General features: G+C 44.1%; 8 protein-coding genes across 21 annotated transcripts; 1 reads left to right on the plus strand and 7 right to left on the minus strand.

Annotated features, from left to right (window-relative positions):
- Positions 1 to 52,813: 52,813 nt before the first annotated feature.
- NOL8 (nucleolar protein 8) lies at positions 52,814 to 89,639 on the minus strand. The gene is made up of 17 exons (XM_083156149.1): positions 89,484 to 89,639; positions 86,282 to 86,436; positions 85,692 to 85,754; positions 85,440 to 85,518; positions 84,175 to 84,328; positions 82,932 to 83,000; positions 79,613 to 81,556; positions 77,995 to 78,111; positions 77,766 to 77,879; positions 77,506 to 77,599; positions 74,294 to 74,441; positions 70,181 to 70,261; positions 68,184 to 68,461; positions 66,209 to 66,329; positions 57,062 to 57,129; positions 53,509 to 53,591; positions 52,814 to 53,052 (listed from the first exon to the last, which is right to left on the minus strand). Exons 2-17 carry the CDS (start codon positions 86,412 to 86,414, stop codon positions 52,999 to 53,001), a joined length of 3,600 nt encoding a protein of 1,199 aa, XP_083012275.1. The 5' UTR covers positions 86,415 to 86,436; positions 89,484 to 89,639; the 3' UTR covers positions 52,814 to 52,998.
- On the plus strand, positions 89,349 to 334,495 carry CENPP (centromere protein P). 10 transcript variants are annotated; one of them, XR_014454320.1, is made up of 10 exons: positions 89,579 to 89,710; positions 93,161 to 93,306; positions 95,164 to 95,318; positions 99,363 to 99,451; positions 104,892 to 104,980; positions 108,824 to 108,920; positions 158,158 to 158,263; positions 327,810 to 327,889; positions 330,171 to 330,262; positions 334,139 to 334,274. XR_014454320.1 is itself a non-coding variant. In XM_083156143.1 (9 exons), the coding sequence occupies exons 2-9, from the start codon at positions 93,164 to 93,166 to the stop codon at positions 334,267 to 334,269; spliced, it is 876 nt and encodes a 291-aa protein (XP_083012269.1). In that variant the 5' UTR covers positions 89,349 to 89,427; positions 93,161 to 93,163; the 3' UTR covers positions 334,270 to 334,494. The 10 variants fall into 10 exon arrangements, 8 of the variants coding, with proteins under 8 accessions (XP_083012269.1, XP_083012272.1, XP_083012266.1 ...); XR_014454321.1 differs by having other exon boundaries at positions 334,142 to 334,255; XM_083156143.1 differs by lacking the exons at positions 89,579 to 89,710; positions 158,158 to 158,263 and adding an exon at positions 89,349 to 89,427 and having other exon boundaries at positions 334,139 to 334,494.
- OGN (osteoglycin) lies at positions 111,356 to 126,483 on the minus strand. Of its 3 annotated transcripts, none has more exons than XM_083156138.1 (7): positions 126,374 to 126,483; positions 125,590 to 125,840; positions 119,551 to 119,641; positions 118,560 to 118,718; positions 115,641 to 115,843; positions 114,614 to 114,709; positions 111,356 to 113,961 (listed from the first exon to the last, which is right to left on the minus strand). In XM_083156138.1, the coding sequence occupies exons 2-7, from the start codon at positions 125,761 to 125,763 to the stop codon at positions 113,788 to 113,790; spliced, it is 897 nt and encodes a 298-aa protein (XP_083012264.1). In that variant the 5' UTR covers positions 125,764 to 125,840; positions 126,374 to 126,483; the 3' UTR covers positions 111,356 to 113,787. The 3 variants fall into 3 exon arrangements, with proteins under 3 accessions (XP_083012264.1, XP_083012265.1, XP_083012263.1); XM_083156139.1 differs by having other exon boundaries at positions 125,590 to 125,851; positions 126,374 to 126,437; XM_083156137.1 differs by lacking the exon at positions 126,374 to 126,483 and having other exon boundaries at positions 125,590 to 125,920.
- Positions 149,478 to 159,591, minus strand: OMD (osteomodulin). The gene is made up of 3 exons (XM_083156135.1): positions 159,278 to 159,591; positions 156,158 to 157,108; positions 149,478 to 151,514 (listed from the first exon to the last, which is right to left on the minus strand). The coding sequence occupies exons 2-3, from the start codon at positions 157,086 to 157,088 to the stop codon at positions 151,186 to 151,188; spliced, it is 1,260 nt and encodes a 419-aa protein (XP_083012261.1). The 5' UTR covers positions 157,089 to 157,108; positions 159,278 to 159,591; the 3' UTR covers positions 149,478 to 151,185.
- Positions 182,471 to 219,250, minus strand: ASPN (asporin). Its single transcript, XM_083156136.1, has 8 exons — positions 219,075 to 219,250; positions 200,148 to 200,448; positions 199,519 to 199,631; positions 195,557 to 195,770; positions 194,098 to 194,208; positions 191,465 to 191,558; positions 186,835 to 186,973; positions 182,471 to 184,006 (listed from the first exon to the last, which is right to left on the minus strand). The coding sequence occupies exons 2-8, from the start codon at positions 200,422 to 200,424 to the stop codon at positions 183,809 to 183,811; spliced, it is 1,146 nt and encodes a 381-aa protein (XP_083012262.1). The 5' UTR covers positions 200,425 to 200,448; positions 219,075 to 219,250; the 3' UTR covers positions 182,471 to 183,808.
- On the minus strand, positions 251,856 to 281,044 carry ECM2 (extracellular matrix protein 2). Of its 3 annotated transcripts, none has more exons than XM_083156132.1 (10): positions 280,858 to 281,044; positions 273,410 to 273,732; positions 270,517 to 270,705; positions 267,042 to 267,788; positions 266,069 to 266,184; positions 265,011 to 265,146; positions 262,844 to 263,001; positions 259,084 to 259,223; positions 255,802 to 256,128; positions 251,856 to 252,719 (listed from the first exon to the last, which is right to left on the minus strand). In XM_083156132.1, exons 2-10 carry the CDS (start codon positions 273,696 to 273,698, stop codon positions 252,551 to 252,553), a joined length of 2,271 nt encoding a protein of 756 aa, XP_083012258.1. In that variant the 5' UTR covers positions 273,699 to 273,732; positions 280,858 to 281,044; the 3' UTR covers positions 251,856 to 252,550. The 3 variants fall into 3 exon arrangements, with proteins under 3 accessions (XP_083012258.1, XP_083012257.1, XP_083012259.1); XM_083156131.1 differs by having other exon boundaries at positions 273,410 to 273,736; XM_083156133.1 differs by lacking the exon at positions 280,858 to 281,044 and adding an exon at positions 280,583 to 280,788 and having other exon boundaries at positions 273,410 to 273,736.
- A 4,051-nt stretch (positions 334,496 to 338,546) lies between the features above and the next one.
- Positions 338,547 to 401,212, minus strand: IPPK (inositol-pentakisphosphate 2-kinase). The gene is made up of 13 exons (XM_083156134.1): positions 400,957 to 401,212; positions 376,288 to 376,335; positions 368,657 to 368,752; positions 365,341 to 365,407; positions 358,222 to 358,340; positions 355,338 to 355,427; positions 353,116 to 353,174; positions 351,199 to 351,271; positions 350,806 to 351,088; positions 349,468 to 349,618; positions 345,584 to 345,686; positions 342,912 to 342,991; positions 338,547 to 339,457 (listed from the first exon to the last, which is right to left on the minus strand). The coding sequence occupies exons 1-13, from the start codon at positions 401,035 to 401,037 to the stop codon at positions 339,232 to 339,234; spliced, it is 1,476 nt and encodes a 491-aa protein (XP_083012260.1). The 5' UTR covers positions 401,038 to 401,212; the 3' UTR covers positions 338,547 to 339,231.
- Positions 401,213 to 419,617: 18,405 nt separating this feature from the next.
- Positions 419,618 to 421,623, minus strand: LOC146025934 (protein BTG1-like). The gene is made up of 3 exons (XM_083156150.1): positions 421,468 to 421,623; positions 420,953 to 421,098; positions 419,618 to 420,300 (listed from the first exon to the last, which is right to left on the minus strand). The coding sequence occupies exons 1-3, from the start codon at positions 421,542 to 421,544 to the stop codon at positions 419,957 to 419,959; spliced, it is 567 nt and encodes a 188-aa protein (XP_083012276.1). The 5' UTR covers positions 421,545 to 421,623; the 3' UTR covers positions 419,618 to 419,956.
- Positions 421,624 to 576,716: the final 155,093 nt, after the last annotated feature.

Here is a 576,716-nt window from a genome sequence, read left to right on the forward strand (position 1 = left end):
TAAATATACAATGTGTGAGGTGGTACACGTGACCCGGTGTCTGATCAAGAAGCGCTTACCGCTGAATGGATACCTAAAACTGTCACCCACAACAAGTGAGCGGCAGGTTATGCAATTCAGACAGCGGAAACATCCCTTTTTCAGAGCCAAAAAAGATGTAGAAGAATTAGCTTCATTGCCACTCCTGGAAAGATCAGCATGCACTACCCAGTCGCGAATATTGCGACCACGGGTGTAACATGGCATGATCCTGGTGGCATGCAGGCCAAGGTCAGGGTCAGTCTGGACAATCGGCCACAATTTTTTACACACCCCCCCGAATGTCAGGACTAGCTGTACTAAAGTGGTTAACCCAAGGTAGTTTATGGGTACCACCTTCTTTGATTTTCTTATTTAACAGCTGATGACGGGGGATGGCCAAAGCCCTGCGCTTGGCTGAATTTAATAAATCAGCAGCATAACCTCGTTGTGAAAATTTCTCTGCCATTTTGTCAATTTGTATGACAGCTTCACGGTCAGAGCTACAAATACGACGGGCCCTAAGGTATTGTGAATAGGGTAACCCGTGTTTCAGGGGTCTGGGGTGAAAACTGGCTGCATGCAAAACAGTATTTCTGTCAGTCATTTTTTGAAAAAGAGTGGTGTGGAAACCATCGTGATCACGGGTTACTGCAACATCAAGATAATTAACAGTATGCTCATCAATACAGTATGTGAGTTTTATAGGACTGGTGGATTTATTGTGGGAATCGATAAACATCTCAAATGCACCCCTGCCACCGGTCCATAGCAGGAATACATCATCGATGTATCGAACAAAGAATTTTACATGACCTGCTGCTAAAGGGTTGAGAAAAAATATCTCTTGTTCTGTATGCATCATGTAGGCATTGGCGTACGATGGGGCCACATTGGACCCCATCGCACAGCCCGATGTTTGCAGAAAAAAAGATTTATGGAAGATAAAATAGTTACAAGTTAGAATCATGCGTAACAAATCACAGATCAATGTCACATCCGGTCCTGTATACTTAGGGTGATGTGTGATCAGTTGTGACACAGCCCTAATGCCATCATCATTGGGAATGACGGTGTATAAACTGCTGATATCGATGCTACATAACAAACAATCGGCAGGTATATCCTTGATGGCTGCCAATTTGTTAAGAAAGGAAGTAGTATCAATAAGATGAAACTGATAATCAGTAATACACGGTTGTAACAGAGTATCTATGTACACAGCACAATTCTGGAAAAGAGATCCACGAGCAGCGATAATTGGGCGCCCAGGGGGGCGCTCCAAATTTTTGTGGACTTTTGGCAAAGTATATATAAGGGGTACCACCGGACAATCAGGGACCAGGGCATTCGCCAAGTCCTGTTCAATTAGTCCATCATTTACCGCTGCTGTGAGTCTCTGCTGCAGAGCATCTTTAAACACGCTAGTAGGATCATAATGCAATTTACAATATACAGCAGGATCTGATAATTGTCTCAATATCTCATCCCTATAATCACCCACGTCCTGTATCACGATCGCCCCGCCCTTGTCGGCGGGACGTATTACGATATCAGAATAAGCAGAAAAATTACGTAATGCAAACATTTCTTTATTAGGCAAATTAGAATGTATTCTATTGGATGAACCAATAGTCACTTTTTTATGAACTTCAGAGTCCAGCATGCGGGAAAAAGTTCTAATAGACATATTATTGGATATGGGTTCAAAAGTAGAACGTTGTTGCAACTTACGAAGTTGAGGAGGAATGACATTCTCCTGTTGGATGGATGGGGAATGATGGAAATGTTCATGGAGCCGCAACTGGCGATTAAGGCGATATTTCTCCACTTCCCAGTTAAATGGATTAAAGTGACACGTAGGAACAAACGAAAGTCCGCGACCAAGGACCTTAGCTTCATCAGTTGTGAGTGTCCTCGATGATAGATTAATCACCGGTTCCTGGGTAGGGGCGGTCTCCCCCGTTTGCCACGTCCGCGCTCGCGTTCGTTGGCCACCTCTTCGCGTGTGGTGCCTGCGGCGATGCCCCGTCTGGTGCGGGGACGGGCCCCTAAAGGGACAGCAGAGGAAACAGTGGCTTGTGAAGCTGGAACGTCATTGAAGTCAGAGTCACTGGTAGAAGTGGCATAATGGGCTTTGTAATTATCACGGCCCTGACGGCGGACACGGGTGCCGGCTCGATGAGAACCTCTGGATGGTTCACTCTTGCCACCGCTGGTCCACATGTAGACCTGGTTACGTTCATAATCGACACGAACCTTTGCCAGCTTCTGCTTCTTGAAGGCTAGCAAATCATGTCGATATGCGGTGACTTGAGTATTAAGGCGAGTGAGCCAATCAACGGACTCATCTTGAATAAATGCAGATTTATGTTCAGATTCCAGGGTTGTCAAATTCTCACGTATAACGACCAATTCCCTGGTAGCCTCCTCAATCACGAGGAGCATAAGATCGTAGCTGCACTTGTTCAGCACAGAGATCCATTTTCTACAAAAGTTAGTATTGAACCGACCAATTGTCGGGCAGTTCCTCACCCGAAACCCACGGGGAATTAACTTCTGTTTGTAATAATCACTCAAGGTGACAGCATGCAGCTGGAAGTCTACCTCGCGCTGTTTCAACCGCAGCCCCTACCCAGGAACCGGTGATTAATCTATCATCGAGGACACTCACAACTGATGAAGCTAAGGTCCTTGGTCGCGGACTTTCGTTTGTTCCTATGTGTCACTTTAATCCATTTAACTGGGAAGTGGAGAAATATCGCCTTAATCGCCAGTTGCGGCTCCATGAACATTTCCATCGTTCCCCATCCATCCAACAGGAGAATGTCATTCCTCCTCAACTTCGTAAGTTGCAACAACGTTCTACTTTTGAACCCATATCCAATAATATGTCTATTAGAACTTTTTCCCGCATGCTGGACTCTGAAGTTCATAAAAAAGTGACTATTGGTTCATCCAATAGAATACATTCTAATTTGCCTAATAAAGAAATGTTTGCATTACGTAATTTATCTGCTTATTCTGATATCGTAATACGTCCCGCCGACAAGGGCGGGGCGATCGTGATACAGGACGTGGGTGATTATAGGGATGAGATATTGAGACAATTATCAGATCCTGCTGTATATTGTAAATTGCATTATGATCCTACTAGCGTGTTTAAAGATGCTCTGCAGCAGAGACACACAGCAGCGGTAAATGATGGACTAATTGAACAGGACTTGGCGAATGCCCTGGTCCCTGATTGTTCGGTGGTACCCCTTATATATACTTTGCCAAAAGTCCACAAAAATTTGGAGCGCCCCCCTGGGCGCCCAATTATCGCTGCTCGTGGGTCTCTATTCCAGAATTGTGCTGTGTACATAGATACTCTGTTACAACCGTGTATTACTGATTATCAGTTTCATCTTATTGATACTAACTACTTCCTTTCCTAACAAATTGGCAGCCATCAAGGATATACCTGCCGATTGTTTGTTATGTAGCATCGATATCAGCAGTTTATACACCGTCATTCCCAATGATGATGGCATTAGGGCTGTGTCACAACTGATCACACATCACCCTAAGTATACAGGTCCGGATGTGACATTGATCTGTGATTTGTTACGCATGATTCTAACTTGTAACTATTTTATCTTCCATAAATCTTTTTTTCTGCAAACATCGGGCTGTGCGATGGGGTCCAATGTGGCCCCATCGTACGCCAATGCCTACATGATGCATACAGAACAAGAGATATTTTTTCTCAACCCTTTAGCAGCAGGTCATGTAAAATTCTTTGTTCGATACATCGATGATGTATTCCAGCTATGGACCGGTGGCAGGGGTGCATTTGAGATGTTTATCGATTCCCACAATAAATCCACCAGTCCTATAAAACTCACATACTGTATTGATGAGCATACTGTTAATTATCTTGATGTTGCAGTAACCCGTGATCACGATGGTTTCCACACCACTCTTTTTCAAAAAATTACTGACAGAAATACTGTTTTGCATGCAGCCAGTTTTCACCCCACACCCCTGAAACACGGGTTACCCTATTCACAATACCTTAGGGCCCGTCGTATTTGTAGCTCTGACCGTGAAGCTGTCATACAAATTGACAAAATGGCAGAGAAATTTTCACAACGAGGTTATGCTGCTGATTTATTAAATTCAGCCAAGCGCAGGGCTTTGGCCATCCCCCGTCATCAGCTGTTAAATAAGAAAATCAAAGAAGTTGGTACCCATAAACTACCTTGGGTTAACCACTTTAGTACAGCTAGTCCTGACATCGGGGGGGTGTGTAAAAAATTGTGGCCGATTGTCCAGACTGACCCTGACCTTGGCCTGCATGCCACCAGGATCATGCCATGTTACACCCGTGGTCGCAATATTCGCGACTGGGTAGTGCATGCTGATCTTTCCAGGAGTGGCAATGAAGCTAATTCTTCTACATCTTTTTTGGCTCTGAAAAAGGGATGTTTCCGCTGTCTGAATTGCATAACCTGCCGCTCACTTGTTGTGGGTGACAGTTTTAGGCATCCATTCAGCGGTAAGCGCTTCTTGATCAGACACCGGGTCACGTGTACCACCTCACACATTGTATATTTAATAACTTGTCCGTGTGGTCTAAGTTACGTCGGCAAGACCGATTGTAACTTACGTATTCGCATGGCAGCACATCGCCATGCGATACGTGAGGCCATTGCCACAAAAAACAGTGACCAGCCGGTGGCCCGGCATTTTATGCTGGCGGGACATAATCTATCCACTTTGCGATATATGATCATCGATCATGTACCCGCCAGCATACGGGGTGGGAACCGTTCACGTAAACTTCTGCAAACTGAATCCAAATGGATTTTCCGTTTAAATACGATTGCGCCAGGCGGCCTAAATGAACATTTGGGTCTGCATTCTTTTTGTGATATATGCTTGACATTTCTAATATTGTTACATGCTTTTCTTTTTTGTATTGCCTATTTTGTATTCACTTATGCACTTTATACAATGTATTGCTTATATGCATCTATTTTGCTAATGTTATCTTCTTGATACATTGTGTTTGTTACCTCTGCCTCTGTTTTTAATAAAGTTTTTTAATTGTATTGTAGCGTTCTTGGTTGCCATGGCACCGGCAGGTGAGGGAATGACGTCACTATTTGGGCGTCCTCCTCCCGCCGTGGAGCCTGCACACCTGAACGTGCTTACATCACGGTGTGGGTATATAGGTGAGTTCCGCTGACTGTACATTTGTTATAGCCTGAGGACGATGTGAACAATAAAGACATCGAAACGTTGCACTACTTGCTTGTAATGTGCCTGTTATTCGAGTGCCGCCTGTCCTACATACCTGTGGAGCTCCTGCACGGGGATCTCCGTTTGGAAGGCACCGACTCTTTCTGAATTTGTACTGGAGTGCTACCCCATTCGAATCTATATATATATATATATATATATATATATATATATATATATTTTTTTTTTTTTTTATTATTATTATTATTATTATTATTATTATTATAATATGCAATTAAAAAGTAATAAATATTTTCACATATATTTCAATAATTAACAATTCATATATAATATACATTCAAATCCATTTATCGTTAACCTTGGTGTTTATTATATTGCAATTCTCTTATATTATATTTATATTCTAAAAGGGTGCAATTCCTTTAGTAAGTAATTCATTGTTATACCATATACAGAAGTTCTTTTCATCATCTTACGTATTTGCTTTTTAGTTATTGCTTGTAGTGTTTTTATATATGGTAACCATATAGCCAGGAATTTACTAGATCTAGTTTCTATGTCCAGTATGCATTCTACCCAGTTTATCTGGTATAGGAACTGAAGTTTAAATGTCATCAATGATAAGGATATTGGGTCCCCGTGTATCCATTGGGACAAAATTGCCTTTTTTTGGCTACTGCTGCTATTCGGGCTAATAGTTGCTTTCCATCTCGTGTTACTATTTTGTTTTGAACTTTGTAGTGGTTCCATAATGCCCATGACATTGATATAGAGAATGGGATATTCATCTCATCATTGACGTCTGAACCTCTTTCCTAAATATTTGTATTATAGGACATTGCCATATACCAGGGGTTCCCAATCTTTTTTTAATCACGGCACCCTAGAGTATAAGAATTTTTTTTGCGGCACCCCCAGGGCAAAATTATTTTAATTAGATTGGATTTATATGCGATTCTTAGGGTCAGTTATAGGGAAAAGGTCAGGAATTGCTTCTGTTTGTACACATTTTATGATTGGCAGCCACCAGCACTGGTTTTGCTTATAAATAATTAACCATTAATAATTTGAGTTGGTCCTGGACTACCAACCCAGGGCACCCCTGCATGTGTCCCGAGGCACCCCAGGGAGCCACGGCGCACAGTTTGGGAACCCCTGCCATATACAATGAATTATATCTGCATCAATGGCAGCACATTTAAAGCATCTTGAATTATCAGATACCCCCATTAAGTTTCTCAGTTTTGGGGTGTAGTACACTCTGTGAAGTAATTTATTTTGCATTTCAGCGTATGATGATGAAACTAATTGCTTGTTTAACGAGTTATTCCATTGAATAATAGTCTGTAATGTTGTGTTTTCAAAAGTATTTTGCCATTTAGCCATGCCTGTATTGATTTTTTTTTTAAATCTATTTTGTTTCTAGTTAGTTCATAAATTAGTGATGTCGAATATGTAGGTCCTTGTTTGGTACATACCATGCTGTCTAACGGAAATTTGCTATCTATTAGTGCTAATTGTGGTAATATACTTTGTATGTAACTTCGTATTTGCAAAATAAATGAAATATGGAAAATATATATTTGGATATTTTCCTTTTAATTGGTCTAAAGTAAGTATATTTGAATTATTTTTGTTTAAGAACTGATATATATCTTAAACCTTGGTGATGCCATCTAAGTATAATACTATTATTCTCTCCAGCTAAAAATTTTGGGTTATCTAGCAATGGCCTAAACCATGAGAGTTTTACAGTATATGTAAACCTTTCCTTTTTCTCAGGGTTTGCCAGGCTAGGCATGGAGTGTACAGTATTGGGTTTTCTCGTATCTCTAAGGATATGTAAGGCAATCGTTAAGTCTATTTGTGGTGTAAAGGATTGTTTTAAATAAAGATTTACATAGTTGTTTGTATTCTTTACCCAATCTAGGGCATATCTATAATTGCCTGCCATTGCAAATTCTCTTCTGCAGAGAAAGAAAGAAGGGGTGAAACCGCGCTTATCTAAAAACATGCAACAGGTGTTGGTAATAGTAAGAAGAATTTAATTAAAAGTAGATATAATTAAAAATGATAATTCATAGATCCAATAAAAATCAACGGTACCACAAGTCAGTAATGAGAGTCCGTATAGTCACCCACAGTTCAGCCGTAGATATCCATCCGTTCCTATGTTGCTTCTGTACTAGTGTCCCATTGAAAGTAGCCCGTGGACGAGGGCGATTTGTTTGGGAGAGGTGCTGATCTCCAGTCCAGGGAGCTCCTGCTGTTGTTTGGTGCTCTACCTGGAGTTTTATGGTTGAAGTCCGGGGAGCGCCTGTTGTTGTTTGGTGCTCTACCCGGTGTTGAGAATTGTAAACCCCAAGGTTTCAGGCTGTAGAAATGGGTTCTAGAAGCTGGTCTGGTCACAGGAAGCAAATAGATGAATTGTCTGGGTGTGGGTGTCTTTGCTCTCTTCCACCGACGCGTTTCGCTGTGTAGCTTTATCAAGGTGATGCTTAGGGTACCTAGTGACAGTGTATTATACCCTCTCTGTTAGGGATAACAAATACCACCTGTTGCATATAAATTGAGGAGAGCTAATGTCTTACACATATTGTATGATAATGATAATAATATATATACATTATATATAATACATTATATATAATAATAATAATAAATATATATATATACATATATATATATATATATATATATATATATACAGATCTTTATACCATTCCAAGTTAGATCCCTTTTGCGGTGTGAAGCCACCCAAATAGCATTCTTGTGAATATAATTAATACATTTAAATAGAACAGCTCTGGGTCTGGAGGGGTTAGAATCAGTGAGTTGTCCTGTTCTGTAGGCTCTTTCAATCACTAAAATCGCTGCAAACATCTGTAATCTCCAGTAATTCTGGCAGCATTTGCTTTAGAAAGACATAGTGCTGGGCCATTCAGTGATTCAGGTAAACCTACAGTACTACGCGCAGGTTATTCCTGAACGGTTTTCTAGATCGTCCAGCTTAGCCCAGACTTGTACGTCGGATTTCTGCAATGCTGAAGTGGACGACTGCAAGTCAGTAATGGCCTTGAAATTATCACCCACTGTATGTTCCACTTGAACAACCCTCTTAGCTAGCTGTTTGTATTGGCTGTATCGCTAGGTTGTATTAGCTGGGCACTGTGCGCTGCCCGATTTTTAAAGGGCAAAATGTGCCCTGTCCCTGTAGCAGCGCCCCGCTAAAAGAGCCTGCTGCCTGCCACAGATGGTGATGCCCGGTACTTCCCCAGCAGCTCAGTGTCTTCGGCGGGGCCAGGCCCGCCCCTTTTCATGATGGTGCTGGCCGGGCCCACACCCTGATGTTGGGGCCTGGGACCGCCCACAACAGTGACGTCGGTGGGCCCAGTCCGCCACCTTTATGCTGCCCCCATGCAGCAGCACCCTGCCCTCTACAGTTCCTAGAAGGAACACTAAATAGAGCACTTTCACTGGATCAGATAAAATAGAGTAGGTAGAAAAAACCTTTAGCACACTGGGTGACACTTAAAACGATATTTATTCCATATACATGTCTGTCAGAGGTGGGTATAGCCCGGTATACGCAGAGCTCCTGCTGTGTGAGAGCAAACACAGCAGGAGCGCCGCTTATACCGGGCTATACACGCCTCTGACAGACGGCCTTGATAAAGAGTCCCCACGACTCGAAACGCGTTGGTCCAGGATTGCAGATTACCAGGGAGGACCTATCCTAGCCCAGAAACTTGTGGAGCCTACAGGGTGAGCCCATTTTTGGAAACACTCTGTTCATACCATCCCTGGCTCCACCTTTTCAGCTGGGTAAGGAGGGATTAGTTTTTTAATCATTTCAAGTCAAGTATTTTATACCTGTTTTCTTCATATTACTTGTATATGGAATAAATATCGTTTTAAGTGTCACCCAGTGCGCTAAAGGTTTTTTTCTACCTGCTCTATTTTACTTCTATTTCGGGTGTTTGGGAAACACCGAGAAGAGAAACCTAAGCAGCAAGGGGGTGCGCAGGGATAATCAAGTTCATTTATTTTGCTATACTGGATCAGATAAAGTCTTGGTCTTTATTTTTCATAGCAGGTAAACAGCATACCACCTAACCAGCACAGTAATGATGGTTACAGATTTTGCAGCATACAGGTCACAGCATAATACAAGCACTTCAAGAAGCTTCAGTGGTCCCTATCACAGCCCACACCCTGGCCTATTACTTGGGCAGCTAACCCATCATCAAGAGCCTTTTCCCTTTGCCCTGGAAATACTTATTTCAAGAGTGCACAGGTGCTGCTGATTACAGGTGCTGCTGATTACACAAGCTTGTTGCTGCTACTGCTACCTGGTCTGGAACCTCCACATTACTCTCAGGAGGAGATACAGTATGCTGTGAACAACAAACACAAGCAGGAACTGGGATCAAGGTCCACAATGCTGCCTGCATTATCATGAAGGCTGTGTGCTTTTTTTATATGCTTGCCTGAACAAGAATTTAAGTGCAGCCAGGCGGCTTTAATTCATCAGCGCTGTCTCACTTTTTTACTGGCCGAAAGGCAAATTAAGAATAACGGAATCTTATGTGAAATTGCTTAGTTTATGGTGTTTACACAAATGCAGGCAAATCCTTGATGTGAACAATCGGATATGCCATGTTCAGAATGTATTATGCAAACAAGTCCATTGCCTCTTCCCGTATCTCTTCCCCAACTGCTGAAAGAAACCTAATGCCACACACACAGAAGTCCAATATGTACCAGGCTAATGCTGTCAGAGAACCATGCCTGAAGAAAATACTGATCCTGTTCTTCTTTAGTCAACGGTTTTAATATGTTTGAAATATTTTCAGGGTTGCCAACATTTCAAATCAATTTCAAGGGACAACCAACATTTAATGAGAATAGAGGGCACTGTAGCATTTTTTTATGATTTATACTCAAAGATTAAATGAGAAAAATGATATAAACCACTGAGTATCTGCTAGAATTCACCTGTGTAACGCCATTAACGAAACTCCAGTTAATTCACATAGACGCAATTTACCACATAAATATGTATTTTACTGCAGCTAATTTTCAGGGAAAAGCAATTAGATTAAATAAAGATTGAATAATTTATCATAGCAAAATTGTACATCATCAGAATGCATCAATGGTGATATGTATGTGTTTTGAAATACAGAAGCACACTATGAAGGACATATATAAAAAGACCTGCACACGTCAAAACAATGGTACCGTATTAGACTTTGGACACACAGGGTGGGAGGCAGTGGCGTAAGTTCGTTCCAGTATCCCGGAGGCAAGATATATATTGGTGCCCCCCCTCACATACAACCCTATATAACCTTATATAAAATATATATTTCTGTTAAGATAGATATAGAAATAGAGCACATATATATTTCAGAACTCTGCCACATAAGCAATATAGTTGGCTTTTAAATAACTGATTTAAATTTCCAGGGGGAGGAGAGGTGCCCCCTTGGGAGCAGGAGCCCGGCGGCAGATGACTCCATTGCCTCCCAGAGTTCTGCCACTGGTGGGAGGTAATGAAGTCTGAGTTCAGCAGCAGTGCACAATGTCAGACAAATTTGGACGATTTTGTAAAGGGGCAATATTTTACAATGCACAGTCTAAAAATGTAACCCTTGTGGCTCCAGAGTGTACAGTCTACAAAAAAACCCATTCTTACCCTCATTCATGCAAAAATAGGTCCTCTCAATACACAATGCCATTAGGACTTTAAGCCTGTATTTTAGCATTTTCATATTTAGTGGATGTGAACGGATGCCGGCCCTCACTGGCTATTCCCCCTTGACACAGACACCATCATCAATATGAATTGAGCATTGCTGTATACGTCTTTATACTGTATGTTGTGATTATTTATATTTTCCAAAGAATTATTTGGCCTGGAGAAGTCATTCATTCACATCAGTGCTGGAAATCCTTAACGAGACAACTTTAGTTTGTCATAGATATGTGATTACCTCACCTTAAATTTTCATAGGCTACTCATCTGTTAATAAGGTTTGATTGGTATATTTGGTTTCCTATTTTAGCTGTGGCAAGGGAGACCTCTTTTTCATTTGGTATTATAGAGGGTAGTTGCTTAAGTTTCTTCTGCATAAAATGCTGCAAATAAAATCTGTGATCTGTACATAAAAATGCCCTGCACATAGAAGGGCCAGGTCTGAGAATAATACATGGCAGACTCTGGGAGACAAACCAATCATTTGCCGCCGGGCTCCAGGCCACTTCCCTGACCTGCATGACTGAGGAGCCGTGACTGTGCCATGATGAGGACGAGCTTCTGGATGAGGTGAGATTTCTTCCTCCCACAGTTAATCAAGGAGTGTACTCAGCAATGCTTCCTGAGTCCCTGCTCTCCAGTAGGGGGCCTGGGTCAGGGCCAGATTAAAGGGGGGGGGCACAGGGGGCCAGTACCCCTGGGCCCCCCTCTATCTAGGGGCCCCCTGTGATTGGCATTTATTTTTCAAATACATTTTTTTTTTAGCTGAAGGTTTTGTGCATGGAACTGGGGTAGTGCTGCAGCTTCACCTATTTGCCATTGTGACACTGATTAATGGTGCTGATCATCAGGAGCCAAGGCACACTGACTGCACAAGTAAGCAGTGCATTGCTGAGAGTTGACTAAGTCCCACGAGACTTTGCACAAGAGGTCAGAGGCTGAGAGGCTTGTGCTGAGCTCTGCTTGGTAGAGCTCATCATATGCTTCTCAGGCCCATGGAGGACAGCAGCAACAGCCTTGTCATGGGAGGGTTTTTAATTAGAGACAGCGCTGAGCCTATCAGGGCTCCTAGAGAGTAAGGTATAGAGGGACAAACACAGGCTTTTCATGTGGTATTTTATATATACTGGTATATATTTATGTTTATATTAAAGCCCCCCCCCCCTGCAGTTACCTATTGCCCAAGTTTATACTGCCTTTACTCTGTGTTTTGACAGTGTAATATTTTCCTGTACAGTTTGTGGCCAGAAATGATAAGTGGGAGGGGGCCCCCCTGTCTAAAGTGACTGCAACTATCAAATATGGCCGCTGGTCCTGCAGGAGTGCTTCTGTTCATGCCCATATGCAGCAGCTCCTCTTCCCATGGGCCTTTGCAGACTTTGACTCCTGTGAACTCTGCCAGCCACCTCTCATATATAAAACCTTAAAAATGTTAACAATCTTGTTTTGAGCACTATTATTTCTTAGTGCCAGTGCCACCTATACAGCATAAGGCCAACGTTGGCTAGCACTAACGCTATTTCCATAAGAAAAGTTATAGCTTTGATTGATGCTGACTTAGGCTGCTCTGGGGCCCCTATGCTTATGGGCACCAGGGCAGTAGCCCACCAAGCCCAATCTTATGTTACATGTGTTAATAGTCAAGAAGTTTAATTTTAGGTCACAGTTCCACATGTAAACATTTTGGTATTAGTGAAGTGCACTTCAGTAGTGAAGTACCCTACAGTAGTAGTAGTAGTAGTAGTAGTAGTAGTAGTGAAGTACCCTACATTAGAGAAGTACCCTACAGTGGTAGTAGTGAAGTACCTTAAAATGTTGAAGTATCCTGCAATATTGGACAGGGCTGCAACTAGGTGAGGGCTAGGGGATCATGTAACCTGGGTAATGGATTAGAGGGCACCACCCACTGTAGCCACACTCATGGCCACCTGCTGCCCAACTCAACTTGCCCACTGCCCGAAGTCTGTGTTGGGTGCCTTCCCCCTTGATGTGGGATCAGGGAAGAGTGGGCGGAGAAGACTGCAGTGGGACTTGAGGAGCGGAGGTTATACAAGGAGAACACCCATGCTAGCTGTGCGCACTGGACTCACTCTAAGGGAAAGGTGTGTTGTTAGCAACAACAAACCGCTGCCGTCCATGCAACACAAACGTGGCAAGGGGCTGGCAGCTAGCTCTGCACAGTGTAGTACATTGCATTGGCACTATATAAACTACAGTATGTAGTGCCAATGCCATTTTTTGTTGGATATAGACTATATAGTAATTACAGTTACAGAATCCTTGACATGGTCACTTACTGGTCATGCTTGGACTTGTAGTGCTACAAGGATAACAGTAATTACTCTCTAAAGTGTTGTGGTGGTTATTTTGTGTGTGAGTTATTTTGTGTCTCTCAGCCAATCAGCACCAGATTACTGCCTTGACCAGGGCAACAAAAATCCTAGTTTTGGCCTTGTAGTGAAGAACCCTACAGTAATAGTAGTAAAATACCCTAAAGTTAAAAGGTATCAAACACTACACTAGAAACGTTATAAGTATCAGTAATGACAACTTTCTTATTGTGTAATACTTGAAAAAAAAACAGGTGTTCTGGGTTTACAGGAATATTATGTTTTTGCTAAGATGATACAGACATAGTAAGTACAGATGTAGTGCAGTATACTTTGGTAAAGCCGTGCGAATTGCATGTCAGCCCTTATTTCTCTAATTTGCCGAGTATTGAGTATTGTTAAGGTGCATACACACAGTACAATTTTTTGACCAATTTAGTTCAAAGACATTTCCATTGAACACAGTGTCCTGGACGAAAGATGTTGACGAAAGATATTGACGACAGACGAACGACAAATGATGATGCGCATACCCGCCAGTTGTTCATCAAGATTGTTCGTCAACTGTGCATGCAGCTCAATTTGGATATCTTTCAAAAAGAGCCTATAAACTGTAGCTAGATCTTTCGTCTGTTGTCAATATCTTTCGTCAACATCTTTCGTCTAGGACACTGGGTTCAATGGAAATGTCTTTCAACCAAATTGGTCAAAAAATTGTACAATGTGTATGCACCTTTAGGTTTGTTATACTGCACATAATACAGCGTATAATGTATATTCTTTGTGTAACTTAGTTCAATTATGTGATATTAGTTATACAAACATTTTTCTATTTTAATAAATATTAGGCATAAACATAAATTTAAATTCATGGTACTTTATTTAATTAATTATACAAAAACAATGTTTTGTAGGACTATTGCTAATGTAAAGTAAAACGTTGCCCTTTATCAAATTTCAAAAAAAAAAAAAAATAATAACGCTGAGGTATTGTCAGAGAGCCCCATTTTCCACATTCCCATCCCCCATCCCCCCCTCCACCCGCACCCCATATGGTGTATTTACACCCATTTATATTGAATAAAATATTTATTTTATCACATTTATTGGTTACATCATCATTGCTGCTTATCCAGCCTTACAGATACTACATCACTCCTATTTTCAGTTTAAAGCCAGAGCGCTAGTCACCCCCGTATCTCTAACGCTGAGGTATTGTCAATCGTTCACGGCATGTAGTCCTAACTTTTAAAAAATGTGTGTTAAACATTATTTTTCTGATTTACCAAATAGAATTTAATTTATTCTTATTATACTATACAGATAACATTTTTCCTGTATTATGGTCTATATGCAGGGCCGGATTAACAATGGGCCTGATTGAGCTACAGCTCCAGGCCCACTTTCCAAATAGGCCCATTTTGTAGCTGAGGGTCAGGGCTTTCCAACAAGCCCAGCCACGCGTTGCTAGCCCCCCGGGAACTGGAGATACGGCCAGGCAAATCTGGAACATTTCCCCCATAGGATAACATGAGACCTGCTAATTCCGACCCCCATCTGGTTCCAACGGCATCACAGAAGCTCGAGGTTGATCTCTGTCTAACCCAAATTGCTGGACCTTCAATCTGATACCAGGTTGCTCCATATGGGTTCATTGGTTCCAGAGATATTGCGGGTAAAATGATTTTTTCATTTCTGAAATGTAATTTTATGGCTGTTCGTGTTGTTTGAGGACAGATTTCTCTGGAACCAAATGGCCCAGTTTCACAGGACCAAAATAATTTGAAAATAATTTGAAGCCCACCTGTAAATGGGTCAGTTGGTTCCGAAGATACACCTAATTGTTTAAAGGAGCTGGGGGGGGGGGTAGTTTTAACATGCAATGGGCATTATGGTGTAAATTTTGAATGTGCACCTTTGGCGCGCAATGTCCCTGTTTATGAAGCATATTGTGCATTATTGCTCAATCTGTTTGGTATAGTGTGTATTTTGGCTCAATCCATGTGGCAAAATGGGAATTTTGCCTTAATCTGTGTGTCATAACGTGAATTTTTACTCAATCCGTGTGCCATAGTGTGAATTTTGGCTCAGTCTGTGTGAATTTTTGCTCATTCCATGTGGCATAATGTGTAAGAGGCAAGTACAGTATAAAGGGGTTACTAATTTGTTGCATGATTTGTATAAGGAGTATATGAGGTCCGGTATGATATGCCGGTGGTTGGAATCCTTGCGGTCGAAATATCGACGCTGGAATCCCGGCAGCCGCAATGCCGACAAGGGGGGGCTGTGGATTGCTCCCCCTTGCATTTCTGAGTGATTAGGGACCCCCGTAACCTCACGTGTACAATGGAGCATCAAGTTGTGGGGCATATGTATAATGGAGCATCATGTGTGTGGCATATGTATAATGGGCATCACAGTGTCCAGCATATGTATAATGGGCATCAGGGTGTGGGGCATATGTATAATGGAGCATCACGTTGTGTAGCATATGTATAATGGAGCATCACGGTGTGTGTGGCATATGTATAATGGGCATCAGGGTGTGTGACATATGTATAATGGAGCATCACGGTGTGGGGCATATGTATAATGGAGCATCACGTTGTGTAGCATATATCTCGCATCACGGTGTGTGTGGCATATGTATAATGGGCATCAGGGTGTGTGACATATGTATAATGGAGCATCACGGTGTGGGGCATATGTATAATGGAGCATCACGTTGTGTAGCATATGTATAATGGAGCATCACGGTGTGTGGCATATGTATAATGGGCATCAGGGTGTGTGACATATGTATAATGGAGCATCACGGTGTGGGGCATATGTATAATCGAGCATCACGTTGTGTAGTGTTACCATATAGGCATATAGATATTGTTTTATACCATCATTAATGTAACGTGATTTTAACCATAGTATATATTATGTATGTGTATATAAAAACAGGAATAGCTTAATAATTAGGATACCAGAGTTTAACGTTTAGACATTGTAATTTAGCTTGTTTTACTAAATAATATGAATGACCACTTTGTAACATATCAAATGCAACTGAATTCATTTAGGAGACAAAATGTCTTAGGCATACTGTTAAGCAGATAGAGTGTTGTTACCCTCCCCAGATAAATTGATAAATCATATAGTACTTTGTATGCCTGATAGAGAGGGTCAAGGCAGATGTGCATACAATTGGCTTCAGGATGTGTTTGGGAGTCATAAAACCCCCTGTGCCCAGGATTTAAGTTTTATGACAGGACAGGTCAGGGAAACAACCCTTTTGTTCACAGCCTGAGCAAACAGATCCTTGATTAACCTTAAGGAAGACCAGATTTTATGACACCTTGAGTCTTGGGAACCAACATTATTCCATGGGAACAGGCAATTTCAATCACTGAATTTGGGGATATAAGGAAAGAGACAGATAGATCACACTCTCTCACACAGACACTCACAGACACGCACACTATGCAGTGAGAGAAGACATCAGAAGCAGGAGGAACCAAGGAATGGGCTGGAGTGAGAGTCTGACAGTAAACATGGTAGCTATGAATGTTCGGTTATGGGTATAGGTATAATTTATGTCAGTATCATAGCAGTCTAGGACTGTCAATTGTTTTAATGTTGTTTTAGGTAATATAAGCAAGGAGGCGTATATAAATATATATATAATAGCATATACATAAATTACTGTGTTAATGTATTCTGTAATGGTTTGTTTTGCCTGTAAATAAATATCAGACTTTCTGAGCTAAAATTACAAGTCTAGAACTCTTATATTTTGGGAATTAGATTGATTAGTACTCTGCATATTGTATTGTTAAGTCTATTAGAATATAATTGCAGATGTCAAATATATATGTTATATCAATACAAGATATAATAAATATATTTTATATAATATTTCACTCTCAATAATTATTATTGGAATAAGAGAGATATATGATTCCTAAAACTCAACAGTAGCATATGTATAATGGAGCATCACGGTGTGTGGCATATGTATAATGGGCATCAGGGTGTGTGACATATGTATAATGGAGCATCACGGTGTGGGGCATATGTATAATGGAGCATCACGTTGTGTAGCATATGTATAATGGAGCATCACGGTGTGGGGCATATGTATAATGGAGCATCATGTTGTGGGGCATATGTATAATGGACAACATGTGTGTGGCATATGTATAATGGGCATCACGGACTGCACTATTAGGGTCATATGTGTATCTGGCACTATTGGGATATGTTGAATAAGAGTGTCCTTAAGGATGTTGTGATATCTCTATCTTTATGGGGTGAATATGAAGGGCGGGTAGTACGTGGAGGTAGGGGGGAGATAAGCTCTGAAAATTCATGTGACACAGAGTAACAACAGGCATGGGGGGGTGGGGGTGAACCTCAATGGTGGCCATTAGTTGATTGCCCTCCGGGTTAGGGAGAAGGAAGAAGAAAGTGACTATATTGTTTTTTCTCTGAGATTCAACGGCTTGACTCTGAGAATCAACGGCTGGACTCTGAGATGCAACGGCAATGCAACAGCTTGACTATGAGCTGCAACGGCGATGAAACACTGGACTCTGAGCTGCAACGGCTTGACCCAGAGCCGCAACGGTGATGAAACGGCTTGACCCAGAGCCGCAACGGTAATGCAACGGCTTGACTCGAAGCCGCAACGGTGATGTAATAGTTTGACTCTGAGCCGCAACGGTAATGCCACAGCTTGACTCTGAGCCGCAACGGCTTGACTCTGAACCGCAACGGTGATGCAAAAGCTTGACTCTGAGCCGCAGTTGTGATGCAACGGCTTGACTCAGAAGCGCAACGGTGATGCAATAGCTTGACTCTGGGCCGCAACGGTGATGTCACAGCTTGACTCTGAGTCGCAACGGCTTGACTCTGAACCGCAACGGTGATGCAACAGCTTGACTCTGAGACGCAACGGTGATGCAATGACTTGACTCAGAAGTGCAACGGTGATGCAATAGCTTGACTCTGAGCCGCAATGGTGATGTAACGGCTTGACTCTGAGCCGCAACGGTGATGCATCGGCTTGACTCAGAACCGCAACGGTGATGCAATGGCTTGACTCGGAGATGCAACGGCTTGATTCTGAGATGCTAAAAGGACTTGGACTGCTACCCAGGGCCGGATTAACAATGGGCCTGATGGAGCTACAGCTCCAGGCCCACTTTCCAAATAGGCCCATTTTGTAGCTGAGGGTCAGGGCTTTCCAACAAGCCCAGCTAGGCGTTGCTAGCCCCCCGGGAACTGGAGATACGGCCAGGCAAATCTGGAACATTTCCCCCATAGGATAACATGAGACCTGCTAATTCCGACCCCCATCTGGTTCCAACGGCATCACAGAAGCTCGAGGTTGATCTCTGTCTAACCCAAATTGCTGGACCTTCAATCTGATACCAGGTTGCTCCATATGGGTTCATTGGTTCCAGAGATATTGCGGGTAAAACGATTTTTTCATTTCTGAAATGTAATTTTATGGCTGTTCGTGTTGTTTGAGGACAGATTTCTCTGGAACCAAATGGCCCAGTTTCACAGGACCAAAATAATTTGAAAATCATTTGAAGCCCACCTGTAAATGGGTCAGTTGGTTCCGAAGATACACCTAATTGTTTAAAGGAGCTGGGGGGGGGGGGTAGTTTTAACATGCAATGAGCATTATGGTGTAAATTTTGAATGTGCACCTTTGGCGCGCAATGTCCCTGTTTATGAAGCATATTGTGCATTATTGCTCAATCTGTTTGGTATAGTGTGCATTTTGGCTCAATCCATGTGGCAAAATGGGAATTTTGCCTTAATCTGTGTGTCATAACGTGAATTTTGACTCAATCCGTGTGCCATAGTGTGAATTTTGGCTCAGTCTGTGTGAATTTTTGCTCATTCCATGTGGCATAATGTGTAAGAGGCAAGTACAGTATAAAGGGGTTACTAATTTGTTGCATGATTTGTATAAGGAGTATATGAGGTCCGGTATGATATGCCGGTGGTTGGAATCCTTGCGGTCGAAATATCGACGCTGGAATCCCGGCAGCCGCAATGCCGACAAGGGGGGGCTGTGGATTGCTCCCCCTTGTATTTCTGAGTGATTAGGGACCCCCGTAACCTCACGTGTACAATGGAGCATCAAGTTGTGGGGCATATGTATAATGGAGCATCATGTGTGTGGCATATGTATAATGGGCATCACAGTGTCCAGCATATGTATAATGGGCATCAGGGTGTGTGGCATATCTATAATGGAGCATCACGGTGTGGGGCATATGTATAATGGAGCATCACGTTGTGTAGCATATGTATAATGGAGCATCACGGTGTGTGGCATATGTATAATGGGCATCAGGGTGTGTGACATATGTATAATGGAGCATCACGGTGTGGGGCATATGTATAATCGAGCATCACGTTGTGTAGCATATGTATAATGGAGCATCACGGTGTGTGGCATATGTATAATGGACATCAGGGTGTGTGACATATGTATAATGGAGCATCACGGTGTGGGGCATATGTATAATGGAGCATCACGTTGTGTAGCATATGTATAATGGAACATCACGGTGTGGGGCATATGTATAATGGAGCATCATGTTGTGGGGCATATGTATAATGGACAACATGTGTGTGGCATATGTATAATGGGCATCACGGACTGCACTATTAGGGTCATATGTGTATCTGGCACTATTGGGATATGTTGAATAAGAGTGTCCTTAAGGATGTTGTGATATCTCTATCTTTATGGGGTGAATATGAAGGGCGGGTAGTACGTGGAGGTAGGGGGAGATAAGCTCTGAAAATTCATGTGACACAGAGTAACAACAGGCATGGGGGGGTGGGGGTGAACCTCGGTGGTGGCCATTAGTTGATTGCCCTCCGGGTTAGGGAGAAGGAAGAAGAAAGTGACTATATTGTTTTTTCTCTGAGATTCAACGGCTTGACTCTGAGAATCAACAGCTGGACTCTGAGATGCAACGGCGATGCAACAGCTTGACTCTGAGCTGCAACGGCGATGAAACGCTGGACTCTGAGCTGCAACGGCTTGACCCAGAGCCGCAACGGTGATGCAACGGCTTGACTCGAAGCCGCAACGGTGATGTAATATCTTGACTCTGAGCTGCAACGGCTTGACCCAGAGCCGCAACGGTGATGCAACGGCTTGACTCGAAGCCGCAACGGTGATGTAACAGCTTGACTCTGAGCCGCAACGGTGATGTCACAGCTGTACTCTGAGCCGCAACGGCTTGACTCTGAACCGCAACGGTGATGCAACAGCTTGACTCTGAGCCGCAACGGTGATGCAACGGCTTGACTCAGAAGCGCAACGGTGATGCAATAGCTTGACTCTGAGCCGCAACGGTGATGCATCGGCTTGACTCAGAACTGCAACGGTGATGCATCGGCTTGACTCAGAACCGCAACGGTGATGCAACGGCTTGACTCAGAGTCGCAACGGTGATGCAATGGCTTGACTCGGAGATGCAACGGCTTGATTCTGAGATGCTAAAAGGACTTGGACTGCTACCCAGGGCCGGATTAGCAATGGGCCTGATGGAGCTACAGCTCCAGACCCACTTTCCAAATAGGCCCATTTTGTAGCTGTGGGTCAGGGCTTTCCAACAAGCCCAGCCACGCGTTGCTAGCCCCCCGGGAACTGGAGATACGGCCAGGCAAATCTGGAACATTTTCCCCCATAGGATAACATGAGACCTGCTAATTCCGACCCCCATCTGGTTCCAACGGAATCACAGAAGCTCGAGGTTGATCTCTGTCTAACCCAAATTGCTGGACCTTCAATCTGATACCAGGTTGCTCCATATGGGTTCATTGGTTCCAGAGATATTGCTGGTAAAACGATTTTTTCGTTTCTGAAATGTAATTTTATGGCTGTTCGTGTTGTTTGAGGACAGATTTCTCTGGAACCAAATGGCCCAGTTTCACAGGACCAAAATAATTTGAAAATCATTTGAAGCCCACCTGTAAATGGGTCAGTTGGTTCCGAAGATACACCTAATTGTTTAAAGGGGCTGGGGGGGGGGAGGGTAGTTTTAACATGCAATGGGCATTATGTTGTAAATTTTGAATGTGCACCTTTGGCGCGCAATGCCCCTGTTTATGAAGCATATTGTGCATTATTGCTCAATCTGTTTGGTATAGTGTGTATTTTGGCTCAATCCATGTGGCAAAATGGGAATTTTGCCTTAATCTGTGTGGCATAACGTGATTTTTGACTCGATCCGTGTGCCATAGTGTGAATTTCGGCTCAGTCTGTGTGAATTTTTGCTCATTCCATGTGGCATAATGTGTAAGAGGCAAGTACAGTATAAAGGGGTTACTAATTTGTTGCATGATTTGTATAAGAAGTATATGAGGTCCGGTATGATATGCCGGTGGTTGGAATCCTTGCGGTCGAAATATCGACGCTGGAATCCCGGCAGCCACAATGCCGACAAGGGGGGGCTGTGGATTGCTCCCCCTTGCATTTCTGAGTGATTAGGGACCCCCGTAACCTCACGTGTACAATGGAGCATCAAGTTGTGGGGCATATGTATAATGGAGCATCATGTGTGTGGCATATGTATAATGGGCATCACAGTGTCCAGCATGTGTATAATGGGCATCAGGGTGTGTGGCATATCTATAATGGAGCATCACGGTGTGGGGCATATGTATAATGGAGCATCACGTTGTGTAGCATATGTATAATGGAGCATCACGGTGTGTGTGGCATATGTATAATGGGCATCAGGGTGTGTGACATATGTATAATGGAGCATCACGGTGTGGGGCATATGTATAATGGAGCATCAGGTTGTGTAGCATATGTATAATGGAGCATCACGGTGTGGGGCATATGTATAATGGAGCATCATGTTGTGGGGCATATGTATAATGGACAACATGTGTGTGGCATATGTATAATGGGCATCACGGACTGCACTATTGGGGTCATATGTGTATCTGGCACTATTGGGATATGTTGAATAAGAGATTCCTTAAGGAAGGGCGGGTAGTACGTGGAGGTAGGGGGAGATAAGCTCTGAAAATTCCTGTGACACAGAGTAACAACAGGCATGGTGGGGTGGGGGTGAACCTCGGTGGTGGCCATTAGTTGATTGCCCTCCGGGTTAGGGAGAAGGAAGAAGAAAGGAAAACCGGTGACTATATTTTTTTCTCTGAGATTCAACGGCTTGACTCTGAGAATCAACGGCTGGACTCTGAGATGCAACGGCGATGCAACAGCTTGACTCTGAGCTGCAACGGTGATGAAACGCTGGACTCTGAGCTGTGACGGCTTGACCCAGAGCCGCAAGGGTGATGCAACGGCTTGACTCGAAGCCGCAACGGTGATGTAACAGCTTGACTCTGAGCTGCAACGGTGATGCCACATCTTGACTCTGAGCCGTATAAACAGTATAAAGGGGTTACTAATTTGTTGCATGATTTGTATAAGGAGTATATGAGCTCCGGTATGATATGCCGGTGGTTGGAATCCTTGCGGTCGAAATATCGACGCTGGAATCCCGGCAGCCGCAATGCCGACAAGGAGGGGCTGTGGATTGCTCCCCCTTGCAGGCACACTATGCTGGCCACGCAGCAAGCCCGGTGCCTCGCTGTGCTCGGCACACTATTTTATTCTCCCTCTATGGGTGTCGTGGACACCCAAAGAGGGACAAAGTGCCGGCATTGCGGCGGGCGGGATTCCTGCATCAGTATTTCGACCGTCGGGATTCCGACCGCCGACATATTATATGGTGTGGTAAACTTGGGTGACCACATAAAAGGTGCTGAAATGTTGTCTACCAAGTTTTGGCTTTCAGTATTTTTTTTATGACTGGAGTGCCGACTCACCCCGCAAGTCTCTTAGGATCTTAGGACATCAGCATCCTGCGGGTGCACCTTTGGAGGGCACCCACCAATATATCTCCCTGCATTTTTCCTATGCCAGCCCCCTGCCTTTTCCAGGCATATGTAATTAGTTGAAAGTAGTTACACAAATAGAGACACACCCATGAGCAGACCACCCAACCAGAACACTGGCCACGCCCCCCACATTATTAGGTGCTGGCCACAACCCCTATTATTGCGCATAATAGGCCCTTGATAATTTTCAGCTCCAGGCCCATTTAGACCTTAATCTGGCTCTGTCTATATGAGTAATGTTTGTTACAAAGGTGTAATGTCATGGCCCCCATACATTAGGCCAACTTGTCGGACAAGTCGGATCTGATTTCCCCTGCAGCTGTGCCAAGTTTTGTATGTGAGAAATCACATGCAATTTATCACATGAAACTCCCAGGGAGCTGCAGGTGGAGGGAGCCGGGCGGGTTCGCAGAGAGCTGGGAGCTGAGCTGCAAAAAAAAAACCATACAAATGAATGGGAAACCACTGATTGGCTGAGGGCTCTCAGCCAATCAGTGACTTCCCATTCATTTGTCTGAGCTCTCTCAGCCAATCAGCGGCCTCACATTTGAGCACGTGCTGATTAGCTGAGAGAGCTCTCAGCCAATCAGTGCTGCCCATTCATTTGTATGGTTTTTTTTGTTTAAATTCACCTGCTGTCTGACTTCTCCCACCCGCCTATCTGCGTCCCCTCGAGAGCTCATGGCATTTCCTTACCCACCTCTCTGCATCCCCCCACCTGGATCCAAGCTGCACATAAGATTTATCTTATGTGCAGCCTGTCCGACCTCCAATCTGATGCACACAAGACCACTAATCAGGTTGGACTCGATGTCAAACACATGAGATTTGGTCCAATTTATGGTCCCCATCCGTTGGAATCGGACCAAATTGGACCAAATCTCGCTAGTGTTACAAGAATATTTTGGAATATTAAACACCATTAAAAGACTTGTTATTTCATTTAAATAAATATACCAAATTTATCATACTAATAGCGTGTACAGCCGGTAAGGTATAGGGAACATCGGAAACCAAATTGCATGCTTTTTTGGGGCTTGCGCTTCCGATGCGCGCTCCTGTGTGAGCGCATATCGGCAGCCAGATAGAGAGGGCAGGCAAGACTATATAGTGCAGATCTGTGAGATGCGAGTCCCGATGCGATCAGTAACACAGTCTTAGGGCAGTATTCAATGAGGCTGATTCGCCATGTTTTATGGCGATTTTGTGCTATTTTCATGCTGTACGGCGATTTTTTGACTAAAATGGTGAATCACCCTATTCAATGACCAGATGGCGAATACATTTCAAGGTTTTTATTGCCATGATTCACCGAGTAGCAATCGCTATCTTTTTATGGTGAAGTGGAATGTGAACTTTTAAAATAAAGTGTTTTGTTTTTTACATTTGGTGTCAAAAAATCAGGAATTTTATTCTGAGGAGGGGCATGCTATCTTTATCCATGTGCTGTAAGCACATGAATATATATTTAATTAAAAAAAAAAATATATATATATTTTTTTTTACACAGCAGCCAGCAGGGGGCCGGGAGCCGAGCCGCTCATTAGATATTCATATATTCACTGCACCCGATCATTACATATGCATGATCGGGTGTAGTGAATATACCTGGTCCCCTGCTGGCACCCCCGGGGGGCAGCCTGTGCTGCCTGGCTCCCGGGGAGCCCACCTCCCCCCCCACAAACGTTCTGGGGCAGGCAGAGAGACTTCCATCTCCCTGCCTGCCACCGTCCTCAGGCTCCCTGCGGCATCGCCGCAGGAGTTAAAATTCGCTGGCCAGGGGCAGTAAGCCCCTGACTCGTTGAATACTGGAGCCGGCGAGGCTCCGGAACGCGGCAGGCAGTGGCGAATGTGCAGCGAATCCTAAACAGGATTCGCTGCACATCGTCAAAATTCTCATTGAATACTGCCCATAGTGTTGTACTAAATAAACTACAGTATATAGAAGCAGAAAATTAAATTGTAACAAAGGCTGTTACTGTTATTAACTCATTACAAATAACGTTAGTTACAGCAAAGCTCGACCAGAAGTTTTAATTCAATTCTGTTTTCTGCAAGGAAAATAAATTACATAAGCACATTCAATTTTATCTTGTAATACTATATTTTATACATCTTCCATCTACTTGAGAGCTATGCAATATTGTTCCTATAATAGATGGATCATAGATATGTAACTTTACCTTGAAGTGGACCTGCAGCATTTACCTTCTGGTGACTTTGGGCAGATGGACAAAACCATGTGCACTGCAGGTGGGGCAGATGTTACTTGTGCAGAGAGAGTTAGATTTGGGTGGGGTTTTACTTCAAAGTGAGATATATATTGCAGTGTAAAAATAAAGCAGTCTGTATTTACCCTGCACAGAATCAAAATAACTCACCCAAATCTAATTCTCTCTGCACATGTTACATTTGCCCCCCTGCAGTGCACATGGTTTTGTCCATCTAAGAAGGATTTTGTCAGAAAGAGTGAAGTAGAATAAGGCCCATTGTGTGGCGCATGAGCAGGGCCGGCGACAGGGGGGGTCAAGGGGGACATGTGTGATGGGCCCTGGCGATCTGAAGGGCCCCAGAGGCTGGCCGGGGCCCGTCTGAGTGTAAGCTGTTACCCTGCAGCCGTCTACTATGCACTGCAGTCAGTGCATGCCGCCCGCCCCCCCGCGTCTGTGTGTAGACACGCACCCACCACCGCCGGGTCTCTTTGGCTGGAGAGGAGAATAGAGTCTGCGACCATCCGCCGCAGCAGCCCCCCTCCCAGCTGTGCGCAGTGTGACGTCTGAGGTCACACTGCCGAGCAACAGCCACGTCTGCCCCCGAGCCTCCTGCCTGCCGCACCGAGCCTCCTGCCCGCACGCAGCCGCACCAAGCCTCCAGCAGCACCACCGCACAGACTCACCCCACCTGTCTCTATCCTGCAAGCTGCACCGTGTCTTCAGCCCGCCCACCTGCCATGGTACACTCTCCGCATGGAGGGAGCAGCCCATAAAGAACACAACCACACAGGTTGGTTTGGGGGAGGGGTGTGCTACCTTGCATATACTGTATCTATGTATATATATATATATATATATATATATACATACATATATATATATATATATCTTATATATATCTCTTGTTGCATGCATTGTCCCACAGAATTAGCCAATTTGTCATATCAACTACTGTGACACATGTTTGCACTTTTCATGCTTGCCTTTTACCCCATACATCGCCATGTGTTATATTCACTAGCTACACCACCGAAGACTCCAGTGAATCATGACAACAGAGTAGTATGTAGTTGATGGTTAAAAACTTAAAGGGGAATTTTGCTTTGTTGTTACAATGTTGTCAAGGAATTGTCGGGGAAGTAAGGAGGTGGCCATTGATGCACCGCTGTATGCTTATTGTTTATTTTTGGTGAAACTCTGTGTGGAGTTTGATGTACTCTTCATCCTAGGACTGTCATGTCATTCCCTAGCCAACACAGCAGACCACTACCGCAATTGGTCTCACTTACTTACCTGCGTCACTCATACCACTACACACCTGCATCACCCATATCACTACATACCTGCGTCATCCATATCCCTACATACCTGCGTCATTCATATATGTTTGTGACTTTATTTGCATGTACTGTTACACAGAGTAATTAGAAGATTATAACTGAAAATAGGCAGAAGATGATGGTGCGGCAGAGAGAAGGTTTATATTGTATGTGAGTGCCAATAGATGATGGTAGACACGCCTTATTATTGGTGATACAGTGTGAGACAAGCCCAATAGGCGGTGCTAGACACAACCCTTTGACGGTGCACCCCCTAATACAATGTGATGTGCAGGCCTATGGCCGCAGGCTTAGCGCCCTGACTTCTAGTGAGCCCAGCCGCCACACACGAACAGATGACGGGAATCCCTGACATCACCGGCTCTTTTCTAGTATTCCAGTGTCTTGGCAATACATTTATTGGTACATGCAGAAGAGGGTTGTGTGGGTTTGGAATTACGTGGGGGGGCCCCAGAAATATCAGTGTATAGGGCCCCAAGATTTCTGTTGCCGGCCCTGAGCATGAGCACACCATATTTTGTGATAGATGCGCACTTGGCTCGAAAATGAACAGCAAATCCTTATTTAAATTTACTATTAGGATATATTCAGATTTATTCACATAATGTGATTCTATTCATTGTTTGATGTGTCTATCTATATTATCACAGTGACCATTATTGTATATGAGGCCTTGAATGCCAAACGGTCACGGGTATGGATCACTGGATAGACAGCAACTAGGTCATCAATCGATAGGTCGACATGCTTGAAGGTCGACATGACTGAAGGTTGACATGCAGGAAAAGTCGACATGGGTTAGTTTGACAAGCATTAGGTCAACATGGGAAGGTCGACAGTCAAAAGGTCAACATGGGGTTTTCACTTTTTTGTCCCAAATGTCTACACAGTTGACATGGACACTGAAACGTAGCACTGCGTCCCCTCGCATGGCTCGCTGCACTCGCCATGCTTCGGGCACGGTGCCTCACTATTCTATTCTCCCACCACGCCCTAGTGCATCGTGGGGCATGAAATACCGCCTGTCGGCACATGTCGGCTCAAAAAAACAGTGAAAAATCCCATGTCGACATTTTCACTGTCGACCTTCCCCATGTCAACCTAATGACCTTGTCGACTTAATGACCCTGTCGACCTAACCCATGCCGACCTTCAGTCATGTGGACCTTCAGTCATGTCAACCTTCAGTCATGTGGACCTTCAGTCATGTCGACCTTCAGTCATGTCGACCTTCAGTCATGTCAACCTTCAGTCATGTCGACCTAATGCTTGTTGACCTAGTGACCGTTATCCCGTGGTCATTACCTTTGATAGTGAACATAATAAACTGCAGGAAAACTTTAATAGAACTGACTTAGTTACACAACATAGAAATGTGACTTTAGAACATTTATGATGTAAATGGGACACAACTAGCCGGGAGCCTTATATTAATGCTGGATTCCTATCGGGGGACGGGGGGTGCATTGTTTACTAAAGTAAATGATAAATGTATTGTACATTCTTTATAATTAATGCAGACTATGTTTGTGGTGGACAAGAAACCGCAGACACATCTGTCAGAGCAGATCAGTCATAGTATAAATACATTGTGTCATTTGTGTGATGAGTTGAAAAACTCATGTTGACCTTTTTAACGGTCAACTTTCCCAATGTTGACCTAATGCTTGTGTCGACCTTTAGTGGTCAACCTTCATACTGTTAACCTAGCGACCATACCCCGTTGGCCAAGCGATAATTCCAGGGCAGATTTAGGGCCTTATTCTGGTTGGAGCGGCCGGGCCGTACGCGTACGTCCCGGTGTTTTTCATGATCTGCGCATGTGCAGATACGCTAATGCGCCGGCGCGAACACTCCACAACGCTTACGGCCGGGTCTCAACGTGCGAAAAAACCTGTACGCGAGTGTACGGGTAATGGGGGCGGCATAGGGGCGTGTTGATGGGAGCGGCCGAAATAATGAGGGAAAATGGGCGTAAATATGGGCGTACACGGGGGTGTGCACCAAAAATGAGCGGTGCTACTACCGCACGATCGCCTAAAGCACCGTTCATTTCGGACACCAGACAGGCGCCCGGCAACCGCCAGCTCAGACCACCCCTACAGATACCGCATGCCAGCGTGCGCCTGGGATTGCTAATTAACGCTGATTACTACTCAAACACATACACCTGAATGTAATAAGCAATGCTGCAGTCTATTAAGTCCAAAGCATGATTTCACTACCTGCAAGCCACACACACAGCACGCAAACACATTGGAAGCTTCTCTTTCTATACTTCTCCACATTTAAACGTTTGTTTAATTTAAGGTAAGAATCTTTTTAAGACCTGCTTATATACGCTAAGGTAGGGATTTGCTAAACAGTTAGACACATTCACTACGTGCTTTCATAGACTTTACACAGTAGCACACTCAATCTACACAAGTCGACATGTGTCAACGTGTTCACTCTAATACAAACATAGGTTTTCTATTTAGGATACAATAACATAAACCACATCTAACACCTACAAAGGATGTTTCAGCAATGTTTGAAGGCCATGACCACTATTTTGCACACAATCTTTGTATAGTACCCAAAATACTGAACTGTACCACTATCTTATCTGCTATGAATTGGATTTGACTACACTCTGGATGTAAGATGCCACCAATCAGATTATTGCACTCACATCTCTCTAACAAAGGATTCCTACATCTGCTTATGACACTGTCAAATCATATATATTTAAAAAGTTATGCATGTTAGCTATTTTATCATGTTTGGCCCATTCACACATCTTTTTTTAGGGAGGACACATATGCATTCCTACACAAATGTACCTTTTCACCCTTGTTTGTCTGCCTCACCCACTCCATGAGGAAAGCATTGTTCTGGACCTGCTTTTACCTACTACTGTAGGAGCTACCTCACCTGCACACAAACTGCTTTCTCACCTATGACGTTGCTCTGCACATGTGCTGACACAAACTAATTAGCTGGGAAAAGTTGGATAGGAACATGGTAATGGCCATGGAGGGAGAGGGTTACACATGGGAAACTTCTACCACACTTCATCAAATGTTCAAAAATACCCTGGTCAGTAAGTACACATAAATCTAGTATTTGTTTCACACAAGAAATTACACAGACCACAATTTTGATTTAATTGGGAAAAGAAATTTATTTGCTGTTCAGCATCACAGCTTATTTCACACTTTAATGTAAGAAATCAAATAAACAAATAAAATAGACACAAAAATAAAAAAACTGCCAGAACAAGAGGTTGCATATCTCCAAACATGTGTTACCCTGCAAATGCAATGGTGAAAGAAATGGGGACACCAGAATACGTACTGCAACAACCAGGGTGAATACTAAGCAAGATACACACCACCAAAAAAAAATATCCTGCATTTGTAGAGGTCAAAATACGAACTTTCATGCCCATGGCACGCAAATGGATCGATGGCCAACTCAGGAAGCGGATGTCCAGTGCAATTTAAACCTTTGGGCTCCAACCACAGAGGAAGTGAACCAGGTCTCATTTGGGCCCTTTTTTGCCCCTTTTAGATGGGGCCTTGGGGACAGGGGCCTTTGGCTCAGCTGGCTTTCGGCGTCTTCCCCTAGTCGACACAGGAGGGTCAGCAGAGGTGGAAGGTTGGGGAGCAGCTTGGGGTGGGGCAGCAGATGGGGGATTGTCCCTTAGGGACCTGGCGGTGGACAGCTGCTCCGCAAGAAGTTCATTCTGGCGGCTGAGGTGTTGGCCAATGCTTACTATGCCAGCCGCCAGAGTTTCATTAATGCGGTTCAAGCCCTCAACCTGCAGCTTGTTTGTGGCCTTCCACTCCGCCAGAAAATCCGCCACCTGCTGCTGACGGATCGCAGCATCCACCCCTTGCTGCTCGATCCTCTCCAGCGTCACCAACAGGCTCTCATCCCATGTCTCCTGTGGCTGGGGCTGGGGGCGACGTCTTGGTGGAGGCTGGACCACTTGCTCCACCTGTGGCTCTGCAGAGGAAGATGCTGCCGGTACATCCTGGGTTTCTGCTTCTGCTAGGATAAGAATTGAAAACAATGTCACCATCACATACGCAATAAAAAATATCTTTCTAAATACAATGCATTACTGTGACTTACCATCAAAAGCAGCATCAAAGACCTCCGCCGGGAGCTCACTGTCCATATTGGAGATCCCCCTGATCTCCCCCACATCAATCACGTCCATGGAGTCCTGCTCCAGGGGGGTATACTCCAAATGGTCAGGCATAGGACCTCTCCCGGTGGACATGCTGTGGTTGTACCGGTCAGTCATCTTCCTCTTCAGTGTACTTTTGAAGTCAGTCCACCTACAAGTTTAAAAATACAAATATCACCATGAGATATGTGCACCACTGTGCTACGTGTAGGGTTACCACCTAGTCCCTTAAATTCCGGACACATGTTAATTACACAGGTTCTGTGGCAGTTTAAAATTAGGTGAAGTGGAGTCTTGAAGTCAGCCAGCCACAGAACCTGTGTAATTAATATGTGTCCGGAATTAAAGGGACTATGTGGTACCCCTAGCTACGTGACATTTCCTAGTGTGGGTGCTCTTATGTTTTTTTGCCATATGTGTCCCACACACACATTCATGTCTAAATTAGGAGGCATTTCAGTGTCTCATCTCATTCATTAGGCCACTAAATGCACATACATACATCACTATGCAGAAATGACATCATCCATGGCCAAATTAGGCACCTCCACCTGGTGTGAAACTACACATTCCACCATAGCTTGACAATGTGGTTATTATGGAGTAATTTAACTATGGAATGGCATACTGGGATGTGTAGTTTCTCACCAGCTACATGTGCACAGTTTGGTCATTCTTGTTTCAGTAGCATCATATGGAACATGTTACAACAACTCTTTCAAAAACACACTTTCTCTTGTCCCATCACATACTTCACATGAGCAGAACTGTGGCCATAACCTCACATCACACCAATGGTGCATGTTTCATATATCAAAGTGGGTTATTAGACATGGTTGTGTTCACATGTGACATTGAAGTGTAGCACTATCTACAAACACACCTTTCTATTAGTCTCAAAACATACATGTAACATATGTACACACATATGACATCAGGGGGACAAAGACCAGGGCAATTTTTCAGCAGTCTCCAGCAGGAACTGAGGCCCTTATTCTAGTTCACTCTTTCTGCCCAAATATTTCTTTGATGGACAAAACCATGTGCACTGCAGGTGAGGCAGGTGTAAAACCCCACCCAAATCTGATTATCTCTGCACAAGTAACACCTGCCTCACCTGCAGTGCACATGGTTTTGTCCATCTAAGAAATATTTGGCCAGAAAGAGTGAACTAGAATAAGGGCCTCAGTTCCTGCTGGAGACTACTGAAAAATTGCCCTGACAAACACACTAACCTTTTCTTCACCGCGTCCCAATTTCTGACCACCTGTGCCACCTGGTTCACTTCCTCTGTGATCTTCTCCCAAAGGTTTCTCCTTGCACTGGCACTAGGCTTCCTGGTTGCCAATTCAATCCATTTGCGTGCCCTGGGCACTAGAATTCGCATTTCGGCCTCTACAAATGCAGGGTTTCTCTTTCTGGTGGTGGTATCCTGCTCAGTCCTCACCCTAGATGTTGCAGCACGTTTTCTGGTGGCCCCAATTCTCTCACCATGCACCTGCTGGGTCACACCTGTTTGGAGAGATGCAACCTCTTGTTCTGGCTGGTTGCTTGGCCCTTGTGGAGCTGGTGGAGGTTCAACAGGGCCTGTTACTGAGGGGCCCGCTTGATCTTGCAGGCTACTCCTCTCTTGGGCCCTCCTTCTCCGCTCCTGTTCCCTCTTGTTCAGTGCATCAAGCAGGGATTGTGCTGTAGCTCTCTGCAGAGCGTCCTCAGCTGCGGAATCGTCTGAGTCAGACATGTTTGCAGCAATTGTGGGCTGCATCTGACTGAATATTTATATGTTAATCTCCCGCCATGAACAAGGGGGCGTATATTTTTCCACGCAATGTAGATGCAAATTTACGCCGATAATTCCCGCCGATAATTCCCGCTTACATTACGCAGGTCTCAACGCACCTGATCAATCACCTGTATATGCACATACACAGGTTGTGGAGCATTGTGGGCTACATCGTGAAATGTGTGCACCTGTCATTCCAATGATGAGTGTTGTCAGCTGGTATCTGTTGGAGTTCGTGTATGCTTTGTGAGTCACATTTCAAAACATCACGTTACAATGCTTTCCTTACATATGTAATGTGTATGAAATTGTCATACAGCAACATGTCGCATTGTGGCCCTTTAAGCAGCGTAGTTATAAGTAGAGGGTTGCGTGTATTATTTTCCGCACACTGTAAATACAGTACTCCTCTCCATGGAAATCGGTGTATCGTGCCCCCTTTAAGCAGCGTAGTTATAAGTTGATGGTTGCGTGTATTATTTTCCGCACACTGTATATACAGTTCATCTCTACATTGAATGCATGCTGTTGGTTGTGGTGTGTGTATATTGGAACGGTCCGCGTAAGTTTCTATTCGCATCCAGTTTGTTAATGTAAGAGGGATTAATAAAGTTAATACCAAACAAACAATTTTTTGTTTGACCAATCAGCAAGCACCAAAAGTGATATATGTACCTGCAATTAATAACTGCGCCATTGCCACTATGACTTGTAATCGAGCTAGGCCCTTTTCCACCCCTGAGCTGTTGGCCCTGGTCAACGTTATGGACCGTCACCTGGGGCCCATATGTTAGCAATGCGGACAAGCGGCGGGCGTATACTGCTGCCCGCCGCCTGATCTTCTCGACGACCGGCGTCCGCAGAAGCCTGGGGCAGGTTGAGCGGCGCTGGTCAGACCTGCGCCGGCGGCAGCCAGTTTTTCTCAGCAGCCTTCGCCGCCATATTGCCCGATGTAAGTTTTGATTACTAGTATGTCAGCGTTTTTTAGCAATGTTTTGTGTACTTTTTATAAATATGTTCCTGAGTATGGGGGTGTATATGGGGGTGTATATGGGGGTATATGGGGGGTATATGGGGGGTATATGGGGGTATATGGGGGTATATGGGGGTATATGGGGTGTATATGGGGGTATATGGGGGGTATATGGGGGGTATATGGGTGTATATGGGGGGTATATGGGGGGTATATGGGGGTATATGGGGGGATATGGGGGGTATATGGGTGTATAGGGGGTGTATAGGGGGGGGTTTAAGTAGTTGCTCAGTTTTTGGGTGTAGGATATCAATTAGTTTGCATGATAAATGTCTGAAATATCACAGCAATGATAATTTTGAAGGTTATGAGCATGACTAATGTGAATTTTTCTTACCCCCTTTTTTATGAAACCCAATCTTCGATTTCTATGCCATCAACATGAACATTTCAGCACGGGCAAGAGCCCGCAGAGAAGCCCGGGAGCAGGCACGCCGGGACCAGGCAGCCCAGGAGCAGCCGGAAGAGGAGGAGGAAGAGGAGGAGGAAGAGGAGGAGGAAGAAGAGGAGGAAGAAGAGGAGGAAGAGGAGGAGGAAGAGGAGGAGGAAGAGGAGGAGGAAGAGGAGAAGGAAGAGGAGGAGGAAGAGGAGGAGGAAGAAGAGGAGGAGGAGGAAGAAGAGGAGACACTGGCTGTAGCTGGGGCCCACACCATTTCTCCATCCCCTTCCCCCACCCCCACCCCCTCCCCAACCCCCACCCCCACCCCCTCCCCCTCCCCAACACTGGAGACACTGGCTGTAGCTGGGGCCCACACCATTTCTCCATCCCCTCCCCAACCCCCACCCCCACCCCCTCCCCAACCCCCACCCCCTCCCCCTCCCCAACACTGGAGACACTGGCTGTAGCTGGGGCCCACACCATTTCTCCATCCCCTTCCCCCACCCCCTCCCCAACCCTAATATGTTAGAGGGCTTGTAAGGGTAGGTACATACAGATGTGTACTGTAAGTTATACTTGTAATTTGAGGTGAGGGGTAATGACTTGATGTGTGAATGTGTGTGTTTTTGAGTAAAATAACACATAGTGAAAATGCATGAATGTTTAATGTTGTTCGATTAAAACATCACACATAACATCAGGGTAGGTATACATGTTACACATTTTGGACAAACTAATTATGGACATAATTTAGTACATATACAGAAACACCAACATAACTTGATTTAAAAGTAACAGCAATATGGGGACACATAGATAGTGATTAAAATGCCACATTAGAACATAACAAATATACATGTAATGAGGGTTCAAATGTTGGTTTATTAGGTCTTTATTAAGGTAGACAATTGAGTTAATAGAAAACAATAATTGAATAACAAATAGATTAATTAATCAATTGTCAGATTAGTAGTTGAGAGGCAAGATTTGCAGGTCCATATATGTGAAGGGTATGGCAGCGTACACGGACGTACGCTCACTCTCACGAGCGGTGACATAACCTGTGTATTCCATTGAAAACAATAGGGACCCGTCCGTGCAAACTGGCGTACGCTCAGATCTCCGCAAGAAGTCGGTGGGGAGACGGAGGAAAGACGTCCGTAAACGGCACCGTACGCTCAGTTGTACGCCTGTTGTCGGAGTGCAAGGGCTGGGCCGTCCGCGTACGTTGCCGTACACTCATTTGTACGCCACTCCCCTTCTACGGTATTTCTGCCCGTACGTAAGCGGCTGATTTGTGGGTGGACCTAACCCTAACGGCCGCGTACGGCTAGCGTACGTTAATGGCGAACGTACGCACGTTTGGCCGCTCCGATCAGAATAACCTCCTTAATCCTAAACCTTGTAATCTTTTTAAGGAACAAAGAGGAAAAATAAAAGAAAGGAAAAATTGATAAATGTATCTTGCAATAGGGACTGATGCCCCCGTTATTGGGGGTTTTACCGCATTATCATTTGCATTAAATCCCCACCGCTGGGGCTTTGCCATGGGGGTTAGTCCAGCTCTAGCTGGTGTAACACCTATTGGCTTCTGTCCGCATCCCCCCCCCATCCTGCTGTGCTGCCCGGACCAGTGACTTCCTCCTCCCTGCACCTCTTCTGGGTTATTCAACCTGGGTTATTGAGTGTGGTGCTTCTGCCTGGCCTCTGCAAAGAAAGCGCCCCATCGCAATTGCTATGACATCATGAGATCACAGAAGTCAGGTGTATTCAGGGGTGCAGGAGGCAGGGGCAATCACAGGTTGCTGTAAACACACCAGTGGCGAGGATGGGGCACAGACCACTGCGTAAACACCAGGAGAGATTGGGAGTGCCAAATGATTGCCTTGTCCCAGGTGACAAAAATTGTAGTTTTGGCCCTATTGACAATAATACTTTAGTTCTAAAACTGGCATCACCCAATCATCTTCTAGATATCATTTATATGGCACAGTACATAAAATGACAGAAGCTGGGAAACATCTTCAATTTATTTCTCTAAGGTTTGATAAATCATTGACACTAAGATTCTCATAACATTCTCAACAACAAGCAAAAACATAATTCAGATACAATCAAGTCACAAACACAATTTGATTTATTTTCAGAGGTGGGGGTATATTAATTCAGAATGTCGACATGGTCTGAATGTCTACATTCAGACATTTTACATGGACATTATATCAACATGTCAAATGTTGACATATACAATGTCAACTCAACATAAACCTACAGTAAACCTGTAATGACGATAATGTCAACTTTATGTCCTTGTACACTTTATTACATACATGTCGACATTGTGAATGTTCAAATTCAGGTCATGTCAACATTCTGACTGTTGGCTAAATTGCTAAAAGACACGTTTTGGCTATACCTGCAATGATAAGAGCATAGGATATGGGGCAGGCGTGCGTGCTGTACCGCGCCTGATGTCAGATACCGGTGCTGCACAGCATGCATAGGGGGTTATTCTGGTTCACTCGCAAAGGCAAATTCCTTCTCAAATGGACAAAACCATGTGCACTGCAGGTGGGGCGGATGTAACATGTGCAGAGAGTTAGATTTGGGTGACTTATTTTGTTTCTGTGCAGGGAAAATACTGAGTGCCTTATTTTTACACTGCAATACAGATCTCACTTTGAAGTAAAACCCCACCCAAATCTAATTCTGCCCCCCTGCAGTGCACATGGTTTTGACCATTTGAGAAGGAATTTGGCTTTGCGAGTGAACCAGAATAAGGGCCATAATGCGCACTGACTGAGTAGCTCAGCAGCGTCCCACCGCACTCCCCCTCCCTCATCGCCGGCACAGGTACTGTGGGGGTATTTATGTACCTGCACTGTGGACGTTTTTAAGTACCTGCACTGTGGGGGCATTTATGTACCTGGCACTATGGGGGGCATTTATGTATTTGGCACTGTGGGGGCATTTATGTATTTGGCCGTAATGTGTAAAAAAGGGAACTCTGCTGCCGTAATTTGAATATTGGAGACAACTGTGCTGCGTAATTGGTATTATTTTGTGGCCACTCCCCTTCCCCGTGAAGCCACTCCCCTATATTTTTGGCTTGAGCACCCACCAGCAAAAACATAAATCGGCACCTATGGATAAGAATATAGCTATGGTGTATTAAAACAATAGGCTGCTGGCTTCCTGGTTCTGAAACAGTTACTGAGGTCCATGGATGAAATACTGTATTATTAAAAAGCTGCTATCCTTCTGGGAATCACATCAGCCAGATGGCAGTAATGGATATTTCATTTACTATTTGTTTACTCCTCTTATTTAAAACTGTATCGTAACACAACACGATCACAGAGGTAAATGCCTTCTATTTTTGTTACCTGCCCTAATTGCCTCACTGGTTACTTCTAGACATTGCTGCTTTATAATTCTCAGGCTCTAACCATTTCTCGCGCCTCAGTCTGTGTGTGCCGCTGACCTTTTTTGAAACCTCTCTGCCGGCTCCAATTCATGTAAGCATAAACAAAAAGAGTCTCCTTCCCTTTCAAGCGGACTCCTGATTGTCTATCTCTTCCACATATGTCCCCTCATTAAATGGTACCTTATCCCTGTTATATTATATAACTGTCTTGAATCTGACTTTTCCCCCTGGTGACTCTAAGGCATGACTCGTTACAGAATTCTAACAAGGTATCCTCTGGATCAAATTCAAAGCGATATCACATCAAACATTTTATGGCCTCTGGCTTTGAATTAGACCAGATAAAAACAAGAGAATTATGTACTAAGTGGCTCTGTGTTGATAACTTAACCTTTTATGCAGATATACAAGTCTGTCATGTATTCTATTTCACTGGAACATCATTTTCATAAACATTGGTACATTGGTAAACCCCAGCGGCAGAACTACCATTGTTGCAGCAGGTGCAGTGTACTGGGGCCCCTGACGGCCACTGCTGCCCCCTGTCACCCACCATTTTTCCCTGTCACACTCTGCCTCCCTCTGTCACCCACTGCCGTGTTGCATATTGTGAACTTGGGTTGGGGTGATGAAGATAGACTCAATTTATATTTTTGCACCTGGCTCACCACCCACTAGTTCTGCCACTGCTAGACCCAGTGGTATATATATATATATATATATATATATATATATATATATATATATATATAACACTGCAGGGGTTCCTATATAAGAAACCAGGCGGCACTCCACGGACTTGTTAAATGGTGAAAAGCTGGTGTTTATTCCATATCAACGTTTTAAAACCCCACTGGGTTTTTTCATCAGGATGTACAAACGGGTTTGTACATCCTGATGAAAAAACCCAGTGGGGTTTTGAAACGTTGATATGGAATAAACACCAGCTTTTCACCATTTAACAAGTCCGTGGAGTGCCGCCTGGTTTCTTATATAGGAACCCCTGCAGTGTTGTATACTTTTTTGGGAAGGCACCCGGCCAATTACCTTCTCCCCCTGGCTTCAGGGGGCTGCAATACTGAGTGGCGGATCACATGTGATATATATATATATATATATATATATATATATATATATATATATATATATATATATATATATATATATATAATGGGTGTAACATATGCAGTCCATGGGGTTCAGGGGAGCTGTTTTTCGTACTGTTTATTTGAGTGTGCAAGGACACCAAAGCAATCTGTGGAAACTCACTCAACCACTGGGAGGCCTTAACCAATTTGATTCCATAGGCAATATTTTGGCAGCTGCCCCTAGCACTAGTTCTGCCTCTGACCCAGCACTATTCTCCCTGCACAGAACCTATCATCACAGCAGCTTCAGCCATTAACACTCATCACCCCGAAATGGCTGGGAGGCTCCAGAAAATCAGTTCCCCCTGGCCTCCCGCATGTCCCCGGATCCTTCTCATCACCCCCGCTCTGCTGTTCAAATTCCATTATTTGCTGCTCTTTGGGGAGGAGGTGGGGCTAAAATGACACAAAGACTTGTAGACCTGACAATTACAGTATTTGACATACAGGGGCTTGAGGATGTCAATATAAATCCCCCCACTCCCAAAGCGCTACTGAAATAGTAGGCCTGTATGGCCCTATCCCAGGGAGAACTTTTGCATCCCCATAAATCAAACATAGACAGTGCACATTGTAGACATGCCCACAAAAGGGGCATGTTTTTGCTGGGAAAGGGGCATGGCCACACAATAGTACCCCCAATTCAAATTATGTCAATCTTATTCAGTTTATGGCAATAAATAAATAAATTTATTCACTGCACACTGGTCCCGATCATTACATATGCACGATCGGGACCAGTGAGTGTAGCGGCTCCCTAACACAGCCAGCTCTGGGGGGCTCTCCCTGTGTCCCCGACAGCCCTCCTTCACCCCCACAGTGTCCGGAGAAGGCAGGGAGGCTTCCATCTCCCTGCCTGCAGCTGTCCCCCAGCTCCCCGGGGGGGGGTTAAAATTCGCCACCAGGGGCAGAGACTGAGGCGTTGAATAGGGCGGAGGGGTGGCTGCCGGGCGAATCTCCCCGAAGGGAGAATTGCGGCGAAAGTGCAGCGAATCGTGCGTGTACTAGATTGTAAGCATACCTCCCAACATGACCCTCTCCAGGAGGGACACAATGCTCTGTTCCTGGACTTCCCTCTTAATTTATGATTGCCATCTCCTGTGTGGAAACACCTTTCTTATCAATTAACCAGGTTCAATACAGGTGATGGCAAGCATACATTCAGGGGGAAGTCCAGAAACAGAGCATTGTGTCCCTCCTGGAGAGGGTAATGTTGGGAGGTATGTGTAAGCTCCACTGGAGCAGGGACTGATGTCAATGTTCAACTATACTCTGTAAAGCGCTGCAGAATATGTATGTGATATATAAGAAACTGTTCATAAATAAATTAATTAATGCCCAGGTTTGTTACTCGGTTCTTCTACTGCTCCACCAGACTCTCACACTTGGGGGGTTATTCTAGTTCACTCGGAAAGGCACAATCACATTCTAATGAACAAAAACCATATGCACTGCAGGTGGGGCTGATGTAACGTGCAGAGAGAGTTAGATTTGGGTATTTTAATGTTTCTGTGCAGGGTACATACTGGCTGCTTTATTTTTACACTGCAATATAGATATCAGTTTGAAGTACAAACCCCACCCAAATCTAATTATCTCTGCACATGTTACATCAGCCCCACCTGCAGTGCATATGGTTTTGTCCAATAGAGAGTGATTGTGCCTTTGCAAGTGAACTAGAATAACCCCCTTGATCCAATGTTCAGCATCAGTGTGATAGAGCGCAGGCTGTGGGGTGAGGGAGAGCATCAGTGTGATAGAGCGCAGGCTGCAGGGTGAGGGAGAGCATCAGTGTGATAGAATGCATGCTGTGGGGTGAGGGAGAGCATCAATGTGATAGAGCGCAGGCGGCATGGTGAGGGAGCACGTCAGTGTTATTGAGCGCAGGCTGAGGGGTGAGGGAGAGCATCAGTGTGATAGAGTACAGGGTGAGGGAGGGTATCAGTGTTATTGAGCACAGGCTGAGGGGTGAGCATCAGTGTGATAGAGTGCAGGGTGAGGGAGGATATCAGTGTGATAGAGTGCAGGCCGCGGGGTGAGGGAGAGCATCAGTGTGATAGAGCGCAGGCTGAGGGGTGAGGGAGAGCATCAGTGTGATAGAGTGCATGCTGCAGGGTGAGGGAGGGCATCAGTGTGATAGAGCCCATGCTGCAGGGTAAGGCTAGGCGTCAGTGTGATAGAGTGCAGGCTGTGGGGTGAGGGAGAGCATCAGTGTGATAGAGTGCAGGCTGCAGGGTGAGGATAGGCAGCAGTGTGATAGAGTGCAGGCTGCAGGGTGAGGGAGAGCATCAGTGTGATAGAATGCATGCTGTGGGGTGAGGGAGAGCATCAATGTGATAGAGCGCAGGCGGCATGGTGAGGAGCACGTCAGTGTTATTGAGCGCAGGCTGAGGGGTGAGGGAGAGCATCAGTGTGATAGAGTGCAGGGTGAGGGAGGGTATCAGTGTTATTGAGCGCAGGCTGAGGGGTGAGCATCAGTGTGATAGAGTGCAGGGTGAGGGAGGGTATCAGTGTGATAGAGTGCAGGCCGCGGGGTGAGGGAGAGCATCAGTGTGATAGAGCACAGGCTGAGGGGTGAGGGAGAGCATCAATGTGATAGAGCCCATGCTGCAGGGTAAGGCTAGGCGTCAGTGTGATAGAGTGCAGGCTGTGGGGTGAGGGAGAGCATCAGTGTGATAGAGTGCAGGCTGAGGGGTGAGGGAGAGCATCAGTGTGATAGAGTGCAGGCTGAGGGGTGAGGGAGAGCATCAGTGTGATAGAGTGCAGGCTGCAGGGTGAGGATAGGCAGCAGTGTGATAGAGCCCATGCTGCAGGGTAAGGCTAGGCGTCAGTGTGATAGAGCGCAGGCTGCGGGTTGAGGGAGAGCATCAGTGTGATAGAGTGCAGGCTGAGGAGTGAGGGAGAGCATCAATGTGATAGAGCGCAGGTGGCATGGTGAGGGAGCACGTCAGTGTTATTGAGCGCAGGCTGAGGGGTGAGTGAGAGCATCAGTGTGATAGAGGGCAGGCTGCAGAGTGAGGGAGGGCATCAGTGTGATAGAGTGCAGGCTGAGGGGTGAGGGAGAGCATCAGTGTGATAGAGCGCAGGATGAGGGGTGTGGGAGAGCATCAGTGTGATAGAGCGCAGGCTGTGGGGTGAGGGAGAGCATAAATGTGATAGAGCGCAGGCGGCATGGTGAGGGAGCACGTCAGTGTTATTGAGCGCAGGCTGAGGGGTGAGGGAGAGCATCAGTGTGATAGAGGGCAGGCTGCAGGGTGAGGGAGGGCATCAGTGTGATAGAGCGCAGGCTGAGGGGTGAGGGAGAGCATCAGTGTGAGAGTGCAGGCTGAGGGGTGAGGGAGAGCATCAGTGTGATAGAGCGCAGGATGCAGGGTGAGGGAGAGCATCAGTGTGATAGAATGCATGCTGTAGGGTGAGGATAGGCGTCAGTGTGATAGAGCGCAGGCGGCATGGTGAGGGAGCATGTCAGTGTTATTGAGCGCAGGCTGAGGGGTGAGGGAGAGCATCAGTGTGATAGAGTGCAGGGTGAGGGAGGGTATCAGTGTTATTGAGCGCAGGCTGAGGGGTGAGCATCAGTGTGATAGAGTGCAGGGTGAGGGAGGGTATAAGTGTGATAGAGTGCAGGCCACGGGGTGAGGGAGAGCATCAGTGTGATAGAGCGCAGGCTGAGGGGTGAGGGAGAGCATCAATGTGATAGAGTGCAGGCTGCAGGGTGAGGGAGGGCATCAGTGTGATAGAGCCCATGCTGCAGGGTAAGGCTAGGCGTCAGTGTGATAGAGTGCAGGCTGTGGGTGAGGGAGAGCATCAGTGTGATAGAGTGCAGACTGAGGGGTGAGGGAGAGCATCAGTGTGATAGAGTGCAGGCTGAGGGGTGAGGGAGAGCATCAGTGTGATAGAGTGCAGGCTGCAGGGTGAGGATAGGCAGCAGTGTGATAGAGCCCATGCTGCAGGGTAAGGCTAGGCGTCAGTGTGATAGAGCGCAGGCTGCGGGTTGAGGGAGAGCATCAGTGTGATAGAGTGCAGGCTGAGGAGTGAGGGAGAGCATCAATGTGATAGAGCGCAGGCGGCATGGTGAGGGAGCACGTCAGTGTTATTGAGCGCAGGCTGAGGGGTGAGTGAGAGCATCAGTGTGATAGAGGGCAGGCTGCAGAGTGAGGGAGGGCATCAGTGTGATAGAGTGCAGGCTGAGGGGTGAGGGAGAGCATCAGTGTGATAGAGCGCAGGATGAGGGGTGTGGGAGAGCATCAGTGTGATAGAGCGCAGGCTGTGGGGTGAGGGAGAGCATAAATGTGATAGAGCGCAGGCGGCATGGTGAGGGAGCGCGTCAGTGTTATTGAGCGCAGGCTGAGGGGTGAGGGAGAGCATCAGTGTGATAGAGGGCAGGCTGCAGGGTGAGGGAGGGCATCAGTGTGATAGAGCGCAGGCTGAGGGGTGAGGGAGAGCATCAGTGTGAGAGTGCAGGCTGAGGGGTGAGGGAGAGCATCAGTGTGATAGAGCGCAGGATGCAGGGTGAGGGAGAGCATCAGTGTGATAGAATGCATGCTGTAGGGTGAGGATAGGCGTCAGTGTGATAGAGCGCAGGCGGCATGGTGAGGGAGCATGTCAGTGTTATTGAGCGCAGGCTGAGGGGTGAGGGAGAGCATCAGTGTGATAGAGTGCAGACGGCATGGTGAGGGAGCATGTCCCTCAAAAAATTTCATAACAGGAAGCGAAACCAATTTTTGCAGGGACACAGATCTGTTTTAAACTTGCTGGATATGGAGAGAGGGAGCTGTGAAGACAGATTGGAGGTAGGAGAACATAGGGACTGGGGGTGGGGTGTAGAGTTTGTGGGCTAGAAACTGTCACAGCTCAAAGTGAAAGTAAAAAAAACTGGCACATCTCAAAGTAAAAATACATTGCATAAGCTGTCATTTTGACAGGCTTTTTACTAGTAGGAGAGTATATGTTCAATATTCTCATTACCTCTGTTTATACTTCTAAGTTTAGTGAAGTATTTTGCATCTTACCTGAATCTAGTTTAAAAACTAAAGCAAGAAACATGTCAGAGTCATTACTAAATCACTACAGAAAGCTCTGCTTTAACCCACCAACTATCTCACTCAGAGGCAGACTTAGACCTCATGGGGCCCGGGGCCCTTTCTCCCTTCAACCCTCGATAGTACTATATTTTTGCTGCTGATTGCAGGCGGCATCAATAGAGTACCTTGGTGCGTGAGCAGTCTACCGATAAATGCTCAATTGCGTAAACATCGGCATTGCGTACAAATTTGAATCAGGCTCCAGGTTTTTTGGAAGAAGGCCTAATACCGGCGTCACATTTATAGTAACCTGACTGCCCACACACAGTGAATGAAACCGTTTTGTGTGTCCAAACATTATTATCCTATCAAAGAACATTAAAGGCATTTTGGGACTGTGGGCAGGTCCGTGTCATGTCATGACATCATATGATAGATGGATTGTCAGAATATCTTTATGGGGCCCCTTGGGACATGCTGGGCCCTAGGACTGCGCCTAGGACGCTAGTGGAAAGATGTCAGTGCTTTCTCTGTTATAAATTGTACTGTACTTGCTTAAAATGTTTCAGGGGGTTTTCAGCCTTCATGCCACAGACTTCACTTCTTAAAGGTAGAAATCTCTATAAGACCCTCATTCAGGGAACACTGGATGAGGATGACACTTGAAAAAACCTTAATCAGTGGGCAAAAAAAAAAATTACTTAAAAGAAGATACAGTTGAATTTGTATCACTGAGGCAGCACTGAGGTTACTCAGAGAGACTTGACAGATGTGTGACATTTGCAGATATAGTGAATCAGTGAATTCTGACATGGCCATTATCGCTTATTGTAGTTACTTATTCTGAGATACATTCTCTACAAGCTATGTGACCAAACCTGATTCTCTAGCGCCATCAAGAGGTTGCTTTAAGTAACTTGGCAAGCAGTGCTTTCATTTACCTAGAGTTTTCAGAATCATTCCATGTGCAATTTTTGTATCATTTGTATCATTCCAAGTGCATATAGCATGTCGAGATAAAGGCTCTCTGAGCACGTTACACATATATATATTTAATATATGTGAATGGCATCAGACCTGACCTACTGTATTACACAAATACTTATACCCCATTCACAGCACAAAACAAATTACCGGGTTAAAGCTTTTCAACCCGGTAATTTGCCGGGAAACCCGGGTTTTTTGGTGGTGTGAAAGGGTCAACACGGGTCTTAAATCCCGGCACTCCGACCCTGCTCTTGACCAGGGTTGGAGTGCCGGGATTTAAGACCCGTGTTGACCCTTTCACACCACCAAAAAACCCGGGTTTTGCGGCAAATTACCGGGTTGAAAAGCTTTAACCCGGTAATTTGCGGGTGGTGTGAATGGTAAAGTGCTGGGAAATGGTGCTGATGATTGAATGTAAATGTATCTATCTCTCATTCCTTTTCCCCCCCCAAAATATAACACTGTAATGTGGGCTAGGTGACAAGAGGGAGGTTCCTAGACTAATGAGGGAGATTGCTTCTATTTCAGGGAGTCTCCTGCAGAATGCAGGAGGGTAGGCAACTAGCAGTAAGGGAGATCTACTGTACTTGTTGAAGAAAAGACACTGATTACATGTCAGGGCTTGTTTATTTATTGTGTTTTACAAATCTTATTTAATATGCATTTAGCCATAGGGATCATTGTGCTTTATAACCAATGCAGCGAGATTGCACTGATGATTCCATTTAATGTATACATCTTCAATCCCCCCCCCCCCCCCCCCCTCAAAATTTTTTAACAACCGTGTAATGTGGGTAATACCCTATTTACACTTGCAACCCGGCATTTTAAAGTACCTAATCATTTTGCCAGATGCAGTCTGACGCTCTTTACACTGTGCAGGAAATTACCGGGTTAAAAATGTGAACCCGGTCGGTAATTTGCTGAATTACACAAGCAGTTCTTCAGTTTAAAAGGGTCAACCCAGATCTCCAACGCTGGTAAAAAGCAGTGTCGTCGACCCAGGATCCAAGATTCGGGTGGACCCTTTTACTCTGCACAAATTACCAGGTAGACCTGCTTCACCCGGTAATTTGAGGTTTGGTGTAAAAGGAGTAGAAGGTGAAATTGGGGAGATTGCTAGACTCTTCAGGGAGATTACTACTATTTCAGGAAGTCTCCTGCAGAATAACAGAAGAAGTGGCGCTGGTAAGACCAATAAAAAAAAATACAATTTATTAAATTAAAATAAATTACCACAATGAAAAAATTAAACATAAACAATTATAGTAATAAGTGGACAATTGACCATAAATTGTAAAAGTCACTGACAAGATCCCATTCCTATGTTGCCTTGCCACAGTTTTGCTATAAAGGAGTGTTAAAACTGTGGCAAGGCATGCTGGGATTTGTAGTTTCACAACATCTGGAGGGCCACAGTTTTAAGACCCAGCCCTCCAGATGTGGTGAAACTACAATTCCCAGCATGCCTTGCCACAGTTTTAACACTCCCTTATAGGAAAACTGTGGCAAGGCATGCTGGGATTTGTAGTTTTACCACATCTGGAGGGCCGCAGTTTGAGGACCCATGGTGTAGGATATAAGAGCAACAAGCCTACTGAAATTTGCTTAGCTCAGACAGTTTGAATGTCCCTCGGGGGTATAATTACCGCTAGAGAGGTAAATCCAGGTAGGATAGCGTTGCAGCAATAGATCCGAAATAGGTGTGGTGGTGCCAAATTGCAATCCAATCTGGCATGATGAATGGAAGGCTGGCTGGTTCGGTTCAAGGTGACAGATAGCAGAATAAGGTTGAGTCCACAGCACAGTAGGTGCTGTGGACACGACCTTATGCTCCCAGCGCACATTAATATGCCATTCCCCCCTACCTTCCAGCACACATAACTTACTTGCAGCTCTCCCCAGCACACATAACTTACTGGCAGCTCTCCCCAGCACACATAACTTACTGGCAGCTCTCCCCAGCACACATAACTTATTGACCCCCTACTCAGCGTATCTGGTCAATAATGTCTTGATCAACCATGTTACAGTCGACCACACTTAGTCAAACGTGTCTAGTTAGATGTCTAAACAGTTGACAGCATCAAGATAGTAAGTAATGAAAGTCAGACACAAGCGTTAGGTTGACAGGAACATGCTCATGAGTTTTTCATTTTTTTTTGTGCTTTAGACCGACTTGGTTTATACTTTACCGTCCAAGCGACCTTAGAGTTATATTATAATACTGTGCCGAGCGTACAAGCATTACTATTGGTAATACCAACACTTCTATGGCATCCTGATATAACTTTTAGTGCCCATTACATGTCGCCCATTTTTTCCGTTAAAATAAAAATAAATTTTATTTTCAGCAACGTTTATTTGGCTGATGAAAACTGGGTGAAATGTAAACATAGAAACATAGAATTTGATGGCAGATAAGAACCACTTGGCACATCTAGTCTGCCCCTTTTTTAAACATGTTACCTCAAACCATATTTGATCCTTATTTTTTTGTAAGGATATCAATATGCTTATCCCAAGCATGTTTAAATTGCTCTACTGTATTTGCGTCTACCACCTCTGATGGGAGGCTATTCCACTTATCTACTACTCTTTCTGTGAAGTAATACTTCCTCACATTTCCCCTGAATCTTCCTCCCTCTAGTGTCAGTGCATGTCCTCATGTTCTGTTGCTCCTCTTCCTGTGAAGAATGTCTCCCACCTGTACCTTGTTAAAACCCTTGATATATTTGAAAGTTTCTATCATGTCCCCCCTTTCCCTTCTCTGCTCTAAAGTATACATATTAAGATCTTTTAGTCTTTCCTGGTACGTTTTGTGATGTAGGCCATGCACCATTTTAGTTGCCCTTCTTTGAACAGTCTCTAATGTATTTATATCCTTCTGGAGATATGGCCTCCAGAACTGAACACAATACTCTAGGTGAGGTCGTACCAATGGCCTATACAGTGGCATTATTACTTCTTTCTTTCTACTGCTGATACCTCTCCCTATGCAACCAAGCATCTGACTTGCCTTCTTCATTGCTTTGTTACATTGCCTACCTGCTTTTAAGTCCCCTGAAATAGTGACACCTAGATCCCTCTCTTCCTCAGTAGTTTCCATTATAGTGCCATTTATACTATATTTGGATTTGGATTTCTGAGACCCAAGTGCATGATTTTGCATTTTTTGGCATTAAACTGTAGTTGCCATGCTCTTGACCATTCCTCTAATCTACCTAGATCCTCAATCATTTGTTTTACCCCTCCTGGTGTGTCTACCCTGTTACATACCTTTGTGTCATCTGCAAAAAGGCACATTTCACCCTCAATTCCATTTGCAATATCACCATTAAAGATATTAAAAAGCACCAGTCCAAGTACAGATCCCTGGGGTACTCCACTTGTAACCTTTCCCTCCTTTGACTGTACTCCGTTTACTACAACTCTGTTTTCTGTCCTGCAACCACGCCCTTATCCATTCAACTATCTTAGAATCCAATCCCAAGCTTTCAAGTTTATTTAACAGTCTGCGATGTGGGACAGTGTCAAAAGCTTTACTAAAGTCTAGATAAGCTACATCTACAGCCCCACCTTGATCTATTACTTTAGTCACCCAGTCAAAAAAGTCAATAAGATTTGTTTGACATGATCTTCCCCCAGTAAACCCATGCTGTTTTGGATCCTGTAAATTGCTGGTTTTGAGATATTCTACAACTCTTCGTTTTAAGAGTGTTTCCATCAATTTCCCTACTACTGATGTAAGGCTCACTGGTCGATAGTTGCTTACCTCTTCCTTGCTTCCACTTTTGTGCAGTGGGACTACATTTGCTGTTTTCCAGTCCTCTGGGATTACTCCAGTAGCTAGTGACTGGTTGAATAATTCTGTTATTGGTTTTACCAGCTCCCCTTTAAGCTCTTTTAGTATCCTTGGATGTATCCCATCTGGCCCCATTGATTTATCCACTTTCAGTTTTGAGAGTTCTGTGAGGACTTTCTCCTCTGTAAATGTACTTGTCTCTCCCTCAGTTTTCTGACTATACTTGCAACTTAACTGTGGCCCCTTCCCCTCTCTTTCAGCAGTGAATACTGAGCAGAAAAAATTATTAATATTATCTGCTATTACATTGTCCCCCTCAAGAAAACTTCCACTCTCTGTCTTCAGTCTAATTATTCCACTTTCTCCTTTCACTTGTATACCTAAAAAAAAGTTTTCCCCCCTTTACCCACTGACTGGGCCATTTTCTCTTCAGCCTGTGCTTTTGCACATCTGATTACCTTCTTAGCCTCCTTCTGTCTAACAAGATACACCTCTTTGTCCTCATTCTTCTGCGTCTGCTTAAATTTCTTAAAGGCCAACTTTTTTGCTTTCACAATACTTTCTACTTCTTTTGCAAACCATAATGGCTTTCTTTTTCTTGTGTTTTTCCTAACTCTTTTGACACAAAGTTCTGTTTCTTTTAGAATAGCACTTTTTAATTTTTCCCACTTTTCCTGCACTCCTTCCAAGTTCCTCCACTCTGCCAAAGAATCCCTTACAGAGTTTCCCATCTCTACAAAATCAGCCTTCCTAAAATCTAGCACCTTTGTTTTTGTGTGTGATGAGTCAGTCTCTGTCTTTATTTTGAACCATACTGCTTGATGGTCACTGGATCCCAGATTTTCACCCACATTTATGTCAGATATTCTGTCACCATTTGTAAGTATTAAGTCTAATATTGCATCCTTACGAGTGGGCTCCCTCACCTCATGTAGGCTTGAATTTACACAGATCAGTAGCTGGCTAAATCATAGGTGTCCATAACTAAAGGGATATTATGGTAATCCTACTAGTAGGTCACCTTCAATTAAAACCATGAAAATGAAAAGTAAAGCATGAAACAAGGACATATGCCCGAACCATTAAATAAGAATGCATTCATTTTACAGTTCTAGCAATGACATATTTGTTAGATTTATGGTTTTCATATCTCAATCTTCTATTGGAGTCACCTACAGATGGAGCCCTCCTCATTTAGCCTGTTAATTGGACTAAGTGAGTGATAGGATTACTATGCTAATCCCCTACTCTATTGTTCTATGTATTGTATTGCTGCTGAGAACAATAGGATAGCCATCCATCCCATTTACAGAGTCCTCTCAACACATAGCTACTGCTTCTTGCAAATGTAAAGGTGCCCACACACTAGAAAGATCTATAATCTTAAGATGTGCGCATAAATTAGCCTTCAAATCTTTTGCCTGTCCTGGACAAAAGATTTCAGGCAAGCGCACATCTTTACCAAAGATTTTTCTTAAGATCCCGTGTGCGTTCTTATGGATCTTTTGTTAAATCTTCTGATCTTTCATGCAGCACGTAAGATCAGAAGATTTAGCAAAAGATCCACGGGAGCGTGCATCGGACCGAAATCGGCCGATTTTCGGTAAACATCGGCATATTTATCGGAAATTGGCCAAAAAATCATTCTAGTGTGTGGGCACCTTATCACTTAACCCTCTCACTAGCGGAATGCCTTGGGGTGATTGGATTGAGCTTGTCTGGGGTGATCCTGATTTGAACCCTCATACACAGAGAGCGATTTTAGACCATTTTCTAAGCAGTGTAAATCGCTTACAAATATTGCACGGATCTCTTCGTGTGTATGCCCCCAAGTGAACACTGGTTAGCACAGATCACCGATACACACATCGCTAAGTGTGTATGGGCGATCAAGTCGCTGGGAAGCACAAGAGCATGCAAGCTAGCAGAAATCACCCTGTGAATACGAGGCTTTAAACTGAGTACCAAATATAGGATATGAACAATTTTGCAGATTGACAGATCAGAACATTTCCATATGATGATAGAAGGTTTCAGACCAGTATAATTTTATTAACAGTTAAAACAGATTAACAAGCAGGATTAGAAAACAAGGACTCTCCCCATAAAGTCTCTCACAAACAAATGTACATAAGATAAGCATAAAGATGTTAACCCAAACAGGCGTCCCTGGATGGGAGTATGCGGTGAGGGTCCCAGGAGTCCTCTGCTTCAGATAGCCGACCGGTTTCAACAGTATGCAGTGTCTTTTTTAAGGCATAAACCTGTATTCCTATGGTCCTTGTATTTATACTACCCGTGCACAGGAGTTGGATGAACCTAATGCCAGACATAGATTTTCTATCCAATAATACATACAAACGTCCATAAAACTACAATAATCCGTTTCTTATTTTAAATGTGACTCCTGCCACAGGTGCTGCTACTGAGTGCTCCACGCGGGTCTTACTCCCGGTCCATGACAATAAAACATCAAATATAAATGTAAAAATATAAAACAGCAATATGCATTCAAATATAATTTTAATAGAATGTTAAAGCGTTAATGTATTATAAATAAAAATCATGGACACCTCGCATTCAGGGACGCCTGTTTTTTTGGGTTTGGGTTTTTGCTTATCTTGTGTATATTTGTTTGTGAGCAAGACTTTATGGGGAGAGTCCTTGTTTTCTAATCCTGCTTGTTAATCTGTTAATAAAAATATACTGCACTATGATGATCTCTCTATCCTTTTGAGTAACAACATTTCTGAGGAGGAGGAATCCATTGGTGACAATTCTGTCTCTCAACCGAGCGCATTTGTCTACTATAAATGTGAACAAAAAATATTGGTACGAGTTAATATCATTGTGGCCATTATTGTTATTAATTTGAAAGTGTTACACTATTGCCTATTTCTTTTGCGGTTTCGGATGTACTACCAATAATCACGACATCTAACATTTTCATATTATCTAGTGCAAGCTTGCCCAACCTGTCTCTCTCCAACTGTTGCTAAACTAGAAATCCCAGCATGCTTTGCCAAAGTATTAGCAGAGCTGCAGCAGGGTATGCAGGAACCTGCAGTTTCACAATAGCTGGAGAGCCACCGGTTGCTCAGGCTCGGTCTAGTGTGCACGCACAATGTTGCATAGTGTACCAAGCTATTCCATATTTCTATCAAAAATAGTGTGTACCCAGCAGAAGTGTTCTGGACCCACCAGATGAGATCACCTGGTCACAATTGGCACATATTATGCTAAGCACTTCATTTTTATTCTGATTAGCAGTGTTGAGTATTTACAAAGTGCACCTGCATTTTCTCTGTGTAGAACTACAAATACAAGCCTCAGCACGGTAGTGCCTCTCATGTTTACAATCACGGTGCGCAGGCCAAGGCCTCTCTCCCCCCGCCACAGCCGGTTCCTTTGTTGCTCAAAATTTTTACAAATCATTTTCTACAAAAAAAATTAACTGTCCACAACCGCTGATTGGATTTAATTATGGGTCATTGGCAGAAATAAGAATGGAAAACCTATACATGTTTTTAGACCTGTGAGAATATTAGGATGTTTATCTTATATAGAAGTACACAAAGCAAAAGACTGTCAGCAGTTGGTAGAAAGTCTGAGCATGTGCTGTATTACACATGGATTGTTAAAAAAAAAAAAAAAAAAAAAAAAAAAAAAGGTACTTATGTTAATTGGGCACCCACTAAGCTATTTGCTTAGTTTTTCACATCCGCTCGCCACACTGTATAAAATCAACTCCACGCGGACATGGATAGTGGGGGTATGAGTGTACGAACTATAGTGGGCACCCAACTAACATAAGTACCGAAATAAATTATCAGATGTCAAATGACAATTGGGGCCAGGTCTCCAGTCTGGCAGCACATACAGTATAAATGAGGTTTTTCTAAAATGAGGCATCGTGTAGCATCTTCAGGTCTCTAGTATGTAGTTCAGGAACATTAAGATCATATAGAGCAATTAAATAACATGAATGGTAAGACAGGAACCCAAAGTTTCCAAAGAGAGAACAGCTCTATGTGGCCAGCTTAATAGGTCGAAGGCATTCATTTTTAAATTAGCTCTATAGGAAGCAAATAGCAGGGCTAATAATTGTCAACAATAAAATTAAATTCTGAGCAACGGAACATTTTCAATTAACTTTTTTTTTTTCCTTAGAAACTTCACAGTACAAATGAACATACAACTCGAAATATTTCTTTATTTTTACATTTATTGTGAATTTGCAGTTTATATAAATATAGTTGTTCTAATAATGGAGAATAACTGGCTTTTGAATTGTTTCTTCCACAGGAAGCAGTTCCATGGCACCACAGTATTGCACCCACAGCATATTCATGTGCAGAGAGTGAAACATTGACAGGTTTTATGGTTTTGATTTTATTTTTCTTTTAGCATCTTTGTGCCTTTTCCTACAATCCTATAAAAAAAAAAAAAAAAAAAAAATTGCAAACATTAAATATATGTCTTTTGACCCCCCTCCCCCCCACAAAAAAAAGTAAACCACTAGCAAGCTTACTAGGTCCTCTCCACCTTGACATTTAAATAAGGACTGCATTATATAAGTAATATTTTACCCACAAGCCTCTCCACCTGAAATAAGAGGTGGCTTCCTGCATCGAACGTCATTCAGAAGGTATAAAAGGGAGATCACCACATGCACAAGTGCCAGTATGAGGTGGCCAACTGCTTATTTATAATAGTACCAACCAGCCAGCCTACTACTTAATATCATTTTTCAAATCCAGCAATGTAATATGAAGCAGCCTGTTCAGTACTTTCTCTCTCCACTTTGATAAATATTCTCAAAAGTAAAAATAAAATTTCTCTAAAGTAATATTTCACCATTATATATATCTCCTACATTTTTTTTTACCTCCAATAGGGATTCTCGTCTCTGCTCCCAGAACTCGTCTTCTTCCTCTGTTTTTGATGATCGGCAGAACATCTTTGGACCCGCTATAGTGAAGATTGGCCGAGAAGAAAAAAAAAAAGGGAGGATAGTACAAAGTTAAACAGAGCAAACACAGCAATATACACAGGAAGGAAAACAGAACATACTGTACTTTAGTGAAATAAAGTCAATGTGTTAAATTATAAATGATAAAAGTAACTAAAAGAACATAAGCACACTCATATACAGGCCCATCGGTACTTATGTATTATCTGGGCTCCCATGTTAAATGCACCCCATTTTTTCATACCCCTACTATCCAACTACGCATGGAGTTGATTTTATATAGTGTGGCGAGCGCAGCGAGCCACCATGCCCGAAGCGTGGCGAGCGCAGCGAGCCCCGCGGTCTCATAAGAAAAACGGGAGCCCAGATATTACATAAGTACCGGCCCATCTTATCATATAGGCACGCTGAACTGCTGTCCTGGGACCTACAAACTGGGGCTGGTGGTGGGAACACAATCAGAGCGGTGAGGTCTACTAGTCTGCAGTCAGACAGTGAAGGGCGATCAGTATGCTGAATAGTTGGTAATATCAACCAATTAGGAGTACAGCATTCTCTTACTGCGTCTAGCCAGTCAGCAAATGGCTGTCAGCTAGTTCATTGGTGGATGGTTCTAGCTATCCACCAATGACAACAGCCATTCACTGTTGTGGAGCATGCAAAGAGACAATGTAGCACCGTAGGAGGTCATGGTATGATTTTTTTTTTAACGGATTCCCACAAATGGGTTGTTCGTAGCCCCAGTGCATTGCTTTGTACAAGGTCTACAATGCCTGCTCAGAATATTGCAACATGCTCAAAAAGAAATAGATAGAACATAAGTATTAAACCATTAAGGTTAAAACATTACTTAATAGTAGTCATTAAAATAGTAGGTTCGAAACCTAGAATACGAGTATAATAATGCTGTTAATATAAACTTAAAATAAAAAAAAAATAAAAAAAGTGGCCTTTGCATTCAACGCCGTGGTATTTCTCACTTCTTACATGTGATATTTCCAAAACACAAAGCTGAAGGAGTTGAAATATCAGAATCATAAATCACTAAATGTCATCTATGCAATATGAAGGTTATCTAAAAAAAAAAAACAAATATAAAAAAAAATATATACCAACGCACTGAGACGTATACTTACAAACAGGGCTGGCTAATTTAATGCCCTAGGCAAGTTTTCGGTTGGTGCCCCCTAGCACTGATGCCAATTCATCCACTGAGCCATTGCTCCTTATTCACATTACACCACATTGTATTGCTCCTTATTCACATTTTATTGCTCTTTATTCACACAGTAGTGCCCTTTATACATTTTACGCTACATAGTCGTGCACCTTATAGAAATTATGGCACACAATAATGCCCTTACATACTGTACCACATTAATAATGCCCCATTACAAATGCCACACATTAAATTCTTCTTAAACATTATGCTGCCCACTAGCAATGTCCTTATACACATAATGTCACACAGTAATGCCGCTTACACATACGCATCACCGGCACAGTTACGTTTTGTTCTCTTCTATTGGCTGTTTTCGGGAAGAAAGGTGGCAACACAAATCTCCTGATTTATATGGCACGAAGATACCACTTTCGGAACGAAGAATGGGTTGGTTCGAAGGATTATCTTATCTTCAAAAACTTTTAACTAAGGATCATGGGCCCAAAGCTCATGGAGTTTCCCCAATCCTTCTGGCAGAGGTGATGGCCACCAGAAACACAACCTTCCAGGTTAGAAATTTTAATTTAACTCTATCCAATGGCTCGAAAGGTAGAAACATGAGGACATTTAGAACCAAATTTTGATCCCATTGGGGAATAAAAGATTTTATTCTAGATCTCGTCTTCTTGATCGCTTGACAAAATCTCTGAATTAGCTGGTCATCTGACTATTTCTTATCAAAAAGAATACTCAAGGCTGAAATATGTACCTTAATATGTAGAGCTGGCTAATCCTTTATTATAGCCTTCCCTCAGGAACTGTAATACATACGGTACACTGGCCTGAGATATCACATTAAGTCTTAGCCCATTTAAGAAAAAAAGTTTTCCATATCCTGTAATAAATTTCCGAAGTGACCTTCTTTCTTGCTTGGAGAAGTTCAATCACAGGTGCAGATAACCCCTTCTCCTTTAACAAATGCCTTTCAACTTCCAGGCCGATAAAAACATCTTTTGAGGCTCCAGATAGAGGAGAGGACCTTGGCTCAACATATCCGGGGATATCGGTAATATTAAAGGATCTTCCATTGCCATATCCCAAATAACTGGGAACCAGGACCTTCTGGGCCAATATAGTAGAATAATTATGTGGCCCTTCTCTTCCCTGATCTTCCTCAGGACCCTGGGAATGAGGGCAAATGGCGGTACTATGTACGCCAACCTGTAATACCAACTCTGGGACAAAGTCTATCCCGTGAAAAAAAATAAAAAAATAAAAAGAGATCCAATTTCTTGTTGTTGGATATCACCATTAGATCTATGTCTGGAAGTCCGAACCTTTGAACAACCAGTTGAAAAATGGAGTCTTGTAGCTCCCATTCCCCAGGATATGTATTACCATATTGTTAAATCTGGAGTAGGAAGGATAATTTTTTTTTTCCAGGCGGACAAATCAGTTGTGTGCTAAATGGCACTAATTCTAAGGTTACAAAAGCACCGACAATGATAGCATCATACTACCGAGCTAGTTTGGTTGTAAAGGAAAACTAAAATGAACTAGAACGATAAAATAGCCTTAATAGATATAACATTAAACTTAAATACACAGGTGTAAGAGTTCTGTAAAAGCACTAGCCTTTCTCAAGCCTTTGAGTGCCAACATCTGTAAGAGATGTTCAAAATATCCCCTAAAAATTCCAGCGTCACTCACATTTGTTATAGTTATTCAAATGACAAATGTTATGTAAAAAAAAAAAAAAATGTTATGTAAACAAAAAAATATATTAATTTTTTTAAACATTATGTAAGGTCATTATGATGAATACAAATGTTTGCTTGCCAATTTTCACATCTATTTTGACAAATTCAGTTGACACTCAAAGGGTTGAAGCAGCCGGTCTAATAATGCAAACAAAACATACAAGAAATATGCCACACTAGGTTATACATATTGCCCATAGTACCAGCTGCATGTCAGAATTCCTGCCAGTTAACTACAATGTGGTGCACTAGTGTAGGCTCTTGTTGAAAATTGTGGTCTCTTGATGATGGGCTGTTAGTATAAATGATTTGGCTAAAATTACATTTTTAGTGCCAACAGCAAAAGACTGTTCTTCATTATTGTGGATGACAAGTGCAACGTGTTACAGAAATGAGATTGCTTAACTAATGTTAATCTGACAAATTATACTAGGATTGGTTACTATAGATATAGCCACAAATCAGATTTAGTTTTTCCTGCAACACAAAAACAAGTTTCATTTTACAGCCAAATAACCAACATCTGAATATGAAGAACAGTAAGTACCTTTTAAACGCTCATCGCCCTTCACAAAGAAGAAAAAACTGATGCTGCTGCTCTTCTTGGGTAACGTGCTAGAACAGTGAAAAGGATAATTAAAACGATTATTTTTTTAACTGCACTGTTTTAACTAAATAAACATTTTTCCTACATGACAGATATAGTTGATGCTCTGAAGTTATAGCTAAAAGGGGTAGATTCAATAGCAGTAGTAATTTACTGAGGGCTAATTGAAGCAGCAAGCTATTCAATTAGTCCCAAAGGAAGCAGATAATGAGGATTTTTTTTCACTAGCTTGAGTAGACTCAAAAAGAAAACATTTAACAGCTGGTTTTCAGATGGGTTAACACAACCATAGGTCTGGAAACTTACCCCCGATTCTATGACATAACGCTTTAAAAATTTACTGGCTGAGAAAGAAGGGCTCAAATCAAATAGCCAAAGTGTTATAGTCCCAGGCTACCTCCCTTTCTCATCCATAGTACAGTAATAGGCGTAACTGGGCAATACGGATGGTGTAATGGTTAGCATTACTGCCTCACAGCACTGAGGTCATGGGTTTGATTCCCACCATGGCACTAACTGTGTGGAGTTTGCATATTCTCCCCGTACTTGCGTGGATTTCCTCCGGGAACTCCGGTTTCCTCCCACAATCCAAAAATATACTGGTAAGTTAATTGGCTCCCAACAAAATTAACCCTAAAATAAATGTGTGTGCGTGTACATGTGGTAGGGAATATAGATTGTAAGCTCCACTGGGGCAGGGACTGATGTGAAAATTCAACTATACTCTGTAAAGCGCTGCGGAATCTGTGCACACTATATAAGAAACTGTTAATAATAACTGAAGTCCCTCTTAAACGTTGTAAATGTTTTAATACTTGTAGACTACGCTGTACCATTTTTTACAATGGCAAGTTTACACGCAAGACACAAGAGGGGAGGATCCAATTAGCCATGCTGTTTGCTGGGCAGGGAACAGCTCTGGTTTTACGCACAGAGCTATTCAATAAAAATATGCCTACTGTGGGAAAAAGAGTTAACGCAAGCCAACCTTCCCCACATTTCACACCCCCATATGTGCCTTTTCCCTTGCAGCTCCTGAAGCTACAAGAAAAAGTCCCCCTCAATGCTTTAAAGCCAGGGTAAACCCCACTAATTGAATTGGTGGCTGTGGAGGTAATTAGAGTCACACCAACGTCACCCACTTTTTACCCATAAAGTTAGTGTGTCAAAAAATAAAAAAGACAGGCCTTAGTACATAAGATGGGTTCAACTACTGCTGGTTCCTCCACAGACCGCACCTCAGAAATTTACAACTTGGGGGGGCGTAGCCACGGCAGCACGTGTGTGACGTCACGTGAGCGGGAGCTCCGGCATGGCTTTGAGGTAACCACGCTGAACTCCTCACCCTGCCCGATACGGATGCCGTAAAACCTTCCACATTGCTCATGCTGTGATCGAACTGAAGCACGGGTCCAGTAACCACCGGTAAAGCGGAGGAATCAAGCGCTGTTTCCCCAAAGGAACTGATACCTCAAGGGACTGGGCGCCGCGACCGTCTATCACAGCCGTACTGCCGGAAATAGAGAGCCGTCAGCAGCAGCGGTACTTCCTACGGCCGCATCACGTGTTGGCGGTGAGAGCGCTCGGCGCGGGGCGGCCGGTGACGGATTACCAAGCACGGGAACGGAGAGAGCCGGCTTTTGGACAGTACGGGGACTGGAGAGCCAGCTTACAGGCAGCGAGGATTCAGACAGTGGAGCCCGCAAGTGCAAGTGCAAACGGTCAACAGACAAGGTACTTTCCTATCACGCCTGAGAAGAATGTCTGTGTAACCTGTGAGAGAGGTTGGAACCATACTCAGCAAGGCCCCGGGTGGGAGACGTGGGCTGAGACTGAACTGAAAAGTGACCGTGGGCTCTGTTATAGTCTGCTCCCCTAAAACGCAATATATAGAAACTAAGCTGTGGAAAGGACTGAGTCTCCCGTACATAACCTCCTAGCCACGTCAAGGCCACGTAAGCTACATAACGGGTGGAAAACCGGGTACCCAGCACGTTTCTTTTTTTTTTTTTTTTTCTATTGGACTGGACCTTGGGCTAGTACGATATTGATCAGTTAACTGGCCTGACTGATACTGGTAATCCCTCCAGTTGATTGTAATATTGTACTGCATCATCAATTGCAAATTTACCATGCCTAAATCTGGGAATAACTCAGCTGCCGCTAGGCTTGAAAGATTTGCTCGGTCAAATCCCTCACAACCCTCCACTCCACAAACTACCCCTACAAAAGCTGCGGTGGGCCCCCCTGTTCCCGAGGTCACTCTGCAACAGGTCCTCGATGCAGTCAGCAAATGTGAGACACGACTCTTAGAGCAGCTGAACAAAGTACAATCGGATATAATGCTCATTAGAGATGATGCCCAGAAAACGAGAGATAGGGTAGTGGAGTTGGAGAAACGGGTCTCAGACACAGAGGACATTATGGCCCCCCTACAGGCCCAAGTTAAGGCCATGTCTGGGCAATAAGTGGACCTACGTCTTAAGATCACAGATTTAGAGGGCCGATCGCGACGAAATAATGTCCGCATTGTGGGACTGGAAGAGCGCATAGAGGGCCGTGAACCCGAAAAATTTGTGGAAACATGGTTGTTGCAAGAACTTGGCAAGGAGAATTTCTCACCCCAATTTTCCATTGAGAGGGCACACCGAATCCCCGCCCGTCCATCGATTCCAGGAGGCCCGCCACGCACTTTGATTGCCAAGTTCTTAAACTCTAGAGACCGGGATCAGGCCCTTAAGCTCACTAGGGCAAAGGTGGACTTTGGTTACAAGGGCCTCAAGGTCTCTATCTTTCCGGACCTCCCTCAGGATGTCCAGAAAGATAGGGCGAAATTCCGCAATGTGAAAGCTCGACTGAGAGAGCTAGAATTAAAGTATTCGATGCAATATCCCTCCAAACTCCGAGTGGTGGCTAACGGAGAGACAATATTTTTCTCAGCAGTGGCTGATGCAGTCAATTGGCTGGATAAGTATTACCCTGGCAAGACGAGCATGCAGTAGGAGTGCTATTAAGAGCTTAAATTAACAAGTTATACTTAAGCAACCGTATTTAGGGGGGGGGGGTAAAGGGCAGCTGGTCAATAGTCTGTAAATATGTGCTGGGGCTCCATGCCGTGCTTGAGGTGGCTATTTGGTAAAAGTCCCCTAGTGTAAGGATAAGTGTGTGGTAGTGAAAGGGGGACATGGTTATAGGTATGCCTTACAGGGGAGGTTATACAGGGAGGGGGGAGGAGGGGGGGTATATGTTAAATGTTGTGCGTCTTTATTTTTTGTATTATGGTGGAATTATTACCTCTTTGTTCTGTGATTTCTTATACCCTTGCGATATATACTATTGGAAAAGTCAACTCCTGCTCTTGGTCACTAAATCAAGTCGATGGTTAAAATCGTGACATGGAACGTTCGAGGGCTGAATGATAAGGTGAAGAGGGCCCTGGTACTCAAGTATTGTAAAACTCTGGAGGCTGATGTAATTTGTCTCCAGGAGACGCATCTAGCTAGCACGAAGGGGTATTCTTTGAAGCGACCTTGGATCGCCGAAATGTTTCTCGCCTCCTTCTCGTCAGCCTCCCGAGGAGTATCAATCTTGATAAAGAAATCAATAAAGTATGAACATATCGCTGCCCAGATTGATCCAATGGGGCGGTATGTCTTTTTGGACTGTATCTTGGGCACTAGCAGAATTTCGTTGTTATCTGTCTACATTCCCCCTCCATTTGGGTTCGATATTCTCAGAGTAGCATTAGAGTTTATAGCGGCAAGGCCTGACAACCCCTTTATTTGTTTGGGAGATTTTAATATGGTGATGAACTATGCTGTCGATATTTGGTGCCCAAGAAAGACTACCCCCTTGGGTGAGAGCTCTCTCGCTAAGTTTACCATTGAGTTGGGATGGTGTGAGGTGTGGCGAGAGAGGTTCCCCACGTTGCGGCAGTATTCTTGCTACTCCTCTGCTCATAATAATTTTTCCCGAATAGATCTGATTTTTACATCTAGGGATTTGGTTAACAGAATAGGTAACATTGAATATAGCTCAAGGGGGATTTCGGACCATTCCCCAATGGCTCTAGTACTAGATACAGCTTCATGCCAGGGTTTCCGATACTGGAAGCTTCAAACAAATTGGTTAACACAAATAGAGAATATTAATGATCTTAAGACAGATATGGAGGGCTTTTTCGGGTTCAATATAAACTCGGCCAGCCCAGGGAGTGTATGGGAATCATTTAAGGCTTTTCTGAGGGGTAGTATGATTAAAAAAATATCGTATGCCAGAGGCCTGTTACAAAAAAAAGCTATAACACTAGAGAGCTCAATGGGGGCACTAGAACAACTATATATTGCTAACCAGACAGACCCTGCGAGACTGGAGTGGTTGACAGCTCAACGCGCATGGGTTACCCATCTACAAGAGATGGCCAAGTTCAGATTACTAAAGGACTCGCATAGAAGATACTTAAATGTAGATAGGGCCGGCAAATTGATGGCCTATATGGTAAAAACTGACGAACCCTGCAAGACAATTACTAAAATTCAGTCTCCTAGTGGGGAAATCATTAGTGATACCCCAAAAATTTCTGAAATATTTATGGAATACTATAAGGGAATTTACTCATCCAAATTAACATCAGAATGTATTAGTAGTTCCGCTTACCTGGGGGCCGTGAAGTTGCCGGTCCTGTCTGATCAAGATAGGGAAATGCTGGAATTACCAATCACCCAGGGAAAGGTGGAGAGGGCGATAAGAAATACAGCAACGGGCAAGGCTCCTGGTATTGATGGCCTGCCAGTAGAAATTTATAAGATGTTTATGGACACCTTTTCCAGTAGGCTTCTCTACTTCTTCCAAGAAATGGAAAAAGAGGGCCAACTCTCCCACTCGATGACAGAGGCAGTCATCACTGTTATTCTTAAAAAGGGCAAAGACCCATTACGGGCAGAATCGTACCGCCCTATTTCGCAGCTTATGGTCGATGCTAAGGTATATGCAATAATTCTGGCCCATAGAATTAACGAGATTATTGATAAAATCATTCACAATGACCAGACGGGCTTTAGGAAAGGGAAGTCTACAGCAATAAATGTTCGGAGAGTGTTTTCTTTCCTACAGACAAGAAAAAGCATGGAAGGGGGGACTGCATTGGCCTCTTTTGACACAAACAAGGCCTTTGATTCCCTCGAGTGGCCGTACCTGAGAGCCACTTTAGAAGCCTTCGGCTTTGGAGCAGGCCTGATAAAAAAGATCTTGCTGATCTATCAAAACCCACTTGCACGAATTGCTATTAATGGATACGTGTCAGATCCTTTCCCTATATACCGTGGGACGAGGCAGGGCTGCCCCTTTCCCCCACGCTGTTCGCTTTGGCTATAGAACCGGTCGCATGTAAATTGAGGAATATACTAGACCGGGGCGGGCAGGGCGGGGGGACGGGCAGCCTTGTCTCACTTTACGCAGACGACCTATTAGTGGGTATGGTAAATTATAAGCAGGAACTCCCGCTGGTGTTGGAAATTCTTCATGAATTTGGGCAACACTCGGGATTAACGATAAATAGTAGTAAATCGCACCTGCTGATCAATGATACCGTCACGGGGCTAGAGGGTGCCCTGCTTGAGGCAGTAGACATACCAAGGGTTGAAAGTTTTGAATACCTGGGGGTGGTGATTTCTAAAAGTCCCTCGGAATTTGTGAACTATAATATTGCCCCGGTAATTGAAGTAATCAGAACTAAGTGTAAGAACTGGCTAAAATTGCCCTTAACGGTGATAGGAAGGGTTAACCTTATCAAAATGATGGTGTTGCCTAAACTTCTTTACCTGTTACAACACTCGCCCGTATATATTCCTGATACTATATTTAGAAAAATTAACGGAGTATTAACCCCTTTTATTTGGAGAAATAAAACCCCTAGAGTAAAGCTAACCACACTGATGAGACCAAGAGACCTTGGAGGGCTCGCTCTCCCAAATTTTAAACTCTACTATATAGCCACACAGTTGGTACATCTCCGTGAATGGCTGGTGGAACCCTCCCAGTCGACAGAATTAATAAACCTAATTAAAAGCACCCTTCCAGGCCACTCTCCACTACAAGCCATCTTGACGAATAGATGCCGTAAGAAATATCCTTTGATCCTTAATCAAGCAATCAGAGTCTGGAAATGGATTTCTAAGGAAATTGGTTATACAGACTCTGATCCTGAAACGAATCTTTCCTCTCTAGTATCCTTTAAAAACCTTAAAAAACATCAAGGAATGGCAGCCTGGTCACGGTTTGGCATAAGAACCCTGGGCCATGTGGTCGCGCAAGGAGGAGTTAAAACATTCACTTAGTTGCAAGCTGAGTTTAATTTACCGAATAGTATGTTCTTTCGGTTTCTTCAACTCAGAAGCGCTATAGAGGATTACTTACGTGCATCCTCCTCCGGGATAAAAGATCACCCGTTAAAAATATTCCTCAGGAAAATGGATTCATCCAAAGGGGTATCCAAGTGCTACAAGTTTATTTCATCTCTTGCGCTATCTACTGGCTTGGGGGATCTTTTGACAAAGTGGACCAGGGACATTCAGGAATTAACACCTGAAGATTGGGAAAGGGCCTTAGTCATACCTAGCCTCTCAACCTCCTGAGGGTTCAGCAGACCCAATTTAATATCCTGCACCGCACCTACTGGACGCCAAATAAAACTAAAAAGTGTGTGGGTGATGAAGTGGACTCGTGCCCTAAATGTAGTGCACCAGGTTGCGACTTTTGGCATCTGATCTGGCAGTGTAGGCGTCTGCAGGAATTTTGGGCGGTGGTGGCCGACATCTTGACTGAGCTGGGCATTCCCCGTGGAGAGCTGGGCCCTCGGGCCTTAATATTGGGAGTATGGCCAGGGCTGACGCCGGATTCAAGACAGCTGGCCATTAACTTATGTGCCCTTGCTAAGGCCAGTATAGCAAAGCTCTGGATGGCAGAGAAAGCTCCGGACAGGAAGGAATGGGTCAATAGGGTTAATTTCACTTATGAAAACGAGAGAGAGGTCTTCCTCACGAGAAACAAAATTGATAAATTTCACTCAATTTGGGAAAAATGGTATTACTCTCCCTACTTTAAAAGAATTCACGACACAAACAGCCCAAATAATGGAGGTAGTTAAACCTCAATAGCACAAAGGAAAAGCACTGTAATGGCATGAGAATAGGACTGGTCTAAATAGAGTTATAAATAAGTTAGTAGCACTTTTCACGTAAAGACTCAGTTTTGAATAGGTCTTGATGTTTAAAAGTAAGTGTATATACTTACATATATGTATACACTACACTTTATATACTATTTGGTGTGGTTTTTTTTTTTTTGTTTTTTTTTTTTTTTTATCACAGTCAACTTACAAATGCACGAAAGACCTAAATTTTCAGGTGAAAAAGTAACAAAAATTATGAGAGTGGCACTAAGTAACCTAATATCGGGGTGATGGGGGGGAAAAAAAAAAAAAAAAAAAGGGGAAAAAAGAAGAAGAGGGGAAAAAATCCTAAAGGACCCGAGCCGAGAGGGAGGGGACTTGAAAGGGATTTATGGGGTATAGCGAAATCCTAGCGACAGGTACTCGGAAACCCAAGGGAACTAGGGGGTCAGATAGAGAGGATCAGGATAGCAATCCACCAAGTGTCTATTGGTATGGTATGGTATGGAAGGTACAAGACAACTGTTTAATAAGCCCTGCTTAAGCACCGGCACACCGATGTATGTTTTTATATTGTATTGTATGTTTATGTATATGTAGTGTGATTTTTTTGTATTTTGCAATTTGAAAAAACTTAATAAAGAGATATTTAAGAAAAAAGAAATTTACAACTTATCAGCTATAGTGTCTCCCCTAGGGAGAAATGTCCTAACGATGACCAATGCAGGTGGTTCTATATACCAGGTCCAGTTCCCAGTAGCAAACTGGTTGCTAGCAGTACAGTAGACCTAATTCCACCTAGAATTCAGCTTCTAGGAGGAGGAATATGGGACATGCAATATCGCTAATTGGCCTTGAAGTTCCTGCAAGGTGCAGAGCTGCTGGGAACTAAACTGCTGCATCATGGCAGAGAATATATGGAAGCCTGAGGACACTCCATTCCAATGCAGGTGGGTATAAGCCAGAGAGTGCACTACAGAGCACTGAGCTGTGAAGCTCGTGTTATACTAAACATGGCGTCGTCATCATTGTGAGGAACTATAGAATTAGGCACTTTAATCAGAAGTATATCACCTCTGTAATACACCAGCAGTGAACTTGTGACATTTTGCTGATGAAATCTGAGCGATAATGGTGGCTACACATGGTGGGATGCAGGTGGGCCGTGCTTCGGTATCGCATGCGGCTGAGCACTGTGCGATTCTGACTTGCAATACAATTTTGACTATCGCACCATTTGTGCCAAACTTAAGCTCTGTTTATAAGTAAAAATGTTTATCACAACGCTCAGCCCCACCTGCAGACACAGACGTTCATGGTGCATACAAATAATGAAGGATATCTTGGCCCTTATGAGTAATATCGGTCATTATGTGTATGCTATGCCCGACGAGAGAGCACATGGTTAAGAAGGACATTCTGGAGCATGGCCACCGTTCCCCCACCCCATGCCGGGAAAGTGCCAAAAGGATGGGGAAGATGACAAATGGGCAATAGTACTCCATTATGGCAGACCCAAGGGGACTGCTGCCATTTTTAATGATGTCCCATTACTACAATGTCCCTTGTGGTCTAGTGGGTGAGTGGAGAAGACTGGGTCCCCATGGCCAGAGAGAGAGGCCATTGGAAGTGGATTGCTACTATGCGCCGGCCACCAGAGCAGGGAATGGAGAAGGCGGTGCGAACGCTGCATTTGCAGCAACATTAAAATGTGCCCAGCTCATTGAGCACCAAAAGAAAAACTGGCTGCTGGAGGCAGGGGGTGGGGAATAGAGGAGGAGCCTGTGCTGCCGCTTCAGTCTTTAACTCTTTTGGTGCTGCCCCATATACCCCACAGTCCCATTGTACACCAGCGGATGATAGAAAAAGAAAACATACAAGTTGTATTCGTCATTTAAACTGGTCAATAAAAGCATTACCTTGTTTTCACTTCGGCAGGCTGGGTGGTCTCATCCTCCTCATCAGAGCTGCTGTCCTGGAATCTAGGGTCTTCCTGCCACACAACTTTGGCCGGTTTAATTGTCTCAGTCTTGTAGGGCTCTACAAATTTCATATCAATAAATATACACATCAATATCTGGACACATTGTATTTGGACTTACTCTTATTTAAGTAGTGCATAATTGAACCAATATAGATTTTTTTTTTTCATAGAATTCACAAAATGCCAGTATTGTATACTCAGTGGTCACTTTATTAAACACACTTTATTATACTCAGTGGTCAATTAAAAATATCCTCCTTTTCCCCCCATAATGGTCACAATTCTGCATGGGGTGGATTCAGCAAGATGCTGGAAACGTTACTTACAGATTCTGGACCATGGCGACATGAGAGAATAATACAGTTGTTGCAACGCTGTTGCCTGCACATTTAAAATTTGCAAATCTCCCAAATGTGCTTCAGTGAATTGTGATCTGGTGACTGTGGAGGCCACTTGAGTACACAGAACTCACCGTCATGTTCAAGAAACCAGTTGGAGATTATGTGGTCTATCCCGAGGTGCTTTTCAGGTGCCGTTCCAACGCATTAAAATGCTGGCAACTTCACCCGATATCTCACCCTTTGCTGTGCTGAATTTGCACGCATCCCTATGGTGGTGCGAGTGCTTTCAGGCAAGGGATGGGGAACCTTTGGTTGAACTACACATCCCAGCATGCCCTGCTATAGTTTTAGCATGGCCAAATAGCAAAGCTGTAGCAGGAAATGCTGGGATGTGTAGTTCAGCAACAGCTGGAGGGCCACAGTTTCTCCATCCCTGTTTTAGGTAAATTCTGTCGGCCCTAAAGCGCGCATGGTGCCGTGATGATACGCATTCGCAAAAGATCCGCACCCAATAGGATCAACCCCTACACTATGTGTGCCTTGTGACATGGTCAATATCTTGCTGCAAGTAGTCATTAGAGGATGGGTGCAATACTCAGACTGTGGCATTTAAATGTCAGTCAGCTGTTATAAAAGGCCTAATGTGTGCCAAACGTTCCCACACCATTATACCATCACCATTGGCCTGAACTGTTGACATTGGGCAGGAGGGTTTCAGGTAAATTCCAAATTCTGACCCTACCATCTGCATATCACAGATCAGGCAAAGCTTTTCCAATTGTCCAGTTTGGGTGAGTCATTGTCCAATGTGGTTTTGGTTTCCCTAGGTCGCACAAAATGAGCCTACTGGGGTATCAAAAAGAATAGGGAAAAGGCCCTACTTTGTGCAGGTAAACTCCAAATTAATCTACACAGGAGGGTGTAAGGCACTTTTATCTCATACAACAATTAGGCTGAAATTTGTCTTCACATTTAGTATGTGGGCTACAGATGTGACAGGACTCAACTTCCCGTCTGCTGCAGACAAGTGCGTACGCGCAGGCATCCACTGGACACACATTGCGACTAGCCATGGCAAGGCCAGAAAAATCTGCACTCTACAGCCAGTAACTACGGAACAATTTCAACAATCATGTAATACAGTTGGAAGCCGTGTCAGACTTCTTGATCATTAGTGACAGCTTATGAGTCATTTCACACAGGCTGGCCACGGCCTGTCCGTCGGGCCGTGAAAAGCAAGACGGAAAAGGACTATCCACTGAAAAGGACTGCTGCCGGGCCATGGTTGGCCCGTCCTAACATGTCAACTATGGGAACGTTCACACAACCCAGTTTTTTTGGTGTGCCGTTTTAGCTATCCCCACTCCCCAACCGCACGTCATAGGTAATCCCCACCCCCAAATTCTCATAATGCCGTGTCACTGAGCCGGTGCATGTGAAAGACGCAACGGTCAGGCAAATAGCCGGACAAATTTTGGCTGGCTTTTTGCTGTCCAGTCAAAACCGGAGTGTGTGAATAGCCTAAATGGACAGGAAGAATCCAGAGAAGAACATGTATAGCATCCTTACCATCCTGAGACACACTCTCCTCTGCACTAGTCCCAAAGAAGGAAAATGTGAATCCCGCAGGCTCCTCGGCCTTCTGAAAGCTAAAAGGGGTGTTGGGCGTTGGGCTCTCCTCTTCCATCCTCACCAACTCCTCCTCTTGGTCCCACGCGGTTGCTGATACTTCAGTCTTTGATGTTCCAAACACCTCCTTTAAGTCTATGGTGACTTCATGGTAGGTTTCCTTGGAGACATCGGGCAGCTTTTCGGCTTCCAAACGCTTTTTCTTTCTCTCAGATTTGCTGCGGAAAAACAGGAAAAACAACTCTCTCATACTTACAGCTATGAGGACAGTGTAGTCCTCCACCAGAAACTGCATTTTACGGTACAATAACACTTTCAGTATATTGGAATCTTTAATAAGAGCAAGATATCTGCAACAGTGTCTGATTCTGTGCCTGAATGCATACCTATGTGCTCACCCCAAGTTCTATTCATGGCAAACGTGACTCATTTGCAGCCAATAGCGTGCTCGCGCCTATTCGCTGGCATGTGTGTATGCTCTTGCTCCCTTTGAAACCAATGGTGCGTGCGGACCCTGACTACTCGCGACACGCTATTATATGTAGGAGGAGCAGGGACACATCTACTGTATTGAAGGAGATTTAGGATTAGATTGAAGCTTTTGATGACATCGTCATTTATTTTTTTTTTTTTTTTTTATTTTTTAACCTATACATTTTAGTTTCCAACAAGAGAATGTGCAAAAAGTTGTGTAATTCTGGCGCACAGATCAAAACGATGCAGCCAGCCCAACAAGGAGACACAAATTGTGTCGGGTAGGAACAGGAAGTGCCAACATGAGGGTTGCTAATTAAAATGAATACATTTATTAAAATATTCACGAATACTGCAAATTTTCAGTTTACAACATGAGATCTACGATAGTTTAGAAGAAATGCTGACAACTGTTTTTTCTGTTAATAAATAATTGTGAATTTCTATGTATGGTAGGTACATAGTACTACTACAGATAACCAATAATGATTATGCTTTTGGAAACACCAAATACTCAAATATGTAAATCTACATTCATCTCAAATTGCATACAGCTCTAAATCAGTAGTATATGCATCTTAGTTACTAGACATTATCAAATTGTACCACATAGTTGGTACAAAAAACATTGCCCTGCCATCCCCACCCTACAGGAGTAAATTTCCTTGTGTTGGTCAGCATGGGCCGTGTTTGCATGAACACGAAATCACAGTACTTTGCTTACATGAGAATGTGACTTCCTCATCCATGGAGTGATTAAAAGTAGTACTTACACATAGGAACAACTGTCTTGTCACGCCATTTAGCAGTGTAGCGTACAGTATACACATTATACCATTTGGTAGGTAGCAAGTCAGAAACGTGTCAGACAAGTCAGCCCTCTGACATTGTGTAGGTGCTTGGCTTGATGACATGCTGGGTCTGCCCCAGATTTCTCTGGTGATTGCATCCTGGCTTGCCACGTGTCAACCTTCGGCTAGCTGCACAGTGTGTGGTCCCGGCTACAGTCAAGGATGATGCAATCGCAACTACCATGGTGCAGTATAAAATATAGTGTGGTATTGAGCCCAGTGTTGATTTACTCATTACAAGCAAAGCTTATGAGGCTCGTTTTTACCTTTCAATTAGAATTAATAAATAAAATGATATACGCTAAGGAGCAACCCCTCTGTTAATTGATTATATAAATATACATTTGCTGGAATATCCATTTAAATCTGGGACACCCGACTTACACAGATTCTGTGGCTGGTTGACTTGAAGCCTGCATTTCCCCTGAAATTAATCAGCCATAGAGCCTGTGTAATTCAGAAATGCCCCAGTTTAAAGTTATAGAATGGTATGTATATCTCAGTCTTAAGTAAACTGGATGAGCCTCCAAGGAAACCCCAGCATGTAGGTGGCCAGATGACCTACTGATTCCCTTGCAAGCCATTGCTCTTCGCAAAACATATGGGATTTACCTTTCCTTTTTCTCTTCTACTTTTGTTTCAAGCACCTTATGGTCCTCCTTTGAGGGATCATATTGAAGAGCATTCAGATCCCTGGTAAATAAGAAAAAAAAAAAAAACACACATTAAGAATAGGTTGACCATTATATGGACAGGAATACAGTGGACATGTGCTATAGTGAACGTAATGTAGGCAGCCTCTTGTTCGTGTAGGCTAGTGTACATATCTGAGTAAACACGAATAGTTGTCACGCCTGAGGATTGGACTTGCTCGGACGCTGGAGCGTAGTGTAAGTGGGGGGGAGGTTTGATAAACTGTGTCCACATATGTGGGTGGACTACGGAGTGAGGTGGGTTATTGGGCCCGAAGGCGTGGCTGAGAGGACTGAGTCCAGAAGAGGGAAGGATCAATGGATATCATTTATTGACGATAAATACAGTCTGTGTAATAATACTGAGACCGCATTGGAACCGGTACAGCTCTCGGAATCGACTGGAGCCGAAATATAACTAAGGCTGGACACGAGCTGATAGAGTTCTTGGAATTGGTTGGACCTAAAGGATAATGGAGACTCGGTAAGAACCAATTGAGACTGTGTAGTCCGATGGTGAACATCGATGGCGAAAGGTTATGAAGCTAAAATGCACTGCAGGTAAGTAAATGTTGCTCAGATCAGATAGCAATAACACAGGCACTTGAGGAATGATCCTGATGTTGGATCACTGATGGTGACTGATATCGATGAAGACCCTCTGAGTGGTCACTGGTAGAATGAGATGGTAATGTAGAGGTGTAGTAAGCAGTGATAGTGGGGAGGCAATGGGGTTCCATGGTATCAGACCAGTGGTGATAACCAGGAGAGATGATAGGGCTATGGGCCATTGGGTCGACCCATAATAGGTTGACATGCATTGGGTTGACCACTGAAGGTCGACATTGTTTAGGTTAGCACCTAATATATTTTGCAATGGCTAAGGTTGACAGGGTTGGAAAGTCAACACAAACATTAGGTCGACAATGGGAAGGTCAATAGTCAAAAGGTCGTCATAAGTTTCCAGATTTTTGTCCCAAATGTTGGCATAGTAACCGACAAAGTGTACCACGTCCCCTCCCATGGCTCCTGCGCAGGGCACACTATTTTATTCTCCCACCACAACGTAGTGGTAGGGCATGAAATACTGCCTGCCGGCACACGTCAGCTCACAAAAAAAAAAAAAAAAAAAAAACACTTAAAAGCTTGTGTCAACCTATTTTGTGTGTCAACCTAAGCCATGTCGACCCAATACATGTCAACCTAATCCTGATAGCAGTAGAAATACTGGGAATCAGCTGGAACTGAAAGATATCAGTGATGACCACTAGAGGGAGTCAGGCTGTGCAGCAGGAGGGACACTTGTATGATGCTGCGGAAAGCAGGATATACTCAGGGAAGATCTGGAGAAATCATTACACTGACAGCTTGGGACTGTCCACCCAGCATCCTTATAGTAGCTGCTCACACAAGTACCTGATGCGGAGGAGACAGCACCAAGGAGTTGACATGAGCGCAGCTTTAGTAAGGATGTGGTTAACACTGCGCTCTCCTTCAGAACCAACTTGAGTAACAACCCAGTGATTCGTTTGTGTGTTATACAAGATATACAATGTAAGAGTGATATGGAAAAGTAAGGCAATGAAATGTGTGCAAAAAAACGTAGGTGCGTTTATTGCTACACTGTACAAAATATGTGACAACTGTGACACAATGTACCAATAATTGTACAAGTATAACAGAAGGGGAGGGGGGTGGGGGGATGAGTGGAGTACCAGGCTTGCCCGGGGCAGTGTGGGCAGCTTGGTGGATCAAGTCTTATTAGTTCCGTTGACAGTGTCCAATCCTGAGTATTGATAAAAAAAATCAAGAGTACATTGGGACGTCTGTAAGGAGAAACATACACAGGGGGGTGGTGCAGGGGGCTGGCGTCCCGTCCCCCCGCAGTGCACCGCTCACCTGTGTCTGATGCCTGTGTGAGATCGGTCGGTCCCACGCAGTCTGTGTGCCTCTGTTGCTCCCGCCCTGACTCAGACAGCTGCGCCGCTGTGTCCTGAGCCCGGCTCTGCGGTCTGTCTGAGGGGCGACTTCCTGGTGACGGCGCCTGGTCAGCGCCGTACCCGGCGTCGTTTCAGCAGTGTATTGGCCGCAGGCTCAACTCCCAGCCGGGAGGAGACTAGATGGATGGTGATGGGAGTGAAAAGTACATGTTGCTGTAATGTCCTGCAACTGTCCAACGCGTTTCAACTGTATAGGTCTTTTTCAAGGACATGTACTTTTCACTCCCATCACCATCCATCTAGTCTCCTCCCGGCTGGGAGTTGAGCCTGCGGCCAATACACTGCTGAAACGACGCCGGGTACGGCGCTGACCAGGCGCCGTCACCAGGAAGTCGCCCCTCAGACAGACCGCAGAGCCGGGCTCAGGACACAGCGGAGCAGCTGTCTGAGTCAGGGCGGGAGCAACAGAGGCACACAGACTGCGTGGGACCGACCGATCTCACACAGGCATCAGACACAGGTGAGCGGTGCACTGCTGGGGGACGGGACGCCAGCCCCCTGCACCACCCCCCTGTGTATGTTTCTCCTTACAGACGTCCCAATGTACTCTTGATTTTTTGATCAATACTCAGGATTGGACACGGTCAACTGAACTAATAAGACTTGATCGACCAAGCTGCCCACACTGCCCCGGGCAAGCCTGGTACTCCACTCATCCCCCCACCCCCCTCCTCTTCTGTTATACTTGTACAATTATTGGTACATTGTGTCACAGTTGTCACATATTTTGTACAGTGTAGCAATAAACGCACCTACGTTTTTTTGCACACATTTCATTGCCTTACTTTTCCATATCACTCTTACATTGTATATCTTGTATAACACACAAACGAATCACTGGGTTGCTACTCAAGTTGGTTCTGAAGGAGAGCGCAGTGTTAACCACATCCTTACTAAAGATACCCTGTGAGCTAGGACAGCTCAATACACTGCAGCCCCTTCACACAGCAGTACCTTGAGCGCTGACAAAAACACCCAATGAGAGCAGCTTTACAGGCGCGAGCCGTGCCGGACTGACACCAGTACTCTTGCAGCCCACACGCTACCGCAGAGCAAGCCTAGAGAGACACTTGAATTGTAAGAAAGTGTTTCTAATTGTCTGGATCATAACAATAGTTGTACTCATTAATTGTGGACCTAGAAAAGACAGTTTATATCCGTATTAACCAGAAGGGCTGCACCATTTCTATTCTTATTGGTCAGCTCTGCACATTACTTGAGCTAGAGTCCAGCCTTAGTTATATTTCGGCTCCAGTTGATTCTGAGAGCTCTACCGGTTCCAATGCGGTCTCAGTATTATTACACAGACTGTATTTATCGTCAATAAATGATATCCATTGATCCTTCCCTCTTCGCTGAGCGACCATATTGCCAGCGATTGGAGTGTGCACAGGCGATAAATCACCGGGTGCGCGCTCCCATTTTCAGTCCCCCTAATGGTCACTGGTCGGAGGAGCTTGCTCCGCCAACCAGCGACTTCCCCTGCCTCTTCTCCTGGCAGTGTGTCATTTTCATCAGCGACCATCTCTGGTCGCTGATGAAAACGGAAAACACTGAGCAATATGATTGCTAGCAATATATTGCCAGCGATCATATGGCTCCATGTGTACACAGCTTAACTGCAGCCCTTCAGAGCCCCTATTTACCAATCATCCTATTTACCATCCAAATCTGATTTTCCTCTGCTACCTTAACTTCCTTTACAAAAGAAGTCATTAGACCCTCCCCAGGATGGAACCAGAGCCAAAGAGGCCTACTTACACTTGTCCAACAAGTTGGACCTGATTGACTCGAGATTTAGCCTATGTGCAGGAGGATCAATCTCTTGACCCAATCCACCTGAATTGGGTGAAATCTGACAAAATCTCACAAGTGTAAGGGCAGTTGAGGATTTCTGTAATACCATATCTTGGTAACGCTAAACAGACGCTGCACAGACAAATTACTTATTCTCGAGTAAAAGACATCTATCGCTTAGCTCTTAATCAATATCACACTTCTTAGTTTTATTCCACAAAACACATCCATCTTACTTGAACTCTTTCGCTTTGGCTGCCTTCTTGCTCACTGGCGTTGGCTCCAGGTTAATACTCAGGACACTTTGCAGGATGTCCAGATTTTTCTTCTTCTCTACTGATAGGTCATGGTCTTCATTAACTCCTTGTGATTTTTCCAGATCTTCTGTATGAATAAAATAAAGAATACATTTTTTTAATATATATTAATTTATACTAAACAAAACAAAAACCCCTAACATTCAAATCATTGTGATTAAAAAGGTCAATGAATTTAATATAGTTAATATAGAAAAGAATGAATAAAGCGAAACAGATGAAAGAAAAATAAATGTTCTAAAAGCATATTTAACACAACCAAAAAAAAAAAAAATTAGCCAAATAATTTATTGAAACAATATTTTAGGGTGGTACTCAATCCCTGACGAATTTTTCACCAGGTAAAAAAGCTACACTTTTTTTTTTAGGGTGAATTTGACTTGCCCAATTAAAGAAATGGCATGGGCAAAAATGTACTCAAACGGGTGAAAAGGGATTGAAAAAAAAACTCGGCTGGGATGGAATACCCCCTTAATATGTTGCTATGGCATAATTATTACAATCACCGATTTACAGGGCATTAGACAGACATGGCAAAGAGAAGAAAACTACTGTTCATGAGAGAGAGAGCGCTTACCATCTAATGACAAGAAGAATACAGTTATTAGAAGGAGAATGTGAGGACAAGAGTGAATGTTCACCATTGTGAGTAAGGTAATGTCTTTTGAAGAGATAAGCTGGCCATACATCAGAAAGATCGATCTTAAGATCGATTGTGCTCATGATTGTGTACAATTTCCCTTGAAATCCCCGGCAGTCCTTGGTGGTTTTTGGACACACAATCTACACACAATCGATCATACAATCAGTCATACAATCCATCTACTGCATGATTGTGTACACAAGATGTGCACACAATCTGCATACAATCCATCTGCTGATTGATTGTATGATTATGTACATAAGATGTGCACACAATCTGCATACAATCCATCTTACAATCAGTTGAGATTGTGTGATTGGGTACAATATCTTTCTGATGTATGGCCACCTATAGACTTTCAAAGAGAGTTAACCTGGGGTAAGTCTGTTCTGACACAGTAGAGGTTTCTGTAAGTGTTAGGCAGAAAGGGAGACTTGTAGACAGAATTGACAGACGAGTTGAACAAATAGTAGGTAGAGCCAAGACCAGTAGGAAGAATACGTATGAAACAAAGGGGTAGATTTATTAAGCTTAGTGAAGTAATAAAGTGTCTATTTTTTTTTATCACCGGCCAATCAGCTCCTACCTGTCATTTTTCAAACAAGCCTGTAACTTCACAGATTGGCCGGTGATAAAAACCAGCCACGTTATCACTTCACCGGCTTAATAAATCTGCCCCAAAGTGTTGGTGTTGAGGCCACTGTAGGTGAAGGAAAGGAACCTGAATTGGATTCTGGTGGATATAGGAGCCAAAATAGAGTAGATGCAAGTGAGGAAGAACAATCTTGCTACAGCATTTAGGAAGGAATGAAGCAGGTAAATAAGTTATAGCAATAGAAGTTGATGCTGTGACTGAGAAGGGAGCAGATTATGGAATGATCTTTTGGTTAAATTTCAGGTAAGAGAAGGGTGTAATGTAGCTGTTTGTCAAAGGCACACCAGACATGCCTGGGAGAGAGATTGGAAGGGGAATTGGAAGGGGAATTAGGGGGAATCTGTTTTGGACAGGCTGAACTTTGGGTAATATGTGGATCCATGTTTTACTAGCAGACAGATAGAAGAGCGATCAGAAAAGGAATACTGACTGAGTACTAGAAAACTGCAAATAACTTCTTATAAAACAAATAAAAATACGCTCTGGGAAAAGGTCCAAGAACAATGCATCGCTCGAGCCCAACAGATAGAAAGAGATGAGAGGAGAATGTAACAGAAGTATGGCACAGCTGGAAGTACCGTGCTATGGGGGAGCCTCCAGATCCCGTGCAACTCCAGAACTTTGAGTTTTTTTCTTTTTACAGAAAATGCATCTTTGTGGCAATGCTAGGATGCATGGGAGACTGGGCCGAATAATTTGACCCTTTTATATTGTAACTGATATTGACTCCATTATAACTTTGCAAGACTTAACACAGGGCAAGGCTTTCCACTCGCCAGGTACTTTCCCCGCGATGTGCCCACAAAATATGTGGGCGCAAGGCTTTCCACTCGCCAGGTACTTTCCCCGCGATGTGCCCACAAAATATGTGGGCGCATCGCTAAAGTGCGAGCACTGCACTACACAGCAATGCACTCGTACATTACCAGTTGCCCTCTAGCTGTGAGCCAGATTCAGTTTCAGGTCTCACGCATGCGCAGAATAGCAATTTCCGCAGCTCTGCGCATGGTTCTGGATCAGGCCCATTGTGTGTGGCAGAGTCTTTAACTGGACCAGAACTTGTTTTTGACAAAAAAAGTGTCACAGACAACTCTACTATCATTAGTGGCATAAAACACATGAAATGCTCTAAGGAAATCGTTTTTCAACAAGTCCCATTGTGAGCAATAGAACATGAATGAAGACCTAGGGGGATATTCAATACCGGGTGCTATTTTCATCAGGGGAAAAAGCGCCCATCGCCTATTCAATGCTGTTGTTTCCGACAGCATCAAAGGCTGATCGACAGAATAGATCAGACTTTAAAACCAGTTGGAACTGTTTTGCCGGAAACGGCCGTGATTTGTCGAATTCGCGACAGATTCTCAACAATACACAGTTGTTTTCACTGCACGCCCCCTTTTTTGCGCCACATTGAAATCCACATGTCGAACTGGGTGAAAAACAGGCCAGGATTCTGTCGGAACGTTCCAACAGTCGGAATCCAGGATTGAATACCCCTTAATGAGGGAAGTGTATCATGCAAAATATGAAACATTAGTTGAACAAAAGGGTGATGAAAAGAGTGGAGAAGATGAAGGGAAGGAAAGAGGAGGGTGAATAATTAGGAAATGTTAGGATGTGGAGCAAACAGTTGCAGATTTCCATCCAACTTTATTGGAAGTTTTTATAGTTCAATTGCAAAATAAAAGTGTGGTTCTAAGGCTTTGTACACATTGGGGTTATACTAAAGTATGTCACATTCTAGAAGCCTGTGGAATCTGCTCTGGCCCAGATATTAACGCAGTGAATTTTGTACAGAATGAAGCAAGTTCTGGCGTCAGCTATATTTACCTGCGTCGTCCTCATCCTCGCTGCTGCTCTCTAAGAACATGGAGTTCATTTTGAATCGTTCATCGGTTCCAAAGCGGGATTGCAACTGCATGAGCTGCAGATTTATAAAGAGAAGGAATCCGAACAATTATAATGAGAGAAAAAAATGCATTAAAATAAAAATTTCATAAAACCCTTCCTTGCAGAACATAACATGCATAAATGTTGACCGCCATTGTGCATGTCTTCACAAAATTTTTAATTTTAGGGATACAACTGACCTTCTCGCCAGACTTTCCTTCATACTGAGCTTTGATTTCAAATCTTTCCTCATCTTCATCGTCAGACTCTTCCCCGCTGCTTTCAAATAGTTTGACCGTTACGGGTTTTGACTTCTACATGAATAAGATATAAAAAAAAAATCAAAATCTTATTTTGTAGCTGTGTACAGTAATTTAATATTCTATCTCCTCTTGGTTTACTAGCCATCTGATTTATCAGTGCTCTTACTTCATCACTGTGTGAGCTTCGTTTGTTAATGGCTCTTGCGTTCTCTTCTCTCTCGCTTTCTGTCTCAGACTCAGAATTGAACACAAGGTGTTGGCTTTTCTTTGAGGAATGGGAATCCTGAACAAAAGGTCACAATAGATAAAGTTGGATTATTTCCTTATGATTCAACTTGTTAGTTCAACTCTGCATTTCACCACAAGCGGCATCATTCAAATAGTTTATGATGATCATTTAGTATACATAGGGTGATGTATCAAACTTTTTGAAGAATACAAGTGCCCAAACCAACCAGATTCAAGCGATCATGTTACCCCTCCCATTTCTGTATAACACTGGCAGCAGCACAAACACTACTACTGCCTAATACAAGTGTATACATTATCTTACTGTGCAGATGTTTGAGTCACAAATACAAACTGCTATCTATATGTTATTAGCAAGACAACAAATGCTATGAGTAACATTTCTATAAATACAGTATACCAAATTAAAGATCTTGGTCCGTAAACCACAAATCTTGGCTTTGAGATTGGTTGCTTCCTTTGTGGCAAAATGTCCAACTGCCATTCACAATTCATCACTACTGTGATCTCGAAAATGTGACTGAGTACTTGCTGGGAGACCTGGAACAGGTGATCGTTATTTTTAGCCACCCACTGAAGCTGTGTACACACCAGGGCGATAGGGGCCGAAATCGCTGGAAATATGGTCGCAGGCGACAATATTGCCAGTGATGGGAATATGCCGAGTGCGCGCTCCCGTTTTCAGCCCCGTTCTAATCGCTGGTCGCAGGAGCTTGCTCCTGCGACCAGCTGATTACCTCTGCAGCACCGCCTGAAAAGGAGAAACTGAGCAATATATGGCTGAGCAATATATCTCCCCCGTGTGTACGGGGCTTAAGAAAGGATTTTTCTAAATTCAACTCCTAAGGGAGTGAATAGGGGTAACATGTTCCACCAGCAATCCTGTGCAGTCAGTCATTTTGATAACAGAACAATGCAGATTGCAAGCTTTTGTAACAAAGCCCTGTGTTCCTACAGTACAAATTAGTGACATCTTAAACATTTACTGATATTTTAAAGAACCGTTAATGTATCGAGCAGTGAAAAAAGTGCACAAGTGGCGAAGTCAAATTGCCCATATCATCCAATCAGCTTGTACTTGGCAATGTTACAATGATTGGATGCTATAGGCAACTTAACCACCTGGTAAACTTTACCACTCTTTTCACTGTTGGATACATCAACCCAAATATCCTGGTCCTTTCTTACTCTGCACTTGTCTATTGCACTTTGCATAATTTACTAAGAACAATGAATAGTTATCCAAGCTTATTGCTGAATATATGTACAGATGGAGCATGCTTATTTCAGACAAATTGGCCATCACACACACACACACACACTGCATTGTATAAGCAAAGCCAATACTGCACTGTGCATTTTTCCCCACAGGCAACACATGGCTCTTAACATTGCGGTTCTTAAATAAACACGCTCCCCGGCATAGATTATGTGACAAATCCAAAAAGGTCTGCAGTTGTGAAGTCCTGCATAATCGCTCTAAATAAAAACTGCAGCTCAACCAAACATTACAAGCCTCAGAAAGCAGTGCTCACCAGCTGAAGCAGAGCTCCTTTAATGGTCTGTTTCTGCAGCTCTCGCTCTTTTCTCCTTTCCTCCATTGCTGCCAAACGCTTCTGATTGTCCTGCAGCTGTTTGGCTTTTGAACTGGTCTTTTGCACTGAGGTGCTGCTCAAGAAAACATTAGGATTGCCAGCTCCTGATGTGGAAGAGCTGGAATCCTCATCACTGCTGCTGCTATTACTACTACTACTTTTGGCCTTCACTTTAAGTAGCTTCTTCTTGAGAACTTTAGACTGTTCCTGTACACTATTCCCTTTGGAGTTTGAAAGCAGTTTTGCTGTCTTTTTACCTTCACCGACACTTGCGTTAATCGCATTGTTGACCTGCATAACAGCTTTGGCCTGAGGACAAGACTTTGTGGAAGAGTTCGACAATGAACAAATGGAGGTTGTTAGCTCATTAGAGGTCGCTGGTGACAAGAGAGATGCCAGCCCTTTAAATGCTGGAGGTTTAATTGGAGATACTTTACTTTTTTTCTTCTTTGGTTGTTCACTGGCACTACCATCATCATCATCATCATCATCATCATCTAAAATGGAGGCCACAATGTCTTCTGGCTCAATTCCTTTCCTGTTATTTGGGGTTTTAACAGTTTGCATTACAGAGTGGCTATTAATATGATCGCATACTGGGGTTTTAACATTTCCACCTTTAGTCTTGACATCAGCTATGGAGGACTCCTTAGTTTCTTTTGCCGACACCACCTTAGGATTTACCACACTGCAGTTTTCATTCATGGATTTGTATTCAGATACATCTGAGCAGGAATCATGGCTGTCTGTACTAGAGTGGCGTCTACTTTTACCCGGTTCTAGATCTTTCAGATTTACATCTCCAGACTTCCGTTTATTCTTTATTCCATTGATATCTTTAGAGTCCTGCTTGCTATTTATTTTCTTCTTTTGAGTAGAAAGTTTTTCAGGTTGTGAACTTTCCGTTATGGTCTTCTTAGTAAAGTCACTCTGGACAGGTTTCGTACCCACTATGCTATCAGTATTGTCAGAGTAACAGTCGGGTTCACTATTTTCATCTATATTATCACTATCGTTGGCTCCTTTGGCTAGTGCCTCCAAATCTCCAATTGACAGGTCTAGTCGATAGCAGTTCTTAAACATGGATTCATACTCCTCATCTGTGAAAGATTCACTGCTGTCTGTTGCAGAGTCATTACTCAGTATGTCTGGTTGACTATTTATGGTTTCCTTCCGTTTCTTTGTGCCTTTTGGGCTATAGGCATCTGTGGACCCCAGTTTATCATTTTGCTTTTTAGGAATGGCCAGCTTCTCTTTTACAAGAGTCTTACTTTTTGACTCCTTACCGACACGGTTACAGTTCTGTGCAGTTTTTGATACCGTGATGATCTCATCAGTATCTGCAGAGTCATAGTCATCCAGAGTGCTACATTTGGATTTCTTCTCCTGCTCTTCTGACCAGTGAGTTTTGTAGCTCATCTTGAAAGATTCAGTTACCACTTCTATATTAGAATCTTCATCATATTTATCACCCAGTTTTGCGGTTTCTTCTCTTTCTAGAACAGCTTGGAGATCTTCCTCAGAGTCATACTCCCCATCAGACATGCTATTCACACTCCACTCCGTCAAGCGTCCATGGTTTTTCACCTTGGGAGGATCTCTGCTGATCTCTGCTGTGTGCACCTCTCTAGTCTGGGCAGAGACTTGCGATGTTCTTGCACATTTCACTCTATTGCGAATCTCAGGTGTGTCTGGGTACGTACCCCCTTTTATTTTCTTCTTTGCACTTTTAAATGCTGGAAACTCTCCCCTGCGTTTTCTGCTCATCTCATCATCACCCCCTTCCAGGTGCCAAGTCAGCTGGGATACAGGAGTCGGCTCAAGTGTTTGGTCATCTAATTTTTTTATGTTGTGGCAATACTTTGATGGATCATATTTCATGATGTTGGCTTGAGTAAAGGAAGATCAAAAATGTATAATATGGGCCTTCCGAGAGGATATAGCCCAATCATTGACACCTCAGCTCTCCACTCCCCAGCCCAGAATGATTAATGGATTCCCCCCTTCAAATAAGTTCCCTATGGGATGTCCTTCTCGGTGCCTCTTTAATTAACTACCTACTACAACCTAATTGCCATAATGCTGCCTTAAAAATAAAATAAGCCCTAAGCAGTTTCCATTTGTATGTGACATTTGTGAATAGAATATATTAATGTGTATTTGTACCTTCCCTAAACATCCCTCCCCCCCCCTTCCCTCCCCCCCCCCCCCACCATCCTTAAAAAAAAAAAAAGTCGATTGTATTATGTGCAGCTTTGTTTATGAATAATCCCTGTCTTTTATTTGAAAATCTCAATAAAATTTAATATGAAAAAAAAAAAAATGTATAATATGGATGACATTAAAATATAGCAGCAACTGTACATTTTATGAGTCCATAAACCGTTACATGCAAAAAAAAAAAATAACTTAATTGAGACTTACAACACTGGTCTTATGAGAACTGCAGTTTCCATGAGTTACTAATATGTCTGTACTGGACAGACACAGCAGAGGATGTATTATTTTAAGACTGAGGTCAGGAGAAATCGGCTTATACATATGTATACCATAAAAAAGGTTATAGATACTGTGCATCCACAGCCAGCTTTATGGAAACAGACAGCCTGCAAAAAGATTTCTTTTAATGGTATGACGATAACTGCAAGACACACCGATAGCTTTCAGAAGTCACCCTCACTGATTTGACCGTTCATAATAACCTAGGAAAAATCAGTTCTATTTAATACCCTTTTACATTCTTACATTCTGCGTAACCCTTTCAGTGCCAACAGCTCAGTGAGAAATTTGCAAAATATCGACTAAATATGCCAGTCGCTCACATTTGATATATAAATTCAAATAAGAAATGTGTAAAAAAAGATTATATTTTCTATAAAAAGGTAAACATTACAGGTCATTACAATGAATAAAAAGGTTTGCTTTTCAATTTTCACACCAATTTTGACAAATTCACTTGGCACTCAAAGGGTTAATAAATATAATAATAATAATAATAATAATAATAATAATAAAAAAAAAAAAGTTAATTTGCAGTCACAATATACTGCACAGTACAACCGAGCAATGGCCACTTCACAAAAGGATATTATAATAGCTCATGGTAAAGCGATTATTTTTCAGGATTGTAGTAGTTCTATACACTTTAAAGGTATATACCTTATAGAGTTTTAATATGACTGGGATAAAAGCGTGATCAATCTATAGACTAAATACATCACATTCATCTGGTATTTAGCTATATAACAGAAAAGGATATCTTGCTCTGTTTGCTTCCCTTCAAATGTACAACAGGCAGCACTCTCCCAAACTTGCTGACCACCCAATTCTGAAAAAGAAAAAAAATGAAATTGAAAAATACATTTAAAAAAAATGTAAAAATACATTTCTGAAAAATAAAATTCTCCTGTATTATCGTCTCTTGATTTATATAAAGATAAGCCAATCCGGATAATACAAACGTCTTCTGTTGTTCTAGATCCGTTACTGTAAAGCATGCTGGTGCTATATGTATACCACTATGCACTAGGTCAACTTGTTCCAAGGACAAGATGCACTCTATTTGCCTTGAGCTTCCCTGGCAGCTCACATACGATTCGGCACTTGTTGTGCCACTTTTACATATAATATCAAGTAAAAGGACTACTGGGGAGCTGCTGGCAGGGAACAGGCTGCGGTATCGGCAGGAGAGTAAAAAAAAAAAAACCCATTTGAAATGAATTACCGGCCGGCCATTAATTTGAATAGGAGTTTTGATATCTACTGCCTGCCTCTCTATCCGGCTGACAGCGGTGGCAAGAGGGAGGGGGTGGGGAGCACGTTTGCCATTTTGGTTTCTAACCCAAAAATATGGATTAGAGAGGTGTCCTTATAAATCTTAGCCGCAGTCACGCTAATATAACCCTCTTGGCACGCCCAAATAAAAGGAGAATATCAAATCAGCAGTCTCCTGATTCTTCTTTGCCACATTGCGTAGCGATTTAAACTCATTTTTTGGCAAAAAACAAAGTTACCAAAGTTAGATGTATGAGGACACATTTGTAGAACAGATTTGAAAATGAAAATCTCTAGATAAAGTTCTTGTACATTTCTAGAAATGACCTTAAAATGAATTATACAGGGCAGTCCATAAGTAATTGCTCCAGTGTCTACACATATGTGGGAGTAGGGAAAATTGTTTAGGGTAGGTAACCAAGTATATGCAAAAGAAAACTCAGGTAAAACTCGAGAATGATTAAAGATAGCGACCATAGTGTTTCTTATGAAAATATGCGTTTGATATGTCACATGCCTACCTTGTCAATGTCTTATGACATTCTGCAGCTTTATTAGTGGGAAGAGAACTTCCACATTCCAACTAGGCAGCAGGACACCTACCGCCAACTGGAAAAGCAAACCTAAAACCATATCTGATAACTGGCTAGCCCGATGCAGTCTGGTTAATATAATCATACAGGGTATAAAAAGCATATAAAGACCATAGGGGTATCTTGAATATCTACCTTATGATTTGGAACTTCAGTGCCTGGTACAGCAGCCTTCATCTGGAAGTTTGTTACTCCGGCTTTCTGTAGGGACTGCATCACGTCATGCCGCAAATCACTTTGAACTTTTGGCTTCTCTTTCTCTTTGGCTGCTTGTCTCTCTTGTGACAACCTGAAAAGAAAATGCCAAACACAATTTACTGACCACAGAACACTTTGTAATGTGGCTCTTCCCCTCGGGCGATTATTGCCCATTTTCTAAGTGGTCTAAATGGCTTAGAAATCTGCTCACAACTGAGGAAGCCGCTGACCTTAAGGCGGAGAAACGCGTTTTGTTGCCGACCACTGATTGTCAGATCTAATCACCGCAGAATATCGCTGCCACTACTGACTAGAGCAGCTGTTGGACTTATTGGTGCTGCAGAGCTTTCCATCTTCTCTCCATACAAAATAGGAGAGCTCCTCTCAATCTACAGAGGTAAACTGTTTACCTAAGAGCATGGACACTAATTAAGCCGGACACACCACTTTGAGACCTGTTTCTTCCAACTATGCGGGACTGGTAACTATAAAAAGCCTTGCTTAAAACAAAGTAACTATTGCTTTGAATGACTTTCCAATCCAGCCTCATATCAGCAGAATTAAGCTCTATAAAAGCCTCTCCATGTTAAATGTTGTGAGTCTTGTCCGCTTTTGTCTTGCAATTGCAAAATGAAAGACTTATGAAGTGCACATATATGTATTGTTAATGTTGATTTTTTATTTTTTTTTAATAAATTTTTTACATTGCTATAAGAAATAAGTGGTAATTATTGTGCTGCACACCATAGCGCTCCCTGACTTTTAGCAACAGTTTGGACCACCTTTACACCCAGAACAGCCTGACCTATATATGGTGTATATTCAGCAAGGTATGAGAAGAAACATCCCTTACAGCAGGCATGTCCAAAGTGTCGACCCTCCAGCTGTTAAACTACACATCCCAGCATGCCTTGCCATAGTTTTAGCATTCCCTAACAGCAAAACTGGCAAGGCATGATGGAATTTGTAGTTTCACAACAGCTGGAGGGCCATAGTTTGGACATGCCTGCCTTAGAGATTCTGGACCATGCAGACATTATAGCATCAAGCAGATTCCACAGAAGTATCAGGCCCAACCCTTCCATTCCACCACTTTCCAGAGGACTGAGATGTGGTGATTGTGGAGACCAGTGACATGTACAGAACCAACTTCCGATGATGCATGCTTTGAGACATAGGTGCAAAATACAGTATAATCTTACCTATGTAAGAAGCTTTCCTTGGCTATTTCAATTTGTAATACTCCTCCTTTCCACTTGGCTTTGTTTAGAGTAGACACACCTAAAAAAAAAAAAAAAAAAATGTTCATAAGTTACAAAGTTAGATTATAGATCTATTATAGGATGTTAATACAGCATGGGCCATATAGCCACAGCCAGCATTGGCTGTAACACCAAAAGACCCAACATAAGGCCGGTTACAGCTTAATTCAAATAGAACAGAAAAATACCTACATTTTTTCAGATCTGTGTCTGAAATGTTGATGTTCAAGTAAGCAAAGGTCTTTATGGGGTTTCCTGAAAGCAAACAATACAGCATATTACAATGCGGGATACACCAAATAACAGTACACAATTTGGTTGAGAAGAATACATTTTACAGGTTTGGTCAAATCGCCTGGCACAACTATTTGCTCTTGTGCTCAATTGCAAATAAAAAGAAAGGTGCATACCATTTTGGGAAACCATGTAAACACAGCAAAGAAGCAAAAGTGAGAAGTGGATATAGTATCTTGGAGACACAGTAATGCACATAGCAGTTGGGAGGAGACAATGTGGAGTAAGTGAGGTTAAGCATTTCATTTGTACAGATTTTAATGTCTTCAGTGGCAACGGTAAGTGATCTTAGTTCAGAGATTCCGAGCCAGCATGTCAGGTCACATTTTTCTCCTGATTTTAAGGCGCTAAACCCGTTGTTCTTTTTGGATCTTGTTTTCTCAAAAACATAAGGACTTGTACCGGGTTCAAAAATTGCAAAGCATACAACAAAACCGTTAAATAAATGGAAATATAATAAAGGACTTCATTCTTTCCGAGCTCCATACCTTGTTCATCTTTCCTGGAAATGATGTCCACATCATCCACCTTTCCAAATTTACCAAACCTGTCTACAAGTTCCGCATCCGTGACAGTAGGACCGATTCCACCAACATATAAACGTTTCAGGGTGGTCTCCATGACTCACACAAATATTATCAAGCTTTAAATAAAAAATAAATAAAATTAAAAGATGTTTTCTTCTGTCCAGCTCAATTCTACAGGTTAATAATGAATATTCAAAAATTTTGCTGCAACTCTCCACAAACTGTTACACAAACTAACCATAATGTTTATAATCTACGGTACTTGTTTCCTTGCACGGCGCCCATCGCATCACATACCATAAGGCATACGATGGTATGCGATATGATGTTAGCCGATGTTATACAATTTTAAATTGTATACCATCGAATTGTATGCCATTGTATTGCATATACTATGGTATACGATTTTAAATTGTATAAGCACCCTTATGGGTGTTTTCAATATTTAATGTGCCCCCTATAAGATAAATAATTGTATAAGCACCGTAATAGGTGCTTACAATGTTAAAAGCACCTCCACGCCACCCGTACTATCAATGCCAACCCAAAGAGTGGCGAGCGCAGCAGTACACGTCCTCGACCTTTTCATACCCCCACTATCCACATCGGCGTGGAGTTGATTTTATATAGTGTGGCGAGCGCAGCGAGCCCCGCGAGGGGACGCGGAATACATGTGAAGTAATGCGTGTCCGCTCGCTACGCTTCGGGCTCGGTGGCTCGCCGCGCTATATAAAATCAACTCCACGCCTACGTGGATAGTGGGGGTATGAAAAGGTCGGAGGACGCGTACCGCTGCGCTCGCCATGCTTCATATTGCCATTGATAGTGGCGGTGGCGTGGGGGTGCATTTAACATTGTAAGCACCTATTAAGGTGCTTATACAATTAAAAATTGTATGTATACAATTTTAAATTGAGTACAATGCCATACGACTGAATATCGTGGGCGCCGTGCTAGGAAACAAGTAGCTAATCTACTACCTTCCAGGGATGGTCATCTATGGATTACCCATTGAAGGTTGCCATCATTGGGGGTAACCTCACTGGGGTAAAACCATCAGCAAGGGAACCATCGATGGTCATCCTTGTTTTACAATATAGTAGAATGCATGCCAATAAAGCATGGGGCGGAGCTTCACGGGAGTGTTGGAGATGGAGCTGAACTCCCTGCCTTAATGGAAGGAAGAGAAACTGCACACTGAGGATTCAAATAATGTATATTGTATTGCTGAACTGCCATGGGAAAAAAATAAATAAACACACATGTAAAACAACTTCTGGCAAGAAAGAAAGACCAGCACACCACCTAATCCGTTTAAATGCTTGTATTTTCCAAATTAATGCAAGATACATAAAAAAATATGGTACTTATCAATCCATTTTAGCAGGGAAGCTTGATGCTTCATGGCTGCCTAAAGCTGGTCATTCACTAGAGCAACTTTTGTTGAATCGGTTTGATTTAAGGTCCATTCACAATGGGCGATTTTGCCCAGCATGTATGGACAGCGATGACTGCTGTCATTGCTGGGGGGAAAGCTGCTCAATGCATACACACTGAGCAGCTGTCCCCATACCCTGCACAGTCAGCAGGGGGCGGACGGCTTTCCATAGTGCAGCGCTATTCAAAGCCGCTCATCTGCTGGCAATACCAGCAGATGAGTGGCGGCAGCAGCAATGATGTGGGAGCATGCAGCAACGCTCACCGCTGCCCTGTACACATTGAGAGGCTTTCCCCCCTGCCCGGCGCTGTCAGCTCGGGGCAGAGTGTTTTCCATAGCACAGTGCTATACAAAGCCGCTCATCTGCTGGCAATACCAGCAGATGAGCTGTGGCCGGCAGCGATGATGAAGCCGGAGCACGCAGTAGCGCTCACTGCTGCTCTGTACCCACTGGGGTATTTGTTTCCTAGCAGGGCGCCCAGATTTCCTACGTACGCTCAGCAGTTAATTTATTCACTGCACCCTGAGTGAAATCGCATCGCATGGCCCTATTTTGTGGCGTGAGATGTGATCAGATGAGATCTCAGTAGTTCAAATGGTAATCCACGTACAATCACCACACTATATAAAATCAACTCCACACCGACGTGGATAGTGGGGGTATGAAAAGGTCAGAGGATTCATTCCGCTGCGCTCGCCACGCTTCGGGGTGACGTGCTGTTTTAGGTGTTTTACCATGTGAACTACTGAGATCTCATTTCAGATGCGATTTCACTCAGGGTGCAGTAAATAAACTACTGAGATCGCATCGCAAGGCACAAAAAGCCATGTGATGCAATTTCACTATGCAGACTAGCCCACAAAGCAAATAGCTACGTGGGCGCCCTGCTAGGAAACAAGTACCCACACTGGTCGGCTTTCATGCTGAAAGCCGCTCAGAAGAGAAAACTGAGCGGCTTTCACATTAAAGTCCTCCAGTGTGTATGTGCCTTTAAACAATTTGACTGAAAATTCTTATACATTTTCCTGGGTTTGTGAGCAAAGTCCAACCAACTATTAGGATATAAATTGGTCTAGTGTATGACCAGCAATATTGTGCACCAGGCTTCATTAGGGTCTTGACACTTCCAAAAGTGCAGTTGGTGGCGGACTCTCAAATACCTCTTTTCCACCAATACTGTATGTTAGGTGCAACCAAGGTTTTTGTACTTTGTTCCAACCTACGTCAATGCAAGGTCCGACCTCCTTCAGATCTCAGGCTGGACCTGGAATATTGGCAGGTAAAGCCCTTTCAGACTGCACACAACAGCATATCCTAGTGCCAGTGATCAGAGTTTCTTTATAATTTTAGCACAGCCCAAGTCATATCCACATCATTAGTATACAAATGTATATGTAACTACAGTACCCTGTCACATGGTCAGCAAAGGCTATAAAAGCGCACATGGGTCATGGGACTCCCTATTTCACATGTGACCGTAAGTGCCAGATCTGTAAGGGGTAAGAGCTCAGCAGGAGGGCATCTCAAGATATTGCCATGAAATTACTGTAATAAGGGAACATGGGTGGGAGCACATGCTGTCACGTACAGACGCTACTGGGAGGAAACAGCAGCCTGCAAATACAGAATGACACGCCGCAGTGCATATAAAGAACCACCAGAAATACGGTAATATATATATCAAGTAGTCAGTAGAGAACAGGAGAAGCACATTGTACACTCACACTGCTCCCGTGCACCAAGGAAACCCTTCCCTGCGGAAACACGCGCCAGACGGAGACGTTCCGTTCCCAAGTCGGTGCTCACACCGGAAAGACGTCACGCAGTGCGCGCGCTATATCCGCTGTACGTCTGCATCCAGCTGGTGCGCGACTACAACTCCCGGCATGCCTTGCTGTCCACTACAAGTTGGCAGCGCGGGGCATGCCGGGACTTGTAGTCCCACACATGAGTAAGTATAGTACACCCGTATCGGGTGATTATTATACCGGTGCCGGCTTTGTATCTGTCTGTGTGTGAGTAACTATCGGGGCGCCGGAGAAGCATCGCCTGTACGCAGCACAGGAGGCCGGAGACGCGACATCCCCGCTCCATGTCACTGCGCAGCCGCCGATTCCCTTACACGCAGCGCGCTCATTTTTGAACTGGAGGCAGCGGCGATAGGTGAGGTGTGCGGGTTCTGCAGCTGTGGTGCGGAAGCTGGAGGTGCGCGAGGAGGCGGGGCGGGTGTGCATTGGAAGCCTGGGGGTGGGGAGCGCGGAAACGATGGGCGTGGTCTGAGAGGCGTGGGCGTGGCTGAACACAGCTATGAGTGCAGTTAGCTCCTTTGTCAGATGTATATATTACAGAGCTGGTGTTTATCAGCCATCCAATTATATAATTCATGTGTCCTTTATTAAAAGGATAGTTATGTAACCCTAAAAATGCAAAGCACATGAGTGATGTGTACTCTACTGGCCACACAGGTAACGGGTGTATAATGCAGCAGGCACACTGGTAACGGGTGTATAATGCTGATTGCACACTGGTTACAGGTGTGCACCTGCAGCAGGCACACTGGTTACAGGTGTACAATGCAGTGTGCACACTGGTTACAGGTGTACAATGCAGAGGGCACTCTGGTTACAGCTGTACAAAGCAGTGGCTGCACAATGTGGTGTTCAATATAAATATGGCATACAGAATTAGTGACATATATACATGATATACTTCTGAAAGGTGTACATAAATAATGCTTAGTAGGTGTACAAACAGAGGGCACACTAGTGACTGTTGTACAATACTGTAGGCAGACAAGTGAAATGTACAATATAAAGGGACACACCACATACATACAATATATGGGGTATACATGTTATGGATATACAATACAGAGGGCATAGTAGTGACTGGCATATAATAAAGAGGTCGTATTAGTTGCAGATATACAGAAGAGAAGGAATGCTAGTGACCAGGGCCTGCTTGAGGCTACTAGCACCCTGAGGGAGATTTTTTGAAGAGCCCCCCCCCCCCCCCCCCCAATGCGGCGACCGTGCTCCATTATACATATGCCACACACTGTGATGCCCACTAAACATGTTCCACACACTGTGATGTCCATTAAACATATTCCACACACTATGGCGCCCATTACATATTTTGCTACATAAGTGCCGCTTACCTACATGCTCATTGCTAGGGGGTTCTTTCTCAATGACAGGGGTTACATACTCGATGCCAAGGAGGTTTCATGCTAGTTGTCAAGGGTGTTTCATGCTTGTTGCCAAAGAGGTTTTATGCCCATTGCCAAGGGGGTTGCATGCTCGTTGCCAAGGGGATTTACATGCTTGTGGCCACATGAGGAGTCAGCACCGGCAGGGTTTGCAGCGGGCACATTGGAAAACCCACTTAGCTGAATTGAAGCAGTCTGACAGCTAGGCAGAGAGCGGTGGGCAGCCAGGCTGTCTTCAAAGCGGGCCCACAGCTATTTGAAATCTTTTGGTCACCAGCCAATAGGAGCTCGCGGTCTGGCAGCCAATCAGGAACAACCACTGCTGCTCCTTACTGTACTTGTTTTTTTTATGTAGTGTCGAAATGGTAATCGCTGCTTTTTTGCTGCAGATTGGTCGTTTTATACACCATGATAACCATATGTGGTTACAGATAGGGAACATCTTCTTTTTTTTTTTAAATAGCAGACACATAATTATTTTGTGTATTTATTTTAATAAGGATAGTGGTTTAAAAATATCAGCTTCAAAAAATTATCCTGGAAGTAACTTTATACCCCTTATCCACTGCCTTTAGAATCAAAAGTTTTTGAATGTGATGGCGTATTAACCTGGGATTTAGGACAATAGTTTATTTCTGACAGCCATTTTTCTGGGTCCGCAGTGGAAAAAGGGTATAAATGAAAAATGTCTCATAAGTGTCAGATATTTTAGTGACAGAGAAAACCTGAATAAATAGGTACCTTAAGTCTGGAATCGGACATTTTCCATGGTGCCCTTTCTTCCCAGGTACATCTTTCAGTTATAATATACCAACTGCCTAGTTAGCATAACGAGAAAAAAGAGAGCGCACTGTGCTGATCTAACAAATTTAATATGTATATATAAAAAAAGGGGAAATATCAATTGATAATACACATAACCGTACATATAGAATAAAATTACTAAAAACAATAATATGCGATATCCAGCATTAATGATGGGGTATCCAATCAATATTGAAACAATTTATTTCGGATTATTAGCAGCATAGTCCCATCACCTGAAATAAATCAGCTCTGTGCATATGTCTATGAATTAGACTTGTACGAGTTAGCTCCTGATAGAGTATGAAAGTTCATATGCCTTTTTAGATTTTAAAGATAGAGTTCCATTTGATTTATAATTACCAGTCCCGCTACAGCTGTGTGAGGTGTCAAGGGAAGATGTTATTGAGGGGGGATTTTTCCTCATCCGCTACTACCGGCGGGGCTCAGTTGTGATGAGAGCCACCCTCGGAAGCAGACAGTCCATCTCCCGTCTCCCGTTGCCCTCTGGATGTTTGGTGCGAGGGAAGAGACGTCTCACTCACCGGCCTGATGTAATATCACGCTGAGAGTTCCCCGCAGGTCACTCACAGTGGGCGGCCTTTCCTGCGGTAATCCTGGAAAAACGGTTTGAAGGTGCAAGGCTGGAGCTGAGTCAGGGAAGATTTTGCAGAGCAATGCTGGAGGTAAATGACAGGCTTGACGCGTTTCTCCATCCTACACACACAACGGTTTCCTCAGAAGCTTCTTTGAGACGTCTCTGCCCTCGCACCAAACATCCAGAGGGAGACGGAAGATGGACTGTCAACTGAGCCCCGCCGGTAGTAGCGGACGAGGAAAAATCCCCCGTCAATAACATCTTCCCTTGAGAGGCATATGAACTTTCATACTCTATCAGGAGCTAACTCGTACAAGTCTAATTCATAGACACATGCACAGAGCTGATTTATTTCAGGTGATGGGACTATGCTGCTAATAATCCGAAATAAATTGTTGCAATATTGATTGGATACCCCATCATTAATGCTGGATATCGCATATTATTGTTTTTAGTAATTTTATTCTATATGTATGGTTATGTGTATTATCAATTGATATTTCCCCTTTTGTTATATATACATATTAAATTTGTTAGATCAACACAGTGCGCTCTCTTTTTTCTCTTTTTGATTTATTTGGTTGAATTTATTTTCACCTGGGAGCAGCATAATTATATAATTACGGCTGTGGTTATTTGCATACCAATAAGAGTCCTATATTATTGTGCCCGATATACCTTGTGTATAGTATTTGTGTCTAGTTAGCATAACAATGTAACCAATGAATGTTGTTCTTGTACAAAGAGTGAATCGCTATTAAATAGCTAAATGTTTCTTTTCTTACTAGCTTATGGTGAAGATGGAGAAACAAATTGAGAGGCATGATAATTTAATTTCATCTCTGACTCGGGAAATTACTGAACTGAAAGAACGGTACAAGGAGAATAAGAGAGAAATTGCCTTCCATTCCAGTGCCTACATCAAGAAGAGCTTGTTAGTATTGATGCTATTTGTCTGCCAAATATTGATCGGTGCAAAAATGAAATTATGAGCTACGTCACCATTTTTGCTAGTACAATTGCCAGAGTCTAAATTGACAGCTTAGTCTAGATTTCTAGAAGAGCGGTATGTGTTTGTGAAAGTGTTTTGTTGTATTCCACCAAAATGGGATTTACTTTGAACAATACCCTTAGAATTTTGTAACAATGCCCACAAGTATTGTTACATAGAGTCACACAGTGTGCTACAGAAGATTCTCTATAGCAGTGGAACTCTGGGTCCTATATCACTGGGTGTGCAGTAGTTTTCCTACAAAGTGGGAAGCTGTGCATTCTGTGTTCAGCATTCCCTACATGTTGTTGCTAGGACTAACAGTTAGGGCAGCACCCATTCTAATGAGATTCCTACAACAGCTTCACAAGTTATTCCTTATAGCCAGCTGCCTTTCCTGTAGAGCACTATGAGGCCTTTTTGGACCAAACTCGGTTCCTTCCCCGATGTTTGGTGTTTGCGCATGTAATGTGATTTCTATCTAGGTGGAGCATGAAGAAACACTTAGGCTGAAGGCGGTTCGCTACCTACTGTACACAGTGTTCAGTGAAGTTCCTCATGCTGTCATGTTCTGGCTTTAGGTTCTTGACACGGATTTCCTCTATACCGGATTAGGGGCCAGATGCGCTAAGCTTCAAAAGTGATAAAATGGATAGTGATAAACAGCCAGCCAATCAGCTCCTGCCTGACATTTTTCAAACACAGCATGTGGCGAAGCAAGTGTAGGAGCTGATTGGCTGGCTGTTTATCACTCTCCATTTGATCACTTTTGAAGCTTAGTGCATCTGGCTCTAGATGTCTTGGGGTACCATGGAAACAAATTATTAGACAAGAATCTGTACCGTGAAAAAGGTTTGTACTAATGATTATAAGAATATAGATGTAGCCATGTACATCGTGATACAGTTTTTCGCTGGTGCGACATGTGCGGCATAATGCGCACGCATCATAGTCGCACCAATGGTATACGGTCATAAGGTCGACTTGTATTAGTTCGACATGCATTGGGTTGGCCACTGAAAGTCGACATGGCTTAGGTCGACAGGTTTGGAAGGTTGACATAAGCATTAGGTCAACAGTCAAAAGGTCGACATGAGTTTTTCCATTTTCTTTGACACGCTGACAGGCCGTATTTCATGCCCCACCATCCACTAAGGCGTGGAGGGAGAATAGAATAGTGTGTCAAGTGTATCGCGGCATTTTGAACGTAGTGGTACACTTTGATGGTGTCCACGTCGACCATGTAGACATTCTGGACAAAAAAAATGTGAAACACGCATGTCGACCTTTTGACTGTCGAACTAGCGATTGTCAACCTAATGCTTGTGTCGATCTTCCAACCCTGTCGACCTTAGCCATGTCCACCTATTTCTTGTATCGACTTAACCAATGTCGAACTTTTGTGGTTGACCCAATGCATGTCGACCTAATATGGGTCGACCCAATGACTCATACCCGCACAGGTGACCCAACAAAAATCTATTAAGCGGCAGCCCAGCTGCCTGAATGGTGGGTGCGACTAGGCACATGGTAAACTGGTACCCGCGTGCCTACATCTGTATGTACAAATAACTTCTGCAATAAGAGGTCTTGTTAATTTATTTATCAAACCAGCCCTGTATATTGGGGGCAAGCCCTTGCAGCAAAGTCCTATTGCCTCATCCTTGTGGTAAATAAGACAGATCATTTAATGAAAGCCCTTTATGTTTCTTTACTCCTTGCAGCGCTGCTGAATATGTTGGTGCTTTAGAAATAGATGATAATTGTTTCATTTATGATCCTCTTTTTTTTTTTTTATAGACAGTCATTTCAGGGGACCAGTAGTAACGACGCCGATGTCGATGTTCAGAAGAAGGTGCAGACAAAACCTGCACATTGTGAAATGGAAATTCAGTTCTTTAAAACAATCACTGGGATTGAGTTTACAAAATACTTTAAGAAAACAGAGAACAAAAGTAAGTAATGCTGTGTAAGAGCATGTTAAAGGGTCGATTCAATTACACTTGAGCTGCTGTTGCTCATCATGTGAAACCGTAAAGCTGTGTACACACGGGGGCCATAGGGGCTGAAATCGCTGGAAGTATGGTCGCTGGCTACCATATTGCCAGTGATGGGAGTGTGCCCCAGGGGATAAATCGCCGGGTGCATGCTCCCGTTTTCAGCCCCGTTCTAATCACTGGTCGCAGGTTCTTGCTCCTGCCACCAGCTGATTACCTCTGCGGCACCGCCCGGCAGAGGTTCCCTTTCATCAGCGACCAGAGAAAAGGAGAAACTGAGCAATATATCTCCCCTGTGTGTACGGGGCTTAAGTGTAGCTTTTTGGCAGATGGTTCTTGTGATACTTTACCTGCATACAGAGTGACAATACAGCAGTAAAGGCAGCTTACAGAATACCCCCTGGCTATAGTATGCCCTTCTCACAGCAAGTGTTTGAGCAGGAGCCACAGCCACAATTATACAATACATGCTACCATCCTATTGGCTTCTATAGCTTGGACAGAACCGGTGCACTGTGGCTGAATAGCTTGGGCAGTATTAGTGTACTGTGGCCCTTATTCACGTTGATTCACTCCCCTGCGTGTTCGTGCATAGGAGCAATGTTTTGCGACTGAGCATGCGCATAGTCAGTTATGCGCATGTGCAGTAAATGTGTGCGAGCGGCCACGGCGAATAGATTATTCACTGGCGCTCGCGCACATCAACGCGGGCGGGGTGCGTGGGTTTGTGGGCCACGGAATTCGCCCATGGGAATGCCCAGCATTTTCTGGGCGTTCCCATGAAAACGCTGGGCATTCTCATGGTAATTCCCCAATGGTGCGGCAGGCGGGCATCTAACGTCAGCGGATGTCAGCTGCCCGCCCGCTTCCCGCACAGGCATTCGCAGATGTAAGACACCAAAGAGCACTTGAAAAATCATTCGATGGTCATTGAATGTCTTCGTGTCCGAACGCAAGGCTGGGAATGGACATGGAGTATGCAAATAATCCTTTCACATGCCTGCGGGTAATAGCACCGTGTGAGTGTGTGTGTGTGTGGGGGGGGGGGGGGGGGGGAGGCAGCTGTGCGTGCGGTAGGCTGTGACTGGTGGACTTACAAGCCTGCGAAATTCGCAGACTTGCCAGTCAGCCTGAATAAGGGCCTGTGTACGATTGAATAGCTTCTTCAGAGAAGGATTAGTGCACTGCATCCAACTATATAGCTACTGTATAGTAGACCAAAACAAACGTAAGTAGATTTGTATTACTATGACATCCTTCGGGTCCGTAATGTGGTGAGGGACAGGATTAATTTCTGTTTATACACATATTTTCTGATTGGTAGACATTAGCACTAGTTTTTCCTGTTACATTGACCATAAATAATTTGAATTGGTCCTGGACCACCAACCCTAGGCACCCCTGCAACTGTTTTGAGACACCTCAGGGTGCCCTGGCACACAGTTTTGGAACCACTGTATACATATTTGCAGTGAATACAATATAGTTGTATAATGGCCATGTAATGAAATCTGAAGATGTAATGAAGTCTGAGTTCAGCGGACTGCACGGCTGCAAATGTGGACTTCATTACATCTGGCCCAATATATGCACAGTATACAATGTGAACGATACCTCTAAAATAAGCATATATTTTACAATAATGTCCATGTATTCCCCCGCTTTCACAACTTGTTTTCTATCATTCAGAAAGTTGGATTGTGGACTTTCTGAATGATAGAAAACAAGTTGTGAAAGCGGGGGAATTCACCTCCCAAGTGCGGCCCATCAGCACAGGAGCCCCCCAGGGCTGTGTACTCTAACCCCTGCTCTTCTCCCTGTACACCAACGACTGCACCTCAAACACAGTAAATCAGTAAAGATAATCAAATTTGCAGATGACACTACAGTCATTGGCCTTATCAAGGACGGGGACGAATCGGCCTACAAGAAATGCAGCAGCAACCATCTAGAGCTCAATCCACTCAAAACCATTGAGATGGTAGTGGACTTTAGGAAGAAGGCTGTTGGTGTTCCTCCGCTAACAATTGCTGACAGTGTGGTGTCTCTAGTGGACTCCTTCAAGTTCCTAGGAACCACAATCTCCCGGGACCTTAAATGGGGGCCCAACACTGATACTATTGTTGGAAAAGTGCAGCAGAGGCTGTTCTTCCTTAGGCAACTGAGGAAGTTCAACATCCCACAGAAGCTTCTGCTCCTCTTCTACTCTGCAATTGTGTACTGTGCTCCTCAATACTGGTCTGGTACGGCTCCGCCAGCGAAAGAGACAAATGCAGACTCCAAAAGGTAGTCAGAACCGCAGAGAAGATAATCGGGACAGACCTTCCCTCTGTCCAGGACCTGTACCTGTGCAGCATGTGCTTATCACATCTGGGTGCTGTGCTGCTTACCGGAAACCTACAATCCTCTTCTTTTGCTCCCAGGGCATGATTACCCAACAATACAATTTAATAGGATGAGTACAGGGAGTGATGATGTCAGGAAAATCTACTTTTTCCCACAGATATATTCAGGCTATGTATTAGAAAGCGAATATTTGCATCACATATACAGATGGAGCAGCTCTCATTTGAGCCGCTGTCCTCCGACAGAAGGGGGCGCGTGCGCATAAGACGCTCGTGCGCGCCGTTCTGTCGGAGCCCTCCACCCGTCTTTCCCGCTCCTTGCTTGCCTGCAGCAGCCGGCCCCGCTGCCTGCTCGTCTCCATAAAGCTGCCGATCACCGCTCCACTGATGGGGGCGCTTGCTCGTCCCAGTCCGCCGTCCACGCCAGCACATGCTATCTGGCAGGCTTGCTGATGGCGGCTCCATCTGTATCACTTATATGATCTTCCTTCTGTCAAGGGTTCTCAACTTGTGATTCATTGTGTAGTATAGTAAGTATAATCCTTCCACATATATACATATATATATATGTATATATATGTATATATGTGTGTGTGTGTGTGTGTGTGTGTGTGTGTGTGTGTGTGTGTGTGTGTGTATTAAGAGGGTGCATATCCTACTGATGGTAGCTTTGATAAGCTGGTCATTCTGTTTGTAGATACCAAAAGCAGACCCCAAATATATTATAACAATAAAGCTCTTAGGGACCGATTCAGACCTGATGGCATGGCCAGCATTCAGACAGACGGTGCCCTGCTAGAGTGAAATCCCACCTTGCGACTTGATCTATTTGCAGCCATGCAAAAACCTTCAGAACCATTTGTAAGCCGCTCACCATTGAATGATTTTTTTTTTTTCATTGGGCACAATGAAGACGGGCATATTCGGCCTGTTGCTGACGTCACACACCCTCACCTAAAATGTTTGAGTACACCAAGTGTTTTTCCTGTCACTACCAGCTTATTTTCTGGCACGCCTAGCGTTTTCTATTTTGGCACTCCCATGCAGCGGCCGGTTACCACCCCTAGACGCCTACTTCCTGTCAATCACCTTGCGTACGGTCAGCGATCAAAAAAAAGTAGCAGGCTTTCATCGCAGAACTTCCTTGCACATGCGTTCTACGGGCCTTGTGCATGCGCAATCTATCGATAATCGGCTGCTGTGCTAATTCGATGCTCCAGTTTAAGTAGACGCACTGAGGCGATTTCTATAAATGTGGAGCAGTAGATATGACACTAATGTTAGTAAATGGAAGTAAAATATTTATAGTTTATAGTGGCTGTACTGTGATATCACAATGTTGCAGTTATTCAGACATTTATTATAAAAATAACAAATGGTTATTTTCTTTAACTACTGTTAATTCCAGCTCTGTTGTTACTAACTACTATACTGTAACTCAGGGCTGGGCAAATGCGGCCCTCCAGATGTTGATGAACTACACATCCCAGCATTTCTTGCATCAGTTTCAGCATGGCCACATAGCAAAACTAATGCAAAGCATCCTGGGATGTGTAGTTCATCAACATCTGGAGGGCCGCAATTGCCCAGCCCTGCTGTAACTCTTTATGCAGGATAAACTGTGTCCTTTTGTAATGATCCCTGTGTTGTCCTACAGCTGACAAGGAGATCCTGTATAACCACAAGCTGGCGGGGCGCTGCCGATCCTTTTCATATGAGATGGAGTTTAAAACATTGGACTCTCAGGTATTTTACACATTTGAAATGGTTTTCTTGAAGTTAAGGTTTCAATACAAGGCAACATTCGATACCAAATACAGTATACACATAAGTTCATTCAGTTTACAATTCAAAAATAGTTATCCAATACATAAAGCAATACAGCACCCACCTTAATATACAAGGACAATAATCCAGAAGCACATTCTGTATTGTTGCTCTTCATTTTTCTGTAGTGTCATCAAACATTTAGGAACATGTTTCCAACTAGAGGCATAAATGCATCGGCTTTACTACTATTTTCTTATTTTCCAACCAATATAAAGGTCCCCATAAACTATGCGACTTCTCTGCCTATGATGCCCCTTGAACCGCCCAGTAGCTTCCCGTGCGGCAGGGACACATACAATATATCGTATGCGGTCCTTCTGCATACTGTGTATCATATGCAATCCTGTTCCTCTTTGCCCGGGAGAGGGAGGCAGAGTCAGATGTGCAGCAGGCCTGACTTCCGGTTCTGATCCGATGCGCACTGGACTGTGCATTGGATTGGATGTTAAACCTCTCCGATTGGTCTCTTTTTACCTGATTTCTCAGCCCCATCCATCGGGTGAAAAGAGGCCAAATTGGACGAGTGTATGGGGGACTTAACAATGCAGATAAAAAGTTTACTTCAGAGATAAGAAAAATAGAGTGAAGAATATTGAAAGATTCAAAATTGCTGCTGTTGAAGATCAGCTGGGTCGTTAGTAAAGGATTTACTAAAGGTGCTATAAATTTCAACATCACCAGCAGATGGCAGCAGTATATTATATGTTAGAGTTAAGCAGGCCATACATCTACAGATTTATTGTCAGATCTGGTACTAGATGAGAGAAAATGACCATTTGCTTTGAATTGCTGGAAAACTGCTAAAAACGGTCACTCAGATATTAACCTGGTTTTTGTTCCAACCAGCCAGATCTGGCAATCAATCTGTAGATGTTGTGTAGCCTGTGTATTGAAATCTGTGCAGTCTATTCTTATGGTGCCCATACATATGTGCGATCGGTTGTTATATCGTGCTGTGATTTCCCTTGAAGCTTCCCGTGTGATAAATTGCATGCCCCTTGTGACCTGAAATCGGGTGATAGAATGAGGGCTGGGCTATATGGGGGTATTTACAGTTCAAAACAGCACAGATCACGCATCGCATTTGTTTAAAAACCACATGCGATTGCACATGCAATGCAATGAATATTATTTGCGGCACATAATATCTTCAGATGCGAGATTCGAGCAGCGTGCCCGTGCACTGCGTTGTCTGACACATGCGATTGGCGTGCGATCCATGCAATTTGTCGCTGCGATTGATCAACATTGTGTGATTGTACCTGATATCTCACAAGTATATGGGCACCATTATAGATTTGTTTTACCTACTGTACTCTCATTTTGATTTTAACACGCAGTCCTGCAACTAACCCCACACCAACATGAGTACCTCACAAAGAGCTGTTATCCTACAAAATACCATTATCAACCAGTGTGCAATATATTTTCCTCATTACACGTGTAATTATATTGTACTTCATTATTATGAGGAATTGAATTACAGGCAGTAGTGTTAAGTTTTTATGTTTTAACCTTGCAGATCTAGCGACCGCCATTTTCACTTATTGCCTCTATGAACTCTACCTTTTAATGTGCAATTCAATTAAAAAATTCACTCGTGAATTCTTGCTGTTATCACCTGTTATAAGTATAGGTAAAAATGGGGAAATCGGCCAGTACATACAACAAATTCAAGCTAATATTGGACAACAGTGTAGTTCAAGGTGCGATGGACAGGTACGATGCGATGTGCGCTCCTGCACACGTCCCATCGCACAGCACGTAAAGTATGTGCTGCCCGTACTTTTTGAACTATATTGCATCACGTAGCCAATCGCATGCGTTTTGAACTAGATGCAATGCAATCTAGTTCAAAACGCACAGAGTTTATCGCTCAGTGTATGGGTTCATAAATTGGATCAAATGGCTGTTATAATTGTTTTGTGAAAACATTTTTTGAAAGCAATTTCTGCAAAGCAAATGTTCTACTTAAATTAGCGGTGCATAAAGTTGTCTGTAAGCATATATTTGTGTTATTTAAAGGCACTAATAAAAAAAATACCTGTGTTACATCTGCAGTAAAAAAAAAAACCTGTCCCAGATATACAGCACCCCATATACCTGTTCCACATATTGTGACCCTTTATTCGGCACTTTCCAGTATAGGGATTTTTCAAAACTTCAGGAGCAGGGCCGTCTTAATAGCAGTCTTGGCGCTCGATGAAGCAATGCACTGGGGCCCCTCCACACCCAATCACGGGGAAAAATGTGAAAATAAAATATATAAAATGCCCCTCCTGTGGTCCCACACCATCTCTCCACACGCTTCCATACAGTGAATGGCTGTCAGTCAGCACTCTCATTGGTGGATAGCTCCATCCTTACACCAAGCAGCATGCTGGCAGCCCTTCACTGTTGGGCTGCAGGCTGGGATGCAGGAAGAGAATACGGCCTGGCCATTCTGATTGTGTGTGATTCACAGAGCAACCAGGCAGCATCCTCTACTGCCTCCCAGGAAACTCAGATGCCCAGGGCCCAATCCGCTCGTGCTTGAAGGCCCCTAGGATTGGGGGGGGGGCACTTGGGCAGCTGCCCATTAAGACCGCACATTAAGATGGCCTTGCTCAGGGGTACTTGAAAGACTATTTGCATAGTCATATGGAGAATTAATGCATGTTAACTGTTGTGGCTAATTGAATAAGCCAAAATATGGCCATCACATTACACGTTCAATTTGGGTCCTGATTTACAAATGGAAACGGTCTTAAACAATGTGCAACCTTTATTTCATTAAAGCAGTGCTGTGTTATATTTATTGGATCCTACAGAGTACCCATAAATGAAAAATGTAAATCTCCCTGATTGTTATACTCCCGAGCCCAAACCCTTTCCCCACATGTTTTTGCTATAGAAGTGTTATGGCACATTATTGCAGCACGCCTGCCACAAATGCATAGTGTTACATGACTGAGTCACAAAACAGGAGCCAGCTGTAAATTCTGAGCATCTGATATGCTGATCAACCCAGTAGGAAATAAAGATAAATTTTGCAGAACTTATTCTGGGTCTATTATAAAATAAAAATCCCACTTACGGTTTGTGGCTACTATAGAAAAGAAGATCACATCTGGGGAATGGTAGATAATGCAGAGCCACTTCTACAAACTTAAGGGGGAATTTATTGGGGTGTATTCAATGCTTTTTGCGAGGGTCATATTCAACTGACCCCCTTCACGCGCCGTTTACCCCTCGCTAGGTTTTTTTAGTGAGGGGGAAATGGCGTATGCGGCCGCTAAAACAGCGAGGCTAGCGGCTAAATGCAGCGGGCTCTCTGCATTAGCCGCGAGTCTCGCTGTTTGGGGGAATCTGCGTGGTCCTCTGTAGAGAGGATTCCCCCGGAATGTAGAATAGGGTGAGCGGACGGCGCGGGGGTTAAACTGCAAGGATTGCTTGTTTTCAGCGATCCCCACCGTTTATCCCCCTCGCCAGCCACATTGAATACGGCTGATTGCTGTGATAGGTATGTATTGCAGTTGCCGCAGTGTTTGGCTGTTGGTAACTGCTCCATTCACCCATCCACCGGAATGTCCGATTCACACTAAAGTACTTGATACCTTAAGGAGTAGTGAACACTTTCGTGTGGGATCATACTGTCACAGTGTGGCGGATGCCCGCACATTCAGCCAGGCCCAGGTCAATTCTCCAACAGTTTCCAAATACTCAGATCAGATTCCACTCTGATTTCCACCATTCTGTTAAAGTATAACGTCAATTCGCAACAAAACCTCACTGATTGTACAGTTATTGTACAGAATGGTGATGATCCATCTTTAATGTCATATAGTGTAGTGTACATTCCAGCGCCGCTTTCAATACCTTTGCAGATTCTCTTCCTGGCCTGGGGAGTCGCTCTCTGCTATGCCCCATTCTAGCACAGGTCTGGTCTGCGTAGCAGTGCTTAAAATATAGAAGCATCGGAGCAAAAAGCACCACCCCAGACAGGGAAGAGGTTTTGAAAGATGCAGGGTGCTAGAACATACGCCATCGTAATTTCACAATACATTCGTTAAAAATCCTGCAGATATATTTGTGTTCCCAGGCAGAATTAAACTTCTGTGCAGGTTTTGGTTTATATTTTCTCCAGCTGGGCATACGGATCTTAGACTTGTTGCGTATCATTGTAATCAGCAGAAACTAAATGTGCATCCAAATTGCATCACTTTGTGAATAAGACTCATTTTAATGCAAAAACACAGAAAAAAAACATGCTCGTTGCTACTGAGTTATGTGTTCTCACGCGGTCTGATGTATGAAGACAAATCTGTAGATTGCATTTCTGCGGCACACCGCATGTAAACAAAAAAATTGTGTAACCATTTTTTTATATCCGGTACTTGTGTATTATAGCGGCGCCCCCGATGTACATCGCGCAATGTTTTTATCGAATCGCATCGATGCGACGCGATTTTTGCCCCTATGCGATGAAACATTGTATAATGCACCAAATGGGTGCTTACAATGTTAAATGCACCCCCACGCCACCCCCCCCTACTATAAACGTGAACCCGAAGCGTGGCGAGCGCAGCGAGGCCGCGAGGGGTGGCGGTACGCGTCCTCCGACCTTTTCATACCCCCACTATCCACGTTGGCGTGGAGTTGAGAATAGCCCGAAGCGTGGCGAGTGGACGCGGATACCTGTGAAGCCCGCGAGGGGACGCGGATACCTGTGAAGGTATCTGCGTCCCCTCGCGGGGCTCGCTGCGCTCGCCGCGCTTCGGGCTCGGTGGCTCGCTGCGCTCGCCACACTTTCTATTCTTTTCTATATCCGACGTGGATAGTGGGGGTATGAAAAGGTCAGAGGACGCGTACCGCCGCCCCTCGTGGGCTCGCTGCGCTCGCCACGCTTCGGGTTCACGATTATAGTGGGGGGGGGGTGGTGTGGGGGTGCATTTCACATTGTAAGCACCCATTAGGGTGCTTATACAATTTTTAATCACATTGCATGGCATTGTATGCATTACACAATGTCATACAATTTTAAAATTGTATGACATTGTACAATATCGCGTCGCATCACATACCATCGCATGCCTTATGGTATGCGATGCGATGGGCGCCGCTATAATACACAAGTACCTTATATCCTGTATTTGTGTATTCCACACCCCACCCCAATAATGCTCACTTGTGAAGATGGAATGATATTTTATATTGTTCTTTGCCTTATTGTTGATGCATTACAAATACATTTTGATACTTTTTTTAAATAATGTTCATTAGTGTTATTATTTATACATACAGTTTTTCAAATAAACATTGATGTAATTACATGAAACTGTTTATGCAAATTATCCCAATTTCTATTTTTACACAGAGTGAAGGACGTTCTAGCTGTAACGTCACTTACATCCGTATTCACATGGACTGCAAGCAGCATTCAGATTTACTGCAGCTGGTATCCAGGTAAGTTCCAATTCTAGAAACCCGAACATCCATTGTTTTGTGTCTGATGATATTGTTATTATAAAATTACTGTAAAATAAATAGATTCGATTCTGATAGAGTTGGTTTGCTAGGGATATGGTCATTATGTCGACAAGCATTGGGTCGAAACCATTAGGTCGACAGGTCATAAGGTCAATACAAGCAGTAGGTCGACATGGGCAAGGTCGACAGTCAAAATGTTGACATGGGGTTTTTTTTTTTTGTGCTGACAGGTGGTTTTTCATGCCTTACCATCTACTAGGGTGTGGTGGGAGAATATAATAGTGCATGGCGAGCACAGCGATCCATGCGAGGGGACGTGATGCTACGTTTCCGTGTCCATGTCGACTGTGTACACATTCGGGTCAAAAACAGTGAAAAACCTTGTGTTGACCTAATGACCTGTCGACCTAGACCCATGTTGACCTAGACCCATGTCGACCTTGCTGCATATCAACCTAATTGTGTAGACCCAATGCTTGTCGACCAACATCTTGTAGACCTAATGATCCATACCCGTTTGCTATATAAAGCAAATGCAGTCAATAGGTTACATAATACGGTGAATTCTTATAACTGAAAGCCATTAAAAATAAGCATTCTGAGCAAATTCTAAAAAGTAAAATGATAGCTTACTGTATGTCCTTACTTCCAGGCTTGGACCCAGCTTCTGTAATGCTCTTGTGTGCATTACATAGTCACCAGAGAATAGGAAACTGACAAATCTATTCATCTAACCCAGGGGTGGGGAACCTCAGGCCCGGGGGCCCCCGTAGCCAGTCTGAGTGGCCCGCCCACCCGCCCGGCAGCTTTGCCGGGAGTCAAGTACAGGGGAATTCTCGCGAGAGGTCGGTAGTTCTTGTGAGATTCCTCTTAATCAACAGCAGCCGGAGACTGTCAGTCCTATTCAGCGGCAGCCGCCGGAGCGTGGGGTGGCTGCAGCAGGACAATTTGTAAGAGAAATATTTACATATGGTCCCTGAAGGATTTTCCCCCATACAAATGGCCCTTGGCACAATAAAGGTTCCCCACCCCTGATCTAAACCATAGACTATGGCTAAAGGATGGGGCAAATTCAGATCTCGTAAGATTTGTGTCTTGATGCACAAAGTACCGATGCTTGGTACTTTTTGCATGTGCAAGACCTGTTCTGCTGGTCCTATTGCACAGGACGCAATACGGCATCATATTATTGAGGATTAACAGTCTGATGCTGTTCGGGGGTGGTAATTAACTCAGGGCTGCCTACCTGACCCTCTCCATGAAGGAGAAAATGCTCTGTTCCTGGACTTCCCTGGTAATGTACGATTGCCATCACCTGTGGGGAGCTAGGTAATTGATAAGAAAGGTGTTTCACCACAGGTGATGGCAATCCTACATTACCAAGGAAGTCCAGGAACAGAGCATTTTCTCCCTGAAGGAGAGGGTCAGGTAGGCAACCCTGAATTAACTGATATTCTGCATATCCTTATAAATATTGGTTTAAATCCCAAAAAGCTTTGGTGAGGTCATTGGATCCCAGTGGAATTAAAGGTTACATTTTAGCAAAAGGTGATTCAGTCCCCAAAATGGCTGCCTGGACTGTGTATACCTGCTGGGTGTACTTTAAGCAATGCAGTAAGTTCTGTCGTTTTCTAATTTCTTAACTTTTAAAATATAGAATTAGATTTTTGTGCAGTTAAAAACTTTTTGTAAAGGCAAATTACATTTTTGAAATGCAGACTAGAAAAGGCTATACCATTGGCCTTTATTTACATGTCATATTGCTAATCAGATAATTATACGTTTTTACTCCTCTTCACACAGCAGTTATTACATATGAAATAAATAATATGCTGCTTCAATTGTTACTTTGCTGTTGAGACAAATATGATAAAACCTATAGCCCTCATATGGAAAGACCCGTAATATTTGTTCAGTCTTGCTTCAGGGTTCCTTAGTGTTGCTTGCACTTTGATTTGCACTAACAGTGAGATAGGGGAGGCATTCAAATACCAGGATTGCAGCTACTTCTGTCTTGTTCAATAGCATAAGGCCGGTTTCACACACTCCGGCTCCTGCCGGCCGGTGAAATCCCGCACGGCCAGGGAGCCGTGCCGTACACATTAGTTGTGAATGGACACTATTGTGTCCATTCACACGGGACGGCCACGGCCCGGCCGCACGTTTGCAGCCGGATCCTGCCACTGGAAGGGACAGCTGCCGGGCTGTGGCCATCCCCTCCATGATAATCTACTGTGTGCGGCACGGCTCCCTGGTCGTGCGGGATTTCACTGTCCGGCAGGAGCCGGAGTGTGTGAAACCGGCCTAAGATCAGCTTGCCGTGTCTTACACCATTATTGTGTTCCTACCGGCAGATGCTGTGTATGGTAATTAAAGGGGGTGCCTAACTAATTAACAAAGGCATTCAATATTGAAAATAAGCCTTGCCTTTTCTCATACAATTATAATAATGTATTTAACAATAAGACTATTAGAAGTTTATATATATATATATTTGATACCAGCAAACAGAGCATATTTAAGTGGCTTGCATTTTACATAACCCCAGTGCCCATTTCCCTCCCTTCCTTATTATAGTACTTTGATGTGGGTCCCTTACATATTGACGGGACCTCCGCTGATCACCCGTGACATTGCTCTATGGCTTCCAGTTGGAGCTGCAGTGTTGTATTACTAAAAGTTAATCATCTGAATGGTTGTTTTGAAACATTTGAAAGGCAACTGTTTCTGATGGTCTGCTGACAGCGGGAATGGTTCTCCTGGTCTGGTATTATTTATTGTGCAAGCCCCTCTGTTACATGATATATGGGTAGATGACCTCTACATGCAGGCAGGTTGCCTGTTGTTGTGTTCAGTTTCTAATCTAAATTATAGATTAAAAATTGCATAGTCATCAACACAATGGCCCTGATTTAGCTGGTCTCGGTAAGCAGATAAAATCACTGCTTACCGTACGCTGACACACCGCCCCACCGAACGCCCGCCCCCCACCGCTGAATCCTCTCGGTACCATGCAAGGGGATGTGTTCGCTAACACACCCCCTTGCATGCCTCTGCTAGCAAGAGAAATTATTTGATGGTTGCAAACCATCAAACGATTTCTCTTGCCTAAGGAATTATGTCAGTCTGAACTGATTTTAATTTCCTCCACAAATCGCCAAAGGTGGGGCGGGCACCAATGTCCTGTGATGTCAGCCGGCCACCCCCCCGGTAGGCTTCGGCCTGCCTGCGTTCCAATGGGGACGCCTATGAAATGCTGTTTTTATGGGCAACCACCGTTTCCGCCCCATCCCTCCTTCCCTGCAACGAAAGGCCCGGCAAGTGTGTAACTCACCAAAGCCTTTGTCAGGGTCTGCACATGCGCAAATAGGTGCTTGCGCATGCACAGACCCCCCCCCCACCACCACCACCACCACTACCACCATTGGAACGTGGCCAAATGGTGCTGAATCACCCCAAATAACTGTACCGGAGATTACTGTAATAACTGTAAGGAGATTAACATCTGTACAAGTCATACTTGTCATACTTGAAATAAAGGTAGCATTTATACATTAGCATTTAGAACGTATACTTATTTGTCTCCAAACAGAAGCATTTTACGGAACTACGTAGTTAGAAATTAATGCAATGGGTTATACAACTGTGATAGATGGGTGCTCTGAAGCCATGAGTTTACAGAAGTGCGGATTTCATTGTTGCCTTACTGGACCATGGTGTTTAACATAAGTCTTTGGTTGCAACTTCTATAACCTTTGCGTCATTTCCACCATGATGGATTTTTAACAATCGTCCTTTTTCTTCCAATCTTTCCTTCAGGACGGAGAAGTCCCTGAATCTGCTGGGCTTTTTCCACTCTCTTTCAGAGTATACAGCGTGGTATGAATATCGCAGGAGTACGTTTACTCAGTTTAAGGTAGGACATGCAGATTTCCTTTTTTATTAAATGTTCAACTTTTTCAAAAATGTTTCTTTGCTAAATTGTAGCGGGCCAAATGTAATAGGGCGCGACAATCAGAAAGTGAGAGATTATAGGAGAGGTTCCCATGATGCAATCATTGAAGAACCAGGTTGATTTGGCCATGTAATTGGCGCTTTAAAAAACAAAAACAAAGGAAAACTCTCAGAAAATCTCTCACTTTCTGATTCTCATGCCCTATTACATTTGTTCCACAATGTTATCCGCTGTTTGTCACAAAATGTAGTAAATATGGCACAGACTTGTGTTATGTGATCATTCGTTAGCTGGGAGCCCTCTGTAGATATCAGTGTCTCTGATCTGTGATGCTACAGGAGGTCAATCTCGATAAATATGCAGTCCTGATCTACATTGTACCACATATAACACAAACAGAGCACTGCCCAATACATGGGGATGTGCTGAATCCATATAGTGATCTTATTGAATCCAGATCATTTTGCTTGAGTTAATATTTAATATATAAACACTTGTCTACACCAGCCATTAAAGTTTGCTGCATTCTATGCATAGTATTACAGCCTACAGTGTATCCTCCCCATGCTGTACTTGTGTATGCCATGTGGGCTGCTTTGGCAGTGCAGGAGCGAAGGAAATGTGGAAATGACCTGTATGCATCTGTGACTTAATTTCCATGTCTCCATGCCCCCGGATCCCTGTGCCAGATCCACTAATAGGCCAACAGGGACTGTTCTATTCATTAGTGCTGCTAGTCCTACTACTGCTGCCCTGTATAGTCCTCTTGCTGGGCTGGGAATAATGTTGGTACTCTAGTAGACTGGTAAATAATAATTTGGCTTCTATTATTTATTTATTTATTTCGTTTCTTATATAGCGCAGCAGATTCCGTAGCGCTTTACAATTGTAGACAGTGATAGAACAAACTGGGTAACAGTAGTCAGGCATGGAGGTAGGAGGGCCCTGCTGCAAGCTTACAATTACGGAGTTATGTTCTCTTTTAATTTTATGTATCTGGCGCCCTCTTGAAATCTATTACCTCCCTGTCTAGGAAATATGCTCCTCATTCATTAGTAATGACTAGAAACTTACAGGTATATGATGATCAAGAATATTTATGCATTTTATATCTCTCTCTCTCTCTCTCTCTCTCTCTCTCTCTCTCTCTCTCTCTCTCTCTCTCTATATATATATATATATATATATATATATATAATATATAATATATGTAATTCATTTATTATCCCTTTGAGTGCCAACGTTGCTGTGAGCAGTCCGCCAAATATATCCGCTCACAGCAACTGTTCTTTTAGTATAAATAAATGCAAATACAGCCAAATAAATTAACTGAAGTTTAATTAAATGTTGCACCCAAAGAAAGAACAGTCGCTGTGAGCGGCACTGGCATTTTTTTATGGATATTTTGAGGATCTCTCACAGCAACATTGGTATTTAAAGGGTTAATGAAAAAAATGGTTTGCTTACCTACAGTATTTTGACAAATTCCCTTGGCACTCAAAGGTTTAATATGTACTTTGTTTTAAATTTCTTATTTTTATATATGTTTTATATGTTTATTTTAATTTGTAAGCAACAAAGTATCAGTGTGTGCACTTATTATGGTGTGTACACAGGGTGCAATAGTGTCGCTGAGCAATTTTGGCTTAATATCTCTCAGCAATATATCGCTCAGGGTATCGTTTTCATCAGCGACCAGCGATTTGGGCTGAAAATTGCAAGCTATTCTGTCTCCTTCTGTCTCTACCTCATTTTGGCTAGAAATCTCTGGCCACTGGTGCACAGTGCATTGTGCACCTGTGACCAGCAATTTTAGCCATAATAAAAGGAGCATGCTCCTGTGACCATTATGGGATGGCTGCGGGAGTGCGCTCCTAGAGATTTAGCTCCGACAACACAAAAAATTCACTGGCAATATGGTCACTCAGCGACCATTTAGCCAGCGATAATGGCTTAAATAGCCCCATGTGTACAGGGCTTTAGACATCTAGGCAAGCACATTATTTGTGTGTTGTTGAACAAACCTTGCCTAGGATCAGAAAGGATTACTTGAATAGGAGAACTACTGTGCCAACCTCCTTTAAGGCCCATACACACTGAGCAACTTTCAGCTAAAAACCACTCAGTTTACTTGTTGAGCTGCTTTCAGCTTGAAATCCGCCCATTGTGTACGGGGCAGCGATGAGCGGTAATGCATGCTTCCGCATCATCGCTGGCCTGGCCGCTCGTCTGCTGGCACTACCAGCAGATAAGTGGCAGAGTGAACAGCTTTCTATAGCAAATACGCCCAGTGTGTATGGATCTTTACACTCTGCACTGCAGTTGATAATGCGTTATTGCAAAAGAAAATAAAACAGCACGCAATCGTAGATTTTCATTATTTTATGTTACCATCATTGTGTAAATACTTTTATAAAAATACAAATGGAGGCATGATTTTTATTGTAAAGACTTGGCTCAACCAAGACAATCATCATCTCATATATCTTTTTTAACAATTATACACATAAACATGCAAAGGACTTGTAATTTATATAACAAAATAAAAGTTCACTAGAAGAGGTTCCAGAGATCCTTGCGTAGTCACTGACTGTAAGGTTTTACTACAGAACTAATAATATAGTGGTTGGATTTAGAAGTGGAGGATTTTCTGTATCAGTGGTATATTTACTTAATGCAGAGAACAACTGAAATGTTATTTGTTCACATAAGCACACAAGCCATCATTAATATTAATAATATCACATGCGTCTCAATAAGCTACAGTACATTTAAGTGGATGTTAGTGGTATATAAATTGGTCAAATGTGAAAATATGTCTCAAAATATTCCTGATGTTTTATTCTTCCTTATAAAGCTGATGAAAGTCCCATATTATTTGTAGGACAACTTTTTTTTAATACTTAGGACTTGTTGGCCAGCTGAAATGCAAACTGCAGATAGCAGATTTTTCTTCATACTCAAGAATCTGCTTTCAGAAGACTATGGGCGGTATTCAATGTCCACCGCTCTTTCCGACAGGGCAAATACTCAATGCTGCCGTTTCTGACAGCATTGAAGGTAGATTTTGACAAAACAGATCAAACTTTATAGCTAGTTGGATCTGTTTTGTCGGAAACGGGCGTGAATTGTTGAAATCACGGCCGTTTCTCGTTAACCCATGGCTGTGTTCGTCGACGTCCATTTTTCTCCACTCGTCATGCGGAGCATTGAATTCTGCTTGATGAGTCCCAGTCAAGCAGAGCAAAAAACAGCCAGGGTTACAACTGTCAGAACATTTCTGACATTCGGAGTCCCAGGTTGAATACCGCCCTATAAATACCAGACATGGCTCTGTGCAAAAGGTGTTGGTCCCCTTAACAATCAAACATAGTTTGTCCTTAGTCTAACTTGCACTAAACTAAAATGAGATTAGTTCATGTGGTTGCATGGTTTTTTTTTATGAAGAAGACCTATATGCCACAGCCTCAACCCTACCTGTGGTTCTCCATAGAATGTAAGGTTGTGGGTGAATATCTCCCCTTAGTAACACACAGCAACAAAGATTAGAGACCTCAAGTGTAGTCAGACAAGGATAATCGTACAAATGGATAGGTTTCTCCTTCCCGCTTGTTTATAGCCAAACCCTGACTTCGTGTTCAATCCCTGAGATGGCTAATTATTTCACAGAGCTTCAGGAATTATTTTATATGTGATCATAATGAATCCTGTGTTTTATGTATGTTTTGCTACATGTGTGGTTCACTTTCTGTGCATTGATTCTCCTTCATGCAGAATTATGTTTGTGTTGATCATATTCCCCTTAGAACAGTGGTTCTCAAACTCAGTCCTCAGGACCCCACGCAGTTCGCGTTTTCCAGGTCACGCGATAGGTGCCCTCATTACTGACTGACACATTTTAAAAGATCCACAGGTGGAGCTAATTATGTCACTTGATTCTGTGAGGAGAGCTGCAAAACCATGCACTGTGTGGGGTCCCGAGGACCGACTTTGAGAACCTGTGCCTTAGAAAGATCACCATTGTGAATGCTACATAGTAAACAGCGTGTATTTGTTTAGCATTTATGTTGCCCACAACAAAAAGGGTGTTTTCTAATCGTGTTTAGTGTGTTCTGGTACTCTGTATTTTTTACAGTCAAAAGGACATTCTTGGATTGTCCGTTCCTATACTCCCTACTTTCATTAGACTTAATTTCTGGAAATCATGCATTCTCTTTGATGTCTACAGTTTGTAGACCGAAGACAGTCACAGTTTGTGCCCCCTCCATATTTACTTCAGAGAGGGCACAGCTACAGAAAGTGGAAAGGGCAGATGTACTATTACAGCATTAACAAACGGAAACGTCTTGAGGTCAGTGGTTCCGTTTTCAGGTTCTGCTTTAGAATGAACTGGTTTTGTTTACATCATGACAACCACAGTATACAGTATTGCTAGTCAAGGTGTTGGATTACTGAGACATATTTTGTGCAAGGCTAAACTGAATGCCTCCTTACTGTGCCTAAATGTATTAGATCCGTCCAATTCAGTTGATAGAATGCAATAAAGAGCTTTTGCCAGTTCTACTTGGACCAAGTGTGGGCCGCCTGGTCTGTGTAGCTCTATTGATGTCAGTGGCGGATAGATACTACTGCACTATTACTGCATTATAACCATGTTTGCAACCCCTTTATAATATTTAATTGACAGCGCATTATTGTGGCTTTTCAAGACCTTTGCTGCTAAAGGGCTTCAAATATGTGACCTGATTATGTTAGCATGTTTTAGTGTTAAGTAGCTGGGGCATTGTGAATAAAGCAAATGTTAGCAATGGTCTTGAATGAAGCCTCACTACTTAAAATAAGAACCGTGAGGTAAAGTTCTCAAGCAGGTAAAGCTGTTTGGATATTTGCCCAGGATCACTGGGTTTCCTTCCATTCTGATCTCATCCAGCTTGGGCCGAAGATAGCGTGTGTCGTTAGATTTGCAGAAAGTGTCATCTGTGATGGAAGTGATATTGTTGAACTGAAAAAAAAAAGAAAGTAAAAAGTCTCTAATAACATCTTTATGAAATACTTCCTTATGCCATTGTTGCATAATTCTCTCAGGTGTATTCAATGCCGCTCGCCGAGGAAAAGTGGTTCCAAAACGGTGTACAAGGGCACCTTGGGAAAGTAGCAGGGGTGTCTCAGGTTGGTGGTCTAGGACAGGGGTTCTCAAACTCGGTACAAAGGTCACATTTTCCAGGTCACCAAGCAGGTGCACTCATTACTGACTGAACCTGTGGTCTAGGATCAATTTGCATTATTTATGGCCAATGTATTAGGCAAGACCACTGCTGGTGGACAAACAGAGGGAAATGTTGTCCCTCAACACATAAATAAACCTAGGTATGACCTACAAACACAATTTACTTTAAAAAAAAATTGTCAATTTCTCAATAAGAAGCTCTTGGCCTAGGAGTTCCCATGGAGAAAAATTCAGATAATCCTGGGTGCCGTGATTTCAAAAAAGCTTGAGAACCACTGAGCTAGTGTGATTGTGTTACCCCATAAAAAGCATGGAAAATAGAATTACAAATCCATTGAAACATATCTCACAAAATATTTCACAGGAAATACAATTAAGATGCATGGCTGCTATAAGTTGTCTATACAAAATTTTGTATTTTGCCTACCTGGAGGTGGATGACACGTAAGGTCTCTGGTAGATTTGCTGGGACACTTTCCAGTTGATTGTTAGCCAGGTAGAGATATGCTAAACTGGTCAGTTTCTATAGGAACAAATCATGATTATGTTAATTATTAATCTTGACTGCACTGATGGATTTGTAATTTCAATACATAATTATCCACAATTATTGGGTGCCTTTTTTTTTTAAACACCTTTATGAAAGTTAGGAATTCATAGGTATCCGGACGGCTGATAGACAGAGTCTAGGTAACAAGGTCAAAAGGTATATGTGATTATGGCCGGCACTTTTTTCAGAGTTTACCATCCACGTGGTCTCTAACTGGGCGCGGTAGAGTGTGTTGAGCAGATCAGTAGCCAATCAATGCACCAGGCACCAAAGAATGGCAAACGAAGCAACATACTAATTGTGGGTCCAGGTGCTTAGATGGCAACATTGACATCCGAAGAAAACATTTTCTGTGTCAACCTTCTGCTTGTGTCGACCTATGCTTCAGTGCCCAGACTGGCAAGCCCGGAAAATTCTCGGGATTGCCACTGCTTAGAGCCCAGCTCCCTTTGCTCGATGGTGCCTCCTCCTCTCCCCGCCTGGGGCAGGGCCGGGCAGCGGGTGACAGGGCGGTGGGGTTTTGTTAGGGAGCGCTCCCCATAAAAAACTCGCCCAGTGGGGAGCGTTCCATAAAAAAATAAAAATAAAACACCACTGGAGGGGTTAAGGGGACACCAGTGATTGCAGTGACACCAAGGCTTCTACCCCTGAAGAATAGAGTTTTTGTGATGCCAACACTTCTGCTATATGTAGGTATAGAAAATCTTTTAGTATTATGATCAAACGCAGGAGTGTATGGATGATAATGTCGTAAATCATTTTTAGTTTTTGTGTCGTTTCTTCTGTTCTGTTTCATTTATTTCCTTTGCGCAATAAAAGTAAAGGAGTCTAACACTATCTTCTAGTCCAATCATCTTGCAATTATAAAGATCCCGTTGATATTATTGGTATGTTTATTATTTACCTTGAAAGCATTAGCTTTGACGGCTTTACTCTTGATTAGGTTATGATTGGCGTTGAATGACGTTAGTTTTGTTGGTAAAGCTGGAATCTTGGTCAGTTTGTTCTCTGCGAGGGAAAGCTGCTCAAGAAGGACGAGCTTCTCAAATGCCTTTTCTTCAATCTCCTCTATAACGTTTCCTGTAAGATCGATCCTCCTTAAGGTAGCTAAGAAAGCAAAAGAAAGTGAGACCTTCATGATATGTTTCTAATTAGTAAATGTACTAATTACTGTCATTAGCAAACAAGTTTGAAAAACCTAATTACATGGGCTTATATATTTCTACTCTGGAGCTACCATCGTGCAATTTATATACTGCAGATAACAATGGTAACAGACGCCGCCCACGCACAAGAATTCTATGAAGTCATTTAGTGCAATCTATGTGTTCATGTCGATTGGATGGAGCTGGCCATACACCGAACATGTGCAGTTCCAGACACGCCGCAAGCTGGGCTTTGACTGTGCCACTCGCTTAGCCTGGCATCCTTGGGGGCAGCACCCTTTGCATACAACTGGTTACAGCCCTGGTATACAGCATTGCTTTTACAGGTCTATATTGTGTATATAGGGTGTGCAAGGATCCACAAGTCCTGCCAGCTTCTGACATTGGCATAAAGTCTGATTGATTAGAGACTGCTTTAGTCTTCCAGTAGCTTTGCAAACCGTACATTGCTTTACACACATTCTTTGTTCATAATCGGCTATTTGGCACATAAATCCAAATCATGGATTACAGCAGTGGTTCCTAAACTGTGTGCCGTGGCACCCCGTGGTGCCTTGCGGGACTTGGATGGTGGTCATTGAGAAATTAATTATGACCAATGTAACAGGCAAAATGTGGACAAACAGAAGTGAATCCTGTCCATTACCACATAACTGAGGATGAGACATAAACACAATTTACTTAATTCAATATTGTTTTCTGATTTTATCAATGAAAAACTTGCCCTAGGGTTGCCATGAAAAAAATCAGATACTCAGGGGTGCCGTGATTCAAATAAGTTTGGGAACCACTGGATTTAGTTTAAATTGGACATGGATGGAGAACAAGATACTTATTTCTAACAGACAATTTACTGTATATAATTAGCAATTTATGTTATGTAATGATCAGATTAATAAATGAGTGACTTAGCAGATAAGTATTCAATATGCTTTTGAACCATTCTAGAGTGGAGGTTTCTTGAACTGTACGTGGAAATGAGGGGCAGATTTATTAAGCTCGGTGAAGTGATAAAGTGTCTGGTTTTTATCAGCGGCCAATCAGCTCCTGACTGTGAAGTTACAGGCTTGGTTTGAAAAATGACAGGTAGGAGTTGATTGGCCGGTGATAAAAAACCAGGCACTCTATCACTTCACCAAGCTTAATAAATGTACCCCTCAGTCCTTCATCTACATATTGCTGCAATTGGTTGGGATAGTAATGCTACATACATAATAGACGACATGTAAATAATATGATGTCGCTCATAATTTCCCTTGAATTCCTGGACAAAGGGAAGGGGTCATTAATGATGAATAGGAGTGCGCACCGTTAATAATATTGAGCATTCATACAATACTTTTTTTTTCTTTCTTTAAGATATCGCTGCGGAGGGCCCTTCTGAGTGATATCTTTTCAAATAAAAATTGCCTAGTGTGTGTGGGGCTTTAGATTGAGTTGCGAGTTCAGATAGCAGATGACATCACTACCGCAGGAGTGCGCATCACTAGTGATATAGTACGTACACACTGAATTAATTTAAGAATTTGTCATAGCGAATAGTCAGTATTGGCAAATTTGTTTAAAATGTCTTCTAGTGTGTACCCGGCTCAAGGTAACAGAAGATGTTTCAGGTACCCTGGGCCTTGGTCACTTAGGGCTTTAAAAGTGAGTAAGTGGAAGAAGTAGAGAAAATGTGTTATGTGGCAGGAATGGGCCTGGTTGGTTAATAGCCTGGCAGCTACATTTTATGCCATTTGCAAAGCAGTGCAATTATTTTGATTGGGAGATCCAGGTTTATGGCAACGCAGTAGACTAGGTGTAATCCTACAAATGCATATATGACTTTGGAAAGATCTCCTGGGTGAATTAAAGAATTAAAGTCCAATCCAAACTAGATGAAATGCTTCACTAATTATATCAATGAATTGGCGGAGCTCACGGTACAACAATACAGTGCATACATATGCTTTCAGTGATGTTCCCCAGCCCCCCGCTTGAACATGCAGTCCTTGACGATGTAGTCAACATTGCCCTGCATCTACAATGGACGTTAATGAGCCGCCATCATTCATATCATTACCGATATATCGTCTAGTGTGTATTGGACTTTGGGTAGAGTTTATATTTCTAAAAAGATACTATGGGCCAAATGTAATAGGGTGAGAGTTTCAGAAAGTGAGAGATTTTGGGAGAGTTTTCCCCCTTTTTTTAAAGCAGCAATCAATTACACTGCAAAACCAGGTTGATTTTGCCATGTAATTGATTGCTGCTTTAAAAAAAAGGGGTAGACTCTCCCAAAATCTCTCACTTTCTGAAACTCTGTAACTAAATAAAATAAATAATAGATTAGCGTTTTCTTTCTTTATTGATGAATATAATCTGGGATGCTATAAAGTGGAATTGAAGAGCTGAAATATAATGCAGGCGGGTTCTACAAACAGTACACAGAGAATTCATCAATGGTCACAAGTTTAAAACCTTACTCTATAATTTGCAGGGTTTGAACAGTAGATTAATGAAGAATTTAGAACAAAAAAGACATAAATAGTTAAGGTCAACAGGGGCAACCTCCAGTTGATCCAGCATTCCACTGAGGTTGGGCAGAGGTGGTATGCTGAAGGTCACACATAATTCGGGACAACATGTCTCAACACAAAATACTGAGTTTTACTTACGGAAGTCAGCAAAGTCTTTTGCAGTGATTTTCTTAATTTTGTTAAACCGTGCATACAGATATGCAGTCTCCTTAGGTAAAGGAGGCACCTCATCTATATCTGTTTCTTCACAGTAAACTGATCCACTGAGACATACACAAGCGAGGCATGTAGGCAAATCTGTAATGAGACCATTGACAGTTTATATGCAATGTTTACCCTAGGGATGGCCATCGGTAGTCAGAAACTATGTGATGGATAACCAATGATAGTTTTAGCTATCGACGGTTATCCATTGTATTTGACTGAATAACCTGAGGACCAATCAAAATGTGGGGGCGGGGCTTCTGGGTGTCAGGGCGGAGCTATGCTCTGTGTCCCAACACATTGAAAAAAAAAAGGAACATCGGTTCTTCTTTGCCATCGATGTAGGGAAACCATCTGGTTCTCTCACATCGATGGCAAAAATATTTAACATCGCCCGTAAACCATTGATGATTTCAAATCATCGATGGTCGATGACCATCCCTAGCTTACCCCCATTTAAGTTTTATCTTTTTTTTTGTCCCTTGGTTGAATAATGATAGGATCACAGATGGGATATTGTAATCTCACATTGGATAGACTATTTTTCTGAGAGGTATGAGAGGTAAGAGGATGAGCCAAACAATTCTAATTGCCTTAGTGAGAACTTCTATATAACCCTTTCCTATAAAGATAACTATTTTTAGGACTGTACATTTCAGTGAGCTAGGAAGCAGTAGTGTAAATTAGAGGACAGGGTAAAAACATTTGTTTACAACATTTACATAATGTAATCAGACCAATTAATTACAAACTACTCTCAGCAGTTTTACTTGGATACTGTTGAACTATAAGGTTTTTTTTCCATATTGATTTATTCTTGCATCTACCTCAATTAAGAGTAAGATAGAATGAAAGTTGAATTTGCTAGTCTTTTTATTATACTATTCAGTATTTATAATATTGTCTAAAATAAAGGAGTAATTACCTTTAGCACCTGTAGACTCTGCATCATCTTTGTCGCTGTCTTTGTCTTCATCTCGCTTAAACCTTCCATTTGGAATCATTAGTGCGTTCCTCTGTTTAGACAACACAATTGCAGATTTATAGAGTGATTCAGATCTAACAGCCAACTTGTAGTAATGATGTCACAGCGTGAGCGCTCAGTGTTCTCTACAGTGCCTCCTTTTTACTAATTGCTGATACTGTATCATAGAACCTAAAGCTGGCCATACACTACGGTGATTTCTTCCACAGTGTATGGCAGGCCAATGACCTATGACCTTCCCGGGCAGCAGGGTTGCATGGGATACATCACATGCGGTTCTTTACATACGATGGGTCTCACGCAAAGCGTGATCCCCGTGTGGAAATGCGACATACAGAACTTTATAATTACTATGGAAAGGCTGTCCTCTGGTAACTTAACGTCAGTATTTTAACTTTGGATGACTTTGATTAAATGTTATTTGATTAATTTAGTCATTCAAGTACTGAAGATGGTACAATGAATGAGTATTTTAGTTTGGAGTATCCACTTATGTATATAGAATTGTCAGAGATATTGGGCCAGATGCACTAAGCTTCAAAAGTGATAACATGGAGAGTGAAACAACCATCAAATCAGCTCCTACCTGTAATTTTTCAAAGTCTTTGACATGACAGTTAGGAGCTGATAAGCTGGCTGTTTATCACTCTCCATTTTATCACTTTTGAAGCTTAGTGCCTCTGGCCCATTGTCTGAATGGTGTAGGGAAATTGAGAGAGTATGGTTAACATTATGCCACATCTGGGAAGCAGGTTTAAATAAAAAGAAGACATATTAAAATGAGTTGGGTCAGACCAGGACATAGATATATTTGAATGACAGTAGAGACTGAGTTCAGATGCCAAGATATTTGAGCAGTGAACAGGCAAAGGTCGGCAAAGCTATTGTAGTGCATGCAGAATTGTTTAATGCTTAGTTGGAGGAAAGGTCAAACTAAAATCTATGATACAAGCAAAATAAAATTCTGCTTCAAAACGTAGCCAGAGAAATAAAAGTCAGCTTTATCAAGAAATTGTAGTGATGAAGCCAGAAATGATCCACGGGGTAATGCAAAACTTTAGAAATCGACAAATATATGTATCATGAAGGAAGTTCACCATCTGGAAAATATATTTAAAAACACAATTGACCATAATCTAAATTCCATGCACTGTGCAATGAATTGAGTAATGCAATGTGAAATATGGAGATTCTCAGAAAACCTCTATTGCAAAGTTACTGAGAAGTGGGTCAATAAGGGTGTCCTTTTATTGTTCACACTGCAAATGGTCATCTAAAAAGAAACTTGCACATGAAATATGTTACAATAGGTTGTAATCCTGTGAAATATTAAGTTATGTTATTTATTTTTCATTTTATCATATTAATCATAGATATTCTACCCATGCGGATTGGTCTCTTTTCAGTTCTAAAATAATGACCACGGTGAACCCATAGGAAATGGGCATTCATTCCTAGCGCAGATAGTTTCTGGACTGGAGGAGTGGACAATATTTCATCCAATAAGCATGAAGAAACAGGATCTAGCCTGGTTTTGTTATGCTCTTGCTAAGAGGTTAATTTGCATTATTGTATTAGTATTTTATTAGAAATTGTTTAAACTACTACACCAGATAGAACCTGGTTTTATCCTAGAAATGACCATACCCAAGAAGAACTGCCACCTTAAGATACAAAGGGAGTGTGTGCGTGTATTAAGATTGGACCTCGCCTTAAACAAAGTTGGTTTAGATTGTATGGTTATTATCATTATTATTTAGCACCATGCAATATTAAGTTTTGTCTTATCAAATAATTTGATTTAAGTCTTTAAATCATATTGGGCCACCATGACCAGGAACTAGGTCATACTGTATGCATGCCAAAACAATCCCTGTAGCAATAAGGTGGTTTCTGTCCTTTAGAAGGCCAGATGGTTCAGCAGATGTATGAAGACTGTAAAAAGAAGTGCCTTGTAGTAGTAAATATATAGTGTGTGCCAGGCATGTACGTGCCAAGGTTAAGGTTAGGCCTAACAGTATTGGTGTTTCCATGGTTGTGTATATATATATATATCTCCTTCACTGTTGGTGATCATGGCTGAAAGTAGGGTTGTGCGAACAGTGCTGCTGCACAGAGAGCAGGCATTTATTGAGGATTATGCTTTGCATGGCTTAGGTATACTATGCATATTCCCTGATAAGCAGCCATCCAAGCCGTGATAATACATGGGTTTGGATAGTCAGTCCATCTCTTGTGTGTTATACCTGAAAGTGGGACATTTTGTTAACCTTTGTGTTGTAGAACATTGTTGAGGTGCATGCCCTTTACTCGATGTGTAGACATAATCCAGAGATCATTACTAATACCACCTACTTTGTTAATTTAAATCAATTTAGATTTGAAATTAAATTATTAAATTAATCATAATCTAGGGTATTATGAAATATTTCACTAAAACCGTTTTCACACTGCCAGTGTGAAGAACACAGGTTTTACCTGGCATTTCTATGCCGAGGACTGCAGCGCCAGACCCCGATTCTCCCTGCTAAGGCAAATTCCCAGGTGAAGCAGTTCTACCCCATAAATTGCCTTTTAACATAGCTTTTTTTTGCAGTGTGAACGGGTCAACCCATGTCGGCATACCCAGGTCTTCAACCCGGGTAAAAAGCAGGGTTGAAGACCCGGGAATTCGACACGGGTTGAACTGTTCACACTGAAAGATAAACCCATGTTAAAAAGGCAAATTACCGTGTCGACATGCTTGAGCTGGGGATTTAACTTGCAGTGAGAACGGGGTAGTAATGTCTCACTTGTGAGTTTCAGTGTTTTATTAGTTTAGTTTATGTATGCTGATCTTACAATCGGAGTTCATTTTTTTTTGTAAGAATCCAACATGGGAGACCATGCAAATGCCTAACAGATAGAGCTTTGATGGTAATGGCACCCGAGACTAAGTGCTGTGAGGCAGTAATGCCAACTTGCTGCCCCATCAATACAATAGTGGGTATATTGGATCTCTTTCCAATTGGTAAGCTCCTCTGAGGGAATAAGGCGAAATACCTACTATGGGGTTTTACAAGAACTATTTGCTTCCATTAAGCTTCCTGCTCCTCAAGGACTCCGAAGATGGGAACTGGGCCTAGAACATTCTTGTCCATTCTCCCACAATTTCTGGGGGTTTCTCCTGGGTGCGTGGTTAGTCATGCTCCCAGGAGAGTGGACAACCCTCTTGCATTCCATCACTTCTCCCGTGAATTGGAAAGGGGGTGAGATGATGTATTTTGCAATGACTTGCTTCATCAACCACCACCTTCGTCCACAACTGGTGTGATGCCAGCAATCAGGGAACACTATCCAGAAGAACAGGGCTGTGATGACGTTCCTGATCTAACCCCAGGGAGCATATCAATGGAGCAGGTGTGGCCCAGAATAATATGGATTGCCATCTCTGCCCTTGTGTTAAATATAGGAGACTTTGCAATATAGAGAACTTCTCTAGTTCTGTACAGCCTCCATGCCATTTTCTACCTACTTTTGTGAACAAATAAGGCCTGATTTAGAGGTGAAGGCTTTTATACAGCTGATGCATCTTGGTATGAAGCAGCTGTGCTAAAATATGCTAATGCTATATATTTTGTTATTCAAAGCAGCATCGGTTGTTTGAGTAATCCTCAAGTTGTTTAGGACTGCCGGTGTTTTCGCACAGCCAGGGCTGGTGGAGCTGCATCTGAGACCGTAGTAATTGGCCTCGGCCTACCCAAAAAACAATGGTGACACATCCCAGTTCTCAGAACCCCTAACCATCATCACCCCTTCCCTGCACCCAAATGGCCACAGCATTTTATTCATGCTTTGATGTAGAGAAAACTACGACCGTCATCACAAACAGATCTGCACATGTGCAGTACAGGTCCTGATGAGCTGATGGATCTCTGAATCCAGCACATAGTTAATTTTGAGTATAAAATGGACTAGATCAGTGGTTCTCAAACTCGGTCCTCAGGACCCCACCTAGTTCACGTTTTCTAGGTCACCCGACCGGTGCACTCATTACTCAATGACACATTTGAAAATATCCACAGGTGGAGCTCATTATTTCACTTCATTCTGTGAGGAAACTTGGAAAACATGCACTGTGTGGGGTCTTGAGGACCAACTTTGAGAACCTGTGGACTAGATACACAATTGCAAATACACCATTTTGCATATGGAATGCCACAAACAAACCATCATCAAGAGTAATCTTGGCTTGGAGAAGTCGGCTATTTACATTACAAATGTGCTAACATGGGCTGTAGCGCTTTATTGTAAATGACTCCACGGGCCAGATGTAATGGCGTCCAAGTTTGGCGGTTGTGCAGGATGCTGTCCTAACATGGACATTTTTTAACAGGGCAATCACTTACAAGGCAAAACCATGCCGGCATCCCACACGACTGGCCAATTCGGCGCTATTGCATCTGGCCCTACATTTTTGTAATAGACAACAAAATTTGTATACTAATGCTTCTGTATAAAACTAACAGACATTGTACAATAACAAACTGAAGTGGTTTGGAATAAAGATTAGATCCATGGGAATGGGATCATATGGTCGACCTAAAGATGGTTGACAGCCATTAGGTCGACATACTGCAAGGCTGACATGGGTTTAGGTCAACATGGGACAAGGCCGACAGTTGTTAAGGTCGACACAAGCATTAGGTCAACATGGTCTAGGTGGACAGTCAAAAGGTCGACATGGGGTTTTTCACTGTTTTTTTGACCCGAAAGTCAACACAGTAGACATGGATACAGGATTAAGTGCACCGCGTCCCCTTGCATGGCTCTCTGGGCTCGGCACACTACAGTACTTTATTCTCCCACCACGCCCTAGTGGATGGTAGGGCATGAAATACCGCCTGCCGGCACATGTTGGCTCAAAAAACAGTGAAAAACCCCATGTCGACCTTTTGACCGTCAACATAGACCATGTTGACCTAATGCTCGTGTCGACCTTAACACCTGTCGGCCTTGTCCCATGTCGACCTTGCAGTATGTTGACCTAGTGGTATCTCTAAGGATAATGTACAGTAGAGAAGTATGATGCAGTTCATTTCACTACACTGCTATGAAGGGGTTAACATTTAAGGCTGGTAATGAGGAATGTTAATTTAATGTTCTGGTGCCTTGAGGCTTTAAATCTTGGTAGCATTGGGTTGCCCTAATGTCCTTTCTGCAAGTTTATTTTTTTTAAGTACCTCTCCCTGAGAATATGAAGAGATTCCTGTATTTGGCTCTAGAACATGATTGTCCTTCGGCCCTGTTCATTTTTAAATGTAATATAACAACCATTATATACAAATACAATATGCAAAATGCAGAGAGCTGCACACAACTGACTCCACTTTTGATAAATACTGTCATAATCTGAGCAAATATTGCAACTTTAATATATTGGACACAGAGTATACAGAATTCTCTGAGTGTCTTGCAGTATTGCAGGATCACAGATGCCAATATTCCGTCAAATGTGCTTAATTTATTGTTATCTGCCTCTTTGCCCCTTTGGTGTCTTAGTAGAACACTACATCATTTATCAGAGCTCTTTGAAGAAGAGCAGGAGGAACACAATTATGCTAAATAAGTATGTATACACATGATGGGCATCTTTGAGTGCCAATATCTCTATGAGAGATGTTCAAAAAATCCCCTAAAAAATGCCAGCGTCGCTCACATTTGTTATATAAATTAAAATATAAATAATAATAAATATGTGTAAAAATAGATTAGATTAGATTTCCTATATAAGTTAAATCTTGCATATCAATATGATGAATAAAAATGTACTTGGCACCCAAAGGGTAAAAATCACAGGTAACAAGATGGTTCTCCAGCTGCTGAACCGCAACTTCCAAGCAGGCACTTTCCAGCCAATTCTTAAGTTCTAACATTGTACTTACATTGTACTATCCCTGCAAGGACTTATTAGGATACAAAACACATATTTGCAGGTACCTCATTTGCTGCTGCATCCTGAGCATACTGTTCAAAATGCTGCTTAAACAGCATTCCCTCAAATATATCGTCAGTATCATACTCATAAACGGCTTCTTGCTGTGCAGGAGGTGCGGACTGCAGAACAGGCAGAAGCAGGATCACAGAGCACCACAAACGCATCGTCTCTTTCATTGCCACCCCAAAGCCGATCTCTGAGGTCTCTGCTTTCCTCCTATAAAGTTTTCTTGGGGAATATCCTTTATCAGTGCCTGGAAGAGAACTGCATATTATAACAATAGTGAGAGGCTGCATGGATTGCTGGCAGGGTCTGAGCAAGCTCGGACCATTGAGGGGGGGGGGGTTATGGTTAACCCTTTAGGATAGTTGCAGAATTGGGACACTGTGCTTATGATGCAAAAAATGTAATTTAATCCAAATAATAATCCTAGCACTGATTCCCATTACTTTGTTTGGTGACATGTGTTACCCATTGCATTCTGGAAATTCCAAGACATAAGTAGTGGCCAAACAAAGATAATATGTACTACTATTTGGTTCATGTGAAACATTCTGTTCTATGATGTGGCAGAGAATTGGTTAATTTTACAAGTAAAGAAAATAATCTGTATTCCTAATTCCTGCAAATGGAAAATTACTGTATATACTATGCTCAGGTCATAAAATGTGATGCCAGTGGTGCTCCCTTGGAGTATTTTTATACTTTTTTAATGTAATTCTACAATGCAAGTTGCAAGTAAACTTTCATCTGTGTAATAAGAGATAAGTTTAAGAACCATCCTACCTTATTTTCTTATTTTTCAGCTTCCTTTCTGTGGGTGTATGATGTCCTCGTTAGGTTCATGTGACTAGGTACAGAGTGCAGATGTGGATTATCTCCAGTCGGTGCAATGGAACAGACCGATGACATGGGCCATTGGTATGAAGGAGGCTGTTCCAGCCTTCTCCTGCCTCAGGCTATATGTTTGTATTCTAAAGCAGGGGGCAATGCAGCTGACAGGTCAAACAAATCTTAAGGGTTTCTTTTATGTCTTTTTGTACACATATCGTATATACAGCATGGTTTATGTGGTTGTGATACATATACTGTATGGCTGTCAGCGGGAGACATTAGTTATGATTCCTTACAGGATTATAAAATATTTGCAAGCTGGACAGAATGTATGCTTTAGTACTCTAAAAGGGAATTCTAAAACTACTGTGGGGTTCCTTCCATTCATTAACATTATTTGTACTGAAATAATGTGAAAAGGGGTGTTTTCACGCCCTTTTCGCACTATTTTAAGGGCCTAATTACCGGGTGCCGGACGTCTCACCAACAGTCGGAATCCCAACTGCTCCCTCGAGGGGGTCCACGACCCCCATAGAGGGAGAATAAAATAGGTGGCGAGCACAGCTCGCCACCGTGCCCGCAAGGGGCTTCATTTCGCTCCCCCCGCTGTGCAGTCGGGATTCCGACGTCACGCTAATGACTGTCGGAATCCCGACTGTCGGTGTGTTATACCACACCCCTAATTACCATGGATCACATTTACAATGCAATCTGGGAGGAATGTTACCGCCCAGGATCGCATTGTAAAATGTGATCCCATCGGTGGTATGTATCATACCTCAGGGAGCAGGGACAGTGCTCCGAAAAGAGCCTGTCCCTGCGATGTCCAGAGCCGGAAGCCGGGGGGGTCTGCGCATGCGCCGTTATTGCTGACCCCCCCGCTGACCGCACTGCCTCTGGGGAAGTGCGATACCGTAGCCATAGGCTACAATGGGCTATCGCCATCTCAGAATGGTGATAGCCCAGGGATGCGAAGCCGGGCTGCCCGATGTTGATGGGGGATGCGGCTAGCAGCGGTGAAGGGGGGATCGCAGCATGTTTCGGAGATTCCTGCTGCGGTCCCCCTTTGATACATTCAGGGTCTACTTAATATTTGCGATTAACCCCCGAAAACGGGTGTTTTCGGGGATTTAGCCGCAAATAAATATGCCCCTTAGTATTTCTGTCAAGTAACATGGGCCCTTATTCTGATTGACTCGCTCGGAAAGCGAATTTGCAGCCAGCTCGTGTGTTTGTTTAGTACACATGCGTACCGTCCGCAATGCGCATGTGCAGGTTTGCTGAACCGTACACGCAAGCGACCTTGTTGAACAGAAACACGCTCATGAGCGAGCTTGGGCGTTTGTATGGGCTTGGCCAGAAAAGTGGGCCACAATGGTCAGAAACAGGGGAACGTATACAAGGGTGTCGGCAACAAGTGCTGGGTGGTGGCTTCACAGCACTGTGCGAGCCCTCGGAGCGCCCGAGCCCAAAATCATTTGCATGAAAAAAATCGAGTCTCACCGCCTCGCTGGCAAGCCGCTTAGCGAACCACGATTCTCAACCCGCACAATAGCTAAAACACAACCACCTGCACACAATACACACCCATGCATCAAAAAAAGTGGGAGTTGTAGAATGAGAGTGGGAAGAACCCTGCTCCTGAAACTACTATTTCTTTTCTTTAGGTTGAATGTATATCTTTGTATATACAGAAAAGATCACATTCTGTCCACTGCTGCTGCAAGTGTTATTGTGAGTTTTGCTGGAACTCACACAAATTGAGAAGAATAGAATTGGGTACAACACCATGCGCTGCTAGATGGACATATAGTCCATCTAGCAGCGCATGGTGTTGTACCCAATTCTATTCACACCCATGCATCAGACAAGTTTCTGTCATTAAACACTTAACTCACCACATCGTCTCAATGTAGCCACACGGGAAGCACACTTTTGCACTTGCAACATTTCAACTTTTATTCTTTAAAACAACACTTGCAGCAGTATGCTTAACTGCTCTTACAGGTATGTACCATCATAGCATCTTCTACAGTAACATACAACTGTGCATGGGATGTTGCCCAAAATTACACACCATTACAAAAAGTCGACATAGTTGGATGCAAACATAATCATTCCAGTGTCAGCATCAAGGATTAGCCACACACAAAAAAAAAGCCTTAGGATACTGATATTTTCCCTACATTTGTGGGACACATAGATTGACATTTAGTTTGGAAAGTCAAACTTTAACAACACAAGAAACAGACAGCTAATAACGGTTAATTACCAGTTTCATTTGTGGAGGCAGTTATTAAAATGAAACCAGTAAACACCATGAAATGAGGGAAATTGGTTAACAGGTTGAAAATTAGTTGCGAGCTAATTGTTCCTGTTGCGTGTCAAAACAGCCGGTTCGCTCGCATGCCCAATGTATGGCAGTGTGAACAGGCCGAGGTACATGCAAACAGTTTTGTGTGCATGCACTGTCAGTCCCCTTTGGGAGCGAAATAACAGGTTCACATGTGTTTTAGGCGTTGCTTTGCTGACTGCTGGCGAATGCCGTATGAATCAACCTGAGTAGGGGCCATAGTTTTAATGACCATTTGATCATAACTGAATTTATATATAAGCATCCTGCATTACATTATAGGGAGATTCACCATCTGAGTTTGTGCATAATACTAAAATGTTTCCAGCAAAAGGTAGCAAGGTCAGAGCATTCAATGAGGAAATCTGAGCCAAGAGCAGGGGCTACAGCATTGAAATATTCAAAATATCAGTAAAAAGAGCTGTATTCAGCCCACCCTGGGTTGCACATAGTGGGGCAGATGTATTACGCCTTAACAAGAGATAAATAAAAGGGTGATAAAGAGAGACAAACGTCCAGCCAATCACCTGGTAACTGCCATGTTACAGGCTGTGTTTGGAAAAGTCAGTAAGGAGCTGATTGGCTGGACGTTTATCTCTCATTGTCAACCTTGCATTTATCTCTTGTTAAGGCGTAATACATCGGCCCCATGATTAAAGGGTCAAATCCTACCTGCAATTTTACAGCAACATTAACCAACGCAAATAGATTAAAAAAAAACAACCCAGAAAACATATTTATTTAGATGCAACAAAAGGATTTAGATGTGTTCTCTTACATTGTTGCTTTGCTGTGCACTGGAGCATGCAAATTTCAGTAAACATGCCATACAATCTTATGGGATCATGGGTGCAAATGCCTTGCACTCACCCACCAAAGGGCCCATGTTTCTTCAAGATGTTAATGCTGGCGTGCGCTGCAAAGTTGTAAAAGGACACATCAGTATAAGTATATTAATATTTTAATTCTGTAATAAAGTTTCAAATTAATCATACAGGTTATACTGTCAGTTGCCAGCAAATATCTAATTCTGAGCCCTCATGTTTTATCTTTCTGAAATACCTCGCTCACAGTCTTGTACAAAGCCGGGATCAACTCCTTAAAGCCCATACACACTGGGCGACTTTGAGCTGAAAGTCTCAGGAGTTTTGGGCGGCTTTCAGCTCAAAGCCGCCCAGTGTGTATGGCCCGGCGATGAGCGGTGAGCACTGCTGCGCACTCCCCATGTGGACCTTTTAACTGTCAACTTTCGACTGTGTGTGTTGACTTTCCAACCATGTCGACAAAAAGCACGTCAACCTATTTCACATATCAACCTAAGCCATGTCAACCATCAGTGGTTGACCCAATGCATGTTGTCCTTTTGTGTGACAACCCAACGACCGTATACTGGCTTAAATATGTAACTGATGACTTGATATCAGATTGGTCAAGGGGATTATTTTCCTTTTCCTCTTTGAACCTTCTTTTTTTATTATTAACAGTTTGTTAAATGTGTTTCCATTTTTTTGTCCCTTCATGCTTTATCATATTGATGAGATTTTTATTTATTTGCTTGTTTTTATGTAAGTGAGTGGGCAAACCACAACTTCTTTTGGTTAATTAGCTAATGAGAATAATTCATCCTTACTTCTCATACAGTAAGAAGTGTCTGACTTAATTTGGCATACAATATACACATTTCAGCAGATGGTCTTTTATTTTAGCAGCATTGAGTACTGAGCAGGGATAACTTTATAGTTAGGTAATGTATTTTTGGCAGCTAGAACTGGAAAATTTAATGTACTACCAAACCTCTCCAACTTCTACAGTATAGTATATTTGTGTCTACATAACTATTTCTCTATGTGTTCTATTTGACATGGTTTATTTTTAATTATTAAACTGTTTGGTGTTAATTTATTTTTGCTTGCTTAAGCTTTTGTTATTATTTTTAGAATTTTTCTAAATTATGTGACCAAGTTAAGGAACAGTAAAGGAGTTACAATGGGGAAGATGTATTAAGCCTTAACAAGAGATAAATGCAAGGGTTATAAAGAGAGATAAACGTCCAGCCAATCAGCTCCTTACTGGCTTTTTTCAAACACAGCCTGTAACATGGCAGTTACGATGTGATTGGCTGGACATTTATCTCTCATTATCACCCTTGCATTTATCTCTTGTTAAGGCTTAATACATCTGCCCCATTATTACTGAGATTGCCACCAATTTAAGATCCCTCTGGACTATCCGGAAATCAGCATATCTATACAGAGTACAGGGGCCTTGATGGGGGTTGAGGTCAATGCTCTGTGTAGGCCGGTCAAGTTCTTGCAGCTGCTCAGTCATGGAAACCCATTCTATTAAGCTCCTGACACACAGTTTATTTTGCTTACATTAATGCCAGCGGAGTTTCGGAACTGTACAGCTATGGAATGAACTGAGCGTGGCGAGTTTACTCGCTGGAGGTAGATGTACAGTATTAAGCCTCATGAAGTGATAAAGTGGAAAGTGATAACGCACCAGCCATCCAACTCCTAATTGATGTTTTTTAAACACAGCTGACTGGCTGGTGCATAATCTCCTTCCACTTTATCACTTCACAGGCTTTATACATTTAACTCCATGTGCCTTAGCAGTTGCTGACCCCGCTCTGTGATTTTATGTGGCCTTCTTCATAGCTGAGTTTCTATTGTTCCTAAATTATTCCACTTTCTAAAAATATCACTTACAGTTCATTGTGGAACAGCCATCAGGGATGAAATTTCATGAACAGTCTTTTTGCAGAGGTGGTATCCTATCATGGTACTACACTTGGGACCTTATTGAGGTCCATTAGCACGGCCGCATGCATTCGCACATGGACAATATTTGTTCTTTGTGCATGTGCTTGGTGCGTGCGGCCACTGCGTACTCATGGTAATGGGCCGATGATGCGGGGGCGGGCAGCTGACATCACCGGATATCAGCTGCCCGCCCACTTCCCTCAGAATGTGTACGCAGATCTAAGGTTGCTTTGAGCAACCTTAGATCTGCGTACACTTTCCACATCATTCGATAGTTGCCGAGAATGATGTCGGTGTTACCCCGCAGGCTGTGAATGGATGTTTATGTGAATACACCTTGCGAATAGTGGGCCGGTGTACCACCATTTGCAAGGTGGGGTTTGATTGACTCGCAAGGATGCAAATTCATATCTGAGCGAATCAATCAACCAGAATAATCCCCCTGAAGTCACCAAGCTCTTCGGAATGACGTATTTGTATCATAAATGTTTGCTAATGGATACTGCATGGCTTGCTGCTTGATCTTGTATACCTGTGGCAGCCGGTCTGATTCAAACACCTGACCAAATACTTGTATCCACATTGTGTGGGTACTATCTCAAATAGTGCTAATACACCTTTTGATATTAGTATCAGTGAAATCAAATGTAAATGTATTTCATGGAACATTCACTGTCTCCCAAAACTCTTGTCAATAGTGTAAAATTGATCTGTAAAAAAAGTTAAATATTAAAGAGACATGTTCAAATTGAATATCCACCTGTGTGCTCCAAACAACTTAGTGAATAATACAACCTCGGATCAAATAATGCATTGGGATCCGATACGATTTCCCGGCGGTCGGAATCCCGACACTGGAATCCCGACCGCCGAAATCCCGACAAGGGGGGGACATGGATCGCCCCCCCTTGCGGGCTCGCTGCGCTCGCCACGCAGCGGGCCCGGTGCCTCGCTACGCTCGGCACGCTATTTTATTCTCCCTCTATGGGTGTCGTGGACACCCACGGAGGGAGAAAGTTTTGGGATTTCGGCGGTCGGGATTCCAGTGTCGGGATTCCGACCGCCGGGATCCCGACCGCCGGCAAATTAACCGCATCCCAATGCATTGTGTTCATCTAGATCTGGGGTAGCCAACTCTAGTCCTCGAGAGCTACCAACAGTTAATGTTTTCCAGGTCTCCTCACACAATCACAAGTGAAGTAATTAGCTCCACCTGTGGATCTTTTAAAATGTGTCAGTGAGAAACGAGTGCACCTGTGCAGCAGCTAGGTTGTCTGGAAAATGTGAACTGTCGGTAGCTCTCGAGGACTGGAGTTGGCTACTACTAATCTAGAATGTTTAAATGCAGCATGATGTTCGGCATCTTCCTTTTGCGAAGATCCTTAGGATGAAGTGTCAGCTCTCTGGAAGTCCATTTTGATGATATGGTCTTACAGCTGATCCCTTCTTCATCATATTAGTGATCTGTTCTAGTCAGCAGCTCCTACTTTTCTGAAGTGTTGTCTTGAGTCCAGGTAGTTTGGTGAAATGTGTGATACGTTCTGTTAACATTTTATTGAAATCCTTTAGATTTTACATTTGAGGAAGATGTGGGTATAAAGACTACCAGATAAGCCTCAGTTACTCTGTTTTAGGGCGAGATGTATCAAATGGAAAATGCGGTAAAACCCCGGTTTTACCGCATTTTCCTATGTATCAAAAATGATACCGCAGTGAAGCCTATATGCCCCTTTTTTCCGCCGCCGACGCAAACCCGCCGCCTCGCCGACCCCCCCCTCTGGCTTACCTTTCTGAAGGGTCCTCCTGGACCCTGGAAGGTAAACCTCTCCTCCCCCTAGTGACGCAGCCGGACATCCTTCCGGCTGCAGGGGGGAGGAGGAGGCGCCGGGGACAGCTTGCTTAGCTGTCCCCGGCGTGACGCCGCGTGAGGGATCCAGGAGCCGGCTGGGAGGTGACGGAGACCCCCGCACACCACATTCCAGGTATCGCGGGGGGCCACCGTCACTGCACCGCGATGCCAGCCGCATATGTTAGCCGCATATTGCCATGGTTACTCTAATTTCTGCGTTATGGGAACCTTGTTGTTTTGTTGTCTATCTGTTTTACATCAGTTGCTGGCTGAAGGATCCAACAGGAGGAGCTGCTTTTAATCTTCTTAACCCTCAGTCAAGCACATCTGGCCTGACAGGCGCCACAAAGCTATTCTCGCTCCCCTCTCTACCCCAAGGGGGTGCAGGTGCTTGCCCCTCCTATTAACTTCCTATCTCTAGGTGCTGTTTGAAACCCCCCTAGTCAGTTTTCCCGTCGCCTGTGTGCAATGCAGTAGTGACCCTCCTGGCCTCTCAGACCCATTGTGCCTGAACTCGTCCGACTTTTGAAGGTTCATATTTACATAGAATCATCAGCACCATTCCCAGCACTTTAGCAAGTATAGTATCTCTTACTACCTGCTCTGGGGCTCATCTACATTTGGATATTAGTAATTGTAAAAGATTCTTCCCAGATGTAGCAGTACACACCCACGCTTCTAGGTGCCACATTCACAATCTCTTTTCGCAATCTCTCCATATATGGAACTAGACACGCCCTTTGGGTGGAGCATGACATGCCCCCTCAACTATAATCTCCCTGAAACTAGTTTTCAAAAGTAAGCAAGTATGATGTAGGTTTGTCCAGGGTGACCTCTCAGGCACACTGTGCCCAAATGATGATCGAGAGACTACCTCCAAAAAGACATGGATGGGTCACAGAAGGATGTCAAATTATGAATGCCATAAATGTCACAATGTGATCTGCCTGCCTCATGAAAATATGGTCTGCCAACCTTGCACTTCACTGTGACAGTACATATTGTGACAAGGATCACAAACACAGGGACTTAGATGAAGACTTTTATGTTTATTTTCAACAGCAGATCACAGCATACCAGGTTGATTCCATAAGTGATCATAATTACATCATAATTAGGTTGTATTCAATGTCAGGGGAACGGCTGTCGAGCATGCTCGACAGCCGTGCCCCTGTCCCGTTCTCGCTTGGCTCGACTGGAGCTCGGCGGTCGGGATTCAATGTCCCACCCGCCGAGAAAGGGGCGTGGCCACGAGTTAAAGACGGAAATAGACGAGCTCCGGCCAGGAGCTCGCCTATTTCCGGCTTTTCACTGCAGAACGATCCAGACAGCTTTTGATGATGCGCAGAACCCCTGTTCAATGCTGTCGGGGAAGACAGCATTGAATAGGGCCCCGCAGTCATTCCCCCCATCGGGAGATGGCTGCGGGAGCACGACACAGATTGCATACCCCCTAAGTGTTCCTTCTAGAAATTTTCTCAGGCAGGGCGCCGCTGTAATGCATACTTGGCCAAGCATGGGATCCCATTGAGTACTTTAAGTTGAACCCTATCAACATTACTTATACAAACACATTGGGGCTGACGTAATACCCCAAAAGATTCTTAATAATTTTAACCTTCCTAGGGTGTTCGGGTCTTTTTTTGGGCCATATAAAATGTATTTCTTTTAGATATATTATTTTTGGGGGGAATTTTTCAAAAATATTTTGCGACTTTTTTTTTCCTATAGTCATTAAAAATTTTCAGTTATGTGTAACTTTTTATTTCAAATGGTAGTTTTTGTACGCTATAAAGGGTCAATTTTGTCCTGTGTTCAATTGTCAGTGCATAGGATGTATGAGTACCGCAATTTTCAATATATTTCTCAAATATTATTGTTGTGACAACGCATTCGTTCCCTTGTTCCTTTACATATATATATTTTTTTCCTGTTGTATATAACGGAACACCTTACAGATTTACAACTTACAAAACTTACAAATTTTCTATGACTTCCCTTCAATGTTTGTTCATATGTCTACAATCGTATTGATGGATGTAAGCTAAATATTTAACAAATATTTTGTCTCTATTGTGTAATTTTAGTTCAGAAAATAAAGGAATAATATACACAAGTGTGAATTTTCTTCTATCAAACGAATGTTAAATAAATATATGTAATAAATACAGGAAAAATACATCACATACAGTACATTGTATTGTTCGCAAGTACAGTGATTTTAAGGGGTGAATGATTGAATTACAGCATTTTTATTCCATATGTACAGTATGGAGTCGTTCATTAAATTCATACTCCCTTATGGTTATGAAAACTTACCTGTAAGGCAATGTTAAATGATACAAAAAAGGGGAAAAAAATTTAATTAAATAAATAATGAAATTAATAATATTAAATTAAATGTGACTATATTTTCTTAACATTGAATATTACGCCATGGATCATATTTGACCCGAACACCTTAGTTGTATGCTCCATTGCAACACCTTAGGAATGTTAAAGGACCCACCAGCTTTGTGTTTTTTAACTTCTTAAAATTTTCTGTGGTGTAGATGTAGTGCACAAACAGAGGAGGAGATGTTTGAAACCGTAAAAATAGTGGAGACGTTGCCATGGCAACCAATCAGCTTCTGCCTATAATTTTGATAAATGCTACCTCAAAGCTGTTTGGTTGCTATGAGCAAATTCTCCACTCTTATTACTGCTTCATCCATCTCCCCTTGCACATAACATCCTCTGTGACATTGTTGCACATTAGCACGATATCCCTCGATATTTCAAGCATATTCAGAATTGAAGGGATGGATGCACATTTTCCAAATTAATTTCAAGACTTAAATAACATGTACTGGCATAGACTATTAAATGAACCCCGTAACTGCAACACATGGAAAGCTGGTATAAAGAAAACCTAAAAACAAAAATAATATTTAAAACAAATGGAAACAATCCCTAAAGAGCCTGGCCAAAACTTTTCTGCGTTAACCCTTTGAGTGCCAATGTCTCTGTGAGAGATGTACATAATATCCGCAAAAGATGCCAGCGTCGCTCACGTTTGTTATATCAATTCAAAGATTTTATTTCTTATATAAGGTAAACATTACAGGTCATTAAGAAGAATACAAATGTTTGCTTGGAAAGTTTCACACCTATTTTGACAAATTAATTTGGCACTCAAAGGGTTAAGGAAAGCTATACTCCGAAATAGATACATAAAGATGACTGGTAGTGGGGATGCATGTGGTCGGAATACCGATGCCGGCATTCTGAAGGAGGGAATCCGGATAGGGGTCAGGTAATTATACTTACCCTGCCCTTGTCCCCTAACCCTACTTCCAACCCTATAGATTGTACACAATTAAAATCCCCACCCATAATTATTTCACCATCAGCCCACTCAAGTAATTTAGAATATATGGCTGTAAAAAAAACTATTTATGATGACTAACTAGCAGCTAGTGTGTAGACTGAGCCAAATAGTAAGACTTTCACGAATATGAAATGGCTCTCGGGATCCGACCACACATCTCGAATGGTATAGGGAAGGTATTTTCAAAAAAGTATCAGGACACCCCTGCGTTTTGAGGTAAAGGAGGCAGCTTTAAATTCACCCACCCAGGTATCCCGCAGAACATTAGCATCTTTTATGTCCCAATGAGTCTCCTGAAGAAATTATATGTCTGGTTTGAGCCTCTTTAAATGAGTCAGTATTTTATGTCTTTTAATGGGGGAATTTAGCCCTTCCAAATTCCATGAAACAAATTTTAAGGAGCTTTGTACCCTAGTGGAACTATCAAATGTGGTGGTCATGTCTACCCAATACCCGTCTAGCCAACCCGAAACAATACCTGGTTTGAGTTCCCCATCCCGTCCCAGCGTGCGGGTCAAGGAACAGGAGGTATGAACCACAATAGCCCAATGTACCTGTGGAAAAATAACATTTCACAAATGCAATAGATTGAAATGCAAACTTAACATTTTTAAACATTTTCAGAAACCAACAATGCAACCAGTGGTTCTGCAATATAATACAGCGTAACATTGAACACCGCGGGTGAACACCCAAGCGGGAAAATGGCAGGACTACCTTAAAGAACAATAGAAGTGGCATAAAAGTACAATAATTTGAGAGAGATATTAGCATGGAATAAACTACACTTAAGAGGAACTGGAAGGAGAAAACCGTAAAAGGATATGGTAGTGAAGGTGACATATATCAGGGAGAATCAATCCGCGTCAGACACATGAGAGGCTGAGTCATCTTTGAGGGAGTCGATAAAATTTTTAGTGGCCTGTGGAGTGTCCAGAAAATAACTCATGAAATAACCGAAGTTTAGCCGGGTACAGTAAGGCGATTTTGCGGCCCATTTCAAATAACTTCTTACATGCCGGTGCAAACTTTCTCCGTTGTGCAGCAACCAAGAAAGACAAGTCTTGGAACAACAATAATTTAGTTCCTTGGTACCATAAGTCTTTATGCTTTCTATAAGCATCTAGCAGGCGGACCTTGTCCGCGTAGTTAAGTATTCTCATAATAACTGGTCTGGGTCGATCTCGTGTAGACTGTCTATCCGGTCCCACGTGGTGAACTCTCTCCACCACCAGGGAACCCTCCGAGGGAACGCAACTCAGCTCTCTAAGCAGCCAATTTGCAACCAGGGGCATAAGCTCCGAATTCTTGACGGATTCTGGGAGGCCTATGATGCATACATTATTTCGTCTATTCCGATTCTCTAATTCTTCAAGCTTGTCATGAATGGTAGTCACCAACTTTTCCTGTGCCGTAATTGTCGCTTTAGATGTCGCTAGTTTGTCCTCCAAATCAGAGATTCTCTGTTCCGCCTGTGTGAGGGTGGATTCTATGGAATCCTTTTTCGGGGCCTATTTTTGATCTAATAATGTCGCCAACTTGTCCGTAATCTCCTGCGTTGACAGATTATGGGCGGTCAGGGAGGGGGGGTGCATCCGAGTCTCCCTCTTGTCCCGACATTGGATAGCCGGGGGGAGGATTGTTATATGGTCGCCTTCCCACGGCCTTTGCCCTACTGACCACTCTTCTGGGTCCTCTGCGGACGGGCCACAAATTTATCCATGATGATGCCAAGGAACAGCAAACAATAAAGAATGACCACCACTGAGTCTGCCAAGTACAACTTAGATGTCATGAACAAGCTTATAACGCAGCTCCTCTGACCAGCAGCAGTGAGCTGTGCAGACAGCCAGCATATATTGTAATATATAAGTCCATGCAGTGTCCATGCAGTGTGTATAGCCAGTGTTCACAAAGAAGCCTGTCATGAATTGAGTTGGGGAGAGGGGGTGCAGCCAGCACAGTGCCCAGTGTGTCAAGAGAGGGACCCAGGTGCTGTCCGGCACACCAGGGGAGCTGCCCACTTGTAATGGTGGTGGAGTGGGGATATATACTGGAAGCCGTTGGTGGCATAGGGTGTAATGGCGCCTGGTTTAGTAGCCCCTGCAGCCGCCTTCCAGCCACCCTGTCCCGCTGCCACTTGCCTGCTTCTGTGCTGCGCTGTGCGTCCCCACCAGTCCATACACACCCCAGGCAGAAGAGGGGGGTGAGCGGGAGCCTCCGGCCGTGGCGCCGCGATATGTGGATTCTGGGTCTCCAAACTCGAGGTCCCGGTCCTCTGGTAGGACGCGACCCGGATCTCCAGGTCCCGTTCTCCGCGACGGCGACGCTGGGCTCTGGCAGCCTCCTCAGCTATCCCTCTCATTGGACTGAGTGCCGCTGCTCCATTAAGGGAGCCCTCCCTGGTGTTTTAGGGGTTTGGGCCCGGAGCTCGGCTCAATGGCGTCTCCTCAGTCCGGCCGTCAAGCCATGCCCCCCTGTAATTATTTTTATAGTATGATGGGGTCCCAGAGCAAAAAAGTTGGAGGACCCCTGCCCTAGACCAGGGGTGGCCTAACCTCTCTTCAAGATCTACCAACATTTCATATATCAACCTGTCTAGTAGGAATTAATGCAGCAGGTTTGAAAATGTGAATTTTAGTAATGACTACCGCTGTGCACCAGCTAGGTGATTTGAAAAACGTTGACCTTTGGTAGATCTCGAGGACCAGTTTGGCAACCCTGCACTAGACAGTACATTAGAATAGATTTTATTGGGTTTAAACTTATTTTATGTAGGATAATGCAAGCCCATACTGTGAAATGTGAAAAAAAAACCTTACAGATTAGTCGCTTTCAGCCATGCAGTCAATTTTTACGTATATATTGAGGATCGCTTACAGCAACGTTGGCATTCAAACGGTTACACCACCCCTGCTTATATACGGTTTTGGAAATAAGAGTAATGTTTTTGTTTTTTTTTATCTCACTTTTTTTATTGTGTTTCTTGATTACCTAAGGACATTTTAACATAGAGGCCAGTTAATCTTTTGCCATTTTAAAAAAGAAATAGAGCAAACCTCTTATCAGTTTCTGAATTGCCAGATGTTATATAAAGTACAGACTCTTTTTCTGGTATTCTGCAGTGAGTCTGACATTTAGAACATCTGTTCAGCTGAGCTACAAGGGATTTGTCATTTGCTGTCTCAATAAATAAGAGTAAGAGTCCAGTCTTGGCCCACCCCAAGCAGGCTTTGACACACTTGGGAACGTCCCAGCGTTTTTATGGGCTCACCCACAAAACACTGGGCGTTCCCCTACCCACCCCTTTTTCCTCCCCTCACAGAACAAACGCCTCAGCGAATGTGATACTCGTCGAAGTCGTTCACATATGGGGGGTTTGAACATTCGCATATTTGCACACCATTGGCCAAGGGACTGAATTCGTCCCACTTCAAGCTGGTCTGAATCACCCCCATAGTGTATAAGTCAGCTGGTGATTGTGACTAAAACCACTTCATTTGTAATGCTAGAAAAAATTATAGAATGGCAGAGAAGGGAAAAGCCATTGTCCAGTCACATGCTGAGAAAAATGTCATATTTGCAATAAGATTTTGTTCTATTTCTGTAGTTGATGAGGTTGAATATGTAATCAAAGCCAAATGATATGATGGATTACTTTGTGTTATCCACCACACCATAGAATACAGATGTAGCCCCTGTCATCTTTGCTCGGCGCCCTCCAGAGCCTCGCCTCTGGTGAGCGCCGACGGACAGGGACTACACTGAACTGGTACACACGTGAGTCTCATGCGCACACACGTCACAATCCTCCGCTCCAGGGAGACGAGCAGGGTTAGGGTTGAGTCAGGGTGGGGAGCTCCATTGCCACAGGTCACACGAGCGTCTCGTGTGCGCGCCCCCTGGGGGCTGGCGACAGTTTCGCCAGCCCACGGCAGGATGAGACCTGCTCATAGAAACATAGAATTTGACAGCAGATAAGAACCATTTGGCCCATCTAGTCTGCCCCTTATTTATCCTTCAGGTAATCTCAACCCTTTTTAATCCTTATTTCTTCGTAAGGATATTCATATGCCTATCCCAAGCATGTTTAAATTGTTCTACTGTCTTAGCCTCTACCACCTCTGATCGGAGGCTATTCCACTTATCCACTACCCTTTCTGTGAAGTAATTCTTTCAAACATTTCCCCTGAACATTTCCCCTGAACCCGTGTTCTATTACTTATTTTCCTTTGAAGAAAATTTCCCTCCTGTACTATGTTAAAACCCTTGATATATTTAAAGATTTCTATCAAGTCCCCCCTTTCCATTCTCTGCTCCAAACTATACATGTTAAGATCTTTTAGTCTTTCCAGGTAAGTTTTGTGATGTAGGCCATGCACCATTTTAGTTGCCATTCTTTGTACACTCTCCAATGTATTTATATCCTTCTGAAGATATGGTCTCCAGAACTGGACACAGTATTCCAGATGAGGCCGTACCAATGACCTATAAAGTGGCATTATTACATCTTTTTTTCTGCTACTGATTCCTCTCCCTATGCAACCAAGCATCTGACTAGCCTTCCTCATTGCTTTTCTACATTGTTTTCCTGCCTTTAAGTCACTTGAAATAGTGACTCCTAGATCTCTTTCCTCCTCAGTAGTTTCCATTATAGTACCCTTGATATTATATTCAGCCTTTGGATTTTTGAGTCCCAAGTGCATAATTTTGCATTTTTTATCATTAAACTGTAGTTGCCATGCTCTTGACCAATTCTCAAGTTTACCTAGATCATCAGTCATTTGATTTACCCCTCCTGGTGTGTCTACTCTGTTGCATATCTTTGTGTCATCTGCAAAAAGGCATACTTTTCCTTCAATACCAGTTGCAATGTCACTAACAAAGATATTAAAGAGCACTGGTCCAAGTACAGATCCCTGGGGTACTCCACTGGTAACATGTCCATCCATAGAATGCACTCCATTTACTACAACTGTCTGTTTCCTATCCTGCAACCAGGTTCTTATCCATTTAACTGTTTTATAATCCAGTCCCACACTTTCAAGTTTATTTAGCAGCCTGCGATGTGGGACAGTGTCAAATGCCTTACTAAAGTCTAGATATGCCACATCTACAGCCCCCCCCACCCTCCCCCCTTCATCTAGTATTTTGGTCACGGAGTCAAAAAAGTCAGTAAGATTTGTTTGGCATGATCTCCCTGCAGTAAAACCATGCTGTTTTGGATCCTGTAAATTGTTTAATTTAAGATATTCCACTATGCTTTCTTTTAATAGTGTTTCCATTAATTTCCCTACTACTGATGTAAGGCTCACTGGTCTGTAGTTACTTGCTTCTTCTTTGCTTCCACTTTTGTGCAGTGGAACTACAAAGTACAGTGCTTCATCTATACTTTGTTAGCATTACTTTTCTATATGGTAAGGAACTCTAGGCTTTATTCTTGTCTTTTGAATATAATTGCAGCTTAGAATAGTTAAATTTAAGTTTGGTATCGCCATTTGTGGGTGAATGTATGAAGCAGTGATAAGGGTAGAGAAGTGAGCCAGACCTGAGAAGTGGCTCATGGCAACCAATCAGCACTGAAGTAACATCTATCATTTGCATAATATACAATTATACAGAGCAGCTGATTGGTTGCTATGGTCCACTTCTCCTCTGCCTCACTTCTCCTCCCTTATGACTGCTTCATACATCTTGGCAAGGTTACAGAGGAGCATTACACGATGTGCTGCTGCACACACTTCTTTATTGTGGTACAGTGTTACATCCGTCACCTGATTTTTTTTCAATGTCAATTCATTTATTCATTTGCATTACTCCTGACCGGCCCCAAATTACTGCTCTAATCCCCACCTTGTCTCCATTTCAGATAACTACTGTAGCTGGGGGAAATCGATCTTAGCTAGTTGCTAAAAACCATTCAACAAGTAGAACAATAGAATACTACCATTTTACACAGCATAGTTAGAGTTTCTGGGAACACTCATTTGTTGTAGCAGTTATCACCAGGAAATATAATACCTGTCAATCCACTCAATCCATTTATATGGGCACTAGTATATCAAAGAGTGGTTAATTTGTATCCAAGTCCTAGAACTTTGTGAGAGGTACTCGGAAAATAATTTGTGTATGTTTCCTTTTAGAATTGTAGGTTGTTGCCAGTTTGTGGACCGCCTGTGTTTTCCTTGTGACTTTTGCAGTATTCAAAAAGCTTGGAAAACTTTTTTCCATGTCTTCACAGAATTCTCATTCCAAACACACATCCCAAATTGTCAAGAGTTGTTTAAATGTTATGTTTCTAGACTTGCAGTAAACATTCATTTAAGTGACCATAATAATTTCCAGAGCTTTGGAAGCCCAAATAAATTCAATACACAATTCTGTGTCTGGACTGTGAATAAGCTAGTGTCTTTGTGTGCACTGAGTTTGTGTTTTATGGGTCTGAAGGCCTGATTTGATTTAGGAATAAAATGGCCAATTAAGACCCATTCGTCCGGGTCTGAATTTGGCCCCATTCCGATGGGGAGGGGTCTGTGAATGTGCGTATTCGAGCATGTGCAGACCCCCGGTGCGAACACCTTATCACACTCGCTGAGGCATTGGCACACTAAGGGGAGGGGCGGGCAGGGGGCGGCTGCAGGAGGACGCCCCTCCCCTTAATACCCTTAAGGGGGTATTCATTCCAGGATCATGGCTGTCGATCCCTCCCGACAGCCGTGATCCTGGTCCGTTTGCGGTTTGATCGAAAGCTGACCGACAGGTGGGATTCAATGTCCTGCCTGCTGGTCGGCGCAAAGGGGGCGTGGCCGCAAAACGGCAGTGGATTTCGATCTGCGGCAAGGATCGCAACAATCCATGGCCATTATCGGCAGAACGGGCCCGACAGCTTCTAAAGTTGAGATCCTGCATCAATGCTGTCGCTAAAGACAGCATTGAATAGCGAGCCGCCACTTTTTCCCCCTTCAGGAATAGTAGTGGCACATTAAATACCCCCTTAATCCATCCCAGAGTCCTCCAGGCTAAAGAATACAAAGCCTTGTTTAAACAAACGGTTTTAAAAAGTGTTTGTTAAAACATAGAAATTAAATGATATTCAGTGTTACCTGCATTAGTCTTAGGATATAGGGGACACTTTGCTTCTTCTTTTTTGCCATGACATTACGCATCCAATAGGGTCAGCTTATGCCACACAAGTTTACTGATACAGCACTGCTGCACATTAGTCCATGTATGATGTAAGGACTTTATTAAATATTTAAGGGCAGTTGAAAAATGTTTTTTTTTGTTTGTTTGTTTTGCTTTTTGGGCGCCATGAGTTTCTTACAAATGTTTTTGCACTTTTTCATTTTTTTTCTTCACTTTTTCATACTTTACCATCCACGTGGACTACGGTTGGCAAAGTGTGATCATTGCAGTGGAGCTAGGCACCTGGCCCGAAGCTTGTCGAGTGGAGGGGTACAATATTGTGGGTCCATTTTGACTGACAGTATAACTATAACTGTCAACCTAGTTACTGTGGACCCTATGATCCACACCCCAGAAGAAAAGCATGAGCCATTCATCCATGTGATATACAGAAATCACAAACGTCTACTTGAATAATATTATCGGGTTATAGCAAACTGGTTGAATATACTGTAGGTAATATGGTTTTGATTTCCTTTTGTGACTACAGTACATTTAAATATTGTCTCTGATGATCTAATTTGTGACATCTGTTTCTGCCTTTGCCATCTTGAGTTGAGTAAATTTCCTACATACAGTACACAACAAAAATCTTTGCTGGTTTCTGGCCTGGATAAACATGGCATTTCAGCTGTATTTTTATGTACTTGCTCATGTATTCATGTTTTTCTTCCCCTCTTGACTATTCTTATCCAAATTTGAGAAAGTATGTTTACTCTTCATTGTTTATCTTCTGATCTCTATTCTAGAAATCTTCATACGTTTGTAACCCTACCCCCCCCCCCCCTGCAGCCTGCCCCTAACCCTCCAACCTTAATTTCTAATCCCTGCTTTTTAGTGCCTAACCCAGTTGCTCCCAACCTTTTTTGAATCCCAGCACCCCTAGCATCAGATTTTTTTGCGCAGCACCCCTAGGCCATAATTATTATTTTATTTCTTTTTTTTTTTTCGTTTTAATTTTGATTTAATTGAGATTCACTTCTGTTTGTCCATGTATTTTATGATTGGCAGCCACTAGCATTGGCTTTGCCTATTACATTGACTGTAACTATATTGGAATTGGTCCTGTGCCACCAATCTTTGGCAACCCTGCAAGTGTCCCGAGGCACCCCAGGGTGCAATGGCACACAGTTTGGGAACCACTGGCCTAACCCTAACCTCCCTGTCTAAACCCAAGTCCCCCCAGTGCCTACACCTATACGCCCCAAACCCTTTCCTCCACCTAACACTTCAAGATATTGATATTCCGACATTGGCATTCCGTTTCATATTTGATTTATTATGTTGACAGTCAATAGTGGACCACTATTTGGTCATTTTCCCGATTTTTTTTTTTTTTTTCTGGAAGTTTTCATACTTTCCCATTCCCAATTGTAGTCCTCGTGGAGTCCCAGGATTCAGTGTTACCTGCATTAGTCTTAGGATATAGGGGACTCTTTGCTTCTTCTTTTACACCATGACATCACACATCCAATAGGGTCAGCCTATGCCACACAAGTTTACTGATACGGCACTGCTGCACATTAGTCCATGTATGATGTAAGGATGTTTTTTTTTTTGTTTGTTTTGTTTTTTTTATATTTGACAAACCGTTATTGTGCTTAGTAAGAATAAACTGAGCATGTGCTGCAGGAACTGAATTCATTCTTAAAGGGGTATTCTCTCCTGGATTCTGATTGTCGGTGGAACGTTTCAGCATCCATTTTTGGCCAGCTCAACAGTTTATCGACAGGCAGAATGTTCTACCTGTCGAGTGGCGAAAACGTCCGGATCTCGACAATCCATGGCCGTTTCCGACCAAACAGATTTGACTGATTTAAAAGTCTGATCTTTTTTTGTCGAGTTCCGCCTTCAATGCTGTCGGAAGCAACAACATTGAATCGGCGTCCGTCGCTAATTCCATTGTTGGAAATTGTGGCGGGGATTGAATACCCCCTTAGTTTATTTGGAAGCATCACAGTAAAGAAACATATCACCCTTTGTTTTGATCGTAATCCTAAAAAGGCTGATTTCATGTGTTTATAATATCTAGTTACTGCTATGTCAGCTTTGCTCATTCCACAGCAGAACATACTTAACAATTGAAAATAGGGGAATCTCTCATGGTGCTAAAGCTTAACAGAGCATGTACAAGCTCCACAGTACTGTATATGTCAGTCACATTAGACCCAAAGGATTATTGTCCTTCTATTTTACTTTGTTTTACGGACAAATCCTAATCAGATTACCCAATATATATCTTAAATTGAACAAAATTAACCATAGTGACCTCATTTACTATGTGTTTTATCAATATCGCTGGATAGTAGATCTTTAAAGCTGCGTTACCACTCACTTGTAACAAAGAGTCTGTAAATAAAGTTGAGCAACCAGCATGTAATGACAGTGTGGAGCAGTGGTGACCAGACACTTGCAGTGATTTACTTTGAAAGCTGAAAAGCTTTTGTGATCTACCTGGGTGGAACATCAGGGTGTGGTGCTGCAAAATGGGGATATGGCCTTACTGCACAAAAGATAGGGACTGTCTTGCCTGAAATAACAAATTAGCAACCACGGTAGTAACACAATGCCCCACACAGGAGTAAAACACATTTACCGCACTCAGGGAAAAAAAGTATTAAATTGGCTTACCCTCATTTCATCCCCTCCTCATCCCTTCCCCATAACGGCTGACCTGTAAGACTGGAGCCCCCAGTCCTACGTGTCCCTCAGCCATGGCAGGTCCAGCAACAGCACTGGTGCGGCAGGTGGCTGCACTTATCGCCATGCCTGCTATCTTGGTTGGTAAAGTGGTTCCACAATTGGTCACACTACCTCTGCCCCCTCCCCCAGCAGGCCCCGTAACCGCACCACCCCTCAACCTGGCACTCTTGCTGCAGCACAGTGGAAATGGAGGCTGTCACATGTGACCAGCCTTAGCAGTAAGAATCAGAATGATTCCTATTGGCTTTTGTTGTCACAGTGACAGCCTACAGGGACAGCACATGACTATTGCCAAGATGGCTGTTGCAGTCTGCGTCCACTGCGATCGTCTCGTTGTGTATATGCGGTAGAGGAGTCGATGTCGGTCAACATTTTTGCCACCACTGGTGTAGACTGTGTCAATGTGAGGGCCAATCAGAAGTTGCACAATTGATTAAACTATTGGCCTCTTAAAAATTGAATTTGGGCTTTTAAATGATGATGATATACTGTTGGTTAGGTGTGTGTGGAGTGAAGACAGAACTGGGGTTAGAGAAAAGACTCCGTAAACATTTGCACACATTTTTATTACTTTCTGAAAATCTATCTACAAAGTATTTAACATTCTAGTACTTTAATATATGATACTAGAAAAAGATATCTAGCACATCAATTCAGCATGACTCCATGCAAAGCTTTATTACAATAATTAGCCTTATCAAAGTATATCAAAAAGATGATGTCATGACAGATGTGTGAAAAGAATAAATGGAGACCACAGTTCATGCCAAAGTAGTACTTACACAAACGTTTCTGTGTCTAACATCTGTTCTTAGTGTGTTTGTTTGTGTGTGTGTGTGTGTGTGTGTGTGTGCATGTGTGTGTGTTGTGCTTGGCATATACTCAAACAAAGGAAAAGAGCATTACATGAGTACAATTGCAGGGTTCACAAGTATAGCAAGGCTATTGTACAATTCTAAAATGTGTGCGGTGTTCCATATCGCAGTAAATCGTATCTTCTATACTAGGGATGGGGAACCTTAAGCCCTCCAGCTGTTGTTGAACTACACATCCCAGCATGCCATGCAACAGTTTTAGCATGGCCAAATAGCAAAGCTGTAGCAGGGCATGCTGGGATGTGTAGTTCAACAACAGCTGGAGGGACGAAGGTTCCCCATCCTTGTTCTATACAGATAATGCAGTTAAAGCTGATACCTACTTTTAATTCACATTATGTTGCAATTACAATATATATTTGCTATAGGACGTTTGGTGCTTTGCTGTACTAGATCAGACTACAATGGGCGCAGATGTAAAGTTCACATGCCATGCATTCTTGTTTAGAGCAGAAGGTTTCTCACAAGAGCAAATTGGGACAGAGGAGGCAAAAATCCTGTTCATCAGCATCAGACGCTATTGTTTTTAGCTTTAAATGCATAGGTGACATCAAAACATGCTTACAATATGAACATCAGATTTTGTACTCCCTGCAACTTGGGCTTCATCATTTGAAATAAATTATTGTTTTGTGGTGTTCATTCGAGCACCCTGCACCTGTCAAAACCTGTGCAGTTCCTCTTCCCTGCCTGGGGTGTCACTGTCTGCTGTGGTGCTTCTAGCAAAGTTTGTCCTCCATTTCTCTGCTGAAATACAGCCCACATTGTGTTAGAAGTAACAGAGCAGAGAGCGGCAACCCTGGCAGGAAAGAGGAACTGCACGGGTTTTGACTTGCAGGATGATAGAATGAACACTATTTTGCATTAGGACCTTAAGGAAGGTAAAGTATTTTCTTTCCAGACTTGATTCCGAGTTATATTTACCATATAGTGCCATGTGAGCAAGCAACCAGTCTCTCCATGTCATTGCTCTTCCATTGAATTGATTGGAGGGCATAAGGTTGTGGTCATACTGGCCCGCTTTTCACATCTGGCCTCTTCTTATGTTCCAGGCATTGCTGATTTTCAGTGCTATATAAGGTGGCATCTAATTAGATGGTACTTCCAGTGCCTGATCAACCAGTAGGTCAATTCGGGCACCAGGACTTAGCTTGGGTGGAGGGGCACCATGCACTTGGCAGCCAGACACAGTGGCCACATAGTTTAATTAAAGAATTATAGATTATTACTTATGTGGCGTCCCAAAGTAGTTTGGAGGGGAAAGTTATTTAAGTGCTGATGGAAGATGGCTATGGCGATGTGACCATGTTACTTACTGCTAAAACCTATGTGACACAGCGCAGTCTGGGTAGCCTGAAGCGATGCATGTGATTATCTTTCTTCATCACATTCTCCAAAAATCAACGTCTACCTTAAACTTCACAAATGTCATTACATCATGCCAAGATCAAACCATCATTACCTGCACATGCACAGCACGAATGGAGGTTTCCTGAGCATGCATACGCATAATACTAGGGGTACTACAAGTGTGTTAGTCTAATGCAGTGGCACACTAAATAAGATTTTAAATTGCCAAGGCACACCAAGAGAACCCCACAGGGCAAAACACATTGGCCCCCACAGGAAAAAAAAAAAACTATTTGCCCCCATATAAAAAATACATGAAAAGAAGAGACCAATAAATAACAGTTGAACTGGTGATGGCTGCCACGGTACAGTGGTTGAAAATAGTGGTCTAATGCAAATGTGGCACTTTATTAGGTCCTGGATACCACTACTGTCTAAGTTGTGCTTCTGTCTTGCTCACCTTGGGGGTGATTCTCTAAAACTCGCCGCACAGCTCCGCCTCCCTTCGCTGCTCATCGAAATCATAATTATCGCATATGTTCTAACATATGCGATAATTATAGCAAAGGACAGCTCTTGCGTTAAGAGCTGTCCTTTGCGGTGAGGGTTGCTGGGTCCCGGCGGCTCCCCCCTCCCTCCCACACCCTGCGCTGCTGCGCCGGGCTCTCCTCCTCCCTGCACCCGGAAGAGGATCAATGCAGGGAGGTCACAGGTCCGGGCAGCACAACTCTGTGCTGCCCGGACACAGGTGAGGGGGGAGGAGCGGTGGGGGTCCGTGCGGGGCAGCGGGGGTCCGTGCGGGGCGGCGATGGGTTCGCGTTAGAAGCCCATTGGCTTTTATGGGGCATCGCCAGATTTTTTTAACCCGGCAGGGGATGCATCCCGAAATGCGGTAAAACCCCTGATAATGGGGTTTTTACCGCATTGTTACCTTAGAGAATCCCCCCCTTGTCACATATCCCTAGAAAAACACTGAAAGCTGAAGAGAAGTATCTCTGCTGGTCATGTCTCATCGTTTCCAGATTTAAGACAAGGGGAACTTTTCTGTTTAGCTAGTCACAAGGAGAGTGTTCCAAATGTGCTAATGCATAGCCTTTAATTGAAGGAATATGGTCATCATTTCCAGCTTACAGGAAAAGAAAGTCTACAACTTCATGGTAGATATCTTGCGCAAGGTCACACCATGGCAGGATTAAGGGCAAAATGGGTCTCCAGATGAAACTTATCAGGGACCTATTTAGTGAAGCGGAGAGACTGGCCAGTGCTGTGTGGGTGTGACCAATGTGCCCTATACCATCAGCCCCAATTCCTCCCTAAATACAGTATGTAAAAGCAGAAACAAAATGCATGGTTTTGAGAGAAAACTAGAAATACAATGATAACACTTATTGTTTATGGAGGGCCGGCGTTGTGGGCCAGCTGGGTGACTGGTGATCATCCTGCTGTCACAAAGATGGGCTTACATCTGTGTGGCAGTCTGGACTTGTAGTCCCATCTGTCCTATTGTTAAGGTGCCCATACACAGTACAATTGTCGGGTGCGATGAGATGCCCGCTCCCGCGCACATCCCATCGCACAGCTCAAAAACTATGTGCTGCACACACTTTTTGTACTAGATTGCATCTCATTGCATTGCAAAATGTATGTGATGCGATCTAGTCCAAATTGCATACAATAATTGTACCGTGTATGGGCACATTTAGTCTAGCCCTTAATCACACTAGATTCTTAGGGGTAAATTTATTAAAGCTTCTAAAAATGAAAAGATGTGATGTTGCCCATAGCAACCAATGGGATTCTGTCATTTTCTAGGATGCAATCGCCTCTGAACGGTTGCTGTGGGCAACATCACCTCATTTTATTTTTAGAAGCTTGCAAATGTAGCCCTTAGAATGCAGTGATATTCTGACCAGATAATCATGGATTCTAAGCAAGCGTATATAAGTGACTTTACTGTGAATGTATTATACTGTATGTGTTGTTTTGACAGCACAATCCCTATAGTGAAGGGGGCAATATTCCCAATTTCATTTTACGTTCCACTAACTGAGTTTATCCCCACTCTAGAACATTGTGGATTCCTTGTAAGACGCAGTAACATCTGCCTTACATCAACAGTGATGAAGTAAGCAATACAGTCACATTGGCTTACCTACCTGCTCATATCGCTAATATCATTTTTGCACATGGGTTTCCGTCAGGCCGATTAATATATTTACTACATTTCATAGTTCAAGATTATAATGTATAAAAGGAAGCGCAAAGGAGAAAGGTTTATTAAACCTTAGAAAATAGCCAACAGGAATTGTTTTTCTCAGTATGAGTAAAAGTCGTTCTCTTCTTCTTCCATTTCCTCCCTTACTGGTCCATGCTCCTCTCTATGATACTGTGGAAAATCATCATCATCATCACCATATTCCTGACCATACCGCTCCTCTTCTGGTAATGGGAATTGCGGAATGCGTGGGTACGGACTGTCACCAGGCCCACGCTTTTGTTCACCATAATAAATGCTATGAATGTGGGGAAAGCAAAGGAAAGCTAATGTGCTTATAGGTCCCTTCAATTTGTTTTGGTCCACACGGAGGTAGGTCAGGCGATGCATATAATCCATTACTGGACACATCAAGGTTATGTTTAAAACTGGAAGAAAGTGATCAAATATTGAATTAGATTAATAGTTCATCCTGAAGCCTAATAGCAAAGTTTGCCTAAACATTACAGCTGAAGCATTGAAAGAGTCAATCTATATAGAATCCATATAATATGTAGTTTACCCACAATTGGACTTTAACATGTGCCGGTATGGTTTCCTGGCTTCCTGGATTACCATGCCACTTATAGATTGTGGCCCTCATTCTGGTTGACTTGGTAAACTGCAAAGCTTGCAGTTTACCGAGTCCCAGAGGGCAATCCCCACCAGTCGCTGCCTCTCCTGTGCTCATATCCTCTTGAAACCATGCGAGGGGATGTGTCACGAAGACACATCCCCTCGCATGTTCCCCTGCCGGAGAAATCATTCGATGGTCGCTGACCATCGAATGATTTCTTCAGGCCATGCAAATATAAGTCAGGGGAGACTGATATATTTGTGTGGGCCTGCCCGAAGACAGGGCGGGCAGCTGACGTCACCAGCCCCGGCCCACCCCCTCCCGCCCACTATGCCCAGTGTTTTCATGGTGATGCCCGGCCGCACTCTCCCACGCCAATGACTATGCGAGTCGCCAAGTTGGTTCGCCCAGGGACCCTGCATATGTGCATACATCAGTATGCGCATCCGCAGATTGAAAACATCGATCCACAGTGCGAATGTGCAGGGGGAGCGATTAATGCAGAATGATCCCCAGTGTAACAATGCACACAATGTTGCATGGCATTGATGTGACAATGAGATTGGGCTGCTATAATAATCTTTTAATCAGAGGCACAAATTAATTACACAGGTTCTGTGGCTGGCATTTCACCTGATTCTAATCAGCTACAACTCTGCATATGTGTCCCTGATTAAAGGTATGTTATAGCAACCCTACAATAAGCATAACTGATATGGTATGCTTTTATAATTTAAAAGATTTGTTTATACATATTCCATTATCGACAATGTCAAAGTGACGGCGAAGTGTTTCTGACAAAGCTGGGAAGAAATGCACTTCCACAGGGCTGCAAGAAAAGTCTGGTTAAGAGACTGGATGTGGGTATGCTAGCTTCATGCTTCTTATACCAATTATTGGAGATCTTTATCTACAGTCTCTTATTGTAATTATTGCAATGTAGATTATACCTTCTCTAGGCTACATTCCATCTGCAGCAAGTTACCTCTGGTAATGTGGTTATTGTATAAAGGATCAACAGTCAAAAGTTTGCCAATGTCTAGGTCAGCGGTAGCCAACTCCAGTCCTCGAGAGCTAACGTTTTCCATGTCTTCTCACAGAATCACAAATGAAGTATTTAACTGCACCTGTGGAGCTTTTAATATGTGTTAGTCAGTAATGAGTGCAGCTGTGTACCTGCGAGGTGAGCTGGAAAACGTGAACTGTTGGTAGCTCTTAAAGACTGGAGTTGGTTACCCCTGGTCTAGTCAACCACAGATGTGTGGTCTAAAAAGCTGTATGATGCACAATAATAATCTCTGCAAATTGTATCAGGTTTAGCAGTGGTCCTACTGTAGGTGTCCGATGCAACCATATGTGATCTCACCAGGTTTGACAGTAATTTTGCTACAGGTGATTTACCTTCCTGTCAATCAGGGCAGTGGTGTATTTATAATGGGTGCAGTGTGCGCAGTGCACACGGGTTCCTGGGTCCAGGGGGGGCCCACGCTGCCACTTTTTTGTTTACCACTTACCCCTCCAGAGTCCTGCAAAGATGGCAGAAGTGCTGCCGTAATTGCTGGGAAAATGGCCACCGCAACAGTTTTCTGTAGATCTAGGCCCTCTATGAGTTCAGACTCTAGAGCACTGCGCTGTCATGGCTGCCAGCAGAGAGGAGGTGGCCTGAATGGAGGAGGCTGCCCACCAGCCTCCTTCTCTCTTATAACACACCTGAACCATGGCCCTCAGTAACAGTACAGGTTTTAGGAATAGGGATTGAGCACATATGACTTAATTAGTACCTTAGTTATTTTAATGTAACTATCTGTGCTCAAGCATGGATATCACTACAACCTGCACTGTTATTGCACCCTGTTTACTGAGGTTGGGAAACACTTTTAGATCATTGCTTGCTTAAATGTAAATTAAAAAAAAAAGAAGTACATTTAGAACGTGCAGAAATGCAGCATACTGTATATTTTTAAAGCCCTGTACACACGAGGCAAAGGGAGCACCGTGCTGACCAAAGGGGCTTAAGGAAAGATTGCGCAGCACACATTGCTGCAAGCATGCGATGCCCCTGCTACGTGTGCTGAGCTATCTTAGTAGGGTAGACCATGCCTGCACTGTCTATCTGAGCATGCGATGGTGAGTCGCGCAGGACCACATATCGCCATTGCTATAGGGTGCACACATGGAGCTATCCGTATTTAGGGCGTGATTCTGGTTGCCCGGTAAAGCTGCAAAATTCTCAGATTTGTGGGTCCTCTAAACGCCACTCAGCGCCCACACAAATGCACCCCCCCACGCGAGAGCCCTGTGCAGGGAGCAGGCGGGCAACTGACGTCAGCTGCCCGCCCCCCCCCCCCGCACCTGTGTCATGGGCTAATATCCATGGGAACGCCCAGCGTTTTAATGGGAACACCCATGAAACGCTGGGCATTCCCATGGGCGTGATGACAGTCCGCCACCCCACGCGCACCACCCGCACCACCTGCACTGCTGTGTGTGTGTGTGTGAGCGGCCGGCAAATAATCAATTCGCCGTGGCCACTCACAGGCAGGGGCTGCACATGTACATAAACACTTATGCACATGCGCAGTCTCTAAGAATTGCTCCCCTGTGCGAACGCGAATTGCAACTAGAATCACCCCCTAACTTTCTAAGCAATCTAGAGATATCATTTACAAAACAGCACAAAATCGCTTTATGTGTATGCCCCTTCAGGGAGCATTAGTTCTGAATTAATAGGAAACTAGCATATTTTCACTAGCCTTAATATGCAGAGACTACAGCAGCACTTACTTTAAATGCTGCAAAATGTAGAGTGCTCTCAGATTAAGTGGTTAATTGATTGTAATTATTTTCAGAAAATGGTTACATTCATTTCCTTAACTTCTACCCTGAGAGCAAACAATTATAGGTGCAGTTAAGACATTGTTACCTAAAAAGTCACAATAAGTTCTGAGCTCCTTCATTCAAGTACACTCAACAGGTCATGATATCAAATTTTGCCTAATAGGTCATACCTGAAAGTTAAGTAGGCTAGATGAGTAAATATCCCAGCTCTTCCCATACAGAAAGTCCTTCAAAACAGCTGGATGTATATGGCGAATGCCAATTTTTCATTTCCCCACTTAACGAGGGAAGGACTAACTGTATTTTCTTAATTTAGCTAATAAACTTTAACTTGTTCAGAACATTACAAGGCACACCCTCACAGGCTTGCCTCACTCGCCACCCTTATATATATATTATATATATATATAGGGAGCAGACTCTTGTTACGCGCCACCTTATTATTTATTACTAACTCTCGGCTGCTGGACTTACAAGGACCCCTGTTTGATGGGGGAAAGGAGAATGTCGACAACAGTTGTAATTTGGTGCCCTTGTTGAACCTTCAGTGATTGGTTCTGTTATAGCCTTTATTTAATTCCAAAGTAAATCAAAGTAAAGTCCAAAATGTATAAACATTTATTAAAAAGTCTCTTATTCCACTTGGTATTGGTGGTTTTCCAGACCATAAAAAGACTTCAATAGTATATTTCAAATTAGCAAACAAACGCACCAACGCGTTTCGTCCTATCAAGGACTTCATCAGGGGTTTGTTAATCCTATTATAGGGATAGATATATACTCGAGTATATATGGTATATATACTCGAGTATAAGCCTACTTTTTCAGAAAAATTTTTATGCTGAAAAAGCCCCCCTCGGCTTATACTCGAGTGAGGGTCCCACTTGAGTCAATAAGTTTTCCCAGTTTTTTTGTTGTAAAATTAGGTGCCTCGGCTTATATTCAGGTCGACTTATACTCGAGTATATACGGTATATACACACGCACACTATAGAATTAATTTTGTTATTTTAATTAAACACAGTTACATGTTTAAATTAAAGTTTGAAACATTTCAAGTTTATCATTTATCTGTGTTTAGCTTTTATTTTGCCATTGCTTGTTGCCTTTCTATAAATGGTATTGTACTTTTTGGGGATTATAAGGTTATAAGGGAATGATTCAATTGTCTCCCCCATGGCGCTGATTAGTAGGTGCCCAATGGAGCAATTCATATTTCTCCTCAAACCCTCCTGAGGGGGCAAGAAGAAATGTGCGTATAGTCCCTGACATGGTTGTCTAAACAGCAGTTTTGGTGTCCTAACCAGGACTTTAGATTGATTTAACCACCTTATGCAGCTAAATATGATGTGTTTTGTGTTCAAGAAGCGCTATAATTATTTTTAGCCCGGAACAATTGAATTGTTCCATCAGACGCCCATTAATTACCACAACCCAAATAACATCTAAATTCCCCCTATGAGAATATATCAAACCTTAAGAACTAAAGAGGGACCTCACTGCTATAAATCTGTGGTGTACAACAAAAATAATATTTAAAAAAAAAATGTACAGTAGATTCTGACCAAAGTCAAACTAGATTGCTGTCAAAACATAACTCGATGAGCTCTTACTTACTTTCAAATTCATTGTCATTAAGGTACAGGTGTTCCAGTGATCGCGGAATATTGAAGATGCGCTTTAGTTTGTTATGACTCAGGTTCAGTTCCATAAGTTTGGGAAGGTTAAACATGTTCAGAGGAACCTCCTCCAGCTTGTTGTGTGATATTCTAAAGGAAATTAGATTGGTAAGCTTTGTAAAATAGTCATCAGGGATCTTGGAAATGGAATTATTCTCCAGCGACAAGTACATGAGTGACGATGGGAGGTTTGCAGGCATGGATAACAGTTTGTTGTTACAGATGTTGAGTTGCATCAAATTAGTGAGTTTGCTTAGTGTTTTCCCCTTAACACTGTCAATGCGATTGTTGCAAAGGTCAAGCATGGTAACATTGGCCAAGCCTTGCAGATCCTGTTCTCTTAGTTTATTAATCTTGTTTGAACCAAGGACAATCCTTTCAACAGAACTAGAAAAGGGAGATGGGATCTCTTCTAAGTCATTATTGTTTAAGAATATTTGATGAAGATGTGGAGATGTAGCAAACACGCCGTTATCGATTTTTTGAGATTTAAGTTTGTTATAGCTCAGGTTTATTTCCCTTAGAGAAGTGGCATTAATGAATGCCTTTTTATGAATTGCCTCAATTTCATTGTTCTGTAGGTAGAGTTGTTGAATGCGGCTCGGTATTTGCGGAACAGCCTTGAGCTTCCTGTTGTCGCAGTACATGGATATTATTGATGATGGCGGGCAGTAACATTCCCTAGCACAGTCTGTGGAATAAGGAATACTAGGAACATAATCCATGCTGTGTGGAATATGAAAGGGTGGCTGATATTCCGGATATGGCTCAGGGCCGTAATCGTTGTCATCGTCATAATCGCCATATTGGCTGAGCCCTTGTGATACAAACATCAAAGCTAGAAGCAAAACCTGCCTGAGAATGCCCATGATAACTGTTCCCCTTCAACCTGTGGAGTAGAAGAAGAGATTAGATCATAAATTGTGGCACATTCATTACACATATATATATATATATATATATATATATATATATATATATATATATATATATATATATATATATATAGTGATTCAAAAGTCGTAGTACACCCTTCTGTTTCAAAAACTGTACAGTAAATGGGAAAACTTACTTAGATTCAAGATGGCACCCATGTTCGTTATATACCCTAAAATATAGCCCACCTCACCCATACCTTACTGGAGTGTTCATGTTTTCCCATTTCCTGCACAGTTTTTGAAACAACATGGTGTAATGCAACTTTTAACCCCTTGAGTGGTGGGTTTTGCTGGGGCAGGACAAACCTACCAGGGCAGGTTTGTCCTGCCCCAGCAAAACCCACCACAGATTATAGGAAGCCGCCACCCCCCCCCCTCACCTTCGCTCCGGTGTTAGTACGCCGGAACTCCCCTGCCGCCGCTGCCCCAGCCACCAGTCATTACAGAGGCGGCAGGCTCAGGGATGTTTTGCGGCGGCTCGGGAGGACTCGGGTGCCTGAACTGTCCCAAGCCACCCCGAACATCCCAGAGCCTGCCGCCTATGTCACTACAGTATGGTGATTGGCGACGGGGGAGCTCCGGCGTACAATCGCCGGGTACGCAGGAGCGGAGGGACTTGGGGGAGACCAACAGGAGGGTTGGGGGGTGACGGAGGGGGGACCCCTAAAGGTAGTGCGCCAGTGGTGCTCCGATGGAGGCACCACTGATGCGCACCTACTACATAGTGGTATGCCTGAAAATTTTCTGGGACAGCCCGCTGCGGCAGTGCAGCTGAGCCCGGAAAATTTCCGGCCATACCACTCAAGTGGTTAAATCACCCCATATATATAAATATATATATATATATATATATATAATATGCAGCTTCTTTGCCAGATACAGTCATTGCCTACACATTTCTTTCAGTACTGTATGTTGTTGCTGTTATTCTTCACAGTGTACCAGTGCACTTTTCTTTGTTTATCTAAGTTTTTCTTTTCTTACCCAACTTTCTAGCCAGGGATCCGAGGTAACCTTGTTAGCTGAAATATCTCACCTATACAAAGATGCAGGTAGAGGGCACTCACGGTTAACCCAGCGGTTCAGTATTTGTCAAATACAGCAAGGTAAGGGTGTTTCTCATGTCATTCCAAATAATACAAACAGGCAACATAGACAGTCCCAAACATCTTTGTTGCCTGCTTGTATCATTTGGAGAGACCTAAGGGATGTACTCACCATATATACAGTATAATGTATGCCCGCATACATATGTTCATTCCCTCAGTTACTAATAATCGACTCTATATAATGGAGCTACAGTATAATAACAATAAGCCAGTTGTAAATTACTAAACAAGACAGTTAGCTTGTTCTATTTACTATTGTTTTGTTAGTCCTGATTTAATCTGGATTTGTGTTCTATTCAACCAAGATTTAAATACATTTTTATAATTGGGTACCAATAAAAGTCCTCTTTATCATGCCATAAAATTGTGTTGCAATTTAATTTTGGCCTAAAGGAATATCTATCTATCTATCTATCCATCCATCCATATATGTTATTCATACTTTGCCAAGTAACTGTAAATATGGTTTAACTTAATTCTGATCCAATTAAAATAACACATTGCACGTTTCAACAGGTCGTAAAACACGTTACTCCCGCTCTTCAGTACGTGTGTTTTAGTGTGGATTTTTATATTTTGTGTATTACCCATATACAAACCATTTCTGAATACTAAATAAAGACCTCAATTCTTCAGCTGTAAACTGATTGCTTTACAGCCGGCACGTTGAAGCACCTGAAGACTGGAGCTGCATATCCCTCAACTACACTTTGAAGTTTACTCAAAAGCAACTATTGCGTATTATGAGCGCACAACTGTCGTATCACAAGTCAAATGAAACAATTTTACAGCACAACACGCTTGTAGCATATTGTGTTTTGGCTCCTGTTCAGATACTTCTAAAACTTGAGTGTCTTTCAGTTCTCACTTAAGCCCGCAGCTGTAACACCTGGCAAGCGAACAGATTCTCTATTAAATGCAGCATTCTTGGTTTAAGGATAATTGTATTAGCCCTCGTGAACAATCCCCCCTGGTTTGTATTACAACACTTAAATTGCAGCGATTCCATACCTGAGTAATATTTCTTGGGGGGTTTTTTTTGCTCTGAAAGAAGACTTGCAAGGGTATAGGCTCTCCCTATGTACCACCGGATGCTGTAAAGATCCAAGTTCTGCCTAGATTTAGAGATTGCCTTGACTGTGTTTGAAAGAAGAGCAGCAGTTCTTTAACTAGCAAAAAATAAATAAAAAAAACAATCCTCACAAAGCCTTGACTTGGATGTGTCCTTTCATTGTTCAAGTCTAGAGCAAAAAAGAGAGCGAGAGAGAGAGAGAAAAGAAAGTATATGCTTTGTGATTTTGGCCGAGTTCAGTGGGTTTAATCTGTGTCCCTTCTTATTTTTGGTTTGAGGTGTGGCAAGAAATTCCCAGAAGAGGAAAAAAAAAAAAACTGAATCGAGCAATGTGCATATAAAATATATGGTGCTTGATTTGCCAGAGCATCCGTCTTTCTTGACTCTGGACTTTAAAAAAAAAATAAAAAAATTAAACTCTACTAAATTGCCAAATACCTTTGCATGATTAGATATGCAGTATCCAGACTACAGCTATAGCTATTTTTCAGCTAGTATTATACTATCTGTACAAGAGTCATTTCCAATTGGAAGTCTCACACCTTAGCTGTATAAACTAATTTGGGTATTTAACCCTTTGAGAGCCAATGTTGCTGCTTTTTTGGGCAATAGTTAACTAAACTTTAATTGATTTCAGATCATTTGCCGACAATAACTAAATTGATTCATATTCCTCAACTACGGCCCTGGCATTTTTAAGGGATATTTGGCACATCTCTCAAAGGTTTAATATTGATATATGTTTTTTGACTACAGTAGTTTCCCCAAGAAAACCCTGTCATTGTACTATTGCATCTGAGAAAGAAGGTATGTGTCATATATATCTCATTTGATGATATAAGTTAACCTAAAAATAAAGATAAGTAAAGTATTTTCTTTTTTAAAACCTTTCCATCTTAATTTTTATTACAATATCAATACACACACTAAAAAACATATTCAATACATTATGTATTAAATGCTATTGGTCAAAAGAAATAAAACCTCTTCTTGTTGCTGGCACAAAAAAAAATAAACTTTTTTAATTTCATTCTCACCTTGAGAGTCCGGGGTCAAATCTCTGATGTTACCACTAATATGATGCCACCAAACTGGAACTATTAAAATAACTCCGTCTCTTGATAGCAGAGAATCCTGTGACAGGTGAAATTAGTGGATGAAGCGCAAATATTTTTAAAATGATATTCCTCCGTGATTTATTTATTGGTTTTACTTCTGTGATTGGTGGTTGTTAACTACTTGTCTGGGCTCGTTTTTGTGACAAAGAAGCATTTTCTTTAAGCCAGGCAGTCAAATTATTGCAAGAATGTAGTGTGTAAAATGTGGTGTTTTGGAGAGTGGAGTAATTATCTTGCTTCACCCAGGTTATGCTGTTCACTGTCCTTTTATTGAATATAAATACAGTACATCTGCTAGCACCTTTAGGTTGATAGCTTATTAGTGTTAGCTCTAGGATTTTTTTAGGGCAAGGTGCTGACCACCAGACAGGGTGCTGACCACCGGGCAGGGCACTTTTTTCAATCGTGAGGGCACATTTTATATTAGAAAAAAATATATATAAAAAATTGCACACTGCACTAGGATTACGCCCATTAAGCATTGTCATACTCTGCAATGCCCATTACTTATTCAGTCATAATGACAATTACACATTATGGCACACATTGTAATGCCTCTTACACATTACACCGTACCCATTACAAATGATGGAACACACCAAAAGTTCGCATGTCAGTGCGGAGGGGGACAGCATAAGGGCGCACATTGCCACACACAAAAAGGGCAGGGTGCATTTTGAAGTTTTAAAAATGGGCAGGGTGCGGCAAAAGAAGCTAAGAGGGAACACTAGCTTATAGCATATTAAACCATTTTATATTGTTTAAAATGTAAGCATACAGTATTACACAATGCTTTAATACATTATTGGGCCTACTTCTAAAATGCTATCAATGATCCTCATCTGCTTTGCAAAACATATGGCAGCAAGTTATGCAGTAAAAGTTTATTTTTAGAGCAAACAGAATCAGAGATCTATTAGGACCTGAGATCATGATATAGTTGTGCTAGCTTATGGTTAGGAAGGGGCTAAAACATGTTTTGCATTTAAGTTGTGTTAAGGGTCATACAAACAGGGAGATTTCAGCTCCGTTTCTAAGTAATCCGTGTGTACGCCCTGCAGCGATGGCGATGGCCAGTCCCACGTATCGCTATTGCTCTTAGAGTGCTTGCACTGTCTTTCCTGATAGATCGCGGGGCTGTGCCTATAAACAATAGGCTAAACCCTGCTCAGCATGATTGCTCAGCACACAGCATTGCGGGGTGCATCGATAGTACCTCGCGGTGCACTGAACGATTGCGTTTAAGACCGTCGCTCAGCCTGGAGCTCACCCCATGTGTATGCGGCTTTACAGTAAGACTTGGGGTTAGATCCAGTATTAGCATGTGGCTGCTGTTAATGTTGTAAAATGTTTACTTTATTTCCATCTTAGAATAGTTTTTCTATAGGCCTTAGACACAAGAGGTCTTAGGGTTACTTAGGAATACTGTTTTTTTTTTACATTTGGGGAAGCAGTTGAAAAGACGGAATTGTCATCCCTTGATTTAGAGCTGCATGTCTCCTGATCATAATATCAGAGTGAGATGCACGTTGTTGTTATACTTCTGTCTGATTTCCACTTTGGCTCAACAGTAAATAAGCAGCACCTGCCCTGACGACGGCTTTCATGGCTCCTATTTCACAGCTATTTAAGTCAACACACAATCTCATTCCAGCAGCTGACTGGGTATTACCCACATAAATGCACTCACGCCTACTGGCCAGAAATCATAGGTGGAACACACAGGCATTTTGGTGTGCGTTCTACTAATGCTGGGTACACACCAGGACGACTAGGGCCCGATCCCCTCAATCTAGATCCAATTCCGACCAATTGGATGTAGATTGTGTGGTGATTGGGCCCTTTTCTGTCCTGGTGTGGACCGATCCGATGCGCGGTCCCGCGGGTCGGTCGGTCGGTCGGTCGTTATTGAGATCCTACCTGCTGCAGGTAGGATCTCAATGACGACCATACAGCCGGGTGCGGGTCGCCATCGGATCGGACCCGCACATTGTGAGCGGGTCGTGCCCCCCCGCGTCACCGTGAGCGGGTCGGACGAGACACTGACGACCCGCTCACGATGTGCATCGTGAGCGGGTCGCCCTGGTGTGTACCCTACATTAGTTAAATACTGAATTTAGCGTCCGAGTTGGTGTAAATCATAGGTGGAAGGTCCAGCCATTGGGTGTACATTCCACCAAGTTAAGGATTGGTTTTCAGCGGAATTAATCCGCCTTAAAAATAGTTTTATGACTTTTGTCTTTCTTGCAGCTACAGCTTGTAAGTAGGTTGATATGTGTTCGGCATCTTTTCAGTCCACACCTCTTCCATCCACACCTCTTCCGTCATCCAGTAGAGAGGAAAGTACACATTTTTCATAGGTGTGGGACTAAATGCGTCGGTCGGTGGGGTGCCAGCACACTCTACATCAGTCTTTCCTATAGTGAACTCTCTGTTCGTAGTAGCAGTGTGCCTCAGAGATATGTAGACCTGATCTGGTTTTCATGTTTGGCCAGCTTCCTTCAGTGTGTGAGAGGCTGGAACCCCGGCTCCTATGCAGCTGTAGGTGAACCTGGCCTTATGGTGTGATTGGGTAGGGTTCTACACCATCACAGGACACAGGAGTCTGTGTCTGGTGAATTTGTACTGCATGTGGTGATCTGGTCACTGATACTGAAAGTGACAGGTGTCCTGTGTTTCCGTGCAGCTTCAAACTGAATGGCTTTGTAGTTTTTGCATGTGGCCTCTGTCATTGAATGGAGCGCCTGACCACCTACAGTGTATTGCTTTTGGTGTGGGTTTTAATTATACCATCTTTCTGGCTTCTGTCGGCAGCTTCGCAGTGAAAAAGGTGAACACAAATGTTGGATGACCAACAGCACTGTACTGCACTATAGTGAGCCACACTACTAATGAATGGATAGTGTGTGTTTTAAAGCTCAATGCTGTACTCCAAACTACTCCTACAGGCAACAGGAGCTACATGCTGTTACCACCAGGCTTACCTGTTACTGCAATGTTTCTCTCCTGTGCCTCTTATGTGGACACTGGGGTTATGTTTTATGTAGCTCTTTTTGACCTGGCAATCGAGTAGTCTGTCTGAGGGTGACACATAAAAGTGTCTGAGGGTCACCTTTATGTGTTGCACATGGCTATCCTCATACCTTACTGTGGGTTTAATCATCTAGTGCCTAGGCAAATAGTTTGTGAAAGACAAATCCTATTACATGAACTGTAATACACAATCATGTGTCCAGACAGAAATACTGTATACACATGGAACAGTATAGAGTCTACATACAGCCACTAGCGGTCACATATATTTGCAGATCCATTACTTAGCTGCATTGCTTTACCATACACAACATCCTCAGGTACTTTTAGTGTACAATAGCAGCAATATACATATAGCAATACACAGTCTGGTGAGAAGGCAATAGACGTTATTCTCAGTGCTTCCCTCCTTGATCTTTCCTCCCTTATAAACTACTGTAGTTGAAAAACGTCTTAACTTCACAACGTCCTCAACACCACCACCCCAATCTACCCAATTTAAATCTGACTTGTGCCTCTGCTTATACAGTACTAGTGCCCCCTCACCCGTGTTACAATCTCCACTCTGAGCCATACCCGCTCCTCTTGATTAAGCTTTGCCCTTTTGAAATTTAGATGATTAGGTGTCAATTTACTAAAGGTTCTAAAAGGGAAAAGTGGGGATGTTGCCCATAGCAACCAATCATATTCTGTCTATCATTTTCTAGGTTGCAATAGAGAAATTATAGAATCTGGTTGGTATGGGGCAACATCCCTAGAACCTTTAGTAAATGTACTCCTTAAGCTGGCCATACACTTATACAATTTGGGCCCTTTTCACCCGATTCCGACGGATCAGGCCGAGAAATCAGGTAAAAAGTGCCCAAATCGTGTGTGCCTACCATCCGATTCCAATCCGATGCGTAGTCCCATGCGCATCAGATCCGGAGATTGCAAGTGTTGCATGTAAGATTTTGCTGATTCATGGGTCGCATTTGATACATCGTATACTAAAGGACCACATGCGATGTATCGTATGCAGTCCAGCCACCTGAGAGCCCAGAAGCTCATGGGCGGGCAGTTGCAGAGGTATTGCATGCAACGCTGCATGCGATACCTCGGATTAGTGTATGGGGGACCTTTAGTGTTCTTGTGCACGCTGTACCTTTCTTGCCATGTCTGCATTTATTTGTCTACCTCGTATATACTTGTATGAACATATGTATGCATGTTGTGTTTTGCCCGCTGTATGTTGTTGTAGACCACTGTGGCGCCTTACAAATCAGCAACATTAATAGTAAATCCGTTTTACAAAGGAAAATCTGCCATTTGCTGTAGGGCAGACAATTTTTTGTTGTTCAATGAAACAAATATGGCTTTTTATGGCTAAACAATCGCAACACTGTCAAATATACTTTACTACTATTGTTAAGTTACAAATCTTGCATCATAAAAATATTTGTAACTAACTTTACTGCAGCCTCTAGGGAGCTCATAGGAGCTGAGCAATGCGATTGTGGCAGCACTGAACAGATTCGTTATGCAGCACTTTATGGTGGAGATCCCATTCAATTCCTCTTAACTTAATTCTACTAATTCATTTTAGAGAGAACTTTTTTAAAATACTTGCTCTACACCTCTGATGAATGGTCACACTAACCTATTATACGAGACATCTGTCCAGCGTTTTTAGTGGCATGTTCATACTTCCCTGCATTAAAGGTCTCCTATGTAGGTGCTTGCAATTAGAAATAAAAACGTTTTTGTTTAATGTTAAAATAATGTAGCTAATATTAGAACCTAGTGTTTCAACAAATGGGCAAAAGGGCATCATTTCCTGATAATGGCTCTGTATAAGACCTATAATAAAAAAGGTCTTAAGAAGTAAAGTAAATGTTTGTCAAACCTGTTATAAACTTTTATGGAGCCCCCAAAAATAATCAAATCTTAAAACAACTCTATGGGGTGTATTCAGTGGCGGGAAAAGCTGTGACAGCGAGCGGTGCTGCCTGCTCGCGGTCACAGCTTTCCCGGTCAGTTTTCAACTGACCCCTACCATACGCCGATATACGTATGCGGTTGCAGAAATAGCGAGGCTCGTAGCTAAATGCACCGGGCTCCCTGCATTAGCCACGAGTCTCTCTATTTGGGGTACGGAACGTAGAATAGGGTAAGCGTCCAGCCGCATTGAATACGGGCCTAAACCTGGATGCAGTTACAGTATAAGGCATTGTGCACTGTGTGGCATATTTGTTCTGTATGAGGCCATATCGGTAAGTTGTCTTGGTGTATGCAAATAGACAAATTATAGTTCTCTGAGTAACTTTGTTTTTTGTGTCTACACAGAACTGATTTAAAAAAAGAAAACGTTTTCCAGTACTTGTGTAGTTTCACGGCGCCAGCGTCTGAGTACCCTTGCGGGGCTCGCTTCGCTCGCCCACGCTGCGGGCTCGGTGTCTTGCTACACTCACCACGCTTTCTAAAATTAACTCCATGCCAACGTGGATAGTGGGGGTATGAACTATCCACGTTGGCATGGAGTTAAGTTACTTTATTTTAGATAGTTTGACGAGCATAGAACCCGGAAGTAGCACAGCGCCATGCTGGCCCCGTGACACTAAACAAGTACCAGTTTTCCTTTTACGTAAAGCTGATTGAGTCAGATGTACTGTTGATATTGATCAAAGTTAAGCAATTATTGTAAGTCACGTAGCGCGTGTGTAAAGTGTGTGTGCAGTTACAAGCACGGAGGTGACAGAGAACTGGCTACGTGAATGCGCAGAGATAGTCTATGTTGGATCTGTCACTGTAGGGGTTGCAAATGCAGGCGCACAGTCGTTCATATTGGAAGCCATAATCTGACAAAGAATTTTAGCATGGGGTGCCTCAGTCCTTGCACGTTCAGATGCACAAGGGAAGGCCTTGTAGCGGCATTTGCACAAAGACACGGATGCCACTTTGTCTGACTCACAGCCAGCCCCGGAGTGTGAAATTAGTTGCTAATAGTGAAAATTGCATAATGTTGAGCGCAGAATGCAGACACATGTGTAACATTATTTAATACATGTTTACCCTGTCTGCAACTGTCATGTCAGACACATCATATCCATCCCCATGCAGTTATGGGGTTTTCATTTCCCATCCTTGTGAGAGAGTTAATGGTCAAGCAAGGTAAATATGCAGAGTTCTCAGTCAGAGGAGAGATGGGTGTGTGCGTGTGATACGTGGCGTGTCGGACTCCAGCCAGCATTCAGTTACTGCAGATCTTTTCCATATGTTTCCTGTTCTCCTTTGCAGGCATGATCCCTCCACAGAGGAGAGAAGTAAGCTTTCTCTTTTGTATAAACAAAATCTGATTACTGAACATTCCTGCAAACTTCCACTCCTAAATCATGATACCTAGTTGTAAAGGTGATTACATTACTTTGGGAATATTATTTAGAGGGCATCCTGGATATCAAGTTCTTTTACATAAATTTAAACTCTAGTAATGTCCCTATGCAACAGCCTTTGTGAAATCTAAAAGTGTTTGCTACATAGAGGCCAGTATTTAATGCTTCAGATTTGCCATAGTTTACAGCGAATCTGGCATTTTTCCGGGGTAACGGCAAATTTTCTCTCTGAAAAAAACGATTCGCCATATTCAATGAAGACAATTCGTTGCAAGCGAACTAGAGATGGGCAAAACGGGTCACTAACAAGAGCTGGGCTCCAGCAGATCGCTCAGTGAAAAGATCCGTATCTTTTGGACTAGCCAACGGTTCACTTTGAAAGAAGGGGTAATTTGAGAATAGCGAAGCATAATTTGTTTCACAATCATTTATTGCCATTTTTTTTTAACTTTTTTTTAAACCGTGAGCTGAACAATTAAGAACATACATAACCGAGAATCACCATCGATGGCGTCTGCACCGATGGCCATCCCTAGCAGCAGCAGCCTTGTTATTCTTTCTTTTACTTGCAGTAGCAGCACTGAACTCAGTCTCCAGAGTTAGTACATCTCAGCTGCCACAGGTGGCAGTGCTGAGCATAGGCAAATGCATTGTAATCAAAAACGAAACTGAAAGTAAAAGAACGACGATTCACCTTTTTGGGTTTGGCGGCTTACTCAGTCTTTTATGGGATCCGTTCAAAAGACCCGCTTCGTTCGCGAACGACCCATCTCTAAAGTGAACAGCGAATGTCTGACGATTTGTGTGCAATTCGCGGTTGTTTTCAATGGGGTTTTTAGTCCAATTCGCCAAGAGTGTATTCAATGCTCAAATGGAGAACTGCCTTCTTCGGTGATTTTGGCCGTTATTCTCCATTTTGCATTCGACATCTTTTAAAGGTGAACTGGAAAGTGATCTTTTAAAATAAAGGGTTTTTTTTACCTGCCAAAGCACCTGGCCCAGATGGGTTCTCAGGAGATATTTACCATATGTTCCCAGATATAACAGCCCCGATTCTAGTCTCTGTCTTCAATTTCATATTAATAATTGGCTCCCTACCCTCACAGTTCAACTCAGCAGTGATTAAAGTCCTTCCAAAACCGGGAAGAGACCTATATCTCCCAGGGTCCTACCGCCCAATCTCCTTGTTAAACTGCGATTATAAACTCCTGACTAAGATTCTTACTGACAGATTAAATCCTGCTCTCCCCCACATCATCCACCAGGACCTGACTGGATTTATCAAAGGCAGACACTCTGTCCGTAACATCAGGAAAGTCTTAGCAGCAGCCCAATCCCTATTCTCTACCGCAGACTCAGACTCCCCTAGCTCAATTCTGTTGATCGACGCTGAGAAAGCCTTTGATCTAGTTCTCTGGCCCCACCTCTTCTCCACAGTGACTAAGTTCGGCATACCCCAACTCTTTATTTCTTTTATACAGACTATATACTCATCCCCTACATCCCAAATCGCCTGCAACGGTTATCTATCCCCCCCCTTTCCTATCCAAATAGGGACACGTCAGGGATGCCCAATCTACCCGCTATTATTCGCCATTGCCATAGAACCCCTTACAATAGCCTTAAGATCCTCACCGTCCTTCACAGGTATCACCCTAAGCACCTATGAGCTCAAACTGGCATTATTTGCCGATGACATGCTCCTCTTTATCTCCAATCCCCTTAGTTCCATTCCCGCAATCATGGCAATAATCCAGTCCTTTAGTCCCCGCTCAGGATATAAAATAAATATCAACAAATCTGAACTCCTCCCCCTTTCCCCTTTCTCACCACAAATCATCTCTTCCCCGATTTTATCTTAGTTCAAAATCCAACACACATCTATTAAATACCTAGGTATTAAAATAAAGGTTTAACTGTCGACCTTCCCAATGTCGACCTAATGCTTGTATTGACCTAATGACCATGTCGACATTAAGCCATGTCGACATTTTTCATGTGTTGACCTAAGGCCTGTCGACCTTCAGTGGTTTTATTTCAGATTTTAGTTTGTCACATAAAGAACACCATTTAGCCGCCTGACTGCTGGTAATAGGCCCACCAGGGCTATGTAGGTCTCCCCAATAAGCCGGTGCGTGATGCCGCTTATCGGACAGGCAAAACAAAATCCCCAAACGGAGCTCCCGGGGCTGCGGCAGCCAAAAACACTGAACCTGTATGTTTTTCGGGATAACCAGTGCTTTTTATCAGGCGATCCTAATTATGGGGAAAAAAACTTTAGTAAAATATCATGAAAATCTTTTGATGTTTTATCGGTGATAATAGGATAAGAGAGAGCTAAAGTAGAATGTCAGGTTAAGGGGCCTTTTTATTAAGAGGTGGAGATAGGGATGGCTTTCCACTGCCACTTATTGTAGCAATAGGAAATTTCCTGTCACTGTGGCGTACTAATAAAATATCACTGCAGCAGCTGAGCAACGTTGGCAGGTGATTTTACGGTTTTGCTCGGCCAGTATCTGCTTATGCAAGGAAAGCATTTTTTTCATTGAATTTCTCCTGCCATTTACACCTTGTGATGGTGATGACAGAAGAAGTACCACAACAATCCACGTGGAAGCTTTGGCCAGATACAGTGTGAACTTCTTTCCATCATGGTCTTGGTAGGCTTTATTAGCGATGGAGAAGCCACTAATATTTCCTGAAAATTGGGCTTCTCTCTGATTAACAAGAAGAACCTTAGGACTGAATAATGTATTTAAATTTAGTAGATTATGGTGATTTGCAGTTAGCTGTAGCCATAAAGAATGCACGTTTGTCACCTTTTTTGATCACCCCTGTCCTATTATGTCAGCTGAAAACCCTCATCTTTTTCATACAAAAATACATAGGTTCTGCAAAAAGCAGCAAAAATGGGTGCTTATCGCGGATTTACATAGGAAACCAATACCCGATAAGCGTTAGCAGCGGGAGATCATTTCTGGCTATCAGCCTCAATACACTTCAAAGCATTTCACAGGTATGCTCTGCTTATGCATAAATGCAAATAAGAGATGAACATATAGCACATAGTATAGTCCACGCAGTTTATGCATGATGTAGTTGGCATCCTGACGGTCATAATCCTATTTAGAATACTGGTGACGAGATCCCAACAGGTAAAAAAAATTGATAACCTGAGATGGTAAGTAAGGGGGTTAGGCTGTGGGAGTTAGCTGTAGAATATGTTTGCCGACATTTTCACTGCCAGGTTCTTAGGTTCGGTATTCTGACCATCAGGATTCTGTACCAAGCCCGTTTCAGGAGTATGAAGTAAAAAAAATTGTCAATATGAGGAAAAAGCTCATGAGGGAAGAGGGCCCTGATCATGGAGCTTACATTTTAAAGGGGAGGGGCAGACAGAAAGAAGTGACACAGCAGGGGTAGAAGTGAGCATAAACTGAAGGTTAGGATGAGAGATGAGTGGGTTTAATGAAGAAGCTGGTTTTCAGAGACCATTTATAGTTTTGTGGAGTCTGATAGGGAGAGTTAGAGAATTCCAGAGATAAGGCACGCAACAGCAGAAATCTTGGAGGCAGGAATGGAAGGAAGTAACCAGTTGGCAGGAGAGGCGGCGTGCATATTTGGAGTGAAAAGGGCAAGTGTGAGTTAAAGAGTGATTGGGATAGATATGGAAGTGGAAAATAAGTGGGCAAGGGCTGAATGTGAGAAGCTAGAATTGGATTCGGAAGGGAAGCCAGTGTAGGGCTTGAACGAGAAGAGAGGTGGACATAGTATGTTTGGAGAGGAAGATGAGCTGGGCAGCAGCATTGAGGATAGATTGGAGTGGAGTGAGGCGTTTGTCAGGGAGGTCAAATAGGAGGAGATTACAGTACTCCATTCTGCAGATGACCAGTGAGTGGATGATGGTCTAATCCAGGTAGCATCTATGTTGAAAAAAGGTCTTATCCTGGAAATAGATAGGGAGGAATCAAGAATAACTCCAAGGCAGCATATAAAGGGAGCCACGCTATTCAGGGCTACATCGCACCATGGTTGCAACTTGTGTAGTGCATCGCGCGCACAACACCCTCTGCGTGCATCATAGTCGCATCCACTCCCCAGCACAATACATTGACAGACAGCCCAGCACCGATGCGACTTGGTGCACCAAACAAGCGCTAGTGTTTGTGATGCAGCCAAGATGAATTTGGCTACATCTGTACTTAGGGTTAGAGTTGTGCTATCAATAGGTAGTGAAATTGGATGAAGTATAATTGGATGAAGTATGGCTATGTGGGAAGGTGTGAAGAGTGTTAGCGTTATGAACAATGATTATGTTATAATAATGTCTAACTTAGAAGGGTTGAGAAGAGCGCACAGGAACAACTGGTGTCCCATTAGGGATTAGCTCGGAGGCAGTGGTGGTCCTTTGAGGCCAACAGCAATCTGAGACTGAGGGGAGTTGAATGAATTTTGTTGAGTAATGTGGCATAAAATGCACCCATAAAAGGCGCATTTTGCTCACCCTGAAGTCCTATGTCCCCTGTGGGATGTGCTCCACTATTACGCCCATAACAATAACATAAGAAAAGACACAAGTCTTCCTTATAGACCTGTTATGTTTCTAACCCTTTTCTGCTCTATGCCTACATCTTGTTCTACTTATCAGCTGTTGTGTACAAGGTATACTGCAGGTTTTTTCCTTTTAAGTAATACGGTACTCTTTACCTAGAAGGGCGCCCACGATTTTGATCGTGGGCATCGTTAGGGAAAAAAAATCGCATCGGTCGCATCACATGCGACCAAAAAATCGCATGCGATGCGACTGACGCGATGACCGCGATTTCCCATAGGGAACAATGTTAAATGTCCCAATTGACCCGATTTTTCTGTTCAATGTCCCAATTGACCCGATTTTCCATAGGAAACAATGTTAAATGGCCCACAGAGGCCAAATAGGCACCCTGAAGTGTGAAATGGCCCCCTAATTGTTAACGCCACCCCACGATCAACGTCAACCCGAAGCGTGGCGAGCGCAGCTGTACGCGTCCTACGATCTTTTCATACCCCCACTATCCACGTCGGCGTGGAGTTGAGAATAGAAAGTGTGGCGAGCGCAGCGAGCCACCGAGCCCGAAGCGTGGCGAGGGGACGCGGACACCTGTGAAGCCCGCGAGGGGACGCGTATACCTGTGAAGGTGTCCGCGTCCCCTCGCGGGGCTCGCTGCGCTCGCCACGCTTCGGGCACGGTGGCTCGCTGCGCTCGCCACACTTTCTATTCTCAACTCCACGCCGACGTGGATAGTGGGGGTATGAAAACGTCGTAGGACACGTAACCAACCTGATTTAGAGGTGGGCGCTGATTGTATCGTTGCTGAATCTTTGTATGCAGCAGTGCAAAAATATGCAGGAGGCACCTTGTGTAAAAAGACGACCACCTGTGGCTTCTCTGATTCGCTGCTGCCTCTGAAGACAAAGCACTGGATCACCATCACGTCCACAAAACTGGGGCCTCCATGCTGTGTCCCTCGATTCTCCTCCAAATGACTACAGCCTATCAATCAGGGTGTAATGTCAAATGCACTGCGAACTGGGGTGCAGTAACATTGCAGCACATGCAGACCCGGCACATGGGCAGTCCCAAAAATATTAGTCAGTTGCGACCAAGTTAAGACTGCGCACATGGAATGAAAAAGCATCTTTAGGCTTTAAACAATTAATATGTTAAGTGAGTATTCTCTTTGATATCTGTGCCTGGAGAAGTTAATCAGAATGGCTCCACTGTAAACAATTAAAAAAAAAGAATATGATTCTTCAACATTAGCTGAACTCCTCCAGACTGCTTTCCACCTTTTTTGGGAAGCAGTGCTGGTTTTTTCTTAAGCATAAACAGTGTAGTATTTAAGACAGCAGTAAATGGCAGCCAATGATGAGATTTAATACATGTAAGAATTTGTTTTAAATAAGGATTGACTCGGTGAGTGGCCACCAATATTTGCCAACTGAGAGATTCAGCTGCATATACAATGGCTCTACTGTGAGATGATTGTCTTGTGTGTACGGGCAATGTACAAGTGATCTGCTGACTGCCCGTACAGCCGCACCAGGAGCCGCCGGTGATTGACAGCTCAGTGGGCATGCACCTGCCCACTTGGATGTCGGTTCCGATGGATTGGGCAGTGTGAATGGAAAACAAGCTGCCTGATCCATCTGCAGATAATGAATCTGCAGATATATCTATAAGTATTGATCTGCACTCCGACGCAGATCTGTTGCTGGCATCGGCGGTGGTCCCACAGGCTGGTGTGATGTCTATTGTTCCCTGTTACTTCGCTGCTGTGGCCTGGCATGCGGCCTGGTGAAAACTGTCGGTGGGGTTAGACTCTGATCAGAATCACATCAACTCCTCACCTAGCTGTGTCCACGGATTCGGCATGAAAAGCTGGCGGTCGGGATCCCGGCGTTCAAAATCCCGACGCCGGAATCCCGATCGCCGAAATCCCGACAAGGGGGGACGTGGATCGCGCCCCCTTGCGGGCTCGCTGCGCTCGCCACGCAGCTGGCCCGGTGCCTCGCTATGCTCAGCACACTAATTTATTCGCACTCCGAGGGTGTCGTGGACACCCACGGGGGGGAGAAAGTGTCGGGATTTCGGCGTTCGGGATTCCGGCGTCGGGATTTTGAACGCCGGGATTTAAACTGCATCCCGTGTCCACAGTGCTCCAGTGTGATATGAACTGTACATATCTCAAAACAAAGTAACATAGGAACACTAAGTGAACAATTTACAAATTTCAATTTGCATAGACAACAAAAGATGAGAGGGACCTGCTTGTCTTAGATCTGTCAAAATCATTTGATGGTCGGTGACCAACGAATGTTTTGTCCCCGCACTCAAGGCTGCGAATGGATGTTTATGCAAAACAACCATTTGCATGCCTGTGGGGGATCGCGGCATGTGAGAGGGGGAGGGGACCATGAGGGCAACGTTTGGTGGACTTGCAAAACTGCGAAATACACCACTTTGCGAGTCAACCAGAATAAGGTCCTAAATGTGTAGTTTTTTTTGTTGATCTTAGAAACTCCGTCTATCTATCTGTGGTGGTTTTGAATATTTATTGTATCTTGTTTTAAAGCATTAAATATGCTAATTAAATGCCTGCATTGTGATCTGGTTTCTGGAGATGAGAATTTGAAAACCATGTGCAGACAAGTCTGAGTAGAATCACACTGCCATCATCTGGTAAGTTTTTAGTATTGCGCATCATTTAGAATTTCAAATGTTTTGGCTGCCTTACTGCATTAGGAAGTATCTCGCCATTGCATGTTATAAGCTGCTTTCAAGCTTGCGTTTTCTTTTGTTAAATATTACATTTAATTGCTACCGTTTTAAGAGCTGTGTATAAAATGTATATTTGATGCAACATACTGTGTTTATATGGTATACGGTCGTTAGGTCGACCACTGAAGATCGAAAGGTCAACACAAGCATTATGTCGACATTGGGAAGGTTGACAGTCAATAGGTCAAAATGGTTTAGGAATTACATATGGATTTACAAATAGGTAGCGATTAGCGATCCATTTGCATTTCTCTCGCAATTTAGCAAGGGGCATTGTCTCTTTCTGTCTGGGCCGCAGCGAATTCTCACATTATAGGTCAGGTCTGAATTATGCCCATTGACCCTCACATTAATAAAACAAATGCATTGGTCCCCACAGTAATAAAACAATTACATAAATAAAAGGTACTTGTGTATTATCACGGCGCCCACTAAGCTATTTGCTTAGTGGGCTATTCTGTGTAGGAAAATCACATTGCAAGGCATCGCATGGGCCATTGTAAGTGCCGTGCGATGCGATCCGATTTTCCTATGTAATTTTTTCAGTGCTCTCTTATATATTTTATAGGGTGTACAATGCCATTAGGTATGCAATAATGGCATACAATGAGGTTTTAGGCACACCCCCACTATCCACGCCACCCCGAAGCGTGGCGAGCGGCGGCGGAACGCGTCCTCCGACCTTTTCATACCCCTACTATCCACATCGGCATGAAGATGATTTTATATAGCATATCTCCCAACAGTCCCGATTACCACGGGAATATCCCGATTTTCAGGGACATTCCCGCGGCCGGCAGTGTCCCGCGGCGAGGTGGGGGGGCTGTTGGGAGACCCCCTTGTCGGCTGCTGAGCAGTGGGGAATAACAAGCACTGGCATGGCCCATACACCTATATGAAGCAGTGTCATTAGTCCCGTCGGCAACTTTGAACAAGGCTCCACACCCCATGTTGATTCTAACCTTGACTCTTTGTATTGTGTGACGCATGGCTGTGATCTTATCGCCGTATGCAACGCTTATAACATAAAGCTGACATAGAGCTAAGTAGCAGCCAGCAAATTCCCATGTATGAAGCTGGTTGCTTTATCTTCACATAAATGGTTTTGGTTGAGTTGAGTTTATTAAAAGGTTACAATAAAATGACATAAAACCAGTTGCAGGGTCATGACCTCCCAAAAGCAGCATTTACCCTGTACTTTTAACATTTTATGACATTGAATTGTTGACCTAATTTTAACAAAGATAGAACATGAATAAAAGTGTTTTCATGTGTACTTTATCCATCAATACATAAAAATAAATATGTTTAGAAATCTAGCAGGATGTATTTGAATGTTCATAGTACAGTCAATGTTGGACTGGCCCCACATAGAAACAGAGGAAAGCCCTGGCGAACCCCACAGCCTGAGGGTCACACATACACACACGCCCCCCTCCTCTAATGATCAGGTTCCAGACTGTGCATTACTTTCATTAATCTGGTTCATTATCATGCATACACTAGCCGTATTTACTATAAATCAGGGGTCTTAAACCCATGGCCCGCGGGCCACGAGTGGCCCGCAGAGCAGATCTCAGTGGCCCCCTGCCCGCCATGCACAGGATTTTTTTTTTAAAGTAAAAGAAAACGCTGCCGAGGAAGGCAGCGTAATGGAGTCCCCCCCCCGGGTGCCGCCTACCCGATTTTCATTGGCTGCAGGCAGGGCAGAGGAGTGGATCCAGCGCGGCTGAGGGAGGAGGAGACACTTCTGGTGGGAACTGGGGAGTTGGGACCCAGCGAAGCTGCGGGAGGAGGAGACACAGCTGGCGGGAGCAGGGGACCCGGCCTAGGAACTGCAGGAGGAGGCACAGCTGGCGGATGGGACCCGGCAAAACTGCAGGAGGATGCATGGATAGTGGAAGCAGATGACCCGGCAAAGCTGCAGGATGAGGAGGTACAGCTGGCAGGAGCAGGGGACCTGGCAAAGCTGCAGGCATTACTGGGGGGCATTGTGTGGGGCATTACTGGGGGCATTGTGTGTGAGGGACACTGCAGGGGCATTGTGTGTGAGGGCACTGCTGTGGCATTGTGTGAGGGGCACTGCTGGGGCATTGTGTGAGGGGCACTGCTGGGGCATTGTGTGAGGGGCATTGTGTGAGGGGCACTGCTGGGGCATTGGGTGAGGGGCACTGCTGGGGCATCATATGTATAAGCAGGAGTACTGCTGGCATTATGGTCTGTGGCATAATAGGCATCAGTGTGGGGCATAATGTGCAATGGGCATAATTTTGTGTGGATTAATGTGTAATGGGCATCACGGTGTGCGGCATAATGTGTAATGGGCATTACGGTGTATGACATAATGTACAACAGGTATTACGGTGTGTGGCATAATGTCTAATGGACACTATGGTGTGATGCACAATGTGTAGTGGGCATTAAGGATAAACAGTGTAACAGTGTATATTGATATAAGTAGCCTTTCATTGTTTGGGTTTGATCTGTGAGGCATACTAGTTCACTGTGTGGGCCTTCATGTTTATATGTCACTGTGCAGCCTTCAGTCAACTTAAGCGTGCGAGGACAACGACCATTCCTGCGGTAACCAATGTCTAGTCATGCAGGTTGCAAAAGAGGTGTCAGGTAATTGTTTTCCTGCTAGTTCACACTCTTTATAATTAGACCACGCCCCTTATAATTAGGCCACACCCCTTTTTGGGAGCGCGCCTACGGCGCGTGCAATGTATTCAATATCAAACTATATATGGGGGGGGGGGGGCACATATTACTGTTTGCACTGGAACCCAAATTGGCTGCTGATGACTATTGGGGTATGTGTGTGTGGGGGAGTTATGTGCTGAGTATGGGCGGCTGTGCCAACTATCTATGAAGGACTGTGCTGACGTTATAGGGGAGCTGTGATTCTATGGGGCTGTCCGAAATACCGCAGTAGAGTTTAGTGGCCCTCGGGCTTCACTGGATTTTTTAGGTGGCCCACGCTGTCTTAAAGGTTGAAGACCCCTGCTATAAATGTTTATCAAGGGCCCCAGACCATGTACTCTATAATTGACAAATCAATGTGGTAGCTGGCCACACCCCCTCCAGTGACTGGCAACACCCCTAGATATAGGACTTAGCTGCGTCTGCAGTCCCTCGGTGGACCCTTCTTGCTTCAGTCCGATACTGAACAGTACAAATTGTAGTATTTTCTTAGCATCAAGAATATTTAAAAAAAAAATTGTAATTTTTTTTATTTGTTTGTCTATTTTAACCTGCTACATTGAATTTAATGGCATTGGGACCAGTGGCGTAACTATGAATTGGGCGCCCCCCCCCCCGCCGTTAATGGGGGAGCACACCCCCCGGCCGCACCCCCTTCCCCCACCCGCACCCCCCTCCGCAGCCTTACCTGTCTTGCTGGTCCCAGCTCCCTTGCTGGCTTCATTCTTCTGCTATGGAGACGGACCAACACAAAATGTCCGCCCCCATACAGCAGACTGTTTCAGAGAACTGTCTGCTATATGGGGCGGACATTTTATTGTGGTCCGTCTCACTAGCAGAAGAATGACCACCACTGACAGGTAAGACTGCGGGCGGCGGGCGGGCAAGCAACGGATGGGCAGACGGGTGTCAGCGCAGGGGGCTTTTGTGTTCCCGGCTGTGACCGTGGTGGACCAGTGGAGGGCGCTGGGTAGGAAAATGCAGAAGGCTTGATATAGGACATACACAGGAGGATCAGGGCACAGCAAACCAGAGTGTTGGCGGAGACCAGGAACAGGGGGGCGGAGTCTAACCTGCCAGCGGTATTCACCAGGGAGCCCCGCAAGGAGCTTTGGACTTAGCTGCGTCTGACAGGCAGGTTGCGGCCCCCTGCCCTGGTCCTCTGGACGCAGGCTGGGGCGAGAATACTTGAGCTTGGGAAGGAGCTTTGAGAGCTCAGCGAGGGGGACGCAATCTGGGAATTGCAGGAGATGTCGACCGTGGTGCCAACAGCTGGTGAGAGACTCAGGGGATACGCTGGAGCAATAGGACGTAGATGGTAAGTCACTATGATACACAGCAGGGGGGTGTCAACCCTGGAGTCGACGGAGCCTGTCGGCAGTTCAGGACAAGATGGTAAATGCCACTGATGGCTTGGAAGCCAATGATGATACTCAGCGGGGCACCGGCTACTCGACTGCAGAGGTGGAATGGCAGGAGTCTTTTGGGGATGGACAGAACCAGGTAAGTATCGCAGGTGCAGGTGACGCTGGAACGAGACACAGGGGAGCCTGGAGATCTCGGAGTCTTGGAAACTTTCTCTGACACAGAAGAACACTGGGAACAGATAAGCAATTGTTCAAGACAAGGAAGGAAGGCCGCAGGCCAGATTTATCCCCCTTGCCTGTCTGTGATTGGCTGCCAGCCGCAGCACCAATCAACACTGGGGAATGGAGCACACACCTTGACTCAGGTACAGGTGTGCAGGTCAGAGGTTGAGCAGATGGTCAGCGGGGATTGGTCTGGATGGTCAGCTGACTGTGAGTGTCATGGCGGCGCCCATGCTGCTCGGGAGTGGCGTGAACCCGGCAGGGGACAATGGCATCGGCCCGCGGGGACAATGGGGACATCACGCCACATATCGGATGCCATGCGGATGACAGACCTCCCACGCAACGCAGACCATCGAGAGGGTAATGACCGATGTTTCTGATGGTGAGATCTGCGGTTTGTGACAACGGGAAGGGGATAACTATAGCACCGCAGCCCCCCAGCGCCCCCACATGCACAGCGCACCCCCCACGATCGCGGGGGCTGCGGTGCTATAGTTGTGCCCCTGATTGGGACGCATTTAGTAGTACAGACACACTCTGAATTGTAGTACCTGTACAGTATTTTTAGTATCTGATTTTTGTTATTTACCAGATAACGCTACAAGAAGTCATGGGGCCTACACACGGGGCAATTTCAAGGCATTTTCTAAGCAATCTCACTAGATCGCTTAGAAAATGCCGCTACATCGCTGACACATTGCTGTGTGCCGAGCGATGTTTCTGAGCGATCTAGCATCGCTCAGAATGCTCAGCACATCTCCCCATGTGTAGGCCCCCTAACGGACATTTGGATGTTTTCTTGCAATCAGATTAGGGCATTTCCCAATGTAAAATGGACTAATAAGTACTGTACATTCCAGGGCAGCCAGTGGATAAAAGCTGTTGAATTGACCCGGGAAAGCATCCAAGTGTATTTTTCACATGGAATTAGCAAAGAAAGTCTTGCATGTTGGTATTTGATGCCCTATTTCATGCCAGAAAGCACACCTTTTGTCACATTTGGCAAATTGTCAATTGATATCTAGTTTGTTTTTGAGGAGGGGTGCACAATTCTTCTGGCTAACTCTGAAGCAAATATAATTATTACATATGGAATCAACTATGATACAAGGAGATCATAGAATTATGTCCTAACAGCAGCAAGAGCCACAAGCTTCCAGCAGGATAATATTCTTGTTTTTTGATGATTGACTTCAAGAATGACAAGGTCGATAAAAAGCATCTGAATTGTGAATCATGGCTTAGTCCTCAATATTATACAAATCTTTAGCTTACCCTATATGCGCCTTGTTCCTATAGCTGCAATACATTCATTGTTTTGTTTTTCTGTTTATACAGTAAATGAAACGTGACAGTGGTACAATAAAGGCAGATGTGCGCAGAATTATTGTGCAGGGAATGGGGGGCATGGCAAGTGTGCAGTGGGTTTCCATTAGTGATGCAGTGGTTTGAAGATGGCGTTTGCGATCATGGCCAAGCTGTGAACACTAAGCTTTTCGAAGATGGGTACATTTCCTAGACCTCAGTCTTTGAGATTAGTGTGGACTGTGTTAACGAGGACAATATCTCTGATATCTCCTACATTAGATATACTTTCTTAATTTTGCTGGGATGCCTCATGGGAGATCTATCAAGGGGAAGATCCAGGTTGGGGGGGGGGCATAGGTATGCTAGGTCGGAGGGGCATAGGTATGATAGGTCGGAGGGGCATAGGTATGCTGTTACGATTTGCATAATCACAGCCTCACTACCCGGCAATGTAATGCCACAATTTCGAAAGTCCTTGTGAGTGGGCAGCAATGGCATTAGGCATTTTTCTCAATAGCCCCATTTGGTAAACTAAGTGTAAACAACAATTTCCAAGTGGGTAAAGCTCCTATGTTTGCTATATATATCCTTTCCCCCTACTCTACATATTGTCTTATCCCTCACCATTACTCGCAGGCATGAAATGTAAATACAATTGGAAGAAGAGACAAGTACTCTCTTTGGTTGGAGGCATTCTTACTTGTAAATTCAGAAAAAAAACATTTATAAAATATAACTTTTATTAATATGTACACCTAAAAAGTAATAATCATGGTGCTCCAGACAAACAGACAAACAACATGTAACTTAGAAATAGTGCTAAGCACTGGTAAATTAGTGACAATACAGTGATACCCTTTTATGTATGGGGGGGGGGGGTACGCCTGTACCCTGTGAAGTCTGAAACACACCTATTTGAATCCTTTATAAACTCAATATACACCATCAGCGTATTTCTGAGTTTAAGGAGCGTGTAAAGAATATAGCCTCACTCTACTAATGTATAACCCCTATATGAAATGGATACACTCAAAATGTGCAAGTAACTGTCTTGTAAATGGGCAGTGTGCTATTTACGAGCAATGCTTGTCTTGTTTGCTAATTGGTTCTACTGCTATGAAAGATTATATATCCCGATGTAACTATGTTGAGATCAACATTGTTGCAAAATAGTTTGAATATGGGGCAAAGATAAGTGGTGCAAAAAGCAAGGCAGCAGCAGTACACTACAGTTAGAGTATACTGTATGTGCCTGAGAGAGGAAAAAAGGTTTTAAAGATTCCACAGATGTAAAGCAAGAAAAACCGCTGCTCCTGGCTGTCAGGATCATCCAGATCACTAGACAGACTGTGAATCAGTTTAATTGGTTGTTCTGTTCGTATGGAGTAATGTTTAGAAAGTACTGCTGTCTTTGCTCGTGGGTCAGACACTTTGATTAACCTAGATGGTCATTGCAAAGTTTGTCTGGCTCCATGGCACAAGATGAGAGTGCTCGGGGAAAGGGATATAGATGTGAGTAAAAGTTTTAGGAGGGTAGCATCTCAGGCAGGTGGTTCTGTATGCCGCTGCTCTCCATGTGCGGGTACATTGCTGGAGAGTGAGTGTTACGGGCCACCGGTGAACATGAGAAGACAGGCAGTGTTAGCAGGTGGTGTAGAAATTGCACCATGGCCATTTTTCTGGTGATTTGCACAAGTGTAATAGAGAAGTCCCGGAGGCCTGTGTATGCACAATAAACTCTGGCATAAAGCAGGGGGCTCTTCTTACAGCAGTACCATTCTGTAACTCCCCCACTGGGCTCAGCACATTATGCACCAATGCTGTGACAAGAGGGGAAAGTTGAATAAAAGGAGAAGTTTAGATAAGAACCATGAAGGAGCATTCAGAAAAACACTATGGGCCTTATTCTAGTTCACTCTTTCTGACAAAATCCTTCTTAAATGGACAAAACCATGTGCACTGCAGGTGGGGCAGATGTTACTTGTGCAGAGATAATTAGATTTGGGTGGGGTTTTACTTCAAAATGAGATCTATATTGCAGTGTAAAAATAAAGAAGTCAGTATTTACCCTGCACAGAAACAAAATAACTCACCCAAATCTAATTCTCTCTGCACATTTTACATCTGCCCCCCTGCAGTGCACATGGTTTTGTCCATCTAAGAAGGATTTTGTCAGAAAGAGTGAACTAGAATAAGGCCCTATGATAGAGAAAAAGAAAAGCATAGTCATAAAGTACAGTATGCAAGGAAAAAGAAGATGATACTGACTTAAATAGATGAGAGCAAGAAGTGGGGAGATGGGGGGGAATTGGCCTAAAGACATATTGGAGAAAGAGATATACTGTAGAAGGGAAATAGAGATGAGAGAAACAGGCGGACCAAGAAAAATATGGGAGGAAGAGGTGGAGAGAAACAGAAGCGGGAGGAGCGGTATTGGCTGCAACATCAGGAATTGTTAGTGACCTAGCGAATGACTGACCCAAATTACTAGTACTTATATGAACACCTCTCAATTTACCAAGTTATCGTTACACTGTTTTCTGATATTCAAGGACGGACAACATTTAACAACCCACTTACAATATTTGAGATTAAGTCCAAAACAGAACCGATAAGGTTTTCAAAATACTTTTATTATTAAAAGGCAGTATACTGTAATTGGAAGACTTCATTTATTATGCTCAGAACAAATGTACAGTAACTAGATAAATGAGCGCCTCTTTTTTACAACACAACAGTTATTAAGCATACAATGAGTGAAGTTGGTAATTGTTTTGTCTTACTATACTTGTAATAAGTGTATGTCTATCTAAGGTAGCTCAAGTGTAAAAAATGAGATAATATTTGGAAATACTGTGCACAAGAAAATTCATAGCAGGTACAGTGGGTGGTGCGGCTGGGGAGCTGGACAGGCGCTACAGCCAGGGAGTGGGGCAGGGAGTGCCGCACTGAGCGGCCGGGCCAGCGGCAGCGGAGCGAGTAGGTCAGGCTGTGAGTGCGCCCCCCCGCGCAGCATGACTTTTAGCATCATGTCACGCTGTGCAGAGCCGCGCGCCGGGTCGGGACAGCCAGGCAGCGTTTGAGCGAGTGCTCAGATGTTGCCCGGGATTGAAATCCCAGCGATTTTGGGGCCAAATCTCGGGATCCCGATGATCACGGGATTGGTCACCCTACTGCAAATATAGGTCAGTCTCTATTGACTTTTATTTGCGAGCCCAGGAGAGATCACTTGATGGTTTGTAACCAGCAAATAATTTCTCCTGCTGCATGGGCACATGTGAGGGGATGTGTTTTCATTACACCGACGGTGGAGGGGGGGGTCATGTATTTGTCAGGGCGCCGTCACAAGGACTCGGTAACCTGCAAGCTTACCGAGAAACTTTATTAGAGTAGAAAGAAATATGTGGGTACAAATATTAATGCCAGTTTTTTCAAGCTTTTTGATGCTGTCACTACTACTGTGTGATTACTATTTGTTTAACACACCGATAGAAAAATATAGTAACAAACAAAACACAATTTTGAATATATTTAAAACACAGTAAAAATAGATGAATATCCTTAATTTTTTTTATTTTTATGGAAGAATAGTTAGCCTATTATGTGAATTATATCATTTGAAACAATGGGAACAACCAACTTTATGCAAATGTGATCATAACAAATACCCGTACCAGTATATGTGAAATGTACCACTGGGTTTGGGCTAGCACCAAATATGAATCTGTTTTCACGCAACAGAAGAATTGATTTACCTGGGTTGCGTGAATTAAATTCAAGCAACAAGTTAAATATTTTCTTCTAAATCAAGTTTCAAGAAAGAACTTCATGCAATTACTCTGTAAACACATTTGCTCCGAGTTTCCGCTTCAGCAAATTCTAATATTTGTGAATGCAAAAATGTGGTGCCGTCCTATTCCTTGGTTCCGGCTGGCTGTTCTTTGGTTTGCTTGTGCCAGAATAATCAGAACAGACTGATGTTATTTTTCTCATAAGGACTGAAGGCATCGCGCAAAACTTGTTTCTATTTTCGGTAATTCCCAATATGCACACTGTTCCTACCCAGAGTGCAGCGAAATGTTGCAGGTTGCACTTCCCAGTATTTGACGGGGTTTCCAAAAAGGCTGATGCCACTATAGAGGGACTTCTTCAGTTTGGGTGGTTTGGGGCACAAATCATTCACTTCCACTTTTCCAATCAGATTAGAGTGCAGAAATAAGACCTAGAAGTATATAGCGAGAATAAGTGTGACAATGTTATAAAAGAAAAAGGTTATCTTGAAAGTACAGTCTGCTGTATGTTTTTGTGATTGTACACATAGGCGAATGTAAGGGGTGGTCCGGGGGTGGACCGGACCACTCATTAGACCATCGGCCGCATAAAATGTAAAGAAATGACAGCTGGGCAGAGAGCGCTGTGCGCTGCCCGGCTGTAGTTTAAGCAGGAGCATCGATATTTTCAGTACTCCCACTGGACCGCGAGCCAATAGGAGCTCACAGTCCGGCAGCCAATCAGGAGCAGCTACCAATACCACTAATGCCGCTCCTGATTGACAACAAGCATGTATTCCCCCTTGGCAACAAGCATGAAGTCCCCTTGGCATTGAGCATGAAACCCCCAGGCATCAAGCAAGAACCCCCTAGCAATGAGCACGTAGGTAAGCGGCACTTGTGTGTCAAACATATAATGGGAATTACGGTTTGTTGTATAGTATGTAATGGGCATCACGATGTGTGGAACAATGTGTAATGGGCATTATGGTATCTGGCCTTATGTGTAATGGGTATTACGGAGTTCACTAAAATGTGTAATGGGCATTACGATGTGTGTGGTCTAAAGTGTAATACCACCACGCCCCTTTTGCCTCCATCCCTTTTCGCCGCGCAAAGGTCTGCCCTTCTTATGTATTTGGATCTGGGACCACCCATTACCATAATTCTAGATTCTAGATTAAAGCATTTAATATAGATCCAACCCAAAAAGTATCACCTGTTTTCTGCAGGAGTTGAAAAATGCTGGGGGATATTTGAATATTTATTTACAGTTTCTTATAAAGCGCAGCAGATTCCAGTGCACTTTACAATTGGAAACTAATATAAAAAAAACTGGGTAACAACAGACCAACATATAGGTAGGAGGGCCCTGCTCAGAAGCTTACAATCTAGGTATCATAAGGATAGGATTCCATAGCATGGCAGTCCCACCAGATTGCAAGTCAGTCCTGATGGGATTCAATTAGATATGAATGCTACTGGAGGTTATGTGGTGGTTCTGCATTCCATAGGGTGGGTGCTGCTCGACGAAAGTCCTGAAATTGTGAATGGGATCTAGTAATGAGTGTGGATGAGAGACGCAGAGCTTGGGCAGAGTGTAGAGGTCGGGGGGGGGGGGGAGGATATATTTTGAGATAAGCGACGAGATATATGTTGCTGTAGTCCGGTTAATGGCCTTGTATGTGAGTAGAAGTATTTTATATTGAATACAGTAATATCCAGGCAACCAATGGAGGGACTGGCAGAGCGGATCAGCAGACAATGTTCGTCTAGCTAAGAAGATCAGCCTCGCAGCTGCATTCAAAATGGATTATAGCGGTGAGAGTCTTTTTTCTCAGGCAGACCGGTGAGGATGCTTTTGCAATAAGCAAAGCGTGATATAATGAGTGCATGGATTAGTGTTTTTTGTAGTGTCTTGTGTATGATATGGATATTTTGGATATGTTTTTTAGATTCATGTAACATGGTTTACCCTATGGCTAATTGCCATGCCGTATGATCTGAATACCGGGGGTTATGCTGCACGTGAATACTGGTTGTCGCCATGAGTTGTGAGGTAAAGTCACTTAATGACACCAAAATGGGGGTTTGTGTGTAGTAAACCCCTATTGATTCAGCAGTTTATGAGGAACAGTATGTTTCCTTGCATGAATCTCGATTTTTAAGCGCAGGAAAAGTGCACTTCTGAGCTATATCACTATATCATCATCATCATCCCCCTGCCGACTTTTTCGCTGCCGACACGGAAAGTGTTTATGCACTTGCCAATGTCAGCATCCCGCTGGTTCCCTGTCACCACTGATATCTGTGGGTACACACATCGGGGGTAATTCTGGTTGGTTTGCAAAACCAAACTCCTTTTTTAATGAACAAAACCATGTGCGCCACAGGTGGGGCAGATGTAACATGTGCAGAGCAAGTTACATTTGGATGAGTTATTTTGTTTCTGTGCAGAGTAAATATTGGCAGCTTTTTACACTGCAATTGAGATTTCAGTTTGAACACCCCACCCAAATGTAACTGTCTCTGCACATGTTACATCTGCCCCATCTGCAGTGCACATGTTTTTTTCCATTAAAGAAGGAGTTTGCTTTTGCAAACCAACCAGAATCAGGCCCATTGTGTAGTGTGTACCCAACTTTATGATGATATTAGCATCAATGTGATGGAGAATCCTGAAGGGGGACTTATGTTCATGAGACTGTTCGGTAGGTGCAAGCACCCAAGATTTCGGGGCATGGGGCTTCGGTGTATAGTCGCGCCCATGGGAACACCCAGTGTTTCATAGGTGTTCCCATTAAAACGCTGGGCGTTCCCATGGAAATCACCTGGTGACATGGGCGATGGGGGCGGGCTGATGACATCACCAGATGTCAGCTGCCCACCCTCTTCCTGCCGATTGTCCACACAGATCTAAGGTTACCTCAGAGTAACCTTAGATGTGCGTGGGCTTTCCACATCATTCGATGGTCGGTGACCATTAAACGATGTGGGTGTCCCCTCCCCCAAAGGCTGCGAATGGATATGTATGTTTAACATCCATTCACAGCCCGTGTGTATGAATGCTGCATGCGAGGGGGGCGTGCGTATCGGCATTTGCAGGGTGGCGTTTAGTGGACTCACAAAGCTGTGAATTCGCAGCCTTGCAAATCCACCAGAATAACCCCCAGTGTGTGTGTGTGTGTGTGTGTGTGTGTGTGTGTGTGTGCGTGCATGCGCATGGCATATGAGAGGTCTTGAGTGGGAAAACAAAACCTTTGAGAACAGAAGTACCCACCTGAAGATATTTTAAGTCCGGTATTCCAAAAGGAACTCTCTTCAGCTTGTTGTTTTCTAAGTGTATTTCTCTTATTTTGGGTATATTAGCAAGACTTCCATTTTCAACCTCTTTAATTTTGTTGTGTCCTAAGCCCAGCCTAAAAAAAAGGAAAAGAATCAAGAAATGATATCTATTAAACATCCAAACATCCAGAGAAAGACCGTTTTCTATATTTTGCTATCACTTGGCAGTAGTGTAGTAATAATGCATACAGGGGCGCAATATACTATACCAGACTATAAAGGTCAAATAGAAAGACAGTCTGGACAATTATTAAGTATTGGTGTTGTAAAAAGTGTCCAATTGAATGTAAAACATGGTGATATTGATTAGTAATCATTTTAACATTAGGGGTGACATTCTATGGAATGAGATTTTTTTTTTTGCGATTTTTTTCGCAAAAACGGCCGAAATCGCATGTTTTTCCATTTTCGCATATTTAATGAGCTGCGAAAATGTGAAAAAAGTGCGATTTTGCCCAACAAATTGGACATTCTGGAAATGCGATGGCTGTTTATCGCAGCACATCACATCCAGATGTTTTTACATTGAAAAGTATACAAATCGCATATTTAATGGTATGCGATTTGTATAAATGTGTCTAAAATTCGCCCAAAAATCAGACCAGGTTCTGATGGGCGAATTAGCCAGAACCCTGCACAGATCATTGAGATCTGTGCAGGGTTCTGGTGGAAAAAAAGGGTTAAACAGTTTTAAAAAAAAAACTGCGCGGGGTCCCCCGCCAGAACATAACCAGCCCCGGGCTCATTGAGCCAGTGCTGGTGACATAAAATCATGGTCCCCGACAAATAGGGGTCCCCTTGATTTAATGAAACCAGCACCAGGCTCAAGGTCCGGCGCTGGTTCCCAAAATACGGGGGACAAAATGACTAGGGGTCCCCCGCATTTCAAGAACCAGCACCAGACCCAACCAGCCAGCAGGGTAATGCCACAGCCGGGGGACACTTATTATATAAGGTCCTGCGGCCAAAGCATTATCCCCCTGGCTGGTCAGCATGGGCAGGGGTCCTGGGGAAGTGGGGACCCCCCCAAAGAAGGGGTCCCCCCCCCCTCCAGGACTTACCAGCCCATGCTGAAAGTCCAGGGCTGTCCCCGATGCCCCTGGGCGGTGGGCATCGGGCTGATGAAAAGTGTAAAAAAAGAATAAAAACCATTGTCTTATACTGTAGAACTATGAGTCCCATCAAGCCTACCCCGCATGCTGGGACTTGGAGAACCACAAGTCCCAGCATGCAGGGCATTAAAGGGCCCGCTGGCACTTGTAGTTCCACAGTACAAGAAATAGTTAAATAAAACACACACTGACACCCAGAAAAATAAACGTTTAATACATCCACAGCCCACACATACTGATACTTACTTACCTTGAGCCCGTGGGTCAGACCCTGGATCCGGGGTCCGGGGCTCCAGGGCTGAAGAGTCCGGTTCCGAGGGCCTTGGTCCTGGTTCCGGGGCTGGTCCGGGGCTTCAGGGCTGAAGAGTCCGGTTCCGGGGCCTTGGTCCTGGTTCCGGGGCTCCAGGGCTGAAGAGTCCGGTTCAGGGGCCTTGGTCCTGGTTCCGGGGCTGGTCCGGGGCTCCTGGGCTGAAGATTCCGGGGTCCTGGATCCGTAGTAATCCAAAGGGGTACCTGAGGAAGGAAATCCTACTCACCTGGTCCCCGGCGATGACCCCGGCGTCTTCAGCTCCAGACGCGCTGCTCCCGGCTGGTACCCGCTCACGGACTGGAGAGACGCAGAGATTTTCATCTTCTGCGCCTCTCCTCAGACTGATTCTATTGGCTGCCGACTAGGTGGCGATTTATATGAATTTGAGGATGCCGATGTGCTAAGATAATATCAAGAATGCTCTGTCCCTGCGATGCCAGTTCACCACCAAATCGGTGTATCTTTTGCAAAAAAATACCCTGAGTAATAGCTGCGCATGCTCCACCAATGTTGCCACTACCTCAACCACCAGCACTCCCGATCGCAATGCTCCCCCTCCCTCCCCTCCAGGATCACACCCTCATCCCTGATCACACACCCCTAACCTGAAGATCACTCATTGGAGCTCCTGGAGGGCTGTCAGTCATCCGTTCTCCCTGCTGCTCTGCCCTCTGGTGCTGTAAAGTGAGCTGCTGCTTTGCAGCATCACTGTACTGGGGGGGGAGGGGGAGTCACAGGAGCAGCTGGGGTACCCTGTGCCTGGCAGCCCTTACTGGAGCACTGACTACCAGACCCTGGGTAGGTGAGTATAATTTTTTTTATTACTCATAGCTGATCTCTCTGGCCCCATTCCCACACCATGCAGAAGCCAGGATTCGCAGTGAGCCCTGTGATTCGCCCGCTGAAGCTGGTGTTCTTATCACAGGGCTCACTTTAGTACATTTATTTGTGCATTTGGCCAGTTTGCATTTCCCATTATAAGTATGAAATGCTCCAAAACCCTTAATACCTGTACTAAAAGAATATGAAAACTTTTGACATTGTTTGGTCTGTGGGATCATTTCGATTAGACTCCCCCCAAGAGTCCATGCCAGTAAGTGCAGCTAGACACCATACTTAAATATCTTTGGGCTCATTGAGCTTTTTTTTTTTTGCATCCCAATAAGGTTGTATGCAAGTTTGAACTGCTAGGAGGCCAGGATTGCTGGCATTTCCACACTGTTGCTACAGAATCACGCCCTTTCTCAGCCAATAGAGTTGACTTGCAATGGGTGTAAACAGAAAAAACTTCAACAATGTAACATCCTTCAGACAATGTTTGCAGAACATGTCTGAGGCCGGGTACACATCAGAACAATGTGTAACCAGTCGATGTGCTGGCTGTCGAGCTGCTGTTGCTGACATATCTATGGCAATTAGACCCACTTGTGGTTAATTGAGGAAATGCCAGTAGCAGACATTGCTGAACAACAGCCATAATTGTCGTGGCTAAAAGCCAAGCGATGGGCAAAGTAGAGCTGTCTATCAATAATATCTAGAAATCTGTACATTATAAATTATAAATTGGGAAAATTAATTTGAACCTTATTGTCATCAAGGGATCAAGTACATGAACAATTAATATAAGCTATAAGTGAACAAATACAGAAACCATAAACGCATAAAAACACCATCAACTAAAACCTCATTATCGACAGTTAATTCCATTCAACATACTGTAGTTATTGCTGTCAGGGAAAAAGTTTCACTCAGTCAACTGGCTCTGTATAATACTGATCTATACATCGCATATTTGAGGGCAACATAGAAAACATCCCATAATTAGGGTGACAAAAATCTCTCGAGGCTTAGTAAGTAGCCTTTATCTATACACATCTTGAATACTGGGAAAGGTAAACCAGCAGCTTTACCTGGAATTTAGTTGTGTATTTATTTATACTAGAAGAGCAGTCGCTGTGAGCGGCACTGACATTTTTAGCGGATATTTTAAGGCTCCCTCACAGCAACGTTGGCTCTCAAAGGGTTAAATAAAAGATGCTGGTGGGCTATTTCTAAGACAAAACCCAAAGACTCTACCACCTTCACTTCCTGACCATTTATGGCTAAAGAACACTGGACCTGTTTATCTGAGTTCCTAAAATCTACAATCATTTTTGGACTTTTTGTACATTTAAAATCAAATGATTATCATGATTACATTTCCAGCCTAGAGACTTCTGATCTACAGTATACTCTCATTTCATTTCTGCGAATACTGTAGGACCTCTAATGGCAATATCATCTGCAAGTTTAATTACATGGACCGAGTAGGAGCCTGGAACACAATATTAAGTAAAGAGAGACGCCACACGCATCCCTGCGGTACTCCTGTGCTTACCACAAGCTCACTCATCAGAGAGTTGTGCAGTGTTACTGCCTTATGGGGCCAAAACATCTACAGATCGATTGTCAGATTGGACTGATTGGAATAAAAATCTGGTAGTACTGTATATGAATGACCGCTTTTGGCAGTTTTCCAGCATTTCAAAGCAAATGGTCAACTGTCATTTGCTCTCATCCATTACCAGGATTTTGTTCCAACCAGCCCAATCTGACAATCGATCTGTAGATGTATGGCCAGCTTTAGGTCTATTTGTCAGAAAATCCAACATCCATTTACAAACAAAATTTGCTAAACGCAATTGAGACCATTTATACACTAAATACTGGTACAAAAGTGTTAAAAGCTGAACTTTAGTCCACAAATTAAATTTTAGCAGAGGAATCCCTAGTCTCTTAGTGGATAAGCACTCAGCTAAGTAGCCTTACTCTTACTATATCTAAACACATATGTATGAGATTAAGCTATTAAGGGCGAGATGTACTAAACCTTGAAAATTGATAAAATGGAGAGTGATAAACCACCAGCCAATCAGCTCATACCTGTCATTTTTCAAACACAGTCTGAAGTATGCCAGATAGGAGCTGATTGGCTCTCCATTTTATCACTTTTCAAGCTAAGTACATCTGGCCCTATGTATGCTGTTGTTAAGCTTTGGAACCATATAAGTACTGTATATCATGCACTTCTTCGGTTCATAGCTCTGAATAAAATAGGAAACACAAGCGTTCCTCCTTACAACTAGCATAACCTCTGATGTTACCTCTGGAGTTCTTTGTAACGTATAAAGTCTTCAAGTTCTACAGATGTAATTTTGTTGTGGTCCAGATGGAGTTCATAGATTGATGAAGGTAGACCTATATTGAAATTGAAAACAATATTAGTTTTAATGGTAATTAAGCAATAAATAATTTTATAGAATACTGTATTGTCCTATGCAGTGCTCGAAGTGGAGTGATATACAGTGGTATGGCAACACTGAACCTAACCTAACTGGTGCTGCATTTTCCTGTTGCCGTTTCACTATACCTTTCAGCTGAACTATATACCAGATAGAACTGAGCAAAACTTGCAGAGACCCCAAAAAGCACTGTCTCCCAGCCAGGGCCGGACTGGCCATCTTTCTCAGAAGGGCCGATGGCCTTGTGGGCCGATTTTGTGCAGACTGGGCCCAAAGCTGCTGGCTACGGCGAGGAGTAGGAGGATCTGGCTTCATCCACGTCGCCACCAGGTTCCCTCCTTATTAAGCCGTGCGGGTAATGTCATGACGCCGTCGCCACATGCATGCACATCAGAGGGAAAGGTTGAAGACACAAGAGGAAGAGATGGCCTGAGAAGATAGCGAGCGGGACTCAAGCCACAGCACTGCAGCCACCACCGAGGAGGGTGGGAGCAGTGGCAGCCAGCACAGAGAGGGCAGGACGTAGCAGCAGCAGACCGCACTAGAGAGACGGTTACCACACCACACACCCACTCCAGCACCGCATCCTTAAAGCACCAGAGGTAAAATATTCTGCAGCATTTATATCACATAAATATTGTATGAATTATTTTGAACTTAAATGCAGCAAAAGCCTGAAAAATGTAGTCATCCCTAGTACACACAGTGTTTAGGATTGTGCTGTAAATGGAATGCATTTGGGATCTAGAATGTGAAATAACACAGTTGGGATGACAGCAGAGGCACAGTAACTGTCAAATATGGCATCATGTGTAATTGGGCATTATGGTGTGTGGCGTCATGTGTAGTAGGTAGCACGGTGTGTGGTGTCATGTGTAATGGGCAGTATGGTGTGTGGCGTTATGTGTAATGGGCAGTATGGTGTGTGGCGTTATGTGTAATGGGCATAACAGTGTGTTCCATAATGTGTAATGGGCATACTGGTTTGTTCCATAATGTGTAATGGCCATAACAGTGTGTTCCATAATGTGTAACGGGCAGTGTAATGCCTCCTTTTTGTGATGCCACGCCTCCTTTCCATGAGGCCATGTCCCCTTTTCACTTTGCCGCGCAAGGGTCCCACCTACTACAGGTGGGCCTGTGTGCTCAAAATGCCAGGGCCGATTTCTGGTCCCAGTCTGGCCCTGCTCCCAGCGCAACCTGTGTTGCACAGATGGCCAGAGCAGGATGAGGAGACTCTAGCTGCTCTGTCGTGGGCCCCGGCTTCAGAGAAAACACATTGGGCGGTGACCAGGAAGCCTTGAACAGGGCTCCGAATGCTCTGTGGGTGCTGATGGTGTATTGCTGTGTGTATGTATAATATAGCAACCATATTATGTGAAACCCAGCATGACATGATATGGTCACATCATGCCAGGCCAGTGGTTAAGGTGGTGGGAGATTGTACACTATTGGAATATTTACACTTTTGCACAACGTGCAAATATTACTATACTACTGCATAATTGATAGGTTGTAATGTACAAAGACGGGAAGGCAGGAGGGCACGGAGCGCAATATCAAGGACATGCACACACACCAAAGTAGTTTACATCCAGTGTGCTTTGTAAATGAGGTTCAGTGAATAATGTAATTCATTGTTTCTCTGTATTTGAGTTATAGCTGTAGGATTTATGATTACTGTAGACCAATCTTATACAGAGTCTAAATGTAGACTCTTATCGTGTGACCCGTTTACATACACTCCTCTATCGATGGCGATATTGCCATTTCTTGTCCTCATGGAGCCCTCAAGCTGCTCACCCTATATCTAAGAATTGCCTATCTGCTCCTAGTCTTTTTTAAGACTAGATTTTCACAGATTTATCTAAATTGTCAGCTTAGCTGCCAACATAATAGCAAACCTATATTTTATTTATATTATTGTAACTTCGTTCTGTTTAATGAATATGAGTCTGATATTCTCCATATTATGTATTCTATCCTCATATCCATCAGTTGTGTGAAGGCTTCTAGATTTTTGTTGGTACAGTAATGTTCTCAGTCATTCCCATACGGGAATTGAATGCAGTCACCATGCTGGTGATTGGGCTGCCGGCGGTCAAATTACCGGGATCCCAACCGGCAGCCAGAATCAAGACCGCCATCATCCTGATCATAAGTATGCAGGGGTGGGTTATGGTGAAGTTGTGGGGGAGTGTTAGGGTTAGGCACTTAAAAGGTGGAAGAGGTTAAGCCCTAAGAGGGGAGGGTTGTAGTTAGGCTGGGGGGAGGGTGTTAGGGATAGATACTTAAGGAGAGGTTTAGGGTTTGGCTTCGGGAGGGCGGGTTAGGGGGTAGAAGGTAGCCTCTGTCAGAAATTTTCTGAACGCCAGTGTATGTGTATGTATTCCCTGGGAATGATGATGAATATGTCATCTCTATACTGTCAGCTTGGTGTCTGTGTATTTCACAGATTGCTACTTTACACATTCAGGATGAAAAATGTCACCAACCTTTAGGGACGGATGTCAGTTTGGCTTCTGCGATCCTAACGTGGAAGACTGTCAGTCCTTCAAACGCTCCAGGCTCTATTCCTTCATTTTCAAGAGGATTTGCACTCATTTCTGATAAATAGAGTCTATTATTAGGAATATAGTCGAGGATTGTTGTAAGAACCATATGCACATTGGTAGCTGCATATGGAATGTAATCTTTGCATGTGGCATTACTGATTGTAGGCTTCATAAAGAGCATTACCTGTTATTACAGCAAACATAAAAGTCTGTTTCTCACAGTGAGATGATTCTCCGCTCCTGGTTGTCACACACAGTAACCTTCCAGTTCCAGTAACATAGGTTGACTTTATTAATAACAAAGGGCCAGATACACTAAACTTCAAGAAGTAATAAAGTGTAGAGTGATAAACTGCCAGCCAATCAGTTCCTGTCATGTTTCAAACACAACCTGTAGCATGATACTTAGGAGCTGATTGGCTGGTGATTTATTTCTCTGCACTTTTTCTAGCTTCGTCGCTCTGGCCCATAAAATGTTCTGACTGAAACAGGTTTAGCTTCTCTATACCTCTAAGCCAGTGATGGCTAACCTTGACACTCCAGCTGTTGTTGAACTACACATCCCAGCATGCTGTGCTACAGTTTTGCCATGGTAAACATGATGTAGGGCATGCTGGGGTGTGTAGTTCAACAACAGCTGGAGTGTCAAGGTTAGCCATCACTGCTCTAAGCTGTCTCCCTTTTGGCAGGACATTCCTGATTTGAGGATTCTGTTACGTCATCTCCCCCCCCCTCCACACACACACACACACACTGCTGATGTGTATGTCCTGCAATGGGAAAGTCGGGCTGGATCCTGCAGTCATTGCTGTTTTGAATAGCCGAACAGCGGTAAACATGTTCAGATGTAACTGGTAATGTACGTGTGCTTCAATGGGCGTACAGAGCAGACTAGCACTTCAAAAGCACCAGACCCGCCACTGTAGGCGTAATTACACCCCCGTCATGGCACATAAACCTTCCCTGTTCCAATTGTCAGATTAAGAAACTGGTTGGTGGTTTGAAATATATATGGTTATTTTGTACTTAAGGTTATTGTTGAAAGGTATGCATATAAATGCCATCATTTCCTATTTTTTTATTATATATTTATTACTATGAATTCCACTGGAAATATACAGTAAGTATTGTTTGACACGCATGGTAATCCTTTAAAAGTTAAAGCAATTTAACTTAAAATTCTTTGTCCTTTGTTATACATGTCTGTAACTGCTCTGAGAAACGGGAGAGAACATCTTGAATTGTGTTACCGCAAATTAAGCAAGGCTGATGCAGCTGTAAAATACCTTCAGGAACGAGGACTGCTACAAGCTTGCCATAACATTATAGATATTCCTGCAAAGTCTTGTCATTCCGTGACATGCTTCCAATTTAATCCATCCCCGGGAGACACACCTACCTAAAACGTGTAAGGACGCCATGCCTTTGAAAGAATCCTTTTGTACTTTCTTCACTTTGTTGTCATGAATTCTCAGCTCTGCCAAGGATTTGGGAAGGTTGGATGGTATTTCTGTGAGCTGGTTGTGTGAAAGGTACAGTCTTCGTAGCTTGTTTGTTGATTGGAAAGCTTTCGGGTGGACCTTGTACAATTTATTGTTGTTCAGAAACAAAGCCTAGATGCATAACAAGTTCATATTATAAATCAGTTTATCCTGTAACCACCACAGTTTTTTTCTATATATAGAATATACAATACAATTAAGACTGAAGGGCATATCCAATTGGGCACATAGAATTTCCGGATGCAAAAAGTGTGGGGTTTTCATGATTAATTTATTTTTGGGGATTTTTTTTTCAGGCTATATACTTAGGGCCAATCCCTAATTTAAAAAAATCGCTGCAAAGCATTAGACTGCGCATGCACAGTCTAATCCTGAAATCAAGGCGATTTTTGGGCCAAATCCCGCCCAATCCCAGTCCCGGGATTTGGCCCCAAAATCGCAGTGATTTCAGGATTAGACTGTGCATGCGCAGTCTAATGCTGGGCAGTGTCTGAGCACTAGCTCAAATGCTGCTGGGCTCTCCCGACCCAGTACGCAGATGCTAAAGGTCACGCTGCACAGGCCGCACCCCCACACCGCCTTCCCAACTTGCTCTTCTGCTGCTAGCCTGGCCACTCAGTGCGGTACCCCCGCACCACCCACCCCGCTTACCGGCTGCTCCGTCTGGCCCACACTCAGGATATTTTTTTTAATTTTTTAATTAGGGATGCCAAATGCGGGATCACAGGAATCCCGGGATTGAGCGTTTTTCAATCCCAAATCCTGGGATTGGCATCCCTCTCCCCTACGGTTTTGTTCTATGTGTGTGTTGTATTGCAGCTGAGAACAATAGATGATAATAAACCTTGGTGAGCCATGGCTCACCATGGCTCTCCAGAGAAGGCTAGTTGAAGAAGGTGGTACTTGTGTAGTTTCACGGCAGTCTGCCAGACTCTGTGTTTACTGTGCGCGTGCCGCTCTAGCTGTTCGCAGCGCGTGGCTGCTTTCCTTATGTAAGCTACGTTATCAGTGTAGCGCTGGGCAGCAGCAGCGCACGCTGACAGGTCACTGTGGTACTTGTAGTTCCACAGTGAAATAGGCAGTCCTGCGCACCGCCGACAACCCGGCAATTTAGACGCTAAAGCGTCTAAATCCAGACTCCTGCACACCGCTGACAACCCGGCAATTTAGATGCTAAAGTGTCTAAATCCAGACTCCCTTAACTGGACACCCCGGCAATTTAGACGTCTAGATTTAGACGTCTAAATCCAGACTCCCTGCAAACCGCTAACATGAGGGCATCTAAATGTAGACGCCAAAGCGTCTAAATTTAGTAGGGTCTAGGGGTACACTATTGAACCTGTTCACAATGACACTAGTCGACGTAACAGCTGTCGACCTTGTTAATTCCACTATCCATGCCAACCCGAAGCGTCGCGAGCTGCGGCGGTACGCGTCCTACAACCTTTTCATACCCCCACTATCCACGTCGGCGTGGAGTTGATTTTATAAAGTGTGGCAAGCGCAGCGAGCCCTGCGTGGGGTGCGGATACCTGTGAAGCCCGCAAGGGGACGCGGATACCTGTGAAGCCCGCAAGGGGACGCGGATACCTGTGAAGGTATCCGCGACCCTCGCGGGGCTCGCTGCGCTCGCCATGCTTCGGGCTCGGTGGCTCGCTGCCCTTGCCACACTTTAGAGATTCAACTCCACGCCGACGTGGATAGTGGGGGTATGAAAAGGTCGTGGGACGCGTACTGCCGGATAGTGGAATTAACAAGGTCGACAGCTGGTACGTCAACTAGTGTCATTGTGAACAGGTTTAATAGTATACCCCTAGACCCTACTAAATTTAGATGCTTTAGCGTCTAAATTTAGATGCCCCCATCTTAGCGGTTTGCAGGGAGTCTGGATTTAGACGTCTAAATCTAGACATCTAAATTGCCGGGGTGTCCAGTTCAGGGAGTCTGGATTTAGACGCTTTAGTGTCTAAATTCCCGGGTTGTCAGCGGTGCGCAGGAGTCTGGATTTATACGCTTTAGCGTCTAAATTGCCGGGTTGTCAGAGGTGCGCAGGACTGCCTATTTCACTGTGGAACTACAAGTACCACAGTGACCTGTCAGCGCTGGGCAGCGTGCGCTGCTGCTGCCCAGCGCTACGCTGATAACGTAGCTTACATAAGGAAAGCAGCCACACGCTGCGCTGAGAACAGCTAGAGCGGCACGCGCACAGTTAAATAGAGCGTCTGGCAGGCTGCCAAGTTTCAGACACAGACTGTGCATGCAGTGGCGCCGTGAAACTACACAAGTACCAAGAAGGCTCCATCTGTAGTCAGAAGCTCGACAGTCACAATGCTGATGTATCCTGATGGTGAGTACTAGGTGTATGGGTCATTGGGTCGACCCAACTGAAGGTCGACAGGCCTTAAGGCCCCCATACATCGAGGCGATTTGGTCCGTTATATCGGACCAAATCGCCTCTTCCTGACATGCCGTCGGGTCCGATGCGCGGTCCCGTGCGCATCGGACCCGACCAGGTGGTCGAACTGGCAGGCCGTCCGACCACCCGTTCCTCCAGGCGGCGATGCGGGTGGGAAGCAGGGATGCATGCGATCCATCCCAACGGATCCCATGTGTTCCTGCCGCCTGAAGGTCCCGGCATTTCGCAATCTGTCGGGTGTCCGTACACTGCTGCGAGACGTCGCAGGCAGTGTATGGGCACCTTAAGGTTGACACCTGAAATAGGTTGACAATGGCTAGGTTGACAGTCAAAACGTATTCGACATGGACACCATCAAAGTGTATTGGTACACTATTGTATTCTCCCTCTACACCCTAGTGGAGGGTAGGGCATGAAATACCGCTTGTCAGCTAAAAATCATGACATTTTGACTGTTGACCTTGCCAATGTCGACCTAATGCTTGTGTTGAACTTCCAACCATGTTGACCTATTTCAGCTGTTGACCTAAGGCCTATCAACCTTCAGTGGTCAACCCAATGCATGTCGACCTAAATATGGTTGACCGAATTAATGTATCCTGAGTTATAGGGTTACAGTTAAGCAGTAGGATAAGGATTAGGCTGCCGAATGGGAGAGTTAGTGTTAGGTTGCTGGAAGGGCGGGTTAGTGTTAGAATAGATGCTGGATTTGTCGGTATTGTAACCATTGGGATTCTGACCACTGGCATTTCATACCCAATCCCCTGAAAACATACAGGGGTATATTCAATGGATGCCAGATCCATTCCAAACTTCTTTGGAAGGAAGGGATCCGTCATCCATTATTCAATGCAGCGGCCAAATCCAGATTCCGCTGATTGATGCTCACCCGGCAGGGGACAGGATGAATGCGGCAGGAGGCAGCAGGAGCCGGGATGGGGCCGGGTGAGCTGCTCTCACCCAGCCTGGCAGCGGGACAAGTGAGTTCGGCAGGTGGGTACGGGAGGTGGCGGACAGGAGAATGGCACTATGTAAACTGCTGCTCACCCGGTGCCGTCCTACCTGCCTCACTCCCAACATCTTTTCATGTTGGATTGAGATCGCAGGAAACATGGCCAAAACCTTTCGTTTTGGCTGTGTTTCCATCAAAAGCAGGTGGATTAGCGACTATTCTGTCAATCCACCTGGTTTTCGTCAGGTCGGAACATTCCGACCTGCTGAAAAACATCTAGCATTGAATTGATCGGAACCCCTTCTGACCTATTCATGTCAAAAACTGCCGTCTTTTTGTCAAGACGGCAGTTTTGACATTAATTGAATGAACCCCATAATGTCTATAGTAGACACTGTCAAGAATTGCACAGTGCATTGGGTTTGTTAACTGCTGACTAGTTATAGTAAATCTTTATTCCAAATGAAATCATTGCAGTATATATGACTTACTGAAAGAGAGGAGAGACCTTGTAGATCCTTTTCTTTGATCTCTTTTATCCTGTTGTTCTGGAGATCCAATAGTCTTGTATCATAAGGAATTTTATCTGGTATGGAGGCCAGACCTGTTGATTACATACAATAAATGCTAGTCAATGAAATAAATGTGTAAACACCAAAGAAGTCAGGATGTATACTACATGTATGCAGCTTTTAGTATTATGTCTTATATTTATCTTAAATAATAATTTTAATAACATTTTTAAAGTCTTCTAAAGGTGCATACACACTGGGTATCTTTCCCCATCTAATCAATTTTCCCAAGGATGGATGGCTTTCTATAGCACGGCCCTATGGAAAGCCATCCACTTAGCTGCTAATACCAGCAGATGATTGGCTGCAGCAGGTGATGGTCATCGCCGGGCTGTGCACACTGGGAGGCTGTTGAGCTGAGAGCAGCTCAAATGGTTCAAGTGATCTGCTTTCAGCTCAAAATCGCCCAGTGTGTATGGTCCTTTAACAGTGAGCCCTTCATTATAAAATAATCTAGGAGACCCCAGTTTTCATGTTGAATATTTAAGGCAGTAATCGTTTTTCATTTTAGTTTCACATACATCACCAAACTTGCCCAAAATACTCACCAAGGTCAGAGCACTGGACCACTTTTAAATAGCACTGACATCCAAATGGGCACAATGGGAATAAGTCAAACGGTGGCGGAGTGGGGCGAATTGGTACATTTCTCTTAAATGGGAATAATGAGTTGTTGTCGTTGTCGTCATCGTCATCATCATCATCGTCATCATCATCTTCCATGTCTTTCAGCATGAGGTCAGTTAGTGCCATGTACTTCGGAGGTAATACGAATGGCTTAGCAGAGCACAGCGCCAAGAAGTAGAAAAGTACACATTCCTTCATGTTGTCGTCTCAAAAATGAAAATCCTGTAATACAAAATCACAGACCTATTAGATACATGTTGAGTATTACCATGTGCATATCCGTATTCTATGCAGCATCAATTTCACAGGCACTGTACCTGGCTTTTGTAACCCAGCATTGTTCTGCTGCAGGAGATTGATGGGCAAAATAACGGGCTTCCGTTACTGTGACAGGCCCGGCTACACAGATCCGACAAATGTTTTTGAGAACGTGCAGTTTGGAAGGTGGGACGAATGAAGACTATTATAATATGCTATATACAAAATAATGGGGATTATCATAAAGCTAATGGTACTCCTCACCTCTGTGTGGTGATTTCAAGTGTATTGACATTATGATGTTCCGTCACTTGGATAGGCCAGTAAACCACCCTTTCACTGGAATGTGGTCTGCTGTGACTGATTACATTTTTCTGTGCAAAAGTTAATGATAATAATAATAATAATACTGTGTTGTTTTTGCATTATCTGGACTCCAAGCTGATCAATCCTTCTTGCGGTATATATGCAGAAGTAAGATATCTATTGGTGCCCAAACTATAAACCCCCTGCCTAATTATGACACTGAGCTTATATGAAAATTCTGCACAAAGGTATATTTTTAAGTACTCCACCTAAAGCCTAGACCAAAGTGGCTACTTACAGGGGTTTTGGCAATCTGTTTGATTTACCAATATCTCCCACATCCCCACCACTGCCTCTATAGCACTGCACCCTGCATGTGGGGTGTCCGGAGGGGCACTGCGGGGCCATATAAGTGTATCTGAAGGGGCATGTGAGGAGTCCGATGGCATGTGGTAAAGGCTGAGGAGCATTCAAGGGACATATGGTGGGTTGAATGAGAAATAGCTAAATATTAAATGTAATACTATGCCACATATTAGTACCCACACTCTTTAGCAACATGTCTAACAATTCTGCCCTTCAATCTTGAAAAGTATGCCCTCCTCTGGGGATGCAGTTTAAATGCCGGCGGTCGGGATTCCGGCGTTTGGAATCCCGACCGCCGAAATCCCGACACTTTCTCCCTCCGTGGGTGTCCACGACACCCCTGGAGGGAGAATAAATTAGCGTGCCGAGCGTAGCGAGGCACCGGGCCCGCTGCGTGGCGAGCACAGTGAGCCCGCAAGGGGGGGCGATCCACGTCGCCCCCTTGTCGGGATTTCGGCGGTCGGGATTCCAGCGTCTGGATTTTGAACGCCGGGATTTCATACTGAATCCCTCCTCTGTGGTCAGCACCTTGGCCAAACCTATTCTACAGTGAACACTATGGGGCCGATTCAGGACCGCTCATAGCCCCAGCCGCGATGCTCGAGGTTTGCGCATGCACATTTCTGCGCATGTGCAAACCTTGACAAGGAACGGCTTCGGTGAGTTACACCGAAGGGAGGGACGGGGGCAGGCACAGGGTGTCCCCCAAAAAATGGGGCATACCTCATGGGTACATGTGTGCCTGCCGGGGTGGGCAGCTGACTTAACAGGATGTCAGCCGCCCGTATTCGTCCTAGCGCTGGTAAATAAATGTAAGTCCAGACTAAGTTTTATTTATGATGGCAGGAGGAATCATTTGGTGGTCGCCGACCATCGGAAATTGATCCTGCTAGCAGCTGCATCCCAGTGGATGTGTTTTCATACACATCCCCTCGCATGTTACCAAGGAGATTCGGTCGGACGGGATGTCAAATTATGACATTTGGCCCAATTTATTGGTCGGATCCATCGAAATCTGGTCAAATCGGACCAAATGTCAGTAGTGTATGGGAGCCTTTACATTCATTATACTATATTCACATTAAGAAAAACACAAAAATGTATTTTCTCTGTGACCCTTTTTTCCTATACCGTTACCTAATCTACTAGTTATCAGATTCTTTCCATGTGAGTTTATGTTAGTACCATTTATTTAATGTTCAAATAAAAGCATGTGGTTTAGATTTTAGACTACCTAACGTCTGCATATTATATATAACAGAGTTTGGCCACAATGGGCATATAATAATATGGGGATTTATAGCTAGAAGGAAATCCATGGAGGTTACAATTTAGAATCTTGGCAATCCACACTGCACAGCAAGGTGGGGGGGGATTTAAAATGTACGGACAGATAAGGTGTTGAGAGGAAGTAATGTCCTACCTAAACTCACAGTGTAAACATAAAAATGGCTACTATTCTTGTGCTATATAACAGTGCATGCAATATCTTTTCTGTATGCAAAATAATATTTAAAAAGTATATATTTGTACTTGTTACATCTCATCATGACATGCCCAGGTGCTCAGTGGTACCCTGTGTCTGGATTTTTTCCTTAATGTAAATGATCTGTGTCTTCTATGCAGTTAGCGGCACACTGTATCAGTCATCATGTAACACAGCTAAATCAGCCGCACGTTTCTCCGGCAGAATGTCTGCCAGACAGTATTTCTACTTCAGCTGATGTTGATCTTGGACATATTGTAAAATGATATTAAAGGAACAAAGTTACAAGCACAAAAACATTGATCTAATGTAATAATAATTATAGTTTCTTCTATTCAGATTAAACATATAAAGCCGATCTCACCAAGGAATGACTGGTAGGTACAGATGGAGTGCCTCTTATGCAGCGCCGGGAATCGGCAGAATGCCCCTGCTGGCGATCGCCGGTGGATAGGCGCTCCATCTGATTGGGACGCGCGAGCGTCTCACACGCACGTGCGTCCCAGTCACTCCATGGCAGGGAGCGGAAACCCTGCCTGTCTCCGCTTCTGGGAGACAGGCAGGGTTAGGGGGGGTGGGGTGCACGGAGGCGGCGGGGATCGATGGGGAGCTCCGTCAGAACAGGGCGCGCGAGTGTCTCGTGCGCCCGCACCCCCTTCCAGGTCCATCTGTATAATTACATATTTGTTGTTGCCATTACATATGATGTCATAGATTACAGTATATTATGCTATCAAAGAAATCTTGAAGTATTGTATCTACTCAATGGGTCAAGAGATGTTAATCACAATTTGAAGCACTATTACAGGTGCTGTATATGATGAATGTATAACAAGTTTGTACAATGTCCAGTAAGCGGTTTGTTATGGTAGCTTTGGAACATAGTAGGGTTTATTCAGAAGTGGGCAACCTCATAACTTTGCCCTGGGGGTTTTAGTAAGATATGACGATTAAGTGTATAGAGAAGTCGTAAAGGCTTGTATGTATGGTTCCAAACCGTGTGCCGTACACTTGGGTTGGTGGTCCAGGACCAACTAAAATTATTTATGGTGAATGTGATAGGCAACATCAATCATAATTTATGTGCATAAACAGAAGTGACTACTGTCCCTCACCAAATAATTTAACCTTTTACAAATATTTAATAAGTACATTTGCGTCTTGAGGTTTACACGCGCTTCAACTCGATCGATAGCGATTCAATATCGACGGGCAGCGGGACCTGGCGGGTACCAGAACCAACAAGGCGGGAGGGACAGATGGCTCAAGAACGGCGCGGCGGGGATGCTGCATTGAGCAGCCTTGATCTGCCTTCGATCTGGCAGATCGAAGCAGAAATAGACTTGCCAGGCAAGTCTATTTCTGCATTCGATCCTGATGCCACGGGGACGCACATCTGGGTCGAATCTGCATCGAAGGCAGCTAACACTATGCGATTCAGTGTCATTTTCTATGTAGTCCAAATCTAATCGAAAATGACAATGGAACTTTATTGCAGATGTGCATTTTTGGGCGATCATGATAAAACTACTGTAAATGCATGGGAGCCATATAATTACTTATCATTTGACATAAGCATTCTGGTTTAGATAACTTTTTCCATGTGCTAGAACATTACATTTCTTTTAAGCTTAAGTCATTATTATGTTGTGCATTTCCAAGTCTGATTCCACTGTGACTTCTACTGAATTCTTTCCATATCTGTTTCTCTCCACTGTAATGATGTCACTTGGGAAAGCTTAAACAAAACAATTTCCCCAAATGACCGCCGATGATGTGTATGATGTCTGATGTAATGATATTACTGTATCTCGGTCACAAGTGTTTTTGTTATTATTATGTGATGACTTCTGTGTTTGTGTTCTAGTTCTGTCTGTCGCCGTTCAGGTTTCTGCTGTGCTCTGCATTTCTGATGTCCTGGCAATAGTTGTTCTCAACATGTAGTGGTCTTATGGGAAAAATGAAGGGAACCCAACCAAAATTACATTTTTAGACAGAAAAATAAGTCCTACAGGCGCCATCTATGTATTTTGTAAATCCACAAACTCCTAAAGAATGACTTATTGTAACCCAAACTAACCATTGCTGGTTTGGAACGCACACCACAAACATGCCACAGAATGAATTCATATAAATTACATCTAGCTGTAACTATGAATGCGGAAAGAACATTACGCTTTTCCTAAATGTGCATATGCTGCTGATTTATAAAACCAGGTCCCACGTTTTTCTTTTCATGGTGGTATAAGATCTTTCATACAGCACAAACCACTCATTAATGGCATTCCCGTGGGTTATTTCATTATGTATATTTCCATTAACCTAGAGAGACTCGTGCTATCTTTCTGAATACATACAACAGCAGTTTGGTGTTTTTGGTGTGGTCACGGTGTAACCATCACCAATTTGGGATTTCAGACTGAGTAAAGAACAGAAAATGGGATTAGTACTTGACTGTTTTCCATTTTTGTACTCAAACCGGACTGTAGGAGACCTAGAAATGAGATTGAGGAATAGTCAAAACTAGAAGTAGAATTGAAGTGATCATATATGAATCAAACCTATGTCAATTGTGTGGTCTACGTCCAAGGGAATATTAAATCTCATCTAAGAGGTAATTTAATTGTGGGAAAATTGGCCAATTTGCCGTTTCCACAGTATTTATACGCCAGCAATGGCAGCCCAATTTGCCCCTCCACTCAGTCTAATTCATTTAAAAGTTTTTGCTACGATATGAGGTAGCAAACATTTTTGAGCGGGATCCCACCGCTGCACTTGACAGCGGATGTCACAGCAATTCAGCCAGGTGAGATACTCACCAGCACTAAATTTTCTCCCTTAAGATACACTACTGCGAGAAGTCGCAGCATGGTATGGCCATCCAATCCCTCTTGACCTGACCGGGAAGGTCCTTCTGCATGTGACGTATCACATCCAAACCCATTCCCCACCACTGGAGAGTTGGAGGTCGGACATGTCTGACTCCAATCCGATGCACACGGGACCGCGCATTGAATGGGATGTCAGACATATTTCACCTCAATTTCTCAGCCCAATCCGTTGGAATCGAGTGAAATCATCCCAAATCACATGTATGGGGGCCTTAAGTGTGAGTATTCAAAATGTTGATGATTGTGATGTCCCAAAAACTTTTTTATTTAGGAATCTGAAGATTATGTTGGACTAAATTAAGGAGGTTATTCTGGTTCATAAACTCCCCCGCACGTTTGCATGGGGGGGGGGGGCAATGTTTTTGTTATGCATGTGCTTACGCTGGGTGCGTCATTCCATTCGCACCAACCAGTGTGATTGGGGGTGAGGGATGGCGGCAACGGGCTACACCCATGGGAACACCCAGCATTTTATGGGCATTTCCATGCAAACGCTGGGCGTTCCCATGCAAATGGTACCGTGACGTGGGTGCTGGGGGCGGGCAGCTAACGTCACCAGATATCAGCTGCCCACCCTCTTCCTGTACAGGGAACATGCAAAGCTAAGACACCAGAGAGTGCCTTAGTTTTGCATGCACCTTCCAAATCATTAGATGGTCGGCGACTGTCGAATGATTTGGCCCTCGCAACCAAGGCTGCGGATGGATGTTTATGATAATTTCACAGCGTTGCGTGTGGACCAGAATAAGGTCCTAAATGTAGTCTCGCTCAGATGATCCATACGATGAAAAGGTTCAGTAACATTAAAGATGTTGATTGAGTTAAAGTAGTTAATTGGTCTGAAAAAAAATCCAAGATGTTTAATGTTTGATGTTATGTGCGCACCTCTTTCGTGCCACCAACTGATCACTCATAAGGCTCCAATACACTATGCAATGCACCTGCAATTTAGGCTCTTTCCCTGTGACTGCAGCAATCAATCGCAAAAAAAGAGCCCAAATTGCAGGAGAATGACACCATGCACATTGCACTGGAGACTGCGAGTTGCAACAGCTGCAGAAACAATCTCTTGGATTGCTCCTGGACAGGCTTTACTGCGATCGAATGCGATATATATCTCATACAGAAGGATCCGATATATCAGACATCACAAGGGGGGATCACTGGCGAATTCTCCAAGTGTAGAAGTTGCTGCAATGTATGGAGGGCCAATAGAGCAAATGCTTTAGCCTAGCCAGGGTTAATGACCCAAACGTGCTGAAGCATAGTGACTGTTTATGCTCAGAGTCTGAGTGCAATAATCCTGTTAACAAAGTGTTATACTTGTGGTTTTCATTGTTTCATGAACACACAGTATTTTAATTCTAGACTTCTGGTATTTATACACTTCTCTTTCCATAGTGGTGGAGCGGATGCTTTGCTACTCGCACAATGGGTGTACAATGGGTGTTCAAAGGTTTCCATTTTTGAGATAGAGGGTACATTTACAAAACAGCAACTTTTGCAAGCCACTATTTCTCTGATGTTTTAGGCCTCAATTTAAAAATGAAAAGCAAAACAGTGCAAAAGCCACCACTTGTAAATTTACCAAACAGACTTAAATAAAATACTTAAATCAGATGGTCAGAAGGCAGACTGATAAGCCCTATACACAGAGCAATATTCAGCCACTTTCTGAGCGATTTTACATAATCGTTCAGAAAGTGGCTGACTTTAGCTGTATGTGTGGCCCACACAGCGACAGGGATGCACGGCCTCATGGGACTGTGATACAGAACAGCCCTGCTTGTTATTGTTACTCAGAAGGCCCACACATCTCTGCTTGTGTGGTGGCCTTCTGAATGATCAGCCACTGGAAGCAACCCGGAGCCCCGTGATGCCGCCCCTGGAGCCGCCGGTTCCTCTTCATTCTGCGCTGCTGCTGGAGTGGAGAAGGACGTCATCCTATCCTCACACCTTACATGCAGTAGCTGATGATATAGTCAAATTGCATGTGCAGAGGTCTGAGGACATTGTCAACGACACGATGGAGTGCGCATAGTTAATGACTTTGAGCGTATACACTAAGCAATATTACCAATGATATCGCTCAGAAGGGCCAAAATAAGTGATCTTGTTTAAATTATCACTTAGCGTGTATGGGGGCTTTAGTTCCAGATTGAACAGAAATCTTTATCCTCTCTCTGTCTGCTATCTTTTACTTATCCCAGACATGAAAAAATCAGCCATTTCTAAGCAAACATTTTCTCAAATTAGCATCCCACCATGCAATTCCCTTAAGCCCCATACACATTAGAAGATAATGTGAAAGATACTGTATGTTTCAGAAAGCTCCAGTGCATTGTTACCAACCCCCTCCCTCGTCCATCATGTTCAGGTGAGGAAGGTCCTCCTTAACAATGGCCATCCTGCAGTGGCAGCACCGCCATCGCTCCCCCCGAAGTGTGTATGCACTTGCTGATGCTGTCACACCACCCGCGCTGGGTCCCCACCGATATTGGCATTGATGGGGTTACCTAGTGTGTATGGGGCATTACTCCTCTGAGCAATGGAGAGGTTTACCTACCCTCACCTCACACTCTTTTTCTCACACAGCCTATTGGACCTCTTCAGTCAGGCTTTCATTCCCAACAGTACCTCAGAGACTTTACTAATGTCTACTAATACAGTACTTCTACACCTCCCTGCTATGTACAGTATGACTTTGTTAACCACTCCCCTCTCATATATACATACTGTACATGTTCCCTAGTTCCTATGCTGATTTTCATTCAACATAAGGACGCAATATTAGACTTAATACAACAAATGGTGACAGAATATCTGATGTAAATGTGGGTGAAAATCTGGGATCAAGTGACCATCAAGCAGTATGATTCAAAATAAAGACAGAGACCAACTCATCACACACAAAAACGAAGGTGTTAGATTTTGGAAGGCTGATTTTGTAGAGATGGAAAACTCTGTAAGGGATTCTTTGGCAGAGTGGAGGAACTTGGAAGGAGTGCAGGAGAAGTGGGAAAATTAAAAAGTTCAATACTAAAAGCAACAGAACTTTGTGTCAAATGAGTTAGGAAAAACACGGAAGGAAAAGAAAGCCATTGTGGTTTGCAATAGAAGTAGCATGTATTGTGAAAGCAAAAAAAGTTGGCCTTTAAGAAGTGTAAGCAGACGCAGAATAATGAGGATAAAAAGGTGTATCTTGTTTAACAGAAGGAGGCTAAGAAGGTAATGAGATGTGCAAAAGCACAGACTGAGGATGAAAATGGCCCAGTCAGTTGGAAAAGGGGGGGAAACTTTTTTTTAGGTATATAAGTGAAAGGAGAAAAACAAAAAGTGGAATAATAAGACTAAAGACAGAGAGTGGAAGTCTTCTTGAGGGGGACAATGTAATAGCAGATCATATTATTATTTGTTTCTGCTCAGTATTCACTTCTGAAAGAGAGGGGGAAGAGGCCACAGTTAAGTTGCAAATTTAGTCAGAAAACTGAGGAAGAAACAAGTACATTTACAGAAGAGAAAGTCCTCACAGAACTCTTAAAACTGACAGTGGATAAATCAATGGGGCCAGATGGGATACATCCAAGGATACTAAAAGAGCTTATAGGGGAGCTGGTAAAACCAATAACAGAATTTTTCAACCAGTCACTAGCTACTGGAATAATCCGAGAGGACTGGAAAACAGCAAATGTAGTCCCACTGCATAAAAGTGGAAGCAAGGAAGAGGTAAGCAACTATCAACCAGTGAGCCTTACATCAGTAGTAGGGAAATTGATGGAAATACTCTTAAATCAAAGGGCAGTATCAATGCCGCTGATTTGCCACTTTTTACGGTGAATGTGTGTTATTTTCGGGCTCCACAGCGTGTCTTTTAACTGAAAAAAAGCGTTTCGCCCTATTCAACACTCAAAATTTGCCAATGGTGAACAGTAAATGACAGCAAATTCGCCGTCTGTTTTCCAATGCATTTTTCGCTGTGATTTGCCGTGAGTGTATTCAATGCTAGGATGGCGAATTGCATTCAGCGTGATTTTCGCTGTGCTTCACCGTGTAGCAATTGCCATCTTTTTAAGGTGAACTGGAATGTTAACTTTTAAAATATACTGTAGGTTTTTTGTTTTTTTTTTGCTGTGAAGGGGCATGCTATTTTTATTCATGAATATATATTTAATTTTTTTTTTTTTACACATAAGCCAGCAGGGGGCGGGGAGCCGCTCATTACATATTCATATATTCAGCCCCTGCGACTTTGAGTAGGGCGACAGGGAGGGCTGGCAGCGAATCCTAAACAGGATTCGCTGCACATGCCGAAAATCGGCATTGAATACTGCCCAAAGAGTTGTAGAATATCTGAAAACCAGCAATTTACAGGATCCGAAACAGCATGGGTTTACTGGGGGAAGATCATGTCAAACAAATCTTATTGACTTTTTTGACTGGGTGACTAAAGATCAAGTGGGGCTGTAGATGTAGCTTATCTAGACTGTAGTAAGGCTTTTGACACTGTCCCACATCGCAGACTGTTAAATAAACTTGAAAGTTTGGGATTGGATTTTAAGATAGTTGAATGGATAAGATCGTGGTTGCAGGACATAAAACAGAGAGTTGTAGTAAACAGAGTACAGTCAAAGGAGGGAAAGGTTACAAGTGGAGTACCCCAGGGATCTGTACTTGGACCAGTGCTTTTTAATATCTTTATTGGTGATATTGCAAATGGAATTAAGGGTAAAATGTGCGTTTTTGCAGATGACACAAAGGTATGCAACAGGGTAGACACACCAGGAGGGGTAAAACAAATGATTGATGATCTAGGTAGATTAGAGGAATGGTCAAGAGCATGGCAACTAGTTTAATGCCAAAAAATGCAAAATCATGCACTTGGGACTCAAAAATCCAAAGACTAAATATAGTATAAATGGCTTTATAATGGAAACTACTGAGGAAGAGAGGGATCTAGGTGTCACTATTACAGGGGACTTAAAGGCAGGTAGCTAATGTAACAAAGCAATGAAGAAGGCAAGTCAGATGCTTGGTTGCATAGGGAGAGGTATCAGCAGTAGAAAGAAAGAAGTAATAATGGGGCAGATGTATTAAGCCTGGAGAAGAGATAAACTGGAGTTAAAGTGGAGATAACATGGAAGAGATAACGCACCAGCCAATCAGCTGTGTTTGAAATATGACAGTTGGGATCTGATTGGCAGGTCCGTTATCTCCTTCCACTTTATCTCCAGTTTATCTCTTCACCAGGCTTAATACATCTGCCCCATTGCCACTGTATAGTTTATTGGTACCACCTCATCTAGAGTACTGTGTTCAGTTCTGGAGGCCATATCTCCAGAAGGATATAAATACATTAGAGACTGTACAAAGAAGGGCAACTAAAATGGTGCATGGCCTACATCACAAAACGTACCAGGAAAGACTAAAAGATCTTAATATGTATACTTTAGAGCAGAGAAGGGAAAGGGTGAACATGATATAAACTTTCAAATATATCAAGGGTTTTGACAAGGTACAGGTGGGAGACATTCTTCACAGGAAAAGGAGCAGCAGAACAAGAGGACATGCACTGACACTATAGGGAGGAAGATTCAGGGGAAATGTGAGGAAGAATTACTTCACAGAAAGAGTAGTAGATAAGTGGAATAGCCTCCCATCAGACGTGGTAGAGGCAAATACAGTAGAGCAATGTAAACATAAGGATCAAATATGGTTTGAGGTAACATGTTTAAAAAAGGGCAGACTAAATGGGCCAAGTGGTTCTTATCTGCCGTCAAATTCTATGTTTCTATATCAAATTGCTATGTTTTCATTATTTATCTGGAATCACATCCTGTCTACATTCCTGAGCCATTAGTAGCACATGGCACAGTCCTATGTCTGCCATTCTCTTTCTACTGCATATTGCTTCTCCTTGAAAGCAAATAAATACATTTTGAATTAAGTACCATCTATAGTCAGAGGTTGTCCATATTTACTTGTCCAGATTGCTCACCTTTTCTGTTGGCCCATGATATTGTAAGTCTTTTAATTTGAATGTCATCCTGCCATCTAAAACTCAATCTTCCAAAAACCAAATTAAAAATAATAATAATAATTATTTGTATTATTATTACTATTATTATTATTATTATTTATTTTTGTTAGCAAGACAACCATAATTTTTTTTTGCTTAGTGCTTTATTTATTTATTTATTTTATTTCTTTATTAACAGTTTCTTATATAGCGCATACATATTCCGCAGCACTTTACAGAGAATATTAGAACATTCACATCAGTCCCTGCCCCAGTGGAGCTTACAATCTATATTCCCTACCACATACACGCACACACACACACACACAGACATTCTAGGGTTAATTTGTTGGGAGCCAATTAGCCTACCAGTATATCTTTGGAATGTGGGAGGAAACTGGAGTACCCGAAGGAAACCCACGCAAGTACAGGGAGAATATACAAACTCCGCACAGTTAGAGTCATGGTGGGAATCGAATCCATGACCTCAGTGCTGTGAGGCAGTATTGCTAACTATTACACCATCCGTACTGCCCCAAGCTTTGAATCTGTATACAAATATTGCTGCTTCAACTAAAACTCTTACAATCTTACAAAACATTACAAACCAGATTATTGTAATTCCCGCCTTATTTCCCTCTGTAGATATCCCTCCTATTTTGAACAAAGAGACTACTGTATACTGATTTTCCTCATTCTACTGCTGCTCCTCTCTGGTGATTGCTGAATGAATTGCCTATATTTTACTAAATCCAGTGAAAAATAATTTTACTAACATCTAAGACAATCAACAAAACTGCCCCAACATACGGTTTGTCACTTGCGCCAAAAAATGGCCGGTCTCCGACCTGTCACTGAAACGCTACTTTCCATTGGTATCCGGCAGATCGAAGGCTTGTAAATGGAAAATCATGTGGTCGAACGCATCTAGTTAGACGCCTAAGGCTATTCAACAGCATCTAGATCGACAGTAACGGAAGATAGATAAAAACATTAGGTCTATGAGAATGTGATTGACAGTCGCAAGGTCGACAACTTTTTCATGGATTTTTGCTTTAAAACGACTTGGTTCATACTTTATCATCCAAGTAGGCATAGAGATAGATATAATAGTGTGCCTGAAGCATGGCAAGCCATGCAAGGGGGCACTGCTCACTTATATGGTGCCCATATTGACAAATGTTGATATAGACACCCAAATAACATGAAAAACCCCTGTAGATAATGTTTCCATTGACCTAACGTGTCTATCTTTTATTACTATTGACCTAGATGCTGTCAACTGTCTTTAGGCATCTAACTAGACACGGTCGACCAAGTTATTGTCGATCTGGATGCCGTTGATCTGCTATACCAGAACATTTCCATTAACCTCCCAACCTCCAGTATGGTGCTGTGTGAATTGGTAACCCAGGTCAATCGACCCGGATCCTGTTCAAAGTATGGAGGAGGCAGCGCTGTCAACTCCAAGCGATGCCTCCTCCCCCACCCCTCGATGACGAATCATCGCTCCGCCCCATCCCCTTGTGCTATGGGCAACATCTCCACTTTTTTAAAGGGACTGCTAAATCTGAACCTGGATTATGTATAAAAAAAAAGTGAAAAACTCATGTCGACCTTCCCATTATTGACCTAAAGCTTGGGTTGAACTTTAGACCCTATCGGCATGAGTATGTTGACCATTCAGTGGTGTTCGACCTAGACATGGTCGACCTAGCATACCATAACTCAGTGGTTCTCAAACTCGGTCCTCAGGACCCCACTCAGTTCATGTTTTCCAGGTCACCCGACAGGTGCATTCATTACTCACTGACACATTTTAAAAGATCCACAGGTGGAGCTAATTATTTCTCTTGATTCTGTGAGGAGACCTGCAAAACATGCACTGTGTGGGGTCCTGAGGACCGACTTTGAGAACCTGTGCCATAACTGATTAGTTCACTGTCCACAGTCTAACTCAGTGGTCAGGGAACTCAGTCCTCATTACCCCACACAGTGCATGTTTTGCTGGTAACCCAGCAGGTGCACAGGTGTACTTATTACTCACAGACACATATTATAAGGTCCGCAGGTGGAGTTAATTATTTCACTTGTGATCCTGTGAGACCTGCAAAACATGTACTGCGTGGGGTAATGAGGACCGAGTTCCCTGACCACTGGTCTAAATCAACCACAACCCACGCTGTGGTCGACTGAGTTACCATATCTCCACATTATCAGGAAAGTGTAAAAATAACTACTGTCATCAATTACATCCATTGTGTGTTGTTGTTGTTCCATTAGCTGGGTGCAGTGATGTATTCCTACTTTCCATTTTAATGTGCTGCAGATTTTCTTTGCTCATATTTAATTTTACTGTAGTAGTATTAATCCTACAGTAGAATTACCTAGTGTGATTCTGATGGTGGTAAACTCAGATATGGCAGAGGGAATGCCTAAGGGTAAATTCTAAGTAGTCTGGATTTTTATTTTTATGGTCCAATAAGAGACTTGAACTACTATTTGCTTTGGCTACTGCTTTGTTTAGCAGGCAATGGCATAACAGCCCTTTTCATAGCTGAGAATAGAGAGCTTTATGAGATAAGCCATTCAAGCATTTAGCGACTGGACTGGTGCCATACAATGCCAAGCTCTAAGTACATTCTAAATGGAATATAAATAGAGGTTATTTGTTGGGCATTTACAGAATTTGAATTGCTTTTGTCTTGTGTTTTTTTTAATCATTCCGACTTTGGCCCTTATTCTGGTTCACTCGCAAAGGCAAATTCCTTCTCAAATCGACAAAACTATGGCCCTTATTCTAGTTGAATCGGACGGATGCGTATTTCGGACAGGAACCGAGTGTTCTTAGCCCCGCCTACCGTACGGATCGCTCACACCGTCCGAATGCAGTAAGACGCAGAGCGTACGGACCGCGAGTGGATGTTTCATGTGAACACCTCCTCCATCTGTGGAAACCTCCCCCATTCTCCAATGGTCCCGACCATCAAATGATGGACCGAGCGGTCAGTCAGCACCTAGTGCTCCAGAGCACTTGGACATTTTTCCGTATGAAAGCAGGGATATGGGCGGGCAGCTGACATCCGGCTATGTCAGCTGTCCGCCCCCCACACGTGCGTCACGGGTGGATTACCATACATACGCCCAGTGTTTTCATGGGAACGCCCAGGAAACGTGGGGCGTACGCATATGGTAATGAGCCCAAAGAGCCCTTCACTCCCCTCGGATGGTTCCGTACGATCGTTTTATGCACGGACTTCACTCCGTGTTCGGATGTGCAGCCATACACATGGAGTGGGATTTCGCTAGTGTGGGGGTGGACTTTACCTGCTCGCTGGGTTCCGGAAACTCTCAGCCCAGCAACCAGGTCTGAATTGGCCCGGTATGTAATTCCTATAACACACACCAGAGACTCTCCTATTTCCCTCTCTTAGGGGTCAGTCCACTTACCTTGGATTTACTCACAGGTGCGAGTAAGTGTGGCTATATGACGCACTTCTGTACTGTTGGCCGCTGGATTCGCAGATATTTGTGCGCAGACCCATGGGGCTGCATACAAAGATCCATGGTCTTGTAGCGAGATGATGATTTCTGATACCGTTGGTGTAGGTCACATGCTGATACAACACAACTGTTTTAACTGGATGAAACCATTGAAGTCTACAGGTGCCTACACACAGCTCGATTCCGTTTTCAATTCGATTTCTTTTATATATGAACTATTTGACCTGCTCTGAAGTTTTTTCTACTCCTTTTCGATTTCCACCATTTTCCATTCGATGTGCATTAGATTTGATATTAGATCAACACTGGCTTCAGGCAGAAGATGGACATCAAATCGAATGCTGTAGTGAACACATTTGCACTACCTTCTATTAGATTTCCACTTTATAGTCTAGGCTGCCAAGATTTTCTATTCGATTTACATGACATGGGAGCGCGCATTGGAAACGAATCTGCATAGAATGTTGGTACTTATGTATTATCTGGGCTCCCATGTTAAATGCACCCCATTTTTTCATACCCCTACTATCCAACTTCGCATGGAGTTGATTTTATATAGTGTGGCGAGCGCAGCAAGCCCCGCGAGGGGACGTGGTCTCATAAGAAAAACGGGAGTCCAGATATTACCTAAGTACCGAATGTTTAAAAACCATTTGATGCCCATTCAATTTTCTGTTCAATTTTGCTTCTATAAGCAAAATCGAATAGAAAAAGATTGCATCTCACAGTGTGTATGCTCTATAATACCTCTTGCTCACTTATTAGCCATCTTTAGGTCAGGTATATCGTTAATATTCTGCTGACCGCTAAAGACACTGACCCTATGTATATGACTGATTTTGTTTACAGATTCATGTAGTAACTTGTAACCGAATGTCTACCAAGGTATAGGTATACAGGGCTAGATTCTCTAAGCTTCAAAAGTGATAAACTGGAGAGTGATAAACAGCCAGCCAATCAGTTCCTACCTGCCATGTCACAGACTGTGTTTGAAAAATGTCAGACAGGAGCTGATTGGCTGGCTGTTTATCACTCTCCATTTTATCACTTTTGAAGCTTAGAGGATCTGTCCCTTTACCTTAAAATGTATGCATTTTAGTAGAGTGTCCAAGGTCTGTGGGATTTATTTACCAAGATGGGAGTTCTATTGAAAATGGGATGTTGCTATGGGCAACCAATCAGATTCCATCTCTTATCGTCTAGATTCTCTAGAAGGTGCTAATTAAATAAGAAGTAGATTCTGATTGGTTGCTGTTGGCAACATCCCACCTTCAATAGAACTCTCATCTAAGTAAAGAAACCCCTGTGACCATGGAACTCTGTTATGCTGCAGAAGCTTCCAGCCACATGTCCCCATGACACAGGGAGAATGAGTTTGCTGTTCATGTTGCTATGTTAGGACAACAGACTATTTTGATGTACATCTGATACTGACATCTTTTATCGGCCAGCTGAGGAGCATTTTAATCTAGCAACAGATCTCAGACTCGTTTGCATAGTGGCGTATTCAGAAACATTGATAAAGGTAGTAGTATTCTCAACATAAGTTTCCAAGAAAATGAATGGAGAACTACATTTAAAAGTAGAGACTGGAGAATTAATGAAGTTTGGAGAAAAGCCATCATTTGTTAGTGTTTCACAATCTTGGAAAAAGCACTGTATATTATTCTTTTGTCTTACACCTTTAGCTTGTTAGACTGTTACATGACTTTCAAAAAGAAGGTGTGAGGAGAATGTTTTTACTTCTGCACATGTTTACCCATGTTTGAGCAATGCTTTGTTCACAATTTGCATATTAGAATAGAGATTATTTACAGATTAGGACATGGGTTCCCAGTCTTTTTTTAATTACAGCACCCTACAGTACTAGACCTTGTTCATAGAACCCCTAGGCCAAAAAAAAATGTAGGATAAAATATAAAATCAAGTAACGTATAGTGTTCCTTCTAGCACCCGCTATCTTTGAAAACCCATGCAGTTCCTCTTCCCTGCCTGGGGTGTCACTGTCTGCTGTAGTGCTTCTAGCACAGTGTGGTCTGTATTTTCACACTGATACGCAAACCAGACCTGTGCTAGAAACACCACAGCAGACAGCGACACCCCAGGCAGGGAACAGGAACTGCATGTGTTTTCAAAGATAGCGGGTGCTAGAATGAACACTAACGTAGATTGTGTTTATATATGATACCTAGGTTAATTGATGGGGTGAGACACTGGATTTGCTTCTGTTTGTACACATATTTATGATTGGCAGCCACAAGCATTGGTTTTGTCCATAAATAATTGACTATAAATAATTTGAATTGGTCCAGGATCACCAACCCATGGCACCGCTGCAAGTGTCCTGAGGCACCCCAGAGAGCCACAGCACACAGTTTGGAAACCACTGGATTAGGAGAAGACTAATCTATAGGTTAATTGTTCATGTTTATAATTGCTTATACTGTGCATGAACCCATCAACCCATAGGAACCAATTGGTAATCAGCTGCGATTGCTCCAGGACAAGAGAAACTCTGTGAAGTATCTGATTGGTAGCTGCTATGTGACAGTTTGCTTCTATGTTAACAAATAACCCTCAGTAAGTACACTATGTTATTTGACTTCAGAAAGGCATGCCCTATAGAAGTTAATAATACAGGGTTGCCTACCTGACCCTCTCCTTCAGAGAGAAAATGCTCTGTTCCTGGACTTCCCTAGTAATGTATGATTGCCATCACCTGTGGTCAGCTAGGTAACTGACAAGAAAGGTGTTTCATACATTACCAGGGAAGTCCAGGAACAGGGCATTGTGTCCCTCCTGGAGAGGGTCATGTTGGGAGGTATGTATATATATCATTGTTGCCTACCTGACCCTCTCCATGAGGGAGAAAATGCTCTGTTCCTGGACTTCCCTAGTAATGTATGATTGCCATCACCTGTGGTCAGCTAGGTAACTGACAAGAAAGGTGTTTCATACATTACCAGGGAAGTCCAGGAACAGGGCATTGTGTCCCTCCTGGAGAGGGTCATGTTGGGAGGTATGTATATATAGCATTGTTGCCTACCTGACCCTCTCCATGAGGGAGAAAATGCTCTGTTCCTGGACTTCCCTGGTAATGTATGATTGCCATCACCTGTGGGGAGCTAGGTAATTGATAACAAAGGTGTTTCACCACAGGTGATGGCAATCCTACATTACCAGGGAAGTCCAGGAACAGAGCATTTTCGCCTTGAAAGAGTCAGGTAGGCAACCCTGTAATAATACCTGTACTAAAAGTGAAATAAAATGCACAAACCTCCATAGATTTACTTTATTTGCCTAATGTAACCTAGATCTAAATGAACCGCTGATTGGTTGCTTTGGGTTACACATTGTTGCAGTTGATAAAAAAAATCAATAATCTAAATTCTATACATCCTACATGCATGGCATACATAGTGTCCTTACAAGCATGCACAGTGTTTCAGCCTCTCCATCATAGAAGCATACCACCAGAGTATGTGTATGTTGAATAAATATTGTTCTGTCTGCTGAGATAGCAGTGTCACCTGCTGTCTCATGTATTAAACTAGAAGAGGTGGATGACAAGTCAAACAGCAATTCTTCTGATGATGCAAAGAAACACAGTTTTTGTCAATGCTTTAAGTATTTATTTTTAGTACTTTTCTACCCCTAGCTACTGTTTTGTTGCTGCAATCTCTGGCTGGTAGCCTCTGGCTTAGCATCAGTGCAGCAGACCAGGAGCAGTCATTAGGATGTTAATATTGGAAAATGTAGCTGTAGATAAATGACCGTAACACAGAATAGAACATCCTATATTTTGCCTTAAGTTTCCTAGATGTATAATGTTACATGTCTCTGCAGAAATAACCTTACTTCTCTGGATGTTGACTTTGTTCCCTCCGATGTCTCTTTAATATACTTGTTAAATGTCCTTTCTTTCATATCAAGTGTCTCTATCTGCACATAACCTAAAGTTCATTCTCAGCAGTGTCACCCCACATGTTACATACAAGTAACATAAAAAGGAAGCACGTACCTTGTTAGATTTAGAAAGTCCTCCTTATTTGTAATCCACCTGAGAAGGTTATATCCAGTAGCTTATGTTGCACAAGCAGAAAATGAATCAGTGTTCTAATCAGGAGCACATTCTCAAATACATGATCCTGTTGGCACTGGGGATGATACTTGAGGAAACTGCTTCTTCAGATTATCCCATCTTAGTACTGAAGACAGATATTAAGAAGACTTGTTACCACTCATGTGTTTTTCATCACTGCCTGTACCAGAGCCAAAATCTATTTAACTCTAGACGTCCACTACAAGGCGATGCAAGACCCAAGGTTGGTGGCATTCTGCCATACAGTACACAGGGATCCCATTCATAGACCTGTCTGCCATCAGCCGTACCATTTACATTGTAAGTGAAATTTAGACCTGGGTCTCATTAATGGGACTTTTTATTTATTTTTTCTTCACAAGAATAGCAACCTCTTAGTAGGGTGAAATGTTCCTAACTTTTTAAGATGTGGTCGATTAACCTACAAACTATACAGTTCACCTGCAAGGTGTAGGTTTTGTGACTCACACATTGCGTTGAGTATTCCCCCCCCCCCCCCTTTTAATACAGTAAATTAATTATTGGCATAGACGTCTTATTAATTGACTTAGGGACTTAGAAATGCAGGTGTGTCTATGCCTGCTTGGGTCATGGATGTGTATATGAATGTATCTGATCGCATGGTAGTGAGCGGACTCTCGAGGGGATTGTTTACCTGCTCGCTATGCTGCGAATACACACAGCCTAGCAAACCGGTCTGAATCACCCCTCAGTCCTATTAGCTTGTACTTCATCTCTCTCCACTTTTCTCTTATCGAGGCTTAGTACATAGACATATCCCCCCCCCCCCCCCCAACTGATCAGAACGGTCCTGACCGCCCCGACCCACTGACTGAACCCCATTCCGGCAGACTAACTACTGTCCCAATAGCATACCACCGTCCCAATAGCATACCACCATAAGTGACGTAGCTAGAGAGCCCCAGGGGACACCTTCAGCAGGATACCGGGATAGGCCAGCCCTGACTGTTCAGAACTTACCATCAAGGGTCACAGCGTTGTGACACAGACTTTCCAGCACAAACTTTCCATCCCTAACGTGCTTTTTGAACTCACTGTATATATCTGACTTTGATCAGTGTATAGCACCTTCACAGTACCTTGCTGTTTTTTGCACATTAATAAAAAGGTTTTTTGAGATTAAGCCCATCTCTCCATTCATCATTTACATAGGGGTAGAGCGCCGAAATTCTTCAAATTATTTCTAACCTCTGCAGACTGATCATCTGCATTTTTCTAGCAGCTAACCCCGCACATTCGCACTTAGTGCGCAGTTTCACAACCCACCTCTATCTTAGTACATAGACCCCCTGATCACTACAGTATCTCTCTGGAAGCTTTTCACTGTTAATTATAGCATAGACCTCTCCATACTTTCTGGCTTGGCCAAAATTTTAAGGTGCCAATATACTGAGCCGATTTCGTCCGATTTCGACAAATCGGGCCGTCAAATCGGCTCAAATCAGGTTAGTTTGATGTCCTTTCAGGTCCAATGCGCGGTCCCATGCGCATCGTACCTGAGCCGGTGGTCGGACCTGCCACCTGTCCGACCACTTAACCTGGGACTTCCCTCCTGGCGGCGAGCCTGGCGGGGAGCAGGGACGCATCCAACAAAGTTTGATGGATCGCATGCGTCCCTGCGCCCGGGAAGGTCCCTGGCGGCTCTCGGGGTATCGGGGGGACGTACACTGCTGCGAGACATTGCAGCAGTGTATGGGCACCTTTTCATTTTCGGTGAGTTATTTTGTTTCTGTGCAGGGTAAATACTGCACAGGGCTGCTTTATTCTTACACTGCAAATTAGATTTCAGTTTGAACGCACCCCACCCAAATCTAACTCTCTCTGCACATATTACATTTTCCCCACCTGCAGGGCACATGGTTTTGACCATTGAGAACAAATTTGCACTGCGATCAAGTCGGAATAAGGCCCCTATTCCTTTCGAAGATCATAGACCGCAATACACTAACCAAAACTTGTGGGATTTATAGCAACACTTTGATATGGCCCCACCCATTTTTGTATATGTTATACTTATTCATTGTATCTGTATTGTTACATTTGTCTATAATCTGTAACTTATGTAGTAGAACTTTCTAAATAGTTCTCATGACCGCAGGTTTATAAATACTGTCTAAATATAAGTAGTTCTCATCATTCCATTTACTCAAATGTCTTCTCCATCTGTTGGTGCTTATTTGAAGAGCAAGGATCCATTCATTATTTTTTAGTGGTGCTGCCCAAATATGTGTCAATTTTTTTTGTCTTACACATAATGTCGACATAATGACTACATACCAACCAAGCAATGTCTGAACTCACATCAAGCACAATGGGCAATCTTCTCATTTCATTTCCTGTAGACTCTTTCCTGTCAAAGATCAGATATTTGCTTCTGTGTTCTATTTAAATAGTCTGTCAATCAAATCCTTTGTAAAGTCATTTTGCATTAAACTGCTGTTTTGTCCACAGAATGGCAACGTTACTAGGTACCTAGATATACAAAACACCTTGTAAGATCTTACCCTTAGTTATACCGCTTTCACATCCAAAAGCCGGGTCACCCGTGGGATTTGGGAACGTGCCCAACATGGGAGAGACCCGGCATTTGCAATTAATGACATTAATGGGCACATAAGGGCTGCCTTTATTTTATGTGTCATATATGATAATGGAACAGTTTCGACAGTTCTTTTGATACTTTTGCTGCGCTCTTTTACTTTTACAGTTGTTTTCAAATGCTAACAAATGCAGAAACCAGTAAAAATAAATGAGACAAGGTGCAGACCCACTAGATAAGAGTTTAAACGATATGAGCGATAACGACCAGTCAGAAAGACATTTTTGTGTTTAGCGCCCAATGTGTATGCACTATGGGCCTAATTCAAAATGGAGTTGAGAAAACAAGATCGCATGTGCACCCGCAAGTTGCAAATTATAATTCTGCTTCAATGCAATCACATTTTGATTGACAAGAAGCAAGCATTTTGGGGAGGAAACATGGTGTTTTGTGGGTGCGTTTGGCAAAACACAGGAGTGCCAAAGCGTTTTTCGGGTTGGCCTCTATCGTCAGCGATGAAAGGGGAATGTGTTTGCTATTCGCACAGGACCCTCAAACGTATTTGAGGAAAGTGGGTGTACCCCTATTGTACTAGTATATGCAGATATGTATATCTCATAAGGGGTGTGCTACCACTGGACACAAGAAAATATGGACAAACTAGCAAGAGAAAAGTGTGTCCTGGTGTGGTGCACCTAAATGAACATGACGATTAAAATTTAGCTTTTATTAGTATTTTTAAAGGCGAAATATAAAAACACACAAACAAAACAAAATATATGTAGATGTGTTTAAAAAGCGGCGGCTCTCTGACTCCACATCCGTTTTGACTAGAGGTATTGGTATCCCCACAGGTATGGTATGCTGACACCTTTATTATTTGTATTTCCTGAATTAGGTATGATAGTGTCACTATAGCTCAAGGTCCCTTCATGAACGTGCGCACCTACTAACACCAGTGCGACGATTAATATAAATATGTGCAATTTAGCTGGCGACCACAGTAAATATTTGATATACTATTACTGTGTCACGTGGGACACCGTTACTGTATAATAGTTAGACTTCTCCAATTATGGAGAGCTGTATTATCAGTCAATATTTGTGATGTTTCCCATGTATCAGTATGGGTATCCAACAATTCTAATATGACATAGAGTTGCTCAGACCTCTATTGTGTTGGCTGGAATTGCCTTTATACTGAGGGAGCCTCTGTGTTAAGAATTGTCAACTGTGATAGGTTCTATTAATCAACAAATCAACAAGAGTATTATCAAAGTTAATCTGTTAATATAGTTAAACTGAGTCCAATAGGCTTATGAGTGTTGTCAGATATGCTGCAGATTTGAGTGGCAAGAATAAAGTGAAGAGTCAACACAGATATCGGTCAACATAAGTGTCGACTAATTTATAATGTACCATGGGTTATTCCAACCTCTATTGTACAGGCTAGAATTGCCCTTAAAATAAGGTAGCCTCAGTGTTGAGTAAGGAATGCCTGTCTACTCTTATAGGTAGACTATATAGGTCGGCATACAGCAATCAATGATGGAGATATTTTTCTTTGTTAATTCTTCACTAGAGACCAATGAAGATAAACTCGTGTGTCATAAAGTGTTGCTGTATAGATCTCCTGTGGTACAGGAGGGTCAACACATCAATATGTCAACACTAATTGCGATATCTGTCAGAAATTCTTCAAGATCCTCTCGTTTAGGCTAGAGTAGTTCTTATAGAGGAGAGAAATATACACGTGGCTCTTTTTATCATAAAGAGTTTTTATTGCCGATCTGTATAGATCTCCTGTGTTGCAGGAGGGTCAACACATCAATATGTCAACACTGATTGCGATATCTGTCAAAATTTCTCAAAATCCTCTTGTTTAGGCTAAAATAGTTCTTATAGAGGAGAGATATATATATGTAGCTCTTTTTATCATACAGAGTTTTTATTGTCGGTCTGTGTTAACATACAATAAGGTCTGTGTCAACATAAAATAATTCTGACATTTTCTCATTTGTGAATGAGGTTTTAATACACCTTTGAAACAGTAGTGAATCACTTATGCTCGAGCACTATTGGTTTTAATACACTTTAAACAGTCAGCAGGACCGCTGTCTGTCAATACATGATGGTTTTAACAGTTTAACAGTTTAATTGTGAATAGAGTTTGACTCTTGACGTAACAGTGAGTCAGTAGTGTTAAAACACCACTGGTTTCACTGAATCCATTAGTAAGGGCGCTGCCAGAGGTTGTTGGTAGATATTTGGTAGCAATCTACCTGTAATATATGCGCCAATATCACAATTCAGTAAGTAGTAGGGGCAGGAGTCGCTGTGAGTGTTAGAGAAATAATAACAGCGTGCCCTTCTATGATAATATAAATTTGCAGGGTACAGCGACAATGCCTTATAAGATTGCCTTAGATTGGTAAAGGTCAATCCTTAATTGGCAGCAGATTTCTCAGAATGTGCCCTTAGCTAATGGTTGATCATAGAGTATCACCTATGTTGCCCGTTGCACGGTGGTGGAACAGTGCGCATAGCAATGAAGGGATTCCTGTGGGTTAAAACATAAGTCAAAAGTACATCCTAGTCAGATGCGAGTCAAGGAGCATCTGACTAGGATGTACTTTTGACTTATGTTTTAACCCACAGGAATCCCTTCATTGCTATGCGCACTGTTCCACCACCGTGCAACGGGCAACATAGGTGATACTCTATGATCAACCATTAGCTAAGGGCACATTCTGAGAAATCTGCTGCCAATTAAGGATTGACCTTTACCAATCTAAGGCAATCTTATAAGGCATTGTCGCTGTACCCTGCAAATTTATATTATCATAGAAGGGCACGCTGTTATTATTTCTCTAACACTCACAGCGACTCCTGCCCCTACTACTTACTGAATTGTGATATTGGCGCATATATTACAGGTAGATTGCTACCAAATATCTACCAACAACCTCTGGCAGCGCCCTTACTAATGGATTCAGTGAAACCAGTGGTGTTTTAACACTACTGACTCACTGTTACGTCAAGAGTCAAACTCTATTCACAATTAAACTGTTAAACTGTTAAAACCATCATGTATTGACAGACAGCGGTCCTGCTGACTGTTTAAAGTGTATTAAAACCAATAGTGCTCGAGCATAAGTGATTCACTACTGTTTCAAAGGTGTATTAAAACCTCATTCACAAATGAGAAAATGTCAGAATTATTTTATGTTGACACAGACCTTATTGTATGTTAACACAGACCGACAATAAAAACTCTGTATGATAAAAAGAGCTACATATATATATCTCTCCTCTATAAGAACTATTTTAGCCTAAACAAGAGGATTTTGAGAAATTTTGACAGATATCGCAATCAGTGTTGACATATTGATGTGTTGACCCTCCTGCAACACAGGAGATCTATACAGATCGGCAATAAAAACTCTTTATGATAAAAAGAGCCACGTGTATATTTCTCTCCTCTATAAGAACTACTCTAGCCTAAACGAGAGGATCTTGAAGAATTTCTGACAGATATCGCAATTAGTGTTGACATATTGATGTGTTGACCCTCCTGTACCACAGGAGATCTATACAGCAACACTTTATGACACACGAGTTTATCTTCATTGGTCTCTAGTGAAGAATTAACAAAGAAAAATATCTCCATCATTGATTGCTGTATGCCGACCTATATAGTCTACCTATAAGAGTAGACAGGCATTCCTTACTCAACACTGAGGCTACCTTATTTTAAGGGCAATTCTAGCCTGTACAATAGAGGTTGGAATAACCCATGGTACATTATAAATTAGTCGACACTTATGTTGACCGATATCTGTGTTGACTCTTCACTTTATTCTTGCCACTCAAATCTGCAGCATATCTGACAACACTCATAAGCCTATTGGACTCAGTTTAACTATATTAACAGATTAACTTTGATAATACTCTTGTTGATTTGTTGATTAATAGAACCTATCACAGTTGACAATTCTTAACACAGAGGCTCCCTCAGTATAAAGGCAATTCCAGCCAACACAATAGAGGTCTGAGCAACTCTATGTCATATTAGAATTGTTGGATACCCATACTGATACATGGGAAACATCACAAATATTGACTGATAATACAGCTCTCCATAATTGGAGAAGTCTAACTATTATACAGTAACGGTGTCCCACGTGACACAGTAATAGTATATCAAATATTTACTGTGGTCGCCAGCTAAATTGCACATATTTATATTAATCGTCGCACTGGTGTTAGTAGGTGCGCACGTTCATGAAGGGACCTTGAGCTATAGTGACACTATCATACCTAATTCAGGAAATACAAATAATAAAGGTGTCAGCATACCATACCTGTGGGGATACCAATACCTCTAGTCAAAACGGATGTGGAGTCAGAGAGCCGCCGCTTTTTAAACACATCTACATATATTTTGTTTTGTTTGTGTGTTTTTATATTTCGCCTTTAAAAATACTAATAAAAGCTAAATTTTAATCGTCATGTTCATTTAGGTGCACCACACCAGGACACACTTTTCTCTTGCTAGTTCGTCAGCGATGAACACTTCCATCCTTTGTGGAAATTGTGGAAGCCTTTTACTGGCGCGTATGGAAAATACTCTTTGATGTTCCGGTTTCGCAAATGGATCTGCGTATACATGTGCAATTTTTGCAATGGGCGTTTTTTTCTGTCATTCTGGGCGGCAACTATTTAATCGCAGCATCCATGCTGAATTAAGCCCTATATATCTTTAACAATGCGTGGTCCTACGGGTCGATAGTGACGTCCTCTGTTATCTGTACGTACAGCTCCATCTGACGATATCGTCAACAACTGCATACATTACTCCAGCATATGGCCACTAACGATGTTGTTTGTAAATATATCGCTCAGTGTGTATTCGCTGTATCATTTGTCCAGGAGTTCAAGGGGAATCATTGACGACATGGCATCATTTGTAATGTCGTCTAGTGTGTACCCAGCTGAACATGCATACAAAATTCATACATGCATTGTGCCCTTCCCAGTATAACAGAACAATAAAATACTCTGGCAGAGCACAGCAAGTGCCACTATTATGGTTTGTACATTTAAGGAAAAAAGTTCAAGTGCCTCTCCAAGAAAGGTTTTGTAACACCGAGATACCTAAGCTTAAAGAGTCTTACCGCAAGTGATCTCAAACCTTTTAGGTGTGAATACAAATAAGTATTGTATTAATGCCATTTGTGCCAATTTAGGATAAATCCAAGTTGGAACACTATAACCATGGACATAATGTTTTGCCAGTTCCACTTCTAGTGGGAAGCATGTCATAACTCATATGTAAATAAAATCTATAGTAGCAAACAGGTCACGACTTTCCCGAATGAGTAACAGCAAGTGAACATTTCCTGTTTTTTTGGACTTCATAAAATAATTTCCCATTACATAATATAATAACTTGAATAATGAGTTTTCCAAAATGCCATACTGGCAAAGCGTATTATATTTGTTTCTGGCTACATGCTTCTGAGTGATACAATTTTGGGCACATTTTGCCTTTATATACCACCGCTGACTCGTAAAAAATAAAAATTTGGGATTTTTTTTATTTAGGTTTTTATTTTTTCAATGTAATGCTGCCAAATGTAGCTGGACTTACAAGAGGTGCTCCTAGCCTTTGTATGGCACATGTGCACACTTGTATTCTTTCATCTTTTCTCTTGTTACCATATGTGTTTTGTTTACTGTGGTTTTTTTATGTTTTATAAATCAACAATTTTACTTCAAACATTTTTTTGTTGTTGCATTCACTTTGGAGTAGTTTTTGTTGCATCTGCAAAATATATGTCTTTCCAATTAAATATTTATTATGATAGTTGATTTTTGTCTGGGTCAAACCAGGGTGTACAGATGGAGCACATGATATTGATTTTAACATAAGGCTATTATGCACACAAAGGTATATGTCTTTCATTGTGATAGAGAGTCTAGATACTGCCTAGTTAACCTAACATTTCTTAACTGAAATTGTTCTGTAAGATATTCACCTCTTCCTGCATTTGGCAGTTGAAGTTTGCATGTTTTACCAGTTGACTTACCAGGTGAGAGACGTGTTCTATGTGGAAGTTTTGTTCTGGGACTAGTTCTTAAGGTGCCCATACACGTACCAATTACCCGGTACTTTTTGTGCTAAAATAGCATCGTTGTGCATGCATTGTGCATGCGATGCAATGCTATTTTAGCACAAAAAGTACCAGGTAATTGGTACGTGTATGGGCACCTTTAGCACTTTTCAGGAATGTGCTGAGGACCATTCAGCCTCATCCTTAACCCTGAAATGATCAAAGGCAAGTCTTTCACCACCAAGCAATAGCAGACATGATATATCTATTGGAACCATCTGACATATTCTATTTAATAACAGAATTATGTTCAAGGAAGATATGAACACATTGTATAAATAAAAATACATCTATTATTTGAACTTGCCAAGTCAAAAGTGTAAAAGCCAGATGTTCCCCCAGAGCCTGACCCCCCCCCACACACACACACACACACACACACACACACACCTGTACACTCTCAAGGCCACAAATTAATGATCATATCTTTCAACTTGTTGTAAAGTGCATACATGGTGGTGGTCATCATCATCATCATCAATGGTTGCCAGGCCATGTGTGGTATAGCCATTGATAATCTGACATCCAGGCAACTATTAGTGTCAGTATTTCAAGATGATATAATGACAGTCTGTGCAAAAAATTTTCCCCAATGTCGGGCGCTATTTCCAACAGGGGAAATGGCGGCGGCCGCTGCTGCCTAATAAGTGCTACCATTTCCAACAGCATTGAAGGTGGATTTTGACAAAACAGATCCAACGTTAAAACAAGTTGGATATGTTTTGTCGGAAACGGCCGTGGAATGTCCAATTCACGGCTGTTTTTCGACAATCCTCAGACCAGCGGCGTAACTATAGCACCCCCGCCACCGCGGGGGGGCGCTGTGCATGTGGGAGCGCCGGGGGCTGCGGTGCTAAAGTTACACTCCCCCCCCCCAATCCCCCACAGACTTACCTATCTCGCTGGTCCCGGCGGCTCCGTTCTTCTGCTGAGGACCACCACAAAATGTCCGCCCCCATATAGCACACAGTTCTCTGAAAATGTCTGCTGTATCGGGGCGGCCATTTTGTGGTGGTCCTCAGAAGAAGAAGAACGGAGCCGCCGGGACCAGCGCGATAGGTAAGGCTGCAGGGGGGGGGGGGGGTTTGCATGAGCGGCGGGGGATTGGGGGTGCTTGGCGGGGCGGGGGGCGCCCCCCCTAACGGCGGGGGGGTGCCCAAAACTTAGTTACGCCACTGCCTAAGACGTTTTTTCGACACTCAACAGGCGGAACATTGAATTCTGCCTGTTGAGTCTCTGTCAAGCAGAGCGAAAACGGGCCAATATTCCGACTGTCAGAACGATCCAGCAGTCGGAAGATGGAATACCGACGTTGATGTACTAGGAAAGGCTAATACCTAGCATTGATCTGTTGAAGAGGTTAATTCATTTATGAGATGTATTTTTTTCCTAGTGAGTAGATAAATGCTGTATACCACACAATCTGTCAGCCCTTTTCAGAACAGCATTATTGTAAAGTGACGTACATGTTCTGCAGAAACGATTATACATTTTTTTTATTGTAGAAATAAAAACACTCAGGAATATTGTGGAGAATATTAATTCCACAGTGGCTGAAGACCACACAGTCATATGAATTGTGAGTTATCTGCTGTGGCTTTGGTCCCTTTGTATGTGGAGGCAGTCTGATTTGTATTTTTGCAGAAATGGAATTTTCTAATTTTACCAGAAGTCTTTATTGTAAATAGGAAAGTATAGAGGCAGAAGATTATTTTTCAGAGGAAGTTTACGTGATTTTGAAATCCTTCCCAATGATATGTTTCATAATAACAGCTTATTAGATATTGTGGCAGGTCAGTTGGGATTCTCTTCCCTCAATTACATGTGATGTGCGAGATGCCCAACTGTGCACATTTTTGCCATATACGGTAACTGCAATATCACATGTTCTGCACATCTCTATGTTGCATGGCTAAAACCGTTACGGAAATGAACATTGATGACATAGCATGTCATTGAATAAACCCTTACAGGGGCGGATTGGGACTGCAATCCAGCCCGGGAGAAAAACTCTTGCAGCAGTCCGGGGTGTGGGGGTGCGGCAGCCCGGGGAGGGGGGGGGGGGTGCTGCGGAGGAGGCGGGGCGGCGGCGGTGTTTGTAATGCGGGGTGGGGGGGGGCTCATCTGCTCCTTTCTACTGCCTACAGATGGGGGAATGGGAGCCCGCTGCCGCCGCACATGAAGGCCCATGGTAGGTGCTGTGCGCTATCGCGCATGCGCAGCAGCCCTCCCGTGCCCATTTTGGATGTGGGCAAAGATGTGGGCAGTCCAGGGGGGGGGGGGGAACGCGGCTGGCCCGTTTTTATGGAGTTTTGGGCCGGCCCACTGGGAAATGGCCTGGTTTCCCGGTGGGCCAATCCGCCCCGGAACCCTTATGTTTCATGGTAGTATTTGCAGCGAGGTAGAAAAGATCAGTTCAGTTTGCTGAAAAACAGTATTTACTTTAGATTTTAAAGTATTTGCTTATTACACTTACACTTGTGCCAATAGCAGCTAGCACTGGTTCACCAGAAGGCTAAATGAGTAATAGCTTTGCTCTGTAAGGAGATATATTTTGCAGTAATAGAAAAACAGATTCTTGCCCTTCTGGGGCCTACACACGTAGCAATAATTGAGAGGAATTTTTTAAGTCATCTCACTAGATCACTTAGAAAATGCCCCTACATCATGTGTAGGGGCCATAATATCCAGAATGCTAGATAAAGCTATAATCGCCAGTATCAGGCCAGTGTTCTCACCAGAGATCGCTCAGCGGCACATCACTATGCAGTGCTGTGTGCTGAGCGTTCTGAGCAATCTAGCATAGCTCAGAATGCTCATCAGCACATCTCTCTCTGTGTAAGCCCCATTAGACTTGCTCTATTCAGCAGTTGCTGACTCGAGAGATCAGAATAAATGGTCACGACGAAGACCAAAGCAGGCCCGTGCTGACCAATTCAGTTAGCACGATTTTTATTCCACGCATCACAACAAGGAAAGGAAAAAAATAGGTATCCAGGATACATCAAACATATTCTAAAGAGGCTGCCCTACAGAAGGCACTTCCTCCATATTTACTGTTAGTAAGTTAGTTTTATTTATATAGCAAACTTTCTCCAACAGGACTCAAGGCGCTAGTGGATGTGTCTCGACCTTTAAGATCTTTGGTGAAACGTCAATGATATAATACTCCACACTCTTCATATCCCCATCTCGTACATGCCCAAACTTTTTCTTGTACCACTGGGATTCCCATGAGTGACATCCCATAATATACGAATACCATTTATAATGTAGCAGCTGATTGGAAAAAGCTTGTCCTCCCATCGCTTTAAGCAGTACTGTAACTTGTAGAATTTGGTAAACTTACTGGATGCAAATCAAGGCTAGTATCGTTGTCAACTCATCTAAGTTATTTGTTTAAAAACTGAGCCCCCTTGACTGCCACTAAACAACTATCACTCTCCATTTGAGAAAGGTTGAAACACACTTTGTCATATATAAACCTATACACTTCAATTTTACTGTCTATTCTTATTTCTGCCATCTCTGTCTATTCCTCTTTCACCCTATCTCTTGGTTGCCCATGTCATATATTCTATTCTACCTTCCCACCCCACTTCTCATTATGATAAAACTGGTCTTGTATTGGACCCCCTGTGTTGTATCTCTGTCAGCTATGAGTATCATGTGCTTTGCTTATTCTTGTAATGCAGGGGTGGGGAACCTCAGGCCCGGGGGCCGTATGCGGCCCCCGTAGCCGGTTTGAGTGGCCCTCCCACCCTTTGCCAGGAGTCAAGTACAGGGGAATTCTCTTGAGAAGTTGGTAGTTCTTGTGAGATTCCTCTTAATTAACAGCAGCCGGAGACTGTCAGTCCTATTCAGCGGCCACCGTCAGAACGTGAAACGGCTGCAGCAGGACATATGGCCCCCGAAGGATTTTTTTCTCCATACAAACGGCCCTTGGCACAAAAAAGGTTCCCCACCCCTGTTGTAATGCTTCTCTATTGTACTAATTCCAAAATAACTTAAAAATTGTTAAAAATAAAATAAACATTTAAAGTAGATTCAATTAATTAGCTTACGTTAACCCAGGGTTTACAGCACCAGGGAAAATACATTTTAATTGAATAGCTCTAAGTGTAAAAAAATGAGCATTTTCCAGCATGTCAACCCCTGCAACTAATTGGTTTCCCCTTTATTGCCTGGAAAGGAAACACACAATATTGGCTTGCTGGTGACAATGGGGTTGATTTATCAAGCAGTGAAAAGTAGACCAGTTGCAACCAATAAGCTCTCATGTAGCATTTATCAAATACTTTCTATTAAATGATAGGTGCAAGCTGGTCCATTTCTCCACTCTTTTCACTGCTTGATAAATTATCCCCAATATTGTTTCATTTGTATAAATGATTGGAGATGCTACGAGTTTCAAGACCTTTTTTTTTTACAAAACTACTGTGTTCTATTACACATATTTTCAATTTACTTTTGGTTTGTTTTAAATATTGGAGACCACGTTATCGCTACAAAATATAAATTAGTCTAGTCGTATTACAGCAGTTGATGTATTTTTTGTTATTTTATTTTGAATCTTCTGCCATTTGATTGGTGAACATTTTCTTGATATGTTACTTGAACTTTGATTCTTGAAAATTGTGTTGACATTCCAGCCACCTACAGTATACAATTTGTATGACATTAACAATGTTCTTGATTGATCCTCTGGTTAGCTGTAGGGTGAAGCTGCTTGTGTAAAGGTTCTTCCGATTTTTGGCCTGATTCAGACCAGTTTGATAGTCTCTGTGTAATCGCCAGGCCGAACACACACCAATACTCCGCCCCCTGGCGGCCAAATTCCCTCGCTTGGGGCCGAAAGGGAGAGAAATCATATGCTGATCCCTGCCCTTCCCCGGCTCTCTCTCCCGAGAGTGAACTACTCAGCGAGTGTGAAACTCTCCAAATCCATTGCGCCCGGGGTATGCACATAATAACGCATTCGCAAACCCTAACATTGGGGACTAGGCCGAATTCAGACCCAAACGAACGGGTCTGAATCGGCCTCTGTGTATTTTATTATATACAATCCTGGGTTTCTAAGAATTTATTTAATATTCTTAGCTGTATTTCATATGTTTCAGTACTTGATTAGAATGGACTGAATTGTCTTGGTATTACTATTGTATTTAATAATAAAAGCTGTATCAACTTTTTATTGTTTCTGGTTTGTACTGTTACTGTGGAACTCTTGTTTCTCATTCATTAGTCTTAACCGCCTTCTGCTTCACTTTTCTTTTCCTTTAATTTTGTTTTATGAAGAGTTTCAGCTGTTTTGAATCACTCTGCATGTCAGTAGTAGTAGTTAGTAGCATTCCTAACTTGTTTATTTTTCTTCTGATTTTTGGGATTTAGTCTTGGATCTGCTCTATGTATTTTCTATAGAACTTCCTTTGTTTTCATTTCAATATATCACTTTCCGTGCTTATATTTTATGGGATTAATCAGTTTCCTGTAATCCTCCGTTTGTTTTATGGGATTGAATGCTTTCTCTATGCTGTATAATCTTTTATTTAATAGAATCCTGTCTGTCTTTAATAATGAGTCATGAGATGTGTATTCTACTTCACATGTGATGTTGCTATGGGCAACTAGTGTTCATTCTAGCATCCGCTATCTTTGAAAACCTATGCAGTTCTTGTTCCCTGCCTGGGGTGTCACTGTCTGCTGCGGTGTTTCTAGCACAGGTCTAGTTTGTATATCAGTGCTGATATACAGACCACACTGTGCAAGAAGCACCACAGCAGACAGCGACACCCCAGGCAGGGAAGAGGAACTGCATGGGTTTTCAAAAATAGCAGGTGCTAGAATGAACACTAGGCAACCAATCAATTCCTGTCTAATATATTCTAGAAGGTTCTAAATAAATAAGAAATAGATTCTGATTGGTTTCCCATAACAACATCACATGTGAAGTAGAATACACATCTAAGTAAATTTCCCCCACTGTCTCCATTCACAATGTTGTCACCACAATAATGATATTGTCGATATGTTGACAACATTCTTATTAGGCTGCTGGGGAAGTTTACGGTCAGGCAACAGAGGGAGGCATAGGAGTAGGGATTAGGGTTGGGTACAGTGGAGAAATACCTGTACGCTGGAGGTTTGTTGGGCTGACCCAGAAGAGACAGTCACATGACTGCCAGGACCGCGAACACGCTGCAGGAGCTGCTGCAGCATTCTTAATACCACCTCATTATCACAGCAAGATGACAAATAATTTAACCCAGCAAGTTCATTTTATTTACATAAAGTTTTATAAATGATTTGCATGCATGATAGTCTATTTTATGTACTTAATCTGAGCTTAAAATTGACCTTATAGTTTTTAATGCATCAATGTCTGACCTTTTTATTGAATACAATTTTTAAATCTTTTTTTTTTTTTTTATTATCTATATATATATATATATATATATATATATATATATATATATATATATTCATAGTATTCCCCTTCTCAGAGAAACGACATCTGCACACCAATAGGAAAGGTTCGAAAATATATTTCAAAAGTCCAATTTTTAGACAATTCTTAAAACACATGGCAACATATTTGCAAGAGAATAGTATAAAGCAGTGGGTCACTTATCCTTAGCGGGACATCAGCATGCTACCCGTGGACCTCCACGCTGGTCTCATGACCAATCGGCTCGACAGCCTGTTTCGGTGTGTTACCACCTTTTTCAAGAGCACAACAATCTCTGAATGTTAACCATATATATAGGGCACAGAGACCCGCCAAAATCACCATAACCAGTCTTACCTGTGGCCAATAAGTGTACAATCTCCGCTGGCAGCTTCATCTCTCACCTGGCTGCAGTGGAACGCACAGCGGCGTATGACACGCAGACACTTCCGCTTCCTGGGACCGTGTGTGTTATGGATACTAACAGACCCATCACCGTGACGACATATCAAGGCTTTTCACATGGAGAGCTCCGGAGCGTGAGCCACACAGGCTGCCCGTACCCCGTGCTCAATCCGGTGATTACAGCCGCTATACAGCGTGAATCGGTGACAACACAGAACAGGAGACCGTGGAACGCACGGCCATCTTGTCTGTGTGCACCAATAGACAAACCGCGCTGTATGTCACATGGTGTCCGGGCTAAATTCACACAACTTTATCAGTCACCATGGGCAGAACGCTGCTATAGATATAAGGACACAAATAACTGCAATGTACACTGACCCAGATCAGGTACGCTGGTGTATCTGGTGATATGGCAAGACTCTGGTCCAAAAACTTTGAACAATTAAAATAACAATCAGCCTCCACCTTGCAAAAATATAACCAAATAGTGAAAAAATAATTTTACATAGTGACAACATATTGACTGTATATTTTATGCCAATACCATACAAAAAAGTATCAAAGTGAAAAAATGAGTAACAGATCTATATAAAGGAAATATACACATTTCCTATAATAAAATCTATTATTGTAGCACACCCATGCAAGCTTTCCCTATTATTTTTTACATTAAAGAAAAACATTGAGGTTTAGTTCCTCATTGAGGCCTGAAGGACTGAGTGATTTTAAATCATAAATGAATTCACTTTCCTTTCTTAATAGAGTAAGGTGACGATCACCACCTCTTTTAGGGTTCCTCACATGAAAGATAGGCATAAATTTGAAATCCTTGATTGAATGCCCGGTCTCATAAAAATGTCTAGCGACCGGAGGTGTTGTATGATCACGGATTGTCATGGCTTTTTTTATTGAGGACCGGTGCATTCCAATCCTCTCCTTTAGCATCCTAATTGTTTTCCCCACGTATAGTTGAGGGCAAGGGCACACAATTACATATATAATGTACTTGCTTTCACAAGTCATGCGGTGCTGTAATTTATATTTGTAATCCAATTTAGGGTGCTTAAAGGTATCTCCCATGATTAGATGTTGGCAATTCACACAGCCACTGCATCTAAAGGCTCCATTTCTAACGCTAAGCCAATTCGAATTCTCTGGAGTGAGACTGATGTCAGAACAGGTGATCTCGTCCTTTAGGTTCTTGCTCCGTTTGTAAGCAAACAGTGGATACTCTTTGCAGAACTGGCCCATCACTGGGTCAGTCTGCAATATGTGCCAGTGTTTTAAGACCACATCTCTCAACTTTGGAGATGCTATTGAAAAAGTGGTTGGCAGGATCATTCGACTGATGGTCCTGTCCATCTTCTCCTTTTCCAACAAAGTTTAATCTCATCCAGAAACTCCCTATGCCAGAATCTATCTCAATTTGTAGATTTTTACCTACAGGCAGTGGTCCAGAGCATTGATACTATACTAAAGGATACTACAGATTTTTTAATACGCATTAAGAAACTTGGAACAGCGCCCTCTAATTGTTTGTTAGTCACATGCGACATCAATAGTCTATATACTAACATTGGACATAAGGAAGGCATTGAGGCTATCAGGAAAGTGATCACCATGAATCCAATCTATAAAGGCCCCCCAGTCGAATTTTTTCTGTTGTTAATTGAATTTATTTTGCATAAAAATTATTTTTTATTTGATAATTCTTTTTATTTGCAATTACAAGGGACGGCCATGGGGTCAAACATGGCCCCGGCTTATGCAAATTTATTTATGCATTATTATGAGTCCAATTTTCTTTTAAATAACAGAACTTTTTCGCCTTTCATTTTGTCATACGTAAGATTTATCGATGACATTTTTTTTCTTTGGACGGGGGGATCTGAAAGATTGGATTCATTCATGGCATACTTGAACGGATTGGCTGGCACCATTAGGTTCACCCATGCAAGTAGTCCTGTTCAACTCAGCTTTTTGGATGTTAACGTATGTATTAACAGAGGTAGCTTTGAGACAACGGTTTACAAGAAACAAACGGATACCAACTCGTTACTAAGGGCTGAAAGCTTTCACCCCGTGCCACTTAAACGTGGGTTACCGTATTCGCAGCTACTGCGAGTTGTCAGGATCACTTCAGATGCGGGCAAACTACCCCAAGAACTTAAACGAATGGGGGATGAATTCCTGCAAAGAGGCTATAAACGAGAAGAAGTGGAACAATCGATTCAAAGATGCCTTCAACTGGACCGTACAACTTTGTTGGAAAAGGAGAAGATGGACAGGACCATCAGTCGAATGATCCTGCCAACCACTTTTTCAATAGCATCTCCAAAGTTGAGAGATGTGGTCTTAAAACACTGGCACATATTGCAGACTGACCCAGTGATGGGCCAGTTCTGCAAAGAGTATCCACTGTTTGCTTACAAACGGAGCAAGAACCTAAAGGACGAGATCACCTGTTCTGACATCAGTCTCACTCCAGAGAATTCGAATTGGCTTAGCGTTAGAAATGGAGCCTTTAGATGCAGTGGCTGTGTGAATTGCCAACATCTAATCATGGGAGATACCTTTAAGCACCCTAAATTGGATTACAAATATAAATTACAGCACCGCATGACTTGTGAAAGCAAGTACATTATATATGTAATTGTGTGCCCTTGCCCTCAACTATACGTGGGGAAAACAATTAGGATGCTAAAGGAGAGGATTGGAATGCACCGGTCCTCAATAAAAAAAGCCATGACAATCCGTGATCATACAACACCTCCGGTCGCTAGACATTTTTATGAGACCGGGCATTCAATCAAGGATTTCAAATTTATGCCTATCTTTCATGTGAGGAACCCTAAAAGAGGTGGTGATCGTCACCTTACTCTATTAAGAAAGGAAAGTGAATTCATTTATGATTTAAAATCACTCAGTCCTTCAGGCCTCAATGAGGAACTAAACCTCAATGTTTTTCTTTAATGTAAAAAATAATAGGGAAAGCTTGCATGGGTGTGCTACAATAATAGATTTTATTATAGGAAATGTGTATATTTCCTTTATATAGATCTGTTACTCATTTTTTCACTTTGATACTTTTTTGTATGGTATTGGCATAAAATATACAGTCAATATGTTGTCACTATGTAAAATTATTTTTTCACTATTTGGTTATATTTTTGCAAGGTGGAGGCTGATTGTTATTTTAATTGTTCAAAGTTTTTGGACCAGAGTCTTGCCATATCACCAGATACACCAGCGTACCTGATCTGGGTCAGTGTACATTGCAGTTATTTGTGTCCTTATATCTATAGCAGCGTTCTGCCCATGGTGACTGATAAAGTTGTGTGAATTTAGCCCGGACACCATGTGACATACAGCGCGGTTTGTCTATTGGTGCACACAGACAAGATGGCCGTGCGTTCCACGGTCTCCTGTTCTGTGTTGTCACCGATTCACGCTGTATAGCGGCTGTAATCACCGGATTGAGCACGGGGTACGGGCAGCCTGTGTGGCTCACGCTCCGGAGCTCTCCATGTGAAAAGCCTTGATATGTCGTCACGGTGATGGGTCTGTTAGTATCCATAACACACACGGTCCCAGGAAGCGGAAGTGTCTGCGTGTCATACGCCGCTGTGCGTTCCACTGCAGCCAGGTGAGAGATGAAGCTGCCAGCGGAGATTGTACACTTATTGGCCACAGGTAAGACTGGTTATGGTGATTTTGGCGGGTCTCTGTGCCCTATATATATGGTTAACATTCAGAGATTGTTGTGCTCTTGAAAAAGGTGGTAACACACCGAAACAGGCTGTCGAGCCGATTGGTCATGAGACCAGCGTGGAGGTCCACGGGTAGCATGCTGATGTCCCGCTAAGGATAAGTGACCCACTGCTTTATACTATTCTCTTGCAAATATGTTGCCATGTGTTTTAAGAATTGTCTAAAAATTGGACTTTTGAAATATATTTTCGAACCTTTCCTATTGGTGTGCAGATGTCGTTTCTCTGAGAAGGGGAATACTATGAATATCTACTTATTATGAGATCTGGCACCCAGCCTATCTGTTTGAAAGTGGAGTGCGGTTTCTCTCTGTGCATCTGTATATATATATATATATATATGTCTAGTGTCTGACTGTGTGTGTCTCCGAAACACTGCCATCTGCTGGCAGCGAGTAAAACTACATATTTTTCTTTCTCACACATGCACAAACACAGAGGTAATCACTGGATAGCAGACTAGCTTTCGAAGCATTTGCTTCGAGCAGGCTTACTAGTCTATACTGTATATGGAATGGGATCATTCGTCAGACTGCATTTAGGTCTACAGTCATTAGGTCGACCCCACTAGGTCGACTGGCAGGAAGGTCGACCTGACTTAAGGTCGACATGGGCCAAGGTCGACATGACTTTAGGTCGAATTTGCATAAAGGTCGACATGAGGAAGGTCGACTGGTCATAAGGTCGTCATGGGTTTTTCACTGTTTTTTTATCCGAATGTCGACACAGTCGACATGGACACAGTTGGCAATGAGAATCGGACCCTCGCATCGCTCGCTTCGCTCGCAATGCTTCGGACACGGTGCCTCGCTGCGCTCGGCACACTATTTTATTCTCCCACCACGCCCTAGTGGATGGTAGGGCATGAAATACCGCCTGTCGGCACATGTCGGCTCAAAAAACAGTGAAAAATCCATGTCGACCTTATGACCAGTCGACCTTCCTCATGTCGACCTTTATGCAAATTCGACCTTAAGTCATGTCGACCTTGGCCCATGTCGACCTTAAGTCAGGTCGACCTTCCTGCCAGTCGACCTAGTGGGGTCGACCTAATGACTGTAGACCTAAGTTCATTCTAATAGATGACCGCATCCCCTGTATATATATAAAAGGCTAATTCCTCCTCGCCTTTTTGAAGTGAAGTACCACCAGTGACCACTAGAGACCACTCGATGGCCCAAATTACTCCTTAACAGAAAGTGAAACCAAAATTATATGTTTCAAACTTCCTAGATATGGACAGAGGGAGCTGTGTAAAACATACTGTAGATTGGAGGTAGGAGGTGGCACACATCTATGTAGTCGTTATTCATCCGCTTGTTGTTGTTCTCATTATCAGTGCAGCGTTGCATCAGTTTGTGCTGGGCTGGGGAAAGAGGCTGCTATCACAGGGAAGCAGCAGCTTCCTCTCTCTGACTGCCTGATATACCACTGCTGCTATACAGTGGCCAGCCAAGGTGGGTATAGGAGCAGCTGTCCTGTGCCCATTCAACCCGCCCTAGCCTATGTAATACCCCTTTTACACCAAGGAATAACCCAGGTTGGACCCAGGTCAGCCTTGGTGTAAAAGGGGCCAACCCAGGTCCAGTAACACTGGTCTCCTACCCAGGTCCTGACCAGGGTTGAACACTTGTTGGACCTGGGTCGTGGGCGGTGTAAATGGTCCCAACCCAGGTTGGGACATCCGGGTAGTGCTGAAAGGATACCAGAAGTGCTGGACGCCTTTCCACAGTGCGCTGCAGTGGCAAAAGACAGCAGCCAGGAAGGATACGGGCAGTGCACACAGAAATCATAATTGGATGCAGTATCATTTATATTATTATTATTATTTGGGGGGGGGGGGAGCACATGGGAGATTCGGTCTGCTGCTGCAGGGGAGGGGGCTGGGGAGAGCACATGGGTGATACTGCACCTTTATACCGCTATGTGCGCTTGAGCACTGAATAAAACTTTTTGAAAAATATTTTACTAAATAAACAAACCAACATTTTTCAATGCTAACTTGTCATGTCTTTTAATTTTTATTTAAAATCATTGAGGGAAAATTGGATGCCAGTTTATCAGTCCTAAAATGGACATTTTTTATGTCATTCATAGGGAAAAGCAGTGCTGACCCAGGTTTAGTGTAAACGGCGCCGACCTGGGTCACAGTGCTGTGTAAATTGGGTATGAAGCTGGGTCCAACCCTGGAAACTCCCGTGTTCAAAGACCAGGGTCCGACCAGGGATTTTGGTGTAAAAGGGGTATAAGTAGCATAGGCCACAATTCTGCACTATATGCCACAACACGGCCCAAATCAACTTAGCCAATGTGTGAATGTCTACTTGACATCCAGTTCTGGCACTTTAGATTCAAATGCAGATGCAAGTGAGTTGCACACCCATACGATGGGTGTGACACCCATAGTTGCTCATACTGTAGTTTCATATGCTTGACTACAAAGCGCAATCACTCTTAAAATTCACAACAGTTTATCCACAAAATGGATTTGCCTTAAATTCTGCATCAGCCGGTATATACTGTAGGTAAACTTTCGCCCTCCTCCCCATACATAGCAATGCCTGCTTTTATTAGTATAAGGCTAACAAATGCTGGTAATATAGTTAGTACTGCAACAAAAATTGCAGTGTCTTTATCTTTTGAGACTGCTCATAAAGAGTGGCAGTAATCAAGCTCAAGTGCAGTGTTCCTGTCATGTAAGGGCCAAGTGCTGGATATTATTAAAACTTATGTCATACATTATAAACATTGGGATTTTCAATGAGCCTGCAAGCAATAAAAAAAGCCTTTGAGTCAACTAGTTGTACAGCTCTGACATAAATTATTGCCACATTGATACAATGTCTTAAATTAATACTACGCAGAAAAGAAACGTACCACATCTAAAAGATTACCAAGTCAGAAAGGAACATCGTCCTGATTTAATTTATTCCTTTAGATAACGTAGTATCACGTGTCATTTATTTTCTGGCTATAATGATCACGAGCTTATTATAGTCATTGTTTACAGTAATTCCCCAGTCCTTTTGTGTCTCGGACTAAGGAATATTTAATTCATCGGGTATAACCAAAGTCTCCTGAACCCACAGGCATTTGATATAGAAAAAGTAAAAAAGGGATGCAGTTAAAATCCCGGCGGTCGGGATCCCGGCGTTCAGAATCCCGACGCCGGAATCCCGACCACCGAAATCCTGACACTTTCTCCCTCCGTGGGTGTCCACGACACCCCTGGAGGGAGAATAAATTAGCGTGCCGAGCGTAGCGAGGCACCGGGCCCGCTGCGTGGCGAGCGCAGCGAGCCCGCAAGGGGGGGCGATCCACGTCCCCCCCTTTTCGGGATTCCGGCGTCGGGAATTTGAACGCTGGGATCCCGACCGCCGGGATTTCATACTGAATCCATAAAAAATCCTATGTATGTATGAAAGCATATAAGCACGGGTATGGTTCAACGTGGTCTTTACATTGACACAAGCATTCAATTGACATGAAAAAGGTCAACATGTGGTTTTTCATGGTTTTATTTGTGTCCATGTTGACTCAAGTCGACAAGGACACCGTATAAGTGTACCACTTACACTTCGGGCACACTATTATAATCTCACTCTGTGCCGACTTGGATAGTAAAGTATGAAAATCCACCTTTGGTACTTGTTTAGTTTCACGGCGGACGATATATCGGATGCGATATCGGCCGATATATCGGCCGATCCGATGCGATTTTTAACCTGTTCATAACCCCACTATCCACTACGCATGGAGTTGATTTTATATAGTGTGACAAGCGCAGTAATCCGCGTCCCCTCGTGGGGCTTGCTATGCTCGCCATGTTTCAGGCTCGGTGGTTCGCTGCGCTCGCCACACTATATAAAATCAACTCCATGCGTAGTGGATAATGGGGTTATAAACAGATAAAAAATCACATCGGATCGGCCGATATCGCATCCCATATATCGGCCACCGTGAAACTAAACAAGTACCCCACCTTTTTTGAAAAAAAAAAATGAAAAATCATGTCGACTATTCCATGTCAATCTAATGCTTTTGTCGACCTAATGACCAAGTTGACCAAATACATGTGGACTGATTTCATGTGTCGACTGTCGACCTATAGTGGTCGACGAAATGACTGTCCACCTAATGCTTGCAGACCTAGTGGTCGTATCCCATAAGCACGAAGGGCCTGGATGTTTCTTTGCAGGGTGTATCTTGGCCCTTATTCTGGTTCACTCGCAAAGGCAAATTCCTTCTCACCCCATCATGCCAAGACTACATAATGGGCCTGCGAACAAGTAAACGTAATCGCTCGATGGTCCCTCGCCATCCAATGATTTCTCCTCCATTCACTAATCATTTTCAGTCACCACTGACTTTTATTGTGCACAGAGAAGGCCGGATTCAGTGCAGGTTCCGAGCAGGCATCAACACGCTCCGTCTCCCAAGGGGCCACCTCTCCTTCCCTGCAAGTTTGAATCAGTTGATTGAAAGCTGTCGATATCGCTTCTGAGAATGACCCCCTCCTAGCAGGACCATAGACATCACATTCTATTTATTTTAAACATAATATACATAACATGCATCCATCCATACACAAATGTGTACATATATTATACAAGGTGCTGTGTGTGTGTGTGTGTGTGCGCGCGTGTGGGGGGCACCAATATTTATCTTGCCCCTGGGCAACTGGGACGAACTTCTGCCTCTATTGTGCCCTGCAGGTGAGGCAAATGTAACATGTGTTGTGAGAGTAATGTGGGGTACACACCAGGACAATATGGCCCAAAACGAGTCAATTTAGATACAATCTCGACCGATTGTATGTAAATTGGCCATATTTTGGGCCATTTTGCTGTCCTTTTGATGCAATCCCGATGCGTGGCCCCACGGGTCATTCGGTCTTTTCTGAGATCCTACCTGCTGCAGGTAGGATCTCAGAACCGACCATTGCTGTGGGTGGGGGTCGTGATCGGATCGCGATCACATCAGCGGCATCTTCGCGGCATGCCGGCGGCGCCGACATTCCTGTGACGACCCGCTCACGAGCACCATCGTCCTGGTGTGTACCGGGCATTATATTTGTGCGAGGTGTGTTCAAGCTGAAATCTATATTGCAGTGTAAAGATAAAGCAGCCCATATTTACTCTGCACAGAAACAAAATAACTCCCCCAAATCTAACTCTCTCTGCACATATTACATTTACCCCACCTGGTTTTGCCCATTTGAGAATGATTTTGCTTTTGCAATTCACTCTGAATAAGGCTCTTAGAATTCTATTAATAAATATATAGGCAGTCTCGGCACTTGCATTTGTCTATATTGCACAAAAACAAAGTCTGTGACACTAGATTGCTTACCACAACCCCAAGTTAGCACATCACACTTGAGGTGTCAGCAATCCATGCGGGCTTCATATTGTATAAATATTTGATAAAAATTCCGAATAGGAGTTGGACATCTTCTGAGAATTACATAATTAATAAAGATGTGGCCTAGAAGATCTACAGTATTTAGGTTGACCATGAATAGGTGGACCCCAAATTGTTGACCTGCACCAGATCGACCGGTACAGAATTTGTGGAAGTTGACAGGGTCAAATGCCGACATTAAAATGGTTGACATTAGTATTTTCCGTTTTTGGGGCAGACTTTGTTTGGGAATATGTGACACCATCAGAAATGAGATGAGCGGGTACGGTTTTACTCAATTTACCCGATTCAAATTATGTCAATTTCGGATTTTTCCGATTGGCTTTCGGCTGTCACATGTTTCTCAAAACTATTGTTAAAAATAATAATAATAATAATAGTTTGTTATGTAGCACAGCATATTCCGTTGCACATTTTGATTGGAGACAATGATACAACAAACTGGGTATTTACAGATAGTCAAAAAGGTAGGAGGGCATCATATATCATATTATTGACTTTCTTTTACATACAATGTCTCTCTACCAATCCTTGATCACATATTACTCATAGGCATTTATCTATTCTTATAATTTCTCCAGAAACCCCTCACCTCAGTTTTCAGGTTGTAAGCCTGCCGATCTCACACCTTTTCCTGTACATTATCTAAGCTGACCTGTCATCGTCACGGTCTTCCCACCACCATTTTACTTTCTATAACCAAATCTGTTCTCATTTAGCTCACCAGGCCTCATTTTGCCTCTTCACCGTTTGAAAGCATGTTTTAATAAAAATAAAGACAACTTCACGCACAAAATATTGAAACTATAAATTCAAGCTTTAGGTAAAATTTTCATAAGATCCCCACAGGCCAAAACACATTGGCCACCACAGGAAAAAAACAAACCTATTGGCCCCCAACAAAAGAAAATAGTATGGCCTTTTCACTTCTTAAATAAAATTGCCCTAACTCTTATTGGAACCCTTAGAATTCATGGGTTGTATTACATAAGTCACCTAGTCAGTCTGAGGCTGTTGCAGAATGGGATGCATGAGTAGGCCATTCTAGAGGGATTCACAAAATCTGTTTTCCAAAAATGGGCTTCACCCACCCCTCACTATGGGGGTTATTCTAGTTCATTCTTTCTGACAAAATCCTTCTTAGATGGACAAAACCATGTGCACTGCGGGTGGGGCAGATGTAACTTGTGCAGAGAGAATTAGATTAGGGTGGGGTTTTTCTTCAAAGTGATATCAATATTGCAGTGTAAAATAAAGCAGTCAGTATTTTCCCTGCACAGAAACAAAATAACTCACCCAAATCTAATTCTATCTGCACATGTTACATCTGCCCCACCCGCAGTGCACATGGTTTTGTCCATCTAAGAAGGATTTTGTCAGAAAGAATGAACTAGAATAAACCCCTATATTTCCAGTAATGTGCTCCTCCCATGTGTGGCTCTTCAGAGATGCGGTAACTAGGTCTACAAGCATTAAGTAGACAGTCATTAGGTCCACCACTATAGGTCGACAGTCACAAGGTCAACATTGTGATTAGGTCAACACAAGCATGAGTTTGACATGGACAAGGTCAAAATGACAAAGGTCAACATGAGTATTTCAGGTGTCGCTTTTTAAGAAAAAAAGTTGTTTTCTTATACTATCCAAGCGGGAATAGAGAGAGAAGATAATAGTATGTCAAGCATAGCAAGGCGTGGCAAGCCATGCGGGGGGGTGCGGTACACTTACATGGCGTCCATAATGACATGTCAACATAGACACCAAAAAATATGGAAAACGCATGTTAACCTTTTTCATGTTGACCTTTTCCATGTTGACCTAATGCTTGTGTCAACCTAATGACCATGTCAACCTAGTGACTGTCGACCTATAGTGGTCGACCTAATGACTGTCAACCCTAAGACCCATATGCGGCCCTTAATGTACACCCAGCACTTTGTCTGTCATTGTGCATTGCCCGCCACCTCCTCTGTATTGCAAGTGATGTGCTCCTCCACTCCCCTGACCTTTACCTTCTTCTTATGTTCTATTCTGTCATGGCAGCTCAGTAGCGCACACAGGGGGGTTTCTAAGTACCCAGAAACCCCCCCCCCCAGGATTCTAAGGGCCTCAGATGAAAGCTGAGGGTCCCCTCTTTCCAGGGGTACAAGAATTGTAAAAATCGGCCCTTGGGAACCGGAGATATCTGACTTCAAAGCAGTGGTCCCCATCCAAGCCTGTTAATTGTTATTCCCAGTCAGATATTTCAGGTTTTCTCTGACTTAGAGTTTTTTTGAGGTTATATTTCAAAAGCTGGGACTCTCCCCCTTTGAGGGACACCAGTAGCTTGTCTCTACTATACCCAGAACCAGAGATATCAGCCTTCCAGCAGCTGGTTACTGCTCCAGCTCCACACACCTGGTATGTAGTTTTATATACTTGTTCCATTAAAATCTAAGAAATCTATTTCTGGGAACTGGAGATATCTGCAATCAAGCAAGCTGTCCTCCCACCAGAAAATTATGAATAATGAGCCCACTCCACTATACACCCCTCCTCTGCATATTAAACATCCTCTACCACCCTGGAAGTTATGTATCAGGGCCCCTTCATTCAGCCCAATGCCCCCTTCTCCCACCCCATCTTCCACCATCTGTGCAGTAAAGGGGTAATTAGTGGAAATTACTGATCCAGGCCCTACATGCAGAGAGGTTGATATAATACCCCCTAACACCCGCGGGACATCAAAGCTTCCCCCACCCCTACCGCTGGAGGATCGGTAGGGGCCCCAATACATTGCTATGCCCAGGGGTCTACACTGCTGTTGACGCCCCTGTATGTATATATATGTATGTATGTATGTATATGTATGTATATTATTATTATTATTATTACTATTATTATACATTTGGTCTATCTATAATACTTTAACTGACCCGGCATATACTGGGTCACCTAAGTGTCCGTCTCCGTGCTTTGCTCCACCCCTCTGGAAACCCCCTTCTGAAAATCCTGCGTTTGCCACTGCAGCTTGGCTTCTCCTTCAGTCTCACAATCTCCAGACCCATGGGTCTCTCCTCTATACACTGACAGCCTGACTGGTGCAAGGCAGCATTGCATTATGTCCGAGATGTTTTTAGTAACAGCGGGTACTAATACTACCACCAAATGACAGGAGTACAGTGAGGAGGAAAATCAAGGGACAGGGGATTCGGGCGTAACACTTGAAAACTATCCTTGTGGAGGGTGCTGGGCATTTATGGTACAGATCAGGAGAGTCAAAGAATGATAAGCTGGTGCTGCTGGCCATTTCATCAGTGAACAGTAGCGGAGCCAGTAGTTCAGGCAAAGTATAGGCTGGTGCAAGTGTGCCTTGCTGATACTGAAGACGGCTATCAAATCAAGTGTACAAATAGGGGCTTGTTGCGCCGCATCAAATGCATGCAACTTTGCAGACATGTGCATATATACGCTGTGGGCCCAATAATGGCCTAGTTTATCTTTGCACCGAGCACTATTTGCTTCACATTTGGCACCACAATGTTCCTGCATTATTTTTTAAGTCACCTTGTGTTACTATTTCTTGTGCTTGTTTTTTCATACATACATACATACATACATACATACATACATACATGCATACATAAGCTGATGAAAGCGTGAATGATAGGGTCCAAACATATCATGTAGATGCATTTAAGTGTCTTTTTATTTATGTATTTTGTGTTTGTTTTGCGTATATTGTGTTTTTGCTCAGTTTCTACTATACAGTACCACTGCTTTTGGCAAATGTTTTTCCAACTTCAAATGAGTCTCATCATGTGTCTCCAGCCTGGCTCTCCCACAATCAGGAGGTAAGCACACCTCATCTCCGGACTTCCTCTATGTTGCTGTGAGCATTCTGGTGATGTAATTGTTAATGTGTTGTACTGGCCCCACCTACTTTGCTTGGAGCATACTTGCCTACCCTCCAAGAATGGCCAGGAGGCCCTACAAAATTTTGTGGTACTCCTGGCCTCAAAAAAAAAGTGCGCAGGTCTCCTGGGTCCTACCTTTAGCTGCCTCCAGTGGCCAGACTCCCCCTTCCACCGCGGGGTAGATTATGTGCTTCATGATGATCATCAGATGGTAATCTCAGCATTGTATAGCTGGGGGCATAGCTACAATGATGCCTCCCACTTGGCCTCCACTACTGCGCTACACCCCTGAACCACCTTCCGTAACATACCATGCCCCTGATTTACCCCAAGCTGGCTGACCTGGCTGTTCCCTCCTCGCGGAGAAGGACAGTTCAAAGATAAAGGATGAATACTATGGACACTCTAACCAAGGCATTTTCAGTACACACGGGCTCCAGGGTCCCTTCCAGAGTCCTGCGGTGGACAGATATTAATAACTGGCAAAATGACTGTGGTTTGCACATGTTCAATAGAGATGTCCACAGGAACAATGAGCTGTCGCCATGTTCCTGTAGACCTGCACATGCGCAGTAGACTCTGGCATAAAGCCAAAGTCTACTTACTGCTAGAGAAGGGGACCCACATTGAGCTTACACATGGGCCCTCTCCTAAAGAGTAAAATGTATAAATTACATCTCTGATTATTAGACTTTTATCTAATGTTTGGTACAGTTTTAAATTGTTGAAAGAGTAAGATATCAAATGTATGACATGTTGTTTCCTGTACCGAACTCTCGGATATGCTAAGTAACCACATTTCTGCATATTTATGTATAGGCTGAGAAAAATTGCTTTGCAAGAGATGATGCCGATGTTGTTTTCCGTTTCAAGAAGATCAGTTTCTCATTTTCCTCCGAGTGTTTATTTTTACAGAGCCCTGAATCTGGTATTAAGTAAAGAAGCCACTGACTTACCCGAGGGTTCCATATTTTACTTGTCCACCAAGATGATTTTTCCATTCTGACTCTGGAATTTTTGTTCCAGTAGAAATAAAATACCCAAAGTGTTTATTGGCCGGATCATTTTTGTGTGGGAAAACCTACAGTTGCAGAAATGTGTTAGAACGGTTTCCTCGGTGAGACACTACTAATTGTAAAGGGAAGCGCTAGTCCATAACTGAAAGATAGCATCTGTAGTTGATAGTATAGGTCAGGCCTGGCCAACCTGTGGCTCTCCAGATGTTGTCAAACTGCAAATCCCATCATGCCTTGCCACAGTTTTGCTATAAGGGACTGTTAAAACTGTGGCAAGGCATGCTGGGATTTTGTAGTTTCACAACATCTGGAGAGACACAGGTTGGCCTGTTCTGGTATAGGTTGCATTTAGCCTCTGAAAGAGTCATGTTATGATTCAAATAAATATAAAAACTTTTTCTTACATTTTACATCTAACGTTCTAATGTATGGTTAGAATGATCACAACCCATCCATTTGTTTGTCATATGTTTCATGTTGGGGGTCTGTAGGGTCATGTTGTATGATAGTAGTTAGCATAGCTTTAGCTACTATTTTTGGTATAAATTATAGACTTTGTCTAGCTCGACCACTCATGGTCGACAATGACTAGGTTGACACCTGAGATTGAGAGACATACCCTAGGTCGATATTGACAAAAGGTCAACACAAGCTTCAGGTCGAAATCAATAAAGTTGACATTCATTTTTTATCATGGACACCCTATAGGTGTACCCCGCTGCTGCGCTTGCCATGTTTCGGGCATGGTACCACCTGAAGGAATGTAAACGTATGCGTCTTCCAGTTGTGATGATCTGGGCAGATTGTAGATAGTCATTGATGAGTGCATGCATAAATACACCTAGTTTTGAAAAGAAAAAAATTCCAAAATGAGAACAACATCAGTGAATATAATTGTTACAACATGAGCCACGCTCCAATGTGCCTAGACATGCACCTAAATCCCCAACTGAGTCTTTAGCTCAGCATTGCTTTTACCTGCATGAGGTCAGAACGGATGATTGGTTGGCGATAGATCCCAGTCCTGGGGACTTCAATGTCCAATATTAGCTTGAAGCCCCCATAGCATCAGATAAATAATGTGCTATGCTTTTATCAATTCAAATAGTCTTCTACAGTATAGTACAAAGGTCATGCTAGTCCACAAACAATAGAAGATGAGCGTATACCAGTGGTCAGGGAACAGAGGAAAATGACCCCAAATGTGGTAAAAATGAAATTCCTGGGGTTAATGGATGCTCGCGCTGCATTCTGCTCCACGGGAAGTTTCTGTCCTCCCTCTATCCACAGTATCAATCTATAGATTCTATATGCATGCCTGGCTGTGAGTGTTACAGTACTGTAGCCTAAAAGGACCACTGCAGTGCAGTGCTTCAGGCCCTTGTGTATAACCCGCTTCCCTGCGTGATACCCCGGGCCCCGCCTCCAAGTCTGCAGGCTTCAGTAGAGTCGACTATTTGCTCCGCCATCTCGGCAGTGTGCAGTCTGTACTGCCGCTGCAGTGCAGAGTTTCTTTGCCTGGTTATAACAAATTTGCTCAAATTGTCACTATTGCCCTTATTCTGATCGGTGCGGTAATATCCGCGTGCGTTCGTGCCGCCGATGTTTTGTGTCTGCGCAGGTGCAGAGGCGTCTCTGCGCATGTGCGAGCGGGGCGTACGGCCAAATCCCGCATAAAATGTGAATACTCCGAACAGGGGGTGGAGAGGGGCGTGAAGGGCTATTTGGGCTCATTACCATATGCATACGCCCCGCGTTTGATGGGCGTTCCCATGCAAATGCTGGGCGTACGTATGGTAATGCGGCCGTGACGCACGTGTAGGGGGCGGACATATGACATCGCCGGATGTCAGCTGCCCGCCCAGATTCCTGCTTTTGCACGGAAAAATGTCAGTGTGGTTTGAGGTTGCGGGAGCTGGTGGAGCACTCGGTCCTGCATTCGATGGTCTGCGACCATCGAATGATGGGGGAGGTTCCCTGAGATGGAGGAGGCGTATTCCGTGAAAAATACACGTGCGGTCCGTTCGGCCAGCTTCTTACCGCGTACGGACGGAGTTGGCGATCCGTATGGAAGGCGGGGTTTCGCACGCACGGTCCTGGCCGCATAATCGGATCCGGCCGCACCGATCAGAATAAGGGCCTATATCATCCTGAAATACTGACACTGATAGCTGACTGAAAGTCACATTATCATTTGCTATACCACACACAGCCTGGCAGCCATTGATGATGATGACCACCATGTGTGGCTGTGTGTGGTACAAATACTAGTAGGATATATAAATTATTTCTGGGGGTACAGTGTGTATTACAATGATATGATTTCCTTCTTTTCAAATCAAGGGGGCAACACCGGCGTATCTAAATATATTTTGGGGTAAAAGGTAAAAGAGTTCACTGACCCCTGGCGTACACTGTTTTCATCACCAACACTGTTACCACCACAAGAAAAACACTGGCATCATCTAATCATGGCCATGTTTTTAGCCCCATGCAATACCTGGAACTGCATCTGACTGCAGATATAACATAGGTAATGTAAGGCTTCCTATCCCATTTATTACTCCTATGCATCCAGTGGCTGTGAAGAGCACTGCAAACAGTAGTAATCTTATCCCCGTATGTGTAACGGCAAAGGAACACATCTCCTTACTACATTTTACACATGTTGTATAAAAATACTTACACTACCTAATTTTAAATAGTGATGGAGAGGAGAAGCAGCTGGGTACTACAAGGGGTGGTGTCGGACTTCCACTTCATTAGTGGACCGTGATTCACCACATTTTAACCCCACCCACGCCATAAGGACTCTGGCCCCCGACATTATTTTCCTATCCTGCCTACTTCATCAGGACGCGGGGGGGTGAAAAAAATTGGGAGTCTCCCGCAACTTTCAGAAAAGAACTGTAAGTAAGAATATGTTTAATAAGTCGAAAAGACCCACCCATATCGCAGGTCTACCTTACTTTTGACTTTCTGTAGGCGATGTCCAAATAAGATTGTGTTTGATTGCAAAATTTTTAATTCTTTGAATTTTCAAAGAACAACTGAATGAAAGTTATTAGTTTTAAACCTAATATAACCCAGAAGTCTACACCTAGTCTATCAAGACATATATGTCAAGTAGCATAGTCTTACACATTTTAGTGAGGGCACAAGACAAAAAAAGAAAACTCAAAATCACCTTAAAATTAAACTCTAAAAACTATTGGAAAATAAACGAGAAAACAGTACTTCATTAGTGGCTTTGGTGGTGTAATATTTGTGTTCTTCAAAGAAGTAGGAAACATAGCAATCACAGCCTTGAAATTTTAGTGTGTAATGTTATTGGAACCAGTCTATAACTAACATTTCTCCTTTATGATCCCACACTGACCAGTAAATCTAACGTGTACACATAGACATAGTAGGTTTGGAATGTGAAAATTAGACTCTTTCTGAAATCTAAGAAACAGATATTGTACTTAAGGACAATATTTTAAATTGTGGGAATTATTTTTCCAATGTGAATGCAATAAATGCCGCAAGAGATCTGCAATGCAAGTAGAATATATTTCCTGAGCAATGGAATTTTTCATGTGCCCTTTGTAGGATAGCAATGAATAGCTGGATAGTAACTACAGGATCTCCACAGAATTCAAAGTCTCTTAGTAAGTTGTGAAGGATCCGGCAGCGTGGAAATCTAGTGATTCTGTTACTTGATCTTCTGTGGTTTCAGAATGATGCTGGAGTAGGAGCGGATGCAGGAGAATGCATACGGTGATATTTCTCTTGTGTTAATATAATTGTTTTCCAGGTGAAGATATTCTATTTTTGAATCACCTTCATCTTCGGCACTGCAGATACAATTTGGTGACACTGCCCTAATACATACAGACAAATACAGGTGTCAAAAATTAGTTTCAGATGTATATCTTCTTAATTTATTTACAGTTTCTTATATAGATTATATACATTCTAGGGTTCTATATACATTCTAGGGTTCATTTTGTTGGAAGCCTGTTAACCTATCTGTATGTTTTTGGATTGTGGGAGGAAACCGGAGTACCCGAAGGAAACCCACGCAAATACGGGGAGAATATACAAACTCAGCACAGTTAGGACCAGGGTGGGTTATAATATATTTTTAAAAATCTTTATACAAAACAATGCTTGTATACAATACAGTGATTGGTGTGATGTTTCAGTATAGTCAGTTACTACCCTGTTTCCCCAATAATAAGACCTACCCTGATTATAAGCCCTACCCTTATTTCTGGACAACGATCCAAAATAAGCCCTACTCCGAAAATAAGCGCCTCCATGCATGGTTTGCTATGCTTGGCACACCATTTCATTCTCCCATTACGCCGTAGTGGATGGTAGTATGTGGAATGCCGCCTGTCGGCACATGCAGGTTAAAAAAAAAAAGTGAAAAACCCCATGTCGACCTTTTGTCAGTGGTGGTTCACCCACAATGCTTGTATGGTAACAAGATTAAACAGCTGGATTATGGCAACAAAACGCGTTTCTCCGCCCTGCGTGTAGATCCACATACACACAGGTGGAGAAACACGTTTTGTTGCCATAATCCAGCTGTTTAATCTTGTTACCATACCCGCATTGTGGGGGAACCACCGCTGGAAACTAAAACACCCAAGCAGCAGACCATCAGGCTGCCCAGCTGAGGAATTATCCCCTTGAGAACGAGAGCTCACCTCCATTTTGCAATAAGAGGAAGGAAGGAATATTTGGGCTGGTGTTTACCCTCAGTGATGGATTACAATTGCCAATAAAAAGATTATGATCAAATCCTGTGCGGGACTGGTAATTATAAAATGATGTCTTGCCTAAACTATTAGAATACTTGATGCCTATGTTAAGCCTCATACCTGAAATAAGAATTTTAAGAGAGAGCCTTTTGTGTTATATGTTGTGTGTCTTGTAGCATCTTATATGTTTAGTTTTATATGAAGTGCACTTCTAACCTTTTTATGTGAATTTTCATATAATAATAATATATATATATATATATATATATATATATATATATATATATATGAATTCATTCATTCTTTTTTAATAAATTTCATTATTCAACAAACGCTGTTCATTATTGTAACACAAAATGTGATAGGAACTAGCGCTAGTGGAAAAGCAGCTGAGTATTATCCCGTGGAGGCCATCCAATCCTCCAAACAATAAAACACTATACAAATACAAAAGATGGGACAACCAGCGCTGAGTTGAAACTTGATCGTGAGCTGGAGATCAGAGCACAGCTGACGTTGTGGGTGGGTTAATAACCACACTTACTTTTTGGTTCTGTCTCGAGTTCACGTAACAGTTTCTTTAAGCAGAAAGGTACAATGTTCTGGACACTTACTTATTGTTTCAATCACGAGTGCACAAAAAGGTATCTTTGTATCTTCAAAGCATCAATAAACGATAATAGGCAGATCGGTACATATGGGGTACAACTTACTTTTTATTTCTGACCGGCGTTCACATAATGGTATCTTTAAAATCACGATCCAATCTCCAGGATAGGTCTCACAGATGTATTCAAAGATATAACACGATAAAAACACACACGGGAGGAGATCCAGGACGCTGCCGCGGGATGAAAAGTTCTTTGTCTCAGGCGCTGCAGACGCTTAGGACAGAGCCGCAGACGGATCCTGTTCACCTTGTCTGACGCGCTGGGATAAGGTGAGCCAGCAAGCAGTACTGACTGCTGGCTCACCTTATCCCAGCGCGTCAGACAAGGTGAACAGGATCCGTCTGCGGCTCTGTCCTAAGCGTCTGCAGCGCCTGAGACAAAGAACTTTTCATCCCGCGGCAGCGTCCTGGATCTCCTCCCGTGTGTGTTTTTATCGTGTTATATCTTTGAATAAATCTGTGAGACCTATCCTGGAGATTGGATCGTGATTTTAAAGATACCATTATGTGAACGCCGGTCAGAAATAAAAAGTAAGTTGTACCCCATATGTACCGATCTGCCTATTATCGTTTATTGATGCTTTGAAGATACAAAGATACCTTTTTGTGCACTCGTGATTGAAACAATAAGTAAGTGTCCAGAACATTGTACCTTTCTGCTTAAAGAAACTGTTACGTGAACTCGAGACAGAACCAAAAAGTAAGTGTGGTTATTAACCCACCCACAACGTCAGCTTGTGCTCTGATCTCCAGCTCACGATCAAGTTTCAACTCAGCGCTGGCTGTTCATTATTGTGCTGGGCACAACTGTGCCCCTTGAGAGTACATGTAAGTGTAAGCTGCATGGTCTCTACCTTTCCAGACATTGGAATGAGCTAGATACTATGGGGGAAATTTACTAAGCTGGGAGTTCTATTTCACATGGGATGTTGCGATGTGCAACCAATCATAATCTACTTCTTTATTTAGCACATTCTACAAGATAATAGATAGTATCTGATTGATTGCCCATAGCAACATCCCATCTTAGTCAATTCCCCCCTATGTTACATTCTCTCAAAATCGTCATTAGTTAAGGAGGATTTCTCATAGCAAATTAGCAAAATCAGATCTCTCACAAAGGTCCTTGCTAGAGGTTACTGTTTAATGGTTCCGTATACATACAGTAATTAGCTTTGATCTTTCAGTATAGGGATCATGTACGTACAATCTCTTTATTCTACTTAGTATGGTAATTAGGCATGATCTGATCATAATAATAAGTTACATGTATTATCTTAGTATGGTTCTTGGCTAGGTCTGATCTCTTAATATGGAAAATAAATAAATCTGATGATTAACCAATAATGATCTTCGTTTACTGTGCAGTTATGATATGATAATATGATGAGGAAAGTATGATTGGTTTCCCCCCCCCCCAGAATATTTAATATTTTGCTCTGGGAGCCAAAGAAGGTCTTTACTCCATATGTAATACTCACAACTCAGTTGACATATTAGAATGATATTAAATTAAATACTTACTTGATTTTATTGTTGTTCAGCCTCAGAATATGGAGTTCTCTCATATCTTCCATTCCAACTGGCACACTCGTTAGTTCATTATAATCGAGAAATATTTCTCTTAATGAGTGATATGCCCCATAAAATGAAATTGGGTCTATTCCATCATTGCAGAGTTTGTTTAAAGAAAGGTAGAGATATTCCAGCCCTGGATTCAGGTGTGCAAACACATAACCTGGAATCCTCTCAATCTGGTTCCCTACCAGCACAAGGTGCAGTAAGGACCGGGGCAGATGTGATGGCACATGGTATAACTTGTTGTAGGACAGATCTATTGATTCCAGGTTCCTTTAAAAAAAAAATACAAATGAGATCATGCATAGTGTGAGTGTCTACACTTTTTTTCACTTTTTGAGTATCTTTATTTGGTACTTGTTTCCTAACACGGCGCCCGTCGGGTCCCATTGCATACCATAACTTAAGGTATGCGATGGGACTCGATCAGACCCGATTTTAGGGTTTTAAGACCTTCCCATACAATTTTAAAATCGCGTCGCATCGCATGCCATTACAATGGCATGCGATGCGATGCGATTATACCCAATTTTACATTGTAAAATTGCATTTGCATACACATCCGCTCTCGTGTGATGGAACGGGAGAACAATCACTCGGTGGTTGCTCACCATCAAATAAATTTTTTCCCCTACGCAAATAAAAGTCAGTCTAGACTTACTTTTATTCTGCCCATAGATGGATGAATTCCGGGCGTCAGCCGTCTGCCCCAAGCAGGCATCATCATGTCTGAGTTCACAGGGGTACAGCTAGCATTTCTATGGGCGTGTCTATCGTTTTTGTGGGCGCGCCCATGAAACGCTGGGTGGTCCCCTGCCCGCCCCTCCTGGAGTGAACACCCCAGCAAGTGTTATACTCTCCAAAGACGGTCGCTCCTGGGATATACACATGCGCATATATGCGCATCATCAAATCCCAAACATCGGACGGGGAAGCAGTGAATTGCCCCTTATGTTAAGTACTCAAATTTGTTTTTTGAGGTCATGTGACTTTAAATAGGGACTAGGACACTGCTTTTGGAGCCCACTTAAGGTATTGAATTAAAAAAAAAACTTTAAAAACAAATGGCCCCTTAATAAAAATTGATAAACTGTTTTAGTATCATTGGTACTGACATTTTATAGTGATTTATGTTTCATTATATTCAGGTCCATGGATACACGTATTCTACCTGTCATTACTCTGGCTAGCTCCAATAGCACACATACTGTACTATAGGTCCTGATTCAGAGGTGGGAGTAAAGCAAAAAAAGAGCACCTGGACAAACTGTTAGCATGCAGGGTAAATACTGGCTGCTTTTGCATGTTGCCTACAAATACTTGGCTGATTCATTTTTACACAGCAATTTAGATGTCTGTTTTGGACACAGCCCTCTCATGCTGCTTTCACACCGCAAAACCTGTTTAGACTAGGTATTTAAAACGTTTTTTAAAACGGGTCAGAGCAAGTGTAACCCCTTTCACACCGCATCTAAATACCTGGTCTAAAGCAGGTTTGCGGTGTGAAAGCAGCACATGGAAGTGGTTAATAAATAAAGGTTACTACAGAAGTCAGGCATATGCATGTCACACCTGGGTATATATAATCTGGCTCCCCTGCTACAGGAATGGCTCTGGTGGTCTGAGTGTCAGCTCTGCGGGTCAGCAGACAGTGACACCCGTAGTCCCGATCCCAGTCTCTCCAGTCCAGGTGGAAGCGGGGAGCACAGTAATCCCGGCCGTCCTCCTATTCCCATCCCCGGTGTCAGCAGAACATGTTTCCTCCGCTGTCTGTCCCCCAGCACTAACCACATGAACCGCGGCAGCCTCTCCTCATGTTTCCCAGCTGGGAAGCGCAGCCTGCGAACATCGTGTGCTCCAAGAATGCAGGTTCCGGGGCAGGCAGGAGGGAGGCGTATGGGCTGCTGTAAGGAGGGCTGTGCAATGTCACACACTGCATACCTCGCTGCTTCTGGGCACACATCACAGGTACCCATCCCCCGGTACCTGAGGCAGGGGCAGGGTACACTGAGCATTAGCTGGTCCCCTCTGAGCCAGCGCCGTGCATATTTAATGAGCCGGCCGCTCATTACATATGTGCATATGTAATGAGCATCCGGCTCATTAATATGCACGACGCTGGGGACCAATAGTGCTCACTGCTGCCTAAGTAATATTTTAGACCCGTTCAGACCGCAAAAAAACGGGTCTGAAACGTGTAGGACCCTGCTATTATACCGTTTACAAAAAAACATTTTAGACCGCACAGATTACTGTTTTAAAACGGTTTAAAATCGGCAAAATACCGGGTTTTTTTGGTGCGGTCTGAAAGGGGCATCACTCATCTAAATTTCTCTGCACATCTTACCTCTGCCCCTTCTGCAGTCAAACATGGTTTTATTAAGGTACACAGTTATTGGTATTTTTTGCTTTGCTCCCACGTCAAAATCAGTGCCATAATCAAAACATGGTAAAGCTGGTTCTTTCCAGATTTTCCAATCTATATTGAAAAATTTAGATCTATACAAAATATAATGAATAAGCCAAGTTCACACTATTTCTACACCCCCAGAAAAACTAGATCTATTGATGTAACGGTTGCCATTGCTATCGGGCCCAGAAGCTTACAGGTCCACCTCTTGGGCTTGTCTCAACTCTTCCCATATCTTAAAGTTGTCTGCTAAGTTCACAGAGTTGCCTGCTATATACTGTGTGGCATAACGTGTGACCATGGGGAACTGTAATGTAATGTAAACTAGTTCACTACTATAAGACATAACGTTAACTTGGGAATTACTATTGTTTGTAAAATGAACTAGGGTACTACTGTGACAACCAGGGTACTACTGTGACTTGATAAATTAACTAGGGTACTACTGTGACATGTCAAGTTAAATAGGGTAATACTGTGACATGTCAAGTTAACTAGGGTAGTACGGAGACTTGTCAAATTAACTAGGGTACTACTGTAACATCACAAATTAGCTAGGGTTACTATTGTGACTTGTCAAATTAACTAGGGTACTACTATGACATGTCAAATTAAATATGGTACTACTGTAACATGACAAATAGCCCCTGAAGACCCCCAACTCCTCCAAACCACTGCCACTGCAAGTGCTATTGCTACACCACTGGACAAACATGTTCTGCATTGTAGAAAACATCCTTGAATGAGAAAGCCATACATTGGACACCATACATTGTAGTGACATGAGGCATGCAGGAAATATTCGTTGATTTACTTACTCATGTAGAATCCAGGTTAATGGAGCTATTCTCGTCTCCTCCAAATTGTTATAGCGTAACACTATAGTATTCAGATTAGTTGTATGGTTAAAGGAGGTTTCTGAAATCTCCTCAATCTCATTGTTTTCAAGGTAGAGCTCCTTAAATAAACAAAAATGAGATAAAAATATTTCAGACTCAGTGATTGAAAACATAAATAAATACACACACACACACATATATATATATATACACACTGCTCAAAAAAATAAAGGGAACACTAACATAACACATTCTAGATCTGAGTGAATTAGATATTCTTATTAAATGGAGGTCTGGATTTGGAGTCCCACTCAAAATTAAAGTGGAAAAACACACTACAGGCTGATCCAACTTTGATGTAATGTCCTTAAAACAAGTCAAAATGAGGCTCAGTACTCGGTGTGGCCTCCACGTGCCTGTTTGACCTCCCTACAATGCCTGGCATACTCCTGATGACGTGGCGGATGGTCTCCTGAGGAATCTCCTGCCAGACATGGACTAAAGCATCCGCCAACTCCTGGACAGTCTGTGGTGCAACGTGGCGTTGGTGGATGGAGCAAGACATGATGTCCCAGATGTGCTCAATTGGTTTAAGGTCTGGGGAAGGGTTGGCCAGTCCATAGCATCAATGCCTTCGTCTTGCAAGAACTGCTGACACACTCCAGCCACATGAGGTCTAGCATTGCCTTGCATTAGGATGATCCCAGGGCCAACCGCACCAGCATATGGTTTCTCAAGGGGTCTGAGGATCTCATCTCGGTACCTAATGACAGTCAGGCTACCTCTGGCGAGCACATGGAGGGCTATGCGGCCCCCCAAAGAAATGCCATCCCACACCATTACTGACCCACTGCCAAACGGTCATGCTGAAGGGTATTGCAGACTCTGTCAAGTCTGTCATGTGCTTAGTGTGAACCTGCTTTCATCTGTGAAGAGCACAGGGCGCCAGTGGCGAATTTGCCAATCTCTGGCAAATCTCAAACGTCCTGCACGGTGTTGGGTTGTAAGCATAACCCCCACCTGTGGACGTCTGGCCCTCATACAACCCTCATGCACATTTGTGGCCTGCAGGAGGTCATTTTGCAGGGCTCTGGCAGTGCTCCTCCTGTTCCTCCTTGCACAAAGGTGGAGGTAGCGGTCCTGCTGCTGGGTTGGTGCCCTCCTACAGCCTCCTCCACGTCTCCAGATGTACTGGCCTGTCTCCTGTTAGCGCCTCCGTGCTCTGGACACTACGCTGACAGACACAGCAAACCTTCTTGCCACAGCTCGCATTGATGTGGCATCCTGGATGAGCTGCACTACCTGAGCCACTTGTGTAGGTTGTAGACTGTGTCTCATGCTACCACTAGAGTGAAAGCACCACCAGCTTTCAAAAGTGACCAAAACATCAGCCATAAAGCATAGGAGTGGAGAAGTGGTCTATGGTCACCACCTGCAGAACAACTCCTTTATTGGGAGTGTCTTGCTAATTGCATTTAATTTCCACCTGTTGTCTATTCCATTTGCACAACAGCATGCAAAATTGATTGTCAATCAGTGTTGCTTCCTAAGTGGACAGTGTGATTTCACAGAAGTGTGATTGTGTTGCATTGTGTTGTTTAAGTGTTCCCTTTATTTTTTTGAGCAGTTTATATATACACTAGTAAACCCGCTTGAAGTAAAAGCTTTGACAGCTAGTCTGCTATCTTCTATGTAGTTTCACTCTCTGCCAACAGATGGCAGTGTTTCTGAGACACATGGACACTAGACATACTGTATATACTGTATATAGATGATATCTATATATATATATATCTATGTGTGTGTATACATGTGTGTATACATATATACATACTATACAATTGATTTCTTGCTTCTCTCCTGCTAACAATATATCTATGAAACTAACTATGCTTTTGATATGTGATTTGTCTGATATCCTCTCTAACGAGTGAGATTTTGGTAATTTCCTTCCTCTCAGTGAGGGGTTGCCTGCCTCCCTTTTTTTCCTATATTACAACTGTGTTCAATATTTTTTCCCATCTGTGTCCTGTTTTATATATAACATACATATGTGTGTGTGTGTGTGTGTGTGTGTGTGTGTCATATAAAAGTTTGTTTGCACCCTATGCATAGAAGTGGCAGCTGTGTAAATGCAAAGCATAATTACGTTAATTGTAATTAAGTATGTAATATACATGTAATACACATTGTTTACTGTTAAGAACCAACTATTTGAACCAGAAGAGTAAAAAGTTAAACACACATGTCTCAAATGTGCAGTAAAGGCATTTAGTAAAAAATAAAACACAAATAGGCAAGATACATATTTAATGTGACATGGGGCTTTATCCAAGGAACACAGTGATAGATTTACTAAAAGGCTAAAAATTTGATGATATTTTCTACTCACCCATTTCCGGAGGTTTCCCAAACCACTGGATTTGCATATTTGCAGTTTCAATGGTGCAATATTAATTATACAATATTAAAGGGGCAATATTAATCCTTTTGTTAATTGGTGTTGTGCAAATTTTGATTTACAAAGTTGGCAACATTTATATAAATGAATAAAATAAAATCAATATTTAATATAATATTTAATATAAAATAAAATAATCCATTGTTCTTAAATTATTATTAAAAATAATTAAATAAATAAAAATAAGTTTAAAAAATTACAATTAATTTTGCTACTTTAGTCAAATTGATACATATTACTCTCTTATTCAAATTAAATATCATTTTTGCACCTGTATCTATTCATAGAAAAATAATGCCACCATAAGAGTATTATTATTGTAATTTTCTCTCTTCACCAATACATAATTAGAACGGCATTGAAGTATTGGCATCCTCAGCTTCTGTTTAGCCAGATAGCATGTTTTTTTTAGCTGTCTTTACAATCACAGCCGCTTTATATTGTATGGGGGTTATACAGTACCTGAGGTTTTTCAGCAGCTCCCGAAACCAACGCTTCATAAATCTGTCAGATTCTATGTTATAATAAAGGGAAATGGGGATGGTGATGTGTATGACCCCATCAGTCTTGCCTTTTAGTAAATCCATCAGTTTAAACAGTCACGTTCAGTAAATCAGACTAAATGTGTGTGCCTCCAGCTCACCATCCAAAATCATACTTGCCTGTTGGTTGGAATATCATGAACTCTGGATTTGGGGGAGTTATCCCCTGCTACCTGGTTCCCATAAAAGTAGGCACCTCTACTGGATGCTGACCATTTCTACAGTAAAGATGTCAGTGGTGAAGCAGTTTGCGTTGAATTGTATCATCATGGTCCACCCCCAAGACCTAATGCAGCAGGTCATAACATTATGTTGTAGAGGTAAGGCCACAATAAATTGGTTTGCTGCACAACACCCCCTTACACCTCCCACCTGGACCTCCCTATAAACAGAAAGGCACCATTTTTAAGACTACAATTATTGGGACAACATTTAAGTTAAGGTGTTTGTGGCAGTGAAGTCTGATTTCTTTCCTACTCTCCTACCATATCATATTCGAGAACTCTGCATGCTTAAGTATCCATTAAAGATCTACAATCCTATCCATCAGATACATTATGCATAAACAAAAATAATGTTTTGTATGTTTATTTAACAAAAAAAAAGAATTCCCATGGGAGACCATTTCATTATGCAGGAGTAAAGAAATAAAATATGAGACTTTGGCATAGAGGAAAAGGCTGTAAACGATACTGTTTTGTATTTATAGACAGAGAGTACATGGAGAGCTGTTCACCTCAATAGATGCTGGCAGTCCTTGTGGTATGGTCCGGAATTTGTTTCTTCCCAGACGCAGATAGCTCAAATGCTGCAGTGCTTTTAATGCCAGGGGGCTGACATTGGCCTCACTTAGCTGATTGCCTTCCATTTCCAAAGTTACCAGGTTCTTCAGACCTAAAACATAGGAGACATGTATTGTATTATTGGCAGCCATTTCAGTTTCTTGGACATAATGTAACTGGATAATGGTTAGCATGGCCTTACAGTGAAAGTGATACCTTCATTAATAGCACAATGGTGTCCATTTTATGTTACCCTACATACAGTAGAACTTTTGCTCTGACTGAGTAATATTGATTTGATGTTCTATCATTCAGCATATTCATATTGGGTAAGTGTTTACTAAATCTGGCCATACATTACTATGACTTCTCCGAGGGGAGACGTTGCAGCCGACCCCCTTGAAACTCCCGGCTGCTTCCCATGCGGCAGGACTGCAGGAGTTATATCGCATGCAGTCCTTTTGCATGGGATATATCGCATGGGATCCCAGCAAGTGATGCCAAATCCTGCCAGATCTAATATATCTATTGTGCAGCACCTTCGGTCTAGGTGCTCTGATCCGATGCACACGGTACTGTGCATCAGATCTAAAACACATGCAATTTGCCATGTTTCACCTGATTGCTTGGGCTGATGTGTCACAATCGGGTGTAATTGGGCAAAATCGCATAAGTGTATGGCTAGCTTTAAATCAGTCCTCCTTAGCATTTGTGTACTTCCAAAGTGTTTTAGTTTATTCATGGCATGCTCACTTAGGGGGAATTATTTAATCAGGGATGTTATTTCTGATAGAACATTCAACCTATTCAATGCTGGGTCCGTTATTTCGACTGTCAGAATAGATTCCTACAGTCGGAAAGTAGGTGGTTCGGCGAAAAACGGCCTGGATTCTAGAATCATGGGGCTGTTTTCGACAATGCAGATTCGACTTTAAACAAAGTTGACTCACCACAGGTGAGTCACGGGGAAAACAGACGCGAGTGAATACTGGTCAATGCAAGATTGAATATCCCAATTATAGGGGAACATTCTGCAATCAGTTTGTGTGTTCTGACTCCTGGTAACCTTGATGGTATCTGTCATCTGCCACTGATGTGTGAAGCAATTTGGGGTTGTTTTCAGAGGAGAGATATGAGAAGGGCTTGAGATGACCACCATCACTGCTGTCCACTGTTCGTTTGTTTAACCCTTTGCTGTGAGAGATGTGCAAAATATCAGCTAAAAAGGCAAGCGTCGCTCACAGCAACTGTTCTTTTTTTGCGCAATGTTTAACAAAACTTCGTTTCATTGACTTAAGATCATTTGCCGGCAATAACTAAAGTGATTCATATTCCTCGTTTTCGACCCTGGCATTTTTAGCGAGTATTCTTAGCATCTCTCAAAGTAATGTTGCCACTCAAAGGGTTAATACAATGCTCTACATTTTCAATTATATTGTTTCCCCCTAAAGAGTACACAGACTTTTATTGCATTAGCAGAAGGACTATTTTAACAAGAGTTCTTGACCAGTAAACAATTTTCCGAACTACCTTTCCTTAAAAATGACATGGTGGTTGTAAGTACTTAGGGGCCTATTTATCAATTATCACCTTTCTCCAATGAAGAGGATGACTTTGTTTGTAATGTATGAGTGGTGATAAAGAAACCATTATCAATACAATGTCCCCAAAAAAGAAATGAAAATATCTGGGTCCGTTGAGTGAAACCCCTGTAATATAGGTGGAAAGTGTTCGGGGTTCACTCAGTGTTTTGACAAGCCTAGCTCTGTAGATATGTGAATGGAAGGGTCTCCATACAGTTCCACTAATAAATACGTTGCCAACAAATAGGTTACAAATATTTTAAAAAGTAAACAAAATATTTTACAACCTTTTAAGCCTATAAAGAAATATTCAAAGTATTAGCCATTAACAGTTGAAAAGGTATGATGATGATGCTAGTTGTACTGTGATATTCGTTACATGGAGGAGTTACCAAGGGCGACAACAACACTATTTGCTGGCTGCAACCCTTTGTTGTTCTTCATTTTCGACATAATGTAGCTGTAACGACACGATATCTAAAATTTTCCCCTTTCATCATCTTTGATCAGCACCCCGCTACTTATCTAATGATAGTACCTGTTAGACTATCTTCATTAAGGCTTCCAAGTCTATTTTCACTCAACTTAAGTTCCTCTAATGTAGATGGCAATGCAGGAGGGATCTGGTCAAGAAGATTTCCATCCAAGTACAGACGTTTCAAATTCTTCAGTGGCTTTGAAGCGAAACAGAATAACAATCTTTGGTTTAACATGTCACTTGCATTCAGAGATACAATTACAGGAGTACTGTAGAGACTAATGTGTTTAACATGTTGGTTCTGCAGGAAATACATGTGACAGCTCCATTTTTCATGGTCGGACTTTTATTAAATGTAACTGTTATTCCGCCTACAAATCATGACTATGTCTTTTGGAGCTGAAAGAGTACAGATTATTTTTGGATTTGTGCTGCCACAAAAAAAAAAATTAGGCATTTCTTTAGTAATAGCGACACATTTATACTTTACTTCTTGCATTTGTGGGGAAACTCTGACAGTTGCTTGTTACACATGTCGCCATTGTGTTCTCTATCTTTGCACATTTTGATTGAATCTTGATTAAATAGTTGAAACAATTGGGTGACCAATTCAGGTAAGTATACTGATCGGCCACTTGAAATATCAGCCCTCATGTGGCAAAATACAGGCAAATATATATATAGATAGATATATATAGTGTTCCCGGTAGGCTGTTTTAGCGGGGCGCTGCGCCCTGTCCGATTTTTAAAGGGCAAAATGCGACCTGCCCCTCTCGCAGCACCCCGCTAAAACAGCCTCACGGGGAAGCCCAGCGTCGCCGTAGATGGCGATGCCCGGCACTTCCCCGGCAGCATAGTGGCTTCGGAGGGGCCGGTCCCACCCCCTTTGATGACGCCGGCGGCCCGGGCACGCCCCTTTGATGACGCCGGTGGCCCGGGCACGCCCCTTTGATGACGCCGGCGGCCCGGGCACGCCCCTTTGATGACGCCCCAGCTGTGGCCCAGTCCGCCCCCTGGCGCCCTGCCCGGTATCCATCCTAGAGTGAACACTATAGATAGATAGATTATTTTATAATGGTTAAAATTCATGTCATTAGTTATATTCCCATGGGACTTACCTTAAATGCAAGTGGATCTATACCTGTAGACATAAGTTTGTTCTTGCTCAAATCAATCCTTTCTAGATTAGGCATTCCATTAAATGCTTCTTTTGGAATGGATGTAATAAAATTTCCTAAAATATAATAAAATACATGTTTTATTTCTTACTATGATGAATGTATGATCTTCTGCTTTGCCAATCTATTATAGAACATCCTACGGTATATGTGTACAGCACATTGGAGAGCAATATTTTATCATAATCCCCAGGTAAATCATAAGCTAACTAAGCTATTAAAGTCATAAAAGGATCTTCCAGGTGGCATTTAGCTTAATAAATCCCTGTACCATATTTAATACAAGGAAAACTTGAAAAACGGACATTATTAGTAATTTTTATATTTCTTGTGCTATAAATAATTTTGTGTTTATGGTGTAGAAAACATATACCTCATATTCTGTGGCCTTGTATCTGTGTATCCTGTTGGACCCTGCATTCCCCATTTATATACCACTTGAGGTCTTGCATTAATATTTACTAATAAATGTAAACAGAATGCCACAGAAATTCCCCTGCTATATTGATCCTGGTTTCTAGAAGATAGGTCTACAGTAAATAGGTTGACACCATTCGGTTGACATGGCAATGGATGACACATGAAAGTTTGACATGAGTTAATTTTGTACTTTTTTCATACTTTACTATGCACCTACCAAAAAATTAAACAAACTTATGTCAACCTTTTTTTGTGTTGACCATTTCCATGTTGACCTTTTGCTTGCATCGATCTTGTGCCTTTTGCCCTTTTGGGGTCAACATAGACATGGTCTTTTAATTGTCTACCTGGTATACCAGACCCATTGATCCCTGATTTCTCAAATAACCCTACTTTTGCCTATATGTAATCACTCCCATTGACCAGAGTAAACACCCTCTTTACTCATTGACCCTCCCACTACCAGTAATATAACAGCACTTTTACTGCTTACCTAGGAGATCCAGGCTCTTTACATCAGAGTCAGAAATTGGTGGGATGCCTGTTAGTTTAGCATTGGAACAACTAACTGTTATCTCTGATATGAAGCAACCAGGGGGTAGTGGAGGATGATGGACATCTGTAGGACGGCGGGAACCTGGTCTTCGTCTCCTCGGTACTCTGAAGACATCACCTCTTATGATATTGTTCTCATCGTCATCATCTTCTTCATCATCATCTTCTCCATCATCTTCTTCATCATCATCATCATCATCTTCATCTTCTAGGCCTAGCTCTTGCCTTTCTTTTTGTTTCCGTTCCCTTATTAGCCGTTCTACCTCCTTTTCCCTGTCTTCCTCTTCTTTTTTTTTCCTTTCCTCTTCCTTCTTCTTTATTTCTTCTTCTTTCTTCTTCATTTCTTCTTTCTTGCGTTGTTCTTCTTGCTCCATCCTCAGCTCCTCTTCTTCATTTGCCCTTCTTCTTTCTTCCTGAATCCGCTCTTCCTCTTCAGCTGCCATCTTCAGTTTTCTTTTCTTCTGTTCCTGACCGTGTTTCAGCACTTTTTTCTTTATTTTCTTCTGCTTTTCTGCCTTTTTCCTTTCTTTTTCTTTGCTATTCTCCTCTAATTCCTTTCTAAGAAGCTCATCCATGTCTTCTTGGGTAAGTGGAGACTTGATGCGAACCACATCATTGGAATTATTTGGTTCTGGAGAATCACCAGAAAATTGAATTGTGTTGTCCACTAAAACACTGTTAAGCACTTGGAATGGGAAAGTGACCAAATGAAGACAGGAGAAGAGGGAAGAATATAGTAATAATATAAGTCATATTAGTATTGTTTAACGATGTTTCCACAAACTCCATTTAATTTAAAACCAAATCTGCTAGCTTGGAGTAAGATCAAAACCAATTACATGTATTCTCAAATTACTTCAGTCTTGCTCGGATAAGAGAAAATTAACATATACATTTGTAAAATTTCAAGGCGTTTGTCATATACTTTCAATTTATACCTTATATACTGTGGCCATTTTTACTATTATTTATGACTGCAAAAGATAAATATATACTATCATAGCTTGTAGGAAATAACGTTTATTAAAACACCAGTTATGTTTCATCAGACTGGCTTGTTTCACTTATACCCCTTTCACACCACACTTGTTAAACGGTATATTGCCGTTCTTTTCCCATTTCAAAACGTTTAAGGCTGCAGTGGGAAAGCGCCAGAGTTGATCCTACACGTTTCAGAGCCGTTTTTTATGCAGTGAGAATGGCTCTGAAACGGTATTTAGTCAAAACAACAGATTACAGACCTGTGATAGGCTGTCCCCTGCATTCTGCCTTGAAACGTGTTCAGGGGATTAAACGGGGTTGACTGATGTGAATGGTACTAAACCAGTAATCTACTGCAATGTGAAGGCTCAGACCCGTTTTAAATACCGTTAAAAAAATACAGTTTTTTTAAACGTTTTGGCAGTGTGAAAGCGGTATTAAAGCCCTTTCCTATCTTGTGGTATTATGTTGGGTTTGTGTGTATGTGTGTGTCCATTTTATTATTAGAAAAAAAACTTTTTTAAACAAAGTAGGCGCTAAATATTTCCAAATTTTATTTAAATACCATAAATACCATGAAAATGATATAAACGTGTTAATGAGGATCAAATGTAGAAATTTTGAGAAAGCATCAAGTATCCATTTAGGGGGTATTCAGTGTTTTATATTTGGGATATGGTCATTGGGTCACCACCAAGTAGGTTGACACCACTAGGTCGACATGAGTTTAGGTCGACAAGACTTTAGGTCAACATGGGTTATGTTGGCAGGGTCTTTAGGTCGACATTGGTTTTGTTGACAGGGTCATTCGGTCGACATGGGTCATTAGGTCGACATGTTATTTTTACTGTTTTTTTGAGCCGACAGGTGGTATTTCATGCCCTACCATCCACTAGGGCGTGGTGACAGAATAAAATAGTGTGCCGAGCATAGTGAGGCACCGTGCCCGAAGCATGGCAAGCGCTTCGATACCTTTCGGTGACCATGTCGACACGACGTGTGCCAACAGGCGGTATTTCATGCCCTACCATCCGCTAGGGCGTGGTGGGAGAATAGAATAGTGTGCAGCGAGGGAGATTAGAACCGAGTGCAGCGAGGCATCGTGCCCAAAGCATGGCGAGCCATGCGAGTGGACGCTGTGGTACGTTTTAGTGTTTATGTTGACTCTCGAAATAAGGGTAAAAAAATTAATAATACTAAAAAAAAAAACATTTCGACGTATTCACTGTCAACCTTATCCATGTCGACCTAATGACCCTGTCAACCTTACCCCTAGACTCATGTCGACCTTCCTGCATGTCAACCTAGACACATGTCGACCTAAATGCATGTCGACCTAATGACTGTCTAACAACTTGCTGGTGACCAACTGCTCCCCACCCTTGTATTCAATGTCCCATTTTCGGCCAGGACTCCCCTCATGCAGATTCAACTTTGTTTAAAGTCGAATCTGCATTGTCGAATCCGCAGCCGTTTTTGCCAATCCAAATTGTTGTAAAGACGACTATACATTGTCGAAACGGAGCCGCTGGATTATCGAATCTTCGTTCCCAATCTGCCGACTTTACGAATGTCAGAAAAAAGGACCCGATATTGAATAGGACGGATGTCAATTCGACCTAAACTTGTCGGAAATGGATATTTGTATTGGTCATCATCTACAAGGACCAATGCCATATGTTCTCTATGGCCACATCATTGACTTTAAAAGATTGAATAAACATGTTACTAGTAAAATCATTTTATTACACTTGGCTACGTGTATTATGCAAATTGCAAGCATATGAGCGAATCTGTTGGGGGTGGTTTTGTGCAGAAAGAAGCTCAGTTTTGTCGTTTGAGCTGAAAGCCACCCAGTGTGTTTGGGTCAGCGATGAGCGGTGAGTTGTGATGTGCGCTCCTGCATCATCGCAGGCAGCCGTCGGTCATCTGCTGGCATTACCAGCAGATGAGCGATGAGATGGATGGCTTTCCATACTGTCCTGCTATGGAATGTCATCCACCCCTGGGACAATCGCTCAGAAGGGTGAAAATCGCTCAGCGTGTTTGCACTGAGCGATTTTCGGCCCACCAAGCACTGCTGTTTCAAAAGCATTGATATATAAAAACACACCACCCTAAATTGATATTATTTTTCTGAGAACAGGTAAATGTATTGAGATCCCCATTGTCCAACCAATGTTTAACAATTTTTACATGCATGGAATACCCACACTCAGTTTTGGACTATTTACTCTTAATTTTCAAACATTGTCTCTTACAATCACCGCTAGTGTGGCCCTCTGCACCGGGAAATTTTCAGTGTTGCCACACGTCAGTTTAAGAGAGTATCAAAGTACAGTAGTCATAAGATGATGTTAGATTTACACCCTTACTATACTGGTTGTCTTGTAAAAAGAGGGTGGTGTTAGATCAAGTAAATGATTCCATACCAATATCGTTGCATACTGGACAACATTCACCATCATGAGTCACCGTCATGGGACACGACAGAGGAGGGCAGACTGTCTCATCACAAATCTGTTTTCCGTTAGAACACATGCAGGTAATACAAGGCTTGGGAGACCACACTGCCTTGTCATACATTACCATGCCATTTACCGTGCAGTGACCTTTCTTTACTAGAAGATAAAGGAAACAAGGACATATCATTCATAATTCCCACTGTAATAAGATGTTATTCCAACAAGTGTTTAGTTATCAAGCTACACTGTGTAGACAAAAGTAACTTCTATCTGGTTGCGTTCTGAATGCCGGCAGTCAGAATACCAACGCCGGAATCCTGACACTGGTCATAATGAAGGCAAAACATTACTGACTGCCAGCATCCCAAACATAATATGCTGGGGCTAGTTAGGACCAGTCCGCGGGTGGTGAGGATTTGGTTTAGCTGGTTTAGAGGAGGTTAGTTTGCATTGGGAAGGGGTGGGGTGGTTAATGTTTGGCTGCATAAGAGGAGTTAGGCTTCAGGAAGGGGTAGGGGCCAAGTGGAGAACACTTACAACCACGGTGTTGGAATTCTACACATTGGCATTCCGCTGCCGGTCCTCTGACTGTCAGAATGCCAAGTGCCGGGATGCTGACATCATCCCGTTTTACCTAATACTATTGTAATGTAGTAGTTTGGCGTGCAGAATTATCGATTTTTTTCAATATTTTGTCATAGATTAAATGTAGTATCCTTAATATTTCCATTTCACAAGTAACTGACCTTCTTTCTTCTAAAGAAATAATGATTTTGTTGTTTTGTCAGAAATATCTAAGCACTTATTCCTATTGGTATACTGTATATTTGAAATCCATGTAATTGTCACCAGATCCTGTTGTCTTTTCTTTTTGTAGAGCAGGCATTGCCAACCTCAGTCCGCAAGGCACGGGAGCAATGCAGGTTTTAGTAATATCCAGGCTTCAGCATAGATGGTTAAATCAAAATAACTAAGGTACTAATTAAGTCACCTGTGCTCAAGTATTGATATAAATAAAACCTGGGCCCTTAGGCTGGGTACACTTTATAGCGCTATCGGGACAATTTGCAGTTTCATAATGACAAATCAACTACATTGTTTGGTCAGCCATGATATTGCATGACCGGCCATTCAGTATAATGAAGGATGGAACAAGGTGTCGTATCATCATTCAATACATCATGTAGCGTATACAGCCAATCTTGCATGGCCAAAGCAGAAGGATATTTGACACGACCATCTTGGCTTTTGGCCATAGTTCTGGTGTGTTCTGGTCTTGGTATGCCTTTAGGACCGAGGGAATGCCTGTTGGAGTGAGTAGTTGTAATTTTTTTTAAATAATAATAGTCCACTGATGAACCCAGCTGTTCAATTATGTGTTGGCAGTTATCTCTATATCCATGAGGTAATAGGTCATTTGAAAAGCTTGAGGAGATGTGTGGTCAATGAGCCTCGTGTGTAACAGCATAACTGATCATTTATTAATTAGCCACGTGAAAGCTAGTGGCCAGTTTTGCCACTAAAGCTCTCAACCACAAGCTTCTCAACCCGTCATCTAAAATACCATGCTATAATTTGCCAGCCACTATTCTTTAAGGTTTTTTCTGAATCATCATTCTACACTTTATTGCGGTCTTCCAACCATCATGTGGCTTTGTTAATTAGAGTTACTTTAGTTTCAGGAAAATACATGAAACACTGGGAATGTTTGGCAATGGTCTTGCAGTATATAGTTGGAAACCACGGTTTAGATTTAAGGAAATCCTAAATTGACCATAGTAAGAAAATATGGGTTACCATATATGTATATGTGTGTGTGTGTGTGTGTATATATATATTTATAACCACCTTCCACCACCTAGGGATTGGATTGTCTTCTGTATCGGAACAATTTCACTCCTGGGGCAGCATGTAATGCTGCCTGATTTCGGTGGCAGTGCGGGATGCCGTCGAATTCAGACTTTTATTAAAGAGGTAATCACAAGGCAAAACCATGCCTTGTAAGTGATTGCCCCTTTTAAAAAATGTCCGAGTTTGGCTGCCATCCCGCACTGCCACCAAACTCGGGCAGCATTACATTCCGGCCAAGTCTGAAATCTTTATAATCCATCTCTTAAATAAAACATTTTTCCTACACACGCCTATGCCACTTACACTGGTGCAACCTTTGTACCATTCAAAAGTCAACTCTGAGGCATGCTTGGTTGCCTTGTGTCACCTCTGTCTTTTTCCTCTAGATGTGTTCATGTTTTCAAGTCTGTATTTATGTTTTTTACTTTTAATTTCCCTGTTTAGTATACAGTATGCTATTTTTCATCCACTGTATAGTAATGTGAAGCAGTACATCAATGAGGATAAGTTAGAACAGTGATTTTCAACCTTTTTACCTTGCGGCACACTAAATAAGATTTTTAAATTGCCAAGGCACACCATGAGATCCCCACAGGACAAAACACATTGGCCCCCACAGGAAAAAAAAAAAAAACGATTGGCCCCCATATAAAAAACAATCACACTGGTCCCCACCGGTAACAAAATTAAAATACATTGGCCCTTTACATGAAAAGAAGAGACCAGTAAATAACAGTTGGACTGGTGGTGGCTGTAAACTGGTTTGGGCATCTCTAGATCTGGGGGCACACTTGGAAACAGCTCAGAATGCATATTTCCTGTTTATAGTATACTGTAGGTAGCCCACAATGTATTATGAACTAGTAATATCACATTGCACACACAAAAATTCTACCTCTAATTTGAGCAAGTTACGTAGAGCAATACAGTTGAGAAGAAGCTGTGACATAGAAATACTGTATAAGTTGACACAAAAGATGAAGAGCTCACATCACATATCATACACTACCTGGCAAAATATTGTAGCTGGGTGCTTGCTCGCTGGCTCCTAGTACCGCTTGTAATATATGCACTATGGTATCATCCCCATCGTATAAAGGGACATGTGCAGCAGGAACTGGGATGGGTGAAGGTTGGACCAGTCGTTGCCTTCTAGATGGACTCTTTGAAGACACTCTTCTGCGTCTGTTCAGGTTTCTCCTCCTTTGAGATTCTGGAGGGAAGGAATTTTCATCTTGAGCCCAGCCAGTGTACAAGGCAATCAGCAGAAATATGCATATTAAAGAGCAAGTCCTCATCTTCTCGTTGCCTTGCCAGCAAAGCTAATTATGTCTTCCTAGGAATAAAGGTGCACAAAAGTGAGAACATGCTCATAGAAATTTGTAACACATATACTTTGGCCAATGTGACACAAAGCCATTTAAATTCAGTAAGGGGAATAGATGACATGTAGCAGTGGTGTAAGTTTGCCCGGAGGCAAGATAAATATTGGTGCCCCCCATATAGCTCAATCAGTAAGGTGTCTGTCTCAGGTAAGACAGGTCATGGGTTCTAATACAGGAATACAGGTTGTGACACTTGCAATAATGATGTTATGAAGGGGAGTCAGCCACAGAAGCGATATGGATGGTTTTCAATGAACTGATTCAAACTGGCAGGAGAGGAGAGGTGCCCCCTTGGGAGCAGGAGCCCGGCAGCAGATGACTCCATTGCCTCCCAGAGTTACGCCTCTGACATGTAGGTAGTTCTGCACTAATGTGCTTTGAACTCTTAACTTCACTATTGAGGGATTTATTACCCCTTTGCGGAGTGTATTTTGGTAGTTTTTGCACTGTCACATTCAAAAACCAAATAGCAGAAATGTATTTGTTCATACAGAAGCAAGTTATACATTTTTTTATTTTCTGAATACTACATTTTCAGAAAATATTATTAGTTTGTTTATATCTCCTCACACAAAATGGACAGAAAGTGAACTTACAGCAAATGTATGCAGAATGGGAGTTGCTCAAACCAGTTTATTGGGGATTAATCTAGAACATGGTTTTCAAGTGTACCACGAGAGCTAGAGATGTTTACATCCACCACCGGATTCAGTATTGAATCCCGGCGGTCGGGATCCCGGCGTTCAGAATCCCGACGCCGGAATCCCGACAGCCGAAATGCCGACAAGGGGGGGACGTGGTTAGCCACGCAGCGGGCCCGGTGCCTCGCTACGCTCGGCACACTAATTTATTCTCCCTCCAGGGGTGTCGTGGACACCCCTGGAGGGAGAATGTGTCGGCATTTCGGCGGTCGGGATTCCGGCGTCGGGATTCTGAACGCCGGGATCCCGACCGCCGGGATTTTAACTGCATCCCCCACCACCACCAGTTCAACTGTTAGTAACTGGTCTCTTCTTGCTCCAGTCCTGTCTCTGTATTCTGGGCATATGAGACCACCTTTTTCTTATGTCAGTGGGTCTATATCTGTCTGTTGCTCCCTCTCTCATATTGATGGTGTCAGTCCTGGTTTAAGGGCGCGTTGCTTAAGAATCTGCCTAGAGACTGGATAGGACATACTGTAAATCGGATCTAGCGAGGAGTCACATGGAGCTAGCTGAGGAGCTGCTCAGGTTTCCTGCTGTTATACTTTCCCCACTTGCTCCCTAGGAGAACATAATGGCAGCTAGGCAGTGACTTGTAACTCTACTCTATGTGGCACTACACACTCGAAAACAATTGACCTTATCAAAAGGTCTCTCTCCTGTTCTGAAAGCAGATGAGCCTGGCACAGACTGTACTGTGATCATTTGGGGATCAATGTGTTTTCTTGGGGAACAATGTAATTTATTGGGGGAGTTTTAATTTGGGGACCAATGTTATGTTGTTTTCAGTTCAAGGCCAATATATTTTATTTTTGTTACCTGTGGGAACCATTGTGTTTTTTTTCCTGTAGGGTCAATGTGTTTTACCCTGTGGGGTCTAATGGTGTGCTTTGGCAATTATAAAATCTTGTTGTGCCGCATTTTTTTTAAAAAAAGTGTGAAAATAGCTGACCTAGAAAATTAAATTTAAGAAAATCCACCTGTATACCACCTGCAAAAAAACTTACTGTACATAATAATAGAAATGCAGAAATCTCTGAAACTTGCATTTGTAAGCATATATTAAGCCCCGGGCATTACAAGGTTTACCATAGCCTCCAAATACTGATCCCATATATTTCTCTCAGAACAGTGATACACAGAATGATAAATGCATTAGCTCATCACAGGTGCATGTAAGGAAGGCATTAATCTAGTCAAGAATAAACCACACAGGGTGAATCGGCCAGCAAATAGACATACATCCTACATAATAATAGAAATGCTGTTTCATACATTTTGCAAACATACAGTAAGTTGTGTCTATTCTTTTTTTTTGGGGGGGGGGGGGGCACTACTGACAAATACTTGCTTCAGAAATTCTCTACTTAGTTTAAAAAGGCTTACCACTTAGGACAAACAGGGATTTGGGCATTAAAACGCTACTTTCTGGACTTCTTCATATATTCTAATGTAGGATGTTGGCGATAATTTTTAGGTCATACTTGCCTACTTTGCATTTATTGGATAATTCAGTACTGGAAAATGATCTAGGAGTCCAAATAGATAACAAACTGGGGTGTAGTGCTCAATGTCACATAGCAATCTGCATTCTTGGGCCGATCTGCGCCGCGGTCCAGCTCTTCTATAACTTAACCTAATGAAAACTGACCCTCCCAATAGCAGACCATTTTTTAAGGATGCTAGAGGAGGCTGCCGCCGCCTCCTCTATCATCCTTAAAAACTGTCTTCTGTATGGAGTAGAAGGACAGCAGGGATGCCTTTTATTGGTGCACCTAAGAATAAATTGAACTCATAATATATAACTTTTAATGAATTTACATCTAAAATATCTGCGAAATAAAACCAGGACATACAACAATCATACAAACAATAAAAAAGGGGAGGACGTTCCCCTGACTCAGTGTGACCCCCTGGTCACCACAACCCCTGTCTGTAAGTGTTTATAGTGTTTTGTACCGTAGGCAACAATAAAGGAGTGGGTATTCTCCTACATGCAGCGGTTAAGCTTACAAGGTCACTTGTAATGAATAGTGTCACACGTACTGTGAGAACGTTAGTAAGTATGGGTGAGGCACGCACCTATTGAGGACAATCCTCTGATAGTGCTGCCCTCAGCCCAGGTAGCCGTTACCGCACTAAGACACTGAGGACTGGTGAACCCAATGTGAGGTGTGCAGGCATGCACTTGCCTCGTTCACACAGCTCACTCAGGTAGCGCTGAGTCTGGCGCCAGACTAGCGTGTCGGTCGCCGGGTGGACCGCTCTTGAGTTCTGCGCAACGGTACAGTTCAAAGTTACAACATTGTATGTGGGGAGGGGAAGAGGGGGTTTTAGAACACACTGAGTGTGTTAAGACGGTCAGCGATCGCTTCGCAGTGAACGCTTCCTCAGGACACATTTGGGTCCTGAGGAAGCGTTCACTGCGAAGCGATCGCTGACCGTCTTAACACACTCAGTGTGTTCTAAAACCCCCTCTTCCCCTCCCCACATACAATGTTGTAACTTTGAACTGTACCGTTGCGCAGAACTCAAGAGCGGTCCACCCGGCGACCGACACGCTAGTCTGGCGCCAGACTCAGCGCTACCTGAGTGAGCTGTGTGAACGAGGCAAGTGCATGCCTGCACACCTCACATTGGGTTCACCAGTCCTCAGTGTCTTAGTGCGGTAACGGCTACCTGGGCTGAGGGCAGCACTATCAGAGGATTGTCCTCAATAGGTGCGTGCCTTACCCATACTTACTAACGTTCTCACAGTACGTGTGACACTATTCATTACAAGTGACCTTGTAAGCTTAACCGCTGCATGTAGGAGAATACCCACTCCTTTATTGTTGCCTACGGTACAAAACACTATAAACACTTACAGACAGGGGTTGTGGTGACCAGGGGGTCACACTGAGTCAGGGGAACGTCCTCCCCTTTTTTATTGTTTGTATGATTGTTGTATGTCCTGGTTTTATTTCGCAGATATTTTAGATGTAAATTCATTAAAAGTTATATATTATGAGTTCAATTTATTCTTAGGTGCACCAATAAAAGGCATCCCTGCTGTCCTTCTACTCTTGTGAAATTCCATGCCTGTGGTAGCACACCCTCACCATATGTATCAAATAATTGCAAACCACATTTGTATCTAGGAGGGTCCTCTTGAAATTTTATTTAAAACGTTACTGCCCTGTGCGACTGACTTTTGTTTTTCTTCCAATTGTGTCTTCTGTATGGGGCAGCCATTTTGGGAGGGTCAGTTTTCAGTAGCACTGCAGCAAGAGTGAGGAAGAGATGGAGAGCCGTGACTGCACAGCCGCCACAGACAAGTAACAGTGAGTCCCGGCCACAGATGCTGCAGTGGTGTAACCATAGCCCCGCACACTGTATGTATTATTTTGTTTCTGTGCAGGGTAAATAGTGACTGCATTATTTTTACACTGCAATTTAGATTTCAATTTCAACACACCCCACCCAAATTTAACTCTCTCTGCACATTTTACATCTGCCCCACCTCAGTGCACATGGTTTTGCCCATTTTGAGAACAAATTTGGGTACTTATGTATTATCACGGTGCCCATCGCATCCCAGAGCACAATATTTCATCGCATTGCATGCCATACACCCGATGTACAGCGATGCCATTTAAGCCCCCTATACAATGTTAAATTGTATAAGCACCCTAATGGGTGTTTTTAAGCATGGCGAGCAGACGCGTATTACTTTACATGTATTCCACGTCCGCTCGCCACGCTTCGGGCTCGGTGGCTCGCTGCGCTCTCCACACTATATAGAATCAACTCGACGTGGATAGTGGGGGTATGAAAAGGTCGGAGGACGCGTACTGCCGCCCCTCGCGGGCTCACTGCGCTCGCCACGCTTCGGGTTCACGTTCATAGTGGGGGTGGCATGGGGGTCCATTTAACATTGTAAGCCCCCATTAGGGTGCTTAAAACAATTTATAATTGCATCGCATTGTATGGCATTGTATGCCATATACAATGCCATACAATTTTAAGATTGTATGACATCGGGGGACATCGCGGAACATCGCATCGCATACCATCGCATGCCTTATGGTCTGCGATGCGATGGGCGCCGTGATAATACACAAGTACCCAAATTTGTACTGCGATCAGATCTGAATAAGGCCCAATATACTGTATGTTTAGTTGGTAAGAATAAACAATTATCATGCAATGTAATATATTTACAGCAAAGACCGTATCTTATTTTAGTGTGGCCCAGGAAATCATAGGTCCACAAGATGGCCTCTTTTACAAGCAAAGGCTGAGATGTAATGAGTTCAGCCAACATGAGCCATAGATGAATGAAAAGTTGCCCATACCGACCTCACCCGCAAACATATGACATAAACACAGTGAGGGGTAGGGATTGCCCAAACCACAGAGAAGGAGGGATCATGCCATCTGCTAGGCCCTGGGCACCACCGTTTGTAAAGTAATGGAAATTATAAACAAATGTAAACCGTTTGGAAACTAAAATATTTAACAAATATTTAACAGTTCAGAAAGGAAAGGCATTTAAGGAACTGTCCTTTGCACAGGAACAAAATGTCTGTTTAGTGTTTTTACCTGTAAATCTAAACTTATGGTGTGTACACACTTGTACAATCACCCTGCGATTCTGACTACTGTATATAGTCAGAATCGCATCGGTATCACACGCAGATCGCAAGGGTTTTAACCTTGTATACAAATATCATCTTCATTGTTTCACTTTTATTTTGCAATTGGAGACAAATTAAACAGAATCTTTTTAATGGTGTGTATACACCTGAGAAGTGCCGTGCAATGCGATCCCCGATGTAATCAGATCGCATCGCATGCCGTGCGATGCGATCTGATTACATCGGGGATCGCATTGCACGGCACTTCTCAGGTGTGTACACACCATTAAAAAGATTCTGTTTAATTTGTCTCCAGATGCAAAATAAAAGTGAAACAATGAAGATGATATTTGTATACAAAATAGATTTGGTTTTTGTAGTGTTGAAACATGTTTGAAACTTGTGAAAATCAGCGAAATTGTCCTTATGCCCCGGGGAAAGGGGTGGTGGGGGGGGTTCACCGTGGTAATGTATCCATGCTGATTCAACCAATAAATTTACTAAGTCAGATTACAACCTTCTCTGACTGTAGAGAGCGCAAGCAGCACAATGCATTTGGTCCTTTGGCTGACAGGGTACAGCTGGGAACACACTCTCTAAATAATGTGCTTACATAGGCAAGATAAGTAGAACGTTCTTTTAAAGGGCCTCTGGTTACATTTGCTGTTAATCCAATTCCATTGAAAGTATACAAAAAAGTTTCTTTCCTAACAGCTTCCAGGTGCTGCGATTCAACTTTGTATTTATAAATGTAACCCCCACCCTCCACCCCAACTGGAAGAGTTACAGTGAATGAGTTAAATAAAACAGCACATCCAGTTCTCACACATCCTGCAGACTGTTTCAGTTATTCTTGTTCCATCAAAGTGAAACCTTGGGTTCCCGAACCATACTAGGCAGATAAGTACATATACGCTTAATCTCAGCATCATGCATAGTAGCTGCCATAGCATCTCTATCTGCCTGCAGCACCCAGTAAAGGTTAACAACAGGTGTTGAGTTTCAACTGCCGCCCTCAGTGCTCCTCTGACCGCAGATTGGTCCAGAAACTCAGGGGCAGATATATTAAGCCCGGTGAAGCGACAAAGTGGAATGTGATAACGCACTAGCCAATCAACTCATAACTGTCATTTTTTTTAAACATACCTGATTGGCTGGTGCGTTATCAACTTCTACTTTATCTCTTCAGCAGGCTTAATGCATCTGCCCCACTGAGTCCTAATTTAATAAAAAAACTTGTTCAGAGTCAGCATTTTATCTTAATATTTGAGTAACTTTTTCAGTTTATGTCTTCTACTTCCTGTACAAACAGACTGTAGGAGTGGACAACTGTTACTTTGGCTCAAAAGTTCCTTTTTGTCCCATAGTTCTCAGTCTGACGTTCTGTAACTGGCCCTAATCTTCCAGCCCACCAAAATGTATTTTCTTATACTGTACTTTTTATCACAAAAGCATCACACAAGAAAGTCCAACTTACAATGTTATGTGCTGTAGTTTCTTAATAGGATAACATCATTTAAAATGAAGTTACTGTATTTAACTTGTTGACAATGCACTACGGTCCCTGCTCACACTAGAATGAGCCGTCTTTGCTCCGTGATTAATGCTTGGGAGAATTCCCTTCTGTATCAGTAGTGAAATCCCCATATAGAGCCCTGGATCTGTTGTTAACTAGGAGCTAAGCATGTCTCAAAAAGCAAAAGCCAATCTGCAGTGGTGTTTTGTAGGGGGAATGGACATAGAGTACATTACCACACGCTCAGTGACTGCATGCAGGGCCAACTCCCTCTGCGAAGTTTCTGCTGACTTGTTTGGGGCTTAGCAGACTTCGTGACTGCTCCGCTTCGGATGTGACAGCTGCACTCGGAGCAGTCTCACTGCACGTTGCACAGCCTTCTATGTTTGTTGAAAGTTTTTCCCAGCTGGCTGTTCTGGAGTGTCACCAATACAGAGGTTATTGCCGTCTTGTTAATCTGCTTCCCCTTAATTAATAATAGCCTGTAGATGTGTAATGAGAATTCAGAGGAACGTCGACATTGGAGGAACGATCTTATTTTACTGAAACTATGAAAAAAAACACCAAATGCTTTAATGTGCTAACTTCACACAATCTGGTTATTGAATGTGTATAACCTGCGGCTTTTTTGTTAAAGCACCGCAGATTGTGTTTTCTTACAACGTAGGCAGTTTTGGGATTGTCTGAAAGACAAATGTTTTCAGTGCCTATGTCATCAGACGGGAGCCTAATGCAAGTCTGTCAGTGATGAGAGACAGAAATAAGAGACTGTTATGAATATCCAATTTTCCAGTTCTGTAGAAAAGAAGCCCAGCTGTGATCCTAGTACTGGGATTCAAAGCTTGCTACAAAGAGCAGAGGCTGGATGAAATCACGCAGTGTTATGCCTATTCTAATACAGACATAGGGCTTGATAATGCAACAATAATGCAGATCAGAAGCAACTCCCGCCGTCTGCTGAGGACTGACTGCTAACAGGCTTATATTCATACACATCTATGAGATTGCACTGCCCAGATTGCACTTCCGCAAGAGCAACCATCGCATAGTTGCCTACTCTCCTGTATTCTGCAGGAGGCTCCCTGAAAAAACAGCAGTCTCCCTCTCTCCCTCACTAGTCTACCAATCTCCCTCATGTCACCTAGTCCCAGTTACACTGTTACATATTTTGGGGAAAAAGGAATGAGAAAGATACATTTACATTAAATCATCAGCACCATTTCCCAGCACTTCAGCAAGTATAGTAGCTCTTACTAACTGCTCTGGGGCTCATCTACATTTGGATATAAGTCATTTTACAAGATTCCTCTCATATGTAGCAGTACACACTAACGCTCTTGGGTGCCACACTCACAATCTTTTTTCACAATCTCTCCTTATATGGAACTAGACACGCCCTTTGGGTGGAGCATGAGACACCCCTTCAATGGGGCGCTGTGCAAAATTCTGCTACTAACTATAATCTCCCTGAAACTAGTTTTCAAAAGTAGGCAAGTATGAACCATCGTCAGTTACACCTTCCCTCGACTACTAGGGTGAGCGATACTTGCAGGAGAGTGTATAAAGCTTGAGGGACTGATAATGTTTCCTGTCATGTAGGCTACTTTTACAAGTATGTACAATATATGAAATAACTGGACATTGAGCAGAGGTGGCTATCAGGATAGCCTAAGGTACTATAGCAAATCAGGAATAGACAGGAGTGAGAGCCAGAAGCAGGGGCTTAGCCAGTATTTTTTGGGCCCCATAGCTACATTTAAAGAGGGCCCCTGACCAAATGCATCTATGAGAACGACCTCTCCCCAGCAGTTATTAATTGTATGTCCCATAATAGAGACCTCATTCATTTTCTGATTTCTTAGCCTCCAGGTAGCTTCCTATGTGGCTGGCTTGCGCAACCCAATGAGTCACACAGCCAGATAATGGTATCAGCAATGATTCGATCCTGCGTCCTAGAATTTGACTGCAGATCGGAACAACTTTGCCCATCTAGTCTGGGGCAGCACGGACGGTGTAATGGTTAGCACTACTGCCTCACATCACTGAGGTCATGGGTTCGATTCCCTCCATGGCTGTGTGGAGTTTGTATATTTTTCTGTGCTTGTGTGGGTTTTCTTCCCACAATCCATAAATATACTAGTAGGTTAATTGGCTCCCAACAAAAAACGCTAGAGCAGGGGTGGCCAACCAGTCATAGACAAAGAGCCAAAAAATATGCTTTGGGACGACGAAGAGCCAACATAATACGCATATGTACATTTATACATCGCCAACCTCATACATACATTTATACACCGCCACCCTCATACATACATACATACCATTTATAAACCGCCACCCTCATACATACATACATACATACCATTTATACACCGCCACCCTCATACATACATACATTTATACACCGCCACCCTCATACATACATATAGACACCGCCACCCTCATACATACATACCATTTATACACCGCCACCCTCATACATACATACATACATACATACATTTAGACACCGCCACCCTCATACATACATGCATACCATTTATACACCGCCACCCTCATACATACATACATACATACATTTAGACACCGCCACCCTCATACATACATACATACATACATACATACATACATACATTTAGACACCGCCACCCTCATACATACATACCATTTATACACCGCCACCCTCATACATACATACATACATACATACATACCATTTATACACCGCCACCCTCATACATACATACCATTTATACACCGCCACCCTCATACATACATACATACATACATACATTTATACACCGCCACCCTCATACATACATACCATTTATACACCGCCACCCTCATACATACATACATTTATAAACCACCACCCTCATACATACATACATACCATTTATACACCGCCACCCTCATACATACATACATTTATACATCGCCACCCTCATACATACATACATACATACATTTATATATACACCGCCACCCTAATACATACATACCATTTATCCACGCCACCCTCATACATGCATACCATTTATAAACCGCCACCCACATACATACATACATACATACATACATACATTTATACACCGCCACCCTCAAAAAAGTGTGTGTGTGGGGTGGGGGTTAACACTATAGAAGCCAATGGTGTTCACATTGCTATTCTCCCCCACCCACCCAGTACTAGCAGTCAGGTCTCCTGTGCCCTGATGCCGGCTTCCACGTTCCGCAGCAGTGGGGATGGACCATGTGAGAGCGAAAGAGGTGGGGCAAGAGAGATGACACAAAGAGGGAGTAAAAGGCAGGTAGATAGAGAGTGGTGTGGGGGAAGAGGGGGTGAGGGGAGGAGTGCGAATGTAAGTAAGGCAAGGCAAAGGGAGAGAGCATGGGTTAGAAAAGGGTTGTTGTCCCCCCCCCCCCCCCCCAGATCTCCTGGACTACGTCTCCTTCTCACCTGCGGCTAGTAATCAATGTCAGGTCTTCTCTATGCCCCGGCGCCGGCTCCCGCGCAGTAGCTGGCCTCCTCTGCTTCAGCAGCAGCTGGACTTCCCTGCAGCAGCAGCTGGCTCACGCAATGGCTGCTGTTCCCTCAGCCCAGGAACCTCCATCGGCTGGTCTCCTCGGCCCGCAGCATCATCTCCTATGCGCCGACATCGTCTCATCGGCGTGGGTAAGGGGGCGGGGGGCAAGATGATGGATGTCCATCATATATTAGGAGGGGGAGGGGGCTTGCTCCGCGGCTGGACCTGCTATGCAGCCGCTCACTGTGTGGGGAGACGCGGGCTGCCCGATCGCTGCTGACCACAGTGATCAGGAAGAACTTTAGCGCTGCGACGGGGGGTGATTGAAGGAGCCTCAGCTCCTTAAGCAAAGAGCCGCATGCGGCTCGAGAGCCGCGGGTTGGCCACCCCTGCGCTAGAGTGTGTGTGTGTATGTGTATGAGGTAGGGACAGATGTGAATGTTCAGATATTCTCTGTAAAGCGCTGCAGAATATGTGTGCGCTATATAAATAACTGGTAATAAATAATAATAAATAAACAAACTAGTCTGCCCCTTGTTTAATCTTTTAGGTATAATCTCGACACTTTTTTGATTAGTTCTTTATAAGGATGATCATATGGATATCTGAAGCATGTTAAGTCGCTCTACTGTCTTTTGCTGGGTACACACCTAAAGATTTATCTGTCCAATTTGTCTGGTGGGAACAAAAATCTGGTATTGTATGGGAGCAAAGGACAATCAACCATTTGCTCCCAAATGCTGAAAACCAGACAATGGTCAGTCAGACAAATTGGTTAAATCAATTTAATTTAACAAATTTATCCGAGCAATTGTTCTTGTACATTTTCCGGCATTTGGGGATTCAGGGGAGAATTCATTGATGGGCGCTATTTCCGCCAGAGGAAATAGTGCCTGCCGCCTATTCAAAGCTGCCAATTTCGACAGCATTGAAGGCGGAAATCGACAAAACAGATCCGATATTTATGCAAAAACAATATGTAAACGGGCTGACCACAGCGCAGGGATAATATATTCAAAAAATCTGTAGGATTTGTAGGGAAACAATTTCTCCAAAATGAAGCCACGTGATTTCCGTTATCTTTAAAAATTTAGTCACTTTATTTTGCAAAAAATGGATCAAACCATCAGACCAATCCAATAAAAATATATAAAAAATCCACAAAACATCAAACACATGAAAAAAACATCGAAAAAAATTCTTTGTAAGGAGAAAATTTTACAGCTCACCGGACCTCTTGGGGGATGTGATTTTTCACCTTTTAAATCCACTGATCTTAAGCAGGATTTTCCCACACTGGTACTCTTCCCTTAGGCGCCACACTGCCACTGTGGTTAGCCTTTGGGTTTTCCCTGTGCTAATTTGGTTTTCCTGGTGGTAAGGGAAAACAGAAGAGACCCTGGAGCTAGGTGCACGGATCGCTGATAACAGGTGTGCTCCCTCCTGTCAGAATCTGCCTGCGCTCGCAGTCTGGCAGGGTCGTGGCAAAGATGTTTTATATGTCACGATGCTCCACTGTTGGTATGTGGTCTCTCCCCGGCTAATGATTTTGCTAAGCCGCCCGAGGTTGCAAACGTCTCCCTCGGCACTCCTCCCCTGTGTCTGGTGGCTGTCTCCTCTCAGAACTCCGGTCTCCAGCTGCTCACCAACGCGTTTCTACCGTAATCGGTCTTTCTCAAGGTGCAGCTGGAGGCCGCAGCTCCCAATTATTTATACCTCTCTCAGAGCTCCGGTGTACTGGTTCCTGGGTGGCCCTTATACTATACATCACCCAGGGTTCTCTTAAAGTTGTACATACATCTAAAATACCATGAAAAATTATCTGCTGCAATATATTGCACAAAGATAATGATGTGCACAAAAATAATAATGTGCATAAAATATATATAGAATATAAAATATAAAATATATACATAAAATATGAAGAGGCAGAAGTACAAAGAATATATCACACATATGAAGGGAGGAAAAGGGAAAGATGGGGAGCCGATCACAAAAACCATTTTACTTCGAACTCCCCATTTAACCCCTTTGGGTGCAATGTATCCAGCTCATAGATCCATCGCATCTCTGCGCAGGCTAGATCCGATATTTAATCCAGTCATGTCTGTTTTGTCAGAAATGGCCGTTGATTGTCGGATTCACGGTCGTTTTTCTGCAATCCACAGCCGTTTTCACCAACACGCCCCCTTTTTGACAGTCGACAGGCGGAACATTGAACTCCACCTGTCGAATACCTGTAGAACTGGGTGAAAATGGCCCTGTGTTACAACTGTTCATACAGTCGGAATCCCAGATTGAATACTGACCTAATCCTTTACCAACTCTCAAAGGAGGTTATGCCACCTATCCACTACCCTTTCTGTGAAATAATTTTCCTTACATTTCTCCTGAACCTTGAGCCCTAGGACACAGGATCAGTAAAGCAGCAGGAGGCCGATACCATATTGATACTTTTTCTGCTGCGTATATATGTAACAACAGTGATAGCACCTCCAACCACATCTGAATGCGGGTCACTGTGTGCATGAATGAAAATCGCAGATGCTGCCAATGTTGGATGCAGTACAGTGACGTGCGGTGAAGTCAGTGGTTGGTGAGGCACTGGCAGCAGCATGACTTGGTGCAGGGGAGCGGCAGGTCCTACAACCATCAAGGGTGCCATAGCGGCCGCATATCCTGCACCTATTGTAGTTATGCCACTGTGCTCAACCTCCACAGTCGTACCCTAACACACCATATGCACAGAATGCCACACACACTAGTAATGTCCTTATACACATATTGTCACAATTTATTAATCCCCTAATAAAAATAATTCTCCCATACACAAACTGTTTGCTAAACATTATTAATGCTCTCTCTCACTTAATGCACCTTACACATGCCCCACATTATTTATGCCCGTTACACCTACTGTATGCCTCACATTTTTAATAGCCTGTACACAAAATTGCCCTGTACACATCCACATTATTAATGCACTTATACCCATGACACATAATGCCCCATACACATATGCCCCACATTATTAATGCCCTTATACCCATGACACATAATGCCCCATACACATATGCCCCACATTATTAATGCCCTTATAGACATGACACATAATGCCCCATACACAGATGCCCCACATTATTAATGCCCTCATAGACATGACACATAATGCCCCATACACATATGCCCCACATTATTAATGCCCTTATAGACATGACACATAATGCCCCATACACATATGCCCCACATTATTAATGCCCTCATAGACATGACACATAATGCCCCATACACATATGCCCCACATTATTAATGCCCTTATAGACATGACACATAATGCCCCATACACAGATGCCCCACATTATTAATGCACTTATAGACATGACAAATAATGCCCCATACACATATGCCCCACATTATTAATGCCCTTATAGACATGACACATAATGCCCCATACACATATGCCCCACATTATTAATGCCCTTATAGACATGACACATATTGCCCCATACACATATGCCCCATATTATTAATGCCCTTATAGACATGACACATAATGCCCCATACACAGATGCCCCACATTATTAATGCCCTTATACACATGACACATAATGCCCCATACACAGATGCCCCACATTATACACATGACACATAATGCCCCATACACATACTGTATGCCCCACATTATTAATACATTTATATACATGACACATAATGCCCCATACACATATTCCCCACATTATTAATGCCCTTATACACATGACACATAATGGCCCATACACATATGCCCCACATTATTAATGCCCTTATACACATGACACATAATGCCCCATACACATATGCCCCACATTATTAATGCTCTTATACACATGCCACATAATGCCCCATACACATATGAACCACATTATTAATGCTCTTATACACATGACACATAATGGCCCATACACATATGCCCCACATTATTAATGCTCTTATACACATGCCACATAATGCCCCATACACATATGAACCACATTATTAAATTCACATAAAAACATAATTCCCTCTACATATGCCCCACATTGTTAAATGCCTATTTACACATAATGCCCCAAATAATGCTTCTTACATTTTCCCCACATTATTAATTGTCCTTATGCATACAGTATAATGCCTTTTACATACTGTATGCCCCACATTATTAAAGGCCCTTTACATATATCCCCCGGCCCCCACCTTGTTTTAAGAACAACTTTTCTCCCTTCCAGCACTACAGTGGGATAAGTGACAGCTCCAGCGGGGCTGACACCATCACCCTGCAGTGATCTCTGGCAAAAGCGAGCATTCCCCCCACCCCCCTCCTCCGCTCCACGGCTCTCACTAACCGGTACCACCTGCTGCTGTCTCCGGCTTTGTCCAGTCTGCCCAGTCCCTGTCCTGGGGCTCTCAGGCTGCGGGCGTGGCTCCTCGGTTCTCCGGCTGGATGTCCCCTGCATGTAGCTGACAGCGGCCCCTTGGTGCACACAGCAGAGATGTCCATACAGCCGCCGGGTGGGAAAGGGGGTGGGGTGGGGAGGTTACTTTCATCAATCGCGCCCCGGGGGAGGTGTGGGTGTCCGTGCAGCCGTTGAGTGGGGAAGGGGGGATGCGGAGGTCTGTGAACCCGCCGGGTGGGGAAGGGGGTGTGGGCAGGGCCGGATTAACAATGGGCCTGAAGGAGCTACAGCTCCAGGCCCACTCTCCAAATAGGCCCATTTTGTAGCTGAGGGCCAGGGCTTTCCAACGAGCCCAGCCCCGCATCTCTAGCCCACCGGGAACCGGAGATACCGACAGGCAAACCTAGAACGTTTTCCCCATGGGATAACATGGGACCCGCTAATTCCGACCTCCACCCGGTTCCAATGGCCCCCTGGCATCACAGAAGTTCGAGGTTGATCCCAGTTGAACCCAAATCGCTGGGCCTTCATTCTGATACCTGGTCCATATGGGTTCATTGGTTCTAGAGATATTTTTTTTTCATTTCTGAAATGTAATTTCATGGCTGTTCATGTTGTTTAAGGACAGATTTCTCTGGAACCAAATGGCCCAGTTTTACGGGACCAAAATCATTCAAAGCCTACATGTAAATGGGTCAGTTGGTTCTAAAGATATAGCTGGTTGTTTAAAGGGGGGCGGGGTTGGTTTTCTCACACCAGAAAATGCAGGGACTAGGCTGGTGTAAAAGGGGCCAGTCCGGGAATGTCCCTGCCTGATCCTGGGACCAAATTCCTGGATAAGTGCCTGCATTTTCTGGTATGAAAGGGGTATTATTTCAAATAGCCGGGACCTGCAGTGTTTGAATACAGCCGGGCAGCCCCCTGCTCTCTGCCTGGCTGTCAATGGCTGTCATTTCTGCCCGGCGGTTGCTGTCCCCCAGTTACCATGAGCATGTATTCCCCTTTGGCAATGAGCATGTATTCCCCTTTGGCAAGGAGCCAAATGGCACATTCCCAAATTCCCACATGGCAATGAGCATGGAACCCCTGGCAATGTGCATGGAACCCCTGGCAATGAGCATGTAGGTAAGCAGCACTTATGTAGCATAATTTTTAATTGGCATTATGGTGTTTGGCATAATACGTAATGAACATTATGGTGTGTGGCTTAACATGTAATGAGCATTATGGTGTAAATTTTTAATGCGTGTTTTTTCGCGCAATGTCCCTGTTTATGAAGCATATTGTGCATTATTGCTCAATCTGTTTGGTATAGTGTGTATTTTGGCTCAATCCATGTGGCAAAATGTGAATTTTGCCTTAATCTGTGTGGCAATAACGTGAATTTTGACTCAATCCATGTGCCCTAGTGTGAATTTTGGCTCATTCCATGTGGCATATTGTATAAGAGGCAAGTACAGTATAATGGTGTTGCATGATTTGTATAAGGGGTATATGGTGTAGTGAACTTAGGTGACCACATAAAAGGTGTTGAAATGTTGTCTACCAAGTTTTCGGCTTTCAATTTTTTTTCTTATGACTGGAGTGCCATCTCACCCCGCATGTATCTTAGGACATCGGCATCCTGTGGGTGCACCTTTGGAGGGCATCCGCCAATATATCTCCCTGCATTTTTCCTATGCCAGCCTCCTGCCTTTTCCAGGCATATATAATTAGTCGAAAGTATTTACACAAATAGAGACGCACCCATGAGCAGACCACCCAACCAGAACACTGGTCACGCCCCCACATTATTAGCTGCTGGCCACTACTACTATTATTGTGCAGGCCCTTGATCATTTTCAGCTCCAGGCCCATTTAGACCTTAATCTGGCTCTGGGTGTGGGGTGTGTGGAGGTCTGTGCACCTGCGGCGTGGGGAAGGGGGGGATGTCTTACCAAGTGCAGCTGGGTTGCTTCTGCTGCGCTAACCAATCGCAGCTACTTAACTGACAGGGGCGTGCATTCAAAGCATGTCCCTGTCACTGAGGCACCGCTATAGGTGCCGCTTCTAGAGGTTTTTTAATTGGGATTTTGCAGCCTGATGCTTGGCCCAGCCCTCTGCCCGCCCCTTGTTCTTGAACCTTAACATTAGCTGCCGGAGGCACTGCTCTAGGTGCCTCCTTAACAGTAAAGCAACTAACTATGGTGTCAAAATTAATGGATTAATATAAAGCAGATACTAAGTTATGACACATATGTGTCATAAGTATATTCTTTGTATTCGTTTAGTATGGCTATCACTAATGACAGGGGAGGCACTGCCTCCCCTGCCTCCCCTGACTGCACGTCCCTGATGCAGTATAGCCATGTTTTCCTCTTACGCATGCAGCTATGCACATTGTGCATGTGTCTAGATAGTGTGTACGCAGATTTAGAGTCACGTTTGAGGCGTGCTGGAAACATTATAGAACTGTGAAGAAAATGTCATTCATCCTAAATGGTTACAGGAAGGGGACTTAGCAATGGCACAGAGATGATCCATCTTATGTGCGTGTTATGGTAGTGTCGCAGATAATGGTCACTTAGCCATACACATAACTGCTTACACTGTAGGCCATACTCAGATGGAGAAAGTGCACCTGCCATAGAGCTGCAGCAAGTTTCCATGGTGCAATCTTTATTTCAGCACCTACAGATGCAGGCAGTGGGCATCGTAATCCTTGCGCATTTATAGTGTTCCTTCTAGGAACTGGGCTGGGGCAGAAAGAAAAGGGCGGACCGGGCCAGCCAACGTCGCCACAGGGGCGGGCCCGGGCCGTGACCTCACCAAAGTATCCGGGCCGGGCGGCCGACGTCACCAAAGTGGGCGGGCCGGCCCGCCAACGTCACCAAAGGTGGCAGGTGCCGGCCCACCACGTCACCAAAGTGGGCCGGGCAGGCATTGCCGAACTAACTGCCGGGAAGCGCCAGGCTTCAACATGGGCTCTGGGCTTCCCCGTGCGCATTGGCAGCAGGCTGTTCTAGCAGGGTGCTACTAGTGGGGCAGGGCACATTTTACCCTTTAAAAATTGTGCGAACACTACATTTACACACATGGGCCCTTATTCTGATTGACGCGGACTTTACCGCATTCTTACGGATCGCGTCTTTTCGGCGTCTGCGCATGCGTGGAGAACGCAACGCGCATGTGCCACGCCTTGACTCCGTACCAGTTCGGCCAAATCCCGTACAAAACTGTTCCCCGCAATCAGTCGGGAAATATGGGCGTATTATGGGCGTCATGCGGAATGTCACATGGGCGTAGTTTCAAAGTGGGCAAAACGGGGCGGAAACATGGGCGGACACGGGGGAGTACACTTATGTTGGGGGGCGTACATTCGGATAGCACTCCGAATGCACGCGATCAAAAGGGGAAGAAATGTGCGGTGTCCACAAGTGTACTATTGCTTTGCGGACACCACTCGTTCATGCGGTAGGCGAACGTACGCCTAATGACTACAAGCATTAACACCTGAACCCAATAGAATCTACTCCTTTACTCATTACTCACTAATAGGCCGCTTGTCAGTGCTTTAATTGAAACCATTGCTGCTTCAAGGAACCCTTCCTAAACACCCACATATCCTGTACTTGGCAGACACTTTAAAACTGCTAACAATGGACATGACACAATATTAATACTAGCAATACACATGTGTATTCGACATGTTCCAAATAAGCAGTTTTTTTATGAGGATAGGTAATTGAATAAGTGGGTCATGTGATGTCTTGCAGAAGATACTTAATAGTGGGTTGTTTGGCGTAAATACTCCACTTACGTGCGGTAGCACCGCTTGGCTCCCGTTCGGATGCGGTATTCCCGAGCATACTCTGTAATACTCTGTAATACCGTGCCGAATCTGAGTGTTTCTCCCGCACACGCATGGTTTGTATGTCGTCCGTAAACACGCCCTGTTCTTAAAGAGTGAGTCCGTCCGAATGCGGAGGACACGTGGGCGTTTCTACGGACGATGGCCGCATGCGGCAAAACACCGTAGCGTGCGGACCGCTCCGTAAGAATGCGGGAATATCCGCACCGATCAGAATAAGGGCCATGGATTTACCCTAAGGAAGGACTCTGGAAGTGCATTTTTATAATGCTGCTGTGTCCAAAACAGAATCCGCCACCATACAGAGTGTATAAGCAATTAATGAACCAAACAATCCCCAGACATGGTGATAGTTGAGATGTCATGCTGAAAATGCCATTATTGTTTGGAGTAGACACAATTGAAAACATGCCTTTCTCTCATCAGTGATCCACGGCATCATTCTTTTTTCCAATTGCAGATGTTATAAAATCTGCTGACAAAAACTGTTATAAAGGGAAGCACATGGAGTGCTACAATGAAAATACCATTGTATTTTCCACTGCGTTATTTTTACCAGTGATGTGAGATCTTTTATTGTCCTCAGTGGGCATATGAAAATCACTAACAGGGTACTTGGGTGCGGTCTGATGACCCCTCATGCATAACTGGGTCAATGGGCTTTTTTTGACATTTAGAAATATAAACAAACCACTAAGTAAACACCATCGGTGGAGGGATCACAGTGACTCCAATCCCATTCCTTTGACCCTCAGGGCAGAACTTTCCATTCTATTACTTTAGCAGTTCCTTCCTCACACTTCTAGTATATCAGTGGCTTGTTATGCAAATTAGGAGGAGTCAGTTAGGTCAGCTCTACAAAGGAATATCCCCTGGCCGCATTCATCGGCGAGAGGAATGGTACCCAGTGAAGTTGCTTTTATAGAAATCCAGATTTAATTTTTTTAACTAAAGCTGGCCATACATCTACAGATCGCTTGTCAGATCGGGCTGATTGGAACAAAATCCTGCTAATATCTGAATGACAGTTTTTGGCAGTTTTCCAGCATTTCAAAGCAAATGGTCAACTGTCATTTGCTCTCATCCATTACCAGGATTTTGTTCCAACCAGCCAAGATCTAAATAAATCTGTAGCTATATGGCCAGCTTTACCCATCGAATTTGGGTAATGCCTTCATTTTATTCATGCATTTATACCTAACTACCCTTAAGGCTTTCTAGAGGGAAGTGGGTAGTGGGTGCCCAGATATTAAACTTTACTACTGTGCCTCCTACTTGGCATAGGTCTTTGCTACCTGTGGCATGAGAGGCTTGGGTGAATATTTTGGGTGAGTCCCAGTTTTTCTTTCTGACTTCCCGCTCCTGCTCGTGCACATGTCAAACACCTCTCCACCCCCGCTTATATTTCTGGGATACTTGTATTACTAAGTTTAACCTCTTTAAGTCTGCCATTCCGAATACAACCATATGGGGCAACACTTGGTTCATCTAGGCTGTATACTGGTTGTGTTGCTCGTGATTACCTACATGGTAGACACAATCTCTTAACCACAGTGTGGGCCCCATGGCATTTCAGAGAAAGCCACTTACACCCCTTTTATGTGTTCTTCCTTCCTCCATTATGATTCCTTCTCCAATCAGCAAGGCTAACGTCCCATCCCTGCATGCTGACACCTGTGATAGAAACCTTGCCTGCTTCCCTCTTCCTACCCAACCTCAACCCTTCCCTTTGCCCTGTAGCATAATTCCACAAGGTTTGTATATAAATACATTTCCATTACAGACATTATCTGTATTCTAAATGTACTTTTCGTGTTATGTTGTCTTTCCAAATCTTTGTTGTGTCCCTTCAAAACTTTTTTTTTTTTTTTTTTTTTAAACTGAACTTTTTCAAATCAATTCTGGAAAATTAAATTAAAAGAAAAACTCTTTTTTTTTACCAGTCAACAATCAGAACAGTTTTGCTAATATATAAATTACAGGCACATAGCCAGTGTTTCTTTGTTGATACATTCTTTTATTTAGTGACCCAGTGGTACAGCATTAATTTGAGTCATGCTTACTTTATGATGATCCCATTTTGGAAGTGTTTCTGTAAATGGTTTATAGATTTATATAATAATTTTGACTTTGACAGTCCTTGTATTCTTTCATTACCTGAAACTTAAGTGCATGATTATTTTCAGTAAATTTGCTAAATATTCACCATTTGTGTTATGCCTTGGGGAACACTCTTTCCTTCTACGGTTTCATGACGGGCATTTTCCACAGCCATAACGTCTGGGAGAATCACAATTGGTCAAAATAGTAAAATAATCCATCCGTATAATCATTCTCCTATTGTGTAGAACGCAGAAATTCCATCATGTCCTCCTCATATTTCAGTGACCACATTTTAAACCAAAACATGGAGTTACTTTAGCAGTTTGCTCCCCTATAAGAGCAATTACCATAGTAATTAATGGTTGACAAGCTAATCCTTTCCCTTCATTTGGGCCTTACATAATCACTTTCATGGGATACATTTTTCCTGTCTAGCCACAAAAGGTATGTATTTTTCCAGCCTTGAACATAATAAGGAAATTCTGTTCTATTGTTCCATGATTTCAAAGGATTCTGTACAACACTATAAACACCGTGATCCACAACACCACCAATTAAAGATCTTCAATAACTGAATGTTTTTGGAAGGTATTATGCCTCCTTGTTTGTTTGTTTGTTTTTTTGTTTGTTTTAGAGTCGTTGCCTATAACTCACATTGGGCGGTATTCAATGTGAATACCGGCGACGTGCAGCGAATCCTGTTTAGGATTTGCTGCACATTCGCCACTCCTCGCTGCGTTCCGGAGCCTCGCTGGCTCCGGTATTCAATGAGTCAGGGGCTCGCTGCCCCTGACTGGCAAATTTGAGCTCCTGCGGCGGACGCCGCAGGGAGCCTGAGGACGGTGGCAGGCAGGGAGATGGAAGTCTCCCTGCCTGCCCCAGAACGTTTGTGGGGGGGAGGTGGGCTCCCCGGGTGCCAGCCAGCACAGGCTGCCCCCCGGGGGTGCCAGCAGGGGACCGGGTTTATTCACTACACCCGATCATGCATATGTAATGATCGGGTGAAGTGAATATATGAATATCTAATGAGCGGCTTGGCTCCGGCCCCCTGCTGGCTGGTCTGTGTAAAAAAAAATATAATAATATATTTTTTTAAATTAAATATATATTCATGTGCTTACAGCACATGAATAAAAATAGCATGCCCCTCCTCAGAATAAAATTCCTGATTTTTTGACACCAATTGTAAAAAAACTAAATACTTTATTTTAAAAGTTCACCTTCCACTTCACCATAAAAAGATAGCGATTGCTACTCGGTGAATCATGGCGAAAAAAACCTTGAAATGTATTCGCCATCTGGTCATTGAATAGGGTGATTCACCGTTTTAGTCAGAAATTCGCCTTACAGCACAAAATCGCCATAAAAACCTGGCGAATCAGCCTCATTGAATACCGCCCATTATATTTCATGTTCATTTTTAGATGTTTAAATGCACCCACACAAAAATAAAGCTTATGTTCAACATTTAAAATATATAACACTAATATATGGAGTAGGTAGTCTTAAATAATGTTTATAAACAGAAATAAATGTACACTCTTAGGGGGAAACTGACTAAGATGGAAGTTCTGCTTCACATAGGATGTTGCTATGGGCAACCAGTCAGATACTATCTATTATCTTCTAGAAGGTAGTAAATTAATAAGAAATAGATTTTGATTGGTTGCCCATAGCAACATCCCATGTGAAATAGAACTCCCGTGTTAGTAATTTGCCCCCTAAGGAGGTATTCAATCTGTACAGATTTTTCAACTAGCTGAAAATCTGGACATCTTTATTCAATGCGCCCATTTTTGGATGGCGCTTCTGCTGATACAGATTCAACTTTGTTTAATGTTGTATCTGTATCCATGAAAAATAGCCTAAAGTGGCCGTGTTCTCGACTAAAACACATGGAATGGCAAGTAATTAGTCGATCCATGGGTTTTCCGACCGTGATGTTTCTCCGACAGTCAAAAAATCGGGATTGAATAAGTAGATTGTAAAAAATCGGTCAATATTAAATGTTAATGTTGGAAAAATTGGCACTTGGATTGAATAGGTCGAATGAAAATTCACTTGAAAATCTACAAAAAGTGAAGATTTTTCGATCATAAAAATCAGCACCGGTTGAATAACCCCTATAGTAGTTACCTGTTTTTTTTGTATATGTGTGGCACAACATAATGGACATAGTAACTGAAGGGACTTATTCATTTATTTCAGTTTGATCTCCGAATTATTTTTATAAAATGATTTATACTGTACCATAGGCGTGCGCAGCACATTTAATTAGGGGGTGCACTGTCAAATCGGTGTGCCTAGCACCACCTATTGGGCATGTCTAACACCGCCATTGGGTCTCTCTAACACTACAATATAAAACGTCTCTCAGCCACACCATAATATCCTGCCTATTTCAGTTTTAATCATCTAATTACTCTGTGTAACAGTACATGCAAATAAAGTCAAAATCATATCTGGGTGACGCAGGTATGTAGTGATATGACAATGGTGTAATACAATTAATAATGCAAAACACACATAATTGATTGATGGGCATTTATTTTAATGGAGTACAGGTCTAAAAAGCAAAAGCCTTTCGTAAAAGGTATTTCTGGTAATTCTAGCAGCAGTAAGTGTGCGGGTGGGGGCACAGCATTAGGGGGTGCCTGTGCACCCTTAACACTCAATGTACTTTACACTTACCTTACTTTAGAGACTAAACTTATGATTGACACAAACAAAAACACTGTAACACTGTAAGCCACACTATACTTATAATCAATTATAATATATGACTCATGTTCCATACAAATGTGACATTACATTTTTGTCCTCAATCAAAGGGCTGTAATAAAATGACTTAAACATGAATTAATCAATGTTGGCCTGTTTATCTTCCTGATTAACTGTGAACAAAATAATTCATCTGGTGATGATGGGCATCTAGTTGCTGACAGCTTGCTTCCATCATGATCACTAAGGGGGTCATTCAGACTGAATCGCACAGCATCCAATTATGGATACACTGCACATGCGTACAGTCCATAGTACTCATGCGCGAGTCCTTCCTGCAATAAAATCCTGTTACTTTCTCTATTTGCAAGCCGTTTGCAATGTGATTGACAGGAAGTAGGCATTTGGGGGTGGAAACCGACGTTTAGTGGGAGTGCTCAGAAAAAAACAGGCATGCCTAGGAAAACGGTGGGTGTGTCCGGGAAAATGCTAGGCGTGCCTGAGCATTTTAGGGGAGGGTGTGTGATGTCAGCTCCAGGCTGGATATACCGTTTCCCATCGCAACGCCCAGTAAGTCTCTGGCTACTCTGAGCCTGCGATAAAGAGCCTGTGACAATGGTTTTTGACATATTCGCTTGGCTGCGAATAGATTTAGTAGCCTTACACATTCATTTACACAGCTAGCACAGCGCCGAGGGGCGGCGGCTAAACTGAACTCTGACCACTGCGAATTGTCAGCCCTTAGATCAGGTCTTCTTGCACTGTCTTTCCTGCTAAATCACGGGGCTTTATCTATGAACAAAAGGGAAAGCCCCACTGTGCGCTGAGCGATCGTGCTTATGCCCATCGCTCAGCAAGAAGCAAGAGAGCCGGGTTGTCCCGTGTGTACGGGGCTTTACAGTACGTTTATCAGTAGCATTTAGCAGAATAAATATACAAAAATGTTAGCGGTTATGTGAAATTACATTTTCACTCTCCGAATGCGTATCAGCGTTCAGTTATCCCGTATGCATGAAAAAAATCACACAGAGGGACAGTTCTTGCAGTGTATAACCTGGAGTCCTAGATGCACATGCTTCAACTGATGTGTGCGCAGTGGGATGTGCTGGAAGGGATCTGATTGGTTCCCTGTTAGCGGGGAAATCCATAGGCTTCTATAGCGCAATGGCATTCAAAGGTGGCACTGCTCATCGCATCAAAGTCACAGAATCTATAGCCTTTATGGGGCTTTTTTCATATATGCGGTATGTGGCCAAACCTCCATAAACATACTTTTTGGAGGTGTAGCCGCAAAAAAATGCTTTGCTGCAACTCGCTGGCTCCATATTTCATGAAATTACCCTTATGAATTTTTGTACTGTACATTTAGTGTTTTTATAACTTTTCATGCATTAATCTACTTTGTTTAATTTTTCCATTATTTCACCTATCCCCAACATATATTAGCCATTAATTAGACAGATTCATTAAACTTTTTTTTTTTAATTGTCTTTCAGAATGCATTATTGATCCAAGCTGAATCATAGCACATAATAATCGATTATCTTTGACACTATTTGTCATCTGTCTGCCTTATGGGGTTGTGTAAGCTGACCACTGCAGCTACAACAAAGAGGACAGGAAATCTCCATCCTCCAACAAAGATTCTGGCCTTGTCCTTTCCTTAAAACGGCAGTAACATGCCTCCGTTTTTGGAAATGAAGGCCATGCCACCCAAGGTATTTTACCGCATCACACTTTCAATCACTGATGGTCTGATACCACACTGTGGGGCAGATTTATTAAGCTTGGAAAAGAGATAAACTGGAGATAAAGCGGAGAAGAGGTAAAAGGAGATAAAGCAGCAGCCTATCAGCTGTGTTTGAAAATGACAGTTGGGAGATGATTGGCTGGTGCTTTATCTCCTTTTACCTTTTCTCCGCTTTATCTCCAGTTTATCTCTTCTCCAAGCTTAATAAATCTGCCCCTGTGTCCTCTGATACAGACCCTTAATGCACATGCACAGGATGGGTGCGGTGCATGTGAACAATACTGAACATTGGTCCTTTAGTCATGGCCTTCCTCTCGTTTCGATTTTCCATTAGATTTGGCATTAGATCTTTTGATTGAATTTGGCATTAGATCTGAACTTTTGCATTCGATTCCATTTCGATTTCACAGTGTAGGCAGAGTGTGCACATTTTGCTATATTGTATTCGATATAGTCTTGCCTGCACAGTCTATTTTTGTATTCGATATAGACAAATTGGAAGCGTGCATCAGCAGCGATTGCGAATCAAAAGTGTCTAAAATCTGTTTGATTTTGATTTGATTTTCCGGTTGGAAATAGGATTAGATCAGGGGGGCCACAAGAGAAAAGTGGTGGGAGGACAAAGGAGAGATGAGGAGTAAGAGGTGTAGATGATATGAAGATGAGAATGGCACAGGCTGGTCCCAGGAGAGGAGCCAGCTCACTGTAGCTAGCCACACATTGTAGGGGTTGGAGCTGGGTGCAGGAAGGAGAAGGGTCCTGAAAGCAAGTGAAGGGCTGTGTGGAGGGAGGAAGTAGAGCAGCCAGAAAGTGGATTATCATCATCCTTCTACTTAAGCAAATGTATGGGATAATGTGTACATAGATTGTCTTATGATGACAAATGTAAAGTGGTGTTTCCAAAGAGTCAAATATATCTACACAGGGCCAGATGCTCCAATCTTCAAGTAAAGGGTGATAAACAGCCAGCCAATTAGATCCTACCTACATGTTACATGCTGGATTTGAAAGACAGATAGGATCTGACTGGCTGGAAGCTTGGTGCATCTGGCCCACAGAAAGAGAAACCTGACAATATTTTAAATCCATACATGGAATCTAGATCATAGTTGACTACCCTCCTGCATTCTGCAGGAAACTCCCTGAAATAGCAGCAATCTCCCTCTCTCCCTGATTAGTCTAGCAATCTCCCTCTTTTCACCTAGCCCACGTTACACTGTTACATTTTTTGGGAAATAAAGGATCACACAATTTCTTAAGGCCCCCATACACTATGAGACACCCTTTGAACCCCCTGGGACCTTCCTGGGCAGCAGCTTTTGCATACAATATATTGTATGCGATCCCATTACCACCTGCTAAGTGGCTGTCCGAGTCGGAGATTCGTCTTGCAGCAGGTCCAATTTCAAGTGACTGCACATCAGTTCGGATGTCAAACACATGGTATTTGGCCCACTTTTCACCCAATTTCTCTGCCCAATCTGGCAAAATCGGGCGAAAAGTGGCCAAATCGCACTAGTGTATGGCAAGCTTAATAGCTATACATTTACCATTTTATTTCCTTTTAAATTTTGGTTTGGTCTGGACTTGGCAGTTTTGAACTCAGATTTTCCACCGCCATCACTCACAGACGGAATGCTGTGATAGTGGATTCTGTAATGAAATTTCCCATGCTGGAAGACTCTTTGTTATTCTCTCGAAGGCCAACATTCAAAGATACTTTTATTAACTGAGATTGTTATTCCAGTAGACCAGAGTCTCACGTTGTGGGCACATGACCACAAGAAAACAAGCATGATGTGCCTTATGGAGCATCATAGAACAAAGTTTTCAGTTGCTTGAACACAGATTTTAATTTTCCTACCATATTGATTTTATTCTACATAGTGCCAACTTTTTTGTTCAAAACAAGGAAGCTGATTCATCAAACATTCTTATTTATTAAGCTCACTGGAAAAGATGACTGTTCTGATGTTTATTGAAATGAATGAAACAGATGCGCTGAAATACAGTAGTTTACATTCTATTATGTCACCTGCCATAAACACCATGACTGCTATCACTATTGTTCCTGTCACATGGTGTGATTTTGGCTATGGACGATTTTGACCATGCGCATTCCCTTAAACTCCCAGGAGCCCAGAACCACCGATATTGACTCTACGTGCGGTACAATTTTAACTATGCGCATTCCCTTGAACTCTCAGGAGCCCATAACCACTTATATTGACTCTACACGCAGTGCAATTTTGACTATGTACAATTTTGACTATGCGCTTCCCTTGAACTCTCCGGAACCCAGAACTACCAATATTGACTCTACACGCTGTGCAATTTTGGCTATGGATGATTTTGACTATACTAGAAATAGATTGTACACTTTCTAGTCAAAATGTAGGTGCCCGCACAGTTTTTTTTTCTTGTGTTATTTTTGTTTGGTGGCCAGAGAGCATTATGGGACAGAACCCAGCTGGAGGAGTATGGCTGGGAGAGCAGGGCCGATTAGTGCTGATAAACAGGAGCAGGTGGCAAGCAACAATAGTGATAAAAAGTGGTAAGTGAAGCTTACCGCTCATTGTTACATTCAAGCAATATTCCACTATGATAAATGGGGGCATATGTTTCAGTATAAGGTGTAATAAACTCCCTACAGTAAATGATGTGGATAATAAAAGTAATTTAAAAGTTCTGTGACCAAAAGTTCTGGTAGCAAAATTCCAAGAAGACTTCTTTCTGTATATCCACAATGTATTTCAGTTCTGGCTGTAGTATTGCTTAAAATATTAGTTTTCCTAATGAATAATAAAATCTCAAAGTCGGCTCACGAAGCAGAGGTGTTTCTAGATGACTTGCCTCCCTGTGCGAACAGTAAAAAATGCCTGGCACCTACAGCAGTACTAAGCTTCCCCCAAGCTCTCCACTGGATGTGAATAGATGCTGATCTCGACGGAAAGGGCATTTTGCCCTTTAAAATCGGGCAAGGTGCGGTGCCCTGCTAATACAGAATAGCACAGTGATTTTCAACCTTTTTACCTTGCGGCACACTAAATAAGATTTTAAAATTGTCAAGGCACACCATGAGATCCCCACAGGGCAAAACACATTGGCCCCCACAGGAAAAAAGCAAAACCTATTGGCCCCCATATAAAAAAAAAAATCACACTGGTCCCCACAAGTAACAAAAATACAAATACATCAGCCCTTTACTTGAAAAGAAGAGACCAGTAAATAACAGTTTAACTGATGGTGGCTTTAAGCTAGGTTTGGACATCTCTGGATCTGGGAGCACACTTGAGAACAGCTCAAGGCACACTAGTGAGCCACGGCACAGTGGTTGAAAAACACTGCCCTAACACTATATCAATCTTCACATGGTAATGGCCATGCTCCTTTCAAATTATGCCACACTACCTGCTTGTTGTCAGGGGTGAGACAGTTTTGTGTTGCGGCCACCAGTAGCTGCAGCATCTTGATCTTGATTAACATAGAAACATAGAATTTGACGGCAGATAAGAACCACTTGGCCCATCTAGTCTGCCCCTTTTTTTAAACATGTTACCTCAAACCATATTTGATCCTTATTTTTTTGTAAGGATATCAATATGCTTATCCCAAGCATGTTTAAATTATACTACTGTATTTGCGTCTACCACCTCTGTTGGGAGGCTATTCCACTTATCTACTACTCTTTCTGTGAAAAAATTCTTCCTCACATTTCCCCTGAATCTTCCTCCCTCTAGTTTCAGTGCATGTCCTCGTGTTCTGTTGCTCCTTCTGAACCCATACTCTAAAATCAGCGGTCCCATCCCTTTTGTAAACTGCTGTTAGCATCTGCCACTTTGCCCTTAGCATCTTATAAATTTCCGTTCCCTCTGCTTTTTGGAAAATACATTTTCAACAGTACTATATGCGGTCAGCCAGACCTCATGGCATTCTGTGCAATTGCATGGCTCATATGGCGAAACAGCACTGTCACCAATCATAATTAATGACACTCAGACCTCATTGTTTATACTTCAGTTGTTTGTAGGAATGTTATCTCATATCACTTGGGACAGGGCTATTGCTTGACAACATTTCATCTCCACTAAGAATATGTTTTCTCACATGACTAGCTTGCTTTTCTCAAAAGTTATTAAATAACAAAAATGTAGTCAACCAATAAATCAAGCTTATTTGGAACCAGAAGCATCCATTAAATTTAACTGTATGGTTAGTCAGTTATTGGACCTAAGATTTCCGAGAGTTCTCATGGAAGAGGCCAACACATGGTTTGCTTCCCTAGTGACCCTGGGCTTTGATGAATGGTACCAACTTCCTGCCAGTTTCTAGGGCCACTTTAGAGAGAGAGAGAGAGAGCAGGCCTCCCTATTCCTGTTAATGCAACACCTGTCCAATGCCATTGAGACCGAAGTTACATAAATTTAGGCCCTGGCCTCTGCCTTTTAAATCACATGTTAAGCCACCAGGCCTATCAACTGTCACTTTACTTGATCTGGGCAGGCTGCTACAGTCTTCCACACCACTGCAGTAGCTCAGCTTCTTCATGACTCTTTATTCACTTAGACCTCTGCCATATCCTGGCAGATGCATCAACTAGACCATCTGGACTCACACAACGCCTGGGCCCTTTGACCAAAATACTTCCAAACATGTTCATCCCCTAGACCCATAAACCTAGACTCTGACTCAACTAGAACCCTAACCCAACTAAGACTAGGAGTCAGCAAGGCATTGTAGAATAAATTATTTCATTTCAATATATATTACTGTATTGCTCGTGTCTGTCTTTTTTTGTCTTACTGTAGGCCAAGCTATTGTCTCTGCTTAGAAAATTGGATGAAATTGCAACTATTGTTTGCAACCAAACTGTGTCTAATCTGGCCAATCTCATCATTAAATGCTTCCATTCATTATTTTTTTTTACGTTAAAAAAAAAAAATCATATTTTTTTTGGTAACTGATAGGTTGACAAAATCTTTCTTGATCTAACTAATTGTACCACTGGATACCTTTGTATATTTATTTTATTTTCACCAATAGCCAATACATTAAAACAGGAGAAAGGGAACTGATGATGGTCATATTTGAATATTATTTTTCATAATGAAAATAGCATCAGCCTTTTCCTCCGCTAGGTTCTTGTTACCGAGGCTTCAGGTGTGAATGCGGAATGTGTTTGCAGACACCAGGCTATGATTTAACAACCAGCACTGCCCCATGGAATGAGATTGAAAATGTAACCTTGCTTTAGGTATTGTGGAAACTGACACTTTAATAGCGCAGCTAAATCCAGAGATGCAGAACCATAAATCCTGTTAACAGGCCACACATCAACTATTATATTATGTTTTCAAAAATGATTGAATTTACTTTACAGTAGTCTATTATGTTCTTTACCGCATCTGTTACATGACTTGTGTACATGTACTGTACAGTCTAAATGTTTGACTTGTGTTGTACATTTACTGTACAGTTTAAATGTTTTGAGTGTGCTTTATTTGGTTCTTTTTATTCGGTTGGCTGTATTGTTGGACCTAATTTACTTATTTTGCAATTAGATGCAAAGTTTTGCTATAATTAAAGTTGATTTACTAACCACAGTAGTGCATAACTTCAGCACAAATTAGCTTTCCTGATATCATGGGGTATATTTATCAAATTACTCTTTAATAAGGCTCCCGCTAAGGAGCGAAATGCACCAGAGCCCGTGTTTCTGGACCCAGTTCTACTTGCTGATCATCACTTATATTACCAGGCTGAGATAGGCATTATTGGCTTCAACACAGACCATTGGACCACTTGCAGCTTTGCGGACATGCCAGTCCTCACTGGAGCTTGTTCAATACAGCCAACCCACATTGTAAGAGAGAACTAGCCAAACATCTGGATGGATTCCTGCACCTACTCAGGTGTGCTGCCAAGAGGAGGCGTTCAAGCTCAGCAAGTGAATAGTGGTAACGCTATGTCTGGGCATGCAGCCTGCTAGCGGCACACTGGACATTTGTCCTGGTCTCGTTGTGTTATCACTGTCGATTCTCGCTACCCGCATCAGTTGTGATTTGGGGAGACTACGTTTGACTGCCGGAGGATGGTTGCTGCTATATTTGAGACGGGTGTCCTTGTGATATACAGTGTTGAAATTGTGTTGTTGTTGACACTGATGGTGACATCTAGGTAGTGGACCTTCTCCTTGTCGATACAATGTGTTCATTTTATGGGGCTGTCTCGGCATTGATGTTGTTAATGTGCTTAATGAGGTCATCGCTGTTTCCAGACCAGATTAATAATAAATCGTCTATGTAGCGTGTGTACATGATGATGTGTTCACTGATGTTGGTGTCCGTAAAGAAGAATTAATTTTCCTGCTCGAACATGTACACGTTGGCCAAGGATGGCGACACATTACAGCCCATCAAGCAGCCCTTTAGTTGTAGGAAATGACTAAAAGATTTTTTACAAACAATACATTTATAAGATAAGAGATAAGGGGGCAGATGTATTAAGCTTGTTGAAGAGATAAACTGGAGATAAAGTGGAAGGAGATAACACACCAGCCAATCAGATCCCAACTGTCATATTTCAAACACAGCTGATTGGCCGGTGCGTTATCTCTTCCATGTTATCTCCACTTTAACTCCAGTTTATCTCTTCTCCAGGCTTAATACATCTGCCCCAAGATAAGAATACTTTATTGTTATTAACAATACATCACAACAATGCACTGTCAACAAAACTTAACACAAGAACCTACACAAAAGAAAAACATTTAGGGCAATTCCCATATCACTTTACAGCATTTAGCATACGAACAGCAGTGGGAAAAAAAGCTATTTGACATACGCTTTGTACGTGCCGGAATACTGCGATATCGTTTTTGTGATGGCAAAACTTCAAAGGCCTCGTATTTTGGATGGCTAGGATCTGCTAAAATACAATTTGCCTTCTTTAGCAATCTATTTTTGTATAATTCATGGGAGCATGGTAAAGACACCCTGATAATTTTGCCTGCAATTTTTATCACACGATCTAACGCGGTCCTCTCAGCTGTGAGAGAGCTTGCTAAGTAACCCCAAGACTGTATCCATTAACATACTAATTTCAATTGCCTCTTCATTCTACTAACAGAAAGTATTATAACATTGATTAGTTTGTATGTCTTAAAGAAATATTCTTAAATTATGATTTAATTATTGTATTTGACATTACCGGCCGGTGATTGCTACTGTATATAAAAGGAGAAGCTTCTTTCTTATACATATAAAGAATACACAAATTTACATTAATTCAACACTTATTGTAAATATAGCCCTCATTGTGGATGAGAAAGAAAAAAGGAGAGAGGGGGATTTATCTTTGGAGAGATTCATTCACAGGATATAACCAAGTTTTTCAAAAATACTAATCATAGACATATATATAGCATATACAGTACCCTGAAATTGTTCTGAGTATTGGGGATACATGAAGTTGTTCTGAGTATTGGGGTTATTCAAATAACTATTTATATATTATTTAGTTCCACACTATTGTTCAACCCTTTCGGCATTAGGGTCGCCAATTGGAAAATCCAATAGGCTACCCTACAGCAGAGGTTTCCAAACCTATCTCCTCCCCTTGTTGTTTTCTTATTTTGCCCTATGGCTTTAATGTGGATGTCACTCACACTATTATTTTGACAGGAAGAGATATGTTTTGAGAGGGGATGTGTTCGGACCCCATTAAGTATATTCCTACGGTGTTCCAAATATCTAGTGCGAAGGGTCCTAGTGGTCCTTCCACAGGCGCAGTCCATCACATATATTACATATGAGGATTTGTAATTTGGATGTCCTTTCATTTTAAATTTGTTTTTTTGTTTCCTATGATGCAAATTCCGTTATTGTCTTTTCTGATGTTTGGCATATCACACATTTATAATTGCCGCTCTTGTGATAGCCCTCAGGTAATGGTGGCAACCAATTTATAGTTGAAATAGTCTTTGTTGTTAATGGTGTTTCTTTCATAGAAAAATTGCTAGAGACCAATCCTGACTTAAGATTTTCACCTTTACGAATTATCACATTGCCCTTAGGTGTAATTACATCTTTTAATAGATCATCATGTAATAGCAACTTATTATTTCTATTGATGATTTTCTTAATTTCAAAAGCATAGCTATTATATTGTGTAACAAAAGAAATATGCCTTTCATTATTATACTGGTTAGGTTGCTTCTTCTGGTTTTTCTCTACGAGAAGATCTTTCCTCTCTATTTGCTTAACTTCATTATAAGCATCTTTCAATAAATAAACCGGGTATCCCTGTTCTGTATAAGAACTTATTAATTTTTTAGACTGTCTGTGAAAGGCTTGATCTGTTGAGCAGTTCCGCCTCACTTGTGCCATTTGGCTTTTAGGAATATTTGTTTTCCAGGATGTAGCATGAGCACTATTAAATTCTAAATATGTGCTCTGATCAACTGGTTTAATAAATGTTTCTGTTTCCAATTTTTTACCATTGACAGAGACTGCGATGTCCAAAAAACTAATGTGAGTAGGGTGATGGGTGGAAGTGAATCATTGGACGATAAGCGAGCTGCAGTAATCCGGCAAAGTGGGTAAAACCGTCCTTTTACGCGTTTCTCCACCTTGTTTATCGGCGCTACCTCAGAAAGGTGTGGATTTCTGAGGAAGCCACCGATAAACAAGGCAGAGAAATGCGTAAAAGTGCGGTTTTACCCACTTTGCTGGATTACTGCAGCTCGCTTATTGTCCAATGATTATGGTCTTAAATTCACTTCCACCCATCACCCTACTCACATTAGTTTTTTGGACATCGCAGTCTCTGTCAATGGTAACAAATTGGAAACAGAAACATTTATTACACCAGTTGATCAGTTTCCAATTTGTTACCATTAACAGAGACTGCGATGTCCAAAAAACTAATGTGAGTAGGGTGATGGGTGGAAGTGAATTTAAGACCATAATCATTGGACGATAAGCGAGCTGCAGTAATCCGGCAAAGTGGGTAAAACCGCACTTTTACGCATTTCTCTGCCTTGTTTATCGGTGGCTTCCTCAGAAATCCACACCTTTCTGAGGTAGCACCGATAAACAAGGTGGAGAAACGCGTAAAAGGATGGTTTTACACACTTTACCAGATGACTGCCGCTCGCTTATCGTCCTGTGGAGAAACCTTGAAGGGCTGCACACTTTGGCTAGGAACCAGCAGCAGCCGGGACACCACAGTCTGGACGTGACTAAGCATTGCAGCTAAAGCAAGGTTGGCAAGGTAGAGCTCACAGGAACTCATTAACCAACTCCATATTATATTCCTATATATGCTTATTCATTAAAACTACTAACCATCGACATCTATTGACTGCTTATTCATAAAATTACTAACCATTCTGAGTTATCCATAACTAACCAATACATAGCTGTGAGAGAGCTAATGGACTGTTTAATTATTCAGCTATAACCAATTTCAATATTCCAAAAAGAGCTACAGTTATTTATGGATACACCAACAAATCCATTTAAGGAGAATTAATAACAGCTGTATTTCTAGCCATACTAACTAACGCTTCAGCAATTTTAATTATTGCAAAGTGATAATGTGTAATTTTATTTCAATGTAATATATGTTTTATTCTTACCGGCCGGTGAATTGTGTAAATTATTGTGGGGTTTTATTTTGATTAGTTAAATATTTTAAATATATATTTCCAGACTAGCGCTTTTTTTCTTTTCTGTTTTTGTGTGTTCTAAACTCAAGGGGTGGCGTACTCCCTTGGTAAAAACAGCAGCAGGTTCGGAGATAGTGATTCATTTAGATCAGCACTCAGTCATTCTATATCTTGTATTCCAGAATCGCTGTCTGCTGACGCTCTCCATGACTTAGCTTTCTCCCTTTTCAAGAAATTGCTATCCTCCAGCTGAGGATAAGGATTTATTGATTCATCGTATTGGCTGTCTTTCCAAATACCCTGATCTGTTCCTAGTGGCTCTTCTCGGGATACCCTTTTATGCCTGCACTTTTTTCATTGTAAGGAGAACGTCCTCAAGGCTGCTTTTCTGATGGAGGATACAGATGTTTTTAACAATTTACAACTTGATCTACACTATAAATAAATCTAGATCCTGTAAGCCTATCATGGAGGCGCTCCATACTCGGGATATACAATATCTTTGGTGTCACGGTTTGATGCTTACCCGTTCTAACAATCCCGCAGTTAATGTCATTCAGGATCCATTCATCCTTTGGCTAGGTGCTGTCATCTTGCATGATCACATGACAGCACTGGCCAATTCCATCTGCAGCCATTGTCAGCCAATCAGCAGACACCAGGGGGTATAAAGGTGTTCACTCCATAAGGGTCTGATGCCAGTGCAACGCTATCCTTCAGCTTGTCTACAGCAGTGTCCTGAGATCCCATCAGCTATTCTGAATCAGCTCCAGTCCGGTCATTCTGGTTACTCCTTTAGAATTATTTCTTCAAGTCTTCAGCTTCAGTCTGATCAATCCAGTTCCTCCTCTTTCTTCAGTCTTCGGGTACAGTCCGGTCAATCTGCTTACTCCCCTGGAATTATATTTCTTCAGTCTTCAGCTCTATTCCGCTTAGTCCAACTACTCCACTGGAAACTATTTATTTAGCTCCAGTCAGCTCACTCCAGTAATTCCTATGGGATTTATTTCTTGTCTTCAGCTCCAGTTCAGGCAACCTGGTTACCCCTGGTTACCAATACATCCATTTCTAAATCATTTAGTTCAACTTTCCAACAAAAAGCTGGAGAGAAAAGCTGTAAGGGGAGATTGTAAGTCAGTTTTACCTCTTTCTCATTAGTGTACGTAGGTTGTGTGACAGGTAACACACATCTGCTATTCTTAAATTGGATTTTCAATGCAGGTCTCCTTTCTTGTTTCTGCTTGCTACTTAATAAACAGAGTTTTGCCATCTTTTCTGTCCATAATTGGTGGGAAAGTGGAACGTTAATGGTGTTATGCATCATAAAGTAGGAAGAAGAAATTGTGTTTCGTTAAACGGTTGGGAATGTTTTAACCTTAAGACAAAACTAAACCGTTCCTCAGTTTGCACAATGAGATTTGTTCCTTGGCTACACTCCTTCTGGGATCCAGACAGAAAATGTATTTGGACTCCTTTGCTCAGTATTTTTCCAGCAGCAATAACAGATCAAGCATTCACCTTGAACTCTGTGCAAGACAGAGCGGTAATGGCTTTAGAAAATAATAAACCGACTTCCTGCTATTTAAAGACTGTAATATGATACCCTAGAATTTAGCATGATACCCAAACTTTAAACCACAACATAGATTGTGTTAGTAGAAATATTGAAAACCGCATGTTGCATTTTCCTATGAGCGTATTGTTTTTGTTTCAGTTTTAGCATTGTGTTGTAGATTGCTGCGGCACTTCTATGCATCAGAGGGCTGTATGTACTAATGCTGCAACAGTGCATCATATGAACACATTGTTTGTTTCATACAACAGAACATGGGGTCTACCAGCATCTCAGATCTCATTAATGGGTACTTGTGTAGTTTCACGGCGCCACTAGATCGCATGAGATTTTGCATGCGACATCGCATGCGATTTACTATCCAGTTCATAACCCCACTATCCACTAGGGTGTGGAGTTGATTTTATATAGTGTGGCGAGCGCAGCGAGCCCGAAGCGTGGCGAGCGGACACGGAATGTATTCCACGGAATTGCATGCAAATGAGATGCGATATCGTGAGTCGCTGCAAAACAACACAGTAGTGTAATCCGTGTCCCCTCACGGGGCTCGTTACGCTCGCCACTCTTCATGCTCGGTGGCTCGCTGCACTCGCCACCTATATAAAATCAACTCCCCGCCCTAGTGGATAGTGGGGATATGAACTGGATAGTAAATCCCATGTAAAATCGCATGCGATATTGCATGCGATTTAGTGGCGCCATGAAACTACACAAGTACCGATTAATGTATCTGCATATGGTGCATCAGATCACCAACCATCGGTTTCGATAGTGGCATCATTGTTAATTTAAGCTTAATCAGAATGTCTGTCTCCTGTCCACTTACAAATCCAGTAAATCTACATAGGAAGCGCTGCCCCCAAACATCCACATGTAAATCATGCTGTAGCGTGCACCTTAGGTGATCTTACAAAAGGACCTGCCCATTTGTGGTGCTCTAACCTACATAGATGTACCTAACCAATTGGGTGTGATTTCTGTTCTTTCTCCAATTTATAAGAGCGCTTTATCCATTTCAACTTTAGAAGCTGTAAGTACTTGATTGACAATCTCTTTCATTATGATAGGGCCACATTTGGTAAACATGATAAGTAAGTCTCTTCTCATTGTAGCTGAAATGCTTTGTTGTGCCTGAATCAATATACCAGACATTTATTTGTGCTGCTTTCTGTAATAGGACTTATAAATGTTTGCCATTGCATGTCTTGCTTTTTATAGAATTCTTTTTTTTTTTTTGATTATGCTCAAATGCTTTGTGATCTATCTTTTGACAATTTGTAACTTATTTTAAATATTACATTTTTATTAAGTTTACAAGTTCAAGCATGGAGTAGGCCTCCGTCAATTTTCGAGAAGGATAGAGTGGTTTTCGCTATTTTGGGTCTGGCACCTCTCCAAATATATGAGGACAGTAACTTGTCAAATTTGTTGCAGATCACAGATGGGAAGGACCGAGGTATGGTACGAAACAAATACATTAATTTGGGTAGAAGTACCATTTTTGCTGCAGCTATTCGACCCACCCAAGACACCTTCTGCATCATCCATTCTTTAGTAAGAGTATTAAAGGCACGTAACAGAGGGTCATAATTAAGGTTCAGAATGTCACAGTTTCTAAAGCTAACAACTCTGGTTCAGAAAGAACAAACCAATCGGGCGCAATCAGTGACCACACCCCCTTTTGGGGAAAAAAGGGGGGGTGGAAAATAGAAAATAATAAAAGACTGGAAAATTACACAAAGATTATTGAATCAATTAGGTAAATATGGATGTAAATATGGTTGGCTGCTCCCAAGTACAAATAGGTATATTTGTAAGAGGACAATATGTAGAAAGACAAGATATAAGCGATAATTCGCATATATCTAGAGAGCGCCACAGTTGGATGAATTCAATACAAATTTATTCATATAAAATAACACACAATAAAATTGTACAGACAATATAAGCTCGTAAAAAGAATCAATATATTCGCACACACTCCTATTGACGATTTCAAGGGCTATAATAGACAGCTGATTGTCCTTTAAATTGATCCTTAAATGGATTTGGGGAATTATAAATGTCAGTGGCTTACTCAAAGTATTTATCAATGATTAACAAACCTCAGATCCTTTGAAATTTGAACAGCCGAGAGAAATATTCAGTTGTGCTGTGTATATTCAACAGACAGCTCCAGCACCCCTGTCAGCGGTCGCCGCCTGTTGACAACCCGCTGATGAGATGTTTCACAGGGGGCTTGTCCGTCTCCAGGAAACAGCGCGGATGGAAGTTTGCTGTACTGCCGGGAATCACAGAAGTCAGGACACAGTGCAAACACTCACCCAGGTTGCGGTGGCTTGAATTACCGGTCAGACGCCGGCTGCTAGTTGAAGATAGCAACACACTGGGGAGGTCACTCTGGAACGGCTTGGAGATTTTTAAGGCAGGTTGAGGTAGATTGTTAAGCGGTTGCTCTGAGTCGGCTACACGGAGTGCCAGCTGGTAAAATCCCTTGACGCGTTTCTCCGCTATGTGGGTAAGCAGCGGTTTACCTGACCGGTAATTCAAGCCACCGCAACCTGGGTGAGTGTTTGCACTGTGTCCTGACTTCTGTGATTCCCGGCAGTACAGCAAACTTCCATCCGCGCTGTTTGCCGGAGACGGACGGCTCGCCCCCTGTGAAACCTCTCATCAGCGGGTTGTCAACAGGCGGCGACCGCTGACAGGGGTGCTGGAGCTGTCTGTTGAATATACACAGCACAACTGAATATTTCTCTCGGCTGTTCAAATTTCAAAGGATCTGAGGTCGGTTAATCATTGATAAATACTCTGAGTAAGCCACTGACATTTATAATTCCCCAAATCCATTTACGGATCAATTTAAAGGACAATCAGCTGTCTATTACAGCCCTTGAAATCGTCAATAGGAGTGTGTGCGAATATATCGATTCTTTTTACTTTTTTGTATTTTTACGAGCTTATATTGTCTGTACAATTTTATTGTGTGTTATTTTATATGAATAAATTTGTATTGAATTCATCCAACTGTGGCGCTCTCTAGATATATGCGAATTATCGCTTATATCTTGTCTTTCTACATATTGTCTCTAGCTAGGTTGATCAGGATTGATTAGGCTAGGTAATAAAGGGGATATTCGCATAGCTATCAATTTGGCAAATAATTTTATTTCAACATTAAGGAGGGCAATAGGGCGGTAATTTTGTACATTTAAAGATTTACCAGGTTTAGGAATAGTAATTATACGAGCCTCAAGCATTTCTTTAGGGAAAGTTGTAGAAGAGGAGGCTTCAATAAATACAGAGACAAGTATAGGGGCAATCTTGGCTTTAAATTTCTTATAAAAGTTAGAGGGGTAGCCGTCTGGGCCTGGAGCCTTATCTGCGGGAAGAGAATCCATGGCTTTCTCAACTTCACTCAGTGTCCACGGGGTGTTAATTAAGTCTCGAGCACTCGAGTCGAGCTCGGGGAGGGACAGGCCCTGAAGGAAATCGTTAATGTCAGGTAAGGTTGGTTGGGGGGTTTCCGGATCATTTTTTAAATTATAAAGATGCGAGTAGTTCTCAACTCGGCAAATGCATCCGCTATTTCTGTAGGGTCGGTAACCTTAACGCCTTTGGAGGTGTGTATGGCATGGATTCGCTCTTTAGCTCTACGACCTCGAAGTTTACGAGACACTCAGATGCCCCGGCTTGTTTCCTAACATATAATACTTCTGGTTGAGCCGATGTAGGTTACGGTGCACCTCTGCTAGTGAAAAATAATTGACCTTTTCTCTAGCTGCTAATAGTTTGTTAAATAAAGATTTATTAGAGGGGTCAGCCTTATGGACTGATTCTAGTGTAGCAGCTTCTAGTTCTGCATTAGCAAACCACTGGTTGGGTTCCCTTTTGAGCCTGGCTGCAATTTGTATCGATGAACCCCTCAGTACAGCCTTTAGTGCACACCAGTGAACAAAAATGGAAGTATCCTCAACACAGTTCATATCAGTGAAAATATCTAGGGACTCCTGTAATGCTTTTTGAGCCATCGGCTGATTTAACATGAGTGTATTCATCCGCCAAGGTCCTGGGGAGACCTTATGTTTATCAACCTTCCAAATAATCGCTAATGGTAAGTGATCAGACCAGCTAATCGGTAATATGTCAATTCTACTTACAGTAGGTAAGGTCCACCATTGCTAAGTCTATGCGAGAATATGAGCCATGGACATGCGAGTAGAACGTGTAATCACGCTCTGAAGGGTGTTTAGCTCTCCACAGGTCAAATAGCTCATATTCCGCTATTAGAAAACGAAACCGTGCCGAACAATCTAGCTGTCTTTTGACTTGTAGACTTTTGAATGTAGACTTTAGAGTTTCAGAGGTCTAGACTTGTCTAAAACATGGTCCAGAACCATATTGAAGTCACCTATAATAAGTAGAGCTCCCCTCCATTTTCTGGAGAGTGTCAAGGAATTTTCTACAGAAGGACATCTGCTTAGAATTTGGAAAATAGCAAGAGGCGAGGGTCACCTCAACACCATCCAACCGTCTTATCAAAATCAAGAATCTCCCCTCTGGGTCAGAATGTTGGGTGGATATGACGAATGGACAGTGTCGAGCAAAGAGGAGAGCCACACCAGCCTTCTTACTCAGTCCATTGGCGGTGTAGCAATGAGGGAATCTATAATCGGAAAAAAGAGGGGGGTTCTGTTTTTTTTAAAGTGGGTCTCCTGAAGTGCAATAACCTGAGCTTTAATTTTGTAATAATAATTTATAGCTAATTTCTGTTTCTGGAAGGAGATTAGCCCCTTTGCATTTAAGAATATTATCTTAACCATAGTCTAAAACAGAAGTGAAGTGAGTAGAACTTAATTTGGATAGGAAGAAACATCTACCTGCCATAAAATATGTAACTGCATAATATAGAGCATAAACAACAAAAGACATAGCAAAAAATAAAATAAAATGAAACACAACAAAAAAATATACACAATCCCGCTTTGGATCCAAACCAACCATCTCTAACAGGCGGTTGGGTGTTGACAATTTGTAACTTTTGTTAGCATGCAGTAGTGTCAGCACTTGTATCACAGGACACATGTTCTTGAAACTGTATTAACTTTGCTTTGACTGTGTATGGTTAGCTTTGATGTGTTTGCTTCCAACACCACAACTATGAATTCAAACTTATGCATTAAGTTCAGTAGTTCAGTGGGCAACAAAATGAAATGGTGTTTGTTGCCCATAGCAACCAATCATATTCTGTTATAAATGCAGGTACATTGTTTATGGTCTTGTTCTCAGGTACATTCTCTGTGTCTTTGTTTTCAGGATTATATTAATAATCAACTAAAAATAACATGTATTATTGATAGTACATGGGCTTTGGTGGTATTTACTCTAAAGGACAATGGGGCAGATGTATTAAGCCTGGTGAAAAGATAAACTGGAGATAAAGTGGAAGGAGATAAAGCACCAGCCAATTAGCTGTGTTTGAAATATGGCAGTTGGGAGTTGATTGGCTGCTGCGTTATCTCCTTCCACTTGATATCTAGTTTATCTCTTCACCAGGCTTAATACATCTGCCCCTATGTTCTCCAATGGTGTATGTTTACTGTTAGTTAAATTGGCAGTTGCCAATATCCCAATGGATATCTCCTGAGCCCATAGGTAGCCCTCGGTCCATCAGTCCTGGGGTCCGTTGTCCAAAGAAATCCATAGGGGACCTGTGGAAGGAAATTATACTCACGGGACTTCTCCGGTGTAGATCACGTCCTCTTCTGTACTGCTTGCTGGGACTCCTAGTTTCACAGCAAAACCAAATGGTTTTGTCTATTTTTTACACTTTAATCAGCCCGGTACCCACAGGCCAGGGGTACCGGGGACAGCACCAGGCATCAACCTGGGCAGGTAAGTTCTGGAGGGGGGGATCCCATCATTGGGGGGGTCCCCACTCCCCCAGGACCCCTCACTGGTCAGTAGGGATGAATGCTTTGGCCGTGTGGACTTGTATAAAAATTCTCCCCCCAGCTGTGTCATTACTCTGCTGGCTGGTTGGGCCTGGGGCTGGTTCTTAAAATACGGGGGACCCCTATTCATTTTTTCCCCCGTATTTTGGGAACCAGACCCGGCCCTGGAGCCTGGGGCTGGTTTTAAAAAACCAGCGGAGCCCTATGTCAATTGTTCCCTGATTTTTTAAAACCAGCCCCGGCTCTTTGAGCCTGGTGCTGGTTTCGTGGTGGGGGGGAGGCATGCCGTTTTTTTGTTTATTTATTTTTCTTACACACTGCAGCCTGCACGGACCTGACTGATCCGCGCAGACTGCCTATACGAATTTGTATTAGCGGCCATATATACGGCCGCTAATATGAATTAATACGAATGAATACGCCATCGGGGATTACAAAGCAGTCGTATTTGACTGCTTTGTAATTTCCCCTCCGGAATACGGCTAAAATAGCTAAAAATACGGCTGAAATAGCTGTATGCATTTGTATTCATTCGTATTAAGACTACGAATACAAAAAATCGTATTCATATTCTTAGTAAATTCCCCCCTGGGTGTCTTACAGACACTCAAGGCCAGGTGTATCAATAATCAAAAAGTAATAAAGTGAAGAGTGATAAACAACTAGCCAATCAGATCATACCTGTCATTTTTCAAACCCAACCTGTAGCATGGAAGTTTAGTGCTGATTGGCTGCCTGTCTATCAATCTCCATTTTATCATGTTTTGAATCTTGATACATCTGGCCCTCACTGTGGCGGAGTAGAAAAAGGATGAAGCAGAAAACAGAGGCTGGCAATGCTATAAGATATTGGTGATCGGATTGGAGTCCTGGTGGCCCTGTCTGCAGTCTCCTAGCTAACAGAATTACTTTGTGCACAGTCTAATTGCTTACACTCAGGATAAAGTAGCGCCCAGAGTCATTCAAAGTTAGGCCTCTTAAAGGTTGGATACTTGGAACAAACATGAACTTTTTTCAAGTTCTGTTATGTCATTAAAATACAGGCTTTGGTTAAACTGCCAAATGGAACACCTGTGACCTTTTATTCAGCTGGTCCTAAATGTATTATGTGAGAACCGGGGATCTATACAAAGCAGACACGAGAGTAAAACAGAGACGCTGTCTTTTTTATACCAAAATATATTCCAATTCTGTAATTATTCCCAGATAACAGACGGGTTCAACTCTTTCATGTTTACTAGGTTTTATTAAAATAAATGTGTTTGATGTTTTGCTCATAAAAAGCACATCCAGCAATGAGTTCAACCAGCCAAGATTGGGGTAAGGAAACTGAAGATACATCTCACTAACTAGAGCAAACCGCTGGTTGGTTGGTATACTTTCTATAAAGAAATATTTGCTTAAAATGCCTGTGACAACTGACCTTCTGCACATCAGTGAATGTATACAGAGGATATTCGGGGAAATTTACTAAAGGAAATTTGTAAAAAAATAGGTGTATTTGTATCCAGAAATACACTTATTTTTGACATTTACTATCCCGAAAATATGGCAATTCGTAGTCGTATTGATGTGCTATCAATACGACTACGAATTGCCGTATTTTCGGGATAGTAAATGTCAAAAATAAGTGTATTTCTGGATACAAAAACACCTATTTTTTACAAATTTCCTTTAGTAAATTTCCCCCATTGTGTGTGACCATAAATGTATAGAACAGTGGTTCCCAAAGTGGGTGCCACAAGACTCTAGCAAGGGTGCCTCGGGTTGGTGGTTAAGTGGTCAATGTTATAGGCAAAACCGGTGCTTGTATCTGCCAATCATAAAACGTGTACAATGAAGAAGCACAACTATACACCACCATATAACTGACCCTAAGAATGTCAGGATGGCAACATTTTATTTAATATTTTTTTCCCAATTGTATGAATAAAAATAACTTATCCTAGGGGTGCCATGAAAAAATGCTGATACTCTAGGATGCTGTCATTCAAGAAGTTTAGGAGCCACCGTATAGAGGGTATTGTGTGCATCAGTAAATGTATAGAGCAGTGATTTTCAACCTTTTTACCTTGTGGCACACTAAATAAGATTTTAAAATTGCCAAGGCACACCATGAGATCCCCACAGGGCAAAACACATTGGCCCCCACAGGAAAAAAACAAATCTATTGCCCCCCATATGAAAAAACAATCACACTGGTCCCCACAGGTAACACAAATAAAATACATGAAAATAAGAGACCAGTAAATAACACTTGAACTGGTGGTGGCTGTAAACTAGTTTGGGCATCTCTAGATCTGGAGGCACACTTAAGAACAGCTCAAGGCACACTAGTGTGCCACGGCACAGTGGTTGAAAAACACTGGTATAGAGGGTATTGTATGCTGGGCACACCCCTACAGTGCAGGGAACAGGGGTACTGCAAACTTCCTCCCCTTTCCCATAGACTCCACTCTTTGGCGGTCACATGACCACCATTGTTTTGAGGTATGCATTAGTGATGCCTGGAATATGGTTTAACCCCTTCCCGACATTTGACGTACATTTACGTCATGGTCGGGATGTACTTCCCGACACATGGCATAAATGTACGTCATGACTTGTAACTGTCACCGCGTCTAGAGACGCGGTGACAGAGGGACGATGTCTGCTGTCCCTGACAGCAGACATCTTCCCTCATTGCCCAGGGGGGGCAGCGATGCCCCCCACCATGGGCGATCGCTGCGATTGGCTGTTCAAACGTGAACAGCCAAAAGCAGCGTTTACTGTGTGATGTGTAAAATTTAGACTCTGCTGCCCCCTAGCGTCCAAAAAAATAAAAGAAAGTTGAAATAATGATGTAATAATAAAGTTTAGATATGGTCTATGTTAGTTATTAACTATTTTGAGTGGTATGATTATTTGTCTCACAAGCAGAAAATTTTACATTTTGCAAATAGTGGGACCTTCCATTAAAAAAAAATATTATTATTTATAATATAAGGTTGATGAATGTTGGGAAAACACGCTGCTGGTTACTTTAAACTCCACAGCCTGATGAGGGTGTTTTGTAAGGAGGTGAAAAGGATGCCAGATCAGGGACCATATAAAGGAGATATACTGTAGCACTGCTTGCACAAGGGTTTCCACTTGTGTGTGAGACCCATCACTACATTGCATGGAAATATAAGGAAATGAAACAAAAAGTTTTGTGGAATAAACTAGTTAATGCAACTAATGTGGAGCATAATGCGGTCATACAGATGTGTCTACCGGGCATTACGTACCATTCCCCAACCGGAGAATCCAACATTATTGCTGTGTAGTCAGTAGGTCTCTGATTCCACAAGGGATGCTGTAATTAGTAACCAACAGAAATGGAAAAATGCTTTGTTATCTTTTGTGGTTTTATATTTAGTAGAATGTATGACTTTGTCAGGCATCCTGCAGCCCACATAAGGATCCTATTCAGTGCTATACATGAAGGCAGCTCAATCACTTAAAGCACTGGCTCCTGCTACAGCTGCCCCCGGGTGCCTGCTACAGCTGCCCCTGGGTACCTGATATAGCTGCCACCTTCCAGCTTTTTCTGATCCTGTTTGTCTTTCTTTAACCCAGAAAGGTTTGGGGAAAAGAGCCCCTAGACTACGGCATATCATGATCTCATAGACAGGAAAGGGAGTGGTTTAGCATCTCGACAATCGCGGTCAGTATACCAACAATGGAATCCCAACTGCCAGTACTCCGACAGAGGCGCGAGCACTTGGATGCTCTTGCAGGCTCGGTGGCTCGCTCTGTTCACCACATGGTCTATTCTCCCTCTATGAGGGTTGTGGACCCCCACAAGGGAGAATAGCCCCTGTAAGTTTGTTTCCCAACTGTCAGGCATTTAACAGTCTGGATTCTTATGTCTGTATAATGACCGTCAAAATCCTGACTGTCGGAAGGTCATCCAGCACCCAGACAAAAACATGCCCATATAAAGCCCACTGCCGCCTCCGATGTTCCGAGCTAACAATTAGCTGCAAAGTTTGCATTTATCTCATTTCATTTGAATACTACTATCCGTTCTAGCAATGCCCCTCTCATGTATACCTTGCACTCTATGACCCATGTTCCTATGAGCTAATATAATCGAACATCTGTAATCCTTACACTCACATACATGGAAAATTCCAGTACATCATTCTTCCAATTCTGTTTCCTACATGTATATCTGGAAATCACATTTTCCTCTGACAATTGTGTTGCTATAGGTGTTTGTTACAACAAGTTGCTCTTTCCCACTTAACTACACAAAATGACCTATTGGTATATATTCCCAATCCAAAGCATGGAAACCATCCCTGGAGGGGTAATTATGTTGTAAGCATTTCGCTCCTGTCAGTGTAACATCATAGATATCCATCTGCTTAATGCTGCAGGCAGAATACTTTCGCATCTACCTGAATAAAAACAAACTTTTACATCATGTCTTGTGCCTACAGAATGTTACATTGCTGAATTGTTCACCACACAGTGGAGAAGCTACACTGCCACCTGCTGTCTGTGTATAATATTGTACATAATCTCCCTTATCCAAAATGCTTGGGACCAGCAGGATTCAGATTTTTCCACATTTTGGAATAATTGCATGTTGTATTGGACTTTGCACCAAAGTCTAAACACAGAATGCACTTGTTTCATATACACCTTATACCAGTGGTTCACAAACTTTTTGAATCACGGCACCCTAATTTATCATAATATTTTTCACGGCACCCCTAGGCCAAAAGTTTGTTACTGAGAGTTTCAGAAAAAAAAATATTAAATTAAATAAGTTGTGATTAGATTGTATCCTTAGGTCCAGTTATGTGGTGAGGAACATGATTCACTTCTGTTTACCCATATATTTTATAACTGGAAGCCACGAGCACTGATTTTTGCCTGTTTCATTGGCCATAAATACATTTAATTGGTTCTGGACCACCAACCTGAGGCACCCCTGCAAGTGCTCCGCGGCACCCCAGGGAGCCACGGCACACAGTTTGGGAACCACTGCCTTATACACATAGCCTGTATGTAATTTGATACAATCTTTGTTATAATAGTGTGCATGAAAGTAATCAGAATCAAAATTGGCCAGGTAATCTTGCTTATATTAGGCTTTTTTTTGGTTTGCTGTGCAGCAGCCAGATGGGTAACAAGGAAACAACATACAGTATAACCAATATAACCAGGGGCCTTATTCTAGTTCACTCTTTCTGACAAAATCCTTCTTAGATGGACAAAACCAAGTGCACTGCAGGTGGGGCAGATGTTACTTGTGAAGAGAGAATTAGATTTGGGTGGGGTTTTCCTTAAAAGTGAGATCTACATTGCAGTGTAAAAATAAAGAAGCCAGTATTTACCCTGCACAGAAACAAAATAACTCACCCAAGTGTAATTCTCTCTGCACATTTTACATCTGCCCCCCTGCAGTGCACATGGTTTTGTCCATCTAAGAAGGATTTTGTCAGAAAGAGTAAACTAGAATAAGGCCCCAGGTGGGGGAACATGTACAGTAATACAGAAAGTTATTCCGAGGGTACACGTGTTAGATTATGTGCAAAGGGTTATGGCGCGACTAGACAGTGAGGTGTTCATGAGTTCACATGTCAGCAGGTGACCCGCATGAGAGAAGAAACTTTTTAGGCTTCTGGTGGACCTGGTGGGAATAGCCCTGTAGCGTCTGCCTGATGGCAGCAGGTTAAACAAGCCATGGCCAGGATGTAGTTGGTCCTTGACTATCTTCATTGCCCGCTTTTTTGCTCTGGACAGGTATAGGTCCTGGACAGAGGGAAGGTCAATCCCGATTATCTTCTCTGCAGTTCTGACTACCTTTTGGAGAGCCGTACCAGACCAGTATTGAGGAGCACAGTACAGACTCCACAATCGTGGAGCAGACGCTTCTGTGGGATGTTGAACTTCCTCAGTTGCCTAAGGAAGAATAGCCTCTGCTGCACTTTTCCAACAATAGTATCAGTGTTGGGCCCCCATTTAAGGTCCCGGGAGATTGTGGTTCCTAGGAACTTCAAGGAGTCCACTAGCGACACCACACTGTCAGCAATTGTTAGCGGAGGAACACCAACAGCCTTTTTCCTAAAGTCCACTACCATCTCAACAGTTTTGAGTGGGTTGGGCTCTAGATGGTTGCTGCTGCACCACCGGGCCAATCGGTCCACTTTTTGTCTGTAGGCCGAATCGTCCCCGTCATTGATAAGGCCAATGACGGTAGTGTCATCTGCGAATTTTATTATCTTTACTGATTGCGCCTCTGAGGTGCAGTCGTTGGTGTACAGTGAGAAGAGCAGGGGGGGAGACTAAACAGGGTTAAGAAAAGAAAATGTGCCAGCGCCGGCTGTACCAATAATTGGACCAGACGGTTCTTAAAAGTATAACAATTTAATATTAAAAGAAATAATATATATAAAATATGACAATTAGCACAGTTAATCCTTAGACATAAAGTCCACCAAGAGATATTGAATCATATATCACCGGGATATTTTTGCTTGTAAATTATGATGGAAAATTCTCAAGAAGGAGCTGACTATGTGAATTCATATTACCATCCTGGTCGATCTGGTAGATGTTGTTATCCAGACTGGGGTGACACAGCAGTCCTAATTTGCCCTATGGTTTCAAGAGCTCAGGCTTCCCACTTTGTGCAATCGACCTCTTGAAGACTGGATGAAATTAGGGATAATGCAGTTATGCCAAGATTTTGAGTCCAGGTGTTTCTATGAGGGACGTCTGTGGGTAAAGTTTGGACAGTTCACCGCAATTTTCAGGGTGGTGTCAGCAACCAGGTTTTTAGCAGCTCGCAATTTCAGGGTGGTGTCAGCAACCAGGTTTTTAACAGCTCAACGCGTTTCCCCGGATATTATACCTCCGGCTTGCTCCTGAGGAAGCCGGAGGTATAATATCCGGGGAAACGCGTTGAGCTGCTAAAAACCTGGTTGCTGACACCACCCTGAAAATTGCGGTGAACTGTCCAAACTTTACCCTCAGACATCCCTCATAGAAACATCTGAGGGAGTTAGAAAGTCCACAATCCAAGAACACGTAGCTTCAGGGAAATAACCCCTGCAATGACTGCATACAACCTATTATAAATGACTAATTCCTTATATTAATGACAACTAGATAAATAACTGTATGAAGTCTTAAGTCATATATAGAGAGAGAGAGAGAGACATTGCACTTTTACATGCTGCCTACATTCAAGTTATACACCGTTCTCACTGCTAGGCAAATTCCCAGGTCCAGCATGTCGACCCGGTAATTTGCCTTTTAACACTCTGATACCCCTTTTCCACTAGGAGAAATAACCCGGTAATCTCCGCGGGGACGCGCTTCTACCCGGGTTTTTCTGCTAGTGGAAATGCTCCCTGTCAAATAACCCGGTTTGGATTCCCCGGCAATCCTACCCAGGTCATGATCAGGGTAGCACCCGGTTAGCACCCGGATTCAAGGGTAGTGGAAATGCTCCCTAACCGGGTTATTTGACTGAGCATGAAAAATCTTCACTGATTGGTGCTGCTGGGGCGCTGGTGAGTGATGTCATCACTCAGAGCCCCGCAGACTGCGCACATAGCACGGAGGACAGTGTTGTGTGCACATGTGCTGCATGTCTGTCCTGCTGACTTTCCCCTGCTGTATCAGAGGCTGCTCCAGCAGCCACCTTCCTCTCTGCCGCCAGCACCACAGGCTGCCCCAGCGGACACTGCTAATCATCCCGCAGCACAACATCATTATGGCTGCCAGCAATTGGTCTGATGCTGAAGTGAAGGAGCTGCTGCTCATAAGGGCAGAGGAGGAAATCAAGCGCCAGGTGACTGGTACCGTAAAAGACGCAATCTTGTACAGAAATATTGCCCAGATGCTGGAGTCTAGGGGGATACACCGCTCTCACCAGCAAGTGCTTAACAAATTGAAAGCACTAAAGAGGCAGTTCACCAAGGTCTCTGACCAGAACAGGAAAAAAGCGGTGCCGCACGTGTCGAGTGGGTCCATTACGATCTATGCTGCAGGGCATTTGGCAACACAGCTCTGATTAATCCTGTGGCACTGTCATCCTCGTTGGCCAGCCAGATGGAGAGTAGCCAGGAGCCACCAATGGAGAGTAGCCAGGAGCCACCTGACACACAGTCCACCATGGCAATGTCACCGTGCTGCCCAACTTCTCCGCTCCTGATTTCGGAAGATGGCGATGAAGAGTGCAGTCTACTTGATAGGTCTGCTTTGTCTGACACCGCACAGTCCATGGTGGAGGAGGGGTCCGAAACAGCAACGGAGCAACCGACTCAACAACAAACACCAAAACTGCGTTCAAATAGTAAGTAAAAAAAAAAAATTCACACTAATCAATGGTATATGTTGCAGAGTGCCGCAAGTGTGCAGGTGGGATAGGGCCGCAAGCACAGGGCTGCAAACACCTCTGCTATTTTATGTTTATAGTGTATTTTTGTTTGTCCCACTTGCAGTTTACAAGGTGCTGCCAAAGAAGAAAAAAACAAACCGTTCCGATCAAGCAGCGAGAGCTTTCTCTTCAATAGTAATAGATCAACTGCGTGAAATGGACTCCGACATGCAGGCCAATGAGGATGCTCGTATGGAGAAGTTTTTAGAAAATGAAAGACAGATGCAGCACTCTTTCTTGGATCAATTAAAGGACATGCAGGACAGACAATTGTCCTTCTTGGAACGGATACTTAATCGTGGGTATATCCCACCTCCTCATTATCCAACGTGTCCGCCACATGCTTCACAGGCCCCAGCATACCCAGTACACCATGAGTATGCATATGGCCAATACAGTAGAGGGCCAACTCCCTCCGCCCCTAGCATTTCGTGTGAGCAACAGCCACACCGAGAGCCTCTACCATATAGAAGCCCCAGTAGCCACGCCCCCAGCACAGCAACTAGCTACCACCCCACCACTGGTGCTAGCCACGCCCCCAACACTTCCATTAGCTATGCCTCCAGCACTGCTACCAGTGCCCCACTAAACCCAGAGTATAGTGAGGCAAACACCACTAGCCGTGACAACACGCTGCTGCCAAACCTAGACTCCCCTGATTTTACGGTATATTGTAATTTGTCATAAGAAATACTTGTTTTTTTTTTCTTCGAAATTCTTTATTGCATTATTGCAATAAGAATGTTGAATACATTTATTGCATTCAGTCGCCTTGTGGGCACAGTTTGGTTAAAGCCTACATCTTGCACTTTTAAAAATTTTTATGGGCACTTGTTTTTTAACATGTTTACGTGCACTTTTTTCATTGTTATGTATGCCAAAGGCTCAGGTGTACAGCAAACATTTTACCTGAACATGTCTTTTCTTGTCAATAGGTTTTTTGGTAATGGAGCCCATACACCTACCAATTATCCGGTACTTTTTGTGCTAAAATAGCATCGTTGTGCATATGTTGTGCATTGGATGCGATGCTATTTTAGCACAAAAAGTACCGGGTAATTGGTACGTGTATGGGCAGCTTAAGGAATAAGGCGCTACATCAGATTCCTTACCAAAATACCTACTTGCATTGCTTCTATTGGGGCGAAGAAGGAATAGCCCTCAGGTTAAGGCAAGGCAGCATAACACCAGAAAGAAGCACCCAGGACTCTGTTTGTTACCCTTTTTTGGCATGTCTTTTCTTGTGTTGTGTGAAGAAACTTTTAAAAGTTCCAAATATTTAATATTTTACAGTAAAATATTAAAAAAGTTATTTTAAAAGAAATGAGTGTGGTAATATTTGCCAGTAAAAAAAAAGTTATTTTAAAATAAATGAGTGTGGTCTCTTCTTCTAATATGGTAATATTTTTAATGGTGGCCCTTTTGGTGTAATGGTGGCCCTATTTTGTGACCTCCCATGGTAAAGCCCTTTAAAAAGGCTTTTTCTTATGTTTATCTATAGGGAAAAAAAGGCCTTACCCGGGTTAAGTGTAAAAGGGGATGATCAGGCAATTTACCGGGTAGCACTGTAGTGGAAATGTGTCTCCTACCCATGTCCCACCCGGGTTCGAACTGGGTACAAATTACCGGGTCCGACCCAGGTTTATAGTGGAAAAGGGGTATTAGGCAAATTACCGGGTAGAACTGCTTCACCCAGTGTGAACACGGCATTAATTACAAACCAGGACAGCTTAGAATGGAGCCATTACTTCTCAGGTCTGTACTAAATGCCTGGATTCCAGCGGTAATTGCTGATTTGAATAGATCAAGCCCATATTAACGTATGGGCACATTGGGCAGCTGCCCAGAGTACCACAATTCTAGGGGCAGGGGAGAGCTGGTTTGTGACTCCAAAACTCCTTGGAAGGCAGGTAGAGAATGCTGCCCAGCCACTCTGATTGTGAATGGCTATCGGCATGCTGATTGGAAACCAGTCACAGAGGTTTCTGGTACCGCCTTACACTTGTTCCAGACACACAATATGGAAGGAACATTGAATCATATTGAATTTTTTTTTTTAATTTCTCCACCTATATTAGTCATATTTCCCTAGGGTTCACCGCCAGCAATACATTTCATTGGTTTAATCCACACAAGAGAAATGTTAAGGCGGTTTTTAGAAAGTGGAAAAACCAGTGTGTGTTAGGTGGGTGAAATCAGTGCACCCCCTACCCCCCAGTCTCTATCAGAACTATCATAATTGTGTGACTATCTGGATGATCTACAACCCGTGGGGTAATTGTGTGAAAGGTATTAACAGAACCTTAACGTAGAAACAGTGGCCCTTATTCAGATCTGATCGCAGTACAAATTTGTTCTCAAAATGTGCAAAACCATGTGCACTGCAGGTGGGGCAGATGTAACATTTGTAGAGAGAGTTATATTTGGGTGGGGTGTGTTGAAACTGAAATCTAAATTGCAGTGTAAAAATAATGCAGCCAGTATTTATCCTGCACAAAAACAAAATAACTCACAGAAATCTAACACTCTCTGCACATGTTACATCTGCCCCACCTGCAGTGCACATGGTTTTGCCCATTTTGAGAACAAATTTGTACTGCGATCAGATCTGAATAAGGGCCAATGATCGCTCTATCAGGGTACAATCTATTTCCGTTTTGTTAAGTATTATTTTATTTGTATTATTCATACAGTAAATTGGCATTACATAGAATTCCTGTTTTAGCCCATGCAATGATTTAGTGATATGTTGTACACAATCAGCACTCCTTGTATTCCTGTTCTACATTGGTGAATCCAAATACTGTCACTGGGAAAGCAGTTTGTGTCCTCAGAATTGTCATTAATATTGTTACTGATGGGGTGCAGACAATTTAATGGACTATGAATAAAAAGATTATTATGTGGTAAAAGTGTGAAGGGAAAGATAGAAATCAGTATTTATTGATACAAATGTAATAGATATTTTTGTCTTATAACTCATACACATTTGCCTAGATGTATAGACTTGTTAGGTCTAGAAAGATATATAGCTGTTGAGTGGCAAGAACTAACAATATCTCGCTAGTGTGCACCCAGCTAAGATTTATGGGGGCAGCAATTGACTATTTCATATTATACATGTTTATTACATTGATTTTATTAAATGCTACAAATTCCTGTTGTGCACAATTGTAAAGGTCCTGTAAATTTGTGTTCATATTCAGGAAAAATATCCGCTTGTTGTTGGACTTCCACTGGGATCCTGTGCAGATTATCTGGTACTGATGAATCCGGAGCTCCCTGGGTATGTAAAATGCCAATATTTTTTTTTCCCTTTAAATAATTGTGTTTATAAAGATGAAGTGGTGTGGCAAAGCGAAAAAAGTCACAGAGGTTTCTGGTACCGCCTTAGGTGCCCCATACATGGTGCGATGACCTCTGTTCTTTTAGTACTAAATTGCATTGTATCTAGTACAAAAAGCATACAATGTGCTACAGCAGCGTGCTTTCTGTACTAGAAAAGATGCAGTCTAAAACTAAAAGCACAGGCTGCACAGACTTTATGTGCAGTGTGATGGGATGTGTGCAGGAGCACGCATTGCATCACACCGTGTATGGGCACCATTACTGCTGACCATAACCTCACTGTGCATAGTTACTGTGAATGCTGGACATAACCCCACTGTGCATAATGTGTTATGGTGCCCATACACTAGTCATGTCCAAAATATGGCCCTCCAGCTGTGGTGAAACTACATATCCCAGCATGCCTTGCCATAGTTTTAGCATTCCGTAATATCAAAACTGTGGCAATGCATGATGGGACTTTCACAACAGCTGGAGGGCCGTAGTTTGGACCTGCCTGCCATACACGGTGCAATGAATTCCATGCTTTTAGTACTAGATTGCATTGTATCTAGTACAAAAAGCATACAATGTGCTACAGCACCATGCTTTTTGTACTAGATAAGCTGCAACCTAGTTCTAAAAGCATGGGCTGCACAGACTTTATGTGCTGTGCGATGTGCTGTGCACAGGAGCGCACATCGCACCGCCCTGTCGCACCATGTATGGGCACCTTTACACTTGTTCCAGGCACACAATATGGAAGGAACATTGAATCGCACCCGACAACATCCTCACATCCATTTAGACACAACAGTACTATTCCATTAGTGAGAGACCCCCAAGAACCACAGCATTAAACTATGGATATGCACCATACACTTTGGGTTTCGGATCTGGATTCGTTTTGCCAAAACCACCCATACCAGGTTTTGGATTTTTTTTTTTTTTGTTTAATCATAAAAACTGCTAAAATGTGTAAAAAATGTTTGTTTTCTTGGTTCCTATGCTATTGTTAACCTAAATAACATTGCTTTCCACTCATTTCCAGTCTTTCCTAAACACCTCACAATATATTTTTAGGCCAAAAGGTTGCACCGAGGTAGCTGTATTACTAAACTAAGTGACACAAGTGTGCGGCACAAACACATGGCACATCTAGCAGTGGCACTACATTGGCAGACAGGATGGCAGTTTTAAAGACTAGGTCCCAAAGAGCACGTAAAAGTGCGCAAGATGGGAAATTCCTTGGGCCCTCCCACCCACTCATGTTATATAAACAGGACATGCACACGTAAACAAACCAATAATTTCAGCAATCTGTGGCTGAAATGATTGGTTTGTTTAGGCCCCCACAAAACAAGCTGCCAATTCTCCAAAGAGCACATAATGCAAAGAAAAGAGGTACAAGATGGTGGTGGAGATTGCAGGCGCTAGGCAGGAGATAATGTCACCGTGTCTTTGGCAAAGACGTGGAGGAGCTAAGGACCACCCCTGCAGTAAAAAACTGTTATATTTTTATTTGAAATAAAGTGGCCTCTTAGCAGCCTCCTTCGTAATTGGATATGGGTCATTGGGCTGACCTTGCTTATGTAGACACCTCAAATAGGTCAACATGCTTTAGGTTGACATGGTTGGAAAGTCGACAGTCAAAAGGTTGACATGAGTTTTTGTATTTATTTTTGTCCCGAATATAGACATGGTCACCACCTACTCTTGGCACACTATTCTCCCTCCACACCAGAGTGGATGGTAGGACATGGAATACTGCCTGTCGGCTCAACCTTTTGTGTGTCAACCCAATGACCGTATACCTCATATTTCCCCATAGTCCTCCCCTTTCGACATCCTGATATTTTATTTTTGAGGTTCTAGCTCCAGTCTGCTTCTGCTGATGGCTGTTGAATGCTGACATTGGTATACTGAACGCTGGCATCCGGACTGCATCCCAGTTCAGGGTGATCACGTTTTTTATTTTTATCCATTTTTAAAACGTATCACATAATGTTAATGATTTGTGCCTATTCCTTTCAGGGAAGGCTTACTCGTTTATGTAGGTAGGTTTATGTTCTTCATCATGTTCCTTAGGTTAAAAAAAAAACTTACCTTTTAAGAAAGAATTTGCCTTTCTTGTATATACACTATAAAACAGTAATGGTGTTAAAGAACTAAGCCAATCTATATTAGCTAGTAATTGCAGCTTTTTCATTCATGCTCCTCATATCATTGTTTTGGTACAGGTGCGGACTGATGCTTATGTGGAAGATCACCATAAATAAAGAAGGAGCCGTGATACCCGTCTTGGACTTATTACCAAATCTTCCAGAACAAGGTTGTGTCTCTGATATACCTCAGAGCAGGGCTAGCCAACTCCTGTCCTCGAGAGCTACCAACAGTTAATGTTTTCCAGGTCTCCTCACAGAATCACAAGTGAAGTAATTATCTCCACCTGTAGATCTTTGAAAATGTGTTAGTCAGTAATGAGTGCACCTGTGCACCTGCGAGGTGAGCTAGAAAACGTGAACTATTGGTAGCTCTTGAGGACGGCAGCTGGCTACCCCTGCCTTAGAGTATTTTAAGCAAATTTTGTGGAGAATTAATTTATTTTGTGTACATGTAATGTTAGATTATGCATTATTAGGTGCATTCATTTTTCAACATTTTTTGTTTTTTAGGACAAATTTGGATTTGCCATTTTTAATGAAAGCACCAATTTTTCACCTACAGATGGAGCCAGCCTCCCTCTTGCTGGCGAGGCACTCCATCTGACTGAGACCCACGCGCGTCTCAGTTTCCGGGCGATGGGAACCCTGTCCATCTCCGCTTCAGGCAGACGAACAGTGTTAACAGGGTTAGCCGGGCGAGCGGGGAGGCGTTGGGGACCCCGGGTGACCGCCGGGGACCCGGGAGAAGCGCCGTCGGAAGGGGACGTGCGCGCGTCCCCTTTCACAGATCAGATAGCGGCTGGTGAATCTTCCGCCATCCCCTGCAAGGGCGAGGCCAGCTCCATCTGTAGATGAAAACATGTGGATTGGCAAAATAGCTGCTGATCCACATGTTTTCACCAGCAATTGAATACAATTAGGTTGAAATACTGCTGCTCTTTTTGCCAAGCCACTAATTGGACTAAGCCTCTATGTAGTAACCATGGGTTTCCAAACTGCGGCCCTCCAGATGTTGTGAAACTACAAATCCCAGAATGCCTTGCCACAGTTTTGCTATAAGGGAGTGTTAAAACTGTGGCAAGGCATGCTGGGATTTGTAGTCTCACAACATCTGGAGGGCCGCAGTTTGAAGACCCATGTAAGTAAACTCTACATTAATAAGACATTACAATATATAGAGTTAATTCTCTGGTGGAGTTTGTTTGTAATAAGTATTGAAAATAATATTTAACGTATTGTGTATAAGTTAGTCCACAGGTTCTCAAAGTCGGTCCTCAGGACCCCACACAGTGCATGTTTTCCATGTCACCTCGAAGAATCAAGTGAAATAATTAGCTCCACCTGCGGATCTTTTCAAATGTCAGTCAGTAATGAGTGCACCTGTCAGGTGACCTGGAAAATGTGAACTGTGTGGGGTCCTGAGGACAGAGTTTGAGAACCACTGAGTTAGTCCATCAATGAGGCATCCACGTTTATCACTCATTCATATATCTATTAGCGGTTATTCTGAATAACTGTGTGTATTATAGAAATCTTATTATATGAAACTACAATAACTGTTCAGAAAGTCACAAAGTCACCAGTGTTATGCCCCGGATTACAAGACAACGCTGGCACCAGAAACCAGAAATGCCCCTTAACACAGGGTTGCCGACTTTCAACAAATCCTCTCCGGGAGAAGCCCGGAGAGGAATCTTGCATTACGATTTTTGGGGGCGGGGCTTAACTGTGACGTCATTAAGTCCCGCCCCATTACAGCAAATAGCCGAAAGAAGTTATATCCATGGAGGGGGCGGGGCTAAAATGACACGATTGTGCCGTTTTAGCTCCGCCCCCTCCCTTGAGACCCGCGGATTGCGGCATATAAATGCCGTGATCGGGGGGCTCAGTGGGGGTCCCCCTGATTCCGGGAGGGTTGCCCACCCTTCCGGAGGGGCGGGAGGAAGGACCCGATTTTCGGGAGACTCCCGCAAATTCCGGGAGGGTCGGCAACCCTGCCTTAACAGCAGGTTACAATTTACAAGTACCACATGGTTAGAATGCTCCAAGTATCATTAGAGCAGTATAGGGAAATTAGTCACGGCATTGCCTTACCCCCAAAACATATCAATCCCTTTTTAACATGTTCTGGCATTTTGTCCTACTATCCAAAAATATTTCCACATTCTAATAGTGGCATTTCATTTCATCGCAGTAATGTGAGGGGGCCTTTAGAGTACAAGTCTGTCATGTCCGAGCAGTTACATGTAGCATGAATACAAGTACTAATTACATGTGTAGGAGTTAAGCAAGCAGCATAATGAATACAGTATTCTCCCCAGAACATGTTTCCATTAGAGTAGCATCAAGTAGTATACAGGAGGGGGCATTTAGTAGTATACAGGAGGGGGCATTTAGTAGTATACAGGAGGGGAACATTTCGTAGTATACAGGAGGGGGCATTTAGTAGTATACAGGAGGGGGCATTTAGTAGTATACAGGAGGGGGCATTTAGTAGTATACAGGAGGGGACATTTCGTAGTATACAGGAGGGGACATTTCGTAGTATACAGGAGGGGACATTTCGTATTATACAGGAGGGGACATTTAGTATTATACAGGAGGGTGCATTTGCAAATACTGTACATTTGGTAAACAAAACCTAAATATTGGCCATTTACTCAATGAACATAAATGTTTTTATACATCTCCCAGATAATTGCTTCGTGGATGCAAATATGTATATCTTTCTGGCTACACAGAATGCCCCAGTAGCAAACACCTAACAGAGTGGACACAGGAGGACCACTGTCAATGTTTAACCCTTTGCAGTCCAATTTTTTTTTTGCCATTTCAAAAAAAGTCTAGTTTAAATATTTAAATGAATTGTCATTTATTTAAATTTTTTAAATATATTTAACTATGTTAATGTTCTTATTTTAAAGTGGCTCACCATTGGATCTGCTACAAGTGCTAGGGCCGTTGAGCCTGATTAGACGTTGGACTTGAAAGGATGGGTGGGCTGTCTGGTGACAACAGTCTCCTTAATTCTTTCATCCAGGGAGAGGGCTCTCTGCCCTCCAGCCTGATGCTGCCTAGCACTTTGATGCAGCCGAAAGTTTTCCTGCACAACTTTTGCATTTGTCGCTGTTCTTGGAGGGAAGAATGCCTAGTGCAGGCATGTCCAAACTGGGGCCCTCCAGCTGTTGTGAAACTACACATCCCAGCATGCCTTGCCATAGTTTTAGCATTCCCTAATTGCAAAACTGTGGCAAGGCATGATTGGACTTGTAGTTTCACAACAGCTGGAGGGCCATAGTTTGGGCATGTCTGGCCTAGTGGTTAGGGGATTTTTACCAGGTGGACAAATAAGCCTGGAGAGAACCAGAGATATACATTGTAGACAGAAGGTGCAGAGTGTAATGTAGAGTGTAGGTTGGCAAGCACGGAGAGGTAGATTTGGGGGAAGTGTTTGAAAGAGTGCATGTTGGTGGAGTCTGGTAAGGGAAGTAATGAGCCCCATAGTTGGGGTAGCAGTGGATGAGGAGTTTTGAAGATGGATGTGAGAGGATGTTACGAGACATGAGGTGGCAAGAAGCAGCGTGGCCGAGAGACACGTGACTTTAAAACCTTTCCCTGGCTTCCCATTCTTTGCAACATTATAGAGGGGTGCAGTTGCAGAGGAAAATTATCATAGGTATAAAACTCATGATAGGTTCGAGCTGAGAAAAGTGGATTAGAAAGGGAGGAAGGGTGTAAAGAGGAGTTAATGTGAATAGGAGGCTATATACATACAGGACAGGTGTGGCTGGCAGGCTGCGCAGCCTCTGACCACGACACGCTGCACAGAGCCGCACCCTAGGGTCAGGAACAGCATCTGAGTGTGCAGATGCTGCCCAACAATAGACTGCACATGCTGCGGATACCTGGATTTGGCCCTATACAGAGATTGGCCAACCTAATTCCAAGCACGACTCTGGCTTGTAAGAACATACAGTGATGGGGTGTGTGAAAGCTAGGAGAGACACGAGCGGCGTACTGACATTGTCCCACTTGTCTTACAGCAGCAGCTCTGGATGAAACAGGAGTACTGGAAACTGCTGCGTTGGGATTCAAGACTCTACTCCAGATCTTTGGCATTCAAGAGTCCATTGAGAATATCATTCAATCATTTTGCCTGACAAAAAGTCAGTGACTGATGCGGTTACTCTGACCACAGGAATGATCTACAATCCAGACCAAATGAATAAATAACACATTCCACTTCTAAAATTGCAATATTTTTTTTATTGAATATAAACCTTGTAGTTTTGGATTTACAAACCATATACATAAGACATGCTGTATGTACAGTAAACATGGCACGTTATATATAATTTATCAGACTACGGAAAATAAATAAACCATTAAAACTAAATGCGACCGATACAGAAAAAGCAATTCATGTACTGTTTGCTTAGTTCAGATACGCAAAGTCAGTGGGACACAATCTAATGCATTTCTTGGTAACAGTAATCACATATCAAGTCTGGTTTACACGGTGGGATTGGGTCACGTTATTACATAGAACCTCATTTTGAAAATACTAAAAAAAAAAAAACTAATATTGTAAAGGTTAACAAAAAATACTATATGTTACTACATAATCAAAAAGTGCATAGAATAAGTTATTTTTCAGCTGGTTTGTGAAAAGATGTCACAATGTTCCTGCAGACACAGTCCTGCTCACAGGTGACGTCGTTCACTTCCAGAAATGGGCTGCAAATGTGTAACGGGAACAATGGCCGCCATCTGGGTAATGATATATTCAAAACAAATTGAAAATAATCTGTATTCCATGCACTTGCCGATTATGTACTTAAATTGTGAATAGCATTCACCATGCCTTTATTTGTTAATCTTTACAATCTGGAACCTCGTTTGACTCCCATGTGTGTGTGTGTACACCCCCCCACACCCCACCCCACCCCCCCACCCCCCCCCCCAATAGATAAAAGCCACTAACAATTACAATTTTTGTTAAAGTTGCCCAAATTGGATAGGGGTATGGGACATTGGGTCAACCAACCCATGGTCGACATTGCTTAGGTCAACCTTTGGTGTGTCGACCTAATGACCGTACACCATTGGATAGATCCAGAATGAGAACTAAAACCATGTACACATGGGGAGATTCGGCCAGGTGATTGTGACTAGATAGTCAAAGTCACCTAAAGGTTTGCCCAAATCTCCCCATGTGTACACTGCAGTACGCTGTACACAGCCCCATGGAATTTCTATCACCCAGCCAAATAGACAGCGCATACAAGTCAATTATGACTAGATGTATCTAGCCGTACACACGGGCTAGCAGCCGGGAATGGCAGCAGGCTATCTTTGGCGGTTACAACCAAATCGCTTAGTCCCAATCTCCCAGTCCAAGTCTGTCTCTACACCCAGTTACTGGCTGGATGACACCTGCACTATCTGCAGGGGACACACACCTACAGCCAGCAGGGACCCGCCATATGCATTAACGGGTCTGAAAATAATCTGAAGCCAACAATACAATGTCTGGTGCCAAAATAATCATTTGGGGCCATACAGACTTATTTGAATGCAAACTGGATAATATTCAGCAGACTTTTGTAAGACAAATTATTCAGCTACTAAAAGCTGTATACAGTTTAAGCTCTAGTTAAAGAGAACATGTCCCATGGTTTTATTAATGGCTTGCACATTGCCAATAACCAGTGTCATATCAAATGTCACCAATTCTCTTTAATTCCACATTTTACAGGTAAAGCTTAATATAAAAAAGTGATCTTTGTGCTGCTGGGCTGAGGACATATTTGGCATAAGTATAGGAGTTACACTGACGTAATACGCCCCTTACTGTCCGCTACTATCGCGGCTGAAAGGCATACTGTACACACTGTAATGTTTATTCACTTACACACTATAGACGTTGCGGCCTTAGCAATATGCATACATCTTCCGCCTGTGCTAAAAGAACATCACCTTCTGAAATGAAAGGTTTATTTAAGAATCACGTGTTTCCAACATTTATTAGCAGCGCTGCCAAAAATACATTGATATATATTTAAAAACAAAGTTCTAGAACAGGAGAGATGTGATGTATTTACATCTTCTGTGCGGTTGAGGTGCATAACCTGCTGTTAGCCGGACCAGTGCCTGGCTGCAGTGACTCAACAGCATACTGACCATAATACTGTAACAATATGTATGTATGTATGTATGTATGTATGTATACAGGTCTCAAATTTGTATAAGACCGTGCAACCACAGCTTCATGCTATGCTAAATGCAGCAGAGACCCCACGTTACATGGAGTCAATTCTTCTGTTAAAGGAATCATTGGACGAGGCCTCTCATACAGAACAATGCATTCCGCTTCACATGAGGTCTCCGCTATGTTCAGAGGACGGATACAAGACAATCCTAACATAACAGCCACCATGGGCCTAATGCAAGGCAGATATTCACGTGCAAAGATTTCCTGCTGCACATGCAACTATGTCACACCAGACATGCATCTAGATTGCGTGTAGATGAGGCGCTAGGGGGAAGAGACTCAGAAAGGCGTATAACTTGTAGTGGGCATTCCCGGGCGCTTTGTGGGATGGGGCTTAGCACACACACACACACACACACACATCTTATGGGTGTGACAAGGTTTGTGGACACAGACCCTCCACTGCTCATGAAGGAGTACACACTTGGACAACGCATGCATAAACTCGCACCAGCCAATACACAGCGTCACCTGCATCTTTTAGTAGGCCCCATGGGTTTTAAAAAAAACAACTAGCAGCCCCCCTCATACACGTCCCATAATCCCCTGGTGTGATCATCAAAACAAGGTGACATGGCCTAATGCTAGCTGATGGGCCGAGGTCCCTCTGAGAGAATATCAGAGAGCAGGCAACGGTATCTTGTACTGAGGTATAGTTAGACTGCAAAGGATCACAGCTCCTCACCTTACTCTCTGATAAGCATGAACAAATGGGGAAAATCATAACCAGAGCAGCACATGCTATGTCCATGTCCCAAATAAAAGATGAATCTGCTTTACTCATCTGAAACACACCAGCACATACTCTACAGCCAAATGTGTCCTAGGTTTTATCCTAGGAGTAATTATATACTGACAAGGCCTGAGGAATGGCCCCATACACCCGCCAAAGGTTCCTGCTCTACAGAGTACGTGTGGGACAATGAGATTGCGCAGTGAGGCTGCCACATGCTCAGAAGAGTGGAGGCCTCGCGCGGGTGGTCCTCCTTAGCACCAGACCCCATGGAGACCACACTCCCAGCAATAGCAGTAGTTCCTTCATTGAAGCAGAAACCCAAAGGGGGTAAGACAAGCCATACAATGACTGTATCTGGAGGTGTTGTCTAGTGAGGGAAGTAACAGATACATAGCATCTGCGCATATAATGTATTACAGGTTGCTTATCTCTTACCAGGATATCCCTGTTTTTTGTGTGAGAGTCGGTGACAGTACCGGCGTATCCACGCAACGCATCCTTATAATGCGTGTGGCCCGAGCATTTTGGAGAAGGGATACTCAACCTGTATTCTGCTCACAGAGCAGCATCTACTGCCCTCACCGGCAGCACTGTACGGTCATTTATGGAAAGGATCTTCATTCTGCCCCCTCCTGATTCCTCAGGAGAAGCCTGAAGTACGGAAGTCACACAGCTGCAGACATCACTCAATTCACCAGTTTCACAGACATGAGGAATACAATCTATATCCCAATATTACGCATGTAGAAGTAGCAGATGAAGATATGTTTACCAGGAACCAAACCTATCTTTGTTGCAGTTCATGTATGCAGAAATTCCTGGGCGTGCCCCTGTAAGCCATCTTCCTAAAATCTAGTGTCCTCTTCTTAGTCACGTTAGGCTGTAACTGCAGTATAGTGATTTCTACTAGTACCATTTTCTATACCCAGGTAACTGTCTGCTGCAGCCTCCGGATTCCAGCAATAGCAAAGCTTAGTCCTAAAAACCTATCAAGAGTTAATAAAACGATTATAAAATAAATAACTTAACCAGTTTTCAAAGTATAGGAGGCCAATGTTTTATGGTAAGTTCTCAGCTAATCAGATTTACCTAAAATTCAAGTTTTACAATAGAATTAGCACCTAAATTGTGGATGGACACCCTCACTGCCATAGTAACTTGCCAGATGCAGCAGAGACCGGTGGCATTGACGTGCACCTTGCGTGGGCGTGTTATGCTTGCTCACCAAATATTCACAAATCAAAGAGATGGAGTGAGTCATGTTTACACTCCAGAGGGCAGAACAGTGCGAGAACACACTGAGGGTCATTGCCACCACTGACAACACACACGGTGCAGCAGTCGGTCACATGCACTCTAACGTCTGGGAATTTCAGAAAATCAAAATAGTAAAAATAAATAAAAAATACCGGTGGCTATATACGTAATAGAGAGACTTCAGACAGGTTAAAAAAAATATATATAAGAAAAAGTTTACATAAAAAATAATTCTGGCAGTTTTCAAAAAACACAATTTCACAATTGGAACAGGATAGAGAGGTCATCAACAAATAAGGCAAGTTTTTGAGACAAGAGGGTTTTCCTTGTGAATATCTATAGAAAGATACCCACCCTTCACTGGAACGGAGAATAGTAATATAGTGGCTTCATTGGTCTTTAAAAAAAAAAAAAAAAACTTCCATTGCACACTGTATAAAACCACAGCCTGTGTAGAGGAGATACGTGTCCTTACCCTGATACAGCACAGACCTTTGCATAAGGCTCAGTAAGACATGCCTGGACCTCCATTAGGCACACCAGATGAAAGCAGCAACATGAATGCAAAATGTGCCAAGTTCATCTAATTAACGGTAGATCGTCCCTTTCTTTATACAAATATCAATCTTACAAATGAAAAAAAAAAAATGTTGCAGCTAGTCTTCATGTATCAAACAAGGAAAGCAAAGGCAACCATGCGATAACGGAGTCCTCCCAGTTCCTTTAGGAAAAGTCATGGTTTCAAAAAGATTCAGATGTCAAAATAGTCTGTGGCCTCAGAAAGGTTTGTGCATCTGCCCTGCATGCTGCCGCAAGACACAGGGATACGATGAGGGGACATTCACAGCCAGTATTAGATGTTCTGTGTACTATACCTTGTGGAGAATCAACGTGCAGTCTTCATTTTCCGGGAAGATGAGTGACGTGGCCGCCTCATCTCGAGTCTGGGTACTTTTTAGGTAATGGTTAACTATCTTACTGTCCCGTTTGTACTGGTGTGGTATGTTCTCATAAGGCTTCAAATCTAAATCCAGGATGGAAACCGAATACATGAAGCTGGACCTTGAGGCCTTAATCACAGGCCTTGAATCAAAGCTGAAACAAGAAAGCACTGTTAGAATTTGCTCAGATTTATTCAAGCAAAAAAGACTTGACCTTTTTGGTGAAAGTCTCTTCACCCTCTTAAAAACAGTAAAACACAATATGTCAGCATATAGAAAAGAGCCAGTACTGCGGCAGTAACATTAATATAATTGTTATCAGCAGATTCTAATAGTCTCTCCAGGATTACATACTGGGAATACCATCCATGGACATCCTGGCCTACCTGACCCTCTCCTGGGAGAAAATGCTCTGTTCCTGGACTTCCCTGGTAATGTAGGATTGCCATCATCTGTGGTGAAACACCTTTCTTATCAATGACCTAGCTCCCCACAGGTGATGGCAATCATACATTACCTGGGAAGTCCAGGAACAGAGTGTTTTTTACCTCATGAAGAAGGTCAGGTAGGCAAGTCTGATCCATGGGGTTTCTTAAACCGATCACCTATGTTGGTAAATTTGTGGGATGATACCAGCAGCAAGATGTGCAGAGTAACTGCTCTATGGTTAGATAGCCCCACACAACCATAGAGAAGAGCAGGGGTCCACCCAAATTTACAAAATATGTATTACTAAGGTCAGACAAGATCTCAGGCAGATCAAAATGTAAATCCCATCATTTCCAACAGAGCATAGTGCACAATTAACAAGATGTAAAGTGAATGAACACAAAAATCTAAATTAAATCAATACTTTGTGTAATCACATCAATTCTTCTAGGTAAGCTTGTACAAAGTCAGGGATTTTGTAGGATTATAATTAGATGTATAGTTAACCAATCATACCAAACAGGTGATAATGATCATTTCCTTAGGATGAATCACAGTAATTAAACAGAAATAGCGGTGTAGGTTTCTTAAAACTGGGTGAGGAACAGCCAAATGCTGCTACAAAGGTGAGGTTGTGGAAGACAGGTCCATGTCATAGGTCATACACCATGGTAAGACTGAGCACAGCAAGACACAAGGAAGTTATACTGCATCAGCAAGGTCTCCCAACCAAAGATTGTTAAGGCAGACTGGGGTTTCAAGATGTGCTGGTAAAGCTCTTCTGAAGATGCACAAAGAAACTACTAATAATTAGGACCGTAGACACAGTAGTCGGCCAAGGATATTTTCTGCATTAGATGAAAGACAAATTCTATATTTACTTTCCTTCAAAATAGGAAGATGCCCAGCAGTGCCATCAGCTCTGAACTGGTACAAACCAGTGGGACCCAGATACACCCATCTACTGTTAGCCATAAGCCATACCTTTGATGTGAAAACAAGGCCAAGTGACTCAACTATGCAAAGTTTGAAATATTAGGCTGTAACAGAAGGTTGGAAAGTGGTGAATGGAGAGGCAAATGGGAGTTTGGGATTTGGTCAGGATTAGTGTGTTCTCTGAGAAATACTGTACAGGCAGGTACTTATGATACAATCACAGAGGCTCCTGATTGGCTCCAAATTTATTCTGGACCCTGACCCTAAACATACAGTCAATGATGTTAACAACGATCTTCAATGTAAAGAACAAGGAGTCCAGGTAATTATGATTTGGCCCCCCACAGCCCTGACCTCCACATCCAGGATTACAATCAAAATTTGAGCAAGCCTACATCTCACAGAAAATCTATATAAAGTTCTCCAAGATGTTAGGAACAACCTCCCTGCTTCCCTGTCAAAACACTGTGCAAGTGTACGTAGAAGTAATAATACGGTGTTGAAGACAAAGTGTGGTCACACCAAATACTGACTGGACTTAGATTTCTGTTCATTCACTTTGATTTTTGTTAATGGATACTATAAACTATTAACACTTCTATTTTTGTATTTTTCCCACACCAGCTCGGAAATGGCCCTGAAACACCTGTGTTTTTTAGGACATTCCCTGTTACCTCCCCCCAAATATTCCCTTAGGTACCTTTTTAAAGCTGTTTCTAACATTAATGCATGCATAGTGCAAACAGCCAATAATTGCAGAGCTGTGTGAACTTCGTCATTGTGTACAAATGTGAAGGAGGCCCCCAGTTCATTATACCCTAGTCTATTAAGTGGCAGAGAATCAAAGCGCTGGGGAGAAGGAAGGAGATAGATAGATAGATAGATAGATAGATAGATAGAATAAGTGAAAAAACAGATATGCAATACCAAGTAAAATAATATAAAAACAAAATAACAGCTTCAATGTTTAAGCCAGTGGTTCCCAAACTGTGTGCCTAGGCACCCTGGGGTGCCTCAGGACACTTGCAGGGGTGCCTTGGGTTGGTGGACCAGGATCAATTCATATTATTTCTGGTCAATGTACCAGGCAAAACCAGTGCTGGTGGCTGCCAATCATAACATATGTGGACAAACAGAAGCAAATCCTGTCTCTCACCAGATAACTGTGACATATAAACACAATGCACTTAATTAAAAAAAAAAAATCCTGAATTTCTCAATAAGAAGCATTTGGCCTAGGGGTGCCTTGAAAATATTTTGATGCTCTGGGGTGCCGTGATTCAAAAAAGTTTGGGAACCACTGGTTTAAGCTCTTTTGTGACCTTTGGGCAAAGTCTTTAAGCAAGTGCTGGAGACCGATAAGTGGCTGATGAGCGCTAACTATCCCTTACTAAGGTACCGTGTCAGTATGCGGCGCCTTCTCCACGACGGGGATCCCGTGCGGCTACTCCGGTTTCGGCACTCATACTTCCGGCTGACGGTCCCGCACTTGGTCTGGCTTGCGGCTTGGCTGCGGGTCTTGCACCAACGCGTTTCGTGCTTGATGCACTTAATCATGGATACCTGCACTGGTTCTTCACCCTGCAAAGCCGCAAGCCAGACCGAGTGCAGGACCGTCCCCAGAAGTATGAGTGCCGAAATCGGAAGTAGCCGTACTGGATCCCCGGCATGGAGAAGACGCCGCATACTGACACGGTACCTTAGTAAGGGATAGTTAGCGCTCATCAGCCACTTATTGGTCTCCAGCACTTGCTTAAAGACTTTGCCCAAAGGTCACAATAGAGCTTAAAACATTCAAGCGTTTTTTTTTGTTTTTATATGATTATTTTACTTGGTATTGCATATCTGTTTTTTTCTCTTATTCTTTCTTTCTATCTATCTCCTTCCTTCTCCCCAGCGCTTTGGTTCTCTGCCACTTAACATGCTATGTACCCTATCAGAGCTGCTACTCCTTCTAAAATACATTTTGGCGCAGAATAAGCAATTCTTTGTTATACCCTAGTCTAGTGGTCAGATAGTCTGGACTACAACTCGATGTGTTGGTAAATTGCAGTGTGGTGAGAAGTTCCAGTCTGCATAAAGCTGTACACATGTGAACTAAGAGGACTTGGACCTACAACTAAGATGACATTAGTAGGGGAAGAATCCCGATAATATAACAAATGCTGTCTGGCCTTTATTCCCTGCCATGAAAAGGTTTTTGAAGAAATATCATAACCTACAAGTCTGAGACCTGCTCTTACCATTCTTCATCAACCACGGGGGAGAGGGCAATCATGATGGAGCAGTCCTTAGCAGTCATAGCCACCCTGTACTGCTGAATCTGAGAAGAGACAGACAGAAGATGATTAGCGACAGAATGACAGAACACACAGCAGCCATGTCTGTATTCAATGGATCTTCCCTGGAAAGTGGCTAAAAGGAACATTGTAGGAGGCTGCAACATCATATTCCGTCACTGACTGTATATGCGGATTAGATATATAACAGTGTACAGAGGTGGTGGGATTTTTATCATTAAGCATTAGACAGATTTACATGAACTAAACATTCTGGATAGATTTTCAGCTAAAGGGTTTGAAATCTCCTAAGCACAAGCTATACACATTGGCCCTTATTCTGGTTCATTCGCAGCGGGCTCAAATACACATGACTGCACGCACCCAGCCTTGCAAACAGGGGGGCGGAGAGGGGCGCGGGGTACTGAACTGGGCCATTAGTATATGTGAACAACCAGCGTTTCATGGGCGTTGCCGTGAAAACGCTGGGCGCACACATGCTAATGTCTCCGTGACGCACGTGCGGGGGACGGACAGCTGACATTACCGGATGTCAGCTGCTCGCACAATTCCCAGCAATTCTACACGCATATGTAAGGGTAGTCTGGACCACCCTTACATATGCGTGCGCCTTCACCATCAGTCGATGGTTGATTATGATCAGAAATTCTGAATATCCTATTATGATAAGACATCATATGCATTCCTGTCTATCTGTTGGACACCTTCCCGAATGGCGCCTTCGGGTATTTTCACTCTATAAGTCCTGCAGGAAGTGCGATTCTTAATATGCACATGGTATTTGCTTTTTTTGATACTTATGATGTATTTTATCATCTACTTGATGCACAATGATTATGTGTCGACGTATCTGCCTGTTTGGGTGCTCTGTTATTTGAAAAATCAATAAAAATTACTGAACTAAAAAAAAAAAAAAATCCATTCACAAACCTTGTGAATGAATCCCGCTTGCGAATGGGTGGCGCTGGCTAACCATTCGCAAAGCGGAGTTAGGGTGACTCGCAAGGATGCATCTAAAGCACTCTGGCCAATTGTTAAAAGTGATCCTGAATTACCTGTATTTCAATCGGTACAGCCTGTGGCTGCATTTAAACGTGGTCAGAACCTCAGGGATCATCTTACAAGGACTGACATTACAGGCATAGATTGCCCCAGGGCTCCAAATACTAATGTTAAGCCTCCTGGCTGTTGGATGTTACAACTGCTTTAACTGCACCACGTGCAGACATCATATTGTCTGCAAAAGCTTTAAACATACGCATTCTGTACTGACATGTAAGGCAGCCTTTGTAGTTTATGTTATTCTATGTCCATGCGGATATTACTATGTGGGCCAAATAACTAGTCTGTTCGGTGGCAGGATGGCGCTCCACAGGTCGGCCATACACCTGTCACTATCTGGCAGGGACATTGACCAACCTGTGGCTCGCCACTTTAATGAAGATAATGGATGTCCTTTTAGATTTAAAGTTCATGATTGATCATGTTAAGGATTCTCTCCGATTTGGAGACAGAGCTAAACGTCTGTTGCTATTTGAATCAAGATGGATATACCGTCTAGATATAATTTATCTAGAAGGTTTAAATGACTAAATTAACTGGAATTCCCTTATGTAATTTTTCTGCTGCTTTGTATTTTTCATGTTTTCTTTTTCAAAAAATGTTTGCATATACGCTGTGTATGGTTTTGTTATGTATTTTGTTTTTATTTTCATCATTAACTTGGTACAGTATATTGTATACCAGGTAGAGTCTACCATATCCGATGTCCACGGTGGCCTTCAGGAGCTTCTTCAGCGGTCCCAGGAGTGCATTGGGTGGGTGCGCCAGAGACGTCACCAGCACGCTTGCAAACTCGCGCAATGCACCCTTGGGACCGCTGAAGAAGTTCCCCCCACCATGGGACCATCGGGGGGGGACCAAGTAAGTATGAAAAAAAAAAAAATCCATTATGCAAAATGCTCATGGTCCCAAGCATTTCGGATAAGGGATACTTAACCTGTAACTGGTGTGCCTGGTGGTGAGAGATCTGGCATCATGGCCGAGGTGAAGCGTGAGCTGGGACGTTGTCTAGCAATGCCATTCTGCACTGCAGGTGGGGCAGATGTAACATGTGCAGACAGTTAAACCTGGCAGAGTTATTTTGTTTCTGTGTAGGGTAAATACTGACCGCTTTATTCTTACACTGAAATGTAGGTTCCAGTTGCAACACTCCCCACCCAAAATTAACTCTCCGTACATGTTACATCTGCCCACCTGCAGTGCAGCATGGTTTTGCGAATTTTCAGAAAACATTTGCCCTGCGATCAAGTCTGAATTAGGCCCATAGTCACTTCCACAACCAGCTCAGAGCTGCCAGTATTTCACTAGACTTAGAGATCCCTTTTTGTGGCTCTATATGGAGGAGTGTTTCCAGGGACCCACAGAATAATTAATAATAATCTTGACACGCATGTAATAAGTACAAGTCAGATGTCCAGCACACGCATGCTAAAACCGCCATAAAATGAGGAGAAATAAAAGGTTTTCAGGGGAAAAACAAACCCTGTTTACATTGAATGCACTTTATTAACAATTTACAGCCTGTTGTGCTTAAGCCACATGTGCACCGTCACCTTTGTCACTGCATACTCCACACTGCCGTCATCTTCCAGACACAGGTCCTTCAGCTTCTCAAAGAAGGTTTCATCGTAAGGCCCATCCAGGAGTAGGTTGCCTCTGAAGAGGAACACAAGTGTTACCAGCACAGCTTGGACAGAGTTAAAGAGTTATATATATATATTTCCCCACACATATAAGGTTACAAATTGTATTAAGAGCCTGTAAGACAGGGAAAATGCACATTCCAAGGATTGTTCTTAAAATGGAAGTAAAGCCAGGACACCTATATGTACTAGAATATACAGATTTATGGGCACTACACCTGAGAGCAGTTAAATTATAAACAGATCCATGACTTAACCTCTTCAGTGGTAAGCCTGGAAATCTTCCGGGTTGAGCTGCTCTGCTGGCTTAGCCCAGGCGATTTCCAGGCGACACCACTTTCCGATCCCCCTGGGGACCAATAGCAGTCCGGGGGACGGGCTTAAGCATATAAAGAATTATGCAGATTCCTGGGTGCTGGGAGACGCCCGGGAATCAGCGCTAAAGCTGAGGATGCCCGCTGGCTATCTTAAACTTAGCACTAAAGCTCTCATATCATAGAGCACAGAATCGTAACTAATGTTAGACAATAGGGGGAGAATTATTTCAGATGGGATGTTGCTATTGACAACCAGAGTCAGTGTATTAACTTCTAGAACAGGGGTGTCAAACACAAGGCCCGCCAGACCTCTTCATGTGGCCCGCGCAGTCGCCGCCAGCCTTCACCTTTTATTCTCGATTTTTTTTTTTAAACAAGAAAGCCGCCTCTTCAGCGCATGCGCGGCAGCCTACAAGCCAGAGAACGTCTGCCCTCTAGCGCAGTGCCGCCAGTCGTCAACCCCTCCTCCGCTCCCACCTGCTGTATAGGAGCCAGAGAGAGGAAAGAGGAGGTCCGTCGTGGTGAATGGTGCTGCTGCTGCTGTGCGCTCCAGGTCACTTACTGCTGAGTGTGCACTGCACAGTGACCGGGAGCACGCTGCCCCCCACTCCTGGATAGATAGTGCGAGGAGCGCTACTCACAGGAGAGAGGGGGAAATGCACCTGTGTGAGAGCGCAGCTGTGTCCTTGGTGGTGGAGCAGCTCAGACTGGAGTGGACGCATCAGAGCGGGTAAGTGTCAAACTCTCTGCCTATGTGTGTGTGTGCACTGGCACATTGCAGTCCATCATTAATTACTGTGTCCCATGATAATAAGCAGGACATATGCCCTAAGACTGAGTGCTGCCCCCCTGTGCAGGCAGCGTGTGCCCTAATGCACTGCAGTTCACACCAATAGCAGGAGGGAAATGCTACTGCTGAGTATACAATAATTGAATGCAGTGACAATAATTTATGATAATAAAGAGTGGACACAGTCATACAGATACAACCGGCCCTTTGAGGGTGACCAAACTGCTGATGCGGCCCCCCGTTGAATTTGAGTTTGACACCCCTTTTCTAGAAGGTGCTAAATAAGAAGTAGATTCTAATTGGTTGCCCATAACAACATATCATCTGACGTAATACTCCCATTTTAGTAAATGTACCCCATAAGCTCTGCAATCATTACCAAGTATAACGTTTACATTCCTCTAAAATTTGTGGGCAATGTTTTTTTCCATCGCTGCACAATCATGTGTCTGCACAGGATCCACTTGCTGATACAAACATTACCTGCTACTATTCACATAATATTAGAAGCTATTAGGGAAACTAAATGTATTCATCATATGAACAAGACTGCACTGCCATCTAGTGGTACATTTTTGAATAGCACATCCTACCACAAATGATGTGCCTGGTTTACGGAATGGGATCATTCGTCAGACTGCATTTAGGTCTACAGTCATTAGGTCGACCCCACTAGGTCGACTGGCAGGAAGGTCGACCTGACTTAAGGTCGACATGGGCCAAGGTCGACATGACATAAGGTCAAATTTGCATAAAGGTCGACATGAGGAAGGTCGACTGGTAATAAGGTCGACATGGGTTTTTCACTGTCGACCTTGGCCCATGTCGACCTTAAGTCAGGTCGACCTTCCTGCCAGTCGACCTAGTGGGGTCGACCTAATGACTGTAGACCTAAGTTCATTCTAATAGATGACCGCATCCCCTGGTTTACAATGGGCTGCAAAAAAATGTGTCCTGAATGCAGGCCTAAAACTACTTCGGCAAAATTGCCATTATCAAATGCATGTTTCTGAATATACATCCATAGCAAAGATAGTAAGGAGTATAAATGTGGCTGGTGTGAGAAGCCTCCATCCATTTAATAAGGACTACTACATCTGTACTGGTTTAAAAAGAATTGATAAAAACAGTGCTGGGCTGGGTACAGCTAAACCAGGAGGGGGGTGTGAGGTGTCCTCCAGCATATAACAGTACCAGGGTTTGGGATGGTCATACGGTAACAGGGAGCCAAGAAGCATTATATAAACCAGAATGAAAATCTAAGGGGCAACTGGCCAAATGATGGCAGAATGAGACGTAGAAGCATAAACCATTTATCTTTTATATATCCAAAAGAATCTTTCTGGAGGAGGCCTATATGACCTGGAAACGCTTTGCTAGTCCTCTGTGACAAAAGGCTGTAAATGTGCAGTGTCCCAGGTTTACTCTGTATGTGAGCAAATGGTGTAATACTATATACAGGAAGGAATCGGTATTCACCTGTAAAATCATTAGCATGTCTCTTACCCTACTTTGTACTGTATAATGACAGCTGTAATTCTAGTACTATTATCACAGGGATCTTCCCCGCTCTGCAGTAGTCGGAATTCCGCACACACCCAGCTGTCCACTATAAACACAGCTGTCTCCCTGCCAAGTGCACATGGGTGTGGTGGGAAGAACACTGCAAGTTATGCAGCTCTGCTCTACACTGCCAGGCAATCCTTTACAAGGTGCGCCGCCATCCCACATGAGACATCTTCCATGAGGGACATCGCCGTCACCCTAACAGGACTATTAGGAGACATGCAGCCACCCATTTAACCGTGTGTGAGCCATCTTCCATTGCTTGGTAGTACTGTAAGCCCTTCCATTAGGACTGATGTGCTTTGTTCTAGTCATTGAAAGAGCCTTTACAAACCCTGAGCTATCAAGCACCGCCACTGAATGTTTCTGAACATCCATCAATCTCTCTGCACATATATGCATTAAACAGCACTAGATAGTGTATAAGGGATATACAGAATTGTTCCAGAAGTAGGTCATGGTCCACTCCGGTAAATAACACGCTCATTACCCTCTCTTAGGTTGGCAATTCATCGCTTTCTAAAATATTGTAAAACTGATTTATGAAACGTAAAAAATAAATAAAAGAAGACTGTAGTGATACCCCAACGACTGCCGCCCGTCCCACGGGTGGCGGCACCCCAACGACTGCCGCCCGTCCCACGGGTGGCGGCACCCCAACGACTGCCGCCCGTCCCACGGGTGGCGGCACCCCAACGACTGCCGCCCGTCCCACGGGTGGCGGCACCCCAACGACTGGCGCCCATCCCTCGGGTGGCGGCACCCCAACGACTGGCGCCCATCCCACGGGTGGCGGCACCCCAACGACTGGCGCCCATCCCACGGGTGGCGGCACCCCAACGACTGGCGCCCATCCCACGGGTGGCGGCACCCCAACGACTGGCGCCCATCCCACGGGTGGCGGCACCCCAACGACTGGCGCCCATCCCACGGGTGGCGGCACCCCAAAGACTGGCGCTCATCCCACGGGTGGCGGCACCCCAAAGACTGGCGCTCATCCCATGGGTGGCGGCACCCCAACGACTGGCGCCCATCCCACGGGTGGCGGCACCTCAACAACTGCTAAATAACAGTTAGTGCAAATGCAGGTGGTGATACAATGCTTTATGAGGAACTCTTACCTCTCCTCAGGGCATTCGTCCAAGTATTTCTGCACTCTCTTATACAAGGGGTACAATCCTTCAATATCCAGCATGTCCAGCATCTGGGCCTGGAGGGTCTTATATAAAATACATCCTTTAGGCAATCCCATGGCTTCCACTTTGTGTTTACCTACCAGAAAACAGTCTGTCAATGTTGAAACTCCAGTAAAAATCTCCCTTTGTCCAACAGAACCAGCTACAAGTGCAGTTATGTCTGAACACAATTTATTCAGGTATGTAGGTTAGAATTCATGGCTCTACCTGGGTATAACAGAAGCACTTTCCTGCTATGGGAGTTTCCTGACTAGCAGGACAGAGAGCAGCTCAGTGATACTGTGGTTAGCATTGCCTCACAGCGCTGGGACATGGATTTGAATGAAGTCATTTGTCCCTCGTGTGTGAAAGAGGTCACTAATTCCCAGGAATAGGCTGCATTACATCAGGCCACAAAATAGCTACATTACATCATGTCTATAATAAGCACACATTAAAACACGGTCACAAATAAGTGGTGTGATATATATATAAATATGCGCAATAAAGGAAACTACACATCCCAGCATGCCTTGCCATAGTTTTAGCATTCCCTATTAGCAAACTGTGGCAAGGCATGGTGGGACTTGTAGTTTCACAACAGCTGGAGGGCCATAGTTTGGACATGCCTGCTCTAGGGCTTCATGTTTTGGAACCCGAGATTGTTTCTGTACTTCGGGCCAGATGTATCAAGCTACAAAAGCGATAGTGGAGAGTGATAATCAGGTCCTACTTGTTATTTTTCAAGCCCAGTCTGTGACATGGCAGTTAGGAGCTGGTTGTATATCACTACATTTTATTTATTTTTGAAGCTTGATACATCTGGCCCTTCGTGAGAAAAGCACACATATTAGTAAATATCTTCATCATCACAAAGTAATCAGAGGTGAGCACAAACCCATTATTGGACACAAGTATCACAGACTGTATTAGGGAGATAAGCACAATTTTATGGTTCTAGGTTTCCACATGTTTTGTCTTTTTGTCCTTTATCCTGCTCAGTTTAGGGTCGCACTGAACACAGGTTGGTTTTGCCTTGTAAATAATTACCGCCTTAAAAATACAGGCTACCTCTGCAATGTGCTGAAGAGAACATGCATAAAGACAGCAATGGAGCCAGGAGGTTGAATTTGCCCATAATCTGTAAGAATTCTCCATGCAATATAAGAACCACTGGAACACCGTATTAACTGTAACTTGACAAATAAATGAATCTATACGAATGCCACATGCCTTTATGTGAGGAGACAATGGCCGCAACCCACATATTCCCACCGAGCTTACCATTTCTCAGGAACTCTGTGCAGCAGTGACTAGCCTCACAGTAGTTCCGTCCCTGCGATACTGGGATAGACTTCATGTTCCCGGCTCTAACAGTGTCCACGCTGGTACTCAGCAACGTGGTCGTCAGCACGTGAATAAGTTCTTTTAGGACATTTTTCGTACACTGAGGTCCAGCGACCAAGCCATTTGCAGGGAAGAAAAATGGCTTGAGGTGGTGAGCGAGCTCATTCAGGTCTGAGAAATACTCCTGGTCATCCCGACAGCCGTACACTAATTCTCCATTCTGAAATGACAGCGTATGATACAATATTCCACTAGGTGAATACGTTAATAATTGACACTGATGAATAATGTAACGCTAAGTCCTGCCAGGTTTATGCACAATATACATACCTTAAATATTTTTAAGTTGTTTTGAGACTCCTGAAGTAAATTCATCAAGGCAAAATGCATCCTCTGTTTGTGCCTGCAGAAACAGGAAAGGCAGATATATAAATAGGACATCAGATGTTCTGCTGACTGCTGCCGTCTGTCCTGCATTGATGGGCAGCAGCTACAGTACCTATGGAGAGCTTTGTATGTGTGGAACCCTTTCTTCACCTGCTTCCAGTTACAGAAAAGCGGAGGCCCCTGTGCTAATTACAGGACACTGGGGAAAGTCCTGAATACAAGTGTAAAGATGGGGAGGGTCATCTACAACCTGGACCAAGGAGAGTGAAGTAAACCATGGGGGTTATTCTAGTTCACTCTGACAAAATCCTTCGTAGATGGACAAAATCATGTGCACTGCAGGTGGGGCAGATGTAACTTGTGCAGAGAGAATTAGATTTGGGTGAGGGGTTACTTCAAAGTGAGATCTATATTGCAGTGTAAAAATAAAGCAGTCAGTATTTACCCTGCACAGAAACAAAATAACTCACCCAAATCTAATTCTCTCTGCACATGTTACATCTTCCCCCCTGCAGTGCACATGGTTTTGTCCATCTAAGAAGGATTTTGTCAGAAAGAGTGAACTAGGATAAGGCCCCATGTGCCTGCAATGTCTGGCTCCATCTCCCTACTTCTAGCCACACACAAAAAGGAACAAAAAGAGCAATGCTTTAGTGTAAAAGCCTAAGGACAAGTTGGACCCAATTCTCCTGTGTGCCGTCCGGCAGCTCCCCGGGAGGCTCACATACGATTTGTGATGAGATGTGCCATTTTTTACATGTGATAAATCATCAATTCATCACATGTAACCAGTGATATGCAGCAGTTGGTGAGGAGCAATAGGGTGGGCGGTGATCAGCGGAACAGGCATGCCAGGCAGCGGCGGGTATTAGATTTTCTTAAAATCGTGTCAAATGACTGGCCTGCCTCCAATTGGCTGATTGGCAGAGTTAACTCTTAATGAGCAGGGCCCTCCTTCCTCACGTACTCACCCTACCTCTTTACCTCACCTGTGCTCCTGCCTTGATCTTCCTTTCCTCTACTTTGCTCTGTTATCAACACACCCTGTACGTTACCTTGTTATTAGTTTTTTGTTTGCTATGTACGGCGCTGCGGACACCTTGTGGCGCCTTATAAACCTACTACTACTATACACCTTTGAATCGGACCGGATACATTACAGATGTGTCGCTCATGGGTCCGATCCGACAGATCAAACCTGCAGGGTCCAACCCGATGCGTGTGGGAACGCCCATTGGGTCGGATGAGGTGTCAAACACATCCGATTTGGGTTTAATTTCTGCCCCAAATCAGATAAGTGTATGGGGACCTTGAGTGGCAAACTACTAAATATATTGGCATTACCACCTACCATCCTACGAGGATACAAACATTAGGTTGACAATATTAAGGTCGACGTACATTGGGTCGACAGGCCTTTGGTCAACGTATGAAATAGGTCAACATGGCTAAGGTTGGAAGGACAACAGTCAAAGTGTTGACAGGATATTTTCATAAGGGGGGGGGGGGGGGGGGGGGAAGGGTTTAAGCCAACATGTGCCAAGAGGCCTAATTTCTTGCCCTACCATCCAGTACGGCTTGGTGGGAGAATAAAATAGTGTACCAAGAGAGGCACCGTACCTGAAGCATGGCGAGCGACTATATCGACATTCGGACCAAAAAAAAAACAAACATGAAAAACTGTCGACCTAATGCTTGTGTCGACCTTCCAACCCTGTCAACCTTAGCCATGTCAATCTATTTCAGGTTTGAGATCACAGATCCCACCAGTATCCGGGTATAGCCAACCAGTGTATATCAGTAATTCAGAAGACTGTCTGCTTAATAACAATGGTAAAGAACAAATCAAGAAATACGCACCCTGAGAAGAGGTCCAGAGGGCAGTATTTACTAATCCGCTTCCACTTTCCTTTGGCCACCTATATAAAAATAATGAAATCACATAAATTAGGAGTGCATAGATAACACAGAGCATCAATACAGGCGTCATACATACACACACACACACACACACACACACCATGTGGTCATCTGACTGGTTAGCCGTCATCTGCACCAACATGAAAGTGTGGACCCAGAGTGGACGCTGGTCATTATACAGACTCTCTGCATAAGCATGTATTGTATTCAAATTAAAATGGGTCATAGCACAGGACATGGAGATTTATCAGACAGTCAGCCTACAGAACGGCGCAGTCCGCTCTCCAGCACATCTACAGCAAAGAGATTTGTATTTTATGTCAACAGAACTGGAATTTGTAATTAAATCTTCCAAGAAGCTGACAATGACCATAGTTCTGTAGTAACTGTGCAATGGTAGAGGTTGAAGTCCTGTGATGCCCTATGGTTCACAGATTTTTTTTTTTTTGTAAAAAAGTGAGATCTAGTATGTGATAGGTTGCCATAAGCAATGCTCACACTGGTTTGAGGCAACTTCCCTTATAGGCCTGTCTGAGTCCTGCACCTTGTTGGGCAAACGTCAATAACCTGTGAGCCACAGAGTGTCATTAGCCTGCAGGTACTTACAGAGAGGAGTTATTAGGATTCCAGAAACATGACACCAATACCCCTTTTCCACGAACGTCCCCAGTCTGATGTAGAATTTGGAACACAGGGACAGATTTATTAAGCTCAGCAAAGTGATAAAGTGGCTGGTCCTTTATCACCGGCCAATCAGCTCCTAACTGACATGGCTAAGGTACAGGCTTGGTTTAAAAAATGACAGTAAGGAGCTGATTGGCCGGTGATAAAGTACCAGCCACTTTATCACTTCACCGGGCTTAATAAATCTGCCCCACAATTCCAAGCTGGGTCATTCCTGGGACTTAACATTCCTGGGTCGGCACTGCAGTGGAAAAGTGGTAAATGGTCTTTTGGCTGGCGCTTGGAGATTAGGTCATCTCCATGCGTCATGAACCCCGGTAGATTAGGCCACACCCACTAATAGAAGTTGCCCACATTGCCAAGCAGCTTTTCGCTTTGCTGGATGTAGCCTCCAGCACACACTTCTCCTGTCAGATGACAGTGTGCGCCATGTACCCCAATTCCCCATGTGACACTGCAGTTCCTTACGTATGGCTCTCATCACACTGTAAATGGGTCCTGGGTTGGATGACCAGGGTAACTTGTATTCACTGCCCTTAACCCTGGTTGCTACCTGGGTTGGATTTCCAGGTAACTGGACCCTTTTCCACGGGGCAACAACCCGGGTTGAGTCGCGTTCATGTGCTAAAACACAGGTTTTTCAAGGCAGTGGAAAATGGGTATAATAGGAAGATTTACATGACCGTATATTCTACGGAACAGATATTGTGGTCGTCGTCACACGAGGACTTTGTGCCTCAGTAAGGGTGAAGCTTCTGCTATCCACAGGGTACTTTGCATTTGGCAGGCCAAGTCTGCCAAGTCATGCAGCCTCACAAAGAACAAAAGTAAATGTTACACTGGCGTGCCTTGTACAGCAAGACAATCCACTTCTCTCTCGGGGACTTGGATTTACATGTCCAAGTCTTAAGTCAATAAACCCAGTCCAAGAGAAAGGATGTTACACCGCTACATCTTCTGTGACCGTGGCTAGTCATTTACCAACACAGAACCTCTCAAGGTCTCATTACATACAGGTCAGACGAGAAGCATCAGTTACAGGAAAGCACCACGACCGGAGCTATAGGAACTGCAGATAAACAGAACAACTGCAGTCACATTTGTGCTGCGTAGGTCTCTTGTCACTGTTTTAGCTGAAATCCCTGATTTCGCTCTATGGTGACCCAGAACATAAATGACTTGCTTGAATTTGCTGCAATACATCTCCAAACGCAGCTGGGATTTAGAATGTAAAACATATCATACCATAACATCCCGTTCCTATTTGTTAAGGAAATAAGCAGCGTTTGCCAAAGCTTTCAGTGTATGAAAATGAAGTAGATTTACTTCGCAGCACCTGCCAAACTGGCTGCGAGCTCATTTCAGTAACATTATTGGCGCAGTGTCGGGAGTGCTGGAGCACTGAAACCTGTAGCTCGTCAGGACCAAGCGCACATGTAATGACGGAAAGGGTTCCTCGGCCAACTGCAGACACTCACCTTTAGATGTTGGTGCATACAGAACCGGCACACCTTCTTCTTAATTTCCTTTGTGACATGGGCAGAACATGGAATAAATCCACATTTAGGCTGCAGCAAAAGGAGGAAAGAGTCAATAGTGTTCATTAAGATATTGATTTTGATAGAGTGTATAAGTGTTTATTTTTATCCAGCATTGAACATGGACATGCGTCAAGCCCAGCACGGCTTTTGGTGTTCATTCGTATTCATCAACAGCCCTAAATTCTAGGCACAGTCCCAGGATTTAAAATTGGTCTATACAGGCATAGCCAAACAGCTGTTGTGAAACTACACATCCCAGCATGCCTTGCCCTATCTTTAGCATTCCCTAATAGCAAAACTGTGGCAAGGCATGCTGGGACTTAGTTTCACAACAGATGGAGGGTCATAGTTTTGCCATACTGTGTCTATACAAATGGTCCCCCAATGGTCGCATTCTATATAAAGCTAGAACGTGTAGGTGCAACAGTGAACAACTACAGTATACCAGAAAATTATTTGTGTGTTACACACATTTTAAAACCATATAAGATACATAAAACACTACGATGTGAAGGTGTCGGACACAGTATTAATGTTGTTGTCAGAGCGACACAATGAATCTACTGTAGAAGAATCCAGTGTAACGCTGGGTGCACAGTATGCAATATATGGTTTACTATACGGACGAATGATATATCGAATGTGTGTACATGCCAATGTATCTGTAGATATATCGGTACATTTGGCTGTGTGTATGGATGACAGGGTGGTTGGCAGAGGCAGCCATTGCATTAGGTAGTGACAAAGTGGGGGCGCATTAGTAAGAGCGTATGCACAATAATGTTTGTCCATAAACACCTTGCCAATCGTTACATTGCTGGTTAGCCACGTGTTAGCTTTAGACCAAAAAAAAATTCCCTGTATGTACTCTGTAACGTTCTCAATGTGCCTGATATCAGTATTGAGGTTGGCTAGTGTTCCATAGAACGGTCATGTAAGTATAGTACAGGTACAGTGCTACAGAAATACTCAGACCTACTCAGGCACGTCACAGCAATGCTTAAATGAGGACAAAGTACAACATTTGATTTTCTATCAATAACTATTGCTGTGTTATATGCCTGTGGCCTGGTGCATTCCACATATAAAACACTGCAATAAGTAGTGTAGTCAATAAAACCACTACACACTGTGACCGGCGTGTGAAACGTGAGAAGGGTATGGCACGGAGATGTCACTACTGTCTGCATGGGGAGCTCTCTGTATGCTACATGTCTGCACTCAGTATGTTACAGGTTTGTGCTGTTAAACAGAACTTTTATTTCATTGATTGGAAAATGAGTTTACAACTGAAGGTAAACATGCATTAGGTCAACAGTCAAAAGGTAGACCTGGGTTTTTCACTTTTTTTACCTAAATGTCAACATGGACCCCTGTACCGGTGCACCGTATCCCCTCACGTGGCTTGCTGCAGTAGCCATGCTTCTGGCACGGGGCCTCGCTACGCTCGGCACACTATTCTATTCTCCCTCCACTACCAAGTGGATGGTAGGGCATGGAATACAGCCTGTCGGCACATGTTGGCTCAAATAATAAAAATTAGAAACCTATGTTGACCTGCCCAATGTCGATATAATGCATGTATCGACCGTACGACAGTTTCCCAGAAGCACATTAGCGCTAGCCCTTATTCAATCCCTGCCTAATACCCCTTTCAGACAGAAAAGTCTGAAAATCCCATTTCAAATGCCGTGTCAATTTGCCGGGAGCAGCCTGACCCCCCTTCACACAGAAGAACAAATTACCGGGTTGAAAACTTCTACCCGGTAATTTGCTGAATAACACGGGTATTTCTTCTGTGTGAAAGGGTCAACACGGGTCATAAATCCCGTGTCCTCGACCCTGGTCAATTCCCGGGTCGGAGACACGGGATTTACAACACGGGTGTGCCCTTTCACACAGAAAAAGGACCCGTGTATTTAATGAAATTCCCGGGTGGAACGGCTTCACCCGGGTATTTCATTTTCTGTGTGAAAGGGGTATAAATAGTTGCCAGGTGAAAATTTGGCAGTTTTCAACAGTTTTGTGTGTGTCAAATTATCTGCGAAAATTGCTGCAAATTCAAGTGGTTTTGGGGAACCTACTGCTGTTTTTGCCCATGACTATTCTCCACTCCCCAAAAAGTGAACTTACATTGACAAAAATGTAAAAAAAAAAAAAAAAAAAAAAACCTGTTGGAACACCAGTGATTGAATACTGAAAGGCGAATCTTTGCCTTTTTTTCACCTGGTGACAAATTTTCCCAAGACGGAACACGCCATCTGTCTTTTATAACCGCAAACTCTCCATGAACAAATGTCTCCAGAAGCAATGTACCGACTATTGTGTAGTCAACCATATTCCAAGCTGCACAAGCACTATTGGGGCAGTATAATAAGCAGTTACAGCAGTCAGGGTAGCACTGCTAGATTAATCAGATCTGCATTTAATGGGTGGGGTTTGAGTTGGGAATGACTGTAGCAGTTGTAATAGGGGACATTTATTTGTAGACACCGAAGAACCGGGTAACCCTAATGCTTGATGGGCTCGACACCCTGTTATAAGGATTTCTGCAGCACTGGTTAGTGAAGAGAAAACCCATTACACAGGAAAGACACACTTCATATAGAGCACTGTCCTGCTACACCAGTAACATTGCAAACTGTAGATCTCTTACAACGCACATTTAATTAACACCACATTTGAGGTGGAGGTTAATAAAGTAAATAGGATTAGGAGTTAACAAAAAATAAAATTCCATTTAATCTGTAAATCCCTCCACAGGGTTCTGAAGAATATTCCAGCACTAGACTGCAAAATACCAGTTACTAGGCCTGCTCACCTTAATTTCTATGCAGAAGATGGGCCTGTGCTCTATGAACGGGAAAGTCTGCAAGCGTGTGAGGTTAGGAAGGCACATGGCGTATCCACTGACGTCCATCTCTTTCTCACACCGAGATTCTGTAACACAAGGAGAAATATGTAAGGAGCATGCATGGAGAGCACCAACACCACACTGTGACACTCTATAAAAAGCTGATTATAAATAAAAATAAAACAGAGATAGCATGAACCCATGCGCGGTTTGGAGAGCCGAAAGGATCTCCTGTGTTAATCGATCACAATAATTCATGGACATTGTAGGACCAGCCAGTATGATTACAGGTTGAGTATCCCTTATCCAAAATGCTTGGGACCAGAAGAATTTTGAACGGATTAAGAATTTTGGAATATTTTTATATTTGAATGAGGTATCTTGCATTTATGTTGTACAAACACATGAAATACACACAAATATATTTTATTTGTGCATGAAACAAGGTTTTAAAACATGAAACAAAGTTTGTGTACAATCTTAGACACTGAATTGGAATGCCAATCATATCCTTGCACATATTTAGTGCCAGCTACATGTTATTTCCCCAGTACCGCTAGTTACAGATGTCCCCAGTAGTGCCAGTCACATATCATGTCCTCAGTAGTGCTGTTACAGATGTCCCCAGTAGTGCCAGTCACATATCATGTTCTCAGTAGTGCTGTTACAGATGTCCCCAGTAGTGCCAGTTACATATCACGTCCCCAGTAGTTCTGTTACAGATGTCCCCAGTAGTGCCAGTTACATATCATGTCCCCAGTAGTGCTGTTACAGATGATGTGCTCAGTAGTGCTGTTACAGATGATGTGCTCAGTAGTGCTGTTACAGATGATGTGCTCAGTAGTGCTGTTACAGATGATGTGCTCAGTAGTGCCAGTTACATATCATGTCCTCAGTAATGCTGTTACATATGTCCCCGGTAGTGCCAGTTACATATCATGTACCCAGTAGTGCTGTTACAGATGTCCCCAGTAGTGCTGTTACAGATGATGTGCTCAGTAGTGCTGTTACAGATGTCCCCGGTAGTGCCAGTTACATATCATGTACCCAGTAGTGCTGTTACAGATGTCCCCAGTAGTGCTGTTACAGATGATGTGCTCAGTAGTGCTGTTACAGATGTCCCCAGTAGTGCCAGTTACATATCATGTCCTCAGTAGTGCTGTTACAGATGTCCCCAGTAGTGCCGTTACAGATGATGTGCTCAGTAGTGCTGTTACAGATGATGTGCTCAGTAGTGCTGTTACAGATGATGTGCTCAGTAGTGCTGTTACAGATGATGTGCTCAGTAGTGCTGTTACAGATGATGTGCTCAGTAGTGCTGTTACAGATGATGTGCTCAGTAGTGCTGTTACAGATGATGTGCTCAGTAGTGCCAGCTACATATTATGTCCTCAGTAATGCTGTTACAGATGTCCCCAGTAGTGCCAGTTACATATCATGTACCCAGTAGTGCCAGTTACATATCATGTCCCCAGTAGTGCTGTTACAGATGATGTGCTCAGTAGTGCCAGCTACATATTATGTCCTCAGTAATGCTGTTACAGATGTCCCCAGTAGTGCCAGTTACATATCATGTCCTCAGTAGTGCCGTTACAGATGTCCCCAGTAGTTCTAGTTGTAGCCAGTAGGTTTTAAGCAAAAAAATAAAAATATATTTTGGAGACTATCGTTTTCGGAAAAATTTGGAAAACGGATACTCAACCTGTATTACATTTGACTTAAATTTGAACACATCGTCTAGATTTCTATCACAACACAACAAGATAAGGCAGTATATACCTAGTATAAAACGAGGGGTGGTAATCCTTGTATCAAAATATACAGCTGGGAAAGCAACATTATATTTGAGGCCACTAGCCAAACATCCACATCTATTTAAATAAATAATTAATAATACTCTGCTTTAAATGTACCTGTAATAAATGCTGCTGTGCCAAGTGTTCAGCTGATGGTCTCGTGGGCTGAGTTGTATGGGGCAAGAGCACTGGTTGCTGGCCTTGGGCTTTTTATGTTTGGACACAAGTAGTGAAGCATACAGTATGAGCAAGTGTAAACCTCCAGAACTACAGCCACATGTAGCCCCTGTAAGTATGTACGTCAGTCACACAGCCCCTATCAAACTAATCTAGGAAGACGAAATTAAACGTGTCTGAGGAAAAAGATCATAAATTCAACTTAATGTCTCTTTTATTGTGTCAGCAAGATACTCTTTACAAGTTAGGTTACAAGATAAGACAGAAATACATGACCATGACTTGCTTTGCTCAACATGGTCCCATCATCTAGTCTATAGGAAACCGCGAGGATGGTGGTGCAGGCAGATTACAGACGACTATACTACTGACCATATTTGGTTGATTTATCTGATCCAAACAGACATACAATGTTCCTACAATAAGCATCCTTCCTAGTATAGTGAAACTGCTATTGTACTAGAAAAACAGTCTAATTATTCAGTATACATTGATACAAATCTTGAATAATAATTCAATTTGTTTTATTATTATTTCTAAGCACAATTATTTAGAGAAGACAAAGGGGTGGGACCCATACTCATACAAGCTTAAATACAAGGAGGAACATCGGTGAACACAGTGGTGAGAAGAGCACACAGACTCCAGAGTTAGGAAGTCTTTTAAGCTACAAAGAAAAGTTAGTTTCAGGACATGAAGATAAGGAGGCAGGACAAAAATTAATGGAGAGTAGGATGGCATTGCAGAGGTCAGGTGCCGCATGAGAGGGCATTCCAGAGGTCAGGTTCCGCATGAGAGGGCATTCCAGAGGTCAGGTGACGCATGAGTGGGCATTCCAGAGGTCAGGTGCCGCATGAGTGGGCATTCCAGAGGTCAGGTGCAGGACTGGAGAGACCCTGAATTCAAGAGTGGAAAGTGGCGATCAAGAAGCAAAGCAGTAATAAAATTAGGAGATTGAAGAGGGCATGAGGGAGTATGAGGAATTGAGGCTGGAAACTGTAGGGATGTGGTGAGGTGGAAAATTTTATAGGTGAGAGAGGGAAGATTGACTTTAATTCTGAGTGGTTCAAAGAGCCAGTAGAGTGACTTGCCGAAAGGGGTAGCCGTTGTAGAATGACAAGAAAAGAAAATATGGCTGGCAGCAGAGTGAAAATTCAGAAGGACAGAAACAAGCAGATTACAACAATCAAGGCAGGAAATGAGGACGGGGCTTCTTCTTGGGACTACTTGTAAAGGTGATAAGATGTCATGGGAGACCGTCTATTTAGAAGGTGAAGCAGGTGGCAAAAATCAAGCACAAATGGTGAGCTGAAGGTAGCTAAGAAGTGGTGAGGGTTGAAGGACTAGGTGGAGTTGATCATTTCAAAGTGAGTGGTTTGGCCAAAGTTCTAGAATGAGAAAATAAACCTGAAGCAGAGAAATTCAGTCCGAGAGGGAGACTTTTCTGAGGTGTGCAGCATAATGGAAGAATCTGTGGAGAAAGTGGGTCAGAGTAGTGTCCCGGGGTTGGACAGGTGACTTATGAAGATTGATTATAACAGCTGGGGCCGTAGAATCAAGGGCAGCAGTGAAAGCATAAGTGAGGTCATTAATAGTGGGGTTTAGTGCAGCGCTCCGCCCCTTTTATTTGAGAGGGTGTCAAGAGAGAGGCCGATCCCGCACCCGTCAGCGTCCGTATCACCAGCAGCATGGCCGCCTGCTGCTGGTGATACGGACGCTGACGGGTGCGGGATCGGCCTCTCTCTTGACACCCTCTCAAATAAAAGGGGCAGAGCGCTGCACTAAACCCCACTATTACTGTCCAACCCCGAACCGGGCCGGTCACCCGGTTAGTGAAGCAGCTAACCCCGAACGAAAGGGACCAGTGCACAGGGACTACAACAAAACAGAATATAAGTGAGGTCATGGGACACTAGACCAGGGGGACAATAAAACGTGATATTAGGACTGTATATTGGATTGGAGATGCAGACTGAATTGACCTCAATGGAACTAAGAATTGACACTTATACCCCTTTCAGACCGCACTTTTTAAAGTTTTGTTTTACGGTAATTTGTGCAGTCTGAAAGGTGCAGAGTGAATTTACCGGTTCTATTGAACTGGTATTTCTAAACGGTAATAAAGCAGGGTCCTACCCGTTGCAGACCCGTTTTTTTTTTTCATCCACTGTTTTCTATGGGTTAAAACGGGTTCAGTGTTGTGAAGGAACAAAAACTGCACTGAAATACCGTTTAAGGACAAAAACTGCACTGAAATACAGTTTAAGGCAGTGGTTCCCAAACTGTGTGCTGTGACTCCCTGGGGTGCCTCAGGAGACTTGCAGGGGTGCCCTGTGTTGGTGGTCCAGGACAAATTAAAATTATTTATGATCCATTTAACAGGCAAACCCAGTGCTTGTGGCTGCCAATCTTAACATATGTGGACAAACAGTAGTAAGTCCTGTCCCTCACAGCATCAATGACCCTAAGGATGAAATATAAAAACAATTTAGTTAATTTAATATTGTTTTGGGAATTTCTCAATAACAAAACATTCACGTAGGGGTGCCGTGAACATTTTTTGATGCTCTAGGGCGCCGTGATTCAAAAAAGTTCGGGAACCACTGGTTTAAGGACAAAAACTGCACTGAAATACAATTTAAAGACATGCAGTGTGAAAGGGGTTTTAGCTGGCAGACCCGATTTTAAAAACATTTTAAAATACCTAGTCAAAGCCAGTTTTGCGGTCTGAAAGCAGCATGACAGTGCACTTGGGAACTGATTGCCCCAACACCGCCGATCAGGGATGCCGGGTCTATGGGTGTCTGAGAAGGACAGGCCCCCCAGCTATAGAGATGGGGTCAGTAGGAAGTGTTTGTTTTATTCTCATAGAAGTATTCAAATACAACACAACGTTAAGGTTTGCTATTGCTTACCTTAGGCCCAGCTAACCTGTGGCTATCCAGCTGTTGTGGAGAAGTGACATTTAGCATTCCCCAATATCAAATGACTGGCAGGGCAAGCTGGGACTTCTAGTTCCAAAACAGCTAGATAGCCACAAGTTGTTCATCTGGCTTAACCTTTGATACTTTTGATTGCAAGCTAGGTAGGTTAATGAGAACCAATTATGTATGTATTGCGCATACAATAAAAATAATTCTAGTTTAAAAAGTAACAAAAAATATTGGTGCATTACAGTTCGTAAATGAAGCCGGTATCCGATAATCTATATTAGCATTTTACTACAGAGCCTATGCTAGTCTGTTGTGATATTTGGTTTCATGATGTTCTAATAGTTTCTGGTGTATGCTGGATGCTAGCACTTACGCGTTAGCATGGGTCCTCAAACTGCGGCCCTCCAGATGTTGTGAAACTACAAATCCCAGCATGCCTTGCCACAGTTTTAACACTCCCTTATAGCAAAACTGTGGCAAGGCATGCTGGGATTTGTAGTTTCAAAACATCTGGAGGGCCGCATGCGTTACAGCCTCTACACAAGTCAGTCCTATAATGCCATAACGGATTATTCTATATAAAAAGAGAAGCAAATAAATACTGTACGAGCTGTTAAGCTACCAGCTACCGCGGAAGTTTAAAAAGTACTCCACCCAAAACTTAAAATGTATATTTAGGTGGAGCTCATCCTGGTAACATAAAATAGATATGTTTTAATTATGGGTGTGTTGCTCTACAAATGTAATGAGTTCCCCTAAACCTGCAATGTCCCAGACAGTGCTGTGCGTTATACTGTTAGGACTGCTGGGTTAAGGGCAGCGGTGTTGTTGATGCTACACTCAATGGAAAGCTCACAGAGGGGCTTTGACAACATTGCAGCCAGCTACTACAAGGCAGCACTAATTCTTAGGAGCTTTGGGAGAAGCTGTTTAAGTCCAACTCTAAATTTATTTTCCTTTTCTAGTGCCAGCATATTCCACAGAGGAATGCTCAGAACACTGCATACTGTACATATGGGTACCAGAATGTGAAGGGACTTTTAGAGCTCTAGTAGATGTACAAAGATTTTCATATTCTTACAGATGTGTCTCAGGGGATACGGTCGATGGGTCGACCATAAGATGGTGGACAGTCAAAAGGTCGACATGGGTTTTTTTACTTTTTGAGCGGACATGTGCCTAAAAGCAGTATTTCATGCCCTACCATCCACTAGGGCAGGGCTGTACAACACCGGCCCTCCAGATGTTAATGAACTACACATCCCAGGATGCTTTGCATTAGTTTTGCTATGTGGCCATGCTGAAACTGATACAAGGCATGCTGGGATGTGTAGTTCATCAACATCTGGAGGGCCGGTGTTGCCCAGCCCTGCACTAGGGCATGCCCGAAGTACGGTGCACTTCAAACTATGTCCATGTCTACTGTGTCGACATTCAGGTAAAAAAAAAACCATGTCAACATTTGGACGGTCGACCTAACGCATGTTTTGACCTAGACACCTGCCAACCTAGACCCCTGCCAACCTTCCAGTATGTCAAGCCAACAGTGTCGACCTAATGACTGTCGAGCAACATTTGGTCGACCCAACGATCCCATTCCGGTCTCAGTGTACTAACATCCATAGAAAGAGAGTGCAGGAGCACACCTACCACAGACCTGTGCGCTAGGAACACCCCATAGCCAGCCCCCCCCCCCTGCAAATCCCCACATTGGCATGCGAGTATGTATACGCGGTGTGGTAAATTAGCATTGCAATTTGATACCGCCCTAAGGCTGTGTACACACTTATAGATATATTGACAGGTCAAATGATCTGCAGATACAGCTCGACGGAACGAGCCGCGTGTTCTCCATACACACTGCCCAATCGGTTGTGATTGACGTCACAATTGGGCAGATGCATTTAGAGTTCAATCACAGCTGGTTCCTGCAGCGAGTGTAAGGGCAGATCGCCGTACACACAGCACAATGCACCAATATAGCTTTTGATGCATCAGCCATCGGCTGTGTTACACAGCCAACGCGATAGGTCTGCAAACAATGTAGTACACAGACATACAATCGCTGGGGCGCACTGGCCGACAGACCAGCGGTACACAGTATAGGCAGTTCATTATTCATGTCTCATGTCTTTCATAGAGCTGCATTAAGTAGAAAACTGTTACAATTAGCAACTTACCTGGCCTTTCAGACTGGACCTTCAAACAGAGACGTTGTAGAAAATCCAAAGGTAACTTAACCACGTCCTATAAAAAGAACAAGTTGCTTATTAGTCAACCACGTCCTATAAAAAGAACAAGTTGCTTATTAGTCATCAAATAATCAATTAGCGCATTAGAAGATTAACCTTGTGCTATTTATGTCACACCAGACTGACATACGCCAATGTCGTTTGTGATACGTTTGCAACTATTTAAAAGAGCAAAACATAATTTTGGCAATAACATTGAACAAATAATTGTATCATGTAGCTTAATAATATACTCCTTAAAATGACCCACTTGTAGTTTAAGCTGGTCATCTAATAAATCACTTACAGTAATAGTATTTTAGAACTACTCCCAAACTGTAGTCCTGTAGTGTCCAATCCTAATAAAGGTTAGGTCCCAATGTCTGGAGAAATGATCTGATTGACAGCCATCCTGCTGGGCCAGAGTATAGGAACATTGGGGTGAGGAGTCAAGGAACAGCTTCATATGACAACATAAGTACAAATGTGCTGTTGGGAAAGGATATGTGGCATTGCAAAATATGTGACAATCCCCATTCATGATAATCTTTGTTCCACTTGCAGTGTCGCTTATACACACACCCAATATCCTGCATGAAATACTGTTGCAGAAAATGGCAAAAAGCCACAAGAAGCCAATAAAACTCAGTGCCAGAAGACAGTGAGCCGCTTGCTAACACTGCCCTGAGATAGTTGGCTGCGATGGTTTAGTGGCAATTCACACCAGCATTTGGAGAAATGTTATCCTCAGTAAACAGCAATGCAAAGCACAGAAGTGCTCTGGAAACACAATGAAGACACATTTGTGCCATTTGCCTAGTTAGCCAGCGAATCGCTTGGATTTGTATCACAATTGTACTGTCTGGGGAGAGAAGCTGGACACTGCAAGAACATTCGCTCTATGGCCCTTATTCAGATCTGATTGCAGTACAAATTTGTTCGGAAAATGGGCAAAACCCATACGCACTGCAGGTGGGGCAGATGTAACTTGTACATCGAGTGTTAAATTTGGGTGGGGTGTGTTTAAACTGAAATCTTAATTGCAGTGTAACTCTCTATAGATGTTACATCTGCCCCACCTGCAGTGCACATGGTTTTGGCCATTTTCCAAACAAATTTGTACTGCGATCAGATCTGAATAAGGGCCTAAGTGCAGCTTATGATCACCCTCAATTGAATTCGTAATTAAGCATCCACCCTTCCTACTAGATTGTAAACTCCTCCAAGCAGGGCCCTCTTCCCTCCTGTTGTCAAAGCCCTCTTCTCTTCACATGTCACTCACAGCTCTCCTATACTCAAACACTCAGTGACCATCTTCATCCGCATCATCTCCATCATTGGCCTCAAACCTCTTATAGTATGTTGATGATTGAGTCCTCACTACTTATATTTAAGCTGTAATGTGTATTGAACTGTGGCGCTCTTTATTTGTACTCTATTTTTGTAATTTATTCTATGTTATGCCAAGTTTTGTCTCCCTGTATTGTTCTTTTGTACGGCGCTGCGAAACACTTGTGGCGCCTTATAAATAAAATAATAATAATCATCATGTTGAAAAAATGCAATCTAAAACAGGATAGCGCCAACAGGCCAGAGCAGGTTCCCACCTGTGCAGGAAAGCTGGATAGTCACTCTGTTATTAAGAACCAAGAGGTGTAGTAGTGTCAGTCTACAGCAGGGATATCCAAACTGTGGCCCTCCAACTGTTGTAAAAATACACATCCCAGCATGCCTAAAAATAGTTTTAGCATTCCCTAATAACAAAACTATGGCAAGGTATGATGGGACTTGTAGTTTTCACAACAGCTGGAGCGCCATTGTATGGACATGCCTGGTCTACAGTAAGTGTATCCAGCCTGAGGGAAACCGTACCGCAGCAATTTCCAGATGGCACAGAACGGGAATTTTAGATTGGCAGATATGAATAAAAAAGTTTAAGTGACCAGCTTTAAATACTCTAATAATGCAATATATTGTACAATTACTATTCCAGTTTGGTAAAATGATTAACAGAACTTAAACGTGACGCATAAGATAAACGGTAAAAGCCCTTATTTAATCACTTTGCAAAGTTTACGCACGGATACACTAAGTATACAAGCTCCTAACAATGATGTCATTGACAGGGACATTGTACCACAGCTAACCAATCCCCATTACTTATCTCAATGTCTCAGCACACAAATACTTCTAGTGAGCCAACAGGAAACAGATCAGCCCGGTCAGACACCTACAGGTCTGAAGCTTACAGCGCATTACTCACGGCTAACAGACTGATGTACCCACTGGAAAGACTCAAACAGATATATATGTGTATACACTCACTGACACACTGTTCTCACACTTATTATACAAATATGTCCAGGCAAATAAAAAGTATGTATTTGTATACAAATACATATTAATCAATTGTTAGACACGTTCATAAAACCAGTAAGACATGGGTGTGGTATGGGACTCCGACAGTCGGGATCTCGACAGTCATTAACCCGACGTCGGGATACCGACTGCCTGGAGTCAGACAGCATGGCGAGGGCAAAAAAGCCCCTTGCGGGCTCGCTGCGCTCGCCACGCTGCGGGCACGGTGGCTCGCTACGTGAGCCACCTATTCTATTCTCCTTCTATGGGGGTCGTGGACCTCCACGAGGGAAAATAGACGCTCAGACGCTGCCCGGCATTAGACTGCGCATGCGCAGTCTAATTCCAAAATTCTGGACTTTTTGAGGCCAAATCCAGGGATCCCGCGATTGGCCACCCTACTAGTAACTAATAATAACACTAATCATACTGTAGAGCAGGCATGGCCCAACTATGGCCCTCCAGTCTAAGTCCCATCATGCCTTGCCACAGTTTTGGTATTAGGGATGCTAAAACTTTAACAAGGCATGCTGGGATGTGTAGTTTCACAACAGCTGGAGAGCCATAGTTTGGCCATTCCTGCTGTGGAGGAATCCACCGCTATATTGTATCTGAAAGGCAGATAGATTCAAATGGCCATGAATGCGTCATATCTGTATCAGGCCCGTAGGGATTAACTTCAGTTCTGCACGTTTGAGATTGGTCCCAAAATACTAGGCCAGCCAACTTCTGATATTGCCAATACATCGGTGCCAATGATGCCAGAATTAAACAGTCAGCCTGTGCTGGATGGATCCTGCATGTAAGGCCATATTGGACTTCGTTCCCCCTGTATGTGGCCAGAAGTAGTCCTACAGACCTGCCATGTAATACACATCTATATGAACACCTGCTCTGGTTTACTCACCCCATGGTGAACATAGTTTTCACCTAAAAACTGCTTCATGATGTGTTTTCCGAAGTGCAGAATGTTGTGCAAGTGCTGATAGACTTCTTCTGCCGTCTGAAGACAAAAACAAAAACCGTAAGAAATAGAATTTCTTACATGAAAGCGGACATACAATACGGCATATTGGACCAATATGATGGCTCTGAAACATTCCACAGACATTCCTGCGAAGGACGGAGGCATTCCTCTCAGCCAAACCAGTCATTGTTTTGTTTTTTTTGTCTCCAAAAATGAACAAATAAAATACTATTCACACAAGAAACATTTTATAACAGCGGATAATAAGCAAGCCAAGCAAAAGGCTTCAGGAAAACAGCAGTATTTAAGTAATATTTCCATAGAAGATTCAAAAACTTTTTACATGGGTGCCAACAGTAGACACCTACGGGGGTATTCAATCTGGGGGGATATCTCCTAACAGGGGAAATACCGGCAGTTGACGTTGCTGCCGTTAAAAGGCCTTTTCAAAAGGTTGGATCTGTTTTGTCGGAAACGGCCGCGGATTGTTGAATTCATGGCCATTTTCAGGACTTCGACACTCGTCCGTCGGTACTTTAAATCGAATTACTGTTGGAAATGGGCAGGATTCTGACTGTCGGAACGTTCCAAGAGTCAGAATCCCCCCTTACACATCTGGTCATACGAGAGTGGTCGTAGTCAAGACAAAAAGGTGGACAGCAGTTTATTCAGCTTCCCTAAGGGGAGAATAAGCCCACCCAGCCCCCTTCATCTGCAATGTCTTTTGCGCTTACACCCAAAAACCGTTACATAAGCGCACGCACACCACACAACGCTAAGCGAAAATAAGCTTTACACTAAGGCCCTTATTCTAGTTCACTAGCAAAGGCAAATTCCTTCTCAAATGGACAAAACCATGTGCACTGCAGGTGGGGCAGATGTAATTTGTGCAGAGAGAATTAGATTTGGGTGGGGTTTTACTTCAAAGTGAGATCTATATTACAGTGTAAAAATAAAGCAGTCAGTATTTTCCCTCCACAGAAACTAAATAACTCACCCAAATCTAATTCTATCTACACATTTTACATCTGCCCCCCTGCAGAGCACATGGTTTTGTCCATTTGAGAATGAATTTGCCTTTGCGGGTGAACCAGAATAATCCCCAAGTGCATAAGGAAACCTACATTGAATTTATTGTTTAGACCAAGATCTCAGTATGTACATGCAAATATTTGAAATCCCAAACACTTCTGTTCTCAAGCATTTCAGATAAGGGATACTCAACTTGTACCATGCTAGAAGATGTTAATATACATTGGACCAGTGAAGGAGAACCTCGGCACTCCAGCTTTTGTTGAACTACACATCTCGGCATGCACTGCTAAAACTGTTGCAGGGCATGCTGGGATGTGTAGTTCAACAACAGTTGGAGTGCTGAGGTTCTCGATCACTGCACTAGATGGTAAAACCACTGCACCTGCTCATTCATTCAAATATTTAATTAGCCTATCATGTGTACTTAACGCAATACCCAATGTGACACAGGAATGGCAAAGCAGTGAGGTTTGTGGTGAAGCATATGTGTGTGGTACTGGTTGTGGCAGGTTAAATAAATTCCAACCGCTAGAAAATTGGATGTATGTACTGATTGCAGGACGCTGGGACAAAACCCTAAAATGGGGACTGTTCCAACCGAAGACAGGGACCATTAGAAGGTATGGGATAGATGTCTGACTAAGTCTGCAGGGACTGTCTGGATTGGAGAAGACTTCACTCAGGGGAGAAAGCATACACTAGGTAATCACCAACACAAAGACGGAACCGCTCTCCTGCTCACACTGTGTAGCCTTCATACTATGTTTACATTTCCCAGCCCTCTACAAACATCCCTTTGCAAAGCACAGGTACACAGAATGGGGATAGGTAGTTAAAGTGAAAATAGAAGAAAGAGTACATCTTAAAAAAAATAATGATGTATAGTCATTGCACCCTTCATGACGATGGGTACAGTCGGTAGGACTTGAGACATGCCATTTGTCAATATTCCACTATTCTCTTATTTAAGAAAAGCCTTTAGATCACATTCACGTTTGGATTCAGTATTGAATCCCGGCGGTCGGGATCCCGGCGTTCAGAATCCCGACGCCGGAATCCCGACAGCCGAAATGCCGACAAGGGGGAAACGTGGATCGCCCCCCCCTTGCGGGCTCGCTGCGCTCGCCACGCAGCGGGCCCGGTGCCTCGCTACGCTCGGCACACTATTTTATTCTCCCTCCAGGGGTGTCGTGGACACCCCAGGAGGGAGAAAGTGTCGGCATTTCGGCGGTCGGGATTCCGGCGTCGGGATTCTGAACGCCGGGATCCCGACCGCCGGGATCTTAACTGCATCCCTCATGTTTTACTTCTGTAGCCCCAAAGGCTGAAAAATGACCCAGATGTACATTCTGCAATCATTGTATGAGTCTGAAAGCTTTGCACAAATCAGAATGTAAGTTACTTAAAAGTGAGTTAAATCAAGGTGTCCATACTGTATTTCAGAAATAAGAAGGAATTTATTTACTTAACCCAGTTACAGCAGACAGCAAACACCACTAATAAGGCTGGGTTACGCCTGAAGCTATATTTCATACCTACAGCCAACGTAAAAACATATCATGACAGCCTTCATCTCATTGGTACAGACACTATTAGGGATTGGGGTGGGGGGGGTTCAAGCCTGTTGCACTATGTAGAGCGAGGTTCACAGTCAATCGGTCAACTACTATTGGTCACCTGGCAATATGTCAACATGGACAAAAGGTCAACATGTTTTTCATGGTCTAGGTCTCCATATGTGGACATGGGCACCATATAGTTTGGCACACTATTATATTCTTTCTGTATACCCACTGAGATGGTTAAGTGTGATCAAGTCGGTTTGAAATAAATGTTAAAAATCACGATAAAAACTCATGTTGACTTTTTTCCATGTCTACATTTTTCCCATGTCCAATTAAAGCATGTTTATCTTTTTAAGTGTCAACCCTATTGCGTGTCTACCAACAGTGTTTGACCTAATACCATCACGCGGAGCTCAGTCAGACACCCTCCAGTGCCCGCTGGTGGCACCACAGAGGTGAGGCACAGCATTAGGCTTTGCTATTGGACAGATAGGGATAGAAAAAAAAGGATACATTGGTGCTTAAACCCTTCATCATTTTCTACATTTTTGCTGAAATTTGGACTAAAACTACCTCCGATTTTCACACAAACAGTAGATGAAGAGAAACAAATCAAACAAAAAGAGACAGAAATATTAAGTTTATTTTTTAAATAAGAAAATGATAAAATATGACATCTCAGTGTCAAAAGTATGTGAACCTTTGCTTTCGGTTATCTGTAGGACCCCCTTGTGCAGCAATAACTGCATCTAAAGGTTTCCAGGAATTGTTGATTAGTCCTGAACATCAGCTTGGAGGAATTTCACCCCGTTCCTCCGAACAAAACAGCATCAACTGCTTTATATTGATGGATTTCCTCCCACGAAATGCTCACATTTATTTTGAACCATTTTTTAGTCTAAGACAGTGTTTTTCAACCACTGTGCCATGGCACACTAGTGTGCCTTGAGCTGTTCTCAAGTGTGCCCCCAGATCTAGAGATGCCCAAACCCATTTACAGCCACCACCAGTTCAATTGTTATTTACTGGTCTCTTCTTTTCATGTAAAGGGCCAATGTATTTTATTTTTTTTACCTGTGGGGATCAGTGTGCTTGTTTTAATGTGGGGGCCAATAGGTTTGTTTTTTTCCTGTGGTGGCCAATGTGTTTTGACCTGTGGGGATCACATGGTGTGCCTTGGAATTTTAAAATGTTATTTAGTGTGCCGCAAGGTAAAAAGGTTGAAAATCACTGGTCTAAGGACTTGTGTGCTTTAGGTCGTTGTTTTGCTACATGACCCACGTTCACTTGAGATACAGCTCATGGACAGATGTCCTGACATTTTCTTTAGAATATTCTGGTAGAATTCAGAATTAATTGTCCCATCAATGATGGCAACCTGTTCTGAGCCAGAAGAAACAAGACAGGCCCAAACCATGATACCACCACAGTATTTCACAGATGGTTTGATGTTTTTCTGATGGAATGTAGTATTCTTCTTTCTCCAAACAGAACATGAGTACCATTGTTGTTCAGTGTCCCAATGATGGTGGACTCATGATCATGAGCTAATGTGAAGTAGGCCTGCAGTTTCTTAGATACTATTACCTTGTGAACTATTCGAGACCTTACGCTTGGTGTGATCTTTGTTGGTCAACCACTACTGTGGAGGGCAATGGTCTGGATTCTCTTCCATCTGATTGTAGAGTTGTGAAGTCCAAACTCTTTAGAGATAGTTTTGTGAAATTTTCCAGCCTGGTGAGCATCAACACCTCTTCTTCTGAGGTCGCCAGAAATGTCCTATATTCCTGGCAGGATAAACTGCCAGAAACATGTGTTGTGAACATAAGACTTTAATAGATCCCGGTTCTCTTTAAATAAAATTAAAAAAAAAAGACAGGTCGCCTACTCACACCTGATTGCAATCGCATAGATTGAAAATACCTTACTAATTTCACCTTTCAAATATCTGCTAAACCTAATGCTTTACATGCTTGTGTCACTCACAGATCTGCTATATTGGATTTTTTTATCAATAATCTATTTTTTTTTATCTCTTGTTTGATATGGTTCTCTTTTATCTAATTTTTAGGACTTGTGCAAATCTGAAATAGTTTGAGGTCAAATTTGAGCAGAAATATAGAAAATTCTGAAGGGGTCGCAAACTTTCAAGAACCACTGTATATAGATAGATAGAGGTCCCTCTATCCATGTAAGCCAGCGGTTCTCAAACTCGGTCCTCAGGACCCCACACAGTTCACGGTTAACAGGTCAAACGACAGGTGCACTCATTACGGACCGATATATTTTTAAAGATCCACAGGTGCAGCTTATTTCATTTAATTCTGTGAGAAGACCTGCAAAACATGCACTGTGAGGGGTCCGGAGAACCGACATTGAGAGTCTGATGTAAGCCATTGCTCCAGTATGTTACACCTTTCTGTAGGTCCTCTGCAAGGGTTCCGTTCTGCAGTTTTAACAATGCTATTTCTGTACCTATCACATCTGGTCTTGACAGACATTTCCGTTTCCATTTGTTAGTGTTTCTTGACAGTGGAAATTCCAAGTTGGAATTGTTTAGATGAATTTGTATAAGCTTCCCCTGCTTTTGTTATAGTCAATTATCTTTATATCAAGTCTGCAGACAGCAGCTTAGACAGTCCTATGTTGCAGACAGTAGGCAGAACCCCCTGAGAGGTTCCGAGTATTTATTCAACTCTAAAAGCATCTTCACCTGGTTTAATTCAGAAAAACATGAACATGACACATTCACATTTTTTATGTGTGCAAAAAATATATATATATTTTAGTATACTTTATATTCTTAATGTCTTCTTGTAAAAGAGTGCTAAAGGTATCTACAAAAAAAAAAAAAAAAGGGAAGAAAATTGATTTAGGTTTAAATCTTTCCAATGTTTTTCCAATGTTTCTGTCTGTGGGTCCACAGATGCAGAAGGTTGGGTCTCTAATTCCTTTTGTAGAAAAAAAATAAAAATTCTAATGCACAACTTTCTGACATATTTGTGAATATCTACGAAAGTCTGAAATTTATTAATATTGTTTGTCGGAGAATATTTTAAACCCTTTTAAAATACGGATATTTCTGTTGGGTTTAGGTGATAAGAACTGATGTTAAATATTTGGGTGTAGTATAACACGACGACAGTCGGGATTCCGACAGTCATTAGCCAGACATCGGAATCCCGACTGCACAGCGGGGGGAGCGCAATGAAGCCCTTTGCGGGCTCGCTGCACTCACCACCTATTTTATTTTCCCTCTATGGGGGTCGTGGACCCCCACGAGGGAACAGTCGGGATTCCGACGTCGGAGTAATGACTGTCGGAATCCCGACTGTAGGCGAGTCGTCCGGCATCCAAATATTTTAACTAGATGTTTTTTTAGCTTGGTCCTCTCTCAGTATCTTGAATGGAGTTGGAGGGATCTTAGGTTTTATTCTCCTCTTTTTATGGCGTTCATCATGATGTTTCTTTTTTGTGCCCCCTCTTTTCCCCCTCTTAGTTGGTTTTGGTCCAATCACCTCCATGAGAGGCTCTTGTCTCTTTAATCTAAAAAAATGTATCCTGTTGGGTTCTTTAGTAAAAGGTATCATTTGTTGTTTTAAAATTACTACTTCAATAAATGGTATTATACCATATATAATTTCCTTGTTTTTTGAGGGAAATGATTGGAGCACATTCACTATATCTGATGAGACCATAGGACCAGATCCCCTCTGAGTCATTTACCCTGTGAATACTTTTAAGGCGGAGAAGAGGAACATTATTCTCCTAAGAGCGAGATATGGTATTTGTTACATTCATATTCAGGTGTTTGCACATCGTGACTATCGCAGAAGAGGACCCCTCTCCACGAATAAGGGGTGTATTGTTGTATTTAGAGAGTGGAGGGATACATCTGAACCTTTGTTAATATTATTTGTCTGGTGATAAGGGCTCACCATATCGGAGAGTTTCCACCACAAGGCTGCTCTCAGCGCACCTATATAGAAATTCTTGGTCATTTCTTTTGTTAGTGGTTCCGTCTTTGTCCTCCTGCTGCTACAGGGCCCGATCCGAGGATTCACTAAACAAACTCCTGGCGCTAGCATGCAGGGGGGGGGGGGTGTATCCCGCAGAGGGCAAGGCTGTCCCACCCTGCAATATGCCCGCAAAATTTTGCAGTCACAAGTGCAAACAATTCGCAACACAGCAAAGAGCTTGCACAGTACCGGTTGCCCCATGGCTGCACAGCATAGCTGAGAAGCCAGACACAGGCAGGCCATGTTTTGGGTCACAGCGGATGTGTACGACATCACACAGCCGCCATGGCCTTCCCCCCCTAGCAGGCCAGACATGCCTGCATTGTCCTGACCACTCCCATAAAACGCTGCATTGCTGTCCCTGTTGATATTTGAACTGCAATCATGGCGAGACTGCAGTTTAACTACTGCCAAGTGCACAGATCTCAGGAAATCCCTGAGTAGCGATTTTTGGAGATCAGCAATAGAATCTGAATTAGACCCACAATCTGCAAGTATATGAAACACCTCACTCTCCAACCACAAACCCCCAACTGTCAAAAAGTGTCGCGGCCAATCACCCCTTGCTGTAACATGGCATCCCCATCCATCATCTGTTGCCATCTTTCTACCAGTCTGCTATCGCAGATTCCAGCTCAACTGTAAGAGATTTACATGTTTTATAGAAATAAAAACTCCGCATCCATTATAATTCCCTCAAGGTTAATTGATAAAAACTAAGTAGCTATGTTATGGAGTAAGCTAGAAAACAGTACATAAAGCAAAGCAGAATTGAGCTGCCATCGGGCACACAAGTGTCCACACTTATTCCCCATGTGTGCAACAGAAAAGCGCAACATTGCAGCCAACCAAAATAATTCTATAATTGCTCTAATAAATCCAGGCTGATAACTCTCAGAGCTTGTTCTGTAAAAAGTCAGAAATTCATATTTAGGAGTGAAAGGTTTCATACCAGACTTCTGTTTGGGGGAAACTTCAGGAACCGTAGGACCACGCATCTCTGAAATACAAATAAAAGTTTGTGTTACAATATGGTAGCTTACAATAGGGTAAAAGAAGAAGCATAAAAAAAATATCCATACAGGGAACGTTAACTGCTTGTTTTACGCAGCCATACAGTATAGGCGAGGAAACCATAAGTTTTGCCTGTAGCATGGATTCCATTACCCATTAGGATACATTCTGCCTCTTCCTGTTCCAAAACAGCCAGAACTTGAAACATTGCTCAACCTGCCTGACCGAGCACGGAGCCCCTATCCATCTGGCTGTCACCTAAAGGGCAAGTCTATCTGAACCAGCAAGCAGGCTGTATTATAAGGAAAGCGAATGTAAAGCATTATGGTTTACAGTGACGCAGATGGTTGCCATTTTGTGTAGAACTGGACACATATGCTTCCTACTTGGTGATCCAAGATATGCAGTCAGTGGATAGACAAGGACTAGGTTGACAGTCACTAGATCGACCACTAATGGTTAACAGTCACTAGGCTGACATTGACAAAAGGTCGAAAACAGCGATGCACCGTGTCCGAAGCATAAAAAGAATCACAAAAAACTCAAAAATCGACCTTTTGACTGTCTATCTTTAGACACCATTGACCCATTTTTGGTGTTGATTAGTCACTTTTGACCCGGACATTGTCTATCATCTATACCGTAACCATGGTCCAATTGAAGGCCTTCCAAACTCAAATCTGATTGACAAGTGACTGAATAATTCAGAACACATTCCTCAGGAAATGGTCACTTTACAAAGCCATTGATTAAACCTATAAATGCCATAGGACATTGTGATTTTGTGCCTCCTCTAGGTCGCTGGGTCCCAGATAACAGACAAGTCGCCTTACAAGATGGCTGCCTATGCGTTGCACAGGTGACCGGAGCACTCTAAGTAGCCTTTGCAAATGGAGGCCTCTAGCAAAGTGAGACAGGGCAGGGTGCAAGGGAAGTTCGTTTTAAGGGTTATATTTCACTTTAAGGGGAAAAAACCTCAACTGGAAGGATTTGTCTCATACCTTCATAAGAAACAGGTTCAACATATATACAATAATAATAAGTGTTTTTGGACAAATAATAAATGGCAAATATAACATTACAGGTTTAAAAAGGACCCCATAGCTGAACTGCCTTTATTTGAAAGTAAACAGTTGATCATTTTAACACCCCTACCCTTAAATCCAAACCCTGACCCTAATAACTGCACTCTAAAATGGCAGACTAGACGGACCGGATGGTTCCCTACTGCTGTCAAAGTCTCAGTTTCTATTTGAAGAGTTATACCTAGGTCGCGATGGCAAATATTCTCCAAATCCTCTGATCAAAACAAACAAACTGCTCCTAAATGTAACTATAAATACAGTATAAACAACGTTCACTATTCTCTACTAAGGTAGCAATGACCAAACCCAAATCATTCACCTGAGCATGGTACAGGGTGATAAGGCAAATCTCACCGGCCATACAATTGAAGCAACCCCCAACAACATACACCTACATAAATGGAGCTTATTGGATTCCAACATAAATACGTTTCATTATTATCATCAAATAAAAAGTATCTAAACTCCCATAAAAGAATAGTAATAAATGTCTGTGTGTTGTGTTTTTTTAATTTTTATCAACACCAGGATGGAGTAATATCCATATATTATGGATATAAGTCCACTCGAAGCAAATGCTTCGAAAGCCAGTCTGCTACCCTGTGATTGCTTCTGTGTTTGTCCATGTGTGAAAGAGAGAGATGTAGTTTCACTCGCTACGAACAGATGGAAGTGTTTCAGGGACACACAAATGGACACTAGACATATATAGATGATAGCATGAACAAATACAAGTTTAGATTGAAGCCCTGTCGCATAGTCATCTCTCTACAACTAAGCATTGGAGTGTGGTGAGGACATTTAATGGAAGCTGCATTATGATGGAACACATACGTCACTTGGTTGTACTGCTCTGACCAAATCCAAGAGAGCCGAGTCTCGCGTACATTCTAGGATAACCAACGAGGTGAGTAAAAGCAGTCTACATTTCTATGCCATACCTACCAATTCCGTGTGTGTGTTTGTGTGAGGGGGGGGGGACGACACAAAGCTGGGAGATATGGAGTAGTGGTGTTATAGACTAAAATAGCTTATAGAGCCCTGAAGATAAAGGAATAGCAATATCGGGTGGATGGAAAGGGTAGGGGTATACTTTTCAACCCTTCCTCCAAATACTCCTGGGATGTGTACACTTCGCACAAGATTCACTGAAATACCCATACCACACCCATATTTATTGACATCACAACCCTAAATTCTAGGAATGCGGCTTCTTTTTTTAGAACTACGTCTGCCATAATGATAACAAACTGTTCTAGGATATGTTCATACTTGTAGCATTGATTTTAAACAGTCGAGTTCTTTTTTTTTGCATTCATCTGCACTGCAGCAGAACAGTAGTCAATACTCTATGTACTAATCACCAGGGAAAGCCTAATTACAGAATGCACTACTATGACAGCTATAATATTTATCAATGCTGTACGTGCTGACTAGCTACTACATCAGAATGGAATTTGGTATTTCACAGCCCTGGAGGGGGTTGAAAAGGGCAGTGACCGCTGCTTCCAACAACCTGGTACAGGTGGATGAAAGCAAATTCATGGTAATCAGTAACGTGATCCGCAGACCTGACACAGGCTGGTAGCAGAGTGGGGAGGAGGGCTGCGGCCGATATCCTACCTCACATTCCACATACAAACACCACCTTCACAAAGATGTTATTTTCTCTCGCCAGAAGAGAGAGAAGCCTTGTGCCTTGCTTGGGGATAGTTTTCAGTAAGAATGTCAAGTATTCAGCCACCCAGGACCAGTAGACAGAATTAGGAATGTAAACAGTATTTCATCCATTCATAGCCAGACTGTTTACAGCAATTTGCTCAGCTGACGCTGGAGAACACAGACCTACACTTCAATTCAGAAGGCTAATGGGTAATCTACTAACTGTGCATTAAAGACTGGTTTACCAATTGCTATGAACCACAATCTATTCCTCTGGTTACACATGGACAGCACATTTTACAGATACATACATTAGTAAAAGGGGCCCTTAGCGGTTTTACATGTGTGCCTAGTATTAAGGGATATTATTCCTATATATGAAAAGTCCAACGCAACACCTCACCTCTATGGGGGGTGGGGGGGGGGGGGGGGGGATTCAAACATTTTGAATGTTGAGTGTCACTAAATGGCACCAGACAGAGCAATTCTAGGGTTGATCAGTTTGATTAGTTATTTTGTTCCATCCTTTCGACAGGCTGGAAAATAGTGATCAAGTAAAGCAGAAGAGCAAGTGTTCTCTATTAATCGGAGTATAAGAGATAAACAATAGTAATGTTAAAAAACAGGTCTAGCCATAGAAGATCAGATATTATTGTTCATTCTAGCACCAGCCATCTTTGAAAACCCATGCAGTTCTCCTCTTCCCTGCCTGGGGTGTTGCTGTCTGCTGTAGTGCTTCTAGCACAGTGTGGTCTGTATATTAGCACTGATATGCAAACCAGACCTGTGCCAGAAACACCACAGGCAGGGAACAGGAACTGCATGGGTTTTCAAAGATGGCGGGTGCTAGAATGCACACTAGATAATTTAGCAATTTGTCTCTTGTACATGCAGATTCACAACTGCGATAACTAGAACCTTGCATTGTATTTGCGGTCAGCCAATCCCACCTGCCGATGTGTTTACATTACTCCATACGTGGCTTACAATCAGATCAGCCAATGGAATGCACATTTACACAATGAGCCGATACTTGGGTTCATATCAGCAAGAAGCAGTATTTGACCCCTTGCACAGGATCAATCACTAAAATCCCAGGCTAGCTAGGGTTATGTTTAGCTAGACGCATTGGGAATATAAGAATTTCTACATGGAATCTAAAATCTACAGTGAGATTAGATTAACTTTACATTTGTACAAATGTTCTGTCACAATACAAAGCACTCAACGCTGGTTAAAAGCATTACTGTAAGTGTGGATGAGGTCATACGCTCATTTTGTATTGTCTCTGTGCTTTAGCTCATTACCGATTCAGCAGTAATTGTACAGTAAAAAGCAACACCATCTCTTGGTGAACGGACAATTGCAAATGTGTGCAAGCAGTGCCGATGCACAGCTGATAATACTCTTAAGCTGTGCACACACGGGCAATTTTAAGCACATATCGCTGGCAATATGGTCGATGAGCGATCATATTGCCAGTGATTTGTATGTGCTGTGGGCGATAAATCACTGGGTGCGCGTTACCGTGTTCAGCCCCTAATGGTCGCTGGTCGCAGATATTTCCCCCTGCAGCTCCCCTGGCAGAGTATTTTCATCAGGGACCATCTCTGATCGCTGATGAAAAGGAGACACTGTGCAATATATTGCACCGTGTGTACACAGCTTTATAATGGTCGGGAACAGGAGGTTGCTTATGTGCTGCACAGCCGACCACCCAATCCCCATAGAGGAGGTTATGGCAGGATACATACTGCTTTCTCTTCCATGAGATGAAGAAGTCACTGCAGGTTAGGCGATTTTTTGTCCAATGTCATTTTGGAAGTGGAACAGTAGTTGGACTTCTATAATGATGGGTTATGGAAGTTCAATAAACGTTGGCAGAAATGTTTTGCTCTGGAGAAAAGAGAAAAGAGAGAAAAAAAAAAAAACTTCTGGCCCGAGCGATTTCAGGGCATTTTCTAAGCAATCTCACTAGATCGCTTAGCCATAGAAATGCACATGACTATCGCCTGGCGATTAATATCCAGCGTGCTGGATAAATCTATTGAATAGCCGGTCAGGGCCAGGGTTCTCACCAGAGAACCCTGGCCCTGACAGATCGCTCAGCACACAGCTTAGATCGCTCAGCTTTCTCACCCCATGTGTAGGCCCTTTTATGACACCTCATATAATAGTGTGCAAAGTTTTACCACATTCTGAAGTACTCTCCAGCTGGGACTGGAGAGAAAAAAGAGGGGTGAGGATGTGTCAGATGGGGATGCAACACAATGATGGAAAGGGAATAAAGCACCACGAGGTCACACCCTTCCATGAGGCTACAGCCTTCTTCAAGTCCATGCCGCTTTTGTTCACGTGCATGTGCACAATGAGGGTCTGCAGCAGCATTATGTGCATCCTGGAATGGCGCATCGCACTCACAAGCACAGCTTAGAGATGTGAGGAAACCATGGGGGTTATTCTAGTCCATTCTTTCTGACAAAATCCTTCTTAGATGGACAAAACCATGTGCACTGCGGGTGGGGCAGATGTAACTTGTGCAGAGAGAATTAGATTTGGGTGGGGTTTTTCTTCAAAGTGAGATCTATATTGAAGTGTAAAATCATGCAGTCAGTATTTTCCCTGCACAGAAACAAAATAACTCACCCAAATCTAATTCTCTCTGCACATGTTACATCTGCCCCCCTGCAGTGCACATGGTTTTGTCCATCTAAGAAGGATTTTGTCAGAAAGAATTAACTAGAATAAACCCCCATGTGAGGTAACTGGCAGTATGTGATGTCCAGCGGCCCAGCCAAAAGACTTGAATTCCCACCTAAAATTGAAGGTTTGGTACTCCACATCACTCCAACAGTCCAGGTTAATGCCACACATACCCCTCCCTCACTATACCTGAGAGGGTAAGCCTGGTACACACTGCACACATCAGATAAACCCTCAGAGTGATTATCTGACCAGCGCACACACCTTAGACACTGAGAATTTACTGCTTAACCCTTTCAAGTCCAATGTCAAGTCAGGCTCAACAGCCCTAGCGCTAGTAGCAGATGCAATGGTGAGCCATTTTAAAAAACATAAGGCCCATACACACTGGGCGACTGAGCTGAAAGTCGCTCAAAACAGCAGGTTTGAGCGGCTTTCAGCTCAAAGCCGCCCATTGTGTATGACCCGGCGATGAGCGGTGCTGTGCGCTCCCGCAACATCGCCGGGAAAGCCATTCATCTGCTGGTTATACCAGCAGCGATGAATGCGATCATCGCTGTCCATACACGCTGGGCTCAGTGTGCATGGAATTTAACATCATTAAACATTCAATGTAGACTGTTTTTGATTTAGAAAAATAGGTTTAAAAAAATTACAGTTCTTTGAAACGTTTAAACCAGACTATTTGAACTGCAAAAAAAAAAGCCGATCAGATGTGATCTACCGATCTGACCGCTGCTGTAACATTTGTAGCGGCCATGCACACCTATGCCCCGACTAGCCGATATCATGTGATGGATCTGGATACTGCATAGGTGTGTACCCAACTTTATTGTACTTTATACATAACATCAATAAAGTAAAGTGTTGAAGATATAACGAGTAGAACATGCAGACCGCTTTACAGCTGTGAAGATACAGGATATAATAATATGTGTGCCTGTGGTTCTGCGTAATAATCTGAAATGGGAATTTGTAATAGTATATGAATGTAACCATTACAGAAATAGGTCTGTGAGCCATCAGCCTTACTGCAAAGAGGCCAGTAAGCATTGGTGCCAGCAGTTTTTAGGTCTCTGTCCAAGTAAACACGTAGGGCTTAACATGTTATGTCCAAATGCAGCATCCTTACTCAGCAGAATGTCAGAAAGCTGCCGTGTAAGTAGAATACATGATGCAGAAGCAGAAACCATCACGCAGATCCGTTACCCCGAGTGTACAAAACACCAATATGGAGGATTTACAGGAAGTAATAATGTTCTCTGCAACAAGTCTAAAGCTGGGAACACACTAGATGAGATTGTGAACGATTCTGAAGATTGGCGAGTGCGAACAACAAAATGTTTACATTGTCCGGTGTGTATGCTTCATGTTGCTGACAATGGATGGTCTCACGAATCCTTGACATCATCATCATCATCATGTGCACGGCCCCCGCTCCTTCGCTACAAGCATCGGCAAGTGTGTAAGTAAGTATTACCCCGATGTCGCTGTCTGCAGGTAGTGCGGTGTACCCAACATTACAGCACAGATGAACACCCCTATAGTTACCTAATAAAAAATAAAAAAACATCTAGAAAAGGAACATTATCTTTACTCCGAACCAACTGTATTTACTCTCACTTAAAAAAAACACCAGATGAGTTGATGAGCCCCATGAACAAAAGCACAAATAAATATTAATAAGATGCCACTTCCTTGTTCCACAGGAATACAGCGGCTGACAAATGTGTTCTCTCTGAGCTGGTGTGTAACAACCCTACAGCTGCAACTTGGGAGCAGTAATTTAAAGGTGCCCATACCCTGCAAATGATATGTCTGACCCGCATGCGATTTCCTTTGAACTATCCCCTGGACCTTCACCTTCACTATTGCTGCATAATGCAGTGTACACACGGGGCGATATTTAGCACATATCTCTGGCAATATGGTCGCTGAGCGACCATATTGCCAGTGATTTCATGTGCTATGGGCGATAAATCGCCGGGAGCGCGCTACCGTGGCCAGCCCTGCAATGGTCGCTTCAGCAATGCTCCTGTGACCAGCTCTTTCCCTGGCAGTCAGCGGTTTCCCCCAGGCAGTTTCCTTCTCATCAGCGATCATCTCTGGTCGCTGATGACAAGGAGACACTGAGCAATATATTGCTTGAAAACAGTACACTGCGGCATATATTGCTCAGCGATATATTGCTCCGTGTGTACACAGCATAAGATAGATCTGATGGGCTGGATTAGGGGGCTGGAAATGCCAGTCAAATGTTCTGCAACACATCACATGCACAAAAGGCACTCTACTTTCCCATCATATTCCAACAAATTCATAGTGCAGAAATCTAGGGTATTCTTAAGGGACCGCGGATCGGATGGAAAACGCATACGGTTTGACACTTTACAAACGATAGATCAGCCCGAAAGGTCGGAATCACATGAAATTGTTCAAAATTGTTGCATGAGGGCCTTTAGGCAGAAGTAAAACACAGCTAAATAACTACTACATCACCATCACAAACTAAGACAGGCCGTATCAACTGTGGCTCTCCAGAAACTACACATCCCAGCATGCCCTGCCAGAAAACGACAGTAGTTTCACAAAAGCTGTAGAGTTAAGGTTGTCCTGTCTAGGACAGGAGCTCTTTACTGGTGCACTATTCAAAGTTACAAACTGTATTCGCATATATGCTCGCAATATGGTAATAAAACACAAGAAGGTTTTTAGAAGTTTTTTGTTGCCTTCGGAAAATTTTTGTGTATTAAGGAAGCATTTCAATTAGCGGCTCAGCCATGATGTGCCATTCCAGAATGGAACAGCACATGTTTTGCCTTGCACTCCATGGTGAACAAAATAATTAGCGATGTAGGTTTACCAGAACTGGCAGAGATGAGCAAAACACTTCAGGATGTTCAGCAGAACATCGCCGATAACTGAATTGGCCCCTAGCGGCATAGGATACTTTGCACAGCAGCATACTAGGGTATTTTACATTATTCCAGCTATCCCCCCCCCCCTCTCATTCTATAGACATCAATGATTACAGCTATCCCCCCCCCTCTCATTCTATAGACATCAATGATATGAACTGATATATTAGATTAAATATTACTGAAACAAAGGTGCGACTATGTGACTGCTAACTAAAAAAACATGTAGCAAAGGGATATGGTCATTAGGTCTACAAACATTGGGTCGACATGGGGTTTTTTCACTGTTTTTTTGAGCCGACATGTGCCTACAGGGGAAGCGGTCATCTATTAGAATGAACTTAGGTCTACAGTCATTAGGTCGACCCGACTAGGTCGACTAGCAGGAAGGTCGACCTGACTTAAGGTCGACATGGGCCAAGGTCGACATGACTTAAGGTCGAATTTGCATAAAGGTCGACATGAGGAAGGTCAACTGGTCATAAGGTCGACATGGGTTTTTCACTGTTTTTTGAGCCGACAGGCGGTATTTCATGCCCTACCATCCACTAGGGCGTGGTGGGAGAATAAAATAGTGTGCCGAGCGCAGCGAGGCACCGTGCCCGAAGCATTGCGAGCGAAGCGAGCGATGCGAGGGTCCGATTCTCATTGCCAACTGTGTCCATGTCGACTGTGTCAACATTCGGATCAAAAAAAAAAAGTGAAAAACCCATGTCGACCTTATGACCAGTCGACCTTCCTCATGTCGACCTTTATGCAAATTCGACCTTAAGTCATGTCGACCTTGGCCCATGTCGACCTTAAGTCAGGTCGACCTTCCTGCCAGTCGACCTAGTGGGGTCGACCTAATGACTGTAGACCTAAGTTCATTCTGACAGATGTACCGCTTCCGCCTACAGGTGGTATTTCATACCCTACCATTCACTAGGACATGGTGGGAGAATAAGACAGTGTGACTAGCCTAGCGTGGCACCGTGCCCGAAGCATAGCGAGCTGATGTGGTGCACTCCAAACTGTGTCCATGTCAACTGTGTTGACATTCGGCAAAAAAAAAAAAAAAACAGTGAAAAAAAAAAACACATGTCGACCTAGACCCATGTCGACCCAGTTGTTGTAGACCTAGCAACCCACAGCTGTTGCAAATATGTACTTTACCTGCTGATCTGCAGCTACATTAAAAAGAACGTAGAAAACACTGTAACCAGTAAAACACAAGGTTATAAAAAGCAATAATGTAGTTAATGCGCTCGGGGTGGGACAGAAGCACACAGAGCAAGCAGCAATGAACTAATTTGTGACACAGTGGGTAAGAGGTCTTTTTAATGAGTTCCCCTCATTTACAAGTGGGCAATACTTGCTCTGAACTAACAAGATTACAGCAATTGAGACGAATACTGCTTTCACATTGCAAAATGCAGGGTCGCACTGGGACCTTGAAACTGTTCAGTCCTGGCGCAAACCTGCATTTTGAAGTCATCCGGGGGAGGAGTGGGGAGTCGGCGTGTCATCGGGGGCCGCGCTTAGAGCTGGCACTGCTCCAAATGCAGCCTCCTCCATATTGTGAACGGGAAATGGGTGGCTCGACACATTTGATCCCGTCACACCACCAAGCAACACGGCAACGACCCGGTATTGCTACCAGTTTACGGGACACGGTAACCCCTTTCGCATTGCACTAATTACCGGGTCAAATCGGCTTGTACCCGATATCGGCTTGTACTTGCGATATGAAAGGGGTATAAAACACGTGCTTCCTGTTTCACTAAAGGCCGGCCCAGTAATGGACACATCCAAAGGAGGTTTTACATTCAGCATTCTTCTTTAATGACACAAAACTATTAAACAAATTCCAGTGTAAGGTTATAATCAGATTAATGTATAATTAATTTAATAATCAGCATGCATTCATCTCATGTGTAATCCAGCCCCTGCTGCTGCTCACTAACATATCCTTATTTATAAACCAAAAACCAACTGCTTCACTGCAGTCAGCATGGGAGTTATAACAGTATGTAGTAACAAACGGAAAACACATTTTGTCTGGTTTTCTGCTTAATAAGGAAAGTTCAATATACACAGATAGTGAAGAAAGGAGGAAGTCCTACATCTATATATAATTTATTATTAACAGATATTTATATAGCGCACACATATTCCGCAGCGCTTTACAGAGAACATTTAATCATTCACATCAGTCCCTGCCCCGGTAGAGCTTACAATCTATATTCCTTAGCACAGGGGTCAGGGAACGTTACCTTTTACCCAAAAATATATTTAGATGTGCCGACGTTACCCATTTGATTTGAAAGGAAACATCATATATCATCAATTAAGGTGTAACCCTTTAGCACATGTGCAGAGAGCACAGAAAGGGGGATCCTTAGCCCCTTCAGGACTGCACAGCCATAACCCCTGAAATTAATTGTAATACACACTGTACCCGCAGAAACTGATGATATATCCTGCTAGTACGGTACACCGCCTGGCAGCCATTGATGATTAGGATTACCATGTATGGCACAAAATTTGTACCACACATCCATACATGGTAATCATCATCATCAATGGCTGCCAGGCTGTGTGTGGTATAGCCATTGATAATGTGACGTCCAGGCAACTATTAGTGTCAGTATTTCAAGATGATATAGTGACAGTCTGTGCAATGTTTTTCCCTAGACTAGTGATGGGTATACCATGGCAGGAGCCTATAACCAGGCAAAGAAACTCGGCGCCACAGCGGTGGTACAGACTGAACGCTGCCGAGTAACTAAGAACAAACAGGTACCGGAGTAGCTGTTGGGGTGCCTGTGTGAGTTGCAAGGCCAGCAGCAATCTGAAAAAGGGATTGTCAGTCCCTGTATGGAAACAAAACTGTATGGGTGTAGATTGCGCTAAATTGATGGCAGAACAAGGTATTTAAAAATAATCACAATTTAATAAGTACATATAGCACGCTAAAATTTGATACAATTACAATGAAAAAAAGTTGTAAAAAACAGGATATCAGGTGGATTGAAAGGCTGCATCCAGTTATTGTAACAATATCACCTTAGTCCACGATTGGGTGGGGAGAAGGGAGAATGGAAGATGGAATTTTCCTCCAGACAATTGTGTGTGGTTTCCCTTGTATTGCTTCCTCCAATGCAAATTGTGGGGGTGGCGTTCCTCCCTGTTGGAATATCTGAAGCCTTGGGGGATCCACTGGATGGCCAAAGATGGGTACCTTAGAAAGGTGGCTTGCCTTCAGATGGTTGGTACCATAATCAGATGTATGGCAGGTAGTCAGTCACGGTCTGGTTCTCCACTATTGTTCCCTGCTGGTAATTACTCCAGGGTGGTTGGGTGATATCTGGAGAAGCAGCAAATGGTGGTGGTGGTGGGGGTTTGGCTGGATGCTTATTACAACGCGTTCCGCTGCTGGGTGCAGCTTTTTCAAGGTACGCTGCCGAGATGGTGCAGCAACTAGTCGACTCTACTGAAGAAGTGGGCGGACTTGGACGTGGGGCCCGGGGCATCACGCAGGGAAGCCTGCTATACTCAAGGGCCTGACTCACTGCGTCAGGTCCTTGTACACTACAGAACTTTAACACACACTGCCGGGCATGCATATAGAATCTATATATAGATTCTATATGCAATGAAATGAAATTCCTGGAAGTAATAGACTGTCGCGCTGCCGAGACACAGGCATGCATATAGATTCATATACATGCCTGGCTGTGTCTCGGCAGCGCAACCGTCCATCACCCCCATGAATTTAGTTTGGGGTAATTTACCCCTGTTCCCCGACTACTGCCCTGGCACATGCACACCCATTCATTCATTCAATTAGCCTACCAGTATATTTTTGGATCATGGGAGGAAACCATAGTACCGGAGGAAACCCACAAGTATGGAATATGCTGCGCTATACAAGAAACGGTTAATACATAAAAATGGATAAATATGCAAACTCCAAAGTTAGGGCCATGGTGGGAATTGAACCCATGACCTCAGCGCTGTGAGGCAGTAATGCTAACCATTACACTTTCCGTGCAGTCATTTTCTCTTGACTATATATAGTATCACCAATATTGTTAGCGATAGCAGCGGTGCCGCAAATCGTACAGTGTGTATGGATGTTTACTGTAAAAGGCCATGCCCTCCCGTGAACAATATGATCTTCACAACCATAAACTTACTTTAAAGGCAATTATAGTGACATCAAGCCAATTCCATACCACCTATGTAGCATTAATTTAATTTTGGGAGTGGAACCCGCATGAACGGCTCACTCCCACATTCATATGAAGGGACTTGCTTGTTACGTGCAAATACAACAGGTTACCAGTGCACAGTTGCGAGTCCTGCCTGCGAGTCCAGAATGCCTAACTGATATTATAATGTGGCTATTATAACCCCACCTAGGCAAAACAACTTCACCGCAGGCACAGACTGCCAACATGGATATTACAGAGAACGTTTAGAAAGCCCACGTTCCAAAACACTAACAGACAGAGCATAAGCTTTTCTCACATTACCAACACCACTTACCAGTCAATATATGAGCCATTTATTCAAGTGAACTGTTTGAGCATGCAAAGAACTTTATGGTGTTATAAGTCCTACTGTATGTGACCAGACATCCAAGTACACAGTACAGGAAAGTGGTTCAACACAAGAGTGCCTTCAAAAGTATATCTGCACAATTCTAGTGCTTAGTAAACCTATCAATTAGACACGTAATTATTCACTGAAAAAAAAAAAAAAAAACAGTATATACTTTAATCGTTGAACCACATTTAACATCAATAAGTGTACGGTGTCAGCCTCACTTCGGGCAATGTTACGATTTCCATGATGCATATTCAATTAGCCATGAGGCTTACCACAGACTTTGCCCGCAGCTATTCAATTGCAGCCCTTAGTAAGCCTGCAGGCACAGTGGGCTTCTGCTCCCTCTCCAAAGATGTAAATAGAGATCCTCAGTAAGTAGGACTTTGTTCCCTTAAGGTGCCGGTTTCAAGAACATTAACCCATAGCTCCAGGCCCTTAGTACAGAACCTGTGGGTTAACATGCATTAGTTGTGGGTTAACCACAGGTGGAAACGGGTGAAAGAAGATCTCAGCCAGAACCATTGATACGGGTTCAGTCTTACCAGGTAACTTCTCATGTTCTGTTAAGAAATAGTTGTTCCTAAACAAGATTAAGAGCCAAATGTACTTTTACAGGGTGTGAGAATCAGAAAGTGAGAGATTCTGGGAATTCTCCCTATTTTTTAAAGCGGCAATCATATACATGGCAAAATCAACCTGTAGTTCTGCAGTGTAAATGATCCATACTATAAAAAAAAATCTAGTCATTTAGGTTCATTGTACAATCATGGGCTTGCTTTACTTGTCACACGTCGGGCCTGATGGCTCGCTCCACTTCCTACAGTGTTACAATAAAGGTTTCCCAAATGTCTGATGGAAAAGGTCCTAGTCTAGAAACTACCATCAAAATTATGGCCCACCATCATTCAGGTGTGGATCAGTCGACAATTAATAGGTATCTCCCCTACAGTCAACATGTAACTGGACTGGGTCGAAAAGATTGAAAGGCTCAACTCAACATGAAAAAGGTAACACCACAAAAAGGTCAACTTGGAAATCCTTAATGGTTGACACAAAATTATATAAAAAAAGCATCCCTACATTTTTGTAAGTATAACCCCATGTAAACCAAATGAATGTAATACGTACGCTCGCCAGGCTTCAGGCAAGGTTACTATTCCAAATTATAGTCCATGTGGACTGTAAACAATGAAAAGTAAAAAAATAAAAACACATTGCTTATCATTGCGATGTTAAACACTCGCACCTGCCAACGCATCTTCAACAACATGCATGTCAATAATAAGTTGTCAATATATTGAAGGTAGTCTTCTAAAAAAAAAAAAATAATAAACACATCCCTGTTTGTGTGTGGTATAGAAGAGCTATAGTCAACATGCAGTAGGTCTGCCTGTACTAAAGTTCGATAGAGGTTAAGGTCTACACACTAATGGTCGACACAAGTTTTGAGGTTTTTTGTGGTCAAATATTGTATGCTTGGTAATATGTAACCTCTATCAGTAGAAACAAATAAACCCGTGGGCTGGCTTAGCTACCCACCCTATTGGTCAATGATGCTATTCCCAACCATAGTCCAAGTGGACAGTAAAACAAGCAAACGTTGGGAAATCCCAAAATGACTAATCATGTTGACCTACTGACTGTCTACCTGGACACTGTAGATCAGGCCTGGCCAAACTGTGGCTCTCCAGCTGTTGTGAAGCTATGAGTTCCAGCATGCCTTGCAAGTTTTTCCCATTTAGGAAATGCTAAGACTGCATCAAGGCATGCTGGGATGTGTGGGTTATTATTTATCTATTAACAGTTTCTTATAAAGCGCACACATATTCCGCAGCGCTTTACAGAGAATATTTGAATATTCGGTACTTATGTAATATCTGGGCTCCCGTTTTTCTTATGAGACCGCGTCCCCTTGCGGGGCTCGCTGCGCTCGCCACGCTTCGGGCACGGTGGCTCGCTGCGCTCGCCACACTATATAAAATCAACTCCATGCGTATTTGGATAGTAGGGGTATGAAAAAATGGGGTGTATTTAACATGGGAGCCCAGATAATACATAAGTACCGAATATTCACATAAGCCCAGGCCCCAGTGAAGCTTACAATCTATATTCCTTGTTAGGAGCCAAATTACCTACCAATATATTTTTGGATTGTGGGAGGAAACCCATGCAAGTACGGGGAGAATATACAAACTCCGCACATTTAGGGCCATGGTGGGAATCAAACCCATGACCTCAGCGCTGTTAGGCAGTAATGTTAACCATTACACCAGCCGTACTGACCTGGAGAGTCACAGGTTGGCCAGGCCTGCTGTAGATCTTTCATCGATATACTACCTGTTTGTGATATAGTTGAGTCAGTAAATCTGGTGTTTCAAGTCTGCTTAACCTCACAGCAACAAAAAAAAAAAAAAAATACGGCCAATTTTCCATTCTGGTTTTGACAAATCGGCACTAGATCTTGCAAGCGTGCAGACTGGAAGAGTCAAGTTGTTCGTATATGTCGTCTCATTCTGTGTTTCTTTTAAAGAGTCAATCCAAAAGATTATTTGCTAAAACTCTAGCATAGCGGTCGTGGCGATTTGTTTTGTATAATGCTCTACACCCTACATTCTATGAGCCTTAACCTGGATATTTCCAGTCTAGTATTTTTCAGCAGATTCGCTAGCACAAGAGTCTTATTACACAACAGAGTAGACACACCAGGAGGGGTAAATCAACTGACTGATGATCTAAGTAAACTTGAGAATTGGTCAAGAGCATGGCAACTACAGTTTAATGCTAAAAAATGCAAAATTATGCACTTGGGACTCAAAAACCCAAAGGCTCAATATAGTATCAAGGGTACTATAATGGAAACTACTGAGGAGGAAAGAGATCTAGGAGTCACTATTTCAAGTGACTTAAAGGCAGGAAAGCAATGTAGCAAAGCAATGAGGAAGGCTAGTCAGATGCATGGTTGCATAGGGAGAGGAATCAAAAAAAAAAAAAAAAAAAAAAAGGACGTAATAATGCCACTTTATAGGTCATTGGTACAGCCTCATCTGGAATACTGTGTCCAGTTCTGGAGACCATATCTTCAGAAGGATATAAATACTTTGGAGAGTGTACAAAGGGCAACTAAAATGGTGCATGGACTACATCACAAAACTTACCTGGATAGACTAAAAGATCTTAACATGTATAGTTTGGAGCAGAGAAGGGAAAGGGGGGACATGATATAAATCTTCAAATATATCAAGGGCTTTAACATAGTACAGAAGGGAAATTTTCTTCAAAGGAAAAGTAGTAATAGAACACGAGGACATGCACTGAAACTGGAGGGAGGTAGGTTCAGGGAAAATTACTTCACAGAAAGGGTAGTGGATAAGTGGAATAGCCTGCCATGGTGGTAGAGGCTAAGACAGTAGAACAATTTAAACATGCCTGGGATAGACATATGAATATCCTTACAAAGAAATAAGGATTAATAAGGGTTGAGATTACCTGAAGGGTAAAAAAAAGGGGCAGACTAGATGGGCCAAATGGTTCTTATCCGCCGTCAAATTCTTGTTTCTATCTGACAGTAGTGCCAACTAGTATTGTGATCTAGATTTTATGTTGTATACACTAATCACAAAATTACTTTGTAAACACTACTGCCTGTTTTTTCTTCAAGGATTAACACAAAAAGATGCTTGTAGCTACTCACTCTGCCCACTGGGAGAAGCAGCTGGTCTTGAGATCTAAGCCTGGGGGCCTGAGAGTTTGCCCCTGCGACTTTTTGATTGTTATAGTGAAGCAGATACTTACACGAAACCACAGGAACTAAAATGAAAATTGTTGGAGCTCCCAGGACCTGCTGCCATTCACAACAGGTGGCAGGCTCATGATGTTCAGGAGGTCTTGGGCGCCCAAAATCCTAAGTCCCCCCCAAGCCATGCCGAACATCCCCGAACCTGCCATCTGCTTACTACAACTAATGGTGGCAGGGGCAGGAGAGCTCCGGCGTATGATCACCGGAGCCGAGAGTTGAGGGGGAGCGTTGGGAGGCAACTAGGGGGTGCCTGGACAGGTGATGCGCCAGTGGTGCACAGCTGCAGGCACCACTGGCACACACCACCATCTTTGTGGTATGCCCGGAAAGTAACCAATGAAGTGGTTAATGCTCCTATCCCTGATGTCACTTCAAGATAATTCCTTTATTTCTAGGTTCCTAATAATCCTTTCACTCATGTGACCCAGGAATTTTTCTGTTCAGACCTGGGATTTTGTCTTTTGCTAAATCCTGGGTTTTTGTTAGTGACCCCCTTTTACACTACTTTACAGACTTGGGAAATTCCCGGGTTGGTCTTTAGACATAGGGTGGGATCTTCTTACATCTGCCACCCCTTTCCGACCCACCTGCTACTGCATGCATACTAATCACATATGCACTAACATATGCGATTAGTAAAGCAAAGGACATCTCCTGCGATAAGCGATGCCCCTTGGGGCACGTGGTTGATTCCTTACACAGCCCATAGGCTTCTATAGGGTATCTCCAGATAACTGGGTTTTTACCGCATTTTCCCGTTTAGAGCATCCCATCCATAAGCTTGTTTTTCCAGTTTTTAAGGCAATGTCATCATCAGGTGACGGTTTGCAGGCACACAATAATGAGGTCATGCAAAGGTGGGGGCAGGCTATAAATGGTCTAGGTGTGGTTCTCATAATGCAATGCTGGACTCATGTCTGAACAGCACTTGTGTAGCATGGTGAGGTGGACTTTTTTGGTGGAGTTGCTGTTTCACAAAGCAAATGATGCTCTAAAGGCCCCGATACACTATGCGATTTGGGTGCGATTTCACCCGATTCGGACGAATCGGGCAGTGAAATAGGGCCAAATCGCACTTGTAGACATCCCGTCCGATCCGATGTGCGGTCCCTTGAGCATCGGGGTCAGGAGGACGGACGGGCTGCACATATGTGCAGTCCAGTCCCGGAGCTGTGCGGGGGACGGCAGCGGGCGGGGGATGCCAGCTAATAGAGAGCCAGGTAGGGGGAAGCTGTTGCAGTGCCAGCGGGCGCCGGGCAGAAGACGCTGGCTGCTGGGCAGCGGCCGGGAGGAGCAGATAACTTTAAAAAAAAAAAAAACACAGCCATACAGATGACTAGGAATCCATTGATTGTCTGAGACCTCTCTGCCCCTGCTACCCCTGCCTGGCTCTCTATTAGCCAGCATCCCCCGCACAGCTCCCTCCTCCTGCAGCTCCCCGGGGACTGCATATGATAAATCCATGTGATTTATCATATGCAAAACTTGGCACATCAAGTGCCTAATCGTGTGTCCCCCTCACGGGGAGCTGCAGGGGAAATCAGGTCAGAACTGTCCCTAGGACAAGTCGGACTAATATATGGGGGCCTTAAGATGTTCACTGTTCTTTTTCCTTTTATTTCCTCCTCACTTGTAGCAGCTTAAGGACCTCATCCTCCTTCCAGCGAGACATAATAATGGCAGGCTCTGCAATGGCACTGCCACACTCCTCTGCATGCTGCTCCGCTCATGTGGCACTGGCACACTCCTCTGCACCTCTCATGTGTGGCATCTGTGCCCCCTCCGTCTGATTATGATGTCAGCAGAAGGCATCAGGTGACATTTCCTGGCCATTTGAAGCTGTTTTCATGTGGCCAAACAACAATTGCATGGTTGGTGCCTTTCATGCATTGCAATATCCCGGGTCAATGCATGCTCATGTCTGAAAGGGGTATTCGCTACACAATAGTGAAATCCGAATTAGAGGGGTTTTTTTTATGTGATAACAGAATGAACAAATAGACAAAACTTACAAATTTTATATGGTCTCTGCAATCTCTAGAAGTAAAAAAAAAAAAAAAAATATTATATTATAGATATCCATCTACAGACACAACCCTTACAGTTTATTACATGTATAGATAAGCCGTTCAAGAATGTTTTTGCTGTGCTGTACTAAATTGTTTGTCTATGTACTTTAGACTACACTTCACTAGTGTTCATGGAACTTATGATGAAATTAGTGATGTACAGTAATGTGATTTAAGGGTTATGGGAGAGTTATTATTTGAAGCCTGTAATAAGGCCTACATACACAGCGAGTTGCTGAGAGTTCTGAGCGATGCTAGACCGCGCTTGGCACACAGCAAAGTGTCCGGCGATTAAGTAGAATAATATCCAGCATGCTATCGCTATGTCCCTACACACGGAGATCACTTAGAAAATGCCCGTAAAATCACTGTGTAGTTTTGAAGTGGCATACACACGGAGCGATTTTGTGCTCTTTTCTAAGCAATCCGACTAGATTGCTTAGAAATTAAGCACAGATTGCTGTGTGCATGCCCCGGAGAGATGGCGATGCGCGGTCTTGCACGTCTCGAACGCCCACTAGGTAAGTCAGTGCATGCAGTCAAAATCTAGTCAAATTACTTGGCAAGTGACTGCAAATCTCCCTGCATGTATATGTGCTCTCCATGGGAGATCTGGACACAGGAAAATCACCTACCCTAAATAGCTTAGCAAAATCGCTCAGATCACATCTATGTGTGTGTATGTCCTTTAACATAATCTACAGATAGAGCATAAAAGGTTATCTCATAAATCACTATTGATTTTGGTCAAATAGTGTAGTTGCTGCTGAACACATTACAGCTTATGGGTGCCTCCATAAAATAATACACATACCGTATATATTCGAGTAGAAGTCGACCCGATTATAAGCCGAGGCACCTAATTTTACAACAAAAAAACTGGGAAAACTTATTGATTCAAGTGGGACCCTCACTCGAGTATAAGCCGAGGGGGGCTTTTTCAGCATAAAAAAATGTTCTGAAAAAGTAGGCTTATACTCGAGTATACATATGGTATTCCATAGTTGTTATTTGCCTGTGTGTGTGGTTAGGGTCAATTCCTAGTGAAGCTATGTACAACCAGTCGATTTCTGCTCACACCTTCGAGAAGCACAAAAATAAGCTAATTATCGCCACGGTAACATCTTGGCTGTCACTGAAGCCGGAGAGTGCCATTTACCAATTTATAAAACAACAACAACAACAACAACAACAACAACAACAACAACCACAACCACAACCACTACCACTACCACTTACCTTGAGTAAACCCCAGGCATTAGACACAGTAAGTTACATTTTAAAACTTAGGTGCCTGCCGCAATGCTGTCTATTGAATAGCTTCAACCTGGGAGCTACAACACCATGCTGAGAATTGTATTAATTCCAGATTTTCCCGGGAGAGTACAGCTGGATACACACGTAAAGCCCCGCCCACACTAGACGACTAAAGGGCACAATTGGGTGCCGCTAATCAAATGATATTGAGTGTACATGGTAAATGATATCTTACAGTGATGTCACCTGAACCTGCAGGTCATTGGCTATATAGCCAAAGTCGATCTGCATATTCATTAACGATATTGAGTGTACTCTAGACTTTTAAGATATCGTTCAGAAGGGCCCTAGCAGTAGTATTTATTAATGCTTTTATAATACATTTTGCATAAAACCTGCGAGCCTGACACTCCCTGGTACTACTTCTCGGAAGTACAGGGTTTAGGGAAATTCAGATTTTCTATTCGATAAACAGTTATGATGCCCATTTGTGAAATGCAGTCAACACAGATGAGATCATTTAACAAAAATAGACATTCAAAACTATTTAAAGTCACCTATTACTTTGCACATAAGCATACCACCGGCATAAACAGCATGTATAGATTTACAGCTTTCAGCTGTCAGGATTGATGACTGCATAAAGAGCATGAAAAAAAAAACCCCACAAGAGTACGCAAACAAATAACAGGAATCTCTATAGTTCGTTTGCAGTCATTTAAGAGATGGATTGGAGTCCAATCGCCCTCCAACAGAACTATAGATAAATCTTTGGTGCAGGACTGCAGGTAAACCCAGAGGCTAATAAAAGGTGCGTACACACGTAGTGATTTTTCTGTGTGATCTATCTGGTGGGAACAAAAACCTGGAAATGTATGGGAGCATATGACAATCAAAAATTTCCACCCAAATGTAGGAAAACAGAAAAAAATATATATATGCTTTGATAAATTTGTTATATCAGAATGATTTAAACAATTTGTCTGACTGATCACTGTCTGTTTTCAAGCGTTTGGGAACAATTTTTTGATTGTCATTTGCTCCCATACATTTCCAGGTTTTTGTTCCCACCAGATAGACAGAAAAATCTGTACGTGTGTACGCACCTATAGATAAACAGAGACACAGATCTTGTTCTGACACTGGGTGCTCTCTGAATTCACAGCCTTCAGCTGCGATATGTATCACACGCTTTCTATTATTTTTTTTGTGCTTTCATCAGGTTTGCTTAACATGACAAAAGCATAATAACATTGTAAATAGATGTCATTGCAAATTCATTCCTGTGGTGATTCAGAGTGCCGTCATTCAATGTTTGAGATTATACAGTACACTGTATACAAACTTCAGTTATTAACAAGGCAAAGGGTGGGATGCACTAAAGGAAAAATGCTGTAAAAACCCTGTTATCTGGTTTTTACTGCGATTTCGTATCCAGGAAAAACCGCACGCCGGGTTTTCGCTGCGGGGTTTAATAGTCAGCAAAAGCTGGCGATACCCCATTAAAGCCTATGGGCTTATCTCGACCTGCCACCACCCCACAGCTGTGTCCGGGCAGCACAGTGTTGCGCTGCCCAGACCAGTGATCTCCTCCTCCCTGCACTGTACATCCCCTTCCTGGTGCAGGGAGGAAGAGACGGAGCCCACCCCGCAGTAACAGCCGGGTAGGAGAAGAAGGGAGCTGCTGGGGACCCTCTTACCGCAAGAGCTGCCCTTTGCGATACTAATTGTATGTACAATTAGTATCGCTGCGGTACCATTATCCACACCCTGTAGACCAGGGGTACTCCAGTCCTCGAGAGCTACCAACAGTTAACATTTTCCAGGTCTCCTCACAGAATCACAAGTTAAGTAATTATCTCTACCTGTGAATCTTTTGTAATTTGCCAGTGAGTAAAGAGTGCACCAGCTAGGTGACCTGGAAAGCATGAACTGTTGGTAGCTCTCGAGGACTAGAGTTGGCTACCCCTGCGGTAGACAGTGTAAAAGCCACAAATGGTCAGTCCTTGGCCCTCCTCTTCTCCCTCTAAACCCTCATCAGCTCCTATGGCTTCCATTACCACCTTAATGCTGATACCCTAATCTATCTCTCCTCATCCGACCTATCCCCATCACTCCTGTCCAAGGTCTCCGAATGCCTCACGGCCATCTCAGCCTGGATGACCCAAGGCTACCTGAAACTAAGCACGGATAAAACTGAACTTCTAATCTTCCATCCCCCAAACATCCCCTCTTCTCCCACTATCTCCATCAGGATTGGTGAAACCGAGATCACCTCCACCGACCTTTCACCCCCCACATTCGTGCTCTCTCAGTCTTGCCGCTTTCACCTCCGCAACATCTCGTGCATTAGACCATTCCTTTCCACTGACGCGACCAAAATGCTCATTCACTCTCTTGTCATCTCCCGCCTTGACTACTGCAACATTCTTCTATCTGGGCTACCTCTCGCTCCTCTTCAATCCATTCTTAATGCCGCTGCTGAGCTCATCTTCCTCTCCGGCCGCTCTACCTCCGCCTCCCCCCTCTGTCTATCTCTTCACTGGCTCCCCATTCCTTTCCGAGTTCTCTTTAAACTCCTCACCACCACCTACAAGGCTCTCCTCCTCCACCATTCCTTACCTCTCTTCACTGATCTCTATCCACACTCCCTCCCGTCCTCTTCGCTCCACCGCCAACCACCGCCTGACCTCTCAACTAATCACCTACTCCCACTCCCAAGACTTCTCTCGCGCTGCCCCCCTGCACTGGAACAACCTCCCGCCACCCATCAGGCTTTCTGGTTCCCTTACCTCCTTCAAGCACTCCCTCAATAACCACTTCTTCTGACTAGCCTATCCCTCCTCCTAACCTCTTTTGCGCCTCCTATCCTGCCTACACCTCCATCCATCCATTCCTACTTATCCTATTGTTTTTCGTTTGTCCACCCACCTCCTTTTAGTCTATTAACTCTTACGAGTAGGGCCCTCCTTCCTCACATACTCACCCTATCTCTTTACCTCACCAGTGCTCCTGTCCCGTTCTTCATCTTCAGTCTCCTCTACAATTTCGACACCTACTTCAGAACTGATGCTGATTTTAGTTATACCAGCTATACCCCTATTTACGCTTTATGTTATCAACACACCCTGTACGTTACCTTGTAATTTGTTTGCTATGTACGGCGCTGCAGACACTTTGTGGCGCCTTATAAATAAACTACTACAAACCTTATATGCAAGACGCAGAGAGAACCGCCACAGGACCCTGACCATCTGAGGTGGTCAGAGTACAATTACAGAGTGGCAGCACAACCACAAATAGAAGGGTTAACAAACAGTAGGACAGTGGCAGCACGAACCCTCAGTAGAGGGAACATCTCCCCCTTATATAGCGGTTAGGGTATAGATGATAGAAAATGTCACGTTGAACAGTGACCAGGTTGACACCAAAAAAAAAAAAAAAACAGGTTGACATAGGCAAGGTCGACAGTCAGAGTGGACATGAGTTTTTGGTGTCTATGTAATCATACTCTGACATGGACACAATATATATGTACCGCTTCACTCACCATGCTTCAGGTAGGGTGCCTTGCTCCGCTCAGCACACTATTATATGCCCACATAGACAGTATGAGACTTGGGACAGTATAAAAACAAAAAGCATGTTGACCTTGCATATGTCAACCATGTGGCAATCTTTTGACAGTGTAGACCTAAGGTATGTCATTCCTTTTATCCGTCGACCATTAGTGGCCGACCTAGACATTTTCTATCCACTGACTGCATACCCCCATAGATGGGCACACAGGGGGCAGTGGTGGTACAGCCCTCCTCCATAGGTGAACAGTGGCAGCACAGCCCCTTTACAATTGCAGCTGGGCACAGAGGGCAGTGGCAGCACAAACATAGCTGGGTACAGAGAGGGCAGTGGTAGCACAGCACCCCCGCCCTTGCAGCTGGGCACACAGAGGGTAGTGGAAGCATAGACACAGCTGGGCACACAGAGGGCAGTGGCAGTACACACCCCACCCCTCCTTCCCTTGCAGCTGGGCACACAGGGTGCAGTGGCAGCATAGACATAGCTGGGCACACAGAGGGCAGTGGCAGCACAGCCCTCCCACCTTGGCACACACAGAGGGCAGTGGCAGCGCAAACCTAGCTGGGCACACACAGAGGGCAGCGGATACCTAGCTGGGCACACACAGAGGGCAGTGGCAGCGCAGACACAGCGGGGCACACACAGAGGGCAGTGGCAGCACAGCCCCCCAATACACAGGAACGGCGGTCAATGACATAATTATGCCAAGCACCACACTGACACGGGGGCAGAGTGCAATGACAGGGAAACAGGGCACACCCATATCCCTCTTCCCCTCCATCGGCGCCAGCTCTGCGGTTGCTTCATCACCCAAATCATTATAGCGTTCCCCTCTTCCGCCCGGCAGCAGGAGCGCAGCCCGTACGGGGTCAACCCGGTGACAGGGAACACTAGCGTTGTACAAGGCTCAGACAGCAGCCCAGCCCCGGCCTCCCCCCTTACCTGCGAATGAGACACCACCAGGCTTTTGTTCCCCTCCCCGTGGTAGCTCCATTCATTCTCGTCCATCTTCTCAGCTTCCATCCCCGGAGCAGGCGACGGTTCTATAGCGCCCCGGAGATGTCGGACGAAAGCGAGAGAGTGTGCGCTGCTCGTTGACCGGGTGTCTGCGGCTTGCTGCCGCCGGTGTGCGTTAGTCACAGAGTGCACCCCTGTCCGGCAGCAGCAGCAGCACTGACAACACTACGGCTCTACGTCACGCAGCCCCGCCCAAAACACGCCCACTAACTGTGTCAGAGTCTGTGATTGGCCCGCGATCCTGGTTCATAACCATAGAGCTGAAGTGAATGAAGCCAGTGAAAGAAGAGCGTCTGCGGCTGTGGACTGGACATGGGTTGTGCGCCGGAGGTCTGTGCCACCCACCCACCCACCTGCAGGGCGGCTGACGTGGGCTGGGGATGGATATCTGAAGCCCACCATCGAATCGTCCAATGCGATGCTACACCATTGCATACCTCCCAACATGACCCTCTCCAGGAGGGACACAATGCTGGTAATCATATATTAAGAGGAAAGTCCAGGAGCAGAGCATTGAAGGCTCTGCTCCTGGACTTTCCTCTTAATATATGATTACCCTCATCTGTGTTGAACAGGTAAATTGCTAAGAAAGCTGCTTCAACATAGGGGATGGCAATTATAAATTAAGAGGGAAGTGCAGGAGCAGAGCAATGTGTTCCTCCTCAAGAGGGTCATGTTGCGAAGTATGAATCATTGCGGGCGCTAAAAAGTACCCGTGATGTGCTGCTGATGGTCCAATTCCGATTAGTCTTATGTGCTGCACATAAGCTCTCTAGGATCAGCTCAAATACGCAATTTCACCTGATATATCGGTTCAATCCATCGGAATCTAGTAAAATCGGACCCGTGTATGGGCACCTTAAGGTGGGCCAGGGACGAGTAGTTCATCACCCGCCCTTTTGTTGGCACATACGGCCTGATTTAGAGTTGATTGCAGTAATGCAAATTCGCAATCCGCTCAATTATCAAATGACTATGCATGTATATGGATTGTATGTCCCCATTTGACGTTACTAAATGCTGGTATGCATGCAGAGACTGGCGGCAAGGTGCTTGTTGCATCTCACCCAACGTGATTCATCTGGATTTGGTTCAGGATCCAAGGCAGTTATCTGACCAGAGGTTGTGTGATGGAAATAACCATTCTCCATATACTGTAGGTCAGGCATTCCCAACCACGGTCCTCAAGGCACACCAACAGTACAGGTTTTAGTGGTATCCAGGCTTGAACACAGGTGACTTAATTAGTACCTGCGTGATTCTGATTAATCCATCTGTGCTGAAGCCTGGATATCACTAAAACCTGCACTGTTGGTGTGCCTTGAGGACTGTGGTTGGGAATGCCTGCTGTAGGTGATTATTGAACATAGAAGCCAACGAATAGTGGCTCACGCAATGATGCTTTCAGCTGAAATGAATGTAGTCGGCAAGATGGAGTAAGCAGAGGGTATCAGAATGTGGACTAGAGTCTCTGGTCAGTGCTCACCAGCAGGGAGAGCTCTTCAAACCGAAGGTGCTTGGTGATAAATCAGACTAATATGGCCTACACGGCACGCATGCCGATATTAAGGCATTTTCTAAGAGACTTTGCTTAGTTTGGCAAAGCCGCTTAGAAAATGCCCCTACATCGGTGTGTGTGTGTGTGTGGGGGCTATAGCGATAGCAATGCGAATCGCTGTAGCTGGCCGAGATTGATGGACAGTGTCCATCAATCTCGCTGGTCGCCCCACCCCGCACAAATAACAAGTCTTTTTTTACAGGGGTGTGGCCATATCCCCTTGCATGCAAGCACATGGCTGTAAAATTATTTGCTCACCATCGAATGATTTTTCCGGCATTCGTAATGACTTTTTATTTAGATGCTGTTTTCCCAATTCTCGCATGCGCAAACCCTGAACATCAGGGATGGGGACGAATTCGGCCCACAATGAATGGGTCAGAATCAGCCACTAATCCTTTTTTACATTCTATTGAAATTTATTTTAAGTGGCCACACCCCTATTATCAGAGTCCTGCATGACTCTTTGTGTGTCTACCCATAACCTACTCAGTGCATACTTGCCTACCTGACCCTCTCCATGCGGGAGAAAATTCTCTGTTCCTGGACTTCCCTGGTAATGTATGATTGCCATCACCTGTGGTGAAATACCTTTACCTAGCTCCCCACAGGTGATGGCAATCATACATTACCAGGGAAGTCGAGAAACAGAGCATTTTTTCCCGCATGGAGAGGGTCAGGTAGGCAAGTATGACTCAGTGACCGGGGGATCAGCTAACGTGTAACTGGGATGCAGAAAAGTGCACTTTACTGCACCATCTTATTAATTTATTTCAGTTATTGCTTACATTATAAAGAAGAGGGGAAGACAGTGAGCTTGTGTTTTGGGGATTTAAAAAAAATTTTTGGGTATGTTTTCATACTTTACCATCCACCTGGACTCAGATTGGGAACAGTGCAGTGTGCTGAATGCAAGAGTAGCAGAGTGAGTGAAAAGGGCAAGGGTACGCAGATTCATAATTAGGAGTTCAGATGTTAGATGTCGACGTTGACACAAAACAGAGCAGAACAGGAGTCGAGAACAAGAGGGGACCCTGCATAGTGCTATCTCAAGATAGCGTTAGTCTCACAGGGCTCCTTGTGGTATGCTTTTCACATTTATTTTAATAAATTTGGCCAAATCAAAATTCTCTTTGCAAGTATGGGACATGCAATCTGATTACTACAAAATGCAATATTAAAGACTTGGAGGGAAATTTTAGGAATCCTTCTCCGAGTATGCTTTTGTACATTTTAGGTGATTCTAAACTAATTTGAAGAGCAGGTGTGAAAACACACTTTTTTCACATTTAGTAAAAAATAATGTTGATAAATATGTCCGTTAAAGTGCGGCTCCATACCTCCCAAATGTTCCGACTGACACCCACTGTCCGCAGTGTGGTTTGGGTACAATTGAGGAACTTGCTGCAGAGAGAGACTGGCATAGCCAGCAGCTCACAGAGTGCTGGGCATGCCACCACAGTGATAAAAAAGGGTGCGTAGCTCGCAATCGCACCATTGCCAAGAGGCCACGCCCACTAGCGACAAGATTTCAGGCATGTGGCAAAGGAGCGCGCAGATGTCCCTTGTAGAGGCTGAGCAATGTTGGGAGGTATGCTGTTCTGCTTAGGTCATTTATGTCTTTTTGTTTTTCAAAAATAATTTTTATTACAGATTTTGTAGGGATACAGTGATATATCGTTTGTCTTATTATGTGTGAATCGTGCAATTTATTATTTTTATACATTATTGTACATGAAAAAAACAGATAATAAACTTGACTGACCTACTAGTAAGATAACTTGTTCTTCAAGTACTTAAAGCAAGACTGTGGATGCCAAATGAAAGGAGAAAAGTGGTTCTTTAAGTGGATTCTATTCACATAGGCGCCAAGGTTCTTTTTATAAACAGCTTGGGGGCCCGGTACATGTGTAACAGGTTAGTGTGCCCAATTCAGACCTTCTTACTGGGCTGGGAGTATTCGGAGCCCAGCAAGCAGGTAAATGCCAACCTCGATCACCATCAAATGATTTCCCCCCTAATTCTAGACTCACTTGGTGCTGCAAAGGCCATGAGGAAAAGGAGGCCACTTTTGACATCACCGACCCTCCCTCTCAACGGCCAGGGAACGCCTGCATTTTCCGGGACACTACCAGAAACCACTGGCGTAACGCCCCCAAATGCGCCCCCAAATGTCCAGCACCTATCAGTCACCTTGCCATCGGCCAGCAAAGGATAGTGTTCGCATAGTCCATTCGCAAGGGGACCCCACACATGAACAGTGTTTCAATAATTTGCAGCCCTGCCTATGGGTCTTAAGTGGGCTCATTATCTTTCTTTTAATCCAACATTGTATAAATACAGACTTTTCGCATCACCCTTTGTGTGCATGCATATAGTTTATTTCTAGGTTGTGGCATATTATTTGATTAATTGTGTGGTTTTTTTAACTTGTTTTTATTTTTTACATCTTTTACTATGAAAAAAGGTTATTAAAGAGAGAGGAGAGACATAGGGTGTCGGGAGAAGGGGAGGAGAGAGAGGATATCAGGGAGAGAGGGTGTCAGAAAGAAGAGTGGGAGGGGCAAGTGAGAGGAAGGGATGCTAGCAGGAATGAAAGAGAGTGTCAGGGAGGTTGGGGTAGAGAAAGAGAGGAGAGCAAGAGAGAAAGAATGTTAGGGGGAGAGCTAGAGAGACTACAGAGAGAGAGATAGTGAGAGTCAGAGTGGTGCACAGTGTCAGGGAGAGAGAGACAGAGCGCATAAAAGAGAGAGTGTCAGGGAGAAAGAGATGGAGAGAGAGAGAGGAAGGGAAAGCGAGTATGAGAGACACTACCAGGAAATGAAGGACGGATGGGCATAAACGGACACACTAAGGGACATTGATGGACAGAGAGCCATATGAGGGCATCAATGGATAAATGGTCAAATGGATGGACGTGGGCATAGACAAACAAACAGATGGACAAAGCACCATATGGGTGCATAGATGAATAGACAAGGGGTGCTTACGTGGTTTTTGTTTTGGTATTTGCACAGAATTAACTACCCTGTTCTCTAGCAGCTGCTTGGTGAAGCATTGGTGTTGAGCGCCTTATCAAACCTTCTTTTTTGTATCACCATTAGTCGCGCACTACAAAGCCAGTTTACAATTTGTAGAATGATCTGTGGTGAAGAAAAAAACACAGTGGTCTGTTGTCAAGTTCAGAATATATAGATGATATTTCTGTTGCCCTCTAGTGGCCATATAGGAGAATGCTGTCAGTATAAACATTTCCTTGTTAACATTGTTTTTATTTATATGGATATATAATCCAGGAGGCTTGCACTCACAAATAAATTAATTAAATACATTTTGATAAATATGCCCTATTGTGGGTCCAATTTCCCATTCTGCCAACCCGATCCCCCAACCCAGTCATTGGCTAAACTGGGAATTGTCCAAATACTTGCTAGATGATTTGGCCCCATACGTTTCCTTTACTTTAAAAAGTTGTCTGGAGTACTTTCTTCATCAGACTGTTATAGAATTTGATTGCTTTTCCAATTTATCAAAAAAATGTCCATACCAAGATTAATTTGAAAAATTACCTCCTAATCCGCGTCGGCTGCCGCTGGCTGCGATGTCACCTCACCTCCACTGCTGCTGCTGGTCCTTGCTGTCACCGCCACCGTCACGGGACCGGTGCATGCACAGTATCGTCCTCGGTACTGTGCATGCGCTGGCCCCCAGCTTCTATGGGCTGCTTCAGATTACTTTTGAGGATCTGATCAAACACTTTGCAATTATAAACTGTGGGAGAAAACTTCAAATATATTTACTTTAAAGGCCCATACACACTGGGCGACTTTGAGCTGAAAGCCACTCAAAACAGCCTGTTTGAGCGACTTTCAGCTGAAAGCCGCCCAGTGTGTATGGCCCAGCGATGAGCGGTGAGCGCTGCTGCGCGCTCCTGCATCATCGCCGGGAGCTCCGGGACTAGGTGCCTTGCCAGCCACTGGGACGTGGAGGGAGAATAGAATAGTGTGCATGGCAAGTGCAGTAAGCCATGCGAGGGGATGCGGTACAATTCAACGGTGTCCATGTCTACTATGTCGACATTTAGGAAAAGAAACTTGAAAAATGCTTGTGTCGACCTTCCAACCCTGCCGGCCTTAGCTATGTTGACCTGTTCCTCTGTCCTGCATGGAGTGTTGCTCTCTGCCTTTGTGCTTCTGGTACTCCTTGGTCTGTATCTCAGCACTGAGTTGCAGACTTGGCAGCGATGGAGTTGCCGTGGAGGAGAGCGGCACCCTGAGTGGGGACGGAGGGGCTGGGTTTTGGGAGTTGCAGGGTGCTAGAGTGTACACAGAGAATGTACTACTTGTGGCTCTATTAATGCCGAGTTTATCATACTATTATACATATCAGCTTTCCCATATGTGCATTGCGTCCATGTGTGGCTTATCTCCTACAGCGTAACCATCGTAGTGCGCCCAAAATGGCTGCCTTATTTGGTATGCCTGCGGATAGGATGAAAAACACATAGACCCAATGGTTACAGTGGGACACTAGCACTCGGATGCTGAAACCACCCATTTTGTGTTATCTCTTCTGGGCGTGACCTATTTCTCCCAAGGTAATCCTACGTTGTGCGCCCAAGATGGCTGCCGTGCCTGGTACCTTTTATGGTTGGAATATATAACCCATAGAAGTTATTACCCAAAATGTCTACACCAACCCAGCACTATGCGTAATGTGCTCTCTACGTTATGTCCTTAATTCTCTCTGTTTTCTAACTTCATGCAATTCTAATGCCTTTGTTCAATATACCATGTTTATTATGTATTTTAAGCGACTTTGAGTCCTATGGGAGAAAAGCGCTATATAAATAAAATGATTATTATTATTATTTCATGTGTTGAGACAAAACACCAGTCCATGCACAGTAAAACACTGTGAAAAATGAAGAATGTACGTCAAAGAAAATCCGCATTCAAAACCATGATAATTGTGTAATTTTGGCAGATTTAGGAGGGGTATTCAATCCCGAATCACGACTGTCAGACTATAGTAAGCATACTATATAAAGCTACTCACAGTAAGGTGATGGTTTCTAGTGCAATAGGTCAGGGGTTCTAATACTGGGTGTCACACTTTCCAAAACATTTGTTAAAACAGTTAATTGAATGATGCCCCCTTCAGGGCAGGAGCCCAGCAGCTGGTGACTCAGTTGCCTCCCATACTTCCACCCCTGTGCACAAGAGGAAGTTATTATACACATTTATAAAAAAAAAAAAAACAGGGACATAATTCAGAGTGAAGGAAACTTGATAATTATTTTGATAAAACTCACAATTTTCCAAATGAACATATTATACCACGTTCACACTGCCAAGCAAATTACCGGTAAAGCATGTGTATGCAAAACATCCATTCGCAATGGAATGTACACATGGTGGGGGGAGAGGGGGGGCAACGATTGCCTGGCGGGCAGCATCAGATGGCTCGCTAAGAAGCTAATTTACACTGCTTAGTGAGCCAACTAGAATCAGGCTCCAAACCTGAATCAACCTGAATCACCCCCAATATACTTTTACTTACACACAATGCTATTAACACAACTACACCAATGTACATATCTTCTCTTATTTCAAAATAACTCCCTAACGGACCACTGCTCTGCATGAGATCTGGGCAGCAGATGAATAGATGCCAAGCTCATGCGCATGGCATCTATTCAAAGCGTAGGGGATCCTGGGGTCATGCCCCGACAGTAAAACATCCGGCCACCCCGAAAAACACCCTTTCTACTCTTTGGGAGCGAGGTCTTTATTCACAGTGAAAAGCAGGATCTTCCTATCTTCCTACTAAGGCACCATAGTAATCAGGGCACTGACAGTGTCTTCTTTATTGCTGCCAACCCTGATTACTATGGTACCTTAGTGTGCGCTACTGCTCATGGTAATGTGGACAGCCGCCAGCTAGGCAGAAAGCAGTGACAGTGGGACAGAGTGGGGTGGTCAGCCCAGCTGCATTCAGAGCAGGTCATCGGCTATTTAAAATCTTGTGCCGGCTCGCCAGCCAATTGGAGCTCACGTTCGGCAACCAATCAAGAGCCACCACTGCCACTTGAACTCCACCTTGACAACGAGAATTTCACTCCTCTGTGTCAACGAGCATTTAACTCCACTTGGAAACAAGTATTTAGCTCCCTCATGGCAACGATCAATTAACTCCCCTGTAGCAACGAGTATGTAATCCCCCTTGGTTGCAAGCATTTCAATTCCCCATGGCATCGAGCATGAAACCCTCTTGGTATCAAGCATGTAAACCCCTTGGAATATAGCATGAATTCACCTTGGCAATGAGCATGAAACCCCATTGGCATTGAGCATGAAGCCCCTGCCATCGAGCAAGTATCCCCTGGTATTGAGCATGTAACCTCTGGCATTGAGCAGGAAACCCATAGCCGTGAGCATGTATGTAAGCGCACTTATGTGGCATAATATGTAACGGGCATTATGGTGTGTGGTATAATATGTAATGGGCATCATGGTGTGTGGCATAATAGGTAATGGGAATCAAAGTGTGTGGCATTTTGTGTAATGGGCATCACGATGTATGGCATAATGTGTAATGGGCTTCACGGTGTGCTGCAAATTGTGTAATGGGCATCACCGTGTCACAATGTGTTACAGGCATTATGGTGAGTGGCACAATGTGTAATGGGCATTATGGTGTGTGGCTCAATGTGTAATGGGCAATATGGTGTGTGGCACAATGTGTAATGGACATTACGGTGTGCGTAATCCTTGTATGTCTAAGTGGCTCTACTTGGTGCAGTGTTCCTAAAGGGCTCTAGCTGGCACAATGTGTCTAAGGGTCTCTATCTGGTGCAGTGTGTCTAATGTGACTTAGTACTATTATGTGGCATCCAGCGCACTGCTCCTATTTTTAAGTATTAATTGATACTCCACCCACATTGTAGCCCCACCCACAATATCCACATTGAGGTGGTGCTATAATCTATGTTTGCTTACCAAACAAATTAGGCTTGGACCAGGCCTGCCTACCTCTATGCCTATCTGCTATTACCCAGTTTTGTTCTATCATTGTTGCTTGTAATTGTAAACCACAACAGAATATCCTGCGCTATATAAGATATAAGAGCTAAGGACAGGGCTGGCAACAGAAATCTTGGGGCCCTGTACACTGATATTTCCGGGGCCCCCCGCCCTTCAACCCCCCCCCCCCCCCCCCCCAGCTGCCGAGCTGTGCCGCAGCCAGGGACCCTGAAGGTTTTCCAACATAATACCCCTAACACGCCTTTTATTATTTTAATCTAGTTTCCCGAAAACAGCACATTTCCAAAAATCATAATATTTATTTGAGATGGTCAAAGTGAGACAATTTGTTATGAAGAGACATGTACATACTAATCTGCTCTCCTGTAAGCAGTTTTGTGCACCTAAATGGTATATTCTTATACAATATTCCACACAATTTATGACACTTAATTTGAGCCTTATTTATTAAGATTGCACTTATTTAAAACTAATTTTATTGCCATTGCCATGGAAAATTCTAGTCAGAGCAACAAGATTTGCTTATCAGTCCATATTAATTATACCTCTCAACTTTGGCCGCCAGGCAATCAGGACTTGCCGTGTCGGAGACGTGACTATGGCTGAAAAATGGATAAGGTATCCAGTGGGTGGTGTATCGGGAGGGAGGCTTTGGTGGGGGAGCATGGCCTGGCTCTGCAGGTCCCCGTTTTTTGTCACTTTGGGGGTTCGGTCGCTGACCATTGAATGATGTGGTGCGTGCACGCATATATAAGTGACTTTTAAGTTACTTACATATGCATGCATGCTGGCGTGGATATGGGCGCAATAAGTGCAACTATGTGCCTATATCACCTGCAGCAAATGCCCCCTGGCCCCTGTAACACCTGCAGTAAGTGCCCCTGCATCAGCATCAGTAAGTGCCCTCCAGTCCCTCTGTAATTGGCTCCAGTGTATGTCACTGGGTCCCGATCTGGAAGAGCTTGTCTGCTGTGGTAGCTGGTGGGTGGGCAGCAGTCCTTCTCCTCCACTGCAGCCTTATATGGTTTCTGCTGCTGGGGGAGGGGGCTCACGGCCATTTTTTATTTGGGCATAAAGATGCGCCCAATGACTGTGGCCCAGTCAGGGAGAGAGCAGCTGGCTCTGGTGTGATATGGTTGGTGAAAAGGAGGTGACTAGTCAGATGTTTCTGATTGTCCACCATAAAAAAATGTGGTCCGTAACCATGAACTCAAGACACCCCTGCGAGAACCTCACTGCATCCCATGGTCACTAGTCAAAAAGTTTGGAAACCATTGCAATAGGCTTTAACATTAACCTAGACTAAAAGTCCAGGAGCAAGTTGTGGTCTACATGAAGTCATCATGATCATCGTCAGTGTTTTTTTCATAGAGTACCACAGATTTTGACAGTCTTATGCATATGACATACTGTATATGAATAAAATAAACATACATCTAAGTTGCTGGTGATCCTTATCAAATATGCAAGTAGAGTCAGGTATGCAGGCTACATTAATATAGAAGACGCTAACCTGCTTGATGGTGCAGCGGACCATGAACAGCACACCATCCACTGGGTGATGTGACGTCCTCCACATGTGAGCCGCGGCTGGGGGGGAGGGAGGTTCAAGACAAGAGGCAGCAATCAGTATGTATCTGCCCTGGTCCCCTTCACGGCTGCAGCCGTCCCCGGCGTGGCGGCGCCGCAGCAGAAGAGAGAGCTGGCCTGACTGCAGGAGAGGGGAAGAGAGCTGCCGTGTCTGCAGGGAGAGAGACCGAAGTGACATATGACCACATCGCTGTGATTGCGGTAACGCCGCGCGGTCCGTGGCCCTGGAAGTGGGGGAGAGCGGCCGGTTCTGCTGGCATGTGGGCCGGCCCGCCGGGAATTGTCCTGGTTTCCCGGCATGCAGTGCAGCATAGCGGAGTGCAGACAGCCGACTCAGGCTCAACCTCCGAGCGCTGAGCGGCTGGCTGCGACGTCGACGGCGGGACCTGGCTGGGCTGGCGGAGTGAGTGACAACTGAACTGTCACAAGCACCGCTGCGGGAGAGACCCGGCGGCGCACAGTGCCGGCACTGCCGGCGCCGCACAGACTGTCACAATCACAAGTGAGCAGCTGCACAACACAGGAGACATACGAGGGTGACAACACAGATGGGCCCTGGGGCCCCTCAGATCGCCGGGGCCCATCACACATGTCCCCCTTGACCCCCCCCCCCCCCTGTCGCCGGCCCTGGCTAAGGATGGGCATCATCAAGCTAAAGTGATGCAATTTGTGTCATTTTAGCCTTGCCTCACCCAAAGACATGTGAATCTCAGGATTTTCACCCACAGAAGTAGTAGTTGTGGTATGGGGGGGGGGGGGGGGGGGCTGATTTTTGGGAGACTACCAGCAATTTTGGGATGGTAGGCAAATGTGGTTCAGGAAGATTATGAAACAACACCTATGAGCATAGTGTTAAAGTGGAACATGCAGTGGCTGGGAAGCCTGTCATAAATTTCACTTACATCTAAATGTAAATGAACCCCTAAGGAGTTATAGAATATTTAGGGAAACATTATTTGAAAATACACGTAGCCATAGGAATCGTCATGACTGCATAACCAATGCAGGCAAATGGCCCAATTTAAATGTTAATATCTGATGTTTTTCTCCCAAGAATATAACAGCTTTAAAATGGGTAAGGTGCAATCAGGGAGATTGTTAGACTCTTCAGGGAGATTGCTGCTATTTCAGAGTCTCCCTGATATTCAGAGAGTTGGCACGTATGACTCAAAGAAGCAACAGGATGGCAGAAACCAAAGGTCAGGTGTCGTTGTTTTCCCCTCATCATCAGATCATATACAAATGAAACTATATACAAAATATCTAAAATCAATACAAAGTGATATAGAACCATCTTTCTTTTTAATTTAAAAATCCAAAACAAATAGCTACGCCTGCTGGAAATATAGAAGCATGAAGAAATAAAAAAAAACATTTTGATACATTTTTATCAACATTCCCTGAGGACATTTAATTCAGGTTCAGCTTGTGGATAACAAATCCATCAGGCACTCTTACAGCCTATGGAGGAAGGGATATTTCTGCTTTCTAATTACAGACATCACAAAAGTCTCTAATGCATAAAAATTACAAAATATTTTTTTCTCTAGGAGCCTATTCATTATCGAATGCCCGGATAATTAAGACGAAGTATTGCTTCCAGGACAGATGCAGCTGTCTCCGTGATGTATATCATTGACATTAATTAGTAATTATGCAAATTACGAGCGGTGAGACTAGGTTATACTGCCAGGCAGTGTGTGAACTGAGTTCTCAAGAGATGGACAGGGGCTGTAATTCCGCCCTGGCGCATTACTGTGCACACAGACATGGTGGCATTGCCACAGCTCATGGAGAAGTGCTACCAGCCAGATGGGCTGGGCCTCACAGCACTCCCCCATTTACCTGTATACTGGCCATGGGTAGAGGGAGGGCAGACAAAAGGGCAGCTGAGCAGAGAACCGGTAGGCTGCACTGCTCAGCCAGCCTGGCTCTGTTTGTGGCCAACCTGGACTGGTTAATCTATCTATCAGCCTATTTGGTATTTGCTAGAAATGCGTATATTATATATTCCAAATCGAATATAGTCCAAATTGAATCGAAAATGACACTGAATCACACAGTGTTAGCTGCACTCGATAAAGATTTAATCCAGATGTACGGTCCCAATGGGATCGAAATCAGAAATAGACATGGCAGGCTACTAGATTGAAACGCAGTCCCATGCTGTTCAATGCAGCATCCTCCCCCCCCTTTCCTGACCGATGCCGGCAACCCGCCGTGTCCAGGTGGCCGTTGATATTGAATCGGTATCGATGGACGCTGGGTTGGCCCGTGTGTACACTCCTTTAGGAGATGCAAAGATCTCCCTTATTTTGATGGGTGTAAAGCTGTGTACACACGCTTAGATTTTTCCCTGTTTTCGATTTGATTTTGCTTATATGAGCAAAATCGAATCCACATCGAATGGTTTTTAGGACACTTTCGATCTGCATTCGATTCGATGCGCGCTCCCGTTTTCTCAAAATCGAATAGAAAAATCTACTGTGCAGCCAAGGAAATCTCGAATTCGATACAGTAAATCGAATGAGTACATTTTGCCTACATTGTGAAATCGAAATCGAATCGAATGCAAAAGCACAGATCTAATGTCAAATCGAATGGGATGATCTAATGCCAGATCTAATACAAAATCGAATCTAACATCAAATCTAAAGCAAATTTAAGCATGTGTACAGGGCTTCAAGCAGGCATTCCCAACCACGGTCCTCAAGGCACACCAACAGTGCAGGTTTTAGTGATATCCAGGCTTAAGCACAGATGGTTTAATCATAATCCCTCAGGTACTAATTAAGTCACCTGTGCTCAAGCCTGGATATCACTAAAACATGCACTGTAAAGGTGCGTACACACGCAGGGCCGGCGCCACCACTAGGCAAGTTTAGGCATTTGCCTAGGGCGCCGGCCACTGGAGGGCGGTAGTGAGCTGCAGCCAGCCAGCAGCAGCAGTAGGAAGTAACCGCAGAGGAGAGACGGACTGACGGAGGAACTTTGGACTGGAGTCTGGAAGCTGCAGTATTCATCATCTGCAGCAACAACGCGAGCCAGCAGCGATTAGGTGAGTTATATCCCCCCCCCCCAGTCCCGGAGCCCGCCCCGGCGCCCGTGTAACTTGCTGCCGCTGACAGTCAATCCCCATCCCTGGCTGCCGCCCAGTCATCAGTGACAGCAGCCAGCGGCAATCATCGGCGGCGGGCGGCGACCGCCCCAGCCCCTGCAGGCTAGTCAGCCGCAATCCACTGCCCCCCTCCCCCCAGTGCGCTGGACACCGTTGCGCTGGACACAGGCTACACTACACAGCAATGCTCTTGAGTCCGTGTAAATCTCCAGCGGGTGGTGGAGACGCCGCCCGCGCCTCTCCCCCCAGTCCGTGCTGCCTGTACTTAATTTATAATAAATAATCAGTCTGTAGACAGCTGCTGGTGTGGGGACTAGCACAGCTGTGTGTGCCCACTGCCCAGCACAGAATAAATGTTTGGCGTCATGGACATGCTCCTTGCACATAGAAATGAATGGACAGCCAGTGAATGGCTGAGAGCTCTCTGACTGAGAGAGCTCTCAGCCAATCACTGGCTGTCCATACATTTCTATGTGCGCCCGCTGCAACCCGGCTTCCCCTACACCAGTGGCGTAACTCCCATGCGGCAGACCCCGCGGTGGCTTGGAGGAGCCAGCGCCGCGGGATCTGCAGGGGAGCGTTCTGAAAAAATGCGGCACTTGTCTTCCTCAGTACATGTAAATCAGGGATGCTGGAAAGAGCCTGCATCCCTGACTCCTCCTGCTGACAGTGACCAATTCCCTGGCCGCTGAGGATGGAGGGAGCAGCGGCATACACATGGGAGATGGCGTTATTTAATAGTTGCATCCCTGTAACTGCACAGATGGAACATAGCAGGGAGTGTGCAGCCTAACTTTAACCCCGTACGACAGCCTAACCATCACCACCCCTGCTGCAGCCTAGCCATCACCTTAACTGTCACAGCCTAGCCATACCCTCCCCTGGCGCAGCCTAATGCTACCTTCCCCTGACACATAGCTGCCACCTTCCCCGCCGCAGCATAATGTTAACTTCTCCTGCCACAGATTTTTTGCTTCTACTGTGCAGCATAATGTGATGTTTGGCTCCTACTGTGCCACGTAATGTGATGTTTGGCTCCTACTGTGTGGCATAATGTGTAAGGGGCACTAGTATTTGCTTAAATATAGCTAATAAAAATGTTAAAAGTCAATTGTGTATGTGAGAAGTTGGGGGGGGGGGGGGTGGGGTGGGGGGCGGTATGCTGTAGGTTTGCCTAGGGCGCCAAGATGCCTTGCACCGGCCCTGTACACACGGGCGATATACTGCCTGGCTATATATTGCCGGGCGATATATCGCTCAATGCCCCCTTTTCATCGGCGACCAGAGATGGTCGCTGATGAAAAGAAACCTCTGCCGGTGGTGCCGCATTCTAATCAGCGATTAGAATGGGGCTGAAAACGGGAGCGCGCACCCGGCGATTAATCGCCCGGCACACTCCCATCACTGGCAATATGGTCGCCAGCAACCATATTCAAAGCGATATCAGCCCCTATCGCAGCTGTGTGTACACGGCTTTAGTGTGCCTTGAGGACCGTGGTTAGGAATGCCTGGTGTAAAGTATGAAAGATAGAATTCTGCAAAATGCAACAGAGGAGAAAAGCTCAAATGTATTTATCTTAATTCCACAGCACACAATATACTCATTTGCAACCAGATACTGAATAGATCTTTGGAAAGATGTCAGTAGACCAGACATACAGCATATATTGAGGTGTAGGCTGTATGGTGGTGAATATTTTATTCAGATTACAAAAATGTATTTTAATGAGGTTAGTTCTTAAGAGAATACATTTGAGAGACGCTGAAAGCCTTTTATGAACATACTACAAGGCGATCAGGTGTTGTATGGCCACATCTACAAGACATGTCCTGCACATAGCACAGTGCAAAATCTCGGAGACACTGCTACAAACATCGGTGTGTGCAGGGCCAGATTAACAATGGGGCAGATGAAGCTGCAGCTCCAGGCCTTAATACGCTAATAGGCCCATTATCATCACAGCATGATGATCACCAGACAGACAACACACGGATGGCCATAAATCATGTAATACAATTACATTCCTATTTTACACATATATGCAATTTGTGTACAGTTATGTGTGTAAGGAGACATTGGGGCTTATAGTGTATGGGTTCTACATGACATTGGCCTCACCTCTTACACTTCCTAGAATAGGCCCTTAATCTGGCCCTGGGTGTGTGGTGAGAATGAAAACTCTCCTAAGGCATAATTGGGCCGATTCTATTTCAATCCCAATAAACCAAAATCGGCCCCTGCTCCGACGGTCAGGGTTTGTGGCAACTGTCTTGGCGATTTAAACTGTCTATGGGCCATTCGCAGCGGAGAAAGAGGTGGGGTGGGGGCAGCGATGAAACAATGGAACGCCCAACATTTCATGGACGTCCCCATGATAATGCTGGGAGTTCCCATGCAAATGTGGGCAGGATAAAGTGTGCCAGGGTGGGCTGCTGACATCACGCGACAGCAGCCGCCCTGTCTTTGTCCCGGCGCCCACAAATCTAAGTCAGTCTCCATTGACATATATTTGCAAGCCCAGGAGAAATTATTCAAAAGGTCGCCGACCATCAAATGATTTCTCCTGCTGCGGGACCATGGTTGCGAGCGGATACGGTTTTACATTGAGGCGGGCACTCAGCTTACCAAGTCATCTAGAAATCAGGCCCAACGTGCAAAAGTGTAATCCACCAGTTTAGTTTCAGCCTTATCATTCAAAGAAACCTTTGTTATGGTTCATTGTAGCTGATGTTAGAAAAGCAGCGGTTATTAGCCTCACACATATTTACTTTAATCCAGCTCCCACCACCACTCCCCTGTCATACAAGCTCCCTCTCTCCTATAATTCCCCACCTCAATAACCACCCCTGTTATTTCATGGCCTAAAGTGGTTTACCTTAAACCAGGCATGTCCAAACTATGGCCATCCAGCTGTTGTGAAACTACAATTACACCATACTTTGCCACAATTTTGCTAATAGGGAATGCTAAAAATATGGCAAGGCATGCTGGGACGTGTAGTTTCACAACAGCTGAAGGGCCACAGTTTGGACAGGCTTGCCTTAAACATATAGGGGGAAAATTACTAAGATGTGTATTCTACTTCACATGTGATGTTGCTATGGGCAAACAATCAGAATCTACTACTTATTTATTTAGCACCCTCTAGACAGTGGTAGCCAACCCTAGCCCTCGAGAGTTACCAACAGTTCACATTTTCCAGACAACCTAGCTGCTGCACAGCTGCACTCATTAATCACTGACACATTTTAAAAGATACACAGATTGAGCTAATTAACTCACTTGTAATTCTGTGAGGAGACCTGCAAAACATGCACTGTTGGTAGCTCTCGAGGACTAGGGTTGGCTACCCCAGCTCTAGAAGATAGTAGACAGGATCTGATTGGTCGCCTTAGCAACAGAACATGTGAAGTAGAATACACATCTTAGTAAATTTCCCCCATAGTATGAGACCCAAATACCATAATATACACACGTTATGCAAATTGAATTACCAATTTTGAGAAACTAGTTGTATCCGAGCATCTACTTCATACATTGGAAAGACTAACCGCATTGCAACCAACTCCTCCACTATGTCTATGCCAGTGGTGTCAAGCTCATTGCCCTCCAGCTGTTGTGGAGCTACACGTTCCAGCATGCCCTGCCACAGTTTTATCAATCCAGTATATAAAATCTGTGGTGGGGCATGCTGGGACGTGTAGTTTTACAACAGCTGGAGGCCATGAGTTTAACACCACTGGCCTATGCAAATGAATACACCTCTGCATCCTCATGTACCTTGGCTTACTGCTAAGGACCCATGGGCAAATCAGAGCACTTGGTGTGCCCTAAGTTGGTTCTGCACTGGGCATTAGAGCGGTGGAACGAAATAAGATTTATATGGTATATTTTGCAAGTAGGAGGTTGCTTGGGTTATCAGAAACTAGTAACTTCTCATATATAAATAGCACAAAAATTCTGCTCTACATTATCAGGTAAAGGTTTTGTACTTAAATTGACATTTACAAGCACAAGTCCACTTCAATGGCATACGCAACCTTATGGCTGTCACACTCTGAAATCAACTATAACGTGCTACTTTGTGAATGTTACAAGTGGAATGTTTCTTTTCTAGAGATTTTCAATGGTTTCCATATAGACCAAAAAAAGTCTTAAATTATATAGGAGTATAATAGTATATTTCCCAGCCAAACAACCCGTTTCCAACCCTTCTGTGACAAAGGAAAAAGAAGCTTTCAAAACATTGAAAGAGGGAGGGAGGCATCAATGGGAGGGCCAATAGGAGGCCACAATCAAATTGGCTCGTAGTTTCCGATTGATCTTGCCACTGGAACCCATCCGACAGCTTATTAAGGGCAGAGGGACTTATCGAAAACCCTTGAAAAACAGATTGCATGGAATAATCACTGGGCTTCATGGACTTATTATTCACATTGGTCATGCAGTTTTTACAGTGGACCTTTCACTCTTCATTTAGTCTTACTGAAGTGTGTGTATTAACCCTTTGAGTGCCAAGGAAAATTTGTCAAAATTGGTGTGAAAATTGCCAAACATTTTTATTTTATTTATCAGCATAATGACCTGCAATATTTACCTTATATAGAATTTATTTATTTTTTTAAACACATTTTTTTATTTGAATTTGTATAACAAATGCGAGCAACGCTGGCATTATGAACCGATATTTTGCCCATCTCTCACAGAGATGTTGGCACTCAAAGGGTTAACCCTTTGAGTACCAAGGGAATTTGTCAAGAGAGGTGTAAAAATTGCCAAAGATTTTCATTTATTCATCATAATGACTTGTAATGCTTACCTTATATAGGAAATATCTTTTTTTTTACACAACATTTTTTTATTTGAATTTATTTAACAAACGTGAGCGACACTGGCATTTTTAGCTGCTATATCTCTAACAGATATGTTGGCACTCAAAGGATTAAAACACTTGCAGTGTATGATTGGACATCTATATCAGGAATTTATCCTTTGTGTATCTTTAATGTCTGTAAGTTGGACGCATATGGAAAATTTAAAAAAAGAAAACCATTCCATTTCAATGGGCTGTATCAGGCATCAGAGGAGAGGAGGTTCTTAAAATAAGAGAATTATTTCCATCTCTAAACACCTTTAGCTCTCCAGTTGCTGTGGAACTAGTTGAGAGTCAACCCCTGCTTTAGGTAGAAATGGGTGTTATTTTGAAAATAATAATAGGTCAATTTTAAATTCCTTGTTTTGAAAACTATGAAAAAAATAAATAAAAAATAAAACACAATTATATATTTTTTTATTAAAAAAAGAAAAGGAAAAACAGAGTCAAGGCTTATTCCAAAATATAATTTCTCTTGACTCAATATTCCATTTACAATTTCACATAGGGGAAGATTTTTTTTCTTTTTTTTTGATAGTGAAAGCATTTTAAATTCTGTTACACTTCTACGCTTACCTATAAGCAACAATAAAGTAGAGACTTGGCAGTACTACAATTTTAATGTCTAGGTGTTGAAGATGGGAAAATTCATTTTTATCTACTATCATAAGGAAGGGGAAGTTGGATACATACAGAATTGTAAAAATGAACTTTCTGAAATGTTCTGTGCGTTGTACACCTAGCCGGAAACGGTCATCATGTTGTAATTTTTGGATGGGCTGTTTTGTCCCAGCCGAAGTTCATCTTTGCATCTGGAATGACTCTCTAAGGACTTCCCAACTGCTGGAGAGCCTTCGTACAATACACAGATAGACCCATCTTCCCCTATGCGATAAGAAACTTCAAATGGGTCAACCCACAGTGTGAGCTCACTGGGCAGAAGCTGAAAGAGTCTCCGGTGACAGAGTCCAATATGTCCTGCCGCACGCCCTATCAAGGGGTCCATTTTGTGGTTGATCCTCAAGCAGCGATAGCCTGAACCTTTGCAAGGAATCTGGGGAAACCAGTGATGTTTATAATGATCTGTTGGAAACAAAGAGGAGAGGTGGGAGTGGGGAAGTGGAGGAGGAGAAAAGTGAATGGGTTGCAGTAAAAAGGGGGCGGGATAAGAAGATAAAAAAAGAACACATTAACTACTATTCCGATAGGTTTCAATGGCCGCATTCATTGTAAAGTGTGAATTACAGATGATCAGACATTATATAGGCTACCTAATTAACCCCTTTACTGGCCACATTAGGGTATGGAAAAAACTGACATCATACAAACAAAACAGACGTATCTCTATTACTGATCTTCATGGTCGAAACGTTATGTATATTTTATGTTAAACTTGTGTTGAAATGTGTTAGCATAATAATATAATAGCATGATTCTAGCAATAATAATTAATTATGTAGCATGATTCTAGCAATGAGTCACCAACTTCCTCTAATTATAGAACATGATCACAACAACAACAACAAAGTGCCCAAGTGGATCTAAACAAAACAAAATCAGTCAGCCATGGTATACAATGGGGTTCCAGGTCGTTTAATAATGCCATCGTTAATATGGAATGCATCCTCCAGTACTGTACCCCTTTGCTACCTCCTGGCCTAAACCCAGACCAGTCCCCAGGAGCCACTTCCGCAGCCTACACGATCAGATCAAGGACAGGATCGGATCTTCTTACCTTTCATGGACTCCTGCAGGGACTGGCAGAACTGCTGCAGCTGGAGCTCCTGTATGACCCCGCTCGTTTTCAGGAGCTTGGTAATGAACACAGCTGCTGTAGAGATCTCAGTCTTCATTGTGCCCGTTCTGCGTCCTGCTCCGATTCTACGCAAACCATATAATAATCCACTTATTCTCTAGTCTTCTAGGCATACACAACAAGCGTCATCGAGGGGATGGCAATTGTTTGGCAATAAAGGAGTATATGTTCTTATTAGTGTTTGCATGGGGATCCCCAGATCACGCGCTAATAGATCTATAGATCTCCCTGTAATCAGTGTGGGGTAAAGGCAGAGCAAGAGCACAGTTTGCAGTGATCTTGCCCACAGCTGGACGGTGTTGTGTTTGCCAGCAAGAAGAGTGGGCGGTCCTGAGGAGGTGGGGGGTTTACAGAGTGATTGAATTGTTTGTGTTCTCTGCCCCCTCCCCCTAATGTCACTAAGCCCCACCCAGTCCTCAGCTTGGCGTCCTTGCCTTGTGCTAGGATCTGAACTAGAAGATCGCCTCTGCAGGACTGTGGCCTTGCCGTCACCCTCCAGCCTCTCTGTCATGGACAGCAGTAGCGGCAGCGCAGGAAGCGGGTAGAAGAAGACTGCTGAAAGGTCTTCAGTCTGGTAAACAAGGGGTGGGAGGAGCCTGTGGCAAACGCCTCCCCGTGACGTCACAATGGAAGCCAGCGAGCACGTCTGCACAGGTTTATTACAGTGTATCAATAAACAAAGTCAACGTTCTGGCGCGTCACGGGCAGGAATCTGCCTAGCAACAAGTGGGAGTGGGTGGCTGGCTGTGTGTGCGCGTGTGGGGGGAGTCTGCTCAGCAACAGGTGGAAAGTGGGGTGAAACGAAGTAGCCGCCTATAACTTCCTCTGTAATGTCCTCCTACCTACCGAGCCAAAAAAGAAGTACTCCGATTTACCAAGCCTACTGTACTTTATTTACACCGACCTATTTATTATATGGGTGACCTGGAATAAAGATATATATTTTAACAACTAGGTGGTTTATAATCAGACGTAAACACAAACATTACAATATTCTGTTACAATGTATTTAATATTACAAATTATTTCAACTGTGTTCCAAGTAATTTTTAACTACTTTTTTTCTACATCATTCTTTATCCTCTAATAATACAATATTTGTTGTTATTGTTAACATCATATACTTTGAAGCTGGGTGGATTTTTCTCCGACATTGTATCCCCACTCTGCAGTGAAGTTAATTAAGGATGGAACGATCATGTTCAGTCCTTCATAAAGCCCCAAACACACTACACAAGATAGTAAAATATATCGCTTAGCACTGGCGTAACAATAGTGCCGCAGACCCCGCGTTGGCAGGGAGGCGCTGAGTAAGTTTGGCACCCCCGGTCTGTGGGGGCTATTGTTACACTGCCGCCTGCCGGGACCTGAATTATCCCGCCACACCTGCTTTACTGCGCCTGGGACCCGTAGATTTACTTGCCTGCGTTCCAGTGCTCCTCCTGGCTCCTTATGAAAAAAATCCATCACAAAATGGCCGCCCCCTTACAGCAGACAGTTTTTGAGGATGCTAGAGGTGACTGCTGTTAGGGGCAGCCATTTTGTGAGGGAGCGCTGGAACACAGGAGGAGCGCTGGAACACAGACAAGTAGATCTGCGGGTCCCAGCCACAGATGCAGTAAGGCAGGGCGGGTTTTTTTAACTTTACTGGAGGGGGGTGGGGGGGGGCACAAAATTTGATGATATTGGAAGTAGAGGCACTAGCAATATCAGATTTAATGTATAGCACATTAAACCTGAAGATGTTGCTTGCAACCACGGGCATCCACATATCAGGCATACACACTGCCCAATATGCACTGAATTGCGCGATATAGCATCTGATCCAGTGTAAACAGTTTAAGCTTATATACAGTCCATAGAGTTAATTCAGAGCTAAAGCCAGAGCAGCTGTGCCCTAATTTATGTATTGCTGCAATAGGCTTCTAAAGGGAAAGTAGGCAGACAGCTGGCATCGCAGATCGGATTGCTATGTCTGAAGATGTAGTATTGGATCAACATCATGATAACTGGTCATAGCATTAGCCTCCTAAATGAGTCTAAAGTCAGGTACACACTAGGCTGTGTGTACCCAGGCAATATCATAGGCATACACACTTGCTGATGCAGGGGGGGGGAAGGGTGCTGCCAGGCTGTATTTGTCAGCATGGCATCACTAGTAATGTCTTCTGGTTGGCTGTGCAGCAGATCAGTTTACACAAAATTGGACAATATTAATCACGTCCGAAGGCAGGTCACTATCAACTTCTATACTATATGACCTGACACGGAAGAAAATAGATTTAACAGTGAACTCCACAGGACTATCCAAATGGCATGACACGTCCCCGGGTATTAGCATGATGGATGTAATCAGATTCACAGTACGACTTAACAAGCAATTGCTCTCTGCGTCATATGCCGAAATGCAATACAAAATCCTGCACAGAGCCTACTACACCCCAAAATTGAGATATCTCACGGGGATGTCTGATAACTCTAATTGTTTCAAGTGTGCGTCGGCTGATGCAGAGATCACCCACTGTCTTTGGTCCTGTGCGACTGTGCAGCTCTTTTGGGATGCAGTGCAGTCATATATCACCAACACTTTACATATATTGTTTAAAATTACTATTCCCTGGGCCCTATGGAACTACTACCCTTCTTCCCTCACCCCCAAACCTACTCCTGGAGTGCGCCTACTCTTAGCCAGGATTGCTGCGGCAGCAAAAAAAAACATATTGTCAAAATGGATACACGCAGACCATATACCACTAACCCTTTTCATGTCTAGACTGACCTACATGTACCAGATGGACTGGGTGGAATGTGTGCTTGATGTGGAATCCCGGGCTTCTAAATTCTTTGATATCTGGCTGCCCTATATACTAACACTGACCCCCACAGAACGAGATAATATTAGAAAAGCCGTACAATTGTCCACTTGGTATAACATGACGGTCTTGGAGAAAGGGACTCCTCCCTTTTAATTAACCACGGGAAAACCTGGAATACTACTCCACACTTCCTAATGCCTACTAATTGCACCCTGGTACTGCGACCTTTACTTGCCCTTCTATGTATATATATCTAAGTATACATGTACCCTATACTACCTGTACCTGTAAAATGAACTTTACTGACTTGTTATGAGATGTTAATTGTTTATATTTCAATAAAAATTATATATAAAAAAAAAAATTGGACAATATGACAGGGGTTCCCAATCTTTTTTGAATCACGGCACCCTAGAGTATCAGAATTTTACCATGGCACCCTTGGGTGTAGAAAAATAAATAGAAAATTAAGTAGATTGTGTTTGTATGTGATACTTTGGTTCAGTTATGTGGTAAAGGACAGGATTTGCTTCTGATTGTACACATATTTGATTGGCAGCCACCAGCACTGGTTTTGGACATAAATAATTGATCATAAATAATTTTAATTGGTCTTGGACCACCAACCCGTGGCACCCCTGCAAGTGTCCCGAGGCACCCCAGGGAGCCACGGCACACAGTTTGGGAACCACTGCACTATGTCTTATATCTCATTCATTCCGCATTGGAGCGATATAGAATCAGGCAAAATATAATCTAGTGTATAACCAGCTTAAGGCTGCTCAGAATGGTCCCCTGATCGTCAATGCTGCGTTGGAAGACACCGAAGGCCCCGATACATTGTGTGATTTTTGCCCGATTTCATCCGATTCTGACGGATAGACCCAATATATCGGATCAAAGTGTGCCAAATAAGAGGTGTTTAAGATCGGATCAGAGCCTGAGATCCTACATAATTGGATAAATCATTATCGGATCCATCAGCGGTACATCGAGTGTGCTTTTTAGCACATGCAATGTATCGCATTTGATTTCCCTTGAACCTCCCCCCCCCCCCCCCCCCGGCAGCTCCCCAGGAGTCCTTTTACAAGCGATAAATCATATGGAAGCCCTGCTGGGGAGCTGCCAGAAGAGTTCAAGGAAAATCAGAACCAGGGAATGTCACTGCCATTTTGAGAAGGCTCCCCATTACCGCCCAAAAACAACTGTAGCTCATCATTTAGTCTGTTGTTTACGGGGCACTGCGTGCAATCTTGCAGAACGAGTTTTTTACATGCATCTTTGTTGTTCAACAGGAAATACTTCAACATTAAACGTCAGTTCCAACCTGCTCTGCTAGGAGTCCCCCAGAAGAATGGCTGAGCTGATTGGACACAATTCCCATTAGCTGGTCAGCAACTCACAAACATATCACCCACAAAAAAATTGACAACAAACAAAGATTACTTTAATCTAGTGACGTGAAGATAAATAAATAAATAAATAGGTAACAATGCCGTGAAGACCCATAAAGACATCTTCATTTCAATGGGCAATTCATTTAATGATTTTTTTTTTTTTTTTTTTACATGTAGGACATTGCAAATAATGGAGACAAATACAGCACAACACTGTTCTGTACATAAAAATCTCTCAGAAATTAATACATTCTTTTAAAGGTCAGGAATATGCTATATTCTCTGTAAATAGAGAAAGCAAAAGTAACCCATAATACAAACCCACATATACTGTATGTAAGTTTGTGGGTAAATATTGACTAATAGAATGCATTATATAAAATAATACAAATTAGACAATTGTCCCCATAGCAGTGCTGCAAAGAGGGGCAATGTCCTCCTCAGCAACTGACCTGGACCTCTGTGATCCCCTCCACAGCCTCTCTGTGTCACTGAAAAAATGGGCAGTGGTTGCAACATGTTTTGCAACCTGACCTGGCACAGAAGAAAATGAGAAAGTGTCCGCGGCAGTCAAATGATCAGTCCTTAATTAGGATGTGGCAGAGAGCTGGTCATGGGAGACCCTGGCTGCTGCATGCTCCACGTACTGGCGACACAAATGGTGAAAATGTCCCCCTCAGCAATTGACCCCGGCCCTCCAACCAGGGCCGGCGACAGGGGGGTTTAAAGGGGACAAGTGTGCCCAGCCCGACTGCTGCCTGTACTAGCTGGCCTGTCAGTGACCCCTATAGCCTGGCTGTCTACTGTGTGTGCCCAGCCACCTGTGGCCACTCTGCCTTTTTTTAAGTCAAGGCAGAAAGCAGGCCAGCAGGAGCCAGCAAGAAGCAGCAGACAGGAGTCAGGCCAGCAGGATGGAGAACAAGAGAATTCTGCACTTGAAAGCAGGATCTGGAGCCGCAAAAAGTTAGGTGAAGCTCATGCAGAAGAGGGTTGTGTGGGTTTAGGATTAGGTGGCAGGATGGGGGGCCCCAGAAATATCAATGTACAGGGCCCCATGATATCTGTTGCCAGCCCTGCCTCCAACAAGCCCGGGTTAAGAGTATCCCGCCTTCCCTCCCCCTTTGGGAACCCCTGAATTTAATTAACGTTGTTATAGATACATACCCTCCAACATGACCCATTCTATTACGTACAAAATGCTCTGCTCTTGTACTTCCTCTTAAGGGTTCTACGCACAGTGAGATTTGGGCAGACGATTTTAAACTGAACAGTCAAAATAGCCTAGCAAGTTAGCCAGAATTGCACTGTGTGTACACTGCGGGAAATAGCGGCGTCGCTATCACCTGGCTAAATAGATAGTACAGGCAAGGCAATTTTATACTAAGCCGTAAACAGTGTGTATTTGGCCTACGGCCAAGTCACACTAATAGGACCTACACACGGGGCGATTTCAGGACATTTTCTAAGCAACCTAACTTGATTTGAATTTTAATTGATTTGAGAATGTCCCTACATAGCTCCGTCTATAGGGAGCATAGTTATAGCGATGCACGGCCCAACGCATCACCTGCGATTAAGATCCAGCATGCTGGATAAATCATATTCGATCACTGGTCAGGACCATTGTTGTCACAGGAGGACATTGGCCCTGGCAGATCGCTCAGCACACAGCGCTGTGTGGTGAGCAATCTTGCTGAGCGATCTAGCATCACTCAGATCACTCAGAAAAATCTCTATGTGTGTAGGCCATAATAGCCAAAATCGCTTAGTCAATATCTCACCATGTGTACACAGCTTTAAGGGGTGTATGCATGGGGCGATTTGGACAGGTGATTTGTGCTCGATAGGCAAAATTGCCTAGAAGGTTAGCCAGAATCGCCCGTGTGTACACTGCGGGTGATAGTGATGCACGGGCCCTATTGCCCGGCTTGCAAGCAAGGCCATTTTCACTCAGCCATACTGTGTATTTGGTAAGATGTAGTTAGCTGTCTAATCTCCGATGGCTAACTACATCATAATTGAAGACTCAGCATCACCCAGCCCGAGAGCCTAGTTCCCGTGTGTACAACGGCTTTACTTTATGATTGTGTTGAATCCTATGATAGTAATCCTACAAACATGATCCGAGAGGTTTGTTGTTACTACAGCAAAGCAACACATAGATGAATGACCCACTAGTATGATCCTAATTTATGGTGCTATGCAAGCTGCAATTGTGCTAGCTAAATAGGTCAGTTCTCAAGAAGATTGCAGTTGTTTATTATATGAATGGGGTCATTGAGAACAGGATAGCTGGTAAATCTGGTTAGACAATGAATGCGTCCTGATTGCAGTCATTATGCCTCCTTGCTAACTGTGTCCTCTATGATTTGGTTATAGGTTTGGTTATACATGTGTGGAAAACAATCACACATACAACATTATGTATATAACAAGAAAATTAGTTAGTATATACAGTATAATAAGTGTCAGTCCGTTAACCCATTGGATGCCTACTTGGACAGAAGAGGACACGATCTATACTGGAAATTGGTGAGTATTGGATTTTTTATGGAGAAGCGGACATATCTACTTGGCAACATAGGTGAGTGTGCATGTATGTTACTAAAATTATACTTTTTACGGTGTATGTGTTTTTATTATATTATTGGTTGTACTGTGTGCTATAGTATTATTATAGTATTGGTTGTGCTGTGGAGACACAAGGCCCAGCGGTCCCTTTATTACCTTGCATGCATGTACTTGTGATTCTCCATGAACCTGCATGCTGGGAAGTTTTTTCTGGGACTTATTGTTCCACAGTAGAACCCACTATTATTGATTTTTTTTACACAAAAAGCTATCAACCTGGCTTCCACTGCCCAGGCTTCAGCCCTGGCCTTGGGTGGCCTGGGGGAGGACCCCTTTATTAGAGGGGTCCCCATTCCCCCAGGGACCCCGGGAAGAGCTGTCCAATTACTAGTTAATGCTTTGGCCAGGGGGGCTTACATAAAATGTCTCCCCCGTCTGTGGCATTACCCTGATGACTGTTGGAGCCAGGTGCTGGTTGCAATACGAACGGCTCCTTTTGTCCCACGTGTTTTTGGACACGGATCGGTCCAAGAGCCTAGTGTGGGTTTTGGAAATATGGGGAGAACCTATTAACCCCCCCCCCCCCCCACATATTTCAAGAACAAGGACCAGCTCAAAGAGCCCAGGGCTGGTGGGAGGGGGTGGGGGTGAGGCCCGCCCACACCATGTTTTTTTTTTTGTTTAAAAAAAACACAATCAATTTCTGGTTTGTGTTAAAAAATAATTTGTAACCTGACCTGGCACAGAAGAAAATGAGAAAGTGTCCGCGGCAGTCAAATGATCAGTCCTTAAATATTATGTGGCAAAGAGCTGGCCATGAGAGACCCTGGCTGCTGCATGCTCCACGTACTGGCGACACAAAGGGTGAAAATGTCCCCCTCAGCAATTGACCCCGGCCCTTCAACAAGCCCGGGTTAAGAGTATCCTGCCTTCCCTCGCCCTTTGGGCACCCCTGAATTTAATTACCGTTGTTATAGATACATACCCTCCAACATGACCCATTCTATTACGTACAAAATGCTCTGCTCTTGTACTTCCTCTTAAGGGTTGTACGCGCAGTGAGATTTGGCCAGACGATTTTTGACTGAACAGTCAAAATAGCCTAGCAAGTTAGCCATAATTGCACTGTGTGTACACTGCGGGCAATAGCGGCGTCGCTATCACCCGGCTAAATAGACAGTACAGGCAAGGCAATTTTTACTAAGCCGTACACGGTGTGTATTTGGCCTACGGCCAAGTCACACTAATAGGACCTACACACGGGGCGATTTCAGGACATTTTCTAAGCAACCTAACTTGATTTGACTAGATCGCTTAGAAAATGTCCCTAAATCGCTCTGTGTATAGGGACCATAGTGATAGCGATGCAAGGCCCAACGCATCACCTGCGATTAAGATCCAGCATGCTGGATAAATCAAATTAGATCACCGGTCAGGACCAGTGTTCTCACAGGAGAACATTGGCCCTGGCAAATCGCTCAGCACACAGCGCTGTGTGGTGAGCAATCTTGCTGAGCGATCTAGCATCACTCAGGTCGCTCAGAAAAATCTCTATGTGTGTAGGCCATAATAGACAAAATCGCTTAGTCAATATCTCACCATGTGTACACAGCTTTAAGGGGTGTATGCATGGGGTGATTTGGACAGGTGATTTGGACAGGTGATTTGGACTCGATAGTCAAAATTGCCTAGAAGGTTAGCCAGAATCGCCCATATGTACACTGCGGGTGATAGTGATGCACGGGCCCTATTGCCCGGCTTGCAAGCAAGGCCATTTTCACTCAGCCATACTGTGTATTTGGTAAGATGTAGTTAGCCGTCTAATCTCCGATGGCTGACTACATCACAATTGAAGACTCAGCATCGCCCAGCCCGACAGCCTAGTTCCCGTGTGTACAACGGCTTTAGTTTATGATTGTGTTGAATCCTATGATAGAAATCCTACAAACATGATCCGAGAGGTTTGCTGTTACTACAGCAAAGCAACACATAGAGGAATGACCCACTAGTATGATCCTAATTTATGGTGCTATGCAAGCTGCAAATGTGCTAGCTAAATAGGTCAGTTCTCAAGAAGATTGCAGTTGTTTATTATATGAATGGGGTCATTGAGATCAGGATAGCTGGTAAATCTGGTTAGACAATGAATGCATCCTGATTGTAGTCATTATGCCTCCTTGCTAACTGTGTCCTCTATTATTTGGTTATAGGTTTGGTTATACATGTGTGGAAAACAATCACACATACAACATTATGTATATAAAAAGAAAATTAGTTAGTATATACAGTATAATAAGTGTCAGTCCGTTAACCCATTGGATGCCTACTTGGACAGAAGAGGACATGATCTATACTGGAAATTGGTGAGTATTGGATTTTTTTTATGGAGAAGTGGACATATCTACTTTGCAACATAGGTGAGTGTGCATGTATGTTAATAAAATTATACTTTCTACGGTGTATATGTTTTTATTATATTATTGGTTGTGCTGTGTGCTATAGTATTATTATAGTATTGGTTGTGCTGTGGAGACACAAGGCCCACCGGTCCCTTTAATACCTTGCATGCATGTACTTGTGATTCTCCATGAACCTGCACCCAGGGAAGTTTTTCCGGGACTTATTGTTCCACAGTAGAACCCAATATTATTTATATTTTTATACAAAAAGCTATCAACCTGGCTTCCACTGCCCAGGCTTCAGCCCTGGCCTTGGGTTAAGGGACCCCTTTATTAGAGGGGTCCCCATTCCCCCAGGGACCCTGACAACAGCTGTCCAATTACTAGTTAATGCTTTGGCCAGGGGGCTTACATAAAATGTATCCCCCGGCTGTGGCGTTACCCTGATGACTGTTGGAGCCAGGTGCTGGTTGCAATACGGATGGCTCCTTTTGTCCCACGTGTTTTTGGACCCAGATCGGTCCAAGACCCTAGTGTGGGTTTTGGAAGTATGGGGAGAACCTATTATCCCCCCCCCCCCCCACCCCCATCATATTTCTGGAACAAGGACCAGCTCAAAGAACCCAGGGCTGGTGGGAGGGGGAGGGGGTGAGGCACTCCCACACTGTTTTTTTTTTTTTTTTCGTTTAAAAAAAAAAAAAAACACGCAATCAATTTCTGGTTTGTATTCCAAAATAATTTGCACCCTACTGCATGTGCGATTTGCAGCTGAAAATCACACATTTGGTGCGATTTTTTTTTATGTGGATAAAAGATGGCATCCTATTACATTTATCCCTCAGACTCCATACAGTTAAGAATGGGACCTCAGTACTGTGAGAAGCAATGCTAACCACTACACCAACTGCGCTGCATTCAGGACAGTATCAACATGTGTGCAACTAGTGACACCTCCCAAGGCACAAGGCAGGGGGGCACCACTTTATTCTACATAGAAGTCTTAAGGATATGCCCAAAACTCATCTTCCTGATCCCAGTGCTCCTAACGGGCTTTCTGTGCAACATGAGTTTGGGGTGCTGGCCCAGACATAGAGGTCAGAAGGCACTCGTCCAGTTTGTTTTAGAAACCCACACAGCACGGGGAGAATATACAAATTCAACACTGATTGGGTCCTGGTTCAAATGAAACACATGACCCAAGGCTCTAAGGCAGCAATGCTGACCACAGGGCAAGAGTGCTGCCCATTAAATTCTATGTATATTGTATGCATGTCTCCCTCCCCTATTGTGATGTTTTTGATTTGCTTTCTATTTGTATGAAGTCACTTTGTACAGCTCTTTTTTTCATCCGTACAGTATCTGTTATTTGTTTCCAGTAGCCCTGTTTCTGTTAATTGCATTCACTGGTTGTACAGTTGTATAAATACTTTATAAAGGCTGGGAAACCCTGTGATGAGGAGAGAAGCTGTACAGCGATTAAGTTCAAGTAATGCTGACTGCTAGACAAAACAGAGCCAGGAAGAGATTACATTTTGCTGTAGTGACTCACACAAGGGTCATTCCTTCCCATCACCCCACCCCGTTACTCACTGAAACTTCTCAGTGCCCATTCACAATGCTATGAAGTTGCAGAAAGGATTTTTTGGAGGAGGACAAGAGGGCATTAAGGGCCCGATTCAGAGCTGCTCACTAGGCTGCATATATTCGCTGCCTCCTGCCTAGTGAGCAGGTAAATGGCGCCCCACCAGGGTCGGCGCCACCACTAGGCAAATCTAGGCATTTGCCTAGGGCGCCGGCCACTGGAGGGCGGCATTTTGCCCCCCGTGCCGCGGGGGTACCTGTCCTGCGGCGCTGTGTATTTAAAGCTGGCGGCGGAGGCAGCGAGGGGTCCCTGCAGTCAATAATAAATAACGAGCGCTATCCGCCAGGCTATGCGGAAGCGCTTCTGTTGTGAAAACACTGTCCGCACGCTGATTGGCTGAGATTCAGCCAATCAGCGTGCGCCGTGCGGCCAGTGTTTTCACAACAGAAGCGCTTCCGCATAGCCCGGCGAATAGCGCTCGTTGACTGCAGGGACCCCTCTCTGCCACCGCCGCCAGCTTTAAATACACAGCGCCGCAGGACAGGTACCCCCCCCTCCCCTGGCACCGGGGCGCCCCCACCCCGACTCGCCTGGGGCACTCCGGTGCCTTGCACCGGCCCTGCGCCCCACCGAAAGCATGCCCCCCCGCTTCCCAAATCCCAATGCACATGCGCATTATTGCGCATGCGCAGTACCCCCGCCATCAGGGACGGGGGCCTAATTCGGACCTGTGCGAACAGGCCAGAATCAGTCCCAGAGTTTCTAAATATCAATCTGTAGGAAAATGATCCAGTCTGTCACTGTAACACAGGGAATGTTTAGTAGCAATTGAAGAGCTGCATTGATGGCATTCATGAAACAGAAGGTTCCAAAAGTTCATAGGTTTCCTTGTCACTGTCTACATTTCATTCCCAGAAGAAAGAAGAATGGATTCATTCATTTTTTGGTTCATCACAGTGAAAGGCTCTTAGGATACTTGTAGTCCCATGATTACTATAATGCATGCACTAGCCAGAAACAAAGAATCCCAGAAAAAGGCCTTTGTGCTGCTACAGTGCATTTCCAGTACTCATATAGGGTCAGATGTACCAAGCTTCAAAAAGTGATAAAATGGTGAGTGATAAATGACCTGGCATTTTGGAGTGCCGGGTCATTTTGCCAGGGTGCAGTCCGACCCCAATTCACACCATTAGTAAATTACCGGGTTAAAGCTTTTCAACCCAGAAATTTGCTGAAAAACCCAGATTTTTTTTGTGGTGTGAAAGGGTCAACCCGGGTCTTAAATTCCAGGTCGCCGACCCTGCTCTTGACCAGGGTCGGTGACCCGGGATTTAAGACCCAGGTTGACCCTTTCACACCAAAGAAAAACCTGGGTTTTCCAGCAAATCCCCGGGTTGTAAAGCTTTAACCCGGTAATTTACTAATGGTATGAATTAGGGTCAGACTGCACCCAGCAAAATGACCCGGCACTCCAAAATGCCGGGTAACTGCTGGGTTGGCTGTGTGAAAGCAGGTAGCATACTTTTATTAGGAAAAATCATAAATTACCTACTGGTGAGACTTTATACAGATTAAATATGCCCATCATAGTTTACAGGTCCTACATATTAAGGAGGGATTCAATTAGCAGCAGAAAATTTTCCATAAAAAAGGCTTGTTTCTTGATTATTATTATTTTTTTTTTGCCTAATGTTTTTTTCAGGCAATTCAGTTAATGCCCATATTTCTCTTGGTAAAATGTAGCCAATTTCATGTGACACCACACAAATTCACAGACTTAAGCTGGGTACACATCTATACAATCCCTGTTTTCTTCCGACCGTTTGACCGACCGTAGACCCGTCGGACCGTCCACAAACAACAGCCGATACGCGCGTACACACCTGTACAATTTTACTTGCAACGTCTGATGTACTCCTGTCCAAACAGTCGCAAGAAAAAGATTGTACCACCGTACACACTGTCTCGATTTGGGCTATTGACAAGTCATATATGAACAAAATTATCATAATGGGTTGGGTTAGGGCATACTTATAGCAAACCACTATATAGATGGGTTACGCGAAATTAGTCAGCCGGCAGGGTGACTGAACATCTATATAGACGGGTTATGCATCAAAATTTTAGTCAGCCGGCAGGGTGACTAAAGTTCTATATAGATGGGTTATGCGTCTAAATTTTAGTCAGCCGGCAGGGTGACTAAAGTTCTATATAGACGGGTTTGCGTCTAAATTTTAAGAAGACGGCAGGGTGACTAAACTTCTATATAGACGGGTTATGCATCTACATTTTAGTCACCCTTTTACCCGTTAAAAAAAAATGACGTGGGGTCCCCCCCACGGCTGTAACCAGCACCAGGCTGAAGAGCCGGGGCTGGTATTAAAAAATCAGGAAACCCGACAAATAGGGCTTCGCTGATTTTTTTAAACCAGCCCCAGGCTCCAGGTCCGGGACTGGTTCCCACTAGGGGTCCCCCGTATTTTAAGAACCAGCCCCAGGCCAAACCAGCCAGCAGGGTAATACCACAGCCGGGGTCAGGGGCTCCGCTAGAAATGTTGGGGACCGGGACTGACCTACAGTCCGGGCCCCCAGCGGCACAGCGCCATACCTCAGGCCGGCCGCCCCCCCCCCACACACACACATGACAGCACCCCGCCTCCCCCTAACCTGTCCCCAATACTTACCATCACCCACGTCGTGCATCGTCCTCCGGCTCCTTCAGTGTCCACAGTCAGGTCCGGTGCGCACACTGCACAGTGCAGCCTGCAGAGCCCCTCTGTGTCCTAGGCTCAGTGCTCTGCAGGCTGCACTATGTATTGTGCATGCCTGGCCGCCGGCGCCGGGTGGGGGAGGCTGGGTGCGGGTGTCTGTGGGCAGCTGCCTTGGCCCCTCCAGAGACCAGGACCCTGGACAGCTGTACCCAGGGCACCCCCATGTCGGCGGCCCTGGCCGGGGGGAGTCTTTTTATACAAGTCCCCCTGGCCAAAGCATTCAGCCCTCTGACCGGTCAGCCTGGCCAGGGGTCCTGGGGAAGTGGGGACCCCCCCAATAAAGGGGTCCCCACCGGAGCCCCGGACCAGCCCCGGAACCAAGGCACCGGACCGGACCCAGAGACCTACCGACGGACTCAAGATAGGTAAGTATCAGTATGTATGGGCTTTGGATGTATTAAAGTTTTATTTTTCGTGTGTGTCAGTGTGTATATTTGACTATTTTTATTACTGTGGAACTACAAGTGCCGGTTCCAAGTCCCAGCATGCGGGTGAGGCTTGCTGGGACTTATAGTTCCACAGTAAAAGACAATAGTTTTTATTCTATTTTTTTTTTTACACCTCAATCAGCCCGGTGACCACCGCACGGGTCACCGGGGACAGCACCAGGCTTCAGTCTGGCCAGGTAAGTCCTGGAGGGGGGGACCCCTTTATTGGGGGGGTCCCCACTTCCCCAGGACCCCTGGCCAGGCTGACCGGTCAGAGGGCTGAATGCTTTGGCCAGGGGCCAGTCTCCCCTGGCTGTGGCATTACCCTGCTGGCTGGTTTGGCCGGGGGCTGGTTCTTAAAATATGGGGGACCCCTAGTCATTTTGTCCCCCGTATTTTGGGAACCAGCCCCGGACCTGGAGCCTGGGGCTGGTTTTAAAAAATCAGCGAAGCCCTATTTGTCGGGTTTCCTGATTTTTTAATACCAGCCCTGGCGCTTCATCCTGGTGCTGGTTACAGCCGTGGGGGGACCCCACGTCATTTTTTTTTTACGGGTAAAAGTGTGTCTAAAATGTAGACGCATAACCCGTCACCCTGCCGGCTTAAAATTTAGACGCAAACCCGTCTATATGTGCTGTAGGCAGGGCCGGTGCAAGGCACCGGAGCGCCCCAGGCGTGTTAGGGTTGGGGCGCCCGGTGCCGGGGGTGGGGGCGGGGGGGGTACCTGTTGCGCCGTCTGGGGAGCGGGCAGGGGGGTCCATGCTGGCATCTGACAGGATCCTGCAGTGGTGTCTTTGCCACACGGGTACCTGCGGCGATGTGTATAAAGCTGGTGGCGGCGGGGGGTCCCTGCAGTGAATAAGAAATAACTAGCGATATGCAGTGGCGCGGGAAGCTCTTCTGTTTTGAAAACACTGGCCGCACGCTGATTGGCTGAATCTCAGCCAATCAGCATGCGGCCAGTGTTTTCAAACCTGGCAGCGCTTCCCGCGCCGCCGCATAGCACTAGTTATTTCTTATTCACTGCAGGGACCCCCTGCCAGCTTTATACACAGCGCAGGTACCCGCGCGGCATGGACCCCCCTGCCCGCCCCCGAGATGGCGCAGCAGGTACCCCCTTTGCACGGGGGGGCGAGGGGTGAACTGCCGCCCTCCAGTGGCTGGCGCCCTAGGCAAATGCCTAGACCTGCCTAGTGGTGGCGACAGCCCTGGCTGTAGGAGAGATCATGCAGCTATGGATCGCCCACATGGGCGTTCCAGCTTTGGCAGTATAGTCACAAGGACGGCCAGCATATCGATCGAACATACGTACACACTGCACTTTTGTTCCGATATGGGACCGTCCTGTCGGATGAAAATTAAACATCACTGAACCTTCGACTGACCGAGTATGGACGGACAAGACCGTTTTGGCCGTTTATCGCTCTTACGGGACAGCGTACACACCTATACAATTAAACGGCAGTCCGACCCAGAACGGAAGAACGGCCCGACGATTGTATATATGTGTACCCAGCTTTAAACTGTGAGAAGACTTAAATTGAAATCACAACCTCAAAAAAAATGCCACTCATGGCTGATTTAGTATTTTCTGCATTTAGACAGGGGAAACAAAATCCCCAATAACGCCAGCTATCAGCATCAATTGATTAGCCGTGGTCATTTTCTGAAACTAATTGAATTTCCCCCAAAAGTTGGGTACACATAAGACGACTTGTAAAGGATACAATATCACTGACAATTTCCCTTGAACTGCCTGGAGCTCCATCACAAAATAAATAATTTGGTACTTGTTTCCTAGAACGGCCACAATCGGGGGTAATCGTGTACCTTAACTTAAGGTACACGATTACCCCCGATGGACCCGATTTACTTTGAAATCAGGTCCATTTTGCCGGCAAAGGCAAAATCGGGTCCATTGCGTCGGTTGGGTGCATTAACATGGCACGCGACGCGACCGACGCGATGCACCCGATTTTGCCATAGGGTTCAATGTTAAAATATTTTTAACATTGTAATCGGGAAAAAAATGGGAAATGGGTCAATGTGGCCCATTTCTCATTGTATATGCCCCCCCCCCCATTGTGAACGTCACCCCACGATTGACGCCAACCCGAAGCATGGCGAGCGTAGCAAGCCCGCGAGGGGCGGCGGTACGCGTCCTTTGACCTTTTCATACCCCTACTATCCACGTCGGCGTGGAGTTGAGAATATAAAGTGTGGCGAGCGCAGCGAGCCACCGAGCCCGAAGCGTGGCGAGCGCAGCGCGCCCCGCGAGGGGACGCGTATACCTGTGAAGTTATACGCGTCCCCTCGCCACGCTTCGGGCTCACTTTATATTCTCAACTCCACGCCGACGTGGATAGTAGGGGTATGAAAAGGTCGGAGGACGCGTACCGCCGCCCCTCGTGGGCTCGCTATGCTCGCCACGCTTCGGGTTGGCGTCAATCGTGGGGTGCCATTGAGGGGGTTAAAATTGGGGTCTGGGGAGACTTTTACATTGAATCCAATGTAAAATAGGGTCCCAGGGACCCTATTCACATTTCAATCAGTGTAAAAATTGGGACCATCGCGACGGTCGCATCGCATGCGATTTGGTTGCATGCGATGCGATCGATGCGATGCGACCGACCCGATCAACATCGGTGTGGCCGTTCTAGGAAACAAGTACCAATAATTTTATACAATATAGTGCGTACACATTAGACTACAGTATATGCACAGAAATATCATTAATGATGCATATCCTTTAAAATAATGTCTTGGGTACACATCTTAAGGGGAAATTTAATAGGATGAGAAATTAGAAAGTGAGAGATTTGGTAAGAAATCTCCAGGTTTTTTTTAAAGCGGCAATCATTTACATGTCAAAATCAAACTGGTTTTGCAGTGTAAATGATTGCCGCTTTAAAAAACCCTGGCGATTTCTTACTAAATCTCTCACTTTCTGAATCTCTCATCCTATTACATTTCACCCAAAGTGTTTACATTTCTACACAATGGGCCTGATTCATATATGGATGCAATGGTAATATATACGGGGTTCAGCGATTATTGGCATGTGCCACAGTTGCACTGGCCGGAGACCAATGTTCCTTTGAGATGCCACTCGCAGCAAGGATTTTTTCTCAAAGTGATTGACAGACAGTGACCATTTGTGTCCAAAAACAAAGAAATAAAGATCTGGTGGCCCTATTCATGCCAAATAGAATATATTATATAACTTATTTATCATCAGTCCATAAAGCAGAAACAAAGGCGATTGACACGGATTGGGCGTGTGGGGGTGCAACGCTGGAGTGTCAAGGAAAACGCAGGTGCTCTAAGCCAGCCTAAAGTAGGGTGTGTGACGTCCGCTCCAGCCCAGATGTGCCTGTTTTTCATCGCAGCACCTGCTATGACTTGTGCCCCATGTAGAAATCATTTGATGGTGAGCCTGTTACAACAGATTTTTGACACATTCGCACAGATGCAAACTTATGTGCACCCATACACATCCATTCCCGCAGTGAGCAGATTAATTCGCAAAACCTTAATCCAGCCCTTTATTTCAAACAAAAACACATGCCAGACAAAACAAAGGTAAAATGTTGAAATTGAAAAGAAACCAAAATTACACTCTTTATATTATTACATTGAAAACAACTTCTGCAGCTGCTGTAAATGGGTCTTCTACAAAAAGAAATACGAAATAAAATAAAGTTTATAGTTCCACAATATCAATTGTATATAGGTCACATCCAAGGCATCATATAAATATCAACGTTGAAATTTTATTACCAATAATAAATTATGTATTTTTAAACTGATTTTAAACTGATTGCCCTTATTCTGGTTCACTTGCAAAGGCAAATTCCTTCTCAAAACCATGTGCACTGCACGTGGGGCAGATGTAAAATGTGCAGAGAGCATTAGATTTGGGTGAGTTATTTTGTTTCTGTGCAGGGTAAATACTGGCTGCTTAATTTTTACACTGCAATATAGATCTCACTTTAAAGTAAAACCCCACCCAAATCTAATTATCTCTGCACAAATTACATCTGCCCCCCCCCCCCCCCTGCAGTGCACTTGGTTTTGGCCATTTGAGAAGGAATTTGCCTTCGCAAGTGAACCAGAATAAGGGCCTTTGTACATGGGTCCAACTTGGGTGTGACCTGGCTGAGATCCCATTCACATCCCATCTAGTCTTTTAAATTGCCGCTGGTACTCCTAAAGATGCCAGCGGGCATCTCAATACAAATCCAGGTGACTATCGCATTTGCATATTTTTTCACAGTTACACACACTTTCGAACTTGCGCCAGCATTAGTGCACAACTCTGAATCTTGGAGTAGTAAGTAAGTGAGTTTAATTTATATAGCGTACTTTCTCCAACAGGACTCAAGGTGCTTAGTGGACTCTACATAGTTTGATACATATGGTACTGTATTTCTGTACTAGTAATTGCAGTTGGGGGGGGGGGGGGGGTAGCATTGTTCCCTTATAGTCAACCACTGTTTGTAGATGCATGACCAAGGCACACATATGAAGGCAATGAACAGGCAATTGCTTCAATTAAAAAATTGTACAATAGAGTAGAAATATTATTAACTGTCACTGCTGGACTTTTGTGGAGTAACAATAGCCTCGCAGACCCCGCGGTGGTGGGGAGGCGCTGAGTAAGTGAGGGCGCTGGGGGTCTGTGGGGCTGTCACTGCACTGCATTGCCGCCGGGACTTGCCTTAGCCCCCCCCCCCCTGCTTGCCACCGCACTCCCAGTGGCTTCTGTTCTGCCTCTTAATGAAAAATGACATTCACAAAATGTCCACCCCCTTACAGCAGATACCTTAATAACAATATGCTGTTGGGGCAGCCATTTTGTGAAGGTCCTTTTTATTAGGAGCCAGTCCTGGAGGAGCGCTGGGAACGCAGACAAGTAGGATCTGTGAGTACTGGCCAAAGACCTGATGGCAAGTCGAGGAATAAGACAGGGCTGGGGGGGGGGGGGGGGGGGCTGTCTGCCGAAATTCAGGGTGGGAGAGTGGGGGGACTGCCTGTCTGCCAGCCAAAATTCTGGGTTGGGGGTGCCTGCTGAAATTCCGGCGGGGGTGGGGTTCCCTAAGGCGTTTGCAAGTCTATGTCATTCTCTTGTGAATGTGGCACCTTGGTACAACAAGAGGGCAGGCAGCTGACATCCAATAATGGCAACTGCCCGCCCCTGGCACCCGCATCATGGGCGAATTACCATGGGGATGCCCATGAAACGCTGGGAGTTCCCATGAGCGCCACTCGAGTCTGCGGCCCCATGCCCCCCCGTCTGCATTGGTCCGTGCGAACGGGCCGGCGACTATACAAGTCGCCGCATCCGCTCGCACAGATGGCCTGCACATGCGCATAAGCGAATATGCACTAGTGCAGTCCATCACCATCGCTCACCGTTGTGAATTTGCAACAGTGAGTATGGATTAGAATGACCTCCATGGTGTATGTGAATGTGTGTATGAAACCTATTTCAGACGGGTCTCTTACACCCAGCATGGTGCCAATACTAATGTTGGCAGATGGGAATGTGAATGCACAATCTGTGGGTGGAGCTGTCTCCCACTTGATGCTGTAGGGATCCTCACATTAGAATTAAGGTACCCATACACCTATACGATTTAGGATCTTTTCAACCGACACATTGGGCCCAGAAATCAAGTGAAAAGTGTCAAATCGTATGTGCCTAACCGCCAATTCTGATCTGATGTACAGTTCTGTGCGTATCGGATCAGATCCGGAAATCACCATGGCTGCCACAAAGATTTGTCAGATCCTGCAACAGTCAGTGGCAGTGCATACGATACATCATATGCAAAGTATTCAATATAATGTATCATATGGGATCCTGCCACCTGGCAGCTCCGTCGGGGTATCACAAGCGAGGGAGGCATGCAACCCCTCACACAAATGTATGGAGGCCTTTACAGGAACTGGCATTGGCTCAATGTAATACATCAGGCTTCTACAGCATCACACACATCCAATGTATCACCATCGATGGGAGAGATTGCACAGATGAGCTGCGAGCTGCTTCATGTAAAATATATTTTGTACCGAATGCCCTGAATGTGACTAAAGTGTAAGTGGATCATAACTATTGTGATGTATTGGCCACTATATTTTGTCTATACTCCATGCTGGCTTGTCAAGCTATTGACTAACACTACACCCCAACCTCTGAAACTGTTCAGCGCTGCCTTGGCTGTGCAGAGTGACAGTGGGCAGGATCTTCATCCCAATATCCCAGTGATTAGGAGAACAAAGGTCTGGACAGTTTCTTATGGTCAAAGCGTTCATCGTACTGAACCATAGATCACGGTTTACACAGAAAAAGTCAAAGTAGCAAAGACAATGGGCCTGATTCAGAAATGGTCACAAATGCTCTCCCAGCTACAATCCCGCACATAGCAGATGTGTTAAAATTATGCAAATCTTGCAACCACAGGGATTGGCTTTGAGATGCCCACTGATGGCTAATTATCAGGTTGGTAAAAAAAAATACTCGCAATGGAGCAAATCATCTATGTATGGTGAAGCTACACATCCAATTGTTTGAAGCCACATACTACATAGATCTGCTCAGCTGCAATGCTGATCATTTTTTCACAAAGTACAAGATGAGCTTAAAATAGATAAAATTCTAGAGCTTTCCAGGCAGGGTCAGAAAGTTCATTAATAGAGTGTCTGACTGTAACACAACAGGCAATGGGTTTGAATCCCAGAATTTTGAAATGTAATAAAGGACACTGTGACGGCGGATGGACGTGTGGGCAGCGGGCGGCCTTTGGTGGACTTGTAAGGCTGCGAAATTTGCAGCCTTGCGAGTCAAAAAGAATAAGGTCCAGAGCACAGAGCCCTGTAGACACAACTGTGCTGCTCACTCACATCCCATGCATCTTTTTAGCAAGATGCCTATAACAGCACCCTGCAGAGTTTAAATCACTTCAGTGCTGTCCAGACTCAGAGCATCCTCTGGATGCTCCAGATGTGCATGTTGCAGCTGCTACAGACCACTGGAGCTTCCCTGAGGATGCTCTGGGCAGTGTGGTAATTCTATGCACTGGGGGATTGCAGCACATAATGATGTTATGTGCTCAGGGGGAGTGGTTGGCACTGGGCACAGTAAAAACCTATCACGATGCTGATTGGTCAACATAATTTATAACCATAAAAATGTTTTCATTAATGTGCACCACACAGTCTGCAAAAAGCATATGGCTGCAAGGTTCCTGTCTGAAGAGTTCACCCTCACAGTCTATTTGCTGCACATTTCGTCGTTTGATCACAAAGTCGTTTGATTACACAGCCCATGCTGCTGCTGCTGCTAGCACATAAACAGCCTACACAGTTTCCATTTGAACAGACTTGTTCTTATTTACCCCCACCCCCTTTGCTTTATGTACTGGAACAGTTTACATTTCTCTCTGCCACAATCCAGGTGCGGGGACTGCGGTATCAGACAGAAACAAAACTTCCTTTCATTCATTTAGTAATTAAAGTGAGCTCAAGGCAGTTTCACAAATGTGTGCAAAACAGAATGTTATACAGGAAGATTAGGTGGAACATAACAGAATACATGGTACAAATAGGGGCCGATTATGGCGATCCGAATTTGGCCCCTGCCCTGATGGTTACACATTGCCGGGCCATTTGAAATAGGGAGGGAGGGACAGGGGTGGAGGGGATCGGTGGCGGCGTGGGGCCATGGGATCGCCCAGCATTTTATGGGCATCCCCATGAAAATGCTGGACGTTGCCATGGGTACACGGATGGGCCGACGCCGCGGTCAGCCGCCTGCCCTGTCTTTGTCCGGGCAGCTGCAAATAAAAGTTAGTTGAGATTAATTTTTTTTTGTGAAGGCGGAGAAATCGTCCGTCGGCAACCACTGAATGATTTCTCCTGCAGTGGAGGCATGCGCAAGGGTACTCTGCAGTGCGTGGGGGGAGGGGGGGGGGCGATAATCAGCGGGACGGCGTCTCTGGTGCTTGGTAAGCTGAGATCTTCGCTGCTTACTGAGCCTACCAGAATCCCCCACATAGTGCCTTACTTTCACAAGCATGGGTGTAAGTTCACCCTAGTCACCTGGAGGTAAGTTGGAGTTTGGTGCCCCCTTCATAGGCGCTGATACTGTGGGTGCTCAAGGGCCCGAGCAACATGGAAATTGATAAGCACCCATGGGCCCGAGTCCCGCTGCTGGGCAGCCGTATTAACTTTGAGTCTGCAGCACTGTGCCGGACCCGCCACCTGGGAAACAGCATGCCGGGACAGCGGGAAGAGTGTATTCCATCCGCAGAGTAATACGGGGACGTGGGGCTGGACAGCCTGTGCATGCTCTGTGCGTCACCAGCATCTGATGTCAGACGCTGGCGCCGCACAGCAGGCATAGTGCGCACTGACTGAGTAGCTCAGCTGCGGCCTACCCACCCGTGTCCCATCACACTCCCCCTCCCTCGTCGCGGCACAGGTACTGTGGGGGCATTTATGTATTTGGCACTGTGGGGGCATTTATGTATTTCTCACTCTGCTGCCGTAATTAGAATATTGGAGACAACTGTGTTGCGTAATATAAATTGGTATTATTTTGTGGCCACGCCCCATCCCCTTGAAGCCACTCCCCTATATTTTTGGCTTGAGCACCCACCAGCAAAAACATAAATCGGCACCTATGCCCCCCTTTACAGACCTCTCAACTGTCCCGATTACAGCTGGACAGTCCCGTTATTTGGAGACTGTGGGCAGTATTCAATGAGAAAAATTCTCCGTGCATGGCGAGAGATTTTTTCTCTCGCCATGCACTCGCCCTGTTCCGGAGGGCTCGCTGCCACTCCTGCTCCCACTATTCAATGTGGTTAAGACTCGCCGCCACTCGCGACGAGTCTTAACCCCTGCAGCGGACGAGCGTCCGCGGCAGGGAGCTGGCAGGGAGCCGGGGGACGGTGGCAGCCAGGGAGATTAAAGTCTCCCTGGCTGCCCCAGAACATATGTGGAGGGGAGGAGGGCTCCCCGGGACCCAGGCAGCACAAGCTGCCCCCCTCCTATAGCCAGCGGGGGACCCAGTATTCACTGCACCCGATCGTGCATACTGTATGTAATGATCGGGTGCAGTGAATATATGAATATCTAATGAGCGGCTCGAGAGCTCCGGCCCCTGCTGGCTGCTCTGTGTAAAAAAAAAAAAAAAAAAAAAATTAAAAATATATTTTTTTTATTAAATATATATTCATATATATTTAATATATTATATATATATTATATATATTATATATATTAATTATATTATAATTATATATTATAATTATATTATAATTATATTATAATTATATATATAATATATATATTATATATTTTATATATTTAATATATATTTCATATATATAAGCACATGAATAAAAATAACATGCCCCTTCACAGAAAAAAAATCCTGATTTTTTTACACCAAAATTAAAAAAAAAACTTTTAGTTTAAAAGTTCACATTCCAGTTCTCAGTGCCCAATTGGAGCAGTAGGGAGGGAGGACCAGATGTAAGAATAAGGAGCGGCTTAAGTTGACACGGATTGCCGACTCCCTCCGCTGGATGGACTGGAGCGGGATGGGTCCTTTACCTCTACCTTAATGTAGGAATTTGCAATCCAAATGGAACCAGTGGAGGTGGTATTACTGGACTGGGATCTGTGCGTGGCCCAAGGGGACCCCCAGGTCCTGGTGAGGCGTGATGGTTGTCTCCAATGTAGCAGATGGTGGGGAGGACTTGAAGATGTTGATAAGGAGCGGCCCAGGATGGCACAAATAACCGACTCCCTCCGCTGGATGGAATAGAGCGGGATACAGTCCTCGACCTCAACCTTGCTGCTAGGACTTGGTGGTCCAATTGGACAAAGGGTGGTAAGTGTGTGCACAAATAAGCACTTCCGGGTTCTTTAGGGGTACCAGTTTGGTATTCTGGAAGGAGATAGAGACCTGAGTCCTGACCGGTTTCGCTGCTCCAGGCAGCTTTGTCAGAGGATAACAGGTTTAAAACATGGCTGGCTATTTATTTCCTGTTACATGGGTCATGTGACCAACTTGATTAGATCAACCAATCTATTTTATAAACAAATAGGGCGCTAAAGTAGGAGGCAAGTTACTATAAATTCATACACAATAGTATACAATAATAAGATATACACTAAAACATAGTTTGTTAATTGTAAAGTGCTTAGATTATGATCGCTAGCTTGTGCAATCAATTTTGTTAGTGTGGTAGTCATGGTGACTGAGATGACCTTATCGAACGTGCATTTCAATTGGAGGAATAACCTATTAGTTTCCAGGTCATTCTGCCCTGATGGTATGTGGGCTGTGAGGGCGGAAGTACCTGTGGTGCGACCTGTAAGGGCGTCCCCTCTACAGGTCGCACCACAGGTACTTCCGCCCTCACAGCCCACATACCATCAGGGCAGAATGACCTGGAAACTAATAGGTTATTCCTCCAATTGAAATGCACGTTCGATAAGGTCATCTCAGTCACCATGACTACCACACTAACAAAATTGATTGCACAAGCTAGCGATCATAATCTAAGCACTTTACAATTAACAAACTATGTTTTAGTGTATATCTTATTATTGTATACTATTGTGTATGAATTTATAGTAACTTGCCTCCTACTTTAGCGCCCTATTTGTTTATAAAATAGATTGGTTGATCTAATCAAGTTGGTCACATGACCCATGTAACAGGAAATAAATAGCCAGCCATGTTTTAAACCTGTTATCCTCTGACAAAGCTGCCTGGAGCAGCGAAACCGGTCAGGACTCAGGTCTCTATCTCCTTCCAGAATACCAAACTGGTACCCCTAAAGAACCCGGAAGTGCTTATTTGTGCACACACTTACCACCCTTTGTCCAATTGGACCACCAAGTCCTAGCAGCAAGGTTGAGGTCGAGGACTGTATCCCGCTCTATTCCATCCAGCGGAGGGAGTCGGTTATTTGTGCCATCCTGGGCCGCTCCTTATCAACATCTTCAAGTCCTCCCCACCATCTGCTACATTGGAGACAACCATCACGCCTCACCAGGACCTGGGGGTCCCCTTGGGCCATGCACAGATCCCAGTCCAGTAATACCACCTCCACTGGTTCCATTTGGATTGCAAATTCCTACATTAAGGTAGAGGTAGAGGACCCATCCCGCTCCAGTCCATCCAGCGGAGGGAGTCGGCAATCCGTGTCAACTTAAGCCGCTCCTTATTCTTACATCTGGTCCTCCCTCCCTACTGCTCCAATTGGGCATTTCATTGCAGCTCCATACAGGACGATTTACAACTCAGCCCTATACAGGACTCTTGGGACTCTCCGGGCCATACATTTTCCCCAGTTTGGTTGGTGAGATATGAATTTTATGTGATTTTAGAGAATTATCAATGTATTCTGGCTATATGTATTTTAGACATTAAATCTTTTTGTACTAGATCAACCAATCCCTCATTTTTTTCACCCAACTTTACAGGTTTCATTACCTCACTTTTTTACAAAGTTATACCAAGCGCAGCTCAACACCCCTTTCTTTTCTTGTTCAATCAGTACAGGACTAACTATCCTGTCCCAGAGCAGCAGCTAGGGAAACACAGCTCCAGCCAGGCGCACCTGCACCCAGACCCACTCTGTGTGGTCAGGGTCACCACCACCCCTTTTTCAGCTTGCACATTGAATATGGAGCTGGCCGATCTCGTGTGCCTTGATGCACTTTCTACTGCAGCCTACACATTCAACCCTGTGCCATTGGGTCTCCTCCTGTGCTGCAGTGCATTTTCCCCAGCTCCCGTGGCAATAAGTGTCTGAGACTGCAATGGGCTCATATGGGGTTTATGCAGAGCAGACAGCTGGGACTTGTAGTAGAGCCAGGGCCGGCGCTACCCACTCAGCAGCTCCTGCAAAGCAGGGAGGCGCCATGCTGATAAGGCGCTGTCTCTCTCCCTGCTCTGCTAAAGCTGCCTCAGCCCTCACTGTCACTGCCTGCACGCCGCCCGCAGTGCCTGTCTAACAGCGGGCGGCAGTATGAAAAGCTGCTCCCTCACCCTGAGTGCACGCGCGCGCGCACACACACACACACACACACACACACACACACACACACTGTCTGTCCTCCAAAGTCCTCCTCTTGCCCCCTCTTCCTCAACAGGAGGTCGTCGGACTCTTGTGCTGTGGCAGGCAGCGCTGTAATAACAAAGAGCGGCGGTGACCGTGCGGTGTGGCAGTGCTTGATTTCCCCTCCCCCTGCCCAGTCTATGTACAGCCTGCGCAGCCAGTGTCATGCCATGCCTTGCGCTCGTCTAAACTTTATATATTTTTATATTTATTTTGATCATGGCTACTGGATGAAATGCTGAAGCGATGCCCCCACAACAGGCCATCAGCGGCGGGGAGGGTGGGTGGTGACGGAGGCTTGCATGAAATGCTGAAGTGATGCCCCGGGGACGGTGGACAGTGCATACGCTCCCACAAACGAGCTGCAGCTTGCTGCAATGGCAATGTGAAAGGGTGCAACATTTATGGTTTGCAGGAGAGTGCCAGACACCCTAGCACTGGCCCTGAGTAGAGCTGACCAATTTTAATCACATACCTGTGAGAAGAGAAATAAACAGATCAGTCCATATTCAGGGAAATTTATGCAGGATAACTGTAATTCCCACTTTGTAATTTCACCCTTCAGATATTTCTCACTTAAAGAACTGTCCAGGCAGAGAACTGCCCTCTATGTGTATTTTGCGCATTGCATAACAAATGTTGCATTTTTAATGTGTATACAGAAAGCCTCCAAACTTTCAAGCGTTCCCTGAAAACTCACCTCTTCAGGCAAGCCTATCATATTTAAGTTCTACACGCATAACCCTCTGAGGCACTTATGAATTATATAGCTTCCCTTCTGGACTTGTAACTTGGTGTGACTGCTATGCTATTACTGGTGCCTGTCCTTGTGTTTCCCTCCTATATCCCTATAGATATATATGTAAGCTTGCAGCAGGGCTCTCCTACCTCCAAGTCTGTCTGTTGTTACCCAGTTTGTTTTATCACTGTCTACTATTGGGGGGGGGGGGGGGGGCTGTGTATAATGTACAATGGTCTATGCAATGTGCCGAGTGTACTGGGTGTAATATGGGGGAGGCATACCTGCCAACGTTTTAAATAGAAGGTTAGGCCGCTCCCTCATTTTCGTCCACTGTGCCGCTGAATAGACACTGTGCGTCTATTCTGTCAGATTGGGGGGGACTCCCAACTGCCTCCCCCCCCCCCCCGCAGCGGGACACTGCCGGCCACAGGAGGGACGCGAGAATGTCCCAAAACACCGGGACAGTTGGGAGGTATGGGGAGGGTGGCTGTGTATAATGTACAGAGTGTGCTGGGTGTAATTTGCAATGTATACTGCACTATGTACTTTAGTTTTTATGTGCCACGGCAGAACACACCCCTGAGTGACAGTAGACATGCCCATGGGTGGAGATAGACACGCCCCTTGGGTAGAATGTGATGCGCCCCCTCAATGTTGTGTCTTGTGGTTCCTTCCAGTGCAATCCATAATCTCAATGAAACTACTTTTCAAAAGTAGGAAAGTATGTGCTGCAGTCATTCTTGAGTTTTGCTGGAACATACATATGAGCGTACAGCAAAAATTGTGCTTTATAATTAATAAAAATGTAACAGTTATTAATTTCCATTTGGAATATTTAGTTGCCTCGGCCGTGTTTTAATATGCTCGCATGTAAAATTTCACGATCTTCCCTTGTAAACTGTGGATTTGTATAGAAAGAGAGGACAGACAAATTTTTGCTTTTATATATTAGACTAGTAAACCCGCTCTAATCAAATGTTTCTAAAGTTAGTCTGCTACCTTATGATTGCCTCTGTGTTTGTGCCATACTTTCCTACCCTCCTGGAATAGCTGGGAGGGTCCCGAAAATAGGGTCCCCCTCCCAGCAACCCGGAAGGGTGGGCAAGACTCCTGCAGTTAGCGGGCCCCCTGCATTATCCCCCGCACCCCCTCCCTCTGCCGGTCAAATGCCAGCATTTACGGCTCTTACCGGAGGGATGAGGGCTAAAATGATGCAAATCGCGTGTGTTTACATTTGCGGCTCCTCCCCCAAAATGAGGGATTCCCTGGTGACTGAAGTCACCAGCTCCTCCCTCAGCCAATCAGGAGCCGTCTCCGGGGATGCTCCGATTGGCTGTGTGCAGCTCCATAGACATCCCTGTTATGAGAATAACATGGGTGTCTATGAGCGGTTCCCACCATAGGCGGTAATGTAACATTTTTAACATTGCGGCCTATGGAGGGAGCCACTAATTGATCCTAACTGCAAAGCTAAATATGTAGTTGTGGGCAGGGCCGGCAACAGAAATTTTGGGGCCCCATACATTGATATATCTGAGGGCCCCCTCAAACATGATCACTCCCTTTGCTGGGACATAAACTGGAAGCGCATGCCCATTACTGGAGTGGTGCGCTCTATCACATTGATGTACTCCCTCACCCCGCGGTCTGCGCTTTAGCACACTGACACACTCACTCACCCTGCGCTCTGTCAATTGATATGCTCCCTTACAACGCGGTCTGCGCTTTAGCGTACTGACGCACTCGCCCATGGCCTGTGTTCTATCACACTGACGCACTCTCTCACCCTGTGCTCTGCACTTTAGCAAACTGACGCACTCCCTTACCCTGCGTCCTATCACTCTGACATGCTCCCTCACACTGCAGCCTGTGCTCTATCACACTGACGCACTCTCTCACCCCACGCTCTGCGCTTTAGCAAACTGGCGCACTCCCTCACCCAGTGTCCTGCGTTCTATCACTCTGACACTCTCCCTTACCCTGCAGCCTGCGCTCTATCACACTGACGCACTCCCTCACCCCGCATCCTGCACTCTATCACTCTGACACGCTCCCTTACCCTGCAGCCTGCGCTCTATCACACTGACACGCTCCCTTACCCTGCAGCCTGTGCTCTATCACACTGACGCACTCCTTCACCCCACAGCCTGCGCTCTATCCCACTGATGCGCTCCCTCCACGCGGCTCTTGCTCTCATACTTACGCAGTCCCTCATGCCCCGGGCTGTGCTCTATTACATGACATGCTCCATAACCCCCCCCCCCCCCCCCGCAGCCTAATCCTGACTCTCCTCACTAGTGCCAACCCTGGTATGCTGTAACGGCAGTTTAACCTAACCCTTACCTCCCCCACCCCCTAACCATAACCCACCCCACATGTATGCACACATACCACTTACTCTTACCTCAGAAACACCAGCAGGGTGCAGTCTTACTGCTGGGCATCCCTGCCTGGAACTTCCTGGAACTGCAGCAGCCTCTCTTCCTGCTCAGGCAGCAGCAGCACCAGGCCAGCATCTGTGTGTCTCGAGTGCCATGTAGCCCCACCCCCATTGAGCCTGTGTAGCTCCTCCCCCATTAAGCCCCGTGTAGCTCCGCCCACATCCCTCCTAGTTGGAGGGGGGGGGGGGGGGCAGCCACACACAGCAGTGTGGCTACCTGAGCAGCTGATTGAGCTGCTGCCAGACGGCAGCAGGCTGCAAGTCAAGACACTGCAGGGATCAAAGCTGTGGGACGGCTGAGCAGGGGGGGGGGGGTGGATGGCTCTGGGGCCCCTCAAATTGTTGGGGCCCGGGTCAGCTGTCCCCCTTGACCCCCCCTGTTGCCGGGCCTGGTTGTGGGAGGGGGGGGGACCCCCCTCCCCAGTGATGCCCCTGCCCGGGCTGACTGGTCAGAAGAGGTTAATGCTTTGGCCGAGGGACCTTATATAGTAAGTGTCCCCTGGCTGTGGCATTACCCTGCTGGCTGGTTTGGCCCGGTGCTGGTTCACAAATATGGGGGACCCCTACTCTTTTTGTCCCCCATATTTTGTGAACCAGGACCGGGCCTTAAGCCTGGTGCTGGTTTAAAAAAAATACAGGGAACCCCTACTTGTTTGGTTCTCTGGATCTTTTGAAACTGGGACTAGCTCTCTGATCCTTGGGCTAGTTAAAAAAAAATGTTTAATTATTTATTTTTCACAATTTTTTACATTGCAACCTGCACGTTTTTTTACATTGCAGCCTGCACGGATCTGACTGCTGACAGCTGTATATTTGGCCGCTAAATCCGAATATGAATATAACAGAATATGCCTGCCTATGCCATCAGAAAAATCTGAATCTGTAAATACGGCAGATTAGTAAATCTGCCCAATTTATGATTCGTATTTTAGACAAAATACGACTGATGCCAGTTGTTTTCTGCCGTATTAAGAATAGGAATACTCCTAATCTTAGTAAATTTCCCCTGTAGTCTCATTTTCTATTGCCTGTAGTTTAACTTGCCTCTGTGAAAGAGAGAAAGATTAATTCGCTGCCAACAAACGGCAGTGTTTTGTATACACACAGACACTAGACACATACACACATATATATATATATATATATATATATATATATATATACAGTATATATATATATACATATACACACACACACACACACACAACACAATATTAGTTTGGCGCATATAACATATAAATTAAACCAAAAAATTCAAGTAGGAATGGTTCCAATAAAATAAAAAAAAATGTTATTCATCCAACGGATAGGTTTATTAAAATCTTCCAAATATTGGTATAAGATATATAGGATGACCCTCAATCAAAGGTATAAAACAGAAAAAACCCAACGCGTTTCGTCCCTATGACTTCATCAAGGAAGCAATAGCATATCTTCCTTCAAGGATGGTAATTATGGGCCTTATTTTGGTTCATTCTTTATGACAAAATCCTTCTTAGATGGGCAAAACCATGTGCACTGCAGGTGGGGCAGATGTAACATGTGCAGAGAGAATTAGATTTGGGTGGGGTTTTACTTCAAAGTGAGATCTATATTGCAGTGTAAAAATAAAGCAGTCAGTATTTTCCCTGCACAGAAACAAAATTACTCACCCAAATCTAATTCTCTCTGCACATGTTACATCTGCCCCCCTGCAGTGCACATGGTTTTGTCCATCTAAGAAGGATTTTGTCAGAAAGAATGAACCAAAATAAGGCCCTATATGAGAATTCCAAAAATAGGACAGGAAAAACCCCAAATATCTTATTCAGGACTTTTGGTGATAACATGATATGAGAGTTTTGTAAGCATACCAATAAAATTAGGGTGCTGCTCTTTCCAATCTGATGAGGACAATTAGGGTCACCAGAGGGGTACGAAGTAACACTCAGTCCTCCATAACATCACTATAAAGTCATATATACTGATGTCGGATTCCTTCCAAATACAAAGTCTCAAAGAAACAGTCTCAAAATTGGAGCTCTATGTCCTACAGGAATCAGTCAGCTTATAAATAGATGATTGGTGCTCTGCTGCCACCATGTGGTTAAAATATATATAAAGCCTAATGAGTGATTTGGAAATAACACTCAGGACGAGATGTAATAGGGTGCGATTTTTAAACTTTTGAGATCTTTAGTAAAAAAAACGTTACCAAAAATCGCAACACAAATAGACGAGGTTCAGACTGCCGAATTTGACTGAACCATGCACAGGTCAGTGAGATTTGTGCATGGTTCTGCCCAGAAATATTATTGAATTGCAAAAAATAGATCAAACTAATATGCATCATTGTGAAACTACAAGTCCCAGCAAGACTGTACCACATGCAGGGACTTGGAGAACCACAGTCCCAGCATGCGGGGCATTAAAGGGCCCGCTGGTACTTGTAGTTCCACAACATTACAAATAGTTAAAGAAATCACGGATACATGAGAAAAGTATAATTTTATTTCATCCTACAGTCACTCATGCATACATATCTATGGATTCCATCGATGGCCTGTCCTCCAAGTAAAATCCAATAGGGGTACCTATGTCTACAGTGTGCTTCTCCATCTGCACGTACCCCCTGGTCTGAAGTGAGAATGTTTTTTACATTCTCGGCTCCACCATCAGACCGGGGGGTTAGGCCAGCCCACCAGGAGCGGTCTTCAGCAATTGTCCACTCCTGATTGGCTGGAGAAGCACACCATTTGTCACCGAAGATGGCGGGTGAGTATATTTTCCATCTAGCTCTTTTCTTCGGTTCTCCTCTCTCTCCTTTGCTTCCATCGGCTGGGCAAGGAGTTCACTGTTCACCATACAGAAGGCAATTTGAGATTACACAAGAGCTTTGGTTCCTATGCAATTTCTCATATACTGTTAATTTACCCTCCCCAAATGTGCCTTTACTGTACCTCCTTTACACCCAGGCTTGCTGGGACATGTAGTTCCACAACAATGCATAATAGTTTGATCTATTTTTTACAATTCAATCAGCCTGATGCCCACTGCCATGGGACACCAGGGACAGCCCCGAGCTTTATTGACGGGTCCCCACTCCTCCAGGGTCCCTGCCCGGGCTGACCAGCCACAGGGATGAATGTTTTGGCTGGGGAAAGTTTTTATGCAAGTTCCCCCGGCATTACCCTGCTGGCTGCTCCTGCGACCAGCGATTAGAAAGGGGCTGAAAATGGGAGCACGCACCCTGCGATTTATTGCTAGGGGCGGGCACACTCCCATCACTGGCAATATGGTTGCTGTGTCTCAGTGATTATTGCGGCAGGGTACGGCAACCCTGCCCGTGTCTGCTTCAGGGAGACAGGGTTCGGTAGCATGTGCGTCTCCTGCACAAAGGGGGTTATGCAGACGCAAGTGCGTCTGATGCACAATAAAGGAGGCATTTGCCAGTGCTCTACGTTACATACTGGCAAATGCCTCCATTTGAAACCCACACTATCCACGCCAGCACAAAGCGTGGCGAGCGCAGTGCACCCTGCAAGGGGACGTGTTATGCATCGTCCCGACCTTTTCATACCACCACTATCCATGATGGCGTGGAGTTGATTTTATAAAGTGTGGCGAGCCACCGAGCCCGAAGCGTGGCGAGCGCAGCGCACCCCGTTGAATACATGTAAAGTAATCCGCGTCCCCTTACGGGGCTCGCTGTGCTCGCCATACTTCAGGCTCAGTGGCTCGCTGTCCTCGCCACACTTTATAATATATGAAAAGGTCGGGTGGACGCGTAACGCGTCACCTCACGGGGCTCGCCACGTTTCGGGCTGGCGTGGATAGTGGGGGTGTTTCAGGAACACATTCACACCTGCCATATCATAAATCTGAGACAATAATGATGACATGTGTTAACTGGTAACTGGATTTTAGTTAATAATAATAAGAAGAAGAAGAAAGCAACTTAAAAAAGTACAATAATATCAAAATTATCAAGAAGAAAGAAAAAAATGAAACAGTTATTCTTCTGATTCTGCATTGATAGAAACTGTGTCGTCTGCTTTGTCAGCCTGTGGGAGCAGAGTTAAGGCATAAAGTATACGCTGGAAAGTGTTTTCTGTGCCAACAGTCTTTCGCCAAATGAATTCCTGTAGGTAGGAGTCCAGATTCTGGCGCGCAGTGCCCCTTTGACATTTGTTACGCCACTTACATGATCCCCCAAGGCGTTTAATGTTTTGGGTGTGAACCCCAGTGTCTGGATCAACAAAATTATAGCGGTGGTTCACCCGTGCAAGGTGGTACCCTGCCTGCTCCAGCTGTTCGGTGTTATATGCACGCCAGCAATCCGAATATATAGTTGTCCCTGGTTCTATATATTTGTTGATGGCGGCCTTTTCCTCTGTACAAACAGACTCTCAACCACCTCCACTATATTTCCTGGGCCACCAATCCAGCGTTGGGCCTGCAACATTAAGTCCACGGTGCAGGCCTCCCGCATAAGGGTATTGTACAGCACAGTGATAGATATGCTTGAGAGCTCCTCTGCATATGAATAAATAAAACGAATGAGGGTAAGAAATGGTATACGACACCCCGGGAACCAATGTGCCACACGGAGACTGACCTTCTTAGGGCAGGTTTTAATGTGGCAGCGCCACATACACTCCTTCATACTCATGGGGTGTCCATTAACACAGGTTTGGGTCAGTGGCAGCAAATGGTGCTGCTGAAAAAAAGCCAACTCCTCCTCTGTCTGCGGCAGGTTAAACTGATAGGTTCTGCAGCCATTCCTAATTAACAGCAGCAGAAATAATGCAGTCACTTCACCTCTGACTGACTAGGGTAACTGCGTAACGCTGACTGACTACACTGGCTGCGGGAACACTACGCTGAATCTGACAGGGACGCTGACTACGCTGGCCATGGAAACACTACGCTACTTCTGACAGGGATGCTGACTACGCTAAGGGGCCGCGGGAACACTACGCTACTTCTGACTGACTTCGCTAACTATGGTCACGCGAACACTATGCTGATTCTGACAGGGACGCTACGCTAACTACGTAAAGGGCGCCGTGCTATTACACAAGTACCTTTATATAATAACATTTTAAGCCAGACTGTTAATTTAGCTCTTTGGGCACCAGAGTTATCAGATGGAAAATCCATCTGGCCTCTCATTGCAAAAGCTTAAAGGCTGCCATACATTAGACTGACTTGTAACAAGGACAAGTTGGCCCCGACTTCCCTTGAGCTCCCCTGCCAGCTCTATGGGAGAGCTTGATAAGACTTGGCACTCGATGTGCCTTTTTTTACATGTGATAAATCTGATGCAATTTACCCGGGAGAGCCAGGGCCGCCGAGAGGTATGCCGGGCCTCAGTAAAATGTTGGGGGAGTGGCCTAATTGGCCTAATTACAGGGGTATGCCCACCACCCGTGATTAGGCCACACCTTCAAAATGTTTAGAGGGTGGTGAAAAAACACACTAAAGTCAGGGGGGGGGGGGGGGGTTGTTTGTTGCCCCCCCCCCCCCCCCTCAGCAGAGTAAGCAGCAGCAGCAGCACACACCTACAGAATGTGCTGTGCTGACAGCAGGCTCAGCATGAGCTCTCACGCTGTCATGCTGTAGAGGTGTGTGCAGGGCCGCCGAGAGGCAGGGGGAGAGGGTACAGTTTACCTGGGCCCGGCCGGCCAGGGGGGCCCGGACACACACATACCCTGTTTTATTTTGCGGTGGGTGCACAGGCGGGGTAGCAGAGTCTGACGGAGACGGAGAGCCAGATCCAGATTAAGGTCTAAATGGGCCTGGAGCTGAAAATTATCAAGGGCCTATTATGCGCAATAATAGGGGTTGTGGCCAGCACCTAATAATGTGGGGGGCGTGGCCAGTGTTCTGGTTGGGTGGTCTGCTCATGGGTGTGTCTCTATTTGTGTAACTACTTTCAACTAATTACATATGCCTGGAAAAGGCAGGGGGCTGGCATAGGAAAAATGCAGGGAGATATATTGGTGGGTGCCCTCCAAAGGTGCACACGCAGGATGCTGATGTCCTAAGATCCTAAGATACTTGCGGCACTCCAGTCATAAAAAAAATACTGAAAGCCAAAACTTGGTAGACAACATTTCAGCACCTTTTATGTGGTCACCCAAGTTTACCACACCATATAATATGTCGGCGGTCGGAATCCTGACGGTCGAAATACTGATGCAGGAATCCCGCCCGCCGCAATGCCGGCACTTTGTCCCTCTTTGGGTGTCCACGACACCCATAGAGGGAGAATAAAATAGTGTGCCGAGCACAGCGAGGCACCGGGCTTGCTGCGTGACCAGCATAGTGTGCCTGCAAGGGGGAGCAATCCACAGCCCCCCCTTGTCGGCATTGCGGCTGCCGGGATTCCAGCGTCGATATTTCGACCGCAAGGATTCCAACCACCGGCATATCATACCAAATTAGTAACCCCTTTATACTGTTTATACGGCTCAGAGTCAAGATGTAGCATCACCATTGCAGCTCAGAGTCAAGCTGTTACATCACCGTTGCGGCTTCGAGTCCAGCCGTTGCATCACCCTTGCGGCTCTGGGTCAAGCCGTTGCAGCTCAGAGTCCAGCGTTTCATCGCCGTTGCAGCTCAGAGTCAAGCTGTTGCATCGCCGTTGCATCTCAGAGTCCAGCCGTTGATTCTCAGAGTCAAGCCGTTGAATCTCAGAGAAAAAACAATATAGTCACCGGTTTTCCTTTCTTCTTCCTTCTCCCTAACCCGGAGGGCAATCAACTAATGGCCACCACCGAGGTTCACCCCCACCCCCCCATGCCTGTTGTTACTCTGTGTCACATGAATTTTCAGAGCTTATCTCCCCCTACCTCCACGTACTACCCGCCCTTCATATTCACCCCATAAAGATAGAGATATCACAACATCCTTAAGGAATCTCTTATTCAACATATCCCAATAGTGCCAGATACACATATGACCCCAATAGTGCAGTCCGTGATGCACATTATACATATGCCACACACATGTTGTCCATTATACATATGCCCCACAACATGATGCTCCATTATACATATGCCCCACACCGTGATGCTCCATTATACATATGCTACACAACGTGATGATCCATTATACATATGCCCCACACCGTGATGCTCCATTATACATATGTCACACACCCTGATGCCCCTTATACATATGCCACACACCGTGATGCTCCATTATACATATGATACACAACGTGATGCTCCATTATACATATGCCCCACACCGTGATGCTCCATTATACATATGTCACACACCCTGATGCCCATTATACATATGCCACACACACCGTGATGCTCCATTATACATATGCTACACAACGTGATGCTCCATTATACATGTGCCCCACACCGTGATGTTCCATTATAGATATGCCACACACCCTGATGCCCATTATACATATGCTGGACACTGTGATGCCCATTATACATATGCCACACACATGATGCTCCATTATACATATGCCCCACAACTTGATGCTCCATTGTACACGTGAGGTTACGGGGGTCCCTAATCACTCAGAAATGCAAGGGGGAGCAATCCACAGCCCCCCCTTGTCGGCATTGCGGCTGCCGGGATTCCAGCGTCGATATTTCGACCGCAAGGATTCCAACCACCGGCATATCATACCGGACCTCATATACTCCTTATACAAATCATGCAACAAATTAGTAACCCCTTTATACTGTACTTGCCTCTTACACATTATGCCATATGGAATGAGCAAAAATTCACACAGACTGAGCCGAAATTCACACTATGGCACACGGATTGAGTCAAAATTCACGTTATGCCACACAGATTAAGGCAAAATTCCCATTTTGCCACATGGATTGAGCCAAAATACACACTATACCAAACAGATTGAGCAATAATGCACAATATGCTTCATAAACAGGGGCATTGCGCGCCAAAGGTGAACATTCAAAATTTACACCATAATGCCCATTGCATGTTAAAACTACCCCCCCCCCCCCCCCCAGCCCCTTTAAACAATTAGGTGTATCTTCGGAACCAACTGACCCATTTACAGGTGGGCTTCAAATGATTTTCAAATTATTTTGGTCCTGTGAAACTAGGCCATTTGGTTCCAGAGAAATCTGTCCTCAAACAACACGAACAGCCATAAAATTACATTTCAGAAACGAAAAAATCGTTTTACCCGCAATATCTCTGGAACCAATGAACCCATATGGAGCAACCTGGTATCAGATTGAAGGTCCAGCAATTTGGGTTAGACAGAGATCAACCTCGAGCTTCTGTGATGCCGTTGGAACCAGATGGGGGTCGGAATTAGCAGGTCTCATGTTATCCTATGGGGAAAATGTTCCAGATTTGCCTGGCCGTATCTCCAGTTCCCGGGGGGCTAGCAACGCGTGGCTGGGCTGACCCTCAGCTACAAAACGGGCCTATTTGGAAAGTGGGCCTGGAGCTGTAGCTCCATGTGAGGATCCCGGGATCATGCAGCAGCGCAGCGCGACTTATGCCTCACGCAGAGCCCCGGGGTCACTCCGAGTTCCAAAGATCGCACAGGAATACACAATAGCAAAGGTACAAAAGTATTACCTTTATTTTACACACGGGTTATACATGTAAAATCAGCAATTACAGTCTATATACATTATATACAGAAAGGCCATCAGTATTAGTCACGTTATCAGAACCTTACCACGTTACCTTCAGATTAAGCTCAGATGGGCAGGACACGCTAGTCCATGACTCCCAGCGCTGGCTCTCATTCACATCTCTCCCTCTCTCCCTGCAAACACCAACTTACATCCCAAAAGCACCCCTCTCCCCCTCCCTTAGGAATTCTTAACCCTTCCTATGCTGGGTGCAATTGTAAGAATGTAACAGGGTCTCCTGTTACCCGTCCAGGGGCTGATTACATTGCTCCCTTCAGCTGGCTTTGAAGCTTGTGTAAACACATGTATCCGTTCCCCCACCAAGGGTGAGGTGACGGGTTTCACACCTTCATGTGAACATATCTCTTCTCTGGAGACTGACTATAGACCTGGGGGAAAGTGTATTGGGCAGCTAGCACTGTATTACTAACTATTCTGTATAGGCCCTTTGATCGCTGAACCTAAGACTATACACAGAATAAACACATTCCAATCTAAGCATTTGGTCCATTCTAGCCAGACCATTTGTCTCCACATATACAGTTGCATTATTTGAGTAATACACATTTGGGAAGACTGCCATAATTAACATCCGAGTCACCAGTTCTTATTCATGCTACCATCGCAGTTTACTAAGAACAGGACCTGGAGGCAGTGACGTAACCACGGGCAACGCTGATCCTCCCTCCCAGTTTCTCCTGTGCCCAGAAAACTATCTTCTTGCCTTCATATGCATATGTAACAGTATGGGATACAGTATACAAAGCTTTGGGAACATATTACAGTCATTTACATAACATGAGGGAATATTTCCCTCCAGTAGCACACAAGCTCAACCTAATGGAATAACCTGTTTGGATTATTCAGTATAACATCCTATTATTGTCCGACATACCGCCCTGTGATGTCCCCTGTATGCAGCAGTCTGGGGAACACAGCTCAGATATGAATACAGTCAGTGATAATATCCGGTTATCGCCGGCATTTTGCAATTCTCTTTGCTGAAGCGCAGAAAGAGGCGGGAGTACAACATATGACGGAAAGGGGCGTGGCCTGGTTTCGTCACACTCCAACAGGCCCATTGTTAATCCGGCCCTGGGTAGCAGTCCAAGTCCTTTTAGCATCTCAGAATCAAGCCGTTGCATCTCTGAGTCAAGCCATTGCATCACCGTTGCGGCTCGGAGTCAAGCCGTTGCATCACCGTTGCGGTTCTGAGTCAAGCTGATGCATTACCGTTGCGGTTCTGAGTAAAGCCGATGAATCACCGTTGCGGCTCAGAGTCAAGCCGTTACATCACCGTTGCGGCTCAGAGTCAAGCTATTGCGTCACCGTTGCGCTTCTGAGTCAATCCGTTGCATTACCGTTGCGGCTCTAAGTCAAGCTGTTGAATCACCGTTGCGGTTCAGAGTCAAGCCGTTGCCGCTCAGAGTCAAGCTGTGACATCACCGTTGCGGCTTCGAGTCAAGCCGTTGCATCACCGTTGCGGCTCTGGGTCAAGCCGTTGCAGCTCAGAGTCCAGCGTTTCATCGCCGTTGCAGCTCAGAGTCAAGCTGTTGCATCGCCGTTGCATCTCAGAGTCCAGCCGTTGATTCTCAGAGTCAAGCCGTTGAATCTCAGAGAAAAAACAATATAGTCACCGGTTTTCCTTTCTTCTTCCTTCTCCCTAACCCGGAGGGCAATCAACTAATGGCCACCACCGAGGTTCACCCCCACCCCCCCATGCCTGTTGTTACTCTGTGTCACATGAATTTTCAGAGCTTATCTCCCCCTACCTCCACGTACTACCCGCCCTTCATATTAACCCCATAAAGATAGAGATATCACAAAATCCTTAAGGAATCTCTTATTCAACATATCCCAATAGTGCCAGATACACATATGACCCCAATAGTGCAGTCCGTGATGCACATTATACATATGCCACACACATGTTGTCCATTATACATATGCCCCACAACATGATGCTCCATTATACATATGCCCCACACCGTGATGCTCCATTATACATATGCTACACAACGTGATGATCCATTATACATATGCCCCACACCGTGATGCTCCATTATACATATGTCACACACCCTGATGCCCCTTATACATATGCCACACACCGTGATGCTCCATTATACATATGATACACAACGTGATGCTCCATTATACATATGCCCCACACCGTGATGCTCCATTATACATATGTCACACACCCTGATGCCCATTATACATATGCCACACACACCGTGATGCTCCATTATACATATGCTACACAACGTGATGCTCCATTATACATGTGCCCCACACCGTGATGTTCCATTATAGATATGCCACACACCCTGATGCCCATTATACATATGCTGGACACTGTGATGCCCATTATACATATGCCACACACATGATGCTCCATTATACATATGCCCCACAACTTGATGCTCCATTGTACACGTGAGGTTACGGGGGTCCCTAATCACTCAGAAATGCAAGGGGGAGCAATCCACAGCCCCCCCTTGTCGGCATTGCGGCTGCCGGGATTCCAGCGTCGATATTTCGACCGCAAGGATTCCAACCACCGGCATATCATACCGGACCTCATATACTCCTTATACAAATCATGCAACAAATTAGTAACCCCTTTATACTGTACTTGCCTCTTACACATTATGCCATATGGAATGAGCAAAAATTCACACAGACTGAGCCGAAATTCACACTATGGCACACGGATTGAGTCAAAATTCACGTTATGCCACACAGATTAAGGCAAAATTCCCATTTTGCCACATGGATTGAGCCAAAATACACACTATACCAAACAGATTGAGCAATAATGCACAATATGCTTCATAAACAGGGGCATTGCGCGCCAAAGGTGAACATTCAAAATTTACACCATAATGCCCATTGCATGTTAAAACTACCCCCCCCCCCCCCCCCCCAGCCCCTTTAAACAATTAGGTGTATCTTCGGAACCAACTGACCCATTTACAGGTGGGCTTCAAATGATTTTCAAATTATTTTGGTCCTGTGAAACTAGGCCATTTGGTTCCAGAGAAATCTGTCCTCAAACAACACGAACAGCCATAAAATTACATTTCAGAAACGAAAAAATCGTTTTACCCGCAATATCTCTGGAACCAATGAACCCATATGGAGCAACCTGGTATCAGATTGAAGGTCCAGCAATTTGGGTTAGACAGAGATCAACCTCGAGCTTCTGTGATGCCGTTGGAACCAGATGGGGGTCGGAATTAGCAGGTCTCATGTTATCCTATGGGGAAAATGTTCCAGATTTGCCTGGCCGTATCTCCAGTTCCCGGGGGGCTAGCAACGCGTGGCTGGGCTGACCCTCAGCTACAAAACGGGCCTATTTGGAAAGTGGGCCTGGAGCTGTAGCTCCATGTGAGGATCCCGGGATCATGCAGCAGCGCAGCGCGACTTATGCCTCACGCAGAGCCCCGGGGTCACTCCGAGTTCCAAAGATCGCACAGGAATACACAATAGCAAAGGTACAAAAGTATTACCTTTATTTTACACACGGGTTATACATGTAAAATCAGCAATTACAGTCTATATACATTATATACAGAAAGGCCATCAGTATTAGTCACGTTATCAGAACCTTACCACGTTACCTTCAGATTAAGCTCAGATGGGCAGGACACGCTAGTCCATGACTCCCAGCGCTGGCTCTCATTCACATCTCTCCCTCTCTCCCTGCAAACACCAACTTACATCCCAAAAGCACCCCTCTCCCCCTCCCTTAGGAATTCTTAACCCTTCCTATGCTGGGTGCAATTGTAAGAATGTAACAGGGTCTCCTGTTACCCGTCCAGGGGCTGATTACATTGCTCCCTTCAGCTGGCTTTGAAGCTTGTGTAAACACATGTATCCGTTCCCCCACCAAGGGTGAGGTGACGGGTTTCACACCTTCATGTGAACATATCTCTTCTCTGGAGACTGACTATAGACCTGGGGGAAAGTGTATTGGGCAGCTAGCACTGTATTACTAACTATTCTGTATAGGCCCTTTGATCGCTGAACCTAAGACTATACACAGAATAAACACATTCCAATCTAAGCATTTGGTCCATTCTAGCCAGACCATTTGTCTCCACATATACAGTTGCATTATTTGAGTAATACACATTTGGGAAGACTGCCATAATTAACATCCGAGTCACCAGTTCTTATTCATGCTACCATCGCAGTTTACTAAGAACAGGACCTGGAGGCAGTGACGTAACCACGGGCAACGCTGATCCTCCCTCCCAGTTTCTCCTGTGCCCAGAAAACTATCTTCTTGCCTTCATATGCATATGTAACAGTATGGGATACAGTATACAAAGCTTTGGGAACATATTACAGTCATTTACATAACATGAGGGAATATTTCCCTCCAGTAGCACACAAGCTCAACCTAATGGAATAACCTGTTTGGATTATTCAGTATAACATCCTATTATTGTCCGACATACCGCCCTGTGATGTCCCCTGTATGCAGCAGTCTGGGGAACACAGCTCAGATATGAATACAGTCAGTGATAATATCCGGTTATCGCCGGCATTTTGCAATTCTCTTTGCTGAAGCGCAGAAAGAGGCGGGAGTACAACATATGACGGAAAGGGGCGTGGCCTGGTTTCGTCACACTCCAACAGGCCCATTGTTAATCCGGCCCTGGGTAGCAGTCCAAGTCCTTTTAGCATCTCAGAATCAAGCCGTTGCATCTCTGAGTCAAGCCATTGCATCACCGTTGCGGCTCGGAGTCAAGCCGTTGCATCACCGTTGCGGTTCTGAGTCAAGCTGATGCATTACCGTTGCGGTTCTGAGTAAAGCCGATGAATCACCGTTGCGGCTCAGAGTCAAGCCGTTACATCACCGTTGCGGCTCAGAGTCAAGCTATTGCGTCACCGTTGCGCTTCTGAGTCAATCCGTTGCATTACCGTTGCGGCTCTAAGTCAAGCTGTTGAATCACCGTTGCGGTTCAGAGTCAAGCCGTTGCCGCTCAGAGTCAAGCTGTGACATCACCGTTGCGGCTTCGAGTCAAGCCGTTGCATCACCGTTGCGGCTCTGGGTCAAGCCGTTGCAGCTCAGAGTCCAGCGTTTCATCGCCGTTGCAGCTCAGAGTCAAGCTGTTGCATCGCCGTTGCATCTCAGAGTCCAGCTGTTGATTCTCAGAGTCAAGCCGTTGAATCTCAGAGAAAAAACAATATAGACACTTTCTTCTTCCTTCTCCCTAACCCGGAGGGCAATCAACTAATGGCCACCACCGAGGTTCACCCCCACCCCCCCATGCCTGTTGTTACTCTGTGTCACATGAATTTTCAGAGCTTATCTCCCCCTACCTCCACGTACTACCCGCCCTTCATATTCACCCCATAAAGATAGAGATATCACAACATCCTTAAGGACACTCTTATTCAACATATCCCAATAGTGCCAAATACACATATGACCCTAATAGTGCAGTCCGTGATGCCCATTATACATATGCCACACACATGTTGTCCATTATACATATGCCCCACAACATGATGCTCCATTATACATATGCCCCACACCGTGATGCTCCATTATACATATGCTACACAACGTTATGCTCGATTATACATATGCCCCACACCGTGATGCTCCATTATACATATGTCACACACCCTGATGCCCATTATACATATGCCACACACCGTGATGCTCCATTATACATATGCTACACGACGTGATGCTCCATTATACATATGCCCCACACCGTGATGCTCCATTATACATATGTCACACACCCTGATGCCCATTATACATATGCCACACACACCGTGATGCGAGATATATGCTACACAACGTGATGCTCCATTATACATATGCCCCACACCGTGATGCTCCATTATACATATGTCACACACCCTGATGCCCATTATACATATGCCACACACACCGTGATGCTCCATTATACATATGCTACACAACGTGATGCTCCATTATACATATGCCCCACACCGTGATGCTCCATTATAGATATGCCACACACATGATGCTCCATTATACATATGCCCCACAACTTGATGCTCCATTGTACACGTGAGGTTACGGGGGTCCCTAATCACTCAGAAATGCAAGGGGGAGCAATCCACAGCCCCCCCCCCCCCCCTTGTCGGCATTGCGGCTGCCGGGATTCCAGCGTCGATATTTCGACCGCAAGGATTCCAACCACCGGCATATCATACCGGACCTCATATACTCCTTATACAAATCATGCAACAAATTAGTAACCCCTTTATACTGTACTTGCCTCTTACACATTATGCCACATGGAATGAGCAAAAATTCACACAGACTGAGCCGAAATTCACACTATGGCACACGGATTGAGTCAAAATTCACGTTATGCCACACAGATTAAGGCAAAATTCCAATTTTGCCACATGGATTGAGCCAAAATACACACTATACCAAACAGATTGAGCAATAATGCACAATATGCTTCATAAACAGGGACATTGCGCGCCAAAGGTGCACATTCAAAATTTACACCATAATGCCCATTGCATGTTAAAACTAACCCCCCCCCCCCCCAGCCCCTTTAAACAATTAGGTGTATCTTCGGAACCAACTGACCCATTTACAGGTGGGCTTCAAATGATTTTCAAATTATTTTGGTCCTGTGAAACTGGGCCATTTGGTTCCAGAGAAATCTGTCCTCAAACAACACGAACAGCCATAAAATTACATTTCAGAAATAAAAAATTCGTTTTACCCGCAATATCTCTGGAACCAATGAACCCATATGGAGCAACCTGGTACCAGATTGAAGGTCCAGCAATTTGGGTTAGACAGAGATCAACCTCGAGCTTCTGTGATGCCGTTGGAACCAGATGGGGGTCGGAATTAGCAGGTCTCATGTTATCCTATGGGGGAAATGTTCCAGATTTGCCTGGCCGTATCTCCAGTTCCCGGGGGGCTAGCAACGCGTGGCTGGGCTTGTTGGAAAGCCCTGACCCTCAGCTACAAAATGGGCCTATTTGGAAAGTGGGCCTGGAGCTGTAGCTCCATCAGGCCCATTGTTAATCCGGCCCTGCGGAGAGCGGTGTCAGCTTAAGTTACCATAGAGGCAGTGGCGTAGCTACAGGGGTCGCAGCGGTCGCAGATGCGACCGGGCCCCTGAGCCAGGGGGGCCCAACCCCCGCCACTGTCCGGCCGTCCTGTTTCCTCCATGGTTTGTGTGGCACCCCAGCTAGGAGTGCCCCGTATAATTACCCCACCTGTGCGTCAGGGGAGGAGGACTCCAAAGGACCCCGGGAGTCAAGGGGTTAAAAGTGGAGAGCGCGCCAAAGAACGGGGACAAGCTGACTGACAGCCTGAGGAGCCAATGAGAGGCCGGCCGGATGAGGAGGAGGAGGAGTAAAGAGCCGGGAAGAGCGCGTGGTGAGCGGCGTGTGGGAAGGGAGAGCAGACGCCGGGAAGAGGACGCGGACGCTGCCGCCCGTGACCGGCGGGGAGCGAGTGACCCGGGCAGGAGCTGAAGACGCCCGCGAGCCAGGACAGGAGGAGAAGATCCCCGGCCTGGAGAAGCACAGACAGGAGCGGCGCGGCTGAGTGCGGCAACGCTGCGATAGCAGCGCCCACACTAGGGTGCCCTCCTGTAACAGCGGGAGAAGATACACGCCAGCCAGCCAGACAGACGGAGAGCTCAAGTCGGGACGGGCAGGAGCCTGCAACGGGTTGCAGTTAACAGGTACTCGCTGCGCTGGTGTCCCCAGGCTGGCTCCCACATTCACTCCCTGCCACCAACGCACGTTAGTCCTGCGACTAAAAGACATTGGGGAAGGGATCCCAAGCCCAACCCCCATCCGGGTGCACGCTCTACCGCCCAAGCAACCCTTTATTTGGCAGGGGCCCCCACTCTTGCCTTGCGGACTCCCTACCCCCCTTCTTCCACTCCACGCCTATGGTCATCCCGGTCCATTCCCCAGTACCTCCCTCAGAAGAGAAAAGGGGGTCAGTTGAACAGGTACGAAAAGCCTCATCACTTGCAGCATCAGGGAAATTCATTCTGGTTTCCCCACCCTAACAGGGGAATCAGCCCATTAGTCCTACAGACTAAGGGCCTTATTCAGATCTGAGCTCAGTACAAATTTGTTTGGAAAATGGGCAAAACCATGTGCACTGCAGGTGGGGCAGATGTAACATGTGCAGAGAGAGTTAGATTTGTGTGAGTTATTTTGTTTCTGTGCATGGTAAATACTGGCTGCATTATTTTTACACTGCAATTTAGATTGCAGTTTCGGCACACCCCACCCAAATGTAACTCTCTCTGCATGTTACATCTGCCCCACCTGCAGTGCACATGGTTTTGCCCATTTGAGAACAAATTTGTACTGCCGCCCACCCACCTCTCTCGCTGCGCTGCTGGGAAGCTGCAGGAACAAAGAGGCTAAGGAGCTCTTTGGGCTCTGGTGCTTCGCGCTGTTCAGCCCCCGCCCTGTCGCCGGCACATGGAGGTGGAAATACAAGAGAAGCAGCGGAAGCCCCATCATGGTGCCTGGACTCCCGGACGACAGCGCAAGGAAACTATAAGTACTGCTTAAACAGCTGAAGGGGGGACAGAGTTGGAGCGGAGAGCCAGGGACAGGGAAAGTTTGAGGGAGGTGGCATGGAGCATAGAGCTGAGGAGAAGGAGAGGGTGTGGGGCATGGACACGGGGGATGGGTGGTGCAGCAGCCTATTAGTCGGAGGGGGATTTAGTTATCCTAATTCCTCTTTTTCACGCACATTTATTTTTATTAATGTGTAGACACACTGATTTATTCCACAATACATGCAATACATTGCAGAAATAATTACTGCTTTTTATGTTTTGTTTTTCTCAAATATAAACAGACCGAGATTTTAATTTTGTTGTATGTAGGGGGGCCCCAAGCTTACCTTTCGCACCAGGGCCCATGAACCCTTAGCTACGCCCCTGCATAGAGGCGACGGCACTGCGTGACAGTTATCAGGACGGGAGTTCGGGACACAGCCAGCAGTCCTCCACCGCTGCGGAGCTGTGCTGACCCTCTTGCGAGTCTGTGTTTGCAGCTACAGCAGCGTGTCCCGACTCCTGTCCAGACAACTGTGTCACGCAGCCGGGTGACTGAATGCATTGCACACAAGGAGGAAGAGGAGGACAGATACAAGGGGTGGCAAAGGGAGCGATGGGGGGGGGGGGGGGCAGCGCTGGCAGCAGGATCCCCTCACCACTCGTTCCCTCTCTCATGCACTTGGCTGCCCCTGTCAGTGTCAGCTAGCTACAGGCAGGCAGCGTCCCTCACTCCCCGTGTGTCCCTGGCTTCCTGATCTAAACAGGAAGTCACATGATGCACACGATGTAACTGTGCACTGGAGGAGCCCTGCTGCTCAGCTGAGCCAGCCTCAGCCCAGCAGTAAGAAGAAGAGCTGCAGCAGCCACCCATAAGAGCAGAGACCAGGCAAGTTCTGCTCAATATAATCGGGGGCGGGGGGTGCCACATTAAGGATTGGGGAGGGGGGAGAGTGACATTAAGGTTTGGGGGGGAGGGGGAGAGTGTCACACTAAGGTTTAGAGTGTGTGTGTGTGTGTGGGGGGGCACATTAAGGTTTGGGGGGAGTGGGGCACATTAAGGTTTGTGAGGAAAGAGTCACAGTAATATATGGGGGGGGGGGAGTGTCAAAGTTATGTGCCCCATATATATACTATAGCCCTGTCCTCAGCACCACTGGTAACCCTGCTCTAGCACCATATATATATACTATAGCCCGGGGCTCGACAAATTTCTTTAAAATCTAGGAGCCAGGATGAAAATGTAGGAGCCAGATATACTAATAACAGGGACAGTGCACGCACCAAAAATTTGCACACACCATAATGTTCATTACATTACATGTACACATGCCATAATGGCCATTACATATACCACATGTTGTAATGTCCATTACACAATATGTATGTATATATGAGAGCGGCAGGGTGTATGTATGTGTGAGAGCTGCAAGGTGTATGTATGTATGTATGTATGAGAGCTGCAGGGTGTATGTATGTATGAGAGCGGCAGGGTGTGTGTATGTATGGAGCTGCAGGGTGTATGTATATATGTATGTATTAGAGCTGCAGGGTGTATGTATGTATGTATGAGAGCGGCAGTGTATAAGTATGAATGAGAGTGGCAGGGTATATGTATGTATAAGAGCGACAGGGTGTATGTATGTATGTCGGCAGGGATCATGAATGTATGAGAGTGGCACGGACCGGGTGTATGTATGTATGAGAGCGGCAGGGTGTATGTACTGTATGAGAGCGGCAGGGACCATGAATGTATGAGAGTGGCACGGACCGGGTGTATTTATGTATGAGAGCGGCAGGGTGTATGTACTGTATGAGAGCGGCAGGGACCATGAATGTATAAGAGTGGCACGGACCGGGTGTATGTATGTATGAGAGCGGCAGGGTGTATGTATGTATGTATGTATGTATGAGAGCGGCAGGGTTTATGTATGTATGTATGCATGTATGTATGAGAGCGGCAGGGTGTATGTATGAGAGCGGCAGGGACCATGTACATATGTATGAGAGCGGCAGGGACCATGTATGTATGAGAGCGTCAGGGACTGGGTGTATGTATGTATGTATGAGAGCGGCAGGGTGTATGTATGTAAGAGAGTGACAGGGACCGGGTGTATGTATGAGAGCGGCCATAATTGATTTGTTGCCACCCACATGAGGCCACTGCCAGAAATTTTCCAGGGCCACTTTTAGTCTCCAATCCTCCCCTGAGGTCAGCTGTATAGCAGCGGTGCTTGGCTGCGTGCAGAACACTTTTAACACACTTTTTAACAGGGGGACTAGCCGTTCCCCTGCTGTCCCTTGCAGCCAGTATGACCTGCACGGTGCTAACACATCCACAACCCCCACTGGCATGCTCCCCGACCCAGACTCCCCACAGCTACCATCCCCCATGCCCCCGGATTCCCAGACTCTGCTGCCACGACAACAAGCAGTGCTCAGGGGCCCACTCCAGCGGGACTACGCACAGCTCCCACCCCCCCATCCCCCGAGTGTGTGTCCTGGTGGAAACACCTGTGGCTAAGCTATGCCACCCGGCCTCCTCACATCTCCCTCACCGACAGTCCGGCCTCCACAATCAAGCCAAGCTTCTGTACTCCCTTTGGACTCGGGAGTAAACATACATATCAGCGCTACAGTGAGTAGGTGAGAGTCTGGACAATTGTTTTTTTTGTGGGGAGTTTTTGATAATTCTATTTCTTGCCCAGTCCCCTAGGTTTGCCTTGGTATAATTATAAGGAACCATGTGGGACTACATATCCTAGCATGGACCAACCCCCCCCCTGTGATTTATAGCTCCATGACAGCTGGGGCGGGGCACAGGTTACCTCATTTGGTGTGGTATGATGGTCAGTATACAGACCAGTACTCCGACAGGGGTGGAGTGGAAAAAAGCCCCCTTGCCCTGTTGGTCGGGATCCTGACTGTTGGAGCTGTTGAACAGTTGGGATTTCGGCGTCAGTAAATTGAGTCACCCAGCTCCGACTTTTCAAAAAAGGTTGATGCAAATACACTTGTGGTCCTGCCCACCTCCTTCTATTGAGGTGGTACTATCCAATCCATGGTCTCAGGCCTGTTAAGGCAAATGTCTTAGACCGTTTAGGCTCAATTTAACTCTCCTCCATGAGGGGGACTAATGAATTAAGTGAATTTTCTCTCTGTGAGGTTCAGATTACTTCCCTCTGTGAGGGGTAACAGCCAACAAATACATTATTGCATTTTAAGCATATTTATTATTACAACAGCATGTTGTAAATCAATTATAACTCTTTGATGGTATCACATAATCCTTGTCAATGAACATATAGGTACGTGGCACTTGTGTGGTATAATATGTAATTTGCATTACGGTGTGTGGTATAATGTGTAATAGGCATTACGGCATGTGGAATATGTAATCGGTATTATTATGGCATGTGGCATAATTATGAAAGGGGCATTACGGTGTCTGGTATGTGTAACAGGCATTATGGTGTGTGGTACAATGTGTAATGTGCAGTACGGTGTGTCGTAAAATGTGTAATAGGCCTTATGGTGTAATAGTAATTGACATTATGGTGTGTGGTATAATGTGTAATAGGCATTACGGTGTGTGGCATAATTTGAAATGGCCATTGCGGTGTAAATTTTTGCTATGTGACTTTGGAAGACAGAGACTGGACTATGGAACCTAATCTGGTTGATTCGCAACCAGAATTCGTTTGCTACCCGGGTGAGGTTTGGTGGACTCACAACGCTGTGAATTTGCAGCCTTACGAGTCAACCAGAATAACTCCCTATGTATGTGGTGTGCATGTGCTGAAAGCATACACCATCCATACTCTCAGGAATTAGGTGGCACTCTCCGGATTTTTTACAAATTGTATTATTGCTATACAAACATAGGTGGGCCGATGTTTCAGCACCACGTAGGGCATTTGACTCTTTGTGAACATAGAGCATTGAGAAAAACGCCCTAGAGTCTTGAGAAAAACGCCCTCCAGGGGGGCCCCGGGAAATGGTTGTACCGGGGCCCAGGTTTTCTCTTGGCAGCCCTGGGTGTGTGCTGCTGCTGTCCGGGAGGGATGGAGGGGGAAGGGGCAGGGTCGTACCAGGGCCCCCGCCGGGCCTCTCCAGCAAGGCTTGGCCTGGGTAATTAGTACCTGCTCCGCCCCCTCTAGGTGGCCCTGGGGGGAGCTGCAGGCGGGGTAGCGGCAGGAGAGCATGGTCTGGGGTAGTGGCAGACGGGGACCGGAGAGCAGGGTCTCCAAGGTAGCAGCGAGCGACGGTAGAATAGAAAAAATCAATTCAAAATACTGGGCGGCTGTTGATTGGCTGACCTCTCAGTCTTCCGCTTGCCACTACCCCGGGCCTTGCTCTCCGCTCCCTGCCTGCCACTACCCCATACCCTGCTCTCCTGCCGCTACCCTGGCTGCAGCTCCTCCAGACCCTGTTCTCCGGTCCCCACCAGCCCCACCAGGGCCCTGCCAGCCTTGCTCCCTGCAGCACTGACGGCAGACGACAGATTTATATTATGTGCAGATCGTCCATCCTCCAGCTCTGATCTGATGCCCACCGGACCGCACATCGGATCAGATCGGAAGTCATACACTACGCAATTTGGGCTATTTCACACGACTTCTCGGCCCGATCCTCCATAATCGGGTGAAATCGGGCCCAAATCGCGTAGTGTATGGGGACCTTGAGGCTGCGATTGCCTCCAAGTATCAATACTGGCACATGATCTGTCATGTGATATTTGAGTGTGGATAAATTATGACGCGCCATAGCAAAAGGGTGAGCCACTGGTTGCTCGCTGTTACCATAAACGAGTGCAGCAATCTTTAAATGGCTGCTCCTTCTTACCGATATACAGTGAGAGAGCCCGCATGGTCCTAGGATTTGGTAGACAGTAATTTTGGTACTTATATGTTAGTTGGGTGCCCACTATAGTTAGTACGCTCATACCCCCACTATCCATGTCGGCATGGAGTTGATTTTATATAGTGTGGCGAGTGCAGCGAGCCCCGCGAGGGTATGCGGAAAACTAAGCAAATAGCTTGGTACTTGTGAGTTATCCGGACGCCCGATTTCTAAATCGGGTCGGATCGGGACATCGCATCGCATCGCATGCGACCATCGGATGCGATGCGATGCGATGCGATGACCCGATTTTTCCATAGGAATCAATGTTAAAATGGACTGAGTCCATTTTAACATGGAATTCAATGGGAAAAAGGGGTCCTTTTCATACCCCTACTATCCAAGTGGGCATGGAGTTGGATATAAACCTGTGGCGAGCGTAGCGAGCCACCGAGCCCGAAGCGTGGCGAGCGTAGCGAGCCCCGCGAGGGGACACGGAATACCGTCCCCTCGCGGGGCTCGCTTCGCTCGCCACGCTTCGGGCTCGGTGGCTCGCTACGCTCGCCACAGGTTTATATCCAACTCCATGCCCACTTGGATAGTAGGGGTATGAAAAGGACCCCTTTTTCCAATTGAATTCCATGTTAAAATGGACTCAGTCCATTTTAACATTGATTCCTATGGAAAAATCGGGTCATCGCATCCGATGGTCGCATGCGATGCGATGCGATATCGCATCGCATCGCATCTGATTGTATGCCTTAACTTAAGGCATACAATCAAAAAATCGGGCGTCCAGATAACTCACAAGTACCAATAGCTTAGTGGCCACCCAACTAACATATAAGTACCGTAATTTTACTATTGCATGTCAATTTATGGTGAATTGTAATGGGTTTGCCAGTGTGAGGGTAGTTGAAAACCGTGCCAGGGATGAGAAAGCGACATACCATACAGGTGCATCTAATGCAACCTGTTTTACTGTCAGATTCTAATGATCTATTATTCGAAATATCAGTTTTGACTAATATGTCCCACAGATTGAGACCACGTTTATAGCATGACATTAGTTTAGTCTGGGTAAGAGGGACTGCAAATCATACATGCCTACCTTTGAAGTTGCCTCTCCGGGAGAAGCCCGGGAGAGAATAACCAAATCTGCTCGTTGGGGGGGGGGTCAAGCCTGTCTCTCAAAGCCCACCCCCCCAATCCTCACAAACTCCGCTATTAGCGGTCCGCAAAGAGGGGGTGGGGCAAAAATGAAGCAAAATGGTGCAATTTGCGTGATTTTAGCTCAGCCCCATCCTGAGGACCTGCAAATTCTGCTGGACTTTGTGCGGCATGTGGGATACTTGCCCACCTTCCTGGGAGGCTGGGAGGGGGACACAATTTTCTGGAGCCTCACAGCCATTCCGGGAGGGTTGGCAAGTATGCTGCAGGTATATATATATAATATATATATATATAGCAGTAGGAAGGCCCGGCACTACTGACAGGGATGGTACCTTGCCTGGGTGCCCGCCTGTGGGGAGATGATCCCTGATGTATGCGAATGGAGGAGAGGCGTCACTCTGGGACTTGTGAAAAAATACAAACTTTACTGTGGTCTACGCTGTTTCGGGCTTAATGTCCGTCTTCAGGCTAGTTAGAAAACTAGTGCAAAAATGTATACATAACAGTGGGTGGGCTCTCCCGCCGCCCATCTGTCCTCTGTCCAGGTCCAGTACCTGTCCAGGTCTGGGTTAGAGACCGGAAGTGAAGCTGTGCCGGCTCAGGGACACGAAAACAGCCAGGAGGCACTGCAATAATGTCACAAACACAACATACAACATATACATGCCCAAAACAATTAAAATAACTTTCTTAAAACAATGACATGCTTCAAATTAAATAAATAATCAAGGGACTTCCGGCGGGTGGCGCATCCAAGATGGCCACGTTTTACTAGAGCTCCGCTCATCCAGGCTGCATCCAGTGAAATCCACACGGAATCCACCCAGACTCGGGCTGATAACTGTGCCCGGCTTCCTCACAAACACCAGGGGAACACCCCGATATCTATATTGTGGACTTTGAAGCTGAAACAGCCTCACACCGCCGAAGTCTGGCCCGTGATCGGGCCCTCACGTGGGACGCCGCCAAACAGAAGGAGACGAGAACTCCTGACCTCCCCTCCTGCAGACACCGATCCCCCCGGAGCCCCCTCCGCACCTCGTCCATCTTATCTTCCCTCCGCGGCGAAGCCCCGACAGCCGGCAGAAGAGGAGGTAATCGACTGAACTGGTGGAGGTGCCTGGAGACGCGCGGACGCAGAACACCCCTGGACACCGGCAGTCAGACGGCACAGGGAAGCGACACCCTCAGACACCACGCCGTGAGATCCCTGACGACTCCAGCGCGCCTGGAGAAGAACGGAGAACGGAGACGGCAGAAGCTGCGCCGCGCACGACATCCCCTGCCCGGAGGCATAAACAGACACTGGGCGGAACGCCCTGAGGTAACGATCGCCAGGGAGACGGAGCAGAGAAAATCGATCCCTCCCCACCCATACCCTCCATCCCCAGCCCCTGTGCCCAAAGCCAGCCACATCTGAACCAGTGCCCTAGCGGCAACGGAAAACCGGGGGGCCTGAAACCACCTCTGAAGCCCACACCACCGGACAACTACACATACCCTCTATCCCCAGCCCCTGCGCCCAAAGCCAGCCACATCTGAGCCCGTACCCTAGTGGTGACGGAGGATCCCGGGGGCCTGGAAACATATCTAAAGCCTATAACACCAGACAACCAGGAGGCTAACAGATTGTGCCCCATAGGGTGAATGCCCATACCCCCAGCGCTGCTGAAATACTGGGATCTTATACCAATCACCCCTATCCCCCCTGCTCTTACATCTGAACTTGCTGCTTGACTCTATAAAGCCCATCCACCAAAAGTGCCTTGAAGGGGCACATCCATTGGATAAAAATCCCTCCCTACTACTACTTCATTGTGACTCTGAGCTAATCAATAGGTGCTGGGAATCCAATTACATGTTGCAGGACTATTCTACCCCATGATATATGTGCCCTGCTGCTTACCCATCCTAGATACAGGACTCTGCACATACTCCACCAACCAAAAGGTGTCCTCTAGCAGGTGCCTGCGGATCCCCTGGACCTACTGTTATACCACCCTGCCCCTGGCCTCATTTTTCCCCTACTTCAACCCTCTGGTGCTGCCCTAACCCGAACACTCCTGAAGGATCACAGTCACTGGATGGACTATTCCTCACACATCTGAGACTTGACGCTATCTGGTAACGGGTGGACACCCACCCACACATTACATAATTGCTTAAGGTCATAATATATGTACATAACAGCCGAATTACTCTGATACTGCTTAACACTGTACTAAACAGCATAACTAACTAGCACAAAAGGCAACAATCCTGCTCAGCTCCTTACAGGTTAAGAACTCACTCTTCTATATCTTTACACCAAAGTATTGTATATGTATCACATTTATTGAGCACATGCTGCCATCTTGTGGCGAAAACTGAAATTACCTCAGTTTATCAGATTCAGCAGCATACACTCCATACTTTAAAGATTACTGAGAAATCTGTCGCTCTCAATAATTTTTGAATACTACTGCCCTGCCACTGTTCCGCAGGCGAGTCGGGAGTCACACTTATTTACAGCCGCTTAGAGCACAGTGTGTAGGGTACAAAACACCTACTGCCTTGTTATTATATATTACTGCATAGAAATAATGTAGACCATAACCCTCAGTAGGGGGAAACACTCATCTGCTTTAATGTGATAATGTGATATATGACTATTCTTACTTTTTGACCTCCACTAGTGGGCCTGACTCCATTTTAACCTTCTGCCGCCTGATCCTAACTATTTAAGAAACGGAGGAGAGAGGGTGACCTCAGAAAAGATACACCACACGGTACAGTCAAACTATTGTTGCCCAACTCTATACCCTAGACGAAACCCCACCCCTTACTCTCCCCATTTTCCCTACTCTTATCCAATCTGGTTAATGGACAGATTTCTGTCCCCACCACGCTCACGCTCCACCTCATCATCTGACGAGCATAGAATGGGCCGCAACAGAACCACTAAACAGACACCCTTAACCCCTCATTCCTCACAATCCACCACGGATGTGAACCCCCCACCCGACGATGACTCCCCCTCAGATAGCCAGACAGGCTTCTCATCCACAGCACAGGAAATATTATCAGTCCTGATGCCACATATTGACAAAAAATTGGATGAATTCAAAACCTCTTTCCAGGCTACAGTCCGGGAAGTTGCATCTAACACCTCCCGTATTGCTGACCTTGAACAAAGAGTGAGTGACGCAGAAGACGCCATCACCAGTGCACAATCCTCCTCTGATGCCTCAACCATGATGATACAAGAACTCCAAGACAAAATTGAGGATTTAGAAAACAGGAATCGGAGGAATAACCTCCGATTCATAGGTATCCCAGAAAGTGTTAAACCAAATATGCTGTCAGACTATCTCACCTCCAAAGTATTACTAGCCTTAGATGTATCAGACGTAGTTGACTTCCCACATATAGAACGAGTACATAGAATCGGGCCTGAAAAGTCAGACCCCAACTCGCGCCCTAGACCAGTAATAGCACGATACCTTGATTTCAGAACAAAGGAATCGATATTACGTGCTTACAAGAAAATGGAGCAACTTACAATTGATGGCACCCGTGTACTCATCTTTCAAGATTTCTCGGTGGCAGTAGCCCAAAAACGTAAGGCATTCTCCCCAATATGTAAATTCTTGGTAGACTCCCATAGGAGATTCGCCCTATTGTATCCGGCCAAATTACGGGTGACGGACAACGGACGCACCCTATTATTCGATGACCCTGAAGCCGCAAGAGCACACTTCATGCCATCAATGGGTTCTCCTGGTCCACTAGTGAATACCTGAACCTACCCACAACACTAATGTTCTTTATTGTCTCCCCCTGTGATAGATTTTGATTAATGTTAAGTTTCTCACTGTTAAGTATATGGTTACTATTGTATAGTTTATATCTGGTCGGTTCTGATACCCCAATCAGAACACACCGGGAAAGTTTGGATTGGAAAATATGGAAAATGTTGTCAAAGCTTCATATGTTACCTACAATTTATGTTTTTTTAATTATTCACACTAAAATTGTATTGCTACATCAGGCATGCTTAATACACTTGATACGGGGTCTACTACTTATCAAGACGCGGTCCCACACTCGCTGGGATGGGGGACCGCCCTGTATGTTTAACTTCTGCTCTAGTATCTTTGCCAGGGCTGGAGTAGGATGACACCGCACATCCCCACTACCTTACCATACTCCTCCCCCCCACTCTCTATTAATGTATTATCTTGGAATGTGTGTGGCCTAAACTCCCCAATCAAAAGGAGGAGAATAGTATCTCACATAAAACATCACGACCCAGATATCACCCTATTACAAGAGACCCACTGGAAGGCCGGTGAGGACTCGACACTCAGAGCCCCATGGATTGCAGAGTGCATATCCGCCCCATATGTCACTAAATCAAGAGGAGTGGCCATACTCTTCTCAAAAAAATTGATTTATTCCATTACCGACACAATCTTAGACCCTGAAGGCAGATTCTTACTATTAGATATCCGAATAGGAGACTCGACGTACACCATCTTGAATATATACGCCCCCAACACCCAGACTTCAGATTTCCTTTGCCAAATTTCCCAACTACTAGCACAACGACCAAATTCCTCGCTAATTATAGGAGGAGACTTTAATATAGTCAAAGACCCTACATTAGACAAACTACCTCCCCCACGAACTACCTCTTCCAACATCTGGACATCATTTAACACATTCTTGACCCAAACGCATGTGACAGATGCATGGAGACTATTCCACCCTACGGACAAAACATACACGTTCCACTCGGGAGTCCATCACTCATTCTCACGGATAGACTACATTCTAGTAGCGGATCACCTTATCTCTTCTGTTACCTCAGCTAACATAGGAGACATCCTAATCTCGGATCACGCTCCCATAAATATATCCTTCAACATACCCACTACGAACACGCTACACAGATCTTGGAGATTCCCCTCCTATCTATTCCAATCAGAAAACTTTCGCCAATATCTAAAACACCACTGGCTAGACTACGTAGACACCAACATAGAACATTGGGACACGCCAGTATTATTCTGGGAAGCTGCAAAAACAGTAATGAGGGGACACATAATAGCATATGTAGCCAAACGAAATAAAGCATCCAGAACACAATACGACTCCCTCCATACCAATATGAACTCTTGTCTCAACACCTATATCTCCAACCCCACTGATGACAATCACACAGCTTACTAGCAGGCGAAACACCTTCTCGAAGACTTCCTACTTTCACAAGCTCAAAGGCACCTTGACTACACAAAGAACAGATATTATAGATGGGGGAACCGTACGGGGCGTTTGTTAGCCAACCTAACTAAACCCTTACACCGCAGAAGCCACATCACATCCATTAAACGAACCAGTGACTCCCCACCTCTGACAAAGACGCACGACATAGTCAATGCGTTCCAGGATTTTTACACTACGCTATACAAGGCGGACACCCCAGATTATACACAAATGGACCAACTGATTAGAGACTCTAAACTCCCATCCCTCACCCAATCCCAAATAGAAATGCTTGACAAAGACATCACAGCTGAGGAAGTGACCCAAGCCATTTCGTCCCTCCAAACAAACAAATCCCCGGGGCCGGACGGATTTTCCGGGGAATATTACAAAATATTGCAACCAGATATCATCCCGGCAGTGTTAGAACTTTTCCAGACCATTCACAAGTCCCGACCCTCTTATCCCACATTCAATGCGGCATACACGACCCTTATCCCCAAACCCGGACGTGACCCCATGAAACTGGACTCATACCGCCCCATCACCCTTTTGAACGTAGATTTCAAGCTCCTATCTAAAATAATGGCAACTAGGATACAGACCTTCTTCTCGGAAATCATTTCACCTACCCAAATGGGATTTGTCGCGGGTCGACAATCCGTCAAGGGTATTCGCACGGCTATCGCCTCGGTAACCGCCTCCAACCTCCACCCTAACGCCCCACACATGTTATTGAGCTTAGATGCCCATAAAGCATTTGATACCGTTTCATGGCCCTTCCTATTCCTAACACTATCAGCCTACTCCTTTGGACCCCATTTCATAAATTTGGTTAAATTCTTCTATAACACCCCTAGCACCTCCCTACTTATTAACGGAACCAAAAGTACACCTATTCAGATGCACAGAGGGACCAGGCAAGGATGCCCCCTCTCCCCGATTCTATTTAATCTCTCCTTAGACCCCATCCTCAGATTAATTGACTCATGGCCCACTCTACAGGGAATACGTGTAGGCAACATGGAAATTAAAACAACCGCGTTCGCAGATGATGTCTTAATCTATATAGCAAACCCTAAAATTTCCTTACGCCCACTCCTAGACCTACTACATAGCTCAGGCAGCTTATCCGGCTTCCAGATTAATCTGGAAAAGTCAGAAATCCTATATCTAAAGCGGGGGTTCACACGCCCCAAGTGGGCCGCTCAGCTACCCATGAGATGGGCTAGGGGCCGCCTGACCTATTTGGGCATAACCCTGCCCAAAAATATACAAAACTTATACACCTATAACATAAGCAAAACTATTAAAAATCTCGCCAGAGATCTGGGCAGAATGGGTCACCTCCAGCTGTCCTACTTGGGAAGGGCGAACCTCTTGCGAATGATATATTTCCCTAAACTCCTATATCAACTCCAGGTTTTGCCCCTTCTTCTAACTAAATCAGATACCCTCGCTATCACAAAATTATTCCGAACTTTTATTTGGAACAAGGGGAGAGCAAGGATCGGAATGATAAAACTAACTCAACCAAAATGGAACGGCGGCATTAACTTCCCAGATATAACGGTATACAACCAAGCGGCGGTATTTAGATACCTCAAGGATTGGCTACTTACAAATCAAACCTATGCCAACACCACTCTAGAACAAAACTTCTTACCTCACATCTCCCTAACTGCCTTCCTACATTTAGAAGACAAAGACATCCCCCCAGAAATACACACTAATCCCCTCCTAATGTCCGTCCGTAAATTATGGCTAACCCTACGACACACTTTTAAATTAAACCCAAATCACTCCATACATCTGCCTTTCCTACGAAACCCCCAATTTCATGATGGTAATGCCCCACTCTCCTTCACGAGCTGGAAAAATGCAGGACTCCGTAGAGTAGGGCAATTGATAGACACCTACTCTCATAAACCACTCACTTTCATGGAAGCCTCGAGAGACTACCCATTCATAACCACCCTCAACCTAAACTTTATCCAAGCCCAGTCATACGCTGACAAGATCTCAAAACTCATTCCGGAAAGAGACTGGAATAATGACCTTGACAACGTACTCTTGGCTCCCCCCCTATCTAAAAAAGCGATCTCTACCTACTACAAATTTCTCCGAAAACCTATGGATTACACATCACAACGCACAGGCCTTAACCAATGGTTAGAACACTTCCCTACCCTAACAATAGACACCCTATTAAAAACCCTACAAACTTCAATCACGACATTCCCAATGGCCAAATTCTCGGAAATGTACCTGAACATATTCCACAGATCATACATTTCCCCCTCACGTGGGTACCAGATGCAAATCCTAGACTCCCCGAGATGCCCCAAATGTAATTGCTCTCAAGCAGACCTATACCACTGCTTCTGGGCCTGCCCGCTAGTTAAGAAATTCTGGTCGGAGGTCCGTGACTTTGCCAGCGAACACTTGGTTAATTACGCTCCACTCACCCCGGAATGGGCCATTTTTGGCATCCTTCCTGAGGAAACTAGAGCCCCAAAACCCATCAAAAAACTAATGCTGGCGATCTCATCGGCTGCCCGCAAAACGATCCTCCAAGTATGGATTCAAACCTCCCCTCCAGCCCTGGCAATGTTCAAAGACAAATTATTTTTTATTTTTCACATGGATTGGTTGGAGGCCTCTCTCCAAAAGGACTCACGTACCAAACAGTTTTTTACTACATGGAACAGTTATATGGAAACCTTACCCATGTCAACTAAACAAACCCTTCGACAATGTTTCCAGAACACCCGCTGGTACAAAGAACGAATGCTACTTAATGATCCTCCGCTAATCCTAGAATAAAAGATTCCCCTCTTTTGTTAGGATAGACATCCTGCACACATATGTTAATAATATGGTAATATATGTCTAAAATGTAACTCAATTCTACCTCATGTACTTAAAATCTTTGTTTTTGTATCTGTATCAAATGCCTGAATGTTCAGCAATGTATTTTGTCACGAAATGATGCTTTGACTTAATAAAAAGTTGTTTAAAAAAAAAAAAAAAAAAAATAATCAAGTTATGAAAATGGTGAGAGAAATGTTTAAAAATAAGAGTAATGGTGCAAATTCACCTCTAGATGGGGACAAAACACAAGCTATTCTTATGTATTGGCAATATAATGTGAATTAAATATGATACCCTGGGTGACATTTAATGGGAATTTTTTTTGGGTGATATTTTCAACAAAAACGTCCATTTTCACATTTTTGCCCAAAATCACATAATTAACCCCTTGAGTGGTATGCCCGGAAATTCTCCGGGCTCAGCTGCGCTGCCGCAGCGGACTGTGCTGGAAAATTTCCGGGCATATCACTAACATAGAATAGGTGCGCGCCAGTGCTGTCCAGGTGTGCACCACTGGCGCAGCACCTCTAGAGCCCCCCCCCCCCTCGGCCCAACCCTTCCAGTCCCCCCCGTCACCTTCGCTCCAGCAATCGCCGGACGCCGGAGCTCCGTTGACCCGCCCGCCAGCCTGCCGTCACTCATTTTACAGTGACGTCGGCGGCAGGCTCGGGTATGGTCGGCGCGGCTCGGGAGCGCTCAGGCACCCGAGTCCCCCTGAGCTGCCGCAAACATCCCCCAGCCTGACGCCGACGTCACTGCTGAATGTGACAGGCGGCTTAGGCAAGGGGGACAGTGGCAGCACTGCAGGGAAGCTCCGGCGTACTAACGCCGGAGCGGAGTTGAGGGGGGTTTACAACTTTATGTGGAGGGTTTTGCTGGGGCAGGACAAACCTGCCCTGATAGGTTTGTCCTGCCCCAGCAAAACCCCCCACTCAAGGGGTTAATGAGATATGAAATGAGGCAAAAATTGCACATTCTGAAGTGGAGATTTTTAGTAACGCCGGAACTCGCATCCAGATGTTTTCCCGTTATAAAGTATACAAATCGCATATTTAATGAGATGCAAATTCGGGAAAATTTTATAAAAAATCTCGGTACTTGTTTCCTAGCACGGCACCCACGATATTCAGTCGTATGGCATCTTATGCATTGTATTGCATCGCATGCCATATGCCCGCATGCGATGCGATTTTAAATTGTATAAGCACCCTAACGGGTTTTTTCAATGGTAAATGGCCCCCCTATATGATTTTTTATTCTATAAGCACCCTAATGGGTGCTTACAATGTTAAATGCACCCCCACGCCACCCCCACTATGAACGCCAATCCGAAGCGTGGCGAGCGCAGCGGGCCCGCGAGGGGCGGTGGTACGCGTCCTACGACCTTTTCATACCCCCACTATCCACGTCGGCGTGGAGTTGATTTTATATAGTGTGGCGAGCGCAGCGAGCCACCGAGCCTGAAGCGTGGCGAGCGTCCGCATATTACTTTAGATGTATTCCGCGTCCCCTCACGGGGCTCGCTGTGCTCGCCACGCTTCGGGCTCGGTGGCTCGCTGCGCTCGCCACACTATCTAAAGTCAACTCCATGCCGACGTCGATAGTGGGGATATGAAAAGGTCGGAGGACGCGTACTGCCGCCCCTCGCGGGCGCCGGGTTGGCGTTGATAGTGGGGGTGGCGTGCGGGTGCTTTTAACAGTGTAAGCACGGAATCGGTACATCTGGCAGACCAGACTTAGGTCTACAGTCATTAGGTCGACCCCGGAAGGTCGACTGTCCCCAAGGTCGACGGGGTTAAAGGTCGACATGGGTCAAGGTCGACATGACTTAAGGTCGACATGGGTCAAGATCGACATGGTTTTAGGTCGACAGTCATTAGGTCGACATGAGATTTCCCCTGTTTGTTTTACCCGAATGTCGACACAGTCGACATGGACACAGTGGGAGTTGAACCGCAGCCCCTCGCATCTCTCGCAATGCTTCGGCCACGGTGCCTCGCTACGCTCGGCACACTTTTTAATTCTCCCACCACGCCCTAGTGGATGGTAGGGCATGAAATACCGCCTGTTGGCACATGTCGGCTCAAAAAACAGGGAAAAACTCATGTCGACCTAATGACTGTCGACCTTGGCCCATGTCTACCTTAAGTCATGTCGACCTTTAACCCTGTCGACCTTGGGGACAATCGACCTTCCGGGGCCGACCTAATGACAGTCGACCTAAGTCTGGTCTGACAGATGACCGTTTCCCGTAAGCACCCATTACGGTGCTTATACAATTAATAATCTTATAGGGGGGGCATTTAACATTGAAAACACCCATTAGGGTGCTTATACAATTTTAAATCGTATACCATTGTATATGGCATACAATGGCATACAATGGGATGGTATATGATTTAAAATTGTATAACATCGGCTGCCATCGCGTAACATCGCATACCACCGTATGGCTTATGGTATGCGATGTGATGGGCGCCGTGCTAGGAAACAAGTACCAAAATCTCCACACATGCAGGCCAGGTTCTGACAGGCAAATTTGACAGAACCATGCACAGATCATTGAGATCTGTGCATGTTTCTTTCTTAAAAAATGTGATAAAGTTAAATAAAAAAAAATGGTGTGGGTCCCCCCTCCAGCGGGACCTGGTTCCAAAAATGCGGGGGGACAAAAAGCGTAGGGGTCCCAAGTATTTCTGAAACCAACCCAGGACTCATGGACCGATCCTGGTCCAAAAATATGGGGGACAAAAAAAACTGGGGGTCCCCCGTATTTTGAAACCAGCCCCGGGCTCCAACAGCCTGCGGTGTCATGCCACAGCCGGGGGACACTTTTTACATAAGGTCCCCCAGCCATACCATGAGCACCGTGGCTGGTCAGCCTTGGACGGGGTACCTGAGGGAGTGGGGACCCCCCCAATAAAGGGGTCCCCCCAGGCTTCACTAGTCCAGGGTTGAAGCCTTCGGGCTCTCACCCTTATCTGTGGGCTGTGGACGCCGGCCTGATAGGGTTAAATCATCAATACAAAACATTGCTTTATACAGGTGAACTACAAGTCCCAGCAAGCCTCCCCTGCATGCTTGGACTTGGAGAATGCTCCAATGGTGACATTTAATGGGATGAGATATTTAGTCACTTTGCAAAATCGCACATCAATGCACTTTTTGCGCATATTTAATGAGATGCAAATTCCAGGCAAAATGATAAAGTGTGATAATGTGCAATTTTTATTCATAAAAATATGAGGAAATGTGCGATTTTGTGTAAAATAAATAAATAAATGGCGTGAGGTCCCCCTGCTGAGCATAACCAGCCCTAGGCCTCCCCCGCATGCTGGGACTTGTCTAACCACAAGTCCAAGCATGCAGGGTATTAATGGGCCCATTAGGACTTGTATTCCACCTGTTTAAAGAATGTTTTAAAAAAACACACACACACAGAGAAAAGTACAAGTTTGTTTTACACACACACACTGCTACCGATCACACACATACACACCTTCATTTTACACCAACATACTAACAGAACCAGGGTCCAGCACTGACTCCCTCCTGCAATGCCAGCTCCCCTCGCACTGACAGCGGGGTGAGCTGGCTTCCTCTGTCCCTGCTAACAGCTTCTATAGTGCTGTGACAGTGCTATGGAAGCTGTTAGCGTGGTTGGCTCTATGCGTCTCCATGGAGATGATTTCAGCCAATCAGGGCTGAGCTATGCATCTCCATTAATGCCCTACATGCTGAAACTTGTGGTTCGCCAAGTCCCAGCATGCGGGGGGAGGCCTGCTGGGCTTGTAGTTCACCTGTATAAAGAAATGTTTTGTATGGATGACTTAACCCTATCAAGCTGGTGTCCACAGAGGCCGGTGACAGCCCTCGCCTGTCAGAACCTGGTCTGCATGTGTGGCGATTTTTAGTAACATTTTCCCAAATTCAGATCTCACTAAATATGTGATTTGTATACTTTATAATGGGAAAACATCTGGATGCAAGTTCCGGCGTTACTAAAAATCGCCACTTCGGAATGTGCGATTTCTCGGGAAAAATGTGCTACATTTGCTGCATTTACATCTCATTAACCCCTTCCCGACGCAGCCTGTTTTTGCCTTCCTGACAGAGCCCTTTTTTTCAAATCTGACAGGTATCACTTAAGTGGGGATAACTTTTTTTTGCTTTTACTTATCCCAGTGATTTTGAGATTGTTTTCTCGTGACACATTGTACTTCAAGTTAGTGGTAAATTTGGGTCGATACAGTCTGTGTTTTTTTGTGAAAAATACCAAAATGTCGTAAAAAAATTGAAAATTTAGCAATTTTCAAAATGTTAAATTTTCTGCTTGTGAGACAAATAATCATACCACTCAAAATAGTTAATAACTAACATAGACCATATGTATACTTTATGTTTCCATCATTATTTCAACCTCCTTTTAATTTTTTGGGACACTAGGAGGCTTAAAATATGAATAGCAAATTCTCAAATTTTCAAGAAAATTTCAAACACTGATTTTTTTAGGGACCAGTTCAGTTCTGATGTGACTTTGAGGGACTTGTATGTGAGACACCCCCATAAATGATGCCATTTCAAAAACTGCACCCCTCACAGTATTCAAAACAGCATTTTGGAAGTTTGTTAACCCTTTAGGTGTTTCACAGGAATTAAAACAAAGTGTAGGTGAAATTTCAAAATTTCATTTTTTTTGCAGATTTTCAATTTTAATACATTTTTCTAAGGAACACAGTAGATTTTACCAGAGAAATGTGACTAAAAATTGATTCCCCCAATTCTTTTGTTTTCATAAATATCCTATATGTGGCCCTAGTGTGCACGTTGACCAAACCACAGGCTTCATAATAGAAGGAGCACCTACTTGATTTTGGAGCCTCCTTTTTATGAGATTATTTTTTAGGCACCATGTAGGTTTCTAGGCACCATAAGATGCTAAAAGTTAGGAACCCCCCCACAAGTGACCCCATTTTGCAAACTACACCCCTCAGGGAATTCATCTAGGGGTATAGTGTACATTTCAAACCCCCAGGGGTTTCACCAATTGTGGTACAACTGGGCAGTGAAAATGAAAAATTACATTTTTTACACAAAAATGCAGTTCTGGCTCAAAATTTTTCATTTTCACAAGGAATGAAGGAGACAAAGCACCCCAAAATCTGTGCCCCAATTTCTCCCGAGTACGGCAATGCCTCACATGTGACCAAAAAATACCATTTGGGTGCATGGCAGGACTCAGAAGGGAAGGAGTGATATTTGGATTTTGCAGCACAGATTCTGGTGGAATGTTGGTGGGTGCTATGTCGCATTAGCAAGACCCCCGAAGCACCAATACAGTGGAACCCCCCCACAAGTGACCCCATTTTGCAAACTACACCCCTCAGGGAATTCAACTAGGGGTATAGTGTACATTTCAAACCCCCAGGGGTTTCACCAATTGTGGTACAACTGGGCAGTGAAAATGAAAAATTTAATTTTTTACACAAAAATGCAGTTCTGGCTCAAAATTTTTCATTTTCACAAGGAATGAAGGAGACAAAGCACCCCAAAATCTGTGCCCCAATTTCTCCCGAGTACGGCAATGCCTCACATGTGACCAAAAAATACCATTTGGGTGCATGGCAGGACTCAGAAGGGAAGGAGTGATATTTGGATTTTGCAGCACAGATTCTGGTGGAATGTTGGTGGGTGCTATGTCGCATTAGCAAGACCCCCGAAGCACCAATACAGTGGAACCCCCCCACAAGTGACCCCATTTTGCAAACTACACCCCTCAGGGAATTCAACTAGGGGTATAGTGTACATTTCAAACCCCCAGGGTTTTCACCAATTGTGGTACAACTGGGCAGTGAAAATGAAAAATTAAATTTTTTACACAAAAATGCAGTTCTGGCTCCAAATTTTTCATTTTCACAAGGAATGAAGGAGACAAAGCACCCCAAAATCTGTGCCCCAATTTCTCCCGAGTACGGCAATGCCTCACATGTGACCAAAAAATACCATTTGGGTGCATGGCAGGACTCAGAAGGGAAGGAGTGATATTTGGATTTTGCAGCACAGATTCTGGTGGAATGTTGGTGGGTGCTATGTCGAATTAGCAAGACCCCCGAAGCACCAATACAATGGAACCCCCCCACAAGTGACCCCATTTTGCAAACTACACCCCTCAGGGAATTCAACTAGGGGTATAGTGTACATTTCAAACCCCCAGGGGTTTCACCAATTGTGGTACAACTGGGCAGTGAAAATGAAAAATTAAATTTTTTACACAAAAATGCAATTCTGGCTCAAAATTTTTCATTTTCACAAGGAATGAAGGAGACAAAGCACCCCAAAATCTGTGCCCCAATTTCTCCCGAGTACGGCAATTCCTCATGTGTGACCAAAAAATGGCAGGACTCAGAAGGGAAGGAGTGATATTTGGATTTTGCAGCACAGATTCTGGTGGAATGTTGGTGGGTGCTATGTCGCATTAGCAAGACCCCCAAAGCACCAATACAGTGGAACCCCCCCACAAGTGACCCCATTTTGCAAACTACACCCCTCAGGGAATTCATCTAGGGGTATAGTGTACATTTCAAACCCCCAGGGGTTTCACCAATTTTGGTACAACTGGGCTGTGAAAATGAAAAATTACATTTTTTTACACAAAAATGCAGTTCTGGCTCAAAATTTTTCATTTTCATAAGGTATGAAGGAGAAAAAGCACCCCAAAATCTGTGCCCCAATTTCTCCCGAGTATGGCAATGCCTCATATGTGACCAAAAAATACCAGTTGGGTGCATGGCAGGACTCAGAAGGGAAGGAGTGATTTTTGGATTTTGCAGCTCAGATTCTGGTGGAATGAATGGTGGGTGCTATGTGGCATTAGCAAGACCCCCGAAGCACGGTGAAATGATGAACCTAATAATCCATAGATGTGTGGTATATTTTAAAACACTCCTTTATACATAGGCCGGGTTTGTCGGGGCAAGTTTCACAGTGGAAAATAGTATCCTTTCTTATTCCCTTTTTATAGCAAACTTTGCACCTTTTTTGTGTCCTGCCCTTTTTTGCAGTGGAGGGGATTTCGTTAGGAAAATGCTGCCCTGGTACAATACGGGGGCCAGTACTAGAAGTACTGGGGCCCTCTGCCTGCTGGTTCCCAAATATTAGGCCCTTTATGACTTCCTCTTGAAAGTGCATAAATGTCCCCCTCTGGCTGGTAGAACGGAATAGCACGTAAGCGTTATACAGTGCCATCTGGATGATATACACGGCCAGCTTCTTGTAACAGATTTTTGTTTTCCGCAGGGCACTGTACGGCTTCAGTACCTGATCTGAAAGATCCACTCCGCCCATGTACTTATTGTAATCAAGGATACAAATAGGTTTTGAGGTGTGGGTACTGGTACCTCGTACAGGGACGGAGGTGGTACTGTCTCCGTGAATGGTTGTCAGTATAAGGACATCCCTCTTGTCTTTATATTTGACCAACAACATATTTTCGGTGCATATTCCCCTGCTTTCACCCTTTCTCAGTACTTGGGCAATGTGCGTTTTTGAGAGGCCTCTGGTTCTTGCGCACAGTACCGCAAGCTGCTGTACCTCTTGAACCAAGGGCCTTAAACAGGGGATGCTAGTGTAAAAGTTATCCACATAGAGGTAATAACCTTTATCCAGGAAGGGGTGCACTAAATCCCAGACAATTTTTCCACTAACACCTACGAGGGAGGGGGGGCATTCTGGCGGTTCAATTCTTGAATCCTTCCCTTCATATACCCTAAACCTGTGGGTGTACCCTGAGGTGCTTTCACACAGTTTATACATTTTTATGCCATACCTTGCCCTCTTACTGGGAAGGTACTGGCGGAATTTAACCCTTCCTTTAAAATGTATAAGGGACTCGTCGATACAAATACATTTTTCAGGGATGTACATCTCTGCAAATTTGGCACTGAAATGATCAATGACCGGCCTGACTTTGAATAGCCGGTCAAAGGTGGGATCATCTCTGGGTGGGCACTGTGCATTATCGGTGTAATGTAAAAATTTAAGGATTGTCTCAAAACGAGTCCGAGCCATGGCCATACGGTAAAGTGGGGTGCTGTACAGAACATCTGTACTCCAATATTGCCTAATTTCTGGCTTTTTTACTATGCCCATATGTAACACCAGACCCCAAAACGTCATCATCTCTACTGCATCTACAGGGGTCCACCTAGCAAATGATGACGTGGGGTTTTGAGCAATAAACTGCTGGGCATATAAATTACTTTGGTCCACCATTAAATTTATAAAATCATCAGAGAAAAATAATTTGAAAAAGTCAATTTCTCTGAGACCTGTTGAATCAAATTGGATTCCTGGGATGGCCAAAAACTCAGGAACCTGGGGCTTAAAATTGTCTGGTGGTGGGGTCCATACGGGATCAATCATTTGGGGGGGGGTCTCAGCTGCTCTACGGGGGCGTCTTTGAGGGGGTCCCTCATCACTAGAGGAGGAAGAGGAGCTTAAGACGAATCCTTCAAATTCCCCGCTTGCATCACTGGCTGTGTCAGAGTCAGAGGCAAGCATGGCATATGCCTCCTCCGCTGAATACATTCTTCTGGATGACTGGGATGACATTTGGGATGACATTTGGGATGCCATTTTTATTTTTGTGTTTCTGTAAGTGTAATGTTTCAACACGTGTATAGTGTTGGGGGGGTACAAACTTTATTTCAACACGGGGGGTATGTAGTGTGTAGTGTGTATGTAGTGCAGAAAAAAAAATACTTTATACAGGAATTTGATCCCAATAAAAAAAAAAAAATAGATCAACCCTGTGCCGAAAATGCTGATCAGTGATGTACGTCACTGATCAGCGCTCAGCGGCCACAGGACACCCACAAAAGCAACGTGGGTGTAAAAACAATTTAAAAAAAATAAACCACAGCACTCTTCAAAAAAAAAAAACAATTTAAAAAAACTGCAGAAAAAAAATTATATCAACCCTGTGCCAAAAATGCTGTTCAGTGATGTACGTCACTGATCAGCGCTCAGCGGCCACAGGACACCCACAAAAGCAACGTGGGTGTAAAAACAATTTAAAAAAAATAAACCACAGCACTCTCCAAAAAAAAAACAATAAAAAAAAACTGCAGAAAAAAAATTATATCAACCCTGTGCCAAAAATGCTGTTCAGTGATGTACGTCACTGATCAGCGCTCAGCGGCCACAGGACACCCACAAAAGCAACGTGGGTGTAAAAACAATTTAAAAAAAATAAACCACAGCACTCTCCAAAAAAAAAACAATTTAAAAAAACTGCAGAAAAAAAATTATATCAACCCTGTGCCAAAAATGCTGTTCAGTGATGTACGTCACTGATCAGCGCTCAGCGGCCACAGGACACCCACAAAAGCAACGTGGGTGTAAAAACAATTTAAAAAAAATAAACCACAGCACTCTCCAAAAAAAAAACAATTAAAAAAAACTGCAGAAAAAAAATTATATCAACCCTGTGCCAAAAATGCTGTTCAGTGATGTACGTCACTGATCAGCGCTCAGCGGCCACAGGATACCCACAAAAGCAACGTGGGTGTAAAAACAATTTAAAAAAAATAAACCACAGCACTCTCCAAAAAAAAAAACAATTTAAAAAAACAGCAGAAAAAAAATTATATCAACCCTGTGCCAAAAATGCTGTTCAGTGATGTAAGTCACTGATCAGCGCTCAGCGGCCACAGGACACCCACAAAAGCAACGTGGGTGTAAAAACAAAACCCCACTGCACTCTCCAAAAAAAAACAACTGCAGATCAGTGATGCAGTGATGCAACACTGATTAGCAGTGAGGGGCAGCAGGCACACAACTGTGGGTGCAACCTGACAGGGTATATATAAAAAAAAAAACCTGCACCCCCAAAAAGTTGCTGATGAGTTAATTTATACTGATCAGCACAAAATGGGGGGCAGCAGGGGGGGCAGCAGTCAGTTGCACAGGCAGCACAACCTTTGGTGCAACTGACAGGTATATATATATAAAAAAAAAAAACCCTGCACCCCCAAAAAGTTGCTGATCAGCACAGATATACTGATCAGCACAAAAGGGGGGGCAGCAGACACAAAATATAGCACTCTCGGTCACTATCTCTCACTATCTCTCACTATCTCTCACTATCTCTCACTATCTCTCACTCTATGACACTGCAGCAGCAGCACACAGAAAGTCACAAGATCCAGGAAGCATCCAGCTGCTGGCAGCACGCTACCAGCGGTGATCAGGTAAGTATCAGGCAAGGATCAGGTCAGTATATCACGACAGATTGGCACGGTGACCGCTCTGCACGCAATTCCAGACCGGAATGGCGTCTGCAGCGCAGTCACCGTTAGTTTAAATCACGCGCCATGGCTGTGATTGGTCCGTCGGTCCGACGGACCAATCACAGCCTTGGGGGCAGGTGGGGTGAGGTGGGGTGAGGTGTGGTCATCACCGGTGACCCCCTCACGCCCCCTCACACCCGGCGGTGATTGATCCCTGTGTTACGGGGCGTCTGATTCGCCGGTAACACAGGAAAACGCTGCGATTGGCTGTTCACATTGAACAGCCAATCGCAGCGATCGCCGACGGGGGGGAGGCATCGCCGCCCCCCCCGGGCATGCTGGGACATGTCTGCTGTTAGGGACAGCAGACATCGTCCCTCTGTCACCGCGTCTATAGACGCGGTGACAGTTTAAAGTCATGACGTATATATACGTCATGTGTCGGGAAGTACATCCCGGCCATGACGTATATATACGTCAAATGTCGGGAAGGGGTTAATTATGCGATTTCAGGAAAAAGTGCAAAAACTGCCTTTTTTTTGCAAAAATATTGCCCCCCCCCCAAAAAATAAATAAATCACATCCCATTAAATGTCACCCCCTTTCTTTAGAATGGATCATACCTGTACATACCACAGTATATGTGAATAATTAAAAATAGAACAGTAAAAAAATAAGTACAAACACCTGTGCTACTGGGTTTATTAATTTTCTAGATGTTCAGATTAGAGTGGATGATAAAAAATGTAAAACTAAATTATTCTCAAATCCTACAGACCGCAACACAATGTTACACTACAACAGCTTCCATCCCAGACATACCACGTTGGGACTAGGGTGGCCAATCCCGGGATCAGGATCGGCGGGATCCTGGGATATGGCCCCTAAAACGCCGGGATTTCAATCCTGGGATTGGAGTTTCCAATCCCGGGATTTCGGGATTAGACTGCGCATGCGCAGTCTAATGCCGGGCAGCGTCTGAGTGTGTGCTCAGACGCTGCCCGACTTCTCCCTTCCCCGGCATTGTGGCTCTGCGCAGCATGACAAGGCCAGAGTTCACGCTGCGCAGGCCAAGCAGCTGCACAGCCCCGTCCTGGGCACACAGCATGATGATGTCAACGCCCGCCTGCCTGCCCGGCCGCCCGCACAGCTCCCTGCACGGCTCCTGTTGCCGGCTCGCGGCGTGAAGTTGCCGCCACCCGCCCGCCTCCCGGCATCAGTAATCGCCCGCCCACCCTACCAGCTTCACCGACCACCCTCCCGGCCGCACCGCACCTCAAATGTAAGTAAATATACGGGGCGGCCGGGGCGAGTTTTTTAATTAGGGAAGCCAATCCCGGGATTCTGGGATTGAAAAAATGCTCCGGGATTGGCAACCCTAGTTGGGACTGCCCTACTCACAGTTCTTACAGGTGTGCCAACATGACTGTGATGGACCACCACCAACAGCAGCAGCAGCAGCAGCAGCATCTCACAAACACCAACTCATTCCTAGGCAGGCTATGCTGGGTATGACCTGTTTCAGTAAAAGGAGAACGCTGAGAAACTTTTAGAGAAACTGAGGAACATCTTTGCACAATGGCTTACCCCACTTGGACTCTCCTAGGGATATGTAATGTTTATTTATTTTTATTCACACATAACATATCCCTAGGAGAGTCCAAGTGGGGTGGGTATGGATCATTAGGTCTCCACCAGTTAGGTTGACATGCACGAGGTCAACACCATTAGGTCGACATGCAGAAAGGTTGACATGGGTCTAGGTCAACATGGGTATTGGTCGGTTTATGTCATTAGGTCAACACAAGCATTAGGTCGACATGGGCAAGGTTGACAGTTAAAAGGTTGACAGGGTTTTTCACAGTTTTTTTAACCGAATATAGCACCGCGTTCCCTCGCATGGCTCCCTGAGCTCGCCATGCACTATTTGTTCTCCCTCCAAGTCCTAGTGGATGGTAGGGCATGAAATACCGCCTGTCGGCAGATGTCGGCTCAAAAGAAAGTGAAAAACCCCATGTGACCTTTTGACTGTCGACCTTGCCCATGTTAACCTAATGCTTGTGTAGATCTATGACATGTCGACCTAGACCCATGCCGGCCTTTCTGCATGTTGACCTAATGGTGTCGACCCAATGCATGACGACCCAATGCTTGTCTCCCTAATGACTGTATCCCGTATGCAAACACATTCGTTGTAGGGATAATATATGTTGGGAACCAAATAACTGCAAATTTGAAGTCCCATGTTTTGCTGACACAATGTATTTGATAGTGTTGGAGTATTTTATTTAAAAAAAATGGCAGGGGCATTCAGGAGATGCTGTCGCTAGCCCAAAAAGGGTGGTCAATTTCTTGATATCAGATTACTATATTTTGGCTACTGTACTCAATCCCAGTTATTATAAACCTGTCTCTTTGTCTCCGATAGACACAGATCTGCATAGGTGCAAAGAGCTGTTGGTGAGAAAATTGTCAGCTCAAGGGGAACGTGACAAGACAACATCGCCTTCTTTATTTTCTCCGGCAACTGACAGAGCAAACAAAATTGTCCAAACCCACTTGCTGCAATGACTGACATGTCTACTGTCACTGCATATGATGCTGTCGCCATTGGAAGAATGGTGGATGATTGTTTCATTCAGTGACAGCATCCAAGTAGGCATGTCAGACTGTCCATTTATTATTATTTACAGTTTCTTATATATCCCAGATTATTCCTCCATGCTTTACAATTGGAACAACAGTGAACAAATTGGGTAGTACTAGTAACAGACCGATGTAGAGGTGGGAGCACAGGTGCCGATTCTGTCGGTGCTTGAGGGCCCGAGCACCCACGGAAATTGATGAGCACCCACCCGCTCAGCAGTGGCCCACTTGCCCTTGTCCCACTGCACTCCCCCTCCCTCGTCGCTGGCACAGGTACTGTGTGGGCATTTATGTATTTGGCACTGTGGGGGCATTTATGTATTTGGCACTGTGGGGGCATTTATGTATTTGGCACTGTGAGGGGTATTTTTGTACCTGCACTGTGTGGGCATTTATGTATTTGGCACTGTGGGGGCATTTATGTATTTGGCACTGTGGGGGTATTTTTGTACCTGCACTGTGTGGGCATTTATGTATTTGGCACTGTTGCCATAATTTGAATATTGGATACAACTGTGCTGCGTAATATAAATCAGTATTATTTTGTGGCCACGTCCCTTTCCCATGAAGTCACTCCCCAATTTTTTTGGCTTGAGCACCCACCAGCAAAAACATAAATCGGCACCTATGGGTAGGAGGGCCCTGCTTGCTAGCTTACAATCAGGTAATACATTGGCAGGAAAAGAGGCAATGTTTGAGTTGGCCCTTGCACAAACTGACTTTGTTTTACTCCAGTGTCTTCATTGCAATTTAATATTTGCTACAGCCTCTCTTTGTATGGCAGTACCCCTTTACAGCAAACAAGACAGCACCCCAGTACAGCAGTCCTGTCCCGCAGTGTCCGTATCATAATCCAAAGTATTTTCATGGCTAATTAATTGTGATCTAAAATTTACTACAGCACCCCAGTACAGCACCCGTGTCCCTGTCTCAGAGATTCAAAAGTGCTCATCCCTAATAGCAACCATCAGATTCTACTTCTTTTTTATTTAGCACCTATCTAGAATATCTGAAAAATAATAGATAGTATCTGCTTGGTTGCTATGGGCAACATTCAATAGATTGCCCATCTTCGTAAATTTACCCCTGAAAGCACAAATTTTAAGTGTCAAGTGCCAAGTCTAGAGTCCCAGAAAGCAGGCTCCTACATGTGGCAATACATCATAGTATGTATTCTTGAAGTATGCTGTAAGCATTCCAGAACCGAGATACACATATAGGGTAAAATATCCCCCACATCCCATAGGTATATATTCAGCAAATCTGCATTTCATCAAAATGATTATATGTAGAGTTATGCGCGGAAATATTTGTTGATTTCTCAATGAGTGATAGTTAAGGGTCTCAAGATGGGTTGTGAGCAGCATCTGCATAATTACACCTTTTACTATTAGTACTTCATGTTAGATAAATGGAAATCTCCTACCACACACAGCTGCAGAACCTCTGTGTATAGGCAGGACAGGAAGACACTGAGGACATTGTCATTGTTGCCTCCATCAGAGAAGAGAGGGCTCGGAATATAAACTACGTGTCAGAACTCGGGTCTCTGGTGTTCCCGCCTGTGGTAGCAGAGGACCAGTGGTGGACCCTGCGAACTGGAACACTGGGGGTTAGTGGCAAGGACAGCTCATATGACCATCACTAGCACTGCAGGCACAGCTAGGTGGGGGAGTTGACGAGACTCAGAGGAGCGAAGTCTAACACCCCCAACGGTTTTCACCATGGATCCCTGCAAGGAGGTTTGGACTCCGTTGCATTTGGTGGCAAGGTCGCGGCCCTCTGACCTGAGTTCCCCACAGCTAACTGGCCAGTCACGGGAGATGGACGGTGACTAGTGGCAGTGAGCTTTGAACTGAGGAACTTGGAACTTTGTCTGCGTTCGCCTGGGAGGCCGGAGAGATGACAGTGGCTTGGGAGCCAATGAGTAGTCAACGGCATGGGAGCTGACACTGAGTGTTGATGGCCTGGGAGCCAAAGGAGTGTTGACAACCCGGGAGTTGACACGGACTGTAGATGGCCTGGGAGCCAGAGGAGTGTTGACGACCAGGGAGTCGATATGGACTGTAGACGGCCTGGAAGTCAAAGGAGTGTTGACGACCTGGAAGTCGACACTGACTGTAGACGGCCTGGAAGCCAGAGGGGTGTTGACAACCTGGGAGTCAACACAGACTGTAGACGGCCTGGGAGCTGGAGGGAAGTCAACGCATGGGAGCCAGAGGGATGTTGATGACCTGGGAGTTGACATGCTGTTTAAGGACCTGGGAGCCGACAAGGGCAGTTGACGGCCTGGGAGCCGATGGAGAGTCCACCTGGCCTAGGAGCCAGGAGGGTACGTTGGCCTGGGAGCCATAGGAGAGTCTGTCTGGACCTGGAAGCCAGAAGCATACTGTGGAAGTCGAAATTGTAGCTCTACGCCATTATGGTATTACGACCGCCCTCTGCACAATTCCATGACGCCATTTGCATCTTATTAGCTTAAACGTAACTACCAGGGTCAGACGTGAAACATTAATGGTTAATTCTTAAAGATATGTTCCCTTTTGTCTTTCTCTGTTTGTGTGAAACTCTCTGAATAAACCCCAATGTTGTTTTGATTCAACTTGTCACAATTACCGTCAACAGTCGCAAAGGTCAGTATAGTGAAACAATCACTATATATGACCTTACAGATACCTAGTCTGTGTTAATAGTGAATCAGTGTGCTTAAGAAACAATGGCTATAATTCCAGCTCACACCAGTTCTCTGTTTCACCTCACCCCAAGAACAAAGACAAAGTATCAAGTATGGTCTGACGAGATTCCCATTTACAGGAAGACGTCCCCGTGAAGCTGAGAGCCAATGAAGAGTTGCCCATCCCCCTTTCTTGTACCCAATGATCATCCAATCTGACCCCACACCCCTTTGCTTTAAAAGCCTAAGCGCGGGATCCAAGAGACATATGTGATCTAAACAGAACACATTTTTAGGGATAATGGAGGAACCCTATCCAATCGTGGTATCTGCTCCTTTTGACGGTAATTGTATCTCTTATATGTGTTAGCTAGTTCTTGTTTGTGTTAGCGGTACCTGCATTTATATCTATTGTAGTAATGTCTCTATTCCATGTATAAGCTGTACTGTACTATTCAATAGTTTATATATATATATATACCGTATATACTCGATATATTGTGTGTTACTCTGTACCCACCCTTGCGTCCACTACGGACATCAATAATACTACTACACAGGGTCAGATCCGTGATCTCCACATAACCAAGGTCTGCGTGTATTATTTCTTTATAATCAAACGATGCATCTCGAACGCATTATCAGCTGTAATCTTAATCAATGTGCAATAAGATTAATGGTAATGGTGAGCTGATCCGTGTACTTAAGGTTATAAAGTAATATTCATTTCATAAACTCTCATTGAGAGACTAAGTCGCAGATGCTTCTGTCTCAGTACATTTTAATATATGTGCGGCTGCATTAGACATTATATATAAGTGTAAAGGATTATTTCTTGTAAGTCAGTGACCAGGCTAATCTTGTAAGGAATCTGTACAACAGAGCCAGAAGCTTCTATTTATATGTAAATGTGGTTTACAGCCATTCCCATTGTCTGTGAATGGGGAAGCTTTTACACTGGAAGAGCTATTGCTTGCTGAAATCACTGTGGCAACCTGCAGTTGCTAAGGGTAACCGGTTACATGGTTTAGAAGGTAACACATACAGTATAATTATTTTCTTATCCACTGGTTTATTAAATAATTGTTTTTAATAGTACGTTGTCCTGGGAAACACAGCAGAGTCTGTCTGGACTGGAAGCCAGAAGGGTATGTTGGCCTGGGAGCCAATGGAAGGCACTGTCGGTCAGGCAACCAATAGTGTATTCTTAAGCCTGGGAGCTTGAGATTTATTTTATTATTTATTTTATTATCTTCTAGGAGGTGCTAAATAACAAGTAGAATTTGATTTGTTGCTATGGGCAACATGTCATCTTCAATAGAACTCTCATCTTAGTGAATTTAGACAACAGTTGTCCCGGATGACATGACACACAGGACAGACAATAACATTATACTGAGAAATCATTTGATAGTCGCTCACCATCAAATTATTTATTGGTACTTGTGTATTATCACGGCGCCCACTAAGCTATTTGCTTAGTGGGCTATTCTGCGTAGGGAAACCGCATCGCATCGCATGGGCCATTTTAAGGGCCATGCGATGCGATGCAATGCGATCTTCCTATGTAATGTATTCAGCGCTCTCTTATTTATATTGTATAGGGTGTACAATGGCATTAGGTATACAATAATGACATACAATGAGGTTTTATGCACCCCCACTATCCACGCCACCCCGAAGCGTGGCGAGCGGTGGCAGAACGCGTCCTATGACCTTTTCATACCCCTACTATCCACGTCGGTGTGGAGTTGATTTTATGTATTTCGAGCCCGAAGCGTGGCGAGCGCAGCGAGCACCGCGAGGGGACGCGGAATACATGTAAAGTACCGATTTCTCTTCTGTCCGTTAATAAAACTCAGTCAAGTCTGACTTATTTTGGCCGAAGATGGACTAATTCAGGCAGGTGCAAACATCATATGACGTCAGCTGCCCGCACCCACTGTTTTTTGGGGGAAACTCACCAAAGCCATTCGCTCCCCGGGTTTGCACATGCGCAAACCCCGAACATCAGGGAAGGGGTCAAATTTGGCCCGTAATGAATGAGTCTGAATCCGACCCTGAGAGCTGGAAGTCACCTGATGAAATACAGGACTCGCTCGACACATGATTGGTCTGAATTAGTCTAGCAGTCCAGGGCAGCACACTGGTGAACTATGCACTGGCTTCCAGCACCTAGTTACAGTCAAGATGCAAACCCATTTTTAGCATCCACCAGAGGATTCTGGGTACCAGGAACCATTCCCCTCTAAAGGGCACCCTGTATGCAGACTTTCATAAAGTTTTCACTTTTATAATGACTTAGGGCTGGCTCTCCATTTTATCAATTTTGAAGCTTAGTGCATCTGGCCCAAAATCATTAATTTGTAATTATGTATAAAAAGTAATTTAAGGGCAAAATATAAAACACATGTTTAAATATTTGCATTTAATGATTTTTGTGTGAATATAGAAAACACTAGTAAGCCCGCTCAAAGAAAATGCTTAGAAAGCTAGTAAGGTAGCTAATGTGAGAGAGAAAGATGTAGTTCCACTTGCTGCCAAGAGATGGCAGTGTCTCGCTGACACACTCGGTGACACTAGACATACTGTATACATAAAGAAGGTGGAGTATCCACCGAAACAGGCTGTCGGGCATTTGTGGGCTTCATGGCTGGTTGCAGGCTTCTCCTCTCACTATGGTGTAGAGATGACAAATGATAAGTAAACCTGGACCATTTTGTATTTACCAATATGCTGCCATGTGCTTGAATACTTTTTTGCCTTCAAGTAATTTATATAAAGTTTTTTGAAAGTTTCATGAGGAGGTGTGCGGATCTCTTTTCCCAATGTGGGAAATAACACACACACACACACACACACATATATGGAAACAATGGTAACACACACACACACACACACACACACACACATATATATAGAAACGATGGTAAGACTTCTGCGCCTCCAGTGTTGACAATCAAAAATAAAGTTTGTGAAAAGCCTTATGGTTTCGTACCAATAATGTGAAATCTCTCACATAGAAATATCTTTCACTCAAATATTCTCAGGGCCGGCGCCACCACTAGGCAAATCTAGGCATTTGCCTAGGGCGCCGGCCACTGGAGGGCGGCATTTTGTGCCGCCCGGTTACCTGTCCTACGGCGCTGTGTATTTAAATCTGGCGGCGGAGGAAGCGGGGGTCCCTGCAGTCCATTAGAAATCACGAGCGCTATCCGCCGGGCTCTTCGGAAGCGCTTCTAGTGTGAAAACTCTGGCAGCACGGCGCAGGCTGATCTCAGCCAATCAGCGTGCTGCCAGTGTTTTCACACTAGAAGCGCTTCCGCATAGCCCGGCGGATAGCGCTCGTTATTTCTAATGGACTGCAGGGACCCCTGCTGCCTCCGCCGCCAGATTTAAATACACAGCACCGCAGGACAGGTACCCCCCCGGCACCGGGGCGCCCCCACTCCGACTCGCCTGGGGCGCTCCGGTGCCTTGCACCGGCCCTGAATATTCTACTTCCTTCTTCTACGTTTACCCTCAGCTGGATTCCTAGAAACATTCGAACATGGGGAAAGTTTTCAGGAGGAGTATATTATTATGAGTTCAGAAAGATTAATTAAATCTTAGTGCAAAAAATAAATAAAAGTGCTTGTTCATGTGTGAAATTATGGGTGAGCAACGCCACCTTGTGGCTATTATTATTTATTACACACGTGTAATCACCCTTGGGCAGATGCACTAAGCTTCAAAAGTGATAAAATGGAGAGTGATAAACAGCCAGCCAATCAGCTCCTGCCTGACATTTTTCAAACACAGTCTTTGATATAGCAGGTAGGAGCTGATTGGCTGGCTGTTTATCACTCTCCAAGCTTAGTGCATCTGGCACCCTGTGAGAAAAGTTTTTTTTTTGTATGGGGTTAAGCATGTCCAGGTGAGATTCCCACCAGGTGCTGTTCAGGAGCCCATAAAACCCAAAAAATCTCCCACCAAGGGAAAGTCTCATAGCGGGATATTGTTTCATACATTTATTTAAAACAATACACATACACATGCTTGCCTACTTTTGAAAGCTAGTTTCAGGGAGATCATAGTTGGAAATAGAATTTTGCACATTGAGGGGGCGTGTCATGCTCCACCCAAAGGGCGTGTCTAGTTCCATATACGGAGAGATTGTGAAAAGAGATTGTAAACGTGGCACCTAGAAGCGTGGGTGTGTACTGCTACATCTGAGAGGAATCTTTTAAAATGAGTTAGATCCAAATGTAGATGAGCCCCAAAGACATTAGTAAGAGCTACTAATAGTACTTGGGAAAGTGCTGGGAAATGGTGCTGATGATTCAATGTAAATGTATCTATTCTCTCATTCCTTTCCCCCCCAAAATGTAACAGTGTAATGTGGGCTAGGTGACATGAGGGAGATTGCTAGACTAATGAGGGAGAGAGGGAGATTGCTGCTATTTCAGGGAGTCTCCTGCAGAATGCAGGAGGGTAGGCAAATATGCACATACAATAAAAAAAAGCAATAGTAAAATATGGACCCATACATTTAGCATAAAAAAGTATAGCTTATGTGATTTAATGCCAGCGGGGATGGAGAGATGCCCGACCGGTTTCTTCCCTTTCTTATGTAATGGGACTTCCTACCCATTTCCCTGAAGCGGAGATGGGTAGGGAAGCTGCTCCCCGGCACCTTGCTGACAGGGATATGCGAGCGTCCCCATCAGAAGGAGCTTCTGTTCTCCAGCCTGCACCAGCTCAAGGCCTCTGGAGATCCTGCATGTTGGCTAACAGGTGCTCCATCTTTATAATACTTGCCTCTGTGTTTGTGAATGTGTGAGAGAAAGAGATGTAGGGGGAAATGTAATAGGGTGAGATAATCAGAAAGTGAGAGATTTGGTGAGAAATCTCCAGGTTTTTTTTAAAGTGGAAATCATTTACACTGCAAAACCAGTTTGATTTTGCAGTGTAAATGATTGCTGCTTTAAAAAAAACTGGTGATTTCTTAACCAAATCTCTCACTTTCTGATTCTCTCATCCTATTACATTTCCCCCTTAGTTTTACTTACTGCCAACAGATGGCAGTGTTTCCTACACACGGACTCTAGACATATATATACTGTATACATGAATGCATCAGTAAATATACAGTAACAGTAGGGAAAGAAGAGACAGCAATTGGATTGTGTGTTAATAAGAACATAGATTTGGTAAATAAGTAAAACTCTGAAATATTAAATAACAAAATTCAAAGTCCAATTGTACATAAGCTGTATTCAAAGGCAATGAAAATGTAGTAAATATCAATTTCCACCCCCCCCCCCCCTGCGCCCCAACGGAGCCTGAAGTTCAGTATATACAGGTTAAGCCGCACCACCTGGTGGACACGTTGACCTACCTTCGTTGACCGTTATAGCACTTTGGTGAAATTATGCTTTTTGTCTACAAATGTCCTTCCTTGTTAAAGTATTTGTGTAATGCCAGTTACAAGAGCTATGGTGTACGTAGGTCTAGAATGCTGGAGTGATAATTGTTTTATTTCATACTTTACCATGACTGCCTGCCAAGTATTTGTCATGTCATTTACAAATTTCTATTGAAGTATTGCAGCGACCAATCTGTGTGTTGTTAAATAAATCCTTGTGGCTGCTACTAGTGGTAGTCTTCCTTTTGTGGGTCTTCTCTGGGATGTACCATTCCCTGCCGCAGGTTCTCTAACAAAGGGCCATGAAGATTTCTGAAGTCGCTGCATCTGTCTCATACGGTTCAGGTATGACCTCATACCAGGTTGGACAATGTAGGGGCGTGGCTTCACAGTCAAGGGGTGTGGTCATATATTAGTACCAATTCACATTACACCCCAGTGTAGTGTCCGTTATTCATATTACTCCACACAGTGCCACTTGTCCACATTCCACTGCAGCTGTGAGAGATATTGTGTGGGTGGAATACAGTGCAGATTGGATACAGTGGCCGTCAATAGGAAAACATCGATTGGCTGAAAGTAGGAATATGCATTGGCCACTTTTCATGTTTTGGGTCCGGATTTACAGACATGTTTTGGATCTGAAAGTGTTTTTTGCTCCTGCGCGATTATTAACTTCAATAACATTAATTTCCACTCATTTCCAGTCTATTCTGAATACCTCAAACCTCACAATATTGTTTTTAGGCCAATAGGTTGCAGCGAGGTAGATGGATGACTATGCAAAGTGAAACAAATAGGAGGCACAAACACTGGACTGATACGGCACAGTTAGTAGCGCCCCTGGACTGATATGGCACACTTAGCTTCACCCCTGGACTGATACGGCAAACTTAACAGCACCCCTGGACTGATCCGACACACTTTGCATCACCCCTGTGCTGGAGACAGCACATGAATTATAGACTTGGCTCACCCCAGTACTTATACGTCAGACTTGGCTCACCCCAGTACTTATACGTCAGACTTGGCTCACCCCAGTACTTATACGTCAGACTTGGCTCACCCAGTACTTATACTGCACAGATGGTGGCACCCCATACCTGATATAGCACACATGGTGGCACACATGGAATTATACGGCACAGATGGCGGCACCCCTGTATTGATATGGCACACATGGCAGCACACATGGAATTATACAGAACACACATGGCAGCACTCCTGCAGTTGAAAAAAAGGGCAGATCCCCAGGAACTATACTGCTGATTTAGCCTCACCCCAGAAATTAAGACACACTTGGCTCACCCCAGAAATTAAGACACACTTGGCTCACCCCAGAAATTATATGACACACTTGGCTCACCCCAGAAATTATACAGCACACTGTGTTCACCCCTAGACAGATACAGCACACTTAACAGCCCTGGCAGTAAGAAAAAAAACAAAACCCTTTTTGTTTTTCTTCTGTCCTTTTTTTTTTAAAAAAAAGCACAGCTCCCCTGAAATTATACAGGACATTTGCATAAAAAAGCCTTCTTTTCTTTTAATTAAAATAAACGGACAGCTTGCCTGGACTGATACAACACACATGACAGCACCCCTGACTTTATACAGCACACATGTCATCACACAAGGAATTACATACCTCCCAACTTTTCAATTGAAGAATAGGGACACCGCGCGAGCACCCAAAAAGGGTGCATGGCGTATGCAAATGAGGGTGTGGCTCATGCAAATTAGGCCGCACCCCGTTTTTGGCCGCTGAATAGAAGCTGTGCGCATGCACACAGCATTTATTCTGTTAGATTGGGGGGGACTCCCAACTGCACCCCACAGCTGGGTAATGCCGGCCGCAGGAGGGACACTGGAATGTCCCCAAAATCCAGGTTGTTCCTGTGTTTAGCGGGACAGTTGGGAGGTATGGAATTATATTGCACAGATGGCGGAATCCCTGGACTGATACAGCACACATGGAATTATACGGCACACACAGTGACATTCCTGCAGTAAATTAAATTTTTTTTTTTTTTTATTCTTTTAATAAAAAAAGGGCAGCATCCCTGGATTGACACGGCAGACTTAGCGGCACCCTATGAATTATACAGCACATTTGGCTCACCTCTTGCAGTAAAAAAATGAATTAAATAAAAAACATTTTATTTTATTTTAATTAAAAAAGGGCAGCACCCCTGGATTGATACGGCAGATTTAGCAGCACCCTATGAATTAGGCTTGGCTCACTCCTGGACTGATATTACACCCCTGGACTGCTAGGGCAGGAGTGCAGGAGAAGTGGGAAAAATTAAAAAGTACAATACAGAAAGAAACAGAACTTTGTGTCAAAAGAGTTAAGAAAAACACAAGGAAAAGGAAGCCATTGTGGTTTGCGAAAGATGTATCAAGTATTGTGAAAGCAAAAAAGTTGGCCTTTAAGAAATTTAAGCTGATGTAGAATAATGAGGACAAAGTTGTGTATCTTGTTAGACAGAAGGAGGCTAAGAAGGTAATCAGATGTGCAAAAGCACAGGCTAAAGAGAAAATGGCCCAGTCAGTAGGTAAAGGGGGGGAAACTTTTTTTAGGTATATAAGTGAAAGGAGAAAAACAAAAAAGTAGAATAATAAGACTAAAGACAGAGAGTGGAAGTCGTCTTGAGGGGGACAATGTAATAGCAGATCATATTAATAACTATTTCTGCTCAGTATTCACTGCTGAAATAGAGGGGAAGGGGCCACAGTTAAGTTGCAAGTATAGTCAGAAAACTGAGGGAGAAAAAAGTACATTTACAGAGGAGAAAGTCCTCACAGAACTCTCAAAACTGAAAGTGGATAAATCAATGGGGCTAGATGGGATACATCCAAGGTTACTAAAAGAGCTTAAAGGGGAGTTTGTAAAACCAATAACAGAATTATTCATCCAGTCACTAGCTACTGGAGTAATCCCAGAGGACTGGAAAACAGTGAATGTAGTCACACTACACAAAAGTGGAAGAAAGGAAGAGGTAAGCAACTACCGACCAGTGAGCCTTACATCAGTAGTAGGGAAATTGATGGAAACACTATTAAAACAAAGAATTGTAGAATATCTCAAAACCAGTAACTAGTAGTGAGGCCTGCTTCTTTATTCTGCAGTAATTCTTATAGCTAGTTTAAGGGTTAACTGATAGAGAGTTCTATAGAACAAATAAATAAGTTTTACAGCAGAGGGTGTACACAGAAGACATTTACCATGCAGGATTGAAAGGAAGTGACCACAGCAGGGATAAGTTGGCAATCAGTCGATAAGCAAAGCGGACAAGATGAGGCTGGAGGCTGCACAAAAGTGGAAGAAAGGAAGAGGTAAGCAACTATCTACCAGTGAGCCTTACATCAGTAGTTGGGAAATTGATGGAAACACTCTTAAAACAAAGAGTTGTAGAATATCTCAAAGCCAGCAATTTACAGGATCCGAAACAGAATGGGTTTACTGGGGGAAGATCATGTCAAACAAATCTTATTGACTTTTTTGACTGGGTGACTAAAGTAATAGATCAAGGTGGGGCTATAGATGTAGCTTATCTAGACTTTAGTAAGGCTTTTGAAACTGTCCCACATCGCAGACTGTTAAATAAACTTGAAAGCTTGGGATTGGATTTTAAGATAGTTGAATGGATAAGAGCGTGGTTGCAGGACAGAAAACAGAGTTGTAGTAAACGGAGTACAGTCAAAGGAGGGAAAGGTTACATGTGGGGTACCCCAAGGATCTGTACTTGGACCAGTGCTTTTTAATATCTTTATTGGTGATATTGCAAATGGAATTGAGGGTAAAATGTGCCTTTTTGCAGATGACACAAAGGTATGCAACAGGGTAGACACACCAGGAGGGGTAAAACAAATGATTGATGATCTAGGTAGATTAGAGGAATGCTCAAAAGCATGGCAACTACAGTTTAATGCCAAAAAATGCAAAATCATGCACTTGGGTCTCAAAAATCCAAAGACTAAATATGGTATAAATGGCACTATAATGGAAACTACCAAGAGGAAGAGAGGGATCTAGGTGTCACTATTTCAGGGGACTTAAAGGCAGGTAGGCAATGTAACAAAGCAATGAAGAAGGCAAGTCAGATGCTTGGTTGCATAGGGAGAGGTATCAGCAGTAGAAAGAAAGAAGTAATAATGCCACTGTATAGGTCATTGGTATGACCTCATCTAGAGTACTGTGTTCAGTTCTGGAGGCCATATCTCCAGAAGGAACTAAAATGGTGCAAGGCCTATATCACAAAACGTACCAGGAAAGACTAATAGATATTAATATGTATACTTTGGAGCAGAGAAGGGAAAGGGAGGACATGATAGAAACTTTCAAATATATCAAGGTACAAGGTACATAAAGGAGACATTCTTCACAGGAAGAGGAGCAGCAGAACAGGAGGACATGCACTGACACTAGAGGGAGGAAGATTCAGGGGAAATTTGAGGAAGAATTAAGTACAGTACAATTTAAACATGCTTGGGATAGGCATATTGATATCCTTACAAAAAAATAAGGATCAAATATGGTTTCAGGTAACATGTTTAAAAAAGGGGCAGACTAGATGGGCCAAGTGGTTCTTATCTGCCGTCAAATTCTATGCTTCTATGTTTCTATTAGGGCACACTTAACAGGGGGGCAGCTACTCTGGACTGATACAGGACACTGGGCAGCACAGCTGGACTGATATGGGACACTGGGCAGCACAGCTGGACTGGTATGGGGCAGACTTGCAGTAAAAATTTAAAAGAGTGCTTGTTAGTTGTTAGCTTGTTAGTTGTCCCCACAGCAGTCACAAATAGCAGCTCCCCCTTAGTAGTGCCCCCATAATAGTACCCTTAGTAATGCCCCCCTTGTAGTTGTACCTTCAGTAGTCCCCCCTTAGTATATCACATAAGTTCGGGTGCGCTCAGGGATTCAAACTCGCTTAATCAGTAGCCGCCCCCTTGAATCAATGGGATTTTTAAAATCAAATGTCCCCAGTCAACCCCACAGCAGCTAGGCAGCAGGAGGCGGAGACGGTCCTCTCCAACATCTCCCTGCTCTGCAGACTAGGGACCTTATTCTGTTTCACACGTAATGCTGCAAATTGGATTGCGTGTGGATTAAACGCCACCTGCCGCTCAAACATCTGCCCCCCCCCCAGAGCCAGATTAAGGTCTAAATGGGCCTGGAGCTGAAAATGATCAAGGGCCGATTATGCGTAATAATAGAGGATGTGGCCTAATAATGTGGGGGCGTGACCAGTGTTCTGTTTGGGTGGTCTGCTCATGGGTGTGTCTCTATTTGTGTAAATACTTTTAAGCTAATTATATATGCCTGGAAAAGGTAGGTGGGTGCACTCCAAAGGTGCACCCGCAGTACCCCAATGTCCTAAAATACTTGCGGGGTGAGGCAGCACTTGGTGGACAACATTTCAGCGCCTTTTATATTGGTCACCGAAGTTTACCCCTTATACAAATCATGTAACACAATAGCAACCCCCTTATACTGTACTTATACTGTACTTGCCTTTTGCACATTATGCCACATGGAATGAGCCAAAATTCACACCGATTGAGTCAAAATTCACGTTATGCCACACAGATTAAGGCAAAATTCACATTTTGCCACATGGATTGAGCCATAATACACACTACACCAGGCATGTCCAAACAGTGGCCCTCCAGCTGTTGTGAATCTACACATCCCAGCATTCATTGACATAGTTTTAGTATTCCCTAATAGAAAAACTGTGACAATGCATGATGGGACTTGTAGTTTCACAACAGCTGGAGGGCCATAGTTTGGACATGCCTGCACTATACCAAACAGATTGAGCAATAATGCACAATATGCTTCATAAATAGGGCTAAGGGCGCGCATGAAAAATATACACCATAATGCCCATTACATGTTAAGCCATACACCATAATCTCCATTACGTATTATGCCAAACACCATAATGCCTATTAAAATGTATGCTACATAAGTGTTGCTTACCTACATGTTCATTGCCAGGGGTTCCATGTTTATTGCCAGGGGTTCAATGCTCGTTGCCATGTGGGATAACATGCGCATTGCCAAGGGGGAATACATGTTTACGGTAACTGGGGGACAGCCGCCGCCGGGCAGAAATGACAGCCATTGACAGCCGGGCAGAGAGCAGGGGGCTGCCCGGCCGTATTCAGTGCACTGCATGTCCCGGCTGTTTGAAATAATACCCCTTTCACACCAGAAAATGCAGGAACTTACCTGGGAAAATGGTCCCAGGATCATGCAGGGAGATTCCTGGACTGGCCCCTTTTATACCAGCCTAGTCCCTGCATTTTCTGGTGTGAGGGGGAGAGAAAACCACCCCCGTCCCCCTTTAAACAACCAGCTATATCTTTGGAACCAACTGACCCATTTACATGTAGGCTTCGAATGATTTCCGTCCCGTGAAACTGGGCCATTTGGTTCCAGAGAAATCTGTCCTCAAACAACATGAACAGCCATGAAATTGCATTTCAGAAATGAAAAAAAAAAATTGGTTTACCCGCAATATCTCTAGAACCAATGAACTCATATAGAACAGGTATCAGATTGAAGGCCCAGCGATTTGAGTTCGACTGAGATCAACCTCAAGCTTCTGTGATGCCGGAGGGGGAACTGGCACCGGGTGGAGGTCAGAATAAGCGGATCCCATGTTATCCTATAGGGAAAACGTTCCAGCTTTGCCTGGCGGTATCTCCGGTTCCCGGGGGGCAAGCGACACAGGGCTGGGCTCGTTGGAAAGCCCTGACCCTCAGCTACAAAATGGGCCTATTTGGAGAGTGGGCCTGGAGCTGTAGCTCCATCAGGCCCATTGTTAATCCGGCTCTGCCCCCCCCCCCATCGGCTACCGAGTTCCCAGCATGGCTGTCAATGGATGTTTTGCATAAACATCCATTCGCCTTAGGTGCGGTGGCCAAATCATTCAATAGTCGCCGACCATCAAATGATTCAGAAGGCACACGCAAAACTAAGACATTCTCTGGTGTCTTAGCTTTGCGTGTTCCCTGTACATGAAGAGGGCGGTGATGTCGGCTGCCCTCCCCCGGCACCTGCGTCACTGTCTAATTTCTATGGGAATGCCCAGCGTTTTCATGGGAACACCCATGAAATGCTGGGCCATCCCATGGGCGCATCCCCTCACCGCCATCCCATGCCCCCTGCCCAGACTGGTAGGTGCAAATGCCTGTTTGTGCCCAGCAAATGCACATGCACAGAAGGGAAACATCACTCCCCCCGTGCAAGCGCGGGAGAGCAAACAAACCAAAATAAGGTGTGTGCCAGCGGTGCGCCCACAGTGCAGATGCGCTGTGGGCAAAGCACCAATGGCACACACTTAGTTATGGCCCTGTATATTACAACATACATACCGTATGGGCAGATTTACTAAGCCTCAGAGAGAGATAAAGTATAGTATAAAGAATCAGCCAAAAAGCTGATTGGTTGGTAGTTTATCTCTCTCAAAGAGAGAGATAGTAAGAAAGAATCATTGTAATTGACACAGTTCCGCTTACATCCTGTACCGTAGAAAGTAATGGATATCATGATATCAGATTCTAGATCAGCATCATGTTAGAAAGGTACAGTTCCATGAATTGAATGCTTAATAAGCTCACTTGCTATTAAGGATCTAGCAGTCTCAGCCAGGCATAATTCTTTTCTTTACCTTCTCCTCTGATGCTTTTCTTTATTTTCCATGATTTTATGGAATATGTAGATTATGTTCTCCCTTTAGTCTTTATGTCCTCCTCACCACATAACCTAACCAATCATCTAAGATAGTTCATTAAAAAGTTTGCTTTGCCAGTATTCACTAAATGAAATAGGCATGAGCGATGCCTTTAATTAAACTGACATTATAAAATCCTCCAGGGAAAGAGAGCAATGAGTTTAAAAAAAAAACCTCTGCTCAATAAATCCGACTGTTAGTGTTATAAAGTACACAGTCCTGAAAGAACAAATGAAGGACTGATGCACTAGGAAACATGAACATGCCTCAAATTAATATGCATTTGTATATTGAAAAATGGAAGACTTCCAAAAGAATAGTGCTCAAAAAATAAGGGGTTATTCTGATTCACTCGCAAAGGCACAATCACTTTCTAATGGACAAAACCATATGCACTGCAGGTGGGGCTGATGTAACATGTGCAGAGAGAGCAGGGACGTGCAGTCAGGGGAGGCAGTGCCTCCCCTGCCATTAATGATTAATGAAATAATACAAAGAAATACTTATGACACATATGTGTCATAAGTATATGCTTTATATTATAATAATCACTTTTACCCCATTTATTGTTTTATAATTGGTTACGGAGGCACCAAGAGCGGTGCCTCCGTGTGTCAATGTTAACGTTTCTGAAATAGGGGGTGGGTAGGGGGCGGGGCCAAGTAGCAGGCTGTGAATGCCCATTACACAAAGCAGCACAGGCATCACTTATAGCGGTGCCTCAGTAACAGTCAGGGACATGCTTTCTGCTTCTGGCTATATGAAAGCACGCCCCTGTCACTGAGGCAGATGTGATTGGGCACAGTTGCGCTGCCTCAGTGACAGGGGCGTGCTTTCATATAGCCAGAAACAGAAAGCACGTCCCTGAACCAAGTCACTAGAAGAAGCTTCTATAGGTGCTGTAAGCCGGACAAGCCCCGCCGCTAACCAAGACACCAGCGGAGGGAATGATTTGGTGGATCCCCCTCTACCTCAGCACTGGACCCAGCTCCAGCGCTGAACGTAATAACAGCAGGGGGAATAAATTGTGTTAACTACCGCCCAGCGCTGTCTAATGTGACAGCAGCTCCCCCTCTCCCCCAGCACTGACCCCAGCTCCGGACGCTGAAGTATGTGACACCAGCGGGGGAATGACTTTGTGGCTCCCCCTCTACCTCAGCGCTGGACCCAGCTCCAGCGCTGAACGTAATAACAGCAGGGGGAATAAATTGTGTTAACTACCGCCCAGCGCCAGCCCGAGTGACAGCAGCTCCCCCTCTCCCCCAGCGCTGACCTCAGCTCCATATGCTCCATTTTAGAATGTAACACCAGCGGCCCAGCGACCAGCTCCCCCAGCGCTGGCCGCATTTCCAGCGGCTCCAGGAGACACCAGTGGCTCCCCCTCTCCCCTGGCGCTGGCCCCAGCTTCAGTGGCTCCAGGTGAGACCAGCGGGGAAGTTTCATCAGAGGGACTTGACAGCTGCCCCCACGCCTGATGCCAGATCTGAGGAACTGCAATCCTTCAGGTCAGTGCTGCAATCCCCCAACCCCCAGCACAGATCCCCTGTATCTAACCAGCCACACCATTCCCTAGCCCAGTGTCCACACTATCAAATCAGCCATCCCCATCCCCAGCCTAGTGCCTGCCATATCTAACAAGCCCTTCCCTAGCCCAGTGCCCCCTACCTAACCAGCCAACCCTATCTAACCAGCCAACCCTATCTAACAAGCCATCCCCAGCCCAGTGCCCACCCTATCTATCCAGCGATCCATCCCTGTCCCCAGCCTAGTGCCCCCACATCTATCCAACCATCCTTGTCCCCAACCTAGTGCCCCCTATCTATCCAGCCATCCCTGTCCACAGCACAGTGCCCCCATATCTAACCAGCCATCCCCTATACCAGTGCCCCCTATCTAACCAGCTATCCCTATCCCCAGCCCAGTACCACCCTATCTAATCAGCCATCCCCTAGCCCAGTGCCCCCCTATCTATCCAGCCATCCCTGTCCACAGCACAGTGCCCCCATATCTAACCAGCCATCCCCTATACCAGTGCCCCCTATCTAACCAGCTATCCCTATCCCCAGCCCAGTACCACCCTATCTAATCAGCCATCCCCTAGCCCAGTGCCCCCCTATCTAACCAGCCATCCCTGTCCACAGCACAGTGCCCCCATATCTAACCAGCCATCCCCTATACCAGTGCCCCCTATCTAACCAGCTATCCCTATCCTCATCCCAGTACCACCCTATCTAATCAGCCATCCCCATGCCCAGTGCCCCCTATCTATCCAGCCATCCCTGTCCACAGCACAGTGCCCCCATATCTAACCAGCCATCCCCTATACCAGTGCCCCCTATCTAACCAGCTATCCCTATCCCCAGCCCATTACCACCCTATCTAATCAGCCATCCCCTAGCCCAGTGCCCCCCTATCTAACCAGCCATCCCTGTCCCCAGCCCAGAGCCAACCATCTAAACATTCTTTCACAAAAACTACAGCAGGGGTGGTAGAACAGTGGGCAGACCCCATGGCGGCTTGGTAGAGCCAGCACCGACAGGGTCTGCAGGGAGCGCTGGGTCAGTGTAGGAGCTGCTCTGCTGGTCTCTGCAGCTTATGTAGGCGGTATCTCTTGCACTTGCCTGTCAGTGCAGAAGTATTGTGGACCCAGGGCTCCCCACAGAGCTTGTCGGTGCTGGCTCCACCAAGCTAGTGCCTCACCAACCATTAACCTCACCGCACGTCACTGAGAGAGAGTTAGATTTGGGTGTTTTATTGTTTCTGTGCAGGGTAAATACTGGCTACTTTATTTTTACACTGCAATATAGATACCAGTTTGAAGTACAAACCCCACCCAAATCTAACTCTCTCTGCACGTTACATCTGTCTCACCTGCAGTGCACATGGTTTTGTCCATTAGAGAGTGATTGTGCCTTTGCGAGTGAACCAGAATAACCCCCATAGCATGAGAGCTAACCTAAATTTACTGTCATTAAACAAAGATACGCTGAACCACCCCATCTCCACCTTTAAACCATCCATTTCCATCCTCATACTGTATCTGATTCCTGATGACTCCTCACGCCTGGTCCCCTGTTAATCTATGTGGTACCTCCATTTAATCCTTAAAAAAAAAATTTGTCTATCCAATCTCAAGAAACTTTCCCTATTTTACCAATATACTCTATTTTCTATCCCTTTTCTCACCCCCAGTGTGCATCCAAGCTTGAGAAGGATGTTTCTAAAAACTTCTCCTACTTCTACTAATCCTTATCCTACCTTGACCCACGCTTGAGTTAGTGATCTTTCCATTCTAAGGAAACTGCCCTCTGAAAGGTCATCAACAACCTCCCCCCTGTAAATATGAGCCACGATTCTGTATTCAGCTACCTTAACCTTACAGCTGCCCTGGACAATGTCGACCACCTCTCCTCTTGCAAATACTCTACATGATCAGCCTCAGTGACGCTACACTCAGTTCATCTCCTGTCCTCTTCTCTTTTTAGTGGTGTCCCCCACACACCACCTGTATGCTGATGTCATGCAACTTGACCTTACTTGCTCTGACCTCTCACATTTTGCATTAATTCAGCATTAATAAGTATCTATTGGACATCTCATGATGTTTCCTGAAACTTGACATCTCCAAAAGTGGACTCATTGGGGGAAATTTACTAAGAATACGAATACAAAAAAATCGTATTTGTATTCTAAATACGAATGAATACGAATGAATACGATTGTTATATGCATATTGAAATTCGTATTCCGGAGGATAATTTACTAAGCTGCCGTATTTTAATGTTTCGCATTTGCCGATGGAGTATTGATTCGTATTGAGTCGTATTTATTTGGCGTATTCGTATTTTCATGCATGCATATGTGTATACACTTTCGTATTCCTAAATATGAATTCATATTTTTTTTTCTAACATTACACAAGTTACTGATTGGTGGACTTCTCAAACTAGGAAGTGTTCATACAGGCATATATATAAGCCCCCTACCTGCCAAAACTTCTTGTGGGTTAGTTAGTGGTGGAGATTGGAGTGTGCTAAGTGAACGAGTGATGGAGTAATGGAGTGAGGTTGGTCTTTTTTGGTGATTTCTGAGTGTGTATTGTTTTGAAAGTAGTCTTGTGTTCTTGTTTGTCTCTTTATACTAGGATGGGTGTTTTTTTTTAAAGTCTTTAGTGTACATTTGTGAGTGTGTGTGTGTGTGTGTGTGTGTATGAGGGAAGGAGCAGGAGGGTGTTTTGTGTTTGTTTGTCTTTTTATTTCTCAGTGTCTGTAAGTCCTTTGTAGTGGGATGTCTGAAAGTGATTCAGTGAGGTGGGGGTGGAGGAGGTTTGTTTGACGTGGATGAGGAGGAGGATGTTGGTTAGGAGGATGTTGGTGCGATCAAGCCGGAACATCTGTATAACCACATCATCCAGCAATGCGTCTAAGCACAAACGATCTGTTATGGTTTCGGGTGTGGACCCGTAGCTGGGACTGCTGTTCAGGACACCCACACTCCTACACTACCTCTGTTGACCCCCTGGGTAGGGTGACCGGATCCTGCAAAAACTAGGCTTCGCCTGTAGTCGCCATGTTTGGAAGGGCGAGTTAGGCCCGCCCTGGCTCCTGTGCAGCCAGGTGTTAGGTATAGACAAGGAATCGGGGATCCCCCCAGGGTACAGTCAAAAGGATAATCTAACTAAAGGATCCTAACTAGAATTAAAGGAAAAAGGCAACCGTTAACTAACGTGGCTAATAGCGCCAGCGACCTAGTAGCCCACTAACTTCGACCGCGTCGCATACACAATATAAGAATACACCACACCAAAAGGCACACGACGAACGACACGCATAAACACAAAACACAGAATGAACTCCCACTGGGAGAACCCCGTAGGGAAAGAACTGAGGACACAGCAACTGCTGTGTTCATTATTAACTACGGTGTACGGCTTTTCGCCGTGCGGGGTTTCGCCGCCCGGCAGGAGCCGGAGCGTGTGAAATAGCCCTAACAGTTCACGTTTTCCAGTTCAGCCGACAGGTGCAAAGGTGCAATCATTACTCATTGACACAATTTAAAAGATCCACAGGTGCAGCTAATTATTTCACTTGTGATTCTGGAAAACGTGCACTGTTGGGGGTACTTAAGGACTGAGGTTGAGAACTACTGAGCTACACCATAAAGAACATTTTTAAGCAAAACTTTTTCATTGCTGCAATAAGATCTAAAATACAAAGCTACCCTGGCTCAGAGGGGTCAATTTACCAAGTTTCCATGTATCAGCCAAGTAGCAACATCAAGTTACAAATGTGATCGGGTCTGTTTTTGGGGAAAAAAATTGCTTAATTACTAATACCTTTTTATGACATACTACCTGGGATTTTAGTGAACTGGGTCGAATGCAGGTACTTAGGAATTGGGAATGAAATCCCAAGTAGACACTTTCAGACATACGCTAGTCCCGTTTTGATTGATGCGCGTTCATGTGAACATAACTAGGATTTTCGCGTATGTCTGAAAGGGGTTTTCCGGATTCGTGTTTTCCAATGTTGAAGATATTGGTGTTTGGCTGCCGAACATGAAGCATGCACATACTGTATCAATCAGAACAGTGCAATGATTCTGTATATAAAATGGGGAAGAGTTAAAAAAAAAATTGGGTGGGGTCAACCCTCCTAAGCATATCCAGGCTGTTTGAGCCAGTGCTGTTTCCAAAAATACTGTGCAAAAATATAGGTCGGGATCTAATGAGAACCAGTTTTAGCGGTCCCAAAAAATTAGCTCAAAGATGGACGCTAGAATGTCAATATACACCAGAGTCTTGGCATTGACATTGTTGTGAATTAATTATTTATTATTACTATATATGTGAGGCCCAGTGGGTTATCCTTATGCTATAGTTTAAAATACTTTTGCTATATTTTGACTGGAGTATAATTTGTCAATTCATATGCTCCATACAGTATATCTGAGAATCAATGTTCTAGCTGTCATGCCCACATACTGAAGTAGACAAGAGCATTGCAAAAGGCATTATGATCTCACAAATCAAGTTTTCCTAACTTGTCCCAGAAAATAGTATTCATGTCGGTACTCTTTACCTATCACGGCGCCCACGATCTCCATCGCGGGCGTCGCGGGTAAAGAAATCGTGGGGATCGCGGGCATCGCGGCCAGTACATTAACGGCCGCGACGCGATGCCCGCGATCCCCACGATTTCCCATAGGGTTCAATGTTAAATTTAGTGCTGCCCGCGATTTTACATTCAATGCTTCAATGGCCGCGATTTGGCCATAGGAATCAATGTTAAATGGGACACAGAGCCCAAATAGGCACAATTAACACTTAAATGTCCCCCCAAATTTGTAACGCCACCCCACGATCCACGCCAACCTGAAGCGTGGCGAGCGCAGCGAGCCCGCGAGGGGCGGCGGTACGCGTCCTCCGACCTTTTCATACCCCCACTATCCACGTCGGCGTGGAGTTGAGAATAGAATAGTGTGGCGAGTGCAGCGAGCCACCGAGCCCGAAGCGTGGCGAGCGCAGCGAGCCCCGCGCGGGGACGCGGATACCTTCACAGGTAAACGTGGCCCTACGCGGGCTTCACAGGTATCCGCGTCCGCTCGCCACGCTTCGGGCTCGGTGGCTCGCTGCACTCGCCACACTATTCTATTCTCAACTCCACGCCGACGTGGATAGTGGGGGTATGAAAAGGTCGGAGGACTCGTACCGCCGCCCCTCGCGGGCTCGCTGCGCTCGCCACGCTTCGGGATGGCGTGGATCTTGGGGTGGCGTTACAAATTTGGGGGGACATGTAAGTGTTAATTGTGCCTATTTGGGCTCTGTGGCCCATTTAACATTGATTCCTATGGCCAAATCGCGGCCATTGAAGCATTGAATGTAAAATCGCGGGCAGCACTAAATTTAACATTGAACCCTATGGGAAATCGTGGGGATTGCGGGCATCGCGTCGCGGCCGTTAATGTACTGGCCGCGATGCCCGCGATCCCCACGATGGGCGCCGTGATAGGTAAAGAGTACCTTCATGTCTTATAAATGGGACATTAAAATGTTTGCAATGTGATTTAGGATACCTATGTTTTTTAATGACACTTATTGCCTTCATGGATACTATCTCATTTTAAAGATTGAAACAAAAAAAAGGGATTCTCTTGCATACAGTAGTATGATATGTTATCTAGTTTTAACAATACCATGCAATGAAGAGGTACCATATTATTCCTACACATTACATGAATTATACTTTGCAATAATTTAAAGTGCAGATTTTATTCTGAAAACCTATCCACAGAATATGCCTTTTTTTTTTTTGCAGTTTTCAAAGGGCAGAGTCAGACCCAGAAAGTTTTTCTGAATTGTGGGGTTGGACAAAAATAGGCGCTGTGCAATATGTGTGAGCTATATAAGAAACTGTTAATAAATAAATAATAATAATTAAAATACATCTACAGTATTTTCTTTTTTGCATTTACAAAAAAGAAATAAAAACATTTTTATGGTCATGTTGAGTAGGTTGTTAGAAAAAAAACCCTCTAAAGGCCCCCATACACTTATACGATTTGAGTACTTTTCACCCGACGCATCGAGCCGAGAAATCGTGTGAAAAGTGCCCAAATCGTATGTTCCTAATCTGCAATTCTGATCCGATGCATGGTTCTGTGCGCATTGGATCGGATCTGGAGAAGACAAGTGCTACACCTAAGATTTATCAGGTCTGGCAGGATCTGCATACGATACATTGTGCGCCTGATTCAGACAGCCTATCGTGCAGGTAACCACTTCCCGCCGCCCCGCCGAACGTCCGCCTAGCATGTGCGCAGATGCGTTTGCATACACATCCGCTTGCATGCACCCGACTGGGAGAGAAATCATTTGATGGTCGCTCACCTGTCAGCCTGGACTGACTTTTTCCAGTGTTCGCTATCCACCGAATTTAGAGCGAGCATATGACATCAGCCGCCTGCCCAAGCAGGCACGCCCATAAAACGCTGGGCATTCCCCTGCTTGTGCCTCATGCCCGCCCCCTCTCCACCCCTCCTAGAGCAAACAGCCTGATCTTACTCAAACCCAGACGATCAGGAAAGGGGACAAATTTGGCCTGCTACAAGAGGGTCTGAAGTGGCCCCTGTATGCAAAAGACCACACGCGGGCGAGATTCTCTAAACCAAAAATGCGGGAAAACCCCATTATCGGGTTTTTACCGCATTGTGGGATTCACTATAGACCCCCAGCTGGGTTACCGCGACGGGGGGGGGCATCACCAGCAAAAGCTGGTGATGCCCCCATAGAAGCCTATGAGCTTCTACCGCGACCCACTGCTGCCCCGAACACCACCCACACGGACCCCCGCCGACCCCCCTCACCTGTGTCCGGGCAGCAAAGCTCTGTGCTGCCTGGACCAGTGACCTCCTCCTCCCTGCACTGTAAATCCTCTTCCGGAGGCAGGGAGGAGGAGAGCCCGCCCGCAGCAGCAGCTGGGTAAGGGAGGGAGGAAAGAGCCTCCGAACCCGCTGCACATCGCCGGTCAGATCGCAAAGGACAGCTCTTAACGCAAGAGCTGTCCTTTGCCATAATTATCGCATATGTTAGTGCATATGCGATAATTATGTCTGCGGTAGCCGGCGATGTGCGGCCACGAATGTTAGAGAATCCGCCCACAATGTATGGGACGTGATGTTTAATGTTAGCTTAGCAGTGATTTATACGGCTTATTAAGCGCCTTGATAAAAACAGTAGTCCCCTAATTCTTTATCCATATAGAACACGGTTCCATGACAAGGCTGTGCATGTTGTACAAGCTTCCATCTGAACTTTGGTTACACTTTAATATTTCCTTTTATCACTCCTCTCATTAATTGTCCTCTCTGTCAACAATTAATATTCCGGTAGAAATGACAGGGATGTGCCGCACATTCAGATATCCGCTCTAATAAATAACCCGCAGCTTTGACTCGGAGACATTTGCACTTGCTTTTCTCATTCCTAATGATGCCTGGATCTGGCAGAGCCCAGGAGAATTAGGCAGTAAATTGGTGCGCTCGTCTATGTCAGTCAGCTTTGGTTCAGAATTACTAAGCAGAAAATAGACAAGGGGAGTTTTCTACAGAATAGAATCTCTTGTCTCATGTACGGTAACTTGAATTGTCATTAATGTAATGGTTTTATTTATGAGACTATTGATGATGTCACTGATGGCTTTTGCACTTATTATTACTGTTATCATGTGCTCAATAGGGTTATTTGGCTGAAGTTAGAATTAGAGGGTCGATAAAAGACATTATTCTACATTCCCTGAAAATAGCAATTGTAACCAGACAAACTGATGTTTGTATACAGTACATCAGCAATGGGTGATTCAATAAGAGATTTGGCTCCAGTATAAAGTGCCCTGCAGCTTATTCAATTGTTTTGGACGACCAGGCATTAGGCTGCACTTATTGCAGATTTCTGCTGGTACCCTACTGATGTACGAGCAGAAATCCATGTGAAGTAGCACTTTGGGCCTGGGCGTAAGTACCGGGTGCACCTTAACGGCAGCCCGCCTAGCACCTAAAGTGCCTAATCTCATGCATTAAGGTGCAACAATGTGGCCATCATGATCTAGTCAGATCTATTCTATTGTTGCACCAACAATAGAATAGAATTAGCTTCCTGTCACACTGGGCCTAATTCAGATCTGATCGCAGTACAAATTGGTTCTCAAAATGGTAAATACCATGCTGCACGGCAGGTGGCGCAGATGAAACATGCAGAGAGAGTTAGATTTGGGGGAGTTAGTTTGTTTCTGTGCAGGGTAAATACTGGCTGCTTTATTTTTACACTGCAAATTAGATTTCAGTTTCAACACACCCCACCCTAATCAAAATCTCTCACTTGTTGATTCTCACAACCTACTACATTCGGCCCCATACAGTGGCATAAGTCCATCCCAGAGGCAAGAAAATTATTGGTGCCCCCCCCCCATACATACACACATGCACACACACACATGCACGCACACAACCCCTTGTAAAATTATATGTATCCATGTTTGTATGTATGTATGTTATGAATATTGTGTTTAAAATAAAGATACTGTGATGCCTATGTTCCTGCTGGGAGAGGGAGTCAGCCACGGAAGCGACATTGACAGTTTCCAATTAACTTATTCAAACTTGCAAGGATGGAGAGGTGTCCCCTTGGGAGCAGCAGCCCGGTGGCAGATGACTCCCTTGCCTCCCAGAGTTACGCCTATGTATCTGAATAATTTCCATAAAATAAATATAATATTATGTAAATTGAAAAGGTGTAACAGGTGTAAGTAATGTTATCAGGAAGAGCCTTTTCTAGAGAGAGCAGATGCACATATATATATATATACAGTGTAGCAGGCTTTCCCAACCACAGTCCTCAAGGCACACCAACAGTGCAGGTTTTAGTGATATCCAGGCTTAAGCACAGGTGACTTAATTAGAATCTCAGGGATTCTGATTAAACCATCTGTGCTGAAGCCTGGATATCACTAAAACCTGCACTGTTGGTGTGCCTTGAGGACCGTGGTTGGGAATGCCTGCAGTATAGTGTGGCCTAGTAACTATCTCTGTAATACAGACATGCTGATAAAACTGAACATGAATGAACATCCGAGCACAGAAATAGGAAGGAAACATCATCTTCATTATCAGAGGTTATTCAATTCTCTGTTAAGTGGCCACCCATTAGCCTAAAGTGGTAGCGTATGCAGCCTTATAAAATGCCTTGACAGACCAGTAACAACAGAACAAATAGACCATTCCTTATCTCATTACTTGTCTGGTTGTTTCTATTGTGGTCTGTCATTATAAGAACAGGGATTATAATACTGTGCATAAAATGTTTATGTACAAATCACTATTCTGTTTAACAGTGTTTAACTGGTTACTATTATGGAGCCAATCACTTATAATTTATGAAGCACATATTGATTGTCTGCAGCTAATGGAGGCAGAGAATATACACAGTAGAATGGAACATTTTAGTCTGTTTTTCATGTTTGAGAGCAAACGGTCAATTGTCGTTTGCTCCCAGAATTACCAGAATTTCATTCCAATCAGTCAGATTGGAAAGATAGGGTGAAATTTAATAGGATTGAGAGATTCAGAAAGTGAGAAAAGCGGCAATCATTTACACTACAAAATCAAAGTGGTTCTGCAGTGTAAATGATTGCCGCTTTAAAAAAACTGGAGATTTCTTACCAAATCTCTCACTTTCTAAATCTCTCATCCTATTAAATTTCCCCCATAATCTTATAGAGGGGTATTCAATACCGGATGCTATTTTCAATGGGTGAAAATAGCGGGCAACAGTAATTAATCCCCTGCAACAGGTTTGCCTCCCTGCGGAGGCAAAGGGAATCTGTATTGTTAGAAATGGCTGCTGGATTGTCCATCCCGCATCATTTTCAGACTTTCAGCGATGCCGGGACTATCTGACTGGTGGAATAGTTTCCGCCAGTCGGAAGAATGGAACCCACATTGAATAGGTTGAATGACATTCAACCAAAAAATGTTTGAAACAGCCGCTCTTTCCACCCAGCGAAAATAGTGACCGGGATTAAATACCCCCCCAGATTGTGTATTCAGTTTAAAGCCATGAGTCGGCCTATCACAAAATTAAGGATGTCTATGAGAAAGACATCCTTGTTTTACTTAATGCAGGTGGTGGCTCACTATTCTGTCACTCTCAACATTTTCCATGTGTGGACATTCACGATGTTGACATTCTAACCATGTTGACATCAATGTTGTTCTTCTGGTGTCACCATAATGAATGTCGGCATAGTTACTGACGCTGTGGTGCATCCCCTCAGACACTGCAGTGCTCTCCGATGGATGCCTTCAAGGGAATCCAGCAACTACTACAAATGATCTAGTCGCCAATGAGAGGTTACAGTACGCTACAACAAAAAATCCTAAAATGAATTAAAAGTTGTAATTATTTTTCCAAGGGGGACCCACATTTATAAGTGATATTATCTGGGTTTTTTTTTTGCTACTATCATTTATATCACATCTATGTTTATATAATAGATCCCAATGTTTTTATTTGTGTATAATATATTACAGTAGCACTGTCTGTGGTTAAACAGAAATATGTTAAAATGTATCTAATGGAGAATGTAATGGCAATCATTCTTAAGGCCCACCATACACACTGGGGGATTTTCAGCTGAAAGCTGGCCACCACCTCTAATCTGCATGTATTACCAGTAGATAAGCAACAGGGTGGACAAATTTACAGAGCATCCTGCTATGGAAAGCCGTCCACCCCCGCAAAAATCGATTTGACGGGAGAAAATCACTCAGTGTGTATGCACTAAGCGGTTGTAAGCGATTTTCCCCATCATCGCTTTGCATACACGCTGGGCAAAATCACCCAGTGTGTATGGACCTTTATTCAGATTGCCTGTGAGAGCAGTCAGATCCTTGCACTCACCAGTAATGTATGAGCCAGTGGTGTAACTATGTAGGGTGCAGGGGGTGCAACTGTTATGGGCTTAGCAGGCATCCCCTGCACGCATTAACCTTTATTAGCTAGTGCTTTTGCAGCCACAGTGCCGCTGTCCCGTCCCTTTCTTTCCCTGATCCCCACCGCGGCGCCCTGTGCCTCTTCTCCACCTGGTCTGGCGAAACCAGCCTCTGCTCTCCCCCCTTTCTCTCTGATGCTGCCGTCAACGTCACTATCTGGTGACCAGCCCCGGCGTGAAAAATGGTGCTAGTGCCGTGGCGACAGCAGGGAGCGGGGCTGACAGCGAGACCCAGGCTGGCTGCCTGACATCTGCGCCGCTGAGGGGACCCACGCTGAGGAGATCCTCCCCTGATGTGAACACTGAGGTCTGCTGCGCTGAGGTCCCGGTGCTGATCTGTAGGTACAGTAACAAGCCAGTTTATACTGTGGGCAGGGGGGCACAGTTCATACTGTAATGCCTGGTCTGGTAAGGTGGGATGGAATATCTCCCCTCTCTCTCATCTCTGTTTTCCTCTGTCTTGCACTCTCTCTCTCCAGCCACCTCTCTCTCCGGTTTTCTTCCCTCCCCTTTCCCCGTCTCACCCTTCCCCTCTCTATCTCACTTTCCCTACCCCTCTTTATTCCCCTCGACCCAACGTTGTCTCGCCCCCTCACTCATCCTCCCTTGTCTCATCTCTCTCACTCTCTCTCCCCCCGCCCCACTCACTCTCCTCTTTCTTTCTCTCCACTGTTCTCTTTCCCCATTCACCTGTTTTCTCTCAATCCTCTTACTCCCCCTCCATCACTATGCACCTATTCTCATTCTGTCGCTCTACCTGGCACTGTCTCTACCAGACCCAGAGGCAGAACTCTGGGAGGCAATGGAGTCATCTGCCGCCGGGCTCCTGCTCCCAAGGCGGCACCTCTCCTTCCCTTTGAGTTTGAATCAGTTCATTGAAAGCAGTTGATATTGCTAATGTGGCTTACTCCCCCTTCTAACATCATTTTTGCAAGTGTCACACCCTGTATTAGAACCATGTCCTTACTGGAGACAGACAATTTACTGAATGAGCTACTTACCTTGCCTCCGGGCAACTGGGATGAACTTACGCCACTGACCAGACCCTCTCCCTCCCTCCCTGACATTCTCTCTCACTCCTGTTCATACCTCTCCTTTTTTCTCTTGGGGTAGAGAGTTCTAGTTACATCTCTGTATGAAGCTGTTATATCATGTTTGTGGTATAGGTTGTAATTAACTGCAAATTCACCATTGATTTATTTGTTTCATTTCCAACAATACGATAATATCCTGCAAATGAATGATCCAGTCACAGAATTCAGGGAGTTTTATTACAGCAGAGGTTGTAGTTTCATAATCTTATCATCACTAAGACAGTAATAATCATCATATATCTATATTATAGTTGAATAATATGAGTAGATATTCTATTCTACTCTAATAATAGCTTCCTGTCTCTAGAGTCTAGACCAGGGGTAGCCAACTCCAGTCCTCCAGAGCTACCAACAGTTAATGTTTTCTAGGTCTCCTCACAGAATCACAAGTGAAGTAATTAGCTCCACCTGTGGATCTTTTAAAATGTGTTAGTCAGTAATGAGTGCACCTGTGTACCTGTGAGGTGAGCTGGAAAATGTGAACTGTTGGTAGCTCTCGAGGACTGGAGTTGGCTACCCCTTGTCTAGACATAAGTTTTTCATGTTTTTTTTTTTTTTAAACCGGCTAGTTCTTACTTTACCATCTATGTTGGCATAGAGGGAGAATCTAATAATTTCCCGAGTGTAGTGAGGCACCGAGCCCGAAGCAAGGCGAGTCTACGCATTACACTAATTGAAGGTCCATATCGACAGTTGTCGACATTTACACCAAAAAATGTCATGTGTCTACCTTTTGGGGTCGACCTATTGACTGTCTATATAGACAATATCTATCTAATAATTCACACCTATATATAATGGGTGTATATCTGGGCTAGCCAACTCCAGTCCTCGAGAGCTACCAACAGTTAATGTTTTCCAGATCTCCTCACAGAATCACAAGTGAAGTAATTAGCTCCACCTGTGGCTCTTTTAAAATGTGTTAGTGAGTAATAAGTGCACCTGTGCAGCAGCTAGGTTGTCTGGAAAATGTGAACTGTTGGTAGCTCTCGAGGACTGGAGTTGGCTACCACTGGTGTATATTCATTTCATACTAATAAAATTCTGTACCCCATTCCCCAGCCATCAGTCAAATTAATTTCTGGTTAAATTTACATTGTGATACAGTGTAAATGAAGCTGGGATTGTAAAATGACTGAGGGTACTGACATTGTTTAGTTCAGGGGTAGCCAACTCCAGTCCTCGAGAGCTACCAACAGTTCACATTTTCTAGGTCACCTAGCTGGGGCACAGGTGTATTCATTACTCACTGACACATCACTTGACTCGTGAGTCTGTGATGAGACCTGGAAAATGTTAACGGTACTTATGTAGTAACTGGGCTGCCGATTTTGAAATCGGGTCCATCGCATCGCATCGCACCCGACCAAATCGCATGCGATGCGATGCGATGCGATGGACCCGATTTTTCCATAGGATTCAATGTTAAAATGGACTGAGTCCATTTTAACATGGAATTCAATGGGAAAAAGGGGTCCTTTTCATACCCCTACTATCCAAGTGGGCATGGAGTTGGATATAAACCTGTGGCGAGCGTAGCGAGCCACCGAGCCCGAAGCGTGGCGAGCGTAGCGAGCCCCGCGAGGGGACACAGAATACCGTCCCCTCGCGGGGCTCGCTTCGCTCGCCACGCTTCGGGCTCGGTGGCTCGCTACGCTCGCCACAGGTTTATATCCAACTCCATACCCACTTGGATAGTAGGGGTATGAAAAGGACCCCTTTTTCCCATTGAATTTCATGTTAAAATGGACTCAGTCCATTTTAACATTGAATCCTATGGAAAAATCGGGTCATCGCATTGCATCGCATCGTATGCGATGCGATGCGATATCGCATCGCATCTGATTGTATGCCTTAACTTAAGGCATACAATCAAAAAATCGGCAGCCCAGATACTACATAAGTACCATGTTAACTGTCAGCATTATTTCAAAGGTAACTCATCCCTAGTAACCCTAAAAAGCCACAACTATCATTGCTAGCAAGTAAATTGGATTGGGTTTGCTCGGATGTTCAGGTGCCCGAACACAGAGGGGAGTGATCATGGTGAGGAGTGCCCAGGGGTGCGGACAGGTGAGCGATGTGGGGGGGGGGTGGCTGGGGGGGTTTGCTAGTAGAAGGTGGTGCACCAGCATACCACCGAAGTGGTTAACATTGCTATAGTGCCTCTATAAAATGAATTGTGTACGTTTGTTCAATATAATTGCAAATGTCTAAAATGCTATAACTAATTCAATCACCCACAGCTTTATCAGTACCTATGGGCCCTTATTCTGATCGGTGCGGATATTCCCGCTTGCGTACGGGCCGCCGATGTTTATCGTCTGCGCATGTGCAGAGGTCACTCTGCGCATGTGCAGGCGATTTCGCCGCATGGATTCTTCATACGCCGCACAGGGGGCGTAGAGGGGCGTGAGGGGCTACTTATCCTCATTACCCTATGCATACGCCCCGCGTTTCATGGGCGTTCCCATGCAAACGCGGGGCGTATGCATGGTAATGAGGCCGTGACGCGTGGGTACGGGGCGGGCATCTGACATCGCCGGATGTCAGCTGCCCGCCCCCATACAAGATTTCACACGGACAAGTGTCCGTGTGGTCTTGTGTTGCGGGACCTGGTGGAGCGTGCGGCCCTGCATTCGATGTTCGGCGACCATCGAATGCAGGGGCTGCTCCCACCATGGAGGAGGCGTATCCCCGTCCACATTCATGCGGACCGCCACATATCCGCATACGGACGGAGGTGGCGATCCGTATGGAAGGCGGGGATTCGCAAAGACGGACATCACCGCATATTTCTGATCGGGCCGCACCGATCAGAATAAGGGCCTATGTGTCTTCATTTATAGACTTTAATTTTGGTAAATGAAAGCCCTAGAATATGTAATTGGTTGTCATAGTTAACAAGTACAGAAATATCACAGGACATTTGACACACACTAGGGGCAAATATAGGAACATTGCATAAATGTAAAATTTGCACTGAACCATAGAAACCAATTTTGATATGTCCACTGATTGGTAAGCTAACAGTCCAATTGTATAAATACAGAATTAGAAGGCTTCTCAGTCATTACGCATTCCATTCCAGAAAATTCATACTCTGTGTGCAGCTGTATTTAATTGGAATATTCTGTAAAGAAGTCACAAAAATGATAATAATAGAAAGGGCAATGATTGATCGGAGATGTATTAAGCTTGTAGGGTAGGAATATGCTCTCTTAAATAAAATTAGATATTTTTAAAAATGATTGCAAATGGCTACAATATTGCAACATACTGCTAGGAGTATAAAACGTACAATATAGATAAATAGGACAGTCAATAAGGAGGCATTAAGGCAGAAAACATTAATATTCTGATTCATTAGGAAATTCACAATCACTCTCTAATGGACAAAATCATGTGCACTGCAGGTGGGGCTGATGTAACGTGTGCAGAGAGAGTTAGATTTGGGTGTTTTATTGTTTCTGTGCAGGGTAAATACTGATTGCTTTATTTTTTTTTTCAGTTTGAAGTAAAACCCCACCCAAATCTAACTCTCTCTGCACATGTTACATCGGTCCCATCTGCAGTGCACATGGTTTTGTCCATTAGAGAGTGATTGATTGTGCTTTTCCGAGTGAATCAGAATAACCCCCTAAGTACAGTAGCTTAAACGGTACTCTTTACCTAGAACGGCGCCCATCGGGGTGATCGCGGGATCGCGGGCAGTACATAAACGGCCGCGACGCGATGCCCGCGATCACCGCGATTTTCCCATAGGGAACAATGTTAAAAAGCCAGATTGACCGCGATTTTGCATTCAATGCCTCAATGCCCGCGATTTTCCCATAGGAATCAATGTTAAATGGGCTACAGAGCCCAAATAGGCTCAATTAACCCTTAAATGTCACCCCAATTTTTTAACGCCACCCCACGATCCACGCCAACCCGAAGCGTGGCGAGCGCAGCGAGCCCGTGAGGGGCGGCGGTACGCGTCCTCCGACCTTTTCATGCCCTACTATCCACATCGGCGTGGAGTTGAGAATAGAATAGTGTGGCGAGCGCAGCGAGCCACCGAGCCCGAAGCGTGGCGAGCGCAGCGAGCCCCGCGAGGGGACGCGGATACCTTCACAGTTATACGCGTCCCCTCGCGGACTTCACAGGTGTCCGTGGCGACGCCGACACCTGTGAAGCCCGCGAAGGGACGCGTTTACCTGTGAAGGTATCCGCGTCCCCTCGCGGGGCTCGCTGCGCTCGCCACGCTTCGGGCTCGGTGGCTCGCTGCGCTCGCCACACTATTCTATTCTCAACTCCACGCCGACGTGGATAGTAGGGCATGAAAAGGTCAGAGGACGCGTACCGCCGCCCCTCGCGGGCTCGCTGCGCTCGCCACGCTTCGGGTTGGCGTGGATCGTGGGGTGGCGTAAAAAAATGGGGGTGACATTTAAGGGTTAATTGGGTCTATTTGGGCTCTGTAGCCCATTTAACATTGATTCCTATGGGAAAATCGCGGGCATTGAGGCATTTAACATTAAAATCGCGATCAATTAGGCTTTTTAACATTGTTCCCTATGGGAAAATCGCGGTGATCGCGGGTACACGATTTTGATGTACCCGCGATTTACCCGCGATGCCCGCGATGCCCGCGATTTTTTACCCCCGACGCCCGCGATTCTGATCGCGGGCGCCGTTCTAGGTAAAGAGTACCGCTTAAACTATGAGGGACTAAAACTAGGGGGGCATTTTTTCAATCCCGGGATTGAAAAATGCCGAGATTGGCTTTCCCAATAAAAAAATCACCCTGGCCGCCCCGCATTTACTTACATTTTGCAGGTGTGGCCAGCGGCCGGGCTGCCGGTTGGGCAGCTTCATACTGCCCGGAGCCGGGTTACTGGCTGGGTGGGATGGCTAGGTGGGCGGACGGCTTCATACTGCCGGGAGCCTGGTGGGAGGGCGGGTAGTTCATACTGCAAAGTTGCTTGGTGGGTGGGTAGGTGGACAGGCGGTTTCATACTGCCGGCCGTGATCTCTGCCTGCCTGTGCAGCGCGACCTCTGATCTCATCACGCTGAGAGGTCACGCTGCGCAGTGCTGCTCTGCCTGGTATGGGAGAAGCCGGGCAGCGCATGCGCAATCTAATCCCGAAACTCCAATCCCGGGATTTAAATACTGGCGTTTTGGGGGCCAAATCCCAGGATCCCGCCGATCCCGATCCCGGGATTAGCCACCCTAACTAAAACCATATGATGGAAATCCACGGAATTTAGCAAAATAGCTATAAAAGGAATAAAAGCTCAATATCATATAGAAGATTTCAAATCTATTCTCCAAAACATTTCAAATACATACAGTAAACCGTAAAAAAAATAAAACTTATAATATTGAGTTTGCTGCTTGCCAAGTGCTGAAACACCACCCACTGAACACCCCCCCCCCCACTTCTGAATCCCTTTAATACCATGTGAGGGGATGTAGTCGCTAACACAGCCACCATTGGCAGGCATCGGCCCATCTGCGTTCCCATGGTAACGCCCAGCAATTTCACGGGGATGCCCATAAAACGCTGGCAGTTCCCATGGTCCAGCACCTTTTATGCCCCTGTCCTCCTCAGCCCTACCTCCCCGCAATGAATGGCCCGGCAAGTGTGCAACTCGCCGAAGCCGTTTAGTGCCAGGGAAAGCACATGAGCAAATCCGAGCATGCGCAGACTCCCAACCATCAGAACGGGGCTGAATTTGACCCTGTCGGATCATTGGAGAATTACCCCTTCTGTGTATAATCATTGATAATTAATAACTGAATTAAAATTACGATTCAAAATTTGAGACTAATTATAGTTTTCCATTTATGTTCAAAAATAGCTGTCAAAGTTTATGGTCTGCATTCATATTAATATTCGCATTTATAAATATTTATATATTTTTTTTTAAATTGTAGTAATAAAAAAAGGTAATTTTTTGCATTTGGGGGTTCACTGGTTTTTCAAAATCATTATTATTATATGTATAAGAAACTACAAAATGTATTATGCACTGTCTAAATGAAATATACAAAACTCACATTAACGACATGTTAAATATGAATGAATCCATAAAGAAATGTCATAGCATAAGTACCAAACATTAATATCACACCAGACTTAGGAGAACAGACAAAGAGGACAACATGAGTAGCGCAAATCACTCTAGCTAGTAGGATGCACAGGTGAGAATTTATTCCAGACTCAAACTGTATCTAGTGCAGTGGTCAGGGAACAGGAGTAAATTACCCCAAACAAGGTAAAAATGAAATTCCTGGGGGTAATGGACAGTCGCGCTCAGGGCAGCTGAGAGGAATGCCGGGCCCGGTAATATTTTGGGGTGTGGCCTAAGTGTGGGAGTTGTGGCCACCTCCCTCACTTAGACCACACCCCCAAAATGTTTAGAGGAGGGTGAAAGAAAACTCTAAAAACTCTAAACTCATCAGCAGCACACACCTACAGCATGTGCTGTGCTGACAGTAGGCTCAGCATGAGCTCACACGCTGTCAGTGAGATGCTCATGCTGAGCCTGCTGTCAGCACAGCACATGCTGTAGAAGAGTGTGCTGCTGTTGCTACCTGGGAGGGACGGAGTTGGAAGGGAGGGGTCAGACCAGGGTCCCTGCAGGGCCCCTCCATCGAGCCTGGGCCCGGGTAATTAGTACCTGCCCCCCCCCCTCTCGGCTGCCCTGGTCACGCTGCCGAGACACAGCTGGGTATGCATATGCATGCCAGGCTGTGTCTCCGGCAGCGCAACCGATTATTACTACCAGGTATTTCATTTCATTGCATATAGAATCTACAGTATATATAGATTCTATTTGCATGCCCGACTGTGTGTGTTACAGTTCTGTAGTGTACAAGGACCTGATACAATGCAGTGCATCAGGCCCTTGTGCATAACATGCTTCGCTGCCTGATGAACTGGGCACAGCCTAAAAGTCCGCCTGCTTCTTCAGTAGAGTCAACAAGTTGCTGCGCCTCTACAGGGCCGAATTTATTTGCCTTGTTATAGGCTCCTGTCAAGGTAAACCCATCTCTGGCAGGGACGTGCAGTCAGGGGAGGCAGGGGAGGCAGTGCCTCCCCTGCCATTAATGATTAATGAAATAATACAAAGAAATACTTATGACACATATGTGTCATAAGTATATGCTTTATATTATAATAATCACTTTTACCCCATTTATTGTTTTATAATTGGTTACGGAGGCACCAAGAGCGGTGCCTCCGTGTGTCAATGTTAACGTTTCTGAAATAGGGGGTGGGTAGGGGGAGGGGCCAAGTAGCAGGCTGTGAATGCCCATTACACAAAGCAGCACAGGCGGCACTTATAGCGGTGCCTCAGTGACAGTCAGGGACATGCTTTCTGCTTCTGGCTATATGAAAGCACGCCCCTGTCACTGAGGCAGATGTGATTGGGCACAGTTGCGCTGCCTCAGTGACAGGGGCGTGCTTTCATATAGCCAGAAACAGAAAGCACGTTTCTGAACCAAGTCACTAGAAGAAGCTTCTATAGGTGCTGTAAGCCGGACAAGCCCCGCCGCTAACCAAGACACCAGCGGGGGGAATGATTTGGTGGATCCCCCTCTACCTCAGCACTGGACCCAGCTCCAGCGCTGAACGTAATAACAGCAGGGGGAATAAATTGTGTTAACTACCGCCCAGCGCTGTCTAATGTGACAGCAGCTCCGCCTCTCCCCCAGCACTGACCCCAGCTCCGGACGCTCAAGTATGTGACACCAGCGGGGGAATGACTTTGTGGCTCCCCCTCTACCTCAGCGCTGGACCCAGCTCCAGCGCTGAACATAATAACAGCAGGGGGAATAAATTGTGTTAACTACCGCCCAGCGCCAGCCCGAGTGACAGCAGCTCCCCCTCTCCCCCAGCGCTGACCTCAGCTCCATATGCTCCATTTTAGAATGTAACACCAGCGGCCCAGCGACCAGCTCCCCCAGCGCTGGCCGCATCTCCAGCAGCTCCAGGAGACCCCAGCGGCTCCCCCTCTCCCCTGGCGCTGGCCCCAGCTCCAGTGGCTCCAGGTGAGACCAGCAGGGAAGTTTCATCAGAGGGACTTGACAGCTGCCCCCACGCCTGATGCCAGATCTGCAGGGACGTGCAGTCAGGGGAGGCAGGGGAGGCAGTGCCTCCCCTGCCATTAATGATTAATGAAATAATACAAAGAAATACTTATGACACATATGTGTCATAAGTATATGCTTTATATTATAATAATCACTTTTACCCCATTTATTGTTTTATAATTGGTTACGGAGGCACCAAGAGCGGTGCCTCCGTGTGTCAATGTTAACGTTTCTGAAATAGGGGGTGGGTAGGGGGCGGGGCCAAGTAGCAGGCTGTGAATGCCCATTACACAAAGCAGCACAGGCGGCACTTATAGCGGTGCCTCAGTGACAGTCAGGGACATGCTTTCTGCTTCTGGCTATATGAAAGCACGCCCCTGTCACTGAGGCAGATGTGATTGGGCACAGTTGCGCTGCCTCAGTGACAGGGGCGTGCTTTCATATAGCCAGAAACAGAAAGCACGTCCCTGAACCAAGTCACTAGAAGAATCTTCTATAGGTGCTGTAAGCCGGACAAGCCCCGCCGCTAACCAAGACACCAGCGGGGGGGAATGATTTGGTGGATCCCCCTCTACCTCAGCGCTGGACCCAGCTCCAGCGCTGAATGTAATAACAGCAGGGGGAATAAATTGTGTTAACTACCGCCCAGCGCTGTCTAATGTGACAGCAGCTCCCCCTCTCCCCCAGCACTGACCCCAGCTCCGGACGCTCAAGTATGTGACACCAGCGGGGGAATGACTTTGTGGCTCCCCCTCTACCTCAGCGCTGGACCCAGCTCCAGCGCTGAACATAATAACAGCAGGGGGAATAAATTGTGTTAACTACCGCCCAGCGCCAGCCCGAGTGACAGCAGCTCCCCCTCTCCCCCAGCGCTGACCTCAGCTCCATATGCTCCATTTTAGAATGTAACACCAGCGGCCCAGCGACCAGCTCCCCCAGCGCTGGCCGCATCTCCAGCAGCTCCAGGAGACACCAGCGGCTCCCCCTCTCCCCTGGCGCTGGCCCCAGCTCCAGTGGCTCCAGGTGAGACCAGCAGGGAAGTTTCATCAGAGGGACTTGACAGCTGCCCCCACGCCTGATGCCAGATCTGAGGAACTGCAATCCTTCAGGTCAGTGCTGCAATCCCCCAACCCCCAGCACAGATCCCCTGTATCTAACCAGCCACACCATTCCCTAGCCCAGTGTCCACACTATCAAATCAGCCATCCCCATCCCCAGCCTAGTGCCTGCCATATCTAACAAGCCCTTCCCTAGCCCAGTGCCCCCTACCTAACCAGCCAACCCTATCTAACCAGCCAACCCTATCTAACAAGCCATCCCCAGCCCAGTGCCCACCCTATCTATCCAGCGATCCATCCCTGTCCCAAGCCTAGTGCCCCCACATCTATCCAACCATCCTTGTCCCCAACCTAGTGCCCCCCTATCTATCCAGCCATCCCTGTCCACAGCACAGTGCCCCCATATCTAACCAGCCATCCCCTATACCAGTGCCCCTATCTAACCAGCTATCCCTATCCCCAGCCCAGTACCACCCTATCTAATCAGCCATCCCCTAGCCCAGTGCCCCCCTATCTATCCAGCCATTCCTGTCCACAGCACAGTGCCCCCATATCTAACCAGCCATCCCCTATACCAGTGCCCCCTATCTAACCAGCTATCCCTATCCCCAGCCCAGTACCACCCTATCTAATCAGCCATCCCCTAGCCCAGTGCCCCCCTATCTAACCAGCCATCCCTGTCCACAGCACAGTGCCCCCATATCTAACCAGCCATCCCCTATACCAGTGCCCCCTATCTAACCAGCTATCCCTATCCTCATCCCAGTACCACCCTATCTAATCAGCCATCCCCTAGCCCAGTGCCCCCTATCTATCCAGCCATCCCTGTCCACAGCACAGTGCCCCCATATCTAACCAGCCATCCCCTATACCAGTGCCCCCTATCTAACCAGCTATCCCTATCCCCAGCCCATTACCACCCTATCTAATCAGCCATCCCCTAGCCCAGTGCCCCCTATCTAACCAGCCATCCCTGTCCCCAGCCAAGAGCCACCCATCTAAACATTCTTTGGTACTTGTGGAGTATCACGGCTCCCATCGTATGGCATCGTATGCCATATGTAGTGGCATACGATGGCATACGATGCGATTCGATGTTTTACCGATTTTTGAGCATTTTTGCTCAAAAATCGTATGCCATCACATGGCATCATATGCCATATGTAGTGGCATACGATGTCAGACGATGTGATACGATGTTTTACAGATTTTTTAGCAAAAATGGTCAAAAATCGGTAAAACATCGCATAACATCGTATGCCATATGTAGTGGCATACGATGTCATACGATGCGATACGATGTTTTACCGATTTTTGAGCAAAAATGGTGAAAAATCGGTAAAACATCGCATGGCATCGTATGCCATCGATGCGATACGATGTTTTACCGATTTTTGAGCATTTTAGCTCAAAAATCGTATGCGATCGCATCGGATGCCATACGATAGCATCCGATGCGATGCGATGGCACCCGATTTTGCACTGAAATGCATCAGAATGCATTGAAATGTGTATTAAAGTAGTGAAATGCCCCCAAATGCCATTTTTCATAGTGCACCACCCCCACTATCAACGTCAACCCGAAGCGTGGCGAGCGCAGCGAGCCCGCGAGGGGCGGCGGTACGCGTCCTACGACCTTTTCATACCCCCACTATCCACGTCGGCGTGGAGTTGAGAATAGAATAGTGTGGCGAGCGCAGCGAGCCACCGAGCCCGAAGCGTGGCGAGCGCAGCGAGCCCCGCGAGGGGACGCGGATACCTGTAAAGCCCGCGAGGAGACGCGTATAGCTGTGAAGGTATCCGCGTCCCCTCGCCACGCTTCAGGCTCGGTGGCTCGCTGCGCTCGTCACACTATTCTATTCTCAACTCCACGCCGACGTGGATAGTGGGGGTATGAAAAGGTCGTAGGACGCGTACCGCCGCCCCTCGCGGGCTCGCTGCGCTCACCACGCTTCGGGTTGACGTTGATAGTGGGGGTGGTGCACTATGAAAAATGGCATTTGGGGGCATTTCACTACTTTAATACACATTTCAATGCATTCTGGTGCATTTCAGTCCAAAATCGGGTGCCATCGCATCGCATGCCATCGTATGGCATCCGATGCGATTGCATACGATTTTTGAGCTAAAATGCTCAAAAATCGGTTAAACATCGTATCGCATCGTATGACATCGTATGCCACTACATATGGCATACGATGCCATTCGATGTTTTACCGATTTTTGACCATTTTTGCTCCAAAATCGGTAAAACATCGTATCGCATCGTATGACATCGTATGCCACTACATATGGCATACGATGTTATGCGATGGCATACGATTTTTGAGCAAAAATAGTCAAAAATCGGTAAAACATCGCATCGCATCGTATGCCATCGTATGCCACATGCGATGCGATGCGATTTTTAGCATACGATCTGCATACGATGCAGGTCGTGGGAGCCGTGATACTCCACAAGTACCCATTCTTTCACAAAAACTACAGCAGGGGTGGTAGAACAGTGGGCAGACCCCATGGCGGCTTGGTAGAGCCAGCACCGACAGGGTCTGCAGGGAGCGCTGGGTCAGTATAGGAGCTGCTCTGCTGGTCTCTGCAGCTTATGTAGGTGGTATCTCTTGCACTTGCCTGTCAGTGCAGAAGTATTGTGGACCCAGGGCTCCCCACAGAGCTTGTCGGTGCTGGCTCCACCAAGCTAGTGCCTCACCAACCATTAACCTCACCGCACGTCACTGATCTCTGGTCTAAATAATGTGCACAGACTGTCACTACATCATCTTGAACTACTGACACTAATAGTTGCCTGGATGTCACATTGCCAATGGCTATACCACACACAGCCTGGCAGCCACTAATGATAATGATGATTACCAAGTATGACTGTGTGTGGTACAAATTTTGTACCACACACATCCATCATCATCATCATCATCAATGGCTGCCAGGCTAGCAGGATATATCACCAATTTAGATAGATCATACTTTATTTAGTAAAGTATGATCAAGCCCTTTTTTGGAAAAAATCGTTAAAAGCTTGCAGTATGTCGACCTTTTTTCAGGTTGACCTTTTGTGTGTATCAAACTTTTGACCATGTCAACCTGAGTCATGTCAACCTTTTCGTGTGTTGACCTATTGACTGTCGTTGAATAGTGGTCAACCTTTTGACTGTCAACCCAGACACTGACAGCCTAAGGACCATATCCCTATCAAACATAGGAGACAAGGGAGCAGAGTGGTGGTGACATAAACTCAGCAAGGTAACAACAAGACAAGAGTTCCCTGCCCATTTAATGCAATGCGTTTTCGCAAATCGCACTTTTTAGGTGTCTAATAATCGCACTTATTTCAGACCAGGTTCTGTTTGGCGATTTGGCCCAGAACTCACTTTGGTCAAGAGCACACATGGTTAATTTCAGCACAGGTGCCCTCATTTTCACTCAGAAACACCCCTACATAAACCCCAACATCATTAAGAACACCTGTGAGGGTTTGAGACATGGAGATTTTGCAGAGTGGTTTGTTGTGATGTGGCCCAGTTGGAGGAGCTGCGCAGGAGGGAGGAAGCTGCGCGCCAGATCCAGGTAGCCCCCCGACTACTGCATACCCCACGTATGTATCGTGCTCGGCTGTACCTGGACTCCCTCTCGGATCAACAGGTTGTAGGGATGTTTAGGCTGAACCGCATTAACCTGTTGGACTTATATGAGCAGGTGAGAGATGATTTGGACCCTTTTGGGGGAGGCAACTATGCAGTGTCTGGGCTGCAGAAATTAATGTGTGCCCTCTACTATTTGGCCACAGGCTCCACTCAGTCTGTGACCTCATGGTCCTTGGGGGTATCACAGGCCACTTTCTCTAAGCATTTTACTCAAGTGTTACTTGCTTTAAAGAAGCTGTGGCGGACATACATCAGATTCCCCAGTTCTGAGTTGGAGTGGCAGGACCACAAGTTGGCTTTCTATAGACTCTCAGCATTCCCTCACGTGCTGGGAGCTATAGACTGCACACACATTGGGATTAGGGCACCGCACGTGCGGGGCCACGTCTACGTCAATAGGCGTGGGCGGCACTCCCTGAACGTGCAGGTTGTTTCCAATGCTCACCTCAAAATCCTGAGTGTTGTTGCAGGCTTTCCTGGGAACTGCCATGACGCCTATATTCTGAGACACTCAGCCCTCTGGAACCGATTTACCGACCACCAAATGCCAGAGGGCTGGCTACTAGGTAAGTACCTTTTTACATATTACCCTGTCTGTCCTTATTTGTACCTGCTGTAATGTGTGTGTTTCCTGTTTCACAAGCATATTGTTCTAGTAGATTCCGGTGTTTGGACCGGTCATCGGGTACGCTGCTTTACCACCCTGCGAAAGTAGTGATGATCGTCCAGGCTTGCTGCATGTTGCACAACATAGCCCTGTCTCAACCTGCCTATGTGGAGGAGGAACATGCAGCAGTCGTGCAGGAAGCCCAACCTACCACACCTCGGGTAGTGAGGGGTACGCAGAGGGGGAATCTGGTGCGCACACACATCATCAGCCGTTACTTTTCTGGTAAGCACATGTACCCTGTATTCCAAAATGTAACTTTGCTGTAAGTGTACTCATAAACAAATTATTTACCAATACCATCTGTTTCCACCCACATTTAGCCTAATACACAGAGCCAAACGGATGCAGCTGGTGGTGCTGACCTATCCCTTGCTGGTATCAAGCTTGTAAGTACATTTGATAACTGTATGAATTACGTTTGCTGAAAAACATGGCTCACTGGTGTTGTGGAACTACACGTGCCAGCATGCCCTGACACACTATAACCATTACAGTCCAAACCATGAGTGTCAGAGCTTGCTGGAATATGTAGTTCCACAACCTTTGACGGGCCAGGAGTTACCCCACACTACTTTACAGCAATCCCATTGTCATATACCATTACACTATGTCATAATTCACACAACAATTGGTTGATAAATAATACACTGACACAATGGTATGCGGTTAGACATTTTTACTGCAGTATACTATGTCAGAAGCAATCTGCATTTTTGCCAGTAAAACATTAAAACTGTCGGGGGATGTAACAAGATGTCTTGCATATTACAAAATTATCAAAAATATGACCTATCTTCTCCCACCATCAGGCAACCCTACACCACTTCTAGAACCTGCACCCAGCCCACCACGGGTCCTAATACTCCGATGGGGTGGGGAAGTGGGGGAGCCACTTATTGGGGTGCTAGATACACTACTGAGAGTTGATGCTGCGCCACCTCCGACATTGGCTTCCAGCTGCTGTAGTTGGGCCTGCATACCTATTAAGGCATTGGTCTGCGCTGTACATGATTGGCTTAGTGCAGCTATACTTTGCGCAAGGCTGCCAATATGGCTATTCTGTTCCCTTACAGCAGAAGTTAGATCTGCAAAACGGGTGTCAATGCTATTAGCAATGCACACATGAGTGCCTACACCTACCCGTACACTACGTGCAATTTTTCGTAATTGAAGAAACGTGTCACGCATGTACCCCTGGATGTTACCTATTTGCAGGCTTTGGGAGGCCATAAATTCGATTTGTTTGTCCTTGAAATTGACCAAGGAGTTAGCTACTTGGGAAGCAGAAGCTGCTGTATGGGGTGTGTTTGTGGGTGGGGGTGGGTTGGGAGACACCCCACTTGGGGGAAGATCACTCTGTGATGAGGTCTGTATTTCCTCCTCTGCCGCAAAGGTCTCCACGGGTTCAAGAATGATGTCCATTTCGTCCAACAACATCATTGAAGAATCAGTTTGATCTGTTCCTAGTTGTATAGTACCTGTGGATACAGATGAGGAGGTAAGTACTGATGCATATATAGGCCAGACTCTCTTCAGTACTGTTTTAGAAAGGGCTTGAGATGCTGGACGCACATACCTAGGGGTCTTATGTACTTACACATGTACCCCGATACAGCATGTAACATTGACATTAATAATAAGTCACATGCCTAGCTCAGATTACATTCATTTCCGTTGCAATGTAGCAGCAGGAGATGAATGTAGTGTGAGATATTGTTGATGTGACATGGGTGTGTGTACTGTATGTGTAATGGCGTGTTTTTTGAACATTTACCTGCTTCCACAGATTCAGCAGCAACGGGCCTTCTTGTCTTGGATGCGTTTGCACTTCGGGATTGACAATCTGTGAAAGGAAAGATGAGCAGCCATTATGTACCTTGCAATGGATAAGCATTTACGGCAAACATGCATTGAAATGACATTAATGGACAATACTTCATTTGGATAAGGACTACATTATTTATTCCCCCACATGATTTTTTTATTTTTTTTTCCTTATTATTTTGTTAGAGTATTATTAAACTATTGTACACATGACAACTATTGGATAATCTGTGGTATGTAGGCATGGCAGCTAAACCACCAGTACACCTATGTGTTTTTGGCCACATACTGTACATGTTAGGCTGCTAGAAAGAATGTTACAGTGTTGATCAATATCGGCAGTTGTGGAACTACAAGGCCCAGCATTCTGAGCAATTTGAAAGTAGGAGCAGGCAATTTCTTGTGCATGACCTTGCTGGGCTATGTAGTTCCACAGCAGCACTTTACTTAGCATAACAATTCAAGTGAAGATTACAGTTTGAAAACATTGGCATGTTTGTTTAAGATTGCATGTGGTCACACTTACCAGCTCTGGATGGCGTTTGCGGCCTATCGGTATCCGCCACGTGCATGCCAGGCAGGACCTCAGGGGGTATGATGCGCTTCAACTTCACCTCATAGGATGTGTAGATAACAGTGGTGGGGCTTCCTCTGCCAGTCTTGGTGGCCTCCTCCAACTCCATGGCCATTTTACTTTTCAGCTGCCTTTTGATGTCATTGAATCTCTTCTTGACATTTCTGACCAGGCGCTTGTGCTGACTTACAGCGTTCACCGCCTGGGTGATGTCCTTCCACATAGCCCTTTTGCGCTGTGCAGTGGTCTTGGGGTGAGTTTTCCCAAGTAACCGGTCAAACACAGGCATGATAGCCCGGACAAGCGCAGCATTTTCCTCGTAGGAGAATCTGACCTTTCGGCCACTTTTTGTGCGGCCAGCTTCTACCTCCTCCTCATTTTCTACTCCAGCCATGTACCCCTCCTCCTCCATGCCAGTGTCTTCCTCCTCCACACCTCCATCTTCCTCCACCTCTGACATGTGGCCCTCCTGCAGCTGCTGTGGGGTATGGTCAAGGTCTTGGCTATAGGATGGGGATGCCAGCGGATCCTCCACCTCCTCCTGCTGTGGCTGGACAGCCAGGGCCTGGTCTGGGGCTGGCCTTGCTGTGGCCATGCTGCCTGCCACACTGCTGGCTCTCCCACTTGGCTGGCTGCTGCCACTGCTCCCTCTGCCACTTTTCCCTCTGCCACTGCTTCCTCTGCCACTCCTCACTCTGCCACTCCTCACTCTGCCACCAACACCTCTTCCTCTACTCACACTGCCACTGCTCCTCTCCATGCTCCTTACTTCCTATCAAAGAGTGAAATGGCGCCAGTGCCAATTTATATAGGGGGTGTGATGCATAATGGAGGGGACAGAGGTGGGCCAATAGGTTGGGGGGTTCTTAGTCATGCGGAGACAGTTTTGTAAATCGCACTCCGGTTGGTCCAAAACTCGCACATGACCGGCGGAAGAAATCGCACTTTTTTGTTACTTAAATTCGCACCACTTCGCCGCAAATCGCACCACTTCGCACTTTTCAGCCTCCAAAGCGCATCACATTAAATATGCGATTTATTACAAAAAAATGTGAATTTAAAAAGGGCGAATAGCGGTGATGTGGTGCGATATAAAAACATGCGCATTTATCTCAATCCATAGAATGTCACCCATTGTATTTTAAATAAATGCAATACAATAGTGAGGGCTTTAACAGTGCCTCCTAATCATAACGACTTTATGGGATAATATAATGTAAATTCTGGGAGAACACCCCTTCAGAATACAGAGTTGGTCCACCTCTTCCTGTTTGGATAAAACATCTTTCTTTGTTATTATAATGAATGGTCTTATCACTCATTATCATTTATGAAATAATATTGAAAACAATAACGTTGAAATGATTCATAATTTCCTGGTAATTTGCAATATCAACAAATCAGCATGAAAGTTGTTTTGATGCTCTAATTAAGTAAATGGAACAGTTGAAACATTTAGAAATAATTTCATTCTTATTTCTTCTGTGTGTGACTATGTATATAATAACTAGGTGATTCATCGCTCCCTACGGGCGCTCTTCACACCGTCATAAGGGGCTGCGCCCCCTTAATTTGTGAACGTTTGTATATGAGAAATATGGCTAGAACTGTATGAAAGATGCCCTGTATTGCAACTTGGTTGTCTGTGAATTGCGGGAGGGGGGGTCGCGGGGGGTGCCGCGAATTGCGGGAGGGAGGGTCGCGGGGGGTGCTGCGAATCGCAGGAGGGGGGGTGGGTTGCCGCAAATCGCAGGAGGGGGGGTGGGTTGCGGGGGCGTGGGTTGCGGCGAATCGTTGGAGGGGGGGGGGTCGCGGGGGGGTGTGCCGCAAATCGCGGGAGGGGGGGTCACGGGGTGGGGTGCCGAGAATCGCGAGAGGGGGGGTCGCGGGGGGTGTGCGTGTGCCGTGAATAGCAGGAGTGGGGGTTGCGGGGGTGGGGGTGTGACGCGATTCGCCACAAGAAAAAATCAACACAGAAAGGTCAACACATGTAAATGTTGACATAAGTGTGGCACTTCATTGGTGTCCATGTCGACACATGACAATGAATATGAAAATATAAAAAAAAAAATCTTCAAAAACTCATGTCCACCTTTTTCATCGTCGACCATAGCCATGTCAGTGTTTTGCATGTGCCATTTAATCCTGGGGGTGCCGCGAATCGCGGGAGGGGGGTTCTTTTTGCTGCGAATCGCGAGAGGGGGGGTCACTGGGGGGGGTGTTTTTGCCGCAAATCGCGGGAGGGGGGGTCGTGGGGGAGGGGGGTGTTTTTGCCATGAATCACGGGAGGGGGGGTCGCGCGGGGGGGTTGCCGCGAATCGCAGAAGGGGGGGGGCGTGGGGGGTGGTGGTGGCAGCTTTTTTTTTTTTATAAAATTGTCCTAGAAACACTAGGTAGAAAAGAAGAAGCTGCACCAAATAAGTGGGTACTTGTGAATTATCACGGCGCCCACTAAGCAAATTGCTTAGCGGGCGATTCTGCGTTAGAAAATCGCATCACATGTGGTTTTTGCGTGCGATGCAATGCGATGCAATGTGATCCGATTTTCCAATGTAATCTCTTCACTGCTCTTTTTTACCCCCGGGCGGTGCGATCGCATGCCATTTTGCGGTGCAATGCGATGCGATGCTCACCACCTTTTCATAACCCAACTATCCACGTCGGCGTGGAGTTGATTATATATAGTGTGGCAAGCGCAGCGAGCCCCGCGAGGGGATGCGGATTGCGTTACATGTATTCTGCGTCCCCTCGCGGGGCTCGCCACGCTTCGGGCTCGGTGGCTCGCTGTGCTCACCACACTATATAAAATCAACTCCACGCCGACGTGGATAGTGGGGGTATGAAAAGGTCGGGAGAATGCGTTCCGCCGCCGCTCGCCACGCTTCGGGGTGGCATGGATAGTGTGGGGGGGGGGGGGGTGCCTAAATGTTATTGCATGTCATATAAGTGTATAGTAAAGTAAATTGCATCCTATAAAATCGCATGCGATCGCATGTGTTTTTGCGGTGCAATGCGATTGCATGCAATGGGGGTAAAAAAGCAATGAATAAATTACGGTACTTGTTTCCTAGCACGGTGCCCATCGGGTTGAATGCATGCCTTAAGTTTAAGGTACTTAAGGCATGCGATCGACGTGATGGACCCGGTTTTATGTCAATCACCAGTGTATTTGCCAGTGAAAGACAAAATCGAGTTGATCGGGTTCATCGCGGCCCATTATAATGGGCCGCGACGCGATCAACACGATTTTCCCATAGAGAATAATGTTAAATTATTTTTAAAGTAAAAATCGGGTTGATCAACCCGATTTTACATAGGGAACAATGGGAAATGGGCCAATATGGCCAATTTCTCATTGTACAGGGTTAGAAAGTATGGTTAATGGCCCCCCATTGTTAACGCCACCCCACTATTGACACCAACCTGAAGCATGGCGAGTGCAGTGAGCCCGCGAGGGGCAGCGGTACGCGTCCTCCGACCTTTTCATACCCCCACTATCCACATGGGCGTGGAGTTGATTTTATATAGTGTGGCGAGCGCAGCGAGCCACAGGGCCCGAAGCGTGACGAGCGCAGCGAGCCCCGCGAGGGGACGCGTATATCTGTGAAGTTATGCGCGTGCGCTCGCCATGCTTCGGGCTCAGTGGCTCGCTGCGCTTGCTACACTATATAAAATCAACTCCACGCCAACGTGGATAGTGGGGGTATGAAAAGGTCGGAGGACGCGTACCGCCGCCCCTCGCGGGCTCACTGCACTCGCCACGCTTCTGGTTGGCGTCAATAGTGGGGTGGCATAACAATGAGGGGCCATTTCAACCATGGGGGGTTTTGGGGCTTTTTACATTGAAATCAATGTAAAATCGGGTCTCGGGGACCATTTTACATTGATTCCAATGTAAAAATCGGGTCGATCGCGTCGGTCGCATCGCATGCAATTTGGTTGGGATGCGATGGACGCGATTTTTCAGATCAATACAATCAAAATCGTGGGTGCCGTGCTAGAAAAAAAGTACCTAAATTACATAGGAAAATCGAATCGCATCGCATGCGATCGCATTATACGCAAAAACCGCATGCAATGCGATTTGCCTACGGTGCCATACGTATGCTAATTGGGCGCCGTAATAATACACAAGTACCAATAAATGCATTCCCAGCGAGTGAAATGACCAGCTGAATTGGCTGTACATAATATGCTTGCATTTAATTAACATAAGGCCCTTATTCAGGAATGATTGCAAAAGCAATCAGTAGAACAGTTTCCCTATGGTTGGAAAACTGCGCACACAGAGGACCAGTTCTGTACATGTACGGGACAGGTCTTGCTCTTGCATGCCGGCCTAATCCTGATTGTAAGTATGCCAGGAAGGGTTAGAGTTAGGCTTTGGGGGAGGGTTAGGTTTAGTCACTAAAGGGAGGACTAAGGTTCAGCTTTGGGATAGTGTGGGTAAAAGTTAGGCTGTGGTGTGGAAAGTGAGGGTTAGGCACTAAGGGGGAGGATTAGCTTTAGAATGCAAGGGGACAGTTAGGATACAGGTAGGCAGAGTTAAGGGGTGAAATTGTCCCAAATCGCACATGCAGACATCACGTCCGACCCGATGCACGGTCCCGTGCACATCAGATCAGAGTCAGGAGGTCGGAAGGGCTGCACACAAGATTTGCTAAATCTAACGTGCAGCCCGGAGCCGGGCATAAGGTGGCAGCGTGTGGGGATGAGGGCTACCAGAGAGCCTGGCAGAGGGAGTGGGGGGAGGCGGAGGGAACCAGGGAGCCAGGCAGGGGCAGCAGCGGGGTCTGTCCAAGCAGCAGCAGCGGCTGGGAACTTGTACATTTTGCAGTGCGGTGGGGCGGGATGCGACTGCTAAATATTTTGAAATGACTGGCCAGACACTGATTGGCTGAAAAAAGTGGGAAAAAAGTGTGCTGACCCAAAGAGAGCAGACCACACCCAGGTATGACGGGGGCTGGCCTGCTCCTATGATCTAGAGAGAGCGGGGTAGAGGGGAAAAGGGTGGGCTGGCCTGGTCATATGGATAGGAGGTAGCATGACAGAGAAGAAGTGAGTGGGTCTGTCCCTTGGTAGCCCCGTTCTCTCTCTCTCCATCCCTGTGTGCGCTGTCCAGTTCAGTTCACTCTATTTGCTCATTAAACTCACTAGTACAATCGTTTTTTATAAGCGGGCTCTGTCCCTGCACCGGCCCTTAGACATTCCAGATGCCCTAGGAAATTCATTTGACTAGCTTGCCTATGTCTAGGGGCGGCTCTGTTAATTGGGTTTTCAGGGCAGATGCAGGGTGCCCGCCTTGGATGCTCCAAGCAGCTGTAGAGGCTGTACAGGGTCTGGAGACTCCAAAGGATGCTCTGGCCAGCTCTGCAGCAGCGATGCAGGTGCTCTCGGGCAACAGCAGTAACACCATGAGGGCCCTGGACGATTGCCCCTTGCAAACAACCCTAGTTATGGACCTGTGGATTATAACACATGCAAATCTCAGGTAAAAAAATATATGCATGACAATCATCATGCATAAACAGTAACAGTAGCTAACAATAGTTTTGCAACCATTTTACCGGTTAATAACTTTTGTTAACTACTGTATTTCCATTTCAGTTTGGACATAAACTGTTGGGTTTGAAAACTATTCCCGTCATCATTTCTTCTCTTCTATTACAAATGGATTTCAGCATCTTTACCCTCTGATCTGTGCTCTGATGGAAAGCACATTTTATTTTATTTTCCTACGGTCACTAGATCCTGTAGAATCTGAAGGGTGCGTAAATCAAAATGACAATCTTCTTATCGATCCTGCAAAACATTCGCTCACACAGCAAGTGCATCTAATGACCTTACTTGAGCAATATCCTATAAAGTACGCTACAAAAATATTGTGACATTTGACCTCTACTTTTTCATTGTACAGTCCATTTTTTAAAACATAGTCTAGACCATCCATTGCACTCAGGCCTCGCTTAAATCTAGTGAATTTATTTAATAAACTTACTACGTACTTGACATTTTCTACAGTAGAAAGTTAACACGATACAAGTAATGACAAAATATATAAAATGTAACGGCTTCACCTTATGACAGGTCATGGACTTTTCCCACTCTTAACATTTGCTATGTGTCATCTGAGAAGATTGATTCTCTTCTTAATTCACCAGTGGTCATCTAAGAGGAACACTCTGTTTTTTTCAGAAGCTTTGACCAAACTGTATAAAACCTGCGTTACAGTTAGGAAGCGGTCTCGTCATTCGGATAATAAGGCAGCTGTCACCACTGGGGGTTATAACATCAGCTCAAGTATGACAAGTAATAAAAGTTGCCTGTCTATTGTAACCAGCTGATTAATTCTGGAGATTCAGATACAAGGACATGAAGGATTTACATTTTTTTAACCCTTTCACGTTTTCAATGTCTCTATAAAGACAGAGTTTTGTGAAACGAGCACTCATGATCAGTGATCTACATTTTCCCCTGCTTAGCTGAAATTGCCTATGCTTACTCGCTTAGCGCAATCGCTGGCGCATGTCGCTGACACTTTCTGAGTGATCTACATTCCGGGAAGCTCTAGAGGAATCGCCCATGCTAAATCGCTGGCGCAAATCGCTACATGAGTAGGCCCCATAAGAAGCTTGTTATGGGCAACTTATCTACCTTATCTGTCTTAAAGGATTGATACATCTCTCCCAGGGGCAGCACCCAGTATGAGTGACATGGGAGCAGCTGATGATGTTCATACTTAAGTAACCGAGTGATTTTCACACGGCACAGCAATTTTCACTTTCCACAGTAGGAGACAGGGGCGGATTGGCTACAAAATCCATCCTGGGAAATATTCATAAAGCAGCCCACGGTTGGGGGGGGGGGGGGGGGGGATTGGGGTTGGTGTCACGGTAATGAGCTGACAGGGGGGGGGGGATTGTCACGGTAATGAGCCGGCGGGGGGGTGTTGGTGACACGGTAATGAGCCGGGGGTGGGGGGGCACGGTAATGAGCCGGCGGGGGGAAGGGTAGCGCGTTACTTACCAAGCTGGTGACACGCTGCTTGAGGCCATGCACGTTCACCGCTGCCAAAGACGCTCAGTCCCGTAGCGGCCATATTGACTGTGGGCACTGGCCAGTTGGTGGCTGCGGCCGCGGGCACTAACTACTGTGGTAGAGCAGTCCGAGGCCCACGGGCCAGCAAGGGTAAATCGGCGGCCCAGACAGGGAAAAGGACGCCAAATCAGTACCGGCCCACTGGGAAATGGCCTGGTCGCCCATGTGGGCCAATCCGCCCCTGGCAGGAGACCATAGAAAGTGCTTCACTTGTCCTGTAATACAGGGTGACAGCTAATCGCCCGGCCATACACATTAGGTGATTTTGAGCTCAAAACAGGAAAAGTAAACTATTTTAAACTCAAAATCATCTAATGTGTATGAATCTTAAATCTACACTACTAGTCCATACTGATAGATCCCTATAAATGAATCTATTAGTGGTGGCTGAAAGCACAAGTAAAAAAGAAATATTCTATCTATACATTCATTTGTTGCTAGTTTTCTTATACACTGTACTGTTCTTAAATGAAACCTACATCATCTGTATCAGCAAAATAAAAATGTGACAAAAATGTAATTGTATACAATATGCTTACAGTATGTAGGCAAAGAAATGCAAAAGTTATTTCAAGCAAAGTGAACATACTACTAAAAGACATTGCCTGTCTCATACCTAACTCTGAGTATGAAATAGTTAAATAGCTACAGTACTCTACTAGATGCTTCAGAATCATCATGTACCATTCACGCAGACAGTGTTCTTCAAACTGAATTATAACTGCCATAATCTTATAACCATGGAAATATATTTTTATCACCATACAGTACGCTGTGCTACAATCAAGTCAGTGGGGTTTATGTAATAACTTCCGATTTCTTGGAGGCTGCAGGACGTCGGTGAGATTGCAGCTAAATTTTAAGCAGCAACCAGTTTTAGGGCTGATTGAGTCTCAGAATTAGTTGCCACTTTAAATGTAGCTGCGATCTCACCGACGTCCAACAGCTTCCGTGAAATTGGAATCTATTACATAAATCCCAATGGGTTATTTACTCTGTTAATGTGCAGTATACATTGTAAAAGCACAAACATCTGGGATTATACTATTTGATTGTTACATGAGCTGTGATTATTTGAATCCTTCCTCTGTGCTTGGTGTATTTACACTGTAAATACATAGGGCCCCATACACTAGCACAATATGGCCCTTTTTCACATGATTTTGACCCATCTGGCCGATAAATCGTGTGAAAAGTGTATTGTCCTATGTCATTTACTTCAAATTCTGATCCAATGCAAATCCATAGATTGTCATGGCTGCCACAAGGACATTGTGCTAGTGTATGGGGCCTCTAGTCCTAAGGTAATGCCATCTGTTGGAGACCAGTAGATATGTGTAGGGGTATTTCCATTGGTCAGACTACTTACGTCTTCACATGCCACTTTTTTACTGTCAGCCAGTATTATTAAATCAATCATTTCTTTACAAAATAGACACAATTATGAATAAATAATGGCTTTAACACAGAAGTATGGCAAAAGATGACACAGCCTTGAAGACTAATCTTTAGTTAAAAATTGTACAAAAGAGCCCATTGGATAACTGAATAAGACGTTAAAACTGGGGATCCTAATTTGACAACTTGACATTTACCTAAGCAAAGGATTGACCACGTACAAATCCTGGGTGCTTCATTCTCTTCAAAAATAGGGCCTGAGTTGATCGCAAATGAAAAATCTTTCTTAAATGGGCAAAACCATACTGACTTCATTTGGGGCAGATTTAACATGTGCATAGAGAAATTCTGATACTATAGGGTGCAAAAAAAAATGTTTGGGAACCACTGTCGTACACTATGGGCATGTGATGTTGCAATGGGAAACCAATCTGATCCTGTCTACTATCTTCTAGAGGGTGCTAAATAAATAAGAAGTAGATTCTGATTGGTTGCCCATTGCAACATCACATGTGAAGTAGAATACAGATCTAAATTCCCCCCTATCACTTTTTTACAAAACTCCTTGCTGTCCTTTAGGATTCTCTGTCCGAGCAAAGGGTTTTCCTTGCTGATTGGATGATTCACAGAGGTAAATCGAATAAATAAACCCTCCTTTTTCGTGCACTGTTAATTAAATTTATAGAGAACGGTTTTGTTTTTTAGATATAGCTTTTAATTCATTAAGTTGAAATAATTCCACAAACAACTTAGTAATAGATTTAAAATGAAAAATAAATATGGGTGGTTCAATACCACTCAGTAAGCAGCGGTCGTTTTCTGCTTACTGAGCGGCTTAAAGTCACACCGCCGAATATCCCTTTGCCAGTGGCGTAACTATATATTTTGCGCCCCCCCGCCAAATTTTTTCGGCGCCCCCCCCCCCCCCACACACACCCCACACCTAGCCAGGTAAATACCTGGACGCTGTGATCTCCCTCACAGCAGTAGCCGAGCACAAGCGCAGTGAGGGGACCCCTGGGAAGAGGACTACATGCCCCATGAGCCTCCGGGAGCGGGGAAGAGTGGGAACGGAGAGCGCGAAAAAGGGAGGAGTGGAGGATCTGACCTGCCGTATCTGCGTCACTGTCCCGTCACTCGCTCCCGGCGCCGGCTCCTGCTGATAATGAAAAGTGACTCTTAGAAAATGGCTGCCAAAACTGTCTGCAATACGGGGGCAGCCATTTTCTAAGTGTCACTTTTCATTATCAGCAGGAGTCGGCGACAGGAGCGAGTGACGGGCAGTGACCGCAGATGCGGCCGGGCAGCAACGCAGCGGGTATCTATAGCACCGCAGCCCCCCAGGCGCCCATAGTTACTCTGCGCCTCCCCGCCATGGCGGGGGCTGCGGTAGCTTAGTTACGCCAGTGCCCTTTGCATGTATCCACTAGCAGGAGAAATCAGTCGATGGTCGCCGACCATCGACTGATTTCTCCTGCCATCACTAATAAAAGTCAGTCTGAACTGACTTTTATTTACAAGCGCTAGGCTGAAGACGGGGCAGGCGGCTGACTTCCTGCAACGTCAGCCGGCTGCCCCAGGCAGGCATTGGCCGCCTGCATTCCCACGGGAACACCCAGCATTTTCATGGGGACGGTCATAAAATACCGGGCATTCCCATGGGCGAGCCATCCCTCCCCTCAACAAATGGGCCGGCTAGACTGACCGAAGCCATTCGATGCCGGGGTCTGCATATGCGCAGATCCTCCACCATCAGAACGCGGTTGAATCACCCCCTATTTCCCCTTAAATTACACTATATTATTAGAATACATTTTCTTGCTTTAATTGAGCTGAAGAAAAGGCAAAAATATCTCACAATCGAGAAAAAAATGTGTTATTATGTCTATATATTACTGAATTAAAAGTTATATTTAAAAAAATAAAAACTTTCTATACAGAAAATAACGTGTGCACCAAAAGTTCTTTCTTTTTTTATTTACCTCTCTGAATCACCAAATCTACTAGTTGGTTACCTTCTCACTGGGGGACACAATTATTATAGTTGGTATCCGAAGTCACTGAGGGCGAGATGTTCTAAGTCTTGAAAAGTGATAAAATGGAGAGTGATAAACCACCAGCCAATCAGCTCCTACCTGTCATTTTTCAAACCCAGCCTGTGCATTGCCAGGTAAGAGCTGATTGGCTGGTGGTTCATCTCCATTTTATCAGTTTCCAAGCTTAGTACATCTGGTCCTGATTGTTTGCTCATTTCTTGTGCAGAGGCAACAAATGGGTTTTTACTTGACAGCCCCCCAAAATATTGTTTATTGCAGGAATAGGCTGTTATTAGAACATATTCATGTCTGTGCGCTATTGAAATAATCACAAAAATATCCATTGTGGTTTCCATGGTTACAGAGGTTTTTTAGGAAAGGTCAAATATACACAAATGATCTGTCAAATGGTAGCAATACTGAATGTCTGATTAGCTAAAAAGCAATTGCAGACAAGTTGAAGCCTATTTAAAGTATCAGGAGTCCTTCTATTCTTAATATAATCATTTTAATTAGGCAATGCTCTGTACTGTGTGAATGCAGTTACCCTTTAAGGATTAGTTTTCCAGAATTTTTTTTTACAAGTTTTACATTTGTCCTTTACTTAGAGATCCTCATACTTTATTTAGAAAAACGCACTGAAATAATGCACTATTTTGGGATTCAGATAGCATTTTTCTTTACATACGGACCAGTGACAAGAGTGGGGCCTCCCCTCTGAGTCCTCCATGTAAGCATCCAATCACGTTCAGAAAACCTGCGACATGACAGCAAGCACTGCCCCACACACAGCACAGTACAAAGTAATGAGGGCTTAATACTCAAGGCACAGTACACACCTGTCAGATACCAGCTTGGTCAATACTCTGTCTAAAAGTCCTGTCCACACCATTGTAGCAGCAGCAGTAGCAAATGAAAGGTTACATACAGTAGAACAAATAGAGAGCTAGAATTTGATGGCAGATAAGACTCTCAAGCCTCATCTGTAGTCTGCTTTTAATTTAGTAATTTCCCATCATATTTTGACTTCGTATTCTAGTCTGTAAATTTATTTATGATTTAATCTTTAAGTGTTATTATTTCATTAACATAAAAACCATGAAATATTAAATGCTGTTAATAATAATGCATACATTTAAATAGAAGCACATACATAAATTATTAAAAAATAACAAACATCCAAATGGGACATGGTGTTGGTCCAAAGTGGCACTATAATGGGCTTGTGAGGAGGTCTGGTGGGCATACTGTATAAATAGCATGTTGGGAGATCTTGGTGCACGTGTGGGAGAGAGTGGTATATAAATGGTGTGTGGAGAGGTCTAAATGTATATTCAGGGGTGAGGGCTACATAAATAGCTTGTCATTGACACCCCCGGAGGGAGAAAGTGTCAGGATTTCGGCGGTCGGGATTCCAGCGTCGGGATTCTGAACGCCGGGATCCCGACCGCCGGGATTTACACTGCATCCCCTTTGGAGGCAGCCAATGACTGGGTGCAGGGTTAGCAGCAGGCCCTGGTAGCAGCCAGAGCCCCATAGCAGCTGCATCCTCTGCTCCCTCAGTAGTTATGCCACTGAATGAGTGCATATCTGTATAAGTAACCATTAGTTGACATATACTGTATATCTGAAGCAGGCCGTATGTTAATAAAAATCTTAGCTATTCCACTGAAAAATTGGAAAAATAAAATGGTTAAAGGGAAACTTGGTCTGCAAGTGAACTGTAAAAACAAACTCATTTATTTCTCCAGACAAATGTAACTAATTGAGATACAATAAAACGATAGTTTGTATACACACCACAGGTTGCTCGTTAGTTTCCATGTTCCATCGTTTTCAAAAGATCATTTGAAATGAAAAATACAAACCTATCCTCACATTCGCTCCTTGGCCACATACAGATTTACAAACAAATTATTTATGCTCATTGCAGAGATGCAATTCTTATTTACGTAAAAGTACGACTTTGACTGAGAGCTTAATTATCTCTGCAACTTGTAAAACAAAACTGTGTCCCAGGAAAAATATATATATCTATTATTTTAATTTAACTTGTGACAAATGAGGATATACTACGAAAGTACAAGGAAAAAAATTTGTAAAACAACATTGTTATAATATATAATTAAGAATGAAATATCTCCAACTCATTCTCAAGAATGGAAGCACCTCTCATTTGTGGTAATTCAATTGTTTTGGGCATCTCATTTTAAACACAGTCTAAACAGGACTGTGTAGATGCCCAACAATTGTCACAATTGAATTGATATTTGGGTTCAAACATATGTCATGCATATTGCCCCCATAATATTTTACGAATTAAGGTCTGCATCCAAGTCCCCCTCCCATTATTGAACAATCCCACAAGACTGGTTGGAATCATTTACCCACATCTCTTATATATTTAGCCAGATCTGTCACTCAACCCCTGTGGAGAACATTCCTGTGTAGGACAGTTTCACTTTCATGTGTCTGACGTTCCACCCCCTTGACATCACCTCCCCCCGCCCAGCCAGGGCTACAGTACACGCCCACCATCCACCATTACTCCACAGCCACCATCCACCATTACTCCTGCACATCCCTACCCTCTGCCAGGACCCCCGCGACCCCCCTCCCGCCATTCGCGGGACCCCCAGCGACCCCCCCTCCCGCGATTTGCGGGACCCCCCCGCGATTTGCGGGACCCCCCCGCGACCCCCCCTCCCGCGATTCGCGGGACCCCCCCTGACCCCCCCTCCCGCGAATCGCGGGACCCCCGCGACCCCCCCTCCCGCGAATCGCGGGACCCCCGCGACCCCCCTCCCGCGATTCGCGGGACCCCCGCGACCCCCCCTCCCGCGATTTGCGGAACCCCCGCGACCCCCCCTCCCGTGATTCGCGGGACCCCCGCGAACCCCCCCTCCCGCGATTCGCGGGACCCCCCGCGACCACCCCGGTATCCGGACTATTGTTAGACAGCACTTACATCGACAGCCATTACATCGACACCATTAGTTCGACACCTCAATAGGTCGACATGGTTTTAGGTCGACATACCATTAGGTCGACATGTCAATATGTCGACAGCTCATTAGGTCGACAGCTCATTAGGTCGACATGTTTTTAGGTCGACACTGCCATTAGGTCGACAGTGTCTATGTCGACAGTCAAAAGGTCGACATGGTTTTTTTCACTGTTTATTGAGCCGACATGTGCCGACAGGCGGTATTTCATGCCCTACTATCCACTAGGGCGTGGTGGGAGAATAAAATAGTGTACCGAGCGCAGCGAGGCACCGTGCCCGAAGCATAGCGAGCGGCTGCGGTACACTTCAAACTGTGTCCATGTCGACTGTGTCGACATTTCGGCCAAAAAACAGTGAAAAAACCCATGTCGACCTTTTGACTGTCGACATAGACTCTGTCGACCTAATGGCAGTGTCGACCTAAAAACATGTCGACCTAATGAGCTGTCGACCTAATGAGCTGTCGACACAATGACATGTCGACCTAATGGTATGTCGACCTAAAACCATGTCGACCTATTGAGCTGTCGAACTAATGGTGTCGATGTAATGGCTGTCAATGTAAGTGCTGTCTAATATCCGTCCCAGACCCGACCACCCCCTCCCGCGATTCGCTGGACCTCCGCAACCACCCCCTCCCACGAAACGCGGGACCCCCGCGACCCTCCCGCAAATCGCGGGACCCCAGCGACCCCTCCCTCCCGCGAGCCCCCTCCCGCGATTCGCAGGACCCCTGCATCCTCCCCTCCCGCGATTCGCGGGACCCCTGCGACCCCCCCTCCCGGCATTAAAAGGGCCCCCCGCGACCCCCCCTCCCGCGATTCACGGCACCCCCCCCCTACTGTGATTTGCGACCCCCCTCCCGCGATTCGCGCCGCCCCCTCCCGCGATTCACGGAACCCCCCGTAGCGCCCCCCTCCCGCGATTTGCGGGCCCCCTCGGCACTTCTCGCGATTTGCGACCGCCCCCTAATTCACACATTCGGGGACCCCACCTCCCGCGATTCATGCCCCCCTCACGCAATTCACGGCACCCCCCACACCCCCCTTCCTGCGATTCGCAACCCCCCACGACCCCCCCTCCCGCGATTCACGAAACCCCCCGTAACGTCCCCCTCCCGCGATTTGCGGGCCCCCTCGGCACCTCTCGCGATTTGCGACAGCCCCGTAATTCACACATTCGGGGACCCCCCCTCCCGCGATTCATGCCCCCCTCACGCAATTCACGGCACCCCCCATACCCCCCTTCCTGCGATTCGGAACCCCCCACGACCCCCCCTCCCGCGATTCATGCCCCCTCCCGCGATTCACGGACCCCCGCACCACCCCCCTGCGCCCACCCTCCCTTGATTCACGCCCCCCTCATGCAATTCACGGCAACCCCCCACACCCCCCCTCCTGCGATTCGCAGCCCCCCCACGACCCCCGCCTCCTGCGATTCATGACCCCTCCCGTGATTCACGGACCCCCGCACCACCCCCCCTTGACTCACGGCACCCCACGCGCCCCTCCCGCAATTCACGGACCTCCGCAACCCCCCCTCCCGCAATTCACTAACCCCGACAACCCCCCTCCCGCAATTTGCGGACCCCCCTTCCCACGATTCAAGCCCCCCCGCACCCCCGCCCACAATTTGCGGACCCCCGCCCCCTCCCGCTAACCGCGGATCCCCACACACCACCCGCCCTCCCGCAATTTGCAGACCCCCCAGACCCCCTTCCGACAATTCCACCCCCCAGCGGACCAACGCGGCCCCCGCTCCCGCATTTCACGTACCCCCGTGACAATGGGGGATCCTGTACCACCACAAGCAGGTACCGCCCCTAGGTGGGAAATCCGGCCCTGGCTGCCGCACTGCAGGTTTCCCCACTGCCCTCTGCACCAGCGCCACAACTTTTATCAATGTCTTGCCCACATACCACTATTATACAGCCTCCTGCTCTCATGCACGCTCACTCCCTCCCAGTGGGAGGAGACGCTCACCCACTGCCGGGAGCTGCATACTGTCCCCCACCCTCCTCCAGTTCTAGGGATGCCCATCGACCATCAATGATTTTCAAATAATCGATGGTTTATGGCCGATGTTGAATACTTTTGCCATCAATGTGGGAGGACACTGCCCTGCCTCCTGTTCTCCTGCCCCGTAACTTCCGCCAGTGGAGACCCGCTCACCCTGTGTTGCCCACATTCCCCTATCATGCTTTACCGCCCAGCCTCCTGCTCTCATGCACCCTAACTCCCACCCAGTCGGAGGAGACACTGACTCCTGTATTTCTGTGCTGCCACGCTGGACCCTCACCCACTGGCAGAAGCTGCACAGTGTCCACCACCCTCTTTAGTCCCCCGTATGCCCACACACCCCTATCACTACCCAGCTTCCTGCTCTCCTGAACCGTAACTTCCACCACTGGGTAATCGCTGACGCTGTGTTGCCCACATACCCCTATCATGCCTCATATCAAAGCCTCCTGCTCTCATGCACCCTAACTCCCACCCAGTAGGAGGAGACACTGACTCAGGGCCACCGTCCGGTACTCCTGTGCTGCCACGCTGGACCCTCACCCACTGCCAGAAGCTGCAATACAGGGCATCTTTCATACAATTCTAACCATATTTCTCACAATACAAATGTTCACAAATTAAGGGGCGTAGCCCCTTACGCCGGTGTGAAGAGCGCCCGTAGGGCGCGATGAATCACCTAGTTCTCTAATATTTATATTTGTTCTGTAAATGTAACATTTTGACATTTTGACTTTTGACATTGTTGCAGTAAAATAGACATTTACAACATGTACATGTGCTCAAATACACCGTACCAGCCCGTACCACCATACTTTCACCTCTGACATCACCTTTGATAAAGCCACCTGGAGAGGCGAAACGCATCAGTGAGCTGTTTGGACAACCCCCACATACACACCTATACCGGATAGAAGTCTGAACCAACCTCTGGGACCCTTTTCCCTTTTCAAAAACTTCAAAGGATCCCTTATACTGCATCATATCCACTGCAGTTGCCATCTGCCTAAAAAGTCCGTGCATCCACGGACCGTGGACTGGACTCACCAACCCCCTCACAGCCATCGGTAATTTGTGCCACCTTGGACTGATTAAGGACTGCTGGAGGACTTCCATAACCTCTAAAAGGGTGGTAACTATCTTTTTCAATATCTTCTCCCAGAGGTATACTAGGAACGGACTCTCCGGTGCTCATTACACCATTTTTGGGTTGTTCATGTCTGTTTTATTATCAATTTTTATGATACATGCATTTTAAATTACATTAAATGTTAATAAATTTATCTTATTTAAGATCATCCAATCTGATATGATTTTTCATTTATTCTCAAAGCTGTGCGCTGCTAAACTTGTTTTCTTTGTAGATACACGTGGCAATGTAAATATCTCCCCCCATCTTGTCCGTTTAACCTCCACGCCGGCCTTTCATCCTATTTAACATTCCGGGGGAATCCTCGCTGTCAGGGGACGATGAGGATTCCCCTAAATGGCAAGGCTCACGGCTAATGCAGGGAACCCGCTGCATTTAGCCGCAAGCCTCGCTGTTTTGGTGGCCACATACACTGTTTCCACCTCGCTGTAAAAACCCAGCAAGGTGGAAACGGCGTGTGCAAGGGGGTCAATCAGCACTGCTCGCCATCACAGCTTGCAAAAGAGCATTGAACACGGTCCAATTATTTAAATTCAAGGAGATTCAAAACTCAGCACTCAAAGATACTGTGCATTATACTTCTGTTCTCCTCGCATGATCTACTGATTAGTCATCTTTAATGCAGTCTCCTCCTTTTGAACTGACACTGCAGTCACTATAGCAAAGAAGTCTTTAAACTTTACCGCACTTCTCTAAAGTTTGGATAATTACATTTTTTCTTACCACTTCCCAAAGAGATAAAATGTTCATTCTGTACTTTTTTCAATTAAATACAGTACACCTGCTGATATTCCAATTCCTGAGATATGTGATGCTCGATACGCTAGTGGGGAAAGCTGATATCATATCTGCAAAAACAAAAAGTTTCAGAGAGCTCAACAACAAACTTAAACACCAAGGGCGAAATGTAATAGGGTGCGATTTTTTAGACATGTGCGATTTTTGGTCAAAAATGGCCGAAATCGCACTTTTTACCGCGAAATCGCACATTTTAAAGATGAGATTTTCAGTCACACTGAAAATCGCATCCAGATGTTTTCCCATTGTAAACTATAGAACTCGCATATGTAATAGGATGCGAGTTCTAAAGTCGCATATGGGACCTTACCAAAAAACGCAAAAAAAATAGACCAGCTTCTTGCTGGCGATTTTTACAGAACCATGCACAAATCTGTGTGATCTGTGCATGGTTCTGTCCAAAAAAAAGGCTAAAAGTTAAAGTAAAAAAAAAAAAACGGGGTGGGGTCCCCCTCCAGAGCATAACCAGCCCCGGGCTGAAAGAGCCGGTCCTTGTTTCATAAAATCACAGGAACAAACAAGTTGGGGTTCCGTGCATTTTATAAAACCAGCACCAGGCTCAAGGGCCGGTCCTGGTTCCCAAAATACGGGGGACAAAATGACTAGGGGTCCCCCGTATTTCAAGAACCAGCATCGGGCCCAACCAGCCAGCAGGGTAATGCCACAGCCGGGGGGAGACTTTTTATACAAGTCCCCCCGGCCAAAGCATTCAGCCCTCTGACCGGTCAGCATGGGCAGGGGTCCTGGGGGAGTGGGGACCCCTCCAAAGAAGGGGTCCCCCCCCCCTCCAGAACTTACCAGCCCATGCTGAAGCCCGGGGCTGTCCTCGATGCCCCTGGGCTGTGGGCATCGAGCTGATTAATTGTGTAAAAAAATAGAGAAAATCCTATTGTGTATTGCTGTGGAACTATGAGTCCCAATACACACCAAGCCCATTCATCCATACTCACCTATGTTGACACGAAGCTTCGGTCCCCTTGTCCAGTAGAATCCAGAGGGGAGGCTGTGGAAAGAAATCATACTCACCACAGACGTCTTCAGCGCTTCTCCGGGTGCCCAGCAGCATTCTTCCCACGGTCCGGTGTTCTGTTGACATCTGAGGCTCCGCCCCCCGACCGGGACTTAGGCCCACCCATCAGCCAATCGTGGTCCTGGAAAACCGGCAGGACGGTGATCGTGGGAAGAATGCTGCTGGGCACCCGGAGAAGCGCTGAAGACGTCTGTGGTGAGTATGATTTCTCTCCACAGCCTCCCCTCTAGATTCTACTGGACAAGGGGACCGAAGCTTCGTGTCAACATAGGTGAGTATGGATGAATGGGCTTGGTGTGTATTAAACTTGTACTGTCAGTGTGTTTGTGTACTTTTTTAACTATTTGTAGTACTGTGGGACTACGGATCCGATATGATATCCCGGCGGTCGGGATCCCGGCGGTCGGAATCCCGACACTGGAATCCCGACCGCAGAAATCCCGACAAGGGGGGGACATGGATCGCCCCCCCTTGCGGGCTCGCTGCGCTCGCCACGCAGCGGGCCCGGTGCCTCGCTACGCTCGGCACGCTATTATATTCTCCCTCTATGGGTGTCGTGGACACCCACGGAGGGAGAAAGTTTCGGGATTTCGGCGGTCGGGATTCCAGTGTCGGGATTCCGACCGCCGGGATCCCGACCGCCGGGAAATTAACCGCATCCCGGGACTACTAGTCCCAGTGGGCCCTTTATTGCCCCCACATGCTGGGACTTGTGGTTCTCCAAGTCCCTGCATGTGGTGCAGGCTTGCTGGGACTCATAGTTCCACAGCAATACACAATAGGATTTTCTCTATTTTTTTACACAATTAATCAGCTCGATGCCCACAGCCCAGGGGCATCGAGGACAGCCCCGGGCTTCAGCATGGGCTGGTAAGTTCTGGAGGGGGGGGACCCCTTCTTTGGGGGGGTCCCCACTCCCCCAGGACCCCTACCCATGCTGACCGGTCAGAGGGCTGAATGCTTTGGCCGGGGGGACTTGTATAAAAAGTCTCCCCCCGGCTGTGGCATTACCCTGCTGGCTGGTTGGGCCCGGTGCTGGTTCTTGAAATACGGGGGACCCCTAGTCATTTTGTCCCCCGTATTTTGGGAACCAGGACCGGCCCTTGAGCCTGGTGCTGGTTTTATAAAATGCACGGAACCCCAACTTGTTTGTTCCTGTGATTTTATGAAACCAGGACCGGCTCTTTCAGCCCGGGGCTGGTTATGCTCTGGAGGGGGGACCCCACGCCGTTTTTTTTTTTATTTTATTTTTTTAACCAAAATCGCATATATGAAAATGCGCACATTTTCATGACTGAAAATGCGCACATTTTCATGACTGAAAATCGCCCGAAATCGCGGCAAATCGCATTTTTTGCCGCTAATTCGCATCTCATTACATATGCGAATTCGCGGCAAAAAACGCGATTTTTAAAGGTGCGATTTCTGGCGAGTTTGGAACTCGTCCAAAAATCGCAACCTATTACATTTCGCCCCAACTATGTTTACTGTCCAGAAAACTGAAATCATATCCATTCCCTTCTCTTACGCTGACAAGTACTGACAGAAAAAAACCTTCCCGACACAGCTATTAAAAAAAAAAAGCAACAAATTCTTAAATGGCTGCAGCAGAGGTTCTATTAGAAGATGGACAAGGAAGACATCAAGCAAACTAATACGCTTGGAGATAAATGCTCAGAAATGGGGATAAACACAATTTCATTTCTCTTGCCCTATTACTTTCTCCTCTTGCAGGATTGCAAGATTGAGTATAAAAGACACCTAAAATTGGATGTACAGTACACCTAAAATTGTAAGGTCGGATGATACTGCATTTCAAAGGCAATTGCAGTGAATCAAATATAAAATATCCACATTGGTAGCGGGAGGAACCTGAGAGTGAAGTTCCTTTAGCCTTTTTTTTTTTACAAAATAATATAACTGAAAACAGTTGGCAAGGACTTTGGATAATTTTCAATTCGTTTTTTTGAGTTTACTTCCACATTTGGCATACCTGCTGCTCGGATTATTCACCTATAAGTATACCTTTCAACGGTCCCGATTATAGCTGGACAGTCCCGCTATTTGGAGACTGTCCTGAAGTCCCTCCCATGGGTGGCAATGTTCCATGGGTGGGGGGCAGTTGGGGGGAGATGAAGATCAGAGCCGGCCCTAGCCTAAATGACGCCCTAGGCAAGATTTGGGCTGGTGCCCCCTAGCACCGCCACTAGTTCCGCCTCTGACCCTGCTCCCCTTTCCCAGCACCATCAACCCTCATCATAGCAGTCATCATTTTGGTGCTCCTACCCGCAATATGTTAAATAGAAACAGTGCATACATTCGATATGCAGCCCAAACAGGGGTGTTAACGAAGCAATGGGTGGGCTTGAGCGCTGCTCCTGTGTGTGTCTGTCTGATGCAATACAGATGTACGTATGACACTATGTAATATAAATGAAATATGTTTATTATAACGATATAGAATCTGGGTTGGCTGGGTGATGTATTTAGGGGAGAAGGAAAGTTAGTCTCGATACACAGATGACCAATGAGAGCCCCTTGGGGGATCGGGGAATCAACAGACCCCTTTGTACCATAAACCACCTGGCTTATGTCTCTCTCAGTCTTGTCTGTGTTTTTGTTCATACAGGGTATGGGGTGGTGATGCGGGGGTTAAGTCTTTCAGCACAGATGGACCAATGAGAGCCCCTCGGGGGATCGGGGGATCAACAGACCCCTTTGTACCATAAACCAACTGGCTTATGTCTCTCTAGGTGCTCTCTGTGTTAAGTTCGCAGTGATGCTGCTGGATGTCACAATGACTGGTACGCTTGGGTTTTGTGTGGGTACCTTGTTGTAAAATCAATGCCAGGTGTCAGCAGTGTGCGGCGTCCCGCTGCACTGCTTCTTACCGTGCTCCGATGCCTTCTCTGCCTGGTAACACGTTCTCTCTCACCGCAGGTCAGTCCTGACCTCAGCGGTTCTGACCTGTTCTACAAACAGGGGTGTGTTCTTGCTGGGAAGGGGCATGGCCACCCAATAGTACCCCCAATTCAAATTATGCCACACAGTAGCACAACTTTATTCACATTATATCATGTGATGGTGTCCCTTATTCCCGTTACATCACACAGTAGTACCACTTTACCTTATATACATTACTCCTCACATTATACCCTTAGAAAAAAAAATCCTGAGAAAAGACTGTATTTTAAGCACCTCCATGGCCACACTGCAACCCAGCACAAAGCAGTGTGTGCTGGGCAGAGGAGAAGGGCCCACTGGGCCCTTCCATCAGACTTTGGTCTGGATAATTTGTACCCCCTACCCCTTTCTCTCGGCACCCCTGATAATACCACACAGTAATGCCCCTTACACATGACACACATTATTAATGTCCTTATAACCATAATGCCCCTTACACATTATGTCAACTTTTATTAATGCTCTTCATACACATAATGCCCCTTACACATTATGTCAACTTTTATTAATGCTCTTCATACACATAATGACACACATAATGCCCCTTACACATATGTTGCACATTATTAATGCCCTTATACACAGGACACACATAATGGGGCAGATGTATTAAGCTTTAACAAGAGATAAATCCAAGGGTGATAAGGAGAGATCAATGCCCAGCCAATCACCTGCTAACTGCCATGTTACAGGCTGTGTCTGAAAAAAAGTCAGTAAGGAGCTGATTGGCTGGACGTTTATCTCTCTTTATCACCCTTGCATTTATCTCTTGATAAGGCTTAATACATCTGCCCCAATGCCCCTTACACATATGTTGCACATTATTAATGCCCTTATACACATGACACACATAATGCCTGTTACACATATGTTGCACATTAATAATGCATTTATACATGAAACACATAATGCCCCTTACACATATGCCAAATACTATTGCACAACCAACCCACCCGCAGACAGCACTCGCACAGCCGCTAACACTGTGACCTCGACCTCTGCTTGGATACAGATGTTTCCTCATACATCTCATATGACTCAATAGGCCATGCAGCTCCTGGCCAGTTCTGCTAACGTTGGGTGCCTTTTTTTGCTGAAAATTCATCTTGGTACTTGTTTCCTAGCACGGCCACAACGATCATGATCGTGGGCATCGTGAGGAAAAATCGGGGGCATCGCGGCCATCGCATGCACTAAAAAAATCGGGTGCGATGGTACCTACGCAATGCCCGCGATTTCCCCATAGGGAACAATGTTAAATGCCTCAATTTACCCGCGATGCCCCCTATTTCCCATAGGAATCAATGTTAAATAGCTCAATTTACCCAAATCACCATAGGGAACAATGGTAAATGGGCCAGAAAACCATTTCACTGTTCAGGGGTGTTTTTTGGGTTTTCTGGCCCATTTACCATTGTTCCCTATGATGATTTGGGTAAATTGAGCCATTTAACATTGATTCCTATGGGAAATCGGGGGCATCGCGGGTAAATTGAGGCATTTAACATTGTTCCCTATGGGGAAATCGGGGGCATCGCGTCTGGACCATTTAAGCCTTTTTTAGCCGCATACGACGCGACCGACGCGATATTGACTTTTTTCAATGCATTTCAATGGGAAAATCGGGGGCATCGCGTCGGTCGCGTCGCAGACCACAAAAAATGACACCCGATGCCCGCGATTGTGGCCGTGCTAGGAAAAAAGTACCTTCATCTTATTTGCATTGTTATGTGACCAGGACACACAAGGAGCTTCGGATGATTAAAATGATATGTGGCATGAATATATTCTGTGTGCGACTGTGGCTGTACCTGCATACAGAATGCTATGTTACAGTGATCTCCATGAATACACTATTTCATATGCAGATACAGCCTCACTCACACACAGAATATAGGCATGCTGCATATCATTTTAATCAGCAGAAGCTGCTGATGCCCCTAGACATTCCAAATGCCCTAGGCAATTGCCTAGTTTGCCTATGCCTAAGGCCGGCTCTGCTGAAGATCATCGCTGCTCTGCTCTGTGCACAGGCACATGGCATCTCTTCAATGCAGGGAAGAGGGAGGGGGGGGGGGCTGCAAAATCATGAGGAGAGCACTGGGCACATCCCAAAAAATAATAAAAATGGGGGTCGCGGCACAAGGCCCCACCCCCTTCACCCAAGACCTTAGCTCCTCCCACTTTTCACGATAGCTGCGCCTTTGACACGGCAGGTCCTGATTTTGCAATTGTCAAAGTTGAGAGGTATGTTTAAGCATGATAATAAAAAATTTTTTTTACCCTTTGATCAAACTCCAAATGCAATGCAAATATACCCATTTATAACTGGCCAGATGCTCCTGCATCTTTCCAGAAAGCATAAGTGTGGCTGATTTCACAGCAGTAGGTCCTGTGTGTGCTGCATGCATTGACACCCCCTGTCCTTAAGCAGACCCTTGCACTGAATGTATTCTCCATCCTACCCAGTGATATTGGTCCAGATGCAGTAAGCTTCAAAAGCGATAAAATGGAGAGTGATAAACAGCCAGCCAATCAGCTCATGTTTGACATTTTTCAAACCAAGTCTGTGACATGGAAGTGAGGAGCTGATTGGTTGGTCATTTATCACACTCCATTTTATCACTTTTTAAAGCTTAGTGCATCTGGCCCAAGAGCAGGAAGACAATTTCTTGGTCCTAACAGAAGGTAACTAGTTACAGTTATAATCAGTGGCAACTCCAAAGGAGGGGCTGCAGCACTGTCCAAAATACATATAGGGGAGCAACAGAAACTGTCAGTGAGTCTGTTTGAAATGGCAGTTGGTGGCAGTGGGTGTGGCTCCTCTATTTAAATTGTGAACTGTGCAGAAGCCCCTACCCCCTCCCTGGAGCTTCCCCTGGATGTAATTATAAATCTTCTGCTACGGTCGTTGGTACCTTTGGTCCAGCTGTTGGGATACCATATATTTTGGATTTGAAACCCAACTTTATGGTTGCCTCCATTTGGGTGGTATCCAAGAATATCATGGCAGGGCATGGTTCTGGTAATGTCACCAGCCTTATATCTCTTCTACTCCAGTCCGCCTCACAGCTTGTCTCTTCTCCTGTAGTGATGGGTCTCGCCAGAAGCATCCACTATCTGTGCAATGATCACTGGATCTTCCACAGTGTACTACCAATGATGAGGTCTTCAAATCCATGAGGGAGATACAATGACGGGTTGTACTGCACAGTCTCCAATTTCCAATTGGAGTCCAGAGATTTAGTAAACCCAGATGTCTGGTAATCACATCTCTGGTCTGCTGGTCTTTCTGGTTGGTGACTCTCACCTACTTTAGTCTGTCCATCCTGCCTGTTCTGCTGCCTCCATCCCAACTGCCCTGTTGTATCCATCCCACCTCCTCTGTTGCATCCATCCTGATTCCTCCGGAGTCTGGTTTGCTAAGAATTCCAGACAGAAACAGACTGGGGCTGTGAAACACCTCCAGCATATTACTGTGTGCGCAGTGGTCATGGCCACAGTTCCTGGAGGCATGCCATATGTCACAGGGTTGTGGCCTTGTGGCAAAGCCACAGCTTTCTGTATGTTGGACAGTCTATCAGAGTGCCAGAGCTGCTCAGACAGCACATCTCTGTGTAATAATACTATCCTGGAAAGGGGATATATACAAGAGAACATATTCAATTACTTATAAAACATTTCTGTAGGGATGGTCGGCTTGGGGCACCAAACCAGCATCTTGCCTATGGCCTCATGATTTCCTCATCTGGCTCTTTGTTGCAATGTTATTTTTTGGGGTATCCTTATGATAGATCTACAGTATTGTGGTTGACAGTCATTAGGTCAGCACTATATGGCCGACATGCATTAGCTAAACAGATTCAAAAGGTGAACATGACAATAGTCAACAACACATATGGTCAAAACATATTGAGCCTCCGATGCCTGAAATGTGGTGAGGATCCAAGGACCCACGTTTCACGATGGTCACAGTAATATACAATATTTAGCCCCAAAAAACTATGTGTCGACACTTTGTCATGTTTTTTTTAAAACTTCTGCAGTGAAGGTGGACCCTATTTTATTGTCATTGCCCGAAATCATAGCAGGGAACACATCAGTTGTCAGTCTTTATGAATCGCAAGCCTCACAGCTGAGTCATAATTCACATGCCATAATTGAATAATTAATCTATTTCAAAGATCACAGTAACAATTAATTTCATAATGACAGCTGACAATTGGAAAATTTATGAAGCATTACATACATAATGGTGACATACTACTTGTAAGTAAAAAGAGACGGCCAAATTAAATAGCCCTGAGTTTGACATCTGTGCGGGATGCTGGACAAACTTGGAGGTTTTTAAAGTGGCAATCACTTACAAGCAAAACCATGACTTGTAAGTGATTGCCCATTTAAGAAACCTCCAAGTTCGGCAGGCATCCCGCACATACGGCCCGGAGGGGTTCCCAACAGCTGACAGACACCAAAAGTTATACATGCATTAGCTAGACATTGACAAAAGTTAGACTTGCATTAGTTAGACATTAACAAAGTTAGACGTGCATTAGTTAAAATGAACTAAATTTAGACATGCAAAAGTTAGACATGCATTAGTTAGACATTGACAAAAGTTAGACAACCATTAGTTAGACATTGACAAAAGTTAGACATGCATACATTCGACATTGACAAAAGTTAGACATTCATTAGTCAGACATTAACAAGTTAAACATGCATTAGTTAGACATTAACAAAAGTTAGACGTGCATTATTTGGACATTGACAAAAGTTAGACATGCATTAATTAGACATTAACAAAAGGTAGACATGCATTAATTAGACATTAACAAAAGTTAGACATTCATTAGTTAGACATTAAAACAGGGCTGGGCAACACTGGCCCTCCAGATGTTGATGAACTACACATCCCAGAATGCATTGCATCAGTTTCAGCATGGCCACATAGCAAAACTAATGCAAAGCATCCTGGGATGTGTAGTTCATCAACATCTGGAGGGCCGGTGTTGCCCAGCCCTGCATTAACACATTAAACATGCATTACTTAGACATTAACAAAAGTTAGACGTGCATTAGTTAGACATTGCCGCCCACAATGGAAAAATCATTCAATGGTGAGCGGCTTGCAAATGGTTTGCAGCTAATCCACAATCCAGCTACTTTTAGCAAGCCTTGCTAAGCAATTGGCAGCTTTGCACAGGGCATAATTTCACTCTGGTGAGGCGATTTGTACCTAACCCCAGGACTCCAAAAATTAGGTCTGAATAACCCCCATTGTCAACGACAGCATGCTTCTGGATGTGGCCACTAAAGTATATCGTTAATGATATTGTTCAATGTATACTATATCATTTGTTCAGGAGTATAGGAAGTGCCAAGGGGAAAATCAATATTGATATTGTTTGTTAACGATATTGTATACAGTGTACCAGAAAATAGCACTGGACAGAGATTGCTCAAACTATAGCATATGCATTCTGAGCTATCTTTCCAAGCAAAGCATAATAAAGACACATCTATTACTGTGTATGTCATTGATATTTCATTAAGGGACCACAAAGAAATATTGATAAGTCATAATTATTTTAATATTTTATTATTGGGCCGGAAATATTTAAAAATAACATTTAAAATAATATAGATGATAATTTGTTGTGTTAGTTAGGGCTATAGTAACTAATTGATAGAAGCGCCAATTACTGTATATTACACACCTATCAACTAATATGGACTAATCATGAAATGTTGTTATCTTAAAAATTGTAAAATGTTATTTTGGAATACAGTTGCTCCAATAATAAACATTATGAATTAATTAAGTTATTCAAAGTGATTATTTCTGTCAAAGTGATGGCTTCTGCAATATACTTTCACTTTGAGCCGTGACAGTTTAGGAGTAATGTGGTCCGTTAATTGGTCTATAGTGGTTAGTAGTGGTACTTCACCTAATAGAGGTGAGGAGTAGTTAGCTTTTTTTATACAGTACTGTATATACTATATATATATACGGGCACTCTTCACACTGTTGTAAGGGGCTCTGCCCCCTTAACTTGTGATCGGCTTTATTGCGTGAAATATGGTTTGTGCAGGAAGGGCGGGTGGAGAAATAGTGTGGGTGCAGGAGGGGCAGGTGTGGTGTATTTGCTGGTGGATGTGGGGGTGCTGCTTGCCCCTCTGACCCCAACACATTAGCAACCATTACATCATTTGACCCCAGCACATAAGTGTCTGCTTGTTCCTTTTACCCCCACACATTAGCCACCATTACCTTCTCTTACCCCAGCACATAAGTCTGTGCTTGCTACTCTTACCCCAGCACATTAGTTACCATTTCCCCCTTTTACCCCAGCATATTAGTCACCATTTTCCCCTTTTACCCCAGCACATCAGTCTCTGCTTGGCTCTTTTATCCAACCTCACGCTTTTCACCACTCATTCCTGGACAATCCACTGTGCACTTTACTCGCTACCTACCCGCAACTCATTCACTCCCTCCTTTCCTAACCTGTAGTTCTCTAGACAGCATGTATTACGTACAGAGGAGAGTATATACAGAGGTTAACTCCCCTTTATATATCACAGAGAGCGCCACACAATTGGAAAAATAATAAAAAGTATAAAAATTAATTTATTAATGATAATTCATATGAACATTATAGATCTATATGAACAGTACATAAATATTAAAAGACTGGTACAGATAAAAATAAATATAGATATAAACATACGCATACATACACTCCTTTTTATCTATAGATTCCAAATATGGTTGTGGTGATGGTCTGTAATTATAAATAAAAGTTTGAATAATGATGTGGTGTCCAAATTTGTGGTCCCTTATTGTATTGTAGAAACGATAGATACAAGTTTTTTTGGCTCACTCTCCTTAGAATGGGTTCACCAAAAGGTTGGTACAAAAGGTGCACTTGATCACAAAGAAATAAATTTGGCTGTTGCCGGTAATTAGCTCTGTCCGTAGACAGCACAAGCCACCCCGCTCAGCGGTCGCGGCCTGTTGACGAGCCGCTGATGCCACAGCGTGCAGGGAGCGAGCTGTCTGACGTCGGCAGTTAGCACAGATGGATTACGCTGATCTGCCGGGAGCGGCACAGGCTGTGAGCGGTAAATGTAGACTCACCCAGGCTATCAGTTTGTAGTTAGCCGAGATCGGTATCTGTTGAGGGTGATGAGCTGCTCCGATGTGCCGGAGACGTTCCAAATAATCAGTAGTGGGTAGACCGGCAGGTTGAAAAAGGGCTGGACATACAGTAGGTGGTTCCACAGTAGGCACACAACCAATATATTTGGAAAGCAGGGGGGGTATGCGTAGACGTAGACCCCGATCCCTTGACGCGTTTCTCCGCTATGGGTACATACAGCGGTTTCTTCAGAAGGAAAATTTGAAATTGAACCCATTCTAAGGAGAGTGAGCCAAAAAAACTTGTATCTATCGTTTCTACAATACAATAAGGGACCACAAATTTGGACACCACATCATTATTCAAACTTTTATTTATAATTACAGACCATCACCACAACCATATTTGGAATCTATAGATAAAAGGGAGTTTACGTATGCGTATGTATATATCTATATTTATTTTTATCTGTACCAGTCTTTTAATATTTATGTTCTGTTGATATAGATCTATAATGTTCATATGAATTATCATTAATAAATACATTTTTATACTTATTATTATTTTTCCAATTGTGTGGCGCACTCTGTGATACATACAGGGGAGTTAAACTCTGTATATACTCTCCTTGGTATCCTAGTAAGCAATTCCAAGTTTGCTAATTGGGAGCAGCCACCAGCTCCACGTAATCATTTTTAATTAATCTTTCAATTCAAAAGGTGATAATAGTAATCTTGCGCCCGATTGGTTTTCTTTTACCTAGGTTGTTTGTATTACATACAGCTGCTCGCTTCTGCTGCACTTGCATCATTTTTGAGCGGCAGATGGGGATGGAATTTAGAGGCATGTTGACACAAAGGAGCCACCGTCCTGACCACTTGTCCTTGTTGTGTGTTGCAGCCGGGTGTCTGAAATTGCTGGGGCCGGCGCCGGGGTAGGATGGGAGTTTGGGGACATGTTTATGGTGGAGGTGTCCCGCCACTTACCTTTGCTGGCCTACCACGTTGCAGCCAATCAGGGAAGAGGCCAGAGGGGCAACTGTGGAGTTTGTCGCCTCCTTGCTGCCCTTACAGCTATTTAGTGAATGGGGGGTGACAGGTGTGGAGGGAGACAGGTGTGGAGGACCATCTTACCATAATTATGGGCTCCTGGGCAAAGCAGTGAAATGTGGCCCCTACTAACACAATGAATTACAGATATATATTTGTGTATGGTTAGGCCCGGGTGGTGTGTTGGTGGTTACACTTAGGTCAAGGGGATGTGTGTGTGGGTACAGTTAGGATTGGGGGGGGTGTATGGTTACAGTTAGGTTGGGAGGTTTGCATGGTTACAGTTAGGGTGGGGATTGTGTGTATAGTTACAGTGAGGTTGGGGGGTGTAGTATAATTTCAGGTTTGGGGCGGTCTAGTATCAGTAAGGCTGGAGGGGTGTATAGATCAGGGGGTTAAATGGTTACAGTTAGGCTTAGGTGTTTGTTAGAGTCATGCTGTAGGCAGGTGGGTTTAATAAGAACAAGAACAATTTACCAATAGATGGAAAAATCAGGCGCAATGGGTTAAATGGTTGGTGTTGTCTGTATATATAGGTCCACAGCTTAAACGGCTGCTCCCAAACACCTAGAAGGACTAAAGTGCCTTTCTAGAACCGAATGGACAAAAAATAAAATAAAATAAAAGAGAGCGCGCACTGTGTTGATCTATTTGAATTATTTTATTCAATTAATAATAAATTTAAACGATACACTTCAATAACAACATACACAATATTTATAAAATACATATGCAGATACACAGTAAAAACTTAATTAATGGGCATCCGACTTATGTCCTTAGACCTGATTTAGAATGGTGCCTCTGTTGGAGCAATTTGGTCCTTATGGAAAATCAATATTGACTCCCTTTGTAAGATTGGTGCTAGATAGACAATGGTCTTAGTTCACATATAATATTACCACTTGCTGTCCTCGTCTGCGTGCGATGTTAGTTAGGTTCCTCACTTCTGTCCGCTTCAACCGGTGTTGCTCCGTTGTTGGTAAGCCGGTACCGGGAGCAGACTCTGTGATCCGGGCGTCCGCTCGTCCGCTAACAACCAGCGTGGCCCCGAGATGGAAAGGGCTGGCGCTGGGAGCTGACAAGCCGCGATGTTGGCTGCTGACGACCAGCGTGGCCCCAAGATGGAAAGGGCTGGCGCTGGGAGCTGACAAGCCGCAGGGAGTAGATGGTAGCCCGGGCGTCCAGATGGACGGACGTCTTTTAGGAGTAGCACCAGAACTGAGGGCGCGGGATACGTTGGTTGGAAGGTGCAAACAGCAAAGTCCAATAACGGGAGTGTTTGGAAGGTGTGTATATAAGCACCCAGAGGTGGTCAGGTATCTCTGGAAAGGTCGGATGCAGTGAATCCTTGACGCATTTCTCCATCTGCAAATACTGACGGTTTCATCAGAAGGTAGTTTGTTGGTTGCCTAGGTATAAAAAGGTAGCTTGTCCAATCAGCGTGTAGCAGCAATTAAGCCGCACCTGTCGCTTCATTATGGGTCAGGTGATCGGAGTGTATATGTCTGCAATTAAGCTGTACTTTAGACATAAATTCAGAACTATATATACAAATTTAAAAAGTTATATATACGACAAGATAATAATAATTTTCATCATTTAATTCTTAAGGCATCAGCGAACGTTTAAGGAGAATATTAGACCATGTATAAATAGATCTATTGGCACTTCTTTCTAATGTGGAGCAAACGTAGCTCCGTGGTAGAGCTTCCGACTGTGACCAATTCTCACAGTGGGAAACCAGTTCAAGTCCCATCCTGTCTCTAACATCACAAAAAAAAATTATTTAAATATTTATTATAATTCCTATTATTCATGGATATAATTTTAAATTATCTATCAGGGCCGGAACCTCCAAATATAAATCTCTAGCAAAAATAACATTAGTTTAGTGGTCTTAATTTAAAACATATATAACCATATAGTAAACTTTGAAAATTAGCAGATTTACAGAATGATAAAAAATAATAATAATACCACAAGAGAATTTTTTTTTTTTTTTATAAATAATACTAAGTACATTGTGACAAAAATATATATATAATAGCAAACCTAGTATTTTCTATATATTCTATTATGCTATGTAGAGAAAGGGTTTAATACGAAGAGACAATCTATATTTCAATATTCATGGATTCATTAAGATAAAAAGCAAAATTGGGTGAGGAGGACATAATTATAGCTAATTATTTCTAGGGTCCACAATTGATGTATTTTCTGGTAGTCGATCATATGTTCAATTAGTACAGCCATACACTGTCGAAAAGGACAAAAATATGTTTATAAATCTACACGATTAAACATCTAAAAAGGGAAACATAAGACATATTTAGATGTCTCAAATTAATATAAGGCAAGGAGGGCAGAGGATGTTATCAGAGAGAATTGGGTTTAATAAGATGAGGCTGTGAGGAGGGGTGTAGTGGCTACTAACCAGGGCCGGATTAAGGTCTGTGGGGGCCCTGGACAACAAATTTGTGGGGGCCCCCACAAATCATTCTGACGATGCTGCGCCCCCCGGATCATGCCAATGATGCCGCGACCCCCCACCAGTTAGCTAGCTACCCTCCCCCAGTCAGCCCATGCCTCCCTCATGCTGCCTTAACCCTCCGCTTAGCAGGGACCTGCAGATCTTCTCTGTGCAGTCCCGGCTCTCCTCCTGCTTCTGCTATGTAAATGGTCCATCACAAAATGTCCGCCCCTGGTACAGCAGACAGTTTCACAGAACTGTCTGCTGTATGGGGTGGACATTTTATGATAGTCCATCTCCAAAGCAGCTGTAGGCAAGGGGGGCGCCTGGACCGCACCGCAGAGAAGATGTGGGGGTCTCTGCTAAGCGGAGGGGTAAGGCGGCCGCGGCACAAGGGGGCATGGGCGAACGGGGGGCCCCCTGATGTGTGGGGGCCCCGGGGCAAACGCCCCTGCTTTAATCCGCCACTGCTACTAACCTGCCACTGCTATGCTTGAAAGGAGGCACTCCGGCTGTGGATACCTCAAGCAGGGTCCTTTAGTTCCCCTTAGCACCTTCCTGATGTGAGCTGGTGCCAGAAGATGCTGATAGCCGCACTTACTGGTGACCAGACCAGCTGCACATGTACTCCTAGTCGCCATAGTAGCCGCACACACACTGCAACTGGGCAGCCAGCAGGAGTAACGGACTGGACATATGAGCCATGAGCTGTCGCCCATGCACTGCGGGAGCAGTGCATTGGCAGCAGCCCTCCTGCGGCCATCTTAACTCCTGGATAAGCACTGCAGCCGTGGCAGCTGTGATATGAGTAGCTACGGTCCGCTGCCCATGCAGTCATGGTGTCACCCCATGAAAAGGTGCAAGTGCATGTTGTGCACGGGGTGGGTGGCAGCAGCTGTGAGGGTGTGATGCCATGCGCTCAGTGCCGCCAATTGGGGGAACCCTTTCTCCCAACGGGGTTGGAAGGTTTTGGCCCCTAGGACTGTTGACCATTTGGCAACTGGCCATTAAGGCCATGTATTAAGACGGCCCTGGTGGAGATCACGGGCAGGGAGTGATGGGGCATCACCGGCGGGTCTTTGGCGAGGCACATTATTTCCATTCCCCGGCTGCAGGCAGGAGCAGTTCTGAGCGTGGACGTGGTGATCGTAGGGATGATTGTGGGCGGCAGTCAAAGTACAGGCAGGCAGCACCAGCGGGTCTGTGTGGAGGGAGACAGGTGTGGAGATCAGTGATGGGGAAGCACCAGCGGGTGTTTGGTGAGGCACATGACATTCCCCGGCTGCAGGAAGGAAGGGCGCAGGCTGCAGGAAGTGGGGTGCGAATTGATCCCCAGCCACTGCAGGCTGGTTGGAAGGATTGGTATAAATGGTTTGCTCTGAGCACTGTGGTGCCTCTGTCACTCTGTGACGATGTGTGGGTGTAGTCAAAGAGGCACTGATAGGCTATTAGCCTATGACTCCACCCATGACTCCTACCAGCATTATACACAACAGCTGGAAATGACCCTGGCTTCTCCAATGGCACTCTGGGGTCAGCAGGGATTTGAAGTGTAAATGATTGCCGCTTTAAAAAAACTGGAGATTTGTTACCAAATTACATACTTTCTGAATCTTTCATCCTATTACATTTTTTATGTATATAAATGACGAATGTATAATAAGATTGTGTTAGATAACAGTTTGCACTAAATATATGTTAAATTAATCTCTTTTCACATTCAAGCAAATTAGTTCAACTCGGCTGATTGGAGAAAGTTTAGATAATTATGCTGCACCTGCAAACCGTGTCAGGATAAACAAAGTGGTTATAAATATCTTTAATAAACTTATTTTTCTATGTTCTAAAACACGCAGCGCACTTACATAATGACCTGATTCCCCTGAGCATAGTAACATTTTAATGTAGTTTAAATAAAAAATGATTGTCAATTTAAAAAAAAAAAGATGTAACCAGGATTTTATGCATAGCCGTTTAAGGATTGTTGCACGCCACACACAAATAACTTTATTCTTTTTTTAACATCTTTTATTTATCAAAAATTTTTTTAAGAGGAACAAGGCATACATACAAATAACAAAACAAAAAAAAAAAAAATTTTTTTTAAAGAAATACATAGATACATAGAAAAATATTACAAAGCAATAATTACCTATTGGACATAAACTTTCAGTCAAGTAAGATAATAAAATTAAGCATATTTGGATTGGAGCATGGATATAGTTAATTGTGGTTGCTCGCATCGAGGGTGGAGAAGTAGCCATAAATGTGGTTTTAATTATGCTATAGATGGCCCATCCCTATAGTATGTCATCAATACAGGTTACACATCTTGACACAAAAACCGGCAGGGAGACGCCAACAAAAAAAAAAATAAAAAATTTTAAGGGAAGGGAGGGGTGTGTATAGGTGTACAAGGGAGAGAGGATGTTACCAAAATTGCTCTATCCTACTAATTATCAATAGTGCATATAGATCATAATCATAATATTTGACTATATTAAAATAATATGTATTATCTTTTCTTCTTTTTTTTTTTTTTTTTTTTCCCTTTCCTTCTCTCTCCTCCCTCTTTTATAAGTGCATTACTTTGTGACTCTCCATTTAACCATATTACCTTGTGAGTACTAAGTGTTCCTTAATTAAACGACCTATAATGTTCCTGCTCAGTTGTGTAGTTTACTAGTACTAACCATTCATCTATCGAAAGTACAGTACTTGCCAGGCAATATCTGACACATAGACTGGGAAAAAAAAAAAAAAAAAGGTAGAAAAAGGAAGTGCAAAAGTGTTATATAGGGGAGAGAGCATATATTACCAAAGTTGCTCTTTCCTTCTAATTATTATTATCAATAGTGTGTATAATAATTCAAATATATCATAATCACCATGTTTGACTCTATTTAAATAACGTGTGTTATTTTTTATAAGTGCAATACTTTGAGGCTCTCCATTTAACCCATATTGCATTGTGCCTACTAAGTGTACCTTGGTTGGTCGACAAATAATATTCCTGCTCAATTGTGTAATTTACTAATGCTAACCATTCATCTATCGGGGGACCCGTGTTTGCCATCCAGTATCTGGAAACTAAAACCTTTGCAAGAGAACACAAACTGCTTATATATGTTTTTAGCGTTGACTCAACTCCGTCGCAGTGCAGAACATTCAAAATACAGCATTTACTAGTCAAGAGGTCCCGTTCCACCCCAGTGTGGATAATAATATTCTTGACCCTCCCCCAAAATTCCAACACTGGTTGACATTCCCATAGGAGGTGGAAATAAGTACCAGGGGAGGTCTTACATCTATTACATATTATTGAAGATACGGAGCCAAATTTAATCAATCTAGAAGTGGACATATAAGCGCGATGTAATACATAGAGTTGAATTTGTTGCACTTTTATGGAGGATAAGGCCTTGGCATATGTTGACAGCGCGACTCGCCAATCATCCTCACTTAGGGGACCCAGGTTCTCTTCCCATTTAATTTTTAACTTTTCTAAGTCATCTCTATCTGCCTCTGCAGTGACTATTCTATATATTTTAGATACCTTTTTTTTTACCGCAGTTTTAACATATTTTTTTAAGGGTGACACACTGAAGCTCAATCTTAGGTTGGGGTAATGATGCTCCAGACAGCTTCTTAGTTGTAAATAACGAAAAAAATAAAATTTTGGTAAACTAAACTCCCTATTGAGCTGAGCAAAAGATTTAAACTGCCCGTTTATAAAAAATTGACTCAAACAGTTAATCTGGAATAAACCCCAAACTCGGGTGAGTTGTAATTCTTCAGAGTTATTAAACATCTGTTTATCTTCTAATGGATATTGGGGATCAATACCAGTATACCCTACAAATTTATTTGCTTCATTCCACACCCTTATAGACTGAACCACCAGGGGTGTATCCAAAACGAGTGTGTAACCCTGGAGTAGCCTGGAGGCTGGTCTAATCTCTGGTGTAGATACCTTCACCAATTCGTCTACTAATCCAATTACAGGGCTCTCATCGAACCATTGATTCATTTGCGCTAGTTGTGAGGCAAGATAGTACTTTTTGAAATCTGGTAGGCCAATCCCTCCCAACTCTTTTTCTCTAACCAATGCCTTGAGTCTAACCTTTGATCTAGAGTTATTCCAAATAAATGAGATCATAATGGAGTTAAGTTTACGGAATATTATGCTGGGGATGTAGATTGGGGACTGTCTTAGTACATATAATATTTTCGGTAGTATAGTCATTTTTACTAAATTTGCACGTCCCAACATTGTCAATGGGAGTCTTCTCCATGTTTTACATTTTGACTCAAAATACACCAAAAGTGGTGCTACATTTAAAGGAATAAACTCTTTTGGGTCCACTGTCACCCATATACTAACTAACTTTATTCTTACAGAGGTGGGGTAACTCCCATGAAATTTTGATTTAGTGAGGGCATTCCCTAAAGCAGGGAACAGAGGAAAGTCTTCTGGGACTAAGGGGGGTATTCAATCACCGGCGACCATCTCCCCACGGGGGAGATGGCCGCTGGGCCCTATTCAATGCTTTGTTCCCTGACAGCATTGAGCAGGGTATCTCGGCAGAACGAGCCAGACGTCACAAGCTGTCG

Source organism: Crinia signifera, chromosome 8 (genome assembly GCF_055691185.1).
Source record: "Crinia signifera chromosome 8, ASM5569118v1, whole genome shotgun sequence".
NCBI classification, from domain to species: domain Eukaryota; kingdom Metazoa; phylum Chordata; class Amphibia; order Anura; family Myobatrachidae; genus Crinia; species Crinia signifera.

What these genes read in the sequence shown, in the direction of transcription:
- ASPN (XM_083156136.1), bottom strand. Translation starts at nt 200,424, where the DNA reads ATGAAGGAATGTGTACTTTTCTACTTCTTGGCGCTGTGCTCTGCTAAG. An exon ending in GGCGTCCTTACACGTTTTAG is followed by an intron (nt 194,209 to 195,556) that starts GTAGGTGTGTCT and finishes TCTATTTATCAG; the next exon opens with AAATGAGTGCAAATCCTCTT. An exon ending in CGGACTTAAAATATCTTCAG is followed by an intron (nt 184,007 to 186,834) that starts GTGGGTACTTCT and finishes ATATACTTCTAG; the next exon opens with GTCTTATTTCTGCACTCTAA.
- LOC146025934 (XM_083156150.1), bottom strand. Translation starts at nt 421,544, where the DNA reads ATGACAGAGAGGCTGGAGGGTGACGGCAAGGCCACAGTCCTGCAGAGG. An exon ending in AGTTCAGATCCTAGCACAAG is followed by an intron (nt 421,099 to 421,467) that starts GCAAGGACGCCA and finishes TGGTTTGCGTAG; the next exon opens with AATCGGAGCAGGACGCAGAA. An exon ending in CCTGCAGGAGTCCATGAAAG is followed by an intron (nt 420,301 to 420,952) that starts GTAAGAAGATCC and finishes TGTTTCCAACAG; the next exon opens with ATCATTATAAACATCACTGG.
- OGN (XM_083156137.1), bottom strand. Translation starts at nt 125,883, where the DNA reads ATGCAGCCTCTCACTATTGTTATAATATGCAGTTCTCTTCCAGGCACT. An exon ending in AGGATGCAGCAGCAAATGAG is followed by an intron (nt 119,642 to 125,589) that starts GTACCTGCAAAT and finishes TTGTCTAAACAG; the next exon opens with AGGAACGCACTAATGATTCC. An exon ending in AAAAGACTTTGCTGACTTCC is followed by an intron (nt 115,844 to 118,559) that starts GTAAGTAAAACT and finishes TTGCTTTCTTAG; the next exon opens with CTACCTTAAGGAGGATCGAT.
- NOL8 (XM_083156149.1), bottom strand. Translation starts at nt 86,414, where the DNA reads ATGGAGACCACCCTGAAACGTTTATATGTTGGTGGAATCGGTCCTACT. An exon ending in AAGGAGCTCTGCTTCAGCTG is followed by an intron (nt 78,112 to 79,612) that starts GTGAGCACTGCT and finishes CCTTTTGTTCAG; the next exon opens with GATTCCCATTCCTCAAAGAA. An exon ending in GGAGAGTGTGTCTCAGGATG is followed by an intron (nt 66,330 to 68,183) that starts GTAAGGATGCTA and finishes TGAAATTTGTAG; the next exon opens with AGCCCTACAAGACTGAGACA.
- CENPP (XM_083156143.1), top strand. Translation starts at nt 93,164, where the DNA reads ATGGTGAAGATGGAGAAACAAATTGAGAGGCATGATAATTTAATTTCA. An exon ending in GCCTACATCAAGAAGAGCTT is followed by an intron (nt 93,307 to 95,163) that starts GTTAGTATTGAT and finishes TTTTTTTTATAG; the next exon opens with ACAGTCATTTCAGGGGACCA. An exon ending in TTACTGCAGCTGGTATCCAG is followed by an intron (nt 104,981 to 108,823) that starts GTAAGTTCCAAT and finishes TCTTTCCTTCAG; the next exon opens with GACGGAGAAGTCCCTGAATC.
- OMD (XM_083156135.1), bottom strand. Translation starts at nt 157,088, where the DNA reads ATGGGCATTCTCAGGCAGGTTTTGCTTCTAGCTTTGATGTTTGTATCA. An exon ending in TAATGACAATGAATTTGAAA is followed by an intron (nt 151,515 to 156,157) that starts GTAAGTAAGAGC and finishes ACTTTCTTCCAG; the next exon opens with TTTTAAACATAACCTTGATG.
- ECM2 (XM_083156132.1), bottom strand. Translation starts at nt 273,698, where the DNA reads ATGAGGACTTGCTCTTTAATATGCATATTTCTGCTGATTGCCTTGTAC. An exon ending in AAAGAGCCTGGATCTCCTAG is followed by an intron (nt 266,185 to 267,041) that starts GTAAGCAGTAAA and finishes ATTATATTTTAG; the next exon opens with GAAATTTTATTACATCCATT. An exon ending in CTGAACAACAATAAAATCAA is followed by an intron (nt 252,720 to 255,801) that starts GTAAGTATTTAA and finishes TGTATGTATTAG; the next exon opens with GGCAGTGTCACCAAATTGTA.
- IPPK (XM_083156134.1), bottom strand. Translation starts at nt 401,037, where the DNA reads ATGGAAGCTGAGAAGATGGACGAGAATGAATGGAGCTACCACGGGGAG. An exon ending in AAAACTATGTTCACCATGGG is followed by an intron (nt 365,408 to 368,656) that starts GTGAGTAAACCA and finishes TTCTTTTTATAG; the next exon opens with GACGTGGTTAAGTTACCTTT. An exon ending in TCTTCTGCATAGAAATTAAG is followed by an intron (nt 355,428 to 358,221) that starts GTGAGCAGGCCT and finishes CTTTTGCTGCAG; the next exon opens with CCTAAATGTGGATTTATTCC.